This window comes from Schistocerca americana, chromosome 7 (assembly GCF_021461395.2).
Source record: "Schistocerca americana isolate TAMUIC-IGC-003095 chromosome 7, iqSchAmer2.1, whole genome shotgun sequence".
NCBI classification, from domain to species: Eukaryota; Metazoa; Arthropoda; class Insecta; order Orthoptera; family Acrididae; genus Schistocerca; species Schistocerca americana.
In genome coordinates this window covers 139,066,970-139,643,685 of record NC_060125.1, presented here as the reverse complement: position 1 = coordinate 139,643,685, position 576,716 = coordinate 139,066,970, and the positions used below count along the sequence as shown (strand labels likewise).

The following is a 576,716-nucleotide window of genomic DNA, read 5'->3' as shown; positions in this document are numbered from 1 at the left end:
AACTTCGGTGATCTGACCGGAACGGGTGTTACCACTACTGCAACGCCGTTACCTGCGTTGGGTCAGCATATTCTCGTTTTTCAGTTCGTCCTTAGATTCATGTCGGCCATAACACTGAATAGATTAACAAAGGGCGAACTGGTTATACCAGCTACTTTCATGTCACTACATAATTTTGATGTGCACGTTAACATCTAGTGTTCATTTCAATTTTTGTCAGGTTTATGCAAAATGTGTGAAGAAATAAAGATCGTTTGCCACCTACCCTTTCTGTTTGACTCGACTCTGGCTGCTTGCTTGCACGTCAGTTTCGCTGCTTTATATTCAAGTAGTGTCTCATTTCGCCTAAAGAGGCTGAATGGCCTGCGTTCCAGGCAGATAAGCGTGAAATGGGTACCAAGGACCCAAACTGAGACCTGGGCGGCATTAACCTAGTTTACGCTAATACTGCATATAATACGTTAGGAAAACAGGCCACACATCAGGCAGGTGGAAGGTATCAGTAACGTGTTTCATTTGTACAACTAGAAGTTGAGACCATGGCTTGTCGCCATACGTCCTATTTTTCATTGGTAACGCTTTTACCCCGACCTGTACGAATATTTTTTGTTGTTTGGGAACGTACACCTCGCACTCAAAGCTGAATTCACGGTGACACAGATTCCGCTAGGAAAACAGCGAAAAAAAAGAAAGATAGCGAATTCATCTTGTTAGGCTTAACGGCGGTATTAAGGCAGAGCGCGACAAAACGGAAACAGGGCATTAATGTGTCAGAGGCAGAGGGGCAGGGAGAGTCGCTCGTGTGTCCAGATTCGTGAGTGTAGCAGCCTTGTTGCCCGGATACTAACGCCGAAACAGTTACCTGCAGTGAGATTCGGGTGAACTCAGGAAATCCTGGGAGCCGACTGGATTTGAGAGTAGGCCAGGGTTTCGTTTGAGCAGTTGCCAGAGAACTACTTTCAGGAACAAGAAAACTAGCGTTTACTGCGCATGCGCCGCTACGATGACATAGCAGCCTCATGCTCGGTGCATTGCAATTTCATAAGCCATATTAAAATGCGTAATTCGGCTTTAAGTTTGCATTCGCACGTCCAGACTCACACTGAACTACCTGGTATTGAGCTTCTCACTGCGTTTTCCGCGATGCCAATTTTTTTGGAGTAGCAGAGCAGTATTATCTCTTATGGTTGTTTCTCTATTTATGGCATAATGACGTACGTGTGACGTAAGTGTGCACTTGAAATTGAGTAATCAGTTGACATTAGCCAATGATAATGAGGTACGAAACTGTTTCAAATAACCTGACCGCCTCTGACGAAAAGAACACCTTATTTTACACTACTGGCCATTAAAATTGCTGCATCAAGAAGTAATGCAGATGATAAACGGGTATTCATTGGACAATTATATTATACTAGAACTGACATATGATTACATTTTCACGCAATTTGGGTGCATAGATCCCGAGAAATAAGTACCCAGAACAACCACCTCTGGCCGTAATAACCGCCTTGATACGCGTGGGCATTGAGTCTAACAGAACTTGGATGGCGTGTACAGGTACAGCTGCCCGTGCAGCTTCAACACTGTACCACAGTTCATCAGGAGTAGTGACGGGTGTATTGTGACGAGCCAGTTGCTCGACCACCATTGACCAGACGTTTTCAGTTGGTGAGAGATCTGGAGAATGTGCTGGCCAGAGCAGCAGTCGAACATTTTCTGGATCCAGAAAGGCCTGTACAGGATCTGCAACATGCGGTCGTGCATTATCCAACTGAAATGTAGGGTTTCGCAGGGATCGAATGAAGGGTAGAGCCACGGGTCGTAACACATCTGAAATGTAACGTCCACTCTTCCAAGTGCCGTCAGTGTGAACAAGAGGTGACCGAGACGTGTAACCATACCATCAGGCCGGGTGATACGCCAGTATGGCGATGACGAATACACGCTTCCAATGTGCGTTCACCGCGATGTCGCCAAACACGGATGCGACCATCATGATGCTCTAAACAGAACCTGGATTCATTCGAAGAAAATGACGTTTTTCCATAAGTGCACCCAGGTTCGTCGTTGAGTACACCACCGCAGGCGCTCCTGTCTGTGATGCAGCGTCAAGGGTAACCGCAACCATGGTCTCCGAGCTGATAGTCCATGCTGCTGCAAACGTCGTCGAACTGTTCGTGCAGATGGTTGTTGTCTTGCAAACGTCCCCATCTGTTGACTCAGGGATCGAGACGTGGTTGCACGATCCGTTCAGCCATGCGGATAAGATGCCTGTCATCTCGACTGCTAGTAATACGAGGCCGTTGGAATCCTGCACGGTGTTCCGTATTACCCTCCTGAACCCCCCGATTCCATATTTTGCTCACAGTCATTTGATCTCGACCAACGCGAGCAGCAATGTCGCGATACGATAAACCGGAATCGCGATAGACTACAATCCGACCCTTATCAAAGTCGGAAACTTGATGGTACACATTTCTCCTCCCTACACGAGGCATCACAACAACGTTTCACCAGGGAACATCGGTCAACTTCTGTTTGTGTATGAGAAATCGGTTGGAAACTTTCCTCATATAAGCCCGTTGTAGGAGTCGCCACCGGCGCCAACCTTGTGTGAAATGTCTGAAAAGCCTATCATTTGCATATCGCAGCATCTTCTTCCTGTCAATTAAATTTCGCGTCTGTAGCACGTCATCTTCGTGGAGTAGCAATTTTAATGGCCAGTAGTGTAGTTGATTAATAAAAGCCAAATTTCTTTAGCAAAACGACAAAAATAATTTCATTATTCTGCAAGACGATTAACGCTTCATCTACTAAAAACTTGGAAATAAAATAAAATCAGAAAACTGAAACTAACAACATAACATTTTAGCCTTCCGTCATTTCTGTGAAGAATTGTAATTCACTTGATAGCTCCCAGTCACAGAAATGCTTTTCGCTTTCATTCGACGTGAGAGCTGTAGACGAAGAGAAAACAGCAAAAGCATGATACGTAAATAAGAGTCACATGGAAAATACCACCTACTACAACTCAGACTGCTCTGCTCATACGCGAGTCTGGCAGCTTGGGAGCTCTGGCTGCTTGATATTCAGTCCTCAAATATTTAAGAGCCCCACTCCAAGTAGCCGGAAGCGGGAGAAGACGCTGCTCAAACGTGACTTCAACTCTGCGCAAGTGCGTGGGCCCGCTGGAAATGTACAGACGAACCTCAGAACACCGTTTTCTCAGTGAAACTAACCTCAGAGTGATGGATTTTGTTTATTCTGTTACATATCCTGTTCCATTGTAATAATATTTAATGCTATCACTTAAACTGTTACTTTCTTTTGCAGACAGGTCTTTCACTGTTGTTTCAGTTATAAATGTTAGACGGATTTACGTAAATTCCTGGCATTTCAACTGTAAAACTGATTGTAGAAAAGCAGATGTGGACAAGAATAAGAAAACATCGGACATTATTTCGCAGAATGTAAATCTTTCTATGTCAAAAAAAGTCAATATGTGGATAATCGTTTTCTGTGCGATACCTTTAAACGGAGTAAAGTTACATACTGAGCTGATGCTGAATTCGTGAAGTTCTATAGCGCACGAGAAATCATCAGTAAATTCCGCACGATACGAAACAATGAAGAACGTGAACGTTTGCTTAGACTTAATGCAAAGACCCCAAATTTCGTATGAACTAAGTGGAAAAAAAGAGACTGTCAGGAGCTAACACTAATCCAGAATATGACACATATCTGTGGAAATATGCAACAACTTTGTTCCTCGCAACGACGAGGCTTTCGACAGTACGTTCAGTGGTACACGAAAAGAAAGACGAGAGAGAAGAAGCACAAAACAACGCACCTTTGTCTTTTCCAGGACTATCATTTAAGCTACTCTTTTTCTACCCTGTGGCCTGAATGCAACATCTATTCATGACCACACCTGCAGTATTGTATGACGTTCCACTCCGTGGCTACACCGTCTGTTTAGTCTCTCGACTGAAAATCCTTCCTCTCTCTCTTCTGTCTTGGGGTCGACATCAGAGTATTTCATGTGATGCTTCATTTTCTGATATTTCTAAGAAAATTTTAGAATCATGTGGAGTAGTTCGGTCGACCATCGTGTGCCCAACTTCCACATGTTACTGTTCACTGATATCCTCAGTTCTCACTGTCTCTCCTCAAAGCCACGTCACTAAGAAAAGGTAAAAATACAATCTAGGAATGATTTATCTCTTCCTCTGAATTTGAACGACCAATGTCTCTTCGTCAAAAGGGCAATTCTATTCAGCGATGACTATTGTCTGAGTCGCTTGCACGCTACAGTTTTTCAACTGTCGCTGCTTTTCTTTGGGCTCTTAACACACTTTTCTTTACTTTTGATATTTCAACCAAGAATGTTTCAGTGTTGAAAGAAGGCGGGCAGCTAAATTTGGGAAATATTGTATTAGGAGAGCAGGAAAGTAATGTACCTTCTGCAGATGACGACATTCGTTCTCATTTCTGATCTTATTATGTACTTCGTGCCATTTTAAGCTTAGAGTGACTTCTTTACTAGTAACTAATTAAATCTTAATTTTACGCAACAGTTGTTACCAAAAACACTTTTAATATCTATCCAAGTGCATTAGGCATTCTTAAGTGGCAAAGATGGTTTTCTATCTTCAGACGCGGTAACACTGATATTTCTACATTTACATCTACATAACCCGACCCGACCTGTATCGATAAGGAAGACCGACAATTATAGGCAATGAAATATCAAGAACGGAAGTGGAAGCGAATCCATGATGCACAATCGACGAATTGCCAGACACTCTCAACCAACCTTGATGGACTGAACAAGAACATTTACCGTTAATCTGTGCGAAGAAAACAAAGCTAACCTATCAACCACATTCAACTGATTGCTTCAGCGGCACAATATAGAAGCTTTCTCGATCGCCTGATCACTGAAGAGGAAAAATGGGATCTCTTTGATAACCCATAACGTAAAAGGCACTGGCTCTCTCCGAATGAATCGCCAAGAAGTACACTTATTCTAGGTTTACACCCAACGAGGCGTTTCTGTTGGTTTGGTGGAATATCCATGAGATCGTTCGTTCTGGAGTGCTGAAACCTGGGCGATTTATGTGTGCCGACCTTTACTGTGAAAAATTTGATCGAGAAGTTCAATCTTTAGGTGGAAAGTATCCAGCGATTATCAAGAGAAAACATGTTATCATGCAACACAACAATGCATGGCCGCACTGCGCAACACGAACGCTGGAAACCAATTAATGATTTGAGGCGGTAAGTGTTGCCTCATACATAATAAATTCGCCCGATATTGCGACATCGGATTTCCATTTATTCCGATCGCAACAATTTTTTCTAAGTGGAAGCAAAAATTAAACTTTGGATGATGTCCAAAATGCCATTTCCAGATTTTTGCCCAAAAATCAATTGATTATTATCGATACGTCACTGGAAATTTACACACAATATGTCAAAAGGTTGTTGATAGCGCACGCGATTTCATCATTGATGGAAAACAAAAACTTGTTAAAAATGTATCTGTTTGCATTATTTTCAGGTCCCCATACTATTTTGTAGCCCTTATGACGTCTTATAAGAGAAACTTAAAAGATCTGCTGAAAAAAATGGAGAACGTAGGTCTACCTATCATACCCTCTTGACAGGTACACTTGATAATGGCAATTCGTCGAAACGAGCTCGTAGTGTGTAAGTAGGCTGTTTATGTTTTCTCTATGTAAGTAGGCTGTTTAGGTTTTTTATTGGTAACGCCACCTCTGTATGACAATCACTGGCCGTGCTGTGGGCAGTCTGTGTCTGCTTTGCATTGTTGTAATACTCGCCATTGTAGTGTTAGGCAGCTGGCTGTGAACAGCGCGTAGCGTTGCGCAGTTGGAGGTGAGCCGCCAGCAGTGGTGGATGTGGGGAGAGAGATGGCGGAGTTTTGTAATTTGGCATGAACTGCTATATTTATATATGATGATATCAAGGTAAATACATTATTTGTTCTCTATTAATATCTTTCATTTGCTAACTATCCCTATCAGTAGTTAGTGCCTTCAGTAGTTTGAATCTTTTATTTAGCTGGCAGTAGTGGCGCTCGCTGTATTGCAGTATCTTGAGCAGCGAAGATTTTTGTGAGGTAAGTGATTTGTGAAAGGTATAGTTTAATGTTAGTCAGGGCCATTCTTTTGTAGGGAATTTTGAAAGTCAGATTGCGTTGCGCTAACAAAATATTGTGTGTCAGTTTAAGCACAGTCTTGTATAATTGTTCAAAGGGGAAGTTTCAAGTGTAACTTGTGTGACTTGTGTCACTACGAGTAAATAAATAAACATTGAAGCAAAAAACTTGAGGTTCAGTCATAGGAAATTTTCAACCCGAATAAATCAGCAAGCAGAAAAAATGCGAATGCTTAAGCTAGCAGAAAACACAACCGCTGTCGTTGGAAGTAAGAAATACATCTAAGACGTGTTGAACGGAATGAATAACATAGTGTTTGGGTTAAGGATAGTAACAGGTAATTGATAAAGGGTATCGGAAAGTGAATGGTAACTTACTTATCATCGAAATTAAGGGGGATGCATATTAGTACAAAAAGGGAAGTTATGTCTTCTCTTGTAAGCAAGTATACGCTGTTTGGCTGAAGCAAGTAAAATAACAGACATAATGCGATTACTGATGTGTAATTGGGGTGTCTGATCTACAGCATACATTCGAGTGCCCAACGGGGCTGGCTACTTCAATCTTTTGACACAGTGCAATACTTGCACGACTTATTCATCGTCAATTTGTGTGGAGAGTGGTTTTACCCGTGTGCAGTGCCGGATTAACAGTACATTACGAACTACCATGTGTCCAGTGTTGATTGGTGAAGTTTTTTTTCAGCGATAGAACTTTACGTGTATCATACAGTAACAGAAATTGAGGAGAAGTTTCTTAAAATGTACGCTTGGAACATAGAATTTCTTCGAAATAAAACTTGCGGCATGTGAAAACGGAAGCAGAAACTGAAATATGCAGCTCTGATGGTATGTCAGAACTGAGAGGACAGAGCCGGCCGCGGTGGTCTCGCGGTTCTAGGCGCGCAGTCCGGAACCGCGCGACTGCTACGGTCGCAGGTTCGAATCCTGCCTCGGGCATGGATGTGTGTGATGTCCTTAGGTTAGTTAGGTTTAAGTAGTTCTAAGTTCTAGGGGACTGATGACCACAGCTGTTAAGTCCCATAGTGCTCAGAGCCATTTGAACCATTTTTTGAGAGGACAGACAATTTACGGAATGAACAGATATTGGACACCAATGGTGAGGACAGGAGGAAAAGACCATTGTCATAGGAAAAACGGATAAAGGTCACAGTTTAAAAACAGATGTATTGAGGGAATTGGGAATATTATGTGTAAAGAGCTGAGAGTATCAGCCCGTATTGAAGAATATAAGACCAGTCGAAACACTGGTAAGCTGAAAAATAAAACAGATCCAACAATGGGTTTACACCCACCCTGTCTGACCACACAGTGAAGATGGCCAACCGATCCACAACAACATTTAGAAGTTGTTGGTCGTTCACATCTCTTGTTTTTCCACAAATTCTTACATTATACGGAGTTTTTTTAAACTAGATCTTTACTGTTATAGGTCATTAATCTATTCAGCATCTAGGAAAATTATATCTTTTCAAAAGCAACAATAGTTGCTTGTCAGAATAATTTTTTGAGAGATGTAAACTGAATTAATGAAGCAGATGACGACGTGGTTTACAAGTTAAAGATTTTTAATATTATTCAGGTGATAAAACATCAGCAAATTCGTGATACATTTAATTTTGTTAAGACTGTGAGGTACGTATACGTATGCTTCGTTTAGAGAACAAATATCTGCTTTAATCCCGACATTGTTAAAAACAAGAACTATCAATGCTTGATTGGTGACATGCTCCAGACCTTTGAGAGCGCTGATGTCAAGGACAACGTATGTAATACAGTTGCATGTTTTGTGCCTACTGGTCAAACAAACGCCAAAACAGAATTTGTGGGGTTGTAATCGTTGACAAAGAAGACTTTTCTGCATTACTAAGTAAACTATTCCTCCTCATCTGAAATATTGGCTAAAGCAAATCAGGCACAGGAAATGTAAGCGAGCCTCACTCAAATTAAATTACAATAGATAAAGAGTTTTTATTTATCTCTTTGCAGTTTACTTTACAATCCGACGAAAAGCCGAAAACACTTGACAGTCTCTTTTCTCACTATTCATTAATAGAATTTGTATTTTGTTATTTATGATTACTGGTGCAGTTTTCCTACCGTTCATAAAGAGAAGTAAATAAATAAACAGTGCAGCAAAAAACTTGTACTTAAAATATAGTCAGACATAAATCATATGACTCTTTCGAGATGTTTAAATAAATAATTAGATCGTTGTATTACGTGTTTGCGAATGCTTGCTATTTGTTTTTTTTTAAATAATCAAATAAAAATTACTTTTGAATACACTATGGGAGTGACAGTGATCAATATGTTACAAATATTTACTATTAAAAACAGTCTTGATCAAAATTTATTTAGTATTGTGACCGGTTTCGACCACTACTGTGGTCATCTTCAGACCAATAAGTAAGAACCTCCTTCTGCTAGAGAATCACTACTGAGAAGAATGAATCACTACTGAGTAGTGATTCTCTAGCAGAAAGTGGTTCTTACTAATTGGTCTGAAGATGACCACAGTAGTGGTCGAAACCGGTCACAATTCTAAATAAATTGTGATCAAGACTGTTTTTAATAGTAGATCAAATGAAAAATTAGTTTCGAAATTGGGAAAACAAATTTTTGCCTGTATCTTTATATTCAAAGACGAATCTTTCGATCGCTACAGGTATCTTTTCCGCATTACCAGCATAGGGACAATAATAATTATAAACATGTTGCATGATTATGTGTAAAACAATATGTGCCGAATATGCCAACCACTTTTCTCCATATATAACATCTCTTTTTCTCCATCTGAGAATTTACCAGAGTAATTAATAAGTCTTCTGGTGAATATCATCAGAAAAAGCGACTGAAATTACGATCGGAAATGGTTGACAGACAAAGTTTTTAATATTTTGGACAAAAAATTAGTTCTGGAAATGTACTTAAGAAATGAACTATCTTGGCGAGAATGAAGGATGGCTAATACCAGTTATTAATAGTACACCCAACTGCATTTCAGGCGTTCTGAGCGGAGTGGCGCAGTCATGAAGTAAGCGCATCAAATATTCCACAACTTTTTTATTTAGTCGACAAACAAGAACGTCCCGTTACGTAGAGGACTTTTAATTTCTGCATCAGCAAGAAGTCCTACAGGATTCTTATCAGAATTATAGAGCTACACATATATGTATTACTTACAGGGTGAATCAGTGTTCTCGTTTCCAGTGTTCTTGGTTCCAGAGATGGAATATGCAGCAGTCCAAGGTAATACCATTCGTGCAATGATCAGCAACTGCTTCATAATTTTGTATTTCGTCTATCGCCTGAGGCTGGGTGATATTTATGTGCTGAATATGGGCGTGGAAATGGTTATGGATTAATAATTGCTTGAATAATTGGAAAAATTGATTGGTAGGAATATTTGAGAGAAATTAGAAGGTAATTTATGAACCTGTGCACAATCTTTGGTGAACTTCAACAGACACCAATAGCAACAGACCTTGAATATCGTTGCATTTAGGGTCAATAAACATAATTTGCGTTACGTACTGCTGCTACCAGTAATGTGCGGTAGCAAGTCATCACCGTAGTCATTGAAATTGTGGATCTGTCTATAAGTTCATAAACACACAGAGCACAATATTTTTAGTATAACTAACCAACGTTCAATAGGTGCCTATCAAGTCTGAATCACTGCCTTCACATTAATTCCATTGTGTTTAGTCTTGAGAGTGACAATGTCGATGCGGGAATGCTCCTCCAGATACGGCTTTAATTATTCTTATCTGCACTGAAACTTGCTGCAGGATCTCGGCGGCGAGTGAAATGATGAATAGATAAGAGTTGAACTTATAACGGTGCGAATAAATACTCCGTGTCTAATAACTTTTCACAATACTTGTAATGAACGGTTAAAATACACCTTTTTAACAATGCTGGAACGACGGATCCAAGCATACGTCTGTACGCTACCACTATCAGAAAGAAAAAGTTGAAGGTACAGGAATTAATAAATTAAAGAGCGTACTTCTTATTTTGTTTCACACAGATATTTATCGATGTATCAAAACATTATCCTTGCCACAAAACTACTCGTTTATTGACTTTTGGCAGTGTCTTTGGTTTACAGCTTATTCAGTTTACATATAGCTTATATGTAAGAAAAAAGAAGAAAGAAATTCAGTACAGTCATTGATAGTAACGTACGGCCATTTCGAAATAGATATTCACTGTCAGTCTTCAGGTCCAGATTGTATACCGATTAGGTTCCTTTAAGATTACGCTGATACAATAGCTCCCTACTTAGCAATCATATACAACCGCTCGCTCACCGATAGATCTGTACCTACAGATTGGAAAATTGCGCAGGTCGCACCAGTGTTTAAGAAGGGTAGTAGGAGTAGTCCATCGAACTACAGACCTACATCATTGACGTCAGTTTGCAGTAGGGTTTTGGAGCATATACTGTATGCTTTCTCCTCGAAGGGAACGATCTATTGATACGTAATCAGCATGGTTTCACAAAACATCGTTCTTGCGCAACACAGCTAGCTCTTTATTCGCACGAAGTAATGTCCGCTATCGACAGGGGATCTCAAGTTGATTCCGCATTTCTAGATTTCCGGAAAGCTTTTGACACCGTTCCTCACAAGCGACTTCTAATCAAACTGCGGGCCTATGGGGTATCGTCTCAGTTGTGCGACTGGATTCGTGATTTCCTGTCAGGAAGGTCGCAGTTCGTAGTAATAGACGGCAAATCATCGAGTAAAACTGAAGTGATATCAGGTGTTTCCCAGGGAAGCGTCCTGGGACCTCTGCTGTTCCTGATCTATATAAATGACCTGGGTGACAATCTCAGCAGTTCTCTTAAGTTGTTCGCAGATGATGCTGCAATTTACCGTCTAGTAAGGTCATCCGAAGACCAGCATCAGTTGCAAAGCGATTTAGAAAAGATTGCTCTATGGTGTGGCAGGTGGCAGTTGGCGCTAAATAACGAAAAGTGTGAGGTGATCCACATGAGTTCCAAAAGAAATCCGTTGGAATTCGATTACTCGATAAATAGTACAATTCTCAAGGCTGTCAATTCAACTAAGTACCTGGGTGTTAAAATTACGTACAACCTCAGTTGGAAAGACCACATAGATAACATTGTGGGGAAGGCGAGCCAAAGGTTGCGTTTCATTGGCAGGACACTTAGAAGATGCAACAAATCCACTAAAGATACAGCTTACACTAAACTCGTTCGTCCTCTGTTAGAATATTGCTGCGCGGTGTGGGATCCTTACCAGGTGGGATTGACGGAGGACATCGAAAGGGTGCAAAAAAGGGCAGCTCGTTTTGTATTATCATGTAATAGGGGAGAGAGTGTGGCAGATATGATACGCGAGTTGGGATGGGAGTCATTAAAGCAAAGACGTTTTTCGTCGCTGCGAGATCTACACTCCTGGAAATGGAAAAAAGAACACATTGACACAGGTGTGTCAGACCCACCATACTTGCTCCGGACACTGCGAGAGGGCTGTACAAGCAATGATCACACGCACGGCACAGCGGACATACCAGGAACCGCGGTGTTGGCCGTCGAATGGCGCTAGCTGCGCAGCATTTGTGCACCGCCGCCGTCAGTGTCAGCCAGTTTGCCGTGGCATACGGAGCTCCATCGCAGTCTTTAACACTGGTAGCATGCCGCGACAGCGTGGACGTGAACCGTATGTGCAGTTGACGGACTTTGAGCGAGGGCGTATAGTGGGCATGCGGGAGGCCGGGTGGACGTACCGCCGAATTGCTCAACACGTGGGGCGTGAGGTCTCCACAGTACTTCGATGTTGTCGCCAGTGGTCGGCGGAAGGTGCACGTGCCCGTCGACCTGGGACCGGACCGCAGCGACGCACGGATGCACGCCAAGACCGTAGGATCCTACGCAGTGCCTTAGGGGACCGCACCGCCACTTCCCAGCAAATTAGGGACACTGTTGCTCCTGGGGTATCGGCGAGGACCATTCGCAACCGTCTCCATGAAGCTGGGCTACGGTCCCGCACACCGTTAGGCCGTCTTCCGCTCACGCCCCAACATCGTGCAGCCCGCCTCCAGTGGTGTCGCGACAGGTGTGAATGGAGGGACGAATGGAGATGTGTCGTCTTCAGCGATGAGAGTCGCTTCTGCCTTGGTGCCAATGATGGTCGTATGCGTGTTTGGCGCCGTGCAGGTGAGCGCCACAATCAGGACTGCATACGACCGAGGCACACAGGGCCAACACCCGGCATCATGGTGTGGGGAGCGATCTCCTACACTGGCCGTACACCACTGGTGATCGTCGAGGGGACACTGAATAGTGCACGGTACATCCAAAACCGTCATCGAACCCATCGTTCTACCATTCCTAGACCGGCAAGGGAACTTGCTGTTCCAACAGGACAATGCACATCCGCATGTATCCCGTGCCACCCAACGTGCTCTAGAAGGTGTAAGTCAACTACCCTGGCCAGCAAGATCTCCGGATCTGTCCCCCATTGAGCATGTTTGGGACTGGATGAAGCGTCGTCTCACGCGGTCTGCACGTCCAGCACGAACGCTGGTCCAACTGAGGCGCCAGGTGGTAATGGCATGGCAAGCCGTTCCACAGGACTACATCCAGCACCTCTACGATCGTCTCCATGGGAGAATAGCAGCCTGCATTGCTGCGAAAGGTGGATATACACTGTACTAGTGCCGACATTGTGCATGCTCTGTTGCCTGTGTCTATGTGCCTGTGGTTCTGTCAGTGTGATCATGTAATGTATCTGACCCCAGGAATGTGTCAATAAAGTTTCCCCTTCCTGGGACAATGAATTCACGGTGTTCTTATTTCAATTTCCAGGAGTGTATTTACGAAATTTCAGTCACAAACTTTCTCTTCCGAATGCGAAAATATTTTGTTGAGCCCAACCTACATAGGTAGGAATGATCATCAAAATAAAATAAGAGAAATCAGAGCTCGAACAGAAAGGTTTAGGTGTTCGTTTTTCCTGCGCGCTGTTCCGGAACGGAATGGTAGAGATATGGTATGATTGTGGTTCGATGAACCCTCTGCCAAGCACTTAAATGTGAATTGCAGAGTAGTAATGTAGATGTAGATGTAGATGTACGTTGTTTCTGTCATAGTAAGACCGAAAACCAATTCTATGCAGACAGCAGAAATTTGCATGCCTAATGCAGCTGAGTTACAATCTATCAACTTGCCTAGAAAATCAGTATTCTGACAATAAAAACTTATATTTAAGAAGAGTCCTCTTAGAAACAAACTCTTTTTTGAACAAGCACCAAAAATTTTGTTTTCAGCGACAGTTTCCAGCTCTGATAACTTCACATGGAAAGACGACAAGAGACTATAGTTTTACTTTGTGATCACAGAATTAGTGATTACTGAGAATTGCACCCACCCACCCGCCCACACACCCACCCACCCACCCAAACACACACACACACACACACACACACACACACACACACACACACACACTCACACACACACACACAATATAAGAGAACGTGTAAGTTCGTACATGTTGGTGGAAGTTGTAACTGCAACCGACATTACCTCATTACAAACAGAAATAAGTAAGGATTTTAACGGCTATATCATACGTAATCTCTCACTCGCTGTATGGAGACCTCATGGATACGCTTTATGGACGTTTTCTTGCAACAAATGGTCCGCGAATCTTACGTATAGTTTGTATGAACATGAACTGTAAGCTGTCTTGTCAGTTCTGGGGAAATAAATCTGTGATGTCTCACACAATAACAGAACAAGTTATCTACATTTTAATTCAATTTAAGCTGCGATACAGTCGAAAAGAGTTGTCTGCGTCAGACGGTAGAACGCTGGAAACGAGAATTAAGTACTGTATACAGTTAAGCGGCAGCCCAGATGTTTCAGCCACAGTGTTCCTCTTCCTTAAATTGAATGTAGGATACGTGTTTTGTACATTTTGCCCTTGTTGTTTATTCATTTTATAATTAAAATCGTGACATGTTTGCTGAATAAGGCTGTCTTTTAAAAACGCTGCGGCCTACATAACTGTTTTCTTACGTATACACGAAACTAAATTACTGTGGCTGTCTGGTGTGTTACACGAAACACAACAGCAGAATTCATTCCGTTCTGCTTCAGCAGTCTGGCTGTTTAGAATACTCTTCCGAGCAAAGTTATGATGTAGTGATCACTGAAGTTTAAAACTCACTGATTTACAAACTATGTTATAGGTTTCGTTCCTAGTAACGTATATTAAATACAAAACATTTCAGTAACCGCAGTTATAAAGTAGTCTCTCTAGGCAGAATATTTGAAAGTGGCAGTAAAACTTTTTCCTTCACCGTGAAATCTCTGCTGCTATGAATGTATGACACTCCGAATCTACAAGGAAGGATTTCCCAGCGTTATTGAAGATCTCAGAGCCATCTTTCGCATCGACAACATTGTGAACCTCTCTGCGACTGACTCACGCAAATCTTGAATGCTGATGGGTAGAATTTTTATGCATTCCTCCATAGATGATTGTACCGACCCGGTAACTGAACCTCTTACAGACCACGACGGTCCACAATGCTCAAATGTAACAATTGTGAAGACCAGAGGAAGTGCGTTATTTCGTAGATGGAAGAGAGAGTGGAATCAGAAGAATGTTGGCATATGCAGTCCACTGCAGGACGTAACGAACATGGTACCTCGGAATGCTTTCATAGACGTTAGAAGCTACTTTTCCTTGTAGAGTAGAGTAGCCTTGGGCCGCAGCACTGAATATAATGATGCGATCGCCGGATCTCTACAGAATTGTCTCCATACTATGGGCATCCATATTTGACCTGCAACAAGACATGGTGAAACCGATCACTCATTGTCTTTCTTAAGATTTTAAGTTCTTAGTAGAGCTTCTTGTGTGACTCAGGCATTTTCTTTGATTTCATCTATTGCTTGCAGTTGTTAATACTCCCTTGTATTGTTCGTGACAGAGTGAATAACAAAAAAAATTGTAATTCAGTTTCACTTCTGCATACCAATTATTTACACAACTTTCAACACCAGCTTAATTAAATGTGGAGTAAAGAATTGTGCATATTCTCATATTGTAACGCCCCTCTTTGGGGCGGCTGTCATATGTTCAACGTATCCATGCCTTTCACGTCATCTCGAACAACTTGACACAAGGCAGAGAAGCCGGCGCCAAACACACCTGTGCACTCAGATGGGTCGAAACTGGGACCACCTAAAGCTCCCTCTGAAGTCTCGTTGCCTGAGGATCAGCCATTATCGGACATGGCTCAAGATTATTTTAACTGTATGAAGGCACATCACAGTCAGAACTGACTCGAGACGGAAACAGAATCTGCACTGCGCAACAGAATTAAAGAACCACTCTTTCTAAACCCCTTAATTAATCCCCATAGCGTCGTATAAGTTAGAAATTAGGCTCAAAGGTGTCTCAATCTTTCTTTTTAACGATGCAAAAGCATGACGCCCTGTGACGTCATTGCCGGGCTCGGTAACGCTTAAACAGCAAGAAGTTGACCCACACGAAGAAAAGACAAGAGCTCTGAAATTCACGTCAGATGTAAGGTACGTTAATGACATTGGCACAATGTTTCACCATAAGTCTGCTCAACGGCATCGCAGACCCATCACACAATTGGAAGCTCGTCGCACCCATCTTATCCACATCTCAGCCCTTCTTTGGAACCGCAAATTCCAGTGTTGTAATCACGCGGTTTCCTTATGTGTGACCGAGGAAGCCAGTTCAGACACACGCTGCACAGAATCAACATTAAAAGACTTCAGGGAGTGGCATAAATGGCGTCAATGAAACTACTCCTTGGTCTGACGCGTTGATCACCACCGACGAAAACGACGTCGAAAACGACGGTTCGCAGTGCGACGAGCAACAGGACGATGCTCTTGACAATCTTTGACACTCTGCTGTCATCCCAAAGAGGTCAATCCTTCTCTAAGGTGACCGTAGGCCTGCAACCCCTTTTAACGTGATTGCACCCCTTTGTAGTACAGTACGACTGCAATTTTTGCTCTAGCGTACGATGTGAAACCACAAGGGACGGTTCAAGCTCATTCGACGAAATTTGAACGTGATCTTAAGCAGCAAAGAATGCATATGCTTTCTCAGTCTTCCTGCTTGGCACCTGCCTGTAGTGTGAGCACAGAGGGGTTGGCATTGGCACGTAGATGAATATAATTGCATTTTTTTTTTTTTTTTTTGGTCATCAGTCTACTGACTGGTTTGATGCGGCCCGCCACGAATTCCTTTCCTGTGCTAACCTCTTCATCTCAGAGTAGCACTTGCAACCTACGTCCTCAATTATTTGCTTGATGTATTCCATGTCATGTCATAGCAGATGTCCTATCATCCTGTACCTTCTCCTTATGAGTGCTTTCCATATATTCCTTTCCTCTCCGATTCTGCGTAGAACCTCCTCATTCCTTACCTTATCAGTCCACCTAATTTTCAACACTCGTCTATAGCACCACATCTCAAATGCATCGATTCTCTTCTGTTCCGGTTTTCCCACAGTCCATGTTTCACTACCATACAATGCTGTACTCCAAACGTACATCCTCAGAAATTTCTTCCTCAAATTAAGGCCGGTATTTGATATTAGTAGACTTCTCTTGGCCAGAAATGCTTTTTTTGCCATAGCGAGTCTACTTTTGATGTCCTCCTTGCTCCGTCCGTCATCCGTTATTTTACTGCCTAGGTAGCAGAATTCCTGAACTTCATTGACTTCGTGACCATCAATCCTGATGTTAAATTTCTCGCTGTTCTCATATCTACTACTTCTCGTTACCTTCGTCTTTCTCCGATTTACTCTCAAACCATACTGTGTACTCATTAGACTGTTCATTCCGTTCAGCAGATCATTTAATTCTTCTTCACTTTCACTCAGGATAGCAATGTCATCAGCCAATCGTATCATTGATATCCTTTCACCTTGTATTTTAATTCCACTCCTGAACCTTTCTTTTATTTCCATCATTGCTTCCTCGATGTACAGATTGAAGAGTAGGGGCGAAAGGCTACAGCTTTATCTTAAACCCTTCTTAATACGAGCACTTCGTTCTTGATCGTCCACTCTTATTATTCCCTCTTGGTTGTTGTACATATTGTATATGACCCGCGTCTCCCTATAGCTTACCCCTACTTTTTTCAGAATCTCGAACAGTTTCCACCATTTTATATTGCCGAACGCTTTTTCCAGGTCGACAAATCCTATGAAAGTGTCTTGATTTTTCTTTAGCCTTGCTTCCATTACTAGCCGTAACGTGAGAATTGCCTCTCTCGTCCCTTTACTTTTCCTAAAGCCAAATTGATCGTCACCTAGCGCATTCTCAATTTTCTTTTCCATTCTTCTGTATATTATCCTTGTAAGCAGCTTCGATGCATGAGCTGTTAAGCTGATTGTGCGATAATTCTCGCACTTGTCAGCTCTTGCCGTCTTCGGAATTGTGTGGATGATGCTTTTCCGAAAGTCAGATGTTATATCGCCAGATTCGTATATTCTACACACCAACGTGAATAGTCGTTTTGTTGCCACTTCCCCCAATGATTTTAAAAATTCTGACGGAATGTTATCTATCCCTTCTGCCTTATTTGACCGTAAGTCCTCCAAAGCTCTTTTAAATTCCGATTCTAATACTGGATCCCCTATCTCTTCTAAATCGACTCCTGTTTCTTCTTCTATCACATCAGACAAATCTTCACCCTCATAGAGGCTTTCAATGTATTCTTTCTACCTATCTGCTCTCTCCTTTGCATTTAACAGTGGAATTCCCATTGCACTCTTAATGGTTACCACCGTTGCTTTTAATGTCACCAAAGGTTGTTTTGACTTTCCTGTATGCTGAGTCTGTCCTTCCGACAATCATATCTTTTTCGATGTCTTCACATTTTTCCTGCAGCCATTTCGTCTTAGCTTCCTTGCACTTCCTATTTATTTCATTCCTCAGCGACTTGTATTTCTGTATTCCTGATTTTCCCGGAACATGTTTGTACTTCCTCCTTTCATTAATCAACTGAAGTATTTCTTCTGTTACCCATGGTTTCTTCGAAGCTACCTTCTTTGTACCTATGTATTCCTTCCCAACTTCTGTGATGGCCCTTTTTAGAGATGTCCATTCCTCTTCAACTGTACTGCCTACTGCGCTATTCCTTATTGCTGTATCTATAGCGTTAGAGAACTTCAAACGTATCTCGTCATTCCTTAGTACTTCCGTATCCCACTTCTTTGGGTATTGATTCTTCCTGACTAATGTCTTGAACTTCAGCCTACTCTTCATCACTACTATATTGTGACCTGAGTCTATATCTGCTCCTGGGTACGCCTTACAATCCAGTATCTGATTTCGGAATCTCCGTCTGACCATGATGTAATCTAATTGAAATCTTCCCGTGTCTCCCGGCCTTTTCCAAGTATACCTCCTCCTCTTGTGATTCTTGAACAGGGTATTCGCTATTACTAGCTGAAACTTGTTGCAGAACGCAATTAGTCTTTCTCCTCTTTCATTCCTCGTCCCTAGCCCATATTCTCCCGTAACCTTTTCTCCTACTCCTTCCCCTACAACTGCATTCCAGTCGCCCATGACTATTAGATTTTCGTCCCCCTTTACATACTGCATTTCCCTTTCAATATCCTCATACACTTTCTCTATCTGTTCATCTTCAGCTTGCGACGTCGGCATGTATACCTGAACTATCGTTGTCGGTGTTGGTCTGCTGTCGATTCTGATTAGAACAACCCGGTCACTGAACTGTTCACAGTAACACACCCTCTGCCCTACCTTCCTATTCATAACGAATCCTACACCTGTTATACCATTTTCTGCTGCTGTTGATATTACCCGATACTCATCTGACCAGAAATCCTTGTCTTCCTTCTACTTCAATTCACTGACCCCTACTATATCTAGATTGAGCCTTTGCATTTCCCTTCTCAGATTTTCTAGTTTCCCTACCACATTCAAGCTTCTGACATTCCACGCCCCGACTCGTAGAATGTTATCCTTTCGTTGATTATTCAATCTTTTTCTCATGGTAACCTCCCCCTTGGCAGTCCCCTCCCGGAGATCCAAATGGGGGACTATTCTGGAATCTTTTGCCAATGGAGAGATCATCATGACACTTCTTCAATTACAGGCCACGTGTCCTGTGGATACACGTTACGTGTCTTTAATGCAGTGGTTTCCATTGCCTTCTGCATCCTCATGTCGTTGATCATTGCTGATTCTTCCGCCTTTAGGGGCAATTTCCCAACCCTAGGACAAGAGAGTGTCCTGAACCTCTATCCGCTCCTCTGGCCTCTTTGACAAGGCCGTTGGCAGAATGAGGCTGACTTCTTATGCCGGAAATCTTCGGCCGCCAATGCTGATTATTTATCAAAATTTAGGCAGTGGCGGGGATCAAACCCGGGACCGAAGACGTCTTGATTATGAATCAAAGACGCTACCCGTAGACCACGGGTGCATAGGGTCCCTTTAAGGCTCTCCAGTTTTGCAACACAGTCAGTGTCACCCGCCCTCGCTTCCTGAGCTGTTCAGAAATGCAAATATAAGGGAAAACCCATGACGAGAGTCCTAGGCGCCTGCAGGTAGGCAACCACTTGGCACCTGTCTGTTTCGGCATGTACACTAGTGGAGGCGTCAACAGAAGGGGTAAAATGTGCATAAGAGGGGGTGCGACGGCCTCCCCATCGTGTGACACTTCCACAGTGGCGTTCAGCAGAATTGGGGTGAAATCTGGTGCCAGTGAAACATCATTAATCCATTTTACAATCGTAGCCCTTATGATGCCATACTTTACAGTCGAGATATTCGTCTGAGAGAGAGAATAAGATGGAAGGCCGAAGTGGTCCTGTGTGCCCTGTCCATCTGTGTTTATCAAAACGAGTTTTGGATCCACCTTATAATCTGATGTTAAACATTATGTAACTATAACATGGGAAAGTGAAGCAAGCAGTTGCAAAGAAAGCTGTAATTTCCCTACGTTGCTGATGATGTATGTCCAAGGGTACTTGCTTTTGTAAGAAGGCACCCGGAATAGCCATTTGGAGACTAATAAGTTTCTAAATTTATTTCAAGTTTAGTTTCCCTTTCATTTGGTTTTGTTAAACATTATATTAACATCTGCATATTGAAATGACGTTAAAGCATCTGTGAACAGTGATTGCGTAGGACAGTTTTGGCGCGAGAAGTATCTTGAAGGATAGTTATGATTGGCTGGTCATTTTGATCAACCAATCAGAGTTAAGCAGCTCCCTCACACTGCTAGGTAGTTATACTGGGAGAGAAGCAGACTCAAGGGAGTCGCTGGCTAGCTATCGCACGTGCAGGTCACGTTGGACTTGTCCGTCTACATTATGAGTAAGTTATTGGTTTCTCGCATCCGGATTTTTTGCGTGAAAACAGTTACATTTACGGACAGATTTTGAAAATTTGAGCTTGGTGAAGTGATTTGTTAGAGAGATAAACACGTGTGAACTTTCGACCTTTCGTAAAATTGCGCGTGGCATTTTCATATTCGTCTATGGAATATTTGGCGAGCAATTTATTTATTAGAAATCCACTGAAAAAGGACCGAATGTGAAACTCGTATATTGTAGCAGAGTAATGACTGTAAATCGAGTAATAATTAGTGTCGGACTTAAGTACATTCCTGTCTGCCTTGTGTGTCTACGGGGTTGTATGAACTGTGAGGTGAGGACTGTGATATTATTCGTTAATTAAATACGGGCTGATGGCAAGTGTTTACTTTTGAATATAAAGAAATAAAAGAAGTCGCTGCAGAATTGTCATTTTTCTAAAGAGATGAAGCAATCACCCTCCACCCGAAAATTGTGTTATAAGATATTACAGGATAGCTTGCCGCCAGAGTTTACGCCGGCTTTGCGAACGTAAGTATTGACAGTGTTTTTCTTCCACGCTGGTTTTAACATCGTCTGAACAGTATCTACGTATGCAGAGAACCTCCTGGACTGAACGATGTCGTCTGGTTCAATCTGTAAATATGACTCGAGGGTTTATTTAAGGCTTAGAGTGTGTGTGCATTGTGACTATATGACAAGAAGGGTTGTCAGTTGGGAAAGTGGCGTGCATCAAAGTGACGTCATTGGAACGTTCAGCAACAACAGTGAAACACATAATATTGAAGTTATATATCGTAGTGGTCGTCCATGTTTAACAGCACCAGCTGATGACCACACATACCGCGAGTAGAATCCAACAAAGCTTCTCGCTTCTTGTTTGGAAGGATCTGGGATGGTTGTATTGATCGAGACAATAGGCAACTGTCCTCTTGGCGTCCATTATGAACAACAGCACAAAAATCCAGAACCTCGGTGGGCGAAGAAATTGGGCCAGAAAACTTATGGAATGAATCCTTGATCATCTGCATCGAGTCCTCTTCATTGACGACTGCAAGATTTGTCTGACGCCTGATTGTCGTCGTACAGGAGAGTGGAGGCGGCCATGTCAGGCGTGCAGTCCTACAGGTTCAGCACGAAGGTCATATTTTTTGATCTAGTTCAGTTTGCGAACATAGGAAGCCTCCCATTTTCGCAGAGTGTCACTTGAGGACTGCAGAATCTTGACATGAATCACCTACTCATATTCGAGTCCTATAGTCAACATTTCGTCGATTGGCTAGTTTTCCAAGATGATAAATGTACTATCAAAGAGCACAAGAAATCTTACTGCAACTCACGTTGTAGGAGGAGCGTGACGGAATGGAATAAGTATTGAAATCGATAAATTTGACTGAAAGGATGGAAGCATACCGATCGGACTCATGGATAATTGTACATCGCTGATTCCGAAAGATTTACCGCAGGAGAATCGGATGAGAATCGCGAGAGCACCATTAAGGGGTGATGCAGATAATTGGGCAGTTCGCGCCATAGTATACTGTGGAACACACGAGTTTTTAAAGCGATCTGAGAGCGTATATTGGGCGGTAGACAAACGAGAGGAATTCATACCGGAATTTACTTATGCTCTTGCGTACACACCTGGTAGGGGCACTAGTATGAAGAGTTAGTGGGACGATATGTGCAGGGAGGTGGAGCACATTAAAGGATAAACACAAAATTGGACATAATGCTTGGAAAACTGCCTCGAAATGTCAGCGGTCATGTTACTGGTGCTGCGGCGTGGCGGGTTAGAAAATGTGTCGTCTATGTTTGTTCACTGTCTCTCGTCGTATTGTTCACTACAAATCATCCCCTACCTCAGTACGGCGTCAGATCACCAGCCCCGTTTCTCTGCATACGTAGATACTGTTCAGACGATGTTAAAACCAGCGTGGAAGAAAAACACTGTCAATACTTACGTTCGCAAAGCCGGCGTAAACTCTGGCGGCAAGCTATCCTGTAATATCTTATAACACAATTTTCGGGTGGAGGGTGATTGCTTCATCTCTTTAGAAAAATGACAATTCTGCAGCGACTTCTTTTATTTCTTTATATTCAAAAGTAAACACTTGCCATCAGCCCGTATTTAATTAACGAATAATATCACAGTCCTCACCTCACAGTTCATACAACCCCGTAGACACACAAGGCAGACAGGAATGTACTTAAGTCCGACACTAATTATTACTCGATTTACAGTCATTACTCTGCTACAATATACGAGTTTCACATTCGGTCCTTTTTCAGTGGATTTCTGATAAATAAATTGCTCGCCAAATATTCCATAGACGAATATGAAAATGCCACGCGCAATTTTACGAAAGGTCGAAAGTTCACACGTGTTTATCTCTCTAACAAATCACTTCACCAAGCTCAAATTTTCAAAATCTGTCCGTAAATGTAACTGTTTTCACGCAAAAAATCCGGATGCGAGAAACCAATAACTTACTCATAATGTAGACGGACAAGTCCAACGTGACCTGCACGTGCGATAGCTAGCCAGCGACTCCCTTGAGTCTGCTTCTCTCCCAGTATAACTACCTAGCAGTGTGAGGGAGCTGCTTAACTCTGATTGGTTGATCAAAATGACCAGCCAATCGTAACTATCCTTCAAGATACTTCTCGCGCCAAAACTGTCCTACGTAATCACTGTTCACAGATGCTTTTACGTCATTTCAATATGCAGATGTTAATATAATGTTTAACAAAACCAAATGAAAGGGAAACTAAACTTGAAATAAATTTAGAAACTTATTAGTCTCCAAATGGCTATTCCGGGTGCCTTCTTACAAAAGCAAGTACCCTTGGACATACATCATCAGCAACGTAGGGAAATTACAGCTTTCTTTGCAACTGCTTGCTTCACTTTCCCATGTTATAGTTACATAATGTTTAACATCAGATAATATTGAACCTTTATGTATGTCCCACATATACACTCTCACTCACTCTCATTTATTCACACAACAAATCAAATAGCTATTAAATAAATATTAATCTATTCTGAATGCTATGTTATGAAAATGAAAAATAGTGAACGTTTTTAAAAAATCTAAATAAGTTTTTGTGCCATTTAATTGATACTAAAATACAAACTGCTATGAATCCTGACTTTAACCTTATAAGTGTCAGTTTTTGGTGTTTTAGGTAATAATCTGAAAGAATCTCAGCAAGATAGCTGAGATTCTAAGACAACCTTCCTTTTAATAAGAATGAACTGTATATTGACTTTTAACAAAATCTAATACTGTATATTAAGATTCTTTGGGATTTGAATATTCTGTTGCTCGAACTAACAGAGGTTGTGCTTCCCACGGCGAGGCTAGCAACAGGTACAAGTGAGTCATGCTAAGATACCAGCAGCTGTATATTGCCACCGATAATGGCTCCACAGCTATGGGCCCAGGCTTCAAAGTAGCTTACTGCAATAAAATGTTATTGCATATTGACTCACAATGCTATACACCCCCTAAGAACCTAAAATTTCTCTTGAGTATGTTTTACGGTTCTTACTAAACACTTGCTACTTAGGAAAGATTTCAAAAGCTACACCGACACTGTCAAATCTAAATAGTTCTTACTTTCGAACTGAAGTCTTTCACAAATAAACAAAATAACTAAGCTTACGTTATAACATTATATACAGTTATATCAATAGGCAATGGCTAGGACTTGATGGCATACAGTAAATTCTTATATTAAAAAAATTTAAATTATTCTCTCTCAAAATCTAATTTTACCACGTTTTCCTTCAATTTAAGTTTACAAAACACTCATGAGGAAACTTTTACAAAAGTTCTTGCAACAACAAACTTTTTTAATCAAACTGTACCATTTTGCCCATAACATTTAATCAGAAACAATAATTCTATTTCGTCGCTTGAATTTTGCACAGAGCATAGCTTAATCGTAGCTAACACTTTGTTCAAGAATCATAAAAGAAGATTGTATACATGAAAGAAGCCTGGAGATACTGACTGGTTTCAGATAGATTATATACGGGTAAGACAGAGATTTAGGAACCAGGTTTTAAATTGTAAGACATTTCCAGGGGCAGACGTGGACTCTGACCACAATCTATTGGTTATGAACTGTAGATCAAAAATGAAGAAACTGCAAAAAGGTGGGAATTTAAGGAGATGGGACCTGGATAAACTGAAAGAAGTAGAGGTTGTACAGGGTTTCATGGAGAGCATAGGTGAACAACTGACAGGAATAGGGGAGAGAATTACAGTAGAAGAAGAATGGGTAGCTTTGAGGGATGAAATAGTGAAGACAGCGGAGGATCAAATAGGTAAAAAGACAAGGGCTAGTAGAAAACCTCGGGTAACAGAAGAAATATTGAATTTGATTGATGAAAGGAGAAAATATAAAAATGCAGTAAATAAAGCAGGCAAAGAGGAATACAAACGTCTCAAAAATGAGATCGACAGGAAGTGCAAAATGGCTAAGCAGACATGGCTAGATGACAAATGTAATGATGTAGAGGCTTATCTCACTAGGGGTAAGATAGATACTGCCTACAAGAAAATTAAATTGACCTTTGGAGAGAAGAGAACCACTTGTATGAATATCGAGAGTTCAGATGGAAACCCAGTTCTAAGCAAAGAAGGGAAAGCAGAAAGGTGGAAGGAGTATATAGAAGGTCTATACAAGCGCAATGTACTTGAGGACAATATTATGGAAATGGAAGAGGATGTAGATGAAGATGAAATGGGAGATATGATACTGCATGAAGAGTTTGACAGAGCACTGAAACACCTAAGTTGAAGCAAGGCCCCGGGAGTAGACAACATTCCATTAGAACTACTGACAGCCATTGGAGAGCCATTCCTGACAAAACTCTACTCTCTGATGAGCAAAATGTACGAGACAGGCGAAATACCTTCATACTTCGAGAAGAATATGATAATTCCAATCCCAAAGAAAGCAGCTGTTGACAGATGTGAAAATTACCGAAATATCAGTTTAATAAGTCACGGCTGCAAAATACTAACGCGAATTCTTTACAGACGAATGGAAAAACTAGTAAAAGCCGACCTTGGGGAAAATATTGGAACTCGTGAGGCAATACTAACCCTACCACTTATCTTAGAAGCTAGATTAAGAAAAGGCAAACCTACGTTTCTAGAATATGTAGACTTAGATAAAGCTTTTGACAATGTTGACTGGAATACCCCCTTTCAAATTCTGAAGGTGGCAGGGGTAAAATACAGGGAGCGAAAGGCTATTTACAATTTGTACAGAAACCAGATGGCAGTTATAAGATTCGAGGGACATGAAAGGGAAGCAGTGGTTGGGAAGGGAGTGAGACAGGGTTGTAGCCTCTTCCCGATGTTATTCAATCTGTATATTGAGCAAGGAATAAAGGAAACAAAAGCAAAATTCGGAGTAGGTATTAAAATCTATGAAGAAGAAATGAAAACTTTGAGGTTCGTCGATGACATTGTAATTCTGTCACAGATAGCTAAGCACTTGGAAGAGCAGTTGAACGGAATGGACAGTGTCTTGAAAGGAGGATATAAGATGAACATCAACAAAAGCAAAACGGGGATAATGGAATGTAGTCGACTTAACTCAGGTAATGCTGAGGGAATTAGATTAGGGAATTAGATACTTAAAAAAGTAACGGAGTTTTGCTATTCACCCTTAATAAGGTGTAACAGAAAGGGTAAATTTACAAATTTCACAAAAATACATAACTGTTTTTGGTAAAATTTTTCAGTCTTGTTTAAAAATGTAGATAAAATAACAGTACAAAAACGTTCGTTTTGCAAAAGTTCAAATGTTTGTTTCTTTATTGTTCACCAAAGACGGTAAACTGTGCTCACAAAGCGGTCGGCGAATATAAATGCAATGAGATGCGTGAATTATAGGCAGAGGACGCTTGGCGCATGCTGTTGTTAATTCACCTGTAGCTGTACGTAATGACGCATAACCAACACCTGACTTCAAATGGTTCAAATGGCTCTGAGCACTATGGAACTTAACATCTGAGGTCATTAGTCCCCTAGAACTCACAACTTCTTAAACCTAACCAACCTAAGGACATCACACACATCCATGCCCGAGGCAGGATTCGAACCTGCGACCGTAGCAGTAGCGCGGTTCCGTACTGAAGCGCCTAGAAACGCGGCCGGCACACCTAACTTCGCTTGGCGGTCCCTGTCCACAGGTCGGCGAATGCTGTGAGCAGCTGACAAGATGGCGACAGTTCGGTGGGGCACACTGGACGCAATGACGAGGGCCCGCTCCTCCCCGTACGCTTCGAACACGTGACAGTCGGCTGATACTGCAGGCTGCCATCATCCCCTTGGAAATATGCAAACTTCAAAAGAGCAATACCAGTGATACAAAAATATTTAGATAAATCAAAGCTGTCCTGAGGAAAGGCTTGATTAATATATCTCGTTTTCATATCTGTAATTGTATTACGTGTAAATGTCTTGGCGATCCATATAGCCGGGGACTTTGCTTTTTCACTAGAGTTGTGTTGGCATTACTGTTTGTAGACTAGTTCGATGTTTCACTCGAGAAAGTCGAGATTTCACTCGCTTTGTTTACCAAAATAAAATCACCCGTTAAGCACATTAGTGTCCACCACAGCTATTTGAATAATTTCATTGCAGAGTCGCTGCTTATTAAGATTGTATTAGAAAACACACTTGGCACACAAATATAAGGTTAGCATATGGTGACTATCGTCCGTGCAGTTGCATTATATTCCATTAATGGCAAGGAGGCTATTGAGATCGCGTGTCTTCGCCAGTATCACAGTTTTTCCGTAAGTGTTTATCAAGGTTTATACATGCGGCAGTTCCATGCCTAAGAGACAGGACACTGTAAAATTCTTCATTACGAAAAACGTACATAAGTCTGCTCCGCACCCAAACTCAATACAGATCCGCGTCTGTGTCGTCACTGGCCTCTGGTAACAATAACACTTGATAGCATATAATTTTGAGCCGATAACGCTGAAATTTTGACGGATTCAGTAATATTTTTGAAAAAGTTGGCCGCACTCACATTCACGGTCGCGCCTGCATCCAGTATTAAGAGTGCTGGGTATACCCTACACAGTTATCTGCCTCGTCAAACGGTTATTGTCGAATGTCAATGTCGTCGTTGTATCTGAGCATGCAGAGTTGCTCATTAAAAATATTTCTCCCATTCTGTCCCGCGAATGACATCAGGGAGCCGGATGCATGGCGTCTAGTTTGACGCCCCGGAAGACACCGTAGATTGTACTTCGCCGACCTCGACAAACCGTGCGTCATGACTATAGTGTCTTCTGTCCATTTCGTTGGAGGTACGTTATTGATTGTGAAACGGCGATTAGCAGGAGATGACTCGCCCCGTGCGTTCTGAGACCACTTGCTGCTGTGGCCTTGTTGCCACTGGTTCCTATTGCTCTGTTACCACTGCCCGTTCGAATTCCCATTCCGGTTACCTAGGTATACGGGATGATACTGGTTGTTATTGCGACACGGTCGATGGTAAAATTGTTCTCCCTTTTGTGGACTGCGTGTACTGTTCCGTCGTCCGGCGTGCGGCACGCTATTGTTACCTCGTGACCTGCCATTGTGGCTTGTATTGTTGCCGTGTCCGTTGTGGTTTATGGATGGCTGTGCAGCATAGGCGGAAATACTTTTCGCATCTTCCTGTGTCAGGCCGACCGTATCCAGTACCAGAGGCGCCGACTTGTAAAAACTTCTTTTTTTTTGGGGGGGGGGGGGAAGCATCATTTTATTAGCTACTACATTTGACAGATAACTTTGCGCTTCCATCTACATGTTCGACACTCCAAACCAGTCCTATTTGCGAAATGACACCAGTGAAAGTGGAAGTAGAAAGGCTCTTAGGCTGTATGCTGAAGTCACAAATGAAAAGATTTCAGAGTGGTTTGTGAGGAATAAGCTACTGATTAACCCTTAAAAAAACCGCCACTATACAATTCCACGCACAGCAAAATAAAAAATCCATTAAAACCAAATATTTATTTGGAAAACCAAAAAATTAAGTGTCACTGAAACAAAATTGCTTTGTTTACTTACAAAACAATCTGAAATGGAGTTCCCACATCACATTCTTAAATTCTAAGCTATCTAAAATGACCAATGCAATGAGAATTATATGGAACAACACAAGTTCTGAACGAGCGAGGTGTATTATGCACGCATACTTTCCCTTTTGAGTTATAACATCATATTCTTGGGAAATTCCCCTCATAGCATAACAACTTTCAAGAAACAAAAAAAAAAAGATAGTGAGGATAATGGAAAATGCAAACAGCTGAAAATCATGCTAACTACGATTGGCTGGCGACTAGTCCCTACCCCTCGACTCGCTGAAACGTCAATCACAATGTCATTTCAGTCGGAGTATAGGTCAGTAGTGGTACAAAACAAATACATAGATAACGTTGAAGAAACAAACCTTAATTTTGATGGCAAATGTGCTCCTCCTCAGATCACTCCTGCATATGAACTCGTAACATATGGCATCAAGGCCGAGTTTCATCGATTCTTCTCTATGGGCGTTGAGAAGGGCGATGGCATTAAGACGATCCTGCCTCATTATAGAACGAAGATACGTTTTCTTCCTCTGCAGGCAAGGAAACGATCGCTCAGCGGTGCCGGACGTTACTGGAATCGTCAGCACTACACGTGAATTTCACTAGTTCAGGCAGCAGGCCAAACAAGTTGTTTTCCTGTTTTAGGTATTTCACTATGTCATCCAACGAACTAATATTCGCAGAATCACTACTTTGGATAATCTCATGAAACATGCTTCGGTAGAGAAGCAAGCGTTCTTTGTATACAGGGTGAGTCACCTAACGTTACCGCTGGATATATTTCGTAAACCACATCAAATACTGACGAACCGATTCCACAGACCGAACGTGAGGAGAGGTGCTAGTGTAATTGTTTAATACAAACCATACAAAAATGAACGGAAGTATGTTTTTTAACACAAAACTACGTTTTTTTTCAATGGAACCACGTTAGTTTTGTTATCTCATCTGAACATACAAACAAATACGTAATCAGTGCCGTTTGATGCATTGTAAAATGTTAATTACATCCGGAGATATTGTAACCTAAAGTTGACGCATGAGTACCACCCTTCCGCTGTTCGATCGTGTGTATCGGAGAGCACTGCAACATACATCGCGTTTCTACAGAATGATCTGCCAACGTTGCTCGAAAATGTCCCACTGGAAACGCGTCCACGTATGTGGTATCAGCATGATGGTGCACCTGCACATTCCGCAATTAACACTAGGCTGACCCTTGACAGGGTGTTCGACGGGCGTTTCATAGGACGTGGAGGACGCATAAATTGGCCAGCCCGTTCTCCTGATCTTACACCTCTGGACTTCTTTCTGTGGGGTACGTTAAAGGAGAATGTGTACCGTGATGTGCCTACAACCCCAGAGGATATGAAACAACGTATTGTGGCAGCCTGCAGCGACATTACACCAGATGTACTGCGGCGTGTACCACATTCATTACGCCAGAGATTGCAATTGTGTGCAGCAAATGATGGCCACCACATTGAGCATCTATTGGCCTGACATGTCGGGACACACTCTATTCCACTCCGTAATTGAAAACGGAAACCACGCGTGTACGTGTACCTCACCCCTCATGGTAATGTACATGTGCGTCAGTGAAAAAGACCAATAAAAAGGTGTTAGCATGTGGACGTAATGTGCTGTTCCAGTCTCTTCTGTACCTAAGGTCCATCACCGTTCCCTTTGGATCCCTACGTAATTCGGTGCTCTCCGATACACACTATCGAACAGCGGAGGAGTGGTACTCAAGCGTAAACTTTAGGTTACAATATCTCCGGATGTAATTAACATTTTACAATGCAACAAACGGCACTGATTACGTATTTGTTCATATGTTCAGATGCGCTAACAAAACTAACGGGGTTCCATTTAAAAAAACGTAGGTTTGTGTTAAAAAACATACTTCCGTGCATTTTTGTATGGTTTGTACTAAATAATTGCACTAGCCCCTCTCCTCACGTTCGGTCTGTGGAATCGGTTCGTCAGTATTTGATGTGGTTTACGAAATATATCCAGCGGTAACGTTAGGTGACTCACCCTGTATATCTGATTCGTAGAATGATAAAATATCGAATGAATGTTTGTTATCACCAAGAAGAAATTGTTCAATTTCATTTACAAACATGAATGATTGAGTTTTGAACGGTGATTCCAAGAAGCTGATGAATGTATCAATTATTTCACAATACAATCTTCTATATTTGTCACATACTTCAGTGAATGTTTCTACAGTTGAATTGTTGGAGTTATCGTATTTCTTAGGGACTTTTCTTCTACGGGGTAATATGGGGGGAATCAAAATTCATATCATGACATTTTGAAGTTACTTCACTCCAGAATGATTCAAAATTGTTACTCATAAATTTAATAGAAGTTACAAGAGTGGAAAACATCATATTGGCCTCCTCCAAGTGTAGGGATTTCCTCTGTAATGCTATGTTTACGGTATCATTGTGACCAGTTTTACCAAAAGTGATAACATGGAAAAGGAATCATATCTGCAAATTAATCAAAAAGCCGTTTGCTTTGGCCCCAGTGTCTGAATTGTAATTTCTTGAAACATTCAGAAAAATTCCTGAAGTTATGTGTAGTTAGACAAAACTGAAGACATTGCCAAGTATCTTACGGCCCACCTTGTAGGACAGAGTGGTTTCCAATTTGTAGAGACATCTGTCTTCAGGTGAGCCAAAAGATCTAATCTCTTAGGTGAAACTCTCACAAAATGTATTAAGTCCTTCATAGCATTCGATGCATTTCGACATTCTGGAACTGCTTTCACAGTGTCTTGTAGTATTAAATTAAACAGTGTGCACGGTAGTGCACAAACATAGCTCTCTTCTACATTTCCATAAACTTTGCCTGGACACCATTGTATAATACGGCCATGTTAGCTGAACCGTCAAAGCATTGGCCCTTACAATTAGATGTTGGCAAATCAAATCGTCTTAAATTGTCGATAATAATATCAAACAGAGCCTTAGCTGTGGTACTTTGTATTGAGTATAGCCCTAAAAAATATTCTTCTATCTCTAGCGAAGCATCAATAAATCTTATACAAATTGCTCTTTGGTGGCTATCTCTGTTGTTTCGTTCGCTATTATTGCAAAATACTCTGCCCTCTTGGTATTCTCCAATAATTTTCTAAGAAGTGTATGACTTAAAATGGCCAAAATTGCACATCATGGGATGCTCAATTGTAAGTTTCGCGCTGTAGCCATATTAAAAGTAGCTGGTTATCTTCACATCGAAGGCGTAATAAATTGAAAAGTTACTTATTTCATCAGTATGCCCATGTATTTAAGCTCCTGCACAGCTAAATCACAGAAGGAAGATACTATTTTTAGTAAATAAGCTCGGTTTTCTTTCATTTGTGTGCAGTTTTCTTTCGAAATCTGGCTAAATACATTGACATTCGATTTTAAGGATTTGAATTTCAGTACAGCTTCTCTTTGGCAGCCCGATGCTTCATGCGCTTTCAACTTTTCTATCCTTTCGTCCAGTTCGAAAAACCTGTTTCCATGACACTTTTTCCATTTTGTGAAAAAACTGAAAACGATTTCCTTCAAACATTTGTCTACAAATTTTGCAAAAAATAACACATTTTACCTTTTTCTAATCGATCCATGAAAATTGCTGTTTCCAAGAGGGTTGATAACACCGTTATTTCTTTCTGGGAACAGTGTTTTTTGTCACCGCCACAGTACGGTGCGCCTAACAAGAAGTAGCCGTGTAACAATATTGTTGATTATTGTCAAGGCTGGTTGTAGGGAGGGTGGCAGCGGGGGGGGGGGAGGTGCGAACCGTGCCATCGCCCAGGGCGGCAGATTTTTGGAGGCGGCAAATCCATCTTGCGTAAATGAAGGAATGTGAGAATAAATTGGAAATACAAATTATTCATAAAATCAAGGGTCTTATTGAAAATTATCTATGGTACAGAAACAGTGTGCTCCGATTTACGAAGGAAACGTTTCCTCCAACAAAAATGGCTTAAAATGTATTGCACTGTAAATGTATCACTGGCTGCCGCTTTGATCTTAAAGACATATTCACAAGAAGGAGACGAATGAGTGTGATATGTGAAAATAAGGCGTCATGTATGAAATATATTGTGGGAAAAGTTGACTATGTCGAAAAGGGGTGATGGGGGAGGGGGGGAGGGCATGTTCGCACGGGGCGCCAAAATCCCTGGAGCTGGTGCTGAATTGTGTGGTGTTGTACATAGTGACTGTCAATAGAATTTACAAAAATGAATGAAGAGTCTTTAACGTTCCCTAGTCCTTCAAGCGATCGCCATCAAATTTGGTGTTACTATTGCTCATTAGTTTCTTTTACAAGCTGCCGGCAGGCTGGTGCGGGAGGAAGTGGAGCTCGTCCTAGCAGCCAAAGCGCTGCGAGCTCATGGTGAGCTTTCGTTCCCCGCATACCTTCGTACAGTAAAAATGTGCGAATAGTACAGATGCAGGGAATAAACCCTGTCACAACAGTTCGTCATATGCAAAGGTTGGAGGAGTAGCAGAAAGGAACACGCAATAGCTCGTAAATTCGGTATTTCTTTCCTACATAATCATTACATATTATTATGCAAAAATGTATGTGCAAGTTTTAACAAATTTCCCAGTAAAGGATGAGGATGGAGGAGAGAGCGGTGAGAAATGCATGTTTCAATATTGGGGGGGGGGGGGGGGGGGGAGGCTACTTTTAACAATAGGGGGGGGGCACAAAGTATCTCGCCCCCCCTAAGTCGGCGCCACTGTCCAGTACCGACAGGAAATACCCTAAATAATAGTTAGGTACGGAGATTAATTTTTCTCTTATGTCCACTGGAAACTTTTCCTTCAATATGTACAGTACATATTGAAACGTCCCCTTTGAACAATTAAACATGTCTGTGCTTAAACTGACACACAATATTTTTAGCGCAACGCAATCTGACTTTCAAAAATCCCTGCAAAAAAAATGGCCCTGACTACCATTAACCTATGCGTTTCACAAATCGCTTACCTCACAAAAATCTTGGTCACTCGAACTACTGCAATACAGCGAGCGCCACTACTGCCAGCTAAATAAAAGATTCAAACTATGGAAGGTACTAACTACTGATAGGCATAGTTAGCAAATGAAAGATTTTGATAGAGAACAAACAATGTATTTACCTTAATAGTCATAATATATATAGCAGTTCATGACATCCAGTCTTACAAATTTCAAAACTCCGCCATCTCTCTCCCCACATCCACCACTGCTGGCGGTTCACCTCCAACTGCCCAGCGCTATGCGCTGTTAACATCCAGCTGCCCAACACTACAACGGCAGACAACAATGCAAACTAGCCACAGACTGCACACAGCACAGCGAGTGATTTTCATACAGAGCGCTACGTAACGTTGCCAATAAGAAAACATAAACAGCCTACTTACATAGCCCCCATGCTCCCCACAAAAAATTTTACAAATTGTTTTGGGCAGTGGCCAATAATGATTTGATAAAATTTTTCATAATTACAATAACAAAGATATCAAATGCACCCACTTATTGATACAATGTTGGTCAAAGCAAAAATTTTCTCACAGTCCATAAAGACAGTCCTGATCGTTCATCACAGTAAAATAGCAGTGTTTTTCTCTAAGTCTGAGCATCAGAAGAAAATGCACACAGGAGTAGTGGATTTCTATGCAGTCTTGAAGAAGTAGTGTTGTCCTTCCAACGAAAAGACAGTGTTGACTCTTGACATGCAGACAGGTATTGGTCCACAACAGAGCAAACTTACAGCAGAGTCAGTCGAAATTTTGAAGAGTATTGGTAGGTAGGTCATCACAGAGCAGACCCACTGTAGTCCTGGTAGAGATTACGGTACTGGTGGGCCACCAGAGGTGCAGACCCACTGCAGTCCATGTAGAAATAATGGTATTGGTGGGTCGACAACGATGCAGACCCACTGTAGTCCTTGTAGAGACGGCCAGCAGCCATCTGTTGCGACTGTGCAGGTGCACAATCACCATCGAAGAGCCTTGCAGAGAATATAGCAAGTCCATAAACCACCACTTGTGCACTCACAAAGTTTTTGGAGTTGACGTTAGAACCAGCAATGCTGTTAACCAGTCCCTTGCTGAATTATCAATACGTGTCCAAACACTAACAGTCCTCTTTTTTTTCACATATTGTGCATATACTATTACCAACAGAAATATGTGCAGTGAAATGAATGCTTACAAGTTACTTAATTTGATGAACTGGTGTGAATTACAATTTTATAACATGAGAATACAATAACAAAGGTACAAAATATATCATTAAAGAACATAACAATACAGATAACATTTGTGGTAATACAGGCATTAGAAAAGAATTGAACTAACATATACATCAGTGTTACAGGAATTATGACATAAGTAAATACATAAAAGATCATAATAACTTTTGAAACATCAACTTTACACATGAGCATTAAAACAAAATGGAATAAATAATGTCTATGCATATTTACAAGGCAAATAACATATTATCAGAAAAATTCTACAATGTAACTCTCATCAGATAAACATACAAAGACAGGAAAAACACAAATATACAAAGAGTACACAAACACATAGCAGAATAACACAAGAGGAAAGGGCAGGGTTTGTTTTCAGTGTAACATTTGGTACTGCAGTCCAACCTAAAAACTTCATTCCATAGATCTTTCGTCTTATTTCAACATTTGTTTCCACCAAAAAAATCCTATCCAAGCATGCTTGCTGTATTTACATGTTCACATATTTCTTACCTCATTATTTATTTCCAAGAAAATCCTACCTAAACCTGTTGTCCCTAAACCCTACTTTTTTGGTTCATATCCTCTTTCAAAATACTTTTATGGCCAAACCATTTTCTTACAGCTTCTCAATGCATTTCTTCCAATTCATCACAACTCATTCTCTCATATAGCCTACCTCATCTTAAGCTAACTTGAATCTACTGAGCTCAGATGCTAAACTAAGGGACGATGCAATGCAGCAGCACATAACAAATTAACACAAACAGCAAGGACAAAAAAAATACAAACAGGCAAAGTAAGCAACAATATTACAACTAATATAAGGCAATGAGCAGCAAACAAGAAAAATAAATCAGTAGTAAACTGGCTTAGCAGAGTAACGCAAAATCAAATTCAGTAACACTATACCTGGCAAACAGCAGCAGCAAATGAAATAACTTATATCTAAACATGACATAGCTCAAGCAAAAAAAAATATTACACGAAAGACAACAATGCAGACAAGGGAAATGTATATTCACATCGTAATGTCTGTGTAATTAAAGTGGTGCACCACAAGAAGTTATTCTACCAAAAAAATTACCAAGTAGTTGAAAAGAAAATTCCGTATGCAATTCCGGTGAAGGGAAATGTCTTTTTATGCTCCTTCGTTTTTTTTAATAGATCATAAAATTATTTACTGGATCTGTAGGCATAAAATATTTATATTAGTACATCTATTAAATTTTATTTTAACCAATGCTGCAGTGCAGCTAGAAACTAGATATTAATCAAAATGAGTAAATAAATACATAAAGCAAGCCATATGGCATTTCTCTCAACTAGCAAGACAATAGCCGTGAAATGTTTCTCATCGTTTCATTAGGCATTATATTAAATATCATAAATTAAGAGCTCCACAGTATAATCATATGTTTTCAAGTTTGAGCGTGTCATTTTTGCGATGCTTTCTACAAAGGAATGTCAATAGCGAGGATAATGGCCTCCCTTTTTTTTCTACCTGTGCCTCTGAAAGGCACACACTAATGGCTTTTTTCCAGGTGACTGTCGCGCAGCTGCCCACGACGCATTATGTGCAGGTGGTCACTTAACTTTCTTATGGAAATATTTATGACAGCAGTTTCCGCTACAGTGACAGTCTCATACAAAAATTTCACAGGTCAAGAATTTGCGTTGCAAATGTGTAGAAACAAAATCCTATGAATATAACAGTGTCCAAAAATGTACAAAATGTACACACATTTCATAATTCTAAAGTACGATTCTTGGTTTCCAACATCCTTTTCCACAAATCAGAGTCCCTAACCACTACTCATTATTCCTTACCTCATTATACATATACATATTCATCGACACTTCTTCAATATTTCAACATGAGAAATACATAGCATAATAAACATTCCTCAACAACATAATACACATCGTTGTCGTAATAATAACATCATAACACCTCAGTCAAATCTCAAAAACGTCGTAGCTTTCTGCAATAATTTCAAAACCTAAAAAATATTCTCTGCTCATTTCAATAGTGTCATCTACCTCAAACGTACCTTAAAAATCATGATCTCATACCAAATACATCATTCAAAGCTCTTGTAATATCACAATGGTTCCAAAAAAATATGAACATTTCACAAAGTACAGACAAAATACAATTTCATAAGTGTGAATTTATCCAACTGTGTAATACCATAAACATGAGTCACTGACATAAAAAAATTTTTTGTTTCTCTGTTAAATAATCAGATAGCTGTGTAATTCTGTGTTGGAGAAATATGGTACCTATGTGTAAAGTTGTATAAGCAAATACCATATTAGCTAGGGCTTCTTGTGCTTGCCACACACATGGTACACAAAGTAAGCGTGTAGCCCCCTGAGGATTAATGTAATTATACCCTCAGGTGTTACAGATTACAGCAATGGAATGAAATGTATCACGGAAAACCCTTGTATCATTGTAGTTCAAATATCTTAAAAAATAAATGTTTTAAGTGCGAAATTGATCACTCAAATACGTGTACTGTAGCGCTAAACTGTGCGTCTTGTTGTAAAATAATCTCTGTGGAAGTCTCGTAGTTATCGTCCTCTGAAAGCTAAGTTCTGCAGAAGTCAATGTACTTACCTCATGATAAACAAAAGTGAAATGCTTTGCGTATAGATATCGTAGTTACTACGCTTATTGTTGTGATGAAGGAAGTACTGTCCTGTAACGTATTGTTGTGCTACGGAAAAGGCTGTCTCATTGTAGCTATACCACAAAAGTTACTACTAAAACATGTTTTACTTTCCAGAATAAAACAGAAAACTGTGCAGATATAAAACAGAAACACTGCGAAAGCAACATTGTAAATTGTCACTAATTAGTAGCGCCGTGATAAAATCGTGTAGCTGTCACATAAACTAACCACTATGTCATCTGGTATCTCACTGAAAGTACTTTAAATCCAGAATGTATTTTCAAGTAAACCGAAATGTTGCATTAAAATCTCATTAGCAGTACCAGTATATGTCCTAAGTATGTTAGCCTGATAGTCATTACATAATCGTGCAACTAACAAGCAAGAATGTACACACACAATAACACTGTGTCGTCTGTTCACAATAACAATGCATTCGTAATTTCTGTTTAAATAAGTTCTCTTGGTTCTTGACTGGATATTTAACTTCAAACATTGTTGCATATTAACAGATTCTAAGTCTGACAAAGCATACTAGTAATGTAAAGTCAAAAGTTATATGGCAAAGACAAAGTTAAAAAGCAGATTATCTTTCAATAAACGGTTTTACATGTGAAATGTGGTGTAAACTTTTACTATTCCTAGTACGCAGAGTTTCAGCTTCAGTGGAATTATCATGTGGTATATGGTACATCGCTAAAGAATGCTAAAATTTTTCTCAAGGTTAGCATCTATGTAATTTTTCCCTGAGCCAGCCGGCGCACGTGGCTGCCTGCGGTGCGAGTCATTTTCTGTTTCTTTGTTGGCGCGCGTCGTTACTGGGATTAGGAGACCTAACTTCTACAAATTCACCTTGTCGAGAGTGCCCTGCTCTGTTTGAATCTCGCCAGTTCTAATGCAATTCAAGTCTGTCGTTACGATTATACCGTCTGTCGTCATGTCGGTAGTTCCTGAAGTTTCCTTCTTGTCGGTTATGTGGTGGAGAATTTCTCCCGGAATCGTAACTGCGCGTTGAACTGTCGCGTCTGAAGTTATTCTGTATCCCCTGATAATAATTGTTTTTGTTCCCATATTGTCTGTTTCTATGGTAATCTCTGTCATATTCATTACTACAGAAATGCGATCTTTCTCTGTAACTATTATTACTCTGCCAACGGTTGTCATACGGGTGGTGTCTGTTTTGGTCACGATTTGTGTTGTGAGAATAGCCTGATGGTGTCCAGTTATTTCTTTCGTAGCGGAATTGCGAAGGATGTGACCTGTAATTGTTGTGTTCCTGTTTTCGCGTTCCGCGATTGTCAGTGTCAATTTCTAATTCTTGTAAGAGTCCCTGAAGAGCTTCAGTGTCGTCTTTGCAACGTCCTGCCAAAATAATATGTCGTAAATGTTCAGGTAATTTGATTAAGCAAATGCGGATGAGTTCTGAGGGGCTGTATGGGTTTGACAGGTACTGATTCTTGTGCAACATGTCTTCAAAATATTTCACAAGACTGGAAAACTCAGATTGTTCGAAATGTTTCATCATTATGATGCTATGTTTTACTCGGTAGTGTGTAGCTTGAGACCAATATGCTGAGAGGAAGGCATGATAAAATTCTCCTTTACTGTGGCAATCGTGAATGACCGATCGCATTCTTACAGCTGGTTCATTCTCTAAATAGCCACACATAAATTCTAATCTGTGCTCTAATGACCAGTTGGGAGGAAAACAATGAGAGAATTGATGCAGCTACGCTTGTGGATGAATGTCGTTGCCGGAATTCTTAAATGTTTTGAATTTACGTGTAGTAATAAACAGCTTATAGTCAAAATCATCATGTCGGCGAGTCACATGTCGGTCATTGTTACGTCATTTCGGCGGTTCGATCTCAAAATTCGGTGTGCCTTGCCAATTTCTTCCATAATCTCCGAAGTGTTCTGTGTTATTATTTTGTGGTTGTTCCGTTTTTCTAAGTCCCTCTTCCCGTGTTGGAGCGCGAGTGTCCTCTGAAATATGTAATTCTTGTATTACTTGTGTCAGCTGATCTTGTACTTCCCGGATTTCTCTTTGGTGTTGCGTATTAATTTGATTCTGATTTTGTTTGAATTTCCTAATTTGTTCGCACTCTTCTGTGTCATAAAAGACTACCGGTTTTGTGTCATTCAGATTATCATCTACCTTCGTACATAAATTATTTAGCTGATCCGAAAGTTCAACTACTTTCTCTGATAATGAACTAATTTCCTCCATGTGTCTTTCTACTGTGTCCTTTAAGTTTTCCTGCGTTTTTGCAAGTTGCGTAACCGAATCGGTAGATGCAACTGAATCAATTTTAGCTTGCAAGGTCTCATGATTTTCATGAACAATAATTTGCAGTTCTTTTATGGCTGCTTCGTGATTCTGTAATGCATTTTCATGCCGCGAAAAAATGGGTTGAAAATGCTCACAAATTTGTGTTTTTACGTCGTTACAGACTTTTTGACATTTCGATTCGATTTTATGTAACTCAGTAGTTAAATCTTCACGTGTTTGTTCAAGCGTGGTGTGAAGATTTTGTTCCATTGCGTCTAACTGTTGCTGTGTTTGTCTCTGGTGTTGTTCCATTGTGTCTAACTTTTGAAGATTTTGTTCCATTTGTTGCATTAATTGTAATAACAATGCACTGGTGTCTGAAACATGTTCCTCAGTGCTTTTCGGCAGTGAATTTGCACCGGCAACATTCACATTTTGACAAGCGGAAAATGTGTCTTGACTCATTTGAGAGAACGGTGAGAACCCAAAACCTGAGTCTACAGTATTTGCAATATTGTGTTCTGTCATTCCCGATTCCTGAGGCGAGCTGTTGCCGACCGATCTATCGATAATGCTTCCCTGTTCACTACCTGTTTCACTGCCTACACCATTATTTGACGCCCGCTCCATTTCCCTATGCACAGTTACCAAATTACTACTTTGAATGTCTGTTAATTCATTACACAGCGGTGCTGGTAAGCTACGCTCGTCGTCACTATTATTTCTCTGTTTACTTTTGGAGCCTAGTGTTACGTTTTTCACACGCCATTATTGTCAGAATATTTCACACGATAACACAGAAAATAAGAGAACACATTAACATAGCGCTGAAAATAATATCTAGTTAATTGCAAGCTGTGAAATACTTGGTGCAAATTTACATGCGTGCCACACCTGTTTTACTGTACAACAATGAAAGACTGCAACTACAAAGGAGATTCTCTCTACAATTACGCGCTAGCAATAAACAAAATCTACACTAATTACACAAACTACAACAAAAAATCAGAAGATTCCAATGAGGTATCCTCGGCTAAGGGTCGATATATGAAACGTCCCCGTTGAACAATTATACATGACTGTGCTTTAACTGACACACAATATTTTTAGCGCAACGCAATCTGACTTTCAAAAATCCCTGCAAAAAAAATGGCCCTGACTAACATTAACCTATGCGTTTCCAAATCGCTTACCTCACAAAAATCTTGGTTACTCGAACCACTGCAATACAGCGAGCGCCACTACTGCCAGCTAAATAAAAGATTCAGACTACGGAAGGCACTAACTACTGATAGGCATAGTTAGCAAATGAAAGATTTTGATAGAGAACAAACAATGTATTTACCTTAATAGTCATAATATATATAGCAGTTCATGACATCCAGTCTTACAAATTTCAAAACTCCGCCATCTCTCTCCCCACATCCACCATTGCTGGCGGTTCACCTCCAACTGCCCAGCGCTACGCGCTGTGAACATCCAGCTGCCCAACACTGCAATGGCAGACAACAATGCAAACTAGCCACAGACTGCACACAGCACAGCCAGTGATTTTCATATAGAGCGTTACGCAACGTTGCCAATAAGAAAACATAAACAGCCTACTTACAATATTTGTTTGCTACGGGCACGTCCCAGTAGCGAGTTGTGCTGATATACCTTTCAAAGTAATCCATCTTGTTTCGGACTGTATATCTCGGGGTCGAATAACTGTTTGCGCAACCGCTCTTCTATTTCTATAGACCAATATTTGGCCAGGAATGCTCTTTCGAATTGGTAATAGGTCGTGCAGTTTTTGGTTACGTCGGACGCCCATAAGCGCCTTCTCCTTGAATGTGTGATGCCACAAACTCTCTCGTTCCATGATCGTGGGAACACATTTCTAAATCATCTGACAAACACCACTGGGTGGACGTGCTTCTTGTCTGGGATGAATACCTGAAACTGGTGGTGGTCCTTCAGAAAACTCTCCTCTAACAAAATTTCGACCAAGGTCGGAGCTGCCCTCATCGATTCATTCGGATGTTGTACTTCGGGGCTTCCAGCACTAAACTCACTATAATATGGTCAATGACTGGATGGACATCTTTCATATACATCGTGCACGCGCATAACCAATGTTCGTGCATTGCACGGCAGCTACTGAATTGTTTCGCCACTGTGACGCGCTTCTTTGACCTGGGTCGTAACCTTACTCGGCCATTCTGGAAATTCGTTTTCTAACACACTTATGCCATCTAATTCTGCACGGAGTGTTTGCCCTGCTGTGCCGAGTGCCGCAACTGCTTCTCAACTGAAATTTGTGACCCATTGGGTTAACTGTGCACTGTGGCCTCAATGGTTTTTTGTGCAGTCTGTAGGGATAGAGCATCTGTGGATAATTGTGCAAGAGCTTCTGGACTGCTCTTGTACGCCTCTCTCAGACTCGAAATTTCGGATTCCATGGTAAGCAAACTACTATGTAGCCTAGTGGCTAATTCCTTGTCCCAATTTCCAACGTAGTGTTCACATGAACCATGGACCTTGCCGTTGGTGGGGAGGCTTCCGTGCCTCAGCCATGAAGATAGCCGTACCGTGGGTGCTACCACAACGGAGGGGTATCTGTTGAGAGGCCAGATAAACGTGTAGTTCCTGAAGAGGGGCAGCAGCCTTTTCAGTACTTGCAGGGGCAACAGTGTGGATGATTGACTGGCCTTGTAACACTAACCAAAACGGCCTTGCTCTGCTGGTACTGCGAACGGCTGAAAGCAAGGGGAAACTACAGCCGTAATTTTTCCCGCGGGCATGCAGCTTTACTGTATGGTTAAATGATGATGGCGTCCTCTTGGGTAAAATATTACGGAGGTAAAATAGTCCCCCATTCGGATCTCTGGGAGGGGACTAATCAGGAGGACGTTGTTATCAGCAGAAAGAAAACAGGCGTTCTACGGATCGGACAGTGGAATGTCAGATCCCGTAATCGGCAGGTAGTATAGAAAATTTAAAAAGGGAAATGGATAGGTTAAAGTTATATAGAGTGGGAATTAGTGAAGTTCGGTGGCAGGAGGAACAAGACTTCTGGTCAGGTGAATACAGAGTTATAAATACAAAATGAAATAGGGGTAGTGTAGGAGTAGCTTTAATAATCAATTAAAAAAATAGAAGAGCGGGTAAGCTAGTACGAACAGCATAGTGAACACATTATTGTTGCCAAGATGGAAATGAAGCCTACGTCTACTACAGTAGTACAAGCTTATATGCCAACTAGCTCCGCAGATGACGAAGAGATTGATGAAATGTATGATGATATAAAAGGAATTATTCAGGTAGTGGAGGGAGACGAAAATTTAATAGTCATGGGTGACTGGAACTCGATAATAGGAAATGGAAGAGAAGGAAACGTAGTAGGTGAATATGGAATGGGAGTAAGGAATGAAACAGGAGGCCGTCCGGTAGAATTTTGCACAGAGTATAACTTAATCATAGGTAACACCTGGTTCAAGAATTATGAAAGAAGGTTGTATGCATGGAAGAACCCTGGAGATACTAAAATGTATCAGATAGATTATGTAATGATAAGACAGAGATTCAAGAATCAGGTTTTAAATTGTAAGACATTTCCAGGGACAGATGTGGACTCTGACCAGAATCTAATGGTTATGAACTGTAGATTAAAACTGAAGAAACTGCAAAAAGGTGGGAATTAGAGTAGATGGGACCTGAATAAACTAAAAAAACCAGAAATTGTAAAGAGTTTCATGGAGAGCATTAGGGAACGATTGACAAGAATGGGGGAAAGAAATACAGTAGAAGAAGAATGGGTAGCTTTGAGAGATGAAATTGTGAAGGCAGCAGAGGATCAAGTTGGTAAAAAGACAAGGGCTAATAGAAATCCTTGGGTAACAAAAGAGGTATGGAATTTAATTGATGAAAATAGAAAATACAAAAATCGAGTAAATGAAGCTGGCTAAAAGGAATGCAAATGGCTCAAAAATGAGATCGACAGGTAGTGCAAAATGGCTTAGCAGGGATGGCTGGAGGACAAATGAAAAGATGTAGAGGCGCATATAACTAGGACTAAGAAAGATACAGCCTACAGGAAAATTAAAGAGACATTTGGAGAAAAGAGGACCACTTGCATGAATATCAAGGTCTCAGATGGAAACCAAATTCTATGCAAAGAAGGGAAAGCAGAAAGGTGGAAGGAGTATATAGAGGGTCCATGCAAGGGCGATGTACTTGAGGACAATATTATGGCAATGGAAGAGAATGTAGATGAAGATGAAATGGGAGTTTGACAGAGCACTGAAAGATCTAAGTCGAAACAAGGCCCCGGGAGTAGACAAAATTCCATTAGAACTACTGACAGCCTTGGGAGAACCAGGCCTAACAAAGCTCTACCATCTCGAGAGCAAGATGTATGAAACAGGCGAAATACCCTTGGACTTCAGGAAGAATATAATAATTCGAATCCCAAAGAATACAGGTGTTGACAGATGTGAGAATTACTGAATTATCAGTTTAATAAACCACTGCTGCAAAATACGAACACGAATACTCTGAAGACGAGTGAAAAAACTGGTATAAGCCGACCTCGGAGAAGATCAGTTTGGATTCCGTGGAAATGTTGGAACACGTGGGGCGATACTGACCCAACGACTTATCTTAGAAAATAGATTAAGGAAAGGCAAACCAACGTTTCTAGCATTTGTAGACTTAGAGAAAGCTTTTGACAATGTTGACTGGAACACACTCTTTCAAATTCTGAAAGTGTCAGGGGTAAAATACAGGAAGCGAAAGGCTATTTACAATTTGTACAGAAACCAGATGGCAGTTATAGGAGTCGAGGGGCATGAAAGGGAAGCAGTGGTTGGGAAGGGAGTTATTCAATCTGTATATTAAGCAATCAGTAAAGGAAACAAGAGAAAAATTCGGAGTAGGAACTAAAATCCATGGAGAAGAAATAAAAACTTTGAGTTTCGCCAATGACATTGAAAGTCTGTCAGAGACAGCAAAGGACATGAAAGAGCAGCTAAACGGAATGGACAGTGTCTTGAAAGGAGGATATAAGATGAACATCGACAAAAGCATAACGAGGATAATGGAATGTAGTCGAATAAAATCGGGCGATGCTGCGGGATTTAGATTAGGAAATGAGACGCTTAAAGTAGTAAATGAGTTTTGCTCTCAATAGAGAGGATGTATAATGTAGGCTGGCAATGGCAAGGAAAGCGTTTCTGAAGAAGAGAAATTTGCTAACATCGAGTATAGATTTAAGTGTCAGGAAGTCGTTTCTGAAAGTATTTGTAAGGAGTGTAGCCATGTATGGAAGTGAAACATGGACGATAAATAGCTTGGACAAGAAGAGAATAGAAGCTTTCGAAATGTGGTGCTACAGAAGAATGCCGAAGATTAGATGGATAGATTACATAACTAATGAGTAGGTATCGAACAGAATTGGGGAAAAGAGAAATTTGTGGCTCAACTTGACTAGAAGAAGGGATCGGTTGGTAGGGCATATTCTGAGGCATCGTGGGATGACCAATTTAGTATTGGAGGGCAGCGTGGAGGGTAAAAATCGTACAGGGAGACCAAGAGATGAATACACTTAACAGATTCAGAAGGATGTAGGTTGCAGTAGGTACTGGGAGATGAAGAAGGTTGCACAGGATAGAGTAGCAGGGAGAGCTGCATCAAACCAGTCTCAGGACTGAAGACCACAACAGCAACAACAGCTGTGTTCAATTCAATGGTGAAATGTGCCGCCATCTTTATGTCTTTCTGAAAGAAGGTATTATTTATTTGCGCGGCGAGCTCTTTATTGCGCTCATTAATAGCATGTCCCAGCCGTTAAACCACTCAGTTAATTGTTGATTCCGCGCGCTCATCATAACAGAAATTTTAGTTAACAGTTCAGCAGAAGGATCTACTACCGGTGGGATCTGATAGCGCTCTCATCAGATTGTGAGTGCACATACGAATCTGTTCCCGAAATAGATGTGTAAAATTCTGACACTGCGCCATCGACATTTGTCTTAACAACATCATTATTTTCCCTATCCATATTTTCCAGTTTTCCTATCTTGGACATAACACCCAAGGGAATTATACCTTGAAATGTAGAATTAATTCTGCAATAAACAATAAACAACCATATAATTAAAAACAGAGTAAAACTATTGCGACAGGAATTCGACACGATAGACTTAAAATTTCAAAACTGCACAGGGGCATTGCGTTCCATCTTGCGTAAGCATAGCGCAAATGCAGCCATATCGATACAGCTTCTCACAAGAATAACTATTACAACCACAAGTTTGCAATCTACGTAAGACAAAAAATGAAACTTGACCGTGAATCAGACAAACTATGCTTTGATAACTGTAAAAATCAGAAGCAATAGGTAACATAATGTTAACCATAACTTTTCCTTGTTTGTTTGTTTGATAACTCCTTTCCCGTGAATCTCGCGATTAAGCAATTATTGTGTGGCAACTGGCACTTAGTTTTGAGGCGGCAGGCATCAATTTTCCGTTTTACTCCAATAATGATACAGACCATACGAATTTTATTGGAGCCACTCGCTGGTTGCACCAGATATTGTGTTTCTTTTGACGGATTTAGTATAATTTATACCTTTTCCAAATATTAATATGAATTTGAACTGGTTGAACGTGAAACACCATAATTTATTGTAATGCTTCGCTAGAGGCTCTACTTCTGCAGAATAATACATGACACAGATAAATCTTCGTAATTGTATTACTCCCTTATATAGTTGTTTTGATTTCTGTACTGCAGCTGTATCACTGCATCAGACCAAACAGATCGTTGCGTGACAACTTGACCGATCTGAAACAATAAGCCTTTCACTTGTAAATATCGGCCCGATCGCGAATAAAAACATTTTTCGATGATCTCAGGGACTTATGGATTTCAAATGATGAAATAAACTACGATTGAAATCAATCAGTGTTCGTTAGTCGCCACCCAAGCATGTTTCTGGCACTTCTCTTCAATGAGCCCTGAAACTAAGACTGTTGAAATCGAAACTCCGATGTATCGATATTTTAAAAAATTCTTTTATCGGCCCTCGATACATGGAAAAAGCCTAACGATATATCGACGGATAAAATACCGACTTACCTGTGAAGAACAAAAAAATATTGGTTGCAGTTGTAAACATACTGCCAGTTTCAGAGCCGCATTTTTAAGTGCTGATTTGTTATTAGGTATTCTGTACATCAACAAGTTAGTCGCCTGCTTATCCTCCTCAGAGCAAGAATTGAAAGGAAAACGATGCACGTTCACGCTTGGCGACAACCACTTTGCTAACAATGGTAACTGCTGGTAAGCGGCACAATTACAGGTTCGGTTTCGTCACAAATCGGATTTGTCTGGAACACTTCATATCGATTTCCCTTTTTTTCTATTTCTACAGACTCTAGCGACCTAGTAGTGTCAAAATCGCGTGGGGAAAGTAAACGTTGCAGTGTCTGTTCGTAAGGTCGAGGGCCGATTCCGTCAGCATTTCCCGTCACACGTCTCACTCACCGCAAAGACCTACCTTTTAATTTAGATTTTTGTTCATCAGTTTCAGCAACTATTTTTGAAGAATGCCGATGTGAAGATACAGCACTCTAGTTGCGTTGAAAATTGTTTATAATGCAACTGATGTGCTACTTCTCCACATCGGATATCTTGTTATTACATCCAGGCCGCCACCTCAAAGTGCAATCAAACTTCTTCTCTGTAGCACCTGTACTTGCTTCACACACTCATAGAGAAAGTAGACATGAAAGCTCAATAAGCAGTAAGGGGCTTGGTAGATTAATCTGCCATGAGTAATGAGTATGATGGGCAAACATCTATTAGGCGCACTACGAATGTAGTGGCGTGGACATGCTGGAAATATGCGCCTCACGGGGAGCGTGCAATGGATAAGTCCTTGCAGGCTCACTATTCTCTGTGCTCTTGGTGGTTCAGATGGATAGAGCGTCTGCCATGTAAGCAGGAGATCCCGGGGTCGAGTCCCGGTCGGGGCACACATTTTCAACATGTCCGCAATGTAGTATATCAACGCCTGGTTGCAGCTAGGGTGTCCTTTAATTATCGTTTCATTCTACCAAAGCTGCATGGTCATCCAAGGTAACTGTTTATTCGGGAACAGATACTACCGTCATATATAGTTATAAAATTTTATTTCATCTATAAACCAAGCTCCAAACTACATTTCCAGTACACTTCCATTTCTCTTTAAGCTCATAAGTCCTTGTAAAAACGCTTTCGCTTTCTGTCGAAGCTTCTTTTATTGCTTTTCCGGCTGTGGACTCGTCGAGGATCATATCTTTTTATCATCCAGCTATAGTCCGCTATCATGTTGACGTTCCGTCTTTTCTGATATCTTCTTTCCATTTCTTTGATATCTAGGTGGAATCTTTCACCCTGTTCTGCACTTACATCAACAAGGTTTGCAGGGAAGTAGTCATGATGTGAGTGGAGAAAATGAACTTTAATGCTCATGTTACAGCCAGCTTCTTAAAGTTGTCGAGCATGTCTGCGACGATTGTCTTGTAGTTTGGATCTCTTTTGTTTCCTGGGAATCCGGTAACAACTAATTTAAAAGATGTCCAGGCTGCCTTTTCTTGTTTCCATTTTGTCCATAACGTTGGGATCTATTATTAGTTTCCTAATGTCTCGTCCGAGAAAGATTCCTTCCTTAAACGTTGCCTCGGATAAGCCAGAAAACTGTCCACAAAGATATCTGACACCCCCTTTCTTTTGGCAATGCCTTAACAAATTGTTTCATCGGCCCCAACTTAGTGTGAAGTGGTGGAAGTAACACCTTTTTGAGATCCACAAGTCTTTTCCTCTCAACATTTTTAACCTCTACCTGTAAAGTTTTGTAAGGGCAAAGCTTTTTTATGTGGTGTTGCTTTCTGTCTGTACTGTCCCATTCACAGAGAAAGCAAGGGAACTTTGTATAGCCACTTTGTTGACCAAGCAGTACCACAGAATGTCCATTTGTGGTCTGAATTGCAGGGTTTGCTTAAAACCAGTTCAAAGTTTTCGTAACATTCTTTTACGTGAACCGAGCTCCAACTGGTATAGAAGCATACTTGTTGCCATTGTGAAGAAGTACTGCTTTAAGGTTTCTTTTTGAAGAATATTTAAAAGGTCTCCACTCATCATGAGCATATTCTGTTTTGAAACGTGCCATAAGCCCAGGAACATCACTGCAAAACACCAGGTCACCTTCTTGAGAGAAGAAAGTTACAAACTCCTTTTCCCTCGATCGATATCAAGAAAAGGATTTACCCGGAGCCAACATATGTTTATCTTTCGATCTAGATCCTAAAACCTCTAACGATTGCTTAGAAAGGCCTTGGTCTCTAAATAAATCGTTCAGTTGAGATTGTGGGACTGGAATGGGATCGGTTGTGCCTGGTCCGTAGCAATCTCTGTCTTATTCACTATCATCTTGCTGAGCCAATGGCTCGTGATCATCTATACCATCCAAAGAATCTGGAGGAGAGGGTATTGATGCTTCAGGTCCATGAGGAACAGGGCAAAGGGCTGATTGAATGTTAGGGTAAGAAATATCCTTTTTGTTTTTCAAATTGAAACCTCGTTCGTTGCAAGAACAAAAATAGCAGTCATCATTATGATTTTTGGGCTCCCTCCAAACCATTGGTATTCCAAAACGTAAGGACTGCTTTTAACGTTGATACCATTGCCTCAGTTCTTCAACACACAGTGAACAAACTTCGTGTGGGGCGAAGGCTTATCTTGATTTCCTAACTTTATACCAAAATACGCGAAACATACTTTTTCTACAAAATCGGAAATGTTTCTTTGTTGCTTTTTAACGGTATAGTTACCACAAATGTAGCAGAAGCAATCTGGCGAGTTTATACATCCTCTGGTAGCCATTGTCCATTGTCCATAACACAACTTCACAACACCAGAAAACAGTCACTACTTTAAAGCACTAGTAACAATGACACGTGAACAGTACAGAGTGAAGAGGTACTGTGAACTGAAGGACAATAGCAGAAGCTCACTGCTTGGTGATGGCGGGGAAAATAGGCAGCGCGACAGACAGGCACTGACATGAAAATAATGCTGGTTTCTCCGAATTACTCTTTATTTTACGTATATCTAGTATAAAAACGGCTAAATAACAGTTTATGGAGATCCTAAAAACCAAAATTTAATCTCATTAGAATGCTGAAATATCGAAAGAAGCTAAAACTAGACAAACAGTTTGTGAAATAACTATACATGATGGAATTTTTTCACTGTTTTTCCTTAAATCAGTGTGGAAAACAGTATAAAAATCACTTAATAAATTTGAAACAATTTTTATGTCGCAGACGTGTGTTATAGGAGTAATTGTAATAAAGCGATCAAAGCTCAAGCGCAGCAATTTGGGAATGGGATATTTGAACTTGACTTCTTAGTGGTTCCTGAGTGGAGCACTGATATAACTGCGGGTATGGGTTAGATGATGAAGCAGAAAGTAATTATTGATTGTGATAGGGAGGTAATGGCTCTTTCAGTGGGAGAAAATAAAGTAACTGTAAACTTTAATGAGATTAGAGAGAACAATGAGGAGAGTGATGCTAATTTGAGAGCAATTACGTTTCCAGCGTGTTTAAGTTTGAGTGAAGGAGCTGAGCGTTATCATGTTAGAAATTTGAACAAGATGCATCCATCTGTGGATGAACTGAGAGAAATAGTTGAGAGAACTTTGGGACTATCAGTTGAACAGAAAGAGAAGCTTCAGAATAGTTTGGTCGATAACAAAGAAGTGTTTTCAGATAAACCTAGTGTGGTACGTGACTTTGAGCAGAAAACTGAAACAGAACCACATGAATATTTTTTTCGGACCAGTCTATCAAATACCATCAACTATGAAAGAAGCAATACAAAAGGAAATAAGCTGCATGGAGGAAAGTGCAATTACAGAACGAACTAGGTATCAGTATAATAATACTGGTAAATGAAAAAGGTGGAGGAGTGTGAATTGTGATAGATGCTCGTGATCTTAACAAAGTATTAGAGAGTGAAACTGGTCAACCAGTATGTTTAGACTATATGCTACAGAAATTCCATGGTGTGAGGCACATAACGAGTCTCGATTTGACATGAGAGTATTGGCAGATTGCACTCGAAACCGATGCAAGGAAACTGAAAGTATTTCTCTTCATAGGGAAGTGTTATCAGTATGAGGTTATTCCTTTTGGAATAAACATATCTTTGTGCGTGTTTATCCGAGCCTCGGGTGGTGTGTTAGGAAGACAGATAAGCAGCAACAACCTATGTTGACGATTTGTTATTGCCTTTGTATTAAACACATCTGTGTGCCTGTTTATCCGAGTCTTGGAGGGTGTGTTAGGAAGAGAGCTAAGCAGCAGAATAACCACCTACGCTGACCACCTATGTGCAGCAATCGATTCATAGGAACATCACTGTGTATTATAGAATAAGGTTTATCAAGCATTGAGATAAGACGGAATGACTTTCAAAATAAAAGTTGTGAATATGTTGAAAAGGAAATGGAATTCTTTGGCCACATTATAACAATAACAGGAATAATTAGAGATCCGCCAAAGCTAAAAGTAGTCAGAGAGTGCGAATGTGTGATAGGTGTCAAGAAGTAAAAGTGGTGAACGTAACTAGTCACGGTTGTAAAGATAACCTAAAAATCCTGGCTAAGGACATTTACGATCCGCTACCTAAGACAACTCAAAATTTTGCGTACATGTTGGTGGTGTTAGATACTTTTTCCATTTATGTGGAGCTCTATATCTTATGAAAAGCCATAGCTAAAGCAGTGTTCAGTAAACTGGTAATAGATTATTTTATGCATGTTGGAAAACTGAAAGCAATCTTATCCGACAACGGATCTCAATTTATCACTAAAACGTGGAATGTTGGAATGAACGAAAACGGTGTGGAAGTTATTCATACGCCAGCATATCATCAGAAAAGTAGCCGTTCAGAGCACTATATTTGTGAGTTGAATAGGTTTTCCAGAACATACTGCCACAGTAACCATAAGGCGTTGGAGAAATATATGCCTCTAATAGAAGAAATCATGAACTCCATTTCACATGAAAGTACAGGTTTTGCTCCAATTGAAATTATGTTAGGTAACAAATTTAAGAACACGGTAGAGGATTTAATTAACCTCCCGCCAAGGCAAGGTTTGGACATGTCACATAAAAAGGAATTGGTGAGAGAAAAGACGAGCAATGTACTGAGACACTGATCAAAAGACGCGATTACAGGGTGAAACCAGTAAAGTTTAAAGTTCGGGAGGTTGTCCTCCTGAAAATCATGCGAAATCCAGTGAAATAGACAATGAGACATCCAGACTCCTTTTTTTATAACAGACCTTTCAAACTTGGAAGTGTTCCTCATCCTAATGCTTTCTGTCTGGTCTACCCTCAGTCCAGCAGAAGATTAAGTGTACGAAACATCGTACATTTGAAACATTACTGGTGTAAGAGTAACTAATGCTTCTGCTAAATGCAAGAAGGGTGAATGTACATCAATTTTGAGCTACAATTTTATAAATCAGTGCTGGAATAATCATAATAGTAGCATGTACCATGTATTTATTTTGTAATTTTGGTTATGTCACAATGATTTTTAGAAATATAAGTATTAGGAGGAAGTTTGGTCACATAAAATTTTAAATGAATTGACAGACAGTATTAAATATTATTGGTTTTGTCAAATTTACTACAGATATGATTTGTGTAAATAATAATGAACTCAGACTCATAATTTAAATTGCAGGTGAGAATGATGTGAAAACAAATGTGTGGAAAAGAAACAAGTAGTATAATTACATAACCAAGGAGCTATACGTTAGTGGGAATAAATAAAAAGCAGTGTGCTTATGGACATCCTTGGCATACAGTCATCCAAGTCAACAGTGTGTGGAGATGGTGCACTGCACTGTGCAAAGTTTACTTTTCTTACAGGAAAATTATTGATGTTTGGAGACTGACATTTTCATTGTCATCGAAAAATAAGGGTTATGAATGCACTGCAACTGGACACAGAGTATTCCAGTTCTTTTTGATAGAACGTAATAGTTTTTCTGCGGTTAAAACAAAGAAAGTGACTGTCTATTGACAGAGAGTAATTATTAGAGTAATAAGCTGTAAAGACACTTACCATTTTGAGCAGTGAAATTTTACCAACCAATCGTAATATAAATGTATGTACTTATAGAAATTAGCTGAAGGTGGTACATAACTGGAAAACGAATTTCCATGTAACTAAGGTTTAGAAGAATTTTCTTAAATATAATGATAATTACGTTGTTTAATATTTTTGCCATACTGGACATGGTTTGTACGTTTGCTTGTTTCTTCATCTTGTGATACAGATCAATGAAATGGGCGGATTAACACAACTGTTGGCTAACAAAATTTTTCTTTGCAATTTTACTTTTCGATGTATTTTTCCATGAATCAAATTGAAACATCCCCTTAGAAAAATTTATGAACTACCGTGCTGGTAAACCTCTTACGTTATTTTATTTTCAAACAGCTAAGCAAAACTGAACAGTTCAGACTTTTTTTCTCTCTTTACTTATTCTGATCATCACGAAACTGACATACAATATTTTTAGCGCAACGCAATCTGACTTTCAACAATCCCTACAAAAGAATGGCCCTGACTAACATTAACCTATACCTTTCAAAAATCACTTACCTCACAAAAATCTTCGTTACTCGAACTACTGCAATATAGTCAGCGCCAATGCTGCCAGCTAAATAAAAGATTCAAACAACTGAAGGCACTAACTACTGATAGGCATAGTTAGCAAATGAAAGATTTTGATAGAGAACAAACAATGTATTTCCCTTAATAGTGTTCAAAAGTCATAATATATATATATATATATATATATCAGTTCATGACATCTAGTCTTACAAATTTCGTTTTTCTGACGGACACACGTCCAGATCGCCCGCTCTCAAAATTCTGCCATCTCTCTTCCCACATCCACCACTGCTGGCGGCTCACCTCCAACTGCAAAACGTTATGCGCTGTTCACATCCAACTGCCCAACACTACAATAGCAAATATTCCAACAATGCAAATCAGCCACAGACTGCACACAGCACAGTCAGTGATTTTCATATAGAGCGCTACGTGGTGTTACCAACATAAAAACCTAAACAGCCTACTTGCAAAATTTTGTAAATAAGTGTACTAATGTTTGCATGATGAGATGACATGTTTTCTCATTATAAAGTTAAATAAATGCTAGTCCTAAGCTAGTGTAAATAGACACGCTGGTTTAACCAGGACGATATGATATTATCAGAGAGTAAGTGGCAGCTGTATTACTTTTGGACGCGCAAGCGTGCCAGTACTTCAGTACAGTGCAAAGGAGAACTACGAAAGCGTTGAGAAGGACGGTCGAGTAGAGTCGCGCAGCTGTTCTTTTGTTGAGAAATGGCAGTAACATAATGGTGCTAAAGTATGTAATGGCTCGGCGAAGTATACGGCAATAAATGTGCACATTATACTGACTGTAACAGGATGCAAATCGGCAGAGTATTGTGGGCCGAATTTCATTTCTTTCGAAGCTACAAGAAAAAGAACCTGTGCCTGTGCCACACATTGTCATCGAACAATGCCATACAACAGACCGAAGACATCTCAATCCGAAGTAAGATCCGATCAATTACTTGGCCAGACTTGTATACGGCTAGCCAGTCTCGTAATCCATTTTGTGTTTGAATAATACCGACTTATATTAAAGTGCTGACCTTCAATTTTACCTAAGACAAAATACCTAAAAAGGATCCATCCTATCCGATAACGATGATAAGAGAGAGTTCTAAAGATTGACAAACTATTGCAGTGTTTACGAAAGGAATAGCAGTAATTACAATTTCAATAATTTGCATGACTACAACTAACAGAAGTGCTGAAGTCTAGTAAACAATAATTTGAATGAAAGTTGCATGAAACCAGTAACTAAGTAAAATCATAGCACGAACTTGCCGATTCTTTTGCAATAGAAATTCTGACTTTGCAAAATACGTAACAGTAACTCACAGGAAAGTGCTCTTTGAATGACACTGTTTCATTACGATAATTTTCAAACTAAATCACAGTATTCAGTAATGAAGAAACACAAGTAACTTTTTGAGTAAAATTAAAGACAGTAGGCCCTACAGTGAGTGACGTCACGAAACTTTTGCATTTATGTAACTCTTTACTACTGATGAGATTCTGTTGCATAATTATTCATAACTGATTTCCATGAGTTGCTGCTTAACTGAAAGGTATTTGTTCACTGTGACATATCCACCTGAAATTACGCTATGGTTGTATTTACAAGTTTGTGCTGTTTTCACGTTGTAAACAAAAGCAAGCATTCTTAATTAAGTTCCTCAGTATCAGCGGACAGTAATTACAGAGGCAGTAATTTTGCTCACGTAGCGAGTGTTAAGTTTTAATTGATTCATTAATTAAATTTGTAACATTTTCAGAATTTAACTAACTTCTATAATTCGATCAAGCAAAATTTTATATTCATTTAGTTTGACCTAGTTTTCTTTTCTTGTCATCATTGCTGCAAATACTGAGCACTGGCGATTTTGTTATAGCTGCACATACACTTCACGCATTACATTTATTGTTCGGAGTAGGTGTCTTTCCCACACAACAGGGATACACGGTTCATTTAAGGCTTAATTTATCGGAAGCGTAGGGGGTGGTTATAAAGTGAAGAATGTGCTGCTCATGACAAAAATCGCTCTTAGCTTTCGCTCTTACTTAGCTTTACGATATTCTACCTTCGGAATTAGTGGCTAACGACTGTGAATGAGCACCAAGCGAGGTGGCGCAGTGGTTCGACACTGGACTCGCATTCGGGAGGACGACGGTTCAATCCCGCGTCCGGCCATCCTGATTTAGGTTTTTCGTGATTTCCCTAAATCACTCCAGGCAAATGCCGGGATGGTTCCTCTGAAAGGGCACGGCCGACTTCCTTCCCCATCCTTCCCTAATCCGATGATACCGATGACCACGCTGTCTGGTCTCCTTCCCCAAAACCAACCAACCAACTGTGAATGAGCGATCGTATCTCTGTCTGTCTGATTCGTTGCAGTACTGAAGCCAGTTCTTTGTTCTTGTCCAAAAACCAAGGCAACAGGCACGCTGTCCTCAAAATCTTTAAAGGTCACAGAAGCGATAAATACAGCAGCACAACTGTGCAGTACGGTCAGTGTCAGGCAGGTGTGCAACAAAGTGTGCAACAAAGATGATAATTCATAGCGAAATGGAAATTTGACGTATAAGAAACGAGAGTATATTATACGCGAGTACTATAGTCTGTGAAACTGATTCTTGATTTCTTGTTAGAGAGCTTACATATCGTAGTAAATGATGGAATGACGTCTAAGGAAACCTGGTGTTCGCCAAGGAAGCGTCATAGGCACCCTGCTGCTCGTAATCTGTATAAACAATTCAAGAGACGATCTCAGCAACCCTGCTGGATTATTTGCCGATGATGCCGTCGTTTACAGTCTACTAATCTCATCAGAATACCAAAACGAACTGGTCAACCTTTCTGCATGTAGCACATGACGCTGAAAATTAAAAATTGCGAGGTGTTCTACATGGGTAGTAAATTAGTTCATTAAATATCGGTTACACGATGAATCAGGCAAATTTAAAGATGTCGATTGGATTAAATACACAGGGATTATAATTACGAACAACTGAAATTGCAGCCATCACATTAAAAATGTTGTGGGAAAGACAAACAAAGCTGCTGTCTATTGACAGAGCACCCAGAAAGAGCAAGAAATATACTAAAGAGACTGTAACGCCGGAAATGTATATCCTTCTATTTCCATCTATTTTACTATAGATTTTTCCTTATTTTGTTACCTGAAGATATGACATTTCTGTGTCTTTATATATTGTAACTGTTTAACTGTTTGTATATATATATTTATGCATTTATGTCGATTTATAATTGGTTTGTTTTGTGAATATTATTTGTATTTATACGCTGGGTCTGGCCTAGGGAAAACCATGCTATCGAACGAATACATCGATAGGTCGTGTGGAGAACGAAAGTGTTTAGGATCTTTGGTAGTGTTAACTCTGTCGCGTGGAGCGCGGGCAGAGGGGAGTCTGGCTGGGGTGGTGCAGTGGAGCAGGTGTGTTGTGTGAAGCTCCCGCGAGTTGCCGCGCTTTCGGGGTTGGGCAGCATGTAATTTCACTCGACTTGCGATGATAGTTTCTGACATGGTGTCGCGGACGGGAAGCATTAGCTGGCGCACATGAAGAGCCCGTTTCGTCTGGTGACCGTGTCGAGAAGAAGGCGCGCCAACATCCAGCTTCTGCAACAGCGACGGCCGACAATGAGTGACTGTCGCCACCTCCTCGATCGACGGCTTCAAACCTTCAATCAGCCAACAAGAAAGACTAGAAGCACGTAAAGTTTTAGAACTGTATGGCAGACCTCAGTTTTTCAAACTTTTAAAATTGTTGCATCACAAAATTACAGCAACTTAGCATGAACCTTTGTTGCTCATTGTCCCAATTGCATTGCCAAGCAGGGTTCCTTCCTTTTCCGAAATGAGCCCGAGTGTCGTTGAAATTCAAACGCCAGCATCATTCGATTTCACTGCTTTAATTTCAAAGTTCAGTTAAGGTATACATAGCTGGCTACAATATTTAGATTGCACAAGCACAAATTAAGATTGCGAGTTTTGTTACCGTATTTTAGTTACCTGTGACTGCAGCTCAGCTTGGTACGCACTAAATTTTACTATTCTTAATTGTTCAGAATCATTTAATTCAAGTTCAAAGTTAAATCTCTTATTTCTAAATTGCGTAGATTCAAGTAGCTTTTGAAATGATTGTTGAGGTAGTCCAAGACTAACCGTATTTTACTGAATTTCGATGTGCTTCAGAAAGAAAGCTCACTATTAACTTCAGTCACTAAATTAACTTTCGATTTTCCGGTTTTATTAATTCTTTTGCTAAATTAAGTCAGAGTGTAGCGAAATTTGTTACTTCTGACAAACTTTCAGTTTTCGCACTACACGTGTCAACCTTCAGTTGCCACGCTTCTAGTGCTAATTATATGTGTAATAACATTTCTTTTTTCAGTTACTATAGTAATTGTCCTTAGGACTGGCGACCGTAATTTCCCCCAAATCTCAAATATCTAATTACCGCTAGTTTATTGTTAACGTAACGGCCGCACATTTACTATTTTTATTAACTTTACCCCTTTTCAAAATTAATTTCCACCAGTTTCATTTGCATTTTTCCTTTCATTTAGATGTTACCCTTCCCTCCCTCTTTACCGACAAATTGACTTCGGTGACGATTGCTTTTCCCAAATTTCCATTAGGTGCATGCGGTTTAATTTTTCACTGTCATTAAGGTCGATAAGTGAGGGGGAGGTTACACTCCCTACAACATGCTTGTCAGTCCTCCCCTGGAGCATAGCCGTGCGTTATGGGACACGTACCCTACAAGACTGACGGAGGACATCGAAAAAACTCAAAGAAGGGCAGCTCATTTTTTCCTATGAACGAATAGGGGAGTGTCACGGACATGATAAGTGAGTTGTGGTGGCAACCTTTAAAACAAAGGCGTTTTATCTAGCGGTAAAATCTTTTCACGTAATGTCAGTCACCATCTATCTCCAGCGAATACCAAAGTAGTGACTCGCTCGTAATTAGAGAGACTCCCTCGTAAATAGAGAGAAATGATCGTCGGGATAAAACAAGAGAGCTGAAAGTTTACAAGGAAAGATTTAGTTGTTCATTTCTCCCATATGCTGTTCGATAGTGGAACGATAGAGATGTAGCCGGCCGGAGTGACCAAACAGTTCTAGGCGCTACAGTCTGGAACCGCGCGATCACTACAGTCGCAGGTTCGAATCCTGCCTCGGGCATGGATGTGTGTGTTGTCCTTAGGGTGGTTAGGCGTAAGTAGTTCTAAGTTCTAGGAGACTGATGACCTCAGAAGTTAAGTCCCATAGTGCTCAGAGCCATTTGAATTTGATAGAGATGTAGTCTACAAGTGCACATCTTCATGTTTTCGCGTCGCAACGACTACTCCATTAAATTCCTGGTGTGCAGACCCATAACTTTGACTTCTTTTTATAATATTTTGGCTGTATGTCATTCAGCCATCTTCAGAGTGATCCGAAAGAATGATGCTCCAGTACTCGCCACATCCTTTTCAGCTCAGATACAGCGCCAGGGCGCTAGCGGTCACAGATACACGGCCACCACCGACGTTGATCGGCGGCAAAGAAAGTACAACATACGAGAATCAGATCTGGTGTTGCCATGTCAGTCGACGTTGGGATGTCGATGTATCACTGTGCACTGTCCTTGAAGTTTATGACACAAACCATCGGATTCCATGACAAAGCCAAGCTGATCTCTACTAACTCAGTCCGTTGCTAAGCGAATGTCACCTGGCTCTATCACCACCGAGTCTCAGAAAGATGAAGCAGATGCTGAAATTTCGACGTCTTCAACACTGAGTCACCAGTATCAACACCTACCTGCTCGGCCACGCTCGTAGAGTCCATAGAATGTTTACGGAATACCGCAAGTACACACGGCTGTTACAGCCCAATAAATCTACTCTGGCAGAACGCAGTACTTATAGTGGCCACTCAATGTTGCGTGAAAGCGTCAAAATTATTGTGAATGTGAGAATTCTCGTTTCTGATAATGTTGCTTTTAGTAACATATAGATCTGTGTACTAATATACCTAGTTTATCTTCTGTGCGACAATCGCTTATTCTTGTCTTCTAATTTTGACCCTGAGTTGACAGATACTATTGTTTGCAGATTATTGCATAGGCGATCCAGCTTTTGCTGCTTGTCATATCGTGAAGCTGGTTCACTTGTGAGTTTGTGGCGACACCTCAAACCCTGGACGACATACAGAGCACTTTGGCAGGCTATAGTAATGTTTTTCAGAGGCTGCGGCCATAAATACATGGAACAGCTCATCTGCTTCAGTCTTTTGAACATGGAAGGCCATCAAAAATTATCGAAAGTCTGTGTCAACAGTGACTATAACGAATTTGTCGTTTGAGGTGTTGATAATATAAAGTGAGTAATTTGCCCCATCCTCAGTGGCTTTCCATTCCTGAAACAGTACTGCACGGGGTTCACGCCAAGCATCTGTCTATGATCCCGCAGACTGCGTAGAAGCTTTCCCTGTATTTCGGCTGTAGCATTTAGCAAAGAAATCGGCTTCGAAGATTTTGATTTTCTTGCCTTCCCCTTTCTGTATTATAATGATATTAGAGATCTTCCAAATTCTGGGCAACGCTTGGGTTTGCTAGGTGATGCAACACTTCTGGCATAATTCTACCCAACCAAAGTTCCTTCTTTTTCTTAACTTCAGTATCATCAACACCAACGCGCATACTGACCACAACGAAAAAATCTGGAAATTAGACCCAATACAGACGCTTACCACACACTATTGGTGAGACGAACAAGGTAGAGTTGATCAGTTAGTGGCACCACAAGTATACACCGGGACAAACAGTTAGGTGACTTAAGGAATATAATGTAGTTGTATAGGTAGACTGTGTGTATATAGTGTAAAGTAGTTTACCTTGTAGCGAAATTGAAGCAGATACTTCCTGTGAGTTAGTATCGGTAGATGTCATTCTTGGCAACCGGAATAAATTAATAACTGGATCCTCTTACTGACCTCCAAACTCGTATGATATAATTGCTGATAGGTTTAAGGAAAACTTGAGTCTAATTTCAAACACGTACCAGACTCATACTTCAATCTACCCTCGATAAGTTGAACGAAAATACATGTTATATCCAGAGGTAAACATAAAACATCGTCCGAAACTGTGCTAACGCATTCTCTGAAAATTATTTCTAGCATTAGTTCAAGAGCCCACTCGAATAGTAAACAGTTGCGAAAACACACTTGACCTCTTAACAACAAATAATAATGAGCTAATAACGAGCATGAAAACTGGTACAGGGATTAGTGAACACAGTAGCGACACTGAATACCGAGATTCCCAAATGTACCAAAAATAAACGAAAAATATATCCATTCAAAAAAGTAGGTAAAAAATCGATTGACACCTTTGTGAGCGACAATCTCCACTCCTTCCAAATTAACAATATAAGTGTAGGCCAAATGTGGTATGAATTCAAAGAAACAGTATCGACAGCAATTCAGAGATTTATACCAAATAAATTAAGAAACGACGAGCTGATCTGTCATGGTACACCCAACGGGTCACAAAACTGTTGCAGAAACAACGAAAAAAGCACGACAAATTTAAACGATTCCAAAATCTCCAAGATTGGTGACCTTTTAGAGAATCGCAAAATGTAGCGCGGACATCAATTCGAGATGCTTTCCAAAACGGAAGGTTATCTCAAAACCTGGCAGAAAATACAAAGAGATTCTGGTCGAATGCAAAGTATACTAGCAGCAAGACACAATCAATGCCTTCTCTGAGCCATAGCAATGGAAATACTTTCACCGACAGTGCTGCTGAAGCAGAGATACCTAACACAGCCTTCCGAAATTCCTTCACCAAAGAAGACGAAGTAAATATTCCAGAATTCGAATCAAGAACAGCTGCCAACGTGAGTAACTTAGAAGTGGATATACTCGGAGTATTGAAGTAACTTAAATCACTTAATAAAAGCAAGTCTTCAGGTTCAGAATGTATACCAATTAGACTCCTTGCAGAGCATGCCGATGCAGCAAATCCATAGCAACAATCACATACAGCTGCTCGCTCGACAAAAGATCTATACCCGAAAACTGGAAAGTTGCATAGGTCATCATTATTTACGAAAGGCAGTATGAGTTATCCACTACATTCCGCGCCCATATCATTAACGTCGGTATACAGCAGGATTTTAGAACATATATTGTATTCGAACATTACCTCGAAGAGAACGGTTTATTGACACATAGTTATCACAGATTTAGGAAACATAGTTTTTGTGAAACACAACTAGAATTTTACACACGCGAAGTGTTGAGTGTTATCAACAAAGCATTTCAAATTGATTCCGTGTTTCTACATTTCCAGAAAGCTTTTGACACCGTACCTCACAAATGGCTTGAAGCTAAACTACGTGCTTATGGAATATCGTCTCAGTTATGGAACTGGATTCGTGACTTCCTGTCAGAAATGTCACAGTTCGTAGTAATTGACGGAAAGTCATCGAGTAAAACAGAAGTGATTTCTGGAGTTCCCCAAGGTAATATTATACCCTTCTGTTGTCCCTTATCTATATAAACGATTTAGGAGACAATCTGAACAGCCGTCGTAGGTTGTTTGCATATGAAGCTGTTATTTATCTCCTATCAAAATTATCAGAAGATCAAACCCAATTACAAAACAAATTAGATAAGATACCTGTATGGTGCGAAAACTGGCAGTTGACCCTAAATAATGCAAAGTGTGAGGTCATCCACATGAATGCTAAAAGCAATCCTTGAAATTACAGTTATACGATAAATCAATCAAAGCTAAAGGCCGTGAATTCAACTAAATACCTAAGAATTACAGTACGAACAACTGAAATTGGAAAGTACGCGTAGAAACTGTTGTGGAGAAGAAAAACTGAAGACTGCATTTTATTGGCAGAACTCTTGGAAGATGCAGCATATGTACTAAAGAGACTGTCTAGACTATGCTTTTCCGTCCTCTTTAGGAGTACTGCTGCGCGGTGCAGGATCCTTACCAGATAGGATTAGCGGAGTACATCGAGAAAGCTCCCAGAAGGACAGCACGTTTTGTATTATCGTGCAATAGGAGACAGAGCGTCACAGAGATGATACAGGATTTGGGGTGGACATCATTAAAACAAAGGCGTTTCTCGTTGCGGCAGGATCTTCTCACGAAATTTCAATCACCAACTTTCTCCTCCGAATGAGAAAATATTTCGTTGACGCCGACCTACATAGGGAGAAACAATCATTATAATAGAATAGAGGAATTCGGAGCTCGCCCTAAAAGTTGTTCCTTGTTTCCCCGCTCCCTGTTCGAGAGCGGAATAACAGAAAATTAATAGTGAATGTTGTTAGATGAACCCTCTGCCAGGCGTTTAAGTATGATTTTCAAAATATCCATGTACATGACGATGTAAAAAAAAGGTGTGCTCTATATGCGTAATCTGAATTACTGTTAAATTAGATATGTATCTTTTTAAACAGGAAACTAAACTTCTATAGTGTGTCCACCTCGGTAGAAGCTATGAAATGATAATGAAATCAGGACCCCAAGCTGTCGACAGGCATTGATATACATCAACGGGGACAGTTGAAAATGTGTGCCCCGACCGGGACTCGAACCCGGGATCTCCTGCTTACATGGCAGACGCTCTATCCATTTTTTTTTTCGGTATTGTTCGTAGCGTTTGGTCTGGACGGACGTCACAAGACATCCCTTCAGGTTGATCGTTAATTCCTTTACTCAGTTTTTTTTTATTACAGAGGGCGAGCAGCCCCCTGACCGAACACGCTGAGCAACCGTGCCGGCAATCTGAGGCACCGAGGGCACAGAGGATAGTGCAACTGCAGGGATTTATCTCTTCGACGCTCCCCCTGAGACCCACATTCCCAACTTAATGTCCACACCCCGCCCATTACACTCATTACTCGCGGCAGACGATCTTACCGAGTCCCGTAAGAGTTCGGGCAATGCGTGTGCATCCAGCACATAAGAAGAAGGTCATTGGCTTAACTATATGAAGATGGTATCTGTTCCATCGGAAATGTCCGAAAGAACAGATGCATTCATATATTCACATCGGTAGAAGCTAGATGGTTCTCTTGAAGATCTTTGGTGCAGAGGAAACAGAACACTGTCGTACCATCATTCCAACTACGCTCGAGTAAGTAACTTTAGCTTAACAAGTGCTTCAGTAATTTCTCTCCAACATCGTGTACCGTACGGTATCTTACAGAGGCAGTTCTATGAGGCGTAAGTGAAAGAAGACGACACCACAGGTGAGGGAACAGTGCATTTTCAGTTCAGTGGTGAGTTTTATGTGTGGAAGTGGGACTAAGAGAGGCACTGAGCTTGGCGCAAACACCACGATACAAGCAGCCACACGGCTTTAGCGTAACCAAAAGAGGGTAACCGCAGCAGCCTGTGACGTCGGTGATGACGGAGCCAGTAGCGGCATCAGCGGCGACTTCTGCGCCGTCAGCAGATGGGCAGTCGGGCAGCCCCCTGCAGCTGAGCTCAGTCCTGCTACGGCGGCGGCTCTGGACGATACTCGGCTACCAAACACGCAACGCGATTCCACGACGGGGCTCGTGGCCCGCCTCACACTAATCACTTTGCACTGTACGTTTCCCAGGCGGAGCGCACGAAGGTCCCTCTCAGACAGTTTTACGCGAGCGACTTTCTGGCCAAAATCGATTACTCGTTGAGCGAGAGCCTAACGTTCCTGCGTGTAAATCAGCCGTTAGCCACGTCGCCAGTGGATCGGTGAGAGCAATGATCAACAGACCGTGCCGAGTGTGGACTTCTAAAGTTTCAAGTATCCTATAGATTCTGAACGCGCAGGAAGATGGGACTGTAACTTAGTCTGCTAACGTATTAAGTTAACCTGTGCTCGCAGAACTCGTCCGTGTCATAGTAGTCGATATGGTGCCTTCTTAATACTTATTTTGTGTTCACTTCATTTCTTTCACGAGAGAGATGAAATACCTGAAAGCAAAAAGGTACTTACGTTTTACATCTCTTATGCAAAGGAAAAAACATGGACATGCGTAAAAACGAAAAATTGGATGAACAATTTTACTCCTAGGCAGAGAATGAGATACAAGCGCTAAATGAAAAAGGGGCTAGCTTTTTTTAATGTGTATTGGCTTTAGAGTTGTACAAATACAACCATCTCAACGTTGGAAAGACGATACGATGGTGTGCTGCAACAATTCAGAACCGTGTTCTGGTATCAAGTGACAGAGGGCAAGACTTGTCGTGCGACGCCAAGCAAACTATTTTCGTGACAGTTATGACGACACGAAAGTAAGAGACACTCAACACCCAGTTCCCTAGCGAATAAAATCTCCCACCCGGTGAGGAATCGAACCCAAGCCCATTTAGTTACCAATCCTCTGCTGTCACCCCATAGCTACCGACGTGAACAACGCGCTATTTTCTGTTTTCTGAATACTATTTGTTGGGTTTATAAATATGTAGTTTCTCGAGAAAATAAGGTTAGATGTTTTGAAATGTTTGGATGACATTTTTCCTATCCTTTTTTCCCAGTAGCGTACTATGAACTTTACTTCTGTCACTAGCAATCTCTATTAACATTCTTGTCGCTATGTTCTGTTACTATATTTCCATTTGTTTCATAGTAATGATGGTCCTTCATAAATTTTCACCGTTCATGTGCCAAACTGCTCAAACTGTAACAGCGTCTGCAATTTTAGTGCTGATGTGTAAACAAAGAAAGAAACAAAAAATCTTGACAGATGATTTCATAAAAGGAATAAAAGACCAGCGGCGCTGCAGTAGACTTATTCGCCACGAGTTGTCCACTGGACCAAGAAAATCTGTCATGTAAGCGGGGTTCACGTACAACGTAAACGTCTAGTTTGCCTGCCGAAGATTCAGCCGTGTAAGGTTTGCTGTGAATTTGCTGGCAAAATATCCGTTTCAGTTGCAAGTGATAGGAGAAAAGCAGCGATATTTGTCATTCTGGTGCTGGCCGATGCAAAAATGGATGAATATGTGCTATGAGGGAGGAAAAATGCGTCGTCAGTAACTTTTATATATTACTGTTCTTTGAAAATTAGTCATACTTTTCAGTTTATAGACGCATATGCAGATCGATGAATCTATGTTTAAAGAGTTGTTTCATATGTTTGCACCTCTGATTCAGAAGAAAGATACAGCCATATGTCAGCCAATTACGTATCGAGAACTTAAATGCAAAATTCGTATTACTTTTGCTTAAAGGATAAACTTGTATTTTGTTTATTTACAGTTTCCTCTATTATTATGTACGTGTACAGCCTCTTGAATTATCCATGCTTAATGTGTATCTGTGGATTCTGGCGACGCGAAACAATCGGAAAGATATGGCTTCCTCCACAGGGGTGTCTCACAGGCTTCACGCATGACACGTCAGACTCTGCTATAGAAAGTACGTTAGGAGCAAATGTTGAGCGGGAAACAGTCCAGGCTGGATGGTACTTAATTTTTGCTGTAATTTGCTTCCTGTTACGGCACGAGTATAAAATTAAATCTTATTTACTGTGCCTACCGTCCTGCAGGATGGAAGATAAATGATGATAGTTTCCGGAGGCCCTGGCAAGACACGAACTTTATTGGTGCGCTCGAAGGGAAACATGTTAGGCTCAAGTCATTAACTGATTATATTTCATCATTCAGATACTATCAATATCGCGACAGCTCTGTTCTCTTAGTTTTAGTAGACGTTACTTGCATATTTCTATTTGTGGACATAACCAGCAATGACAGAATGAATGCGGTAAGTGCAACACTCACAGAGAACGTCTTGTACCACAAACTCATAGATGGCTCAGTAAGTTTGGCATCAAAGTACTCACTCCCAAGCCGCAACCTTTCTGTGCCACATATTTTTGTGGAAGACTATGCTTTTGCGTTAAACTAGAACATCGTGCATCTGACACGATTCTTGAGAAAAGATTGTTTAACTATAGAACTTGCAGAGCACGTAGAGTAGTGGAGAATGGCAAACAAATGTAGAATTCTTTCAAAGGCTGCACCACTCTCTGTCTCTAAACCTGGGCTAAGGACAAAGGTAACGCTACATAAATTTATGTTTATCAAAAACTCTCAAGGATTCATTGCCTAAAATATGAAAAATTCACACTGTCCTCCTCCCATGGCAAGTCAGCATACAGTCGTCAGTAATTTCAATGCAACAGTAGTGACAGCACACTTCACGTAGTATTTCAGTACATCCATCACCGAAAAGATGTGTTCAGGAAGATTGTAGATAGCTACTTTGTCGTCGTTTTCTACGTTTTGCGTCGTTCTTTAGTTGCTTCTATATTCTCAGGATGTGGTTCGTCTAATGCAAATAAATGAAAGGCTGTTTGTATTATACCAGACACGTTTCGTTTTCTTTTTATTCGTGAAGCTTCTTCAGCGTCCTGTAATACAGTTTGTTTTTTATATATTAATACTGCGGTGCATAATAATGTCGAACTTTTTATTATATTACAATTTTTTGTTACTTCTGTTGTTGGGTGGTAAACAACTTTTTGCTGCAAAAGCTTCGTAATTTCTATATATCTGTTTGTTATTTTTTTAGTGGCTAACATAGTCAGTCAGTTGTTAGTTATGTTAATTTGGTCAGTTATTACTTTATTATATATTGCAAAAGTCTTTTTATATGTTAAAGTTTTCCTCTAATGTTAGTGTTATGATTGTTCTTCCTAACAATGTGGATACCCTGTCCCATGCTGGATGGTTCATGCTCGAGCTTTATTAGGTTTTCAGCAAAAATAGAGCGGCTATTTTAATATTTCCAGGTACTTGTGTGTTCAGAATGAGATTTTCACTCTGCAGCGGAGTGTGCGCTGATATGAAATTTTCTGGCAGATTAAAACCGTGTGCCGGACCGAGACATTAACTCAGGACCATTGCCTTTCACGAGCAAGTGCTCTACCATCTGAGCTACCCAAGCACGACTCACGCCCTCTCCTCACAGCCTTACTTCTGGCAGTACCTTTCTTATGTGCTCTTTCTTATGTGTTCTTTCTTATGTGTTCTTTATATCTAATTTTGAAATTTCCGCCTATCATTTTCAGATACACTATTTTCAGCTTGACATTCCCCTAACTGGTATTTGTCTGTTTTTTTTAGGTAGTTGTAAATGTGACGATAGAAGAACGTAAAACACAGAACGATAATTGCCTACACTACAACCGGTAAACAAATCAAACCAAATCATAGTGATTAGTGGAAGTGACGCGTTGAGTCGAAACGTGTTCGTAAAGCACTGAAAATCGGACATCCTGGGCAAGCAAACCGTTTAAGCACAACTCCTGGGTGCCGATTTGAACTAATAATACCACACATCACAAGTAGAAACGTTTGGTAATTCACTTTTACGAAAGCTGTGCTGATAAACGACTTTCCTACCCAGCAACAAAAGAATAACAGAAAACTGCAATTACTGTATAACGCAGTCATTCTATACATAAACAAAATTTATTGCAGTTCTCTGAAGATCCTTCACAAATAAAAAAGAAGCGAATGAAACTAGCTTTTCATTAGTTGAATTGGTCGAACACTACCACAAGAGTCATTTTGTGTTTTTATGCAGTATTGTTTCATTTTTTTTCTTTTTCTGTCATTTGTAAGACAGTGATGTATTTTACAATCTAATTCTTCTTCTAATTTGACGATCATGTGTATATAAAACTCTTGCGTCTCTTACCTTACAGCCTCTTATTTACTACTATAAGCTAGTTTCCAAACATTGCTTGAAAATGTAAATCGTTCCTATCAACAGTTGATACTGCTACAACTAACAAACGTTGTTCTCATTCTCTCTCCCTCTCTCTGTCTCCTTCTGTATGTGCGCATATATGTATGACAGTGCGCGCCTGGACGTTTTTGTGTATGTGTGTGTGTGTGTGTGTGTGTGTGTGTGTGTGTTGTAACCTGCGGAGGTTTCTCTATTAATAACAAGGGTTATTTACAATTCATGAATAGCTTTTATGTCGGCATACAAATTTCTGATTCACTAGTCGTCGCTGTGTATCTTACGGCACTATGTACACACGATATTTTTCTGCACGTGTTTGCACCTAAGGCACATACGAAGAGAAGTAAAAATTTTCTGATATTTAGACAGTTTTATCCTTTAACCTTAACGAGAAAAACGTCTCGCAAATCAGAAGCAAGCAGTTATTGGAAGCACTGCAAGACCTATCAACAGTCAATATGTCCTCATCTACACGATAACTCCACATATAAGGGCCTGGATTAATTTGAGAGTGTTATCTCTTTCCTCTGTCTGACAACTCTCAGAAAGAAAGAAATACTGTACACTTGTTTATGTATCTTTCATTCACAATTTGAGAAGATTAGTTTACTTTGAAAATGTTGATAGTGACGCGGTACTGCGCTATTTCCAGAAGCTTCAGTAATCGGAATTTCACCTCAGAGTAATTACTGTTTTTTTTTTCTTTTTTCAGTCATCAGTCTTCTGACTGGTTTGATGCGGCACGACACAGATTCTTGTCCTGTGCCAACCTCTTTATCTCAGAGTAGCGTTTCCATCCTACGTTCTCAATTGTCTGCTGGATGTATTCCAATCTCTGTCTGCTTCTACAGTTTTTGCCTTCCACAGTCCGTCTAGTACCATGAAAGTAATTCCCCGATGTCTGAGCAGATGGTGCGGTCTGAGGGAGGTGCGGTCAAACGATTGGGGGGGGGGGGGGGAGGGGGGGGGTGCCCCACGGATCAGTGTTGAGGTCACACCTGTTCCTCATTTATGTAAATGATATGCCCTCCAATATTACGGGTAACTCTAAAATATTTCTGTTTGCTGATGACACTTGGCAATAAAAGATGTGTGCAACACTGGCTCGGTTTCAAATAGTGCATTTCATAACATAATTTTATGGCTTGTAGAAAATAAACTTAACACTAAATCACAGTAACGACTACAGTAAGAAATATATACATTGAGAGGCCATTGTCAAAATACCCAGACTAGTGAACAGGGGTCGAGAAGAGGTTCGAGAACTTGCACCACTTATTGCCCGAACAGCCCATTCCTGAACCAAGAAGGGAAGGGAAGATTTACCCAAAAATGTAATACCATACGACATAAGCGAATGAATATAAGCAAAGTAGACTATTTTTCGTGTCGAACGATCACTTACTTCAGGTACCGTTCGAGCAGAAAAAATTACAGCATTAAGTCTTTGAACAAGATCCCGTACGTGGGCTATCCACGACAGTTTACCGTCTATCTGAACATGTAGGAATTCGAATTGTTCAGTTAAATTAATCGTATGCAAATTATGTAAAACTAAAACGTCGGGTTCAGTTGAATTGTATGTTAGAAACTGCAAAAACTGGAGACGTCGTTCAGGTGGCCGTCAGCAGTTAAAGATTTATTTTTCGGACGCTGTTCCCATGGTGATGGTTGCAATAGCTGTTAGTCGCCGTAGGTCTTAGCGGTAAACGACGTGACATCTACGATGAAAGCGCCTTGTAGCGACCTGCTACTGCAGGCGTAAGTTGACCATACGCCGTGTGTGTGTGTGTGTGTGTGTGTGTGTGTGTGTGTGTGTTGGGGCTTATGGGCGCTCAACGCCGAGGTCATCAGCGCCCATACGCCGTACATTGCATGAAGTTATCTGCAGTGGAATGCTTGAAAGAACGTTGAAGTCGTAATTGGGTGGGAGAAAAACATAAATGAGTTATGTGCAAATGAGTATCAGTGTGAGACAAATTCTATGCAGTGTGAGACATTTTGATTAAAAGTTTACGCTTAACAAAGGAATAAAAAATATGATTTCTTCATGGTTGAAAATTAGGAGAAGTTATGTAAAGCTCCGACCAAATATCATGCTACAGTGTTTCTGATCTCTTGTATATGTACCTAAAGGCCGATTTCCCTAATTAACAAGCACTTTCATATCCTTAATATGCTAATAATCTGAAGATGTGCGATTAAACGTGCCAAAACCGGCCATTTTAATAGATGAGATGTTCTGCGAACTTGACTGTTTTTACTAAATAATCAGTACCACATTCCTTGTCCCACTTCGAGCCACCTGAGGTAAATTGAAAGTTCACACCAAGCGTACTTCTGGCGTGGCCACTCTTTTTCAAGGTACGACATCATGCTCGGACACGACGCATAGTTGGTCGACGCCGTTGACGTTCAAATAATCTGGAGCTATGACAGGGAAATACACAGACCAGCATCCGAGCAGCCTACGTGATCTACGAGACGGCCGTCATAGTGCGCGGGCAGCAGGGGAGCCTCCAGTGGATCCCACACCGTGTGGCGCGGGCGTTGCGCTTCTGTTCCACGCAGTATGATACTCGGTTGATGATGCAAACCGCGACACAGAGAGTGCAACAATGACATCCACAAAAGAAAATCACTTTCGAACTCTCACACTTTATTGTCATGTAGTCCGACAGACACAAGAAATAAAACACATTGACGAAGAGCTGCAGGTTACCAGGAAGGCTATTATCGCAAGAATACTAGAGTTAAAATACAAACTCTTCCACCGAGACATATCAAACACAAAACTCACAGGTCGTATGGAACTATCAGAAATAGAAGATCCCAGGCCTAAGGAGCGAGGCGCAGCGGTTAGACACTGGACTCGCATTCGGGAGGACGACGGTTCAATCCCGCGTCCGGCCATCCTGATTTAGGTTTTCCGTGATTTCACTAAATCTCTCCAGGCAAATGCCGAGATGGTTCCTCTGAAAGGGCCCGGCCGACTTCCTTCAGCATCCTTCCCTAATCCGATGAGTCCGATGACCACGCTGTCTGGTCTCCTTCCCCAAAACAACCAACCAAGCTAAGGAGCGAAAGAGAGGTCAGACCTCTACACTGTGGCAGGCACCGCTTCACTCGCCCGACAGTCCCCACGATACGTGAGGCTAAAACCACCCTGGCCAAGCAATGCAGCAAATATAAGACCAAAAAATGCTCAAAGGCTATATAAAGGCTGTTCGCAGTGCTAATTGCTACAACATCAGAACTAAGGAAACGAAGACGACGAAGAAAGTACTCATAAACGGAACAGAGCCAGAAGAGCACAGCTAAATGCTGGTGCAAAATCAGGAAAAATTGTAAATTTGTGGTAAGGTCTTATGGGACCCAACTGTTGAGGTCATCGGCCCCTAAGCTTACACACTACTTCATCTATAACTTACGCTAAGGACGACACACACACCCATGACCAAGGGAGGACTCGAACCTCCGACAGAGGGAGCCTCGCGGACCGTGACAAGGCGCCCCAGACCGCGCGGCTATCCCGCGCGGCCAAAATCAGGAAATAATGAGGAAATTAGTAGCGAACCACTTACAAAACAGAGGCCACTCGACAGTGTATATGACGTTCCTCAAATTGTGCCATTAAGTGAATTAATTGGATCAGTACATAAAGAGAACTGGAGACAACTACGGATAAGCACAGTTCTTAGAGAAGACAAAAGTTAGGTTTAAAGCAGGTCCTGGAGGAGAGCTTACATTACATCATATGAAACGTCCCCTTAGAAAAATTATAAATTACTCTGCTGGTAAACTCCCACGTTATTTGATACAGAGACAGCTGTATAAAACTGAACGTACTCAGACATTTCTGTCTTTACTTATTCTTATCATCAATAAACTGACACACAATATTTTTAGCATAACGCAATCTGACTTTCAATAATCCCTATAAAAGAATAACCCTGACTAACAATAACCTACACCTTTCATGAATCACTCACCTCACAAAAATCTTTGTTACTCTAACTACTGCAATAGAGCGAGCGCCAACACTGCCAGCTAAATAAAAGATTCTATCTACGGAAGGCACCAACTACTGATAGGCATTGTTAGCAAATGAAAGATTTTGATAGAGAACAAACAGTGTATTTACCTTAATAATGTTCAAAAGTCACTATATATACAGGCTGAGTCACCTAAAGTTACCGCTGGATATATTTCGTAAACCACATCAAATACTGACGAACCGATTCCACAGACCGAACGTGAGGAGAGGGGCTAGTGTAATTGTTTAATACAAACCATACAAAAATGCACGGAAGTATGTTTCTTAACACAAACCTACGTTTTTTTTTAAATGGAAACACGTTAGTTTTGTTAGCACATCTGAACATATAATCAAATACGTAATCAGTGCCATTTGTTGCATTGTAAAATGTTAATTACATCCGGAGATATTGTAACCTAAAGGTGACGCTTGACAGCATGTTCGACGGGCGTTTTATAGGACGTGGAGGACGCATAAATTGGCCATCCCGTTCTCCTGATCTTACACCTCTGGATTTCTTTCTGTGGGGTACGTTAAAGGAGAATGTGTACCGTGATGTGCCTACAACCCCAGAGGATATTGTGGCAGCCTGCGGCGACATTACACCAGATGTACTGCGGCGTGTACGACATTCATTACGCCAGAGATTGCAATTGTGTGCATCAAATGATGGCCACCACATTGAACATCTATTGGCCTGACATGTCGGGACACACTCTATTCCACTCCGTAATTGAAAAAGGAAACCACGTGTGTACGTGTACCTCACCCCTCATGGTAATGTACATGTGCATCAGTGAAAAAGACCAATAAAAAGGTGTTAGCATGTGGACGTAATGTGCTGTTCCAGTCCCTTCTGTACCTAAGGTCCATCACCGTTCCCTTTGCATCCCTACGTAATTCGGTGCTCTCCGATACACACGATCGAACAGCGGAGGAGTGGTACTCAAGCGTCAACTTTAGGTTACAATATCTCCGGATGTAATTAACATTTTACAATGCAACAAACGGCACTGATTACGTATTTGTTTATATGTTCAAATGTGCTAACGATACTAACAGGGTTCCATTTAAAAAACGTAGGTTTGTGTTAAAAAACATACTTCCGTGCATTTTTTTATGGTTTGTATTAACCAATTACACTAGCCCCTCTCCTCACGTTCGGTCTGTGGAATCGATTCGTCAGTATTTGATGTGGTTTACGAAATACATCCAGCGGTAATGTTAGGTGACTCACCCTGTATATCAGTTCATGATATCCAGTCTTACAAATTTCCTATTTCTGACGGACACACGTCCGTATCGTCCGCTCTCAAAACTTTGGCATCTCTGTCCCCACATCCACTACTGCTGCCGGCTCACCTCCAACTGCGCAACGCAACGCGCTATTCATATCCAACTGCCCAACACTACACTAGCGAATATTCCAACAATGAGTCCAACCAGCCACAGACTGCACACAGCACCGTCAGTGATTTTCATACAGAGCGCTACGGGGCGTTACCAACATAAGAACCTAAGCAGCCTCCTTGCACATACTCTTGCAAGTATATCCAAAAGACAGTACACAGTTAGAAAGCAGCACACTTCACGTTTCGGCCAACTATTATGAAGGACCATCTTGCAGTCACCAAACGTTATATCTACTAAGATTATGTGCATATTGCATAGTTTGGCGCGGAAAATAAACCTCTGCGCTGAATTGGCGCATCTAGAAAAGGACTGCAAAAATAGCAATCCATCGCCAGTATACATTCCACATGCAAAATGGTTCAAAAAGCTCTAAGCACTATGGGACTTAACATCTGAGGTCATCAGTCCCCTAGACTTAGAACTACTTAAACATAAGGACATCACACACATCCGTGCACGAGGCAGGATTCGAACCTGCGACCGTACCAGCAGCGCGGTTCCGGACTGAAGCGCGTAGAACCGATCGGCCACAGCGGCCGGCTTTCACAAGCGAACGGAAAGGAACCGTGCAGGCAACGTGGTGAAGACAATGCGACGAACTTAATGTTCTTATAGAGGGAAATTCAAGGCACAGTATTGATTCCCAACCATTAATTAATGTGCTAATGATCATTAAAGGAAATTGGCCGGAGTGGCCGAGTGGTTCTAGGCGCTACAGTCTGGAACCGCGCTACCGCTACGGTCGCAGGTTCGAATTCGGCCTCGGGCATGGATGTTTGTGATGTCCTTAGGTTAGTTAGGTTTCAGTAGTTCTAAGTTATAGAGGACTAATGACCTTAGAAGTTAAGTCCCATAGTGCTCAAAGCCATTTGAACCACAAAGGTAATCAGAGGAGGACTTAACATTTGACAACAGAAATTAGGAAAAGAATATAAGCAATTCTGGATACAACATGAAAAATGAAACAAGTGACCGGTCAGAAACTAGTGAAACTGGAGGATAAGCACGTGTTTACTATTGAAATACTATCTCCGACTAACCACATTCATCCAAAAGCTTGTGGCGAAAGTTCCCTGTCGTAGAGGAAGTTGATCGTCTTCGACTGAACGTCAACAACTTACCTACAAACTCAAATAAATAACAAATCCTGCTTAATGTCGTCTTTAGTAGGAGACAGAAGATATTCAATATCGAGCGTCTGTATAGGCAGTGATGACTTATGGTAAAAGTGTATGATCACAGACTAGAATGACCTCATGGCTTATGCTCACAAGGTTCCTGCAGCATTCGCATTACGATCAACTGCCTGCAAAGAACCATGGAAAAACTATTGACACTGGCCAGATAAATGCGATGCGCAGAATCATGTGGTGCAAGAAGTCTGGAAAATTTTAGAAAAGACCCCTATGTACAAATTGTGTATACAAGTGCCACAAGCCAGAAATGATACATTGCCATACATATCAATCACGGCATGGGTCATAAAATCGGGGGCACCATCAAATGGTCGCCATTGCGGTGCCAGCTAAAAACATAACAATATAGATACATCAACTACGTCTCTAACACCTGGGGACAGTAGAAATAATAAGAAACATGGGAATTCTAGAGAGACAACTAGTATTTTCAGTACAATCATGAGACAAAACTGCATTACGAAAGTAAAAACAGCAGCAGTACTGTGACGAGACGACAGAAACGTGTTCCTAATGAAAGCTAATGCCAAATCAGCACAGCAGAATAACTGACGAGAGAGGTCACTGCCTACACGACACTATTCAAGAACTCGGTCTGCATGTCTTGAATAGACCTATTAACCCGCTTACTTTCAAAAGTTGCACAGAAGAGGCCAGAAACAAAGGTATTATGCTCGCAAAATTTGAAATTCTGTGGCCGTGTTACACTACGGAAAGTCTGTGTACAATCGCATTTGTTTCACAATAACACACTCAGAAAATTACTTAGACGCTAATACCCTGTGCGAGCGAATATCCAACGAATGCCAATCGAATTGGTACCTTTTGTAGGCGGAATTTTGAGTGAAGCCCGTACAAGGAAGCGGATTCACGCCAGGGCCAAAGAGCAGCTGTGTGCACTGCAGACGGCACGACACAAGGTGACGCCAACATTCCTTAGAAAGTCAAAGCGGCTCCCTGGAGTCCTGCCGAACAGTCTTTAAGAAGCAGAGTAAGGCAGGCGACAAGATACTGCATGAGGTCATTACTGGAAACAGAACGAAAAAGTAGGCTGAAAGTCTATAGAACAGTCAATCATTAATAGAAATAACTATTACACCACACAGATGTTGCTCTAATCTGGAGCTGATGCGTTCTCATAGCTGCGACAATAGTGGGTGGGTCCGTCGTTGGTGATGGCGAACTTAAAGGCTTAATACGCGGTCTAGTCACATTGATGTGACCACCGCGTGTGTTTGAGGTCAACGTGCAATAACCAATCACAAGCGGCAGGTGGCAGCACAAGCAGCGGAGGGTACATAAAGTGTGTTGGGGAGGGGGAGGGGGAGGATCGGTAAGCAGTACAGTCGATCTTCCAATGCGGAAACGGAGCCATTGATCAGACGTCCAAAGGGGCAAGATCATTAGCTTTAGGGCCAAGCACCTCAGAAATTAGGGATGGCCAACAAATATCGATATATCAAGGTATCACAATCCTTTCATGACAATATCGACGTATGTCGTCGATATTTAATTATTAATATACAGATTAATCAGTATTAAACACTGAATATCTAAAGTGATATTTTTTAATGTCTGTCTTTTCTTGACTCATAGGCACTATAGTTCTCATCGGCAGATTTCTTCTCCATTCCAGCTACGACCAGTACTTTCAATGTAAAAGTAAATATCTTGTGTAACTCTTCAGGCTTTCCCGGCGAGACGTTGACATGTGCAATAATCAGGTCTACTGCCGGATGTTTGTGTCGCTCTGGCACAATATTTCGGCCACGTAACTCGTTGTCTTCTTCAGCCGCTACCTGACACTACCGTATTGGAGCATTTGTCCAGTATATATGCCCAGAGGGCGCTGGGTGCTCTCTTTGCCGTCCGCGCCCTCCTGGCGCTGCTTGTACTGGACAAGATCCTCCAATACGGCAGTCTCAGTCAGCACCTGAAGAAGGCAACGAGTTACGTGGCCGAAATATTGTGCCAGAGCGACACAAACATCCAGCAGTAGACCCGATTATTCCACATGTCAGTAAATATATTGCAATTGGTTTAAGTTAATTTCATATTCAAAAAATACTTCAAATGGCTCTGAGCACTATAGGACTTAACTTCTGAGGTCGTCAGTCCCCTACATTTTAGAACTACTTAAACCTAACTAACCTAAGGACATCACACACACCCATGCCTGAGGCAGGATTCGAACCTGCGACCGTAGCGTTCGCGCGGTTCCAGACTGCAGTGCCTAGAACCGCTCGGCCACCCCGGCCGGCAATTTCATATTACGTACTACAGATGAGCACCAGATGTGAACATGAATGTAAGTATACTGTGTATTCATGAAAGTTTATTACTTCCGTGTATCATTTCTACCATTGCAAACGATACGTAAGAGGTTCAAAATTAAAACATCTGTTGACAGTGTTGTATGAGAATGGTGGAAATTACCACTCCATGCTCCCATTTAGGAGGCAGAATGTGCTCTCTCCCCTGTGTGCCTGGACCAAGAAAAGGCAGACGCAATGTAGAAGTAACTTAGACTCGGCATGAAATTGAAACACATCACTGCACCGGTATTTAATGGGAAATGGACTGTTATTGTCGGAAATGTTTATCGTGAGTACAGTACTTTATGCGCAGAAAACATATCAGAAGTGTTTCATTCCGAATAGTGCTCTCACTTTGGAATGGGTAAAATATTGATATATCAAAATCGATGATTTTATTTCGATCGTATCTATATCTTTTGTAAATATTGATGTAATACATAGTAATATTTTTTAAAATTTGGCGATCCCTATCCAAAACGGTGAAGTCCGTAAACTGTTCGTGTGCCGCCGCAGTTAAAATATACCGTGTATGGCAATATCGGCGCAGAGGCAACTACGGTGCACCGCGAAGCCCAGATCACAGAGGTGAACGGCAGCCGCGGAGATGTGTATAAGCGAGTAGATGTGTAACTGTTGAACAACTGACTGCCAGATAAACCAAGGGGCTACCTACAGTGTCTCCTCAACAACCTCTCACGGAACGTTGCTGCGTACGGACCTCTGCAGCGGGCGCCTGGTTCATGCACCCATGCTGATTACTGTTCATCGACGACGATTGGTAGAATTTTGTACGACAGTGCTGCAATTGGTTATCCACCGAGGGGCGACAGATGGCCTTTTTCGATGAATCACGTTTAATGCATAGTTGGACAGATGACCTTTGATGTGTTGTGCGTGAAACGTCTGAAAGCAAACAGCCTGCAACAGTGAAGGGAACGTTATGGTTTGCGGAATAGCTTCGTGGCCTTCCCTGGTTTATGTCGTCATACTGAAAGGCTCAATTGATCAACCTAAGTACTCATCTATCCTTGGAACCATGTCCACCACTACATACAGTTCGTTTTTCTCGTCACTGCGTGGAGTGGCAGTGTGGTTAGAGGCGTCATGTCACAGATTGCTTGGCCCCACCCGCCGGAGGTCCGAGTTCTCCCTCGAGCATGGGTGTGTGTGTTGTCCTTAGCATAAGTTAGTTTAAGTGGTTCAAATGGCTCTGAGCACTATGGGACTTAACTGCTGAGGTCATCAGTCCCCTAGAACTTAGAACTACTTAAACCTAACTAACCTAAGGACATCACACACATCCATGCCCGAGGCGGAATGCGAACCTGCGACCGTAGCGGTCGCGCGGATCCAGACTGTAGCGCCTAGAACCGCTCGGCCACTCCGGCCGGCCAGTGTGTAAGTCTAGGAACCGATGACGTCAGCAGTTTGGTGCCTTAGGAATTCACATACATTTGAACATTCCTCGGCACGCCGGACGGAGTGGCCGAGCGGTTCTAGGCGCTACTTCTGGAACCGCGCGACCGCTACGGTCGCAGGTTCGAATCCTGCCTCGGGCATGGATGTGTGTGATGTCCTTAGGTTAATTAGGTTTAAGTAGTTCTAAGTTCTAGGGGACTGATGACCTCAGGAGATAAGTCCCATAGTGCTCAGAGTCATTTGAACCGTTCCTCGGTACGATGACATCTATCGACAGGACAATGCGAACTGTCACACAACTCGCAGTGTAAATACATGGCTCGACGAGCACCAAGATGAGTATTCCTCTGGCCATCAAACCCATCGGATTTAAACCCAATCGAAAGCCTGTGGGATCACATCAATATGGCAGTTCGCGAGATGGATCCGCAACCGAAAAACGCAGCGTAGCACTTGAGCAGGCATGGCCCCACATCCCAGGCAGTTCCTTCCAGAACCACACTAACTCTCTTCCTGCGAGTTTCGCAGCGGTCCACGCAGCAGCAGGTAGTTATTTGGACTCTGACAGGTGATCGCATTAATGTGACTGGGTAGTGTACGTCTTCGGGAGAGAAATGGAGTCAAGTTCTCAAAATGAACCGGCAGTTTAGATTGAAACCACCTATTGCTTTAGCCGTATCGGAAAGAAGTGTGACGATCTCCCAGTCTGGCACGGGCTGGAGACATATTTCAGAATAGCATAAAACGTTGCAGAGAGATGTTTGAGAGAGCAGCCCCCATAGTGTGGCTCATACAGTATGTCGACGCTGTTCCTGCTGGGCCTCTCATGACGGGGCGGGGAGCGACAGACAGCTGAAAACAACAAGGGCAGCAAAGGTGGAGGCGGTGAGAGCGGCCCTACCGCTGCGTCTGAGGTTTGTAGCTGGCAGGCCTCGGATGACGTGACTGAATAAGAATCACAGATAGATTCGCACATAGACGCTGCTGCTACTACAAGGAATACAGCACGATGCGTTGTACAACCTCACACTAGAATACTACAATAAAATATATTTAACGTTATGCTCGTTCTCCCTACCATCTTTGGCAAGTGGTTTAGTTTCCCTGTCAGTGATCCGATAACCATTCATATCACTACTGTGAAATCTTTGAAGACCAGGAACATTTTTAGATACAGCAGCAGTTATCCAATCATTACCATGTTGCTTATCGCAACTCTTAGTTACAGTTAAGTTCAAACCACAACCGATAAAAAACGACGGTCCCTGCAAAATAACTTGGGCTCCAACTTTAGACGATGTAGTCACTGACACAATGTCAATAGCTTTATAAAAAGGTTCAAATGGCTATAAGCACTATGGGACTTAATATATGAGGTCATCAGTACCCTAGACTTGTAGTTGTTGATGTTGTTGTTGTTGTTGTTGTTGTTGTTGTGGTCTTCAGTCCTGAGACTGATTTGATGCAACTCTCCCTGCTACTCTATCCTCTGCAAGCTTCTTCATCTCCCAGTATCTACTGCAGCCTACATCCTTCTACATCTGTTAAGTGTATTATCTCGTGGTCTCCCTCTACGATTTTTACCCTCCATGTTGCCCTCCAGTACTAAATTGATGATCCCTTGATGACTCAGAACATGTCCTACCAACCGATCCCTTCTTCTAGTCAAGTTGTGCCACGAACTCCTCTTCTCCCCAATCCTATTCAGTACCTCCTCATTAGTTATGTGATCTACCCATCTAATCGTCAGCATTCTACTGTAGCACCACATTTCGAAAGCTTCTATTCTCTTCTTGTCCAAACTATTTATCATCCGTTTCACTTCCATACATGGCTACACTCCACACAAATACCTTCAGAAACGACTTCCTGACACTTAAATCTATACTCGATGTTAACAAATTTCTCTTCTTCAGAAACGCTTTCCTTGCCACTGCTAGTCTACAATTTAAATCCTCTCTACTTCGACCATCATCAGTTATTTTGCTCCCCAAATAGCAAAACTCCTTTCCTACTTTAAGTGTCGCATTTTCTAATCTAATTCCCTCAGCATCACCCGACTTAATTCGACTACATTCCATTATCCTCGTTTTGCTTTTGTTGATGTTCATCTTATATCCTCCTTTCAAGACACTATCCATTCCGTTCAACTGCTCTTCCAAGTCCTTTGTTGTCTCTGAAAGAACTACAATGTCATCGGCGAACCTCAAAGTTTTGATTTCTTCTCCATGGATTTTAATACCTACTCCGAATTTTTCTTTTGTTTCCTTCACTGATTGACAATATACAAACTGAATAACATCGGGGAGAGGCTACAACCCTGTCTCACTCCCTTCCCAACCACTGTTTCTCTTTCATGTCCCTCGATTCTTAAAACTGCCATCTGGTTTCTGTACAAATTGTAAATAGCCTTTCGCTCCCTATATTTTACCCCTGCCACCTTCAGAATTTGAAAGAGAATATTCCAGCCAACATTGTCAAAAGCTTTCTCTAAGTCTACAAATGCTAGAAACGTAGGTTTGCCTTTCCTTAATCTTCCTTCTAAGATAAGTCGTAGGGTCAGTATTGCCTCACGTGTTCCATCATTTCTACGGAATCCAAACTGATCTTCCTCGAGGTCGGCTTCTACCAGTTTTTCCATTCGTCTGTAAAGAATTCGTGTTAGTATTTTGCAGCTGTGACTTATTAAACTGATAGTTCGGTAATTTTCACATCTGTCACCACCTGCTTTCTTCGGGATTGGAATTATTATATTCTTATTGAAATCTGAGGGTATTTCACCTGTCTCATATATCTTGCTCACCAGATGGTAGAGTTTTGTCAGGATTGGCTCTCCCAAGGCCGTCTGTAGTTCTAATGGAATGTTGTCTTCTCCCGGGGCCCTTTTCGACTTGGTCTTTCAGTGCTCTGTCGAACTCCTCACGCAGTATCGTATCTCCCATTTCATTTTCATCTACATCCTCTTCCATTTCCATAATATTGTCCTCAAGTACCTCGCCCATGTATAGACCCTCTATATACTCCTTCCACCTTTCTGCTTTCCATTCTTTGCTTAGAGCTGGGTTTCCATCTGAGCTCTTGATATTTATGCAAGTAGTTCTCTTTTCTCCAATGGTCTCTTTAATTTTCCTGTAGGCAGTATCTATGTTACACCTAGTGAGTTAAGCCTTTACATCCCCTAGACTTATAACTACTTAAACCTAACTAACCTAAGGACATCACACACATCCATGCCCGAGGGAAGATTCTAACCTGCAACCGTAGCAGCAGCGCGGTTCCGGACTGAAGCGCCTAGAACCGCTCGCCCACAACGGTCGGCTTTATAATAAGGTGTCCCACGACTATAACGTCTATAGTAACGGCGACGAACCATTACGACCACAACATCACTGTTCGAGGACACTTATGCAAATGATAGCTCAGTCAGTGGCAGTATGGTACTCATTACGGAGTTGTAAAATTTCAGTGTTCCGGCAGCGAGGCGTTATCCCTTTCACGCGAACAAGTAGTACTACTGTGCGCGCGGCGTATGGGACTAGATAAGCGTGCGCAAGGACGAGATAAGAGCGCTGAAGGTTGCGCGCTGTTTAAAAACATTACATAACATGCTGTAACATCCTTCGAAGCCAGTGATCACAGAATATACGTACACAGATTCCCCACCCCCACCATCCCGTAACCAAATCATGGACGTTGTTTATCGGTTATGTTTTGAACTTTACTGTGACTAAGAGTGGCGATGAGCAATATGTTAACGGTTGGATACCTGCTGCTGTAGAACATTGTTATGATGCTAAAAGGTTCCTGGTCTTCAGAGGTTTTAACAGTCGCGATGTGATTGCTTAGTGGACATTTCAGATTGGAGAGTGATTTCAGTAACAGTAGAGGCTCCTGAATACACGTAACCCTCTTCCGAGGTCCTCCGTCAGTGCTTCTGGCTCGGTTTTTTCTACCAACTGCCGACAGCGACAATTTACTATCGAGTGATGTTTTGTTGAAACTGTCATTGTAGTATGAGTCAATGGATCTCAAACCTTCTGTCGCCGTTAGCAGAGATCCTGGAACGATGTTTCATGTTATTAGAAGAGTGCCATGTGTTCCCATTGGAATATGTGCAGTGTAGTGTCGTGCTTCCTACACCACCTTCACGTGCGAAGAAACTACAGTTTCCTACAAGGACACACTACATACAGGTTACAACCTGGTTTACGTAAGTTTCAAGTTCAGCAGCTGTATTATACTTTTCATCCCTTATGCGGTCCTCATAACAATACTTACATTGCCACACTGTTCTTTAGATACCTACCGTGTTCACCGTTCACGTCAAAGAATGAGTTCGCGCATTACGAATATAAATACACCATGCTATTCTGTCTCAGTGCGCAGGTTTGCTTTTTATTGTAGTATTATGTGAAGTAGATGAGGCTCTTATTCGTGAAGTCAATCTGATTTCGCTGCTTTTGCCACAGATGCACCACGTGAAGGGCATGGAATTATGCAAACTCAACACCACAGCAATCATAGACCTGCTGGCAGCTCTGTAGTTTTTTGGGTTTGGTACGTCAAACGGTAAAAACGGAAGTCATACAGGATTACTCTGTTGTTCGTCTTTCGTGCTGTCAGTCTGTCTCTCCCACTGTTGAGACCCCTTTTTCTCAGGGAGTAGTGGAGGCATCAAGTTGAAAAATACGTCACATACTAAGGTCTACGGTCCCATGGCAATGCAATCGAAAGATGAGATCATTTATGTCACATGTTTCGATACTTACAAGTCACTCATCGAAACCTATAGGATACTTCTCGTTAATCTGAATTCATGAAATTTGACAAAACGCAAGATTTCACAGTGCAGGTAAAAGAAAAACGTCCTAAAATTGTTACTTTGTAATAGTATCACATAAAAACACTTTTTGTCGTTTGTTGCCGTCTGTCTGTCCGTCCGTCTGTTATGACCCTTTCTTCTCAGGAACGGGGAGAGGTATAAGATTGAATTTAATGTTCCCTTGCTCCCAAATACACCGACGCGCCAAAGAGACTGCTACAGGAATGCGTATTCAAATACAGAAATATGTAAACAGGCAGAATACGGATCTGCCGTCAGCAACGCCTGTGTAAGACAGCCAGTATCTGGTGCAGTTGTTACATCGTCTACTGCTGCTACAATGGCAGGCTATCAAGATTTAAGTGAGTCTGAACGTGGTGTTATTGCCGGCGCATGAGTGACAGGAGGCGGCATTTCCGTGGTAGCGATGAAGTAGGGATCTTCCCGTACAACCATTTCACGAGTGTACCGTGAATACCAAGAATATGGTAAAACATCAAATCTCCGACATCGCTGCAGCCGGAGAAAGATCCGGCAAGAACGGGGTAAACGACGACTGAACAGAATCGTTCAACGTGAGAGAAGTGCAACCCTTCCGCAAATGCTGCAGATTTCAATGCTGGGCCATCAACAAGTGTCAACTTGCGAACCGTTCAACGAAACATCATCGATGTGGGCTTTCGGAGCCGAAGGCCCACTTTTGTACCCGTGAAGACTGGGCGACACAAAGCTTTACGCCTCTTCAACACCGACACTAGACTGTTGATGACTGGAACCATGTTGCCTTGTCGGACGAGTCTCTTTTCAAATTTTATCGAGAGGAAGAACGTGTACAGGTATGGAGACAACCTCATGAATCCAAGGACCCTGCATGTCAGCAGGGGACTGTTCAACTGTGGAGGCTCCGTCATGGCCGACAGCGGTGACCGAACGGTTCTAGGCGCTTCAGTTTGGAACCGCGTGACTGCTATGGTCGCAGGTTCGAATCCTGCCGTGGCCATGGATGTGTGTGATTCCCTTAGGTTAGTTAGGTTTAAATAGATCTAAGATAAAGGGGACTGATGACCTCAGATGTTAAGTCCCACAGTGCTCAGAGCCATTTGAACCATTTTTTGCTCCGTAATGGTGTGGAACGTGTGCAGTTGGTGTGGTATGGGACTCCTGGTAAGTCCAGATAAGACTCTCGACAAGCGACTGTTAGGTAAGCATCCATTCATGTCCATTGAGCGTTCTGACGGAATTGGGCAATTTAAATAGGACAATGCGACATCTCACACGTCCAGAATTACTGCAGTGTGGCGCCAGGAACACTTTTCTTAGTTTAAACACTTCCGCTGGCCACCAAACTCCCCACACATGAACATTATTGAGCGTATCTGGGACCGCTTGCAACGTGCTGTTCAGATCTCCACCCCATCGTATTCTTGCGGATTAATGAACAGCAAGCAGAATTAATGGTGTTAGTTCCCTCTGGAACTACTTCAGACATTAGTCGAGTCCGTGCCATGTCGTGCTGCGGCTCTTCTGCATGCTCGAGGGGGCCCTACACGATTTTAGGCGTGTGTACCAGTTTCTTTGGCCCTTCAATGTAATTTGAGCTTACAGACCAATAAGAGATACGCCATATACATCACACGCTTTGATACTCGTAAACTCACTTATCAAAAACTATAGTGTGTCTACACACACGTCAGGCCTGGTAGTGTAGCGGTAAGGCACGTGGCTGGAAGCAGAGAGGTCGCGGTCTTGGGCCTCGCTCGAACAACGGAATCTTCAGTCTTCTGGAACTACCCTTCACCTCTCAACGGTGGGAGGAGTCGTTGTAAACAATGCGTTGTTCGGATTCCATTATAAACTATAGTTCTCCTCGCCGTTGGTAAACTGCGATTGGCTAGGGACACGAAAGGGACACGCGATTATTATTATCTACATAAACAATTAAGTTTGTACGAAACCCTCAGAGCTCGAGTCCTACTCGCAATTCTCATTCTTTCTGTATGTTGCGGTACTAAAAGAGGTAATAAAAGACTACATTGATACGGTAACGAAACTAACCTAGTTCTTAAAATGTGATAACTATAACTAGGTGTACATCTTGTTTTGTCAAACCCCTGTAGTTTCTCATACGTGCAGTACAATTCTAAGAAGATGCTGTTACTCGTAAAATCGACTCCTGCTAATCCGAACTTCGATATAAACGAATTTCTTGATAAAGCGAATGAGTGGTTCACTCCCTTGAAAAAGCTCGACAAATCGAAATACCCTGTGTACTGTGTTACGCTAAGTAAATCGAAGCGACTGATGCAACAAAACCGCCAGCAAGCACTCTTATACTTCCAAGTCAGCGTCTGTCCCACACGCTGCAGTTCGAATTGTGTTGTCAGTGGTTCCGATGGCTACTTAGTGATTCAGCTCTTTGCGACAGGTTGTTTACTTAACAATGCATTACAGTACATTAATCATCTGTAAAAGTATCCTCGAGGAACTGCAGATTTTTGATTCTTGAAAAAAAAGTCAGGTTATTGAGGCCGTTGATAAATTTCGAGATTCCACCATCCATTCTGGCGAAATCTTGAATTTTAGATACCGAACGGCTGAAAAATTCTTATTGGAGAGGCTTACTCAGTGTAGCGGGAAGCAAAGAAGTTGTGATGATGATGTTGGACAAAAATGAAGCAAGGAAAAGTGGTTATGAACTGTTTCAAGAAAAGTGAATTGATCGAGGAGCCAGAGAATCAAATGCAACAACAGAACAGTGGAGAAATGGATTCTCTTTTTCACGATACATGGACCCCATTTCCTGACTTCGTACATAATGTGACCGTTGGTGAATTCGTATATTTTGACAACTGCGATACCCTGACGTTGAGATTTTGGCTGTTCGGGGTGACAACAAAAACGGAGATGAAGACAAAGAAGAAGGAAAAGGAGAGCAGATTCCAATTTCAACTCCAAAAGAGTCAAAGTCGTCACCGCGTACATTCTCAGAACGGAAGTAGACGATGATATAAGTTCGACGTTGCTCACAATAGAAAACGAGCCTGGTCAAGGACGAAAAAGGTCATTGATCACTTAGTTCCTTCCAAAATAAAGCTGATGTTTTGTTATGAACTTTGAGAAATTTGTATGTGACGTCTGTTTGATACGCTAAAATAAAACAAAATTAATAACACAGGTAAAAAATCAACTTTCTTTTAATTTGAGATATGGATATTACTTTTTGCTTCCATTCGTAAAGAAGTAACAATTGAATCTCCGGCACTATATTTTAACTTTGTAGACGACACTTTTATTTACAAATTCCCTTGACCCCACCTAGCACAGTCAAACATTCGTTAAATCTAACTCATAATTATTCGAAGTTTTTCTAAGTTTCTTTGTGTCGTGTCCAGGCACAGGTCCTACTACCAACTTTGGACGAAGGTGTGGCACGTGCAGCAGCATCAGGACATTAATGAAAATGTGGGCTGTCTACTAAGCGATGAAGTTAGAGGAAAAAAGTCTTAGAGTTAGAGGGAGAAAGTCTCCTAGGATGCTTAGCGCAGACCACAGAAGAGAAGTTGTTGGCTTCGTACAAAGCCAATAAAGATATAGACGGAGACAAATTAAATTTAAGAACAATTCAATTGCACGTAGTTCAACCTTATGTGGAAAGGTGCGTTACACTGATACACACCTTTGCAAATAAATGTGTACTCTCTTCCACTCTGTATTTACGTCTTGTCTAGTTCGCTATCAGCTCTGCTTGCAACTCGCCCAACAATCAAATACTTTAACCACAAAGGGAAACAAGTGCGAGACAGGACTTGATCTTCTTTATATTCTGACGCATAGAATTTATCAGCTATTACTCACTGTGACTACATGTAATCATTCACAATAGGTGATAAGTGCGAAACAGCGCCCGTTTCCCTTTATATTCTGAATCACAGAAATGACCGACTATTACTCGTTGCTAATACAAAAGACAATGCTTGCAGAACTTCTTCGTAACTAACTAGCAGAAAAGATACTAACATGAGTAAGTGAATTTTATCCATAGTGGGTGCTGTTGAACTCCATGACTGTTCCTTCATAGCGTGTAGAAAAATTTCCGCTGCCAGTCAGAATAAAAAATTATTTATTCGTCACGACAGGTTTCGGGCTTGTGCCCATCCTCAGGTGTTTATACATTCATGTACATGTTTATATTGCTGGGGATCAGCGTTTGAATACAAAGAAAATTATTTGCTGGTGACTAGACAGATACAAGTGAAACAACTGTAAGTGGCAAGGCAGCAATATATCTGTACTTACATAAAAATGAATATCCTTGTTATAAATATGGTTCAAATGGCTCTGAGCATAATGGGACTTAACTTCTGAGGTCATCAGTCCCCTAGAACTTAGAACTACTGAAACCTAACTAACCTAAGAACATCACACACAACCATGCCCGACGCAGGATTCGAACCAGCGACCGTAGCGGTCGCGCGGTTCCAGACTGTAGCGCCTAGAACCGCTCGGCCTCCCCGGACGGCTATAAATATGGTGACATTTTTTCCACTCAGTTGTATATTTGTTACCATTTCCACGTCCATGTTTCAGTTTTTTAAAATTTGTATTCAAATAGTGACGTCCAGCAACATAAACATGTACATAAATGTATAAACATCTGAGGATGGGCATAAGTTCGAAACCGGTCGTGTGACGAATAAACAATCTTTTATTGGGACTGGTATCGGAAATTTTTCTGCACTTTTCTGGATACTTATCGAAAAATCTGTTCTTCTCCTTCGGCTATGGTTAGACGTTTCGTAGTTTTTAATGCATTAGCATCAAACTGGTACTCTATAACTACTGCTCCCAACGACTTGGGTTTTGTACTTCTTCCTGGTAATCGGTCTCTTGCTCCCTTATACTGACCGTTTTTAAACTGGTTTTTTAGGGAATTTTGTGCTAGTCTGTCCCATACAAATGTTTTCCCTATCTCTTCCGAACCTTCCAGAACCTTCCAGAAGGTTGTCAGATATCCTGTAATGTGTCAACGATTACTAGTCTCCTTGGTGCCCAAGGGTTTTGTCATCGCCTAGCTGGCACGTCATCAGCAGGTTGTCAACAAATCTGATTTCATACAGAGCGCTGCCCAATTACTGGTGCCTCCTGACACCACGCCTCTTCCGTTACCTTAAATACTACTGTTAATAAAGTTTCTCTCTCTTCCTCGCACCTGCGCCACTTCCTACATTAATAAAATTCGATAGCCATGACAATGAACTTGGAATTATGGAGAGTCTAGAATGATTTCAAATGTGGTTGCTAAAATACCTTGAGACAATGCCGGAAGTGTAACTCCATCCGCGACAGTGAGTGACGAGGTCTTGGCAGTGAGTTGTCAGGAGCGAGCCACTCTGGCGTCGGGTGTCGCGTGCGTAGGCACAGCACGAACGACAGCGCCGGCGCCTTTGTCGGGGCACTCAGGAGCTTCTGGTGCGGAGTGTAAGCGATACACGTGGCAGGTAGCGACGACACTGCGGTAGGTGGCACGGGAGGTGGCGGGGAGGTGTGCGCGCAGTGCCGGGATCAAGTCGCGCAGCGAGCCGAGGCGAGGAGGCTGTCTGGCAGCATGTGGGGGCGGCGGTGGCTGGCGGCGGAGGAGTAGCACAGCCTGCTCTTGCTCTGTACAAGGCGCATATGCGAATATAGCGTCAGTTATTCATACGCAGTATGTTTTTCGGCTCAGAAAACCACCAGTCATTTCGATAAATGCAGCATGAAAGGCGCCGAGGACAGCGCGAAAAATACATCATTTACAAAAATTGGGGGAAGAAAAACAATTTGGTAGAAAATGGGGCAGCCGCTGTCGCTTATTCAGCGCGGTTTTGGTACGTTACTCTAATTAAAGATACATTCTGACGTTATACCATATACAACTGGTAAAGCAAAAGAGGGAAGGATGTTTGAACACAAAACTCCTTTAGCACGCATGGCCTCATTGCAGATTGTTTGCCATTGCATTCATCCTACATTGTACATCTACATGTACATGTTTGTACACCATGCATACAGTATGTGATCAAATGTATCCGCATACCCCCAAAAACATACGGTTCTAAAATTAAGTGCAACAGCGACCTCAGCAAGATTTCCACACTCCTAAGCATCCCTAGGTCCACTGTCCCTGATGTGATGTTGAAGTGGAAACGTGAAGGGACACGTACAGCACAAACGCGTACAGGACGGCCTTGTCTGTCGACTAACAGAGCCCGCCGACAGTTGAAGAGGGTTATAATTTTTGCAACACAGCCTACGACCAGCTTAGAAACAGAAGTAACGGCACTTTCTACAGGACCCGACCATCATTTTCCAGGATAATGCTCAATCACATACACTGCAAGCTGCTACTGATTTGTTCGACTAATGGGGCTGCTAAGTGCTATACCACCTACTGCACTCCCCTGACTTAAGCCCTCGTGAGTTCAACTCGATTTCTAAACTGAAGGAAACACGTCACGGCATTCGCTTCAGAACTGCTACAAGTTCATCGGGCAACAGACCGCGCCGCTCGAACTGTCAACACAATTGGCACTGCAAAGAGTGTCCTACGACTTCCATATCGCTGGTAACGGGTTATAAACAACGCTGGTGACTACTCTGAACGTCAGTAAAACACTAAAACACGTATCTATTTTGTTCTTGTTGTTGTTGTGGTCTTCAGTACTGAGACTGGTTTGATGCAGCTCTCCATGCTACTCTATCCTGTGCAAGCTTCTTCATCCCCCAGAACCTACTGCAACATACATCCTTCTGAATCTGCTTAGTGTATTCTTCTCTTGGTCTCCCTCTACGATTTTTACCCTCCACGCTGCCCTCCAATACTAAATTGGTGATCTCATGATGCCTCAGAACATGTCCTACCAACCGATCCCTTCTTCTGGTCAAGTTGTGCCACAAACTCCTCTTCTCCCCAATCCTATTCAATACTTCGTCATTAGTTATGTGATCTTCCCATCTAATCTTCAGCATTCTTCTGTAGCACCACATTTCGAAAGCTTCTATTCTCTTCTTGTCTAAACTATTTATCGTCCATGTTTCCCTTCCATACATGGCTACACTCCATACACATACTTTCAGAAACGACTTCCTGACACTTAAATTTATACTCGATGTTAACAAATTTCTCTTCTTCAGAAACGCATTCCATTCCATTGCCAGTCTACATTTTATATCCTCTATACTTCGACCAGCATCAGTTATTTTGCTCCCCAAATAGCAAAACTCCTTTACTACGTTAAGTGTCTCATTTCCTAATTTAATTCCCTCACCATCACCTGACTTAATTCGACTACATTCCATTATCCTCGTTTTGCTTTTGTTGATGTTCATCTTATATCCTCCTTTCAAGACACTATCCATTCCGTTCAACTGTTCTTCCAAGTCCCTTGCTGTCTCTGACAGAATTACGATGTCATCGGCGAACCTGAAAGTGTTTATTTCTTCTCCATGGATTTTAATACCTACTCCGAATTTTTCTTTTGTTTCCTTCACTGCTTGCTCAATATACAGAAACGCATTCCATGCCATTGCCAGTCTACATTTTATATCCTCTCTACTTCGACCAGCATCAGTTATTTTGCTCCCCAAATAGCAAAACTCCTTTACTACGTTAAGTGTCTCATTTCCTAATTTAATTCCCTCACCATCACCTGACTTAATTCGACTACATTCCATTATCCTCGTTTTGCTTTTGTTGATGTTCATCTTATATCCTCCTTTCAAGACACTATCCATTCCGTTCAACTGTTCTTCCAAGTCCCTTACTGTCTCTGACAGAATTACGATGTCATCGGCGAACCTCAAAGTGTTTACTTCTTCTCCATGGATTTTAATACCTACTCCGAATTTTTCTTTTGTTTCCTTCACTGCTTGCTCAATATACAGATTGAATAACATCTGGGAGAGACTACAACCCTGTCTCACTCCCTTCCCAACAACTGCTTCCCTTTCATTTCCCTTGACTCTTATAACTGCCATCTGGTTTCGGTACAAATTGTAAATAGCCTTTCTCTCCCTGTATTTTACCCCTGACACCTTCAGAATTTGAAAGAGAATACTCCAGTGAACATTGTCAAAAGCTTTCTCTAAGTCTACAAATGCTAGAAACGTAGGTTTGCCCTTCCTTAATCTAGCTTCTAAGATAAGTCGTAGGGTCAGTATTGGCTCACGTGTACCAACATTTCTACGGAATCCAAACTGATCTTCCCCGAGGTCGGCTTCAACTAGTTTTTCCATTCGCCTGTAAAGAATTCGCGTTAGTAATTTGCAGCTGTGACCTATTAAACAGTTCGGTAATTTTCACGTCTGTCAACACCTGTTTTCTTTGGGATTGGAATTATTATATTCTTCTTGAAGTCTGAGGGTATTTCACCTGTTTCAGACATCTTGCTCACCAGATGGTAGAGTTTTGTCAGGACTGGCTCTCCCAAGGTCGTCAGTAGTTCTATTGGAATGTTGTCTACTACGGGGGCCTTGTTTCGACTCAGGTCTTTCAGTGCTGTGTCAAACTCTTCACGCAATATCATATCTCCCATTTCATCTTCATCTACATCCTCTTCCACTTCCATAATATTGTCCTCAAGTACATTGCGCTTGTATAGACCCTCTATATACTCCTTCCACCTTTCTGCTTTCCCTTCTTTGTTTAGAACTGGGTTTCCATCTGAGCTCTTGATGTTCATACAAGTGGTTCTCTTATCTCCAAAGGTCTCTTTAATTTTCCTGTAGGCAGTATCTATCTTACCCCTAGTGAGGTAAGCCTCTACATCCTTACATTTGTCCTCTAGCCATCCCTGCTTAGCCGTTTTGCACTTCCTGTCGATCTCATTTTTGAGACGTTTGTATTTCTTTATGCCTGCTTCATTTTCTGCATTTTTATATTTTCTCCTTTCATCTATTAAATTCAATATTTCTTCTGTTACCCAAGGATTTCTACTAGCCCTCGTCTTTTTACCTACTTGATCCTCTGCTGCCTTCACTACTTCATCCCTCAAAGCTACCCATTCTTCTTCTACTGTATTTCTTTCCCCCATTCCTGTCAGTTGTTCCCTTATGCTCTCCCTGAAACTCGGTACAACCTCTGGTTCTTTCAGTTTATCCAGGTCCCATCTCCTTAAATTCCCACCTTTTAGCAGTTTCTTCAGTTTTAATTTACAGGTCATAAATGATAGATTGTGGTCAGAATCCACATCTGCCCCTGGAAATGTCTTACAATTTATAACTTGGTTCCTAAATCTCTGTCTTTCCATTATATAATTTATCTGAAACCTGTCAGTATCTCCAGGCTTCTTCCATGTATACAGCCTTCTTTTATGATTCTTGAACGAAGTGTTAGCTATGATTAAGTTAAGCTCTGAGTAAAATTCTACCAGGCGGCTTCCTCTTTCATTTCTTCCCCCCAATCCATATTCACCTACTATGTTTCCTTCTCTCCCTTTTCCTACTACCGAATTCTAGTCACCCATGACTATTAAATTTTCGTCACCCTTCACTATCTGAATAATTTCTTTTATTTCATCATACATTTCTTCAATTTCTTCGTCATCTGCAGAGCTATTTGGCATATAAACTTGTACTACTGTAGTAGGTGTGGGCTTCGTATCTATCTTGGCCACAATAATGCGTTCACTATGTTGTTTGTAGTAGCTTACCCGCATTCCTATTTTCCTATTCATTATTAAACCGACTGCTGCATTACCCCTATTTGATTTTGTGTTTATAACCCTGTAGTCACCTGACCAGAAGTCTTGTTCCTCCTGCCACCGAACTTCACTAATTCCCACTATATCTAACTTCAACCTATCCATTTCATTTTTTAAATATTCTAACCTACCTGCCCGATTAAGGGATCTGACATTCCACGCTCCGATCCGTAGAACGCCAGTTTTCTTTCTCCTGATAACGACATCCTCTTGAGTAGTCCCCGCCCGGAGATCCGAATGGGGGACTATTTTACCTCCGGAATATTTTACCCAAGAGGACACCATCATTATTTAATCATACAGTAAAGCTGCATGCCCTCGGGAAAAATTACGGCCGTAGTTCCCCCTTGCTTTCTGCCGTTCGCAGTACCAGCACAGCAAGGCCGTTTTGGTTATTGTTACAAGGCCAGATCAGTAAATCATCCAGACTGTTGCCCTTGCAACTACTGAAAAGGCTGCTGCCCCTCTTCAGGAACCACACGTTTGTCTGGCTTCTCAACAGATACCCCTCCGTTGTGGTTGCACCTACGGTACGGCCATCTGTATCGCTGAGGCACGTAAGCCTCCCCACCAACGGCAAGGTCCATGGTTCATGGGGGGGAGGATCTATTTTGCATGAGCTGTAAATAAATAGTTGCCACTATTAATGTTCCAGCCCTCGTATATCAGTAAAGAACGAGATTAAATTATCTACTACGCTTTACCTTTCCTGAAACCAAACTGAGACTTCCTTTACTCCAACCATCATACTAGCCTCTCCTTTATTAATATTTCCGCCGCACGGGATAAGCCGAGCAGTCTTAGGCGCTGCACTCATGGACTGTGCGGCTGGTCCCGGCGGAGGTTCAAGTCCTCCCTCCGGCATGGGTGTGTGTGTTTGTCCTTAGGGTAATTTAGGTTAAGTAGTGTGTACGCTTAGGGACTGATGACCTAAGCAGTTAAGTCCCATAAGACTTCACACGCATTTGACCACTTTTTTATTAATATTTGCAAGGCTTTCTCTAAACAAGATGACAGTCATATTGGTCTGTAAGGTTTACCAATTGAAGGAGCGTGATTGAGCTTCTTTACTGGAATAACAATATTTGATGTCCAGCCTTGAAACTGCTCATCCTGGTCCACATTTGATTGAATATTTACAATATGAAAGGTTCTGCTGTCTGAGTAGATGACTGACCAACACCAAGACATGTATTGGAATTTAAATGAATTTGTCTCTGCATTTCCTGCTCAATGAAATGGGAAAGGAGAAAATGACTGCTCTCTGTATTACTGTCCGATGGTATATGTGGTTTACCTGTCACACTCGATGGCGTTATTTTGTCTATGAGCAAATGTTACAAACCATGCAATATCGTTTTTATAGCTGATATTACTTGTCTGCTGCAAAAAGCTTCGACTTTCTTCCATACGTCCGTCATATAGGATCTGATACTAAGTGGAGAGCAGTAAGCAATCTGCGGTATCGACATCACCTTTCTGGACCACACCTGACGTGCTGCGCACCGCACACAGTTATGTGGGAGTCGGCAGATTTGAACCTCCACCCAGGTGGCCGCCGGCGAGCTGATGCTTCCATCGCTCGCTGTTCCCCGGTGTCGGCGCCAAGCATACACGGCGCCAGAAGACGTTATATTCTTATGACCTCCACTGCTTGTGGCGCTGACTGGCCGTCACGCCTTCTTATTCAGTTGCACTCAGAGCTTCGCCCCTCAGATTCAGTAAGACTTCTCGACAATGGTACGGAAAACTGCAGTGAGGATAATACATCAACGTAATACGAAGATACTACGTGTCAGATCTTGTCTGAATGTATCAGTATTCAAGATATTTGTTTCCATCAAGAACGTTATTATCACTGTATACAATTAGAGCATTAGTAGACTACTGGCCATGAAAATTGCTACGCCAAGAAGAAATGCAGATGATAAACGGGTATTCGTCGGACAAATATATTATGCTAGAACTGACATGTGATTACATTTTCACGCAATTTGGGTGCATAGATCCTGAGAAGTCAGTACCCAGAACCACCACCTCTGTCCGTAATAACGGCCTTGATACGCCTGGGCATTGAGTCAAACAGAGCTTGGATGGCGTGTACAGGCACAGCTGCCCATGTAACTTCAACACGATACCACAGTTCATCAACAGTAGTGACTGGCGTATTGTGACGAGCCAGTTGCTCGGCCACCATTGACTAGACGTTTCCAATTGGTGAGAGATCTGGAGAATGTGCTGGCCAGGGCAGTCGAACATTTTCTGTATCCAGAAAGGCCCGTACAGGACCTGCAACATGCGGTCGTGCATTATCCTGCTGAAATGTAGGGTTTCGCAGGGATCGAATGAAGGGTAGAGCCACGGGTCGTAACACATCTGAAATGTAACGTCCACTGTTCAAAGTGTCGTCAATGCGAACAAGTGGTGACCGAGACGTGTAACCAATGGCACCCCATACCATCACGCCGGGTGGTGCGCCAGTATAGCGATGACAAATACACGCTTTCAATGTGCGTTCACCGCTCCTGTTTGTGATGCAGCGTCAAGGGTAACCGCAGCCACGATCTCCGAGCTGTTAGTCCATGCTGCTGCAAACGTCGTCGAACTGTTCGTGCAGATGGTTGTTGTCTTGCAACCGTCCACATCTGTTGACGCAGTGATCGAGTCGTGGCTGCACGATCCGTTAGAGCCATGCGGATAAGATGACTGTCATCTCGACTGCTGGTGATACGAGGCCGCTGGGATCCAGCACGGTGTTCCGTATTACCCTCCTGAACCCACCGATTCCATATTCTGCTAACAGTCATTGGATCTCGACCAAAGCGAGCAGCAATGTCACGATACGATAAACCGCAATCGCGATAGCCTACAATCAGACCTTTATCAAAGTCGGAAACGTGCAGGGACATATTCCTGACTGGGAATGGAGGAAAGAATGTCCTGTGGACATGTGTCCGGAAATGCATCGTTCCCACCATAGATGGCGCGGACGGATAGAAATTCCTCCGACCACGTGCAGTGTGTTTCTAGGCTGTTACAGGCTGTGTGACTGACACACCGCACTGTACGCAGCCGTTTCTGATAAAAGTTGCTTCGTCAGTAAAGATGACTGACTACAGAAATCCCATAATTGTGCCATCACAATCGACAATATCTTTCTCATAGAGGGAAATCCGCAGCTGATAATCCTTGCACTCGTAGCAGGTGATACGGGTGGTATGGCTTGTACCATATTGGCGGGCCACTTTCCTGGAACGTGTACTAGGGTTCGTGTCAGTGTCTTGTAGAATCTGGTCCTTGAAATCTGGTGTACGCAAAGTCCGCCGCCTCCCTGCATTTTCGTCTGTCTCAAAGGACCCATGATCACACAAACGTCCAAAAAGGACTTGCAAAGTTGTGTTATGTCGCTGGTGTCTGCGAGGGTAGTTGTTCTTGGCCGAGTACAAACACCATCTCGGCTTGCTCCCCACATCTATACCGGAACATTCTGCTGCTTACACTACGCTGCGTCAATCACACAGCCTGCGGTATTCAAGGAACACACGACACAGTGTCAGAGGAACTTCCATTCGTCAGAGGACCTGTCACAGTGTACAAAACAGTTACGTTCCCTTGAATTATAGCTTCTTGTTGCCAAAAGTAAAATAATTGTGTTTTTCCCCAGATGTGAGCTAATGGTATGAAAGATTGTATTCTCTAATGGACAGTTTCCATGTGTTGGGGGTGCACCTGGTCTTTGCATCCTGTAGAATCAGAGATCAGAGTTCAAGTCCCGGAAAGGGCACAGCCATTTTTAATTTCCCGTCAATTCCAAGCGCCTCTAGTGGTGTAATTGTGTTAGGGGGGTGCAATTGGGCTTTCCATCCAGGAGGACCCAGGTTCGAGTTCTAGAAAGTACTCTGCCAATTACCTGACAATTCCCAAGTGGAGGGAGGGGCGGGTGTCAGCACAGCCCTGGGACAAAGAAATTCCAGCCAAAATTCGAAGTTTTTCATGACAATTTCGAAGTGTAATTACAATTGTAACATATTTTTTCCATCAGTTGTGGTATCGTGTATTGGCATTAGTTACCTGGTCTGCAGGGACATTTTTGAGCAGGCACGTGACGCCAATCCTGAGCGATCCATTCGGCATATTGTTGGGCCCATCTGTACTGCACTGCATGGTGTTGTGATTGCAAAGATGGACCTCGCTATGGAAGTCGGGAGTGCATCATGCAGCCTATTGCGTGCAGTTTGAATCGTAACACGACCTCCTGTGTCTGCACGAAAAGCATTATTCAACATGGTGGCGTTGCTGTCAGGGTTCCTCTGAGCCATAATCCGTAGGTAGCGGTCATCCACTGCAGTAGTAGCTGGGCTGTAAGACACCATCTGTCTAATAGGCGCTGCTCATGCATTGATGTTTACATCTTTGGGCGTGTTTAGTGACATCTCCGAACAGTCAAAGGGACTGTGTCTGTGATACAGTATCCACAGTCAACGTCTATCTTCAGGAGTTCTGGGAAGCGGGGTGATGTAAAACATTTTTTTGTTGTGTGTAGATAACTTTGAAGAGCTGTAAGTCCTCCTATGGTGCTGAATTATGAAGGGTGAACATCAATAAATCCCACAAACTACAGCGGCAGAGTGCTGACTGGAAATGGATGATAAAGGCTGACGAATGAAAAATAATGGGGGCTATACACCTCTGGAAAGCTGTATTGTACGTGTATCACAAGGAATTGATGTTTCGAGGAAGTACATTCATTCACTGTTAATTCTCGAACATATACTCCAAAGTATACCACACAGCGACCTACATATCACTTCGATCATTGTGCGTAACTTACGATCTTACTCTATGTGGATGGGAGTCAGAGGGCATTCTTGCGTTCTTAGGATCAAGTCAGAGACCGAAAGATCTCCTCGCATTGTATTTGACCAACGGTCCCTGCATCTGACCAGAAGTAGACCACTACATTCCAGGTTTCGTGTAGGAACAGTGCAAACCGAAGCTGTAACTGCTGTCCCGCACCCATCCAAGACCACAAGATTTCTCCAGATGCGGGAATGTCGAGGAGGTTATCACCCCATATCGTTGTACAGTAGATATGAAACTGTTGTGATTATATAACAGATGGTTGAGAACAAGACACAGGTGGTTTTTATGCATGATGCAGCTCCAGACGGACGGAGTTTGGTGCGTTTTACGTAAATAAACTGTTCTAGCAATTCTAAAGTAATGTTCTGGTGTCTGGGGTCACTACCAAGAAGGTTTTGGTAAGAGAGAACATAAACACATGTCCTCGTAAGGCTACAACGTTCTCCACTTAAAACATGCTATAATGTTAGATCGTTGCGGTTTCCGGCGTATTAGTCGTATGGAATGTAACGCTGTTACTATCCGAATGTAAGAAATATATTTCAAGCACATGACATACATTCTCCTTGCAGGTTTCTCTACGATAAACTGTGCTGATAAACAGTAAAATAAAAAATTAATTCCTTGATACATCGATTCCTTATGATACACGTACAATACAGTGTAAGTAGGCTGTTTAGGTTTTTATGTTGGTAACGCCACGTAGCGCTCTGTATGAAAATCGCTGACTGTGCTGTGTGCAGTCTGTGGCTTATTTGCATTGTTGGAACATTGTTATTGTACTGTTGGGCAGTTAGATGTGAACAGCGCGTAGCGTTGCGCAGTTGGAGGTGAGCCGCCAGCAGTGGTGGATGTGGGGAGAGAGATGGCGGCGTTTTGAGAGCGGATGATCTGGACGTGTGTCCATCAGAGACAGTAAATTTGTAAGACTGGATGTCATGAACTGCTATATATATTATGACTTTTGAACACTGTTAAGGTAAATACATTGTTTGTTCTCTATCAAAATCTTTCATTTGCTAACTATGCCTATCAGTAGTTAGTGCCTTCAGTAGTTTGAATCTTTTATTTAGCTGGCAGTAATGGCGCTCGCTGTATTGCAATAGTTAGAGTAACGAAGATCTTTGTGAGGTAAGTGATTCATGAAAGGTATAGGTTATTGTTAGTCAGGGCCGTTCTTTTGTAGGGATTTTTGAAAGATTGCGTTGCGCTAAAAACATATTGTGTGTCAGTTTAAGCAGAGTCATTTATAATTTTTTTAAGGGGACGTTTCAACAGCTTTCCAGAGGTGTATAGCTCCCACTATTCACATTCTATCACTGTTCAGAAATTATTCTATGCTCGCATCAGTCCTATACAAAATGATCGTTAGTAACGGGGAATGCCTCTTACAAAGAAAGGGACAAACGCGTAACATCAGTGTTTGACATGTGAAATTACATGTGATTCTGCCACTAACTCCACAAACAGGACTTCTGTCAAGCAGATGTATACACGGGGATTGTAATACCTCACAAACACCTGATTCAAAGTTATCGATGGTCAACGCCCGAACAGTAATCATGTACATCACTGAAAAATAAAGGAACAGTGCTTTCCGAAACGGAGCACCGAGACATCCGCTACTCTGTCGATGGGAAGATGAGATTAACTGCACAGATAATAACCTTCTAATAGCTGTTGGAAGCGCTTTACAGTACTGCAAATTGCTCCACCTTCCGTATGTTGCGATGTCTTCCACATTTTTGTCAATGAGAAACATTGTGTCTGTGTTGTATTTCTGCTAGCCTGTATTGTGGTGGCTGTATAGTTTGTGCCATGCGATGTTCAGTTTTCTGCGAGAGCCAGAGGATCGAAACGTGTTAATGTCGGTTTAGCAGCAGTTGACACTGTTCTCTAAGTCATGGTAGAAAAAAAAAAGTGTATGGCAGTGTACGCTGTTGGGTGCGTTACAACCGAAAGAAAACAATGTATTAAACCGCTTATGAAGGAGCAATTCAGGTGCCCTCTCGAGTGAGTGACAGTCTGTTGGATATGGTCATCCCGAAGTACAGGTGATGAAACTTTACACTGGTCTGTGGAAGCGACTTCGATCATGAACCACCTGCTCCAATAAACCAATACCTGTATATTTAAAGGATTACATATGTTTGGGTGATAGACATGAATGCACCCTGAGAGACACATATCTCCTTCGGACTACCTGTATGTAGTTTGGCGATGTGTCGCAATGAAGCGGCAAAATCTTCGTCCTTACACCATGCCATTTATGAAGTGTAGTCTTCCTAATTTTTCCATCAAGGAACGCCACCGTAACTGCTCGTACTATCTCATCTACTGCCTCTTGTTGCAGGGGAAAGTTTCGTTTGTCGCTGGACTCACACACTGTACACGGTTGATGGAGCTATGACACCAAGTTCCCATTTCCACCGAGTGATAAAGACGTGCTCCTCTCGCATTAACTCAGCTGTTTCCCCGCAGGATGCAGAAGGTCTTAGATATAGCTCTCTCTGACTTAGATACAGGTCGGACTTAAATTGGGACAGTCACAAAGACTAAGCTGCAGGGAGGGGAGGGCAGAGACCTAGGAGCAGTTACAAGTCCTTCTGCAAGGACTCTCTAAGAAACAGCGCTGGAGTTCTTGGTGTAGAGGATCCTTAGCAGATAGATTCGAAGAAAAAGGGTGACTCGTTTCGAGATACGAGAGTGGCACGAATATGATTCACCAGTGGCTGAAGTAATTAAAAGAGGTCTCTATTGGATCCAACGCAAATTTGTAGCTGAATGGATAGACTCAATTTCAAATTGCGGACAGCATTTCTGCCTGAAAGTGAAACACTACCTGCGACTCATGTGTGCCTCTGTAGACTCAAGACCGCGTTTTATGCAGAGTGATGGTGAAATAGGCGTTACGATCGTATTTTTAATAGCGCGGTCCATAAATGAAATGTATGTTGTGTGTTGTAGAATCCCTCTGTGGTCAGCTTCAGATGTCATTTCTCAATAGTGTTCCTCGAAAAGAACATCGCGTTACCTCCATGGATTCCCAGTTGTTCTACTTGGCGAGTGTGATCCGACTGCTGAAAAAAAAATTACTCGCCATACAATGTGGCTCTCACGATTAATTTAATTAATTAGCCTTTCAAATTGATATAAATAACGTGCCGCCTGGCGGGTGGAACGGATGGCTAGGGAGCCACAGAATGATTCTTGACGAGCGTTTCTTTTTTTTTTTTTCGTTGCGGCGATATCTTTTAAAGAAATTTCAATCTCCCATCTACACAGGGCGAGACAGGCTCTCACGATTTGTTTCGTAAACGCTAGTATGATATAGCGGCGCATTTGTAAAAGCTACGTTCCCTCGAATTAAAGCTGCTTCTTGTCAAACGTAAAATAATTGGGTTTTCCCCAAATGTGAGCCAATGTTATTTCACGTACGTGACAGTTTATTTACAGACACTAAACACAAGAGACACTCTCAAGTCGAGTAGTTTGTTCAATAAGCTGGAAGAAATTTTTTAAATATAGATTTTTTTTTTCTTTGGAGTTTAAATTATCGCTTTTTCTTTACTGAAATGACTGTTTCGAGATAACGAGAACATCCTGCGGTGATCGGTAATTTACGCAGCAAAATTGTAGAAGATTTTTCGTGATTTTATACATGATGGTGGACATGTTTGCTGATCATTTGTGATCGGTGGTGGTAGACTTCGTTGGACGTTACAAAAAGTGACGTGAGATACGACTGCAGTCGAACGTAAAAACTATATCGATTTTTCTGATAAAACTAAAAGAAAATGGACTTTGCCTATTTTCGTGGAAAGAGGACATTTATTATAGGAATCGAGCTGATGTTAAACAGTCCAACGCAGAACGGCGGGCGAGTACCCTAGGAGGCCGTGGCTAACCCTTGGTCGGCATAACAGTCACTTATCACGGTTCTGTGGGATGCCAGCGTACAGCTGCACTCGCTTTAGGCTGCATGAGCTTCCAGTTTCGCAAACAGCCAACTTTTGAAATAGCCATGTGGTGCTTTCTCCAGATTGTTGGGGCTATGCTACTTAATTTCCCTTTTGTGTTGTCTAGGACCGCCGCCTCAAAGGCATGCTACGTATCATGAGTGGCGCAAAGGGGGCGGCAGCGGGGGTGCATCTGCTGTGAGCGGTCGCCGGACACAGCAGCTCTCTGCTTATGGGGTGGTGTGTGGGGGCTCTGTCCCTATGTTTTAGACAAACAAGATGCACTTTATTGCGCTGGCATAGGAGCGTCGCCACAAGCTGGCAGCCAGATGGTGGAGAGCTGAGTGCGGCCAGTGACCACAGAGGATGGCAGCAAAGAGCGAGCAGTGAGGGCGCAGAGAAACAATGAGACGCTTGGTGGAGCAGCTGGACATTTCAGTAAACCTGTTTCCCCCATACGTGGATGGAGGGAGAGAGAGGTGGATGGAGGGAGGAAGAGGTCATCGATTTTCTGCATCCTGTGGATGTCTTATGAGGAGAATGCATGTTCAACTACTGACCCCTCTGCAGTCTTTTAGGACGAAGATTTTCCTCAGTACATGTGCCTTATTATGACAGGCTCATTATAAGTGCTGGTTTTTTCATGATAATTTCGAAGTGTAATTACAACTGTAATACATTTTTTTCCATCACCTGTGGTATAGAGTATTGGCATCGGTTACCTGGGATGCATGTTGACTTTTGAGTAGGCGTCAGTAGCAAACTCTGATGTTGAACGACGATAGATATTCCAGAATGAGATTTTCACTCTGCAGCGAAGTGTGTGCTGATATGAAACTTCCTGGCACATTAAAACTGTGTGCCGGACCGAGACTCGAGGCCAAGGTCCCGAGTTCGAGTCTCGGTCTGGCACACAGTTTTAATCTGCCACGAAGTTTCAACGATAGATATTGTAGTATGCTTACACTTTTTAAACTCCTCTGTGTCCAACACCAGCATCTCCCCAGTTGAACATTGTTCCTGCCAAAGAGAATAAAGATACTACCTCGCACCCCTGTCTTTTTCCCGCTAGCTTATAGGCGTAGGCTAGAGTTTGAGTGTATCTGTCGCTAGTTTTGAGTGGTATTGCGAAATTTTATTCCCAGCAAGATAAGACCAGTTGTATTGTATCGTCAGTTTTTGAGCGGTATTGCGCTTTTATGCCGTCCCTGCTATGCATATAGTTGTGTAATTAATCTTGATCTTTATGATTAATTACGTAATTAGTAGGATCCATCCTTGCTTCAGTTTCCTGACCAAAATAAATTAAGTACACTAACCTAATCTTCCTCTCCCGCATCTGGACCGTTTCCATGTGTTGGGGTTGCACTTGCCTTTTCATCCAGTAGAACCAGGGTTCGAGTCCCAGAAAGGGCACAGCCATTTTTAATTCCAAGCGCCCCTGGTTGTTTAACTGTGTTAGGGGGATGCAGTTGGGCTCTCTGCCCCGGAGGACCGGCGTTCGAGTCCCGGAAAGGGTACTGCAAATTTTAATTTTCCATCAATTCCCGGGTTTGGGGTGGGATGTCAGCACAACCCTGGGACAAAGAAATTCCCTCCATAATTCGAAATTCCCACCAAAATTCGAGATTCCCACCAAAATTCGAAATTCTCAACTGAACTCGAAATTTCCTCCAATAGTGTAGGTTGGGTGGAGCGGGGGGTGGAGAGGGTGGAGAAGGAGGAGGGGGTTGCGGCACACGTGCAGCTGAAAAAAAACACGGGGAGTCATCCGGGGGCGGAGGTTGGAATGGTCGGGATTCGGGTTGGGTGGACGTGTAGTTGATTAATTAATAAATTTTATTTAATTTGCATATCAATTAGATATCAAAAGTGTCCTACAAATGGCTTTATCCTACTTCTCACATTACCAGCAACAGATACTTCAGTGATAGTGGAGATTGTAAATAACTGACTCACTACTGCATATGTACACAAGTTGCCATTTTCAAGGGGGTAATTACAGCGGCAGTTTACGATACGGATTGCGCTGCTGGCTTACAAGCCACCTACGGGGGATGATGATGCGCCGTCACCTACAGCTAATTGTTTCCTCTCTGGACGTAACGACTATCCCTTCTGTAGTAATTTTGTATTGAAAAGCCTCTTTTAAGAGTCAATAACTTTTGTGACGTTATAAATATAATTTCTCATTGTTGTTACCTGTTTCACGTATGTTAGTTCCTAGGAATCTTGAATCATTCATTTGGTGATTTCAGAAGCTTAAACTCACACTAATTTCTTTTATTAAATGCAGAATATTATGTATTTGCAGATGCTTTATTTACTGACGTTACATACATTCTAGTTTAAGTGTGCAGCACATTTATCTGCAGTCATACAAATTTTCTCATTTCCTGCGCTCTTCATCTCTTAATGAATATGAATGTGTATTTGCAGTGTTTGTGTCACTGCTTGCTTACCTGTTTTGGTGAATATTATTAATCTTTTCGGTCCGAATGAGTGTGAAATACAGTGAATTCCGAGATGGCTTTGAAATTTTTTTCTTAGTTACTTCAGGCTCCATACTCTTATGCTCCTTTCATTACAAATGTATCAAAATTCCTTCACTCAAATTCTGCTAAAATTCGAATGATCAACAATTGTTACTATAATTTCTTTACATTCTAAAAAATTGGGTGAAAAGAGTGATCGATTTTTACAACTGTACTTAGAAAAACGGTCTCGATCGCACAATCACATTTATTGGTGTCCAGTTTCAGTCCAAAGGCCCTAGTTGTCTCCACGTGTCATTTGTAACCAGTAGAATGAATACTTATTGAATAAATGATGAAAAACTTTAGTAACTAAACTTAAGAACGATATCTATTTACATTATTGGCTGTAAGATTAATCACAATTATATTTTTGATGCAAATAATTAGAACATAAGATAGCATACGGTAAAAAGCCTATGACATACACTGCCATCTATGGGATAGTACGTATCTATAAAAAGTAACTGGTTACTTAGCAACGGATTTATCGTGCCAGCAACTATATTTCTATTTCTTTTTTTTTTTTTACGAGCTTGCGTATGTCATCTAATTAGAATATCGCCTTAAGTTGTTTATTATAAGTTTACATTGTAAAATTTATCACTCTAAAACGAAAATTAACATGCACTGCCTTCTACAAGAGCATCTGCATGTACAGGACATTGTTGGTTACCTAGCAGCGTTCAGGATCGATAGCTGTCAAAGATGTTACGATGTAATGAATTATGTCTATCTGTTTCCTCTGCCGTATCGCTTGCAAGCTGAGAGGCAGGAATAACTGTAAAAGCCTATTTAGCTGGTAAGTGTGCCATTTAAGGTATGAGCCATACTCAGAGTTTTCTATATCCACTAGCAACCAGTTGGACATTCCTCATTCCATCGTAGCATCTTTGACGGTTATCGACATACTGCGCGTTGCTAAGTAATCAGCATCGTCTTGCGTATACTCATAGTCCTCTAAAGGGCAGTGTATTTAGTGATGTTACCGGCTTCTCATTTTATATTAATTCATTATTATTACATTTTACAGTGTAAATAATCAATTGCTATTTCACCGCACGACATCGTTGACCCTCCAGTAGTTGACAGCATCAGGAGGCTTCTGTAACTCCTGCTCCGTGGATCTGTCTCCAGACATCAACTTTTGGTATAACCTCATTTATTCTTATTACATTGTTTATATTTTATCTGTATGTCCCTCTATATTTATAGTACTCTATGTTCAGAGTATTGTCTTAAGACGTTCCGCCTTTGCACTGAAACCTGTCACCAATAAATATGATTCGCACGATCCAAACTGTTTTTATGAGTAAGCCTAAAATTGAATTATTTACACTGAAGAGCCAAAGAAGCTGGTACACCTGCTTAATATCGTATAGGGTCCCTGCAAACATGCAGAAGTGCCGCAGCGCAACGAGGCATGGACTCGACTAATGTCTGAAGAAGTGCTGGAGGCATTGACGCCACAAATCCTGCAGTGCTGTCCATATATCCGTAAGAGTACGAGGGTTGGAGATCTCTCCTGAACAGCATGTTGCAAGGCATCCCAGATATGCTCAATGACGTTCAGGTCTGTGGAGTTTGGTGGCCATCGGAAGTGTTAAAACTCATAAGAGTGTTGCAGGAGCCACTCTGTAGTAATCCTGGACGTGTGGTGGGGGCCATTGCTGTGCTAGAATTGCTGAAGTCCGTCGGAATACATAATGGATATGAATGGATGCAGGTGATCAAAGAGGACACTTGCGTACGTGTCATTGTCAGAGTCCTATCTAGACGTATCAGGGGTCCCGTATCACTTAAACTGAACACGCCCGACACCATTATACAACCTTCACTACCTTGAACTGCCCCCTACTGGCATGCAGGGTTCACGGATTCATGAGGTTGTATCCATACCCATCCAGGTCCATCCGCTCGATACAATTTGAAATGAGACTTGTCCGACCATGCAACATGTTTCCAGTCATCAACAGTCCGACGCGGTGTTGACGTGTCCAGGCGAGGCGTAAAGATTTGTGTCGTGCAGTCATCAAGAGTACACGAGTGGGTCTTTGGCTCCGAAATCCCATATCGACGATGTTTCGTTGAATGGTTCGCACCCTAACACTTGTTAATGGCCCAGCATTGAAATCTGCAGCAATTTGCGAAATGGTTGTACTTCTGTCATGATGAAAGATTCTCTACAGTCGTCGTTGGCGCCGTTCCTACGGGATCTTTTTCCCGACCGTAGCGATGTCAGAGATGTGATGTTTTACCGGATTCCTTATATTCATGCTACACTCGTGAAATAGTTGTACGGGAAAATCCCCATTCATCGCTACCTCTGAGGTGCTTTGTCACATCGTTCAAAAACACTAAAATCTTGATAACCTTCCTTTGTAGGAGCAGTAATTGAGCTAATAAAAGCATCAGACACTTGTTGTCTTATATAGGCGTTGCCGACCTCAGGGCCGCATTCTGCCTGTTTACATATCTTTGTATTTGAATAAGCATGCCTAAACCAGTTTCTTTGACGTTTCAGTGTATATGAACACCATCATTAATTCTAGCAGACATAATACTACGGAAGTTCCTATTCCATTACAGAGTCTTCTCTAACGCTTCTCAATGTGTAGCCGTTATACACCATCCGTCCACAAAGTTCAGCGGCTGACTTTATTCCTGGCGTGTAAGTGAAGGCAGTGCGGCAACTACGGTGACTGCATGAACTATTAGCTGTGAACAAAACATGTGTATTCGACCAGACAGTTGTGAGCAGGCATTGTTAAGAATTGGACGTTCGACCACACTGTGTGAACATTGTTGCGTTACAAATCGCAACAGAGCAATGAACTCAGCATCTGTAAGTCAAGTGTTCAATAAAATCTACAACACTGACTCGCACATGTTGTCTCCCGAGCAAAAAACAACGACTTGTGAATGTCTGTCGATAATTAATCGAAATGAAAAACGCGGACAATTATTTTTCAGAAAAAAAAATCGTCATAAACGTCGAGACTTGGTGTTATCAGCACGAACCTGCAACAAAATGACGAAGCGTAGAATGAGTCTCTAATGATTCGGCAAGACCGAATAACGTAGTAATGTGCCGCACGTGTTGAATAACATCACGAAAGAGAACTTTTCTTACAGTTCTCCATCGTTGTATGAACATCCTGTGCATTGTAATCAAATGGGAGGACATTATGTAGAACACATGAGACATTCAAACCACAGTCTTAAGTTCTCTCTATTTTGTATTAATCCAGCCTCTAAAACTTTTAGGACTGACAAGTTATGACCCAGATATAAATCAGAAATCGTGATTACTGTAACTGAATGTGTTAACTACGGTGCGACACTGAATGTGACCATATTTGGCAAAGAAGTGCGAATATTTTTACCATATAATTCCACTAAAATCTATCACAGATAAATTTAAAAATCAGAATACAGTTTCGCAATGGAGAAATTATTTTTGCCGTTTAAACTCCGTGAGTTAATATTTCGGACTTCACAGGTAGACAACGTGAAGTTATGCTGGTAACCGCAGAGCGAAATAACATGCTGTCGTATACGTTTACAGAAGATGGATTCAAAACAATTTCAATTAAAATTCCTGGTGGTGGCCTTCCGAGGTCCAATATCGTGCCGACCACACGTAGTCCACAACTGTCTTTGTGTCCTGCCCTCTCAATAAAAACGGAACAAATAAGCCGGAGGGCACGATCGATGCCTGCAGCCAGAAGCAGTTAAATATTCATAAGAGAATGCACTGACTGCAACGAATTGAGTTAAGCATGCTAAGGTATGTCGAACTGAGTCTCAATAGCCGTGGAATAATTTTCTCTGTGTGCCATGTAAATGGGAAATATTAAATTGTGGTATAACTATTGACAATAAAAACACAATAGGCAACAGATTAGGAACATAAATTTTATTAATGTCGAAAGTCTTGTTTTCTCCACACATTGCACTTTTTTCTCGAATAACTCATTATTGGCAAAACAATATTCTTAAACTACTTGTGATGCAAACTATAGCAGATACACTAGGCCTCAATATTACTTTAAATGAAAGACATTTGTAAATTGCCTGATAAATGAACGGTAAAATATTCACAGCAGTTATGGATTTGTACACTGCACACAACCAGACAACATTCATACAAAAATCACTCAGACTATGTTTCAGGAATAACAGGCTCACAATCCTGACAGTTTATAAATTTATACTAAATCGAGGGTACGAATTAAAGGATTTCCTGAAAGCACGAAGATTTTAGGATAAAAGTTACATTTTACAAAAATTACGTTTTCCCACCACCTTTTGAAAAAGTAAGTCATTTTTTAAAAAAGTCTTTCTTCCCCATAAATATGAAAAATCCTCTGCAGAGCAACAGGATACTGAATCAGCTTATAGCTAAAGTACATTTCTGTTACTTAATTTGAGAACTGGCTTATTCATAAATGTCATGAGTACACCAAAAATATACAAAACGTGGCTGTTTTGACTGATGTGATTCATTTGAAAGTATTTGGAGTATTACTGAGACAGTTGCGGTTTCTCAAAATTTGAGCGAACGCTAAGGCACTCAAGACAGACAGAAAATCATTCATTGCCATATTAGTTCTCTCTCACTCACGTCACTACAGTAAAACAGTCAGTAACAAGTCCACGACTAATTAAGTTTGCATAGGAAGCGCAGATATTGTCTATTTACTAATAATAATTACATTGCAAAAACTTATCACATTTTACAGGTATAGTTTAAAGCTCGTTTGCAAATTTACGTTGTCTCAAGGTGTGAATAACTGTGTTAATCTGACCGCAACGATATTTTATTCCTATTCAATATAGGGCCCTTTTATTTTGAAGACGTTGCATACTATTAATGTTAGACCATCATTTATATAGTCTTATTTTTACTTAAATTAGAATTCAATATTTTTATACGAAATCAGGAATCTCTGTATATTTCGATAAGCAGTAATTTATATTTTGTAAATTTTTTTCTCAATGGTACGTATCATATTAAATGTGTATGGTTTGTGGACACGAAAGGAAACAAAAGATGAAAATCAGTATAGGAAAAATAAAAAGGGGGTTTGAAGAGAAGAGCAGACACTTTTAAAAAGTTCTTTAAACTTTGGAGTGTTCAAAGCAGATTTTTAGATGACAATAGCAAATGCGAAAAATATCTATGGCATAGTAATGTGGCATGCGTGAATGTAGAAATTCGTATTCGCTTAAGACAACATAATTGGCGGTATTGTAACATGGGTGGAACCGGAGTTCTTATCACTGAAAATTCTCTATGAAGATAAGGAACAGTGTCTCTGAGAACGTGTCGGTTTGCTATTGCTGCAGAGTGGAAGGTCACCCTGCATCTTTATAGAGGCCGATGAAGGTGTATAATCCCTGCTTTAAAATGGAAAGTTGGTTTTTTTAGTCACAAATGAATTACTTCAGGAGACACCAGAAAGTACTAATATTAAAATTTACTGATATGTTCAATCCTGCTTTTGATGCCAACATTTTTTTTTTTTTCTGCTCAGAATTTATATCTACGGCAGCAGACTAAGTAGTAGTAGGAACAGCAGGAGAGAAGAATGTTTTGAATACAATGTAATTTCTTTCAATTAAACTCTTTCAAGAAAGAGTATTCCAAAGTTTCTGCAAGTTGTTTTGAACTTTCGAAACGTGCAAAATCATTGCTGTTATTTCCAAACCTCGTATCCCCGAGTTTTGTTGAACGCCCACCTAATACCGCTCCTCATAAACGGAATACATTTAAGATGTATTAAAATACGATATTCTATGTTAGTCATGCTGAATTTCAGCACGCCTGATTAATAATTCCAATTTAATCTGGAATCTCATATAAAAGTTTTGACTTCTACTCACTAATAAGGGCTACGCACAAAAAGTACTGTTATGCGGATCGCTGGAAAAACTACAGTCAGAGTATATCAAATTATGGGATTAGAGCATAAAATTTCGTGTAACTTAGGGGTGCTGTATTTTCTACCCCACTTAGGAAATACATTACATTGTTTCAGTCTTTAAAACCCTTCATTTCCACACATTTTTTACTTTGAAAAACTGGTAACAGGGTCACTGACCCAAGTGTTTCTTTAGAAAGAGCAAAGAAGGAAAGCTTATTCAGACCAGCAATCCCTCCAGTGAATTAGCATACTGGAGATACAATAGTGTCATTCTGCTGTGGGGTGTATTGAACTCAATGCTGAACGGTAATGTACGACCGAGGGATGTTAGGGGAACGACTATGACAATAGCAGTAACAGAATCTGTAAGTACGGAAGTGGCAGTGCGATGGCAGAAACCTGCATGGAAAGCCAGAAAGTTGGAAGCTACAATGCATAACAGCAAATCGTAGTTGATAAGAGTGGCACTCGTTGTCCTCTCTCGTAAGTTTTGGACTAGATTAACTGAATTTCAGGAAATCACAGGAAACGGCGAATGCAAGGGCCCTTCAGAGGAATTAACAGATACTGCGGCTTAGAGAGGTAAGTACAAGACATTTGAGAAGAGCGCTGGTCCCGGTACTCAGCGGCGCTCAGCGGTCGTTTCGCCTCGGCACCTCTAGACGGCCTCCGGACTGCGCAGAGTCAGCAGGTGCTCCTCATGGTGGCGCGCCGTTGGCGGTCATCTTTGGGGGTCGCGGCCCAGCCGCGTCGTACTGCGTGTCTTCCGACTCGGACTCCGAGGTGGAGAGGTTGACGGCGGCGTCCTTCCCGCGGACGTAGTCGTCGTCGTCGTCGTCGTCGTCGGCTCCGACGCGGCGGTAATTGACGTAGGTGGCCCGGCGGCCCCTGGAGACACCGCGCCGGCGACCGGCGTCGGCGGTGGCGTCCAGGCGGCGTCGCGACGCGCACCACCAGACGGCCAGCGCCAGCAGCAGCACCACCGACGCGGACATCGACACCGCGCCCGCCAGCAGCCACCTGCGGCGCAAATGTAACGGCGTCACACTTCGCCTCGTCTAGCACTCTCGGCGATCTCTAATTCCACACCCATTTTTTATTTACTGCATTCATGAGCCCTGCTACTTAGCCAATTAAATTGTTATTTAATGTACACCGTAAGAGATAAAACGACGCACCAGGAAGTAATTATCTGCATGGGACGTAAATCGGTAGATGTGATTCACATACGACGGGGGGACCCAAAAGTAACAAGAATCGTGCACTTGTAGTATCAGGTTGCACCACCAGAGGATTGCAGTAGGAGCTCTGCTGAGTCATTCTGCCACCTGGCGTCACCCAACAGTGAAAAGTGTGGTTCCTTTGGCAGTTCTTTGAGTGTGCGTACATTGCAGACGTGATACAAGGAAATGCCTAGTTCTTACGAACAATGTGTGACAGTGAAGTTTTGTTTCTTGCTCGGCAAGAACGCAGCAGAAACTGTTGCGATGATTCAGACAGCCTACAAAGACCATGCTCTTAGTAAAACTCAAGTGTACGAATGGTTTTCTCGGTTTAAAAAGGGAGAAATGGTGGTTGAAGATCAGCCCTGTTCCGGTCGACCTCCAACTGTTCGAAGCGAAGACAACATCGACAAAATCCGTGATCTCATCAGTGAAGATCGACGCAGGACAATCGACCAACTCGAGAATTTTTCCGGGTTGTCTTGGAGCTCAATTCAGTGCATCTCGACCATCGATTTGAGGATGCGAAGAGTAGCAGCAAAATTCATGCCGAAGCTTCTTACCGGAGATCAAAGAGATCGTAGCGTTCAAGCCTGTCTCGAAATGAAGGACGCGTTCAAAGATGAACCACATTTTTTCAACAAAATCATTACAGGTGATGAGTCATGGTGCTATGGGTACGATCCAGAAAGTAAACAACGGTCATCACAATAGAAGTCACCTGGCTCACCTCGACCAAAAAAAGCTCGACAAGTGAAATCGAATGTGAAAGCGATGTTGATCTGTTTTTTTGACATCAAGATCGTACACTCTGAATTTGTCCCCGAAAACTAGACAGTAAACCAAAAATTCTGTTTGGAGGTTATGAAACGGCTTCGCAGAAGTTTGTCGGGAAAACGTCCGGCTTTGTGGGATTCTGGTGTGTGGTTCCTGCATCACGACAACGCTCCCGCGCACACGGCTCTCAGCGTTCGCCAGTTTTTGGCCTCAACGACGACGACTACCTTGACCTACGCACCCTATTTGCCGGATTTAGCACCCTCGGACTCCTTCATATTCCCGAGGATGAAAAGAGACTTGAGGGGGAAGCGTTTTGCGGATGTGGAAGACGTAAAACGCAATGTCATGAAAGTGCTAGCAGGTATCAAAGAGGACGAATTTAAAAGGTGCTTCGAACACTGGAATGAACGTTTGGGCAAGTGCATTAATGCCAACGGAGACAACTTCGAAGGAGGTTAAGGTTGTATTTGAAAACAATAAAGTATATGCTTTCTAGAAAGAAATTCCGGTTATTTTTGGGTCCCCCCTCGTACACATACATCTAAATAATTACAATTTCAGAAAAATTGGATGACTTATTCAAGAGAACGAGCTTCACAAAGTGAGCCAGTCAGTAACACGTTTGTCCACCTTTGGCCATTATACAAGCAGCCATTCGGCTCGGCACTGATCGATCGATAGACTTGTTGGATGTCCTCCTAGAGGATGGCGTACCAAATTCTGTCGATTTGGCGCGTTATATAGTCAAAATCTCGGGGTAGATGGAGACCTTTATCATAATGCTCCAAACGTTCTCTGATGGGCAGAGATATGGCAACCTTGCTGGCCAAAGTAGGGTTGGTAAGCTCGAAAACAAGCAGCTGAAATTCTTGCTATGTGTGGGTGGGCATTATCTTGCTAAAATGTAAGCCCAGGGTGGATGTATCGTTGTGCTGTAAGGGTGCCGCCTATGACAACAAATGGGCTACGAAAAGAAATCGCACACCAGACCACCATTCTTGGTTGTCGGGCCATTCGGTGGGCCACAATCAGGTTGGTGTCCCACCACTGTCTGAAGCGTCTGCAGAGACGTCTTCAGCCAGAAATCTCATTGAATGTAGTAGAACTGTCTTCAGTGATGAGTCCCGTCTCCAATCGACCCCCGATGACCAGTGGAGGGACGCCCTGGACAATAGTGGGATAACAATCTGACAGTCGCTCGCCATACTGCCCAACAATGAGTTGGATTGGGATGGGCTGGGATGCAATTACATTTCATAGTAGGACCCTCTTTGGCTGTCAGCTGCGGCAGCTTTACAGCACAACGATACGTCGACCATATTGTTTTCAAGATAGTGAACGCCAGCACACACCGAAAGTCTCTGCCGCTTGTCTTTTTTGCTTGCCAAACCCTACCTCGGCAACCAAGATGGCCAGATCTCTCCCCATTGGAGAACGTTTGGATCATTATGGACAGGGTCCTCCATCCAGCTCAGAATTTTTACGATCTAACGTGACAGTTGGGCAGAATTTGGCACCTTATCACTGAGGAGGATATCCAACAACTCTATGAATCAGTGCCAAGCTGAATAACTGCTTACATAAGTGCAGAAAGTGGACGAACACGTTATTGACTTGCTCGGTTTATGGAGCTCTTGTTCTTGAATAAATAATCCAATTTTTCTGAAACTGAATAATTAGTCTAAATCTACCGATTTCCGTCCCATTCGGATAATTCCTTCGTGGCGCGTCTTTATTTATCCTGAATATTAATGTTTTTGTGTTAACAGTGAATTTTAGACTCATCTCTCTGTTTTTAATTACAAATCACTAGAAAAACATAAATTTCAGTCAAGTTAGCTTTATGAGGCTGTCATTCGAAATAAAACTAATCGTATAAGAGGGAAGCACTGACCATGGTTTCTTTTTCTGGTATCAATTGATGAAGAATTCCAGTTACTATGGCTCTGTGTTTTACCATGTTGTAATTCAGTAATGCATGATCGTTTCTTCAAACTATTTCGCGATATGAACACAGATATTTGTCTGTTGGGATAGGTTCGCGGCCTTTGTGGGTACAGAAATGCCCAGCTTGACGATTCCCTCATAGTTTGGCCTGCTCAGTGTCGTAACGGAACTGACGAGCAGTGAGTAATTTAGATCGGCAAGTTCTGAGGTAATATGATCTTCGCAGTACGGAGTCGTTTAAAACTTTGATACAAAAGATATGTACCGAATAATACCTGACTCCAATTCTCATTCTCATGACTGGTTATGTACGTCGTCATTTACTTTCTAATTTCTAATATCAATGAATGGATGAATCCTTGTATAGTGGTGTCCTTTCGTCTCCTGACAGGTTTCGCAGAACCCTTACCATTCTTCAAATGCCCCTTTCGTTTCAGTAGTTGTGCAGAAAGTAATTTCTTTCCTGACATTATTCTTTGCTAATAGTTTTGTTGTCTATGATTCCGCAGTGCCCTTTGATCCAGAGAAGTTGCACTTTTTGTATTGTTCGAAACACCTGTATATTAATTTCTGTATATCACAGAGAAAACAAGTAGTTTTCACTTTCTAGGAAAGATGTTCTGCACTCACATCTGCACAGACACTCCACAAGTAACTGTACAGCACTTGACGGCAAATACATACGAGCTGTAGTTATAATTCTGGAAAAAAGTTACTGTCATAACAATTTTTTTGTTTGTTGATAGGTCAGACTTCGTATATTTTGAAATCCGCTTCTCACAGCACCGTAGCTCGCAGCTAGATAAGAGGAAACTAATTAGCTGACTCGATTTTGACACTCTGGAGATTTCAACATTCACCGGGAGCAAATATATGCATCTGCAAACAAACAGGAAAATTATCTCGTACCTTATCTCCTTCTTTCAGGAAGGTACCAAAATCAGAAAACTTTCTTGACGTTTCAACTAAGTACTGTGCGAGTGAAAAATGACTTCCCAAGGAGCGTTCAAAAAATAAAGGAAAATTTTAGGCATCATTTCAGTCTTGCTTTTAGCCAAACGTCCACGGACAGACAAAGGAGTGTAAGGGGGTACATCATCATCCAGAAGTCATTAATTATTTCGGCACAAATCCATACATTTTTCCAGTCTACTACACGCAAACGGCGTCGAACTTACACGTACTCATTGATCGTTCGTCCTTGTTGCAGTATTCAAGGTCGTCTATGCCATTAAAATCGACGAACACATTCGGTCGTACTGGTCTAGACTTTTCCGGTATTGGCAATCGAAATGCTTCTACTGCGACGATTAAAGCTTACTTTCTACGTCACAACGATAAAACCTTGTTTCATCAATTGTTATGACACGTCTCCGTAGTTCTGCAGCCCTGCTGAGTTCATGTAGTAACTCTTGAGCAAACATGTATTCGTCGCTGTTTTTGTTCGAAATTTACCAATTATGGCACAAGTTTTGCTGCAACACGTTTCATACCTAAGACACCCGAAAAATTTTGTCAGTAAGAGTTAACTGATATTCCAATATCTTCAGCGAACTCTGTAATTCTTGTTCATCGATCACTCAGAATGACTTCTTTCACTTTTTCCTCGCTTTCATCGGTCGTCTCTGTGCTGGGATGTCCAGGGCGCTCGCCATCTTCAATGTCTTCACGGACTTCTTCGAAAGGCCTATGCCGTACGTAAACCCATTACTTACAGTGCACTCACCGGAAAAAATATTTAACGTTTCTAAAGCTTTTCTCCGCGTCATTCTGTACTTACAGCTAAATTTAATACAAATTCTCTGATTGACTTCTCTTCATAATATATAATCACGGGTACTACCACAGCATATTTACCTTTTCGACAGCTGACAAAAGACTAAATATCCGATACGGCTCGTACTTTACTTGCAGATAATCTTTATACCAGTTTATCGACATAGTAAAGAAAATTCTTGCGAATCGAATAACATGCAAAATTTAAAAAATTCGATCACTTTTAAAGACGTCTCGTACATTCCTCTGAAGAGATTATAATCTCTTTTTCGTACTCTCCCACCACCGCACGACATATGCAATGGTGACAGCATAATGATCTCACAGTCTTCCTTGAATACAAGTTCTCTAAATTTGCTCTAAAAGTTCTGCGACAACAGCGTCGACCTCCCAGTTATTGCCATTTAATTTCCTCGTACATCTCAATCACGGTCCCGTTACAATCGTTACAGCGTGTGTGTGAATTTGGTATCTATTGGCACGTCCTCCTGATAAAAGCTCCAGTTCGTCTACCTACCCTCTCTCATGCGATTTTGTCTACAGATATATAGCACTTCCCCTAACACCTTGCCACCAATTTTCTTCCATTCGCTCCCCTATTACTGATTTTTCGTTTTCGTTCCATTTATATTGCTTCTTAGGATTAATTGTACTATTTTATCGATACGTTTGGCTCAACATATTGACCACCAATATTATAATCGGATATTGTCGTACTCTTTCCTTTGCCATGGCTATTACCTTGGGTGGAACCAAATTTAGAAACAGCTGCCATTAATTACACCAACTTGTTTTGGTCATCCTCCATTTCGCAGCGAAATTCCAGGCACACTTACATCGTTTAAGAATGCTGAGAACGTTAATGATCCTGCTTCACCTTTCCGATATACACCAGATTATGCCTTTGTTTTTGTTCACATTCACCACTCAGGATAACATACTGCACTGTGAAAAAAGTTTCACTTTTTCCAACCCATCACCTCGTTATTGTCTCCTATTGCGACGCATCATTTCATCATTTTCTTGTGCCTTTGTTCCAGTTCAACGCGGGGTCGCCTCTGTTACTGTGTATTTGGCGATATTGGTGACGGAGGGTGGCCGTATGCCCTTCCTGTCGCCACCCTGTACCCCCAGGACGGAATTTGTGTACCCCAGCTGTCTGCGTGTAGTGTAAGCCATGAAATAGTGCGAACGTTTTCAAATGTCTGCGAGTCGTTTAACTAAGGCGGGACGTGGGGATCAGCCCGGTATTCACCTACTGCGATGTGGAAAACCGCCTAAAAACCACATCCAGGCTGGCCGTCACACTGGCCCATCGTCGTTAATCCGCCGGGCGGATTCGATCCGGGACCAGCACGCCTTCCCGAGTCCAGGAAGAAGCGCATTAGCGCTCTCGGCTACCGTGGCGAGTATCTATTGCGACGCATAAACAATAAATTTGTCTCAAAGATGCCTGCAACTTTCCCCTGTAATCGTGAAAAAGCGTGGCGCCCTGCGACGCCCCTCTCGAGCTGGGCGACGCTTCAAATACCGCGTCGACACATAGAAAGAAAGGTCACTGTTCGAAGTTCATGTGATGTGTAAGATGGGTTAATGATGTCACATTGGCACCAAATTCACAATTCTGTCCATCGCCATCATGGACATTCCACAAGATGAGAAGCCATCAAAACCCCTCCGATCTCCTTACCTAAGGTTGACTGCCCTGAGGCGTGAGGCACCACTCAGCTAAAAGATTGTCGAAGTCTCTGGCAGATCTACGTGCTCAACAATGTACGTGGGCGGCACGCAGGGTGCTGACGAACACGGAGGTGAGGTCTTAGTGTGACTCTTTGCCGTTTTATTCACGTACATGTCAACGATGCTCCCCCTCTATGATCAAGTCATATGAGGTTGCGAAACAAGATGACCACACCATCTGCTGCTGCAGATCACGATAAAAGTTCATCGAATGGTTTGAACAGTCCCTACCGATTCCACCCTGTATACCAAGCAAAACTGCGGTAGCATTACACTCCAAATGGGGCAGACCAGGTTCAGTGGTGTTCCAGCCCCGCTATGTTCTTGGAGTAGGGCTGAATCATTCGGCGGCTGCCAGCAATGGCCATAATTTTTAAGAACCTTGTTCTGTAGCTCATCACAATCACAACTGCCGTTTTTTACGCGGAACGTGTGGGAATCAACAAGCGAAGGGGAGGCGTTGATGCCAGTACTGAGGAGAGTGGCCGTTCGCAACCACTCATTGGCAGTTCAAATGGTTCAAATGGCTCTGAGCACTATGGGACTCAACTGCTGAGGTCATTAGTCCCCTAGAACTTAGAACTAGTTAAACCTAACTAACCTAAGGACATCACAAACATCCATGTCCGAGGCAGGATTCGAACCTGCGATCGTAGCGGTCTTGCGGTTCCAGACTGCAGCGCCTTTAACCGCACGGCCACTTCGGCCGGCCATTGGCAGTTATCTCGCGTATATCTACTCTTGAGTGTGGACCCATATCTAATGAATCGTGTTTGCTTCTACTGTCGTATACATTGCCTCATGTCAGATTTCACTTTTAATTATAATAAACTCTGCATATAAGCTCCCCGTTCTTACGAATGAGACGTACTAAATGCAGCCATGCAGAAAACTACTTATGCATTTAAGTGGTAATGTTATTGATTTCGAGGACACGACAGCAAACGAAAATAGCTGGCACCCGCTTTTCTTTCAACAAAACTAGCCGTGCTTTTGCTTCCCTTTTCCCATATAATTAACTGAAGACGATACACATGCTCTAACACTCCCCCCCCCCCCCTAACATACTTACAAGCGCGCGCGCACTCACACACGTGCACGTACGCACGGGGGGAAGGGGAGGGGGAGGGGGAGCATGTTAAGCGAGACCGCGAACTGGTTATTTCTCCAGAGCGCAGTGCCATCTAGAAACGGTTAGCTCCGGCACTGTAGAGCGTCGAAGTTAGGGAACGGTGTGGAATGTGCTTGTGAGTCATTGCTCTACACGTCGTCCAGAAACCCAGCAGAGTGTCACTCCGTTGAGTACACCACAAAAAGAGCTGTTTTTTTTTCGTAAAACTTGACAGGAGGTTGTACATAGGCCGTGTAGAGACTGACATGTGCGGTGAAGTAAGTGCGACTGCGCGTTAAGTATTTCAGTCACCGTGAGGATTAGTGCAAGAAGTATATTACAAGAGCAACATAGTGTTCATAGTACCGCAAAGAAAATGTCAAAACGTGTAAGCCCTGAACAGCATGGGAAAGGACTCACTTCGATTGCCCATCGGTTTTGCTACATATTGTCAACGTAATTCGGTTTTGGTCCACACCGTCAAGGTGATACCGCGTATTTGCATTAAAATAAGGTGGAGCTCTATCATTTTGCTGTCACTTTATGTGACGAACCCATTGCCGTTCCTCACCCAGTTTGGTGCGAAGAACATCTCCAAGAGAAATTATTTTCCGCACGTGGATTCCATCTTGAAAACTTAGATTATCCTCGTGCTCTGCAGAAGAGCTGCTACCCAAAACTTCATTGAATGCCAGTATTCTACGCAAACAATGGGCAAATCATAGTTCCATCGTTAGGTGCCTCTAGTTGTATCTTTCAACTGCCCGTCTGTCACAAAGCGTCATTGGAGTGATTCAGTGTAAACGTCGTAGCTGACTTCTTTACACCGTGCTCTACTCCGTTTTAGAATCTCTCTACAGCTGATTCTAAAGAACAATGGTTGTGAATTGAGTCATGTTCTGAAAGCCACACAACTGCATTTGAAACAGACCACTCGCTAAAGAAGGCTTTTGGTGGGCAAGCTTTGAGGTAAGCATGGACATTTGTCTGGTTTAATAGACTCGAAGACTGCCGGGGTCAGGGGAGTGACACACGGTCGAGCCAAACATCAACATGTACAACACTGGAAACGATGGGGGGAGGGCCTGAAGTGATCCCCAGGGACGAAAGGCAGACAACAAGTGCTGTTGTTGAAATCTTTGGACTTGCAGACGGGACAGATCAAAGCATTGTTGTCCGTAAGGAAGTCTTCCACGTGTCCAGACAGACAAGGGAAGTTCTACCACGACGTTTTGAGGAGACTGAGGCGAAGTATAAGACGCAAACAGCGTGAGAGATGCAAGGATTACGGACCAGCACACACCTTGGTCATTCTGAGGGACTTCCTGGCAAGCCAACAACATGACAAATGGGTCGCAGCTACCCTATTCGCCTGAACTGCTCGAAAATGAAACTGAAGCTAAAATGGCCGCGTTTGGATTCCAAGGTAGTGGTTCAAGCGGGGTTAAAAATGGTTTCGAACACAATTCAGCCAACAGACTTCGAGCGCTGCTTGCAATAACAATAAAATCGGCAGGAAGAGTCGTAGGCAAGCAAGAAGAGAGTGCTGTGAAAGTGTCATTGGAAATTAAGATTTAAGACGATTTTTCTGATTTTTTACGTTGATGTGTTGAAATACCGGGTAGCATCTCGTACTGAGTATTTGAGAAAAAGAATCTTTAGTTGATTTGACGAGGTTTGATCGTTATGCATCACACCTAGCAGCATGAATTATATATTTCTTTTACGCCGGCCTAGGGCACACGTTCGTAATATACGAAGACAGTAACGAGGAAGTGAGGCTTCGAAGAAATGGAAATTAAGTAGCCACTGCGTACGTTTAACTCCACTTTTATGAAAAATCGGCGTTCCGTAAGAAGTGGACAAAAAGATCTCTTCTTGTGGACTTACTTCAATGTTAGTTCTGAGTAAAATAACGATGTCCTAAAGAAGAAAAGTTGTCGAGCAACAGGTTACTCTGCAAGTTGTCGAGCGTTCTATATGTAATTATACGGATATACTGCCATAAAATTATTCTAAAGTACAGGCTGGTTATAATTAAATTTTCGCTACTGAAGCCATTGTAGACGGAATTCCATTTACCGTACAGGTGCCTAACTTCAGTAGGAATAATGTTCAGACTAGTAGGTGCAGGATTTGGAATGTTAGTAGTGTGTGTGCCATGTCTTGCCGTTAGGTGACGTTGTTGGTGTGATTACTTAGGGTTGAAACACAAGCATCCGTGCGCGTCACAGTTACAGAAATTCAACATTCATCGGGCGAGGTGAGCAACCTGTAGTATCAGAACAAGAAGAATAGTGACTGAGAATGTCGGACTCCATTTGCGGTCTTTAAGCCGTGCCACGACAGCTGAACGTCCCATGGCCCACCGTTGTGTTGGACAACAGTAGAGCAGTCTCCACCGCGGTTCCAGGTCGTTATGGACGCAGATGGTTATCTCATTGAGCAGCTTTTGCAGCCTGGAACGTAATCATGGTACGTCGTCAACAAATGTTACCCTCTCGTATCGAAATTAAAATGTGTTTCTGGCAATGGTTCATTCATTATTTCTTATCTGCATGTCCTTACAAATGGTTCCACGAAGTTCTATTGTCCTCCGGTAGCTCGTTTTTGATGGGGGCCATCTCAAGTAGCGAAAGTACTTTTCATATTTGATATTGACCCCCCCCCCCCCCGGTAGGTACAGTGTGGGTGTGCACTTTACACTGATAGCTAACGGGTTCGGTAGCTAACTCGGATACAAACGTCTGTTCGCCACCTCGCTCCAGACTGGACGCCACACAGCCTCGAAAGTATACAAGGGTTGCCTCTTGAGAAACGATCGGTTTGTCGAGCTGCACAGTACCCTGAGTATTGTCTGCGTTTTTCCGATAACAGTCTGTGCAGAGAAACAACTGTCGTGGTGCGTCGTTATTGGAAGGGAACAAATCTGGTACGGCGGAGGTTCTGCACGTCACGAGCAACTACTGGCTGGTTCGCTCACCACTCTGAGCGGCCGGGGGCGAGGCCATCGGCAGCGGCAGCCGCCCGAGGCCAGCAGAAGAGGCGGTCCGCCCCCTGCGCGGACGGCCGCGGCTCGGCGTCGCCGTGGCAGCGCGTGCAGTCGCCCGCCCCCGGGCCGGCGCACGCCAGGCACGAGTAGTGGCACGGCTCGCACGTGCCCACCCCCGTCGCCGCCCCCGCGCCACCCCCGCCGGGCGGCGGCGCGGCGAACGTCTGCTCAGGACAGGCGGCCACGCAGCGGGCCGCCGGCGATCGCGGCCACAGCAGCCAGAGGTCGGCGGAGCAGCCTGCAAACACGCACACCGGATCACGGCCAGCCTCGCCCCTGCCGAGCCAACAGCGAATGAGACATAACCGAGGGCCAAAACAAACGATTCTGTTATCGAGACTGTCGCAGCAGGAACGGTAGCAAATACAGAATAGTTAAATTTTGAAGTAGCTGATGAGTCTTCTCGGCTGTAAGGCCACTGCCGAACAAAAACTTCTCAGTTCCTGACGTTTCGTCCACAGCTGCGCTGTACTTCTTCCTAAGGTGCTCCTGGCGATGCTGAGCCCTGCTGACAAAGCTCAGGGTCGAAAAGGGACATAAATAATTAATTTTTGAGAACATTTCTCGTGGAGAAAAGTTATTTGGCAAAAAATGCTCTAAAACGTATAAAAACAGACTCGACCGCAAAAGCATTTGAATAAGAATATGGAGAAATTCCGTACATCCATTTTTTTCATAAAATTGTTACCTATCATGTTGTACTTTAAACATGAAGGCTGGTCACGATATACGGGAAACAAATTTTCTGGCATTTTCTGTGTTGTTCTGCAACTGGTGTATTACCTAAATTGAAGAGAAATATACGTATACAATTGTACAACATGTGTCAAACAATGTGTGGAGTATAACTCCAAAGAGAATGGCAAATAGGTATAATTTTTTTGATTTCTGTCCATATTAACAATAAAGTGTGAGTTAAGTAATGTCTCACGCTTATTTATTACAAAATATTGAGAAAGCCTACATGTCTACAAAATAAATTTTAACTTAACGTCAAAAAAACTTATCACGATTGTCGTCAGTGCATTGGCATTCTCCCATCAATATTCATTTTAAAAGTAAAGTGAGATGAAAACCGAAATTTCAGCAAAATTTTAATACTTGGAAAGTTTTTCTTGTGTCCCCTGAGAAGTTTAATATTTTGGACATATGGCGTTTCTTAGTATTCCTATTCACTTATTCTGATGGTGACTGGTTTCGGTCAGTTTTTGGTCATCCTCAGACCCTCACACCATGATGGAAGGTGGTGGCGGTGAAGGAAGTGGGTGCTCAGATTCGTGGAGCAACAACACCCATTCCATTCACTGCCTCCACCTGCCTTCATGGTATGAGGGTCTGAGGATGGCCAAAACTGACTGAAACCAGTCACCATCAGAAAAAATGTTTTTGCGGTCTTGACTCTGTGTGTTCGTTTCTAAAGTGACATAAATACGGTATAAACTGGGTGTGAGCAAATTTACACCAGATCAGCACGAACAATCTTTGTAAAAGAGATCTCTGACAAAGATTCTCTCAACTGATTACGAGTAAACTCGACTACGCATAGTTTACACAGTACTGATGTCACCCTTCGATATCCGGCTCGTTAGTCGGCAGCGCAGCTCTTGACGAAATTGCAGGAGTCAAAAAAAAAAGTTTCTTAGATAACGCCCATATAGTTCGGAAGACTTGTCAGCAACAGCAACTATGACATCCAGTCGTGATAACCTTCAATGCATAAATATGTAAGTGATCCTCTGCCTACAGTGGCTCCTCTAACGTAGCTGGTCATCGATTTGAAATGAACTTGGATGACAGATATAGGTATCCAGAGTGAGATCTTCACTCTGCAGCGGAGTGTGCGCTGATATGAAACTTCCTGGAAGATTAAAACTGTGTGCCCGACCGAGACTCGAAATCGGGACCTTTGCCTTTCGCGGGCAAGTGCTCTACCAACTGAGCTACCGAAGCACGACTCACGCCCGGTACTCACAGCTTTACTTCTGCCAGTATCTCGTCTCCTACCTTCCAAACTTTACAGAAGCTCTCCTGCGAACCTTGCAGAAAAAAAATGGTTCAAATGACTCTGAGCACTATGGGACTCAACTGCTGAGGTCATTAGTCCCCTAGAACTTAGAACTAGTTAAACCTAACTAACCTAAGGACATCACAAACATCCATGCCCGAGGCAGGATTCGAACCTGCGACCGTAGCGGTCTTGCGGTTCCAGACTGGATCGCCTTTAACCGCACGGCCACTTCGGCCGGCAACCTTGCAGAACTAGCACTCCTGAGAGAAAGGATACTGCGGAGACATGGCTTAGCCACAGCCTGGGGGATGTTTCCAGAATGAGATCTTGACTCTGCAGCGGAGTGTGCGCCGATATGAAACTTCCTGGAAGATTAAAACTGTGTGCCCGACCGAGACTCGAACTCGGGACCTTTGCCTTTCGCGGGCAAGTGCTCTACCAACTGAGCTACCGAAGCACGACTCACGCCCGGTACTCACAGCTTTACTTCTGCCAGTATCTCGTCTCCTACCTTCCAAACTTTACAGAAGCTCTCCTGCGAACGTTGCAGAACTAGCACTCCTGAAAGAAAGGATACTTGGGAGACATGGCTTAGCCACAGCCTGGGGGATGTTTCCAGAATGAGATCTTCACTCTGCAGCGGAGTGTGCGCTGATATGAAACTTCCTGGCAGATTAAAACTGTGTGCCCGCTGTGTGCCCGCTGCAGAGTGAAATGGTTACAGGAGAATATGGGCTTGAGACGAGGAATGAGAGAGAAGAAAGCCTGAGTTCTGTAATAAATATCTGCTAGTAATAGCGAATACTCTGTTCAAGAATTACAAGATGAGGAGGCACACGTGGAAAAGGATGAGACAAAAAGGTTTCAATTAGATTACATCATGGTCAGACAGAGATTTAGACAATGGATTGTAAGGTGTACCCAGTAGCAGATACAGACTCAGATCACAATGTAGTAGTGATGAAGAGATTAGTCTAGAAGAATCGATACCCAAAGGAGTGGTATACGCGCTACTAAAGAAAGATGAGATACGCTTGAATTTGTCTAAGGCTCTAGATGCAGCAATAAGGAATAGCTCAGTAAGTAGGCAGTACAGCTGAAGAGGAACCGACATCTCTAAAAAGGACACTCACAGAAGTTGCAAAGTAAAACATGGATACAAAGAAGGTACGTGCGAACAGACCAAGGATAACAGGAGTAATACTACAGCTGATCGATGAAAAAAGAAAGTACAAAAATGTTCACACGAATTAAGGAATACAGAAATACAAGCCGCTGAGAAATGAAACAAATTGGAAGTTCAGGGAAGCTAAGACTAAATGGCTGCATGAAAAATGTGAAGAAATACAAAAAGAAACGATTGTTGTAAGGACTGACTCAGCATATAGGAACATCTAAAAAACCTCCTGTACATTAAAAGCACAGGTGGTCACATTAAGAGTATAAATGCAGAGGAAAGAGAGCATAGCTGCAAAGAGTACATTCAATGTCTCTAGGGAATGGTTAAGGGGGGGGGGGGGAGGAGGGAAAGATGTGTGTGATGTGATAGGAGGAGGAGGTGGAGCAGGAGGAGGAGGAAGAGTCGATTTAGAAGACATATGGGATTCAGTATCAGAATCAGATTTTAAGAGAGCTTTGGAGGACATAAGATCAAATAAGGCAGAACGGATAGATAACGTTCCATCAGAGTTTCTAAAATCATTGGGGAAAATGTCAACAAAACGACTATTCGCGTTGGTATGCAGAACGTATGAGTCTGGCGGCATACCACACAATTCCGAAAACTGCAAGAACCGACAAGTGCGACAATTATCGCACAATCAGCTTAACAGCTCATGCGTCCAAGTTGCTGACAAGAATAATATGCAAGATAATCGAAAAGAAACTTGAAGATGTGTTAGATGACGATCAGTTTGGCTTTAGGAAAGGTAAAGGCACCCGAGAGCTAATTCTGGCGTTGCGTTTGATAATGGAAGCAAGACTCAAGAAAAATCAAGTCACGTTCATAGGATTTTGTCGACCTGGAAAAAGCGCTCGACGATGCAATATGGTGCAAGATGTTCTAAATTCTGAGAAAAATAGGGGTAAGCTACAGGGAGATATGGGTAATATACAATAGACACTAAAGCCAACTGGCAATTATAAGAGTGGACGACCAAGAACAAAGTGCTCGAATTAAAAAGGGTGTAAGACAGGGATGTAATCTTTCGCCCTTACTGTTCAATCTGTACACGGAAGAAGCAATGATAGAAATAAAAGAAAGGTTCAGGAGTGGGATTAAAATTCAAGGTGGAATGATATCAGTGATACGATTCGCTGACGACATTGCTATCCTAAGTGAAAGTGAAGAAGAATTCTGACCTGCTGAATGGAATGAACAGTCTAATGAGTTCAGAATGTGCACTGAGAGTAAATAGAAGAAATACGAAAGTGAAGAGGAGTAGCAGAAATGAGAACAGCGAGAAACTTAAGATCAGAATTGATGGTCACAAAGTAGACGGATGAATCAAGGAGGACATCAAAAGCTGACTAGTACTGGCAAAAAGGGCAGTCCTGGCCAAGAGGAGTCTACTAGTATCAAACATAGGTTACGTTTGAGACGTAATGCTATAGACGAATGTTGAAAATTAGGTGGACTGATAAGGTGAGGAGTGAGAAGGTTCTGCACAGAATCGGAGAGGAAAGGAATATATGGAAACCACTGGCAAGAAGAAGGGAGAGGATAACGGGACGTCTGTTAAGACATGAGGGAGTGACTTCCATGGTACTAGAGGGAACTGTAGACGGCAAAACTGTAGAGGAAGATAGATTTGGAATACATCAAGCGAATACTTGAGGAAGTAGGTTGCAGGTACTATGCTGAGATGAGGTTGGCACAGGACAAGAATTCGTGGCGGGCCTCATCACACCAGATCAAAGACTGATGAATTAAAAAAGAATAAAATTAAATTAAATAAATAAAAAGAAAAAAGAAAAAAATGGCCTGGGTGCCAACTCCCTCTAGCGACCTACCACGGCCTCATGACGATGGGTCACTGCTGTTAACGGTGCCAAAGGAGGACATACCAGCTATTAGGTAGATGGTCATATTGTTCTGCCTGATCAGTGGATGCATATACGTGTGTCTATCCAGGATACTTCCCGAAACTCCATGATCGATTCCAAACAACTTTGACACACGAACAGCAAACTTCACGAGTTTCAGAATCATAGGATATATAACATCATAGCACCAACAGGGGCGGAAAAACCGACAAATCGAGTCTTTTTTCACGCTATACCATACAGGATGCTCTGCACGATAGGCATAATGGCTAGTAGCCTGCTTTACTGATCTGTTTGCTGGGGTACACATGCGGATGGGCATTCCTGGCGAAGGCTGAGAAGGATAACGGAGTGGTTGGAAAGACAGGTGGGAGGTTGAGCAGTAGGACGCGGTCAGAGAGAGAGAGAGAGAGAGAGAGAGAGAGAGAGAGAGAGAGAGAGCGAGAGAGGAAAGGAGGAGATGGATAGAGGTTGGAGTAGGTTGGGATGGACGAGAGGGGGGCACAGGGGATGCACCACAGAGAGAGCGACAAGATGGTCGGAGGAGGTGGGGAGTGAGAGGGGGCGGGGGGATACATGGTCAGAGAGGGAAGAAGTGTATGGATAGAGATGGGGAAAGAGGACAAGATGGACAGAGAAAGGATGAGGAGTGGATGGATAGAAAGGGGAGGGTGCAGGAAATGGACAGAAAGATACGGGAAGAGGAATGGATGAACTGAGAAGGTATCGAACAAAATATGATCCCATGGAAGGTGGTGTAGGAAGATACAGCTGGAGAGCAGAGAGACGGCAATGGACAGATAGAGGAGTGGGGGAGGTAAGAGATGAGGGAATGAGGGAGGAAGAGCTGGACACAGACACGGGTAAGGACGAGATGTGTCGAACACAGATGAAGCTTGGAAGAAAACGCTAGTTGTTAATATAAATTTACTAGATAGGCTTAAAAATAACATTAAATAATACTCCTTCTTCCATGCTCTGGTGCTTTCCATTTACGAATGACGTAGCTACGTATCTTGACAGAATAGGATCGATGGCCATACAGCGGAGTACTCTATCCTCAGCGTTGTATGATTTGCGGAAACCCTCAACTCTGTGCCGCGAAACATTAGTTGTGTAGTTGTGTTAGGCAGCTACACATTTTTGGATGGCAACAACATAGTCGACATAATTCGGTAACACGGCACGATCGTATTTCTGTTTAAAATAACCGCATTTTGTACGCAACAGTTTACAGCAGCCTCCCAACGCGCCACACCCTTTCCCCAAACAGAAGTTGGTCCCCAAACAGAAGTTGGGAGGCCTACGAGCCGCGCTAGCCCTGTCGCTGCTTGTTGGGTTGCGGCCTGAATGCTGCTGTCCGGGCTGCTGCTCGCCGTCCGCTCGGTCGTTTGCTCGCCGGTTCGGTGCGGCACAGCAGGCGTGTTAACACGGCCGGGGTGCTCGGCGCGCCAGCTTTTGCACCGATAACTCACACGGCCGCAGCCTGCGGTCGCCGCGAGTAGACTTGGGACGAATAAAAAACACGCGCCGACTCCGCCGGGAGGCACACGGCCGCCGATAAAGCGTTTCATTAGAGTTGCGAGTGTGGGCGGGTCCCCAGCCCCGCTGCCGCCGCCTCTGTTGTCTAGTTGACGCTGGACAGGGATAACCGATGGTAAAACGTGCACAACAACAGTGACTCTACTCACACACACACACACACACACACACACACACACACACACACACACGTGCGCGAGCACACAGACGTACATACAGAAACTGAGTCTGTGTGTGTGTGTGTGTGTGTGTGTGTGTGTGTGTGAGGGAAGGAGGGACGAAGGGAGTGGGAGAGAGAGAGAGAGAGTGGGGGAGAGAGAGAGAGAGAGAGAGAGAGAGAGAGAGAGAGAGAGAGAGAGAGAGCGTCCTTTCTCTCGTGTGCTGTACACTCTGCGCCCCGCGCTGTTACCCACAGTTATACAATTACTTTTTAAAAAAATGTCGGGTACGTTTCTACTGCAACCCTCTGTTAGGCACCTCCTCCTTCTGCCTCTCTCTGCCGTTGGCCCCCCACCCCCTCTTCTTGTCTCCTACGCCCATTCTCTCTCTCCACTTCCTCCACCCCCAGTCTTTGTCGAACTCCTCCCCCCTCCTTCCTCTGACCATGTTCTCCACCCCCTCTTTCAGTTCATCTCCTCTTTCCTCTCTCTGTCCATCTACTCCTCTTTCCTCTCTCTGTCCATCTCCCCTTTCCATGCATTTCCCCCTCTCCTACCTCTATCCATTTCCTCCTATCTGTGCGTATATCGTCCTTCCCTCTCCCTGTCTGTCCATCTCCTCTTCCCCCCTTTTCTCTCCATGTTAGCATCCCTATGTCGATGAGAATCTGGTAGTTCTTATCCCCACGGCACTTCTTTCCGGATCTTAACTAAAATGTGTACCAAATTTGGTTAAAATCGTTACAAACTTTGTGATCTTTTTATTTGTTGCTCTGCCTGTAAGCACATCTCGAATATATTTAACAAAATGTTCAAATCTGTGTGAATTTCTAAGGGACCAAACTGCTTAGGTCATACCTTACAAAAGCTCTCCTCGTTCGCAGGAAAGCTTCTGTAAAGTTTGGAAGGTAGGAGACGAGGTAAAGGCAGAAGTAAAGCTGTGAGGAAGGGGCGTGAGTCGTCCTTGGGTAGCTCAGACGGTTGCCGGCACGGCAGCTCAGAGTGTTCGGTCAGAGAGCTGGTTGGCCTTTGTAATAAAAAACTGAGTGGAAGGATCAACAAACGAACTTGACCGGATGTCATGTGACGTCCGCAACGACCGAACACAACGATCAACAACAAAAAAAGCCGGCACGGTAGCTCAGCGTGTTCGGTCAGAGGGTTAGCTGCCCTCTGTAATAAAAAACTGAGTTAATCAATCAACAACGAACTTAAACGGATGTCTTACGACGTCCGCCCCGAGAAGATTCAACTTACGAAAAAATTGCACTTGCCCGCGAAAGTCAAAGGTCCCGAGTTCGAGTCTCGGTCCGGCACACAGTTTTAATCTGCCCGGAAGTTTCATATCAGCGCACAATCCGCTGCAGAGTGAAAATCTCTTTCTGGAAATATTCTCAAGTAGTTTAATTAAAGCCTCCCGGATTTATACTGCGTTATTTAGCAGACAGCCCCCCTACTATCCACTCTACAAATAATTCAGTCTTAAGCTGTACTTAAAACGAAATGTCATTTTCCTGTGTTTTCCCATAAAACTGAATTTCTCTCAAGGAGAATACAAAGTATATCGATTTTACCGATAGGAAAAGCTTGAAAAACGTTTTCTAAATACAGCGATAATTTCACTCTCTCACCTGTAAATTCTAATAAGTGTTAAAATCTGAAGAGCTCCATAAATGAAAAGCTATAATACATATTCTATCAGTACCAAACGATAACACGTTCCTTTATAAATTTATCCCATTACACCGAGTATAACGGGTATAAATGCACATATTTCTATACGTGGTACTTAAATACGAACACAGCTCAGTGTGTTGATTTTTTTTTCTGTATGTGTCACAGTCTTACCACAAGCAGTAACAAACTTAATGACCTCATATTTACTGAACGGTCGTGACTGAACCACTATGTAGACTACATCTGTCAGTATGCACTAACCGTTTTGCGTCCACTTGTCCACATTTCTCATCACATGATACGCTGCCGAGGGGAAAATAATAAATAACGGCTTGCTCTTGGTATCTTTACTTGGAGGTACTAACCTACCAAAAAAACGTACTACTCATAATAGCTATAAATATTAGTCTACAAAGAAAGTAAATACTGATGTATGTTATCACTACTCTATCCTCAGTCACCAATAAAAATACATCCATTTATGCCCGTGACATCCTGTATATTTTCATTTTAATACCTGTTATAACGTTGTTAGTCATGCATTACGTGAAATTTAGTTTTCATGTTGTAAATGAGGACTAACAGACATACGTGATCATACAACAATACAAGAGATATCCATAAACCACAACATTTACTAGAAGGCATGCAGAATATTACAAATACGTGATTTACCACGCTGGCTGGTTATAGCTCCAAACATTTGGCAGTCTGTGACGCAAAGTTTATGCAAAATAAGAATCGCATCTGCGAGAAAGCTGTGTAAGTTTTAATGGCCTCGTCCAAGTCGTCAGCCTCAATGCCATTGACAGAGTGGTGCGTTGTGCTGCAGGCTGCAAAGTTTTGAAGGCCAGCCCTGGTATCTGTCGGCCTGTGAGCTCCACAATAGAATCCTTAAAAAGTCCTTCTCGTTTTAATTTCGTTTTAAATATTATGTGAATTTCTGAAAACTGAAAGGAGAGCGACTATGTAATTATCTTCCAGCCGTATTGTTGCAGGCTTTACTACAAAGAGATTGTACGATAGCTTTTATCATTTTTTTTTAAATGAATGGTTCTCACACCAGCGTCAACTCAATGGCCACAGAGTTCCAGGACTTTTCGTTTACAGTATAGCAGACCTGTTTCTTCGCAAAAACATCTAGCTTCCTTTTAGGTGCACTTTATTTCTAACTTTATGGCACAGACACTTTCTGTGTGCATATACACAGTGTTTCCCGCCCATTTTCTTATATAGCACGTACACTCCAATGTAAAAGGCCAGATTTTCACCAAGTGACGGTAAAAACTGTGGTGAACCATTTTCTGTATCGCTACATCGATAAAAATGATATCAACTCAATTTATGTATCGAGTCCTTGTAGAAAAGGCACTGTGGATGACTCGAAACGAGTGATCTCGACTGCTCAATCACGCTGTACTCTATGGCAGTGTCATGAAATAGTTTGGGTTTGGCGAATGGCTGGAGAACATTACCTATCATCACGTACAGTGCCAACACTGAAATGCGGAGGACGCAGTATTACGGTACGGCGAGTTTTTCGTGAGTAGGTTGTGGTTCCCATAACACGCTTACGAAAACGCTAAATGTGGAAGGATGTAAACAGATCTTACAGCAATGTGTACCGCAAGAAATGTCAGAACAATTCGGAGGCGGATGATTTTATTAGGCTAGTAACATACCCTCAAATATAGCAGCATCTTTGAGCCAATGGTGTTTGATTAACAAAATTCTTGAAATGACAGACATTACATAATACCAATTTATTTTTCAACTTAATACCTGTGTACACTAATACAGTTACAGGCACGCTCAGATAATGTCTGCAAATCATTCAAATAAAAGGTCTTCGATTTCGAGTCCAACGGAGCGTTCACAGCATCATTGTCAACTCGTCGTCCTCCGAGGTTTTGTTTTAGGTTTGGGAAAAGAAAAAAGTCTGATGGAGCCAAATCTGGAGTATTTGGCGGATGCCGTAACAATTCGAACTCGCAGTCACGCAGAGTTTCCTGTGTTGCGAGGGCTTTGTGCGCCAGTGCGTTGTCCTGATGCAAAATAATTCCACGCGCCAATTTTCCGCGCGTTTCTTTCTTTGTCTCTTCTCTGACACGGCGCAGCAGGTAGCTATTTTACGGCGCAATGATAGTTACGCCCTTTTGGAAGTAATCTATCATAATTACCCCATCTGCATCCCAGAAGACCGATTCTCTCACCTTACCGGCTCATTTTTGCTCTCAGAATTTTTTTCGGGTAGGGGATGAAGAATGATTCCATTGTTGCGAGTGTCGTTTCTGTCTCAGGATCACAGTGGTGAACCCATGTTTCGTCTATCGTCAGATACCTTTCAAGAAAGCCGCCTTCATCCGCTTCAAATTGGCGGACGATTTCTTCGCAACACTGCATTCGAGTCCTTCGGGACCCACCGAGGTGAAACTTTCCGCATTCCCACATTATTCACAACAATGTCATCAGTACACCCATGAGAGATTCCAAATGTGGCTTCAATGTGCTGCAACGTTGTTCGACGATCCTGCAAAATCGCATCGTGAATTGCAGTCGCTGTTTCACCAGTGGCAACGGTCACAGGCCTTCCGCTCGTCGGTGCATCTTCCACACTAGTTCTTCCACGTTTGAAGTCGGACATTCAGTTTTTCACTGTTGCATAAGAAGCAGCACTGTCCTTAAGTGTATTCCGCATGTCCTCCGTAGTTTCATCGGGCGTCATTCTCTTCGAATGAAGATATTCAATCGCAGTACGGTTCTCTATTCTCTCGATATTCGCCATTTTACGCTACGGTATACAATGCATCCTAGTTCCAAAGCTAACGAAACTGGAGCCGCGACATTTGACTTTCATATCCACAAAGGGTCACCATAAGAGTAGCTGGTGGTGTTTGCGGGAAACGTTACGGTAACCATATAGGGCTAGAAACTTTTCGACTGCCAATCGTAATGTCCTGCCCAGAGTCTCGACCTGCAGCCAACTGAACACCTCTGAGATGATAGAATGAAGGCGTTCACGGCGGGTGTTGTCATCACTTAACACTTCCGGGCTGAGATGCCGTGGTCCATGTGTTTCAGGAAGGTGATCATGAAATAAAGTTTAGTGAGACGACCGTCATAGCAAAACGTCACATTATTATGCGCGAACGTACAGAGAGGCTATTGAGATTACCAAACACTGCAATAATTTTAATAGAAAAGATGAAGGCATTATGGATGTCAACATTGCAGCAACAGCGTGACGATCGATTAATTTCAATTCATTAAGTTGGCAAGAGATCATAGCACAGCCGACGTCACGTGATTGACAGCGGCGCCCTCTGGATGGCTTTTAAATTCGGCGCTCACTCGCGCTCTCGTTGCAGTTCGCCAATTGTCCTCGGAGGATGCCTTCCGCAGTCGAAGACGAAACGTCAGGGGAGAGTCTTATGTATAGACCATGGCATCTCAGCCCGGAAGTGTTTAGTGGTGACGTCTGGGATGAGTTAGAATACCGACTTCGCTCCACACCCAAGCGTCCATCAACACAATCTCCTCTGGTTTCGGCTCTTGAGGGACAACGAGCTACCAGTCCTGCACAAATCCAGACACCTCACCGAGAGTGTCCGCAGCAAATTTCAAAGTCGTTATAACGACGAATGGTGGAGAGACGACACATCAACATTCGTCAATAGGTGCCTGGCTACTTTTGATCGGACAGTGTATAAACTTTGTTCTATCGCGCTGTAACTATGCGAGTCGCGTGCGCAGCCAGCGCGGTTCGATTAGGGATGCGTGCGGCCGGGGCGGGTGTGCGGCGGGGTGGTTGGTTAGTGGTTGGTTAGCGGTGGTTAGCAGGTGGTTAGCGCGGCCACTCACCGTGTGGGGGCGAGCTGCGCCGCGACGCCGACGCGCCGCCTCCAGGCAGGGTGAGGCGGGGTGGAGAGAAGCCCGCCACCAGCACCACCCACACAGACACCACGACCACGACCACGACCACGACTCCCTGCAACTGCTCTCTCTCTCTCCTCTCCTCTGCTCTGCTCTGCTGCTAGCAGTCCTTGCAACAGCTGGGCTCCCATCTCACCAGCCTTCCACAACCCCGACCCTAACGTTCATCGTCAGCCCTCAACAGCAATCACTGATTTTTCCATGTTACAAGCGGATTTCAGAGAAATTTCAGTCTGCTTTGCATGATTGGATGTCACAAGCGGTTTACATCTTTAGGCTGTACTACACCTACACAGTGTATCTCGAAACTACAGTAAAACAGATGCCAACAAGAATGTTGGTTAGAATATCTGTGGTCCACTGGGAATTGTGCCACCAGAGGCAGCATATGAACACCCTCCTACAATCTGAGCTTCTAATCGACCCTGACTCTTGGGAGGACACTGCCAATAGTTGGGCATAGCGACCGAACCAGTCTACAAATGGTAATATTTCACGAAACACAACTATCTTCTACAATAAATGCAAACAAAGAACCGAGGGACCGTACTGGAGCGTTATTAATGTACGGAGTCTCGTCGACACAATCAATAGAGTCGTATTGCAAGACTGACTCATAGAAAACATCGGTGGCCGGAATGAGATTTTCACTCTGCAGCAGAGTATGCGCTGATATTAAACTTTGTGGCAGATTAAAACTGTGTGCCGGACCGAGACTAGAACTCGGGACCTTTGCCTTTCGCGGGCAAGTGCTCTACCAACTGAGCTACCGAAGCACAACTCACGCCCGGTACTCACAGCTTTTTTTCTGCCAGTACCTCGTCTCCTACCTTCCAAACTTTACGGAAGCTCTTCTGCGAACCTTGCAGAACTAGCACTCCTGGAAGAAAGGATATTGCGGAGACATGGCTTAGCCTCAGCCTGGGGGATGTTTCCAGGATGAGATTTTCACTCTGCAGGGGAGTGTGCGCTGATATGAAACTTCCTGGCAGATTAAAACTTTGTGCCGGACCGAGACACGAACTCCGGACCTCTGCCTTTCAGTTTCATATCAGCGCACACTCCGCTGCAGAGAGAAAATCTCATCCTGGAAACATCCCCCAGGCTGTGGCTAAGCAATGTCTCCGCAATATTCTTTCTTCCGGGAGTGCCAGTTCTGCAAGGTTCGCAGGAGAGCTTCTGTAAAGTTTGAAAGGTAGGAGACGAGGTACTGGCTGAGGTAAAGCCGTGAAGACGGGGCGTGAGTCGTGCTTGGGTAGCTCAGATGGTAGAGCACTTGCCCGCGAAGGCAAAGATCGCGAGTTCGAGTCTCGGTCCGACAAACCGTTTTAATCTGCCAGGAAGTTTCAACGTCCGTGGCGTTAATAAACTACTACGCATCTGAAACTTCCTGGCAGATTAAAACTGTGTGCCGGACCGAGACTCGAACTCGGGAGCATTGCCTTTCGCGGGCAAGTGCTCTACCAACTGAGCTACCCAAGCACGACTCACGCCCCGTCCTCACAGCTTTACTTCTGCCAGTACCTCGTCTCCTACCTTCCAAACTTTACAGAAGCTCTCCCGGTGGAGTACTTGCCCGCGAAAGGCAAAGGTCCCGAGTTCGAGTCTCGGTCCGGCACACAGTTTTAATCTGCCAGGAAGTTTCATATCAGCGTACACTCTGCTGCAGAGTGAAAATCTCATTCTACTACGCATCTGCTTCAAGTTTTGGAGAGGTCAAGAAAACCAAAATTTAAAATGGCCGCACAGGGGTCTCAGACGACAACGAAGCTTTGGATCGAAAGCAGTCTTGCAATATTCCATGATAATGGATGAAAGAGGGTCGTGAAAATGCACAGGGTGAGATTCCGAAGGGAGAAAGTGAGCGAAACTGTAAACCTCAATCAGAATGTTATCGTTTCTGGTTACCCCTTACCGCTTCCTAATCATTAGCAGTAACAATAGAATAATTATCGTGTACTGAAGGCACGAATGAAGCATCGTGGAGAAGTCGAGCCTTCGAAAGACGTAAACATAGGACGACCTTGCAAGAGGTTTTCTCATTATCCAAACATAATGGCTGAGATCTCTCTTCTTTGGATACTACATAATTAATTACAATTTAAAAATAATGCCTCCGGAGAATACTTCCATACTGGGAACTGAACAGTCGGCAGTTTATGGTTGAAGTGATCACTGTAGAAAATATCTACTAAAACCAATACTGCTGGCCTCTGTTTTGAGCACAAGCGAGGTAGATTCTTCCTACATGTCATTCAGGGGTCTCAAGATGGCGTAGTAAAACGCTAAAAGTGGTTGCCAAAGAAAATAAGGTTGAAAATTGACGGCTAAAAGATGTTTAATTTGACATCCTCTATCGAAGAGCCGAGTTCCTCAACCATCTCTAAAATGATGGTCATGGCGGAAATCAAACGCATTTATCCCGTGGTCATGGAAGGCGTGGTTTAGCGAAATATTTCAAACCCTACTCACTTCTATTGTAACGTCAGTGTTTCATTTCGTAAAATAATCAGCCCAATTAACAATATTTTCTCGTTTTTCCCAGCTGTTGCAAGCGTGAATGAAAACCAGAGAAGCACAGTAACACACCAGGCAACAAGAAAAAGAAAATAAAAGGAAAACAGTGAGCCAAGAAACATTCTTTTGTCTGTCATACTCTCAGACGTAACAGCTTGACGAAACAAACGGAAAGCTGACATTGGTACGAAAGGAATGATGGAAGTGAGTGTGGACACAAGACGTGGAACGGCATCAGGCACAGGCAGCAGACGATGTTGTGCCTTCAGTTTCAGGGACATATCACACACATGACAACGCGAGTTACGGCTTCAGCACTTCAGTCGAGAAAATTTCCTCTGTGAAACTAGTGATTGTTGACTGAATGTGCGAATCATAAGTGAAATTTTTGCGATGAATTCCCTAGAGATGGGGTAAAGTATTCTTCGTGCATACGATGTAATACTCAAACACTTTTCTTCAGTTATTAATCTTACTTTGTTTCTATAATTCCAAATAACAGCTGCAATGTGTGTAGATGTCCTACGCAAATTCACGTTAGTTGCGTCACGCAATGAGTAATTTCACTGTTTATATTTTGGCTAGTACTTTCTTAATCATTATTCCACTAAACACAACAAACTTTATTTTAAGTATGTAATTATTTTATATATTTTCTGTAAGTATGTGATTTGTCCCTAGTTACTACAGGCAATGTCTAGCTACTACATGTTGACTGTGCTCAGAACTATTTTACATGTGAATATGGAACAGAAAACCAATTTTTAACGTAAAACCTAGATAGAGAGAGCTATTCTGAGCTACGGAGGTACGTACAATCAAACAGTACTGTCTGAGTGTTACGACCTCCGTCTGGAAGTGAACAAAATCCACCAAACCATTTCTTCAAAATAAATTTTCATTAGTTGCTACCCAAATCTGCCTGCACGCAGTCTAGTCATCGCATCTTGTGTCCTTTGCATGATGCTGTTCCGTCCGCCACGTCCGAATATTGGAATGTTGTCAATAAGAGCTGCCTTCTGTTCATATCAGTTTTTATTTTTAAATAATATCATTTCTCTCTTTCTACTCTTTTTATGCGCTTTCTTGTTTTTTTTTTTTACATCACAATAACATCGGTATGAAAACACCTTCGTTTTATAATTTTCATCCTTAATCTTACTGTACAAATACTGTTCTATTCGTGAAAGATATGTCGTCTTACAAAGAAACATCAAGACAAATCATCCAACACAATCTTACCAGCTGCCTCTGCATTAACTTACTTGCACACAGGAACTAACGTAAGCTTTGGGTACTGAGCTCCTACTAGAGAGAAGCTACTAGACCTTCGACACTAACCCGAATGCAGACGTGAAACAAGCAAAACGGAGAATGTCAGCAAAGGAACAACTGACGAAATTAACCGGCCGCATGAAGGAAGGTATTTTAGTACCGTGTCTTGATAACAAAAATTAAAAAGTAATTACGTGACTGTTATACACATACATTTGAGTGATTCGTAGATTTTCTCTAGTAGAAACTATATACACACACACAATATGTAGTACGTGTTTTTGAATATGGTGTGAAGTAACAGTGGATTTCTTACAGAAAGATTTACAACAGAATAAAGTAGACGTGTACTCAAGAGGCATGCTGTACAGGCGAAAACATACATCATCAGCGTTATCATCATCATCACATAAAACCACCAAGAGCTCCCGCGGCAGCTTCAACCATCACAATTTACAAATACAGCCCATTACGTACACCTCAAGCAGTACATTCCAGGACTCAGTGGGTTAGGAAAGAGTAAAACGCCTCTACGTTTCTAGACAGAGCCCACTATAAAAACTTAGCAAAGCAAATAGCACATAAATTATCCTGCAAATCCAAATGTAGAATTTGTTGGGAATGTTACGAAACATGTGCCTTCATTTTCCCTGGACACATTTAGTTTGCTCCGAATCTCGTAAGGTCCTCAGTATAATTGACATATAACTTTTACTTCCTCTGACTGTGTTATTTAACTCTAATGGAACATATCGGTAACTGACATGCTGTGCGTAAAATCAATACGTTTAACAATAAACACATTTAGGTTTTGCAAGTGAACAAATTAATGCACTTACTACTCTTGCGTGCGAGTAAAGCCACTTGCATAATTTCCCGATACCACTTATAAAAATTTCCTTACTTCGTGGAAGCTGCGATGAACATTTTGTGCGTCAAACGTGCAAATGGAGTAGCTCCCGGTGGCTGACATTACATAAAATAACTCAACTAAAACAATGAAATAAATCGTTCAAACAATACTAAAGCTAATCCCATATTAAACCACTATCAATAATAACTCAACAGAACTTTAAACAAATAAGGAAACACAACCAACATTGCGCTTCCATGCGCAATATTTCGCTATCTCTACAACTAAACAGCACTCTAACACGTAATTAATACTGCTGGGGGATATATTGGGACATTGCCGGACTTTTCCTTCATGTCAAGGAGAACGTTTCTACACACAGGCGCTGTCCCCACTTCAGCACAGTTCCAACATTTGCAACGCTTTTCATAATTGCACTTGAAATACGAATACATGTGTACATATAAACCACTTAGTAATGATTCTTCGCGAACAGTCATACCCAAAAGCGACTTATATACATACTACATAATGTGCGTAATTTATATTGAGGCTGGAGAGCTAAAATTCGTAGACGGTAACATCTGTAGTGGAACGGGAAATGTGTCCTCAGTGCTCAGTACATCAACCGCCATACGAAAAGCGATCAGCAGTGTTCACGCGGTGTACAGTTTAGATAACGAGCCGATATGATCTCAACGTTCTCATGAAACCAAGTATTATAGTACAGGAGAACGTTTCTTCTCCAAACGCTGCTCCGTCGTACACAAGACATTTGTACAACTCAGTCTCGAACGAAGACTGTTCTATAAGCGGCCCATGCGCTTGGAAGTAAAGAACGCCGGAGCCCCAGTCCAAAATTAGCTGGGCTATGCGATCTACTGTATATTTTCGCTCAAAGAACGCTAGGCACATAATTTTTGTGTATGACTGTTCCGATTCGACATGGACGAACAATATACATTTGTCAATAAATTCGCGATTATGGAATATTGCGTCAGTATTCAGAGCTTGGGGAATGTTTATCACGTAAAACACACGCGCACACACACACACATGCACGCACGCACGCAGTCAATGTCAAACACACAGCCGCTACGAAATCGCGCAACAGGCGCGAATAATTGGCACTGTTTATGAACACACACGTACATGTTTCGGAAATAAAATGCACTTTAGGTCGGTACGAGAAAAGATCATGGTCTAAACAATACGTCCTTAGAAAAAAGTTCTGTTTTTCGTCTTTCTTTTTCTTTTTACCGTAGCAGTCAAGCTGCCAGCGGAATTACAAAACAGTTACAGTTACTGCAGTTATTAAATTCATATCCTCTAGTAAAAAAGCTCCACCAACTTCTTGAGCAATTAATGAAATGCAAAAACATGTTTAATATTAGTGTTCAGCACCGGACGAATAGGCCAAATATTTATTCTTTTTTACATTTTTCCTTGCACGTTCCACTAGTCGTAGTTACAAAACAATTTTTGTTTGAGACTGCAATCTAGTTGCTTCCGAAGGAAGCGCGTAAATAAAATTGATGTAAAAAGAATCGCGAAAGGAATGAAGTTCTTCGGCTAAAAAACTGTTTTTTGAAGATTTGAAGACATGCATGGTGAATGAATCGCAGCATATAGAAAAGGAATAGCACAAGCGATTCCACACAGTAATCTTTCGTCAAATGTTTGCCGTCAGAGCTGTTCAGTAAGCCATTGAAAATATTAAGATTCAGTTAACGTTCTGAGATTGTCGGTGAACAGATACGTGTAGTCCCATCTCTTTAGCTTGTCAGATGGTAAACAACGTCAATGGCTCACAATGTAAAAGATAAAACGACGTGGGTTGGAGTTAGGTCGCATGATAAAAACTGTTTAATGTTATAGGGAAGGTATGTAAAACGTTGTTCACTTTCATTATTTCCAATAGGCAAATCAGGACATAGAAATCTTTTAACATTCGCTAACAGTGTGTGATTCACAGACACGTATTATCTTACTTAAGTGTTTGGTAAATGGAAACTGTATTTTTTACAAGTACTGGAAAGACTTTTGAGCTAATGAATTGACTGATGATTACGTACTTCACCTTTGAGGTGTGGTAATTTTTCGAAGTATGGGAGTCGATGAAGATCTTATACTGCTCATGACAGTGCTTGCAAGCTGTGGCAGCAGGTTAGTGAATGACACAAAAGATCCCAAGACACGAAGTGCAAAATAAATCTGTTGCGATGAAGTGGAAGCCTTTGAAAGAGGTACGCCGGTACAACCGGTAAAGAATAGGCGTTTCTGTTCCTTGGCACGTAGATACAATTGTTCGACAAGAGGTGGAACTGTCGCAGACTGCTTTATGTTTGGTAAGAAGGAAACTTTGGTATTCCGGTGGGGGAATTCATGTGATGAATTCTGTGGAAACTGAGGAGCAATATAGCTAGTTAAGTGTATGAATACGCTAAAAGAAGACAAAATCCATTCAATGGTGAACTACCCATGGTAGAGCAATTAAAAATATGGTACATCAAAACTGAACAATAACTGTCAGAATATAAGTCACCATAATTTCATGACAGTCGTTATTCCAAATAAAAACATTCGAATTTTCTGTTGGGTCATTTTATTCTCAGCGTTCTGTATGAAATGGTTCGGAATATTCTCTAGAGTCAAAAATTCTTGGTGTAGGTCAACGCTTTCGATAAGCGAAGACAGTGTATCTCGGGATGGGTCAAAATAGTTTGAGTATAGGGTTAGGAGCTGAAGAGAGGAATATGATGTCTCGAGGAAGGTAGTAAGATGTCACTGGTACTTTTTTCGGCAGGTGTGTCCGGCACGCGCTGGTCTTACTGAACAGCTGTGCCAAACAAACAGTCCGCCCTCCAGCTGGGTACGTGCCCCCTCCACACTTTACAGCTCTAGCTACCGCACACGGGATCCCTCGCCCTCCGGCTAGCTCGGACACCAGTGTTCGGCTCAGCGCCTCATCAGACGAGCGTCCTTGTCTGCAGGAGCAGCGCCGACGCGCCGGCGGCCACTGCGAGGCACAAACCTAGGCAGCCGTGGCCGTTCTTGGCGAGCGACACGCAGCCCGAGGCGGAGGCGGAGCTGGAGGCGGCGTCGCCGACCGAAGGGGGCCGCGCGGCGGCGTCGGGGGCGGAGGCGGGCGCCGCGGCCGGGGGCGGCGCCACTTCGTTGTCGTGGTGCGCTGGCGGCCGGGGGTACGCGGGCCAGCGCTGCTGTTGCTGCTGCTGCTTGCCCGCATCCGCCCCCAGGGGCAGCGACGGCGGGGGCCGCGTGCGGGGGGCGGCCGTGCCGGGGGCGGCCGTCGGCGGCGGCGGCGCGGCGGTGGCGGCGTCGTCGGGCTGTGCCGGCTGTTCCGTGCCGTGTAGCACCAGCTCCCAGCCAGAGACGCTGCCTGCGCACAAGCACACATCGAGGCGTCACAGCCCGCAGTCTGCCGCTCTGCCCTAACAGCCCTGACTTACTGTCACACTAAAGCGTCGTATGGCACCCAACGCGTACAAAGTGTTTCGATTTCGTGTCTTTCTAACGGCAAGCGTGTCAGTGTCGAAGCTTATTCATTCAATTATGGCCTTAACAGGTGCAACATAACCTAATGCCGCCACAAAATATCTGAAGTAGGCAAGCGGGCATTCAACTCTATTCTTAGGGACTAGCAGCCTGTGGCTTTAGCCAACACGTAGTGGATAAAACGTCACTGAAAGGGGACCTGCAACTTAGGCTGCTCTCTCGTCTATTGCAGCTGAAATTTCTCATCGGGTAGTCCCTCACACGCTGCTGAACGAACCGCAGTGCAAGCCCTAACGTGGCCTCCGAAATTTTAATCCCTGTATGCCGTATCGTAGCGTCCTCTTGCCTCGAAAACGCCACTCTCATCGCACTTTAATACAAACACTAAATCGACGCCGGCCGCAGTGGCCGAGCGCTTCTAGGCGGTTCAGTCCGGAACCGAGTTGCTGCTACGGCCGCACGTTCGAATCCTGCCTCGGGCATGGATGTGTGTGATGTCCTTAGGTTAGTTAGGTTCAAGTAGTTCTAAGTCTAGGGGACTGATGAAATGGTTCAAATGGCTGTGAACACTATGGGACTCAACTTCTAAGGTCATCAGTCCCCCATAACTTAGAACTACTTAAACCTAACTAACCTAAGGACATCACACACATCCATGCACGAGGCAGGATTCGAACCTGCGACCGAAGCGGTCTCGCGGTTCCAGATTGTAGCGGGGACTGATGACCTCAGATGTTAAGTCCCATTGTGCTTAGAGCCATTTGAACTAATCAACTGGCATATTTCAGTCCTTTCCAGGATAATACTGCTACTCATTAGTGTATAGCGCAGTGCAGAAGCAACAGGTGTAGGAAGCATATGTTACTGGCAGATGGACATCTCAACCGATCCTGCTGCAACCAACACAAGTGCGATTTCTCAACAGATTTGGACTCTTACACATAAAATGGTAATACCAGCCAATGAGGCTTACTTTCATTCCGAATATCAATAGAGAGATACGAGTGTCACAGGAGCAACTAGTTGTCACGATGGCATAAGGAACCTGTACTGCCTCTATCTATTACATTGGCTCCCAGAGGTTTCTGCGCCGACACTGTGATGCGCGTCCTACCAACGGCTGCTAGCACGCATCTCCGACCGTTGGTAGGTGCTCCAAGTCAGTGACAGCTGTCTGCATCTGTACAATGAAGTCGTGTTACGGTCATTCTCTATGTCCCCCTTCCATGGATAGGCATTGGACGACTGCTTCATCCATGTACAATTAATTGCCTTTCAATTGAACGACCTCGATATATCCGTCACTTTTCGGTTGCTGTCACATACCTCGGATGTTTCGCTGTCAGCCACTGCTTCCTTTCACTAAGGTACAAGGACGAGTTCAAAATGCTTCCTCCACAGAACGACGATGTTGTCAATCTTCTGTGGCTGCCTTGTGAATATAATCACCAATAACTTGGTTAAGTAAAAGTGCACCTTAGAACGTATGTAGCCGGTATCTTGTTTCCGCGATAGAAACCAATGTTCGAGTATCATAATTCACTCACAAATTTCTAATTATAGTTCTGACAGTAAATTTCGAACGTGTCACACTGTATGAACCATTACGGATTGTTGAAGAAGAAATTGCACACAAACAGAAAGGCTGCATGCCACATGCAGACATGCTCTCGCATCATGTAACATATCGGTGCAGTAACATATAAAGCTATGAGCAAAAAATAATGAAATATCTTTTCATGATTTAATAGGTTAAATGAGTAAATAATATTGTACGAATAATTTTGACCAACTGTGCACATAAATATGAAGGAATAAAACAGCAACAAGTAAAAGTTTAAAAAATGCATTACACCTACAAGACTTTCATTCAAGACTAAAAAAGATATCAAAGGTTCTAGTAAAGCTTATTTATCGTGCAGTCAAACGTTTCTAAGACTAACGCAACTTACTACTGAACATCTTAAAATTCCAATAACAATAATAATAGACGTAAAACAGGATAACTGTGCAAGTAAGATGCTTCACGATGTGCAGAAGCACAAAAGACTAACAAGTACATATTTTCACTTATAGACAGAAAAGAGAAACAATGAACTAGAAGGAAAACTCAATGTCTCTGATACCGTGGGAACGAAAAACTATATTACGTCGGCCATCAGATGGCAGTAAACAAACGTCTTACTACTGGAATACAGCTTACACATGGCAAGGTTACATTTCCCAATTATTTATGAACATTCTCCTATTAAAAGTCATTCGACCAGTTTTCCACATCCATTATAAAACCTTATATGTTGTTTGATAGCGTCATCATTTGATTCCCAAAATCTTCACTCTCTCCCCAGAAGGTTTACGTGCCGTTGCTCATGTGACTAAGTAATAGAGAAAAAAGTAATAGAGAATAATAGTCGCTTAAAACATCGCTGCTTAAATTTGGAACAACTATAGTCAGCAATGCCGACCGAAGACTTCCGGTATAAGGAGTCACTCTCGTTCTCCCGAGGGCCTTAACAAACAGGGCGGCGAAGGGGCAGAGGTTTGGAACACTACGTCGCCCTTGAGTTAGGAAGCTACGCCTCAGAGACGAAATAACTAGCAATGATCAACGGCATGAAGATGCAGACGGAAACGGAGACCACCCAATTAAGGACATAATGTGATCCATTGTACATGTGGTTTCTAATTGAAGAAGTACCCTTCTGATCTCAATATTGGAAAAAGATTGCAAATTGGTCCCCCATTTGGATCTCTGCGAGAGTACTGCCATGGGGACGTAACCATGAACAAAACTGAACGGGTAATGTTCTACGAGTATGAACACGGTATGTCGGGAAACTGAAAGTTGTACGGAAACTTGAAAATTTGGAATTGCAAATCAAAAGGTTCAATCTAGACACAGCGGGGGTAAGCGAAGTGAAATGGAAAGAAGACAAGCGTTTTCTGGTCACAGGGATATGGAGTAACACTGAAGGCATCCACGAGTGATAGGAGCAAACTTCAAATTGCTCTGAGCACTATGGGACTTAACATCTATGGTCATCAGTCCCCTAGAACTTAGAACTACTTAAACCTAACTAACCTAAGGACATCACACAACACCAAGTCATCACGAGGCAGAGAAAATCCCTGACCCCGCCGGGAATCGAACCCGGGAACCCGGGCGCGGGAAGCGAGAAGCGAGAACGCTACCGCACGACCACGAGCAGCGGACTGACAGGAGCAGCCTGATGACCTGTTAGAAGAAGAAATAAGAGTCGACATAGGGGTCAAGTAATAGCACTAGAGCTTTGGGAGACTAGATATCAAATGCAGCGGTAGCCACACATAAGCACAGGGGGAAGATCAGGATTGAAATTCAGGGGGTAAGAATGTCAAAGATAAGATTCGGTGATCACATTACTAAGTCCAATGAAATGAGAAACAATGAAATTATGACATGCAGTGGATTGAGAATAAATCTAAGAAAGATTAAAGTAATGAGTAGTAACAGAAACAAGATTAGCAATACACCTAACAACGAAATTGGGGACGACGAGGTAGAGGAAGTGAAGGAATTCTGCCGAATATGAACCAAAACAACGCAGGATGACATAGAAAGCAGACTAACACAGCGAAAGAGGGCATTCCTTGCCGAAAAAAGTCTATTACTATCAAACTTGAGGAATAAATTGCTGAAGACCTACGTTTGGAGCGCAGCGTTGTAAAGAAGTGTACGACTGAGTGTGGAAAAACCGTAAAACGAGAGGATAGAAGCGTATGAGATGTGTTGCTATAGGTGGATGCTTAAAATTTGGTGGAGTGATAAAATAGGAAATGAGACGTGTTCTGCGGGATTGGTGAGGGGAGGAACATGTAGAAACGCTGATAAGAAGTAGCGACAGAAGGATACGAGATGTATTAAGACATCAAGCAAAACTTCCGTGGAAACGGAGCTGTAGAGGAAGACAGAATGGAATGCATCCAATACACAACAGATGGCATAGGATGCAAGGGCTACTCTGAGAGGAATTCTTTGTAGGCCGTATCGAAGCAGTCTGGAAACTAATCAGTCCCCTCACTACCACCACACTCCAGTTTTGGAGTGTCCGGCTACGGAACTAGCAAAGGACCTTCCGTTCAGCGATAAAGAAGCTTTGACGTAAATTCATATTGCTTATTGCATCTGAAGTTAAAAATCCGTGCAGTTCGAGGTTGGTACCATATTTCATACCAACCCTACCCACAGAGAGCAATAATGAGACGTATAAGTTAAAATATGTGTTTGTGTCACTCATTTCACTTAAATGTTAAAATTTGTTATTGAAGTCTAATAAGAATATAATTGAAGCATACGAATGTTTTAATTTGTTTTTGCCATAAAGAGTGTCACATAGGAGAGACTTCGCACATCGGCCAGTAATTAAGACCTCTTCTGAGTTTACCCGGGAAAAAGGAGAGCCTTGTCCACATGCAGCTGACTGAAGCATATTTTGTCAGAAAGCACGATAAGATCTTACTCAGTGTCTCTCCTAGGGATCTGTTATGTAGAGAGGGCACTGTGTTTTCGGTAATGTAATGTCACTTAACGTACGTGCTCTTGAACCGGGTCCAAACGGTTCAGTAAGACGGGGGTCTGCTGGGCGACACTCGATAGTAACAAGGCATGTATTGTGCTGCAGAAGGTAGCAAATTTCGCTAAGAAATCAAAATGGTGAAACGAAACATGTGGCACAAATAATACAGTGGTGTCAGTAAACCCATACAGCTGACGGTAATCTTGATAATAATAATTTAAGTGCAAGTTAAGGAACTAAGTCGTGCTCCTCGTAGCAAGACACCAAAAATCGAAAGTTTCTTTTCATGGGTGTCAGTCCTAAAAGCAATAGAGATTGCACTATCGACGATTTCACTAGTAGCACAGGGATAGTAACTCTGGAAACCACGTTGTTAAACCTAGGTTATTGAATAAACCTTTCGAGGTCTTGCAGAAGCAATATTAAATTAAATGTGAATTATTATAGTTTACTTACCATCAAGATAACACAATAATAATTAATAAAAGAAACAAATAATGAAAAACACAATGAGGTAAAAGCAAATAATTTATTGCTATTGGCATGTATCGACAGCTACAAAATCATACAAGCTCAGAATGTCAATATACAAAGCAAAAACGAAAGAAAAAAATATTCATGCTAAGCGATGTGCCAAGGTACACTACACGAGTTCGTGCTCACAAACAACAAGAAGCGAACGGCTGTGACATGACCGGTGCGCGGTCGGCATGCGAAGGCCGTCATCAATGATACGTGAGAGTGTGCTGTGGAAGGGGGTGGTGGGGGCGACGCTGCACCACGGCAACCACCGGCAACGAGACGGAACCAGAATGCGAGGCTGTGCTGCAAAGCAGAGCATGAGCATCTATTAAGTCAGGTTAGGGCGAGGCAGTACCCCAATTCCTCGTGTGTTTTATAACGGACAGCCGACGGTACGTGACGTCACTACGGTGTACTGCGTCCTTCCTCACTGGCGTAGGGACAGTGGACTCCTGTGTATGCGTTTTAACTTCTCTCGCCCGCAGTAGTACAATGGTATCTCGATTCGACGTCGAAATAAAAGTGAATTTGTGACCCCTTCACCTCAAACCGAAATCTTCCTTGTTATAATCGTCGCGCTTCACTGCAGTGCTAATCGAAGTTAAGACACGTAATGTACTTCGGTACTATTCAGATGTCCATGTACTCTTTTTAATTTGGGTGACTGATATTCATTTCTCACAAACAGTGTTCCGAGTGATAACCAGGGGAGGAAAGATATCCCGGAGAAACGTTTCGCTTTACTACCAGTACCGTACAGTCAGGTAATAAATAAATTAATACGGAATTCCAAAATCACTTTCCAAAATGTGGAAAATAGGGATAAAGTGATGGCGTGCTGCATTGCCTAAGTTGCCGACGTTCCTCTGCTAAAAGAAAACTGAAGAAACTTCATCGTCGAGGCTTGTATATAAAGAAAAGTAGCATTAAAAGTGTGACTGCACAGCAATAAGGTGAAACAGAGCAAACTGCGAGAGTGTTTCTGATAGCACATAAGTCTGACATTCCAAATAATAGAAGACATCTTTTATGAATCTAGTAATTAAACTGAAATGAAACGGAAAGAGACAGCCTATTTTAGTCTCATGAATATGCTGAAAGTCTAACATCCAACAGATTTGAAACTTCGTGGCAGATTAAAACTGTGCGCCGGACCGAGAGGAATTCGGGACCTTTTGCCCTTCGCGGACAAGTGCTCTACCATCTGAGCTACCCAAGCACGACTCACGATCCGTCCCCACAGCTTCAACTCTGCCAGTACCTAGTATCCTACGTTCCAAACTTCACAGAAGCTCTTCTGCGAACCTTGCAGAATTAACACTCCCGGAAGAAAGGATATTGCGGAGATATGGCTTAGCCAGGAAGTCTCATATCAGCGCACACTCCACTGCGGATTGAAAATCTCATTCTGGATCCAACAGATTTGTTTGTCTGATCCTATGAAGTTGCAAGGAATTGGTGGCTCGGTGTTAGAAATAAGACGTAATGAGCAATGACAAAAATCTACTGAGCTGTAATACAAAGCTTGTATCTCGATCTCCGAGCATTTTTAACGAAAATAATTCTTGAAAAATTGATACAATTAGACAGACAAAAAATCTACTCTCTAAGCGGGCGCAGGAGAAAACACATACAAAAGTTAAGGAAATGTGCAAGCTCTTGGACCCACTGATTTCTTCTTCTGGCAGAAGGGTTGAAGGAAAGGGAAGAGGGATGAAGGATAAAGGACTGGCTTTAAAATTTCCTTAATGTTTGTACGTGTTTTCTCCTTCTCCTGCTTGGTGAACAGCTTTTTAATCCATCCAGTTGTAATAAATTTTCAGAGTATTTGTTGTCACATATAATCTGCTTCAATGCCCCGTTCACCATCATCACTTATAATACGCATGGCTTTGAACAGTACGTCAGGGTGAATTGCAGTTCAGCAACAGACCACTGTTTATGAAACTGTAGTTCACATTAACGTGCTACTCGAAGCCAAACATTTTGTATCAGCTGATGGTGAACATGACATTAGAACCGGTCGTATGTGAAAAAAAAAAAAAAAAAATACTCTGACATCGAGACGTAATATTTTCATATTACTGAACAGTACTGCACCCGCTACATGACACTGACGATGACACGGACTGAAATGAGGGAGTAGGTCGTATAAAGAGGCTGCCAAAGTGCTTAATACCACCGCCTGACATATTCACAGGTGGAATGGGGATAGCAGCCACAGACGAATAACGTATGCGTGTATAACGAAAAACATTTACTGGAGAGATGGAACAAAAAGAAATCGACTTAATGAGGAAACCACAGAGCAGAAAGAAAGGAGGAGAGCGGTTATGCAGTCCACAAATACGAACTGGTCAACAATGTTTAAATGAAAAATGAATGGCTTGTGAAGTAGGTATCTACGTTAACGTGAATTTCTGGATAGGATACACACATTCTGGTGCAGGGAAAGAAGTGGACAAGAATTTCCTTCGTTTTTCATCTGAGCATGAATAAACAGAAAATGCAGCTGTTCGTGTAGCTGGTTTCCATTTCGGTTTCTTAACTACTACGCGGTTTGAGGCGCCATGTCACGGATTGCGCTGCCCCTCCCGCCGAAGGTTAGAGTCCTCCCTGGGGCAAGCCTGTGTGTGTTGTTTTAAGCATAAGTTAGTTTAAGCCAGTTTACGTAGTGTATAAGTCTAGGGGCTGATGACCTCAGCAGTTTGGTCCCTTAGGAAAACACACATACACATAACTGCTGCACCAGATAGCACAGAACTGAATATATTTTATGTAAGTACTACACGTTGCATCCTGTAGGATGACCATATCTAACATAATTTACTAGCACATTATAATATTAACTCTTTGCAGGTTCTGAAGAAGATGTTAATACTAACGTTGAAACCTAGGTAAACGATAAAGTTAACCTGCAGCTGTAGGCGTTATATTCTTATATAAACAATATCAGTTACTGTCGCTGCATAAAAATGTTTAAAAAAAAGAACTAAATAGCTTTTCGAAGATCGCATGAGCATACACATTGCTGTATCGTATCTTGAGTTCTATTTCTACGATTGACTCCATGACTGTTACAGAATGAGACTTTCAACTCGTAAAAAAGTGACGCAACAGATGGTGCGATGTCGATCAAAAGCTGGTTCAACACTTGCTTAGAGTTTCACTGTACGTAAGGGATGGAAAAATATGCGACGGATAAGAACATGACCCAAGCGGTAGTTCTGACTTTCAATTTCACAGCCGCTACTTTATTTCACTTGTGAGATCCCGACAGTTAAAAATTGCTACAGAGCACCCAACATGGAAGATGGATCTTCTTTGCATCAAGAGTACACACTGACCGTTCATCCGTGAGAAAGATCCCGTACGGTTATAATTAAACAAGTTGCTGAGATTAGCCAAGAAACGCCGAAGCCTTGATGGCAAAGCTAGGAGAGCAGCAATGTTCCAGCTCGACCGTGAACGGCAGCCTAGCATGGTTCCTCGATGTTACCGGTGGCTTTGGGTGCAGCTGGGCAGGGACAGCGCGGTGCGGGGATGGCGTGGAGTGGAGGCGGTGACTGGGGGCGGGGAGCGGGGCTTGCCTGTGGGCAGGCGCAGCGTGTGATCGCGCGACAGCTCCGCCACGGAGACACCCGCCGCCGGCTCCTTCATCACCAGCACGTTGACCTTGGTGTACTTGCGGAAGGCGTCCGGCATCTGCGGCCGGCCCAGCGGCTCCGACGGCGCCGGCTGCAGCATGATGGTCACGTCGCCGCGTAGCACCGACGGCTGCGCTGGGGGCGGTGGTGGTGGTGGCGGGGGCGGGAGGCGGCGGGGAGCGCCGGGGGCCGGCGTGGCCGCAGGACCGCGAGAGGCGGCGGCGGCTGCGCCGGGGGCGGCCGGCGGCGGCGGCGTGGTCGCGACGGCGGGCAATACCGTCGCGGCGCTAGCTGCGGTCGTGGTGGTCGTGGTGGTGGTGGTGCGGCTCTTGGCGGCGCCAGTGCGGTTGCCGCCGCGGAAGTTCTGCTTCTTGACCTTCGGCTTGGACCTCGGTGGCGGCGCCGGCGTCGCGGCGATGGGAGGCCGGGCGGCGGCGGGCCCCGCCCCCAGGAAGCCCCCGCGCGGCCCGACACCGGTGGCGGGCACGCCCGCGGCCCCCGGCGCTCCCACTACCCCCGCCGCCCCCGGAGGCGGCAGCGCTCCGTCCGGTGGCTCGGCCGTGCCGTAGAAGACCAGCGCCCATTCCTGCAGATTGGCGCGCCCTGCGCCGCCACGCGCCACCTCACCTCACCTCGCCTCGCCTCGCCTCGCCACGCCACGCCTGTCTTGCACGCCAGCAATCACACGCACAAACACCCAGGCATGCAGGCGCACCACTATCACACACGTAGCAGCAGCGGTTAGTAGCGCAGCAGGACATATTGTGTTCCCAGTGTCCAATGGTGATGTGTGTCTAGAGTCGCTCTCTCACCTCGAGAGCGGTTCCAGCTACATGGAGTCATCTTCATGTACTCCTTGTGGGCGGTAGTGTGATATACGCAGCCATGTCTCCACCAGTTCACATCAGCTACTACGAGGTGTGTTTCGCATGTGTGTCTCGTGGCAAATATGTGGCTGACACCATCTGGTACAGATGCTCTTTACTGGACCAACACAGAAAAAAAAAACCTAAAGCATGAAGACGACTCTAATTTAGCGCACAGTATGATCGATTTGGATTGTGTGTCTGTTTGCAATTTTTATCATATTTGACGTTGCTTTAGTAGCCATATATTATCTGTGGTTAGAAGTATATGCATTTATGGGTATTTAGTGTAAGAAAAACTCTTTACCTCATCTGTTTGCTACTTGTCGGGTCTGAATTCTCGGAACAGTCTGTCGTGTCAGAAGTATATTTTCCAGTCATTTGGCTACCATTACCCCTACTTTCCAACACCAAGAAAGGTTTCTTAAATTGCTTTAATAGTAAGTGTATATGTCCTTCTGTCCAGGTAAGTCAATAAAGGAAAAACAAAAAAAGCTTTGACTTATCCACGATATTGGAGTTTGAGCTCCGATTTGGCAGATTAGGTCATCTGATGTCATATTGAAACCAGCCACCACAGAATGGTTGGTGTTTATTTCGAGTTAAAGAATATGTTTCGCTCATAAATCGTTCAAATACTTGTGTCCTAAATAATGTTCTGACAGTCTTTTCGTGTCTAATGCGAAGCAAAATGAGCTTGATGCTAAGCTAACAGCACGCTGTTATCACCAATACCGGCTGATTTTCTTCTACATCTACATCTACATGGTTACTGTGCAATTCACACTTAAGTGCCTGGCAGAGGGATCATCGTACCATTTTCATACTACTTCACTTCCATTCCACTCGCGAATGGCGCGTGGGAAAAAGGAACACTTAAATCTTTCCATTCGAGCTCTGATTTCTCTTATTTTAAAGAGAAAGCTGGTGATTGAAATTTCGTAAATAGATCTCGCCGCAAAGAAAACCTTTGTTTCAGTGACTGCTACCCCAACTCGCGTTTCATATCAGTGACACTCTCACCACTATTGCGCGATAACACGAAACGAGCTATCCTCTTTTGCACTTTTCCGTTATCCTCCGTTAATCCCACACCGCGCAGCAATATTCCAGCAGAGGGCGGACAATTGTAATGTACGCTGTCTCTTGTAACTGTTCTGCCAACAAAGCGCAGTCTTTGTTTCGCCTTCCCCACAATATTACCTATCTGTTCTCTCCAATTTAAGTTGCTCGTAATTGTAATTCCTACATATTTAGTCGAATTGACAGCTCTTAGATTTGTGCGATTTGTCTTATACCCTAAATTTATCGTATTTCCTTTAGTACCCATGTGGATGACCTCGCACTTTTCTTTGTTTAGTGCCAATTGCCACTTTTCGCACCATGCAGAAATTCTCTGTAGATCATTTAGTAATTGGAATTGATCGTCTGATGATTTTACTAGACGGTAAATTACAGCATCATCTGCAAACAATCTAAGGGGGCTGCTCAGATTATCACCTACATCATTTATGTAAATTAAGAACAGGATGGGGCCTATGACACTCCCTTGCGGAACGCCAGATATCACTTCTGTTCTACTCGATGACTTACAGCCTATCACTACGAACTGTGACCTCTCTGAGAGGAAATCACGAATCGAGTCAGACAACTGAGACGATACTCCATACGCACGCAATTTGATTAATAGTCGCTTGTGAGGAACGGTATCAAAAGACTTCTGGAAATCCAGGAATATGGAATTGATCTGAGATCCCTTGCCGACAGCACTCATTACTTCATGGGAATAAAGTGTTGCACAAGAGCGATATTTTCTGAATCCGTGTTGGTTATGTACCAATAAGACATTCTCTTCAAGGTGATTCATAATGTTCGAGTACAGTATATGCTCCAAAATCCTGCAGCAAATTGAGGTCAGTGATAAGAGTCTGTAATTCAATGGGTTACACTTATTTCCTTTCTTGAATATTGGTGTGACCTGTGCTTCCTTTCAGTCTTTAGCAACAGATCTTTAGTCAAGTGAACGGTCTTTAGAAACGATGGATGCGTCATTACCTAGAAAGGTACTTCGCTGCAAGGAACAACCGTGCAATTGGCCACCTTTGTCCCTGCAGCCTGGCTATGAATATGTCGTCTACATTGAGCCGTCCCAGAGCGGAGCAAATGACAGGCTGAGACACATCTTTAAGGATATAATGTGGAACTGTCACATCAGCACCCATATTATAATTTTCGCTACCTGTTCTACGTGCGGAAAGGACTGTTTTACTACATGACTCAAGTAAGACTTATCTACATAGTAAGATGTGTACCTATTTTTGACGGCATCTGACAACCCTAGGAAACTGAAGTGTGCAAGTTAACTCCTGTCATTGTTTAAATTGAAACATTTCCCTGTAGTAGCAATTTTCTGTCTGTGCTTGGGATAACGTGATAATGATATTAGATGATCAGCAGAATTATAACCATTATCTCACGAACCGATTTCGGGTTTATACATCACCTTCATGTGACAACCGAATGTCGCAAACACAGCGAAAGGGACGTGTTACTTACACAGATAATATTTACAAAAAACATAACAAAATTGATAACGTGTGGAGTGTTTACATAGGAAAGTATCACATTTTCTCCTCATGTACAAATATTTACATTAACTAGGAAAAGAACCTAAGTTTTTTATGTGAAATTACATTTAACAGTTAATGAGAGAGTAAAGCCATATTAACAGTGTCAATATAGCACTTGTAAGTAAATTAAATTTAATGCAGGAGAAACAGAAAATTGAGTTTTATCATTGAATGCTAACGAGGAACAGTGAGTGTCAGACCGTGAAAAGACAATGACGCGTACGGCAGTCGTCACCAGCGTCTAGCATATAACCACAGTATTGGCTGCTAATGACAGCGGGGGGCGGGAGTTGAGAATGGACAGTGAACGTAGTTGAAGTGTTTACTCGACGGATAACTCACAACAGTACTGCAATGTTAGTGGTGTTGATACAAAGCAGAGAAATGGCAACGATAAACAAAGCAAACATTGCAGCATAGCTACAACAACAGTTGCCGAAGTTGACGTTTCACCAGACTGGGAAAGAAGTGGCAGATGAAATATTAACGTTTCTGTAAGATGAGTCAGTGGAATGTGTGGTGTCGTATACGCTCGGCTGTGCAGATGACATACATGAGGAGTACAATGACGACTATAAGTGCTTAACAAGTATAGCTGATATAGAAAAAGGTGTCGAGTCATGCAGTTCATCACCCTTGTCGGACAGGGAGGCACAAAATCCCGTCTCCAGCGAAACGTAACAAAAGAGAATCGTTTCCCAAGGAGCGGAAGCTAAAAATACGTGGAAGATCATTCACACCTTAGTAAAAAGCAATTCAAACAGATTTCGAGTAAGTCCGCAGCAATATGACATGCGCAGTGCATTAGAAAAACCACGGATGTTCAAGGCAGCACAAGACGCACTTGTTCCAATGTTTGCGCATTTCAAGGATGCGCGATATAACTCACAGAATGTGCAATTACGCATATCAAACTGCGCGCGCCAAAGGTTAGAGTGATATCAAGAGAAGCAGTGGATGGTTGCATAACTTCTAACAGTGCTACAGAATTGCAAGACGTAAGACAACGAAATTTCGAACAAAGTGTCAACGTGACGACAGCAAACTGCGGAACTGGCCCGAAAATGTGTAGATGAGATAAACAAACTTATCCCATAGTTCAGTAAGGAATTTGTTTTCACCTTCGACCAACCGGGATTTGAAGACGAACTGCATGCGAAAGGAACCCTGGAAGTTAGAGATACCAAGAGAGTTGTATGAAGATTCCTTCAATGCCTTAACGCATTCGTGTACAATTGTGCCAACTGTTAATCTGGGTGGTAAATTGGCTGGAAAACTATTTATTGTGCTGCGAGAAGTTGGAGTTGTTCTGCTCCATATGATCGTCTCTCGAGTGCGTGATTTTGCCAGGACAGTAGGGAATTTTTACATCAGAGCAAGCAAGAGTGGGAAAATGGGCGTAAGAGAACTACAATGTGGTAGGAGCTCTGATTTTGGCCAAGAGCTGGTCAAAATAACTTTGATTTGCTTGAACCTTGGTTTGTGCATAAAAAATCACACTCCTTTACAGCAAACTATTCCTCCTAAAAAGAGTCTGACATTGCAGTTCATACAAGCCTGAACCACTGGATAAAATGAGCTTCTGGATGTTCGTGTTTTCCGTCTTTATAAAACATAGTACCCCACTGTCCACAGCTACGCGTTACAGCATAGCCAGTTTCGCGATAAGCCCCACGAAATAGTTTCACACCTGGTTGCGTGCCACACATCCTATCAGTTTTCATCATCCCATTACACCAATTTGATTCTATTTGCATTCCTTAAGAGTGAACATCTAGCTCAACGTCCTGCATGGTTCGTAGCTTCCAACGAGTTCGCTTTCGAACTTGATTGTGTGAACCTTTATATCAGTGTAGTGCACCATTTTACATTCGACCTTCATGGCGCAAGTTAATGGTTTATTTTGAATATTTCTGAAATGTCCATTTTGTGAAGTGTAGTACACTACTGGCCATAAAAATTGCTACACCACGAAGATGACGTGCTACAGACTCAAAATTTAACCGACAGGAAGAAAATGCTGTGATATGCAAATGATTAGCTTTTCTGAGCATTCACACAAGGTTGGCACCGGTGGTGACACGTATAGCGTGCTGACATGAGGAAAGTTTCCAAGCGATTTCTCATACACAATCAGCAGTTGACCGGCATTGCCTGGTGAAACGTTGTTGTGCTGCCTCGTGTAAGGAGGAGAAATGCGTACCATCACGTTTCCCACTTTGATAAAGGTCGGATTGTAGCCTGCCGCGATTGCGGTTTGTCGTATCGTGACATTGCTGCTCGCTTTGGTGGAGATCCAATGACTGTTAGCAGAATATGGAATCGGTGGGTTCAGGAGTGTAATACTGAACGCCGTGCTGGATTCCAACGGCCTCGTATCACTAGCAGTCAGGATGACAGGCATCTTATCCGCATGACTGTAACGGATCGTGCAGCAACGTCTCGATCCCTGAGTCAACAGATGGGGACGTTTGCAGGACAAAGACAACAACCATCTCCACGAACAGTTCGACGACGTTTGCAGCTGCATGGACCATCAGCTCGGAGACCATGGCTGTGGTTATCCTTGCCGCTGCATCAAAGACAGGAGCGCTTGCGATGGTGTACTCAACGACGAATGTTGGTGCACGAATGCCAAAGGGTCATTTTTTAGGATGAATCCAGGTTCTGTTTACAGCATCATGATGGTCTCATCCGTGTTTGGCGACATCGCGGTGAACGCACATAGGAAGCGTGTATTCGTTATCGCCATACTGGCGTATCACCCGGCGTGATGGTATGCGGTGCAATTGGTTACACGTTTCGGTCACCTCTTGTTCGCACCGACGACACTTTGAACAGTGGACGTTACATTTCAGATGTGTTACGACCCTTGGCTCTATCCTTCATTCGATTACTGCGAAGCCCTACATTTCAGCAGGATAATGCACGACCTCATGTTGCAGGTCCTGTACGGTCCTTTGTGGATACAGAAAATGTTCGACTGCTGCCCTGGCCAGCACATTCTCCAGATCTCTCACCAACTGAAAACGTCTGGTCAATGGTGGCCGAGCAACTGGCTCGTCACAATACGCCCCACTACTCTTGATGAACTGTGATATCGCGTTGAAGCTGCGTGGGCAGCTGTACATGTACACACCATCCAAGCTCTGTCTGACTCAATGCCCAGGCGTATCAAGGCCGTTATTACGGCCACAGGTGGTTGTTCTGGGTACTGATTTCTCCGGATCTATGCACCCAAATTGCGTTAAAATGTAATCACATGTCAGTTCTAGTATAATATATTTGTCCAATGAATACCCGTTTATCATCTGCTTTTCTTCTTGGTGTAGCAATTTTAATGTCCAGTAGTGTACATAAATCCCATGGAAGGTTGATCTCTGCACCTCCCCGACACTCATTTCCTATCGCTCTCCTGATGCACATGTGAGTCATTAGCAACTGATATTTCTCCTGTCATAACTGTTAGCACTGTCAAATGAGCTTTATTGAAGAATGAACTTGCGACCCCCGCGATCAAGGGGTTCCTTGTAAGCTGACACTCTGTGTCAAATGCTTGTAGATTTCCAATAGGTACATATCTCTGCTTTTCTTAAGAGAATCTAAAAACTCCACATTCTTCATCATATCAGTGGGCTTCTGCTAAAAGATGATCGGCAAACTTTTGAATCTTTCTTTCTTGATCTCCAGCTCCGTACTTATTGAGATAACCTAATTGTTACAGCGCTGCCTGACCTGCCAATCCGTACTTACTCATCCATAGGGCTTGCAAGTGATTTTACACACACCACACTGTGTCACAGGTTGCAGTATACTTTACTACTGAATAAAAATTTTGATATACTGTTGGTATTATTAATGTAACATGTAGTTTAGCTTTATTTCAAGGTTAAATAAAATTCTGACCATATATGACATAATGCACCAGGTTTTATAAATACTGACTGGTTCTTGTTGGCCAAAGTACAGAAGCAGTGCAATTTTAGCCGTTTTCATTTTTCGTAACCATTATTGAAAGCGACATATTTGACAGTTTGTAGTTCTGTTTGCAAGGCAGATTCAAATAATGGAACTCTGTCCTGTCTTGATTGATAATACACTATGAACAAAGAAAACGCGTAAAATTACACTGTTTCTGTACGTTGGCCAACAGGAACCAGTTAGCAGTTACAAAAACTTGCAAAATTTCAGATAACCTTGTTGAAACGTTAAATTATTGCAACTAAAGACCGGCGTCTTACAATATCTAAAGCATATTAACATCTTTATTCAATAGTAAAGGCGATTGCAACCTTCACACAGACCGGTCAGCATAAAATCACTTGCAAGCGCTGTGCAGTGTACGTCTTTGCCAGAGAGGCAGAACTGTGGCAGTTAGGTTATCTGAATATGACAGGAGCTGTAGATTAAGAAAGAAAGAGTCGAAGTTTACCGATCATTTTTTAGCAGAAACCCACACATATGATGAATAATGTGAAGTTTTACATTGTGTTCAACAAAGTAGAGAGATGAAATACCGGAAATCTACAACTTATGACGCGGAATGGAAGCTTAGTATTAAATGGCCAACTTCAATTTCAATTTCCCTTGTAATGTTTTAGTTACAAATACTAGACTGAAACTGTAAATTCAGTTTTATTTTTTCATCGTTTGTTCAAGGTCAAAGCTCTTCGTCCGTGTTTTCTTCGTAAACAGTGACACGAAAAATTACTTACTACAGGCCTTCACTGTGAAGATAATGGGGAAACCAGAAAAAAATGACAAAGTGTAAAACAAAACAACTGCATTAATCTTCATAAAATCCAGGAAATCCACAGCATGTAGTAGAAAGAAGAAAACAAATAACTCATTAATGATTCTGAAACTTCAGCGAAACATGTCTGGGGCATAAAAAGAAAAACTGTGTTTTTCTCATAGCAGGCCCTCTACAAACACAAATTTGTAATACTTTACTATGTTAACACTCCACATGTCATCACTTTTGCCGTATAATATTTGTGTTAGTGTTACATCATTTTATCTGTTTTCGTGGTATCAAGTTGTCACCTGAAATGGGCAAGAAGCTAAAATAACGAAATAAATATAATTTTGAAGAACCTTTTCTGTTTCACATTAAAGATTTACCGTGTTAAATATTTGACGTTCAGCTTCTAATACATCTACGCCTAAAGACACGAAACGATGGTTACATTGGTTTTATTAGTCTCCCGTTATTTTCCATAGCCCTATGAAACGTTCGAAATGGAGAAAGTTATAACCATTTACACCTTCTCTTAAGAAATTTTTTAGCAAACAGTGCACAGTGTCATACAGTTTGTTTTAGGCTAAATCATTGTGAAAGTAAGTTACAAAAGCAAAGACATTCTTCTGAAAATCTAGTTCTTTTATGTCGATGTTTTATCGAATGAAGAACCAACATTTAACAGGCAGTACCCTTCTTTCGATTCATTGTTTTGTGGCACTGTAAGTGGTAAATATATACGGAAACGGTTTAAAATTACTATCGAAGTTTTTTGGAAGTCACTAAGGGCTCTCATTCTCAAATACTGGATGAATATAGTCTGGGTAATTTTCGCACCTTGAGGTACACTGCCGCAAGAGGTCTACATAGGTTCTAATACTTCTCTGATTGTGTCAAAACTTTAACGTAAATTTATACTTCTTAATGAGCACAGTATGACAGCATTTAAAATGTTCTTTGTTTTTTGCAGTGTGTGGCGGCAGCCACCACAAACAAGTACTGTCCATTACTTCTTTGACGCGACGCCCAGACTCGGCGGAAAGAGTCGGTTTGTTTCCAGTTACGAACAAAATGATTTTTAAATCTGAATTCGAAAAAGCGGCCCCAAGTTGGTCTAGTGAGATAAAACTTTTATCGATACGCATTACCAGGAACAGAGAGAATAGACAGTACACCAGGAGCGACTGCGTAGCGCTGTTGTATGCGGTACAAGGCAGTGCAGGCCAGGGCGGTGTTGTCGTTGCTGCATTACTTGTTGTTCTCCCTGTTTTACTGTCTCTGTTAATACACGCCAATAATCGAATATCTCAACAAACTAGTTTGGAACAACTCTGTCGAATGGGTGCGTAAAGTTCCGCTTCAAAAATAATTTGTTCGTAACGGGAAACAAACCGACGCTTCACGCCGACACTACACGTCGCATCATATACTGTCATATACTGCGTGAGCGGTAATCTTCTGCGGTGACTGACGCTACACATTATAAAAAAAAGAAACAAAATTTGAAATGTCTGTCGAAATACGAGAGAAAATGCTCCTGACGACTGTTATGAGACACATCATTCGCTGATCAGTCAGAACATTATGATTGCCTACCTAACAGCCGGTAGTCCACCTTTGGTACGGATAACAGGGGAGGCGAGTCGTGCAATAGAAATGGAAATGAGCGTTTGGCGTCATTGGCCGGGAGGCCCCTCGCGGGGCAGGTCCGGCCGCCATATCGCAGGTCTTATTACATTCGGCGCCACATTGGGCGACCTGCACGCCGGATGGGGATGAAATGATGATGAACACAACACAACACCCAGTCCCTGAGCGGAGAAAATCTCCGACCCAGCCGGGAATCGAACCCGGGCCCAGAGGACGGCAATCCGTCACGCTGACCACTCAGCTACTGGGGCGGACGTGCAATAGAAGCAATGAGGCCTTTGAGTTGGCACCGCATTTGCACATGCCCGTAAATTTAACGGAGGGAGCGATGAACTCCGTCGCCACTTTCAGTCACATACCAGATGTGTTCGACCGCGTCCAGACCTGGAGATCAAGTGGAAATCCTCGAACCACCCTATCACACCCCTGGCGTCGTGACATGGCGCACTACCTTGTTGAAATATATACCACTGCCGTCGGAAAACATGATCGTGATGAAGGGATGTACCTGGGTGTGAGGAACTCCTTGGCCGTCATGTTGTCTTGCACAAGCTTCACTGGACCCACGGATGCTCATGTCAGTGTTCCCCAGAACATAACGGAGCCGACGACAGCTTCTTCCCATCCCACAGTACAGATTTCAAGGAGCTGTTTGCCTGGAAGACGAAGGATTCGCGCCCTACCAGCGGCTGGATGAAGTAGGTATCGGGAACCATCAGACGTGCAACGTTCTGCCACTGCGTCAACGTCCAGTACCGATGGTCATGTGCCCATTTCAGTCGTAGTTGCCAATATCGTAGTGTTAACGTTGGCACATGCATGAATAGTCGGCCGTGGAGGCCCATCATTAGCACTCTTCTATGTACTGTGTGTTCAGACACAGTTCGCCGCCTGTCCTCTTTTACCAGTCTGCAGAGCCTACGAGGTCTGTCATCTGGCCGCCCAACCCCATAACGTCTGGACATTGTTTCAGTATGGTTTCGCCTCTTGTTAAAGACACTCACTACAGCACTCCCCGAACACAGTTTCGGAAACGCTTGTGCCGAGCCTCCTGTAAATTACAATCTGCTCTCCGTCAAACACCATAGATCACGCACCTTCCCCATTCTACACACGGACAGAACGCACATATACTGCCTGCACACCGAGCGAGGTGGCGCAGTGGTTAGCACACTGGACCCGTATGCGGGAGGACGACGGTTCAATCCCGCGTCCGGCCATCCTGATTCAGGTTGTCCGTGATTTCCCTAAATCTCTCCAGGCAAAAGCCGGGATTATTCCTTTGGAAGGGCACGGCCGACTTCCTTGCCCGTCCTTCCCGAATCCGATGACACTGATGACCTCGCTGTTTGGTCTCCTCCCCCAAACAACCCAACTACATGCACTGTGCGTGTGTCTGACTAGCAACCATTCATTGCCAGGTGACGCTGCTATTGCGTGGACGTGTTTATATCAATAGTAGGTCGACGGTCATGTGTGTTCTGACTGATCAGTGTATATATGCGACGAACTAGTGCTACTATTTGGTGAGAGATTCTGCCGTAAGTAAAATAAGCTGAGGCCGTTAGGTAGCGTAGGTGTAGACACACTACTGAACGAAGCATCTAATAGTTGTAGTATAAGGCAAGAACTGACCTTGTAGAAAATAAACTTCCAAAATTTTATAAAATTACATTGCGCAACAGAACTAAAGTATCATTTCTTCGAAACCGCTTAACTGTCTCCCATTCGGACAAATAAGTTTGAAATTTGGCTCAAAGGTTCCTACAATCTTCCTCTCTTATGGTTCAAAATCCTGGCACCCTGCGATGTTACCCTCAGACTCATCGACGCTTCAAACACCACACTGTCGACACATGCGAAAACAACGCAAGAGCTCGGAAGTTCATGTGAGGTATCAAGTGAATTAATGGTATCACAACGGCACCAAATTTCACTGCAATTCTGCTCAACTCCACCTTGAACGTGCCATTCGATGGGCAGATCGTCACATCCCCTCTTCCCCCCATTTCACCCATTCTTTTGAGGCCTCTATGATAGAGGGGAGAACCGCGATGTCCAGGACTGTTTTCTTATGGGTGAGGAAAACATTCCAGAAACATTGCCTCAAAACCGATACAAAGAAGCGTGTGAGGGTGACCGTAAAGAGCGTAAATGAAATCATGTCTTCCCTTGTGGCGTTGATACCAACACCCTTCGAGGCCGGAAACGACATTTTGCGGTATTCTGAGGACCAGGAAGACGTCCTTGTCAACCTTTTGCACTGACGACAAAACTTTTCGTTGGACATCACGGGTTGGGACATCATAAAACGTTATCTCACATCTCACCCCTTTGGAATACAGTGCGACCGCAATTATTGCTCTGATGTCCAGAATGAAGCCACTAGACTCAGTTAAAAACACATTCGTCGAAATCTGATTGTGATCGTAAGCAGCAAAGTGTCGTTATGCCTTTTCAGAGCTCCTGTTTCACACCCTTCAATGATGTGATCACTGAAGGGAGTGACATTGACACATGCTTGATAAAACCTCAGAGAATCCCTTTAAGTCCCCCAGTTTAGCAAAACCCTCTGTGGCACTTGCCCACATTTATTAAGAATTTAGAAATGTGTATTTACAGAGAAAATATTTGAAGTAACCCTAGGTGCCTGCAGGTAGGAAACCACTTAACACATCTCCTAGGTTAGTTGCCTGCCAGCAGATGCCTCGGAGAACTTTGCAGGGTCTCTCTGTAAAGGGGCATTTTTAAAATACTGAATAACTTTGGGCAGCTGATGTCGCAGAGTGCTACTCTTCACCAACATTACAGAGATTGGTGTAAGTGCCTTTGAACCAAGTTTCAAACTAATGCATCAGAATGATAGACAATTACTGTGTTTCGAAAAAGTCGTCCTTTAATTCTGTTGCACAGCATAATTGTTAAGGCTAATGAATTATATATTCAACAAACAGGCAGCAAGTTCGACATCTGAGTTAGGGAACATCTCTATGAAGAGAAGAAAACTGCCCTAGGTAATTAACTGAACTCATACCAACATACAGAGGGCAATATACAGGACAGTCAAGATATTTTACATAAAGCACTGGAAAGCTACATGCTGAACATACTGGAGGAGATGGACGTATTTGTATAAGGTAAGACATGCCCACAACGCCCGCTTAATGAACCAAACGACTTCAGACGAAACCCTACCGTGACGTCTTTGAAGGTCTGCTGATGTATCAACACGGCGAGCGCGACGGGATATCTTGCAGTGGACGCTGCCCTGCATTCGTTCCCTCGCTCCCTCCCTCCAGATGCCGCAGACAGCGAATTCATGCGTAACACTAAATCATTTAGATGGTAATTTCGAAAGCGTGTCTGCACTAACACAACCTAAAGTCGATATCATACTTTAATTAAGGTGGCCTAAAACAGTAGCAATTGTTCATGGTACTCTGGTATACTACAGTTTTTGTATGTAACGTTCGGCACTCTGTAAGATAACAACTTCTCATTGCCATCTTTGTACATGACAGATTCTGAAGATGGCCAAAAGCTACAACGTAAAACTGTAAATTTTGAACAATAAAAAAGCGATCAAGACGAAGTTTCACATTCTCTAGTGCAATGATGACAGCGTATTCATAACCATTTTATATCAATCGTTGTCTTTTATTAGTACTACACATCTTAAATCAGCAGCGTTACTTAATTAGTTCCGAAGTTTTCTAACAAAACTTTTTAGAAAAACTGAATTGAAATTTATGGTTAGCTGACATGATCATTGAGTGCAGGAAGTTATCTATAAATCTGTGCTTTAGTCTTCGTGTGAAAACCAATTTATTTACCAAGATAACCTAACATTATTACTGCCTTACTAGTTTCAGCAATATGTATTGGCATAGTCAGATCAATAAAACTGGGCAGTGGTAGTTTCATCATATAATGCGTGAACCACTCTGTTACATTAGAACTATAAAATATGCATAAGGACGTCAAGATTACGCCACGAAGGGGCAGGATGTGGCATGCATCTGTCTTGTTCGTGCCATTTGTATCCCAAGTTGTACATCGATTTTGATAGCACACCTGGCAAGGCATTGTAATTGCTTCACTTTCTTATGGATATTGTATAGTCCCAACGTGACAGACACGTTTAAGCACTGTACGATGTAACTACAACTGTCCCATTTTATGGATCTGACGATGGCAATACATATTGCCGAACTAGTCCAGTAACTGCGTTTACATATTCTAATTTTAATACCTTGACACCCTTGCTATAGTCATCACTTTTATGTACACTTAGCTTATATACACTCCTGGAAATGGAAAAAAGAACACATTGACACCGATGTGTCAGACCCACCATACTTGCTCCGGACACTGCGAGAGGGCTGTACAAGCAATGATCACACGCACGGCACAGCGGACACACCAGGAACCGCGGTGTTGGCCGTCGAATGGCGCTAGCTGCGCAGCATTTGTGCACCGCCGCCGTCAGTGTCAGCCAGTTTGCCGTGGCATACGGAGCTCAATCGCAGTCTTTAACACTGGTAGCATGCCGCGACAGCGTGGACGTGAACCGTATGTGCAGTTGACGGACTTTGAGCGAGGGCGTATAGTGGGCATGCGGGAGGCCGGGTGGACGTACCGCCGAATTGCTCAACACGTGGGGCGTGAGGTCTCCACAGTACATCGATGTTGTCGCCAGTGGTCGGCGGAAGGTGCACGTGCCCGTCGACCTGGGACCGGACCGCAGCGACGCACGGATGCACGCCAAGACCGTAGGATCCTACGCAGTGCCGTAGGGGACCGCACCGCCACTTCCCAGCAAATTAGGGACACTGTTGCTCCTGGGGTATCGGCGAGGACCATTCGCAACCGTCTCCATGAAGCTGGGCTACGGTCCCGCACTCCGTTAGGCCGTCTTCCGCTCACGCCCCAACATCGTGCAGCCCGCCTCCAGTGGTGTCGCGACAGGCGTGAATGGAGGGACGAATGGAGACGTGTCGTTTTCAGCGATGAGAGTCGCTTCTGCCTTGGTGCCAATGATGGTCGTATGCGTGTTTGGCGCCGTGCAGGTGAGCGCCACAATCAGGACTGCATACGACCGAGGCACACAGGGCCAACACCCGGCATCATGGTGTGGGGAGCGATCTCCTACACTGGCCGTACACCACTGGTGATCGTCGAGGGGACACTGAATAGTGCACGGTACATCCAAACCGTCATCGAACCCTTCGTTCTACCATTCCTAGACCGGCAAGGGAACTTGCTGTTCCAACAGGACAATGCACGTCCGCATGTATCCCGTGCCATCCAACGTGCTCTAGAAGGTGTAAGTCAACTACCCTGGCCAGCAAGATCTCCGGATCTGTCCCCCATTGAGCATGTTTGGGACTGGATGAAGCGTCGTCTCACGCGGTCTGCACGTCCAGCACGAACGCTGGTCCAACTGAGGCGCCAGGTGGAAATGGCATGGCAAGCCGTTCCACAGGACTACATCCAGCATCTCTACGATCGTCTCCATGGGAGAATAGCAGCCTGCATTGCTGCGAAAGGTGGATATACACTGTACTAGTGCCGACATTGTGCATGCTCTGTTGCCTGTGTCTATGTGCCTGTGGTTCTGTCAGTGTGATCATGTGATGTATCTGACCGCAGGAATGTGTCAATAAAGTTTCCCCTTCCTGGGACAATGAATTCACGGTGTTCTTATTTCAATTTCCAGGAGTGTATTTATTTAATATCAATATGTCTTATCATAAAGTGCTTCCACTGTCATACTAGTCCATACTACACTGTAAGCCGTTTATGTACAGTATTTATTTTACAGACAGCGAATTTATGCCTAACACTAAATCATTTAGATGGTAATTTCGAAAGCGTGTCTGCACTAACACTACCTAAAGTCCATATCACACTTTACTTAAGGTGGCCTAAAACAGTAGCAATTTTCCATGGTATTCAGTTTTTGTATGTAACATTTGGCGCTCTGTAAAATAACAACTTCTCATTTCTATCTTTGTACATGACAGATTCTGAAGATGGCCTGTAACTACAACTGTCCCTTTTTATGGATCTGACGATGGCAATACATATTGCCGAACTAGTCCAGTAACTGCGTTGATAAAGAGAACTTGACAAATAAATTCGCAAGAAGACTACAGTGTTGACTGAAATTTCCTGGAAGTTATGTTAAAACAACGAGTAAATAAACTATCAACATACGAAATCATTTTATACATTTTATTTTTATTATTATTAAATCCTAGACAGCTGCGCCACGTAAAAAGTGTAAGTGACAGGAAGTTCTGTTTGTAGTAAAAGGAGGGGAGGGGGGAGGGGGGTTTCGGGTGCAAGAAATTCCATGCCCCCCCCCCCCCCACACCCTGGACCAACCCTTGTTCCCCCATGGGAGTAGTGCAGTTGAATCACCCCATTTAGACAGCAGGGCTGAAGTCGAAGCGTGTGCGCTATCTGAGATGTTTGTAAACTTTGTTGGAGGTGCAACGCTTGGGTCGCGTCGTGTTAGTAGGCAGAGCCAGCCCGCGCCGCCGCCGCCGCCGCCGCCGCTGCAGCCACCTGCTGCTACCCACCCAGGAAGCGTCCCTCGTTGTGGATCTCGAGCGTCCACCGGCCGAAGGGCTGCTCGCCCCACGTGTGGACCGACATGAAGGGCCAGTCCTGGAAGCCGGCCCTCGACACGTCCTGCGGCCGGCGCGCCAGCAGCGTCGCCCTCGTGCCGGCCGGTGACGTCAGGTGGATCGTGAGGTCGCCCCGCCGCGAAGACACCAGGCTGATCTTGGCCTGCAACAGCGCCACGTCTGCACTCACATCCCAGCTCCTCTGGCGAACGAAATACGAGGCTCCCGCCTTTAGAGGATGCGTGCAGGGGCGGCCGAAATTACTCACCCCCGACAACGTGAACCCCAGCGATATTGTCCGGCAACACATCCGACCACACGAGCATTTTCTGTCATTTGTGTTATTGAAAGGTGATAATCGTGAGTTTAAGAACAAGAAATACGAAAGCTGAATTCAAATGTCTCGTGTAGGAACATATAAAAATCAGAAGAAGTATGGTGACGTTAGAGTCAGTCACAGAACACGTTGGTAATTTTCAGGCTACTGCTGGATAATACACAGAACAGTTTGGTAATATTAAGGGTGGTAGGACGTCAAACGGGCCGACTTGGAGCACGAGAGGCACCACAGGACATTTTAATTTCCATTGTCTATACTTCTACAAATAAATTCATAAAACTTTGTCAGGATGACCAGCAAGGATTCAGAATTCACACTCATAGCAGTGGTAGTTCGAAAACATAACGAAATAATTTTCTTTACATGTGAAATTTCATCATTTCTTTCACTTACTAATGGAAGCAATTGTTGCTATAGGTATACTTTTCTTCATAAGTAAGAGACATTCTTCGATGAATTTTTCACAGCATACAAACCATACTTAAGGTGTATGAAACTGTGGTGTCACTGCCAGACACCACACTTGCTAGGTGGTAGCCTTTAAATCGGCCGCGGTCCGTTAGTATACGTCGGACCCGCCTGTCGCCACTATCAGTGATTGAAGACCGAGCGCCGCCACAAGGCAGGTCTAGAGAGACTTCCTAGCGCTCGCCCCAGTTGTAAAGCCGACTTTGCTAGCGATGGTTCACTGACAAATTACGCTCTCATTTGCCGAGACGATAGTTAGCATAGCCTTCAGCTACGTCATTTGCTACGACCTAGCAATTGCTATTTATCTTGTGATGCATGTACCGTCAGACCGATATTCACCAATTATGGATTAAAGTTAAGTATTCCAGAAGCTACGTACCTTTTTTGGCTAGTCTCTATTCCTATAACTGTTCCAGACCTCACGCCAGCCTGCGTGAGCTTAAACGCGTGCCTTTCGGCTTCCTCAGAGTGGCTTGGTTCTCTTGCCAAGTCACAACAGAAACTCTAGAATTTTTCACATCTATTAAAAACTTTGGTAAAAATTGAGATAATTAACTATAAAATTTGTGCTTTTTCTAAACATGAAGTTTAAAATACAAAGCTCATTCATTTTTTCATAAATTAAATAATTTATAGAGTTTCATTCGCCTGTAAGTATGGTTTGTATGCTGTGCAAAATTCATGGAAGAATCTCTCTTTCTTATGAATAAACGTGTACGTATAGCAACAAGCGCAGCCAATAGAAGTGAAAAAATGATGAAATTTCACAAGTAAAAAAAATTATTTTGTTACGTTTTCGAACTTCCACTGAAATGAGTGTGAATCCTGAATCCTTCCTGGTGATGCTCACAAAGTTTTATGACTTTATTTGTAAAAGTATAGACACTGAAAATTAAAATGTCCTGTGATGCCTCTCCTGCTCCAAGTCGGCCCGTTTGACGTCCTACCCCTCTTAAGACTACTGCTGGATAATACAGAGCGTATCAAATAGAATCCTCCCATTTGGCAAGTTTATATTTCTGAAACTAATAAACATATACAACGAATTTCGTTTTTTGATCAACAGAAAACTGAAAACGCATGGCTGTTCAACATGCCCCCCTTGAGATGCACGACATATGAAAATGCGGTATTCAAATTGTTCCCACGCTGCAGGGACCATATATTGAGTTACAGGTTCCACAGCTGCTGTTATTCGCTGTCTCAGTTCATTCACTGTTCTTGGTAACGGAGACACGTATACAGAACCTTTTATAAACCCCTCAAGAAATAATCACAAAAATGGCTTTGAGCAAATAAAATGGTTCAAATGGCTCTGAGCACTATGGGCTTAAGTTCTAAGGTCATCAGTCCCGTAGAACTTAGAACTACTTAAACCTAACTAACCTAAGGACATCACATACATCCACGCCCGAGGCAGGATTCGAGCCTGCGATCGTAGCGGTCGCGCGGTTCCAGACTGAAGCGACTAGAACCGCTCTGCCACGCCGGCCGGCGAATAATCATCTAAAGGCAGGACTGGTGACCTTGGAGGCCAGTAATGTAATTAGAAGGAAGGTCAGCGTCGGCCGTAATATTGATGGTTTATTGACAGCAAAAACGATTTTCAATCACATAGTGATCATGCAAGATTTCGCAACTGTCTTCTTAATGCTCTTCCTCCCACGCAGTTTTATTCCGTCGCAAGGGATGCCAAATGCAAGATCGCCTCGCTTCTAAACTGATACTGTTATTACTCAGCTTAGCCGCGAGTCCGTAGAGGGTGGTATATGTGACGTACGGTATAACTCGTCAGCATTACCACCCGGAGTTTGCGAGTGTAAGTCGGACCTTCCTTGATGCGCCTTGGTGGGTCGTGTCGTCGGATTTCCTCCTACCTGTGCGCGGTGCAGCTCTCGTAAATGTCGTTCCGTGCAGATTCTTCATTGGCGCATTGGATGTCTCTGTCGGTGGAAGCTAATTATCTGAAAATGCTGTCGATCAACTTTGAGGTATCTATTTACTCGAAATTAACATTCAGAATGCCGTAATATCACTTTTATTCCTATTAGATCAATAATGAAACACTCATGTCACAAACTACTCGTAACCGAGAGCATGGCTACCATCGAAGAAGACAGGAAGAGCTCTTAACGTCGACTGCCGACTTTGGCGCGCAGTCCGTATCTCTTACTAGTTTCTTCACACTTCGTGGATTTCCGATCAAGTTCGTAATTACTAAGATATGCATTTGTTAATGAACGGGTGTGAATTTTAACGAGGAAAAATTATGATAAATAGTTTTAAACATCCAGAGGCTCCTCCTAGTATTCAGGTTGTCATAAATGACTTTAATTATTAAATATAAATAAAATCGGTGACTTTGGCGCCAAGATGGCGGTACTTCCTGTCGTGTTGCTACGGTCCAGCGCCGAGCCCCACCCCACTACCAGCGACATATGGTCGCCAAGTTACCTAGCCAGCCAGCGTGGGAAATGCTCTCCGACTTATGGCCGGCTACGGACTACAGCACTTCCTAACTATCGTGAATACATCAATAAGAGACAATAATTTATGAAAACTGGTAAAAATGTCTTCCTCACGTAAAAGGCACCTTACAATCATCTTCACTGCTGTAGAGTACAAAGTATACTCATAAGCACTGGTCTCAAGTTATTACAGAAACCAGAGCTATGAAACGACCACAATAACTCAGCAATGTAAATCTGAATCATTTGGTCCAGTGCAAACCCATCCATAGTTCAGTAATCCTTTGATTTAAAAATTCCCACACTTCCACATGCCAGTGTGGTCGTGCCCCGTCCTGTTGGTAAGTCAAGTCGTTCGAATCAGTCTCCAACAATGGTAAAAGAAAGTCCTCAAGCACTTCGAGATATGTGCCTCCTGTAACAGTGTTCTCGGCTAAGAAAAATGGACCATACACCTTTTCCTGTGACACTGCACATAACACATCAAATTTTGGAGAGTCCCTCTCAAGCTGTACAGCTTCATGTGGTTGTTCCCTACACCATATTCTCACATTATGACGGTTCGCCTTTCCGTTTAAATGGAATGTCGCGTCGTCACTACACACTAAGCGTCGACGAAAACTGTCATCCTCCATCTTGCCAGGAACGAAATTACAGAACTCCACACGTTTCTGTTTGTCACCTTCACGAAGAGCTTGCAGTAGCTGAATTTTGTATTGTTTCACGTGTAAATGTGGACGTAACGCACGCCAGACGGACAGTGGGGGCATGTTGAGCTGCCGAGCTGCACGGCGAACGGATTTCTGCAGACTCCTTGTGAAACTATGGCGGATGCGTTCCACGTCTGTGTGAGACACTTGGGAACGGCACGGCGATTTCCCTTTACACAAACAACCAGTTTCTCGGCAGTGCTCATACCATCGTCTAATGCTCTGTGCTGTAGGAGAATCCACATCACAACTACCTCAAAAGTCACATTGAACAGTTATTACTGACCCGCATTGCGCAAAACCTAGAACACAAAACACTTTCTGTTGCCCAGCACTATTTTTACTAGAAGTGACGTGGGCGCACACTGCTGCTACCTAGCGAGAACCATGTAAAACTCGACAATTTCCTCTTTCCAACAGTACGTTGTTCACGCACATATCTCAAATATCCTAACAGTTATGATGATTTTCAGTCGGTTGGTACTTTTTGATACACCGCGTATTTGTGGGAGTACCTTTCTGTGTCAGAAATGTTCAGACAGGCTGTGAAATTGACGAAAAAGCTAGCGCCAGTGAGTCGCCTTCTACTGCTTTTGCGTTCCACAAGAGAAAAAGTTACCAAGAAAAAGAGGAATGGAGTTTTGTGGATGATTTCCTTTTTTTAAATAAACTAACTGTTCCCTAAACCTTAACTCGTATACTGATGCTGGACACATATATTTTTACTAATTTCAATAGAATGTCGAAGCACGATTTTGAAGAAAAATTCTGATTCACACAGACGTTTGACGTAGTTATTTTGCACCTCTGGTCTATACGCCTCTTGGTTGCAGAAGTTCGTAACGCTTTGGCAGAAGGACTGAAGGAAGTCAGTAATTTTTGTCGAAAACTGAGAATAAAAATTTACGTTAGTAATTTTTATCGTGGTTCAGAGAACACTGAAATAACTATAAATTTCAAAAATCTGATACATTTATTGCCCGAGAACTGGGCGTTGCAAAATAGGCTGATGTGCTCAAAAACAGAAATTAAGAAACCGAACGAGTGTGAACAGGACTTGTGCTCTGAGGATTCCAACCAAACTTAATTTTGTATAAAGACAGTTCATCAACAGGCTTTGTAAGTGATTTTGCGAGTTTCGAAATATCGGACCTAAACTGTCATACCTTTCCATTACATTGGCTTAGAGGCATTGCCACTAACTACTTCTGTTGTAGTACAAGAAAATTGAATCTTGCAACCAACAAAAGTAATAGGTCCTTGTAATAATTCCTGTTGCCCAGTCTCATTTGGTGTAATTGAAAATGTATCCACTGTCTTGTACACTGGAAGTGTGCTCCTCCTCCTGTATCTTCTACGACGGTACGGCATGGCTGTGTGCTTCCTGCGGCTGCCTCGAGTCGAATGAACATGCTGCAGCCTCTCGACACAGTTATCAAGCACCATGACGTCAGAACTTCCGGCCCCCACTCGCGCGCACTGAGCAGCATAAGAGAAATTCACACAGCCAGGCGTGTGACCTTGAAGCGCACTTAGCCGCTGAGCGAGGCTGCCGGGCAACACGGGCCCTAGTATTACTAGGCCCGTGTTGCTGGAAAATCAAGATTGCGCAACACTGATAAGGCGCGCTGGCTCAGGCAGCCGCACGAAGCACACAGCCATGCCGTACCGTCGTAGAAGATACAGGAGGAGGAGCACACTTCCATTGTACAAGACAGTGGATACATTTTCAATTAATGCACTCTAACTCGGTTACGTTCGACTTGTCTTACCAGCAACTCAAGTGGCTACGGCAAAGACGGTTTATCGGGTCCTGCAACGTGGACGATCCGATAACGTCGTGGAGAGGAAGCACCCGAACGTCAACTGGCGAGTAGTGTGGAGGACAATTCACCACGTAACACTGCACACTGACGTCAACGGCAAGCAGGTGAGCAGATCAAGGCTACATGCGATCCATATGGTAGACTCACCCACGTGCACTAGCTGTGGCGTTCAGGACAACGATGAACACCGTCTTAGCTGTGGCGAGTCTACGGCAATGTGGCACCCAGTGAAGCAAATGTCAGCATACTTCCATCGAGTGACGCCGAATCATATTGACCCCAAGACTATCTTATTCCCGAGTGAGACGTATTACCAACGCGCGAAAACTAATGCCATGACGCGGCTTTGTGGACATGCAGTGCATTATTTGTTTCGAGACGGCACTAAGGACACTTTCGACTTTTGGAACTATTTGCAGCCGGCCGCGGTGGCCGAGCGGTTCTAGGCGCTTCAGTCCGGATCCGCGCGACTGCTACGGTCGCAGGTTCGAATCATGTCTTGGGCATGGATGTGTGTGATGTCCTTAGGTTAGTTAGGTTTAAGTAGTTCTAAGTTCTAGGGGACTGATGACCTCAGATGTTAAGTCCCATAGTGCTCAGAGCCATTTGAACCATTTTGAACTATTTGCAGGAACGACACTGCAAGATCCTCTGTAACCCCAAGTATCGACAATATTTTTCCAATTACTTGTAGAGTGCGTTCCACGACCCTCCACGTCGCTGGAACATCACGGGTAAGAGAAGCTAAAATTACAAGACGATGACAGAACACTGCATGGTACAACGTGGGATCTACCTTGGTCATTGCGAGAAGTCATACCTGGATGATACATCAGATGGAAAGTGTCGTCGTGTCCCCTCGCAATCTATAGCAGTATTTGTCCATTTCTTCTTTTTGTCCCCGATGCGGTCTTCGCAGTTTCCCATCCAGTGCAAGATCCAGCACAGGTTAATGGTGGTATGAATTCCACCCTTCGGTTTTGTTTCATGGCTTCCTTAGCCCCACACTTTGCTCTATTTCTTAATGCCCTTTGCTGCAACTATAAGCGTGTTTTTAGTTATTTGCGTCCCCAACTCGACGCAACGGGTGTACTTACTAGTTTCAGTTACTTACTACTAAAAATAATTAAAAAATTAAAAATAAATAAATAAAATAACAAAAAAATTCACACTAATACACCCATTGCATCCCTTGTACCACATCCCTAGGATGGGAGGTAGGAGACATCGTGGCCAGGCCTCGGGTTGCGACCCCTGCCCACCTTGCCTCCGCCACCCCATTACCTGATCCATCTCCCATAAAAGAAAGGTCAGCGCGAGGGATTGTCAATCTGGGCCAAGGTTCGATTCCCGGCTGGTTCAGGGAATTTTCTCCTCTCAGGGACTGGGTGTTGTGCTGTCCTCATCATCATCCTATCATTCTCATCGATTTCAGGTCGCCGGAGTGGCGTCACATTGAAAGACCGGCACCCGGCGAACGGCCTTCCCGATGTGGGACCCTTGCCATACGATTAAAATTAAAAAAATAAAATTGACTTACAATCTGTAATTTTCTTTCGCAACCAAGAGAGCATAGATCTTAATACTTCACATAAATTTTAAGTCGATATCTCTACCCGTTCCTGAGAAAAATAATTATTACCCGATAGATAGATGGACGGACGGACGGACAGACAGACAGACAGACGGATAACTAGGTGATCCCATAAGATTCCCGTTTTTACCGACTGTGATACGGAACCTTAAAAAGGACATGTAGTAAGCTGCTAATCATGGATGTGGAGATACACGCGATGAACGTAACAGAAACTTTAAACGTTTTCGGAACAAATCTACAATACAATTGTGGCTCACTGCTGCAGATCTTCTAATACGATGGCCGGCCGGAGTGGCCGTGCGGTTCTAGGCGCTACAGTCTGGAACCGAGCGACCGCTACGGTAGCAGTTCCGAATCCTGCCTCGGGCATGGATGTGTGAGATGTCCTTAAGTTAGTTAGGTTTAATTAGTTCTAAGTTCTAGGTGACTGATGACCTCAGAAGTTAAGTCGCATAGTGCTCAGAGCCATTTGAACCATTTTTCTAATACGATAACAGCAAGAATATTATTTTTCATCAGACTGTCTTTGTTCGTAGAAGGAACTCAGTTATCAAGTACATTGTTACTTCATTTGGATACTTCTACGTCCCAGTACACAACAATCATATACAGGCTGTTAACAAAAGGTACGGCAAAACTTTCAGGAAAGATTCCTCACACACAGAGAAAGAAAATATGTTAACTGGACATGTCTCCGGAAACGCTTACTTTTCACGTTAGAGCTCATTCTATTACTTCTCTTCAAATCACATTAAACATGGAATGGAAACACACAGCAACAGAACGTACCAGCTTGACGTCAAACACTTTGTAACAGGAAATGTTCAAAATGTCCTCCGTTAGCGAGGATACATGCATCCACCCTCCGTCGCATGGAATTCCTGATGCACTGATGCAGCCCTGGAGAATGGCGTATTGTATCACAGCCGTCCACAATACGAGCACGAAGAGTCTCTACATTTGGTACCGGGGTTGCGTAGACAAGAGCTTTCAAATGCCCCCATAAATGAAAGTCAAGAGGGTTGAGGTCAGGAGAGCGTGGAGGCCATGGAATTGGTCCGCCTCTACCAATCCATCGGTCACCGAATCTGTTGCAGAGAAGCGTACGAACACTTCCACTGAAATGTGCAGGAGCTCCATCGTACATGAACCACATGTTGTGTCGTACTTGTAAAGGCACATGTTCTAGCAGCACAGGTAGAGTATCCCGTATGAAATCATGATAATGTGCTCCATTGAGCGTAGGTGGAAGAACATGGGGCCCAATCAAGACATCACCAACAATGCCTGCCCAAACGCTCACAGAAAATCTGTGTTGATGTCGTGATTGCACAATTGCGTGCGGATTCTCGTCAGCCCACACATGTTGATTGTGAAAATTTACAATTTGATCACGTTGGAATGAAGCCTCATCCGCAAAGAGAACATTTGCACTGAAATGAGGATTGACACATTGTTGGATGAACCATTCGCAGAACTGTACCCGTGGAGGCCAATCAGCTGCTGATAGTGCCTGCACACGCTGTACATGGTTCGGAAACAACTGGTTCTCCCGTAACACTCTCCATACAGTGACGTGGTCAACGTTACCTTGTACAGCAGCAACTTCTCTGACGCTCATATTAGGGTTATCGAGGAATTGCCTCGTCCATTGCAGGTGTCCTCGTAGTTCTAGGTCTTCCCCAGTCGCGAGTCATAGGCAGGAATGTTCCGTGCTCCCTAAGACGCCGATCAATTGCTTCGAACGTCTTCCTGTCGGGACGCCTTCGTTCTGGAAATCTGTCTCGATACAAACGTACCGCGCCACGGCTATTGCCCCGTGCTAATCCATACATCAAAAGGGCATCTGCCAACTCCGCATTTGTAAACACAGCACTGACTGCAAAACCACGTTCGTGATGAACACTAAGCTGTTGATGCTACGTACTGATGTGCTTGATGCTAGTACTGTAGAGCAATGAGACGCATGTCAACACAAGCACCGAAGTCAACATTACCTTCCTTCAATTGGGCCAACTGGCGGCGAATCGAGGAAGTACAGTACATACTGACGAAACTAAAATGAGCTCTAACATGTCCACATAACATCTTTTCTTTATTTGTGTGTGAGGAATGTTTCCTGAAAGTTTGGCCGTACCTTTTTGTAACACCCTGTATAGGGTACAGGTGCCGCTGCCAAGTTACGAACTGAAGAGCAGTAGTACTGCCTCCCCCGTTCACATCACGTGATCCGGCGCTGTCGACGTGAGAAAGACGAAGCAAGGCTGAGAGCGGGATGCGGGCACATAACAACAAGGACAGATGTAGGCGTGGCGCGGTCAAACGAAGTATCCTCCACAACACCAGCGAAACGAAAGGCCATACTTCGACAACTACCAGCAACAGCTCGCTGAGTCGGCAATACCACCGGGCCATCCCGCAGCATTCTGTGTACTGCAGCCACACTGCAGGAATTTTGAAGGCCAAAACTACTGCGGCCACACATTGCTGTAAGATGCAGCTCATGGAATCGAACCTTGAGAAACGGCAGACTGCGAAGAAATCGCTCCACTCTTATAACTGCCGTCTGGTTTCTGTACAAATTGTAAATAGCCTTTTGCTCCCTGTATTTTACCTCTCCCACCTTTAGAATTTGAAAGAGAGTACTCCAGTCAACATTGTCGAAACCTTTCTCTAAGTCTACAAATGCTAGAAACGTAGGTTTGCCTTTCCTTAAACCGTAGGGTCAGTATTGCCTCACTTGTTCCAATATTTCTACGGAATCCAAACTGATCTCCCCCAAGGTCGGCTTCTACTAGTTTTTCCATTCGTCTGTAAAGAATTCGCGTTAGTATTTTACAGCCGTGACTTATTAAACTGATAGTTCGGTAATTTTCACATCTGTCAACACCTGCTTTCTTGACGTCTGAGGGTATTTCGCCTGTCTCATACATCTTGCTCACCAGATGGTAGAGTTTTGTCAGGACTGGCTCTCCCAAGGCTGTCAGTAGTTCTAATGGAATGTTGTCTACTCCCGGGGCCTTGTTTCGGCTCAGGTCTTTCAGTGCTCTGTCGAACTCTTCACGCAGGGAAGCAGTGGTTGGGAAGGGAGTGAGACAGGGTTGTAGCCTCTCCCCGATGCTATTCAATCTCTATATTGAGCAAGCAGTAAAGGAAACAAAAGAAAAGTTCGGAGTAGGTATTAAAATTCATGGAGAAGAAATCAAAACTTTGAGGTTCGCCGATGACATTGTAATTCTGTCAGAGACAGCAAAGGAATTGGAAGAGCAGTTGAACGGAATGGATGGTGTCTTGAGGGGAGGATATAAGATGAACATCAACAAAAGGAAAACGAGGATAATGGAATGCGGTCGAATTAAGTCGGGTGATGCTGAGGGAATTAGATTAGTAAATGAGACACTTAAAGTAGTAAAGGGGTTTTGCTGTTTGGGGAGCAAAATAACTGATGATATTCGAAGTAGAGAGGATATAAAATGTAGACTGGCAATGGCAAGGAAAGCGTTTCTGAAGAAGAGAAATTTGTTAACATCGAGTATTGATTCAAGTGTTAGGAAGTCGTTTCTGAAAGTATTTGTATGGAGTGTAGCCATGTATGGAAGTGAAACATGGACGATAAATAGTTTAGACAAGAAGAGAATAGAAGCTTTCGAAATGTGGCGCTACAGAAGAATGCTGAAGATTAGATGGGTAGATCACATAACTAATGAGGAGGTTGATTGGCGACTCCATGGAGTGTCCTGTGCATCACGACCAGATAATGGATATACTTAGAAGGAGAGAGAGCATTGGTCGTATTTTTTTGTTTTATTAACCGCAAAATCGATTTTCGGTCACTTAGTGACCATCCTCAGTGGTGTTATATACAATTTAAATTGGTAAGCACTGGTGTCAACAAGCTTAGAGCGATCACATAAACTCAGATCGCTCTAAGCTTATTGACGCCAGTGCTTACCAATTTAAATTGTATATTACAGCACTGAGGATGGTCACTAAGTGACCGAAAATCGATTTTGCGGCTAATAAAACAAAAAAAAATAGGACCAATGCTGTCTCTCCTTCTAAGTATAATGAGGAGATGTTGAACAGGATTGGGGAGAAGAGAAGTTTGTGACACAACGTGACTAGAAGAAGGGATCGGTTGGTAGGGCATGTTCTGAGGCATCAAGGGATCACCAATTTAGTATTAGAGTGCAACGTGGAGGATAAAGATCGTAGATGGAGACCAAGAGATGAATACACCAAGCTTCAGAAGGATGTAGGTTGTAATAGGTACCGGAAGATGAAGAAGCTTGCACAGGATAGAGTAGCATGGAGAGCAGCATCAAACCAGTATCAGGACTGAAGACCACAACAACAACAACGAAGAAATCAGAGACGTCAGCAGTAAGTATGGCCGCGTATTCTCACAGAGCTGCAGAAGAGTCTTTTCAGTATTTCGAAGTAAAAAATATGTAAAGGAGAAGCTGCTACAGAAGAAGTAAGGAAGGTGAGAGTTCATAGTCTCAACTGACACATTCAGGAACTGTGTGGGAGAAGTAGGAGAACGGCTGGATGATCCAATGGATATGCAAACTATGTGCCTACTGAATGGGAGTATCCTTGGTGTATGGTGACGCTTTGCGGAGAGGGACAGAGAGAGAGAAAGTTTATCTCTCCACAAATATCTGTGGGTTGGTTTAACAGCACACAAAAGATTTTACTCGGGAAATATCAGATGAGTAAAAATTGGGTGTGACATGCATTTGGTTAGACCTGCAGTCATTAATAGTGTGACGGAACTGAGCAGGTGTGATCGACCAACCATACAGAAATTTCGCATCACGCAGTAATATTGTAGAATTCAACAATTCTGTGTATCGTGCGGTTAGAAGTAATTTCATGAAAAGGGACAGCGTCGATAAAACGAGATGGTGCACGAATTTCTGAATGCGTTACAGCTTAGTTAGCTGCTGGAAAAGGTATTATCGATGAAATTCTACTCGAGCGACCGCATGAAAGCAAGATAGTACGCGATATTGGTCGGGGGCTGCCATAAGAATTGTTTTCCGTGCTGCACATTGCTTATCTTCATCTACTTACATACTCCGCAAACCATCGTGCGGTTTTTGGGGAACGGTATCCTGCACTACTAGTATTGGTTTCCTTTCCTGTTCCACTCGCAAATAGAGCGAGGGAATCAGCCCTAATTTATAGTATCTTATCTTCGTGATCCTTACGCGTCCTATACAAGGTCTACTTCACTTTCTAAAATTCTCCCAATAAAGCGAAGTTGACCATTGGCCTCCCCTACCGCAATCCTTACATGCTCGTTCCATTTCATATCGCTCTTCAACGTTACGTCCAGATATTAAACGTCGTAACTGTGTCAAGCAGGACATTACTAATACTGTATCCGAAGCCACCTGGGGTAGCCGCGCTGTCTTGGGCGCCTTGCCACGGTTCGCGCGGCTCCCCCCATCGGAGGTTCGAGTCCTCCGTCGGGCATGGGCGTGTGTGTTGTCCTCAGCGTAAGGTAGTTTAAGTAGATTAAGTAGTGTGATGACCTCAGCAGGTTGGTCCCACAAGAACTTGCCACTACCACTCTATCCGAACATTACGGGTTTGTTTTTCCTACCCATTCGCATGAACTTATATATCTCTACATTTACAGCTAGCTGCCACACATCACATCAATTAGAATTTTTGTCTAGCTCGTCTTTTATCTTCCTACAGTTGCTCAACTTCGACACCTTACCGTACACCATCGCTTCATCACCAAAACCGCAGATCGCTGCCCACCCTGTCCGCCAAATGATTTTGTGTGTATAGAGAATAATAGCGGACCTATCACACTTTCTTGGGAAACTCCTGACGATACCCTTTGTCTGTGATGAACACTCGCCGTCGAGGGCATCATACGGGGTTCTATTACTTCTTCGAGCCACTCACATATCTGGAAACTTATTCTGCATTCTCGTACCTTCGCTAACAGTCTGAAGTGCAGTACATTAACAATGCTTCTCGGAAATCTAATTTCCACAGTTTTGCAGTACATAATGTGTGAAAAGGGCAAGCTGAGTTTCAAACGAGCGACGCTTTCTAAAACCGTGCCGCTTCATGGACGTAAGCTCCTAGCTCTCTAAGAAATTTATTATATTTCTAGAATTCTGCAGATAACCGGTGTTAAGGATATTTGGTCTCTAATTTTGCGAGTACTTTCTTTTACCATTCTTAATACACGAATCATCCGCGCTTTTTTCCAGTCTATTGGAACTTTCAGCTGGGCTTGAGTTTCGTGGTAAATGCAAGCTAACTAACGGGCCAATGCCGCAGAGTACTACTTATAAAACTGAATTGGGGCTTTTTCGAAATTTGTGGTAGGTTCCTAAGGGACCAAACTGCTGAGGTCATCGGTCCCTAGGCTTACACACTACTTAATCTAAGTGATTAAAATCCTTCTGGGTATTATGCCGCGTCATTGCTAAAAAGTAACAACAATAATAAACTAAAACCGACGTTTCGGCCGGTTTGCAACGGCCTTCCTCAGGGCACGACTGGTTTTGCATGGGGATATGTGCTTCTATCTATTACATACTATTGGTGTCTGATGTCACTGTTGTAAACCTTTTAATTGACCCTCTAATATGATTGGCTAGTCATGACGTAAGGGAAAATGGAAGGTAAAAGGCTATTCGTGGGTGTCCATGTCGTCAACGATTGGTAGCTGTCCGCCAATCAGCGTTCGGCTTCTGGACGGCAAGTTTTCCTTCCTCCTGGTGTGCGCGGAAGTGGACTGAGAGTTGCTCTACAGCTGTTTGTGCAGATACGTCCGTGTCCCGTGTAGCTTCTGCCCCGCGACAACTCGCGGCCCGTTGGACTGGGATGGCCGGCAGCCAGGACGCCGGGAGTTTGTAGCCATCTTCTCTGTTGATGTTGTCAGGCTGCTTAATAATTTCAATGGCCTCCCGTACCCAGAAGAATTTTAAACACTATGACACCGGCCGTGGAAGCCTACGTTCTTATACTTAATCTAACTTAAACTAACTTACCACACACACACGCACACGCACACACACACACACACACACACACACACACACACACACATGCCCGAGGGAGGACTCGAACCTCCGATGGGGGGAGCCGCACGGACCGTGACAAGATGCCCTAGATCGCGCGGCTACCCGCGCGGCGAATTGGGATTCCATCCGGACCTGGCAACTTATTTGTTTTAACTCTTCCAGTTGTGTCACTACGCCAGGGATCCTTATTACTCTGTCGTTCATAAGGGACTCTATGTGATGGTCAAACGACTGTACATTTGCACGATTCTCCTAAGCGAACGTTTTATTAAAAGCGAAATGTGAAACAACGTGTTCGGTCTAAAGAGAGTAGGACGTTCAGCGTATGTTTTGGCGGTGCGCTGTTGTCAAGACTATAGAAAGTGACGCGTCGGTGGAGTGGGAACGGCCCCTGCCCTCGTATCCCGGCTCGCGGCGCATTGCGACAACTTCCACTGGCATCTCGGCTACCGCAGCAGCCGTGGCGCCGATAGCAGGCCACGCCGCTACTGCTGCCGCTGTTGGACGGCGTGGGGGAGCTGGCGGTCGGTCGTCGCAGTCTCAGGAGCGCTGCAGGGGCCGCCGGCAGGCCGCAAAGTCGATGCCAGCTCACCCGCTCGATTAACTCTGGAGCGTCGCTCCATTTAAATTCTTGGCCGAGGCGCGTCCGTTAACGGCGGAGAACGCCTCCGCGCGCCGGCGCCTGCGACCTCCAGGGGGACAGAACGGGACAGTAGCGCAGAGCGCAGTGAAGCAGAATAGAGCGGAATAGAACGGAGCAGAATTCAGGAATTCCTGCCGCAACGGCGCGGACCGTCCCAATACTCCGCCGCTCGCCACCTCCTGTTTGGTACCACTCCCAGAATACTCGCTCGGGAATCTAGCCCATTCTCGCATTGTTGGCGCAGTCCTGGCTGTATCGACCACCATTACCCCTGTTGCGACCTTTTCCAAGTGACTGGCCACGAACGAGGAGCTAATGCAAACACACTCAAATAACCTCCTCCATCTGCAATCTGGTAAGATCGTGCTCAGGTTAATCGTTAGAAGAACGTATCTGACAATAAACTACAACTTATACATATATCATGTATTAATACACTACTGGCCATTAAAATTGCTACACCAAGAAGAAATGCAGATGATAAACGGGTATTCACTGGACAAATATATTATACTACAACTGACAGGTGATTACATTTTCACGCAATTTCGGTGCATAGATCCTGAGAAATCAGTACCCACAACAACCACCTCTGGCCGTAATAATGACCTTGATACGCCTGGGCATTGAGTCAAACGGAGCTTGGATGGCGTGTACAGGTACAGCCGCCCATGCAGCTTCACCACGATACCACAGTTCATCAACAGTAGTGACTGGCGTATTGTGACGAGCCAGTTGCTCGGCCACCATTGACCAGACGTTTTCAATTGGTGAGAGATCTGTAGAATGTGCTGGCCAGGGCAGCAGTCGAACATTTTCTGTACCCAGAAAGGCCCGTACAGGACCTGCAACATGCGGTCTTGCATTATCCTGCTGAAATGTAGGGTTTCGCTGGGATCGAATGGAGGGTAGAGCCACGGGTCAGAAATGTAACGTCCACTGTTCAAAGTGCCGTCAATGCGAACAAGAGGTGACCGAGACGTATAACCAATGGCACCCCATACCATCATGCCGGGTGATACGACAGTATGGCGATGACGAATACACGCTTCCTATGTGCGTTCACCGCGATGGCGCCAAACACGAATGCGATCATCATGATGCTGTAAACAGAAGCTGGATTTATCCGAAAAAAGGACGTTTTGCCGTTCGAGCAACCAGGTTTGTCGTTGAGTACACCATCGCAGCGCTCCTGTCTGTGATGCAGCGTCAAGGGTAACCGCAGCCATATTCTCCGAGCTGATAGTCCATGCTGCTGCAAACGTCGTCTAACTGTTCGTGGAGATGGTTGTTGTCTTTGTCCTGCAAACGTCCCCATCTGTTGACTCAGGGATCGAGACGTTGCTGCACGATCCGTTACAGTCATGCGGATAAGATGCCTGTCATCCTGACTGCTAGTGATACGAGGCCGTTGGAATCCAGCACGGCGTTCAGTATTACACTCCTGAACCCACCGATTCCATATTCTGCTAACAGTCATTGGATCTCCACCAAAGCGAGCAGCAATGTCACGATACGATAAACCGCAATCGCGATAGGCTACAATCAGATCTTTATCAAAGTCGGAAACGTGATGGTACGCATTTCTCCTCCTTACACGAGGCAGCACAACAACGTTTCACCAGGCAACGCCGGTCAACTGCTGTTTGTGTATTACAAATCGGTTGTAAACTTTCCTCATATCAGCACGTAGTAAGTGTCGCCACCGGCGCCAACCTTGTGTGAATGCTCTGAAAAGCTAATCATTTGCATATCACAGCATCTTCTTCCTGTTAGTGAAATTTCGCGTCTGTAGCACGTCATCTTCGTGGTGTAGCAATTTTAATGACCAGAAGTGTATATCCACTGCTGTTTAATTACCCCCTAGAAAAATTAGTCAGAGAAAGGAGCACGAAGATATGTACTGGAGTCCGTCTAGGAACAAGAAACAAAGGCATCAAACACAGTTGTCTACCCTTTGCCGATAATATGGCTAGTTGGTTGGTTGATCTTGGGGAGGCCACCACGTAGCGAGGTCAGCCGTGCCCTCTCGTAGGAACCATTCCGGCATTTGCCTGAAGCGATTTAGGGAAATCACTGAAAACCTAAACCAGGAGGGCCGAACGCGGGTTTTAACCGTCATCCTCCTGAATGCGGGTCCACTGTGCTAGCCACTGCGCCACCTCACTCGGTAATGATTGGTCCTACTGGCCTATACCTAGAAAGACACCAAAGAACAGCTCCTCGAACTACAAAAAGAAGCTTTAGAAATAGGTCTCAAAATCTCTTATGAAAAGACCGATGTGTTGGCAAATTTAAGAAACCCATCAAAACATTCTAAATTTTGGAGAACAAAAAACTGACATCGTGAAAGAATACAATTGTCTTGGAGAATGGATCAGTTGGAATGCTCTCTTGAGAAAGGCAATGAAATATAGAAGAGATAAAGTTACACTGGCCTTACAACTCACTAAAAACACGTACGATGGAAATTACTTGTCATGCAACCAAAAAATGAGATTTGGAAACGCAGTAATCAAACCGGAAGCCCTGTATTCAGCCGAAACATCGTCTATCACCAACCATGGCCAAGTTGAAAGGCTGGAGATCAAAGACAGGAAAATGTCAAGAAAAATCCTTGGTCCAGATTCTTCAACAGCAAACTAATTAACATCAAAAATGAAACGCTTTACCAAACAACGGAGAAACATTCAAACGCCACGAGGAAAAGAAGAATGAACGCAAACAGGGTAGCTAAACAAATTTGACTACTTCCGAAAAAAAAATTGGTGTAAGTAAACGGAGAAAGACTAAAGAGAACTCCAGATCACGGGAAACATGTTCATGGATAAAACTGAAGAAAATAAAAAAGCCAGGTCAAAATGAAAGCCTAACGAAAGATCCAAATCTCTCAACAAGGAAGGAAAGCAAGATCAGAGAGACTGAAACAATACTAGGCTAACAGAAAGGCACAGAACATTAAAAACTGAGTGATTTAACGTACCCCAAAGTAGGGTGAAACGAAAGAGGAAGAGGAAGAAGAACAAAAGAAAAACTCAGTTACAATTAATAATGCTTCCAGTAATCACCCACAGCTTCGATAATTGCTTGGCATCTTCGTGGCATGCTTGACTCCATGTTTTCCGCGTATTCACGTGGAAGAGACCTTCAGATGCGTCGAATCTGCGTTGACAGCTATTTCAAAGTAAAGATCGTTTTTCCTTACAACTTCTTTTTGACGCAAGACCAAACGTTTGCAATACAATTAGCATCAGGCGTCTGTGAGGCCTAATCCAGTACTCCTTTTTGCCATTCGCTGCAAAGCCTGCTGCTCTGCTTCGGACCATTGTCCTCCTGCAGTATCCAGTCTTGATCTTTCTGGATGAACCAACGTTTGGCAGTCGGCATCAAACATCCTTCATATGGTTCAAATGGGTCTAAGCACTATGGGACCTAACATGTGAGCTCATCAGTCCCATAGACTTAGAACTACTTAATCCTAACTAACCTAAGGACATCTCACATATCCATGCCCCAGGCAGGATTCGAACCTGCGACCATAGCAGCAGCGCGTCTAGAACCGCTCGGCCACAGCGGCCGGCAACTGAATCACCCTGTATACAGGTGCTCAGAAGCAGTCTGGAAAAATGCTAAGTGTGGTGCACGGAAGGTTATGCTGAGATATAACTGTTTAAAAAAATCGATACCGTGCACCGTTTCCGAGTTAATTAGCACTGAGGTTAGACAACGAGGCCTTTGCGCCCGCAAATTCAAACTGCCCGCCAAAGACGTCGTCGCCAAATATATACTTCGTTTGGTTTACTAAAACACCACAAAGGAGCGACACAAAACTGGTAATGGGACGGTAGCCATGATCGCACCTGAGTCAAAGGTCGGGCAGTCCCGTGCATTATGAGAAAAACTGACACGAATTGTATCTGACGGGTCACTTAAATTTATCCACGCAACGGCCTAATTCACTAACTTCAATCCTAATTAACTCGGAAACGGCGCAATTTATACATTTTTTTTATTTTTTACTCACTTTTTGAACAATTATTTCTCAGCACCAACTACCGCGAAATAACTTTAGAAGCTTTTCAGCCTATCTCTGACCATCCTAAATACTGGCTGTCCGTCATAAGAACTGTCAAGCGCATTTTGACTGGTGTTTCGGCCAATATTTTCAATTTCGTTTTTTCTGTGTTTAGCTGAAATCAATCCAAACTAATACTGGTCGTCTTCTTTCATGCAACGCTCGGTAACGACGGAAAGCGTCGGTTTATTTTCCGTTACAAACAAAACAATTTTTAAAGCGGAAATTTACATGCCCATTCGATAGAGTGGCTCCATATTCGGTTTAGCGACATGTATTAACTGGAACAGTGAAACAAAAAAAAAACAAAAAAAAAAAAAATCCATCAGCATCCGCGTCTGAGCACCGCTACTGCATGGCAGAAGCCAATAGGATAAGCCAGGGCAGTGCTGTGGCACCTGCGGTAGTGGTTTTCTTCCTGTGCTGCTGTCCCATTTAATACGTCTAGATAAAACGAATATTGCTCCGGACTAATTTGGGTCCGCTCTATTGAATGGCCACATAAAATTCCACTTTAAAAATCATTTGTTCGGAATGGAAAACGAAACGACGCTTTTCGTCGACAGTGGTCGCTGAATGAATGGCGTGACGAGTAGCGTTTCTTTGGGCAGTTTCCAGCTAAACATCGCAAAAACCAAATTGGAAATATCTGGCTAAGCACCACAGAAAATGCGTTTGACGACTTTTGGTAGGGACAGCCTGTATATACTTGTGTCTGTTTTTTCTTTCTTTCTTTTCCTTGTATTGCACGGAGAATAGAGAAATTGGCCGCCGAGATCGTAGAAAGCAACGCGTACGGTATCAGTCCACGGACGGCCGCAGTGGCACGTAATACGCCCTTCAAATCGCGATGTACAAACACGTGTTGCTTGTTCGGTACGACGGAGTAAAGGGAGCAAAACAGCAACCGCACAGCGTCCATTGTGTACTGAAACAAACCTTCACTGTGAAATTAAATTGTCCATCGGTCTGTGAATCGAATAATGGAATCTCACAGAGTTACTGCAAATCTAATCGGAGGGCGAGGCAACTTTATGTGGATTACATCGACTCTGATTGCTTCCCGTGTCTGTGGAAGTACTGTGGCAGAAAAACTCGCCGTTGATTGCTGCCATGATTGAGCGGGGTTCCTGGTGAACTGAAAACTTCATCGTACCTGTTCCGACAGAAAAACATGGAAATCAATCCGCGACATCATCGGGGGATGCTGTTCAGGCATGCAAGAATCGCACCAAACATTTGATTTGATTCCACTCACCCTCACAATTCTCTTACATTCTTTTTATAATTTACTTCTTGCTTTAAAATTGAACTGAATGGAAATTTATGCCAATTTGGCCCGCGCAATGGAAGGGAAGAAGGAGCACAGCATGATCCGGTGGAGCGGAACTGATAGCCGGAAAACGTAAACGCTCCCGCAAAGTTGAGTGTACTCTGTGCGTTTGCCGCCTCAGCGAGTTTGCGAACTGCGCAGGTTTTTCCGTTAGCCAGCCACAGATCTGGAACGCTAGTAAACCAGCGAGTCTCATTTTAACCAGCAGTTTCTATCACTGATCGTAACAGCTAACAGATCAGCTACGACAATAGTAGTACTCTCAGTATATAATGAAACATATTATCAATGACAGATTCAGAGTAATGTAATAATTACTATTTACAAGATTCCACATCCCATTCGAAACGATTCTTCGGATCAATAACAGACGCCGGCCGTTGTGACCGAGCGGTTCTAGGCGCTTCAGTCCGGAACCGCGCTGCTGCTAAGGTCGCAGGTTCGAATCCTGCCTCGGGCATGGATGCGTGTCATGTTCTTAGGTTAGTTAGGTTTGATTAGTTCTAAGGGACTGATGACCTCAGATGTTAAGTCCCATAGTGCTCAGAGCCATTTGAACCAACTAACAGAAGGGCGCTATCCTCAGACCATTCGTTGTGTGTATCCTGCGGCCATTCGCTGTTCCTTTCCTTTTATGCGACAAAAAGCTCGTCCTCTCACAAGGGTTGACTTGCTATGAGATTAGAGCGACACACTAACTCTGGTAGCACTGCTTCGCACTACGTGCACAGGAATCCAGTTTAGTACGTCTGGTCTTCGCTCGTAACATGTGTAATAGACCTAGTCCGACGGTACCTCCAGACATTTCTACAGAGATGGCAGCTGTTTGTCTTGAGAAGTAGCACAAAGTCGTTCAGTAAACCGTCTGCACTACCTGATACAGGATACATCGACAGAATTTCTATTTGGTGAGATGAATGGCAGCTTACTCCAAACGTAGAAAAATGTAAGGTAATGCCGATGTTTCGGAAAAACAATCTTGTAACGTTAAAATACAGTATTAGTACCACGCTAGGTGCAAAGTTGCAAAGGGACTTGAAATGGCACGAATACGAATGGATGAATTCGGTTTATTGGGACAATTTTAGGATAGAATAGCTCACCTACAAAGTAAATCGCGTGCTCTACAATTTGTGCGACGCATTCTGGAGTACTGCTTGAATGTTTGGGATCCTCACCAGGTGGGATTAAGTAATTCAGACTCATGCTGCTGTATCTGTTATTGGTAGGTTCGTTGGACACGTGAGTGTTCCAAAGATGCTTCGTGAACTCAAATGATAATACCGGGAGTGGAAGACGACGTTCTTTTAGCGAAATACTATTGAGAAAATTATCAGAACAGGTATTTGTAACTACCTACAGAAATATTCTCCTGCAGCCAATGTACATTTCGCGTTACGGACCGCGAGGAGAAGAGAAGAAAAATAAGGTCTCGGGCGGAGGTATGTAGACCGACTTTTCTCCCGCGCTCCATTTGCTAGTGGAATAGGGAGGAAAACGACTGTTAGTGGAGTATGGTACCCTCCGCCATATACCATACGTTGGTTAGTGAGTATAGATGTAGATGTACACGTAACCGCATCGAAACTGTTCCACACCGCTCTGATCACATGGGTATTTTACTTGTTTACCACATATTTCATTAGTCCAAGGATTGTCTTCAGTAATACAGACAAGAATCTCTAAGCAATTGTATTGGTGTCTACTAGCCCATTACACTACCAGAATGAAAAACGCTCCTATCACAGGACACAAAAGGTGACGATGTCCTGGACAGAGTAAAGGATTTAAAAGAAGGGAACTAGCTTTTCGACTTGAGCGGCGACTTCAAAGACATTCAAATCAAAATATAATTACATATTGGCGTTTTCTTACTTGTTAATGTTGGTATCAGCGTCGAGTAAAGTAACATGATGCATGATGTCTTCTCCCCAGGAAGCAATCCAGCCCAATCCAGCTGCAAACCCGAGAGTCTTTCACAAATTCGGAGACGAATTTGTTGCCCCCTTAAGATTGCACTGGCATCATAAAACAATGTGTTGAAACCTAGCCTGTTGATTTTCGTGAGCCGGCCGGGGTGGCCGAGCGGTTCTAGGCACTACAGTCTGGAACCGCGCGACCGCTACGGTCGCTGGTTCGAATCCTGCCTCGGGCATGGATATGTGTGGTGTCGGTAAGCTAGTTAGGTTTAAGTAGTTCTAAGTTCTAGCCGGCCGTTGTGGGCGAGCGGTTCTAGGCGGGTCAGTCCGGAACCGCGCTGCTGCTACGGTCGCAGGTTCGAATCCTGCCTCGGGCATGGATGTGGGTGCTGTCCGTAGGTTAGTTAGGTTTAAGTAATTCTAAGTTCTAGGGGACTGATGACCTCAGATGTTAAGTCCCATAGTGCTCAGAGCCATTTAGTTCTAAGTTCTACGGGACTGATGACCTCAGAAGTCCCATAGTGCTCAGAGCCATTTGAACCATTTTGGTTTTCGTGATGGGTGGCGGAAATCATCACATTTAACGTTTTCGTTTGTTTATAACCTTCTGGCCCTGACCTGAGTGGTCAATGATTCTCTGAATGTTTGCTACCTACCCTCGCGCAACTAGTAACTGCGATATTGTGTCAGACGCGATACGGTAATCATTCACAAAAGTAGCACCAGCGACCTAAAATCACATTTCATTTCAACGGCTACTTTACATTGGACGTATTGTACTTCGTTTTAGTTTGAAATGTGTTCGTTCGCCTCGTTAATTTGTGATAAATTTTGCGGGTTCCCGGGTTCGATTCCCGGCGGGGTCAGGGATTTTCTCTGCCTCGTGATGGCTGGGTGTTGTGTGATGTCCTTAGGTTAGTTAGGTTTCAGTAGTTCTAAGTTCTAGGGGACTGATGACCTAAGATGTTAAGTCCCATAGTGCTCAGAGCCATTTGAGCCATTTGACAAATTTTGAATTTGTATTTCCGGCGTTTTGTCACTAGTACACCTTCATTGAAACCTCCACTGCTCATCCGTTATTAGCACTAGGCACTATTCGTCAATTAATACCTTTACTGGTGCCGTAGCCGACAATCAACGACGCATTTTGCGTTCGGCTAAAAGCCAATGGTCGAAGGTTTTCGACACCACCATAAGGCTAGCCGAAGTTCGTTGCCGCTCGATTGTATAATGAATCTGAATTCTTAACACTGCTTTACTTGTCACTTGTCACGTGCCGTCTTGAATTTGGAACCTGCTGTGGATGATCAATTTCATCCTCCTTAGTGCTAAATGATAGAATGCGTTACAGAGGCTTAGGCACTTACCTGCACGTGCTCGAGGTAGTTGACGCCGGCGCATTCCTTCACATACAGCTCCAGGGTGACTTGGCTCTTGGCGGGGATCAGTCTGAAACACACAAACGCGTTGCATAAGGTGCCTTGAGTCAGTTTGAAATTAGGAGATACGATGGATCCTGAAATACTGTTTTTCGATATCTTAGACACAGAAGAACATGTGCGAACGGTGCTAAGGTTTCAGTTCGGTCGTTGTGAGAGCTAATACGTTGACCCGTAAGTGAACAAATTCTTTCGTCCTGACCTTTCACTGCTGATGGGAGATAATGACAGCCCACAAACCTTTCTGAACACCATGAACTCGTACTCTAATTTTAAATATTAATACACTCCTGGAAATTGAAATAAGAACACCATGAATTCATTGTCCCAGGAAGGGGAAACTTTATTGACACATTCCTGGGGTCAGGTACATCACATGATCACACTGACAGAACCACAGGCGCATAGACACAGGCAACAGAGCATGCACAATGTCGGCACTAGTACAGTGTATATCCACCTTTCGCAGCAATGCAGGCTGCTATTCTCCCATGGAGACGATCGTAGAGATGCTGGATGTAGTCCTGTGGAACGGCTTGCCATGCCATTTCCACCTGGCGCCTCAGTTGGACCAGCGTTCGTGCTGGACGTGCAGACCGCGTGAGACGGCGCTTCATCCAGTCCCAAACATGCTCAATGGGGGACAGATCCGGAGACCTTGCTGGCCAGGTTAGTTGACTTACACCTTCTAGAGCACGTTGGGTGGCACGGGATACATGCGGACGTGCATTGTCCTGTTGGAACAGCAAGCTCCCTTGCCGGTCTAGGAATGGTAGAACGATGGGTTCGATGACGGTTTGGATGTACCGTGCACTATTCAGTGTCCCCTCGACGATCACCAGTGGTGTACGGCCAGTGTAGGAGATCGCTCCCCACACCATGATGCCGGGTGTTGGCCCTGTGTGCCTCGGTCGTATGCAGTCTTGATTGTGGCGCTCACCTGCACGGCGCCAAACACGCATACGACCATCATTGGCACCAAGGCAGAAGCGACTCTCATCGCTGAAGACGACACGTCTCCATTCGTCCCTCCATTCACGCCTGTCGCGACACCACTGGAGGCGGGCTGCATGATGTTGGGGCGTGAGCGGAAGACGGCCTAACGGTGTGCGGGACCGTAGCCCAGCTTCATGGAGACGGTTGCGAATGGTCCTCGCCGATACCCCAGGAGCAACAGTGTCCCTAATTTGCTGGGAAGTGGCGGTGCGGTCCCCTACGGCACTGCGTAGGATCCTACGGTCTTGGCGTGCATCCGTGCGTCGCTGCGGTCCGGTCCCAGGTCGACGGGCACGTGCACCTTCCGCCGACCACTGGCGACAACATCGATGTACTGTGGAGACCTCACGCCCCACGTGTTGAGCAATTCGGCGGTACGTCCACCCGGCCTCCCGCATGCCCACTATTTGCCCTTTCTCAAAGTCCGTCAACTGCACATACGGTTCACGTCCACGCTGTCGCGGCATGCTACCAGTGTTAAAGACTGCGATGGAGCTCCGTATGCCACGGCAAACTGGCTGACACTGACGGCGGCGGTGCACAAATGCTGCGCAGCTAGCGCCATTCGACGGCCAACACCGCGGTTCCTGGTGTGTCCGCTGTGCCGTGCGTGTGATCATTGCTTGAACAGCCCTTTCGCAGTGTCCGGAGCAAGTAGGGTGGGTCTGACACACCGGTGTCATTGTGTTCTTTTTTCCATTTCCAGGAGTGTATATTCATTCCTCGTAGCAGCCATCTAATCTCACAGAACGTAGGTCACGTAGATAACAGTTGTTCGTAGTTAGTCTAATTAAGCAAATACTGGTATCAAGACATAACTAACGGACAAATAGCACCCGTCCGGTACAAGAAGGATAACTGTCGACTTTACAGTATTCATTCACAGCACTTTCAAGCAGAACCAGACCACACCATGTTAATAACACTTATTTGTGCATACAGCCTGTTTTCTGACCCAATCTTTTCTCTGTGAATGCATACATCAGCTCATTTCGCATCCCTGGTGGTACTGCTGTGTCAATCAGTAGAACACAGTGATTGACTGAGTGAATGAAATGAATGACTGGCGCAGAGTTCTGCAAAGTTGTTGACGGAATGCTATCAAAGGAACTGGAATATTTCCGTTTTATGAATATCAAAAAAGTATATTTTCTCTGCAGTTATGCCAAACATCTTTTGCAGATTCAGATTCTCTATATAGCAACAGGTTGATACACGATGGATGTGCTGTGAGAAGGTATAGACAGAAATTTGGTCTGGTGAGAACTATAATGTTCAGACATAAGTGTCAGAGACAAACAAGATCGAATGTAAGAATTAAGCAGGCGGCAGAGTGAGCAGTGGACACGACAGTATGTCTGCCACCACTTAGCCCCCACTACTAGACGCAAGGTAACGTAATCTGACTGAAAAGACAAAGTATCAAATGTAGACTTTAGAAGCACTTCATCAATGTTATGTGCGAAATTCACATCTGCATGAAGTCTTGTTCCTAACCTATTCCCGTATTCCAAACCGCCGGCCGGAGTGGCCGAGCGGTTAAAGGCACTACAGTCTGGAACCGCACGACCGCTACGGCGCAGGTTCGAATCCTGCCTCGGGCATGGCTGTGTGTGATGTCCTTAGGTTAGTTAGGTTTAAGTAGTTCGAAGTTCTAGGGGACTTATGACCACAGCAGTTGAGTCCCATAGTGCTCAGAGCCATTTGAACCAGTATTCCAAACCAAAGATAACACCTCACACTACCCACTTTTCTATTTGTTGGTCAGTTACTGATTTCACAACTAATTTCTGACAGCCATGGACGAGGGTGTCTTTTGTGTATAATTTACAACAGGCTGCGATGAGTGGAACCGCAGAATCTTTAACGATTTCTGTTGGGAAAAATGATGGGAAAGAGTGCACAGTCTGATATCGGCAGTTCTATGTCAACCTTACCCTGCCCACTTCTTAAAGAAACTTCAGTGATAAAGACAGTTTTCACAAAATAAGATATTCAGACATATCGGGTAATCAAGGGGAAGAAGTGGTTTTTTTTTTTTTTTTTTTTTTTTATAGTAAATACGAAACACAGCAACACAGTAAATACGTGAGCGGGAAAGCACATGTATAAGCCATCCTTTTTGTCAACAGAATACAGCTGAAGAGGCTTTTTTTTTTTTTCAATGTGCAGTGTTGATGGGTGATCCTGTACATTGCCGTTCTTTAAGCAGTTACTGCCTGCCATGAGTCATTCTACTCAGATTTTATTAAGCAATGAAATTCTGAATGAGCGCTATCAAGTTTATACGGCATGGCCATTGCGGATTTATTGCGTAGTTAGGGTTGCTAGGCAACCCCACTCGTTGAAGTCCCTGGTATTAGATACAACGACGACGGCTATACACAGAGAGAGGACGGGGGGGACGGACAAGAGAGCAAGAGAGAGAGAGAGAGAGAGAGAGAGAGAGAGAGAGAGAGACGGCTGTAATGACATAGATAAAAAATTACTACATTATGGATAGTCATGTCTCTCTCGCGTGGAATTTAGGAGAGAGACACTAGTTTTTGATAGGATATCATGAACCCAAAGTGTTAGCTTTCCATCTGCGTTTTTAAAGCAGCACAAAAACAGTTACCATTAGAAAGGGAAGTACAAGCGCAATTAGAACGGCAGCTGTTAGGATGCAAGTAAATAATAAGTAAAGCAAACACACAGTGGGTGCCTAGTCTAGTGACTAAAGAGATATATTTGCAGAAATATGAAGAAAGCCCGAATCATCTAGAAGCAGATGGTGCGGGAGAGATCGAGAGCTACTAATGAAATATGAATTATTGTCCAACTAAGAAGCCCGACAATTCAACGAATATAAAAGAGTATGCAATGAATTTCTCTACCCAAGGAGTAGGTTTAGAGCTTTGGTGCTGGAAAGAGGAACCACTTCTTCTACCAGAACGGTTAAGTATAGCGCTCAAATTCTTTTACTGTCAGTTTTATCTGAGTAATAAAAGTACAATATTAGCGTGCAGCTTTAAATTTAGTAATACAGATGCCCTGTGATCATATTCCAAAACATTCGCAGTGCTTAATGATTCAAGTGTTCCAATCGATAAACTTTAGATATCTCTTCTCTAACTTCCTACACTCTTGAACATGTATCACTCCAGATCGAGTTATGAGAGACGCAGTTTGGATAAAAGGAAGCTATTCAAAATACTGCATTCCATTAGGCATTTGACGGAAACGTATGAAAGGTCTTTTACTATTGTTACTGACGTCCAAGCAGCTATGTAGGATATGAAGAGAGATAAAATGTGAAAAAGTGACCGAACAATGGAAAGAAGTTTTGTTAATCCTGAAAAACAGATCATAGTGCCTCGTCTTTTATATCCTTTCCCTTTCATGTTTCTGCCACATAGCTCACCCAAGTCATACGCATTAATCTACAGTATATGTCTAATCGACACCTCGCAGTGATATATCCCAACAGTTGTTATCGGTGGATGTGTGTATCGTGAAACCAGGAGCCCGACAGACTATGGAGTCAAACCATAAGAAAACAGAACCGCATTGTAAAGGAGTAAGCCGAACATCGTTCACAGAAGACAGCGACATTGCCTACGACGCAACAATGGCGGCAGAAATCGCCAATTCACTTGCACTTGCACAGTACCATACATAATCTAGAAACTTTTGTACCTGGCTTCCCAGTGGCGTGCTTAAAGGTCAGTATTCATCCTCATATATTTTAATCTATATATTGTTTAGAACCCCCTTGGAACTAGACAGGAGATGTGACAAACATCGAGTCGAACATTCGAGCGTTAACGATATACTTTCGCCTCGAATATCACGCCTGGCTAGTACGAACAAACAGCCATCACTATGATCCAAACATTACTGTTGTCGTTCATTTTTTTCCCGACCATCGGACACTACCCAGTTTGGAGAACGGCTGCAGAAGCCTGTCATGCTAACTGTACCTGTCCTACTGTCAACTACTGCGTGGTTTAGTGATGATGTGGACCGCGATGTCACTTAGCGCTTTCTGCACATAAAAGTTTTCTTGCGTATGGATGTTGAAAACGACGTTGTGTCAGTATACCGGGGGACCATCTTCAGCCAATGCTGCCATGTTCTATGGGCAGCGGCCTATATACGATAACCCTCCCGTTCACACGTTCATTGTGTGGAATGATGTAATAAACACACATGACGAAGTGTAACATCGTGTACTGACTCTGAATACAATGGAACCACCGTCACGTATTTCGGAGATCAAGCATCGTAATAGACGTCCCTCTCCAAGTACTTTCCCTCAATCAGAGAACTTTTGCAGGCCGAGAGAGTACGTAATCCATCTAGAGTTGAGTATGACTTGTCACTGTCTATACCTCAAGTTGTAAATAAAGCAAAAGTAATGCCCAAAGACTACTTATGAAAATTTTTTGTCACGTTTCACAAGTGTTAATATTATTTTGTCCAGCAACATTAGTGTAATGATGCAATGAATTTAGGAGGAAAGTATATGTCTTCAGTTCTCTCTTCTCTTCTCTTCTCTCTCTCTCTCTCTCTCTCTCTCTCTCTCTCTCTCTCTTTTTATATACTTGAATTGTGATCTGGTGGCTTGGTTTGGATTTCAAAGAGAGGTGGTTCGCCGTTTCATTTCTTATAACTTATAGATTTCCCAGGCAATGAAAGGGAAAAACTCCACACCTCTTTCAGAGCCTTTGTTGCAAACGCAGCATCACTGGGGAGAGTTGAGCTTCTGGAAGAAAGACGAGAAGCAATCGAAAGAAGTGTGTTACGGCAACGGTATCTTCGTTCGTCATCCATTTGCATCCATTATTCTGAAAGGCAAATCATACGGATTGCGAGTCTTTATAGTTACTGTTCCAGTTTCTGTTGGTCTAGTTCCCTCCAGGAGCACGAAACGGCACAATGTTGATGCCTCTACCAGGAATTATAAAAGACTTCATGGCCATTCATACGCCCAACGAAGCATCGTGAGCTACTCCTTTTACAGTTGACACTGCAATGTTCATAGAGAATAAGCCACAAATAATAATAATAGTAATAATAATAATAATAATGACAATATCACGTGACTGTATACTTGCGGAGTTCCCCAAAAGCGTTACAGCTATGTAGGTATAACATGCAAGGATATACATAAATATTGGACATCAACATTTACAGTCACAAATTATACAGATGAAAAAGAAAATACTTCACAGTAATTCTTTGCTTCCAGCTTTATCTGCATTCGTCAGATTTGTCTCCCCAGACAAATAAGCAAGCTCTCTTTGGGCTACCATCTCCTTTACAACCGGATGTTAAGTAGTTGTCATTTCTGCACTGGTAGCTTGAAACTTTTCGTAAGAAGTGGCAAGGCCCTAAATTAAATACTGAATATTGTAGACTAAGTATAGAGGAAAGTAATGAAATTTCGGAAGAAAAAATGATCTTTAAGAATGTTTCAGGGGGTAAAAACTGGTATTAAGAACCAAAGTGAATTCATAAAACACAATCGTGGCTGTAGAATGACTGGCAGGCAATTGATTTGCTTCCGCCATTTACATTGCTGGAAACTGAGATACAGGTGAGAGAACTAACTACTCGTCGTGTCGGAAATGTTGGCACTGTTGCTGCTAGTGATTGCAGGGTATTTCTAAATTTGTCAATGTGCTCTGCAGCTGAAGACAGACAAATTGTTTTTCGGTTTATTATGGTATATACGAGAAACACTGCACCAACTGGTTGACCCAGGCGCGCCTCACAACTTGAGCACCCAGAGGCTTATTCCCGACTTCGCAATTCCAGGCGGATTATTTAACAACACTGCGAGCCAGCGTTCTGAAAGAAAGATTCCCCTTCTAGTAGGTAGCTGTTTGACCTGTTGCGTGGATCGATGACGCTGAAAGCTTCGCTGAAACACTGAAGCAACCTAATTTACGACAATGTACAGGAGACAGCAGGAGGTAGTAAGCAGATAGTTGGGTACCACCTACTTGTCGGTGTGCGGCGCGGAGACCTCGCAGCGGTGCTGTTCAGGGACGGGCTTCCAGGAGCGCGCCAGCCGCACCATCGCCGTGGCGTCCATCAGGCCGTAGCCGAACGAGTGGCTCACTGCGAACCAGAGCACGGCCGGCGTCACGGCACAACATTTGGCAAGCACAGGCATGGAGGCGTTAGTTCATACAAAGTGGTCAAAAAGCAAGTATTTCTGAAAAAGTTGACTAAACTAGGAGGAGTTAAAGAGACATAGTTTTCACAAAACATTAATATTTCAACTTTGTCGTTAATGGACGTTATTCCTTATAACTAATCTTTTAAAAGAACCTGCTGTACACGGCGTCTTCGCATAGGTATGCAGTCCTTCAAACCACTGCTGTCATCCCTTGTTATTTCCTACAGTGTCCTCTCCATGCTTTGTACGTCCTTTGTACGAAATCGTGTTTTTTTTTCCTTTTTTTGGCAAAAAATTTCGGAAATTAGGCCGACACTACGACGACGCGTCCTAAAATCCAAAATTATTTAAGACTGACACTGGCCTTGACGAACATACGAACTTTTATTGAAAAATACGTTTCGTAACACACTCATGCTCATGAATGAAGGATAATGTTGATACATGGTGAAACGACGATCTGGTGGGTGGTTTGTGGGTTTAAATCACCTCGGGGTATGACCATACAGTGCATTTGACCTGCGGTCGTCGCACGGTGGCGCTGGCAGCAGTCCACAAATGCAGGGGTGTGTTGGTGCATGTCAGAGTATAGTGCAGCGAGTAAGTGTGCAGACGTTTCAAAATGGTTCAAATGGTTCTGAGCACTATGGGACTTAACCTCTATGGTCATCAGTCCCCTAGAACTTAAAACTACTTCAACCTAACTAACCTAAGGACAGCACACAACACCCAGTCATCACGAGCAGACGTTTCCAGACGTGCTAATTGTGACTGTGTGTTGAAAATGTCCCAAAGAACACATATTGATGAGTTATGAGGGGTAGAATACTATTGCGACTGGAGGCTGATCGAACACAGCAGGTCGTAGCACGGGCCCTCCGTGTGCCACAAAGTGTGATCTCAACACTATGGCAAAGATTCCAGCAGACAGGAAACGTGTCCAGGCGCTACAGTACAGGACGCCCACAGTGTGCAGCACCACAAGAAGACCGATATCTCATCATCAGTGCCCGCAGGCGGCCACGGAATACTGCAGGTAGCCTTGCTCGGAACATTACCGCAGCCACTGGAACTGTTGTCTCCAGACACACAGTCTACAGACGACTGAAAAGACATGGTTTATTCGCCCGCAGACATGCAAGGTGCATTCCACTGACCCCTGGTCACAGGAGAGCCCGTAAAGTCTGGTGTCAAGAACACAGTACATCGTCATTGGAACAGTGGTCCCAGGTTATGTTCACGGACGAGTCCAGGTATAGTCTGAACAGTGATTCTCGCCGGGTTTTCATCTGGTGTGAACCAGGAACCAGGTATCAACTACTTAATGTCCTTGAAAGGGACCTGTATGGAGGTCGTGGTTTGATGGTCTGAGGTGGGATTATATTTGGTGCACGTACACCCCTGCATGTCTTTGACAGAAGAACTGTAACAGGTCAGATGTATCGGGACCTCATTTTGCACCAGTATGTCCGCCTTTTCAGGGGTGCAGTGGGTCCCACCTTCCTCCTGATGGATGATAACGCACGGCCCCATCGAGCTGCCATCGTAGAAGAGTACCTTGAAACAGAAGATATCAGGCGAATGGTGTGGCCTGCCTGTTCTCCAGACCTAAACCCCATCGAGCACGTCTGGGATGTTCTCGGTCGACGTATTGCTACACGTCTTCAAACCCTCACGACACTTCAAGAACTCCAAGGCACTGGTGCAAGAATGGGAGGCTATACCCCAGCAACTGCTCGAACACCTGATCCAGAGTATGCCAACCCGTTGTGCGGCCAGTGTACTTGTGCATGGTGATCATATCCCATATTGATGTCGGGGTACATGCGCAGGAAACAGTGGCGTTCTGTAGCACTTGTGTTTCGGGACGGTTTACTCAACTTACCACCAATACCGTGGACTTACAGATCTGTGTCGTGTGAGTTCCCTATGCGCTTATGCTATTAGCTCCAGTTTTGTGTAGTGCCACGTTGTGTGGCACCACATTCTGCAATTACCGTTAATTTATGAGCATGAGGGTAGTTACCGGACTACTTTTTCGAAACCCATTGCGAAGCGGAAGTCCGAAAATTGTCTCGAAGGTGCCTACAACCTTCCTCTGTAACAGCGCAAAAGCTTAACACCGCGCGACGTCATATTCGAAGGAAAAGGCCACTACTCAGAAGTTAATGTGAGGTCTAAGGGGCGTTAATGGTATCACATTGGCACAAAACTTCACCAACACGCTGTCCAAAGCAACCGACGTATCGCATGGAGGAGAAGTTCTTCACAGCCCCAGCCTACCCGCATTTCACCCACTCTTTCGATGCCTCTGCGAGGGAGGTCAGAGCCACGACACTCAGCGTTTAAGTCGCGCCGTTTTCTTATGAGTCGCCGAGGAAAACGTTTCACACACAAAGCCGCTCAGAATCGACAAGAAAAGGCCTCAGAGGGTGGTATGTAAAGGGCTAGATGAAACATCTCCTTTCCCTGAGGCGTTGATTCCAACAAATTTCGCAGACGAATAGGACAGTTCGCAGCACAACGAACAACAGGACGGCGTTCTTGACACCATTTGACACTGCTTTTCTTCCGCCACAGAAGATTCAGCCCTCTCTAAGGGTATAGTGGGCCTCCATCCCCATTGAACGTGTCTGCACCCGTTTCGTGTGCAATTAGGCCGCAATGTTTGCTCTCGTGTACTGGTTATAACCACTAGGGACCCTTCAAGACCATTCGACGATACTTTAAGATGATCTGAAGCAGTACAGGGTACTTATGCTTTTCCAACCACCTTCTTTCACAGCTTTCTGTGGCGTGATCACTCGGGAGTGCAACATTAACATGTGGGGAAAGAAACCGGCAGCCACCCACGCAACTTTGTTGTACACGTTACAAATGTGCCTTCAGAATCTGCGATGTCAAATCAGCGTGGCGGCTGCTCTAGCACCTGTAGGCAGGCAAACCAAACGGGTTCATTTCGCGCCAGAGCAGTGATCACACTACATGAGGTCGTGCAACAGGAGGTTTGGAAAAGTGTAAGTAACCTCTGTTGCTTCGGATCACGTTCAGATGTCGTCGAATGGTTTTGAACGGTTCCTAATGGTAACAACCGGTACACGAGAGCAAAAGTTGCTGTTGAGCTGCACTCTAAACGGGTGCGATCATCTTCAGTGGTGATGCAGATCCACAATACCGTTAGAGTTGAATCGTCCGGGGAGCGTCAGCAATGTCAAGTATAATCGCCCTGCTGTTCATCAAACTGTAAACTGCCGTTTTCGACCGCGAAATGTATGGGAGTCAATGCCCCAGGGAAAGGGGTGATTTCATCAACCCTCATTATGCCACGGCCTGAGGCCTTTACCTGTCAGTTCTGAGCGGCGTCGTGTCTGAAATGTTTTCCTCCGCTACCCATAAGAAAACCGCGTAATTTAAACGTCGGGTGTTGCAGTTGTGACCTAAAACTATAACGTCATATAAATGGGTAATATGTGGGTAACAGACGAAGTGACGACTTTCCCGTAGGACGACACTCCCACGGTAGAGGGGGGAAGCAGAATTATGGAGAAATCTGGTGCCAACGTGACATCAGTAACACATCTTACATCTTACGTGAACTTACGAGCTGTGGCCCTTTTTCCCCATGTGTCGACAGCTTGCTGTTACAAGCGTCGCCGAGCCAGAAGCCTGCATCTCTCGTAACACTCGCAACACAGCACTGTGCGAAACATACATTTCACGTGTAACTGAACGAGTGTCGATTGCAGGCGCCTCATCCACTAGAGCAAGCACAGCATCTTCTAAGTGGGGAGTCCGTGTAGTCCGTCGGTCTCCTCGGCCGTCGTATCGTGGCAGCAATTACCCCGTTACACTTAATCGTTAGAACAGTCTTGGAAATATGGGGTGAGCCGCCTGTCTTTTACGCGGATATTCTATCCTGTACAACCCCTGCGCTTCTTTTGCTTGGCCCATACACGAAAATCTAGACTGCAAGTTTTCACCGGGTACAACTGTATTCGTTTAGGACTGATCGAAGTTAGTACTTTAGATTGTAAGCAGACACAGTAGGCTATGACAGTACAGACATCTTATACCAGGATTGCTGTCGGCAGCGCACAGTACGCCATCTGCATTTGATTAGGTGAGTTACAAATCCAAATCTCAAGTGCTCGTCCGGAGTTTCCTAAACTTAAATCTCAACAGCAACAGTCCCGGCACATGTATTCCATTGTTAGAGGTAGAACGTTTTTCTTTTTCCTTAAAGCTTTCGAGTCTATTGTTTCCAAAGCACGATCCATTACCCCAGACTGACATATTTACCCTTCCCCATCATCCCCGAAAATCTGTAACATTATCAAGGGACCACCCTGTACACGCAATATTTAAGAAAATTATTATGTCCTGGCTCGCAGTAATTTTCTATTTCTAAAATAAGGCACTTGATATAACCGAATGAGTTGTGTCATCTTCGTTACTGTAAACAGATAATACAAATAACTTTATATTTCGGGCAATCACAGCTAAGGGACTTATCCATAATGTGAAGGATCATCAAAGAATTTAAAATCAGAAATGGTAAATAGTCTGCATTAAACTGAGTGAAAGTTCGAATCCGCAATAGCTGTTTAGTTTGTTCATCCCTGTATGACAACCGGTTTCATATAGGTATATGTTGAGGACATATAAATCGAATATTTCATGTGCCACCACTTTCAAGGTGAAGTGCGCATAAAAAAAAAGTCATGCCTTGGTAATACCATGGATGAAACGGCAGATGGGAATCCCATCCAAATTCTGCATAATCATTAAAACATCTCAAAAGACGAGCCTGGACAGCACATGACAATCTGCAACTGACAGGATGAAACCATCGTCGAAACATGCGGGAGAAACAAAGAATTAAAAGACACACGAACACTGAGAGTCGTCAGCATACTTAAATACACTGGCGTCAAATAGAACAGCATGTTACAGCGCTAGTGGGTGTATTTTACTGATCATGCACAATTCGGGTCAGATGCCCATTTGCCGTTTCACCATTGGTTTTACGGAGAAATGGCATGTCTTTCTCGCACTCGCACCTTGGAAGTCGTGGCACATGAAGTATTGGTATTATACTACACACAGATAAACCTCCAGAGCATGAAACCGGTAGTCATACAGGGATAAACACAATAAATAGCTATTACGGATTTGGACTTTCACTCAGTTTAATATAAACTATTTGGCATCTCTGATTTTAAACTGTTTGGTTGCCCTTCACATTATGTAAATAGATAATACTTTAAGTTAACATACAAGCACATACCATTACAATGTGTTGCAGCATGCAAAATTAACAACAATAATAAGAAAAATAAAGATCCCCCCCCCCCCCCCCACACACACACACATACACACTGGTGCATAGCACAGAGTAAAGGCCAATTCGCAGTGCACATCAACGGAACGGAACGGAAAGCAATATCACCGTCAGTTGGTGGAGAGTTCACACTATAAGGAAGGTAAACATTTCGCTTAGCAGAGAATCTATGTGTGACAGTACAGTTATACCGCCCGTGACACAAAAAGTCTGAATATAGGAATAGACCTAAGAAACTAGCTATGATATACAGGGTGGTTATAATTAAACTTTCGCAACTTGAGAGGGTCCCCATAAAAAAAGATTAATCGTTGGACAGCGAGTTTGCGGAAAATTTGTAAGGACATGTGGAAGAGAAATAAAGAATAAACAAATGAAAAACACATGTTAATTTCCACATGAGAAGTAACATTTTTCAATTGCGTTCCTCGTTTACGTTCCAGGTTACAAACGTTGCTAAATGTGACGACCATCTGCATAGACATTAGCCTGGAAGTTTTTACGATAACAATTTCACAATTGTTCACAGCACTTTTAGAACGGTGGACCATGGAACGTTCACTTGTTGTGACACAGTTCGTGAACTGTTTGAAGACGGCACATTGCGTCCAGTTTTCACAGCCATGACAACAGTTAACTTGTTCAAAAATTTGTGGCGAAACTGGCCATCGGCCTCTCCCATGAGCAATTTCCAAATCGTCCGTTAATTCGAACTTCCAAATGAGCAACCCCTGTGCGTAAAAAGGATCGCACCATATTCCTTTAGTGCATTGACGCTGGCGAAGAGCATCAGAATTGTTAGTTATCTTGATATAAAAGCTTTAGAGTAAAGCTTGTCTCACGTCACCCATACCCATGTTGACTATCTGCAGCTGTACGCCGGCCGGTATGGCCGAGTGGTTCTAGGCGCTACAGTCTGGAAGCGCGCGATTGCTACGGTCGCAGGTTCGAATCCTGCCTCGGGCATGAATGTTTGTGATGTCCTTAGGTTAGTTAGGTTTAAGTAGTTCTACGTTCTAGGGGACTGATGACCTCAGCAGTTAAGCCCCATGGCGCTCAGAGCCATTTGAACCATTTTTTGCAGCTGTGCCGCACACTGATGCTTCTATTTCAGCCCTGGGTCGCCTAATGGCAAATCATAACGCTAACTCTGCTAACAATGCAAATCCTGCAGCGCACAATCTGAACATCATTCGCTTAAAGTTGGGTATGCATACGGTAAGTAGTTTTCCGTCTACAGTAGCGCAAGTTGCGGAAGTTTTCTTTTAATTATAACCAAGCTGTGTGTATTAATATCCAATGCCAACTTCATAACGTGTATTCTCAACAACGTTTGTAAGATAAATTACTCAGAAGTGAAATAATGGGGAAGGTGTCTCCGAAACATATTAAAATATCAACATTTATTCACTAATGAAAAAATATACGTTGGTACGCATGAAACAATATTTAGAAAGCAACACATACAGTCTCTGTCCTTCGGCATGGTGGTTTTTTATTCCTTTCTAGACACGATATAGCGTCAAACTAATTATATTTTCTCCTTCACTCCGTCTTCAGGCCACGAGTGAAAGTATCGTTAATGTCAATGCTGAAATTAAGTCTACAACCACAGAAAATACATGGTCCATCGACAAGTGCAGTGGCAGCAGTATTCTTCAGAGTATTCTTCTTCTTGTCTGCAGCAGATGTGGTGAATTCGATGTTCTCTATTGTTTTGTAAATTGTGTGTCTCGAACGACGACGATATCTTCTGTATGGCATCTTGGCAGCGTTCAATGCAGTTGCCTGTGCAGCAGCAGCAGCGCGAGTGATCCGCTTCGCGGTGCTCGCTCGCTTTTATAGAAGCGCGATAGCGCGTGACCTTGATTCGGACTTAGAATATTTCACAGTGCCAGCGGCGCGTTATCCCGGACGGGAGCACTAGAAGTACTAGGTGCTCCCGTCCGTTGTGCGCTAAGTCCGCCGCTGGCGCGCTGCCAAGATGGCGTCAGACGGCCTTATCGGCGCGGGGTCAAAGGTCAACTGCTCAGTGTGATGACGTAACATGCTGTTACATACTCTATGCCGACAGATTCTAGATGTAACCTTGTCCGGTTCTCAGCTACGCTACAGATCAATTTATTTATGAAAATACAAAGCACAGTCTCCAACAAATTTTACATATTCACATACACCTTTACCTTTAATCCAAATAAATACAGACTCATTTACAGATATTTTTCTCCTGTTACGTGTATACAATGACAATGGGGAAGGTGACATATAAACAGATTTTCCAAAGTCTTTATTAGCAAGTTCTCCAATATGGTAGGTGCGGTAGGCGATAATGTCTCTGTCTACAAAACTTTCAAGTCCGACCGCCGTGTCATCCGCAGAGGAGGATGCGGATAGGAGGGGTGTAGGGTCAGCACACCGCTCTCCCGGTCGTTATGGTGGTATTCTTGACCGAAGCCGCAACTATTCGGTCGAGTAGCTCCTCAATTGGCATCACTAGGCTGAGTGCACCCCGAAAAATAGCAACGCCGCATGACGGCTGGATGATCACCCATCCATGTGCCGGCCACGCCCGACAGCGCTTAACTTCGGTGATCTCACGGGAACCGGTGTATCCACTGCGGCAAGGCCGTTGCCACATTTTCTCCTTCACAAGAGCTAGTAAAACGTTTTCAATGTAAGTTGTTTCAACGGGTCAGTATGAGAAGTGTAGGCGTTTCCTTTGGCTTAAGGTTTTAGAACGCAAATCAGTTTTCTCTTTTAGATATCTAGCCCCGTTTGTAAAAAACGCTAATTGGAAAAACATCCAACATTCGCTGTGTGCCACGATAACAAAGAAAATTTTAAAGTTAAGACAAAGAAGACATAACAGTATAAAATCCACTACTGTAACCAGAGTGAGCCCTGTGACAACGGTTAAGTTCCGATGTCAGCACACGCTACTGCAGACCCAAGCCCAAATGTCAACTTCAGAAGTCTCATCCCTGGAAACTATGATGCGGGCATCGCCTGCCATTCCGTTGATGGGCTACTCGGAAGCAGCTACTTTAAATGGACTCTCTCTCGGTTGCACCACGTGTGTCCGGAGTAAGCGATGCACCAGCGGACAGCAGGCAACAGCCGAGCGCTCACCGTTGCGGCCGACGCCGTTGAGCCTCCAGTCCGGGGTGTGCAGGTTGCTGGGGCGCGCGGTGCGCACCACGATGTGCTGCATGTCGCGCCACGTCAGGTCGCGGTTCGCCTCGAGCGCCAGCGCGCAGATGCCGGCCGCCAGCGGCGCCGACGCCGACGTTCCCGTGTGCGAGCTCGTGCACTGGTGGTGCAGGTCCGTAGTCACCACCTGCCAGACACAGAGCGCAGCCGTCAACAGTCTCAGCGTCCCGACTAACGTGCAGTAGACCGGAGGGGATGGAGCCGAAGAGAGAGACACAGTATTAGTCAGTCTGTACGCTGAGCAAACAGTGAAGGAAACAGAGGAACATTTCAGGAAGAAGAAATAGAGACTATAAGGTTTATCAATGACACTGTCATTTTCTCAGAGGTGTGAAGGAGAGGGAAGGTGCGGAACGAATATTGTCCCGAAAGAAAGATGAGATGATCATCAACAAAAGTGAAACAAATGCAATGGAATGTAGTCGAATGAAATCGTGAATCGGATTAGAAATGAGGCACCGAAAGTAGCAGATGAGTTTTGCAATTTGGCCGGCAAAATAAGGGACGGTGCTCGAACTAGAGCCGTGAGCATAGAGGTTGCGCAATATACTCATGTAAAATTAAATGTCTAAATACTGTTTGAAGACTTGGTCTGCTTATCTGTTGTGGATCTCGATCGGAAGTTTTCCTGCTGTATTTCTGACTTGTAGAATTCTCGGCTATACGGCCAGGTCACATAATTACTCCACGATATTTCGGTACAGAGGCTTGGTGCTGTCTTCACGTGGTCCCTGAGGACTGCTCCTATCTGTGGAAGGGGTCATGGCCGGCGTATAAAGGACGCCTACAGGAGCGGAGAAGCAGTCAACAGCGACCACCTGAAGATGGCAACAAGTCACTGCCGAAATATCGTGGAGTAATTACGACGTGACCCGGACGGACACTCGAGAATTCTAAAAATTGCGAATCTGAACATGATTACTTAGTTACTTCAAATTTCTGACTTTGAGAAAGATGTAACATTAAAGATAGAAAGCTCCAAAACAGGAATTAGCTTCAGTTTAACATAAAAACATATGGTAGAAGTTTTCATGATGCTATCTCGTCTACTTTTGGAATTATTGAGAAAAAAAAGTTTTTGTACCTAAATTATGTGAGACAATTTACATTAATTAACCTTTATTGTTAAGCTACGAAGTCAAAATGACAGCACGATGTTTATTATAGGTAATAATGAAGCTGTATCAAGTTTCAAGATAATACCGTAATTTTACAGCGGTACAAATACAAAAGACAGTTCAGTGCCACCATCTACCCTAGGTTCCCTTTGAAAAATTCTAGAACCCAAACTTTAAGATTTTTCGGCTGAGAATTGTGTATGATATACACAGAATACAGATTTACGTAGAGAAAAATTGGAATCGGGACGACATAAATAATTTTGCAATCATAAAAGCTCCTGGTTGGGCGCTGCTGAATAATCTAGAAGCAGTTTTGTAGCAAGTGTTTCCTCCACCGCCCCACTAAGCATATATGAAGAACGAGATGTATGTACGTGTATTCAATCGTTGTCAGTCATACGGAAACGTGCTACGCTCCGCTACAGAATATGCCATGATTTCGTCGGTGAAAATGGTCACTTAAGCATTAGATGCCGTTGAAGATGACTGACAATATTCTGCTTTGGCGAATGGAGTATCGTCTATATCTGTCAGAAAGTGAACTTAATTGGCATAATAGTTTGTCTGGAAAGCCTATGTTTCGTTCTCGGTGTTATGTTTTGCGTGCTGCCATCTGTATGACACAAAGCCGCGTGTCAAGTGTCCCAGATTATTCTCATACTTTAAGGAGAAGCAATTAACTTCACATAATTATGAGCAAAGAGTAAAAATAGTGTCTCAGCTGTTTCGAGGACAAGCCTTAATTATTTTCATACTTATTGCTTGTACGTCTGAGCTCTTTCTCGAATATACTGATGCGTTCAACGACAGCTGACTTTCATTTACTGTCGTGGTTTCCAACTCCTCTGAATAATTTCTAGAGAGTTAGAACATTTATTGTGGACTTGTAGACTGAAGATTATTAAACACCACGTTCCCCATCACTTTGTGGTTGTTCGCACTAACAGGTTTCAAGCCCTTGTAAAAGACTGTGGCTTCCAAAAACAGCGCAGGTCTGCCAGACACTAACAATGTTCAAAAATTAAATAAGAAACATAATAAATTTTACCCGCCGCCACGCAAACTGTCTGCAGTGAAACGTTCAGTTCAGACAAGAAGACAATAGAAGATTTTGAAATGCGGTGTTACAAAGGTATCCTGAAGATTAGGCGGACAGAGGGAATAGCTAACGAGGATTGGAAAGGAATGAAATTTTGTGGCACAACTTCACAACAATAATGAATCGCAGTAGAGGATATATCATATGCCTTCTGCGAACAGTCAGTTTGCTAAGGGAGGTCAGCGTACCATCTAAAAACTTAGGATATGAGGGCTTTATTACACACATCAAAAAAGTTTTGCATCACCTTGGTTCCGAGAGCCCGGAACCTGTACAGAAAACCGGAACAGAGATCGACATAAACATCATTTCCGACCTTTTTATTGCTCATGAAAATCACATATTGCCTGTTGTACCACCATACAGTGAAATCTTCAGAGGTGGTGGTCCAGATTGCTGTACACACCCGTATCTCTAATACCCAGTAGCACATCCTCTTGCACTGATGCATTCCTGTATTCGTCGTGGCATACTACCCACAAGTTCATCAAAGCCCTGTTGGCCCAGATTGTCCCACTCCTCAACGGCGATTCGGAGTAGATCCCTCAGAGTGGTTGATGGGTCACATCGTCCACAAACAGCCCTTTTCAATCTATCACAGGCATGTTCGATAGGGTTCGTATCTAGAGAACATGCTGTCCACTCTAGTCGAGCGATGTCGTTATCCTGGAGGAAGTCATCACAAGATGTGCCCGAAAGGAGCGTGAATTGTCGTCCATGGAGATGAATGTCTCGCCAATATGCTGCCTATATCGTTGCACTATTGGTAGAGGATGGCATTCACGTGTCGTACAATGGTTACGGCGCCTTCCATGACCACCAGCGGCGTACGTCGTCCCCACATAATGCCACCCCAAAACAGCAGGGAACGTCCACCTTGCTGCACTCGCTGGACAGTGTGTCTAAGGCCTTCAGCCTGACTGGGTTATCTCCAAGCACGTCTCCGACGATTGTCTGGTTGAAAGCATGTGCGACACTCATCGGTGAAGAGAACGTGATGCCAATCCTGAGCTTTACATTCGGCATGTCGTTGGGCCCATCTGTACCGCACTGCATGGTGTCGTGGCTGCAAAGATGAACCTCGCCATGGACGTCAGGAGTGAAATTGCGCATCATGCAGCCTATTGCGCACAGTTTGAGTCGTAACACGACATCCTGTGGCTGCACGAAAAGCATTATTCAACATGGTGGCGTTGCTGTCAGGGTTCCTCCGAGCCATAATCCGTAGATAGTGGTCATCCACTGCACCCTTGGGCGACCTGAGCGAAGCATGTCATCCACAGTTCCTGTCTGTCTGTATCTCCTCCATCGAACAACATCACTTTGGTTCACTCCGAGAAGCCTGGACACTTCCCTTGTTGAGAGCCCTTCCCGGTACAAAGTAACAATGAGAACGCGATCAAACCGCGGCATTGACTGTCTAGGCATGATTGAACTAAAGACAACACGAGCCGTGTACCTCCTTCCTGGTGGAATGACTGGAACTGGTGGGCTGTTGGACTCCTCCATCTAACAGGTGCTGCTCCTGTGTGTTTGTTTACTTCTTTGGGCATGTTTAGTGACATCTCTTAAAAGTCAAAGAGACTGTATCTGTGATACAATATCCACAGTCAATGTCTATCTTCATAAGTTCTGGGAACTGGTTTGATGCAAAACTTTTTTTGATGTGTGTATATTAAGCAGATTAACTTAAATGTGGACTGCAACAGTCGATCGGGGATTAAGAGGCTTTCACAGGACGGACTAGCCTAGAGAGCTGCACCGGACCTGTCTTCAGCCTATAGGCCACCACAACACATATTAAGTCCTCATTACTTTCATATTTTTGGAAATGATGGTCACGTCAGCTGCTAACCATTTTATTGTACAGAAGGAAACCATTTGTTTCCATTATTATTATTTCTCATGTCCAAGTAGTTTTTCACCACTTTCACAAAAGACCAAAAAGTCTGTGGCACGGTAATCGGTACAACATCCGTGGATGAGTGGCATCAATTCCTTCGCTCTATGCCTCACTATGACGTCTGTGCCCTTTTAAATTAAATACAATTAATGAAACGTAAAAATTAAAGCACACTGGACTTAATAACTTATACTAATAAAGGAAAACAACAGTTTTTGTTCTTTCTAATAAGACACAGTAGATTGCTACAAAGAGTGTTCAGAAATGTTGCGACGAATTTAGAGGGATTGTAGAGGATTTCATGAGGTACAAATCGACGATAGGAACTCGTGTCTGGAAAAGCCATCGAACGTCGAATTTATGAGCGCCTGCCACTCTACCACCCCTTTGTACTGTGGCGGACCGTAGAAGTTCCTCCTATGGTCTGTCAGCGTACAAAGTCACGTTTGCTGCTAAAGGGGTGGTCGAGTGCCAGACGCGTATAAATTCGTCGTTGGATGGCTTTTCGGGACACGAGTTCCTATCGTCGATTTGTACCTGATGAAATCCTCTACAATCACTCGAAGTTCGTCGTAACATTTCTGGGACAAATTGTATAACTGCAGGGAATGCACCATCAGGTCTACATGTCGTACATTTAAACTTTTTAAATGTCACTGACGCTTGCTGCAAAAGCATTAGCACGTGTATACAGAGTATGTTGCGCTACTAACAGACATTCCGTCATGGTCTGCAACGTGTAGGTTCTGGCAATTTTTTCTATTAACACACTCTGTTCATTCACAATACTTTATTTTCCTGCTCAGTTTCATATGATTAAATTTAGCAATTTAATATCGAGGACTGTTGATGGTAGTAACATCTGCTTCACTTAACCACCTTCGTTTCGCCACTGTATGTTCGTCTCCCGCACTGATGGAAAGCTTGCGTTTTTGCACTTACACTTCAGTTCAGATTATTTAACATGGTACAGTATCTACAGCGAAAGTGTAAACGTGCAAGTTTCTCACATTTTCAGGAAATGAGCACTTCTTGGCCAGATGAGGGTCATAAACTAAAGCAGATATATCTTCAGAAATGTGAATGTAATCTTTGAAAAGGGGGTTATATTTCAGAGACGCGTTGCAAGCAGAATTATCGATAACCTACGAAATAGGTTATTTGTGATTGTCGAAAGTATTCAGTACTTCTCTGAAACACATCGATATACACTATTGGATATAAAAACGAATCTCTCTTTAAATAGTCCTTAGATTTGTTTCTATCTTGACGGGTACATTCAGCCTTGAAAGACATCGATACCACCACGAAACGTGTGCAGAAGTAGAGGTGCTTTTGAAGTCTTGCCAGTTGTGGAACTACGTCAGATGGAGAGACTCTACCGTGTCAGCAAGTATTCAGATTGGCTGTAGCCTGTTTCCAGTCTAGGCGGTGGTGTTTATTATTTTTGTTCCGATGTCAATGTTCAGTAAAGGTACAGTTGTTGCAATTGCTCATGAACTCGTGTAAGTTTGATCTGAAACTACATATCGTACATGTATTAGCAACACTGCTGCAAATGTAATTTACAACGCCCTTGATTCTTCCTTTTTTACCATACCAGTTCCAAGAGAATTCCCTGAGAGTGACAGATACACTAGGACGTTAGCTGCTTGTTCAGCTACGTTTCCCCACTATAAGGACAGGAATGGGGAGCCGGTGGTGGTGTCTCACCTGCTTCTCACTGGAGGCGCCGCTGCTGTAGGTGGTGGCGAGCGTCGAACTGCAGGCCTCCGAGTACCAGGGCACGACGCCGTTCTCGGTGGCGCTCGAGATGGACAGCGTCCAGATGGAGTTGGTGTAGCCGTCGCAGTTGCAGTTGTCGTGGTCGCGCCCGCCGTTACCCGACGCCCACACGAAGATGGAGCCCTTGCCGCCGCGGCCCTGCAAACACGTGGCGAGTCAAGCGCCCGCAGCTTCGTGCAGCGATGGCGAAACGCCTCTGTGATCTCTGATCGCTGAGAGGTGCATTGGGCACAACGAGCACAGCAGGATGGCTTCAAATGTGTGGGCCACCATCATTAAGTTACTTCGCATTGTTATACAGCCTGCATCATTGATCGGTGTGAATGCATTAGCACCTAAAATGATGAGGACAATCGTTAAGTCCACAGCTCGTGGTGGTGCGGTAGCGTTCTCGCTTCCCGCTTCCCGGGTTCGATTCCCGGCGGGGTCAGGGATTTTCTCTGTCTCGTGATGACTGGGTGTTGTGTGATGTCCTTAGGTTAGCTAGGTTTAAGTAGTTCTAATTTCTAGGGGACTGATGACCATAGATGTTAAGTCCCATAGTGCTCAGAGCCACAATCGTTAAATGGAAGCGTCTTTCCTTTACTGAATGTCCAGAGAGTTGGAGAACAAGATATTCTGATGAACCAAAACATTATGATCGCCTGCTTAATAGCATTCACTCTGCGTCTCCGATAGTGTGTGTGTGTGTGTGTGTGTGTGTGTGTGTGTGTGTGTGTGTGTGTTTTGCCGGTGCATTCGGACTGACAATCCCAATTTTTCTGCTTCCGCCTTAAGAGCAGAGTCAATATAGTGCCTCACAGCGCATATCGTGAAAGCATCGCAGCTAGGAGTTCTCAAAAATGGTTCAAAATGGCTCTGAGCATTATGGAACTTAACACCTGAAATCATCAGTCCCCCAGAACCTAGAACTACTTAAACGTAACTAACCTAAGGACATCACACACATCGATACCCGAGGCAGGATTCGAACCTGCGACCGTAGCAGTCGTGCGGTTCCGGACTGAAGCGCCTAGAACCGCTCGGCCACCGAGGCCGGCTAGTTAAGAGTTCTGTGCACTACAGTATTCGTAATTCTTGCATCCAAGATATCTTTGCTCACCGCAGTCAGAACACACATTAACCGCAAAAGAATACATATTACGATGGCGACGAGACGTAAGGAAAATCGATGAAACCGTCAAACGGAAATTTCGTGAAGACAATTATGTTTTTCCTTAATGTCCTTAGTTCCAAAGCATAAAGACGCTAAACAAATACAAATATCCCAAACTGAGACTCTCACAGAAGCAAGCGGTTGCAATAGAGCAGATAAATTCAGAGAACACTGAATTTAGGAAATACTACGTGTGCAACAACAGTAAGAAATTACAATGACAAAAACTGAAGAGTAGAACGTGTATTACAATCAGAACAAAGCTAAGATTTTTAAGCAATGATTAAATTATAACTTTTCGCAGAAAAAGTCAGTAGAGCAGGAAGTCAAATCTACACAGGGCGTTCAGACCTTGGCAGGCGAGTCATATAGAAGAAATAACAAGAGAGGAAGAACAAGAGAGGAAGAACAAGAGAGAATATTAGTCGCCTCAAAAATACCGAATCTGGATATAGATTGCGTTTAATTTAAATCCGGAGGACTATTCTGAAAGTAGAGAACGCTTCGCTGTACCAACAGATTCCTTAATAATAATACAGAAACTGAATATACACGTTTGGCACACACTTTGTTTTCTATTCCTTCTAGTCGCCTTTGACGTTAAGCCACTTACCGTACCTTGTCAGAAGTTTGTGCATACTCTCTTCACACCATGCCGTCGCCTGCTTATTCAAACAGGACACGACAGCACCCTTACCAGCAAGAAGCTGCTTCAGTTTTGGAAACAGGAAAAAGTCCGGAGCTGCCAGGTCCGGAATGTAGGGAGGATGCTCAAAGATGTCAAACCGGAATTTCTCACGCAACAAGGCATTCGCAGGAAGTACCAGGCAGTATGCGGACGTGCATTGTTAAGACAACATAACTCCACAGCCTCTTCGTTGGTTCTGAATAGCCCAACGAAGACGTTCAAGGGTAGGTCAGTACGTATCGTTGTTGATTGTTGTCGATCTCGTGCCCCGCAACACGGGTGGGACCCTTTACTGTACTATAATACATAAACCATTAGTTTTTGAATTGATGCATTTTTTTAATTTGAGTGGCTTCTGTGGCGACTGAGGATGGCACCACTCCATAGACAGTTGCTTCATTGTGGGGGTGTTATGAGAAACCCCCGTTTCATCTCTTGTAACAGTCTAGTCAGTGAACGTGTTCCTATCTCTTTCGTAACACTTCACGAATGCTAAAGCAACCCCAATTCTGGCAGATTTCTGGTCATCCGTGAGCATTCGTGGCACCAACCGCGCTCACACTTTGTGGTACCATCCGTGCTGAATGATAGTTTCGTGAACAACTGAACGAGACACTTCTTAACATTGTTCATGCACGTCTGTCCTCTCGAATGGCATAATCCATCTTTTCTTTCAGTGCATCTCAGATGAGGGAGCGTCACTTCGATCTCTCTTCGTCGTGAACATCTGTTCTCCCATTTTAAAACATTGCGCACCACATTCCGACAGTGGCTGCATTCATTACACCTTAGCCTATGTGTGTGGTGAATGTCACAGGGTCCAACATTTACCGCCTGCAGAAACTTCACAATCGTCAAGATTCGCAATTGACACGGCCCAGCTCACAGCTATCTCTGTACTTACCTCGTGACGATGTCTGACTCACAACCCCATACGGCAACAGTTCGCATCACACTGTTCACCAGAAACCTGTGAGCGGCTAGTAAAAGACAGGTGCACGGACTGTATGCGCCGACGTTATTTACTTTTTGGATTGCCCTCGTACTACATGGTTTGCTCTCTGAGACCTACTGAACTTCAGTAACCAGTATTATCGTAGACATAATGATGTATAATACGTAGACTTCTTATAATTGCAGCGATGCAGTGAGCGTGAGCACCACGGACACAGTACTGTAGTAAGCAGTGACTTGTGCTCTCAGCCAGTGTCGTATGGCTGTGTAGCACAACGCTGCAGTAACGCCGGGAGGAGGTGGCCGCCACTGACCTTGGTGATTCCCTCGATGAAGGCCCTGGTCGCGAGCTCGCCGGGCCCGTCGACGGTCTTGCCGTCGTCGTCGGGCCCCCAGGAGGCGCTGTAGATGTCGATGTGCTGCGGGTTGAGCGACAGCGAGCGCGCCTCCACCGCGTCCGTCACGTCACCGTCCAGCATACGCACGCCTGCAACAGAGTTGGCGACCGTGACAGGAGCACTGACAAGTGGCTAGCTGCCTAGTTGCAGGGCCCTTCTGTGGGTGAAGCGGCACTTGGAAACAGTTTCATTAGCTTTCATTCTACACTCAACAGTTCCTTGAACACAATCCACCAAGCTATGCAAAACTTTATTTAAATTAACTCTATGTGGCGAGAGATCATTCCTGAAGCGCATGAAAAGACCAAAATAAACTATTTCCTTTACACACTTGTGTCAGAATATTTTCACTTAAATATAGGAGAATTTTAGTAGAGCAAATATGTTACAACACTACACAAAGTATCCTGATTACGCAAAATAAGAAAAATAAAAAAAATTGCAAAAGAATTAAGCAATTGTCTCGTCGGTTTCTCCCCCATTAGCAGAGCCAGAGAAAGGCTGTTGAAAGCAAACACTTGCAAAATTACGAATTGTCACGAAACTTTAATACGCTTTTTGAGTTAGACGTCTTAAAACTATTACAGCTGCAACACAATGTGTTAACATCACCTGTATGTAGTACTTCAGATAGGACGACAGTAGTGGCTGTAACAGTGCCAGAAGACACGGTGGGAAACCGACTTTTCCTCTTAGAAGACGGCATAATTTTGTAGACGATGCATAGTTTTTAGCAGATTGGAGGTGGGTCAGGTTGGAATAGGGTTGCCTAGGACAGTGAAATCGGGGCGGACGAGTTTCTAGGTGACTGGCCTGTTTTCACAACCCAGAGGCAGGAAGATAGTGACAGTCAAAGAATTTCGGGAACAGAGTTCCGAATGCTTGTCAATTTCCTGTCACATATACATAGCAGAAATAGAAATCTGGCGAAATAATCTCTTCAGGTGTGTCAGAGGAGTAATAAAATATCTTCGGAAATTTGATCGTTAATAATTAGTGCGAGACGGTTCTTTTCGGATAAGAAGGGAATTGCAGTATCGAGGGCATACTCGGACAATAAGAAACATGTTAGTTCTGAGCTAATACTGTCCACATTTGGAGAGTTCGACCATTCTGCCTGGAATCAAAACAAGGCAGAGCAGGTAAAGAGAAGAGCAGTAAGAACGCTCTCGAGAAACCTGTGGAGAGGAGGGAGACTGCGGCTCCAGACAGCGCCAGCAGAGGGCAAGGGAAGAAGGCCTAAACAGACTGCGGTTTACGGGGCCAGGAGAATAAGTGTCCTGTCAAATTACGATGTTTCTGAGACAGTTACTCGAATTCTGGGGAGCATGAAAAAGTTTGCAGGTGTTAATCAGCACTCAATTTGATCCGCAGCCCATGAGACATGGGCTCTGTCTCTGAGGCTTCCGACCAGAGTGCAATGTTTTAGGCCTACTATTGTACCGAAAAGAGCAGCTATCGGATGTGATACCTATCGCACAGCCTCATGTAGCGTCTGCATCTCCTCTCCTCTCCACACAGCACTCCACTCCTCTTTCATTTCGTCCTCAGCCAACACCCCGGACTCTTTCATACCCCAGGATTGCAATGCGCGCGATCACCCCCACGCTAATTGCGGGAGCATTACGGATCGGTTCGCGCGGCACCTCACTAAGGCAGAGACTAGCTCGCCTCGCGCTGGCAGCGCCGTGCGCTCTCAGCTGGCGCCTCTAGGCCGGACTCACCGCCGACACGGGCGCCGAATGCGACGCCGACGGCGCACTCGGAGTTGTTGGCCACGGCAGCGACCTCGCCGGCGCAGCGCGTGCCGTGCCGGTTGGTATCGATGAGGTCGTAGCGCGGCGTCGGGTCCTCGTCGTGGTTGTTGACGTCGTAGCTCGCCTGCGGGTCCTGCAACACAGGGGCGAGCAGCCGGTGCCAGTCAGACGAACACAACAGAGCAGCTGCTGCCACATTGCTCGTCTACTGTAGAGTATCGCTCCCACGCAGTTGCAATAAATATCCCATCGACTGTGCTAGTGCTTCTACTTGGCGTGTCGGACTTCACTCTGGAAATATCAAAGCTAAAAAAAAAAAAAAAGAACCCTACAGATTACGATATTAGTGCTACATTATCGGAGACTCTTCGGTGATCTGAATATCCGTGGTCTCCTGTCTCCCTGGAATAGGACGCACAACAAGAACATTGCGAACGATTAGTGGGGAAGGCATACGGAACAGTTTCAGCATTCACGATGGTTCTATCATACTGTGGCGCATCTATAAAGGTAACTGCATACATGAAGCTAGGTGACATACTTTAGATAATCGGTGCACTATATTACTTTCTCTCCAACACTTTGACATGAAAACGTCTACTCGTTCGTCGAACTTGCAAGTCTGTCAAAATACCACCAGATCTGAATAGTTACTAACTACAAGACTAATACAGTAAAGTCTTGACAATTCTATGTGAACACGACCGGGATCACTTTGATCTATTGGCACCTCGGACTCTCGAAATTTGTGTGGAAGAAAGGAATAATATTATTTTGAAAAGAATACATGTGCCTAAATATGAACTTTATTATAAAAAAGGTTTACATAGGTATTTACATTGGCAGAACAAAGTTAATCTGCTTCTCAAATAGTGGTGGAGTGTTTTCGTTTGGTGCAACTTGGAATGGTTCTTTATTTACGTGACCATTACGGTACTCCAACCTCAGTTCTCGATATCACTAATATCGTACTGCTTTTCTGCGAAGTAACAGATATATTTTTGTGACAAAATTCACATTTGGTTTTATTAATGTATAGGTACTCCATTGTATCGATATATTACAGTGATATCGTTCTTGTGTGTATTCATTTCTGTGAGACTGTCATAATCTTTGTCTTCCTTGTAACCGTTTTGGCGCGAATGCGCCCAGAGCAGTCTTTGTTTCACTTTGCAGAAGTTAAGTTGTTATTTCGCTTTGTAAAAGAACAGTCAAGCCTTGCGTTTGGTTAAAGTGGAAATTAAATATATGAAGATTGATACAAAACTGTTTTCTTGATGATGTGACAATTAAGCAGAAGTATATGTGAATTTACAAGAAGTTTAATAAATATGTGGATCGTGAACACCAAGTCAAAAGTTACTTCTACCATACCATTGTTCTGATCTGGGATTGTTTGATCATTAAGAATTTCCTGAAAAACGCATTTGTAAGGTCTTCAAATATTGCTAAAATACAGATCTGGACCTTTTAGCAGTCAAAGTGGAATCACCCTAGAATCAACAAGATGAGCCATAACGACTTCGACGAAATCTACGTGGGAATCCATTCAAGATAAGTGCCAAATTACTGATTTTTTTACAGTGACCTCATTATTTCCATTCTGACAATACCATCCACAGTCAATAACTTTGTTGTTGCCATATAAAGCGAACATATGCTGCGTGAGCAACATTATTAATCCGATTTCTAACCTACTTTGCAAGTAGTGGTATTGTTAGAAGCTGCAACGTTTCCGCCAGGCAATATAACGCCACCGTCTGAAGAGCGGGATGTCTGAAGTTGGTGTCGCATCAAGCTGTTGTTCCACGCTGAGCATAGCGGCGGCCTCAGGTGCTGCGTAGTCACCGATGTGACTCATGAACGGCTCAGTCTCGGTCTGATCATCCTCATTATTCTCACACTGCGTTGGGAGGACAACCATGTGTTAGAGAAGAACGAAGAAATGGTCCAAGCAGGCTGAAATTTATTTGTTGTCTGTGCTGTCAGCAAATTCCGACCATCGGTCATTTTCAGGCATTTATCACAAGCCTCATGCTTCACATCATATTTGAGTAAGTAGCCAGTACATATGTAAAGGTACACATCGTTTTCCTGTGCATATGCACCGAAGTTTCACTTACGTGTATTACTAACGGACGTAATCATGTGCACTGTGTGCACATTTGGATAATATTTGTGCTACACGTGAACCTCAAAACGATGTGTGGCTGCCTGTACATATGTACTGGCTATTTAGTCAAATATGGTGTGAGGCTTAAGGATTGTTACAGGTGCTTGAAAACGACCGACGGTCGAAATTGGCTAATAGCGCAGAAAAAAATAGATTACAGCCTGTTTGGGTCATATTTTCATTCTTAAAACATTTCGAGGCTATGAACCACCACAAGAACAAAATTCTAACATTATTATAGAAGAGTCTGTAACTTCCAACTGTGGTCTGAATTTAAGAACTCAGTTATTTCCACATTTTCTGCTTCTCCACATTCTGACAAACTTCTGATTGAATTACACAAGGGGCGATTGTCCTCATCGCCAAAATCATCGGCTTATGTGTCAGGCCTACTTTCCTGTACAATTTTTGTCCATTAATCAAGAACTGCGTTTGAAGTAGTCTCGCTCAAGACTGAATGATCCAGTACACCGGGAGAAGCGCCTGGGTCGCGTCATTGATACACACATAACCAAGGGGAGTGAGTGATTCTAAGGTGTTATGCTACTGGTAGGGGGGAAACGAATCCAAGATTGATACACTGTATAGCAGATCTTTTTTTTATGAGGCTTGGATTTATGGAAATCTCGTAATACGGAGACTCGAAATATCGAGACTTTACTGCAGTGCGTAAACTACGGTGGAGCCCACAACGAATAGATCATTTCTGTATCTGTCTGTCGGACTTGTTTTGCCGGTTACTTCATCATACCAAAATAGGCACATGCGTATGATCCATGATTCTCACAAAATGGCTTTGAGTAAAGTTATAAATTGGAGTAGTGTGGAGCGCATTTGGCTGGGACATTGATTGGGATGTCAGTGTGAAGAGTTTGCGAAGCACTACTAGGACACAGAGTGAGACATTAAAAATAGCCACAAGAAAATAAATGAAAATCGATACTAGTTAGAAAATTACAAATTACTAAAAGATGTCGACTCATACGACTCGCAAATATACTCACAATCCTACGAGTAGAAAATGCAAGCCACAGGAAAGATAGCGTTGAAAGCAAACCAAAAAGCTTACAAAATGCGGTGCAGTGCAGTGTCGGAAAGGATATGAAAATACGACGCAAAGCGATTTCGTAGCTGGCCCATCGCCATACAGCGGCCAGAGACGCTCCAAATCTGTGATTTGTGTTTTCTGTAATCATTACGCCTCTCTGTGTAGCCATTGTATTAAAGAGACTGATGATTAATTTACATAATAATACGGAGCATTTGTTATGATTTTATCCTGACGTTTTCACGAAAAATACGCGGCATGGACCCGAACATTATTTTTTTTCCCCGAAGAGTAGAGTGCGCTCTTTCATATCCTAACCAGAGTACAGCACCGTTACTCTCAGCCAAATTCCAAGGGAGCTGGTAATGGCGTAGTGGTTGTGGGGAGGGAAAAGTCTCTAATTAGCAAATTTGGCAGGGAATTACCTGCTTCGGCATTTTCGTTGGTATCTGCCGGGAGATTAGAGTTATTTTCACTTTATTTCTGAGACGGTATGTAGGAAGTATGAAACCTAACTGCGTGTTTTGGTATCTGTCTGTAAAACAATGCTCCATCCCGGAAACTGCTGCTGTGCGATTTGGAATCTCTATCCAGTTCCGCGTGCAGCTCAAAAAAATACTTGCGTGGGGAGACGTAGGGGAGCCCTGCTGGAGTCAATCTCTCGCGTCCCGCAGGTGCCTACGGCCTGTTATTCACTGTCCTAAAAATATTGCCTTATTTGATATACTATATATTCTCAGCCTTATTGAGATCGGCTTCGTTGTTCGTCGTTAGTCTCGGACTTTCTTTTATTTCTTATTGGCGCAATACCCACATTAGTAAACTGTTTATATGGCAGCTACTGACACCGTGGCCACATAAGTGATGAATGTGACAGGGTGTATCCTGAGAATATCATTATGCCGAACACAACTGACTACTTCATATATTTACATCGCTCTAACCTCATTTACAGTGTAAGCCCAGAGCTTTTTCTGGCGGTACAATGCTCAAATAAGCTACGGGAATGCGACAACCACCGATATTTCGTCATGGGACCACGCTGTTATTTTCAATGCAAAACTGCAGCAGGAAAACGCTGTGCAAGCAAATATAAAACATCGGTTTGCAGAAAAATTCCGCAAACACACACGCACACACACACACACACACACACACACACACACACACACACACACACACACACACTGTAAACACTAGCGGCACCACACCAACCAAATATGACCGACGCCAGAACTTATCCATAGTGAAAATTACTCGACATCAAGTGAGGTAGCATTAACTCTGTCCCTCCGTTTCTGACAAGTGAGAGAGCGGCACTGCACGCATACAGAAACCTCCATCTGTATTTACAAGGTTATTTGCGAAATTAATTTCATCTGCTTCCTTAATAACACTATTCCAGTAGCTGGAAGTGCAGGCTACAACCTCCATGTTGTTATTCGAACATTCAATAGGATATCCGGTTCCACGGCAGTGGTCAGCAGTTGCCTATTTCTCGGCTGTTGTAAGCATATGACACCTTTAGGCAGAATATACCGGTCTTCCACGGTTCTGATAGTCTGACCAATATACGACATGCCACAACGAACAAACAAGATGGTTCCAACAGGTGACGTTTCGTCAGACTGGATATAGTGAAAAATAGATCAGGGCTGCGTTACACTATCGACCAACCGTTCACCGGGTGACTGATGATAATAGCCCGCTGGCACGGGGTTTCTATTTTACACAAGGAGCATTTCTGATAAAACTGGTCGTATTTTGCGTAAATACACTCCTGGAAATTGAAATAAGAACACCGTGAATTCATTGTCCCAGGAAGGGGACACTTTATTGACACAGTCCTGGGGTCAGATACATCACATGATCACACTGACAGAACCACAGGCACATAGACACAGGCAACAGAGCATGCACAATGTCGGCACTAGTACAGTGTATATCCACCTTTCGCAGCAATGCAGGCTGCTATTCTCCCATGGAGACGATCGTAGAGATGCTGGATGTAGTCCTGTGGAACGGCTTGCCATGCCATTTCCACCTGGCGCCTCAGTTGGACCAGCGTTCGTGCTGGACGTGCAGACCGCGTGAGACGACGCTTCATCCAGTCTCAAACATGCTCAATGGGGGACAGATCCGGAGATCTTGCTGGCCAGGGTAGTTGACTTACACCTTCTAGAGCACGTTGGGTGGCACGGGATACATGCGGACGTCCATTGTCCTGTTGGAACAGCAAGTTCCCTTGCCGGTCTAGGAATGGTAGAACGATGGGTTCGATGACGGTTTGGATGTACCGTGCACTATTCAGTGTCCCCTCGACGATCACCAGTGGTGTACGGCCAGTGTAGGAGATCGCTCCCCACACCATGATGCCGGGTGTTGGCCCTGTGTGCCTCGGTCGTATGCAGTCCTGATTGTGGCGCTCACCTGCACGGCGCCAAACACGCATACGACCATCATTGGCACCAAGGCAGAAGCGACTCTCATCGCTGAAGACGACACGTCTCCATTCGTCCCTCCATTCACGCCTGTCGCGACACCACTGGAGGCGAGCTGCACGATGTTGGGGCGTGAGCGGAAGACGGCCTAACGGTGTGCGGGACCGTAGCCCAGCTTCATGGAGACGGTTGCGAATGGTCCTCGCCGATACCCCAGGAGCAACAGTGTCCCTAATTTGCTGGGAAGTGGCGGTGTGGTCCCCTACGGCACTGCGTGGGATCCTACGGTCTTGGCGTGCATCCGTGCGTCGCTGCGGTCCGGTCCCAGGTCGACGGGCACGTGCACCTTCCGCCGACCACTGGCGACAACATCGATGTACTGTGGAGACCTCACGCCCCACGTGTTGAGCAATTCGGCGGTACGTCCACCCGGCCTCCCGCATGCCCACTATACGCCCTCGCTCAAAGTCCGTCAACTGCACGTACGGTTCACGTCCACGCTGTCGCAGCATGCTACCAGTGTTAAAGACTGCGATGGAGCTCCGTATGCCACGGCAAACTGGCTGACACTGACGGCGGCGGTGCACAAATGCTGCGCAGCTAGCGCCATTCGACGGCCAACACCGCGGTTCCTGGTGTGTCCGCTGTGCCGTCCGTGTGATCACTGCTTGTACAGCCCTCTCGCAGTGTCCGGAGCAAGTATGGTGTTTCTGACACACCGGTGTCAATGTGTTCTTTTTTCCATTTCCAGGAGTGTATGATGTGAAATTCGTTTTCCGACCTCCATCTACGATTACGGTCCTTTTAGGTTCCTACGAACGTTCTTGGTTAGTGTAAGGCGGGTGCCTTCGTTGGTGTGGCGAAGCTACTGTTTACGGTGTGTGTGTGTGTGTGTGTGTGTGTGTGTGTGTGTGTGTGTGTGTGTGTGTGTGTGTGTTGTGTGTGTTTCTTATCTTTCCGGGATTGTTCTGCAAACCTAGGTTTTTACATCCTCGCACAGCGCTTTCCTGCTGTGGTTTTGCCTTGAAAATGAGAGGGTGGTCGCCTGTCGATATGTAGGCAGTTGTATAAGAAGTCACCCGGCTGCGTTCTCGTAAGTTATTTGAACACATTTACAATGTCCACATAATATCAATTACGAAAAAGGGTTTTAGAACGGCGCCTACCGTTCAGTTCTTGAGCATAATTCATAAGGGACGGCCGAACAGCTAAAGCTTTCCTGCAGTCCGGATTCGTCACAGCAATGGGAGGTAGACGTAGCAGCAGACGAAGAAGGTGTTTAGAGGCGCGCTGCTATGTTAGTAGCAAGAGAGTATATTGTACGCTTAAGTACGACATAGATGGGCCTGAAACTTTCAGTGAAAATACTGGGAGAATGGTCATGCTTCTCTCTGGAAATTGTATTGGTTAAGTTTAGAGAAGCGATATTCGGGATAAATTGTCCGACACATATCTCGCGTATGAACGAGAATGGGATAAGGGAAATTGTGATCGGTAGCAAGAGATGTGGTCTTTCTTCCTTCACCCCACATGTATGGAATAATACAGCAGCTCAGCAGTATGGCGCCTCGCACCGTCTATTGACTTGTTGAGCACACATGACGTAACGCTTTCCTACTACACTGCCGTCTATGATCACACCGCTGAAGGTGGACAGTGCGAGGTTCAGTACAGAAATTACTCACCTTGCTTTTCTGATGGTTTAAAGCAGCCCATCATTTTTACTCAATCGTTAATCAGATCGCACCAAAAGATATTTCGTCGAAAGGAAGCAGTTGTGAGACCTGTCTTATGGAATAGTTATTTCTTGAAGAGTAATAATCATTCACAGCTTCGAGGTCATGTCTCCTGTGCTTAACAACATTGCTGAGATCGTGTGGACCACTTCAGCCTGTAGTATGTTAACCAGTCGTATTTGTCACTTTCCTACGGCAGATGTAGGAAATTCAGAGAGAGATGAAAGTACCGTCGCGCCTTTCTACGTGATTCTTCAACCCAACTTTAACATGAAGAATATCTGTACTATGTGGGTGCCACAACTCCTTGGCTTAGGACGAGGGGGAAAGGTTCTCAATAAGCTCTCTGATCTAAGGGGCCCAAGCTCAGTTTATCGCTGATATGTTACAAAAATGAATATACGGTACCCGTCTATCAACAAATGGCACCTGCGAAAATATAGGCGAAGAAATATGTAGTTCGAGTAGTAAACGGGTTCTGGGTGTCAGAGAGAAGGAAGGAAGACTGCTGTTTAACATTATGTCGATGAAGGTCATCAGTGTTCGGAAACAGGGGAGGACAGAAAAGGAAATCGCATTTGCTCTGAGTAGCTTTGGAGAAACCATTGTAAACTTCGACCAGGTCGGCCAGCCACATACGCGTCCGTTCTGTCACAGCAATTCGCCGAGCCTTGTTTGTTGGGTTCAGGCTGTCGTTCTACCCGCAATATTTTCTCAATGGTCTCGCCTTCTGCTGCGAGACATACCATCGGATTCAAGAAGCTGTATGCTTAAACTCTCCGTTAACTATTTAAGAAACAAATAAACCGAAAGAGTTCCTAGCAACAGAAAAACCAACAACTGAAACGCTGATTCACTGCGTTGCGCTGTTGTCTGTATACCACGAGAGAGCACAAAATGGGGACGAAGTGGATCCTAGTCCCATTATTTTCCCATAGCCATTCTTATCACCTATTGAAGTTCCTAATATAACGGATTACTATCACATCTGTATAGTGTCTCGCATAATAACGATAAGACTTGAATAAAAATTATTTCCAAAATCCGAATTTCGTGGACCTCTAACCCGAGCGCGCTTAATTATCTGCACTGACTAGTTCCAAGCACTTTTATTCTTCTTAGTGGAACAACCTGTATCAACTCATCTGTAGGTCCTTGAATTTTATAGAACCTGAGACGGAGCTATTACCGCCGACTACAGATTATTGTGATACTACGCGATTGCTCTGGCATTTTAGTGAATAGTCACCACTTGCTACTATTAATAATCACTGAGATATTTCATGGAGCTATGGTCCTCTATTTTGTTACACCAAACGTCACTGCCAGCACATCTGCTTGAACAGCATAGTCCCTTCCCGATTGTGCTATTGTGCTATTTTGCCATGGCCATGCGCTATATTACCTCACATTTTGCAATTTTGGGACAAGCTTAATTTCGATATTTGACACTGTCATATCACTGTATTCCTATTTTAATTCACAACCAAAGTCTCATGTCATGTAAGAACACAAGTAACTCTTCTCCTTCTCCTCCTCCTCCTCCTCCTCCTCCTCCTCCTCCTCCTCCTCGCCGCGCAGGATTAGCCGAGCAGTCTAAGGCGCTGCAGTCATGGACTGTGCGGCTGGTCCCGGCGGAGGTTCGAGTCCTCCCTCGGGCATGGGTGTGTGTGTTTGTCCTTAGGATAATTTAGGTTAAGTATTGTGTAAGCTTAGGGACTGATGACCTTAGCAGTTAAGTCCCATAAGATTTCACACACATTTGAACATTTTTCCACCTCCTCCTCCTCCTCAGCGTTAATCTTATCTATTACGGGCTCTGCTTACTCGACATTTGACAAAATTATTGTATTCTTCACTGCCGCATGATCTACCTGCAGCGATAACCGTCAGTTACCTCCGAGATGGACGCCGCGTCCGCTACCTATTTGTGAATTGTACCTACTTTGTTCTATGTGTGAACCTATTTTAACTGTTTGTGTATCGTATTTTATGAGGCGTAAATTGGGGGTCAGCCCTGAAATTACCTAAACGAGCGTAGGAAATCCCCTAAAAACCGCAACAAGGCACGCCGGTGCACCAACCACAGTCTTTAATCCATCGTGCGCATTCGATCCTTTCCTGCCTGACCTCATTCCACAAGTAATTGCGCTGCTATATGCATGTTTTAAGTATTATGGAAGACATAAAAGTTGCGAGTAATAGTGTACTTCTTACAACTTAATTCTGCACTCGACGTATATCCCTCTTTTTATGTCTATTTACACTCAACACCGGAAAGAATTTTAATCCTACAATGTTAATAATTTGCTGCTGTCTTCGCTCATTTTTCTAGTAACGGCTCCCAATAATATAATTCTTCGCTTATTATTTATGAGATACCGTTTCGTATTTCATCTGTGCAGTCAGCTTTTCTGCGTCGATGAGATAAACGTACTTTTTAGATTTCCAGGTGATTGCAGTTCCTTCAACCAGTTTTCCCATCACCTTGACTCCATCACTGCCCGTGACATTCAGATTCTCTATCGTGTTGCTCAATTGTAGCGCAATGTCTGATATCGACTGTTTTTTTTACGTAAGAGAAATTAGCGGTGCGTGCTCTATATGAAAGTCACGTGTTTCAACTACTATCGAGAACGGCACAGTTATCAATAAACATTCGACACACAGGGAGCTAATAGACCGTAATACGCACGCGTGAGGCGGCAGATAAATAATTACCATGAGATATTACCGGTACACGCGCTGTATTTCATCCACACAAAAATAAACCAATAAAAGGCCTTAATTAGTGATTATTGCAATTAGGCCATATGTACAAAGAGATAAAAGTTCGGCGTATAATTAGGTCGACAACGACGCGCGGAGGTTTTTCATTGTTAAACCTATTTATCAGCAAGTGCGGACATAATACGTATACCGTATCGCGGAGGAATCAGTAGAAATTAGATCACATTTTTAGAGGTAAAAGACACAATTAAAATTTCCTAATGAAATGAAACCAACGTCTGAATAAATAACCAGTTTACGTGGATTCTGACACAAAATGTCGCTAATCTGTAAGTAAGAAAGCACAGAAAGTAGCATAGGACGGTGTGAGGTGGCGGTATCTTGAATATGGAAACTGTGGTGTCACTGCCAGACACCACACTTGCTAGGTGGTAACCTTTAAATCGGCCGCGGTCCGCAGTATACGTCGGACCAGCGTGTCGCCATTGTCAGTGATTGCAGACCGAGCGCCGCAACACGGCAGGTCTAGTCTAGAGAGACTCCTTAGCACTCGCCCCAGTTGTACAGCCGACTTTGCTAGAGATGCTTCAGTGACTACATACGCTCCCATTTGCAGAGACGACAGTTTAGCATAGCCTTCAGCTACGTCATTTGCTACGACCTAGCAAGGCGCCATATTCAGTTACTATGTCTTCTGAACAGATAATATTGTGACTCATGTACCGTCAAGAGCGACGTTCATCATTAATGGATTAAAGTTAAGTATCAAACTAATTATGTCCGCTTTCTGATTTCTCATTTCTTGTTATGTTCCAGACCTCGCGACAGCCTGCGTGAGCTAAAACGCGTGCAATTCGGTCTCTATTCGTAACACGGTGTTGGCTCTTCAGCCAACACAGCAGAAACAGATGGCATCATCACCAGCAGGGTGTCCTGATCATCGACGAATTGGGTGCTTCACACCTACCCTACGTACGCTCTGATTCTACGATACCCATTTAGAGGCCATCTAATGACTGTAACTATGCACACGCCTTCTCTTTGCCCCACATGCATCCCTAATCTCCATGTTTCTGTGTCTTCCAAAAGCACACAGCTCAAAACATCTAACAAGTTTTTTTCTCAGTTGCTTGTTAAGATTATGAGATAGTAGCTTCTCCTTCTCCTTCTCCTTCTTCTTCGTCTTCTTCCTCTTCTACTCCTCCTCCTCCTCCACCTCCTCCTCCTCCTCTTTTTTCACCTTTCTGTTGGATGTTTGCTTAGTCACTAAAGTTCTGATTTTTTTCCTTGCACGTGTATCTTCCTTTAGTTATAGGTGCCTACGGATCTGAAATATTTTATTTATTCCATTGTGTCTTGTCCTATTCATATGATTCTCTTTCTTCTATCTGTACCAGTGACCAAAGTCTTGATTTCCTAGTTAAATAAGGGAGATAACATTTCTGGAGCAATGGCACAATTTAATAAAATGTGAGCAGAGGGCCAGACGCCCCCACAACACGGCCCCGTCATCCGCGGGCGGCTAGCTCGCAGCTCCGTATCGCTGAGTTGCCTATCGCGCAGGGGCGCGGGCGGTCTGCCCACGGCGCGGACACAATGGGAGCGGCCGGCTAATGATAATGAGCCCAGCTGGGAAGTCCGGCGGACCGTGGCGCATTGTGTGCCACCTGCGGCTGCAGCCGCGCGCAAACATTGCTCGGGCGGGCCTGCGAGTCCACTTGAAACCGCGCTGGTGCGGTTTTTTTTAATGGACGGATACTAGTCGCCTCGCTCTCGTTTGCGACGTCCACTTGGCGCCTAGCGTGAAAAACACTTGTTTTTGTATTCTGCTTGAGTGTGTACGGTCCACACCAGGGTAGACCAACAACGGTTATCTTGCGTGCACAAAGGAGTGCAGCGCAAATGTTCGCGAAATAACTGATTCCTGTAAGAATGTAATCGAAGTGCTGGAAAACCAGCTGTGTAGCCAAAAACCTACCCGTAAAATTTAGAGAAATAATAGTAAGTGACACAATAAAGACAAACGTAATAAAAATGGTTCAAATGGCTCTGAGCACTATGGGACTTAACTTCTGAGGTCATCAGTCCCCTAGAACTTAGAACTACTTAAACCAAACTAACCTAAGGAAGTCACACACATCCATGCCCGAGGCAGGATTCGAACCTGCGAACGTAGAGGTCGCAGCAGAAGAGGAATACCAGCTTCCAGATGTGGCGGATGTAGCCACCTGTCAGTTCATACGGCTTTCAGATGTTCAAGGATGGGGAGGACAGCGGTCCAGTTGAGAAAAAGAAATGATAAGGCTTCTACCAAACGAGACACCCGCTAACCCGTTAAAATGTAGCCTCGTTGATAAGCAGGGGGCTTGACTAGGATTTGGCAACAGTCTCCTAGTCCCCTGAAGGTTTTCCATATTTTCCGTACTCAAGGCCCTGACATTATAGTGATTAAACTTGCTACTCAGGTGGAACGCTAATTGGTGTCTTGAGATTCACCCTTCAACAAGTACATCTATTTGCAAAAGATTCTGCAAGTCAATGCGCAAGGTGGTGCGTTCTGAATAGACCGGTGCTCTCTATGCTCGCTACCTGGGGAAAATCTCTAGTTTTTATAAATATGCATAACTTACAGTTTTGTCATCTGTTACTACTGCTCTGCATTTCGCAACCAGTGTGACTCACAACATTTATGTTCATAATTATGCATAACTGAGTGCTCTGAAATAAAATGCTAATGATTCGAAATGAATTCTTAGTTTTTTCATTGACAAGTTGCAATGTACAATTTACACTACCAGATTCAACTCACAAAATGTTTTCAGTGCGACAATAGCGCTTTAATGAAAGTTCTTTGATCGCCTCCGCCTTCCCACACACACGCACGCACACACACACACACACACACACACACACACACACGCAATACGCACACACACAATTATTATCGCCTCACAAACAATGTGCAAACAGTTCTTTGTCAAAGATCTTGAGAAAATACATAGGTTTAAGCGACCCGGTTTTTCGTAAGTCACTATTCAAGGTGATGCTTTTGTTGCAGCTGAAATGATGCTTGTTCTGTAATTGTGCTCTGTAAGTTTTTACAGTTTTCTGGGCGGTACGTACTGCTACGTCACACATTAGTGTACGCGTTACTGCAAGGCCCTTCGAGAAGGAGTCATGAAGCGTAAGCAGCAGCAATCTCCAGTGCGTCCATAGCACAAACATCAGCATCTCTCTGACAAGCAGCTGTTTTCTGTGGTACGCAGGTAGTACTTCAAGGGCATCGTTCAGTCAGTAACTCGCGCTATTTACCACATTCACTTGGAGTTTTTGATCACTGATATCTCATCAGGAAACACTCCATTTAGTATGCCGTACCGAGACCATAACTTAACAGAAAGCATCCCCTGCTCTACAAAGGCGTGTGTGCTGCAGTCAGACAACCCGAGTGATTAAAAACGTATGACAGAGCAGAAACCAAACCCAGACTCCTAAATCCGTAATCGATACTTACGGACTGAGCTACGCGGCGGTTACTAGTGCCACATCTTCGGAGCGTTAGCCCCTCTACGATAGACATCCCACTTTCCAAGCTTCAAGGAAGTTTTCTTGCGTTTTCTTTTTCCTTTTAATTCGTCAGTCTTCTGACTTGATCGATGCTGCCCTCGACGACCTCCGCTACTGCACAAAATTCTTCATATCAGAGCAGTGTGCACACCCAACGCTCAGAATGAATTCTTGGATATCTTTTAATTGCAGTCTTCCTCTTCAGTTTTCATTAACTACAGCTCTCTCAAGTGCCATGAACGCGTCACACATCAGACTCTGATTCCCTTCTTTTCCGGTTATCCCACACTCCATGATTCATTTCCAGTTTCCTCAAATTGATGCCGGTGATCGATATTAGTTGCCTGTGCCAGTCTATTTTATATCCCCTTGCCTCGTCTGCCATGTGCTATTTTGCTTCCTGGGTATCAGATACCCATCGCTTCGTCTACAGCGTAGTCCTCAATATTGAATTTAAGTGACATTTCTTTTGCTTCCCATGAGTTTATTATTTCGTCTGTTTACTCTCAGTCCTTGGTATGTGGTCAAAGGACTGCACATCGCATTCAGTAGGTCCTGTAGTCCATTCTCACTTTCAATTAGCACAGCAACTAATCTTACTGTTGATATCCCTTCACAATGAATTTTAATTTCACAACTGAATCTTTCTTTTTGTCCCGTCATTGCTTCACGTCACGTATGGGAGGGAAGAGCGGAAACACTGCCTCGCCCCCATGACACCTTTTCTAATCCGAGCACTACATTGTTGGTCTTCCATTCATAATTTTCGTTCTTGGTTTCTGTTGGTAGTCTACTCCATATTAGCCGCGTTTCACTAGCTTACGCTTATTTTCCCGAGAACTTCAAACTACTTGGACCATTTTACATTGCCAAACGCTTTTTCCTGAACGACAAATCCTATTTATCATCGTGGTTGTCATGATTACGTTGTACATCGAAATTCATTAACTTCGTTTCACACCAATTCTTCAGTTCCTTAGGTTCATTCATTTGTTTTTGGGGCTGTATACAGCTCCAGAAATACAAAACAAAAATATTGTTAAGATAATATGAACGTGTATGTGCGCAAGGCTGCCGTACGCTGAGATGGAGATAACGGTACGCACATGTAATACGGAGATGTTATCGCGTACACAATGCACAAAAGGTTGGTGCATTGGTGCAGCTGTCGTTTGTTCTGAAGTGATTCAAGTGAAATGGTTATCGATGTGATTATGGCCGCACAACGGGAATTATCAGACTTTGAACACGGAATCGTAGTTGGAGTCACAGGCGTGGGACATTTCATGTCGGAAATCGTTATGGAATTCAGTATTCCGAGACCCACAGTGTCAAGAGAATGTCGAGAATGTCTCTCATCACGGACAATACAATGGCCAATGGTCTTCACTCAACGACCGAGAGCAGCAGTGTCTGCATCGAATTGTCTGTGCTAACCGACAAGTGACACTGCGTGGAATTTCTGTAGAAATCGATGTGGGACGTACGATGAACGTATCCGGTAAGCCAATTGGGCTATGGGCTACGGCAGCAACGACCGACGCGAGTGCCTTTACTAACAGCACGACACCGCCTGCAGCGCCTCTTCTGGGGTCGTGAGCATATCGCTTGGACACTAGACGGCTGGAAAACCGCGGCCTGCTCAGATGAGTGATGATTTCGGTTGGTAAGAGCTTATGGTATGATTCGAGTGTGGCACGGACCCCACGGAGCCATGGACCCAAATTATCCACGAGTCTCTGTGAAAGTTGTTGGTGGTTCCATAATGGTGTGGGCTGTGTTTACATGGAATGGATTGGGTCCTCTGGTCCAACTGAACCGATCTTAGACTGGAAATGGTTCTGTTCAGCCACCTGGGTACTATTTGCAGCTATTCATGGACTTCATATTCCCAAACAACGATGGAATTTCTTTGGATGGCAATGTCTCACGTCAGCGAGCCACAGTTGTGCGAGATTTGTTTACATTCTGGACATTTCTAGTGAATGATTTGGCCACCGAGGTCGCCCGACATGACTCTCATTAAACGTTTAGGGGATATAATCGAGAGGCCAGTTCATGCACAAAGTTCTGGACTGGCAACACTTCCGCAATTATGGACGGCTATAGAGGCAGAACGACTCAATATTCCTGCAGGGGACGTCCAACGACTTGTTGAGTCAATGCCACATCGAGCTGATGCACTACGCCGGGCCAAAAGAGGTTCGACACAATATTAGGAGGTATCCCGTGACTTTTGTCACAGCGTATTATGCATTCATATTACTAACTGCTCTGGAAAATCCTATTTGGACACAAGATTTCCAAACACGTTGTGCAGATGTGTCGACCTCCACACTCCTCTTCCCGCGCCTCTCCAACATTCAATGAATACGAGCACTCTGGCTGTCACCCGCTGAACAGCACCTCTCTCGAGCATTAGGCAGCTGCAGTGGGGTGGAGCGAGTAACAGACAACTGGTACGCGTAAAAGTTTAAAAGCTGGACTTTCATAACGTCATAATAGTTTATTATTACAATTAGAACCCAAATTATTGAACAGGATCGATTGCTCGGCATGACATCTTGCAAGGGTGCTTTTGTCTCCTTAAAAAATTGGGGCAAGTTGGTGAGGTTTCTTTGTCAGTGGGAGTCGCATGTCGTGCCCATTCACACGTTCCTTTAAGCGCACTACAAAAGCGCGTTGAAGCGAAACAGGGCAGTCGTGAATGTTTAGACACGCCACGGAGCGAATATCAGTACTGCATGCACAGACAGCAAGCTATCATGGCGTTGAACGCAAAGACGGAACAGCAGTAGTTATTGCTTTGTGTGCGGTCGCAGTATTCTATGCCAGTGAAAAACACAAACAGAAGAAAACGGTCAGTTCGAAGACAAAAGAAAATCGCAGTCTTGTTGATCTTATGCAACAGACATTAAGGATTCCAGTGCTTGCCGATCCACACTCTTTTAATGTAGAGAATACTTCGATTAATGATTTATCACGTTTGATCTTGTTGTGACTACTCAACTAAGTACTCAGCTGTTATTTGCAGCAAGTGACCACATTCCCCCTTTCTTTTTTCCCTCTACATCAGTTTGTGAGAACTGTGAAGTGCACAGCTGCAGACATCTCCAAACCACACCTGCGGTTAATTAGTTCGGCTTGTATCGTCAGAGGTCCTGCAACAACGGGTTCGCTGTCACGCACGGACATACAGGATGCGTCAACCGCAACTCGGACATACAGGATGCGTCAACCGCAACTCGCTATGGTACATTTTGCCTTCAAAAATCACTTGTGCGATTTTCATATTTTCTCTCCCGCTACCAACAAATTATTAGTCCTCCGGAAAAAAATTGCACAGGGCCTTTTTGAGGGAAATTTAACATGCTTAAGTTTTGTACTGCGACGCGTTTTCGATGGAGGGCACGGTTTCGGGTTACTCAAGACAAACGTACAAAAATGGCTTTCAAACACACCTCGACCCCCATACTTATACCTCAGCAGTCAAGATTTCTAGTATGCTGTTAGTGGCACTCCGACCCGCCACTGCACAAAAATTTCCGACTACAGGAACTATTCCCAATGTTCGACATTTTTTGGTCTCTATTAATTATGCTATTACGCCACCAGCATAGTCGGCTATTTCGTTAACACAATTAATTTAAGCGTGCACGTGAGCGTAAGGGGAATGAAAGAAAAAGGCATCTATAAAATTATATAATTAGTTTGTAAACTAATTACGTTCAAAATTCGGTCCAGACTTTGTCTTTACAAACGCAGCAGTTTTGTAGTCAGAAGGCCTGACAAATACAACGACGTAATTATTTATTTTATGCTCTCAAAATTCAGAAAGTTGTTAGGTAATATTCACCGAAATGCCAGTTTTGCAATTTGTGAGTGATCGACTAAGTCGGTGGCTTAGTAAGGCCAGTCAGTGAGGACCAGAAATTAGTGGGAAATAAATCACGCACTCGCAATTTTTTGCACAGTGGCAGGAGGGAGTGTCATGAACAACGTACTGGAAATACTGACCGGCGGAGGCTGAGTATGGGAGCGGGGGTGCGTCTGACGGTCACTTTTGTAGGTCCTACTCGTTTTTCCTGTAGGACTAATAGTTCGCATTTAGCGAGTGGGGGAATGTGAAATTCTCGGGCGTGGTTCTGAAGACGAGATATAGCATTGGGGGTTGCATAAAACTATATCGGTAGCGGCCGCTGAATCATCCTCTACACTTGCCTTCTTTTCCGTACGAAGGTCGGTTTGTTTTGGGGTTTGATGGGGGCTGAACATCGAGGTCATCAGTCCCCAGTTCCAAACATACACATTTGTAAAAGGCCTATACAGTAAAAGCTTAACCTCTGCACCCAGAGGGAGGAACACCAAGGGGTACAGAGCTAAAATGAACACCGCAGTAACACAAAATAGAGGACACTTAAAAGTAGCAGAGCAAATAGTTGACTAGAGTAAAACAGAATACAGTGGTTGATGGATCAGGTAAAAGGTCAACCTCTCAACTAAAAATGAAGAATCTACAGCTGGAAAGCGTTGATAGAGGTACCAACACAACTTGTTACCATAAAAGACACTATTTTGGTATCCACGTCACAATTAAAAGTCGCTGGGGTGGGTGTAGCCTGAGAAATCATGCGAGAGCACCCACACTAGAGCGAGTGATAAAACCCAGCTGCACGTATAAAACGTAAAACTGAGTCAGCTATAGGCGCATCGCCACTTAGAATTAAAGGAAGTGCAGCTGGTAAATTAAAGGACTACCTCAAGGGGGCTAAAAGGCGGCAGTCCATCAGAAGATGGACCACTGTCAACCGTGCATCACAGCGACACTTGGGCGGGTTCTCAGGGCGAAGGAGATAGCTGTGGGTCAACCGCGTATGTCCAATTCGGAGACGGCAGAGAACAACTGAGTCCCTAAGCGTGCCCCGTAGGAAGGAAGGAAGAAAGATTCAGGTTTAAAGTCCCATCGAGATCGATGTCACTAGAGACGGAGGACACGCTCAGAATGTTTCGGGGATGAAAAGGTAACAAACCGTGTCTTTCCACAGGAACCATGCTGGCACAGAGATTTACGGTAATCTCGGGAAACCAAGAAGAGGACATCCTCGCTCGGTTTCGGTTCCGAACAACGTGCAACGGCAAGGTGGGGGCAACGAGTTCAAACAACATGTGCAACACAATGGACTCGTTTTGCCGCTAAAAGGGACGTGTAAACGGCCACACGCAGCACCGCTGCCTGGGTATGGACGACGCAGCAGCCACCCCCAGATGTGAGAGCCGCAGAGCCAGAGCCAGCAGTGTGGGGCGGCACTCACGTAGTTGCGCACGAGGTCGGGGTGCTCCGTCTCCAGGCCGTCGTCCAGGATGGTGACGACGACGCCGCGGCCCGTGATGCCCTCCAGCCAGGCGCCCTGCACGTTCATGTCGAGCCCGTGGCCGCGGTTCTGCAACAACGCAAGACGCAGCACGGCACACCTCAGTCGGACTGAAAGCACACGGTTCACACATACACAAGTCCACTACTGGCCATTAAAATTGCTACACCAAGAAAAAATGCCGATGATAAACAGGTACTCATTGGACAAATATATTATACTAGAACTGACATGAGGTTACATTTTCACGCAATTTGGGTGCATAGATCTTGAGAAATCAGTACCCAGAACAACCACCTCTGGCCGTAATAACGGCCTTGATACGGCTAGGCATTGAGTCAAACAGAGGTTGGATGGCGTGTACAGGTACAGCTGCCCATGCAGCTTCAACACGATACCACAGTTCATCAAGAGTAGTGACTGGCGTATTGTGACGAGCCAGGTGCTCGGCCACCACTGACCAGACGTTTTCAATTGGTGAGAGATCTGAAGAATGTGCTGGCCAGGGCAGCAGTCGAAAATTTTCTGTGTCCAGAAAGGCCCGTACAGGACCTGCAACATGCGGTCGTGCATTATCCTACTGAAATGTAGGGTTTCGCAGGGATCGAATGAAGGTACAGCCACGGGTCGTAACACATCTGAAATGTAACGTCCACTGTTCAAAATTCCGTCAATGCGAACAAGTGGTGACTGAGACGTGTAACCAATGGCACCCCATACCATCACGCAGGGTCATATGCCAGTATGGCGATGACGAATAAACGCTTCCATTATGCGTTCACCGCGATGTCGCCAAACACGGATCGACCATCATGATGCTGTAAACAAAACCTGGATTTATCCTAAAAAATGACGTTTTGCCATTCGTGCACCCAGGATCGTCGTTGAGAACACCATCGCAGGTGCTCCTGTCTTTGATGCAGCGTCAAAGGTAACCGCAGCCATGGTCTCCAAGTTGATAGTCCCTGCTGCTGCAAACGTCGTCGAACTGTTCGTGCAGATGGTTGTTGTCATGCAAACGTCCCCATCTGTTGACTCAGGGATCAAGACGTAGCTGCAAGATCCGTTACAGCTATGCGGATATGATGCCAGTCATCTCGACTGCTAGTGATACGAGGCCGTTGGAATCCTGTACGGCGATCCGTATTACCCTCCTGAACCCACCGGTTCCATATTCTGCTAACAGTCATTGGATCTCGACCAACGCGAGCAGCAATGTCGCCATACAATAAACCGCAATCGCTATAGGCTACAATCCGACCTTTACCAAAGTCGAAAACGTGATGGTACGCATATCTCCTCCTTACACGAGGTATCACAGTATCGTTTCACCAGGCAACGCCGGTCAACTGCTGTTTGTGTACGGGAAATCGGTTGGAAACTTTCCTCATGTCAGCACGTTGTAGGTGTCGCCACTGACGCCAACCTAGTGTCAATGCTCTGAATAGCTAATCATTTGCATATTACAGCATCTTCTTCCTGTCGGTTAAATTTCGCATCTGTAGCACGTCATCTTCTGTGGTGTAGTAATTTCAATGACCACTAGTGTATTCATTTCGTCTAGTGAGTGATACTGTATCATATCTAATCCTACACATTTAGCCTGCCAGTTATACAAAATGGCTGTACAGGTTGTTTCAGGAGCAATGTTAAACATATACTGTGTGTAACACATATACGTGCAGATTGTTTATACGTGGTAGCTTAATATGTGAACTCATCAGTGTGTTAGTTGTTTTTTCTCCGCGTCGAATAGCCTATCCACAAACATGTCACAAACTTTACGACCTGATGTTTTCTGCATGGACGGAACTGCATCAGTAAGTGGGTTACGCCTGTCAGTTTAGACTATTCGTTTTGTGTCCACGTGTCCACACTTCAAACCTGAACTGTTGCTCAGGAAAAATAACCATTAACGGCTTGCTCTAGCCGCACATACTTGGAGGTACTAACCAATCTAAAAATATACGTCTTGCAATGGCTATAATTATTAGTCTGCAGATAACATAAGTACTGATGTAATGTTGTTCAGTACACAATTCTCTGCCACCGAAAGAAATATCTGCACTTATACAGGTTACACCCTGCATCTCAATCACTTATTAATAAGAACCTTCAGGGTTCCAGAAGATGACTAGGAAAACACTACATGGAACACAGAAAATAGATATACGTCAGGCAGTAGAGCGTCTCTTTAAGTTTTTTACTCATATTGCCTGGGTGCAATATGGATACCCTTTTCTTCACTGTAAAAGCCAATACGTGTGTGGGATTCGTAAAATCCACTGTCAAGGGTGCCAACTAACGAAATGCAAAAATACGCTGCGTGTGATTTGCCTGCACGTTCTGACGCGCCTTCACCTCGCTAAATTGGTTCAAATGGCTCTGAGCACTATGGGACTTAACATCTGTGGTCATCAGTCCACTAGAACTTAGAACTACTTAAACCTAACTAACCTAAGGACATCACACAAATCCATGTCCGAGGCAGGATTCGAACCTGCGACCGTAGCGGTCACGCGGTTCCAGACTGAAGCGCCTAGAAGCACACGGCCACAACGGCCAGCCGCACCTCCCTACAACTACACAATAGCGTGTATTATGAATCGCAACTTGGAGATATGTCCTATCCGCCGACATTTGTCATTTTGCTCTACGTTTTCAGGTTTTTATGCAGTCACCTTTCGAAACTCAAGAGATACTTAAAAATACCTTTATTATAGGAGTTCGTAGTAGAAAGTAATTCGGAGAAAATATTCCATATGATATGTGTTTAATTTTTATTAGTTGCGAAGATACAGTTGTTCGAATGTAACCCAAACAAATGCTCTCGGAACCTGTTAAAGCAAAGGCAAATGTGTAACTTCAAAGTTGATTTTGATAAAGTAAACTCCTGACCTCTATGTATTTCCCATCTTTCGTTCTAAGGTCGTCTTTGTGATGTTTTTTGCTTTATAAAGGCATCTCTATTCAAAACCCAACAATCAACTGAATCGCTTATTTTTAAAAGGGGACAACTCACAATTGAAAAATTATTCATGTTGAAGGAAAAATATTCCACAGTCTGTCTTAAATATTTAATGGCAAGCTTCATTCTGCCGTGTGAAACAACCGAATTTCTGGAATTTGTAAGGATAATAACACGTTGAAAAATATTTCTAGCTGCCATGGTGACTTTTTTCACATGGAGATATCCCCATATAGCACTGGAGGAGGAAGTAAATATATTTTAAGCAGTTATTTAAAAAAAATAGCAAAGCAAAAGCTTATTTTTTGTTAATGAAAATATTTTAAGTGCAATAAATGTAATATTTGGAGTACATTTACATTATCACCAAGTAAGTTATCGTTACTAAATGTTTTTAATCCAAACCACTGAACATATTTAATATCATATTTATAATTCTAAGTCCTCACAAAACTACCCTAATTTCATAAAAAGTCAATACAAAATATGTTACAAATGATGATAGCTGCTTGTTAACAAAGTATATGAAGTTCATACATAAATGAAGACGAAACACGTTACAGACATGACTATTTCTAATCAGTTTTCAGTCACCTTCATCCGATTCTACTGTAGGCTACGTCTTCAGATTATTACAGAAACTTTATAGTATCCATTTGTAATATACTTCAGTAGTTTCTCAACATCATGTTCCTTCTTCTTGTTTAAGGGAACTTCCCCACCATATGCCTCTGTTTCACGAAGCACAATATTCTTGATGGGAAAATATGTCCTGACTTTTACTAATGTAAAGGTAAAAACTTCGAGACCTTCGATATAGAGCGTAATATCTACTTGCCTTTTTCTTTTCTGAACTGTAGAAATAGCAAACAGACTAACGGGTAGGAAATGATACTTTGTCCTATTTTCTAGTGCCTCTTCCCATAGTTTCAGCTGAGATGTCGACCTTTTTGTATAAAAGGATCTATCGTGTTTTAAAATTCACTATTTCGATTGTTAAAGCGACCAAGGCGGCTGAAATCTGTGACAAACGACATATGCTGTCCTGGAATAAGTAGTCAGTCGCACTTTCGTAAAGTCTCTTTCATGACACGTACGTCGCGATCAGATGATATAAAAGAGTGCGCTCAAACGGGAAAATAGCAACAGATTTTATCGAAACTGTCAACGTCTGTTAAGAACAATAACACTATTACCATGTGATAGCAGACATTGGCTACTTTATGTATTGTTCAACAGGTGTTCTCTTATAGGGACCAAGTACTGAATGAAATGGCTTAGAAAGCCGCAAACTTCATTAGGTCCTTTCTTACAGTGGCCCTCACGGCAACAGTAAAGCGTAACTCCATCTGCTGTCATGCTATGTTATCTCAAAAGTAAAGACCCATAGCATACTAAAAAGGAATCAAGCACGATCTATCTTCAGTTTTATCGTTTTTCCACAATTATTTGGAACTTTAAACTCTGAGCTGCCCATCTTAATATTGTAAGTTGAATAGTTTATCAAAGATTTCAACAAAAATCCCGGATTGGTTCAGCATGATTCCAGGTCTACCAACGTGATGACTAGTGGAATTAGGCCCTATTAGAAAGAATTACAGATCTAAATCCACTCTCTACAAGCAGCAAGGCAATGGCTGTCTCTCACCTTAACTCCAAGCGATCTATCTATGGCTCAAGAAAACTCAAAACTAACAAAATCTGTAATTCCACGTTTTGAGGATTTATCTGCTTTTAGTAATAAGCGATTCAATTCGTCTGTCATATTTATGTTTTCGTTTCACACTTCGCCTTACACCAACCCCACCGGTTAAAATTTAAAAGTGTAAAGGTGCTGGTGACCGAGGAAAAAGAAGATTTGAGGCGATCTATCTTCCAGGGAATGTTAAGTTCAATGCAGGCGTCAGCTGAGGAATGTAAAGTACGGGGGCCCGTTATACTGGAAGGACACGTCCATCCCCATAACCAAAGGAACCTCTTCCCATAATGCTAGAAAAAAAATGTTCAAATGTGTGTGAAATCTTATGGGACTTAACTGCTAAGGTCATCAGTCCCTAAGCTTACACACTACTTAACCTAAATTACCCTAATGACAAACACACACACCCATGCCCGAGGGAGGACTCGAACCCCCGCCGGGACCAGCCGCACAGTCCATGACTGCAGCGCCCTAGACCGCTCGGCTAATCCCACGCGGCCATAATGCTAGAAGCCAATTTTCAACGAAGCCTAGATAATGGGTTATATAAGAAGATGAGGTAACACAACAGGCCCAATCAGCTGATTGTCTGTCACATTACACCACACATTTACAGAGATGTGTTCTGAGAATGTATCTCCACAAAGGTATCTCTGTTTTCATCGGGACGTCGACGTGAGTTACGAGTGTCACTGATAACGTTAAGGGTGAAAGTTACTTCATCAGTAGACAGTATGGGATTACTCGGCGATCTGCAACTAGCCAACAACAAAATTCTTATCTTTTCTGTTGTGACGGGACGTCACAAATGAATTGGGTTCTAAACAGGTAAGAAAGCACAGAAATACCGGACTTGTAAACTGTAAACAAGAGCCACTGAGGCCGGCGATGAGACAAAGGCCAGGATTTTACACCTGCAACAAAGGAGCCTCTATGGAACAGGGACAAACCTCCCCGCTTCCGCGAGAGAAATGCAAAGTTGTGTCATCAGCAGGGAAAGTCAAATCCGCCGTTTCCCTCGACTGCGAACGATTTGTGTACACACTGATTATAGGGAAGCCCACAACAATTAACGCTGATTCGTACCGTGTAACACTGCCACCGGAGTATGACACCGTGAAGAACGCGACGTGTGTCGAAAATTCAGCAGAGGCATTGTTCTCCTGCACGACAACGCAACACTCTCTCTACACGGCGCACCGCTTTATTTTAGCATTTACGATAGAAGGTTTGAATTGATATTTTTAAAAATATTGGGAATCTGATACATTGATATTTAAAAAATGTCATCATGGCTCTCGATATATCGATATACAGACGGAAAAATGTCGACGTTCCGGCCATCAAAATTATCGGCTGCTCACTGTATATATATCGCCTTTTTTAAAGCTATGTATTTAAGTATTTATTTATTTATTATTATGTATTCTGTACATCAACAAACTAACAGCCTGCCTATCCTCCTTACAGCAAGAATTGAAAGGTAACAATGCATGTTCACGCTTGGTGAAAGCCACTTTGCTACTATTGATTCATGCATGTAAGTGGCACAATATAATGTGTCCAACGGGTCCGTCATTTGATTAAGCCACACGTCGGATTTCACAGGAACACTTCGTGTCCACGTCCTTGTTTTTCCATTTCTGCCAACGCCAGCGACCTAATAGCTGTAGTGCCAAAATTGCGCGGTGAAGCTAAAAGTTGCACTTTCTGTTGGTAGCGCCGAGCGCCTACTACGTCAGCATTTTCCGTGACACGTCTCGGTCCATAGCAAAGACCAATCCTGTCTTTAGATTTGCGTTCATTATTTTCAGCAACCGTTTTTGAAAAAAGAATGCCCGATGTGAAGAAATAGCACATTAGTTGCGTTTAATCTGTTTTTTAACCCAGCTGTTGTGCTGTTTCTTCAAATCGGAAATTTCGTTATTCCGTTCACACTATCATGCCCCAATGCAGTCAAAGAGAAGGCAGTATGTGATTAAAGCTCAGAAAATAGTAAGACTTCTTCATACAGTGAAAGTAAAATTATTTTCTACTACCGTTCCAAAAGAACAGCTTCGAATATTTACCGAATATTGTGAAAAAAAAAAAAATTTAAAGTATCGGCATTCGATATTCCCATTTTGATATTATATATCGGGGGTAAAACTATAGCCTATACACACTGATATGTTTCGGAAGCTCGCCGCTGTGGCCGAGCGGTTCCAGGCCCTTCAGTCCGTAACCGCGCTGCTGCTACGATCGCAGGTTCCAATCCTGCCTCGGGCATGGATGTGTGTGATGTCTTGGGATAGTTAGGTTTGTTTTAAGTCTAGGGGACTAATGCCCTCAGATGTTAAGTCCCATAGTGCTTAAAGCCACTTGAACCATTTTTTGTGTTTCGGAAAAAGTATCTATATATCGATGTTTCATCAGTAGCCTTAGTTTTGCAATCCCGCGGCCGGCCAACCTGGTTTAGGTTTTCCGTGATTTCCCTAAATCCCTCCAGGCAAATTCCGGGATGGTTCCTTTGAAAGGGCACGGCCGACTTCCTTCCCCGTCCTTCCCTAATCCGATGAGACCGATTACCTTGCTGTCTGGTCTCCTTCCCCAAACAACCCAACCGCAACCCCTTAGTTTTGAAGCATCCGCCATACAGCCCAGATGTGTCTCCTTGCGATTACCCTATTTTTGGCAAGATGAAAGAACATGTAGATGGGGAAGAGATTTTCCAATTATAGCGACATTCACGAAACTGTGACCAAGGAGTGCATTTCTGTACTCGACAATCTGAAGTACTCGTATAACTTTCCGACCGTCTTTGCAGAGACTTGGTGACTACGCTAAAAAATAGTGTGTGACACTTTGACGTGTGGTGCAACATTCAATAAAAGCTACTTTTTCTGCGAGAGCAACATTTAACTTCGTTTTTGAAGTTCCATAGTAAAATGGGAATGTAATCAAGTCTTGTAGCATAACAGTGTGTCTATAACAGCTCCCACTGATGAAGGCACAACGATGCTTGAATACGTCTGCGTGGAAAAGGGAAAAAGAAAATTTGATGCCATGCGGCCGTCAGAGTCAGACACCATATTTATCTCGTAATCATGGGGAAAAAGCCTTACGACATGAACTTCCAAAATGGTTCAAATGGCTCTGAGCACTATGGTGGGACTTAACTTCTGAGGTCATCAGTCCCCTAGAACTTAGAACTACCTATACCTAACTAAACTAAGGATATCACACACATCCATGCCCGAGGTAGGATTCGAACCTGCGACCGTACCGGTCGCGCGGTTCCAGACCGTACTGCATAGAATCGCTCGGCCACACCAGCCGGCAGGAACTTACAAATTCAGCAAGATTATTACTGAAGAATTCTCCACGCACTACAGACAAACAATATAAAATGCGAGACACTGAAATTACAGGCTGTAGCGTCTAGAACCGCTCGGCCACCCCTGCAGGCGTTACACTGCTAATATACCAAAAAAAATATTCAATATGTTGTACTTTTCAAAATATTTTCATAGAAGACATGGAAAGGCAAAGGAAAGTATGAGATTGCAGATCAACTTCCGGGAAAATATTCTAATTACAACGCCTATAGGGAGTCCGTAAATAACTTTCCAAGAAGGAGTTGCACCTGCAGCGTTCGATCGAACAGGTAGGTCGAGAACTTCATCGAAATTATTTTTATTCTATCGTGAAATACAGTGAAATATTTACATCTCTGTGTTGTGTTTCCAGGTTGTCAGTACCAATCGGCTTCTAACGGAACTCTGGACCATCCAGTGCAAAACTGGTTCTCGCGAAACGACAGAATACGAACAAAGTAACCAACTCATGTACAGCCCAACCTGCTATAGCCCCCTTGGAAAATTGTTACCAACAGTCCACGTGTGCCTACAAGAAAATACTGACCCTCCTGGACAGAAGATCCAAAAGTACATGGCAACATATAGGTATGTCGCCATTACTTAACAAACTCTGAGACACAACAACCTTATATAAAAAAATTTTACTGATGTGATGAAACCCTATATGCAGGACAACAAATTTCTTCTGTTAACTAACTCGGAAGAAGAGAAAACAAATCCGTAATTGTACATTGAAGTTTTGCAAGATAAAAAAATGATTGCCATAGTGCAGTATTTATCTGATTCGCAACAAATCCACTCTGCTACTACGATGTCTATTTTTCAGATTACTTAAAGTGTTTCATCAAGTTGCTTCAAAACTCCTCTTATCTCATCGACAGATGACAAGAAATTAAACCCTGCAAAGATCGCATCATAACTGATTCCATTGTACATCACCAGACATCCTGTCCAATATTTGGCGAAATGATGCATTACGCGCAAATTGCTGCCAAACCGTGCAACGTGAGAGAAACTAATGTAAACCAATTTTGTCTCTCTTTAGAATCTTTAGAACAACTGTCTAATTGTAAAAAAGCACCGTTTATAACGTGTGCAAGATGTCGAGAAAATTACTACTTCCCCCGTTTTTACGATGGAATATCACCCCGACGCGTGCAAATCATAAATTGTAAAATAGTGCATGTAATTTCACATATGAATTTCGCATGCACGCCCTACAATGATTTCCTGGAAACATGTTTGTAAACCCAAATTTTCCCATGCCTTCCCTTTTCATGTCGTTCATGAAAATATTAATACGTACAATGTGTTAAGCATTATTTAGATTATTTACAGTGTAAGGAACGTAAAATTTGAAAATAAAACATTTCCACCTAGCTATTCCACTTACGACGCTACGAATACCGTTCTGTCATCCTTCCGTTGCGCCACCCGTGCCTGAAAGCCGTGCTAACGTAATTAATTGGCTCGTGCCGCGCCCGACCTGCGCGAAAGTGCATCTGGAACTTCCATTTGCACGACTTTTATTTCTGGACAAGCGCTGCATTTACTAAAAGTCTGGACGCAGTCGGTGATGACGAGGAAGCGCGGCCCCCTTGTAAGTGCAGGGTCGTACCATTCAAGTGAATTCGCGTGTGCTGGCTTACTTGCTCGCTTCTCTTTGCATAACAAGGGCGCCGCCACTCATCCCCGCGTTTTCGCAAAATGCGGGCGACATTTGACATTCGCCGCAGCGGCGGCCGCAGCAGCTTTCGGCTGGAGCAGTTGCGCTTCCAGTTAACCTGACAAAAAGCAGCCGACACGACGCGAAGCGACGCGATGGCAGCGCCAGCTGTTGCCAGTCATCCGAACAGCCGGCGCCGCGAGCGAATGGGCGGGAACAGCAGGAGAGCGCCGTCTTTTGAACAAACAGCGATATTCTGTAAAAATTCCCCTTCTGTAATACTCCAACCCGGACTGTGTAGTGTGCATTCTTTATATTTTTAACCTGAAATTTCTGGCTCTAGACTACCAACAAACTGTGTCAGTTCCAATATCTCTTATTTCCTTCCTTAGTCCTTTCATTTAGCTTCATTTTCTACTTTTGTAGACGATTTAATTACACGTAACGTTTCAATAATTTCATTTCATTAAGCCGAGAGATGTGTGTCATGCAGCACGACCCTTATTGACATTTTCCATTTACATAAACATTCCCGAAACCAGGAAATAGTATTTGGCGCTAATACTTTCCCTCGCATTATCATTTCTCCATTTACTGATCTGTTGTCGAATGGTGAATGGAAGAATGATTGTCAGTAAGCTCTAATTTATTAATTTAGTCGTCATAGTCAGAATGTCGCCCCACTCTTTTTAGAATGTGCGGTTTACGAACGTTACCGGTAAACTTTTCTTTTATCCATAACGCCTATCTTGTCACGTCTACGAATTTATTTTGCATAGCATCATCGTAACGCTCTCCGGTGTACTAAACGAACTCTTTACAAAAGGCGCAGCTATTCGTTGTATTTTCTTTATCTCTTCCGTTAATCCAATATGGGAAATACTTAAAGACCCACCAGCAATACTCTACAATCAGCAGAATGTTTTGGGGTACTTCCCACGTAGACGATAATATCTGCTTACCATTCGTGCAATGAATCTCAACCTGCTGTTTGTACAGCTACACTGAAGCGCCAAAGATACTGGTACAGGCACGCGTATTCAAATACAGAGGTATGTAAACAGGCAGGGTACGGCGCTGCAGCCGGCAACGGCGATATAAGACATCTGGCACAGTTATTACATCGGTTACTGCTGTTACAATGACAAGTTATCAAGATTTAAGTCGGTCCGAACGTCGTGTTATATTCGGGACACGAGCGATGGGACAAAGTATCACCGAGGTAGCGATGAAGTGGGGAATTCCCCGTACGACCATTCCACGAGTATTCCGTGATTATCAGGAATCCATTAAAACATTAAATCTCTGACATCGGTGCGGCCGGAAAAAGATCCTGCAAGAACGGGACCAACGACGACTGAAGAGAATCCTTCAAAGTGACAGGAGTGCAACACTTCGCCGGCCGTTGTGGCCGAGCGGTTCTAGGCGCTTCAGTCTGGAACCGCACAATTGCTACGGTCGCAGGTTCGAATCCTGTCTCGGGCATGGATGTGTGTGATGTTCTTAGGTTAGTTAGGTTTAAGTAGTTCTAAGTTCTAGGGGACTGATGATCTCAGATGTTAAGTCCCATAGTGCTCAGAGCCATTTGAATTTTTTTGCAACACTACCTCAAACTGCTGCTGATTTCAGTGCTGAGCCATCAACAAGTGTCAGCATGCGAGCCTTTCAACGAAACATCACCAATATGGTCTTTCGGAGCTATCAACACCGAAATTGGGCTATTGATGACTGGAACCATGTTACCTGGTCGGAAGGTCTCGCTTCAAATTGTACCGAGCGGATCGGTATGTACTGGTATGGAGTCAACTTCATGAATCCATGGACCTTGCACGTCAGCAAGGGACTGTTCAAGCTTGTGGAGGCTCTGTGATGGTGTGAGGCGTGTGCAGTTGGGAATTATACGGGATCCCCTGAAACGTCTTGATACGACTCTGACAGGTGACACGTACGTAAGCATCCTGCCTGATCACCTGTATCCATTCATGCCCATTGTACATTCCGACGGACATGGACAGCCCGGCAAGATTCATGGTTTCAGTTCCCTCCAGCACTACTGCACACATTAACTGAGTCCATGCTACGTCGTGTTGCGGCACTCCTGCGTGCTCGTGAGGTCCAAGCACGGTATTAGGCAACTGTACAAGTTTCTTTGGCTCTTCAGTGTAGGATCCACTCTGCCCATGCTGGATGGGGAAGGGGCTGCAAATGTCTGGAAATTATTTGACTGGGTCACGACCTCCAGACGATATAACACATGAGGTTGCAACACATGCAAAATTTTTAAACCTGGAACATTCGTACGCTGGTGATAACGGAGATCGACCAGCTCGTGAGTTGCGAAAATTTAACACAGACGCTGCTGCCTTGAGTGAACATGGATGGGCTACCCATCTGGTCGTAGCTACACTTGGAGATTCGTTTGCCATCACAAAGGATCATGTTCTCCTTGACGAACTACTTCTGAATAATTAGAAGGCTCATTTTATACTCGACTCACTGTTAACAAATAAACTCCGATAGGATAAAATATTATTTTGGGGGGATCTCAATGGTAGTGTTAGTAAGGAGACTACGTTGTGGTCCGATACCACTTTTGAAAGAGGGAATAAGTAAGATCAATGTCAACGAAATTCTATTTCAATGCCTGGAACATGACCTTAGCATTATAAACACTGACTTCTTCCAGAAAGACAAGTTCAAAACAGCCTGGAAACACCCAAGGTGAAGCATTGGCACATGAGATTCCTGGACCAGAGCGATTTACTGGTCGCGGGAGTTTTGACTCGTGCTTATAGTGTTTGGACTGGTCATCGGTTGGTTATCCGCAATGACCTTACTTTTCCCTCCGAAACTAGACAGGCAGGAGTCAAGCGAGGAAAAACGGTTGAAACAAAACTAAGTATTAACTCTCTTCGTCAAATCCCCAAACAAAACCTTTCCTAAAGCTACTGAAGAACAATGGCCGATTTCAGTAGATCTCTGAGCCTCTAAAGAGGCAGTTAGCTACACTTAGAGAAGATATCAATGCTGGTTTGATGGAACCTACTTTAAAATTAAAAGCCTTAGTGACAGGAAGAGGCAAGCTCGCATTCCCATACAGAAGGACACCAATTCAACCCCTTAAGAAACAATAATTCCTAACAGCCGAAGCTGACGTTCAAAGAATATCTCGGACCTGTGGATGAATGGTGCAAAACATAATCACTTGAAACGCAGAACATAGATGACACTAACAACACTCGGGCATTTTCCAGCGCCCCAACAACCAAGTATAGTGCAACCATCCAAGGCCTAAATTCCTTATGATTCACAGATGACACTAGACCTCTTGAGAGTTGTTCCTCTTGACAGTTGCTCCAACAACTACTATGTGAGGAGCATTTGCAGAAACTACTAAACAGGCAAACGTACTTTGAGGAAAATTATTCAACACAATTTCTCAAAAACACACTCAGTATGAACTCTACGATGCTCCTTCCTTTCAGCAACTCGAAGATACCATACGTTAGCTGAAGAACAACAAAACAGCTGGTATAGATGGGATTCCTGCAGGGCTCTACAAGAAAGGAGAGTCTAAGCTCACAACACATGCACCTGCTTATAATCAAGATATGGGATACGGAAACCATTCCAGCTAACTTACTATATTCAAAATGCGGAATAAAGCCGACTGTGACAACTGCACTGGAATGTCCCTACTTTCTGCTCCTGGGAAAATCCGTGCCATAATTTTATCCAACCGCCTAATGCCCCTTGCTGAAGATACCCTGCCAGTAGACCACGAGAATGTGCTTTCATAGATCCCATCAAAACTCTCGATTCTCTTAGCCGTCAACTCTTTCGAGGGTCCTAGACTTAACGAGATCCACTCCTAAACGTATGCAAATACTTCGCCTGCTGAATGACGCCATTAACGTCACCAACTTCAGCAATTTTAGTAGTCCCAGAGGAGCTTCGAAAACAAATTGGAATTAATCAAGGACGTCTGATGCATTTATTTAATTTCAGTAGTTACTGGAACTTGACTATAATTCGATGAAGGAAACTCCCATCGAAGATTAAACAGTATACAGGACAAATGCGAGCTTCTTCGAACTTAGTAGTCCGAGCTACAGCGAAGGTAATGAGAACCTCTGTCATCAAACTCCAGAACGCAAATGATAATGTTGTTATGGCTAACTCAAGGAAGCCCTTCACCCAATTCTGAATGGATTCCATGAGGCACATATGAGCATCGGCTCATAAGTGCGTCATGCCTCATGATACCATTGGGAAAATTCAAATGTTATATCTTCGCAAAATACCATTACACACACCGATTCATAACTTTCAGTGGTGAAATGCTCAGCTCTTTTCTTGTTGTTTTGTAGTCTTCTATGGACTAAATGAGGTACTGACACTGAAATACACTATTGCATAAGATATGACAGCAAAGCCTGTAGGCGTACCCCTGACAGGACCTTTGAAAACCATAACTCCAGCGCAGTGATCAATCTCCTTGCCTATCAGAACACCATTATACGAACTCTTACTTATGGGTCTAACACCTAGCTAACCTACAGAAAGCATATGAAGCTTCTCGAGAAATATCGTCAGCACTACGTCAGGTAAGTCCTGAAAGTGAAATTTCGAGGGTCTGGCCATATTAACCGAATTCCCAGCAGGCGTCTGCCAAAACAAATAATGTATTCCGGACTCAAATATGGGAATCGAAAACAACTATGGCAACTGAAACTGTACAAGGGCGTTCTGAAATCACACTTTAATAACTAGACGCTATCATTTGGGAAACGACTGATTCCGATCGTCCAACGTAGTTTCTGAATATTTATAAGAGCTCACAATATTTCGAACAACGTTGGCGAAGACTAAGATTGAACAAGTAGAATAGCAAAGTAGGGGAGGAAATGTCACGATAAAAAATCCGCAGCAGCCGGTGGCTCAAAAAATGGTTCTTAGCACTATGGGAATTAACTTCTGAGGGCATCAGTCCCCTTGAACTTAGAACTACTTAAACCTAACTAACCTAAGGACATCACAAACATCCATGCCCGAGGCATGTGCAGAGCAACTGTAGCGGTCGCGCGGTTCCAGACTGTAGCGCCTAGAACCGCTCGGCCACTCCTGCCGGCGGACGTTAACTCACTCCAGTAAAAGGTGCGGTTACAGGCTTGGTCTCTTCTATCTTATAAAGGAGCATGGCTCTCTGGGGAGATAAAAAAAATACTCGTTAGCGAGACAATGCCTATGATTATTATGAATATCTTGTTATGCACAGTGATAATCGCTGTTGTAAAAGTGAAACAATATTTGAGTTTCCAGAAGGAGATTTTCACTCTGCAACGGAGTGTGCGCTGATATGAAACATCCTGGCAGATTAAAACTGTGTGCCGGACCGAGACTCGAATTCGGGACCTTTGCCTTTCGCGGGCAAGTGCTCATCATCTGAGCTACCCCAGCACGACTCACGCCCCGTCCTCACAGCTTTAATTCTGCCAGTACCTCGTCTCCAAGTGATGAGCACTTGCCCACGAAATGCAAAGGTCGCGAGTTCGAGTCTTGTTCCGGCACACAGTTTTAATCTGCCAGGAAGTTTCAAGATTTGAGTTGTCAGCGGATGAAAAGTCGGCGAGACACTGGTACTATGCGTTTCCATTATACCTTAGCGCTGAGCAGGGGTGGCAAATGAAGTGGGCATAAGTGACAGCTTCCCGGCGTTCACAGCATGCTCAGACGTTTCAGACGCACAGCACGCAAACAATCCCAGAAGCAATGATAGACAATGTGACTGACTCACCAGGTACCACATCTGCTGCCAGCGTGGGTCGTTGAGCAGCACCGTCTGGCGGTAGTTGCGGCCGGGCCTCAGCTGCATCGACAGCGGCAGCAGGTCGCGCTTGGGCCGCGACAACACCACCTGCTGCTTGGCCCACTTCACCTGCAACAAGCGGAGGGCGAGCGATCAGCACCCGACGTAACGCTTAGCACGCATGTCTGTACCTTCAATTTTGATAGCGATATGACTTATGTTATCCACATCCCGTTAGGTCAATACTGGGATGGTCCCCAAGTTCTGCCTCAATTACACGACTCACTGACGTTTGAAAACGTTCGTACTATTTCGTGACTTACACTAGACGTATACTGCTGCGGTACACTACTTCCGTCCTGGGGGGTTCGGGATGGCGGCAGAACCGGCATCTGGCCACCCTCTGCAATTAACACTGCCAAATCCGTCATAACAAAGCCGACCCCGCGTTGGAGCGGGACAAAGGCCAGAGAACGAAACGAAACGAAATAGCGATATGACGTATCATCTAAACAATACAAAAAATAAATAAAAAAAAACTCATCTGGCTAGGTTTTGGGGGAAAGAAGGAGGAGGAATGACAAAATAATCCAAATCGATCCGTATTAGGCCGAATGCATCGTTTTCGGCGTTTCTACACTCACTAATGTTAGTCATACAACACTGCGTTCCTATGGGTTTGTTTGGGATGGGGCGACATAAGAATAAGATTCGATTCCATGTTTTTTTTTGTTTTGGTTTTCGGGCGCAAAACTGCTATGGTCATTAGCACCGGGTCTGTGACTTAGGAAACGGTAAAAAACGAAAATGGAAACCAGCAGCAATGGAAACGAAACTCAAAAAATTGGAGAAACTAAAAGCAGAAGGAAAGCTTAAAAATGCACTACAGAAAGGGATTGGTTGTCCCCAAAAAGAGCTTCAAATGACTGACGTCATCTCACTGGCACTAATAAACTCGAGAACGCGATCGGCCGAGCGCGTATCATCTGCTAAAATGGACGATATATCAGGCGACAGCTGTAGACGGGCGCGTAACGGAGTAAAATAGGGGCACTCAATGAGAAGGTGTCTTACTGTCCACAGCTGAGAGCAGTGGGGACAGAGTGGGGGAGGATCGCCGCTTAAAAGATGTCGATGGCTAAAGAGACAGTGCCCTATCCGGAGTCTAGTTAAAATAACCTCCTCCCGACGACGAGTTCGGGAGGAAGAAGTCCAAGCACAGGGAAGAGCTTTCACGTCCCGCAATTTATTATGGGGAAGTGTTGACCAATGTGCGTGCCATAAAAGAACAACACGACGACATAAAACACTCCGTAGATCGGCGAAGGGAATTGATCGAATAGCTGGCCGAAGAAGAGAAAAATGGTTCAAATGGCTCTGAGCACTATGGGACTCAACTGCTGTGGTCATAAGTCCCCTAGAACTTAGAACTACTTAAACCTAACTAACCTAAGGACATCACACACATCCATGCCCGAGGCAGGATTCGAACCGGCGACCGTAGCGGTCTTGCGGTTCCAGACTGTAGCGCCTTTAACCGCTCAGCCACTGCGGCCGGCCCCGAAGAAGAGAGACTGCAGCCTTGGCCGCTATATCGGCCGCCTCAATTCCACAAATATCTCCGTGTCCTGGGAGCTAGAGGAACGCCACCGAGACGCCCCCCAAGTGGAGCAAGATCAGGCAGTCCTGAATCCGGTGGACCAGAAGGTGGACAGGGTAGAGAGCTTGGAGACTGAGGAGAGAGCTGAGAGAATCTGAACAGATAACATACTGTATCCGCTGATGGCGGCGGATGTATTGGACAGCCTGGAGAACAGCGTAAAGCTCCGCAGTATAAACCGAACACTGGTCGGGAAGCCGAAATCGATTTGGGGTGTGGCAAATGGCTCTGAACACTATGGGACTTAACATCTATCTTCATCAGTCCCCTAGAACTTAGAACTACTTAAACCTAACTAACCTAAGGACATCACACAACACCCAGTCATCACGAGGCAGAGAAAATCGCTGACCCCGCCGGGAATCGAACTCGGGAACCCGGGCGCGGGAAGCGAGAACGCTACCGCACGACCACGAGCTGCGGACGATTTAGGGTGTCGCCAACAATATAGGCACTCCCTACACCTAACGATGTTTTCGAGCCATCAGTGTAAATAAATGTGGTTTCCTTCATTTGTGCACACAGAGCAGCAAATGCCCGACGATAAACAAGTGAAGGGGTACCATCCTTGGGAAATTGACAAATGTCACGGAGCAGGCAGATCCGGGGACGGAGCCAAGGCGGTGCTGTACCCCAAGTTGTCAAGAAGGTTTAAGGAATGCGGAAGGAAAGAGAATGGAGCAGTTGACGGAAGCGGACTCCCGGTGGTAGTAGGGAGGAAGGGCGGCCTGCATACCCTACATCCAAGGAGGCGTCGAAAAAAATGTCATGGGCCTGATTAGCAGGCGTGGAAGACAGATGGCTAGCATAACGACTCAGAAGGACTGCTCGCCGACTGGACAGCGGAGGTTCAGCAGTCTCAGCATAAAGGCTTTCCACAGGGCTGGTGTAAAAAGCTCCAGACACTAAACGTAATTCACGGTGGTGGATAGAGTCGAGACGACGAAGAATAGACGGCCGAGCAGAGGAGTAAACTATGCTTCCATAGTCCAATTTCGAGAGCACTAAGGAGCGATAGAGGCGGAGAAGGACCACTCGGTCCGCTCCCCAGGAGGTACCATTCAGGACACGGAGGGTGTTGAGGGATCGCAGACACCGAGCCGAAAGATACGAAATATGGGTGGACCAGCACAGTTTTCTGTCAAACGTAAGACCCAAGAATTTAGCGATGTCCGACAACGGAAAGTTGACAGGTCCTAGATGTAAGGAGGGTGGAAGAAACTCCTGACGACGCCAAAAATTAACACAAACGGTCTTACTGGGAGATAAGCGGAAGCCGGTTTCGATGCTCCAAGAGTGGAGGCAATCGAGACATCCTTGAAGACGTCATTCAAGAAGGCTGGTCCGTTGAGAGCTGTAGTAGATCGCAAAATCGTCCACAAAGAGGAGCCTGAGACATCGGGAAGGAGACAGTCCATAATTGGATTTATGGCAATGGCAAACAGTACAACACTTATCACGGAGCCCTGGGGTACCCCGTTTTCTTGGGAGAAAGTACGGGAGAGAGTGGTGTTCACCCGCACTCTAAATGTGCGCTCTGCCATAAATTCGCGAAGAAAAAGTGGCAGCCGACCTCGAAAGCCCCAAGAGAACAGTGTGCGGAGGATGCCTGTCCTCCACCAGGTATCGTATGCTCTCTCCAGATCAAAAAATATTGCTACTGTTTGGCGTTTCCAGAGAAAATTGTTCATGATATAAGTGGAAAGAGAAACAAGATGGTCAACTGCAGAACGATGATTTCGGAAACCGCATTGGGCAAGTGTTAAAAGACTGCGGGACTCCAGCCACCAAGCTAAATGGAAATTCACCATACGCTCCAAAACCTTACATACACTACCCGTGAGAGAAATGGGGCGATAGCTAGAGGGGAGATGTTTGTCCTTTCCAGGTTTCGGAACAGGAACGACGATAGCTTCCCGCCATCGTCTGGGAAAAGTACTGTCGGTCCAAATTCGATTATAAAGGCGAAGGAGGTAACGCAGACATGGTATGATAAATGCAGCAACATTTGGATGTGGATACCATCCGGTCCTGGGGCGGAGGAGCGAGAAGAAGAGAGTGCATGTTGGAGTTCCCGCATGGAGAAAACAGTATTATAGCTTTCGCGATTTTGAGAGGAGAAAGCAAGTGGTTGCACTTCCGCTGCACGTTTCTTCGGGAGATTCGCTGGGGGGGGGGGGGGGGGGGGGGGGTAATTTGAAGAGCTCGAAATCTCAGCAAAGTGTTGACCCAATGAGTTAGAAATTGCGACGGGGTCCACTAACGTATCATGCGCGACAGTGAGCCCAGAGACCGGGGAGAAACTAGGCGCGCCAGATAACCGTCGAATCCGACTCCAAACTTCCGAGGAGGGAGTGAAGGTGTTAAATGAGCTAGTAAAGGATTTCCAGCTTGCCTTCTTGCTATCGCGGATGACGCGACGGCATCGCGCACGGGACTGCTTATAGCGGATACAGTTGGCCAAAGTAGGATGGTGGCGGAAAACACGAAGAGCACGTCGCCGCTCACGTATTGCGTCACGGCATGCCTCGTTCCACCAAGGAACTGGAGGGGGGGGGGGGGGGGCGCTGGGGCAATTCGGAGGTGCGTGGTATTGAACGTTCCGCAGCTATAAGAATAACGTCTGTAATATGAGTGACCTCATCGTCGACGCTAGGAAAGTGACGCTCATCGAATGTCGCTAGAGACGAGAAAAGTGTCCAATCGGCTTGCGCAAACTTCCAGCGTCTCGGGCGCATATAAGGCAGTTGTGGCTGCAATCGAAGGGCACATGGAAAGTGGTCACTCGAGTGTGTATCAGCAAGAACGAACCATTCGAAGCGCCGAGCTAGCGGAACAGTACCGACCGCAAGGTCCAAATGAGAGAAATTTGCCGTGGAGGAGACAAAAATGTAGAGTCCCCAGTGTTGAGGCAAACTAGATCCGCTTGGTGTAAGACGTCTAGCAATAGTGAGCCACGCGGACATGGATGTGGAGATCCCCAAAGCGGATGACGGGCATTGAAGTCCCCAACCAGCAAATAGGGGGGTGGAAGCTGACCAAGAAGATGAAGGAGATCAGCTCGTGCCATTGATGTGGACGATGGAATGTATACAGTACAAAGAGAGAAGATGTATCCAGAAAGGGAATGACGGACAGCGACTGCTTGGAAGGAAGTGTTTAAGGGGATTGGGTGATAATGGAGAGTATTATGGAGAAGAATCATGAGTCCTCCATGTGCTGGAGTGCCTTCAACAGAGGGGAAATCAAATCGAACTGACTGAAAGTAGGGGAAGACAAAGCGGTCGTGGGGACGCAGCTTTGTTTCCTGAAGACAGAAGATGACCGGCGAGTAGGATGGTAGGAGGATCGTCAATTCATCCCGATTGCCTCGAATGCCGCGGATATTCCAATGGATAATGGACATAGGGCGGACAGAAAATGGAAGAATGTGACCAAGGTTGCCGTCAACTCAACGACTGCTCAGAGCTTGCGACCGACGGCGTGGAACGGCACTCAGCCGAAGGCAAAAGATCCTGATCTATAGGTTGTTCAGGAGCAGCTCCTGCCACCAGCGGTCGGCCGGTTGATCAGCCGCCAGCAGTGCGCCTCGGCGACACAGAAGACGGCCGAGGTCGGTTACCGCCAGGTGGTGCTGTAGATGAGACACGCCGTGGTGGAGAAGGAGAGGAACTGGGTTTCTTATTAGCTTTCTTGGAAACATGATGTTTAGATGAAGGAGGAACCGATGGTTGTGAAGTTGGGGTGCGTAAAAAATCTTCACGAGTATGCTCTTTTTTGGAAGTCCGGGTGTCTGACTTTTGGGATCGAGATTTAGCAGAACCCGATGAAGGGTGAGCCATAGATTGAGCAGGCAAAAGTGGGGAGGTTGAATGGGCGATCTCTGCGCTGACCGATCTGACGACCGTGTCACTAAAGGTGAGATCACAAATCTGCGTGGCCGCCTCCTTTGTTGGCCAAGGAGAGGCAAGGACAGTGCTGTATTTTCCTGTCTGAGGCACAGTGGGCTTTCGGCCTGCGAATAATTTTCGAGCAGCAAAGGTCGACACCTTTTCTTTCACTCTGATTTCCTGAATGAGCTTTTCGTCTTTAAAAATGGGGCAATCTCGAGAGGAAGCAGCGTGGTCACCCATACAGTTGATGCAACGAGGGGATGGAGGTGAACAAGCATCCTCATGGGCATCCTTGCCACACGTAACACATTTGGCCGGGTTGGAACAGGACTCGCTGGTGTGATTGAACCGCTGGCACTGATAGCAACGCGTAGGGTTTGGGACGTAGGGGCGAACGGAAATTATCTCATAGCCCGGTTTTATTTTCGATGGGAGTTTGTCAAATGTCAAGAAGACAGTACAGGTTGGAAAGATGTTCGTGTCAACCCTTTTCATAACTCTATGAACAGTCGTTATGCCCTGGTCAGACAGGTAGTGCTGAATTTCATCGTCAGGCAATCCGTCGAGGGAGCGTGTATAAACGACTCCACGTGAGGAATTTAAAGTGCGGTGCGCTTCAACCCGGACAGTGAAGGTGTGGAGCAGTGAAGTACACAGCAATTTTTGTGCCTGGAGAGCACTGACTGTTTCTAACAACAAGGTCCCATTCCGTAATCTGGAACAAGACTTTACAGGACCTGCAATTGCGTCGACACCTTTCTGAATAACGAAAGGGTTAACTGTGGAGAAGTCGTGACCTTCCTCAGACCGAGAAACAACAAGGAACTGTGGCAACGATGGAAGAACTGTCTGTGGCTGAGACTCAGTGAACTTACGCTTGTGAGCAGACATAGTGGAAGATGAGGAAACCATTGCGGAAGAATCCCCCACGATTAGCGGCGCGTCTGATGGCGCGCTCCTCCCTTGTTGGGGCCCTCTCTGAGGGCACTCCCGCCTTAGGTGATTGTTCACACCTCAGGTCACACCTCCCGACAAACGGACGGAGGGACCAATCGGCACTTTCGGAAGGTATCAGCTCGGGTAATCACCCCTCCTTGGGCCTGGCCGTTACAAGGGGGTACGCACGTGTCCTACCTGTCTACCCGGGGCGGGGAATTACGCGTTACCCCGTCACCGGCTACGCACGAAAATGCGTGGGTTGGCCTTCAGACACGCACAGGGAGGAAGAAAGAGAAAGGGAAAAACAAAGAAAGGGAAAGGAAAGAAGAGAGGTCTCAAACGCCGCAGCGGAGAAAAGGGTAAAGAGAAGAGGTAAGGAAAAGAGAAGGACAAAGGAAGGATGAAGACATACAAGCAGAGAAGGCGAAGAATGTGCCTATGTCCGGAGACGGACGCTCGTAAATGTAACGCAAACCATACTCCCAGAGGGGGAGAAAGGGAAGGAAAGAGCCAGAGGTGAGGGGAGGGGAGGGGGGGCGAAGATGGGGGATAGGGAAGGATGCGGAAAAGGAAGGTATGCAGCCCGGAAAGGAAAGAGGGCCACATTAGCTCGGGGTCCCATGCTCACTACGCACGTATCCACAAAAGAGTTGTGGACCCCCTGGGGGGCGATTCCTTGGTGTGTCATGGTTGGTGACATTTAATCTATTGTGGTGGTGGTGGTGGTGGTGGTGGTGGTGGTGGTCGTCGTCGTCGTCATTGTGGTTGTTGTTTGGAAGGGAAACAGTTGTTATGTGTGTTATAACTGTTGAATATATGTAACAAATACCACCTAACACGATACATACATCGCCGACCATCTACAAGACCAGTAAACCGTAAGCCATGTACAACATAGATAGCCCCATAAGGATGGTCGTCGGAAGATCGTGCCATTGTAAAAAATTTAAAATGCCTGAAGCAAGGACAGGGTTAAAGTCTCATAGACGATGAGGCCATTACAGACGAAGATGGAAATCATGGAGGAGAAAATCTACAGCTTCCTTTACAAAAGAAATATCCTGGCGTTTGCTGTAAGCAACTTTGGGGAACCACAGAAAGCCCATATGTTTGGCAATATGGAGAACTGAACCACTGTAAATGACTGGTATTAGTATAATGGTCAAAGGCTCTCGGTATTGCTAGCTGACTGGTGACTATTTCTGCCTAATGTCAGAATAAGGGTTCATAAAGGAAATGGGGTGACAAGATAGATAGCTGGCCCCGGCAACGGAAACACTGGTAATCACTGATGACTGTATGTCTAGAGTCAACTGGGTCTGCAGAATAGCTTTGTTCATTTGGATTCTTAAAACGGATGTGCTGTGTGTATTTCGTTCAAATTGGCCAACCCGAACACATCGGAAAATCTCTTGTTGCAAATGAGTTATCTTGCTTTACGACGGGTGTCGGCTGCGTTGCTCATGTGTGAGAACCAAGCGCCCGACTGGGACTCAATGATGACACCGGTCATCTTCGTGCAGTGCGAGTCCTATGGTCTCAGCAAGAGTAGCGAAACCAACCACACAGCCAACTTTTGACTCTCGACTTTCTTCTTTCCGTCCAAACTCTCTTCCTCTTGCAGCCCCCACCCCCCGTTTCACGTGCTATTGCAGGTGAGCCTCCGAATAATCTGGGGATAGTGGCCAAGCGGTTCTAGCGCTTCACTCGAGGCGAATCCTGCCTCGGGCATGGATGTGAGTGAGGTCCTTGGGTTATTCACGGTAAATGATGACAGCCACAGCAGTTGCAGGATAAAGATTTATTAAAATTCTTGACCATGGTTTCGGTATATATAAATATACCTTCATCAGAAGTAAAATACCTAAAATTACATCCTGCAATGGAGATTAATAAAACAATGGTGCCAAAGGCGTCGTCAGCAGTTGAAACATCATCTCCATTTATACAACATGATCATGGACAGAGGGTGGATGCGAACACAGCTTAGCATCAGTACTTCGCCTATGAACTGTCGCTACGAGAGTGTCTAAGTTCGAGGGGACTGATGACCTCAGATATTAAGTCCCACAGTGCTCAGAACCATTTGAATCCGGGGGTTTGGAGGTGGAGAAGGAGCGAGTGAAAAGAGGAGAAGGAGATGAGGGCGGAGGAGAGGAACCCTTGACGAGCTGAAATTCTTTCCCCGAATAACTAAATTCGTTACTTTTTGTTTTGAAAGGGTCCGCCTGCTGCTGTAATCTACTGAAGGGATTGGTTGAATGATGTAGTTGACGGATGGCAACCCAGGGTACAAACCTGGTCCAAGTGCGGGAATTTCCATGCTTTAACGTATGAAAAGTACTTTAAAGAGTGGTGTGATACAAGTGGGCATAGATTCAGTTCCACAAACAAGTGAACGCCATAATTTTAAATGTAACGCTGCAGCAACATCTCTGGCAGTGGTCTCGACCTGTACACAATGCACTTTTTCGCAGTCCATAGATAGACAGTGAGAGAGTTAAATGTTTTGTTTTGTCAGTTGAAGTTTCGCTATTTGCACTTGTTACAGCCAATTTAAACCGTGAAAAAATGTGCAATATTTATCAATAATGCTTTCTGAGGTCCGTTATGAAGCTATTTGGTTCGAACATGGCAAACTGGGTGCTTCAAGAGCATAATGATCCGAAACATCACAGTCGTCTCTGTACAGGGAGAAAACGAGACAATGGGGTGTCCACGATGGATTGGCCTGCAATGTCTCCGGATCCCAATTCGATCGAAAATGTAAGATAGTATATTAGGATGAAGCTTAAAGGAAAGCCAGTATATACTTTGAAGCAGCCGTCATATCATCAAGACGATATGGAGATCGTTACCGTGAGAATACGCAGAAAATCTCTTGAAAATCATGCCAAAAAGGTGCCAAGCTATAATCGATGATGGCGGTGATTGGATTAACTATTACGTAATTCAGCAATTAGTAATAACATTTATTTTCCTGTAAACATATATTTATAATAGTGTCTTTCATTTCATACAGATAACGGCGTACACTTTCTTGAGGAACTGACTTTAGCTCTCAGCCACGACTAGGGAGTTGAGTGGCTTGTCATTGAAGGCGCATAACAGGCTGTCTATCAAGTATGCTACGAACACCAAAGAAGATTATGAACTACCAACGCTGAAATGTGTATGAAACGTAAAAAATAAAAAAAATCAGAACTGTTACATCATTATTGCTGTAATGTTCCAACAGCGCATCGAAGGCTCAGTGTGAATAATTTCTGTTGGAGTGTTATTGGCCTCAGTACGTAAATCTCCATCACTTTACGTCACTTCTCATAAAGATAGGAGCCACTGTTGAGGTTTACACCCCAAAGAAAAGCAGTGAAATTTCAGGGACTAAACAGCGAGGAAAAGATTATTAATTAACGAAAGACTTCAAATATTTAAGGAATACATCTCCTGTGTTTTATAAAAAATTAGCGTACTGCAAAAAGCGTTACGTACTTACTAGCGTAACGAATTGACCTCTGGTAGCATTAAATGGTAAAGATTATAAAGCCGTTAGCAGCACAGTAATAGGCTCTCGTGTACAAAACAATTTTTCATTTAAGCTCCCAGGATACTAAATGTATGGCACATTCATAATAAATGCAAATAATCCCGTGTGTCTACAATGTAATTTACTATGTCAGTAAGCACGTGCAGCAAAGAAGTACGTAGAATAATAACGTTACAAACAATGGACGTGACTTTCATAACGCTATCAGAGACACAAGAAAGGCGAAATGAGACAACGAGAGAGTCATTGTTTGTACAGCATTGCAGAATAAGCACAAATATAAAGTATGAAATTCCTTATTCGTGGTACTGCGCATAAAAAAACACTTGAGACTGTTGACGAGCAGATAAATTCTCTGTCAGTGGATTGTAAAAGGCAGAACACAGCTGTTGGTCGCTGCTGTTCGTAGTTTCCTGAACTGCGACCTATCTGGAGACCGAAAATCTCCACCGTAGGAATCGACAAGTTTTTCGAAACCTGCGATCTTGTGAGTCGCTGCTCGGTCTGGTCCCTCACTGGACTAAGAAAACAGCGGATGGGTCATCCAGGTAGGTACAGTGTTCCTCGACTTCTGGGAGTTGTTCGATTCAGAACCGCTTAGTCGTCTAGTGGATAAAGTACAGCCTCACCGAACACCGATACAGTTGCTATGTAAGACTGAAGATTTTCACAGCTAACTGTACTCAGTACAGCTCCCTCAACGGGGATAAATCATCAAACCCATGGTGCTCTTCCTTTATAATACTATTCCATGTGTGAAGCCGCAACGAAACAAAATTGTAGCTACATACGGGAAGCCATGAACAGATTTGACATTTGGTGCAAAGACTGACAGCTCACCATGTAACGCACACTCAGCTGTGGCGTAGGGCCGTAGTGCTATGTAATCATGGTTCTGAGTATGGATTATTAATTTACCATCGCTGTGTGTGCCAAACTGGATTCAAGAATCAAATGAGACACAGGAAAACGCATATAAATCAGTGTGTAAGAATGAATAAAATCCTCTAAATAAATAATACACACTCTGTAAAGTACGTACTCCGATCCCACATGACGAAGATGACCGAATGGATGAAATGAAATAAATTCAAAAAAGGTTTCACTAAATTTAAAAAAGGTTTCATTCTGTGCGACGTGTTGCGCATAAATAAGCAAAAAGACCTATATGTGTGTGATTACACGATCTCTGGAAGCAGTCGCATCTCTGAAATATCTGTTGAATTACACTACTGGCCATTAAAATAGCTACACCAAGAATAAATGCAGATGATAGACGGGTATTCATTGGACAAATATATTATACGAGAACTGACATGTGATTACATTTTCACGCAATTTGGGTGCATAGATCCTGAGAAATCAGTACCCAGAACAACCACCTCTGGCCGTAATAACGGCCTTGATACGCCTGGGCATTCAGCCAAACAGAGCTTGGGTAGCATGTACAGCTACAGCTGCCAATGCAGCACCAACACGATACCACAGTTCATCAAGAGTAGTGACTGGCGTATTGTGACGAATCAGTTGCTTGGTCACCATTGACCAGACGTTTTCAATTGGTGAGATATCTGGAAAATGCGCTGGCCAGGGCAGCATACGAACATTTTCTTTATCCAGAAAGGCCCGTACAGGACCTGTAACATGCGATCGTGCATTATCCTGCTGAAATGTAGGGTTTCGCAGGGATAAAATGAAGGATAGAGCCACGGGTCGTAACACATCTGAAATGTACATCCACTGTTCAATGTACGGTCAACGCGAACAAGAGGTGACCGAGACGTGTAACCAATGGCACCCCTACGAATACAGGCATCCAATGTGCGTTCACCGCGATGTCTCCAAACGCGGATGCGACCATCATGATGCTGTAAACAGAACCTGGATTAATCCGAAAAAATGAGGTTTTGCCATTCGTGCACCCAGGTTCTTCGTTGAGTACACCATCGCAAGCGCTCCTGTCTGTGATGCAGCGTCTAGGGTAATCGCAGCCATGGTCTCCGAGCTGATAGTCCATGCTGCTGCAAACGTCGTCGAACTGTTCGTGCAGATGGTTGTTGTCTTGCAAATGTCCCCATCTGTTGACTCATGGATCGAGACGTGGCTGCACGATCCGTTACAGCCATGCGGATAAGATGCCTGTCATCTCGACTGCTAGTGATACGAGGCCGTTGGGATCCAACACGGCGTTCCGTATTACCCTCCTGAACCCACCGATTTCATATTCTGCTCACAGTCATTGGATCTCGACCAACGCGAGCAGCAATGTCGCTATACGATAAACCGCAATCGCGGTAGGCTACAATCCGACCTTTATCAATGTCGGAAACGTGATGGTACGCATTTCCCCTCCTACACGAGGTATCACAACAACGTTTCACCAGGCAACGCCGGTCAACTGTTGTTTGGGTATGAGAAATCGGTTGGAAACTTTCCTCATGCCAGCACGTTGTAGGTGTCGCCACCGGCGCCAACCTTGTGTGAACGCTCTGAAAAGCTAATCTTTTGCATATCGCAGCATCTTTTTCCTGTCGGTTAAATTTGGCGTCTGTGGCACGCCATCTTCGTGATGTAGCAATTTTAATGGCAAGTAGTGTATGGACCGAATAAATAATACTGACTGATATTCATTGGAAGAATCTTCAGAAATGTTATCCATCCGCAAACGAGGTATTTGACAAAACTCCTGTTCCCCCAATAATTACATATTGGCCGTCAATCAGGGGTCCGTACCAGAAAGAACGGATCGACGAAGCAGAGTAGAGCCAAACAAAATCAGAAGTTTACGTCACAGTTTCATTTATAAGCGCGAAAGCTTCACGGAGAGGCTCCAGTGGCAGACGCTGTAAGAGATGTTTCCTGCATCACATTGTGGGTTACAGTCGAAGTTCGAGAGCGTACTTTGCAAGGAGAGTTAACTGATGTACTGCTTCATCCCACATGTGTCTCGAGGAAACACTGTAAAGGTAAAATCAGAGAGATACGAGCTCGCACCTTGGCTTATCAGCAATCATAGTTCCTACAAGCCATTCAGGACTGTCAGAGAAAAAGACGGCGGGGGGGGATCGGGGGTTGACAGAGGCCCACAAACTACCCTCCGCGACCTACACTGTAAATTGGCTTGCAGAGTATAGATGTAAATGAGGGTATGTTAAAACAGCTCAGCAGTTAACAACACTCAAAAAGCGACTGGAGTGCTGTAAACGATACAGTGTGTCGTGAAGAACTTTCCATCGGGTATTTGGTGACGTTTTCTGGTCACCTGTTCCGTCATTTTTTGACATGCTTCGTACGTAGGTTTAGCTACTAGGTTACTCTTATACTGTCCATTTGGCACTTATGCAGTTTAGGGGTACATGCGCTGATCACGAGAACAGTACCTATTTTTGAAGGAAACGCGTATTTCTGAAGACCTAAGCATATATATGCACTGAATACCAAAAATTGTTTGTTTCATATCTGATGCGCTCATCACCAAAAAAGTACTTATTTTCTTTCTACAGTCCTTGCCAACGGAGCGGCGCCAAATTTCGCCATCTTTACCTGTAGTTTTCTCCAGCTTCATCTCGTTGTATCCAACACAATTCCCATTATCACACACCATACCGTTCTTCAAAAGAACTTGTTCCCTAGCCCATTGTATAGAGCTTTGGGTGTTCTCCATAACATGGTTTATATCTTCCATTACAAAGTCACTCAAATCTGGAAAATGTCTCGACATTTTGGCACACACAGTAATATGCGATACTTCAAAACAGACAGCCTCAACAGAAAAATATAGGTTGTTTGGTGCACTGATCAAGATACATAACTGTGAGCAACAGGGACATATACCACATGCAACAATATGCAAAGCCAGCAATAGCTATCATGGTTAGGATGTATGAAACAAAGCATTACCTATGGGTAAAGAACTGTGTGAAGAAACATATTAAAGTGTCTGCAGCACACTGGCAGAGCAATATGAATAATTTGGTGAAAGCAGACAGTTAACTGAACTTTTTTTGCATCCATATGAAAATAAGTATTTTTTTGGTATTCCGTGCATATATATATGCTTATATCTTCAGAAATACGCTTTTCCTTCAAAAATAGATACTTTTCTCGTGATCAGTGCATGTAACCCCTAAACTGCATAAGTGCCGTCCATTTATCATTGTAATAATTTATTTTGCATTGATCCATAGTGCTGTGTGTTTTGGTTGTGAAACAAATGACGTTGCAGATTTTCTTGCGTCAATTGCGCTTATGTCACAATGGACAGTCGAAAAATTCCATACAAAGTGAGTTTGTTTCTTTATAGTATTGTATCTTAAAATCAGAGACCGATGAAACAAGTGGTACTCTTGTAATCCGCTTCATTAACATTATCCAATAGGTCACTAATTCTTTAAAGACTTCAGTGGCCGCATTTCTGTTCACCCGTCTGTCAGTTTCTTGTCGATTCAAACGTTGTTTTCTGTCATGTTTGCTCGCCAACTAAGCAGCTTATACTGCTACTTAGGTTAAGTAGCTTAAACTTTTAACAAGACTGACAGTCTAGGACAACGGTAACTTCGTGCTGGGACGGCCAATTAATTAGCCAACTTCTGACACAACCAATATTTCCAATAGTGAGCAGAATTTCCGCTGATCCAAAGGCGTCCTTCACCCGTTCCTCCCTTCAAAAGGCATTCGCCAGCTTCTCGACTGGTTCGGTGTTGGCAACGTCTCCCGTCGTGCGCTTGATGTGGCTTTTCTCAATCTTTATTAGCAGAGTCGTTGTTTCACTTCCCTACAACGCTTTGCTTCAGATGCATGGTTTCAATAAGGTGCGCGCGCGAGCTTGCCTGTGTGTGTGTGTGTGTGTGTGTGTGTGTGTGTGTGTGTGTGTGCGTGCGTGTGCGTGAGGGCGCGCGCGTGTGTGTGTCTTAAAGGCGCTCAACACCGAGTTTATCAGCTCCCACACACATTAAAAGAAACGACTGTGGAGAAAACGACTAAAATTGTTGTCACGCAATAAGGAGAAAGCATTTAAAATGGTACTCACTCCCTCCCACATCACACACGTCAACTTACACAATCACTCTATCTCACATGCCTTACGACAACTGAGAAAGGGCGAAAGGTGTTAGACATGGGATGAAAACAGAAGTAAAGCGATGGAAGAGCTAAAAGAAAGGCGCAGGGAAATGTGAATGGCTGAACACTTACAAAACAAAAAGAAAAAAAAAAAACAACCGCGTGAGCCAGTAACCCTGTTAGCATACTAGGAACATCTCACTAAAATTTTACGAAACAAGTTGGTCAAATCACAGAACTTTAAAACTCTCACCACATTCGCTTGACCGTTAATTAAAACAGAGGGCATATCTATCGTTTCAACAATTGCTTTTCTACTACAACACGCCGGCCGCGGTGGTCTCGCGGTTCCAGGCGCGCAGTCCGGAACCGTGCGACTGCTACGGTCGCAGGTTCGAATCCTGCCTCGGGCATGGATGTGTGTGATGTCCTTAGGTTAGTTAGGTTTAAGTAGTTCTAAGTTCTAGGGGACTGATGACCACAGCAGTTGAGTCCCATAGTGCTCAGAGCCATTTGAACCATTTTTTGAACTACAACACATAGTGTTACGGCCTCTGTTGGTGCAGAAGACGTCTTCTCGTCATGTGGTGGGATTTTTAACTTCCAGAAATAGGAAGAAGCAGTTCTCCTTTCTGCACCTGTTTTCCACTTACGCCTTGGAACACAATATATAATACAAAGTTGAAAGTAGGCTGTATAAAATCAAATTGCCCTTTACTTTTGATAAAAAGAAGAAACTTCTGTGCATAATCTTCTGATTGGTATACGTTATCTTTTAGTACCATTACAAAGCTCTTTTACGCCGTTCATCACTGCTTGCAGGTACCACAAACAGCATCCCAGCCCATAAACAATCAAAACACAGGCTTTTCTTTCATTATGTTCCATTTGTACTGCACCATATCTCGGGTTACTTGCGTGCCCCTGCGTTTTGTTCACATTCTCTTCAAGGCTTTGAACATCTTACTTCGCAGCTCACTGTTGCAGTCTTCCTAGGAATCGACAAATATTACAGAGATCTTTTCACTGTTTTTTGTATCTTTATTTTGTTACGGAACACACACATACTACATGTTCCCTCGTCGTCCTGCTAAGGGCAGATCCGTATTATTTCTGCGCTACTTTGCGCTGCCCTAAATTTTCCGCTTTTCGTGGAGTACTTCCACACTCCCTCCATACACAAAGTATATTAGCATATTTAGATACGAAGCTAAACAACGCAAGAAAGTAAAATACTTGTGTGATCTCTCGCAGTTGCCAGTACTATCATATCGTACTGGCTAGGGCAACGTGTACCAAACACCGAAATTAAACATTATGCAACGGTGGTTTAGGCTGGTGTACTGCAGAGTTTCTGTTCGGAAAGTATCAAAACAAGGATGCTCAAATTAAGGAAACGTTGTGCGAATGTCAAATTTGTTGCACCCATGAAAGCGAAAACAGTGTTTTGTTTCTTATTCTCAGCCGGAAAGAAAACGACGTTCACATGGTTCAAATGGCTCTGAGCACTATGGGACTCAACTGCTGAGGTCATCAGTCCCCTAGAACTTAGAACTACTTAAACCTAACTAACCTAAGGACATCACACAACACCCAGTTGCCATGGCAACTGCGATAGTAATCTACGGACCTTGACAGCTGTGGGTCACGTAAACACTACTGTAGGCCACTGACGTTTGATGTCTTCCCCGACGGCGATGCTATCTTCCAGCAGTATAACTGTCCGTGTCACAAGGTTAGATTCGTGCTATAGTGGTTTGAGGAGCAAGACATTGGACTCACGTTCACGTCTTGGCCATAAAATTCGGCTGTTCTGAACCCGATGGACCACATCTACGACTCTATCGGGTGCCAGCTCCGCGCTCACAAAGCACTTGCCTTTAATTTATGTGGATTGCGTGACCTATGCTTAGCTACATTGTGCTGCATAAACCCAGAAACCTACCAAAGGCTTGTCGAATTTATGCCACGCACCATCCCTCCTGCACTGCGTTCCAAATGTGCACCACCGTGTTATTAAACGGATGGGCATAATGTTTTATTTTTATTTGTTTAACCTCATAAGTAGGGCTATCAGGATCTCTCCTACATCGGACCTGGGTTTTTATACATAAGTACCTTTTCTACACCATAGTTACATAAGAAATAACAATTTTAATGTGACAAACAGTATTAAAATGTTTTGAGTGTCTGTAGTGGTAATGTGAACCTAATGCTATGAACTAATCAGTTTAATACTGGCAACACTTGTACTAATGCAGGTCCTGCCACTAATAATAATAACAATAATAATAATAATAGTGAAACATAAAAAGAATTTATAAGTGTACGAAACAGACATTTTCCTTAAATAGCGAGCTCTCTGTAAAGGAAATTTAGAGCGACTGCCCCAGACGGCTATCCAGCGATCAGTGTAGAGCCTGCTGGGCTCGGCAACAAAAGAAGGAACTTGAGGAACAGATGCAGAATAATCTGTGCGCAGCAGTGGTGAAAGCAAGATAAACGGAACAAAAACAGAGAGTACTACTCACATTAATGGCTCTAAAGATTAACAACAACAGTAATACAATAAGAAATTGCTGAATAAAACTGGAAGTCGGGCAGTAAATTAATCGTCTGAATCAGAGTCCTGTTTGAAGAGTAAAGTAATAGTGAATTAAAGAACTATATTGGCATTGGAAGTATGAAAACTGAGCAGAAAATTCGTCATTAGTACTAAAAGTAAAACTAAACAAACAAATGATGATAACAGGAACCTGTTGTAAGGAATGTATTACAAATATTAACTGTTTCTTCAGAAAATAAAGACACGAAACTATGTACACAGACTAGAGACAGTCTTAGTTGATATGTTTTTAGGTCCTAAAGCAACAGGGATTCGAGTTCATCTGCGTTGCTGACTAATCTTTTCCGTTTCCGATCTTCACCCTCATCCTGCCATTGTCTGCCCACGCGTTTTGAAGCCCAGATCCCGAGGTCGCACTATGCTAAACCTTTAGTCTTTCAGGGATGAGATCCTTGCGTATTGTCAGACCTGACTTCACGAGTTTCCTCTTCCCTCTGAAAATTTCAGATTGATTCATCAATGTATGTTGCTCTGCTTTAATTGACAAAACCTACTCACTATTTTTTCTCGGTTTCTTCTTCTTTCTTAATACTCTCCCTCAGTCAACAAAAGGAGCTGTACTAATTACGTGTGCCTAATCGCTTTCCAGTTTTGTAGAGCTAGCGAACGGAGAATTCGTTGCAGCGCTTTGCACGGCAATGTGCATACACCCGGTTTGAGGCGCCCGCCTTGTGGCCACTACTCTTCCGCATCTCGGCGAACATATGGCCCATTCGACATTCGACGAGCAGTTGCTCGGTATTCGCCGAATACCCGTTGCAGACATAATGTCACTGTCGGCAAACGGGGACCAACAAAACACAGGGGCATGCAACGTATTTGCGACGTCACACCAGTAGGCTTGTCCGACACACTTCGGGGCTCCGTGTAGGGTCCACGGGAAATCAATGCGTAATTGAAAATGAACCCATTAAAAGTCTTAAATTTCTCGCGTGCTATCGGAAGCTTACATTCATTTCAACGAGCAGACAAGAATTATTAAACTGGTCTGAAATACACTATTAGCCATTAAAATTACTACACCACAAAGATGCCGTCCTACAGACGCGAAATTTAACCGACAGGAAGAAGATGCTGTGATATGCAAATGATTAGCTTATCAGAGCATTCACACAAGGCTGGCGCCGGTGCCGACACCTACAACGTGCTGACATGAGGAAAATTTCCAACCGATTTCTCATACACAAACTGCAGTTGACCGGTGTTGCCTGGTGAAACGTTGTTGTGATGCCTCGTGTAAGGAGGGGAAATGCGTACCATCACGTTTCCGACTTTCTTGAAGGTCGGATTGTAGCCTATCGCGATTGCAGTTTATCGTATTGCGACACTGCTGCTCGCGTTGGTCGATATCCACTGACTGTTAGCAGAATAAGGAATCGGTGGGTTCAGGAGGGTAATACGGAACGGCATGCTGGATCTCAACGGCCTCGTATCACTAGCAGTCGAGATGACTGGCATCTTATCCGCATGGCTTTACCGGATCGTGCAGCCACGACTCGATCCCTGAGTCAACAGTTGGGGACGTTTGCAAGACAACAACTTTCTGCACGAACAGTTCGACGACGTTTGCAGCAGCATAGACTATAAGCTCGGAGAACATAACTGCGGTTACCCTTGACGCTGCATCACAGACAGGAGCGCCTGCGATGGTGTATTCAACGACAAACCTGGGTGCACGAATGGCAAAACGTCATTTTTTCGGATAAATCCAGGTTCTGTTTACAGCATCACGATTGTCGCATCCCTGTTTGGCGACATTACGGTGAACGCACATTGGAAGCGTGCATTCGTCATCCCCATACTGGCGTATCACCCGGCGTGATGGATTGGGTTCCCATGGGTTACACGTCTCGGGTCACCTCTTGTTCGCAATGACGGCACTTTGAACAGTGGACGTTACATTTCAGATGTGATACGACCCGTGGCTCTGCCCTTCATTCGATCCCTGCGAAGCCCTTCATTTCAGCAGGATATTGCACGACTGCATGTTGCAGGTCCTGTACGGGCCTTTCTGGATACAGAAAATGTTCGACTGCTGCCCTGGCCAGCACATTCTCCAGATCTCTCACCAACTGAAGACACGTGGTCAACGGTGGCCGAGCAACTGGCTTGTCACAATACGCCAGTCGCTACTCATGATGAACTGTGGTATCGTGTTGAAGCTGCGTGGGCAGCTGTATCTGTACACGCCATCCAAGCTCTGTTTGACTCAATGCCCATGAGTATGAAGGCCGTTATTACTGCCAGCGGTGGTTGTTCTGGGTACTGATTTCTCAGGATCTATGCACCCAAACTGCGTGAAAATGTAATCACATGTCATTTCTAGAATAATATATTTGTCCAATGATTGCCCGTTTATCATCTGCATTTCTTTTTGGTGTATCAATTTCAATGGCTAGTAGTGTAGTTACTCGCTCCCCGCCGTAGACGTCTGCTGGCACTCGTAAAACCAGCAGAGTCACGTGCTGTGACGTACGTGCCATAGCTTGTCTTCCTGGTGGCAGACACGGCGAGCAGGGCTCGCGACGTCGCGTGTTTGCCACGTGCCAGGGAAAGGGGTAAGGGCAGGGAGCGGGGCCACACCACTCAGTATGGAAGCGAGGCGCCGTCGGCCGGTATCAGCGGCTCAGAGCCGGACGTCAGCACAGCGCCGCAGTTACGCGTCACAGGCGACGCCGCGGCCGCTTTGCCGACGCCGTGGCCGAAACACCCCCGCTTCGCGTACGATGTAGAGCTGTTCGTAAAATATCGACACATCGACATACCGACATGCATTTCAAGGTTTATCTAGTGCCGATATTTTTATTTTACATCATATTTTTTTGCAATTTTCGGTATACATCGTTCTTTTGAAATTGTCATACTAGAGTGAGTCAAATGAAGACCTTCAATTTGTAATAAGAAATTGAAATTTCGCGCCGTATTCCTGTAAGTTGGTAAGCGTGCTACAAACTGCGTGCAGAATGACCTGTAGGTTGCAGCAGAGTGCAGATGCACACATACCGTCGCAGTATCAGTATAAAGATGGCCGTGCCACTTGCGACTTGCACCAGGGAAGAACAGCGTTCTGTTATTCGGTTTTTTGCGTAGTGAAGGTGTGAAACCTACTGAAATCCATCGATGAATGAAGGTTCAGTATGGTTATGCGTATTTGTCACAGCTGCAAGTCTACGAATGGAGTAGGAAGTTCGCAAATGGTGTGGCTTCAATGGAAGATGCTCCTCGTCCAGGTCAGGCACAACGAGTTGTGACTCCACAGAACATTGCAGCAGTTGAAGCCGTAGTGAAGCAAAACCGCCTAGTGACACTGAATGACACTGCAGCATGTTTACAGATTAGTCATGGGCCAGCACACCACATTGTGCGTGACGTGCTCCAGTTTCACAAAGTGTCTGCAAGATGGGTGCCACAGCAGCTGACTCCTGAGTTGATGCTTGTGAAGAACTTCTTCGGCGCTTTCAGCGAGAAGGTGATGGCTTCCTTGAAAGAGTCCTTACAGGGGACGAAACATGGGTTCACATCCACCAACCGGAAACGAAGAGAGCGAGCAAGGAATGGCGCCATTCCTCATCACCAAAACCAAAGAAGTTTCGAACAAAACCATCAGCACTCTTTTGGGACGAGAAAGGTGTCATTTTGGAGCATTACGTACCTAGAGGGACCACTGTCAACAGTGCATCATACACAGATCTCCTAAAGAAATCATCTGCGGCCTGCAATCAAATCAAAGCGACGTCGATTGCTGTTAGCAGGTGTCCTTTTGCAACATGACAATGCAAGGCCTCACACTGCCTGTACAACAGTTGCAACAATCACAGACCTGCATTTTGAGTGTCTTCCTCATCCACCATACTCACCAAACCTTGCCCCAAGTGATTTTCATATGTTTGGACCACTCAAAGACGCTATAGGAGGAAAGAAGTTCCGTTCTGATGAAGAGGTACGCCACGCGGTGCATGAGTGGTTGCGCGGACTACCAAAATAATTTCTTTCTAAAGGAATTTATGCACTTTGTAAGTGCTAGAGGACTTGTATTGAGCGTGGGGGATATTATGTTGACAAGTGATACAGCTTTGTACCACTCCTGCACAGTAAATAACATTTAAACAAATATATAAGGTTTTCATTTGACACATCCTCGTAGAACATTTCACTGTTCGAAGAAGTGTTACTAGTTTTTGAGCTTTAATGACGTCCAATCTTTCTCTTTGACCGTGTGAAGCAAGTGCGGGTGACACGAAGTAGCTGCCCGATTGCACGCCGGCCGAAGTGGCCGTGCGGTTAAAGGCGCTGCAGTCTGGAACCGCGAGCCCGCTACGGTCGCAGGTTCGAATCCTGCCTCGGGCATGGATGTTTGTGATGTCCTTAGGTTAGTTAGGTTTAACTAGTTCTAAGTTCTAGGGGACTAATGACCTCAGCAGTTGAGTCCCATAGTGCTCAGAGCCATTTGAACCATTTTTGAACCCGATTGCACTAGGGGTGGCAGTGTGAATGGAATAACAAGATTATTGATATGAAAAAAACACCACGCCAGTTGTGTAAACAAAAATTTAATGCACTCAGAGTGCTATTTCTTCGCATCGGCGTTCTTCAAACACAGCTGCCGAAAATGATGAGTGAAAATTGAAATGACAAGATTGGTCTTTGCTGTGGGAAGAGACCTGTGAGGGGAAATGCTAACGTAATGGGGCCTCGGCGCTAGCAACAGAAACTGCAGCGTTTAACTTCACCACGCAATTTTGACCCTAAGACTTCTAGGTCGTTAGCATTTGCAGAAATTAAAAAAAAAGAATAATAAAAAAACACGGAAGTCGACATGGAGCGTCCCGGACAAAATAAACTGGGTCGTATCGATCTACTGCGCTCCTTCATCACTCGTAGTGGTACCAGAACAATCTATTATAACTCGGAGTACTGTCTTTTTAGAGAAAACTGTAATGTATTGTATTGTATGTTAACCGGGGACCTAGAAACGACGGAGAGGCTCCGTCCCCGGCGCAGTCGCTGTGGTCCACAACCCCACGACGACTACCGCAGTCCACTTCACCCCTCCGGACGCCCCACATCGAACCCAGGATTACTGTGCGGTTCGGCTCCCGATGGACCCCCCAGGGAACGTCTCACACCAGACGGGTGTAACCCCTATGTTTGCGTGGTAGAGTAATGGTGGTGTACGCGTACGTGGAGAACCTGTTTGCGCAGCAATTGCCGACATAGTGTAACTGAGGCCGAATAAGGGGAACCAGCCCGCAATCACGGAGGCACATGGAAAACCGCCTAAAAACGTTCACAGACTGGCCGGTGCACCGGACCCCGGCACAAATCCGCCGGGCGGATTTGTGTCGGGACCAGCCGCTCCTTCCCGCCCGGAAAGCCGTGCGTAAGACCGCACGGCCAACCGGACGGGCGAGAACACTATAAGTGGATTTGATTTATTGGCACGTTAGTAGATCCTGCAAACCACTAATTCTTACTGCACAAGAGCTTGTAGTATGTGTAATTTCTAAAGGTTAGTCAAGCTTGAGTATATTTGTTCGACGATGCCTTTTTTTTTTTGTCAACTAAGACACAAAAAATTGAAACTGCTTTTCAAAAAATATTGATTGGAACTCCCCCCCCCCCCCATGGAGATGACGCTCATCATCGAGCTATTCAGGGGACTGCTGGTAGCAGAAACGGCATCAGGACGCAGGCTTAAGCACTGCGACATCTCACGGTGATTACAGTCTGGTGGTGACGTATCCACAAAGCTTGAGAAGCATTCGGAGGAAAAACAGGATACGCATACAGTAAGTGGTGACTTGAGAGAAGACCATTGCTAAAGCAAAGACCATTGTTAGAGCACATCCGTGATAAACCACAATATTTCAATGCTGCGTTTTAGTCCACTACAAAATAAAATATTTATTCAAATTTCGATGTTTTTGCATGGAAAAAAACTTGGAAATTTGTGGTAAGATCCTATAGGACGAAACTGCTGAGGTCATCTGTCCCTACACACTACTTAATGTAACTTGGAATAACTTACGCTAAGGACAGTACACACACCCGTGCCCGTGGGAGGACTCGAAACTCCGATGGGGAAGAGCCGCGCGAACCGTGACAAGGCGCCCTAGACCACGCGGCCAACGCGGGACAACACAGCGGTACTTTTCAGAAATATGTGAGGATTCAATTAAGATAATTTTTAGTGCTATATCTTTTAAGGCGGCCGGAGAGGCCGAGCGATTCTAGGCGCTTCAGTCTGGACCTGCGCGACCGCTACGGTCGCAGGTTCGAATCCTGTCTCGGGCATGGATGTGTGTGATGTCCTTAGGTTAGGTAGGTTTAAGTAGTTCTAAGTTCTAGGGGACTGATGACCTCAGCTGTTACGTACCATAGTGCTCAGAGTCATTTGTACCATTTTTATAACTTTTATCCATCGGCTGACAGATATTGAATCGCAAAATTCCTTTCTGTAGAGGCACTGTTCTCACATGAAGGCCCGTAGGGCAACTGCCCTGGGTTACAGAGCCCCTCATCCTTTTGCTTGTGGTCAACACGGATAGAGCGAGAACAATCGCTGGTGTTAACGTAGGTTCGCCGCTGGTCTACAGCCCTGGCAGTTCAGTGGCACCCGCAGGCCGGAAACGCTGTAAAGGCACACTAATATCCCTTTCAGCCACGGGCTTCCGGCAAAAATTATAATTGTTTTCCTGCAGCGACGTAATAAAGTGTCCTTTGAAACCGCAGCGCCACTGCAATTAGGCGATGTTAATTCCGGCACTGGCGCCGCAGTGTTGTCGGCCAGTGCACGCGCCTAATAACGTATTCTGTTTACCCTGACCAGCGCCCGCTCATTTGGCGGATTATTGGTTCATATAGGCGGGCGACCGAACGCCCCGCACACAGCCACGAGAGGAGCACACGTGTAGCGGCGGCCGCCTTGCCGCTAGCTACGAAGGGGCCACTCAATGTGGCTGATCACACTTTGTCAGCCTGACTCCGGGCCAGCCATCTGAAGCGGTAATCAGGAAAAAAAGGCTCCATACGAAAGAAGACTCATTCAATTACTACACGCCAGCGACTCTCCCCGGCTTGGCAAGGGAAGCATTTCAGTATCGGCGGCCAGACGACTAGACGGGCGAAGCATGTTTTGCTCGGGGACAACGAATAAAATTCAGAGAACAACTTTAAGTGTGTCATCACATTCAAATAACTTACGTCAAGCGAGCAACGCTCGACAGGAAACTTGCCTGGAAGCGTGAACTGGCGTTTGCAATAGATCTCGTGACAATGACGGGATGTAAATAATAAGTTTACAACCTAAAGTAAATACTATATCCGAATCGTGAAGGTATACCAGGGTGAGTCAAATGAAAACCTTAAATATTATTTATTGTGCAGAAGTGGTACAAAGCTGTATCACTTGTCAACATAATATCCCCCACACTCAATGCAAGTCAAAAAAATGGTTCAAATGGCTCTGAGCACTATGGGACTTAACTTCTCAAGTCATCAGTCCCCTAGAACTTAGAACTACTTAAACCTAACTAACCTAAGGACATCACACTCATCCATGCCCGAGGCAGGATTCGAACCTGCGACCGTAGCGGTCACGCGGTTCCAAACTGAAGCGCTTAGAACCGCACGGCCACACCGGCCGGCCAATGCAAGTCCTCCAGCACTTAAAAAGTGCTTAAATTCCTTTAGAAAAAAATTATTTTGTTAGTCCGCGCAAGCACTCATGCACCGCGTGGCGTACCTCTTCATCAGAACGGAACTTCTTTCGTCCCATAGCGTCTTTGAGTGGTCGAAACATATGGAAATCACTTGGGGCAAGGTTCCGTGAGTATGGTGGATGAGGAAAACACTCAAAAGGCAGGTCTGTGATTGTTGCAACTGTTGTACGGGAAGTGTGGGGCCTTGCATTGTCATGTTGCAAGAGGACACCTGCTGACAGCAATCAACGTCGCTTTGATTTGACTCGTTTCAGTAGCTCTGCATCGTTGTTGACTTCAGATAGCGATTCCTGACCAACTTGCATCAGCCACTATTTTTTGACTTGCATTGAGCGTGGGGGATATTATGTTGACAAGTGATACAGCTTTATACCACTTTTGCACAATAAATAATATTTAAGGTTTTCATTTGACTCACCCTCGTATACCTTCACGATTCGGTTATAGTATTTACTTTAGGTTGTAAACTTATTATTTACACCCCGTCATTGTCACGAGATCTATTGCAAACGCCAGTTCACGCTTCCAGACAAGTTTCCTGTCGAGCGTTGCTCGCTTGCTGTCGCACGTTTCATACGCAACATCTGCAAAAATTTCATGGCATGATCCACCTGGTATATTCCACCATCAGTGACTTACTTCATTGTAATTCGACAATCGTTCGTTATCATTTCTTTCGCCTTTCCCAAGATTTCATCAGTGGACAAAGTGTTGCTGCGCTTGTCATATTCATCAAATATACGGCCTTCGTCGAAACGCTTAGACCACTCCCGAACGTTTGTTTTAACCACAGCAGACTCACCAAAAGCAATATTTAACATTTATAAAACTTCGCTGCACGTTATTCTCTTCTAATGCTAAATTTAATACAAATTTCTCTGATCCATTTCTCTTCGAAACAAATAATTTCCGATTGGCCATCACCGGTATACTGCAGGCTAACCTTCATTCTGTCTCACGTTTTACGAGCGGAGACAGAACTGATCGATGTTCTGCCCGTATCTCGCAGAAGCTTGCACTTACTGAAAGCTGTGACCGACCTCAGCGTAACGCACAGAGAGCGATTCATTATAGAAACTTAGCACTCACCTGGTCGACAGTGCGCGCACAAATGGTCACCAGCGGACCTAAGAAAGAAAATTTTCCCCTTATTAAACGAAGCTCTGTACCATTAACCTTTTCAGCTGCCTACATCACTTTATCACCGCAGAATTCCCTTACGCTAGGGAGATATGAAGGGAGTAACGCGAGTGGCATCCTCGCTCATCACCCAGCGTCTGACAATCGGCCTCTGAAGGATGCAGCCACTCCCCCAGGTGTCACACTCTTATTGACCTGTGTTTCGATTATCAGTGACTCTGTGGGCTATCACAGTCGGCAAGTAGGCCGACGAGCGAGTTCACCAACTGTGGGCCATCGACACTAACAGCGATAAAAGTCTGACATTTAACCAGTGGACGCTTCATCACATCGATCTCTTCATGTAATCCCGTCTCTAGGTCAGTACAGCGTAAATGCAAATGACTGGTAAATAAACCGTGTGGTTAAAAAGCCTCCACATACTCAAAGCCCCGTGTGATTCCTCTTGATAACACTAGGGCGCTGAACCCGTGGAGTGGCTGATCCACTAACGTCTGGTACAAAGAAGACGAAATTTTTTCTATTCTTCATGAGTAACACTCGTTGCTGGTTTTGAGAACAATTGGTCTGATATGCATACAACGCACTAGATCACACCAAAATGTGCGAAGAAGTTAAAACAATATGCCGTACAGCGATATGGGTAAGCCTTTCAAGTCATTCACCACCTTTTTTTCCATTTGCAATACAATACAGCATTATCAAGTTTACAAGTGAGGGACCCCAATACAAACTGTTCACACAGCACGAGAAGCGTATTATTGTCAAAAATGTTTTCGTGACCACGGTAGGGCACTATTTTTTTTTTTTTTTTTTAGAACCACGTTTTGGCTCCCCAACACCCGACGTCTCCGCGTGTGAGCCTCCTCGAGTCATTACGACAAGTCACTTGTGAAACGAGTGAAGTTAATCAATTAGCAAAGTCCACCAGTAAGATGCAAGTAGATGAGCAGGTGGTGGAAAAATCTTCAAATCAGCTGCTAAGCAAAAGTAAGACAGTCTTTTGTAGCCTTTTTCAGTTGTTTGACGTTTCATCTTCTGTACTTTGAGACACCAGCATTCACCAGTTGTCCACCATCATGAGGAGTAATCTGTCTCTCCGTCAATGTTCGTTCGTTAGATTGTACCTGCGAGTTTAAAAATCACCCTGGGCAATCCATATCAGATACTAAGCGTCAGCAGCCTTTTCGGAGAGAGACATGTCCAGTACCTTCTCAGACAAGAAAAATGTGCGAAGAAGTTAAAATCTCTCGGCAGCATCTGATGTAGTATCTTCTAACATGAAGACCAATTGCTGTGGGTGAGGTATGTGGTGTTGTGATGCGAGTAGATCCCGCAGCGAATGTAGAATACATGGCTCCAGTGCAAGCAGAAAGTGGTCATCGAGCTGTATTAATTCATTTCGCAAAATAAATTGCACAAAAGAATTAGGGGAACATGACTTTGAGCGCATGTCATACTCAACTGAGCAATAATTGAAGACTGGGTACGTTATCAAATTATACCTTTACCTTTTACAAATTAAGTACACAAGAAAACATCATTTATCTACTCGATCGTTTGGATTAAAGGAACTGAAATGTCCGACAGATGTCGAAAACAAAGGGGAAACAATCATTCATCCCGTGATCGAGGGTAGTTTTCATTGGACTTTAAGAGCTGCAATAACGTGTATGCCAATCAAATGGCTCAAATGGCTCTGAGCACTATGGGACTTAACATCTGAGGTCATCAGTCCCCTAGAACTTAGAACTACTTAAACCTAATGTGGTGTCACCGCCAGACACCACACTTGCTAGGTGGTAGCTTTAAATCGGCCGCGGCCCATTAGTACATGTCGGACCCGCGTGTCGCCACTTCAGTGATCGCAGACCGAGCGCCACCACACGGCAGGTCTCGAGAGACTTACTAGCACTCGCCCCAGTTGTACGGACGACTTTGCTAGCGATGCACACTGACGAAGCCTCGTTCATTTGCAGAGCAGATAGTTAGAATAGCCTTCAGCTAAGTCAATGGCTACGACCTAGCAAGGCGCCATTAGCCGTATATTGTCTGAAACTATAGAGTCTCACATGTATCGCCACAATCTCCAGATGTAACACAAGGATGGATTAAAGTTAAGTATTCCAGCAGCTACGTACTTTTCTTTATAGCATTCATTACGTATCCTGTTTCAGACCTCCCTCCATCCTTCGTGAGCTTATAGCGTGCATTGCGGTCCCCTCAAACCACACTGTGTCGGCACTTCTATCGACGCATCACCTAACTAACCTAAGGACATCACACACATCCATGCCCTAGGCAGGATTCGAACCTGCGACCGTAGCAGTCGCGCTGTATGCCAATCGCGTGCGTTTATCACAGCTTAACATCTACGAGACATGCTAGGTGTAAGGCTATGGGACTCAACGCCGGCCATTCCACTACTTCATTAGAACGAATTCAGGTCTGCCACCGAATGCAGCAGCCACCACATTGTCCAAAAGGATCGGTTCGATGTACTACCTGCTGGTAAGGTGACCATGGACAACGACAAGATCCGTACGACTGTCTACACTGAAGCACCCCCAAATCGTCACAGAAATTTGGAAATCCGTCCACTTCCTGGACGACATCTGGCACGCGCAGCTTCCACAGGTCTTCACATCAGCTTGCGTCAGAGGATATCTGGACTGGTCTGTGAATAACACGTTTTGCCGGCGACGAAGTTGCCAGTTGAGGCAAGAATGGCAGAACGAAAGACGAGCTGTGAGTTACTGTCGTGTCAACCGGGGTACTCTGACAAGACATCTGTCTCGCAAGGTCCTTTTCCGTTACCTGTCCATTACCGTCCGACTAGACGCAGTAGCTCCAGTGGCTCTTCTGAGGTCACCCAGCAGTGCTCAACGCAGGAATGGCCAGATATCGGTCTTCACGTGGTGTTGTGATGCGTCGACGACCTTGTCCAACTCCCCTTGTGTACTGACCTGTCTCCTTGTAGCGTGTCCCACTATGGGTAACACATGGAGGAGCATTGACATCTGCATCAACACGACCAAAAGTTCAGCCTTATTTGTTCAAACAGATTGCCCTTGCAACTTGCACCTGCGTTAATATGTCGCCCTGCATGTGCTTGGTTGAATACAGAGTCTAAAAAGGACAACTGTTACACGTGTACTCCACTACAAAGTACTGAGTCACCGGTACCTACTTTCTGTGACGCATCACCAGACACTTTGTAATACATAACTCAGCGAATAGATCCTGAGTTACTTTATTTGTCGCCTACATTGAAAGCTATGATTTCAAACAACACAGAAAGACCAGAGGTACCGCCTGTATCGAAACTGGTTCAACGTACCGGATGTTGATACACCTGTTTTGAACAGTGTATTAAAAGAATTTGGTTTGAAATCCAACAGCCTCGTTCCGTCGTACATCCTACACCAAATTTTACTGTTGCCACAACGCATTCTCTTAAATAATTTTCACCAGGGAATTTAGAACATGCGCATCTCAGTGCGACATCATCGTGTACCAGGGCGCAATACTAAGTAGGAGCTTGCCCTACGTAGTTGCTGCGACTGTGGTGGCCGGCCGGTGTGACCGAGCGGTTCTAGGCGCTTCAGTCTGGAACAGCGCGACAGCTACGATCGCAGGTTCGAATCCTGCCTCAGGCATGGATGTGTGTGATGTCCTTAGGTTAGTTAGGTTTAAGTAGTTCTAAGTTCTAGGCTGACCTCAGATGTTAAGTCCCATAGTGCTCAGAGCCATCTGAACCATTTTGCGACTGCGCTGGTGGGCGCACACGTTCTCGTGTTCGGCAGTACCTGGCCGACAGCGAAGCCACCACTAACGACTATCGCCTCCAGACCAGTCGTACCGCCACTGATCTCTGTGCCTGTGTCCTCCACATGTGAAACTACTGATTTACACAACACCATTCAGATATTCCAGTCAGTTACTGTCTCAGACCCACCAGAGCGGTTATTGCGTTTGAAGCCGACCTATTCGATGCCACAGTGAAATCGCTCGGCTCCTCTAGCTGCTGTCAAAATAATGTCAAATATCCTGAGGTCCTTACAGTCGCATCTTCACAGGAAACACGCCTCTAACGATCGCCTACTGCGAGCCCAAGTCTCTGTCGCATAACCCGACATTACGTGGAGCGCCTCAATACCATTTTTTTGGATAAGAATACAACTGGCAGACGTTCATGTTAGCCCACTTCTTGTTCTGTAGCAATAAGAAGTATCACGTTCACACGTAAATCAGCCCCAATTATAAAGTGAATTGATCATGAATCGAATGATCCATGTTATAGTGGGAGTGAATGTTACACACAGGAAAACGAGACACAATCTTAATTTGATTCAGAAAACACTGATATATTACTCAAGTATGTTGAAAATTAATACAGAGTGTTTCCGTGATGATGGCCGCGCTGTTTAGCCGCGTGGTCTAAGGGGCCTTACCACGGTTCGCGCGGCTCCACCCGTCGGAGGTTCAAGGCCTCCCTCGACATGGGTGTACGTGTTATCCTTAGCGCAAGTTAAATTAAGCAATGTGTAAGCCTGGGGACCGACGACCTCAGCAGTTTGGTCCCATAAGAACTTACCATAAATTTCCAGTTTCCGTGATGATGTTACGGGCTTCCAGGTATGAAAAAGAAGGGTAAGTGGCATCAGTTTAACGTAACGGGCCCTCGTCTGGAAACAAATGGGTCAAAAGTTACATTAAGAGAAATACATTTTCCGGTACTATTGTTGCTGACATTGTAGGGTAGGCAACTTTTAGAGGTGGTAGTATGGACCACCACTAGAAAAAAGGTCGAGTAAACAAGGGCCCCAAAGGGCATACGTTAAGAGCTATGAGTACTTGTCGATGTTCGATACTGTGATACACAGCTCTTCTACTGAACAAGTGCCCATGGCTCTTCACGTGTGCACTTTAAAGCCCCTGTTTACTGGACATTTTTTCTTGGTTCAAAAAAAATGGCTCTGAGCACTATGCGACTCAACTTCTGAGGTCATCAGTCGCCTAGAACTTAGAACTAATTAAACCTAACTAACCTAAGGACATCACACACATCCATACCCGAGGCAGGATTCGAACCTGCGACCGTAGCGGTCACGCGGCTCCAGACTGAAGCGCCTTTAACCGCACGGCCACACCGGCCGGCATTTTTTCTTGTTTTCGTTGGTACTACCACCTCTGAAAGTTCCCTAACCCACAATCGTTATTGTTGTTGCTAACAATAACGATGTATGCATCCACTGTCAGAAGTATCAAAACGATTTTCGCCTATTACTTTCGACCCGGTCATTTTCGGACCTGGGTCCCTTACCTTAAACTGATACAGTAACCCTTCTCCACCACCCCTGAAACTGTGTAACACCATCGAGGAACTACGTTGTACAGCCATACCGCAAACTTATTTGGAACGAAAAGGATGGTAAAGGTGTTCACAAACAAATCAGTAGCACAGTAAGAGACAAATCTACTTGAAATCACAAGTAAATCATGTAGGAAAGTGGTCGTTTTCTCAGTACTCGGTCGCTTTGTCAGAGGCGAGGGGTAAGAGGATACGAAATTAGGAAGAAGCAAGAGAAAGCGAGAAACTGGTAAACTGGTAAAAAACTTGAAGTGGCAGCGCTGGGACACGCGTTGGAGTGGTAAGCCGGCTGGCCAATTGCTACATCTCGCATGAAGATGGTTACGCAGATTTATCGAAAAGGAAATGAAGAAATTCGGTAACTGACAGAGCCAAATTGAATCGTTCCACACAGAAATGGCTGCAGTCACAAATTTGGAGAGGCATCAGTTTATTGCCTACATATCCATCAGAAACACTAGGCTAACGTCTGAATACCATTTAATCTCAGGAAATTATACTAATATGCACAATGGTGTCTAATACAGCGAATAGTCTTTTGAGACTTAAGTACATAATAAGAGAATTCAACTTTTCGTTCAGTTTATTCGGAAGCCACACAGTTGGACTGGGGCCCCTTTTACTACGGACTGATTCAGCTGGTAGCCTGCGTTATTACAATCACGTCAATAATCCACCTTCAATAACATGGAATCCATCAAAAGAATCGTTTGAAGCGAGTACGATCTCTGTCCGGTCCCGAAAGTTATCCCGTAAATGAGTTCGGGAAGCTCCGTAGCAGAGACCTGAAGGGACAAGCAATGACTCAGCAATAATAATAAAGCGTGCCAAGGCAGCCAGCCCTGGATACTTTTAAGCGACAAAACTTTTGACAGCTCTGTGTTTGCCCAGGGTTATCCTTTACCTCCTTACTCACACGAACTGTCCAACGCTATTGATAAGTTATTTCTAGATTTTCAGAGCGCTTTCGAAATCATACCTCATTAGCGACTTCTTATGAAATTGCGTGCTTACGGAATAGCGCCTCAGTTATGCGACTGGATTTGCGATTTCCTGTCCGTGAGATCAGAGTTCGTAGTAACTAACGGAAACTCGTCAGTAAAACAGAAATCATTTCTGGTGCTCCCCAAGATGGTGTTATGGGCCCTCTGCAGTTCCTTATCTATGTAAACGGTTTAGGATGTTTGCAAATTATGCTGTAGTTTATCGTCTAGAACGTCATCAGAAGATCAAAACAAATTGCAAAACGATTTACAAAAGATATCTCTATGATGTGAAAATGGTTAATTCACCCTAAATAGTAAAAAGATGTGGGGTCATCAACATGAGTGCTAAAAGAAATCCGTTAAACTTCGGTTACACTATAAATCAGTCAAATCTGAAGACCAGGAGACATTATGGAATAAGCAGAGAATTAGAGGAACGTCTGCTATGGCATCGAGGAATGGGTGGGCTGCCACTGGAACGAGTCGCAGCCGAGGAAACTAGTAAGAGGCCACACAAGAGCTGCAGTATGTAAAACATGTTGCAAAGAAACCTCACGTAGGGATGAAACTACACTCCTGGAAATGGAAAAAAGAACACATTGACACCGGTGTGTCAGACCCACCATACTTGCTCCGGACACTGCGAGAGGGCTGTACAAGCAATGATCACACGCACGGCACAGCGGACACACCAGGAACCGCGGTGTTGGCCGTCGAATGGCGCTAGCTGCGCAGCATTTGTGCACCGCCGCCGTCAGTGTCAGCCAGTTTGCCGTGGCATACGGAGCTCCATCGCAGTCTTTAACACTGGTAGCATGCCGCGACAGCGTGGACGTGAACCGTATGTGCAGTTGACGGACTTTGAGCGAGGGCGTATAGTGGGCATGCGGGAGGCCGGGTGGACGTACCGCCGAATTGCTCAACACGTGGGGCGTGAGGTCTCCACAGTACATCGATGTTGTCGCCAGTGGTCGGCGGAAGGTGCACGTGCCCGTCGACCTGGGACCGGACCGCAGCGACGCACGGATGCACGCCAAAACCGTAGGATCCTACGCAGTGCCGTAGGGGACCGCACCGCCACTTCCCAGCAAATTAGGGACACTGTTGCTCCTGGGGTATCGGCGAGGACCATTCACAACCGTCTCCATGGAGCTGGGCTACGGTCCCGCACACCGTTGGGCCGTGTTCCGCTCACGCCCCAACATCGTGCAGCCCGCCTCCAGTGGTGTCGCGACAGGCGTGAATGGAGGGACGAATGGAGACGTGTCGTCTTCAGCGATGAGAGTCGCTTTTGCCTTGGTGCCAATGATGGTCGTATGCGTGTTTGGCGCCGTGCAGGTGAGCGCCACAATCAGGACTGCATACAACCGAGGCACACAAGGCCAACACCCGGCATCATGGTGTGGGGAGCGATCTCCTACACTGGCCGTACACCACTGGTGATCGTCGAGGGGACACTGAATAGTGCACGGTACATCCAAACCGTCATCGAACCCATCGTTCTACCATTCCTAGACCGGCAAGGGAACTTGCTGTTCCAACAGGACAATGCACGTCCGCATGTATCCCGTGCCACCCAACGTGCTCTAGAAGGTGTAAGTCAACTACCCTGGCCAGCAAGATCTCCGGATCTGTCCCCCATTGAGCATGTTTGGGACTGGATGAAGCGTCGTCTCACGCGGTCTGCACGTCCAGCACGAACGCTGGTCCAACTGAGGCGCCAGGTGGAAATGGCATGGCAAGCCGTTCCACAGGGCTACATCCAGCATCTCTACGATCGTCTCCATGGGAGAATAGCAGCCTGCATTGCTGCGAAAGGTGGATATACACTGTACTAGTGCCGACATTGTGCATGCTCTGTTGCCTGTGTCTATGTGCCTGTGGTTCTGTCAGTGTGATCATGTGATGTATCTGACCCCAGGAATGTGTCAATAAAGTTTCCACTTCCTGGGACAATGAATTCACGGTGTTCTTATTTCAATTTCCAGGAGTGTATCACCAAAAGAGAGGAATGGGGAAGGAGGAATGGGGAAGGGGGAGGGGGGCCAGCATCAAACCAGACCGAAGAGTGAAGAGTTATCAGGGTCAATTCGTCAAACTTTATTGTGGTCTGAATCCCCCTATTTTTGAGTCTGAAAATATTTCTTACAGCACACAGAACCAGCCCGAGGTCGAAAAGTTGTCCTGTATCAGTATTCCATGAAGAGACTTCTTCTTAAGAATGGAATGAAGTAATCCAACATTCAGAAGCTGCGGCATGATCAAGAATTAAAACAGTGATCCAGGAAATGTAGAATAAATTTCTTTTATTCCGGTCAATGATCACGAACCTTTTTGTACTTAGATCCTTGGACTACCGTTTCGATCAGCAAGTAGCACCTTAAGATCTGTAGCAAAACACGAGAAATCTTAAAACGACTAGTAGATAGTTTACATCTTAAAAAGTGTCTTAATGGAAATATTGCTTTCATAGATTTGGAAACTCGTGCTTAAAATATGACGATGCATACATGTTTTACAACATACACTTATCCCATAGTGGCATCGTCACAAAGTACACACCAAATCAGCTTAGCATCGTCGCACATATCTGAAACATGATTTACGCTAGGCCACAGCACCAGCAGACTATTGTACTCTTTATTTTATTGCATTCTGTACAACTTTGTAACTGATGAATATGTGTAAACTTACAGTGGCGATATCTAGCGAGCTAGCGGTACAGTCGTGTGTTGTCGTTGCTGTACTGCAGTTTGACGAAAAAGGTAGCACTGTTAACAGTGTGACTACGCCTGTGTTAGAGCCCGGCTTACTCCAAATTTCAGATTTATGCAGTGAAGCTAAGGTGATTTTGTGTGTATTTTGTGATGATCCACTACAGTTTCATTAAATTAGTACAAGTTGTAAAATATGTATGGCAACGGCCTTGTCGCAGAGGATACACCGGTTCCCGTGACATCACCGAAGTTAAGCGCTGTCGGAGGTGGTCGGCACTTGGATGGGTGACCATCCAGGCCGCCATGTACTGTTGCCACTTTTCGGGGTGCACTCAGCCTCGTGATGCCAATTGAGGAGCTACTCGACCGAATAGTAGCGGCTTCGGTCAAGAATACCATCATAAAGACCGGGAGAGCTGTGTGCTGACCCCACGCCCCTCCTATCCGCATCCTCAACTGAGGATGACGCGGCGGTCGGATGGTCCCGGTAGGCCACTCGTGGCCTGACGACGCAGTGTAAAATAAGTATACATCGTAGTATTTTAAGAACAAGTTTCCACATCTATGAAAGTAACAATTACTACATATTTAATATTTCAGGATGTAAACAGTCTACTTGTTGTACTTAAATATCCCGTGTTTTGCTGGAGATCTGAAGACAGCCATTGCTCAACGAAACAGGTTGTCTAACAACCAAAATCTGACTATTAGAAACAATATTCGGTTCCTCCTCTTTTGCTGAAAGCCTCTTTAATAACTAATTTTAATACTCGTCAGATGTGCTTTTTCAGTGAGCTAGAAAGTGAATCGTCAGACTACACACACAGTCACACACGTACACATACACACGCGCGCGCGGCAGAGAGAGAGAGAGAGAGAGAGAGAGAGAGAGAGAGAGTGGAGAGTGAGGTAGGAGGGGGGGGGGGGGGGGGAGAAACAGCGCGCAGAGCTTGACCTACATGGCACAGCTCTCGGGCCTCTCGGCCGTGACTCGACGGGACGGCCTGTCTGTCTCTTGTGGAATGCGGTAGCCGGCTGTGGCGAGTGCAGCACCAGCGTCCAGTAATCTAATAACGTGCGGCGCAAGCAATGGCCGTGACGGACGCCCCGCAATTTCATTCGGCCGCGCCGAGGAAACAGCACTGGAAGCAGCACGACGAATGTGGGCGCGTGCGCGCATTACGGGAGAGAGGGAGAGGGAGAGGGAGAGAGAGAGAGAACAGTTGCAGGATGACGAGACAAGGCGCGAGGGACACGGGCGGAGGATACATCTGCGCCGGAAACAGCGGACGTTGGCGCCAGCGCAGTATCTTCGCTGTCCTGCCTTGTTCGTTCTCTCTCTCTCTCGCTCTCTCTCTCTCTCTCTCTCTCTCTCTCTCTCACACACACACACACACACAACTACATTCACTACTACTGGCGCCAGGATTCGTAGGCACACGGTAAGCCACGCCCAGACTTTCACTTCAAGTAAGTCGTTAACGATATTTGTAATTTCTTTTTTCTCCTAGACGACTGTTCGTGAAACTCATTACTCAATAGAGCCAAATATCAACAGTACAAAGACTGTATCTTCTTTAGCGAGGTAAACTATTCAATCTTAAAACATTAAGTAGGTACCTGCTATTCACTTAACTAGCTAATACCTGTGGTTGCGCTCACATATATATCATATATTGGCCGGCAGTGGTGGACGAGTGGTTCTAGGCGCTACAGTCTGGAACCGCAGAACCGCTACGGTCGCAGGTTCAAATTCTGCCTCTGGCATGGATGTGTGTGATGTCCTTAGGTCAGTTAGGTTTAAGTAGTTCTAAGTTCGAACCATATACCATATATATATGTATTGTTACGATTAGTGATGGTGAGAAAGCGGTCTGTTGTACGTCCAACAATGTCGGCTGCCTAGTAGATAGTGTCGGAAGTTCCCAGCAGCTTTTCGCGGATGATGCTGTAGTATACAGACAAGTTGCAGCATTAGAAAATTGCAGCGAAATGCAGGAAGATCTGCAGGTGCAGGGACTGGCAACTGACCCTTCACATAGACAAATGTAATGTATTGCGAATACATAGAAAGAAGGATCCTTTGTTGTATGATTATATGATAGCAGAACAAACACTGGTAGCAGTTACTTCTGTAAAATATCTGGGAGTGTGCGTACGGAACGATTTGAAGTGGAATGATCATATAAAATTAATTGTTGGTAAGGCGGGTAGCAAGTTGAGATTCACTGGGAGAGTCCTTAGACAATGTAGTCCATCAACAAAGGAGGTGGCATAAAAAAACACTCGTTCGACCTATATTTAAGTATTGCTCAACAGTGTAGGATCCGTACCATGTCGGGTTGACAGTGGAGATAGAGTAGATCCAAAGAAGAGCGGCACGTTTCGTCACAGGGTTATTTGCTAAGCGTGATAGCGTTACGGAGATGTTTAGCAAACTCAAGTGGCAGACTCTGCAAGAGAGGCGCTCTGCATCGCGGTGCAGCTTGCTCGCCAGGTTTCGAGAGGGTGCGATTCTGGATCGGGGTATCGAATATATTGCTTCCCCCTACTTATACCTCCCGAGGAAATGACGAATGTAAAATTAGTGAGATTCGAGCGCGCATGGAGGCTTTCCGGTGTAATTTTTCCCGCGAACCATACGCGACTGGAACAGGAAAGGGAAGTAATGACAGTGGCACGTAAAGTGCGGAGTATAAATATAGATGTAGAAGTGCGTGCAGGTCCTGCTCCGGTAGGCATACTAGCTATAGCTAACAATGAACCCCCTCCCGCCTTTCTCGTCCACCCACCCTCCCCCACGCGGTTGCGAGTGGTGCTTATGGAGGATCGTGGACAGTTGTGCGCATCTACGTATCTTGGTGCTTTAGTTATTATACATCCTACAACGTGGACATGACGCAAAAACTTTAATAATCATTCAACACAGTTTATCTCCACTAACGTAAAAGAAAGACGTTAAAAATGTGTTCTGTCCCCCACTTCACACTCTCAGGTGTCGATTTCTTTTACTTTCTAAAGCAGTGTATGTTCATCTTCAGGATACAAGCTATCGTCATACTAAATTTCACTGAAAGAAGCTTAACAGTTTAGTCCTGAAAACGTAACAGACTGTCACTTTTCCATTTAAAAATAATGATATGTAGGAGGATTGTGTAAGCATTGTATTCACTATATTGGATCATGTTACGTACAAGTCAACAAGAGCATTTTCAGAATCAATAAGACACTTCAGCTTTTTCAAATAAAACGTGTTTGACTATGTCACGCTAATCTTTAAATTACTATTTTTTGTTTTCGTTACACGGTTTTTATGAAACAAAACACACACGTTGCTCCGAGCTAGTTTAAAGTTCCCAGTGAAAACCTCATGGCAATTTATCTAGTAGATCTGGAGATGAGCATGTTCAAACAGTCAGACAGAAACGAAAGTTTTACAGTTTTATTATCATCATAGATTACGGTACTCATAAGCTGCCCTCCGGTAAAAAAGTATTCTTCCATCCACACTCATCCTGTATTCTTGTTTTGTCTATCGCCAAACACACATCCTTCCTACGCGTCCAAACCACCTAAGCCTACCTTTCGCAATACACGACAATACAAATTATTCCATTCCCATTGCTCCCTAAAATTAACTTTATTTAAAATTTTAAGTCTCAGTTAAACTATAGATTAGTTGCAGTACATTTTACATCATACTTAATAACGATATCACTTATTAAAAAAAGTAAATTCTGAGATTCCCATAAAAATAAATCATGAGTGTCATTAACAAACTCTAATTGTCATGCATCTGCATGAAAAGTTTGGGTAGTTTGTATGTTCTTGTTTTTAATTTAGACAAGAGTCCAGGATGTCGTCCATAAGACGACTTCTCAATATATTATTGATAAGTCTCAGGTTTGAAAGTCGTTGTTCGCATGAATATGTAGACCCTAATTAGGTAAAAATAGCAAACGATAGTTTCCTTAGCTGATGAGTCAGGAATTCTAATCCAAGTGTTGAAAATAAACACATCTTCATTCTCCAGGTACTTTAAAGCAGGTTACTTGCGAATGTGACGTAAGTTCTAGTATGCTTTTGTTCAGTAATTCTATATCAGCACAAAGACGTTCAAATTTTGAAATCCATGTTTCTTTGCTTTTAAACTGAATATTTGCGTTTCAAGCTTGCCAATGTCAGCACTAAAGGGAGAAAATTTTTAATTGTGTTACAGTAGCACTACGAGGCTTTTTAACAAAGGGTATTGTCGCTTTCCTGTTCCTGAATTCCTGAAAGCAACCGAGAAAAGTTGCCCGCACATCTGAAACTTCTGATTCGAAATAGCAAATGCGAATATCTGCACTATTTTCTTGGTGATGTTTCAAAAGATTTTGAAAATGAATAATTCCTCTCTCAGTATCTTCACCACAGTGAGAGGTAACGTCTAACACGAGACAAAACATTTTTGATCCACTTATCGTTCGTTGTTTCTGGAAGGAGAAATGCTTTAATTCCTATTAAAAGGAAAGAGAAACGTTTCAAAACATTTCGTCTTGATAACCTACATATCTTGTTATCCAGCGGAAGATATGCCTACTCAAAGCACAAAAAATAAAGTTGTTATATTAACTTAAGTATGTTGTTAAATTAACCTAATTATGTCATGTATTAGAAAATTCGACTCGTTCCACATCATTACGAAATATCGTATTCATGATCCATGGAACTAGTATTAATCTAATCTAATCTAATCATTCACCATTTCAACTAAAAATTCTTTAAACTAACGAAGATTAACAAATTTAGCTACAATGATGTTGATAATCTTAATCACTAGTTCCACAACTTCCCAAATTTCTTCCACAAATGTCTGTAGACGAAGCGCTTATTGATAAATGATGCAATGATAAGCATCTCGTGATTAATTTTTTCTTTTAAAATAGCAACAAATCAGTTTCTTATGACGTTCAAATTTGTCTGTTAAAATTGAGACCCTACACAGGGTGGTTCATTGATAGCCACTGGGCCAAATATATCACGAAATAAGCATCAAACGAAAAAACTACAAAGAACGAAACTTGTCAAGCTTGAAGGGGGAAACCAGATGGCGCTCTGGTTGGCCCGCTGGATGGCGCTGCCACAGGCCAAACGGATATCAACTGCATTGTTTTAAATAGGAAACCCCATTTTTATTTCATATTCGTGTAGTACGTAAAGAAATATGAATGTTTTAGTTGGACTACTTTTTTAGCTTTGTGATAGTAGTCACAAACAAATTCCTCACAATTGTAGACGAACAGACGACAAGTTTCGTTATTTGTAGTTTTTTCGTTTGACACTTATTTCGTGAGATATTTGGCCCAGTCACGATCAATGGACCACCCTGTATAAAGTGAAATACGATGTTTTTAAATTACGGCACGTGTTTGACCTTTGAATGGCAGTAATCCGGAAAGTTCTTCGTTAGGAACTGTAGATGAAATAAATCACAGGATATATAAAACTGCAATGTATCATTTATGTCAGAAGATTGCTACCGACAACGCTGAAACCAATTTAATATTTTCCAATTTCTGGTTGGTTATGTTCTAAGAGATTTTGACTGTTCCATCTTTCACTGTTTTAACAGACGGCGGTAACTCTACAATCTTTTTAAGCATATCTGCTTGTGCTTAAAACCCCGAAACACCTCTTCGGATGCATTTATAAAACAACTTTTTACTGTCTCTCTCTGTGTAAGGTTTTCCTCTCTTAGCGATCACTTGACTAATCACAAGACTTGCAATATTCAATATTAGCACTGATGCAAAACTTCATTGGTAACTTAATAGAGAACTTGAATTTTTTGATCTTTTATTAAGTGCCTCGACTACTTTCTTTCTTCCATCATCGACATGACAGTTAATACTAAATGTTGCGTGTTTAGCTGTAATATGTGTCTCCAAATTTGAGTCAGTTCTTCCTGACAAGTAAGGCAAGTCGGAATACCACAGACGCTGAAATTTCGATCCATTTAACTTGAAAGTCACTGGTTTCGTCTTCCATTTTCCTTGCTACATCGTTGTAACCATGTCAAACATGCCTGCTAATTTTTTTTTCATTTTGTAATAATAAAGCCAAGAACACAACAAAATTACAATACTTAAATTGATGACAAGAATACCTGTGGCATCTGCAGCTCGTTAGAAACATGTGGGTGCCTGTATGCTCCGAATAGGTACTTTTCTCACCTACATGCGGTTTTCGGATGCAACTAGCACTGACCATTGGACACGGAGACTGCTGATGGTCTGGTTCACTTTAATCGTGCATGAATAGCGCATGCCTCCGCCGCGCGTAGGCGCCCATTTCCTTTTTTTCCCTTTTTGTTTACATTAATTATTTTTTGGTGTTAGGATTCTTTTTCCGTCACTGTATTTTGAGGAAGAGAGACACTCAAGGGGCCAAAGAACCGCATATGACTCGCCAGCCGTGGTTTGCCGACCAAGGACACGAAGAAAAGAGGAAAGCGTTTTCGCAACTTCATTAATCCCCAGCAAACAGATGTTTACTGTGTCCCTTGAAACTTAACCATGGTATTATTTGCCTGACGATAGCATAGCTCCGTAAGACAAATTCAGTGATACAGACATCTGGTACCATGTAATGATCATGGTCGTGGCCACTTCAACGGCGTCCTGCCACGAGCCTTCCCCCCCCCCCCCTTTGCCCCCCCCCTCCCACCACCACCCACATCTAGCCCACCGTCAGCGACAGCGGGGACTGCGTGAAGCAGCGGCAGCGTGGAGCCCGGCGGCATGAGATGTCCACGGCACTCTAGACGGAACGTTGTACTTTTCAGAACATTCTAGAGCTAAGTGCCTAAAGACGACAAACGGCAGACTGGGACGACACAGCGCGCCTCTTGACACTGCCAGATGCAGCGAGAGGGCAGCTGGCAGCTTTTACAAGCGAATCTGAACAGTTCCAACGAGAACAACAGTAAGTTCAAGTTTCTATAACAGTACCATGCTTAAATACATGAACTGGAGTGCAGACTACCGTGGTTGCTGTGAGAATGATCGTACACCAACCAATTTCAAGAAACGTACCGTACTCGTTGTACAAAATAACACAGACGTATCTACCGCACAATGCTCTGCCAGTGCTATGGAGCGTAAAGGACCCACTGAGTAACACATCGCCAAGTTATGAGTCAATTTCACACGAATCTACAAGAGCGAAACCTGCTGTACGTGAAACGACAACCGCATACTTTTTTTCAGATCGACCGCGTGCATGCGTCTGTGTGTGTGTGTGTGTGTGTGTGTGTGTGTGTGTGTGTGTGTGTAGGGGGGGGGAGGGAGGGGGGAGGAGATTAGTGTTAAGAATAGACACAATCTGATTAAAAGTATCTGATCAGCTATTGGTGGACATTACCATAAGGCATGTCCACTATTCGCCTTTATGACGTCTGAAACTCTGCTGTGGACTTTTCCTGTGGGATGTCTGAATGTAAGAGGCTCATTCTGTAAGTAATGCCCCACATTTTTTTCTCGGAAGATATTTATTGTTAAGAGTCAGAATTTGGTGACAATATACGTCAACATGTCCCGTCCATGTCTTGTTTTTCTACGTAGTCTCCGCCACGTTCTATGGCTGTACGCCAACGTTGTGCAAGAGCATGTATACCCTGCTGGCAAAAGCTCTTGTCCTGTAGGCGTAGCTAATCTTTAAGCGGCCCAAAGAGATGGAAATCCGAGAGTACCAGATCTGGACTGAGGCAATGATGTCCAACCCAATTTGACGATGTGTTCCCGGATTCTCAAATGGTTCAAATGCCTCTGAGCACTGTGCGACTTAACTTCTGAGGTCATCAGTCCCCTAGAACTTAGAACTATTTAAACCTAAGGACATCACACACACCCATGTCCGAGGTAGGATTCGAACCTACGACCTTAGCGGTCGCGCGGTTCCAGACTGTAGCGCCTAGAACCGCTCGGCCACTCAGGCCGGCCCGGGTTCTGAGACTTGTGTCTCAGCGTGCATTATTGTGTTGGATCAAGATTTCTGCTGGATCCATGTCCGATCGAACACGTCGGAAACAGTCCCTCAGTTTATTCAGTCTTCTCCCTGAATAGATGGTTGACCCTCTTGGCATCACATCCACGTGAATGGCGCCATCACAGTACCAGAAGACTGCCACCATGACTTGGCCGGCAGATGGGGTTTTCCTGAATTACTTCTTTTCCGGTGAATGAGGTCGATGCCATTCCATAGACTACCTTTTTGTTCCCGACGCAAAGTGGTGCACCCAGCTTTCGTCTCCCGTAACGATCCGTGAGAGAAAGGCCTCTCCGTCGGTCTCAAAACTCTCCAACAATTCAGGTAAAATGGCCTTTCTTTGAATCTTGTGGTCGATTGTGAGCATTCGTGGAACCAATCGTGAGCACCTCTTTGAACATACGAAAGTCTCGATGACTGCAGACGCACTTCCAATGCTGAGGGACAACTGTAGAGCCAACTGTCGAGTTGTGATGCGCCGGTCGGCACGAATAATGACAACCGCACGATTCAGAGTGCCTGGAGCAGTGGCTGTGACAGGTTGCCCCGAGCGTGGCTGATCATAGAGCTCTATTTCTGCATTTCCTGAGGCTGTACCGTTCTTTACACATCGCCCAACCGTACTCCTATCAACTACAGCATCGCCATTCGTGGCACACAAACGTTTATGGATGTTCATTACGGTTTCTTTTCCTGCACACAAAAATTCAGTAACAGCACCCTGCTTCTAACTTGAGTCGTCCATTTCGACGCTGTATTACGGCTCTACCATCTGCTGGGACTGTTAGAAACTTCACCAGCGCACAGAAAAAACATGAAACGTGAATCAACAGCAAGGATGTTTGTCTATGTATGTTAATGGATTTTTCAAAAAAATGTGGGACATTACTTATTGGGCGACCCTTGTATCCCGAGAAATGGCAGTCCATTTTGCCTCACGAGCAGGAATCAGAAGAATGTACGAGATGGAGTACTAAATGCAGTAAAATACGTTCATATCCTTCCGTATTTAGCGTTTTCTTCGGCGCAATAAGGGTACTACGCACTAACCACGGAAACCACCCCCATTCCCTAACACCACCACCTGTTGGAACAACACCTGATGGCAGGTAGCATTCTCCAGGCATCGGCCACAGTCAAACTCTTTCATCGGATTGCCATAACATACAGCGTAATTCACCAGATAACTCGTTCCTAGTCATTCACTGTCCAGTGGCATCGCCGTGTACACCGTCACAAGAACACTTAGCATTCACTGTAGAAATGCGCGACCGTTGTACCCCATTTTCTTTAACTCCCTATGCATAGTCACCGTGTTAGCTGGACCGCTGGTAGCAGTTTGGTTGTCACTAGTGATTTCTTCCACTGATTTAATGCGATTTCCTGCAAACACTGTCACGATCGGCGGTACGTGGCCGTCAGTACATGACATCCGCTTGGTCTTATTTTAGCTGTGGTTGTTCCTTCGGGTTTCCACGTCACAGTCACGTCGCCGATAGTCGACGCGGGCAGCTTTAGAAGTGTTGAAATGTTCCTGATGGCTCTGTTACTCTGGTGACATGCAGTGACCAGTCCCCATTCGTAGTCACTCAGCTCTCCTGAACGACCCTTTCTGCTGGCACCGCTTCTCTACTGACAACGGTACTCCCCCGTCCTTTTATAGTGGTGGGTCTGCCTCTCGTGACATGTAGTGCTCAGTACCGAATTACAAACAGGTGCCTGCACACTTTTCATCAGATGGTGTTCGTAAACAGAACCCAGAGAAGACTCGCCAATCCGAACATACACAGTACTACTGCGTAGGAGAGTGTCTATGTATGGAAAAAAGAGTAAAACTGCTTTCCTGGGTCCACCACAAAAATAATTGCTGGCTGTTATGGGGAACGAAAATGATTCGGAAAGTGATGTCCGATCGGTCACGAAATGAAAACTATAGAGAAAATCAAACATTTTTTTATTCGCAACAGCTAGCCACACCTTCCACCTACCTCTATAAATCGTCACCGCTCCGAGTTAGACATCTGTCGTGGCGTTGTACAAACTTACCATTACCCCCGTCACAGAAAGCAGCCGCCTGTGCTTTCCGCCAATTCTCTACGCTGGTCTGCCTTTTGTTGTTTGAGCCAAAATGTTCGTAGGCAATGGTCCAGGGGAGCAGAGATGAACAATGTACGGAACCAATTAAGGCTGTATTGTGGGTGATCAAACACTTCCCGTTGAAAACGCTGCAGGAGCGTCTTCATTACCCCTGCACAATGTGGTTGAAAACTGTCTTGAACAAAAAAGACGCATGACATTCATGTTATGTGGGCTGCATAGCTTCAGACAAAATCTCTCACCAGATCCACATACTTTCCGGGAGACGTTGTTGTTTTATATGAAGATGGTATCTGTTCTTTCGGACAAATTCGAAAGAACAGATACTATTTTCATATAGTTAAGGATAACTGGCCATTGACCTCCTCCTTCTGTTCCAACGCACACACATTGCCCGAACTCTTTCGGGACTTGGTAAGATTATCTGCCGCGAGTAATGAGTATAATGGACAGGGGCACTATGAATGTAGTGTGTGGACATTAAGACAGGAATGTAGGTCTCACGGGGAGCGCGCAATGGATAAAACCGTGCAGTCGCACTATCCTCTGTACCCTCGGTGCTTCAGATGGATAGAGAGTCTGCTATGTAAGCAGGAGATCCCGGGTTCGAGTCCCGGTCGGGGAACACATTTTCAGATGTATATCAACGCCTGTCGGCAGCTTAGGGTCTTGATTTAATTATCATCACTGTTGTTTTAGGCATTTCTACGTGATCACTTTTCGTTCTGAACTGAAAAGAGCGACGTGAAGAGACTGACAGGCACAGTAAAGACACAGGCCAACACATCTGTGCAAAGTTCCATCGGATTTTCACAGTGGTTTCCATTTCGTGCCTAATCGGTCCTTACTTTCCGAATACGCCTCGTAAATTTGCATCTAAGAGGGACCTCCTAAAGTATCTTCTCATGTATTCATAGTAAGTTACGACGGTCTGCTAAAAAATATGGTATTACTATCACGTGTGTGGAACAGGGGAAAACATAACATGTGCAACCTTGGGCCGGCCGGAGTGGCCGAGGGGTTCTAGACGTTACAGTCTGGAACCGCACTGCTGTTCCGGTCACAGGTTCGAATCCTGCCTCGGGCATGGATGTGTGTGATGTCCTTAGGTTGGTTAGGTTTAATTAGTTCTAAGTTCTAGGGCACTGATGACCTCAGATGTTAAATCCCATAGTGCTCAGAGCCATTTGACTATTTGAACCAAATTTGAAATGCTCCTATTCTCATCAGAACACAGTTGATTTTAGAAGGGATAGAAGGCAAGATGAAACAGGAGCTTAGAATGAATGTCCCATAGTGCTCAGAGCCATTTGAACCATTTTGGAACCCTGGACTGAGCAAATAATTTGTTATACTAGACATGTAACAAAACCGAAGATAATTTCAGCTATTCTTTAGTGATTGTACATATTATTGATCTTTCCATACCGTTGGTGATAGTACATATTCACTTTACATTCTACTAAGGTGAATTAAAGATAGTCGAATGCTAAACGACGATATTCAGAGTCGTGCACCCCCGTATCAGTTTAATAAAGTGTGACATGTCCTAAAAATTCCTGTCGATGAAAATGGACTAGTTAGTACAGTTGGTGTATGGAGTGTAGCCATGTATGGAAGTGAAACATGGACGATAAATAGTTTGGACAAGAAGAGAATAGAAGCTTTCGAAATATGGTGCTACAGAAGAATGCTGAAGATTAGATGGGTTGATCACGTAAACAATGAGGAGGTATTGAATAGAATTGGAGAGAAGAGGAGTCTGTGGCACAACTTGACAAGAAGAAGGGACCGGTTGGTAGGGCATGTTCTGAGGCATCAAGGGATCACAAATTTAGCATTGGAGGGCAGCGTGGAGGGTAAAAATCGTAGAGGGAGACCAGGAGATGAATACACTAAGCAGATTCAGAAGGATGTAGGTTGAAGTAAGTACTGGGAGATGAAGAAGTTTGCACAGGATAGAGTAGCATGGAGAGCTGCATCAAACCAGTCTCAGGACTGAAGACCACAACAACAACAACAACACTACAGGTGGTCCAGCTGTCTCCTGGCAATGCGCTCATTATCTAGGAGGGTACGAACTAACTGCCGAACAGACCGATGACACACCCAGCTGAATTAATAGCATTGTTACCTTTGTAGCTGGAGATATGTTGTGCTGAGTAAAAAGAGATGGTAGAAATGTTGACCCTTCCACAAGACGCAAAAACCGTTTTTGAGGAATAGCAACATATCAAGCAGCCATCTCATCACGCCTAATATAGAGTTTCTAAGCCAGATCACAAACTGTTGGATCTCCTTGCATTCCCACCCCCCCTCCCCCGACTGCAGCTGGAGCGGCCGGCACGCCGACCAACTTCGGACGGAAGCCGGTGCTCTCGGCAGACGGGGGAGTGTTTATGTTTACACCGCCCACACTGGCGGCGGGCGGTGGGCACACGCGCCCAGCGGCCGCCCGCCCTAATCCAGGTCTGCCAACGTTAAACACCTTATTGACTCGCAGCAACTTGTGGGCATATCGGATTAGCCGGCGTCCACAGGGTTGCCAACATTGCGGGCCAGTGTCCTGCACGGCGCGTCCAGCGCGGCCGCCGAGCAGGCAGCTGAATAGCCGCCATAGATAAGGGAGGACAATGGCCGGCCAGAGCCAACAGCCGCGGCGAGGAGGGAAGACGAGTAGTGGGAAGAGGGGGGGGGGGGGGGGGTGCTCAGCGCCGAGGCGCCGCGACGCCGGCAGCCGTTCCGCTGGCACCCGCCATCCACCGCAGCGACCGAGGCGCGTCGCCCCAACTTGACGGTGGATCGCTGCTGTCGACGTATTTTGCCGCTCACAGTACAAGTCCTGCAGGAACAGAATCGCTCTTCCCCCTCAAAAAGTACAAACAATTCCCTACTTCCTCCACTTATGACATTTCCTGTGATATAACTACCCACACACACAGTGGCTACATTTCAAAGAATACAATTTCTTTCTCCTTTTCAAATACACCTTTCCTCTCTTCCGTCTGTGAGAAGGATCTTTCACTCACCTCCAAATATTTCTATTTGATACCTCACGATTCTACATTACTGGCCATTAAAATTGCTACAGCAAGAAGAAATGCAGATGAAAAATGGGTATTCATTGGACAAATATACTATACTAGAACTGACATGTGATTACATTTTCCCGCAATTTGGGTGCACAGATCCTGAGAAATCAGTACTCAGACACAGCCACCTCTGGCCGTAATAACGGGCGTGATACGCCTGGGCATACAGTCAAACAGAGCTTGGATGGCGTGAACAGGTGCAGCTACCCATGCAGCTTCAACACGATACCACAGTTCATCAAGAGTAGTGACTGGCGTATTGCCACAAGCTAGTTGCTCGGCTACCATTGACCAGACGTTTTCAATTGGTGAGAGATCTCGAGAATGTGCTGGCCAGGGGAGCAGTCGAACATTTCCTGTATCCAGAAAGGCCCGTACAGGACGTGCAAGAAGCGGTCGTGCATTATCCTGCTGAAATGTAGGGTTTCGCAGGCATCGAATGAAGGGTAGAGCCAGGGGTCGTAACACATCTGAAATGTAACGTCCACTGTTCAAAGTGCCGTCAATGCGAACAAGAGGTGACCGAGACGTGTAACCAATGGCACCCCATACCATCACGCCGGGTGATACGCCAGTATGGCGATGACGAATACACGCTTCCAATGTGCAGATGGTTGTTGTCTTACAAACGTCCCCATATGTTGACTCAGGGATCGAGACGTGGCTGCACGATCCGTTGCAGCCATGCGGATGAGATGCTTGTCATCTCGACTGCTAATGATACGAGGCTGTTGGGATCCTTCACGGCGTTCCGTATTACCCTCCTCAACCCACTAGTCCAACGCGAGCAGCAATGTCGTGATACGAAAACCGCAATCGCGATAAGCTACAATCCGACCTTTATAATGTCGGAAACGTGATGGTACGCATTTCTCCTCCTTACACGAGGCATCACAACAACATTTCACCAGGCAACGCCGGTCAACTGCTGTTTGTGTATGAGAGATCGGTTGGAAACTTTCCTCATGTCAGCATGTTGTAGGTGTCGCCACCGGCGCCAACCTTATGTGAATTCTCTGAGAAGCTAAGCATTTGCATATCACAGGATCTTATTTCTGTCGGTTAAATTCTGCGTCTGTAGCACGTCATCTTCGTGGTGTAGCAATGTTAATGGCCCCAGTAGTGTATTTTCGATTTTGAGATGCAGCAGTTCGTATTCTCTTCTCCTCACATTTATTATGCACACATTAAAGGGCAAAAAATTAATTTCATACGTCTGCAAGTGTACTGATGGAAACCATTTTAAAAAGGTACAGATGAGAATGCCCTTACAGGGAGGAATATTAACAGTCATTATTTTTTCGTGTGAAGCGGTGAGAACATTTCAATGTGGTAAACATTGTATTTCGACCACTCTCGGATCTGAGCAAGTGGCTATGCTCACCTGGACGTGAGTTGAGGGCGAGCTAGGAGAAACGGGACTGATCATCTAAAATTAGAGCGCTTTTGAGTTCTGTTAAGGATGATCTTTGTCTGCGTAAGGCGAGTGTATATCGTATTCCTTGTAGCTGCGGCATGGCATATATTGGTCAAACTATCAGGACCGTGGAAGACCGATGTACTGAGCATAAACGGCAGACACGATTACAGCAACCAAGTAAATTCGCTATTGCCAAACATTGCTTGGATACTGGTCATCCCATGTTATATAAAAACACAGAGATATTGGCATGCACGTCCAGCTATTGGGACAGTGTTATTAAGGATGCAGTTGAGATTAAATTAGCGAGCAACCTCGTTAACAGGGATGGAGGTTTTTGTTTAAACTCTGTTTGGAATTCGGCTCTCTCTCTTGTTAAAAGCAGAGGGACAGAGTCAATGCTACCTCACCTGCGAATTCGTAGTCTCGCTATCGATAGCTCTGACTTTGGTCATCTTTGGTGGCACTAGTGTTCAGTGTGTGTGTGTGTGTGTGTGTGTGTGTGTGTGTGTGTTATCTTTCCTGCTTCAGTCCGAGAAGCCAGGTTTTACATTTGCATGTACGTCGCCTGTCCTTTGTAGTTTGCCTTGAAAATGGCGGGGTGTTCTCCCGCCAAAATGTCGGCGGTCGCTGAAAGTGTTACCTGGCTGAATTCCCGGAAGTTATTTGAATAATCAGAATAGGCTGCCGTCCAAACTGACTCGGCTGCAGTAGAGTCTAAAAGGAAACATCCCGGCATTTGCCGCAAGTAAACTAGGGAAACCAAAGAAACTGTACTGGTATATATGTTGGACAAATTAGAAAGCTGCTTTGTGAGATGCCTAAGAGTTAAGGCAGCTTTGTGTAATGATGGATTTATCACGTTATCCAAATTACGGACTCAACTTACATCAACTGCACTTGTTTACTGTAACTAATGCACGCAGGTGAGACACATTCCAATCAGAAAGGATAATTAAAGCAATACACTTGAGCGCAGAGCTTGCAATCAATTAAAGGATTAGACGATCTATTTTGTTTGTAGTTAGTTTTTAAAGCGTTACTTACTAGGTCACTGTTAGGTGGTCTCATTATAGGTCTAACTTTTGTCATTACAAACTACCATTTTTCTAGCAATAACATGTTAATTCTACTACTTATTATCTCGATATCACTCCCAATAGTTTAAGATAACCAAGAAATGGGCTGACAGTCTTTTACTGAGTAGTTTAGCGCCTGTCATTTCGAGATGATGCTTGCTTTGTGGTGTCATCGACCAACACGTATATTCCATGGTGTGTGTTACAGAAAGGGTTGCAGATGACCCAGCGGTAGCAGGTGCACGTATTATATATATATATATATATATATATATATATATATATATATATATATATGTGTGTGTGTGTGTGTGTGTGTGTGTGTCCTTTCCCATATCGCCAGCCGCGGCGTAGCCGCGCTGTTTGCGGCATCTTGTCACTGTCCGAGGTTCGAGTCCTCCCTCGGGCATGGGTGTGTGTATGTGGTGTAATTTAGTTTAAGTTAGATTAAGTAGCGTGTAACATTAGGGACTGATGACCTCAGCAGTTTGGTCCCACAGTACTTACCACAAATTTCCATATGTACCTCTGTAGAACAGGAAAGGGAGGCAATGATAGTGGCACGTAAAGTGCCCTCCGCCGCACACCGTTGGGTCGCCTGCGGAGTATAAATTTAAATGTAAATAAAGATCTTTTCGTCGAAGACAGTAGGTTCCAGAAGCACAGAGACCGCTACTGGTTGCTAGGCGACGAAGCTGTGGCCCGTTTGCCGGCGGGGCGTCCAGCGTGACGTATGCCCGGAAGTCGTGCCTCACCCGGATGGCGTTCCATTTCCTCTGCCGCTGGCCCCGCCTCCTGTACAACCTACGTCCTCAATAGCGCATCGATTCATATGTATATGCGGGTGTTCCTGAACCTGAAAGGCGACCACTGCAGCCCAGCCGACTGCGTTGAGAGACCGTAAAGGTAAAGGAAACACCGAGGAACAGATGCTGCGCTGAGACTCGAGCAACTGCCATCTGTCCATATTCTCGAACATTGTTACAGTATAAAAGGACCACAATGCCTTTTTCAATTTTTTTAAAATTGTGTAATTTCAAGCAGAAATGGTCAGTATAAAAATAAACTGTGCACTTCGAAAATTTAATTATTCCCATTCCGTAAGATGAGATGGGGCTCAGCTGTTGAATCTCAGCTTAACCTCCCGTAGTTCGTTACATTACAAAGTGAAGCAATTGCTACAGACGTACAACTATATGATCTTTCGCAGTTGACATAGCGAGAAGAACATTTTCTCTGTTCGATGGTCGGTACTCTTTGACCCACTCCCTGTTGGGATCTGAGGAGCACAGCAGAAATAATAAGCTAAGAAAATTATTCGGAAAACAAAAAACGCAAAACTATGTTAATGGTTTATTTAGAAGTCGCATATGTAGTACTTGTCTGCTATGGGAGAAATAATTTCTGTTTTATGAAGTACGGCTTACACTGAGATAGCATGATATTTCTGTCTATCGCAAGCAATATGGGAAAGAAGACTGCAAGAATACAACCTCATAGATCGGCGGTGTATGAATTACTGGACTCGGCACAAATTGTTCAGCTACACATTCTAGAAAATAAAAGAAGCCTAGAAATATAAATGAAAGTGAAGAAAGGGAACATGAAAAAGAAAATAAACAGCAGTTAGAAGTATAACAAAATTAGGAAACACTTGGATACGATGAGTCTGGCGCCACTGAGCTCTATTGCTGAGTACACAACTATGCACAGCAGTACTGTTTCGAACAGATGTCTCAGCTACAGGTAGTGTAATGAGAATGTATGCGCATCATTAAGTGTTCTTTAGTATAGTAGTATGGCGCGCTGAGGCCCTTAATTTACCTAAAAACTTGAATGATGCATCAGAGTTGTTACGCCAATTTCAGAAGCGTCGGTTACTGTCTTAAAATTTCTATTTCTGTTTCGTGGTTTGATAACACTAGTGCGAAAGATTACTAAAAATATTCGTAATTTAGATTATCTCCGTACACAAGAACATAAGCCTGGCATTTGTCCCCAGACATGTATTGTCATCTCAATATTTACTGGTGAGTAAGGAAGGCTGACTACCTGATCTTGTGGAAACTGTTCGTGGTTCATCTTAGCCGCATACAGAGGTGGTAAGACGATTTACGCTATGATAGCTTACATGACCTCCGTAGAGACTCTCTCCCGTCTGAACTTGTCACAAGACGCTCTCTTTCGTAGTTTAGGTAATTACACAGTTCGTTTTCTCAAGTCGTCTCATCAGAAGTAGCTGCTCTTCAGAAGCACTATCGTTTTCTTCGTTATAGAAAAAACGCACATACAAAGCCAGACATGTTGATTTGCATTCTGTCTGCAATAGGTAGAATTTTTGGGAAGTGAGTAATTGCGGAATCGCTATAGATGATGATGATGATGATTATTATTATTATGATTTGAGGTGAGTGGCGCTCAACAGCATGGTCATCAGCGCCCTGATGGAAAGTCAGCATGCCAATTTCATGAGTGGGAAGCACACATGCGGAGCTGTTTATAATGTTTTAAAGTCTGCCTTCCTTCCTCACCAATTTACGGATGAGGCCTGACGGCACACAAAATGTCAAACCTCTTGTAACACTCTGATCAGTCTTTGCGAGGATAGTGGGCAGATCTCCGTCGAGACTGAGGGCTCGTTGCCAAAATATGCTGGACTCAAAGTGGCACACCACAAGCATCACAGAATGATGGATCCTCCCGCCGGAGGAAGAGACCATGTCTTAAAGGGCTATGTGAGATGCGCAGCGTGGTAAGCTGAACCTACCTCCAGTGGTGAGGCTGACGTGAATTCCGCCATGCCTGTGTGGTCGATTTGAGCGACCACAATTTGTTTTCTGTCACCTACAACAATTCAGTCTCCCATTGACTCATGATGTGTCTGTCAGAAAATGAGATGCTGGCGTGCAACGGGACGGGACAGCACCATCCCGACGTGCTTTCTTGGCAGCTTTGTTCAGAGGTCCTTCAGGTATGGGAGCCAAATTAATTTCGAGTCAAATAATTAACCCAAAAAGCGAACAGTTTCCTGAAAACGTAAAAATTGTCCCCCATTGTCAGAACCGGTTGGTTAAAACGTCAACGAGCACGGTTAAAATTGAGAACAGGAGACCAGTTGTCCAGGCCAGGTTTCCAGCATCCTCGTCGTCGTTGTAAGATCAGAGGAAGAGCAGCAGATTGTAAAGTCATCCACAAACAAAGAGCATTTGACAGGGCTCCTGACTACTGAGGAAATGCCATTGACAGAGATGGCAAACAATGTGACACTGAGGAGGAACCGGTATAGTCAAATTCCCCGTAATCATGAATACGCTAACACACACTCGCAGTCCTAGGAAGGAGGGAAAAGTAGGGCTTAACATCCAGTCGATATTGAAGCCATCAGAGAAAGAGCACAAGTTCTGATTGTAACAAGGGTGGAGAAGGAAATCGGCTCTGCTCTTTCAAAGGACATCCAGACATTTGCCTGGAGCGATGTGAGAAAATCATGGAATATCCAAAGCAGGGTAGTGTAACCACTCTTTTATTTCAGCGGAAAATTAGAAATTATACCTCAGAATAATTAGCACATGTCATGACACAAGTTTTTATTAATCTTCACAAAATTAATATTGAAATAAGAAGTGTCAAAAAGGCTAAGAGTAACGAAGTCTACAGAACATGAAGCTGTCGCTAGTGTATTGAAATTTTTTTGGAAATTTGTGGTAAGGTCCTAAGGGACCAAACTGCTAAGGTCATCGGTCCCTAAGCTTATACACTACTTAATCTAACTTACGCTAAGGACGACACCCACACCCATGCCCGAGGAAGGACTCGAACCTCCGACGGGGTGAGCAGCGCAGCCGGCCGGGGTGGACGAGCGGTTCTAGGCGCTACAGTCTGGAACCGCGCGACCGCTACGGTCGCAGGTTCGAATCCTGTCTCGGGCATGGATGTGTGTGATGTCCTTAGGTTAGTTAGGTTTAAGTAGTTCTAAGTTCTAGGGGACTGATGACCTCAGAAGTTAAGTCCCATAGTGCTCAGAACCATTTGAACCATTTTTTTGAGCAGCGCAGACCGTGACGTTGCCTTCGACCACGCGAATACTCTGCGCGGCTGCTAGTGTATTGATTTTTAGGATATATAGTAATATAAGGCATTGTCTTAGTTTTTATTGCTTCTTGTCTCTAGCGTCTTGCGTACTGAGTTATGCATCTTGTCTCGTGTGGGTTTGGAAAAAAAGAAAGTACAACAGTTTTGAAAGTAAGTGACTTTCCTCCAAGTACTTTGGGGAAACTTTATTGTACGGTGTGGCCGGCAAAGATACAAGCAATGAACGGCTATTCCAGTATCGTAACAGAGTATCCAAGAAAGGGGAAAGAATTCTTTAATCCAATGATGGTTGAGATATTCCATCCTAGGTATACGGAGCATAGTCTTTTAAATGAGAATCGCTGTGAATTATGTTAATGTTGCAGGACGAAAGGTATCTGAATTTCCTTACAACGGAGGTTCTTCAGTTGTCAGAGCTAACTGCGAGCAATAACTGATACCTCTGGATTTTATTTATGAGCTAGTCGGCAATTATCAATACAAAAATTTAGATTACGTAATTTTTATTTAAATGTGGAAAGACAAGAAATGTTCACGTATAAGAATATCACCATTCTAGTCAAAATATACAAATTACTAGAGAAAACATTCAAAGATAGAATCAGATGGTGGTATAGCTTCTGTCGGTAGCACTGTTTTGCGTGTATTACCTCGTAAAGTCACACATACTAGGGCGCTTTGTTTTCAATCTGTAACTTTATCTGAAGAGAACATTTATAGAAAACCGTACCTTCTTGCGCTGTTCTCCATTTTTACCTAACGACTGCGCGACTACTGAAAAGCAAAAAGTAATCAGTAAAAAAGAATCAGCGTAGCAGCTTCGCGCATACACAAATGGGAGGAGACAGTACAATGGAGAGACTTTGATTTAAACCGCCGACCTGCCAAATGCGAGTGCAGTGTTCAAATGGCTCTGAGCACTATGGGAGTTAACTTCTGAGGTCATCAGTCCCCTAGAACTTAGAACTACTTAAACCTAACTAACCTAAGGACATCACACACATCCATGCCCGAGACAGGATTCGAACCTGCGACCGTAGCGGTCGCGCTGTTCCAGACTGTAGTGCAATGTGCTAACCATAACGCCACCTTATTCGATGTCGCACTTGCACAGGTGTACCCAGCAACGTGTATGCCCACTCAGCACGCATTCGTTAACAGCAGATTGGCCAACAGTTCTCGTGGCCGACGAAGATACACGTCTAAATCGAAGCGTAACGCATAATTAATCTGACATTGTTGACAGGAAAAAAGGTCCCACTTCTTACTCAGATGTGAGTCTCATGTAATGTGAACATCAACGATCAACAGGGGCAGAAGAAATCCGAAGGGGCAGAACCTCAGCACGCCGATCAATCCTGCGATACAGTCGAAACTTCCCGATAGAGTAAGGATAGCGATATTGATCATACAATACTATTTTAGATCACCAATACTCTGCAAGAATTATTTCGAAATCCTTCAATTAATGTAGACTACTACTTCTGAAACTAATTCCACCTCTGCGCCCCTTAAGATCCACTAAAGGAAGACATATGTTGAAAAAAAGCGGAAAGAACAAAAAGGGGATCTACGAGTTATTAAAATGAGCCTGCCTTAAAATTCAAACTAACCACTGAACGAAACTCGTATTTTTCTACATTCGGATCTTACGCCGTCCATTGACTGTTCCAGTATTTGCCCTGGACTGTCGAGAACTCTCCTCCGCTTGAAATTCCTTCACTTTCTACGTAGTCTCTCCAGACCTGGTATTTGCAGTTGTGATTTCACCTTCCGTTTTCTTCTAGCCTATTTGAACTGATTGAAACTGTCTGACAGACTGTTTGAATATGTCTTACAGACTTCTTATTTAAGACTCACGATTCATTCCACACAAAAACGTCAGGAGACCAACCTTATCATAAAGCTGTACTCACGTTCCTTCTCTCTCTCTCTCTCTCTCTCTCTCTCTCTCTCTCTCTTTGTTGACTGTTCTTCGTATCAGTTTCAACCTGTTCACTTTCTTTGTACATCGTTATAAAAAAGCCACATCCATTTCTCAGAAAAGGAGATTAAAAGGGTTTATCCTGCTTGGTTTCTTATTCTATGGCTAACAGTAATTTCAGATCTGATACACATTTTCTAAAAATAATTTGTTTCTAACGCATGAGGAGACGTTTTGATATAATATTTAATATATACTTCGTTAAGATTGTTGTTTTCTGTTCGCATCTCATGGTCTATGAACTATGTTTCACAACTGGTACTATTAATAACGAAGAAAAGAAATATCAGAATACCTGATGTAACTCTCTGACAATCAGCACTACTTCGTCAAAAATGAAAAAAAAAAAAAGCCTCAACTACCATGTGAAGAAGTTGCCGAAACGACAGCTGTATTCGGAAAGTACACAAGAACATTCATTCTCTCTCTCTCTCTCTCTCTCTCTCTCTCTCTCTCTCTCTCTCTCCCTCTGTCTCTCTCTCCTACTGTTAAAACTACCAAACAAACTTTGTCGGTGGTCGTGTATAGCTGGGGTAGAATATTTAGCGGTAACTTCGTCAGCGATCTTTGAAGTTAAGCTGTTTGCAGAGCGCCATTTCTTTTTACAGCCATCGTTCTGCGGCGGAATCTGCATATTTTTCAGACGCGCGAGACAATTCCTCGTCCGTCAGCTGTACCGCCGTCGCCTGTGGGCGAACTGCTGGCCGCGTCGTCGCCCCCAGCGCCACTGTACACTCAACCAGTCCACTCAAGCCGAGGTCGCTGGCTGCGCGAGCGTAATACCGTGGCGCCGAAAGGTGTCGCCCAGTGCGACGTAATAACAAGAGACTTTCTGAGGAACAGAGATAACGCGAGATCCTCTGAAAGCTTTGTAACTGGGCCAGCCGTCCATCAGGCCTCAGCCGTTTCGTCAATCGCCACACTGTGACGAATATTTATCTGCACTCTAAGATCGATTCTAATGCTATGTCCTCTGTCTATTGGCCATGCTTGAAATGCTGGTTTGATGTATATTTTAGAGAGTTTCTCTTCTATATGTACTCTAGAAAGTATACAGGGTGTTACAAAAAGGTACGGCCCAACTTCCAGGAAACATTCCTCACACGCAAATAAAGGAAAGATGTTATGTGGACATGTGTCCGGAAACGCTTAATTTCCATGATAGAGCTCATTTTAGTTTCGTCAGTATGTACTGTACTTCCTCGATTCACCGCCAGTTAGCCCAATTGAAGGAAGGTAATGTTGACTTCGGTGCTAGTGTTGACATGCAACTCATTGCTCTACAGTACTAGCATCAAGCACATCAGTACGTAGCATCAACAGCTTAGTGTTAATCACGAACGTGGTTTTGCAGTCAGTGCAATGTTTACAAATGCGGAGTTGGCAGATGCCCATTTGATGTATGGATTAGCACGGGGCAATAGCCGTGGCGCGGTAAGTTTGTATCGAGACAGAACTTCCAGAACGAAGGTGTCCCGACAGGAAAACGTTCGAAGCAATTGATCGGCGTCTTAGGGAGCATGGAACATCCCAGCCTATGACTCGCGACTGGGGTAGACCTAGAACGATGGACGAGGCAATTCTTCGTGCAGTTGACGATAACCCTAATGTTAGCGTCAGATCAGTTGCTGCTGTACAAGGTAACGTTGACCACGTCACTGTATGGAGAGTGCTACGGGAGAACCAGTTGTTTCCGTACCATGTACTGCGTGTGCAGACACTACCAGCAGCTGACTGGCCTCCACGGGTACACTTCTGCGAATGGTTCATCCAACAATGTGTCAATCCTCATTACAGTGCAAATGTTCTCTTGAAGGATGAAGCTTCATTCCAATGTTATCAAATTGTAAATTTTCACAATCAACATGTGTGGGCTGACGAGAATCCGCATGCAATTGTGCAATCACGTCATCAACACAGATTTTCTGTGAACGTTTGGGCAGGCAGTGTTGGTGATGTCTTGATTGGGCCCCATGTTCTTCCACCTACGCTCAATGGAGCACGTTATCATGATTTCATACGGGATACTCTACCTGTGCTGCTAGAACATTTGCCTTTACAAGTACGACACAACATGTGGTTCATGTACGATGGAGCTCCTGCACATTTCAGTCGAAGTGTTCGTACGCTTCTCAACAACGGATCCGGTGACCGATAGATTGGTAGAGGCGGACCAATTCCATGGCCTCCACGCTCTCCTGACCTCAACCCTCTTGACTTTCATTTATGGGGGCATTTGAAAGCTCTTGTCTACGCAACCCCGGTGCCAAATGTAGAGACTATTCGTGCTCGTATTGTGGACGGCTGTGATACAATACGGCATTCTCCAGGGCTGCATCAGCGCATCAGGGATTCCATGCGACGGAGGGTGGATGCATGTATCCTCGCTAACAGAGGACATTTTGAACATTTCCTGTAACAAAGTTTTTGTAGTCACGCTGGTACGTTCTGTTGCTGTGTGTTTCCATTCCATGATTAATGTGATTTGAAGAGAAGTAATAAAATGAGCTCTAACATGGAAAGTAAGCGTTTCCGGACACATGTCCACATAACATATTTTCTTTCGTTGTGTGGAGGAGTGTTTCCTGAAAGTTTGGCCGTACCTTTTTGTAACACCCTGTATTTAAACTGTCTGAATATCCGCGCTTGCCTAGGTAGCCCATCTCCTCCTTCCCTCTCTCACACCTCCTCGTAGCAGCCCTCTCTGTCCATCTCCTCGTCTTCCATTTCTCCGTTTGTTTTCCCTCTCTGCCTATACCCTCAGCCCCACATCTGTGTCCGTCTTGTCCTTCCGTCTCTCCGTCTGTCCATCTATTCCGCCCTCTTTTCCCGCAAAGTTTTCACCTGCACCCCAATAGGACAATTATTTGGGACAAACGGCCAAATATTTCAGACAAGATAAAATATAAATGTCATTGCAGGTTGTTTTACTCGTAGTCATTTGATATCTCGTTTTTCAATCAGACTGAAGTCACAAAATCGAAGAAACTCATTCCTGTGAGAGCAAGCTCTTACATGTAAATAGCATCGAATATCACAGAACAGATTTCTATTACATCAATAAGCAATTCTCGGGTTGCGTTACATGTATCATTACGCGAACCTGCCTCCTTCGACTCGATAATTGCACATCTCTGACAGCAAGTTACGTAAATTGTAGGTGGAGGGGGGGGGGGGGAGAAGGAGAAAGTAAAGGAACTATTGCTGTCAGCTGCACTGGGACTTTGTGTAAAATCAACAGGAACGAGTCAAAATGTGTGCGCCTGACTAGGATTCGAACTCGGGATCTCCTGCTTACTAGGCAGCTGCGATAACTTTTTTTTTTTTTTTTTTATCGTTGTGTTTGATCGTTGCGGACGTCGCAAGACATCCTGTTCAAGTTCGGTGGTTGATCCTTTCACTCAGTTTTTTATTACAGAAGCCAACCGGCTCTCTGACCGAACACTGTAAGCTACCGTGCCGGCTATGTAAATAGCATCGATCCTCTGAGCCACCCAGACACAGTGTTTATTGCCACTGCGAGGACTGTTTTCAGGCAACCCACATTCCTCCCCAGACACCATCTACCCGCAGTTCCCGAAAGTAATTGTGCATCCGCACTGAAGGTGGTGGATGCAGTGCCCATTGAGGCCATACACCGAAAGGACAGACACCAAGCGTTCATATAAAATCTAAGCACAAGTCCACAGCAATCACTTACAACTCTGAGCTCTCTTCAGTCTTGCCGTGAATGTCCCATTAACTGACATTTAATTATAATATATATTTGGCATTCTATCATAACAGGAACGTTAAAATATGGAAATAACAATGTACGATGGACTGCATATGGTGACTAAATTAGCGAGCGAGGGATGTCACCTGATCGACTGTCGTTTGCAGCCGAAAACGCCGTTGTGCATACTCAATTTACTCGTTCGCTACAATGCTCAGTGCGGGTTGGTAGCCCTGCTGCATGTGGAGCCCCGCCACCGCAAGCCTTTACATTGTACAGCGCGCGTTGGTAGCCCTGCTGCATGTGGAGCCCCGCAGCCGCAAGCCTTCACAGCGCTCAGCATGTCACGCAGCGCGGGCGATTGCGATCTTGCGGCCGTGCGTAATTTACTGGCGCCAGCTAGATAGGTATCGCGACGCGCTGCGTCCTGCAATTTCGCACGTGCCAGTCTGACAAATGTCCTCCAGCTGGCTGGCTCGCGTGTGCAGATAACGCCGGCCGCACTGCTGCGTACGAGAGGCGCGCCCGAACAAGTCCATTAACCGAGACGTGGGCTAATTACTGCACTGCGCCGGCGGCTGCAACGGGGCGGTACGGAGAGGTAGGAGCGGGGCAGCTGAGTGATGCCTGCTCACAGGTCCCGTCTGCTACAGCCGCTGCCACATAATTGTGATATAAAAGCACTTTCACCACGTAAACGCTTCAGCTCGGTCGCTTGCAATCGTAGCATAGGTGGCGCAGGCAGAATAAATGTCTCTTTCGATTCCATGACATAAAATATGTAAAATGAAGGCAGAGTCGAACACTTTAGTTCCCACAGGTCGCGCTCCTGTGTAGATAAAGTTTGCGTGGGTTGCATGTTTGCTACTTTTGTGTACATTACCTCTTTCTTTCAAGGATTTATGAGCTCCTGGGCGTGAGAGAATTCGCACAGTGGATATTTTTAATTGTTGTTAAGACGATGGTTTCAGGTTTCACATCTGTTCTTCTCCGCATTTGTTCTAATGTTTAATCTCGTAACACACAAGTTGGAAAACAAATGCATGAAAGATTTGAAAAGATGGGAAGAATATATGAGAATACGTGGAACGAAGAATGAACAACTTAAAGAACTGATTCGTGGTCCTGTGATCGTTTCATAGAAGCTCGAGAATGTTGTGGTTGTTATGTTAGTGATTTTAGGTGAATTTGTTTCTAATAAATTATTTTTTATGCATCTGCTAATGAGTTTTAGCAATAAAACATAATCCTTTTTCTCTTAGTTTGGATTTTGCTCATGACAATTTTATGGGCGTCTTCACACTAAACAACAACTCTGAAAGGAGAAAATCTGACGGAAAATCGTATCTTCCACTAAGGGAGGTACTTTGTATTCTTTAATAATATTAAAAAATAATTAAATCGTTAATAATGTTTCTTGAAATTTGAGAATTCTGTGTGTTTCAGGAAGTCAGTGAACGAAATCAAATCTAAGGAACAGAACAATTGCAGCATCTACTTATTGTTTTCCTATACATATTTGCAATAGCACGAGGTACTCATCTAGTCTGTGAGATCGTAATTACATGAAAATATTTTAATTACAACGGAAACAGTACCGAGTTACATCCCCCCTCCCCCTTATGTCCGTTAATGAAGTAGGAATTGGAAATCCCAATAATTATTCCATGTTTCCATTGGTATTTTTTTAGCCTTGTTACAAATGAGGAGGAAACAGAGATGTTATATCAGTATGCATGTGGCAGCATGCAGTAAACTATATGGTCTAAATCGCCGCTTATAGAAATGAGGTTTTTCCGCGCCTCTTAAATCTGATTCCGTTGATGATAGAAAGGTAGGTTCAAGTGTTTTAAATAGCCATTGTGCAAAGGGCCACTTGTATACCTCACAGAAGTATCATCTTATCGCAACTGCCCTACAGTACAGGGTCAATTTTCGAATATTGCTGCTTCCCTCCAGCTTAGACAAATGGAGAAAATCAGCTGGCTATTTTTGCATTACATGTAGTCTATGGTGGCCCTTAAGGGGCTTACGAAAGTACCTTTTACTTTCTGTGCAGTTTCTGAGAAAATCGTAAAAACATTCTTTTCCGGTACCAAAACCTAGCCGCGGATTCCAACACAGGTGTCCACATCCAATAGCTGTAATTTTTACAAAATATTCCTAAGATGCTAATCTCGAACAACCCTGAAAAATTTAATATCTTTATCCGTTTCCGAGATACAGACGCTCGAAGTTACCCTACTTGCGTACGTAAAATACGTACGTGATGTCGGATGTGAGGTGAAAACATAGCTAATGAAATAACGTATAACGGAGAAATACGATGTAAGATATCTCCATTATCATTACAAAGGTCGTGAGAACCTTATGTTGTAGTACTGAAGCACACGCTACATTTTTGTGTCCATAAATTTGGATCTGACGTAAACAATTATATAGTTTTCTATAGATTATAGACTTATATACTTGCCTTATGGATTATAGACTTATAGACTTAAAAAGTTCTTTTCTTATGAGTGACAAGCCCTGCTGTGTCAAGGGAAAGAAGGGAATCAGCAGGAAAATGTTCCCATTGTGCCGTGCGGTTCTAGGCGCCTACAGTCTGGAGCCGAGCGACCGCTACGGTCGCAGGTTCGAATCCTACTTCGGGCATGTATGTGTGTGATGTCCTTAGGTTAGTTAGGTTTAATTAGTTCTAGGTGACTGATGATCTCAGAAGTTAAGTCGCATAGTGCTCAGAGCCATTTGTCACATTGAAGAACAAGAAAAGTCTAATACGCTACTGTTTTAAAAGACTGACTAAAGAGTGGAGAACCAGCTGCTTCATTCTACTTTTCTCATAAACGTTAAAAATTTTTTCAAAAGTTTTGGCATGCGAAGGTACTCGTGCTTTTTTTGTACTGAGAGAGGAAGTGACAGTGACAGTGGCAAAGAGATGAACAGTAATAAATACTCGGTGTGGTAAATAGTGGTCGTGATATAGAAAGAACGAAGGAGACAATGGCAGTGTTAGAGGAAGAGAGGGACGCAGTGGCAGTGGAACATAATCGACAATGACAGAACAGTGCTAGCGAAAGAGTGAAGGAGACACTGCGAGTGGGAGAGGAATGAAGAGAAGGAGAAAATGGAATTGGGTGAGAACCAGTGATAATTAAAGACAGAGTCTATGAGAGTGACAAGAAAGAAGAGAGAGATAGTGACAATGAGAAGAGATTCTCAGCAGCAGCAGCAGGACAGAACGGAGGAGAGTTTAGCTGTGACGCAGGAGATGGTGACAAACACACGCAAAAAAGAGACAATGACAAAGAGTTGTTCTGAATGAGTGAATGAGAATAGGTGCCGTACTTATCAGTTAGAGTCTTTTTAAAGCAGTAGCATACGAGTATTTGCCTTTTTTGTGCCGCGATAAGAGCACTTTTCCGCTAGTAGTGTACATGCCGAACAAATCTTTGTTTTGAAATACTGCTATACTGTACAATGCAAAAATTATTTATAGTAAGTAGAAACAGTTACCATCGAGAAAAATAATCAGTTTAAATACTCCATTACCACTAAATAGCCTGTGACTATTCTGTACACCACGGAAGACTTCTCCAGACTGTAGGTACTGGGCAACTCTTCGCAAATCCTCCTACACTGGTTGTGTCCGGAAACATCAAGGCTGATTTCAGAGACGAATAATTTCCCCGTGATGGCCGGTGTTTTCCAAAATTCGTTGCAGTGAGTAGTTGCAAAGGTCCCTCCAGGGAGCTGCACATTACATAAGCGTTGTTTGCCCAAATTCTGCTCTAGATTCTGATTGTCTGTATGGTTAAGAGCTAAGTCAAGTCGTGGAGCTGTTTGGATCCCTCGAAATCGAAGAGCCTACCGGCAGCCCCCGCAGAGTGTGGAAATCATGTGCCCTCTGGGTCTTAGTTGCTGTTTTCCTACTGTCCTTCAGAAGTAGGAGTAAAGTGGTCCTTTCATGATCAGCCGAGAGGATTTAGGATTGAGCTTTTCGGTGTTCTAAGCGAGTCTTAAAGTGAAGTGTGTCCGCTAGTGTTTCAGTCAAAGAGACGGACCTAACGAGGTTTTCTGGAGAGATCTGAGAGGTGTATTTTTGTGAGTTTTTCATTTTTCGTGCTGATTATAGGCGGAAGCTGTTAGTACCAGTTGGAGGCGGTGTACCGAACTATTGGCGGTGAAGATATTACTGTCCTGTAGTAACATCTCGGAAACTTTCTGAAAGTGGTTGGATTGTTACAGGGCGTTAATTATTGACTTCGGAGTTGTGAGAACTTTTAACCCCGTCTGGAGGGCCAACGAAATGATGGTGAACCATATAAGCTGGTATTACATGTACAGTAGAGCAGAAAATTGGCCCAGGTCCGCTAATAAACCTTTCCGATTAAATCCGCGAAGGAGCACGTCGCGTTGTTTGTCTAGCGCGCCTCACTTCGCCAAGAATGCGTCAATACAATCACCAAGGCCCCGTCCGCGGGAGGGACTCGATGCGGCGTAATGGACAGCTAGGCGCGGGCGGAAGGAGCGTCTTACGAACAGTAAACAGTGCAGTGTAAACGTTCACAAGCAACAAGAAGAGTTGGTATTGTTTGGAGTACATGCAAAAAAACTGATAAACATTTGTGACACAGTTTTTTTTTTTTGTTAGTTTTCTTGCCATTTCCTAGGGGCGTCCGAAAATAAATTAAATACGTGTGTGTGTGTGTGAGAGAGAGAGAGAGAGAGAGACAGAGAGAGAGAGAGAGAGAGAGGCTTTTCGCGCAGGTGCAATCCCGTGATGAGGCAATTCTGAGTATTCTGAGTAGGGGTGCAAACTTCCTTTCGGTCTCATGCAAACTTTGCAGAACAGTGCTGCGGAACACAGAAATAATCTACAAAGTTCTCCAGGGCAGCTTTCGTAGTTTCGATGTCAACTACACACAGCTACAAGTAAACTTAAACTTGCAGATCTCATCCGCTGGTTTCAGATGTTCCTCAAGACCAGAAAAGATGAGTAAGCTGATTGACGCCTGTTTGCCTTATGATGAGACAAAAGAAGGAAGAATATAAAGTCCTCTCTTTCTTTTTTGGCGCAGTGTTTGAATGGATTTGTGCATAAATTACACTGTAGCAGGGCTTCATTACTTACAGGGAATAAGAAGTCTCGCTGCAATTTCTTGAAATTGAAGAGCTAAATTTTAATAAAACCACATGTACGGTCGGGGGCTCCCACCGATTCTAGTGGGACAAACTCTTAATTGTTGATGTTGCAGCAGATGCTGGTCTTTTGTTTGTACTCGATGACCGAAGCGGTATGATGTTCTTCTGCCAATCGCCTTTCCATCTCTTACAGGGAGTTACACTCGTTTGCTGATCTGCGTTCCCTGGACCGTAAAGGTTGTCGGACTCATTCTCTCGGCAGATGTTTTGTCGCCTAATTGATAACTTCGTTTAATGACAGGGGAACAGTGGGAAAGATCCATAACAAAATAGGCAGTAATTATGATAAATATTGCAGAAATACACAAGAATGTAGTATAGCCCTGCCACTAGTTTTCTAGCATTCACTCACAAATTCGAGTGACTTGGCACGAAGCCACCTCGTTGTAGGATAAGGAATTAACACAAGAAGACGCATCAAAACACAATGACCTTAAACGTGGTTACGTACAGTCCCTGGAGAGCGAGGAATGGTTGAACGAGGGAATGAGAAGATATTACCCATGAAACGGTTGTAACGAAAACATGAGCAGGTGCCGAACAGCTTAATTCGTTACTATTTGTAAGGTTGCAAGGCTGGGTGATCGCTGTGCAAGCGGTGTAACTACTCGGTAGCAATCAATGTGACTGCTGCAAGCTTCCGAATACAAAACATACTGATCTACACGGGCAGCCCTAACCACAGCCATTCCTGAGGTAACGAGAGACAACACTTCAATAACAAAATGGCGGTAACTACCGGAACTCCGCTATCCGCAAAGTGAAAGGGTCTGACATCAGCAAACTCGAGCACTGCATCGCAGTTTGCGCCTGCAGATCACAATTAGGTCCCAGCAGGCAACACGACAGCGCCAGGGAACCAATCGCTGGTGCTGCCTCGTCCCGGATGGCGCAACTGTCTCTCTGCCTCTCTGGTGGGGACACCTGTTTGAGCCCGAATTCTCCGCATGAGGGACAACTGGTATGTCTACGCCACAGCGCGGTAAACGTAACGGCGAGGAACCGTTAAGAAAATCCGTAATTTTGAGCATGATCTAAATTAACCAAATGGAGAATGTCAGAATTACTCTGCGCCCTCCTTTTGGTGGTCCTCCATGTGAGCAATTATTCGGTGATTCTCAATGGCTGGGGAAAATTACTCTAACTGCATAAAAGACTGATTTAGTTTTATGACTGCTTAATTAAAGATCAGTGTGGTCTCAGATTGTCATCAATGAGTTTGAAATTTTCCTCTAATCTGTGATTGAAATTATCAAGTTATTTGTATTTGGCTTTCTTTCTTTCTGATGGGTATTGGCTATTACAGCCTGGGAGTTGTATTCCCTCAAAAGGTTTCTGCGCTACATTCCAGTAGCTAAGAAGTGCTGGCATTTTAGTCAGCTCTCAGCAGGTAGTTACCTGAGCCATTCCCACAGGTTCAGTAGGAGCGCGACATGTTAATTCCATTTTCTATAAGTGGCGTCGAGTGTCTGGAAGAGGGCGTCAGATGACAGTGCATGGCATTCTCTCAGGTAGTTCAGAAACGGCTGTGACGTATTGGTACAGGTGCGGAGGGCACTGTGCCTCGCGAGACTTCACTAAGAAGGTGTTACAAGCAGTTCTGTACTATCACTTTGTGGACAAAATACGACCTTACTGAGTATCGGACCGCATTAGTGAGTGGATCCAGGACTTTGTAAAATCTCAGTATGTTAGTATTAAGAGCACCTGGACGTGAAAATGACTGAAAAATAGGAAAAAATGTTTATCTCCATTTGAAAGAATAATCTATCCCGTTTCCAAAAATGTGTACATTATCAACTTTCAAATTGTTTATTTGTTCTTAAACGCTCTTTGAACAAATGTCTGTACATCAACCACGTCTCCTTTCAGTTCACTGTCGCACTGCCACAGTCATGCAAACAATAAAGTCAATATACATGGACTTTGCAGATTCAAAATTATTAAGTAGATGTCTACATGGCCACACACAGAACCATAACAAGAGTTTCAACAGTTGTTTGTGGCAAAAAGTACCAAAAACAGTGTTTGTTGGATGGACGGTACTCAAAATAGGTGCGATGGGTGCTGTCATATGTTTCAATGATGGTGCAATTATCAGGACAAAAATAACGGACAAACTGGTCATCTAACCAGGAAATAATATGATAGTTGCTCCGACTGCCATAGATCTTCAGCGAATAGTTGAAGCTGAAAGGTTGAAGAGGCCATCATTGAAGAGTTCAGAGTAAGGAAAGGACTAATGAAAAAGTGTAGAGGATAAAGAAACAGCTGGCCAGCAAGAATATGCTGCTGGAATGTTCTGACATAGGCATTCGATGAGTCAAAAGCACTGTGAACAGTCTTTTCTCACTTTCTCGAAACTACATTTTCTGAACTTTAGGTATATATATCTTCACTATGGTTTGAGCTATGTTCACCAAATTTCTACCAAGTGAAGAATGGTATAGTCTCATTTTATCATGCCTAATACATTGCATAATATTTTTATGTTTGTCATTCTGCATATAATTTTAGCGGTAATTTCTGAGCAAAATAGTTACGTGGTATAATAAAGATTTTTCTGTTTCCTCATGTGCAATACAGACTACAAAACGACAGGCATAATGTGTTAATATGAATGTTGACAGCAGCCTGCCACAATACGAATGCTGTTACACTGATAATGCACCATAAAATAGTACAAGAAATGAAACGAGTGTTATAAAACCATCTATTAGGAAAAATGCTGTAACTCTTAAACTGTAACTGACAGTTTAATAAATTTCCTTGTACAGCTTCAGTTAATGTCATTCAGTGTCGGTACAAAACCGAAACTTCCTCCGCACTGCATGTCACTGGTAACGCGCACCGAAAGCGAAGAATAAAAAAACAGGCCGTTCACGTCGACGTCCCCTTAACGAAATCCAATCGAAGGAATACAAAAATGGAGTATTTCTGGAGTATAACAAAGTAGTATTATACGGGTAAAGCTGCCTACAATATGTGAATGATCTAGTGGAAGGTCTGTGAGGCTTCTTTAACTGACGATGCTGTTTTCTAAAACAAGGTGACAACGCCAAAAACTGTAGCGAAATGAGAAATGAGTTGCAGAGAATCTACCGTTGGTGGAGGCACTGGCAGTTGACCCTCAACGTAACTAATGTAACATATTGTTCGTAAACAGGTGAAGAGATACATCACTAACCGGCTAGGCTATTGGCAAAATATCAATGAAAACAGTAACATCCGTAAAATACCTACAAGTGACAGTCCAGAGAGACCTAATATGGAATGACCTCATAAAACAAGTTGTAGTGAAAGCATATACCATGCTCGCAGCCACTAGAAGTATCTTAAGGAAATCTAGTCGGTCTGAGAAATAAGTGGCCCATGAATGACTTTTTTGTCGATTCTTGAGTATTGTTCATCGGTCTGCGACCATTACCAAATTAGATTAACAGGTGAGATGAAAAATAACCACAGAAGAGCGACGAATTCAATCACGGGATCGTTCAGTAAACGTGAGAGCTATATAGTGATGCTCAACAACTTCAGTGGCAGACGCTACAACACAGGGCGTTGTACATCTAGATATTTCGAGAGCGTGCGTTCAAAGTCGGGCTACGTATTGCTACCTCCCACATACGTCTCGGACTACGACGAAAGAAAGTCAGAGAAATTAGAGCGTTCTCCCCGTGCGTGACTCGCGAATGGAACAGAAAAAGAATGACACATTGGTAAGCGGCTTGCTGAGTATACATACAGATGTAGATGGGAGGTCCTAAAGTAACGAGAATGCCTTTTTGCCTGCAAAAGGGCGGCGATGAGAGGTTCTGCGCTTCACTACACGTTATTTTGAGTCGACGTACAGGGACGATCAAATAGCTAAAAAGATGGCTCCATCCGCTGTGGCGATGCATCGCAAGCGTGCGCCCGGTCACACGGCGTCGGCAGAAGCGTTGTCTCTGGCCAAAAACCACACGGTAGCAGTTTGGCAATCAGCTTTCCCGTCTCGTTTCCTGAACACTGTCCGCCGTTAAAAATGGTTCAAATGGCTCTGAGCACTATGGAACTTAACTTCTGAGGTCATCAGTCCCCTAGAACTTAGAACTACTTAAACCTAACAACAACACACACATCCATGAACGAGGCAGGATTCGAAGCTGTGACCGTAGCGGTCGCGCAGTTCCAGACAGTAGCGCCTAGAACCGCTCGGCCACTCCGGCCGGCTGTCCGCCGTTAGGGAACCAGCAAGTGGTAAGCAGCAGTACTGCTATTGACTATATTTCTGTAGATACATAGAGATTGCGAAGCAACTTGAATTAATACATGTAGCTATAATATATGACTAATGAATGAAAAGGGAATTGAGGATTAATAAACGGAAACTTTCCTTTATTGGGGCACTGCAATTATGAGTACAACCCACTTGGCATCAGTAAAAAAATGTAACTGAGCTGTGCTGCGGCTCGCGTTGGTGCCGTGTGTAGGTTTCTGCCAGACTGTATCGTTTAGTTGGTATGGTTGCGTTGTTTGTCTTCTTCTCGTGTTCACTGGCGCCACTCGGTTTCATAGGCGTTGCCTGTCCGCTAGTGGCAGCAGCGGCGCTTATCAATATGTAGTTCTGCTGCTATATCTTTGGGGCGACCTCATTCTTTTTCCGTGTGGTTTGAGTGTGGAGTTCGGTTGGGGACGCAGGAGCAGCGACACCACGGCGGGACCGCTGTCGGGGAGTATGGCTCGAAGGGCAATGATCACGACCTCGTCGAAACCGGATCATGCATGTTTAAGTTGAATGCTTTGCAATTCACGTAGAGAAACCTCCACCATTGTGTAATCTCGCGATTCTCCAGTGACTTGGGTTAGTGTTGCTGCTCGTAGTGTCGCCGAGGAGAAAAGCAGCGAGTGGAGTACCTGGGGAAGGCGGATCTGATTAGCTTTCCTGAGCTTCTAATTACTATTTACTATTTTCAGCTTCTTACATCGTTAAGTTCAACCAGCGGTATTTTTCTGTCTTGTGGCGGCTAACGCCCCAGTTAGCTGCCCTGGGGGTTAGTGTAAGTAACGGCAGCGTACGAGGCCTGTTTTTTAAGTAAGTACCGTTTTGAAATTAAAAAAAGACGTGCTAAGGTATCTCAATAATTTTATTTTTACATGAAAACTTGTACCTTAATCTACTTTTCTACATAATTTCCTCCAATATTGAGGCACTTGACATAACGTTGTACCAATTTTTGAATACCCTCCTCATAGAAGTCTGCTGCCTGACTTGTTAACCACTGCATCACCACTGTTTTGACTTCGTTGTCGTGTTCGTCGTCGCCTCGTGATGAGAAAATCAATGCAGCAGATTACTGTAAGACACTGCACAATCTGCGCCGTTCAATTCAAATCAAAACAAAAGACGTGGCAAGTTGAGCAAGGGCATCGTTTTGCTGGAAGAGAATGCCCGTCCGCATGTGGCGAATCAGACCAAAGATCTCAACACATCTTTTCGATGGGAAACTCTAGATCATCCTCCGTACATCCCCGATATTGCGCCCAGTGACTTCCATATGTTCCTGCACTTGAAGAAACACCTGGGCGGTCAGCATCTTCAAGACGATGACGAAGTCAAAACAGTGGTGATGTAGTGGTTAACAAGTCAGGCGGCAGACTTCTATGAGGAGGGTATTCAAAAACTGGTACAACGTTATGACAAGTGCCTAAATATTGGCGGAAATTATGTAGAAAAGTAGATTAAGGTACAGGCTTCCATGTAAAAATAAAATTATTGAGATATCTTAGCACGTCTTTTTTTAATTTCAAAACGGTTCTTACTTAAAACGCCTCGTACATTTTCATTCGCCTTGCCGCCGCTGTCCGGTGAGGCGTGTAAGTTTGACAGCTTCTTGACTGTAGATTGGGTGGCGTTCTTCTACCTTAGTGGTAGTCATTCCTTCTTGTTCCCGGCGCTCTAAGCACAGTATTCCACAGGCGGGAGCCAGACCGCCGGTTCCGTCTCTGACGTAATTTTACATCTTGCATTTGTTTTGTTTGATGTCAGGTAGCCTCACCAAGATTATCATTAGTCGCTCGTTAGACTGCCACTAGTCCGAGTTACTATCTTGTGGTCTGAATGCAACTCTTGACTGCCTTTCTCTTCACTCGCGAAAGTGGTTTTGGTGTGACCTACTGAGAGGTCGATTCCTGGAGCACCGTCTGTCACTGGCCTTGTGTTTTATTTTATTGTTGTATTATTAAGTTACTATCATTTGTCTCACCTGGTTGGTGGACTGTTGCTTCTTTTTTTACATTAACTTTTGCTATACCATTCACCGTTTGACAGTATGTCTGTTAAATTTTTTAATAATTGCCATTTTGGGCATTAAAGGGCTTCAGCCGTGATTGTGGTTACTTGCTTTAAAATTCTGGTTGCGACCACATTGCCTTGTTTTCCAAAATTATTTGCTCAAATGGTTCAAATGGCTCTGAGCACTATGGGACCTAACATCTGAGGTCATCAGTCCCCTAGAACTTAGAACTACTTAAACTTAACTAACCTAAGGACATCACACACATCCATGCCCGAGGCAGGATTCGAACCTGCGACCGTAGTGGTCGCGCGGTTCCAGACTGAATCGCCTAGAACCGCTCGACCACACCGGCCGGCAAAATTATTTGCTGTCTGTATTTCATGTATGTTTGTTTAATTTTTCTATAATTGCCATTCTGGCGTTAAAGGCCTTCAGCCGTGATTGTGGTTAACTTGCTTTAAAATTCTGATTGTGACTTCATTGGCTTGTTTTCAAAAATTATTTATTAAAATAAATGAGTGAAATTGCAAAGCATACCAATAGTAATTGACTCGGGCGCCGTCCACAATTGTAACCCAATCCTGCCTTCCTTAATCACCAGGTTTCAGTAATACTGCCTGTGTTGTAAAGTAACCTACAGTCCCAAAGAAAGGATTTCAAAACAAGTTCAGTAAATTACAATTCCTGTTTACTTCTCATTTATTTTTCGCCTGTTCTCGTGGAGATACAGAGATCAGTTGCCACTGCTGCCAAACACAGCGTACGGTTTTCCTCAGCAGTACAATATACTGTCGGCGATCCGTCGCTGATGTGCAGGGCCCTCTACCCGGCCCCTTCCCTGGGTAGTGCGATGCGGGCAAGAATCGGATGGCCTGCTGAACTCACGTCATTCAGTAACTGTTCACATATGTACTTGATTGACCAACTACAGTCATTAACTGCGTCGTGATGATGGTTCGAACGACATATGGCGGTGAACCACTAGTACTGATTAGAAAGCATGTGAGAAATGCTACTGACTCAAATGTTTGTCGTGTCAGCACACACATACTTTTAGTTAGACGTGCAACTCTTACTGAGGATGGAGGACACATCGGCTGAGGTCTGGAGCATACCACCCGCTTTCGCGAGTCATGGCAACAGCAGTAGCATACATCACCTTTTCCACATCCTCTTTTTTCCGCTCTCAAAAAAGCAGCGCTTTGCTCTTTGATGTATAATCCACTACGTAGCTTCTCTCTGCGACGCATTAAATCTAATGGGAATAAAAATAAATAAACAGTTCGTAGCTACGAAAGCATCTACCACAGTAAACTCATATTCGCCTGCATAATAAACTTAGACTAGGTACTCATGGTGAGTAAACGTATTTAAATATTTAAAACTTTAATTACAGTGTTATTTCAAAGCCGCTGAATTTATTTCTAAGGTAATTAACAAGCCTCGTTACACTATAGTCTCTCGTCGATTATGTCATTATCTGACCAAGTCTGCCTTGTGTGTCGACTGGTGTTTCATTCCAACGGAATTATGTACGCACGAGTATTTTTCAGCCAGCCAAAATGAGTTCATGTGGGCAACGTTATTGAAATTCACATACAACTCAAAATATTTCGGCTTCTTGATTTAGCATCTTCACCAAATACATTTCTTACCCAGTTTTTACATTGTAGATGTCCGAGAGAAACATCATCGTTCACAGTTTTGCCACATTCCATCAATGCAAGAAATTGCCATTTTATCGTTTTATGATTGCTTCCGAAGTTCGTTTAATCGCCGATAATCAGGCTGGACTTGGTAACGTTCCCTTTGCTAGAACGGTCCTGTGATTACTGGAATGCTCGCGAATCGATTCACAGAACTGTGAAAACTATACACGGCTGATGTTTGCAAAAATTGAATTACTGTAAGTGACCCAAGTGCTCTTGTGAAAGATACAGAGGTAATGTGATTGGTATAGGACTTAGCTGAAGGCCGGCCGCTGTGACCGAGCGGTTCTAGGCACTTCAGTCCAGAACCTCGTTGCTGCTACGGTCGCAGGTTCGAATCCTGCCTCCGGTATGGATGTGTGTGATGTCCTTAGGTTAGTTAGGTTTAAGTAGCTCTAAGTTCTAGGGGACTGATGACCTCAGATGTTAAGTCCCATAGTGCTTAGAGTCATTTGAACCATTTGACCTTAGTTGAAGACATTAACTCCGCTTTCTGGCATCGGATTTTTTCTGACAGGGAACCAAATAAGTCCTTACAATTCTTGGTACAGATTTCACACGAAAACTGCGCTCTATCGTTTTCTTCTGCGCTTCAATGCTAACACGAGACCTCACTACAGTACGCTTCACGCGCGTTTACCACGGCCGCCTACAGGAGTGCGTAGCGGCTGAGTAAGCCACGTGACACACCAGCCAGTCCACAGGCGCCAACTACAAAGAGAGACACATGCACAAATATTAAAAAACTCTCAAGATGGTCACGTAATTCATGAATCGCATCATCTTTAATGAATGATATGAGTGGGGCTTGAAGTATTTCTTGAAAACCCCTAATTCTGCTAATCTCTGATCACAAATCTCCCAAACTCCTCAGAATCTCTTACGTGTGGAATCTCTTACGTGTGGACGAACAAACGGTCCTCATATTACGTAGTGCGTCGAGTCTTTAGGTAGGATGGAACCCAAGTTCACGATACTGTAATTATTGATCTGCTAATGTGTCGCACTTATTCCACGTCAGTAACTGCAAATTTTAACGCTGGGTTTGTTGACAGCCAGTCTGGTGGCTCTCGGCTACAGAACTGCAGAGCGTGTTTGGACCGACTTGGGACCGCCTCGCCTCGCACTCTCTTCCGCTTGCCCTCGCCCCCCTCCTCCCCCAAATCCTCCCAACACCCGCCTGCCTGCCGGTCTTTTATTCGCGTCACGCACGCCTTCGCCCATCCTAATGATGCCGCCCCCCCCACCTCCACACCCCTCCAACATCCCACACACACACACACACACACACACACACACACTGACTGCCGGCGCCTACACGGCTGTGCGCCTGCGGCTTGACCAGGCATGCAACCGCATCGCTGTGGGCGCTGATGGGCTGCCTACCTTACAGGAACCAACACCGCAGAGCGGCAGAGCTCTCGCTCAAGCGGCAGAGCGACATATTATGTAATGCGTTTGATCTCTCGTCTCGACAGTCTACTCTTCTTATCTCACGCATACAGTAATGCAGAGCGTTTCTTCGTAAAATTATTTGTGATGTACATTTGATCTCCAACTTCGATATTATTGTTCTTGACAATTAGTCACTGTCGAAATCACATGGGTTAAAACAAAGGAATATTAACGTAACATATTCGAAGAGGTCACTAGAGACGGAGCAGAAGCTCCAGCTGGATGAGGATAAGGAAAGATCTCAGCTATCCACTTTCAAAGGAACGGTGCTGGCATTTCCCTCAATCGATTCCGGGTAACCAGGGACAGCTAGAAACTGGATTTCCGGACGGTGATTTGAGCCGTCGTCCTCACGAATGCCAGTCCGGAGTGTCGTCACCGCCACATCCCTGTTGGTGAGCAACTGGCAAGGTTTGCAGTTACGAGGAAAATATGAATCCCCTCGAAGATATTTTGTCACGGAAGCGTCTCCCTCTGACTTAACGATAGTATTAACTCCTGATGAATTAATTGTTACTGGTGACATGTTTTTGTTACCTTTCTTAGATTTTCAATGATTCCCAATTAGCGGCACAGCTATTTCCCTACCTTACCGTTTCGTCCAGGAGGTCTAGTCCCACAAGTTATAGGGGAGAGCTATTGTGCAGTAGTGGCAGCGGCCTATTCTTATACGATAGCCACTCTCACTAAACGTAATTGTGTCGTCGTTTATTATGAAAATATGGACAGCAACGAGGTTATCCATAACGTATACATAGCTGGAAACACATTTCTTTTCTGGGCGAATCCAGAGATCAGAACGTCGCTGGAACAAAGGATGAAGATTAATCTGCGAAATAATTATTTTCCAGGTAAAGTAGTGATTGCCTCCGCCGCCGTCACACCAACCCAGCCCGCTTCCAGTCCGCAATAACTGCCCAAATGGCGCTCGTGGAAAACCTGTGCTCTCTGCATCTCCGTACCGACATATCACTATCACATAGGATCGATACAGTGTAATGAGAACTTCACCCACAAAACGTGGGACGGTATTCAAGGATGTTTACAGAGTAATTTCGTGCAAGGTACGCGTGGTATCCGGTGGCTCGTTACAGAGTAATAATGCAATTGCGATTTATTCAGATTTTTACCCGAATTCCCTCCGTCTCTGTGAAAATATATTCAGAACTCAGAAACATCCTCTAATATGAAATCACCAAAATTTACAAAATAACTGAATTTTATCCACAGTGGATGCTGCTGAACTCCGTGACTGTTCCTTCATAGGGTGTAGAAAAATTTCCGCTACCGGTCACAATAAAACATTATTTGTTCATCACACGACCGGTTTCGGGCTTGTGCCCATCCTCAGGTGTTAATACAAACATGTACATGAATGTATAAACACCTGAGCATGGACAATATAAACATGTACATGTATGTATAAACACCTGACGATGGACACAAGTACGAAACCGGTCGTGTGACGAATAAATAATCTTTTATTCTGACCGGTAGAGGAAATTTTTCTACACCTTACAATATAATATACAAATCGATACAACCTACCTCAGATGCAGAGGTTCTGTGCTGGGGTTGCCGTCGCAGTTCAGCACAGCTATGCCGTGCCGCCCTACAACTGCAAGCAGTGGACCCGTACAGGGGCTGCATATCGCCCAGCTCTTCGCGAGTGAACTTCTCCGTTAACACTGATACACGCCAGTACTGATAACTAACACAGCGGAGAATTAAATACATCACAGAATGGAGCAGTACTGAATGCAAGCCTGAGGGCAGAGTGAAGTGAGTACTACTGTTGTGAAGCGCAAGTAGCGTGACTGAGGTTAGCTTCCAAGCAAGACACACGGTCCATACCGTCGAAACTCCCCCTGCGTCTCGCTATGAGGACCGTGACTTAAAGAAATCAGTCGGAAACAGACTTGCCGTTAATATTATAGAGACAATGGCTACCCCTTAAGTGAAATGTGGAATCCTCTTTTATGTAAAAAGAGTTATTTGACTCGGTCGCCAGAATGTGTTGACCCTGATCCTTGACGATGGTTAATCGTTCCTGCAGCTTTTACCAACGGGACGCTGTACTCCCAATCGGCAGAAGAGCCGCATCAGCGACGACTTATGGCGCACGATTTGTTTGCTTTTGCAGCGTATGAAAAGGCCGTCGTTGAGGATGTGAGTCAGTTCCGGCGAGATTAGCAAACGGTGTTCTCGCCTGAATATTGCGGCCTGAAGGACTGCTGACATTTTGCGTCAACGTGTTTACATCATCTGCAAATCCGACAAGAATGCTACTGAATTCAACAAGAGTGTGACACAAATACTGCGAACAGGCATCACGGCAACATAAATCATAATTACGTGATTTACAGTGCAAACTGTTCAAAAATGTTGACTGCAAGTCTTGTAAAAAATGGTGTTAAGTGACATCTATACTGCTATATAAAGATAAGTTGTTGTTTAAAGTTGTTAAAAAAACCTCGAAAAATTCTTTTTTACTTCAGATGTTTACACGATACTCTAACAAACGTACGGACTTGGGTTACTTTTTTTAGTATGTATTACAAAAATGTACGTAAGTATGTATGTATGTTCCACATCTCCTCCTAAACCACTGGACCGATTTCAAACGAAGCTTGTACACATACCATTTACTGTCCGGAAATAATCGCTGTTTGGGTAACAACCAATTACCTATCGAAGGGGAGAGGGTGCTGGTGGGGATGAAAAAATGGTGTAGCGCACTACGCGCGAATACCCAAGCATTATTAACCCACAACTGGAGAATGAGAGCAGTTAGTGACAACCTTACACATAACTTCAAACCTTTACGAAACGTTTCCTCGCTAATAGCCCCCACAAAATGATGAAAGGAGAAACGTCTATCGCTTGCAACTTTTATGCTGCTCATGCACTAAAACTGCCTTATCAGGCAAGACGTTTAAATATATCACTTCGTTACAACTAATTGTATTGATGACACATTTTGCATACTGTTTCCGAACATATCGCTAAATATACCACCAAATTTATATCGGTCTACTTCACATACTTCAGGTGAAATAACGTCTTAAATACTGAGCTGCGTGAAAACTAAACTGCATGGCGAAATTCCCTGGATATACATGTTAAATACGCCTACAGACATACATGAAATATCGTAAATAAATATTTGCGTGAATAGCCGAGGGTAGAAAAACAACACCTAAACCAATCGTCAGATTTCAACCAATCTTGGTACATACATTACTTGCTGTCTCGAAAGATATACTGTGGGGGTAAGAATCAGCAAGTGACTCTTGAGGCGAAGGTAACTTGGAGAGTAGGGGGGCAAGACATGGACAGAGAACGAAGGGGAAAGACGAACACAGATATGGGGGTGGAGGTGGTGGTGGGGGGGGGGGGGGGGGGAGGATAAGATGGACTAATAGAAGAGTCGAATAAATACATACACGAGCAACGCTTGATACTCAGCTACTAATATATAGAGAGAAAATTTTCTGAAACTTCGTGATCGATTTACTTTAAATTCTCACACGATATTCTAATAAATATTTGGACGGACAAAGGCTACACACCAAGGTAGAAAAGTCGTGAGACAGCAACATCCACACGTACAAATGACGGTAGTGTCGTGCACATATCTTATAAAAGGGCAGTGAAGCGCCGGAGCTGTCATCTGTACTCAGGTGATTCGTGTGAAAACGTTTACGGCGTGATTACGGCCGCGCGGTGGGAATTAACATACCTTGAGCGTGGAATGGTAGTTGGAGCTACACGCTTGGGACATTCCATTTCGGAAACTGTAGGGAATTCAGTATTCCGATATTCACACTTTCACCGCAGTGACAGACGGCTTTAACTTAACGAACAAGACTAGTGGCGTTATCGTAGAGTTGTCAGTGATAACAAACCAGCAACACTGCGTGAAATAACCGCAGAAATCAATGTGGTACGTACGACAAACGTCTTCGTCAGGACAGTACGGCGAAATTTGGCGTTAATGGGCTGTGCCAGCAGACGATGGACACGAGTAAATTTGCTCAATCGGAGCAGCGTCTATCCTGGACTCAACGACCATATCAGTTGGGCCCAAGGCGACTGGAATACCGTGGCCTGATAGGATGAGTCCCGATTTTACTTGGTAAGATCTGATGGCAGCGTTCACTTGCGGACGCAGACCTCACGGAGTCATTGAGAGACGGCACTGTGCAAGGTGGCTGTGGCCCCATAATAGTGTGGGCTGTGCTTACATGGAGTGGACTGGGTTCTCTGGTCCAGCTGAACCTATAATTGACGGGAAATGGTTATATCCCGCTACCTAGAGACCATTTCAAGCCATTGATGGTCCTCATGTTTCCAAACAACGATGAAATGTTTATAGATGATAATGCGCCACGTCACCGGGCCACAATTGTTCGCGCTTGGTTTGAAGAACATTTTGGACAGTTTGAGCGAATGATTTGGCCACTAAGAGTACCCGACGTGAATCCAAACCGCCAAGGTAGCCGAGAGGGCTAACGCGCTGTTTCCTGGACTCGGGCAGGCGCGCAGGCCCCGGATCGAATCCGCCCGGCGGATTAACGACGGGGGCCGGTGTGCCGGCCAGCGTGGATGTGGTTTTTAGGCGGTTTTCCACATCCCGCTAGGTGAATACCGGGCTGGTCGCCACGTTCCACCTCAGTTACACGCGTCGCAGACATTTGAAACACGTCTGCTCTATCTCACTATTTACACTCGACGCACACAGTTGGGGTACACTGATTCCGTCCTGGGGCGGGGGGGTGGAGGCATGAAGGGTATCCAGCCATCCCTAACACTAACATTGCCACATCTGCTGTAACCACGCCGACCCAGCGATTGCTGTGGGACTATGGCGTAAGCGAAAGAAAGTGCCCGACGTGAATCCTATCGAACATTTGTGAGACATAATGGAACGGTCGGTTCGTGCACAAAATCCTGCACCGGCAACACTTCCGCAGATACGCACGACTATAGAGGCAGCATGGCTTAATATTTCTGCAGCGGACGATTTGTTGATTCCACGCCAAGTCGATTTGCTGCACCATACAGGGTAAAAGGTGGTCCGATACGACATTAGAAGGTATCCCGGGACTTTTGTCACCTCACCACATATTTTTTAAAACAACTATGAAGAGATTTTTTGTTAAAACCGACTGTGAGGGTAAAAAATGTTGTTATAATTGTCGCTTTGTTTCTTGCAGTCAGATTTACCTATGATAGTAGGGCATTTAAACCATTACACAGATTATTTCTCCTACAGATCCTCGTCCTCCTCATATATAATTTTAAACAATAATTATGTACACAACTATGTGCTTTTTTTTTTTTTTCAGCACAGTCGGTTTTAACAGAAAACACTTAAGCTGAGTGTATGGCTTATCGTCCTATGATTAACATAGTGCTTCGGAATACGTATCATACGAAACTTTGTATCTTATCCGTTTGCAGATTATAACTTTGCGAAATACTGTCACTAAAGCTATCCTCATAGATCCCACAGCAAGAGAGTACTCCTTTATATCCTGAAACCGTGTCACCTGCAATGTTAGTTCCGAAATATCCGCTTTCATCTGCACACCACCGTGTTTTGTGAAGTGAAAAAGTGTAGTTTGCGAGTGGAGTGCCTCAAAAACAGGTGAACACGCAGATGATAATGAATATTTTGAAACTAACTTCACAGATGACGTGCTATAAGTATACATTAACATAAAGAAGCTCCTACGAAAGCCAACAACGTAGAAAAATAGAACTGATTAAGAGCTCCCACCGATGATAGCACGAAGGTCCTGAAAGTTGTTTAGGCATTTGTAAACAGAAGTTGTTTGCCTCGTAAGCGGACCTGAAATACATTCGCTGATGGAATTTTTACGATTGATGCATGAGACGACGTCACCATTAATTACAGGACGGATTTAATGTTAGTTGCTGTGAGTGAGTGTGTATGCTCTCCAGTGTGATATGCAGCGGGGCCTACTTAGAAGACGGTCTGTTTGGTCTATTAGGTGCTATGCAATTTTTTATCAGTGTAGATTTCGATCTGTTTCCCTTCGTTCCATGTAAATGCGCAAGATTCCGTTAAACACTGCGAAGCATCTCTGTAGTTATCCTCCACAGCGAGGCAGCATTGTTAGCAGTCTATGTCACGTTATCGAAAATCGCCAGTAAATTGTGCGCGCGTTGTCTACCTGCCAAACAGGTGAGGCACTTTAGTCGTTATACGCAAACCGCGGACGTGTCACAAGCATGAATCCGTCACTTGGCTGCCGAGTGAAATATGATGCAGATTGGTTTTCGAGCGCAAAGTGGCTGGCAGTCGGTGGTACAAAGTAGCGACGCCTGGCGCAGGAAATGTGATTGCAGAGCACAAAGCAGCGCGGCGAGCTGCACGCCCGCCCCAGCGCCCCGCCAGCGCTCACTGCGACCGCAGCGCCACGCGGCACCCGCTGGAAACTGCCGCACGCGTCCGTTTTGCACGGCGCGTTTGTCGTTATTTGCGCAGCTGGCTCCGCACAACAGGCGGTAATTAATGGCGGATGCGGCCGGCCAGACCCGCATACAAACGCTAACTGCCGCTGGACGTATTAATTACCGCTGCCGCTGTCCGCCGACTGCGATGGACGCAGGCAGCCCCAGCCAGCAGCGCCACGTTCCAGAGGGGGTCGCAGGTAGACTGCCTGGCGCTCTCACCCTTGTCGCTCCAGCATGGCAGCAGTTGCTGGAGGCGGGGCGGGACGCACTGGTTACGTATAATGCGCTACAGCGCAGGAGAAACGCTACACTGCCCATTTGCAACACGAAGAGCTAGATGTTTGTGCCAGTCTGACAGAAACGATTACTATCCATGAGCGTGACCAAACTTAAATTTCGCAGGCTTACCATCACGTATGGCTCCCTGTATTTATCTTCAGATACGACCGCACAGGTGTACGAGGCTAGAATTGCGACTGAAAGACAGTGCCGATGTGCCACGATCTCTGGCATGTGTAACACCGAGTGTAAAAAAAAGGAAAAAATCTCTCTACAGGGTATGAATTACTCCATGGCACACAGACCAAATACGCCTGGTCCGTTTCCAGACTAGTAAAACAGTGTCACATTTCGGACACACTCACAAGCAACAGACAAGACTAGCAGCAGTGCTACAACGTACGAGGTCAAACAAACAATGATCACAGGCTACGACACAGTAAAGGATTAAGACAGAGATACAGGAAGTGTAGGATGACTTTCTTTTATTTCTGTCAATGATCACTGTTCTAATCGCATCTGTATCCCAGCTTGTGAAACTAGTGTCATGTCTGCCTTACGGCAGAGTGAAATGGCTCTCTAAACGAAGTAGCAATCAACACCAACATCTGAAGATGTTCATCATTAACCGAAATCGATAGCCTAAGAACGAAAAAGCTTTGTGATTTTTTTTACGAAAGTAAAATAAAAGTATTCAACAATTGATGATGGAAGACTAGGGATATGTTCCCTGGTAGGAAAGACTAATCTAACCCCTATCTAATCCCTATATGTATACAGTATATGTGACTTCCAACGCTGATCTTGGTAAGTCCTCTGCGAGGAATGCGTCTGTTAGTTGATAAACACCCTGCCCTGCTATATCTCAGATAGTAAGATGCGTAGGACACGACCCGTTCCAGATCAAAAGTTAATACCACACTCTCTCAGTCTTCCTTCAGGTGTTCGCCTGGAAAACAACGAAGTTAATTAAGACGACAGGATGTAGAGACTAATCCAATGAAGTTTAACACAGGAAGCAAAAAGATTGTACCCGGCGGCAATTGGCCGGAGATACTTCTCGCAGGCGACTTTGGAGAGGTCCCCAAGGCGTTGGCTCCAAGCGGGCTTTGATTGAAGGAGTAGGATTAGCCGGCACACGACTAAGTCAAGAGCGTCCGCGGGAAACTGTCAGTGAGTGGAACTGCACCGCTAAGAATATCCAGTGTGCGAACGTATACTTGTGGTTCTGTTTGCGCGTACGTGACTCGGCGGAGGGAAGTAGATCTCCCTCGAGGATGGTGGCGCTTGCCCCGTCGTTTCTCGGTTGCAAGTGAAACTCGCCGCGGGCCCTGACCTGGGAGGCGACGCCTAGGAGATATGCATGTGTGCGATGTTTCTCTGTCTGCAGGGTTGCCGACACGTCAGGCTTACTGCTGGTATATGACACAATCTGAAACTGACTCCGTGACTGCGCTGGCGGATGTCTCTAATCGAAACTGCTACATCGTGCAGCTGGACAGACACTTTCGCTGTTTGCCCGTTACCTCAGAAGGGACTCTTGGCAGCTTTATCTTCCAACATAACATTCTCTCTCGACGGCGAACACTGTAATTTCCTCGAAAAGTCCCAAAACTGTACCCCGCTGAAAATGTTCGGGACCAGCGCTGCAAAAGCCACGGTCGGTATCATCGGCCTCTGCCCAACGTGCTGGGATTCCTACAGCGGCAGTGGGTTTGTTGTCTGTATCCGAATCCTACGGAGCTCTGTGCAGACAATGTCATAGTGCAGATCATTCGTAATCGAGGATCGTGGAGGTACTAAGACGACATTAGGAGCGAAGTGAAGCGGGTAACTATTTCTCCGCAACGCTAAACTTAGCAATCACCAGAAAGTCAACCATAAGTTAGCAAGAGAATACAATATGCGTAAGAAAAATGATGATCTCAAGTTGATTCCGTATTTCTAGATTTCCGGAAAGCTTTTGACACCGTTCCTCACAAGCGACTTCTAATCAAGCTGCGGGCCTATGGGTTATCGTCTCAGTTGTGCGACTGGATTCGTGATTTCCTGTCAGGAAGGTCGCAGTTCGTAGTAATAGATGGCAAATCATCGAGTAATATTAAAGTGATATCAGGTGTTCCCCAGGGGAGCGTCCTGGGACCTCTGCTGTTCCTGATCTATATGAATGACCTGGGTGACAATCTGAGCAGTTCTCTTAGGTTGTTCGCAGATGATGCTGTAATTTACCGTCTAATAAGGTCATACGAAGACCAGTATCAGTTGCAAAGCGATTTAGAAAAGATTGCTGTATGGTGTGGCAGGTGGCAGTTGACGCTAAATAACGAAAAGTGTGAGGTGATCCACATGAGTTCCAAAAGAAATCCCTTGGAACTCGATTACTCGATAAATAGTACAATTCTCAAGGCTGTCCATTCAACTAAGTACCTGTGTGTTAAAATTACGAGCAACTTCAGTTGGAAAGACCATATAGATAATATTGTGGGGAAGGCGAGCCAAAGGTTGCGTTTCATTGGCAGGACACTTAGAAGATGCAACAAGTCCACTAAAGAGACAGTTGACACTACACTCGTTCGTCCTCTGTTAGAATATTGCTGCGCGGTGTGGGATCCTTAACAGGTGGGATTGACGGAGGACATCGAAAGGGTGCAAAAAAGGGCAGCTCGTTTTGTATTATCACGTAATAGGGGAGAGAGTGTGGCAGATATGATACGCGAGTTGGGATGGAAGTCATTAAAGCAAAGACGTTTTCCGTCGCGGCGAGATCTATTTACGAAATTTCAGTCACCAACTTTCTCTTCCGATTGCGAAAATATTTTGTTGAGCCCAACCTACATAGGTAGGAATGATCATCAAAATAAAATAAGATAAATCAGAGCTCGAACAGAAAGGTTTAGGTGTTCGTTTTTCCCGCGCGCTGGTCGGGAGTGGAATGGTAGAGAGATAGTATGATTGTGGTTCGATGAACCCTCTGCCAGGCACTTAAATGTGAATTGAAGAGTAATCATGTAGATGTAGATGTAAATTCAGTAACAAAGTAGGTTGGAAATGAAACCATTGCATTTGAGAGCTGCAAAACCCCGATGAGTGGTGAATAATTAGATGTAAATAAAGCGTGTGATTAGATTTTTATTCCTCTTTGACGACATGGTCACTAGTCAGAAAGCAGTGTTTGAGATGGATATAATTGCTAAGAAAATGGTTTACCGTCTCGTTGGAAGAACCATACGGGTTTCCACTTCTGTGACTGAGGAAAACTACGCAATTCCTGTACGATGACCGTTGGGCACGGATTTCGTTTCCATCTCTTTGAAGGCTTCGTACTAGTGTTCCCCTGGATTACCACGAAATGTTGGAAGTTTCTAATCTGTATCGTACTGCTAAAGGGAATTTTGAAGTTGGAAAGAACTATAGTAGGCAATCTAACGTACAAAGTGTGTGAGATAGAACTTATTTTAAGTAACCTTAGGTGTATGTAAAATTTTCAGGCTGATAAGCTGTTTAGTCTCATGACAACTAAGGCTCCTGACCATTTCATGAGAAGTTCTCGGCTCGTAAGCACTGATTGTGAAGGAGATATCTGCTACCGTATTTCAGACTCAACACATAATTACTATTTTGCTATATAATATCGTGGTCTTGTTCAGAATTTAACTTACAGTAATCAATCAAGGTAGGACAAACGTGTAAAATTTCATTTCTGTAGCTTACAGATGTCAAGTTGCAAACAAGTGCCATATGTGACCTTGAACCAGGATCACCGCCTTGTCCAGCACGTGTCACTGTCTCTGCCCCTGCTCTAATTTCCTCCCTTACTTTGCACTGTTTTTAAATTCTCAAACGATGCTGCGGATCGTAGCCAAAGCCCGGAAATAACAGGGACCCAAATTCCATTACTGCTGTAGTGCAATACTGAATCTACGCAGAGTACTGTGTCGTTTCTATTATGCGCATATATCATGTAAATTGTTTTCTCAGTTTTCCATTTGAAAATGCTGATTGATAAGAATCAAGCACATAGTCTGCTATGTTTCACAGTTTTCAAAACGTGAATATACAGTCGACGTTCAACGCTCTCCCGGATCAATTTCCACTGTGAACTCCCGACTGAAAATACTATCTGGCAGGCCTCCATGGCGACCGAAAGCCTGTGAACCGATTATTTAGAAACGTGGAAGTGATTTTTCCTATGATATCCAAACAAATATATTATGAGGACCAAATGAGAATTATCAACACTAGTCAAGCCAAGTACGAAAATTTCAGAGAAACGCCTGCAAGTGTGTATCAGCCACATATATTTTAACCTATTAAGGGTTACTGACTATGGTTCACATGGATAACTCGTAAGCAAAATTTGGTGTATGAGGAAGACTTTCTTGAGGGTGTTTTAATAGAGTAACTTAAATTTCATTCCGTTGGGAGGATAAAAACACAAAATGTTTGGTTTCGCAATTCACCGCCGCCTCGACGGAATTTCCGACGTACCGTGTCTCATCCAGGGGACGTGTCTATTCACTGAAGTGGCAGTCCCTCACACTGACGTCCTCGTAACCAAGAAAAACTGATAAAGGGCAGAAGCCGTTCTCGTGCTCGTCTCGTAACAGAGACAACTTCGTTATAATTACGGCGTAATTACAACTATAGCTCTAACGCATCACTTCGCTCTTCTTTTTGGCTCATTGAAATCTACTGAGACAGTGAGCCTCCGTAACAACTTCCGTGAAGTTGGCGGCATACCACAATTTGTACCTCGCTTGCCATGCAGTACCAGCTGAGCCCGATTTCCTATACGCGATTCCAATTTCCATCATTCCACGTCCTCGTAGATAAATCCTTTATGAGGACAGTACAATTATTTCTTTATGCGGAGTGTCAGAAAATCCAAGAGTTATGAGAAAGCGAATTAGTCCGCCACTAACGATTTCAATCCATATATCCACGGAAAACTAAGGATTAATTCTTCTTAGTTCAAGTATAACCGACTAGCACTAGAAACCCTTATACGCTGCAGAATGAAACCAGTGAAATTTAATTCAAACATACCAGTACGTAGGCCGCCCGCGGTGGCCGTGCGGTTTTAGGCCGTGCAGTCCGGAACCGCGGGACTGCTACGGTCGCAGGCTCGAACCTGTCTCGGGCATGGATGTTTCTGATGTCCTTACGTTAGTTAGGTTTAAGTAGTTCTAAGTTCTAGGGGACTGATGACCTAAGATGTTAAGTCCCATAGTGCTCAAAGCCATTTGAACCATACCAGTACGTAACGCTTTACCAGTGATATAATTCTGTAGTGGGCGCTAGCAGACTTTGTACGCAAACGATGCGTTACCCGCAATGGACTAACGAACTGACACGCTTTCGAACAGCTTATATGCAGGGGTCTCCATCGCTAACACCAATACCCCAGTTGTGAAACTGGACTCCAACAGTTGTTACATCAGCAGCTCGTCACAAAGTACTAAAATAACTCCCCTACCAAATGCAGGGGGGCGACTGGTAAACGGTGCTCCCACTGGACACTTGTATTCGGTTTGTTTGAGATGTCATCTTCATTTCAAATAACTCTTTCAAAATAAATGGAAGCAGGTAACTACTGAGATACATTCTTGTTGTCGTTGTCCATTTGAGAGATAGTAAGCTTGAGAGTGTCTTAATTGCTGAAGGAAAAAGATGTCTAATGGTACTTCTGCCTGAAAACGGAGCACCGATAGCATCACGGAATGTGGTCTCTCGACAGATTCGCTTTTAGTAGTAAGAACATGGGATAAAACATTATTCACCCCAGGACTCATCAGTTTAATAGCCTGTAGCGTTGTTCAAATTTTAACAACCTGAAATCGGCAAGGAAATGAGTCCACGAGTTTCTTCAGATACGCGATATGCAGCTGAAGATATTCATTGATCACTGGACGCTAAAGAATACCAAGTATCGGGGATATTTATTGCTATGTTTTACCTGCTGTTCCAAATGGTCCAGAACCATTTCTGTTGGGTTAAGATGGGGTGCATAGTAGACCAGCGGAGATGGATAGGGCACATGAATGTTCGCCAAACCACGAACGCGTATGTGCATTACTGTGAACCCTGTTTTGAACTAAACTGATATCATTTAGATTCCTGTGTGCGCAGCGACCGTTCAGAATTTCAGGATTAAGAAAAGGACAAGAGTCAGTCGCAAAATCCACCGTTTATTAGAGGAGATCTAGATTTCGACTACTACATAGTCATCATCGGTGGAGGTGCCAACAGGTGGCATACCGGAGCACTAAGACTAATACATTATAAGGGCATGCAAGTGACAGAGAGAACTGAGACCTGATGAATATACTCGAAATCTGTATCTGCTCCAATAAACGACAGACTTTGCTACTGACTGATGTAATTTTATTTTTAATACTAGAACACGCTCGTTATCATCTTGTGGTACAGAAGAGTCCATGGTTACTTGTCATGAAATTGTAGAATAGGGGATACCTCTTGGCCACCCGGAATGTTCATGGTAACCTGAATGAGAGGGGTTGAGTTATGGTACGAAAACACCCCTAGAACTTCCCGCAACAACCTCCTGAGAAGACTACACACAGGGTTAACCACCTCACTGAGTTTTCGGTGCACTCACCGCCTTGAGTCATTTGAAAGAATGCCAAATCGCGACTTGTCGGACCAAAATTTCTGTGTTGTTTGGCCCACTGAAGCGGCGAAGTATAATGTGCCGGTGTGAGCAATGGCATGCAACTGCAAACGTCCCCTGGATACAGTTCCCTTCTCCATGTTCGCTCTGAAACCGACTGAGATGGTCCCGTTTTCACTAACAGCAATAATTCCTTTCACTGTCATTGACATTTTCGGTCCCTCTTGGTTAGTATCTTTTCGTGGCCTTTGTTCTTCCACTGAGGTACAATGCTGTTGATACAGAGCGGCGCACGAAGAATCGGCCACGAGTACAGACTGAATGCCAATTACACACGAACTGTTGCTCGTCACGAGCAGATACAACAACAAATACATAAACATGTGATAATCAGATAATAAGCGAAATAAAAGAATAAGCTAATGCGAGCAACAGCCTCGAAAGAATAGATGAGAATTCGCTGGCGACTGACATCAGTCTTGGATATATGCACTGCCGGGCCCCAGCCACTCCGCTACTGGCACGACGTTTACGCTCGGCGGGTTGCCGCTACTTACTCCTGCAAGCGCTCCTCCTCACGAGACACGTTTATGCGACTCGCGAGGAGTTTCTGTTTGTATTCGGTGCTCATTGTAAACATATTGTTTACAGCCACAACGCTAACGATCTTCCACAGGCAGCGTGTGAAGCAAAAACTGCGGCGCTGCTACCACAGACTACATTAGGTCCACGGATCACGTGCGGATATTCCTCCGCCGCAGCACAACTTAGCCGTGGTGCACTCTCCAGCGTCCAGTGACACCTGTAGCTTCACTCCAGGCTACTCGTGTAGGTCGCCCACGGCGTCTAGTGGAAGAGCTGTAAGTTGATCCAAATTTTCGGATTAAGTCGCATATCTTTATGAAAACTTACCAACGGATAAAATCTGTGCGGGTGAAAGGGGATCTGAAATGCCGCACTCCACCGAAATACTGATTGCCCTCTATGGCACGTAGCTTGGTCACCACCGACTTTGTTCATCCCAAATAACTGTACGCTAGACCTCTGCTCAGCACATTCAGACTTTGCTCTTCCGTCGTAGCGCTCCTACATCAGACGTTGTGACACCAGTGGAAATAGGCCCCATTTACTTATCGGTTATTTTGTCGTTATTCTAGCCTGAATGATGCAAAATGGTTCAAATGGCTCTAAGCACTATGGGACTTAACATCTGAGGTCATCAGTACCCTAGACTTAGAACTACTTAAACCTAACTAACCTAAGGACATCATACACATCCATGCCCGAGGCAGGATTCGAACCTGCGACCGTAGCAGCAGCGCGGTTCCGGACTGAAGCGCCTAGAACCGCTCGGTCACCGCGGGCGGCCCTGAATGATGCAATGAATTACAGTCAAGCACTGATTTTACAGTCACTGCGTTACATATTTAACTCGTGTAGTTCTTCTTTCAAACATCGCTGGGCAGTCGCTTTCTCTTCCCGCCAGTCCGCGCTGATCTGGTCTTGCCGTTCGTGTGAAATGCGAAACTTTGTGAAGTTGTTCTGTGTTCTGTAGCAGAATACCGATAAGAAGCCGCGAAATGAGATTGATCTTTTTGAACTCGGGGAGTTTTATAAGAAATATCCGCCGCTACAGATACGGCAGATTGCAGAAATAACGTCTGAGATGGACGCAACTTCGTCAAAGACAAGACCGGGGACCATGGCTGTTATTTGTTATAAACTGTTCATGGGGTACAGCGGGATCGTACCACTAACTGGTTTTATGTGCCTTATTAGGAAAGTACCGTTACCGATTTAGAACTGATACAGTTCAGCAGCAAATGGCTTTCATGCTTTCATCCAAACACACGTTACGTTGCTTTACAGAAGACTTGCCCTAGGACAGACAATAACTCACAGTTACAAAAGCAACCATCATTATTGTACTTACGTAACTGAGTCTTATCCGAGGGCAACTGACATTTAAAGCAACGTAACATGGGTTTAGATGAAGGTATAAACGTCGTATAATGATTAATTGCCTCATTTAGAGAACTGTAACGGTTCTTCTTGAATAAGGTACCCCAAAAGGTAATTGTAGCTGTTTGGTGATGTACACCATCAACAGTTTCGATGACATCTGAGTTTATCTCAATATCTGCGTCGAACGTATTACGAGCGAGGACAGAAAAAAATACACAACACGTGTAACGTGCCTACTCCAGGCAATACGAGAAGACGGAAAACGTGCGTTTTAGGGAAAATATTACGATTTTGCACAGAAAGTGCTGTGCGATCGATGGTGCACGCGTTTTTCTTTAGATAAGAAGCTTGTGTAAAGTATGAACACCGTGTATTACTTAATTGCTCTTACAAATGGTACTAAACGGAATTTGGAGTTACAGTGTCAGCCTGTTGTTCGTCGTTTTTACGAACCACTTATGCGACGACTCTGACTTTCCGTTGTTCGGCTGTTATGCCACGTAAATGCTGCAACTGTTGCCTACTCTTCCGATGGTGCGGACCACAGCGTCAAGTAGCAGCTGCAGATTACGTCCAGTAACTCTGGTCGGGACTGCACTCGACAGGACGTAATCTAGTCAGCGGGAAGAAGACTCCAGTGAGGTGACAACAAACGCGGAGAAATACACGGCGCAATGTTTACTTCCGTGTTGAGTACAGTCAGTGTACCTGAGAGTGCGCCGAGGCAAAGTGGGTGCCACGAGTGGACGCTTGTCAAGGCGGTGCGGTGTCGAATTTTCACCACTCATTACTCCAATGTTCATGTTAAACACAGCTTGACATTGAGAGTTGTCCATGTTAAGTTGCGTAACATACGCTGTGTTCGACGTATTGAATGAAAAACATCCTTTGTACCTGAAGGCGAGTGTCAGTAGCTATTTCTTTCTTTTTTTCTTTTTTCTTTCTTAATTAGCTGCTTGTCTCATTCTATATACAGATAGATATCAAGTAATTTAACAGTAACTCTGAGATTTTGAGGTATGAGAAACCTAGCACATATCATAATTTGTTTTTATGCTGACTACGTGTCTATAAGTCGCTGCTGAACTCGTACCATGTGATGATGACTGAAAAGCGGAAAACGTCATGTATTTTAGAAACAAATGACCAAGATACTGTTTTGTTTAATTTAATCCCCTACAAAGATCACTGGCGTCTTCTGCCGGTCCAAGCGGCCTCATTACGCGAAAGATAAAACAGTTTGTGTGTTGGCAAAAATTGTGATGCATTGGGACTGTGAATTTGGTAAGTGCTGTATTCGTTCGAACTGTTCTCATCTGAGAAAACCTGCCACTTGTCAAGCAAAAATGTAAACTATTGTTATCAATACTACTCACGTCTTGGTCTACCCCTACGCTGTCATTTGCTATCGAATGCGACGTGATCTCCATTCAATTGAATTCACCTGTCCAGATAATTCGACACCTACGTTGCGAACTGATCATCAGAAAATTAGATGTTAGTCTAGAAGAGGATTTTCGGACTGTTAATGCTACAGGCGCATCAGACCCGTTTGACAACAGGACAGTCAGAAACTTAAGCGCCCGGCTCTGCGGTTGTGTTCAAGATGCTGCCCCTGAAAACGACTAAGTTGACTTGGTCGCCTGACACGGGAAATATGTCACAATCCCGGGGGAGAGTGCTTAGTTCCAAGGACGAGACACATAATTGGGGAAAAAAACTCAAAATGGAGATCTTTCAGACTGGTAAATCGTTGTAGCAGAGCAGGCGGAATAAAATATGAGTAAGTTGGAAGAAAAGAACGCATGAATCGATGCACGACAAAATTAAATCGTACGGACACGTTTCGCAAATGCAGAACTAGAGGGTTCAGAAGAAAATCCTTCATTACAGCTCTTCACAAGAAGATTCGTGGGAAAACCATGTATAAAGTGAAAAGAAATATGTTTTCAAGGGTGAGAAGAAATAGTGGAACGACTCATATCTTTAAACAACATTCATAGATGAAGGCGGGTAATACTAGTTTTCTTTCTGTACACATACACGTAAAATGCCCTTGTAAATGGTGTAAAGCATTACCTTTCCTGTCTTCCTACAGTTTGAATTTCTCTGGGCACGACGAATTTCTTACATTAAGATGTTAAGGAGCTCCGAAATTCTCTATAACTGAAAATGTAACATATATTAACCAGTACTTTAAACATAGCTGCGCTACAGCAACGGTTCCACGTAAATCAGACTAAGAGCAGCCGACCAGTTGCAAAGGATAAAGTAATCTTTACCTAGGTTTCAATAGATATAAATCTATCTTCTTCAGAAGACGGCAGTATTATAACAACATGAAGAGATATGTCCTTATCGTTTAGGCAAACATCTGCATAGTTACATTAATTATATAAAATATAGCCCTGAAAATAGGGTTTGTCAGACAAATAAAATAGGTACATAGAAGTTGCAGAGCGCCACCATACTTGCTCCGGACACTGCGAGAGGGCTGTACAAGCAATGATCACACGCACGGCACAGCAGACACACCAGGAACCGCGGTGTTGGCCGTCGAATGGCGATAGCTGCGCAGCATTTGTGCACCGCCGCCGTCAGTGTCAGCCAGTTTGCCGTGGCATACGGAGCTCCATCGCAGTCTTTAACACAGGTAGCATGCCGCGACAGCGTGGACGTGAACCGTATGTGCAGTTGACGGACTTTGAGCGAGGGCGTATAGTGGGCATGCGGGAGGCCGGGTGGACGTACCGCCGAATTGCTCAACACGTGGGGCGTGAGGTCTCCACAGTACATCGATGTTGTCGCCAGTGGTCGGCGGAAGGTGCACGTGCCCGTCGACCTGGAACCGGACCGCAGCGACGCACGGATGCACGCCAAGACCGTAGGATCCTTCGCAGAGCCGTAGGGGACCGCACCACCACTTCCCAGCAAATTAGGGACACTGTTGCTCCTGGGGTATCGGCGAGGACCATTCGCAACCGTCTCCATGAAGCTGGGCTACGGTCCCGCACACCGTTAGGCCGTCTTCCGCTCACGCCCCAACATCGTGCAGCCCGCCTCCAGTGGTGTCGCGACAGGCGTGAATGGAGGGACGAATGGAGACGTGTCTTCTTCAGTGATGAGAGTCGCTTCTGCCTTGGTGCCAATGATGGTCGTATGCATGTTTGGCGCCGTGCAGGTGAGCGCCACAATCAGGACTGCATACGACCGAGGCACACAGGGCCAACACCCGGCATCATGGTGTGGGGAGCGATCTCCTACACTGGCCGTACACCACTGGTGATCGTCGAGGGGACACTGAATAGTGCACGGTACATCCAAACCGTCATCGAACCCATCGTTCTACCATTCCTAGACCGGCAAGGGAACTTGATGTTCCAACAGGACAATGCACGTCCGCATGTATCCCGTGCCACCCAACGTGCTCTAGAATGTGTAAGGGTACTACCCTGGCCAGCAAGATCTCCGGATCTGTCCCCCATTGAGCATGTTTGGGACTGGATGAAGCGTCGTCTCACGCGGTCTGCACGTCCAGCACGAACGCTGGTCCAACTGAGGCGCCAGGTGGAAATGGCATGGCAAGCCGTTCCACAGGACTACATCCAGCATCTCTACGATCGTCTCCATGGGAGAATAGCAGCCTGCATTGCTGCGAAAGGTGGATATACACTGTACTAGTGCCGACATTGTGCATGCTCTGTTGCCTGTGTCTATTCCTGTGGTTCTGTCAGTGTGATCATGTGATGTATCTGACCCCAGGATTGTGTCAATAAAGTTTCCCCTTCCTGGGACAATGAATTCACGGTGTTCTTATTTCAATTTCCAGGAGTGTAAAAGTGTCTGCCTCTGTGGCCATTTCTTATTTTGTTTTGGTTTTTTAGGGCGCAAAACAGCTATGGTCATTAGCGCCCGGTCTGTGACTTAGGAAACGGAAAAAAACGAAAATAGAAAGCACCAGCAATGGAAACGAAACTCAAAAAATTGGAGAAACTAAAAGCAGAAGGAAAGCTTAAAAATCCACTACAGAAATTAGTTGGTTGGCCCCAAAAAGAGCTTCAAATGACTGACGTCATCTCACTGGCACTAATAAACTCGAGAACGCGATCGGCCGAGCGCATGCCATCTGCTAAAATGGACGATATATCAGGCGACAGCTGTAGACGGGCGCGTAACGGAGTAAAATAGGGGCACTCTAATAATAGGTGTCTCACCGTCCACAGCTGAGAGCAGTGGGGACAGAGTGGGGGAGGATCGCCGTTTAAAAGATGTCGATGGCTAAAAAGACAGTGCCCTATCCGGAGTCTAGTTAAAATTACCTCCTCCCGACGACGCGTTCGGGAGGAAGAGGTCCTAGCACAGGAAGAGCTTTCACTTCCGGCAATTTATTATGGGGAAGTGTCGACCAATGTGCGTGCCATAAAACAACAACACGACGACATAAAACGCTCCGTAGATCGGCGAAGGGAATCGATGGAATAGCTGGCCGAAGAAGAGAGACTGCAGCCTTGGCCGCTATATCGGCCGCCTCATTGCCACAGATACCAACGTGTCCTGGGAGCCAGAGGAACGCCACAGAGACGCCCCCCAAATGGAGCAAGCGCAGGCAGAGGGTGGACAGAGGGTGGACAGAGTAGAGAGCTTGGAGACTGAGGAGAGAGCTGAGAGAATCGGAACAGACAACATACTGTATCCGCTGATGGCGGCGGATGTATTGGACAGCCTGGAGAACAGCGTAAAGCTCCGCAGTATAAAATATAGGCACTCCCTACACCTAACGATGTTTTTGAGCCATCAGTGTAAATAAATGTGGCTTCCTTCATTTGTGCACAAAGAGCAGCAAATGCCCGACGATAAACAAGTGAAGGGGTACCATCCTTGGGAAATTGACAAATGTCACGGAGCAGGCAGATCCGGGGACGGAGCCAAGGCGGTGCTGTACCCCAAGTTGTCAAGAAGGTTTAAGGAAAGCGGAAGGAAAGAGAATGGAGCAGTTGACGGAAGCGGACTCCCGGTGGTAGTAGGGAGGAAGGGCGGCCTGCATACCCTACATCCAAGGAGGCGCCGAAAAAAATGTCATGGGCCGGATTAGCAGGCGTGGAAGACAGATGGCTAGCATAACGTCTCAGAAGGACTGCTCGCCGATTGGACAGCAGAGGTTCAGCAGTCTCGGCATAAAGGCTTTCCACAGGGCTGGTGTAAAAAGCTCCAGACACTAAACGTAATCCACGGTGGTGGATAGAGTCGAGACGCCGAAGAATAGACGGCCGAGCATAGGAGTAAACTATGCTTCCATAGTCCAATTTCGAGCGCACTAAGGCGCGATAGAGGCGGAGAAGGACCACTCGGTCCGCTCCCCAGGAGGTACCATTCACGACACGGAGGGTGTTGAGGGATCGCAGACAGCGAGCCGAAAAATAGGAAACGTGGGAGGACCAGCACAGTTTTCTGTCAAACATAAGACCCAAGAATTTAGCGACGTCCGAAAACGAAAGGTTGACAGGTCCTAGATGTAAGGAGGGTGTAAGAAACTCCTTACGTCGCCAAAACTTAACACTAACGGTCTTACTGGGAGAAATACGGAAGCCGGTTTCGATGCTCCAAGAGTGGAGGCGATCGAGACATCCTTGAAGACGTCGTTCATGAAGGCTGGTCCGTTGAGAGCTGTAGTAGATCGCAAAATCGTCCACAAAGAGGGAGCCGGAGACATCAGGAAGGAGACAATCCATAATCGGATTTATGGCAATGGCAAACAGTACAACACTCAGCACGGAGCCCTGGAGTACCCCGTTTTCTTGGGAGAAAGTACGGGAGAGAGTGGTGTTCACCCGCACTCTAAATGTGCGCTCTGCCATAAATTCGTGAAGAAAAAGGGGCAGCCGACCTCGAAAGCCCCAAGAGAACAGTGTGCGGAGGATGCCTGTCCTCCAACAGGTATCGTATGCTCTCTCCAGATCAAAAAATATTGCTACTGTTTGGCGTTTCCGGAGAAAATTGTTCATGATAGAAGTGGAGAGAGCAACAAGAAGGTCAACTGCAGAACGATGCTTTCGGAAACCGCATTGGCCAGGTGTTAAAAGACTGCGGGACTCCAGCCACCAAGCTAAATGGCAATTCACCATACGCTCCAAAACCTTACATACACTACTCGTGAGAGAAATGGGGCGATAGCTTGAGGGGAGATGTTTGTCCTTTCCAGGTTTCGGAACAGGAACGACGATAGCTTCCCGCCATCGTCTGGGAAAAGTACTGTCGGTCCAAATTCGATTATAAAGGGGAAGGAGGTAACGCAGACTATGGTATGATAAATGCAGCAACATTTGGCTGTGGATACCATCGGGTCCTGGGGCGGAGGAGCGAGAAGAAGAAAGTGCATGTTGGAGTTCCCGCATGGAGCTTTCGCGATTTTGAGAGGTGAAAGCAAGAGGTCGCACTTCCGCTGCACGTTTCTTTGGGAGAAACTCTGGCGGGTAATTTGATGAGCTCGAAATCTCAGCAAAGTGTTGACCCGATGAGTTAGAAATTGCGACGGGGTCCACTAATGTATCATGCGCGACAGTGAGCCCAGAGACCGGGGAGAAACTAGGCGCGCCTGAGAACCGTCGAATCCGTCTCCAAACTTCCGAGGAGGGAGTGAAGGTGTTAAATGAGCTAGTAAAGAATTTCCAGCTTTCCTTCTTGCTATCGCGGATGACGCGACGGCATCGCGCTCGGAACTGCTTATAGCGGATACAGTTGTCCAAAGTAGGATGGTGGCGGAAAACGCGAAGAGCACGTCTCCGCTCACGTATTGCGTCACGGCATGCCGCGTTCCACCAAGGAACTGGGGGGCGCCGGGGCAATTCGGAGGTGCGTGAACGTTCCGCAGCTGTAAGAATAACGTCTGTAATATGTGCGACCTCATCGTCGACGCTAGGAAAGTGACGGTCACCGAATCTCGCTAGAGACGAAAAAAGTGTCCAATCGGCTTGGACAAACTTACAGCGTCGTGGGCACATATATGGCTGTTGAGGCTGCAGTCTAAGGACACATGGAAAGTGGTCACTCGAGTGTGTATCAGCAAGGACGAACCATTCGAAGTGCCGAGCTAGCGGAACAGTACTGACCGAAAGGTCCAAATGAGAGAAATTTGTCGTGGAGGCAGACAAAAATGTAGGGTCCCCAGTGTTGAGGCAAACTAGATCCGCTTGGTGGAAGACGGCTAGCAATAGTGAGCCACGCGGACATGCATGTGGAGATCCCCAAAGCGGGTGGTGGGTATTGAAGTCCCCAACCAGCAAATAGGGGGGTGGAAGCTGACCAAGAAGATGAAGGAGATCAGCTCGTGCCATTGGTGTGGACGATGGAATGTATACAGTACAAAGAGAAAAGATATATCCAGAAAGGGAAAGACGGACAGCGACAGCTTGGAAGGAAGTGTTTAAGGGGATTGGGTGATAATGGAGAGTATCATGGAGAAGAATCATGAGTCCTCCACGTGCTGGAGTGCCTTCAACAGAGGGGGAGATCAAATCGGACGGACTGAAAATGGGGGAGAACAAAACCGTCATGGGGACGCAGCTTTGTTTCCTGAAGACAGAAGATGACCGGCGAGTAGGATCGTAAGAGGATCGACAATTCACCCCGATTGCCTCGAAGGCCGCGGATATTCCAGTGGATAATGGACATAGGGTGAACAGAAGATGGAGGAATGTGACCAAGGTTGCCGTCAACTCAGCGACTGCTCAGAGCTTGCGACCGACAGCATGGAATGGCATTCAGCCGAAGGCAGAAGATCCTGATCCATAGATTGTTCAGGAGCAGCTCCTGCCACCAGCGATCGGCTGGTTGATCGGCCGCCAGCAGTACGCCTCGGCGACACAGAAGACGGCCGAGGGCGATTACCGCCTGGTGGTGCTGTAGATGAGACACGCCGTGGCGGAGGAGATGAACTGGGTTTCTTACTAGCCTTCTTGGAAACATGATGTTTAGATGAAGGAGGAACCGCTGGTTGTGAAGTTGGGGTAAGTAAAAAATCTTCACGGGTATGCTCTTTTTTCGAAGTCTTGGTGTCTGACTTTTGGGCTCGAGATTCAGCAGAACCCGATGAAGGGTGAGCCATAGAGTGGGCAGGCGAAAGTGGGGAGGTTGAACGGGCGATCTTTGTGTTGGCCGATCGGACGACCGTGGCACTAAAGGTGGGGTCACAAGTCTGCATGGCTGCCTCCTTTGTTGGTCGAGGAGAGGCAAGGACAGTGCTGTATTTTCCTGTCTGAGGCACGGTGGGCTGTCGACTGGCGAATAATTTTCGAGCAGCAGAGGTCGACACCTTTTCCTTCACTCTGATTTCCTGAATGAGCTTTTCGTCTTTAAAAATGGGGCAATCTCGAGAGGAAGCAGCGTGGTCACCCATACAGTTGATGCAACGAGGGGATGGAGGTGGACAAGCACCCTCATGGGCATCCTTGCCACACGTAACACATTTGGCCGGGTTGGAACAGGACTCGGTGGGTGATTGAACCGCTGGCACCGATAGCAACGTGTAGGGTTTGGGACGTAGGGGCGAACGGAAATTATCTCATAGCCCGGTTTTATTTTCGATGGGAGTTGAACTCTGTCAAATGTCAAGAAGACAGTACGGGTTGGAACAATGTTTGTGTCAACCCTTTTCATAACTCTATGAACAGCCGTTACGCCCTGGTCAGACAGGTAGTGTTGAATATCCTCGCCGGACAATCCGTCGAGAGAGCGTGTAGAAACGACCCCACGTGATGAATTTAAAGTATGGTGCGGTTCCACCCAGACAGGGAAGGTGTGTAGCAGTGAAGTACGCAGCAATTTTTGTGCCAGGAGGGCACTGACTGTTTCTACCAACAAGGTGCCATTTCGTAATCTGGAACAAGACTTTACAGGACCTGCAATTGCGTCGACACCTTTCTGAATAATGAAAGGGTTGACCGTGGAGAAGTCGTGACCTCCGTCAGACCGAGAAACAGCAAGGAACTGTGGCAACGATGGAATGACTGTCTGTGGCTGAGACTCATTGAACTTACGCTTGTGAGCTGACATAGTAGAAGATGAGGAAACTATTGCGAAAGTATCCCCCATGATTACCGGCGCCTCCAACGGCGCGCTCCTTCCTTGTGGGGGCCCTCTCTGAGGGCACTCCCGCCTTAGGTGATTGTTCACACCTCAGGTCTTACCTCCCGACAAACGGACGGAGGGACAAATCGGCACTTTCGGAAGGTATCAGCTCGGGTAATCACCCCTCCCTGGGCCTGGCTGTTACCAGGGGGTACGTACGTGTCCTACCTGTCTACCCGGGGCGAAGAATTACGCGTTACCCCGTCAATGGCTACGCATGGAATTGCATGGGTCGGCCTTCTTCAGACATGCACAGGGAGGAAAAAAGACAAAGGGAAAGGAAAGAAGGGAGGTCTCAAACGCCGCAGCGGAAAAAAGGGCAAAGAGAAGAGGTAAGGAAAAGAGAAGAACAAAGGAAGGACGAAAACTTGCAAGCGGAGAAAGCAACGAATTTGTTACAGTTTCGAGCGTCCGTCTCTGGACGTAGGCACAAAACATACTCCCAGATGGGGAGAAAGGGAAGGAAAGAGGCGGAGGTGAGGTGGGGGGGGGGCGAAGATGGGGGATGGGGAAGGATGCAGAAAGGGAAGGTATGCAGCCTGGAAAGGAAGGAAGGCCACATTAGCTTGGGGTCCCGTGCTCGCTGCGCACGTATCCACAAAAGAATTGTGGACCCCCCTGGGGAGGCTCTGTGGCCTTCCTCGCTCTGTGACAGACCAGGCAACTGCGTCCCCCTCAGCTGTCAGCAAGAGAACTGAATGGCTTTTAATCTCACCAGGGTTGTCCCTCAGTTGGCCTTTCTAATCTTTAACAGGTCTATCTAGGGAAATGTGCAGAGGATGTTCCGAAACTATTCGTTCAAATTAATATGAGAGGGAGAGAGCATCAAAACAAATTTATATCGATAAGAAAGATGTGGTCTCTGAAGTCACCTTGTAACGTTAGGGAACATTTTGTTAGTGATGCTGACGTAATCTGTTGTTTTGGTGCCGTTCAGTGGGAATCTGTACTGACATTAGTTGGTTGGTTGATTTGGCGTAGGGGAGCAAACAGCGAGGTCATTGGTCCCATAAGATTAGGGCAGGATGGGGAAGGAAGTCGGCCGTGCACTTTCAAAGGAACCATCCCGGCATTTGCCTGAAGCGATTTAGGGAAATCACGGAAAATCAAAATCAGGATGGCAGGACCTGGGTTTGAAACGTCATCCTCCCGAATGCCAGTCCAGTGTGCTAACCACTACGCCACCTCTTTCGGTGTGTGCTGACATTCAAAGCTGCTCTGTCTACCGATGGTTGACTCTGATGTCTACTTGGAAACACACCGATTCAGTCGCAAGCATCACCGCATTGTGACAACAACTGTTACTTCTTTGTAAACACACCAGTTCAGTGGAATTACTGCCGCCCTATGACAAAAACGCTTAACATGGAGGGGTTTGCGTATGCTGCTATAAGGGACTGTGAATGGAAACTGCCGAGCTGCAGTGAGATTAGTACCGACAGAACTTTCCCAGCCAGCCGGGCCGGCCGAAATGGCCGCGCAGTTCTGGCGCTGCAGTCTGGAACCGCGAAACCGCTACGGTCGCAGGTTCGAATCCTGCCTCGGGCATGGATGAGTGTGATGTCCTTAGGTTAGTTAGGTTTAACTAGTTTTAAGTTCTAGGGGACTAATGACCTCAGCAGTTCGATCCCATAGTGCTCAGAGCCATTTGAACCAGCCAGCCGGCCGGAGTGGCCGAGCGGTTATGGGCGCTACAGTCTGGAACTGCGCGACCGCTACTGTCGCAGGTTCGAATCCTGCCTCGGGCATGGCTGTGTGTGATGTCGTTAGGTTAGTTAGGTTTAAGTAGTTCTAAGTTCTAGAGGATTGATGACCTCAGATATTAAGTCCCATAGTGCTCAGAGCCATTTGAACCATTTTTGAACTTTCCCAGCCGACTGGTTTTACGACACGGAACATTCGGACGTCTGCAACGCCAGCCACGTAAACAGGCGCTTTCCATGGACGTATGCTTGATACAGGTCGGAAGCGAACAGTGCTAACTCCCGAGACTCTGCGACACGTTGAAGACTCTGCATGTACAAGTACACGACGTACAGCAGACATCCTTAGCGTCAGGTGTAGCCTCCTGTGGAATGTGCTACATGACCAACGGCTTCATCCTTTCTATCTTCAGCGCGTTGCAGCAGAAGCAACTAAACAATTTCTCCCAGACGTGCACAATAGTTTTTTACACCTGACCCCTACCGCTTATTTTCTGCCGAGGTTCTGTACATCGACGAGATTTTGTTTACCCGCAATGGCTGTGTCAATAAGAACAATTCGCATGTTTACGCATATGTGAAGAAACTATGGGGTACTCGTGATCATCAACAGCGATTCGGAGACAATGTGTGGGTATTCTCGGTGACTGGTAGATTGCACCATACATTCTTCCATTCCGCCTTAACGGACGGAGATATCGCATATTCACGAAACATGTGTTACCAGAACAGCTGGAGAATGTGAACGTTAGACAAAGGTTGTACTTCTAGCAAGATGGGTCACCAGGCCATTTAAGCACTGCTGTGAGGAATCATCTGAGAGGCAGCCTCGGAAATCGATGAAGTGGCCGAGGTGGTGGCCACGTCATCCAGGTCATCTGACGTCGCGTACTTCGATTGCTTGCTTTGGGAGCATAGGAGGCAGCTGGTGAACGAAACCATTGTGGAAACAGAAAAAGACCGCATCGCTGCTGCTATTATTGCGGGCTCTGGAATCTTCGAATGGACGTGACAGTCAACGGTCCGACGACGCACTGCGTGCATTAACGCCAATGGTTGTTCATCAAAGCAGTTCCTGTGAATCCCACTTCCGTAATTTTCATGTTAAACTACCTTCTGTGTAAATCATCCCCATCAACAGAAACTGCCGTTGGGGACCATAGGATGTACCATAGCTAAATACATTTGTTTTCGATGTTCTGTAGCTCCTACATTACACTACTGGCCATTAAAATTGCTACACCAAGAAGAAATGCAGATGATAAACGGGTATTCATTGGACAAGTATATCATACTAGAACTGACATGTGATTACATTTTCACGCAATTTGGGTGCATAGATCCTGAGAAATCAGTACCCGGAACAACCACCTCTGGCCGTAATAACGGCCTTGGTACGCCTGGGCATTGAGTCAAACAGAACTTGGAAGCCGTGCACAGGTACAGCTGCCCATGCAGCTTCAACACGACACCACAGTTCATCTAGAGTACTGACTGGCGTTCTGTGACGAGCCAGTTGTTCGGCCACCATTGACCAGACGTTTTCAATTGGTGAGAGATCTGGAGAATGTGCTAGCCAGGACAGCAGTCGAACATTTTCTGTATCCAAAAGCCCCGTACGGGACCTGCAACATGCGGTCGTGCATTATCCTGCTGAAATGTAGGGTTTCGCAGGGATCGAATGAAGGGTAGAGCCACGGGTCGTAACACATATGAAATATAACGCCCACTGTTCAAAGAGCCGTCAATGCGAACAGGAGGTGACCGAGCCGTGTAACTTATGGCACCCCATACCATAACGCCGGGTGATACGCCAGTATGGCGACGACGAATACACGCTTCCAATGTGCGTTCACCGCGATGTCGTCAAACACGGACGCGACCATCATGATGCTGTAAACAGAACCTGGATTCATCCGAAAAAATGACGTTTTGCCATTCGTGCACCCAGATTCGTCGTTGAGTACTCCATCGCAGGCGCTCCTGTCTGTGATGCAGCGTCAAAGGTAACCGCAGCCATGGTCTCCGAGCTGATAGTCCATGCTGCTGCAAACATCTTTGAACTGTTCGTGCAGATGGTTGTTTCACCAGGCAACGCCGGTCAGCTGATGTTTGTGTATGAGAAATCGGATGTAAACATTTCTCATATCAGCTCGTAGTAAGTGTCGCCACCGGCGCCAACCTTGTGTGAATGCTCTGAAAAGCTAATCATTTGCATATCACAGCATCTTCTTCCCGTCGGTTAAATTTCACGTCTGTAGCACGTCATCTTCGTGGTGTAGCAATTTTAATGGCCAGTAGTGTAATTGGAGCCAACAGTTTCTGAACACCTTCTATATGAATTACACAAAGCTTTTCCGGGCAGCAGCCAGATGTACTGCATGACATCGCGTCGCCAGCCTCCGTGGTCCGCAGGTACCGATCGACGCTATCGGCCAGGCAATCCGCCGCTGACTTGCCAATAGGAGGTGCGGCGCGGCGGGACGAGACGAGGTGCAGATGGCCGCTTAGAGGCGGTCGCAGCGGCGCGCGCGGCCACTCCCCTGAATAATGCATCGCGGCCGACGCTGCTGCCCCCGGCGGCGTCTGTCGCAGGCGCCTCTGCCGGCCTCCGGGACAGCAAATCCCTGTCGTAAAGTCTGCGGCGCTTTGTTCTGCCACACTGGCTGCAGTATCCGCGTGTTTCGCGGGATGTAGCTCTTCAGATCGACCACGAATTTCGTCTCACTTCCAACGACGCTCTAACTGGCCAATCTTATCGTCTACTCTCGATGGCATCTATCAAGTCATGCTGCAGCTTTGCATCTTTATTTTACGATGCAAAAATCTTGTCTGGTAGTTTACTGATGGTATAATTATTTGCGTATTTGCAACCAACGGGAGAACATATACTCACCGCAGTATACATGAAAGATTTCGGTTGTGTATTTAAAGGACTGTGTCACTTCATGTAAACGTGCAGTTCTTAAATAAGCGTAAAGCATCGTGGAAAAAGATTTGTCTGGAATATTGTCCTGCACATAGAATGTGAGACGTTAATACGGCTCGGATATCATGCGCTATTCATATATCCCATTTCAACACTACTCCGACGTATCATTACAGCGTCCCATGACCCTTCCCCATCATAGCATCCTTCTAGACAGTCCAAATATAATTCGGTATCTATATTTCCAAGCTGTGATAATAAATACGTAAGGAACTTACGTGCGAGTCAGAGTGTGTCCCAGGTGTTTTACCACACACTAACTTCGTTTTTGGACTGACTACTTAAGAAAACGAATGTACAATCCTAACATCTACGTACGACACGTTCCGCTGGAAGAGTTCTCTGCCACAGAATGTTCCCAGTTACAAAGAAAGGCGGGTTTCTTTTACAAGCTGGATACGAATGACATAAAAACATGCTGGTTAACCTTTTCAATAGTTCCAGGTTTAATCGTCGCTAAGTACCAGCTGCTGTGCTATGCTGTGAGCAGGCGTATGAGTGTTGTTGTCAGGCGAGAACACTGAGTTCTCGCACGTGCTGTGCCTCGTTGGACTAGCACACTCGTTCCATCTTAGCATGCAGGAGAACCATAGGGTAAGAGAAATGCCCGTCAAAAGCAAAGTTTACGATTCGAATCTCGGTCCGACATAGACTTTTAATCGCTGTAGCGCACTCTCTGCTAGAAAGTCGGAGACTTAGTTTCGAAACAGAGCTTTCTTCCTGTACTCTTCAAGCATCAACATTTCAGCATTCTAATGTTGTGATCCAGCATTTCCTTCTGTTCTACATAATATCACATCTGAACGAATACATTTCGTTAATCACAGTTAATTAATGTGGAAAACTTGATCTATAGTCTCCGAATTTTTATCTTTTGATACAACAGTGAAGTATAAGATGTAAATGACACAAATATTTGATGGGCTCGATGAATATTTCTCCAATACAAACCAATACGTCATAACGGACGGCGCATGTTCCACAGAAACGAAATTAATTTATTATTTTGTACATTACAGACATAAACATATCTGAAAGAGCCTGTATATAGGAGGAAGTAATATAACAACGGAAAAATGCTCTGGGCGGAGCACAAAAAAAGACACATATGTTCCTGTTAATTAAAAGAATGTGACTGCTAATTAGGTTACCAGCTGCCTCAGCACCTTTAAAAATTTTCTCACAATTTTTAACATGCAACTCACATCTCACTCCCAATATATCGCCTTAGTGTAGCTCCCTCACACCCATTAGTCCATCGCCAAAGTCGCGAATACCCATCCACTCCCACTTGCCCATTCTCACGCATCCACACTTCCAGGCCAACTCAACGTACTTATCTGTTTGTGTCTCTCGGATACTGTCTCCTGTCTCACAGCCGCAGTCTCCTTTGTTCTGTCCAACTACTGCTGTATCCTCTCATTGTCACTGCCTCCCTCTTGCTCTCTGTAACTATCTCACTCATTGCTTCCCACAACTGCTCTCTCTTCTCACTGCCACTATCTGTATCTTCCTCGTTGGCATTGTCATAGACTCTGTCTCTCACTATCAATGGCTCTCATCCACTTTCACTTTCTCCTTCTTTTTATCCTCTTTAATAGACATTGTTTCCTTCACTATTTTGCTAGCACCCTTCTGTGATTGGCAACTATGTTCCATTGCCATTGTCTCCCTCTCTTTTTCTACACTGCCATCGTCCCCTTCGGTGTTTGTGTACCACAACCCCTGTCCACTATATCCCAGTACTTATTAATTTTCCGTCTCATTCCCAGTACCAGTGTCTCCTCTTGTCTCACCATAAAAAAGAGTTAACATTTTTCCGTGCCAATATTTTTGGGAAACTTTTACACGTTCTGAGGAAAGTAGTCTTTTAATAAACAAGAGCGTATTCTCTACTTTACGTCTCCGATAGGAGGGTTTTTCAGCTCCTTCTTTCCCTTTCACTGCCACAGCAGGGAATGTCATTCATATGAAAAGGACTTTACTAGTCAGTAAAATTTTGATAGCTTACTTATGTTAAATTGAAGTAACTCAAAACCGTATAATTCTACTCCTCAGATCGGATTTTATGTGCACAAAACTTTTCCACGTGCTTCAGTGCTACAAAAGCATTGTGTATCCAAAGCCCTTCTGCTGCGACACTTTAAAACTCAGTTTTTGCATCAAATCCGATTTTACGAGAGTATTTTACGAATACGTGTAGGGTAACTTTGAACCTCCGTATTTCGGAAACAGATAGAGAGATCAAGAAAATTTTCAAGGCTATTCAACATCGGGATCTTAGGAAGGTATTGTAACAATTTCAGCCATTTGGGGCTCTGTTTTGTTACCCAAAAACTACGATTTTCCAGTTTTCTCAGGAACCACCTATAAACTAAATGATGGCTCCACAAGACTCTTAATGCGCACCTTAGTCACCATCTAATTAAAAAAGAACCAACCGATTTACTCCAATTGCCTAAGCTGGAGGAAGTGTGCAATATTCAAATCATGAACCCGTAATGTTGGACAGTTACAGTAAGACGATCCTTCTGTTTGTTATACCAATGATACCTAGCCCAAGGTTTATCCAAACACTTGACCCTGCCTTAATACCACTATAAAACCCGTGGTACGAACGCCGAAAAATCCCGGTTTTATGCGCGACGTTTTGAAACATATTAGGCAGTCCATGCTGTCACATGCGTACCGATCGGTGTATTCTTCTAATAATGTTCGCTCTTGGAATCTTAACAGTGAAGTAAGTACATCTCATACGCGACGCCTCTCTTGTAGCATCTGCCAGTGCACTTTGATGGGGAGGTTAGGAACGCTTTTGCGCTCAGTCGCCTCACACGAACGCGGGACGAGTCACGCTGCACCTCTTTGGATGCAGTCTGTTCCATCTATCTACCCAATTTGGTAAGGGTACGAGACTCGCAGACACGCTCAGTTATCGGTCCAACTAGGACTTCGTAAGCCATCTGGTTAGAGTACATTTCCTGAAGGTTCCTTCAACAAAGGTTCCTTTAACAAACATTTTATAACTGTTACTGAAAAGATGGGGTTGTCAGGTTCGGTAGATGCTGCTATGGATTACCTTAGACCAGACATTTCAAGTAACTTCCATAATATGAATTTGACCCTCACTACCCCAACAGAAATAATGTCCATCATAAAATCTTTAAAATCAAAAACATCTAGTGGGTATGATGAAATATCAACAAAGTTAATTAAAGAATGTGATTCTGAGCTAAGTAACATATTAAGCTATCTGTGTAACCAGTCGTTTATCAGTGGAATATTTCCCGAATGGCTGAAATATGCTGAAGTTAAGCCACTGTTTAAGAAGGGAGATAAAGAAATAGCATCAAATTTCCGTCCAATTTCACTGTTGCCAGCATTCTCAAAAATTTTCGAAAAAGTAATGTACAGTCGTCTTTATAACCATCTTATCTCAAATAACATACTGTCAAAGTCACAGTTTGGATTTCTAAAAGGTTCTGATATTGAGAAGGCTATCTACACTTACAGTGAAAATGTACTTAATTCATTAGACAAAAAATTGCAGGCAACTGGTATATTTTGTGATCTGTCAAAGGCATTTGACTGTGTAAATCACAATATCCTTTTAAGTAAACTAGAATATTATAGTGTAACAGGAAATGCTGCAAAATGGTTCAAATCTTATATCTCTGGCAGGAAACAAAGGGTGTTATTAGGAAAGAGACATGTATCAAGCTATCAGGCATCATCCAACTGGGAACTAATTGCATGTGGGGTCCCACAAGGTTCCATTTTGGGGCCCTTACTTTTTCTTGTGTATATCAATGACCTTTCATCAGTAACATTACCAGATGCCAAGTTTGTTTTGTTTGCTGATGATACAAACATTGCAATAAATAGCAAATCAAGTGTAGTCTTAGAAAGATCAGCCAATAAAATATTTGTAGACATTAATCACTGGTTCCTAGCCAATTCTTTGTCACTAAACTTTGAAAAAACACACTACATGCAGTTCAGAACTTGTAAGGGGTGTCCCAAGAGTATATGTCTAACATATGATGACAAGAAGATAGAAGAAGTGGACGGTGTTAAATTCTTGGGATTACAGCTTGATAATAAATTCAACTGGGAGGAGCACACCACAGAACTGCTGAAGCGTCTTAACAAATCTCTGTTTGCAATGCGAATTTTGTCAGACATAGGGGATATAAAAATGAAAAAGCTGGCATACTATGCTTACTTTCATTCCATAATGTCATATGGGATTATTTTCTGGGGTAATTCATCAAGCCAAGCTAAAGTTTTCCGGGCACAAAAACGTGCAGTAAGAATTATATGTGGTGTGAACTCAAGAACATCCTGCAGAAGCCTGTTTAGGGAACTAGGGATACTAACTACAGCTTCCCAATATATTTATTCCTTAATGAAATTTGTCATTAAAAATATATCACTTTTTCAAACCAACAGCTCAATTCATGGAATCAATACTAGAAATAAGAATAATCTTCACAAGGATTTAAAGTCACTTAGTCTTGTACAAAAAGGTGTGCATTATTCAGGAACACACATTTTCAATAACTTGCCAGCAGCCATAAAAAGCTTAACAACCAATGAAATTCAGTTTAAGAGAAGCCTAAAGGATTTATTGGTGGCCAACTCCTTCTACTCCATTGATGAATTTCTGAGGAAAACCAACTGATTTGTATATAAGTACAACATAACTTCTGCACAATTTCAGTGCAGTAATGTGTTCACTGAAAATTTGTGTGTGTGTGTGTGTGTGTGTGTGTGTGTGTGTGTGTGTAAGTATAATCTAACTTCTGCACCATTTCAGTGCAGTAATGTGTTCATTGTAAATAAGTATTACAGTAGTTGTATTACATGTTTCTTACCTTATAAATAAATATAAAACTTTTTTATTTTAAATTCAGTGCAATAGTATTTGTAAAATGACTCTTAGTGTTCATTAAAAAATGACGATCATTCCACTTGGGACCTGTGGAATGGTACATTAGCTTATTTGTTTTAGTTTAAATATTTGTCATGTATTGTTGTTTTTCTGACATGTTCCACATCCTGGAGGACCTCCTCACTACGGATCAATTGGAATGAAAGTAAATCTAATCTAATCTAATCTAATGTCTCTCAGTTTGGTAACTGCGTCTTCTACGATTAGTTTCACATGGTCGTTCAACCGTAAATGTACGTTAGCTTGGATATCCACACGTATGTGTGTGTGTGTGTGTGTGTGTGTGTGTGTGGCGCGCGCGCTCCTCCTAAATTAATGGACCGATTTAAACCAAACTTCATACACATATATCTTATTGTCAGGCAAGAATCATTATGGGGGTGAAAAGCACCTAGCTATCATAGGTTCATTCAGAAGACATGTCGTCATAAACAATGAGATGTATGAGACACTGCCGCATCATACATGACGTTTAAGTATATTACTTCTGTACTACTAAATGTGTTCGCATAAATTTCATAGTCAATATCCAAGTATGCCTTTAAACGCACCTACGGAACTGCACTTCGGTGCCACACACATTTCAGAAGCTATGACGTCATAAACACTACGTGGCGCGTCATGTGTGAAGTTTTAATGCATTTATTCTTTACTACTAAGACACTCCCACAGTCTAGTGAACTTAAGGAAATCCTTGACAGCTGGCGATGCATAAATGGTTGTAGGAGTAAACGGCAGCCGTCTATAGAGCTATGAAATGGAGTTGTCACAGAGACTTTTACAAAATCGCGTTGTAGACACGCGAACCAGTTTGGTTGAGCTTACAGAAACTGTTCGGTATTATATTTCTTGGATACTATGCTTACTCAATTGTACATTATGCTTATTCCTCAGTAGGAATGTTTCACACTTTCAGAGCTGTGTTCACAAATATATGGAAATGAAATGTTTTCAGTGCTTTATTACACAGTTCGTTTTTTTTTTCGCTTCTAATAGAAAATTGGCAAAATGAAATCCCTGGCAACTCCTCGTTTGTCAAGTAATTTATAATGACTTAGTCGATCATGGAACTTTGAAGTGAGGAATATATCTAAGCCCTGACTGTGAGCGCTTTTTACTCTGATAGATCAATAATGGTTTAGGAAGGTTGAACGTCGGTTAATTTTATTAATTTGTACGCTGCAAGTACTCATAAATTGTCGCCCGTGGCGGTAATGTGGAATTGTATGAATTACGAAAAAGCTACGGCGCGAGAAGGAAAGAGCGAATAAAAATAGCTTTCCTTTTCCGCAGACCTCTACTTCTGATGACCATCTATTTATCTCTGTCACCAGTAGCCATCTCGGAAAGAACGACGACGGCACAGCACGAGGAGAAAAATAATCTGAAACGCGAATAAAAGGCAAGGAAGATAGAAGAAACGGCAGAGAAAAATTTAATTAAAACGTGCAGATCTCGGAAATATTAACGCTGAAAAATATTCGGCTTGCGGTTCCTCCGAGAGCGACGATATTAATCACTGTGTGTTTTCGCGGAGCAGTAACGAGTTCCACGCGAACCCGCTCACAGCACTGGAGGTATCCGGGACGCAGGCGGAGTACTTGCCACGTGCAAGTGCGGGGGAGGAGGGGGGGGGGAGGGTCATGGGGTGGCGGGTTGTTGAGCTCTGGTGGCGCCTTTTCTCTCTCTCTCTCTCTCTCTCTCTCTCTCTCTCTCTCTCTCTCTCTCTCTCTGCACGTGACAGGTTCACTGAGAGCTACCTCTCTCAGTAACTACATTGGAGCGCTTGCGAAACACGATAATATTACGTTTTGCGACTGCTGCAGAACATCTCCGCTAAAACAGAATGTATTCATCAGATATTCTTTCAATACATACATTAATATTGCACAAGCCACCATCACTTGTACGTCCAAGGAGCAACGAAACAACATTTCAGGAGCGCAATAAAACCGAAGAGGGTACAGTACTAAGATTCCTAAAAGGACACTCCCCTGGAAGCATGTAATGCAGATCTACAAGACTTGCTGAGTAGAATTTCCAGCGTATTTAGTGCAGAATATTGGTTAAGATAAACAAAGACGAACCTCAGGAGTAGAAGAAAGAAGGATAACATCAAAATTATTGACTATGTACTAGTGGAAGAAATGAAGGTGTTCCCCTACATTTACATCAACACGGGATGGTCGAAGAAGGGGAGACATCAGAACTAAATGGATTGAGAGAGAGAAAACTTGATACCAAACAACAACACTACCATATGACATAATGATATGGAAACGTGAAAAGCAGACCATCGGGAAACCTAGAGAACAAGAAACTGTAAGCATTTGAAATTAGGTGCCCACGTTTAATGTTAAAAATTAACTGGTTTGATGAAATACGAAAGCAAGAACTACTGATAAGAGCAGGTGAGGAAAGAACTTGAGCGGAGAAGAGAAGGGCCAGGTAAGTGGATCGCCTGTTCATCATCCAGGAATACTTGACCTGCAACTTAAAGCGGCAGTGGAGAGAGACAGTAGCAAGGCGGACTAGGAATTTAAAAGCAGACTACATGAGAACATATTTGGTGAAGTAGCTTCATAGAAATGAAAAAGAGTAGCACAGTATAGGACAAAGTGGAGGACAGCATCAACCTAAACCGATGACTTGACGCGACGTTTGGAGTAAAAACTGGGACCACCTCTGTTGTTCCCAATGTGACAGGGCAGTTTAGTCTGTCTATAATGGTGGTTATTTCAGTTTATCCGGTACACTAAACCATTAAATCAGCCAGTTGCCACTCTAGTGGCCTGCAGCCCAGTTCCGTCCACATCTTTCTTAGAACCAACCTGCAGAGCGGTCCAAACACTTTACATTCCCTAGTAACAGACGGCATGTGAACGTGGCTAGCGTCGTCTTTATACCAATTCTACAGCTTCCCAGAATGTTCTCCGTACTCTCGAGTCTTTCCTTTTTGCTCACTACCGCGACGAAGAAGCAGTTCTTAGATGCAAACGATCGCACTGTCCGTCCGACAACTAGGCACTAGCGGGCACCAAAACCCATGTTGGCTGGCGCACCGCCGCAGTTTACGTAACTCCAGTCACGAAGCTGATACAGACTCGTCGCTCGTTACAAAATAGAACGTCCATCACTCGAGCAAATTATTATGGAGGTTGTAGAGAACATAACGCGTGAACTTGACTCTATCAGGACACAATACAAAAATTCGGTAATCCATAGTGTGACCTGGACTGTTGTATCCAGAATGAGATTTTCACTCTGCAGCGGAGTGTGCCCTGTATGAAACTTCTTGGCAGATTAAAACGGTGTGCCGGACCGAGACTCGAACACGGGATCTTTGCCTTTCGCGGACAAGTGCTCTACCAACTGAGCTACCCAAGCACGACTCACGCCCCGTCCTCACAGCTTTACTTCTGCCAGTACCTCGTCTCCTACCTTCCAAACTTTACAGAAGCTCTCTTGCGAACCTAGCAGAACTAGCACTCCTGAAAGAAAGGATATGATATTTTGGACTCTTGTAGGTTCTGAATCTTTATCACACACAGCACTTTGCTTCGTGAGCACTTTCGGCGGAGTGTACCGTCTGAAGCGTGATTTTATGTTAAAAACTGACGCGATATTTAGTGATTACGCTTCTCGGATACGAATTCCTACAGTTTCTTCAGAATTTTCTGTGTGTAAATTATTTATTTAGCAGCCAGACCATCTCTATGTGACTACAGTGACCCGGTCTCTTGTGGATTTCCGTCCATGGCCATATTTTCCAATTCGAACACCACATGTTGTAAATATTATCTCTGCAGGTCCTTCCACATTTTGGGCAGAACAGCCTGTTACACCACACAGCAAACATACTGCTGTAAGTCCTAGTGACAATCTACATTTTCCTGTGGTGATTTATAAGTCCCTGTGACAGTTTCAAGTTGCTTTGACGATTTACAAGTTCCTGTGACGATTTCCAACTCCTTTGACAAACTACGTGTTCCTATAAGGAACTACAAGTTCCTGTGACAATCTGTAAGGTCCTGAGACTAGCATGCTCCTCTGTTCCTACCGCATTAACATTAATGGCTCTATGTTAGAGTTATGTGTTATAACTACAGCACATTCCTCACAAGTGTTCACAGCACACTGGCGAGACGTGGGACGGTATTTCATATCCTTGTACAAAAAACAAGTTTAGATTTTCGGTTGTTTACCCAAATCGCTCGGGGCGGATGCAAGGAATATTCCTTTAAAAAACGTACGGCTGTTTTCTTCTCTGTACTTCATCTGTCTGTCTCTGATTATCTCATCGTCGTCAGGACGTCAAATCCTGATCTTATTTCCTAATCGTCCTGCATACAGATTATCCAACAGAGACCGCGTGGCAGCAGATATATACGTTTTTATCCATTCGCTCCCCGTCTTTAAACACCATGTTTAGTTCCATCTGAAATGTGCGTTATCTTGTAACTAAAGATACGAGAAACTGTGCAGAGTCGTCTTTGCTTCGCATTATTTGGTAGATTTTTGCATATATTTTCTTACAGAGCAACAGGTTATATACAATCCGATACATTTTTACCCCGACTTAGTACAGTGATTTCTTGGTGATATGAAAGGACTCAAGCCATTACAACAGCAAAAATGAGAAACTAGTAGTTATTCCTGTTCGCAGCATACCTCGCCTTCTGAAGACTGGCAGACGATTTTGTCTCATCTCGTCCACACTGCAAATGCTTTTTTTTACGTACATGCGTACACTTGCATCCATATGAAGGAGGAGGGCGATATATTTAATCAGGTTGGTGGGCGTGAAAACTGAATGTTCTTGTAATTAAGGCATTTTCCGAAAGAAGGGTCCATATGTCTAAGTGACCTTTTTCGGCGAAATTTGCAAATATTAGTCTGCGGATTATGTAGAATTTTCTACCGCAGTTTTGTTTGATTAGCTCAATGCTAGAGTCCAGGGCAGTGTTCCCTTGATGTGCGACACCATTTCTGATTCAGCTGAATCATCTGGAGCTGTACTTGAAATTCGTAAGTATTTTGTTCTGAAATACAAAGCACATTGTTCAGTACAAGGCTGGCTGACATACATACGTCGATATACGTCATTCCGATTTTGACAACAGAGATACAGTGATGGTGTATTGAAAAACCTCAGACTGTTAACAATGGCGTTTAGTACAGTGAAGCCAGAAAAAGAAATGCATGTTAGAGATTTATTCAAGTACGTGGATGATGTAGTTCGTGATAACAAAATGCTTGAAGAAGAAGAGAAGCAGAAGGTCCTACAGTAATCAGAAACTATACCAGAGAAACTGCCCATCATAATGTATGGACCACAGGACAAAACAGTGCTGTTTTATTTGGTTAGTTGTATTTTGGTATCGGGTTACTTTCTGTTAATTTATTTTTGTACCTCTCTGATGGTTCCCTGATGGTAGGTACACTAACAATAATATTACTGTTATGTATTAATGTTTTCTGTGAGTTACAGTAACATTTGGTGAAAGGCATGTTTGCTTATTATAGACTACTGACACCGATTTATAGGAAAAGGGCCTACAAATGTTATCATAAATATTATTTTTCACATTAATTCGCGCGGCTCCCCCCGTCGGAGGTTTGAGTCATCCATCGGGCATGGGTGCGTGTGTTGTCCTTAGCGTAAGTAAGTTAGATTGAGTAATGTGTAAGCTTAGGGACCGACTACCTGAGCAGTTTGGTCCCATAAGCCCCTATCACAAATTTCCAAATTTTCACATTAAAAGCATACGCTGAAACATCTAGCATTTAGGGAAGATTTACTTAACAGTAGCGCATATCTTGTTAAAATATACTTGTGTATTAGAATCAGGTTGTTATTCAGATATATTGAAAGTAAGTATTTAAACTGTCCTACCTCAAATAACCATTATGTCCTACGTGCCTTTCTTTCGGAAAATGCTTCAATTACGAATGCTCTTCATACGAGTCAAGCTTACCGCATAATACATCTGAGAGGCAAGCTGGTGTGAAACTCATTACGGGCGTGTTCATATGAATGACGTGGAACACTTATGGCAGGGAGAGGACTAGACTGTCCTGGTACTGTACTCACCTCCCTCTCGCCCAGCAGGTTGTTGTGATGCTCCAAACTGGGCTCGGCCGAACGCTTCACCACGGAGTTGTGCTGGAAGTGGTACAGGTCGGGGAAGATCTGCAACAGGCCAAAGCGAAAACACGAGTCAGCCTCTGTAAACACCCGCTGCACAGCTTTGCGTGGCATTAGTCCACTCATACATGAGAGGAGTTTCTCTGTGGTCACCTTACACTGTCAACATTTGGCATAGGTTTGACTGTGTTCTGGATCAGAACTGAGTCGCAGGTGAATTTTTATATTTTGGTGCTATAACCACCATAGGAATAACTTAAACGCATTACACAATTAAAAAAGCCACAGAAAATTCTCCGCTACTCCCTCAGGTATGAAAGTGACTGGCACCTAAGACCCTACAAAAAAGTAGTAAAGATCTCTACTAAACATCATTGAAGCAAATTTTTTTTTCCTTGAATTCAAGCTGGGCCACGTTTTTTTAAATGTTGAGCGTGTGTGCTGCCATAAACAATATAAATGTGTATGTTAAGGCATTTCCGAGAGGATTAAAGTACACTTAGAAGCACTGATGAGCCAAAACTAATGACCACCTGCTTACTTAATGGCTTGTTTCTCCGTCTTTGGAACGAAATACATCATTGACTGTGCGTATCAGAGATCCTACAGTTTGTTGGTAGGTTTGTGGAAGTATGTGGCATTAGATATATACGCACAGGTTATGTAATTCGCGGTAAATAACGGCCGCTGAGTTGCGTACGCGGTGATGGTGCCCGAAGGCGGCCCAGATGGGTTCCATATGATTTACATCAGACGAATTTGGGCGCCGAGAAATCAACTTGAGTTCACTATAATGCTCCTCAAACTATTCGAGACACGGACAGTTATACTGCTGAAAGATGACAGCGCCGTCAGGGAACACATCAAGCGTGAAGGGATGCAGGTGGTTTGCAGCTGTCAGTGTGTCTTCGATTACTATCACAGGTCCCATGCAGCTGCAGAAGAATGTCTCCCAAAGCATAATACTGCTCCCATCAGCCTGCGGTCGTGGCGTGCTGCACGTTAAGAACCGCCGTTCACCTCAATGACGGCGTTTGTGGAGGCGACCATCGACATTGTGTAGCAAAAATGTCATTCACCCTAGGAGCCGACACATTTCGGTAAAATCTCGATGGTCGCGTGCCCAATGCAATCGCAAATCACGATGTCGTTAGGTCAACATGTGAACACGTGGGGGTGGTCTACTGCGGAGCTCCATGTTTACCAATGTGCGACGAACGGTGTGCTCCGAAACACTTGTGCGTGAACCAGCATTGTGCTCTTTCGGCTGAGACGCCGCTATCTATCCTAATTTACAGAGCAGACAAGCCTCCGAAACCCACGTTGTGTGAAGGGTTGTGGACATGCAACCATTTAGCGCCTAGTGGTGGCTTCACTGTCCTCCTACCTCTTTCAGTTGATACGACAGTAGCACGTGAACATCCGACCTGTTTCTCCATTTTCGGGATAGCCGTTTACAGTTTCTGCGTAACAATAAACCGCCTTTTGTCAAGGTCGTTTATTCAATTCATTTCCCCGTCTGCAGTCCACATCTTCGATACTTTTGTTACCGCTTTACGTGCCCTCAACACCACGAGGCGGCGTCCATCGTCGCGGTGGATAATGTTTGGGCCCATCAGTGTAGTGCACGCAAAAATGTGTTAAAATCGATAACAGAAATGCAGGACGGATTTGTCCAACAGAAATACAAGCCACCTAAGTTTTCGCTACATTTCATGTTTTATTATCATTAAAATCACTTCATGAATGTTTCTGTGGACGTGGAAAAACTCCGTTGTAAGTTCATCGAACTGTGAACGAAAAGCTCTTTGTTTATTTTAGTGAACGGAACCAGGAACGAGTACAAAACGAGGCCCAACAGGAAAGCAAAGAAATTTTTGTAAGCTGTCCTCAGAAGGATTTGTAATAAATCAGAAACCAGTAATGGTTTTACTTACATAAGCTTTTTCAAACCATGCTTGTGGCTGGTCCCTGCTTAAATTATAATCCACTTACCTCTCTACCGTCCAATTCCAATAGTTCATAGGAAAAACGAACACTTAAATCTTTCTGTGCGATCTCTGATTTCTCTTATTTTACACTGAGACAAGAAAACGGTCGCTGAAATTTTGTGAAAACGAGAAACACCTTTGTTTTAATGACTGACATCTTAAGTTGTATATCATATCCATTACTCTCTCCCCCCCCCCCCCCCCCACCCCTTCTTCGTGATAATAGAAAACGAGCTGCCCATCTTTGACGTCTTTAGGTGTCCTCTGTCAGTTCTCTCTGGTAATGCTCTCACAGCGCACAGCAATATTTCAGAAGAGGACGGACGAGCATAATGTAGGCAGCCACATTAGTAGATTTGTTGCGTTTTCTACGTGTTCTGCCGACAAAACACATCCTTTGGTTTGCCTTCAGATTTTCAGTTTGATGCTTCCAGTTTAAGTTGTTCATAATTGTAATTCCTACGTACTTAGCTGACTTTACGTTCTTTAAATTTCTGTGATTTATCATGAAATTTGAAAGAATACCTTTTCATGCTCATGCGAATGACTCTCACTCGTTATCATGTAGAGACAATTGCCACTTTTCACACCATAAATCATTCTGCAAATTGGTTATGAGCTTATGATGACTTTACTTGATGCTAAATGGTAGCATCGTCTCCAAAAAACCGAGAGGTCTGCTCAGATTGTCTGCTAAGTCGTTTATATGGGCTAAGTACCGAAGAAGGCATGTAACACTTCCTTATCAAACGCCAGATACAGCTTCCGTTTTATTCGATGACCTTCCCTCAGTCGCTACCGACTGTCATCTTTCTGACGGGAAACCACGAATCCAAATGCACAGCTGAGACAGTACTCCATAGGCACGCAATTTGATTACAAGCCAGTTGTGAGGAACAGGGTCAAAAGCTATCTGGAAATCTATAAATAAGGAATTAATCTGAGATCATCTATTGATAGAACGCATTACTTCGTATGAAAAAAGAGCTAATCGTGTTTCACAAGAATGACGTTTCTTAAGTGCATACTGACTTTGTGTCTGTAGATTGTTTTCTTCGAGGTAACTCATAATGTTCGAGCAGTGTACATGTTACAAAATCTTACTGCAAATCGACATCAGTGGTGTGTGTCTGTAATTCACTGGATTGCCTATGTATTGGCGTGACCTGTGCAACTTTCCAGTCGTTATGTACGGACCTTAGGTGGAGCGAACGGTTGTGTACGATTTTTAATTATGGAACTATTACATCAGCTTTCCAGGAAAATAAGCTACTTGGTATGCAGCCTGTAGTGCGTTTATTGGTTTAAGCTGACTCACTATACCGAGGGTACCTAGTTCTAAGTGCCTCATACTGGCAGTTGTTCTTGATACGAAATTGGGAATACATACTGCGTCACTTTACTGCGGATGGGAGTTGCGTGAAGAACTTTGGATTTGTTAATTTTTCGTTATCTTCTCGTATTAGTAGGCAAGGGTCCCTAGTGTAGTGATGATACAGTATAAAGGTATTCTGTTCGCAACCACTGGGCATGATGTGTTGTTCCACCGGAGACCGGGCAGGCGCAGTGGTACTGGGTAAGAGGGGTGGAAGAGGAGTGGCAGGGGGAGGGAGAAGGATTTATCGGCTTCGGCTTCTATGGAGGCTTTACCGCCCCAGGCTTGCAGCGAGGCGCCCAGCACAGCACCGCTATGGAGGAGTGAGGGCAGGACGGAATTGCGAGAAACTCTTAGAGCTGCACTCCGGTCGCAAATAAAATGCTAGCGGGGCGGCGGAGATGCACGTCGCATTCTCTTTTGCGGAAACTTCTCCTTCAGAGGCGCTCTTTATAGGCAAAGCGCCGCGCTCGCCGCGGTTCGAGTGTGCGACACAAACAAGAAAACTCATTTCGGCTGACATATTGAAGGGGACAACGGGGCGCAAAACGGCCAGGGATCCACAAGCCAGCAGCGGCAGCAGCAGCCGGCAAACCCATTCCGTTCTCATGTCTTATACTTCTAAATAGATACCGTGGCGTTAATATGTAATTTGTTTACCTGTGTTAATGTTATTATAGATAAGCCAACGAGATATGTATATATATGGTAATTACGGGCCATCCAACGAGACTAGGAAATAGTTCGTACGTGTTCGAGAGGATGACCGGAAGGTATTACGTCTGTGTACTTCGCGCAATACCAGTCACTAAAGACAGGCTGGATGTTCCACTGTTCCTTAGATGTCTGCTTAGAGGTATGATCTGTGGACATGTTGTTTGTTGCAGCTTTGCCTGATACAGTATTATATTTGTCTGGTTGTACGATATTGTTGTTCCTGCTTTTACGTACGTCGGCATGTTTAATGTTGTTCGCCGTCGATTTTCTCTCTATTGTTTTCTTGTATTCCCGTTGTAATTTGGGAATGGCATGTTTATGATTGACGTGTGATCTCAGATTTGCTGTTGTACATTTTTAGTGCTTTTAAAAAGGCAAGTGCTTAGTGTTTCGTTTTATAAACGACTTTTATGCTTGTCCATGCTGATTATGTCACGGGCGTCTCCATATTTATTTAGATGACCTCGTGCAGTACTGAAGGAAGAAAGGACGTGTATTTGCTGTTGTCGACGTCCACGTCTCTCAACAGCAGCTCTTACGTTTCTTTTGTAAAGTCCTTCATCAAGAAATATACCTACTTGGTCGTGATTCAGTACCCTAAGGCTCACCTTAATATTAGAGGGCGTTTGATTTAAAGTTGTGGCTAGTAATTTGTTTAGTTATGAAGGGGTTAGTTCCTTGCCTTAAACTGAAACCCTGGTTAAAGTTACCTATATGGGCAGTCATAGTTTGTAATAAGGGCCTATTGACGAAATCCTAAATGGCGTCACACTAATTCAGGAACTAATTATGATTTCACTAGTTTCAGTAATCATGCGTGTGGCATACACCGGCCGCAGTTTGCTTGTAATTTGTATTACTAACTGGCCACATAGAAAAACAATAGCTACGTTGCCATTTGATGGTGAATGCTCGTTTGTACCCGTTCAGCGTGAGTGTGTTTTTCTTTCCTTCAAAATTTACTGCTACCAGATTTTCAATAATGCACTTCCGATTTACTTTTACGACAATGCGCAACGGAATGCTCAATAATAAATATATGAAGATGTCTGAGCTGGTTAAGGTTTTCCGATTTTGTGCTCACTGAAGGAACATCGAGCGTCTAAATGGGCGCTTCATCCAACAAACTGTTGCACTTTTTGAAAAGACAAAAGAAATAAAGAATGAAAAAAATCTTTAAAATATATGTCGGCCCTGCACATCCTCAGTCGCAAACACCCAGCTCTCCTCTCCACCATCTCACACTCTCAGCACATATCACAGTGATTAACTATGATTTCTTCCCTTTCATTTTATTTAGAATGAAAAAACATGTTATTGTTAGCATCATCATCATCATCGTCATCATTTAAGACTGATTATGCCTTTCAGCGTTCAGTCTGGAGCATAGCCCCCTTATAAGATTCCTCCATGATTCCCTATTCAGTGCTAACATTGGTGCCTCTTCTGATGTTAAACCTATTACTTCAAAATCATTCTTAACCGAATCCAGGTACCTTCTCCTTGGTATGCCCCGACTCCTCCTACCCTCTACTGCTCAACCCATGAGTCTCTTGGGTAACCTTGCTTTCCCATGCGTGTAACATGACCCCACCATCTAAGCCTGTTCACCCTGACTGCTACATCTATAGAGTTCATTCCCAGTTTTTCTTTGATTTCCTCATTGTGGACACCCTCCTGCCATTGTTCCCATCTACTAGTACCTGCAATCATCCTAGCTACTTTCATATCTGTAACCTCAACCTTGATGATAAGGCAACCTGAATCCACCCAGCTTTCGCTCCCATACAACAAAGTTGGTCGAAAGATTGAACGGTGCACAGGTAACTTAGTCTTGGTACTGACTTCCTTCTTGCAGAAGAGAGTAGATCGTAGCTGAGCGCTCACTGCATTAGCTTTGCTACACCTCGCTTCCAGTTCTTTCACTTTGTTGCCATCCTGTGAGAATATGCATCCAAAGCACTTGAAACCGTCCACCTGTTCTAACTTTGTTCCTGTTATTTGGCACTCCATCCGTTTATATTTCTTTCCCACTGACATTACTTTCGTTTTGGAGATGCTAATCTTCATGCCATAGTCCTTACATTTCTGATCTAGCTCTGAAATATTACTTTGCAAACTTTCAATCGAATCTGCCATCTCAACTAAGTCATCCGCATATGCAAGACTGCTTATTTTGTTTTCACATATCTTAATCTCACCCCGCCAGTCTATTGTTTCCAACATATGATCCATAAATAATATGAACAACAGTGGAGACAGGTTGCAGCCTTGTCTTACCCCTGAAACTACTCTGAACCATGAACTCAATTTACCGTCAACTCTAACTGCTGCCTGACTATCCATGTAAAGACCTTTAATTGCTTGCAAAAGTTCGCCTCCTATTCCATTATCTCGTAGAACAGACAATAACTTCCTCCCAGGAACCTTTTCTAGATCTATAAAGCATAGATGCAATTCCCTGTTCCACTTATAACACTTCTCCATTATTTGCTGTAAGCTAAAGATCTGGTCCTGACAACCTCTAAGAGGCCTAAACCCACACTGATTTTCATCCAATTGGTCCTCAACTAATACTCGCACTTTTCTTTCAACAATACCTGAGAAGATTTTACTCACAACGCTGATTAAAGAGATACCTCTGTAGTTGTTACAATCTTTTCTGTTTCCATGTTTAAAGATTGGTGTGATTACTGCTTTTGTCCAGTCTGATGGAACCTGTCCCAACTCCCAGGCCATTTCAATTATCCTGTGTAGCCATTTAAGACCTGACATTCCACTTTATTTGATGAGTTCCGACTTAATTTCATCCACCCAGCTGCTTTATTGCACTGCAATCTATTGACCATTTTCTCCACTTCCTCAAATGTGATGCTATTTCCATCGTCATTCCTATCGCATTCTACCTCGAAATCTGAAACATTACTGATCGAATTTTCACCTACATTGAGCAACTCTTCAAAATATTCCCTCCATCTGCCCAAAGCATCCACAGGATTCACCAGCAGTTTTCCTGACCTGTCCAAAATACTTGTCATTTCCTTCTTACCTCCCTTTCGAACACTGCTAATTACACTCCAGAATGGTTTTCCAGCAGCTTGACCCATAGTCTCCAACCTGTTTCCAAAGTCTTCCCAAGATTTCTTCTTGGATGCTGCAATTATCTGTTTGGCTTTGTTTCTTTCTTCAACATAACTTTCTCTGTCTACCTCAGGTCTAGTATGTAGCCATTTTTGATACCCCTTCTCTTTCCTTTTGCAGGCTGCCTTGACTGTGTCATTCCACCAAGCTGTTTGCTTCATCCTACTTTTACACACTACTGTTCCAAGACATTCTTCAGCCACTTCTAGTACTGTGTCCCTGTACCTTGTCCATTCCTTTTCCAATGACTGTAATTGACTACATTCAACTAACTGGTACCTTTCTGAGATCGCTGTTATGTACTTGTGCCTGATTTCCTTATCCTGAAGTTTCTCCACTCTTATCCTCCTACATATGCTCCTGACCTCCTGCACTTTCGGCCTCACAATCCCAATTTCACTGCAGATTAAATAATGATCAGTGTCATCAAAGAATCCCCTGAATACACGTGTGTCCCTCACAGCCTTCCTGAATTCCTGATCTGTTATTATATAGTCGATGACAGATCTGGTTCCCCTGCCTTCCCAAGGATACCGGCGAATGTTCTTATGTTTTAAAAAGGAGTTTGTGATTACTAAGCCCATACTGGCACAGAAATCCAAGAGTTGTTTCCCGTTCCTGTTGGCCTCCATACCCTCTCCAAATTTACCCATAACCTTTTCGTACCCTTCTGTTCGATTTCCAATTCTGGCGTTAAAATCACCGATGAGCAGAACACTGTCCTTGTCCTTTACTCTAACAACTACATCACTGAGTGCCTCATAAAAACTATCCATCTTATCTTGATCAGTCCCTTCACAATGCAAATATACTGACACAATCCTAATTTTCTTGCTAGACACTGTCAAATCTATCCACATCAGTCGTTCGTTTACATACCTTATCGCAACTACGCTGGGTTCCATTTCTTTCCTGATGTAAAGCCCTACACCCCATTGTGCTATTCCTGCTTTGACTCCTGACAGGTAGGCCTTGTATTCTCCCACTTCCTCTTCTTTCTCACCCCTTACCCGAATGTCACTAACAGCTAAAACGTCCAGCCACATCTTACTTGCAGCGTCTGCCAGCTCTACGTTCTTCCCAGAGTAGCTCCCATTGATATTAATAGCTCCCCATCTCATTACCATTTGTTTGCCAAGTCGTATCTTAAGAGTCCCTGGTTTGTCAGTTAGAGGTGGGACTCCGTCACCTCCAAAGGTCCGAGTCATTTTGCTCTGATTGTTGCCAGCATCATATTTAAAGTACCGGGGAAGCAGGTTGCTAGCCTTACTTGCCCCGAGTCCCATTGGGTATTACCCCTAACGGTTGAGGGACTAACCGGTGCATTTAGTAGTCTTTGCCATATGAGCACAAAAGTGACCACGCCTCAGAATATGTCCGAGATGCCCAGCCTTATTCCAAAGTAACTGGTATCCCGACTGTCGGGACCACTTACTTGGCCACTCATACGTTGCCCGTGGTTCATGAACTAGGACATGACTACAGGAACCCACACCATGAACCATTAGCAGTCACAGTTTTTTTTTTAAATTTCCACAACCCGTTTAACATGTTTAAACCTCCACCATCAGCTGTTTTGTATATATTAATTTGAGATATATGTGTTGTTGTTTCGATTTGGAGTAACCTGTGGCACTGTGTCCAGTGGTCACAGGTTCCTTTCTCTGTCACGATACATCGCACACACATTGGCCACTTTGTAAACAAAGAAGGTGTCCAGAAAGAGATTTCCGAAGTAAGTGTTTGTAACGGGCATGTAATGCACAGAAATATGAAGTAGTTTCATCAGCAGCAGGTAAATTTTATAACATCAGACAAGTGAAGAGCTATAGAAGATCCAACGAAGAGCGGTGCGTTTCGTCACGGGATCGCTTAGTCGGTGCGAGAGCGTTACAGAGTGAATAAATTTCAGTAGCAGAATCTACAAGAGCAGACACGGAGGCGTTGCGATTCATGGAGAGGTTTATGTACAATCACCCCTTCTGCGCGTCGTTCACGATCAGAATAACGAAGAGGAAATAAGATCAGTAGTACAGCAAGTATTATCCACCACATCGCAAAGGTGTGTCAAAATACGATCCAGTCTTAAAATTAAATTTGTTGTTTTGGCTTGTTCGAGTATGTCGAAAGGTTCCAAGCCGAATTTGAGAGTTTGGATCAAAACAAGACGAGAATTGACGTCAGAGACTGTGTTCAGGTTCAAAGTGGTGAAAATTTAGAAACATTGACAAATGTGACACAGAAGTAACTTGGGAAAGAATTTTATTTATGGATAGATAGAACAAAGACGAAAGCTTAAAACAGATTGACTTTACGACCCAACCAACTATATGAATTGTCGACGCTGATAAAGCTAAACAACTTAGTCGTCTAGCGAGTTGTGAATATTTGCTTTATAAAACTGATAAATCGGACGCTTGAAACCCTATAGAGCACGCATTTTGTTTTTCATTTGGTTGGCGTTTGTATGACGTAATTTAGCAGTATGAGGTACATTTAGTCATTACTGTCCTGCTTGCTACAGTTTAATGTGCATTTTACTATAATTAAGAAATTCAAATTCCTCATATAGAAGGTATAAAGTTCACTTGAAAATACAAAAATTTGTCAGGTAACTGCCAAATTTGAATTAAGTGACAAAGATGTCAGGAGACAGACCATTAATTCGATGGTCTTATTGGCGTGCATACAACAGCTTTAGAATTGAATAATCGTTTTCTTCATAATTTTAGGCAGGATGTAGTCCCCAGGCTATAGTTCCAGAAGCATTGTCGCAGCACTGTGGGTAGAGGTATTCGTGCTTTGGTTAAGACCGAGTTTGTCCCGTTAACTATAGAAACTTTCACATGCCACCATTACATCGCTGAATCCGCACATTCATCTAGATGATGTTCACTGAATCTATACGTACATTATATCGATATTCCGCGAGCCACCGTAAGGTGCGTGGGGGAGGGTACCCTGTAGCACTACTTGTCATTTGCCCTCGTGTTCCACTCGCAAATACAGAGAGGGAAAAACAACTGTCTGTACGCTTCCGTATGAACCCTAATTTCTCGTAACGGAGAAGTCAATCCTTTAATCCCGCTCAAATGTACGGGATCACATTCTTATCCCAAACCTACGCAAGATTTTTCGATGCATTTCATTTAGATAATTGGGGTTCCGTCCCCCAAACGATAAAGGAGGAACGTTTGTAGAACAGCTTTGTTGCCTGTCTGTCCGTCAGACTACTAAAAATCATTTCTCTCAGGAACGGTTACATGTAGCACAAGGTCTACGATCTCTTGGCACTGTAAAAAATTTCAGCTTCTAGGTCAATCACTTAAAAGATACGGCCTTGTATGCCGCATACATACACCAAAAAAAGTTTTGCGTCACCCCGGTTTCCAGAACTCCTGAAGATAGACGTTGACTATGGATATTGTATCACACAGTCACTTTGACTGTTCAGAGATGTCACTAACCCCGCCCAAAGATGTAAACAACCATGCATGAGCAACGTCTGTTAGACGGAGGGGGTTCGACAGGCTATCAGTTCCAATCATTCCACCAGGAAGGAGGTACAAGGCTCGTGTTGTCTGTAGTTCAACCATGCCTAGACAGTCACGTCGATGACATGCCTCGCTCAGGCCGTCCAAGGGCTACTAATGCAATGGATGACCACTACCTACGGATTACGGCTCGGAGGAACCCTGACAGCAACGCCACCATGTTGAATAATCCTTTTCGTGCGGCCACAGGCTGCATGATGCGTAACTTCACTCCCGACGTCAATGGTGCGGTCCATCTTTGCAACCATGACACCACGCAGAGCGGTACAGATAGGCCCAACAACATGCCGAATGGACCGCTCAGGATTGGCATCACGTTCTCTTCACCGAAGGGTGTCGCAAATGTCTTCAACCAGACAGTCGTCGGAGACGTGTTTGGAGGAAATCTGGCCAGGCTGACCGCCTTAGACACACTGTCCAGCGACTGCAGCAACGTGGAGGTGCCCTGCTATTTTGAGGTGGCATTATGTGGGGACGACGGACCCCGCTGGTGGTCATGGAAGGCCCCGTAACGGGTGTACGATACGTGAAAGCCATCCTCCGACCGATAGTGCAACTATATCGGCCGCATATTGGCGAGGCATTCGTCTTCATGGACGACAATTCGCGCCCCCATTGTGCACATCTTGTGAATGACTTCCTTCAGGACCAAGCGAGGTGGCGCAGTAGCTAGCACATTGGACTCGCATTCAGGAAGACGACGGTTCAATCCCGCGTCCGGCCATCCTGATTTAGATTTTACGTGATTTCCCTAAATGGGTTCAGGCAGATGCGGGGATGTTTGATTTCAAAGGGCACAACCTACTTCCTTCCCCATCCTTCCCTAAGCCGATGAGACAGATGACCTCGCTGTCTGGTCTTCTTCCCTAAACAACCCAACTCAACTTCCTTCAGGATAACGACATCGCTCGACTAGAGTGGCTAGCATGTTCTCCATTCATTAACCCTGGGTTAGATTGGAAAGGGCTGTTTATGGATGACGTGACACACCAATCACTGTGAGGAATCTACGCCGAATCATCGTTGAGAAGTTGGACAATCTGGACCTTCAGTGCCTTGATGAACTTGTGGATAATATGCCACGACGAATTCGGGCATGCATCAATGTAAATGGACGTGCTACTGCGTATTAGAGGTAGCGGTATGTACAGCAATCTGGACCACCACCTCTGAAGGTCTCGCTGTATGGTGGTACAACATGCAATGTGTGGTTTTCATGAGCAAATAAAAGGGTGGAAATGATGTTTATGTTCATCTCTATTCCAATTTTCTGTACAACTTCCGGAACTCTCGGAAACGAGGTGATACATAACTTTTTTTGATGTGTGTATTTCGATTCTCGCACTCATTCATCAAAACCTATAGGGTACTTTTCTGTTGGCTAGAATCATGAAATTTGTCAAGAAGCAACGTTCCACAGTACAAGTAAAGGAAAAAATCCTAGACTTTTTAATTTGCAATTACATTACACGATTTTCTTCCATTTGTTATTCGCCTATGGCTGTTAAAGCCCTTTTTCTCATGAAGGGTAGACGTACTACGTTGAAATTTCTGTCACATACTAAGGTCCACGACTCCTTGGCGTTGTTAAACACCTAAGTTTCTACGGCAAAGCAGCCAGAAGATACGGTCATTAATGTCATATATTTTGTTATCTTTCCAGTATGGATATCAACAACAGGTGGATATCTTCGGGATTCGCGATTTCCGGGAGAGAGAAACTATGAATACATATAATTAAGTTTGTACAGAACCCTTCGTGCCCAAAACCTACTTGCTCTTATACGGAATTTTTTCATAAAAGGCTCGAATTCTGCGTAGTGCAATCCTTTTTTCGACTGGAATGAGTACCGCATGTATTTCCATTTCTGTAAGTCCCGACTCTTCAATGTAGAAATGAAGTCACTATGAGGTAACCTCGCGTAATAGTTGAGACTCTGTGTCACACTTGGCCTTGGTAGTCGGTCTACAATCTCATCTTGGGCGATGACAGAGTGTCCTTTGACTTAAGGTATTTGTACAAGTTTATGCTTTCGCTCGAACTCGTGTAGAAATTTATGCAAGTCGAATCCATGAAGGCTAGTTTTTGACTTCCACTGCTGAAATTCTAGGAAATGTACGGCACTTCGAGAATAAGTGACGAGAAAGATGTCGCCAAATCAGTTAAATGAATACCAAAGGCCTGCTCCGGCTTCAAGGACTTCAAAGTCAGAATACCGGCTACCGCTGGCAGCTTCAATATACAATACTTCTAACTAGAGTACCTCCGCACAATCTGAAGTTAGCACTATCTCAGTTGCTTGCAAATTTATTTTGAAAGAAGATTCTTTGGATTTATTTGCACATTCCATCGATGAACATTTTAAGTTCTGGGTAAGTAGATAGTATACGATTGAAGCTCTGTCAGTAAGTTCCTTCTGAGAAGGAGGAGAATGTCTCCATGAAGAGAGCCGGTAAATATCATGGCCCCTAAGCAGTAAGATTAGGTGACACTCTAACAGATAATAGAAACACTGTCCTCGAGAAAAAGACTTCATTGTTGTAACCACTGTGTCGCCTAACATGTAGGAAAATTGGAAGCAGCGTGAACAGAATTAAGGCACTAGAAAAGTTACGTCTTACATAGGGTGATTCAACTACGCTTAACCGAGCGAGGTGGCGCAGTGGTTAGGCACTGGACTCGCATTCGGGAGGACGACGGTTCAATCCCGCGTCCGGCCATCCTTTTAGGTTTTCCGTGATTTTCCTAAATCGCTCCAGGAAAATGCCGGGATGATTCCTTTGAAAGGGCACGGCCGACTTCCTTACCCATCCTCCCCTACTCCGATGAGACCGATGACCTCGCTGTCTGGTCTCCTTCCCCAAAACCAACCAACTACGCTTACCGAGAGGTTTTATGCAACCCACAACACACTGAAATAACAGGTGCAAGGATTTCACATTCTCTCGCTCGTTTCGTGCAAACTATCAGTCCTGCAAAAAAAATTAACAGCACCTTTTGAAGGAAATTTAATTTTGTTAAATTTTTTACTGGGATACATTTTCGCTACAGGCCGTAGTTTTCGAATTATTCAAGAAAAACGTGCAACAGTGACCTTCAAACACGTTGTTCTAAATAATTCGAAAACCCTGGCCGCCAGCGAAAACGTATTGCAATACAAACGTTATCTACATTGAAGTTCCTACAAAATGTCCCTATTCTTTTTTCTGTAGTTTGCTCACAGCTAGCGAGATACTATGAAAATCTTCCGCGTGACATTTGAAGGCGTTGTGCGTTGCGCAAAGCTCATGGATAGGGACAGCTGAGACACCCTATATATACAGGGCGTATCAAAGTCTTTGCATCAAACGTCTAGGGGAAACAACTCTGATAGAGACAAGATGTTCACTGATGCTTTGTACAGATGCTTGGGGTTCTATATTCTTGATTATGTCCGCAAGATTCAGCCGGGCGCAAGCACACGCTTCAAAGATATCTTTCTCCGTATAGAGATACTTATTCGTAACGTTTTCTTGTTGAAAATCACTATATTTTTACTAGAGATAGGTAGTATATAGATGCAGTACAACTGGTTATAAATTATTTGTTCGCCGAAATGTCGTCCTCCAAGCCCTCGAGAGCTCGGTAAAAACACGCCTATGGTGCCGAGAAGCATCGCGGAACATTTTGCCCGTAACAATAATTGTTCCCCGTGACGTCATCTATCGCCTCTAGACGCTTTATGGAAAGACTTTGAAAAGGCATTTACATCTAACCTCTTCGCAAACATTATGTTGACACACTGAGCACAACTATGCTGATCAAATTAGACAACCCTAAATAGCTTACGGTTATACTAGAAAAAATTCACGTTAAAATCCTTGCAATACAAGAGACGCGTTTCGCAAACGGAAACTTCGTCGACACAAAAAATTACAGCATAAACGAGGAAATGTCTGCTGGCAGAAGTGGAACGCTTAGCACAGAATTTAGAGCACCCAAATCAGTCACAGACAACGTACTAGATTTCAATTCAATATCAGAAAGAATATCCACAGAAACCTTTAGATACACAAAAGATACACGGTGATCAGTGCACAAGTACCGACAAACGATCGCAACAGAAATAAACCGCAAGAACAAGCCGCTGTGGCCGAGGGGTTGGTTCTAGGCGCTTCAGTCCGGAACCGCGCTCCTGCTACGGTCGCAGGTTCGAATCCTGCCTGGGGCATGGATGTGTATGATGTCCTTAGGTTAGTTAGGTTTAATTAGTTCTAAGTCTAGGGGACTGATGACCTCAAATGTTAAGTCCCATAGTGCTTAGGCTATTTGAACCGTTTTTGAAGAAACCGCAAGAAGTCGAGGCCTTTTTGGACGACTCGTAAGAAATAACGAATTAAATACCAGAAAGACGTACTAAGATTTTATTAGGAGAATTCAATACACAAGTAGGCAAGGAGCAGAAGTACATGCAAATAATAGTCCCGTACATAGCAAACGCACAGACAAGAATCGGGAATATTTCCTACGTTACTGAAAATGTTTGTTATGTTGTGGGAATATTCCCATCAACAAGTTGCTGCGTCTGAGAAAAAATTACTGTAGAAATTTTACTTAACGTACCTTAAACTCAAGCTGTTCACCCGGTGCCAATATTTGGAATCGCTTTGGTTTTATTTACCCGCTCTTCTGCGAACAGCTGTTCCGTTGTAAATATATGGATAACAGTACTTGCGTACTGATTTTTACCACTGCTACAAGGATGGCGAAAGAAAATGGTATAAAAGTTCGTTTTTATCCAGTATTTCTCACTTAATTAAACAGCGAAATACTCTCCGTTAACTCTAAGGTGAGATGTATGTTCCCTATTTGATACAGAGAAGCCTAATTTTAACCGACCGTTGCTCAGAGTCTGTGAATAGTGAATCACCCGTGAAAGCCTCTCGAAAGTGGAAGAATTTACGTAAAGCATAGGGTCCCGCGGAGGGTTGGTTTCAGGATAGCGCAGCTGGTGCCCAGTGGGGGATATTTAATCAGCGGTCGCGACAGGCGAGGGAGTCCCTGGAGAAATGGCCGGCGGCTATTCTGCCGCAGAGGGAAGGAAAGGAACAGGGGGCGAGAATTATCCCTCCCCTGCCCTCACCGCCCCTCTGGCCAGATGAGGGGTTGCTGGCCGGAGTCCTGCAGGGAGGACGGAGGCGACGCAGGAGAGGCAGCCACAACACAGATACGATGCAGAGCCGCGTCCGCAGACTGTGTCCACCAGCGAGCTCTCAGTAGTCACCTGTTTCCCTTGACCTTCTTTTCTTTGCAATTTTCTTCACGACTTGAAAAGCGTCTTGGTTCGACCGCCTTAATAACCTACAGCAAAATCCTTTTCATGTCTTATCATTGCCTAGCAGCTGTCTATGGCGACTTTCAGCATACACTTCCGCTGTGCAACATGCGAGTGTGTGGGTTTTCTTTTGTCAAATTGCGTAATGGATTGGTCCAACAAGTACCCTTTGGCTCCTGCAAGAAACAGTTTCCACCTCACACTACTACCGAAGTCAGACAGACGCTCCTAATGTACCAACAAGAACTGCTTGAAAAACATTCAGCAACAAATATCTGCCGGTATCGTCCGCACTAAGAAAAAGGCACAAAAATATTCTATAGATTCTTTCGTAACTAGTGGAATTCTTGGCTATGGGAGTATTGCTAGTGAGTGTAAGAAAAACATTAAACGAACGAAAAATATTATTTATTGCAAAAAATTCTGATAAATCAAGTGAAACTTTTTCTTATGTAAAAAAAAAAACAATTATCCGGGTTCCTTTCGGAACAGTTGATTGCCTCTGGATAGGAATGCTATTATTTTACCACGTATTAAAAGGTTCTTTTCTCCCTTTCCTTTAAGAATGTTATTTACTCGGCAGAATGGCTGAGAGCCGCGCATACACAACTTGAATAACTTTTCTAGATACGGTCAAGACTATCGCATGAGAAATGTAATGGAGTGTACTGTTATGGAGGACAGATGGGGCTTGCATACACTGTAGCACACAATACCGTGAGCTGCAACTACTGCTGCCTGTGTCGCTCGCTGCTGACAAGTAACACAACTATCTCAATGTGGATTGACCTTCGCCAATCAGACTCTCCCTACGCCTTGATGAAGTCAAGGACTCCTATCCACCCCTAGTCTAATTATTGACGTGGTACACCGGTCAGATGACCAGTCCCCCACGATGCCACTCAATACTCGCTTGCAGGCGTTTAACTAATATTCTGTTTTGTGTTCACACCGCACAATAAGTGTGGCGGCCAACACAGTGAACAATGCTTAATCGCGAGCGACTATATATAGAGTGTCACTCCAATTCGCTATCGACAGAGGTGCTCTCCCAGTGAAGTACTGAGGAGAGACTTTGTTCCTCGCTCTTTGCGTACACGTACGAGCGCACTCGCTCTCGTTACGTGTTCCCGCTCCAAGAGCGACAAAGGGACGGTCCCTTTTTCTGGGAAAGTTGCAAGGGTATATCATTCGCTGTCTTCCCTCACTCCTCTGACTCTTTGGTTCAGAAATATTCCACCAATCAGCGTTGCTCTTCTAAATAGGAGAATGACGTTTTGTTTAAGTCGACCAATGCGGAAATCTGTAGCATCTCCATTAGGCATATACTGTCCTCCTGTGAGAACTCCGTAACTACACAGTCTGTGAAAAAATGCGTCTTCTGCGCGCTCCCACACAATGTAGCGGAATTTGCTTTTAAGTCCAACACGGGGACCCTTATCCCTTCGCTCTGGCAAAAGCTGTCTTCTCTCTGGGCGGTCGCTTCCGCCGAAGTAGGTATGTTGTTGATCCAGCCCTCTGAACAGACGGTCTTCCCAGTGGGCTGGTTTCCTCTTTAGAACGAAAATTCCTGTGGCCATCATTTTGTGTACACCAGCCTCCACTTTTTCAACCTCGGTGCGCACTTTGCAATTTACTTATTAGATCTGCATATCGCTTACATGAATTCATACAAAACTGACTCTACCTTATCCAGTTTGGGTTCTAATGAAGCGTCTTGATGTGCAGAATACGATTTTGAGGAAGGAGTATGTAAGAAATGAAGGTCTGGAGACCACGCCACCTTACACACATGCAGTGGCTTATGGAGTACGTGCACATTCCGAAAGCCTCGGCAAAGAGCAAAGGCAGGGAGTTATTTGAGAGAATATTAGTCACTCTATGTTGGAAGTGACTGACCTATTCAGAGAATGCGGGTTCGATTCCAGACGCAGCCAACGTTTCCTTCGTGTTTGGAATACTGGAGCGAGATACATTCTCCCCAGGCAGTACAACTAAAGCGCAACTTGACAGATAAGTCGCAGTGATGGTTGCAAAGCTGAATTTAATCACCGGGATATCCTAGTGCTAACTACATGCTCCTCTGTACTCACGCCATAGGAAGACGAAGAGACAACACTTGGTCGCCAAAGGATGGTTCCGTGAACGCTAGGCACAGTGGCAGACTGATGCAAATAAAAAACACATGAGTGACGCTTGTACTCTAAAAAATTGGGTCGCCTACACAAGTGGCCAGTCTTGGGTTGGAAGAAAAATGAAGAGACTTTGAACTCTGAGCAAACTGCTCGAGTACCGTTCGAGATAACGTATCGGAGGGTACCAACCAGCTTTGTGCATGGAGAGCAATCTTGCGCAAGACGATGACGGCGCACGGGCCACGAGAGGATTAAATACTCTGGATAGACGAAAAGTGTGTGCCAGTGGATTCTCTCAGAGGGAATGTAGTGACTTGACAAGCGTGAAGATGCTTGTGATACGACTACCACAAGGTAACTCCGAGATACGAGGAAATGAGGTAAAGTAAATGATTCGTTTCCTCGCATACCTACGATTATGGTTTTCCTGAACTGTGAAAGTACGATAACAGCTAAACAACAGAATCACGTCCAACGAAGGCGCAGAGTCCAGCTGACATTCCACTTACGAGTCATTCCTCAAATAATAATCCAGCTACTCAGTGAAAAAAATCTTGGTCTGCGTGAATATCAGTGACCTAGAGACGAGAGAAAAGAAAGGAAAATCAAAAATGTAGTTTCAGTTTTACCGGTACGAAATGATCTTCCTACCTCAGTTCCGTTTCTGTTTATACGAGACAGTGGACAAAAATACGGTAACACTAAAGAACACAACACATTGTCATGTCTAATACGGTGTGGCAAAAGTCTTGGCGTTCAAAACTTCTTCCAGTCGTCTCGTAACGTAGAAGTACAGGAGCTGCTCTGTTTTAAAGGGAACTTTGTCTCATTCTTCCTGCAAAATAGTGGCAAGTTCATGTACCCGTGCGGGGTAGCCGTGCGGTCAAGGGCGCCTTGTCACGGTTCGCGCGGCTACCCCCGTCGGAGGCTCGAGTCCTCCCTTCGGCATGGGTGTGTGTGTGTTTTCCCTAGCGTAAGTCAGTTTAAGTTAGTTTAATTAGTGTGTAAGCCTAGGGACTGATGACCTCAGCAGTTTGGTCCCATAGAACCTTACCACAAATTTAAATTTAAATTAAAAGTTCTTGTAATGATGGTGGAGGTGGGTAACGGTCAAGCATCCTTATCTGCGAAGTAGACCGTAATCCTGGACGATACGAGATGACCGAACGAAGGCGCTATCATCTTGTAACAGAGCATCATCACTGGGAAACAAGAATTGTAGCGTGGGATGTTCCTGATCAGCCAAACTGCTCGGATAATTCTTGGTAGAAATCAGACCTTGCAGAATGAGCTTGGCGCCCATGGAATACCACGATATGGTTGCCAATACCATTTGCGAGTCCCCTCTATATTTCACTCATTGCGACAAACAGTGTGCATCGAAGGCTTGTGACGGAGTACGCCAGGCGTAAACTCAGCCAGAAGTTGCGAACCGTGTGAAACAAGACTCACCCGTCCAAATTACTTTCTTCCATTGCTCCGCAGACCAAATTATGGCTTCAGCAGCATATTTTTCTATTATGGACATTTGCATCACTGATGAGTGGTTTGGAATTCCAGATTGCCCTGAAATACCGCACTTCTGAAGCAACGTTCGGATTGTTTTGGCGCTGACAGGGTTCAAGCAGCTGTCGTCTCCCTATTTTTCATCGCAGTCCTCTTCAGTGACCGTCTATCACAAGCCACACTTCAATGACTATCTGTCACAAACAACACTTCGCCCGCGTTGTGACTTGGTAGCTGATGTTTTTCCGCTTTCCTTGTCTGCGGTATAAACCTTCGACACGGTACCTCTTGAAACACCAAAAGCTTACACTATACCAGCACCAGTAACTTGCCAACGTTAGAATTCACTTACCTCCGACATAATGCACTCACAACTACACATAACACTGTTATGTTCACGCTGGCCGGGGTGGCCGAGCGGTTCTAGGCGCTACAGTTTGGAACCGCGCGACCGCTCCGGTCGTAGGTTCGAATCCTGCCTCGGACATGGATGTGTGTGATGTCCTTAGGTTAGTTAGGTTTAAGTAGTTCTCAGTTCTAGGGGACTGACGACCTCAGAAGTTAAGTCCCATAGTGCTCAGAGCCATTTTTTTTTTTTTTTTTTTTTTTTTTTGTTCTGGTCACGGCTGACACTTGCAACGTATTGTGGACATTGTAAATATGCCTTTCGTGGTCAGCTACAGAAGAATCAACTGCAAGCTTAACTAGCATCTGCATTTATGTTGGAATAAGCATTTCTCGTGGCGTTTCCGTTTTTTTGTCCAACCCCTGCACATTTAAATATCAAATAAGTGTTGCGTAATACAGATGCAGTGACAAAAACGTTATTTGGGATGTGTATTCATAGGAAATGCCAAACGTAATGATCGGATAGTGGTAATTATCGTACAGAGAGAGATAAAAATCCAAAAGATATTTGATCAAAACGAAGTAGTACAAAAATCTGAATGTTTTCACAGCAGCGACTACGCGTGCGGTGTTTATTTCGCATCGCTGACGTTATCGCGCCATTGAAATGAATTTAGCACCACGTAAGAGACAGCCAGCCGCCACACGGGATTAGTGCAAGCGGACCCGCAGCCGTAAAGTAGCGTAAACGAATGCGCACGCATGTTTTGCCACTTTCGCCCTTCATAACTTCAGTATTTTGTCTCTAATTTGTCGCAATTACTGCGGTCCGCAGCAAGAAAACAAGAGTTAAACGGTTCATGAATAACGTAATAGCTGCACGCTGATGAATTTTCCAATTACGAAGTTTTCTTTCGGTGGTTTGCGGCGGAACAGCTAATGCTATTTAGCCCTCTGGACGTGTAACGTGTTGCGCAAATAAATTTACGCATGAAAAACACTCGATATTTCACAGCTGTAGAAGAGAGACAACGGACACAAAGAGAACGAGTGGAGTGACTATGGTCATATTCTCGATTCTGTGCTGTGTGCATCGTATTTATCCTCCCTTCCATACATTTCTTTCTACCAATTATACAGAAATACCATAAGTATTACAAGGAGAAAAAAAAAGAGGGAAAGGGAAAGAGATAGATAAATAGAGAGAGAGAGAGAGAGAGAGAGAGAGACAGAGGTGCTTCCATACGTTAAGTTGCTAAGTTTTCAACCAATGGCCCAAACGGAAGCAATATGAGAAAACAAAGTATGGATGTAAGGAGTAAAAACTTCAATGTTCTCCTCACAATGCTTTCAATTGAATAGTATGATCCTCTGAATTAATCAAGCTCAAGCAATGACGTTTTAGTTATCATACTGATTTTTTCGATTAACTTCATTATTTAATTCACTACTTGCTGATATTACTAGGTGCGTTCTGTGCTTTCTCGATCATGTGTAACCGACAACAAAACGCTCAGCTTCCGTGCTATATGTTTTTACAAAAATGCCGTCCGGTGTGGCCGAGGGGTTCTAGGCACTTCAGTCTGGAACAGCGCGACCGCTACGGTCGAAGGTTCGAATCCTGCCTCGGACATGGATTTGTGTAATGTCCTTAGGTTAGTTAGGTTTCAGTAGTTACAAGGACTAGGGGACTGATGACCTCAGATGTTAAGACCCATAGTGCTCAGAGCCATTTGAATCGTAGTGCTCAGAGCCATTTTATAAAATGTTTTATCATTTTTGTAACCACGTTAAAAAAACCATACCTTCGACAGTCGGAGGAAAAGTACTCGACCTAGCACAGAGACTATTTTACTTTTGACATCTTGGGTTGTCGGGTGTTCTGCCGGATGTCAGCGTCGTACTTGCACGATATTTCGGTCACGTAGCTCGTAACCTTCATCAGGTGCGACCTGAGACTGCTCCTCGAGTGGACCTGGTCCAGTATTTATGCTTATGGCCTTCCCCCTCCACCAACGGCTGCAATCGCTTCCTCTGTGGTCCGCGCCCATTCCCTGCGACCTGCTGGAGCGTTGCTGCTCCGTTTTCCTTCCGCTGCGGTTCTAGGTGTTCCCTCTGCGGTCCGCGCCCACCAAACCCGCTCCTGGGGGTTTCCTCTACGGTCTGGGGTACCAAGCGTTCCCCCTGCGGTCCGCGCCCGCTCCCCACGACCTGTTGGGGCGTTGCCGCTGGACCAGGTCCACTCGAGGAGCAGTCTCAGGTCGCACCTGATGAAGGTTACGAGCTACGTGACCGAAATATCGTGCAAGTACGACGCTGATATCCGGCAGAACACCCGACAACCCAAGATGTCATTAGATCGCCGGGAAAGCCTGAAGAGTTACATATTTTACTTTTGTTATATTGGTACTTACCGTGTAATAACTTAGGTCAATTTTCTCTGCACAGTGGTTTTTAAACAAAAAAGTATTTGTACTTGTATACAGAGTGGTCCATTGCTCGTGACCGAGCCAAATTCTCACAAAATATGCGTCAAACGAAAAAACTACAAAGACGAAACTTGTCTACCTTGAAGGGGTAAACCAGATGGCGCTATGGTTGGCCCGCTAGATGGCGCTGCCATAGGTCAAACGGATATCAACTAGGTTTTTTTTTAAACAGGAACCCCCATTTTTATTACATATTCGTGTAGTACGTAAGGAAATATGAACGTTTTAGTTGAGCCACTTTTTTCGCTTTCTGATAGATGGCGCTGTAATAGTCACAAACATATGGCCCACAATTTTAGACGAACAGTTGGTACAGGTATTTTTTAAAATTAAAATACAGAACGTAGGTACGTTTGAACATTTTATTTCGGTTGTTCCAATGTGATACATGTACCTTTGTGAACTTATCATTTCTGAGAACGCATGCTGTTACAGCGTGATTACCTGTAAATACCACATTAATGCAATAAATGCTCAAAATGATGTCCGTCAACCTCAATTCATTTGGCAATACGCGTAACGACATTCCTCCCAACAGCGAGTAGTTCGCCTTCCGTAATGTTCGCACATGTATTGATAATGCGCTGCCGCATGTTGTCAGGCGCTGTCGGTGGATCACGATAGCAAATATCCTTCGACTTTCCCCACAGAAAGAAATCCGGGGACGTCAGATCCGGTGAATGTGCGGGCCATGGTATGGTGCTTCGACGACCAATCCACCTGTCATGAAATATGCCATTCAATACCGCTTCAACCGCACGCGAGCTATGTGCCGGACATCCATCATGTTGGAAGTACATCGCCATTCTGTCATGAAATGAAACAACTTGTAGCAACATCGATAGAACGTTACGTAGGAAATCAGCATTACACCATTTAGATTGCCATTGATAACATGGGGGCCAATTATCCTTCCTCCCATAATGCTGCACCATACATTAACCCGCCAAGGTAGCTGATGTTCCACTTGACGCAGCCATCGTGGATTTTCCGATACCGAATAGTGCATATTTTGCCGGTTTACGTTACCGGGTTGGTGAATGACGCTTCGTCACTAAATAGAAAGCGTGCAAAAAATCTGTCATCGTCCCCTAATTTCTCTTGTGCCCAGTGGTAGAACTGCACACGATGTTCAAAGTCGTCGCCATGCAGTTCCTCGTGCATAGAAATATGGTACGGGTGCAATCGATGTCGATGTAGCATTCTCAACACCGACGTTTCTGAGATTCCGATTCTAACGCAATGTGTCTGCTACTGATGTGCGGATTAGCCGCGACATCAGCTAAAACACCTAATTGGGCATCATCATTTGCAGCAGGTCGTGGTTGACGTTTCACATGTGGCTGAACACTTCCTATTTCCTTCAATTACGTAACTATCCGGCGAACAGTCCGAACACTTGGATGATGTCGTCCTGGATACCGAGCAGCATACATAGCACACGCCCGTTGGGAATTTTGATCACAATAGCCATACATCAACACGATATCGACCTTTTCCGCGATTGGTAAACGGTCCATTTTTACACGGGTAATGCATCACGAAGCAAGTACTGTCAAATGGTTCAAATGGCTCTGAGCACTATGGGACTCAACAGCTGTGGTCATCAGTCCCCTAGAACTTAGAACTACTTAAACCTAACTAACCTAAGGACATCACACACATCCATGCCCGAGGCAGGATTCGAACCTGCGGCCGCAGCAGTCGCACGGCTCCGGACTGCGCGTCGAGAACCGCGAGACCACCGCGGCCGGCAAGTACTGTCCGCACTGGCGGAATGTTACGTGATACCACGTACTTATACGATTGTGACTATTACAGCACCATCTATAACAATGCGAAAAAAGTGGTCCAACTAATACATTCATATTTCTTTACGTACTACACGAATCCGCAATAAAAATGGGGGTTACAATTTAAAAAAACGCAGTTGATATAGTCTGACCTATGGCAGCGCCATCCAGCTGGCCAACCATAGCGCCATGTGGTTACCTCCTTCAAGCTAGACGACTTTCGTTCTTTGTAGTTATTTCGTTTGACGCTTATTTCGTGAGATATTTGGCCCGGTCACTATCAATGGACCACCCTGCATAATTCGTCCATGTGGATCAACTCTGTCGTCAGAAAATTACGAATTTATATCGTTCTACCCTAATAATAAAAAAAAGGTAGATAGGAGAGATGCAAAGACTAGGAGTTTCCGTTCTGTCGTTTGTCGATAATTTTCTATCTCTTGGAACATTTATTACACATTAGGGGTGTTCTCCTAGCGTCAGAAAGTTTGTGCATTTCATTTGCTTCAATCCATTCCAGAATATTTACTGTGGCAGTTATCGCCAGTAAATTTTCCATTTCGAAATAAACGAGGGCTTGCTGAAAAGTAATGCCCCCGAGAGGTGTTTTCTTTTCTTCTCTGTTTTCAGTATCGGCTGAGTATTACTTGTCATGCATATTAGTCGGCAGACTTTCTAGCTTCATTGCGCTAGTTGCAACGCTCTGCCACTAGTGGACTCCGAATATCAGCACGTAGCATGGCGGTGTATGAAGAAACCATGTCGGTGCGGGAGGAACAGCTTGATGTAATCGAGTTTCTGATCGCAGAAAAGTGCATCCACACATGGAGCAACCTCTCCCTCAGCATGGAAATTCCAGAAGACACGCAAGCGCTGCGACGTCTGCAACAATCTGACGCCTTGGTTCACTGTCATCCATCATCCTACACACGAGGGTCACTCCAAAAGAAATGCACACTATTTTTTTAAATCCATCTTTTATTCTACAGGTTTGAAAGTCTTACAGTGTGTAGATACATCCTTTAGGAACAATATTTTCATTTCTCCACATAATTTCCACCCCTCTCAACTGCCTTGCGCCATCTTGGAACCAGCGTCTGTATACCCGCACGGTAAAATTCTGGACCAACCAGTTGGAGCCACTGTTTGGCAACGTGCACAAGGGAGTCATCATCTTCAAACCTTGTTCCACGAAGAGAGTCTTTCAGTTTCCCAAAGAGATGATAGTCACATGGAGCCAGGTCTGGACTGTAAGGCGGGTGTTTAAGTGTTGTCCATCCGAGTTTTTTGATCGCTTCCGTGGTGTTTTGACTGACATGTGGCCGTGCATTGTCGTGCAACAGCAAAACATCCTTCTTTTGCCAATGTGGTCGAACACGACTCATTCGAGCTTGAAGTTTCTTCAGTGTCGTCACATATGCATCAGAATTTATGGTGGTTCCACTTGGCAAGATGTCCACAAGCTGTCTGGAGTGTGTGCAGTACGAGGCCTGCCACAGCGAGGACAACCTCAATATTGTCGTGCCCGCTTTCATCATGTAACCTGCTTGCCCACCGACTAACTGTACTGCGATCGACAGCAACATCTCCACACACCTTTTTCAACCTCTTGTGGATGTTTCCCACTGTTTCGTTTTCACCGCACAGGAATTCTATGACAGCACGTTGCTTCTGACGAACGTCAAGTATAGCAGCCATCTTGAAGACTTCCTGTGACAGCGCCACTCACGAGAACAGGTTGAACTAAGTTTGAAAACAAGCGGGAAGGATGTATCTACACACTGTAAAAGTTTCACACATGCAGAATGAAAACTGTATTTATACAAAAATAGTGTGCATTTCTTTTGGAGCGACCCTCGTAGAATTGCGACTTGGTCCCATCCGATTTTCAGAACTTTAAAAAAAAAATCTTCGGGAACTTCACTTCGATAGTGATGAAACTGTGCAAGAACTGGTGAGGTTGTGCCTCCGTTAGTCCAACATTCTGCAGTAACGGTATCACAAACCGGTCTCTCGTTGGGAGGAATGTGTTCGTCGCCAATATGACTGTGTTGAGGAATAAAACTGTAGACATGAAGAAAAAGACCTGGAATGTTAATAAACTTTGTTTTATTTTAGGACCGTCAAGAATTTTTGCATTGAAAATTTTAAGCCGTTACATTTCAGCGCACCCCCCGAAGCCGAATACTGCTGCATTTCTTTTTAGTCGTACCACATACAGTCTGCTTCCGTGGTTGAAAATCTGGTGCACACTGTCTCTAGGTAACCGGAAAATTTCGCGTGCTCGGTCCTACGTAACTTTGACGCGAAAGATTCCTAGAGCAAACCTGCCGCGGACAGAAATATCAAAGACGCCGGCACGGCGCTGTTCAATTTCTGCCACGCTCTGATACACTTCGTTCTCTCCGAGGTAACACCGATGGATTTGCGCGAAACGGAACAAAAGTGGAAAGTGGCAGGTATATAAAAGACTGGTGCAATATAAGCTGAGGGCGGCGTAAGCGTGGGAAAGCACTCGCTCGTCCACAGAGGCATTCCGAGGCTGTGCACGTCTTATGTTCCAGACGCGGCGGCGGCGGCGGCGGTGGCGGTGGCGGGGGCGGGTGCAGTAAAAATGATTGGATTCTTTCCGGCGCAGTAATACAACGGTTCGCTCCTGAGAAACTGAGGTAATGGAACCTTGATCGTAAAAAAATGTAGCACACACACACACACACACACACACACACACACACAGAGAGAGAGAGAGAGAACTGTAAGAGAGCGACCGGGTTTTATTTTCCAACCACATAGTCTTTTGCACATCGAAGAACAGCCGCACACCCTCAGAGAAACAACACGCGAACACCGTTCCCAGGCCGGCCCGGTGCGCGCGCCCGCCGAGACAAATTGGTCCCGGAACGGTAATGGCGCAGCCTGGGGGTGACAAGCGATAGCTTAGCTCCCTTTCTCCAAGCCCCTCCCCCACCCCCACGCCAACAAATACGGTAAATCCCACGTGACTTGCGGCCGGGTCGTGCCGACTGACCGTATTTCTCGGAACGAGTTCGATTCGCGTTAGCGGAGGAAACGGCAGCCGATGGCCTCGGAGACACTCACTCTCAGCGGAGATAGCGTGGGCTGGGGGTGAGGGTGGGGGCGGGGAAGGGGGGAGAAGATAAGACGTCTCGCGACGACAGTGCAGCAGGCTCGGTCACCCCAGTACTACAGAAGATGCCGCAGCTCTCCCACCAGGGCCGTCTGTCGGTTGGTTTGGCCTCACCTACAAAACACTCGTACTACTATATGTATTAGAAAGTGATTTCAGGTGTGCCGCAGGGGATTGTCGTAAGACCGTTGCTATTCACAATATACATAAATGACATTGTGGATAACATCGGAAGTTCACTGATGCTTTTTGCAGATGATGCTTTAGTATATCGAGAGGTTGTAACAATGGAAAATTGTACTGAAATACAGGAGGATCTGCAACGAATTGACGAATGGTGCAAGGAATGGCAACTGAATCTCAATGTAGACAAGTGTAATGTGCTGTGAATACATAGAAAAAAAGATCCTTTGTCATTTAGCTACAATATAGCAGCAACTGGAAGCAGTTAATTCCATAAATTATCTGGGAGTAGGCATTAGGAGTGATTTAAAATAGAATGATCATATAAAGTTGATCGTCGGTAAAGCAGATGCCAGACTGAGATTCATTGGAAGAATCCTAAGGAAATACAATCCGAAAACTAAGGAAGTAGGTTACAGTACACTTGTTCGCCTACTGCTTAAATATTGCTCAGCAGTGTGGGGTCCGTACCAGATAGGGTTGATAGAAGAGATAGAGAAAATCCAACGGAGGGCAGAGCGCTTCGTTACAGGATCATTTAGTAATCGCGAAAGCGTTACGGAGATGATATGTACACTCCAGTGGTAGACTTTGCAGGAGAAACGCTCAGTAGCTCGGTACGGGTTTTGTTGAAGTTTCGAGAACATACCTTCACCGAGGAGTCCAGCAGTATATTGCTCCCTCCTACGTATATCTCGCGAAGAGACCATGAGGATAAAATCAGAGAGATTAGAGCCCACACAGAGGCATACCGACAATCTTTCTTTTCATGAACAATACGAGACTGGAATAGAAGGGAGAACCGATAGAGGTACTCAAAGTACCCTCCACCACACACCGTCAGGTGGCTTGCGGAGTATTGATGTAGATGTAGATGTAGAATAAGTTTGTGAAAAAGAACAGGAGCATTAATAGCTGTAATAAATAGTCTGATTGCCTAAACTAACCATTAGTAACACATTCGTGGTCAAAATTTACTAAAACGACAGCACATTACCTGTATAGACTCATCTAAATAATTTCATCTTTGCTGTCTTCATACTGTTTTCATGCTTTTCGGACAGTGGTGATTATCCGTATTATCCGTACATCCGTCAAGAAGTAGTGTTGGAGACACAACTTGTTGAAATTCGAGTTGTCTTTCTATTCTTGGTTTTCCTTTTCCAGCGTCAGTCATTATTCTTCACATAGTTTTATCTGTCTGTAGTTCTCATAGCTACAAACGAAGTCGCTTATTATCACTAGTTACTTTTAAATACAAATACACTGATCAGCCAGAACATTATGACCACCTACGTAATAGCCGGTATATACCACTTTGGCACGGATAACAGCAGAGACGCGTCGTGACATGGAAGCGATGAGGCCTTGGTTGATGGCTGTACGGAGTTGTCACCACATCTGCACACACAAGTCACTTAATTCTCGTAAATTCCGCAGAGGGAGGCGATGAGCTCTGACGCCATGTTCAATCACATACCGGATGTGTTCAGTCGGGTCCAGATCTGCCAAGTTCGGGTGCAAGCACATCGACTGGAACTCGCCACTGTGTTTCTCGAGCCACTCCGTCGCACTCCTTGCCTTGTGAATGGCGCATTATCTTGTTGAAAAATACCATTGCAGTCGGGAAACATGATCGTCATCGCGGCCTGAAAACAGTATGCGATACTCGTTGTTCGTCATGGTGCCTTGCACGAGCTCCGCTAGACCGACGGATGCCCACGAGAATGTCCCTCAGAGGATAATGGAACCACCTCCAGCTTATCTCCGTTCCGCAGTACAGTTGTCAACTGGAAGACGAAGGATTCGCGGCTTCCCATCGACATGATGAAGACAGCACTGGGATTCATCAGACCACGCAACGCCCTGCCACTGCGCCAACGTCCAGTACCGATGGTCACGTGCCCATTTCAGTCGTAGTTGCTGGTGCCGTCGTGTTAACATTAGTAAATACGTGGGTCGTCGGCTACGAAAGCCCGTCGTTAGGGGTGATCGGAGCACTGTGTGTTCACACACACTCTTACTTTTCCAAGCATTAAACTCTGATGTTAGTTCCGCCACAGTTGGGCGCCTGTCCTGTTTTACAGTCTGTCCAGCCTACGACGAGTACGCGAAAGAAATTGCCCCCCTTCTAACAGCCGTGTACTGCAAGTCTCTAGAGGAACGGAAGGTTCCAAATGATTGGAAAGGAGCACAGGTAGTCCCAGTTTTAAAGAAGGGTCGTCGAGCAGATGCGCAAAAGTATAGGCCTATATCTCTGACATCGATCTGTTGCAGAATTTTAGAACATGTTTTTTCCTCGCGTAATATGTCATTTCGGTTCAAAATGTTCAAACGTGTGTCAAATCTTATGGGACTCAACTGCTAAGGTCATCAGTCCCTAAGGTTACACATTATTTAGCCTAAATTATCCTAAGGACAAACACACACACCCACATGCCCAAGGAAGGACTCGAAACTCCGCCGGGACCAGCCGCACAGACCATGACTGCAGCGCCCATAGATCGCTCGGCTAATTCCGCACGGCATGTCATTTCTGGAAACCCAGAATCTACTCTGCAGGAATCAACATGGATTCCGGAAACAGCGATCGTATGAGACCCAACTCGCTTTATTTGTTCATGAGACCCAGAAAATATTAGATACACGCTCCCAGGTAAATTCCATTTTCCTTGACTTCCGGAAGGCGTTCGATACAGTTCCGCACTGTCGCCTGATAAACAAAATAAGAGACTACGGAATATCAGACCAGCTGTGTGACTGGATTGAAGAGTTTTTAGCAAACAGAACACAGCATGTTGTTCTCAATGGAGAGACGTCTACAGACGTTAAGGTAACCTCTGGCGTGCCACAGGAGAGTGTTATGGGACCATTGCTTTTCACAACACATATAAATGACCTAGTAGATAGTGTCGGAAGTTCCATGCGGCTTTTCGCGGATGATGCTGTAGTATACACAGAAGTTGCAGCATTAGAAAATTGCAGCGAAATGAAGGGAGATCCGTAGCGGATAAGCACTTGGTTCAGGGAGTGGCAATTGACCCTTAACATGGACAAATGTAGTGTACTGTGAATACATAGAAAGAAGGATCCTTTATTGTTTGATTATATGATAGCGGTACAAACACTGGTAGCAGTTACTTCTGTAAAGTATCTGGGAGTATGCGTACGGAACGATTTGAAGTGGAATGATCATATAAAATTAATTGTTGGTAAGGCGGGTGCCAGGTTGAGATTCATTGGGAGAGTGCTTAGAAAATGTAGCCCATCAACAAAGGAGGTGGCTTACAAAACACTCGTTCGACTTATACTTGAGTATTGCTCAACAGTGTGGGATCCGTACCAGGTCGGGTTGACAGCGGAGATAAGATCCAAAGAAGAGCGGCGCGTTTCGTCACAGGGTTATTTGGTAAGTGCGACAGCGTTACGGAGATGTTTAGCAAACTGAAGTGACAGACTGTGCAAGAGAGGCGCTCTGCATTGAGGTGTAGCTTGCTGTTCAGGTTTCGAGAGGGTGCGTATCTGGATAAGGTATCGCATATACTGCTTCCCTCTACTTATACCTCCCGAGGAGATCACGAATATAAGATTAGAGAGATTCAAGCGCGCACGGAGGCTTTCCGGCAGCCGTTCTTCCCGCTAACCATACGCGACTGGAACAGGAAAGGGAGGTAATGACAGTGGCACGTAAAATGCCCTCCGCGACACACCGTTGGGTGGCTTGCGGAGTATAAATGTAGATGTAGATGTAGATTTCTAATGAGGGGTGGTCGCAGAACCCCAAGATGTCTGAAGGTTGTTTCACCTTGGTTTCGCGACGTGTTGAAGACACTCACAAGAGCACTTCTCAAACACTCGACAGTTTCGGAAATGCTCGTGCAGAGTCTCCGAGCCATCGCAATCTGCCCTCGGTCAAACTCATATAGATCGTGCACCTTCCCCATTCTTCACATGGACAGCAAGCTCACTGATACTACTTGTACCGTCCATGAGTCTGACGAGCAGTCATTCCTCGCCGAGTGACGCTGCTATCGCCTGGACGGGTCTATATCGATAGCAGATTGGTAATCATAATGGGAAACATTTGTGTCTGTTAGTGGCACATCTGCGTCTGAGTGTCTCTTTTACAGTCGTCGGTGGCGGCATCGCTGGCCGAAATCGGAGGAGCGGGGTTGGTTGGCGGGTCTCGGGTGGCACGCCGTTTGGTGTCCACTGTGTCTACGCAGTGCTGGCGGTTTTGAAGTTTCTTGTCTGGTGAACGACGCTGAGGCTGTTTTGATACGTCATTCCTTATCCCGATTTGATTGCCTAATCTGCAAGTGAGAATGTCATAAAACTGTGACTTGAGGCGGAGATATCAAATGGCTACAAGCACTATGGGACTTAACATCTATCAGTCCCCTATACTTGGAACTAATTAAACCTAACTAACCTGAGGACATCGCACACAACCATGCCCGAGGCAGGACTCGAACCTGCGACCGTAGCGCCTAGAACCGCTCGGCCACAGCGGTCGGCTGTGGCGAAGATTTCTGGACTTCCTTGCAAGAATAATTTGGTAACAGACCTACGTCTCGAAAAGGATTGAGGCAATAGGTCAACCTGGTTGTTCCTACGCCCTGTACTTCTGCTGTGTTCTACGGTGGTCTGCATTTTCGGTTGTTCAGTTCACGGTGTATACCAGTGGTGACCAATTACTCCACTTTTAAGATTCTTACCTTCGAAAGGTTGTGACTGCACAGCTGAACTGACTGTATGAGTAGCAGGTGTTATTGGTGTGCGAGCTCAGGTCGTTTCCCATTTCTCCGTAGCCTTTCTGAGAGTTATGAACGCCACAGGCCACGCATTGGTGGGCTGGTACGCTGTGTAGTATTTTTTGTTTGGCACAAGCACCACGAGTCTGTAAGTTCGGCTTGCAACGGCAAGCATACCACGCCGCTGTGCGTAGAAATTTGTTTTTGAGTAGGCCAAAGGTGGGTCTTCACTATTGAAAATCGATTGAAGTGATTGGTATTAGCACCTAATTTCTTTTGATTTAACTCTGTATGATTATGCTGGTAGGACCTTACGTAAGAGCCGTGATGCTATACGACTGCTTAATTTATGACGTGAGACAGAGTTATTCTCGTCAACGCCGTCTTCGTAGTCACCGGCGACTTTGGTAACTTCCTATAGGTGTTAACTGTTAGTGATGTTTGTTTCCAGGAACTAATTATGTATTTTTTCAGATTTTCAAAAAAATGAGTCTGACATACGATGGTCTCGGATGGGGGGCGGATGTCCAGTAAATGATGTTATTATAACGTATCCGATGCCGTTTGCCAGTGTATGGTGAGTTACGGCTGTTAACGTTAGGGACTCAGGTGCTCATTAAGGTGTTTCGATTCTGTTGACTGATCTTCGGTGATAAGAAACTACATTACTGATCGTTAAGCCTTTGGCATTTTCAGTGAAATTGTTACTTGACTGATAACTTGAATTACTTGCCTTCCCTAGTATGTAAGGTGTGTATATAGTGTTACTAAATTCTTGATTTTAATGAATATTTCATTGGTTGCAGATCTTGATGACTGTTGTAATGACAGAGTTTGTTCAAATGATTTTTGTTCTTCTGTTTAATTGGTCCGCTTGGACATAAAACAGAGTTGAGTCTTGAACCGTGGTGGCTTTACATTTGGCGTGTATGGCACTCTACTCGGGCTACCGATATCGATCCTGATCTTATGTTGGGAGGCAGGGTCTCTGGTCGAGGCGTGTGTCGTTGGTTTTTTGCTGGTTCTGGAGGGCACGTGGCTGTCAAGTTGTTGGTTTTGGGAGACTCCTGCTGTCCGCACTTTGCCGGCTCGATTAAGAATTCATAGTGGCGATATGCGTGGAAGAAAAGCGGACGCCGCGTGCAAGCTGGTCAGCAAATTCCCGGCCAACACTGCAAACTTAAATTTTACGACACCTGGAAAATCACCTGTACGGATTGGAGGCAGTAATGTCCTTGCTCGGAATTGTCGAAGTCACGGCTCCTTCACACCTGAGCTGAGTAAAGTGTTGTTTTTTTATTGGTACCTGCTATCGTAAGGCCACGTCTGTGTTAATTCGGAATTAGAACTGGCATATTAACGTGACTTCTACTGATTGTGCTGCTACACCTGTTTAATGGCCGGCCGGAGTGGCCGAGCGGTTCTAGGCGCTACAATCCGGAACCGCGGGACCGCTACGGTCGCAGGTTCGAATCCTGCCTAGAGCATGGATGTGTGTGATGTCCTTAGGTTAGTTAGGTTTCCCATAGTGCTCAGAGCCATTTGAACCATTTGAACCTGTTAAATGTCGTGTAGGCACCACGAGTATGCAGAAGAGCCGGAACACGACGTGGCGTTGACTCGACTAATGTCTGAAGTAATTCTGGAGGGAACTGGCACCATGAATCCTACAGGGCTGTCCATAAATCCCTAAGAGTACGAAGGGGTGGAGATCTCTTCTGAACAGCACGCTGCAAGGCATCCCAGATATGCTCATCAACGTTTATGTCTGGGGAGTTTGGTGGCCAGCGGAAGTGTTTAAACTCAGAAGAGTGTTCTGGAGCCACCCTGTAGCAATCCTGAACGTGTGGGGTGTCGCATTGTCCTGCTGGAACTGCCCAAGTCCGTTCGAAAGCACTATGGAGGTGAGTGGATGCAGGTGATCAGATAGGATGCTTACGTACGTGTCCCCTATCAGAGTCGTATCTAGACGTATCCAGGGTCACATATCACTCCAAATGAACGAGCCCAATACTGTTACAGAGCCTACACCGGCTTGAACATTCCCCTGCTGACATGCAGGTTCCACGGATTCATGGGGTTGTCTCTTTATCCGTACACTTCCCTCCGCTCGATACAATTTGAAACGAGACTCGTCCGATCAGAAAAACTGTTTCCAGTCATGAACAGTCTAATGTCGGTGTTGATGGGCCCAGACGAGGAGTAAAACCTTGTGTCGTACAGTCATCAAGGATACACTGCTCCGAAAGCCCATATCGATGATTTTTCGTTGAATGGTTCACACTCTGGGACTTGTTGATGGCCCAGCATAGAAATCTCCAGCAATTTGCCGGAAGGGTTGAACTTCTGTCACATTGAACGATTCTCTTCAGTCGTTGTTGTTCCCGTTCTTCCAGGATCTTTTTCCGGCATCAGCGGAGTCGGTGACTTTATGTTTTACGGGATTCCTGACATTCACGGTGCAGTCGTGAAATGCTCGTATGGGAAAATGCCCACTTCATTGCTACATCGGAGATGCTGCGTCCTTTGCAGATGCACCGACTATAGAACCACGTACAAACCCACTTAAATCATGATAATCTGCCATTGTAGCAGCGTCATATTCTGCCTGTTTACATCTCTCTGTATTTGGATACGCGTGCCTATAACAGTTTCTTTGGCGCTTCAGTGTGTATTTGCGTAATAAATAATTCGCAATATTATCAGTAATAGTTACGGTGGCCGCAAATCTGCTGATGTGTCAAGCAGTACCGATATATATATATATATATATATATATATATATATATATATATATATATATAGAGAGAGAGAGAGAGAGAGAGAGAGAGAGAGAGAGAGAGAGAGAGAGAGAGAGAGGGGGGGGGGGGGGGGGGGGGGGAGAAGACCTCGAGAGAGTACTTTTCGAGAAGGGCAACATATTAATTCCTCCCACACAAGAGTCGTGAAATGGCCACAACGAGAAAATCCGAGAAGAGGCTTACCGACAATCATACTCCCCGCCGGACGCTATTCGGGAATGTGAAAGAGATTTTTTTGGTACGGGAAGGGGGGGATGGAGGTGGGGAATAGTTAGTGGTACCTGTAACACTCTCCGCCACACGACGTCGGGCGGCATGCGGAGTACTGATGTAGAACAACGAAACTTCGGCAGATCTTGATGGCTAGGTGGCCTACCTCCTCCAAACGATACAGCTGTCAGAGACGGATCACTGGCTGGGGCACGGTAGGAAGGCGAGCTCGGTGCTTTCCGAGAACTGCTCGCGGGCGAGATCGGGAAATCTCGAAAAAGGTAAACGTGAGGACCTGGGCCCCGCTCCTGCAACCAGCGTCTCAGCTCGGTCCGCCCTCGAGACGCGGGGCGAGTAATTAACCGCGGGTTTTCTTCCGGCGGCAGCGGATCTGAGATGTTAACACGGGCTCTGGGCCGCGGGACTCCAGTCCGGAGCGAACCCAATTAGCCGCGCCGCTTGAGGGTCTGCCCCGGCCCGCTCATTAAAAGAAAAGCGTCCGCTCTCGGCCGAGAAACGGCTCGAGCAGCCTCTGAGCAGCGGGATTAGTTTACATTCCGCCAGAAGCGAGTCCGTGCTTTCACGCTGACGGAAATTGGCTGCAAGTCTAAGAAAGACTAGCACCACTCTCTCTGAGAAACTCATTTGTTAATGGCTTCAAATTTTTACGTCTTATCTTCCTTTTAACGTTTCTTATTCACTTTGGCTTACTTTCTAATGTGGGCAAGGTGTATTTTTTTTCGTAAGGCAGTTCTTATGTATCAGTGTATAATTCCCCATCTACTGCTGCTTTTTACCCCTCCCCGCCGGCAACATACGCACGCACACACATCAACAAACACGCCCGAAACAGAAACGAAATAACAACGGTGATATGACCATTACTAAACGTAAAAAAAATTGTATACCACTAGGATCTGATGAATCGTACTTCTACGAACCGCAGCAATAGGAGCTTTGCTTTGCCAGTGAGAGGCAGTCGGATGAAAGTGAGACAAATGAAAAATTGGTCCAGATGCGATTGGGACCCGCGCAGTGACAGTTCCGTACAAAATAGTGTATTCAGACAGTTCTATGGAATGACTCCCATGGTATTAGACGGAGCTGTAGAGGACAAAAGCTGTAGAGGAAGACAGAGATTGGATTACATCCAGCAAATAATAAGGGACGTAAGTTGCAGGTGCTACTACCCGAGATGAAGAGGTTGGTATAGGAGTGGAATTCGTGGCGGGTCACATCAAACCACTCAGAAGACTGATCACTTAGAGACATTTCAACCATTCCGGGAATCGAGGATCTTAAAGATTTTTGCCTGTTATCGATATTGATACTGTCAAGATATCTGTCCCAGAGATTACAAGATTTTCGATAATGTCAAGTCTGAAGTCAGTTAATAAATGACGAAAGAAATACTTTTTTTTCGTGTGATATACTTACAGATTGGCCTTTTTATCATTTTTTTTCGTTTACGTGTAAGTTAAAACCTTTCTTCTTGCCATATTTCGTGATTCTACGCCAAGCGAACTACCCGCCAAATTTCATGACTATGTCAAGGGAAGTACCCCACAGTTTTCGATGAGCGAGTATGCAGCTTTAGAAATGTGTGACTTAAATGGCCGTCTCTTTTTATTGCACTGACTTCTAATCTACACATTTTTACATCGCGAACGGACCGTAGATATCGACATGTGACATAAATTTCAATTTGATACGTCAACCTGTTACTCAGAAAAAGGGTTCTGAACTGTCAAACACTTTCAAAACTAATCGCCATAACAGTAAACACAGACATCCCACTGTAACGCGAGACAGTCAGGGCCTACATTGAAAGATATCTGCGGTTTCCTACGGGATCACGATTATACCCAGTCGTGCAGCTGTTTGTCCGAAGCAAACCAACTGCTACGAATGTCTCTCTTCAGCTCTCCAAAAATATGGAAATCGCATGGGCAGAGATAGGAACTGTATGGAGGACGTGTAAGGGCTTCACACTGAATGTTATAGAGTGGACCCGAAACAACCTAAGCAACTTTTCGCCGTCCATTTTCTTCGGACGAATAGACATAGCACCCCAGGCCATAACCCCCGATTGTTGGGAAGTATGACGGGCGTCGGATTGGTACCCCACTGATGCCGGGGCGTCTCCAGACACGTCTCACTGACTGGAATGCAGTTGTCTTCAGTGGTCAGTCCCGCCTCGAAATGAGCCTCCATAACAACCGGAGACGTAGCTCGAGATGTCCAAGAGAGCGGTGGGATACCAACCTGACAGCCGGCCGGTGTGGCCGAACGGTTCTACGCGCTTCAGTCTGGAACCACGGTCGCAGATTCGATTCCAGCCTCGGGCATGGATGTATGTGATGTCCTTAGGTTAGTTAGATTTAAGTAGTTCTAAGTTCTAGAGGACTGATGACCTCAGATGTTAAGTCCCATAGTGCTCAGAGCCATTTGAACCAACCTGACTGTCGCCCAGCGTACGGCCCACCAAACATGAGTGGTGACCTGGAGTGCCACTTCTTTTTATAAGAGGACTGCTTCGGTTGCCATCCACGGCACCTAACAGCACACCAGTACCTCGGCTTTATTCCATGCCCCGCTTTGTTGCCCTTCGTGGAAAGCCATCCTGGGCTTACATTTCAACAACATAACACCGTCCTGCAGACGGCGCGAGTACTACTGCTCGTCTTCACGCTTGCCAGACCTTCTCTTGACCAGCAAGGTCGCGGGGTCTCCCCTGTTGAAAACTTTTGCAGCATAATGGGCATTGCTCTCCAACCACCTCGGGGTTTTGACTATCTAACGCGCTAATTGGACAGAATTTGGCACGATATCCGTTACGATGACATCCTACAGTTATATCAATCAATGACAATCCAAATAACTGCTTGGTTAAGACCAGAGCTGAACCAATGCCTTATTACCGAGCGGGGTGGCGCAGTGGTTAGACACTGGACTCGCATTCGGGAGGACGACGGTTCAATCCCGCGTCCGGCCATCCTGATTTAGGTTTTCCGTGATTTCCCTAAATCACTCCAGGCAAATGCCAGGATGGTTCCTCTGAAAGGGCACGGCCGACTTCCTTCCCAATCCTTCCCTAATCCGATGAGACCGATGACCACGCTGTCTGGTCTCCCTCCCCAAACCAACCAACCAACCAACCAATGCCTTATTGACTTTCACAGTCTGTGAAGTTGACTCGAAAAAATCGTTCATTTTTTCTGAAATTATCGTCATTTGTTCGTGTGTACATGTACATCACATTTACCGGTTTCCGTGCGATTCAGGTAATTCCTTCGTGGTGCGTTTCTGTTTTTGTTTTCTTCTTTTCTTAGAGCATATTTTTTTAAGTGTCTGAGCACAAGAGACTTGCTTCTACCTTGAAGTTACATGTCTTATTCCCATATCGTAAGAGCAAGAACAACCTTGTGAGTTCGCATCTGCATGTCCACTCACGACTGACGCTGCAAATGAACTGTCGAGCGCGATAACACTCAAGCACTGCGTGCACAATATCCATCGACGAATCTAGTGGGGTAGTTTTGTTTGTGATTACAGCTATCTGATACAGTTACCTACAGACGCTCAACACATCGAACACAGAGAGAACTGCGGCAGTGGTGACCCCGACGAGTTTGTAATGAAACACGGTGGGTAATCACGATAAATAACAATTGTCCCTTTTAGGTATATAGTTAAATCACTACTGTACTTGTACATCTAAGAACCAAGAACCGAAACGTACCAAAACCTAGGGACAGGAGGGGGAGCAGACGAAATAGCACTTAATGGCCGAATGAGAAGGTCTCGCAAGACCTGTTGTAAGGATTGGACAGCACCCAAAGCACAGAATTTGCCTCAAGGGTAAACAGCAAACATGAACGTATTGATTTAATGTAATTTATTTTTCCTGGACACATATTATACCTCAACTTTATCTTCGTTGCTGATAGAAGCTGAAGAAATGAATTAAAATTTGTGACAATGCTGGTCTTGAAAATGGTTCTCATGCTTATTAGGCAGATGTGTATTCACTACACCACCCTGCCGTTGTGGCTAACGCAGTGGCACGGAATACCCTAGGCCAATGCCCTTCCTAACACAAACTTCAATTCACAGCTCAGCCCATCTTGATTTTCTCCTTTTTAAATCTTCAGTATTGGCTACTCCAGGCGGCTGCGAGTAAGCAACAGACCTTGATTCAAGTCCCGGTCTTGGCACAAATTTTAATTCATTACTTCAGCTTATATTCTTATCGAAGATAAAGACTAATATGATGAACAGTGGTACAAGGGAGAACAGAAACTCGGTTAATATGAAAATTGGGCACAATAATAGAAGAATGGCCGAAGTGAGGAAGATAGAAGTATATTGGCATGGGCGAATGAAACTTCCTTGAGTGCAGGAGGTCTACAAATACCACATACTGATATGTAACTGGGTCACTGAGGGCGTCCGTCTGGCTCACAGAATTGCATGCAGTGAAACGCCGACATTCGGGAGATACTGGGACTTGTACTACAGTAACCAGAAATACGAGTAGTTAACCTTGTGCTGGCCAGAACAGTAGAGGCCAGAAATTGTAACGGCACACAAAGAGTAGAATATGCGAAACAGGTAGTAGAAGGTGTTTTGTGTATTAGGTGCATAGGGACGAAGAAACTAGCATAAGACAGGTGAAGATGGGAGGACAGTAACAGAACCATACGGTAAACAGAGGTGCTTAAGCAGTGCAGTAAGCGACTTCGTCCCCCTAGTAATCGAGTAGAGTGCGAAGAATTACCCGACACGCATCCGATTGCAGCGGCGCCCCTTGTCATCGGCCGCGGTGTGACGAGTGTACTTGTGCCCCAGCAGTGCCACGCACCCAGTCCCTGCCTCAAGAGTGGCCATCTGTCAGGGACGGCTCTGATCACCCACGACCGCGGCAGCGGCAGCAGAGCGCGTTTAATACAGCGGGGACCGCGCACCGCCTGCCGCCTCGCGTAATTACCCCATCAAAGGAGTGTCGCTGCTACCCGTCTCTCCGCTCTCATTGTCCTCACTCCCTTTTTGCTCAGACGCGTAGCTTCTGTGTACGTGTCAGTGACAGAGAGAGAGAGAGAGATAGAGAGAGAGAGAGAGCGGGGAATTGCACACTCATCAGCATTGTCCTAAATGAGATGTTCCAACGACACTGAGCTTCGTCAGCACATGATGATTCCAGAATTCGAATGCGATTGAGTGCGCTGTTTATCCACGGTATTGTCAACACCATGACACCAACACACACATTACCCCTTTTTTGTCGAATACTCGTAAAAAAAGCTTGCAATCTGTGCGATGTTACCAGCTACTCAATTCGTAGCGGCCAGTCCATATTTTCCTAATGATATGATGCTGAGATCCCTCAATGTTATCCATGAGCGTCTTTTAATGCAATGTTTGTGCCTCTTTAGTTATGTTTCGTATTTTCCCTGCCCTATCTGAGTATGAAACGAGTTAGTTTGAAATCCCTGTTCTCCGTGTTACCTAGAACAAATCTGGTTTATCGAATCAGGTATTGAAGAAAGAATCAGCTATACATTTGCTGTGTAGTTACGTTTAGATCGTGTCTGATGTGCGGCGAGAGTAATGCTGTGTTGCTGCGACTGCTGCTAAGTGCTGCACGCTGCAGATAATTTGTAACGTTACGGTTGAACAGCCACCGCTGCCTCTGCGACCTCTCACGCTAATTAACACGCAGCAGTAGCGGACACAAAACGTTATGTTGTCCTGCGAATATAGTAATTTATTTCATCACACTAAACATTCTACATCACGCTAAGTGTAATTTTTACTTTATTGTGCAAATACGACACAGATATTACGTTAGCTGCAAACTAATCTTCCAACTTCAAGACTGTTGAATCTTGTCGCCTATTATTTTTCTAAAAAAACATTCCTTTTGCTGATCATGACTCCTCCTCAGAAGTGAAGCAATTATCGAAAGATTATGAGCAGTCAGCGCACAGTATCCCAGTCTGCCATTCCACTGTCCACTCGCTAGACCTCGTATCACTTCAACACTTCGATTAATCCCCCTTACTTTATATTTTAACTTGATCACACTTATGTCTCAATAACATAGGTGACCGGTTTCGGTTATATTTATATAACCATCTTCAGACCTGTGAATTAATTTTAGAAAATACTAAAGACCAACGATAAAATAAAATGAAAAGTGTCTAATGACGACAAAATTTTAACAAGATAAAATAAAACTTATTATACCCATAGCTTCCTTGGAGGATGGTAGGCGGAGCTCTCCTCAGCTGCTACGAAGTCAACTGATGGTTATGAGTGCTGAGCATAAGATTTAATATGCAGAGGCTCCGCCTACTTCTTCTCACACTACTTCACAACTGCCAATCAGCGTTCATAATATGACGCTATCGTCAAAGTACGAAATACACTAATAACATAAAATTGATTCATTTAAAATGTCTGATTAACAGATAGTTAGTACGTGTAAAACTTATTTATATTTTAGATAAAAAAGGTAAACTACGATGTGTAATAGCTGTGCCCTCTATGGGCAACCTTAATACTATTATAGTGTCACCAGAATGAGATTTTCACCCTGCAGCGGAGTGTGCGCTGATATGAAACTTCCTGGCAGATTAAAACTGTGTGCCGGACCGAGACTCGAACTCGGGACCTTTGCTTTTCGCGGTCAAGTGCTCTACCAACTGAGCTACCCAAGCATGACTCACGCCCCGCCCTCACAGCTTTACATCTGCCAGTACCTCGCCTCCTACCTTCCAAACTTTACAGAAGCTCTCCTGCGAACCTTGCAGAACTAGCACTCCTGAAAGAAGGGATATTGCGGAGACATGTCTTAGCCACAGCCTAGGGGATGTTTCCAGAATGAGATTTTCACCCTGCAGCGAAGTGTGCGCTGATATGAAACTTCCTGGCAGATTAAAACTGTGTGCCGGACCGAGACTCGAACTCGGGACCCTTGCCTTTCGCGGGCAAGTGCTCTACCACTACCAGTTAAATCAAAGATGTACAAGTCCTTGGAGTTGTGGTATATATCGATTATACCGAGTCGCCTAAATCACAATTGCATCTTTGATGGATGTTGCAGAATCGTCTTACTTTGACTGTAGTTTTCATAGTGATATTCTTTATCACAGTAAGGTAGCAGCCAGGAGTACGTTCCGCATTTTGTATGTCTGAATAACTGATGAAACCGCTGATTAAATTTTTAAAACTCATCGATCTAATAGTTTTTATAAAAATCAATCTCAATTTAATAAAAAAATGTTATATGTTGTATAGCATATTTTTCCTACAAAGCTTTTGCCATGGGTATAACTAATCTTATATTTTAAAACAAAAGAGTAGGTGCATGTTCATTATTAAATTTCGTCAAAAAGGTCGTAAAAATATATTTCGTGAAAATCTAATTGTTCATTGAGCAGCATTGATGATTTGGTTTCCAAGTGAGCGTATATATCGATTTCTTCTAAGATATTCATAAGTAAGCCTTTATTTTTACATCTTTGATTTAACTGGCACTATAACAGTATTATGGTTGCCCATAGAGGGCACAGCTATTACACATCGTAGTTTACCGTTTTTATCTAAAATATAAATAAGTTTTACACATACTAACTATCTGTTAACCAGACATTTTAAATGAATCAATTTTATGTTATTAGTGTATTTCGCACTTTTATGCTTTGACGATAGCGTCATATTATGAACGCTGATTGGCAGTTGTGAAGTAGTGTGAGAGGAAGTAGGAGGAGCCTCTGCATATTAAAGCTTATGCTCAGCACTCATAACCATCAGTTGACTTCATAGTGGCTGAGGAGAGCTCCGCCTACCATCCTCCAAGGAAGCCATGGGTATAATAAGTTTTATTTTATCTTGTTAAAATTTTGTCGTCATTAGACACTTTTCATTTTATTTTAAGATTGGTCTCTAGTATTTTCAAAAATTAATTCACAGGTCTGAAAATGGTTATGTAAACATAACCGAAACCGGTCACCTATGTTATTGAGACATAAGAGTTGTGATCAATACTGAACTTTAGTTAAAATATAATACTCTATTGATCACTGTTTCCAAAAATGTTTCCCCTTACTTTAGTCACAAGACACCAATGAGCGAGATGTAAAGGTATCCTCCGATACAGCCTAACGGTGCAACTGCTTTGAATATTAGAAAGGCGTGATGTAGCGTTACTATGTGTACACGTATTGGCTATTTTTTGACGTAATCACCCCGGTGAACAGACATCTGTTGGAACGCTGTTCCCGCTCTCATACCCCATCTAGAAAAATGCGGCCGTTATAAGTGGAGCCACGTCGCCAGAACAATCAGCAGTTCATTATTTGAGAAAGTTCAAGATCTTTCAGCCGCAGTGAATGATCCTGCTACGTAGAGACGACACAGAGGTTCTCCAGTCACGCTAAAGACAAGTGAAAAGACTTAACTGCGCCGGAATTCTATCCTCTGCACGGGAGAAGTTGGCTGTGCGTTTATGCGACAACTAGACAGCGGCTTAAACGAGGGATGTCAGACCGCCGTTTGCAAATCAGAGACTCGGCACTGATTGACCTTGTAACCTCCCCCCTCACTTATCGACCTTAATGACAGTGAAAAATTAAACCGCGTGTACCTAATGGAAATTTGGGAAGAGCAATCGTCACCGAAGTTAATCTATCGGTAAAGAGGGAGGAAAGGGTTACATCTAAATGAAAGGAAAAATGCAAATGAAACTGGTGGAAATTAATTTTGAAAAGGGGTAAAGTTAATAAAGAAAGTAAATGTGCGGCCGTTACGTTAACAATTAACTAGCGGTAATTAGATATTTGAGATTTGGGGGAAATCACGGTCGCCAGTCCTAAGGACAATTACTATAGTAACTGAAAAAGAAAGGTTATTACACATATAATTAACACTAGAAGCGTGGTAACTGAAGGTTGGCACGTGTAGTGTGAAAACTGAAAGTTTGTCAGAAGTAATAAATTTCGCTACACTCTGACTTAATTTAGCAAAAGAATTAATAAAACCGGAAAATCGAAAGTTAATTTAGTGACTGAAGTTAATAGTGAGCTTTCTTTCTGAAGCACATCGACATTCAGTAAAATAAGGTTAGTCTTGGACTACCTCAACAATCATTTCAAAAGCTACTTGAATCTACGCAATTTAGAAATAAGAGAATTAACTTTGAACTTGAATTAAATGATTCTGAACAATTAACAATAGTAAAATTTAGTACGTACCAAGCTGAGCTGCAGTCACAGGTAACTAAAATACGGTAACAAAACTCGCACTCTTAATTTGTGCTTGTGCAATCTAAATATTGTAGCCAGCTGAACTTTGAAATTAAAGCAGTGAAATGGAATTATGCTGGCGTTTGAATTTCAACGACACTCGGGTTCATTTCGGAAAAGGAAGGGACCCTGCTTGGCAATGCAATTGGGACAATGAGTAACAAAGGTTCATGCTAAGTTGCTGTAATTTTGCGAGGCAAATGGAACAATTTGAAAAGCTGAGGTCTGCCATACAGTTCTGAAACTTTACGTGCTTTTAGTCTTCCTTGTTGGTTGATTGAAGGTTTGAAGCCGTCGATCGAGGAGGTGGCGACAGTCACTCATTGTCGGCCGTCGCTGTTGCAGAAGCTGGATGTTGGCGCGCCTTCTTCTCGACACGGTCACCAGGCGAAACGGGCTCTTGATGTGCGCCAGCTAATGCTTCCCGTCCGCGACACCATGTCAGAAACTATCATCGCGAGTCGAGCGCAATTACATGCTGCCAAACCCCGAAAGCGCGACAACTTGCGGGAGCGTCACACAACACCTGCTCCACTCGCTACTCCCGCCAGACTCTCACTGCCCGCGCTCCACGCGGCAGAGTTCACACTACCAAAGATCCTACACACTTTGATTCTTCACACGACCTATCGATGTAATCGTTCGATAGCTGATTTCCCTAGGCAAGACCCAGCGTAAAAATACAAATAATATTTACGAAACAAACCAATTATACATCGACATAAGTGCATAAATATATATATATATCCAAACAGTAAAGCAATTACAATATATAAAGAGACAGAAATGTCATATCTTGCGGTAACAAAACAAGGAAAAAAATAATAGTACAATAGATGGAAATAGGAGGATATGCATTTCCGGCGTTACACGTGCCCCACATTGTCTGAGGATGTTGGTGTAACGTAAACAGACTCAGAAAATGTCCCAAAAAAGAAACAGCGGAAATGCATATGCTCAAAACATCAACAAAATTTAGCATTCGTCTAATTAAGCATAAATCAATTTTTAGACCATAATAATTGAGTGGAGACACTCCTAATCTTATTCCACTCTGTCATCTTGCACAAAATAAAACAGGTTGACAACATATCAAAATTCATAGAAAACATAGAAAACGGTTTAGCTATTCCAAAATCATTAAAATTCGTAACACTATAAGAAATGGAATACTATTTGCAAAATTGATCAGAGTACATGGTCATAAAAACAGGTAGATCAAAATACGCAAATTAATAATTAATTACATAGAATACACATTTTTACATAACCTTTTCATAATTAATATCTCGTCATGAGATTCCACTTAACGCTAAACAAGAAAATAATATTCAGTAGATCGAAAAAAACATAAATATTGACAGCAGAATTCTTTCACATCAGCTGTCCGGGAAGAAAAACTATTCCGCCTTTCGTACTCGCAAGTACAAAGAATGCCGACAGCGGCACAAGAGCCAACAGCGGCACAAGAGCCGACAGCGGCTCGCCTCGCCAGTATTGTTGCGCCCGCGTGTGCGGCACGCTTGATCTCACTCGCCCTTGTGACGGCGTTTCCAGAACGTCCGTTTCACTGAATTCTTTCGGAAAAACTCACTCCCGAGTAATCTCAAGGAGTCCATAAACACTATCACAGTGGATAACTCAACACTGTCCATCATCACACATGTACAAGCCTGAAACTTAAAACAGCGTCTAAGTACATCGGCAATGACTAGTAAAACACATATTCATGAAATCTTACAGATAGTTACAAAATCATATTTACGTTGCTTAATGTACTGTGACTCAGCTGAAAACTTAAATTAGCAGCTTGGATTTTTCAATTGATAAATAATCACTCTCTCTTAAATCATTTAGTCAAAATCAATTACTTATTAATTACAACTTCTTTAATGTCCTCTTGGTCAGTCAAAAGCATGGCAATCTAGCAAATCGTTAAATCTTACACTCTATTTTACATACTGTATAAATTACCCATTGTGTGGTATTAATCGATCCTAGGTTGGTACAATTTCAAGTCTACAATATTCCGTAAGCATTTGTGTGAGGCATACCAATGACTTTATATGGTCCATTATAAACAAACTTAAATTTAGAGTTTTCATGGTCTATCTCGCTCGATTTCTCATGAGCTTTTACAAGTACTAAGTCTCCGATTGCAAACTTAGCAAAACGCGCTTTAGCGTCATGACGACGTATGCGAGCATCGGCTTTTAGCTTCATTACTTCTCGCAAACGATCCTTTTTCACACCAATACTAATGTCAATCCGTGGAGGGAATTTGATTATCTCTTCCACTAAACTTGTACTTCTGTCACCCAACAGGATTTCCTCTGGAGAAAATCCCGCAGATTCATGTCTCAAGGTGTTCATAATTCTCTCAAATACTGCTACATATTTGCCCCATGCCCTATGGTTGTGATGGCAATAGGTACGGGAAAGTCGGCCTCGTCTTTGTTCGTGTGTTACGTTTGACACACCGTCTACAATACTTTCCAATTCACTTTCTACACTTTTGTCAATGCCGAACTTCCTCACTTTACGGCAGTTCAAATTCATACCTACATCAATACCATCCGGCCAGTTAACAATGTGTATAGGCTGGTATTGCCTATGCACACCGTCTCCTGCCTCGTCAAAACTAACTACTATTGTTTTATCTTGGGACGTACATGTCAAAGTTTTGCTTTCGCAATTAATCACTGCACGGTACTTTAATAGCCAATCTAACCCGATAATTACTTCCGCAGTTAAGTCTGGCACGACGACAAACTCTTGTTCAAATCGTGCCCCACATATCTCGAAGTTGACAAAAATCTGTTTTGTGACCGGTTTACTGGCCTTCCCAGTAGCACCGATAATTTTCACTCCTGTTACTGGCATAACTACGATGCCAGGTCTGTCTTTCAGTAACTCAAATATTTTCCCAGATACAGCACTCAATTCTGCACCGGTGTCAATCAACACGTTTAGTTGTAGGTCGTGCATATTAACAGACACTACTATCTGTCTACACTTGTCCTCGACTGTTTCTTTATTTTCCCACAGTAAATCCTCGTCTATATCCAGGTCATTCCAGAACAAACCATCCGGCTTTGATCCTAAATCCGGTTTATCTGGCGGCTTTTTCAGCCTCTGTTCACTTACAGTTTTAATTTCAACACGTCTGTCCTGAGGCTTAGTTTGTAGCTTCGCCTCCAATACCGAAACCTTTTCCTGTAACTCGTCAACTAGTGAGTGTTGCATTGCTATCAATTCACTAATTGTCACCTTCGTTGATTCCTCTTTGGTCAGATTGATCTCATCTGCCAATCTACCTGGAAGAATGTGCCCAGTAGCATCTGAAATCACTTTCTCTGGATCTGCGCAACCCACACTGCTACCGTCTGACCGTATAACGTCAGCTCTAACCTCATACACGCTGTAATCTACGTGCTTTTCTACCAATCGTGTTCGGCTATCACTAAAATTTTCGTAATCTTTCTCCTTAATACTCTCGCAATGTTTAAACTGGATGTTCGCGTCGGATGGGTCGGCTACTTCTACCATTACAACTTTCGGTAAAGTCTGCCGGTTAGGGCCAGAACTTTCCGTTACTACTTCAACATTCAACTCCTGCGGGACGAAGCACGACGCATCTTGCTCGTGCTCCCCCTTAACATCAACTATTTCTAGTAAAGTCTGCCGATTAGGGCCAGAACTTTCTATCATTTCACAAACACTATCTTCTTGCGGGACGAGACGTGGCAAATCCTGCACGCGCTCCCCATAAACACTTCTCCCATACAGACCCCTATAATCTCTTAGTTCGTCGTATAAGCGACCGAACTGCCTTAACCAGACCTCATCCCTCTCTGCATCCCCTCGCTCGATGACGGACGTTTTATCCGACATCTGATCTTCTTTCAACACTTGCGAATCATTCTTAAACTCAATCTCCAGTTCCGCTGTGGGTATTACAGCTGCCACTTTATAATCGATTTCCGGAACACTACTTAAATTGTTCTCACTGACAGTGAATGTACTTCCTACTGCCGTGTCTACAGCTGATCTACTACTTGTGGGCGCACTCCTTTCTCCTAACACTGGCACACTCTCCCGCCGTTGATTATTCCATACGGAATTTTCATAACGACGACACCTGGGTTTTCTCCTGTTATTGGGCCGCCAAAATTTCTCCACGCCCGGTCGGCCCCTCACCGGCGCGGCTAATGGTTTCCCTGTCTCGTCCCAGCAGATACGCTCCCCGGATACTGCTGAGGCGGCTGGTCACACCCTCTGGCGTTATTACTATTCTGCGCAGCCCGTATCACGCTAGTATGATACTGGTTTCCGTCATTCCGGTTATTATTTGCATTGTACCGACTGTTATTACGGTCCGAACCATTACTGTTATTGCTGCCATGGTTGCGATATGCATTATTCCCATGGTTGTCGTTGTTGTGGTTGCTGTGGTACCCGTTGTTGTTACCACGGCCTCTACCACTGTCGCGATTATTGCGCCAATTGTCCTCGTCCTCCACTCTTTCCAGGAAATCATTTATTGTCCTGTAATTGCTTCCTACGTATCGTTTTGTATCATCTGGAAGCTTCTTGTAGAGTTCCCAGACTATTTCGGATTCCGAGCGGCGGTCACGCAAATATTCCAACTTGCGGATCCAGCCCTCACAAAACTCCTTCATCGAACCGCGCGAATTCGCATCGAAAGGCCTCGATACGACAAATTCGCGCCAGACACTTTGCTGTTTTTGCTCTGACCAGTATTCAGCCAGAAACAAATTTTTAAATTCGTCAAAAGTCAGGTCCGTAATGTTGAGGTTTAGGCCCCAACGCTTGGCATCACCAGCCAACACATCAATAACCGCATTAATTTTTCTCTCATCAGTCCATGATCTGGGTAAAACTCTTTCACAATTTTTAATGAAATCCGTCGGGTGTATACCGCCTTTTTTCAAGGGGTCGAACCGCTCCTCTTTCGTCAACAACTCCGAACTATGTGCACAGATTGGCACATAGCTCTGTTTTTCGTCAAGTTTCCTTTCTAATTCCGACACCCTCGTAATCACTTGGCAAGTGGTTGTCGCAAGCGTTTCCACTTCCCTCTTTTTCTCTTCGCAGGTGTTAGCCTGCTTCGTCACTTTGGTATCTACTTCGGATACTAAAGCCTTTAAAGTTTCCACCTTCTGTTGATCCTCTTTTCTCACTAATTGAATTTGTTCCGTCACCTTATTCTCGATGATCGGAGCAACTGCGTCTCCTACGCTTTTCTCGATTCTGCTAATTTCGGAATCAAAACGAGTATTTATGCTCGCAATTTCCGCCTGAACGCCTATCATTTCCTGTTTAAGGTTACCGATTTCGGTATTAATCACGACAATATCGTCTTTGATTTTATCAACTTTTGTGTTAACAACTTCAACATTGTTGTTAACAACATTAATAGCTTTGTTCTGATTGTCTAGCATTCGTTCAATTTTTTCAGACAGAGCTACTTGCTTGGCAGCCTGAGCTGCTTGCTCAGCAGCCTGAGCTTCTTGCTTGGCAGCCTGATCTTTAATTTCTGCCGATTGACTCTTGATTTCGTTAATCAAAACATTCAATAAATCAGTTAAATTCCCGGAAACCATCGGTTTTACTTCCGTAGCGGTATCCTCTTTCATTGTCCCCCCGTATTCGTCATCAAGGGATTCAGATTTGATTTTCACTTCCGATTCCGAAACATTTTCTAAAGTCTGGAATTCCATTTCTGCTCTTTGTTGCGTTTCGGCGGTCGCATCTTTCATGCTAGCCGCCTGCCCCGGAACAATGGGTACCGCTGTGCGCGTTTCCCACTGTTCGACCGATTGTTCCGTATCTAAGTCTACCAAATTTTGGTAATTGTTGCCTTCACTCATTTTAATAATTTTCAATATAAATGCAAAATCTCAACTCTAATTAGGATTCCTCACACGAATATTCTCGCTGACGTATCGACCATTTCGTAACCAGTACTTTGTTACGAGATTTGCACAATGCAAAATTCGTGTCCAGAACAACCTCAAATTTGAAGATTGTCCTGTCACGGTCGCCACGTGTAACCTCCCCCCTCACTTATCGACCTTAATGACAGTGAAAAATTAAACCGCGTGTACCTAATGGAAATTTGGGAAAAGCAATCGTCACCGAAGTTAACCTGTCGGTAAAGAGGGAGGAAAGGGTTACATCTAAATGAAAGGAAAAATGCAAATGAAACTGGTGGAAATTAATTTCGAAAAGGGGTAAAGTTAATGAAGAAAGTAAATGAGCGGCCGTTACGTTAACAATTAACTAGCGGTAATTAGATGTTTGAGATTTTGGGTAAATCACGGTCGCCAGTCCTATGGACAATTACTATAGTAACTGAAAAAGAAAGGTTATTACACATATAATTAGCACTAGAAGCGTGGCAACTGAAGGTTGACACGTGTAGTGTGAAAACTGAAAGTTTGTCAGAAGTAATAAATTTCGCTACACTCTGACTTAATTTAGCAAAAGAATTAATTAAACCGGAAAATCGAAAATTAATTTAGTGACTGAAGTTAATAGTGAGCTTTCTTTCTGAAGCACATCGAAATCCAGTAAAATACGGTTAGTCTTGGACTACCTCAACAATCATTTCAAAAGCAACTTGACTCTACGCAATTTAGAAACAAGAGATTTTACTTTGAACTTGAATTAAATGATTCTGAACTATTAACAATAGTAAAATTTAGTACGTACCAAGCTGAGCTGCAGTCACAGGTAAGCTAAAATACGGTAACAAAGCTCGCACTCTTAATTCGTGCTTGTGTAATCTGAATATTGTAGCCAGCTCTGAGACTTTAACTGAACTTTGAAATTAAAGCAGCGAAATAGAATATTACTTTAATGCTGGCGTTTGAATTTCAATGACACTCGGGTTCATTTCGGAAAAGGAAGGGACCCTGCTTGGCAATGCAATTGGGACAATGAGCAACAAAGGTTCATGCCAAGTTGCTGTAGTTTTGCGAGGCAAATGGAACAATTTGAAAAGCTGAGGTCTGCCATACAGTTCTGAAACTTTACGTGCTTTTAGTCTTCCTTGTTGGTTGATTGAAGGTTTGAAGCCGTCGATCGAGGAGGTGGCGACAGTCACTCATTGTCGGCCGTCGCTGTTGCAGAAGCTGGATGTTGGCGCGCCTTCTTCTCGACACGGTCACCAGGCGAAATGGGCTCTTGATGTGCGCCAGCTAATGCTTCCCGTCCGCGACACCATGTCAGAAACTATCATCGCGAGTCGAGCGCAATTACATGCTGCCAAACCCCGAAAGCGCGGCAACTCGCGGGAGCGTCACACAACACCTGCTCCACTCGCTACTCCCGCCAGACTCTCCCTGTTCTGCCCGCGCTCCACGCGGCAGAGTTAACACTACCAAAGATCCTACACACTTTGATTCTTCACACGACCTATCGATGTAATCGTTCGATAGCAGTTTTCCCTAGGCAAGACCCAGCGTAAAAATACAGATAATATTTACGAAACAAACCAATTAGACATCGACATAAATGCATAAATATATATATATATATATATATATATATATATATATATATATATATATAAACAGTAAAACAATTACAATATATAAAGAGACAGAAATGTCATATCTTGAGGTAACAAAACAAGGAAAAAAATAATAGTACAATAGATGGAAATAGGAGGATATGCATTTCCGGCGTTACAACCTCTGTCTGTCAACCGAGATATAGAACTGGACCCGTGTTACTTCGTCTCATCTACATCTATCTACATTCATATTCCGCCATCCACAGTACGGTGAGTGGTAGAGGGTACCTTCTATCACTACCAGTCATTTCCTTTCCTGATCCACTTGCAAACAGTGCGAGACAAAAACGACTGTCTAAAACCTTCCGCAGGAGCCCTAATCTCTCGCATCTTATCTTTATGGTCCTTAACGTACGTTGGTGGCAGTAGAATCATTCTGCAATCTCAAATGTCGGTTCTCTGAATTTTCTCAAAAGCGCCCGTCGAAAAGAACGCCGCCTTTCCTCCAGTGATTCTCATTCGAGTTCGCGAAGCATCTCCGTAAGTCTTGCGTTTTGTTCGAACCTCCCAGAAACACGTCTAGCAGCCCGCCTCTGAATTGCTTCGATGACTTCCTTTAATCAGAACTGGTGCGGATCCAAAACATTCTAACAGCACTCAACAATGTGTCGCACTAGACTCGTACATGTGGTTTCATTTGCACATGAACCACACTTTCCTAATATTCTTCCAATAAATCGAAGTCGATCATTCGCCTTCCCTACTATAATCCTTACATGCCCATTCTATTTCACACTGGTCTGCAACATTACTCCTAGGTATTTAACCGACGTGGCTATGTCTAGCAGAACACTACTAATGCTGTACTCTAAGATCATGGGTGTGTTTCTCCGTACACGTCTGCATTAACTTTCATTTTTCTACATTTTGAGATAGCTGCCATTCATCTCAGCAACTAGAGATTTTGTGTAACTTATCTTGTAGCCTGCTACAATCACTCAATGACGACACCTTCCCGTACACCACATCATCAGCGAACGGCTGCTGATTGCTGCCTACCCTGACCGCCAGATCGTTTATGTACATAGAAAACAACAAGAGTTCCTTTCACATTTCCTTGGGACACTGCTGACGATACCTTTATCTCTGATGAACACTCAATGCCGTGCGCAACATAGTTGTTCCCAAATACCAGAATTTACAATACGTTAAAAGTTGGAGCAAAATGTTAAACAGAAAACAAAAGAATTTTAGATTTCCAGAGACTGAAAAATCCTGTTGATGTATATATATTATTTGCTTAGCAATGAGGTATTTCGTATGTCCGTAACAAATCTTAAATTGTTTTTACACGACCAGTAATTACATAGAAACAAGAGCTGTTTCCATTAGAAATTTCGATTCAAAGTTTCTTAACTCTCGTTGCTATTTTCAATGAATCTGAAATTTAAATAACAATAAAAGTAATTTCATTAGTAGCGAGATTAGAACTAATGACCTACTAATCACAAGAGTGTTACGCCAACCACTATTTTCGTTAACAAACATTTTACTGAGACTTTATTTGGTTTACAAATTAGCTTTCATATAACAATTTCAACTGAACATGTAACTCCATTCATAGTAGAATTAAGCGTAAAGTAATGAACTTGACTTCCACAACACGTAAAACATCAGCACTCCCTGTATTTTTGCACACTAAGGGAATGGAATACATGAGTGTCATCGACACACCGCTCGCCTCGAGGCAACGGCGAAATCCGTCCGCCCAACACCGCGCAGCCCACACAGCGCGCCTGTGCGCCGGGTCGCCGCCCTGCCAGGGGCTGGGCCGCCCGAGAATCTCAGGCAGTAGCTCCTTTTGTGACGGCAACAAACACGCGGACCGCTCTAATCCGACCGCCCCTCCTCCCTCAATCGCCCCTCTACCAACCCCACTCGCGCCCACACAGGCCTGCTCTGTGCGTGGAAGCCCCAGACCTAAGTGATGCTGCTTTCTTCTCCCTGAGGATACGGCGCGGCGTGAATGGCGCTGTCCGTACAGTGAGCAGACACTCTGTGAAAGGAAGGCAACACAAAGAGGCATGCAAGTGGATTCCCTATATACGCGTCTTGTCCACAAACCGCACTGGAAAGCCTGTTCGTGGGAATGTAGGCGGCGAACTGCTTCGTTCGCTTCACAGTGGGAAAATTTGCATTGCTTCTGACAATACGTAATAAGAAGTTACTTATTGACAGTGATTTAAGAAACTAGTGACAAACATGGAAGAGATCATTTATTTCTGGGTGATTTAATATTGACGAATGGCATGCAGAAGATAATGAGTCTAACGACACGGGACGTAGAAAATATCTGCGTGACAAAGTAGAGATAATAATTAAATACCAATATACGAGTAAACATAGCTGAGCTAGAAGTGATAAAATTTTTAGCAAAGGATATGTAAGAAATGACATGATACAGAGCACAAGATCGGTACTAAAAGATGAAGAAGAATATCTGCCTTGTCCATTTCAAAGGAACCAGATCTGCATTTGACGAGAAACCCTGAATCGCCATGACTAGAGGAGGATTTGTTCCGTGTAGCTCCTGAAATCCCAGGGCGGTGCCTCAGATGTTGCTCCCAACCGCTAGCCATGTCATTAGCGAACGGAAGGTGTTTCTACTAGCTGTCGTCCCATTGCTCTCAGTCTCATTATTACGCTTTTAATGAAGTCGACAGCCACCACGAATTGCCTCAATATACTAAAGTGCTTATCATTCGACGAAATAATGTTTCCCTTTATTTTGTTCCACTACTGTGCAGTTTACGATGTGAGGCCTTCTTTCGCTCTCTGCACCTTAATGGTAGAGCTGGCTGTTCGAGATACCATGCGTCGTAGGATCCAGTTCTTACCAGCAGAACTGACAGAGGGTAAGGGGGCTCCACACCTAGCATACTACGGCGTCGGCCTCACGGCCATGACGGACTTGCTGAACTGCAACCGACGTTACTAACAAGTGTTACTTCCGAACACAACAACCAGAGGTTCTCCAATGGGGTACATGTCAACAGAACAGTAACGAGGGGCGGGGGGGGGGGGATGCATACTGGTGTGGGTTACCCTACCATACGGCGTGTCCCAGGAGTTCCAATATCCTGGCATATGGCAGCAACGATCATTTGAAGCAAAAATCTTCATATGGATATATAAACTATTCAGAATTGTTTCCGAGACAGAACACGTTTAATGTACATTGTTATTATTTTTCTGACTATTGAATACATTGTCAGCTTTCCACATGAACACATATAGGACTGTTAGTAAACATTAAAACCGTTCACCACTAAGTATCAGCGAATGAGTCACATTACAGCTGTTGTGCAGCTCATAATTTCGAACTGCAGCGTCGCATCGTGTAGCCGCTTGTTACATTTTAATGTACCTGCTATGCCCTCTAGATCCTTTTGAAATGTAGAGATGGGAAACTTTCTAAAAACTTCCCTCCTTTCGTGTAGCTATAAAACTACACATTCTGACCCACAGCACGCGTTGTGCTACGGAAGACTGTAGTACCCGGAATAAATGTAGAACCTGAAGGACTTGTCACACGAGGCCGTTTCAGCTGGGTATTGACACCTACCAGTGGTGCACACTTTCGTCTGGGAGGTGGAGAAGAAAATTTCGAGCGTTCCATCTCGATCCCACGAGGAGCTAGGAAAATAAGAGTTCGCCCAGACAGAGCCTCGCATGCCTGGGTATGCCTTATACAAAAGAGGTGCGGCAGTTTCCCCAGAGTTTGCCCGCTAACGACAGTTTCATTTCAACAGCTATGGATCTCATCGGCGCGCAGAAACCCTGTTTTTTTTTTCTTTAATTCTTCCAAATGGCCAGCCAAAATAACACATTCTATATTAACATCAATTCAATTTTCCGTTGGTTTGTGACAGAGCATGATAATAATAATAATAATAATGGTAATAATAATAAAAAGGAAGAACACTTCCTGACGTTCTGCAAAATTTTATTTATTTGGTCATGAGCCGCCTTCCAGCTTGTCAGGCCATTTTCAGGTGACAACTGAATGTCGCAAACAGAGATAAAAATGACGTGCGATTTACACAGGTCGTATTTGCACAGAAGGTACAAAAATGATCCAGTGTTCACATTCTAAAATATTACAATAATTAAATTAACTAAAAAGGGCGTAAACAAATTTTTTATTTGTATGTACATAGAACAAATTTTGAGAAATAAAATTAGTTTACAGTCTGAATCGACTATTTGTAACAAGGTGGAAAATGAAAATTGAGTCTGATCATTTAATTCTAGGTTGGCCACCATTTTAATTTATTAATATTTATTTATTTTATGATCCATATACAACCTTTTAGAAATGACAAACTAACTAATGAATGCAATCATTTTTAAAGGTATGTTTCCCCCCCCCTCCCCCCCCTTTTCAGCCCTTCCCGCCCAGCCACCGTTTCCACAAAGTGGCTCCCATGTCAAAACAATCGCCGACTTCTATCTCGGTTGTGGCTCAATTGTTTCTGCGCGGTATGTCTTACTAGAGCTGTGTTAATCCTGTAAGTCGTTCAGGACAAACACTGTGAAGTCTGGAAAGTGGAACAGACCTTCTGACACGAGTGGAGCTGCGACGGCGCGTCGTGAGTCGTCGTGCCTGGACAGCTCAATCGCTGTGGAACTACCCACGACAGCTGAGTTTCTGAGCTCGTACTTCGATCCGGCACACAGTTCTAATCTGCCTGTAAGTCTCAACTCCCGTCATACTACTGTTCTTCTGTAACACCAAGCAACATCTCCAAACAAATGAAAGATACGCAGTTTTCAGTGAAAAATTGAAAGCTTCCTGTTCGCATTCGCCAGCAGAGTCTTTGCCGTAAGCCGGCATCCTCCTCAGTCCCACCTGGCGCCTCCCATGCCGACAGCGAAACAAGCGAGGGAAGCCATCGGAAATTTAAATGGCGTGCATAAAACCAATACTCGTTGCCGGCGAGTTTCGGCAAAGATCAGTGGAGAGGAAAAAGTTTGGAGTGAAACCAGAGTGCCATCCACAAGGGGCGAGGGAGGAACAGGACAACACACCACATCTCCCGGCCTCTCCTACCTGCTGCAGTCACTGGATACGCCGAACATTTGAATTAAAAATGTTTGGAACGTAACGGCCTTCTGGTGTCAAAACCTCATAAACAAAATATACACTACTGGCCATTAAAATTGCTATACCACGAAGATGACGTGCTATAGACGCGAAATTTAACCCTCAGGAAGAAGATGCTGTGATATGCAAATGATTAGCTTTTCACACAAGGTTGGCGCCGGTGGCGAAACCTACAACGTGCTGACATCATGAAAGTTTCCAACCGTTTTCTCATACACAAACTGCAGTTGACTGGCGTTGACTGATGAAACGTTGTTGTGATGCCTCGTGTTAGGAGTAAAAATGCGTACCATCACGTTTCCGACTTTGATAAAGCTCGGATTGTAGCCTATCGCGATTGCGATTTATCGTTTAGCGGCATTGTTGATTGCGTTGGTCGAGATCCAATGACTGTTAGCAGAATATGGAGTCGGTGAGTTCGGGAGGGTAATACGGAACGCCGTGCTGGATCCCAACGGCCTCGAATCACTAGCAGTCGAGATGACAGGCATCTTATCCGCATGGCTGTAACGGACCGTGCGGCCACCTCTCAATCCCTGAGTCAACAGATGGGGACGTTTGCAAGATAACAACCATTTGCACGAACAGTTCGACGACGTTTGCAGCAGCATCGACTATCAGCTCGGAGACCATGGATGCTTTTACCCTTGACGCTGCATCACAGACAGGAGCGCCTGCGATGGTGTAGTCAACGACGAACCTGGGGGCACGAATGGCAAAACGTCATTTTTTGGGATGAATCAAGGTTCTTTTTACAGCATCATGATGGTCGCATCCATGTTTGGCAACATCGCGGTGAACGCACGTTGGAAGCGTTTCTTCGTCAGCGCCGTACTGGCGTATCACCCGGCGTAATGGTGTAGGGGCCCATTGGTTACACGTTTCGCCCACCTCTTGTTGGCATTGACGGCGCTTTAAACAGTGGACGTTACATTTCAGATGTGTTACGAACCGTGGCTCTACCATTCATTCGATCCCTGTGAAACCCTACATTTCAGCAGGATAATGCACGACTGCATGTTGCAGGTCCTGTACGGGCCTTTCTGGATACAGAAAATGTTCGACTGCTGCCCTGTCCAGCACATTCACCAGATCTCTCACCAATTGAAAACGTCTGGTCAATGGTGGCCGAGCAACTGGCTCGTCACAATACTCTTGATGAACTGTGGTACCGTGTTGAAGATGCATGGGCAGCTGTACCTGTACACGCCATCCGAGCTCTGTTTGACTCAATGCCCAGGCGTATCAAGGCCGTTATTACGGCCAGAGGTGGTTGTTCTGGGTACTGATCTCTCAGGATCTATGCACCCAAATTGCGTGAAAATGTAATCACATGTCAGTTCTAGTATAATATGTTTGTCCAACGTATTTCTTCTTGGTGTAGCCATTTTAATGGCCAGTAGTGTAGTTGAACGAACTGACGAGACGAATCTCAGGCCGGCCGGTGTGGCCGTGCGGTTCTAAGCGCTTCAGTTTGGAACCGCGTGACCGCTACGGTCGCAGGTTCGAATCCTGCCTCGGGCATGGATGTGTGTGATGTTCTTAGGTTAGTTAGATTTAAGTAGTTCTAAGTTCTAGGGGACTGATGACCTCAGTAGTTAAGTCCCATAGTGCTCAGAGCCATTTGAACTATTTGAACGAATCTCATGTACAATTTATTTATTCAGAAAAACCTAAGAGTATGTGTGTCGCAACTTTGATTTCTGCAGAGAACATTTCGGAAGCGTTGTTGGCAGTCACACTCAAGCACCCGGAAGCCTTTTATGGTCGTTGAAAGGCCGCGGGAGCCTAAGCAAACGTACACAGCGCCTATCTCGGAGCTACATTTTTCCATGAGGACCAGTGACTTCTAAACGAGAATCTTACTTTCCATTTACTTACATAGTCTATATATCCAGGGTGAACATTAATAAAACCAAGAAACTGCAGGGACGGATTTCTGACTGGAAATGGAGGAAAGCGGGTCCCATTTACATGGGAGAGGAATCAAACCGACGCCTTCCGTCGTCGGTGGCCATCGCATGAAAGACATGATGAGCGGTTTTTGTTGGGGCTGACTACAGCTACACATAACAAAAACTAAACTGGAAATATCTGCCGAAAGACCAACGAATATGCTCCTGATGATTCTTAGTAGATGTACAACCATGAGCCAAATCATTATAACCATCTTTTAAACAGCAATCTCTGTTGGTCCACCACGGACAGTGGACATTGGCTGATTAAGTAATTGTCAACGACAATAAAATTCACCAACAGCCGTATAGCGGAAGACGTTATTTTATTTTTTTTGAACCTATCGGTTTCAGCAATTCACCATTTGGAGAGATTCACATGGGACCTGGAGGTGGCACGGTGAACTGCCGAAACTGGTAGCCTTCAAAATAAAGTAAAGTAACATCTTAAGTTACATGGCTGTTGGTGAATTTAATTGACGTTGGCAATTTTTAACACCATGTTGGTCCACTTTTTAAACACAGTACAATACAAATTCTGACTGGCACTGACTCTACAAGTCGTTGACAGGATTCCAGAAGTACGTGGCACCAGATGTCTACGCACAGATCAAGCAGGTCCCGCAAATGAGTGGATGAAGGTTTGCGGACACGCAGCTGGTGCCCGATTTGTGTTCCAATGGGTACGGATCAAGCACATTTTCTGGCCAACACATCATTGTGCCGGCCGCGGTGACCGAGCGGTTCTAGGCGCTTCAGTCCGGAACCGCGCGACTGCTACGGTCGCAGGTTCGAATCCTGCCTCGGGCATGGATGTGTGGGATGTCCTTATGATGTCTTTAGGTTAGTTAGGTTTAAGTAGTTCTAGGTTCTAGGGGACTGATGACCTCAGATGTTAAGTCCTATAGTGCTCAGAGCCATTTGAACCATTTTAACACATCATTGTGAGTTCACTACAGTGCCCCTCAAACCACTGCAGCACAATTCTGAGCTTGCAAAATGGACAGTTCTCATGCTGGTGGAAGTCATCGCCATAGGGGGAGACTTCAAGCATGAAGCGATGCTGGTGGTTCACAATAATGTTCACTTAGCTCACTGAGACGTGGTACTTAGGGAAAGCAAGGAAGGCGTGGATGGGTCCTAATCAGTTACCGTTGGTTGCACAGAAAACACAAACACTTTATTTTCAAAAAACTAAAACTCTCAACGATCTTTTTTAAAAGATTTTACTACACTGGCGGCTGAACGCCTTATTAGAAGAATCGCAATTTATTGTCGGCTGGAAGTCACAAGCAATGTTACACACAATCAACTGCTGAAGACCTGATTGAGAAGGTTCAAAATTATTCGTCAGCTGAAGGCCAGAAGGAATTTCAAAAATATACAAAGGTTGAAGGCCTGAATTATAAGTGACGAAGGCAGTTACACGTTAACACATATTAAGATGTTTTCTTCTTAACAGTCGAAACGGTAACAAAAAAATGATTCAAATGGCTCTGAGCGCTATGGGACTGAACATCAACAGTCCCCTATAACTTGGAACAACTTAAACCTAACTAACCTAAGGACATCACACACATCCATGCCCGAGGCAGGATTCGAACCTGCGACCGTAGCGATCGCGCGGTTCCAGACTGTAGCGCCTAGAACCGCTCTGCCACTCCGCCTGGCAAAACGGTAACAAGCTATAGTAATGGCTGAAGGCCTTATTAAGAAAAAAACTGCAAATTATTGGCCGGCTGAAGGCCACAAACCATGTTACACACTATCAACGACTGAAGGCCTCATTAAGAAGTTTCAAAATTATTCGTCGGCTGAAGGCCACAAGCAATTTTCAGAACACTTAACGGCTGAAGGCCTGAATTACAAGTAAGGAAGGCAGTTGCATATTAAAATACTAAACCCTTTTTAAAACAATCTTAAGTAACTGTAACAGGCTATAGTGACGGCTGTGGGCATTATTAAGGGAACATTGAAAATAATGTGTCCGCTGAAGGCCACAAGCAGTATAGTAACAATTAACGGCTGAAGGCCGGAATTACAAGTGGGGAAGGCAATAACATGTTAAAACATTAAGGTAAATTTTAAACAATTATGACAACTTGTGCAAATAAGACTGAGTGATACACAGGCAGTGCTCCCTGGATCGACCTGAGGAAGGTGACTACAGCTGTGTAAGCGATGAGACAGGCAGCCAAGAGTAATGTTCTCCTAAGGAGGGCAACTCAAACTAGAGACGGTTTAAACGCCGATCAACCTTCTTAGAAAATCCACCTAACGCCAAATAACCAGTACAACGATGGAATAAATCAGGCGAGAGCGAAGTGACAGACAGCACTGCGTCTCCAGAATCCAGTGTTTAAAACACCAAAGGCAGAAGGAACGACTATAACACAGATAGACAAGGAAAACAATTATCCATACCCCAATCAAGGGAGCTGTCAAATTACACGCCATGCCGGACAGCACCGGCAAGACGAGGAAAAGTACACTGCCGCAAAATACGCTAACCTCCAGGGCAGGTAACTAGGGCGTTAGCAGCCACTAGGCAGTCCACTAGGTAGTAAGATACCGCTGGTTGCACTGCTGCAATAATAACACTGAATCCAAACTAACATCAAGCAGTAGAAGGCGGCTAATAGCTTCCGCCAGCCTGACAGACTCCACTTGTTGCGATTGATCTCACCGACCCTGGGAGCAGCAACACGCAAATAACAGCGAGATCTCCAACAGTAGATGTTTCACTACTGGATACGGTTCACTTCAAACGTCCTGAGTTCGGTCGTCGGCAACAACCCCTCGGTCCGACAGTGCCTGCACGCCGCCAACCGTCCCGGCCTGCCCCCGCGCTGCGGACCTCCTCGCTGCTTTGTCCGAAGCCGAACTTGTCCGTTCGCCACCCCACCACCAAATCCAGTATGGAGACAGCATTAAAATAACAGCTCATTCAAAACCACAAGGAGCCGTCCGGAGTTGCCGTGCGGTTCTAGGCGCTACGGTTTGGAGCCGAGCGACCGCTACGTTCGCAGGTTCGAATCCTGCCTCGGGCATGGATGTGTGTGATGTCCTTAGGTTCGTTAGGTTTAATTAGTTCTAAGCCTAGGTGATTGATGACCTCAGAAGTTAAGTCGCATAGTGCTCAGAGCCATTTGAACCATTTGAACCAAAACCACAAGGTACACACGGATCCGGGAAAACAATTCCAGCAACAACCCACAATACTAAAACCAGTCACTGTGAAGCAACATGGACGAATTATAAGTCGGCACAAACACAGAGAAGCCAGAAGCGATCGGAAGACCAAATGCACGTTGTGCGGTGCGACGACCGCCGCAACGACCAACCAACGGTCGTCCCCACTCAAGTCAGGCAGGGGAAAAATCGTCAACTGACAACTTATTGCCATGAGGTCACCTCGACTGGCGGACACACACACACACACACACACACACACACACACACACACACACACAGGTGAAAGCTGCACTACTCGAAAGCACGGTCCATTCAACTAAAACTCGCTCAATCCGGCCCTTGACGTGGTTTGCACTCTCACGACCACATTCTTACGTCGGACAGTGCATGTGTGTCACCAGCGGTCGGGCGAGTACTGGCTGTCCAGACCTCACTGCCGCTCTGTCCCAACTCCACTAGCTCGACACACGACGACCCGGAAATACTAGAGGCCACTCCAAAGATGTTATCCCAGTACGCGCTATCGACAAACGCTGCTGCTGCCAATCACAGACAGACAAGGCGAGCAAACGTACTGGCGCCAGTGAACTCACTAAGAAAATAAGACGCCACTATCGCTATTACAAGATGCCAAGCTATGAACGGCACCAACACGAGCCGCACACGGCTCAGTCACTACTGACATGATGCCTTCGATTACCTCCACAGATCCCTTGGAAGGTTAACACAATGTAGCCCTCACGGCCTGCACATGTGGCGTGGTGCGTGTTTCGTGCAGCCATTCGTCTATATGACGGCGTGTAGGGACCCAACCATCCACCCGGTGAGTTTCATTCGACAGGCGGTGAAAATTTTGTGATGCTGTGCCCACTGCAATCACAACTGACGACATCGTTGGGTCAACACAGGGACACGTGGGAGTCGCGTGATGGGAGCTCCTTGTTCAGCAACGACCTTTGAACCGTGTGCTCCGAAATGCTGGTGCCTGCGCCAGTATTGTACTCTGACGTCAGATCTGCCACAGATCGCTGCCTATCGTGCATTACACAGTGGGGGGATCTTCCGACCTCTGCGTTTTGTGGTGTAGTTATTTAATTATCGATCTCATATTTTTTAGATGCGTTTAAGGAAAAGACATATCTACAGTGAATATAATGGAGTCATCAGTTCTTTCATGGAACTTACGTTTAATCCCATTCATTCTAAGCTCCTGTTTCATCTTGCCTTCTACCCCTTCTAAAATCAACTACTGTTCTGATGAGAATAGGAGCCTTTCAAATTTGGTGCTACCGAAAGATTCTGATGGCTTGATGTGTAGATTGAGTAACTAATAATGAAGTTCCGAATCGAATGGTAGAAAAAACATCCATGGCATAACTTCAGTAAAAGTAGGTATCTCTTAATGGGACTCGTCCTGAAGCATCAAGGTTCCGTTAGTCTAGTAATAGAAAGGGGGGGAGGCATAAAAATTATATTAGTAGACCAGGAGATGAGTACAGTAAGCAGGATGAAATGGATGTAGATTGCAGCAGCTGTCCGGAGATGAAGAGGCTCGCACATGGTAGAGCAGCGTGGAGAGCTGCACCAAACCAGTCTTTGGACTGAAGACCACAATAGCACACAACACACTATAGAGAATAATGTACTTATTTCACGTTTTTGGCCATTATTTATGAAGAAAACATTCGTCTTGATTATGCAGTGCGTGAAACTGGGAACTTAATAGGAGGTGCTGTTAGAGGTAAGGGGTGCCTGTTAGTGAATCTGGACGCACTCTTTGTGGCCACCAACGAATGAGATTAATAATACGTAAGCTGTAATGTGCAATGGTCCCAACCCGGCCATTACGAATTCTCTTTGTGCACCACGGGTTCCGCAGCACGCGTGTGTGTGCTATTAGAGAGAGAGAGAGAGAGAGAGAGAGAGAGAGAGAAAGCAAATAAGTCAGGTTGAGGAGGGGATGCGAGAGGGGCGGAGGGGAGGGAGGGGGAGGTGCAGGTCGCCGCAGCACGGCTTTAAATTTAATTAGCCGCGTCGCGTGGCTGGGTCCCAGCCCACTGTGCCGTGTTGTGCCGTAGTGTGTGTGTGTGTGTGTGTGTGTGTGTGTGTCGGAACGCCAGGAATGCGATTGGTTGGCGCTCGCGCCACGTTTCGCCGGCGGTCTCTTCGCCCATCGGGTCGCAGTCACTCGATAATTACTCGTCGTCCTCATTCCTCAGTGCAGCCACCCTCATGCAGCGAAATTTATCCGCGTTTTCTTACTTCCCACCGCTCAACTCAAATGTTTATCAGCCGCTCCTGTGCTAGAAATATATTCCGTTACTACAGTATAGTTCACATCGCCTTATTTCGTGTTTCCAGCCAAACCGACATGTAATTAATTACATGTACGAACATTTGGGCTAACGCAGATCTTCTCAATAGCGGCAACGTCTCGTAACAATGTTTAACGAACGTTGATCGAAAGCCCGCTGTTGTTAGTTAGCAAAATAGTAATTATCTATCAATTTGCATCAGAGTATTTTTCGCAAGTAATACAAAGGGTAGTAATTATCTACCAATTTGTATCACAATATTTCTAGCAAGTAATACAAAATTTCCTGTGGCAACTTAACGTTTTATTTCAACGACGAAACTAACGGTTTCTATCTGAGGAATATTTTCTCGGCCTATTCCAATAGGTTCATTGCCAGCCTACTTTTGATTTCTGCTGCAAAGTGCCTCTCACTCTCCAATGCATTGTGGTTACATATTTTGGACGTGGGGCTATTCATAACACACAATGCTAACCTGTACGGACATCAGATTGGTCTAGTACTGCCATCAAACTGTCAGTTAAAGGCGACATCCGAAACATCCGTCCAGGTAAATGTCTGTACCTGCATTAGTAGCAGGCCGGTGTGGCCAAGTGGTTCTAGGCGCTACAGTCAGGAGCCACGCGACCGCTACGGTCGAAGGTTCGAATCCTGCCTCGGGCATGGATGTGTGTGATGCCCTTAGGTTAGTTAGGTTTAAGTAGCTTTAAGTTCTAGGGGACTGATGACCTCAGCAGTTAAGTCCCATAGTGCTCAGAGCCATTTGAACCATTTTACATTAGTAACACGATAAACAAACACTTGCAGCACGACACCCTCTATGAAAGAAGTTACAAGAAAAACAGAAAAGATGGCGTACAATGTCTGTCTTTCACCTTATTCTTGTCTGCAGTATAGTTTTACAAGTTACATGTTTTCACTGACTTCAATTAGTGACTGCCAGCTATTTAGTCTAGCGATATCAGGTCCTTTCGTCAGTTCACATGCGGAACATTTATTTATATGTTGCATACTACAATAGTAAGTAAGTGCTGAAATTTGTTAGAAGCTGATTGAGGCTTCGCTAAGTGGGACGAGTCTGCCACCTATTCGACTGTGTCATAACCGAATGTCAACATAGGAGACCCGAAGTACTAAGAGACTAGGAGCTTCTTCCATTAGAGTATGTGAGAGGGAAGCAGAGAGCACCTTATTCGCCACTTTGACAACAGTGTGGAGCAGAGAGAATTCTCTACTGTAACGAGGCTTAGTGTATTAACTTCACCTACAGTTGTTTCAGTACGTAAACTTCGGGAAAAGAACGATGTGAAACCCTGAAGTTCAACAGTAGAGCAGCCAAGTGCTGACAGGCTCAGAAAACAAGAGCACATTCGGTCACCAGTAACTTAAGGACATCACACACATCCATGCCCGAGGCAGGATTCGAACCTGCGACCGTAGCGATCGCGCGGTTCCATAATGAAGCGTCTAGAACCGCTCGGTCACTGAGGCCGGCTTCAAAACTAGCGAACTTTAATAATCAAAAACGATAGACTCGTAGGGTAACCATGAGAGGTTGTCATACTAAAATCTGGGTTAAATACAATAAATAGTATATAAATAATTAACAAGAGAAGTTAGGCGTTTTGGCCGAACAATCAGAAGCTAATTCAATACAATTGGCGGACTCTCCCAAGGAACTGCTCCACACAGTACTATCTGTCTCTTCTACATCACGCCACTGTTGTACCAAATGCTACTTCACGTGTATAACGCTGCATCAAGGCTTCTAGCTCAATACAATACTGGCGGCCACAGCCAGGAATATCACAGTGGGTAATATGAAATAACGAAACTTTATTACACAACATTGAATGTAATACAGGAAGTCCCAGACGCAAAGTAATTTGATGAGACTGCAGTAGCTGCAGGAGCAACTCAGCAAAACTTCAATGCGCCGCTCTTCTAATTGCGTTCAGCAGCCTCTGCGTATTCGACGTACATTACGGCGAACTCTTTATCAGTAAAGCTATTGATACTGCTGTTAACGTACAAGGCACACTGCCGGAAACGCAAGTCCGATACAGAACAGAGCAGTGCGGAATCCAAGCTTGAGGGCGGAGAGGAAAGCAGACATCACTGTTATCGATAAGCAAGCACAGTCTGTGAATCGAACAAGTTAACTTCCATATAAGTCACACAGCGTATAACGTCAACATTTGTACCACTGTGAACTTTTTTTTTTTTTTTACAAATATATGAGGCATTTTGCTCTGATTGTTGCCAGCATCATTGCAGTGCAATAAAGCAGCTGGGGTGGATGAAATTAAGTCGGAACTCATCAAATACAGTGGAATGTCAGGTCTTAAATGGCTACGCAGGATAATTGCAATGGCCTGGGAGTCGGGGCAGGTTCCATCAGACTGGACAAAAGCAGTAACCACACCAATCTTTAAACATGGAAACAGAAAAGATTGTAACAACTACAGAGGTATCTCTTTAATCAGCGTTGTGGGTAAAATCTTCTCAGGTATTGTTGAAAGGAAAGTGCGAGTATTAGTTGAGGGTTTAGGCCTCTTAGAGGTTGTCAGGACCAGATCTTTAGCTTACAGCAAATAATAAGTGTTATGAGTGGAACAGGGAATTGCATCTATGCTTTATAGATGTAGAAAAAGCATATGACCGGGTCCAAGGAGGAAGTTATTGTCTGTTCTACGAGATTATGGAATGGGAGGCAAACTTTTGCAAGCAATTAAAGGTCTTTACATGGATAGTCAGGCAGCAGTTAGAGTTGACGGTAAATTGAGTTCATGGTTCAGAGTAGTTTCAGGGGTAAGACAAGGCTGCAACCTGTCTCCATTGTTGTTCATATTATTTATGGATCATATGTTGAAAACAATAGGCTGGCTGGGTGAGATTAAGATATGTGAACACAAAATAAGCAGTCTTGCATATGCGTATGACTTAGTTGTAATGGCAGATTCGATTGAAAATTTGCAGAGTAATGTTTCAGAGCTAGATCAGAAATGTAAGGACTATGGTATGAAGATTAGCATCTCCAAAACGAAAGTAATGTCAGTGGGAAAGAGATATAAAATGATTGAGTGCCAAATAGGAGGAACAAAGTTAGAACAGGTGGACGGTTTCAAGTACTTAGGATGCATATTCTCACAGGATGGCAACATAGTGAAAGAACTGGAAGCGAGGTGTAGCAAAGCTAATGCAGTGAGCGCTCAGCTACGATCTACTCTCTTCTCCAAGAAGGAAGTCAGTACCAAGACTAAGTTATCTGTGCACCGTTCAATCTTTCGACCAACTTTGTTGTATGGGAGCGAAAGCTGGGTGGATTCAGGTTACCTTATCAACAAGATTGAGGTTACGGATATGAAAGTAGCTAGGATGATTGCAGGTACTAGTAGATGGGAACAATGGCAGGAGGGTGTCCACAATGAGGAAATCAAAGAAAAACTGGGAATGAACTCTATAGATGTAGCAGTCAGGGCGAACAGGCTTAGATGGTGGGGTCATGGTACACGCATGGGAGAAGCAAGGTTACCCAAGAGACTCATGGGTGCAGCAGTAGAGGATAGGAGGAGTCGGGGTAGACCAAGGAGAAGGTACCTGGATTCGGTTAAGAATGGTTTTGAAGTAATAGGCTTAACATCAGAAGAGGTACCAGTGTTAGCACTGAACAGGGGATCATGGAGGAATTTTATAAGGTGGCCATGCTCCAGACTCAACGCTGAAAGGCACAATCAGTCTTAAATGATGATGATGATGATGACAAATATATGACACACGTGGGTAAGAAATCAAACAAAACGCGACTAACTCTATATCGAGACACTGAAGACCACGTGTGTCCCTAGTACCGAATTTCTCAGAAAAAAACTCTGAAAATCCTAGCAAACTTTGACGGCGGAGTTTGAAGCTGACGCTGTCTAGACTTGCTCGGAGCACAGTGGATGCTGCCGAATGCGGACCGCCCCGCTGGCTTGCAGGTACAGCGCCTGCGTCTGGCCGCGAGTAACGGAGGGTGGGCGCATGCAGGCATCACTCGGCAGATTGCGAGCGCCGCGCGGCGCCTCCTGGGAAATAGTGGCGAGTGCCACCGACGCCCCCCTCCCTCCCCCCCCCCCCACCACCACCACCAACACCCTCACCCGCGTACAACCGCGCACTCTACAACTGCCTCAGCAGCCGCCGTGGTGAGTCAGAGCACTAAGGAGCCACAGGTGAGCGCGTCTCAGCCACGCTAGCCGCACCACGTGACGCACGGCACAGTCGGGAGTGGCTCCATCACTCTACTGCTGTAGCAGGCGTTCAGGGCACGTCGAGATGTCAAACTGGAGGATGCGATCTATCTTGGAAAATCCGCTCTAAGATAAAAAAATGCAGCACTACGAAGGAATTATTCAAATGGGAAGGAAATCGGTGGATGTTGTGTACATGTACTTGGCGCATTAGATCGTCAGAGTGCCGTGCTGGTTGCTTGGTTGGTTCTGCCCATAATGTTCCAAACGTTCTCAGTTGGGGAGAGATCCGCCGACCTTCCTGGCCAGGATAGGGTTTGGCAAGCACGAAGACAAGCAGTAGAAACTGTCGCCGTTTGCGGGCGGGCATTATCTTGCTGAAATGTCTGACCAAATTGGCTAGTGAATAAATCGTCGACGCACTGCTACACTACAATGGTTTCGCTTATGACAACCAAACGAATCTTACTATGAAACTAGATGGCATCCCAGACAATCAGACAATTCCTCTGGTTCACGGGGTCCCGCATTCATTTCATCATCATCATCATCATCATAATCATCATCATTCGTGACAGTGGCTAGGTTGAACTGTGTAAAAAAAATTGGACTTTGTACGGGCTCTGAAGACAGCGCATTTGAGCTCCCTACAAACCAAACATCATAATCATCATCCCAGACCATCACTCCCGGTTATCAAACAATATGGTGGATGATAGGTCTGTATCCGACCACTGGCCCGTGCGCCGCCAGACTCGTCTTCCGCCTGGAATCTTACTGGCTGGAGTTAAATTGTCTTCAGGGATGAGTCCCGCTCTGACAACCATGATTGAGGTCTGGCGAGAGATTTCTTCCAATCCGCGGCATCGTCACAGCACAGCGGTACATCAACGATATGCTACGTCTCGTTTTGTTGCCCTTCATGGGAAGCGATCGTGGGTTCACATTTCAGCAAGATGATGGCCACCCGCGCATGGCGAGTGTTTCCGCTGCTTGTCATCGTGCTTGCGAAACCGTATCTTGGCCACAAATGACGCCCGATCTCTTCCCAAATGAGAACGTTTAGAGCATTGAGATTTTGACGATCAGACGCGGCTATTGTACACAATCTGGCACGATGTCCCTCAGTAGGACGTCCAACAACTCCGTCAGTCAATGTCAAAACGAATAACTGCTTGCATGAGGCAAGAGGTTGACCAACGCGTTATTGACTGGCTCATATTGTCAAGCTCTTTCTCTTGCATAAATCATTCAGTTTTTCTGGAATGTCTGTACACATGCATAACATCCACCGACCCCGACGAACTCCGATAACCCCTTTGTCGTCTTTGAATTTTCTTCTTTTTGTCTTAGACTGTAGTTTCTTATTCAGAATAGCCTTCATCGAATATCGTTGACAACTTAACCTGTTTCCAGTCTTTATGAGTATTGCTTTTAAGGATGAGGTTAAGCGTCCACTTGTCACCCTCATAACGTTCCCCCAAAAGTAAACGCATACGACCGGTTCTTCTCTGTATCAAAGCAAACGCTCCCATTAGTAACGCTTCATTCTCTTTCCATTTCTCAGTCACGTCATTTTTTTTGCCTCCTAGCTCCATTGATTAGGATCTATCACGTTCATCTTCCTCTTCCTATGTTACAATGATCTCATAGCTTTAATGTACCTTCACGTAATTTTCATTTTCTGTTGCAGTTTTCATCAACGAATATAATAAATTTTTCTCTGGGCTATAGTAAATGTTGTATCCTACATTACACTGTCCAGCCTCATTAATGTAACAACTTGTCAGAAGTCTGAATAACCACCTTTTGAGCGCAGACCGCTGTGAGACTTGTAGGAAGACAATCAGTGGCAAGCCGCGCTGCGTTTGTCGATTGAGGATACATAGCGCGATCATCCCAATGTCGCACAGTTTCTGAGTGTGATTAAATCCGGTGATAGGGCGGCCATGCTACGGTAAACTCATCCTGCGAACCATGCACGTGCACTGTGAGCTATGTGCCACGTTGCATTGTCCTGCTGGTAGATGTCGTCGTGACAAGGAGAAACGAACTACATGACAGGGAAGGCATGATTCCCAAAGATAGATACGTACTTATGTTTATCCGCTGTGCCTTTCAGAATGGCGAGATCGCCTACGGAATGCCACTAAAACATTCCCTAGACCATAAGCTCCCTTGTCCGGCCTGGATCCCCCTGTGGTCCAACGACCAACTGTCCGATGGAGCATAAAGCGTGATTCATCTGAAAGGGTCATCTGCGGCCACTCAGGGGATGTCCAGTTCCGGTACTAACGTCCAAATTCCAGGCTTCGTCGCCTTGAACAGCAGTCAGGCGCCTGCTGCGGAGGCCCATACGCAGCAGAGTTAAAGAGACACTGTAGCCCCTTGGTTGCTCAACAGTCGCACAATTATTCTTCCGTACACGTCTCCACAGCCGTCATTCACCCCTGTCGTCTATGCCCCGTGATACCCCAGAGTTGGTTCAGCGCCGGTTTTGGATAGCACCATTTTGCCGTGCACGTATACTTTTACCACTGCGGCACGTAAATAGTTCATAAACTTAGCCGTTTCGTAAATGGTTCCACCTTCGTCCCTAAAGCCAACGGTCAACCCATTTGGACGTCAGATAAATCGCTACCTTCTCGCATCGCGATCCGCCTCCCCCCGACTCGCTACATACAGGGTGGTCGGAAAGTCCCGTTACAGACTTCTGGGGCTTGTAGAGGGGAGTGAGTACATAGTATTTTGAATAGGAACACATGTCCGGAAACGTCACCCAACGACACTACAGAGCGTCAAAGTTATAGGCGCGGGGGGGCTCTAAATGTACGCATACACGTGGTGATTTCGTGATGATGTTACAGACCTTCTAGGATGATGGAGACCGATAAATGTATTAATCTGAAATAAGGATCCCAGTACCGGAAACGAACTAGTCGAACGTCACAAACGAAAACCGTTCTCATACCTCTGACAGTTGAATACATGTACCGGTTCTTGTGTTGCGAAGAGTGTAGGATTGGTAACTTTCAGAGGTGGTAGTATGGAAGAAAACAAGAAAAAATGTCCAATAAACGTAGGCTCTAAAATGCATACCTGAGGAGCTATGACCATTCGTTCATTTTGACTAACGTGAAACACATCTCCTGTATTGAGCAAGTGTTCATAGCTGTTAACGTACGCACTTTAGAGCCCATGTTTATTGGACATTTTTTTCTTGTTTTTGTCCATACTACCACCTCTGAAAGTTACCAACCCTACACTCTTCGTAACACAAGAACCGGTATATGTATTCAACTGTCAGAGGTATCAGAACGGTTTTCGTTTATGACGTTCGACTCGTTCGTTTCCAGTACAAGGGTCCTTACTTCAGAATAATACATTTATCCTTCTCCGTCATCCTAGAAGGTCTGTAACATCATCACGGTATCACCCCGTGTATACGTACATTTAGAGCCCCCCGCGCCTATAGGTTTGACGACCTGTAGTCTCGTTGGGTGACGTTTCCGGACATGGGTTCCTGTTCAAAATATAATGTACTCACACCCCTCTGCAAGCCCTAGAAGTCTGTAACGGCAATTTCCGATCACCCTGTATACACTCCAGTGCCACCTGCCGTCTGTGAACGGTTACTGCACGTTGACGACGAATGCAGACAGTGGTCGCGTTAACGTGACTGGACCGTGCAGATGTGACTTATCGTAATATATGTAATGTAGAAGGTGTAGAATGCTTGGTTAGCTGCAACATGAGACAGTATGGTTCTAATCTTGCCAGGTTTACTAAATTTAATCAGTACACAAATAAAATAAGTAAGAAACAGTAGCTTGTTACGTAGTTACTCACCAAGATGTCAGTGCGCCCTGGATGACTGACTATTACTTTCGTAACAAGATACTGGTTCTGACGGCAGCTCATAAAGAGTCGAAGCGAGTGACCCATCGTAAGTGGACGAAATGCGACCAAGACAATTGTGAACAAACAAAGAAGAAGAAGATGCAGCCTCGTGATTTGTATGCATCTGTGCCGTTTTCAGCTTCTCTGTATTCGCTTTGGTGAATGGAAGGACAGTCCCTCGTGCTTTATCACTCACGGAAACTGCTCCGAGGTGTCTGTGTAGCAGAGGTATGTAACCTTCAGCACTTACGAGAATCCAGTTCGATTCCTGGGTATGAAAGACTTTTATTAGTAGACATTCACCGGCAACAAACAAGAAGGCGCATGACAGCAAATTAGTTCACGTTATCGTCTTAACAAAACTGAGTCCTCCCTTTCGGATGAGGTACTTCAGATTCACTGGGCCTGTTCGTGATACGAGCCATCAGCTATTCCCTCCCACTTTTTCGTGTTTCGCACCGGCGTAATTGTTTGCTTCAGTGTCACAACTACCTTCCCACATGACCATATCTACTACTTGAAAGAATGATTTCCAAATTAAACAGCGTTTGCATCGAAAATGTAGGATACGAATTTATATTACTTTTCCGCAAACACCCAAAACAGTACAACTCGCGATCACTCATCATAGGGACTCACACAGTAGACACAGGGCCGGCCGGAGTGGCCGAGCGGTTCTAGGCGCTACAGTCTGGAACTGCGCGACCGCTACTACGGTCGCAGGTTCGAATCCTACCTCGGGCATGGATGTGTATGATGTCCTTAGGTTAGTTAGGTTTAAGTAGTTCTAAGTTCTAGGGGACTGATGACCACAGCAGCTAAGTCCCATAGTGCTCAGAGCCATTTGAACCAATTGTTGTAGACACAGGAAAAGTGGATTCTCTGTTAGAAGGGAAAAAAATTCAGACATTCAGACAGTTGCCGGCCGCGGTGGTCTAGTGGTTCTAGGCGAGCAGTCCGGAACCGCGCGACTGCTACGGTCGCAGGTTCGAATCCTGCCTCGGGCATGGATGTGTGTGATGTCCTTAGGTTAGTTAGGTTTAATTAGTTCTAAGTTCTAGGGGACTAATGACCACAGCAGTTGAGTCCCATAGTGCTCAGAGCCATTTGAACCATTCAGACAGTTTTAGTGAGATTCCTGAAGAACCTGTAAGACAAAAAAGACGACAAACGATAAAACGGAGCAATACAGGTAAAAATGGAAGAAGTATGAGGGGGCAAATGGATGGTGATAACTTTAACAATCGGTGTGAAACTGTCCACTACGGAAGAAAACTGTACAAATATTATGTCGATTGTGGAGGAATATAAGATTCCGAGGCAGCCTGATAACTAATCCAAGAAATACTGAAGAAGACGCTCATACTCATAATGTACACCTGTACAAACATATTCTAAGGTAACAGACGAACAAAACCATAAGAATAACCATCGATTTGGTGCCTATGCAGAACAAACGGAGATAACTAAGTCTATTGTTTCAACACTTTGAGGAAATGTTAAATTTTCGACGCGGGTGAATAACCTGATTAATATTTTACGTCTCCAGTTACTTGCAATAAAAATACTGTGTAACCGTGTCTTGCATACAGCATCAACGACAAGCGTTTGTCTGTGCAATGTCGAGCGACTGCGAGTGAATATCGTCCTCCGCGTACAGCATATTGAGTCAACACTGTGAGAACTCCTTGGTCTTCACGAAAGCTTCGTAAAAATGCAGCTGAATTGATCATTAAGTATTACCTGCAGAACAAATACTAGCTTAAAGTCACGGCAGAACAGTGTTCAGTTGTCACCGAACTACAGATGCAGTCATTCCGTGTCATAAATTCACGCCACAGTGCCAGATTCCTTCTTCATCCTTATTGGCAGAATAAAATGTGTGATACACACTACTTGCTAAAATATCTCCAAAATAGCAGCACCACCCGGCGCTATGGACGGGGCACTGGTCACCTACTCAAAGAAGTCATGTATCTCACCGAATAATGAAACTCTCATGATTGAGAACTTAGCCATATAACGCTGAGTTCTAAGTAGCCCACCGGCCCTCTAACGTCAGTATTGAAGCTAACAACACTTCACGGGTGATACAGTGAATCTCAACGGTCCCGGGTCAGTAGCTTAGAGTGGAAGGAGGCGATCCTGGGACGTAGGCATGGGCAGATTATAGGGAGGGAGGGAGGGATTGACGCAGAAGCGGCAGCCTGACTGGCTTAGGGCGGTTAATGCGTGACAAGCCATTATCGGAAGTCGATTAATCGGACCGGTGGCCCATTATTTGATTGGCTCGCCTTTCGGCGCAGATTCCCTTTGAGATCCACACTGTCAGGCATTACTAGGATGGTCCAAAGAGTAATGACTCGATGCTGAAAGCGACACACGCATCAAGACCTCCTCCTAAGAACGAATGAAATCGCAGTTGGCTAACAGGATACACTTCTGCATCTTTCTATGGAAACTTCTTGGCGGCATATGAAAACCATTTATTTAGACTACTTCGCTCTACAGAGGCAAAGAGTTCACTGGAGTCTTTTTTTTATTTTTGGAGCTCTGTTGTTAGTCTTCCCACATTTCAGTTCACTTCAAATTGTACAACTTTGTTGCAGAAACTCGGTCGATGTGTATAAGGAAAACAAAAGTAAGGAGTACTTGGAAGGTAACGACTGAAATCTTTGGTAAAAAGTAAATGACAAATAGGTACCGCTTGAAGCTCTAAGCCCGGGACAGTGACGCACCTGGATAGATAGCTCAATAGATAATTGAGCCACTCAAGACAGCGCACTGTTTATACCTTCGCTGTAGAAATTTGGAAATTTGTGGTAAGGTCTTATGGGACCAAACTGCTGAGGTCATCGGACCCTAAGCTTACACACTAGTTAAGCTAACTTAACTTACGCTAAAGACAACACACACACACCCATGCCGAAGGGAGGACTCGAACCTCCGACGGGGGAAGCCGCGCGGACCTTGACAAGGCGCCTTATACCGCGCGGCTACAACGCCCGGCCTTCGCTGTAGACTGAGATATCCGACTACTGGGCTCAGGCTGAGTTGTTCAACACAAACTATCCCCCAAGACATGCTACCCCGACAGAGAACGGAGGATAATTCCTGTTTTGTTTGTAAATACCTGAAAAGCGTTACTGGCGGACTGAACCTCGCAGCTGCCCAGAGTCGTGCCTGAATAGCTGACCCGATAATACCATTATTCGCCAATAACGGGGCTCCAGGTCCGAGTCTTGGTTCGGGAAAGAGTTTTAGTTTCGGAGGGAGTTACGTCGCAGTGTAAAATTTACAAGCAGTGAGAGATTCGTTCTGGAAACGATGGGAATTCTGTGACAATGGTGACAGCTTTCGAGAAAAAAATTCCTAATATAGCGCTAGATATACTACCTCACCTGCGAAAAATCTGTCACTAGACTCACGTACTTTAGGATGTAATCTGCTTTTAATTTTCCAGCTCTTGTTGCTATAAAAGGAAGTGCCTCCTATTCCCGTGAAGGGCGTTCTTGTCTATACACACACTCCATGTGAATCAATTACGAGAAGCTTGTTAGTTCAGGAGGATTTAGCGGTATATGGGATTCTAATTAAGCAAAAGTAACAAGTTAAAGGTACATAAATGGAACCAAAATATACTCACAAATTGAGTAGATCTTTGCAAACACGTTCACATTCAGGTTGGATTATCTGAATCTTGACTTATATATTATTTTTATGATGTGTACAGTATTTTTACTTGTACGATAATATTCAGCTTCACAATACTTACCATTCGAAGCATTTCTAACAGTTTTGGAAAATGTTTTTCCTAATCTGATAGAGCATGATGCGTAGAAAGTAGCAACTATTTCCACTTTCAAATCCACTCCTTGCATAGTTCCCTACTATGACTCATTTGGATACAGTGTTAGGTAAAAACGTGCACAACAGTAAGCACTTCAGAAAAAAGTGTTGTATAAATACTGAAAAACTGGAAAGAAAATAAATAAAAATAAGAACTCACAACAGTTTAACAGCCAAACTTATTCGTCACCTGTCATCTACATGTAAGATTTCATTGCGTAGCAATTTCGTTGCAGTATTTTCTGTCTAATGACAACAAGAGAACGTATAATATTGGCCCGGTAGATTAAATGTGATGACAACATTCATTGTCCTTTGAGTCCTGCAACTACAACAATTTCAGCTGCAAGAGAACGCCGAAACATAATGACAAAATGGAATCAAATATACAGTTCGTATGGTACTTCCTTATCTCTCTCAGATTACCAAATATAGCAGCAGTGGAGAATTGAGAAAAGTTCTGTCAGAGACAACAAAGCACGTGGAAAAGCAGTTGAACTAAATGGACAGTACCTTGAAAGGAGGATGATATAAGATGAACATCAACAAATGCAAAACAAGCATAGTGGAATGCAATCGAATTAAATCAGGTGATGCTGAGGGAATTAGATTAGGAAATGAGAGACTAATTATCCTAATTGAGCAGCAAAATAACTGATGATGACCGAAGTAGATAGGATATAAAATGTAGATTAGCAAAGGCAAGAAAATCGTTTCTGATGAAGAGAAATTTGTTAACATCGAATACACACTTAAGTGTTAGGAAGTCTCTTCTAAGGCTACTGGTCTGAAGTGTAGCCATTTATGGAGGTGAAACAAGGACGATAAATAGATTAGACTGGAAGAGAATAGAAGCTTTTGAAATGTGGTGCTACACATTAGATGGCTATATCAGGTAACTAATGAGGAGGTGCTGAGTAGAACTGGAGAGAACAGAAATTTGTGGCATAACCTGACTAGAGGAAGGGATTGATTGGTAGGACACATTCTGAGACATCAAGGGTTCGGCAATATATATTGGTGGAAACGGGGGAGGGGGGTAGAAAATCGTAGAGGAAGAGCAAAGGATGAATACAGTAAGCAGATTCAGAAGGATGTAGGTTACAGTAGTTACCCAGAGATGAAGAGTCTTGCACAGGATAGAGTGGCGTGGAGAGCTGTATTAAACCAGTCGTCGGACTGAAGACCACAACACGAACAACAAAAACAACAAGATACGATTATTTAAGAAGATGACCCAAGTAAGAGATACGTCTGAATTAGTGATACGCAAGTGATTTTTATCGATGTCAGTTTGAAAATAAAATGGGAATTTTCCGATATTGTAAGCCTGGATGACAACATTCTAACGAAACAAGATTTTGTTCAACCGCGAACTTGCGGATGGTGGTGTGTAGTGTTTACAATTTACACGATCATATCAATTACAAATTGCAGATGCACTAGGGGGGGGGGGCATCCGCTCGCACTTTTTGGAGTAATTGATTGTGCATCAGAAGGACAAGCTGAAACATCCCCTTAGAAAAATTTATGAATTACTGTGCTATAAACCTCTTACATTATTTGCTTTTCAAACAGCTGAGCAAAACTGAACGTACTCAGACATTATTCTCTTTACTTATTCTGATCAACACTAAGCTGACACACAATTTTTTAGCGTAACGCAATCTGACTTTCAAAAATCCCTACAAAAGAATGGCCCTGACTAACAATAACCTATACCTTTCATGAGTCACTTACCTCACAAAAATCTTCGTTACTCAAATTACTGCAATACAGCGGGCGCCAATACTGCCAGCTAAATAAAAGATTCTATGAAGGCACTAACTACTGACAGCCATAGTTAGCAAATGAAAGATTTTGATAAAGAACAAACAATGTATTTACCTTAATAGTGTTCAAAAGCCATTTTATATATATATATATATATATATATATATATATATATATATATATATATATCAATTCATGATATCCAGTATTACAAATTTACTGTCTCTCATGGACACACGTCCAGATCATCCGCTCTCAAAACTCCGCCATCTCTCTCCCCCACCCCACATCTACCACTGCTGGCGGCTCACCTCCAACTGCGCAACGCTACACGCTGTTAACAGCCAACTGCCCAACACTACAATAGCGACTATTCCAACAATGCCACCCAGCCACAGACTGCACACAGCACAGCCAGTGATTTTCATATAGAGCGCTACCTGGCGTTACCAATATAAAACCTAAAGAGCCTACTTACAAAGCAGTGAGGGAACATTTTAGAACATATAAAATACATTTTCCAGCAAGTAGAGGTGAGCCGATAACGTAACGTTAAGAGCAGCAGAAGAGACAAAGTGATGGAACTCGGCATTAATCTGTGGTACTGAATTAACGTGTTTCTTTCCCCGTGTTGATACATCCGTGCTAAGTTTTGTCTATTTATGTTACTATATATGATGTGTCGACAAGTAGATATGATGACAGTAGACGGGCAGTTGCTCTATATCTGAAATGAGCCTCACTCTTTTGTCGTACTGTATGTTCTCTTTGAAGCCGCCTGCATTTCTGCATCACGAATGACCAAACAAATAAAGTGACAGCGGAATTAGGTGCCAGCGAAGGCAGAGACAGGTGGTGCAGTGCCCAAAAATTAACTGGATGTACCTTAAAATTGGGTGAAGGGGAGCATAAAAATCTGCGTCGATGAGATATCGGAATAAAAAAAAAAACTGCTACAAAACAGACAAAGTGGCGTTCATTAATGGCGGAGTGCATTTGCGTGAAATCCGGAGCTCTCCATCCGTGCTAATTGCTAGCATTGGCGCGGCGCTTCGGCATATGGCAGCAGGCATGCAGAAAATTCGGAGTGGTCAAATCGAAAGGGGATATCGTTAGCCGGCGGGCGGCTGCCGTAATGACGCTGCAGCGGCAGCGCCGCGCCTCACCGGCACTAATCTGCCAGCGGGGCACTGTTATGTGCCGCCACTGTCAGAGGGAGCGTACACCGTACTGTTGCTGCTGGGTCCTTACTGCGGCGTGAGCGTCCACCGCGCTGTTTTGCAAAACCGCGTTATTCATTGCCGCCGTGTTCCCAACGGAGTATCGAGCAGACCGGTCACGCCGTTGGCCTCCCGTTTAGCAAAATATCGCATTAAAACAGTGTAACATCGCATATACCGGCATGTTTCCACAGACATGACACAGGTCACAAACGTTATAGTGGCGTACAACGCACTGTGCTTGTGAACTATACGTACGAAAAAAAAATCGTAACACCAAAAAATAACTAATGGAGAGTACAGGAATTTTGGGAATACATTTATCTGTGTAACATATTTACGGGCTTAACATTGTAAGATCAGAGGTAAATGTAAGCGCATAATGTTTTTGTCGTAGTCTTCAGCCCAGAGACTGGTTTGATGCAGCTCTCCATGATACTCTATCCTGTGCAAGCTTCTTCATCTCCCAGTACCTACTACAACCTACATCCGTCTGAATCTGCTTTGTGTATTCGTCTCTTGGTCTCCCTCTACGATTTTTACCCTCCGCCCTGCCCTCCAATACTAAATTGGTGATCCCTTGATGCCTCAGAACATGTCCTACCAACCGGTCGATCCCTTCTTCTAGTCAAGTAGTGCCACAAACTCCTCTTCCCCCCCAATTCTATACGATACCTCCTCATTAGTTATGTGATCTACCCATCTAATCTTCAGCACTCTTCTGTAGCACCACATTTCGAAAGCTTCTATTCTATTTATCGTCCATGTTTCACTTCCATACATGGCTACACTCCATACAAATACTTTCAGAAACGACTTGCTGACAGTTAAATCTATACTCCATATTAACAAATTTCTTTTCTTCAGAAACGTTCTCCTTGCCATTGCCAGTCTACATTTTATATCCTCTCCGACCATCATCAGTTATTTTGCTCCCCAAATAGCAAAACTCCTTTACTACTTTAAGTGTCTCATTTCCTAATCTAATTCCCTCAGCATCACCCGACTTAATTCGACTACATTCCATTATCCTTGTTTTGCTTTTGTTCATCTTATATCCTCCCTTCAAGACACTATCAATTCCGTTCAACTGCTCTTCCAAGTCCTTTGCTGTCTCTGACAGAATTACAATGTCATCGGCGAACCTCAAAGATTTATTTCTTCTCCATGGATTTTAACACCTACTCCGAACTTTCCTTTTGTTTCCTTTACTGCTTGCTCAATATACAGATTGAATAGCATCGGGGAGAGGCTACAACCCTGTCTCACTCCCTTCCAAAACACTGCTTCCCTTTCATGCCCCTCGACTCTTATAATTGCCATCTGGTTTCTGTACAAACTGTAAATATCCTTTCGCTCCCTGTATTTTACCCCTACCACCTTCAGAATTTGAAAGAGAGTATGCCAGTCAACATTGTCAAAAGCTTTCTCCATGTCTACAAATGCTAGAAACGTAGGTTTGCCTTTCCTTAATCTTTCTTCTAAGATAAGTCGTAGGGTCACTATTGCCTCACGTGTTCCAACATTTCTACGGAATCCAAACTGATCTTCCCCGAGGTCGGCTTCTACCAGTTTTTCCATTCGTCTGTAAAGAATGCACGTTAGTATTCTGCAGCCGCGACTTATCAAACTGATACTTCGGTAATTTTTACATCTGTCAACACCTGCTTTCTTTGGGATTAGAATTATTATATTCTTCTTGAAGTCTGAGGTTATTTCGCCTGTCTCATACATCTTGCTCACCAGATGGTAGAGTTTTGTCAGGATTGACTCTCCCAAGGCTATCAGCGGTTCTAATGGAATGTTGTCTACTCCTGGGGCCTTGTTTTGACTCAGGTGTTTCAGTGCTCTGTCAAACTCTTCTCGCAGTATCATATCTCCCATTTCATCATAATCTACATCCTCTTCCGCATAATAATGCACTGAAAATGTGATATTCTGGTACATTAATAACCGAAGTAACCGCCAGAATGTTAAATGCAAGCATGGAAACGTGCAAGCATTGTACTGGTGCTGGATTCAGTTTTTGGGGTGGAGTTCCACGCCTGTTGCACTTGCTTAGTCAATACAGGGACGATTAGTGTTGTTCGTGGATGAGGCTGGAATTGTCGTCCGATGATGCTCGATTGGCGACGGATCTGATGATGGAAGAGGTCAAGGCAACATGTCGACACTCTGGAGATCGTGTTGGGTTATAACAGCGATCTGCGGGTGAGCTTCATCCTGTTGAAAAACAACCCCTGAAATGTTGTTCATGAATGGCAGCACAACAGGTCGTATCACCAGATTGAGGTACAGTTGTACAGTTAGCTGCTCCACCTGTCATCGCACCCCAGACAGTAACTCCAGGTGTAGGTCCAGTGTGTCCAGCACACACAAAGGTTGGCTGCGGGCCCATAATTGGCCCGCTCTTAAACAACGCACGGCCATCACTGGCGCCGAGACAGAATCAGCTTTCATCAGAAAACACGACAGACCTCCACCCTGACCACCACTGCCAGGAATCATGTACAGCGGCTCCATTCTTGCGAAGTCTTTCTGCAATATATCAGAAGGAACATCGAATGCTTCGTAGCCCTATTACGCGACCTCGTTCAGCGTTAGTTGATAAAGGCGTCTTTCTCGCCTCAAAGGCATTCTTGACTAACATCAACTCACCACGTCCAATCTCAAAGACAAAAAGCGCTTACGACCGTTACACCGTGATTTGAAGCAAACCTGATTCGCATCCTCATGGTGGCTCTACTAGCACTGCTCCTACACGACTGGTGCGAAATTTTAATAACCATCATTTTCAGATGTAGAAACACGTCTACCAACTTCCGTTCATATCGCAAAACCTCTTCTTGGCGCTGAGACTTTTATTCCGTCAGTGTATTTCCTAGGAATTTAATTTAGTTACCTAACCCATCTGCTAATAGTTACCGCTAACATCGATTTCTTAATTTTATTTTAGTGATCCAATGGGTCAGGAGAAGACCTTTCACAGATAATTATGTATCTCACGTACATAGAAAACGCCTTGAAATTTATTACTACGCTAAACACACTTACACCACTAATTACATCGCTTATGAAAGAACTTGCACTTAAACTTCGCCGTTTGCTAAAACTCATTGGAAGACTCGACAGGAAGTGCAGTTCCCCAACGACGGAGGTAATTTACATAAACCTCGTTTTGATACTTAAGTATCGCTTTTCAAGCTGGAACTGTTACCGAGTCACTTTGGCACAGAAAGCAAATACAGTCCAACGAAGAGTAGCGTGTTACGTCAGGAGTTCCACCTGTAAAGGCGAAAGAGTTACGCTAATAATTATTCAGCTTCAGCGGCAGACAGTGCAACAGAAGTGTTGCGCATCACGATCTAGTTTTCTGTCGAAATTCCGAGAGCGCGCCGTCCCCCTACACGTACCTCGCGATGATATCGTGGACGTAACATCAAAGAGACTGGAACTTGTCCTAAGGCTTAACCAACAGTCACTTTCAGATGTAACCATACCCGTAGAAGGTATAAAGGAAAGAACTGACGTATCATATCTACGTCAAATTCCAATCTCTTATTTCTTCCATTAAATACAATTTAAATTTTAATTTAAAATATATTCGCAATTATTATGTTTCTTATTTATTATCAGTACCTAAGTAAAAAACAAGTTAAACAAAATTTTAGATATACATTTGTGCTTATTATAAACCTTATATTTGTTTTTTTTTTTTATTTTACCGTTTTGTAAAATCTTCAACAACAACAAAATTTATAAAAAGTGAATTGGTATGAAATAAGATGTAAAACCACACACTGTACGACCTGCTATATAGCAACAGGAAGCAGGTATTTACTTGAGAAATAACTAAATAAATAAATAGTCACTTTCACTGCACACGATTCGTAATAGGAATGGCAAAAAGATGATAAGTGACCATGTTAAATGTAGTACCTTCCGCCACACACCGTAAGGTGGCTAGCGAAATATACTTTTACATCACGGTTTTCCGAAGCGTGTTCCGTGGAACACCAGTGTCCCGCGGAGAAGTCAAAAGTGCTTACTGAGAACTATTAATAACAAAGCGTATTTCTTCCTTTTCGACATTTTGAAGTTACTAATTATGTTTTAAAAACTTTCTTATGATTTCTGCCTTATTATTTATGACTTAAAGTTGAAGCAATCACTGAATAAAAAATGTTTTTCACATTTTTAAAGTTTTATTGACCTTCAAAATAAACAGCGAGAAGTTACCAGGATTCTGAGTGTTCCGTCAGAGATAAAGTTGGGGAACACCTTATCTACTGACTGGTTTTAAAGTTAGTACCCATTTCAGTATTGATTCTCGTAGAAAGCGGCATCAGCTCTTGCTGGCATGTAATAACGCTGACAAATATGTGGTCTACCATTTATGATTTCAGAGGTTGATCGAGTGAAAACCAGGAAAATGGCTGGTGTACTCACAGTAGTAGACAGATTTACGATTGCCGACAGGTATGAAGTTTGGCGGACGGTGTTGCAAATTCAGAGATGGCGGAGGCAAGAACGAAGTAGAAATGCTATGCTTAACGCTGAGATTATAAAAAACTGTCATAAGAAATTAATGACAACTGGTAGTGTGAAAGATGCAACTCGATCAGGAAAAACCTCAACATCCAAATCGGAAGACAATGTGAATGTCGTTCAGCACATTTTTGAACAGCGCCCTTCAAAGTGAAAAAGTCAAAGTACATGGGAAATCGGGTTGCCCCGTCACACGGTAATGACCACTCTAAAAAACTGAGCTATTTTTCTAACATGGAAGCCACATTAAACGCAACAACTGTTCGATGAGGACTGCGAAAGGAGAACGGAATTTTGCGAGGTTATGCTTGTTTGGGAAGCTGATTATCCCGCTCTGTAGGACAATATCCTGTGCTCTGATGAAGCGGTATTTTATGTTGGCGCTTTTGTAAACCGTCACAATTGTCACTATTGGTCTAATTTATAACGAAACGTAGCGGTTGAAAAAATGCAATAGAAACAAAAGGTAACATTCTGGTGTGGGATGAAATCAAACCGATTTATTTTGCCATATGTGCTACGCGATACCGTGAATGGTGCACGACAGTTGGCGACGCTTCGAACGTCTGTGATTCAAGAACAAGAAAATGTACATACATCAGTTTCGCATTGAGAGTTGGCTACGTCCATCTCGCATTTTTTTGCCTTCCTCCAACCGCTGCCTGGACGAGCCGCGATCTGAGAATGCCGTGGTGGGAGGAAGATGGTGAGAGGGGGCCGAAGCACCACTAGCCCCTACCACGGGCGCCGCTATAAATGCAACTCATCCCTGGCGCGTCCGCCCCGATAGCTGAGTGGTCAGCGTGACGGATTGCCGTCCTACGGGCCCGGGTTCGATTCCCGGCGGGTCGAAGATTTTCTCCGCTCAGGGACTGGGTGTTGTGATATATACATCATTATTTCATCCCCATCCGGCGCGCAGGCCGCCCAACGTGGCGTCGAATGTAACAAGACCTGCACCAAGGCGGCCGGACCTGCCCCGCAAGGGGCCTCCCGGCCAATGACGCCAAACGCTCATCCCTGGGGCCATAGGGCCCTGGTTTCTGTGACGCGTGGTTGCATAACTCACAGGGTATAGCCTAACGTGCAGGTTAGCGCCCCCGTCCACAGCAAGTACCCGGATACTGATAGTACCAGTCGTCGCTACTATCCTGTCAGTGCTATTACCGGCCGTTGCCAGTACCTGGCCATCTCATTTCTCGGGTCAGTCGCAAATCACCGTTCATCAAAAATTTATAACAATTACAAGGTGATCTCTGATGACATCAAACAAGTTACTCTTGATTTAGCGAATAACTGCACATGTAAAAACCAATATGAAACCGTCATATTATTGATAAACGTGATTTTCAGAATTAGACTGTTGCCAGAGTGGATTATTGTGGATCAGACCGTCTACATTTCTTAATATATTTATTATAACGATGTTTCGACTATAATCATCATCAAATCAAAACTCAGAATTTGTAAAACAAAGTTCAGTGTCAATGAAATCCATGCCTAGCTTTGACACTGTGCTTATTTTAGAATCGATTCTGAAGAACGGTTTACATTTTTGATCTCGTGGTAACAAGAACCAAAACGTCGTTGTAAATGAAGAAATACCTTAAGCGATGTACACGGTTTTGTTACAAAAGGCTATAAAATAAAACCATCACGCGTTCTTTATACCGGATGATGAGTTACACGTTCAATTTGAAAATAAAAACTAAAACAAAATATAGTTACCAAATGTTCAAATGGCTCTGAGCACTGTGCAACGTAACTTCTGAGGTCATCAGTCGCCTAGAACTTAGAACTAATTAAACCTAAGTAACCTAAGGACATCACACACATCCATGCCCGAGGCAAGGTTCGAACCTGCGACCGTAGCGATCGCTCGGTACCAGACTGTAGCGCCTAGAACCGCACGGCCACTTTGGCCGGCGCAACAGTCGATATGGTGCAAATATTTTTACATTCTTAACATTCATTAGAATTACTAGGGGTTTTATGTCAAATGAGGATGAGAAGAATGCTCTACTGCGGTTAACTTCGTTTGCTTGGTCATTATTAAATTGTCACGCATTGAAATACGACCAAGAGTTGTGGCGAAATACTGGATACTAAACTACTTATGTTTATTATTCCGACTGTATCCAATCAAACGGAACTAAAACATTTGGAATTGCTGTCTCGCTACGTTCCTAATTTATTCTATGAAAAAATAAACTACAAAAAACAGCAGTCTCACTGCTTTAGCTTGAGACAATCCGATCCGGGATAAGTCACATAAGTTTTGTAAGTAGGCTGTTGAGATTCTTATATTGGTAACGCCACCGCCACCTAGCGTTCTGTATGAAAATCACTGGCTGTGCTGTGTGCAGTCTGTGGCTGGATGGCATTGTTGGAATTTGCTATTGTAGTGTTGGACAGTTGGCTGTTAACAGCGCGTAGCGTTGCGCAGTTGGAGGTGAGCCGCCAGCAGAGATGGATGTGGGGAGTGAGATGGCCGAGTTTTGAGAGCGGATGACCTGGACAGAGACAGTACATTTGTAGTACTGGATATCATGGACTGATATAGATATTATGACTTTTGAACACTATCAAGGTAAATACATTGTTTGTTCTCTATCAAAATCTTTCATTTGCTAACTATGCCTATCAGTAGTTAGTGCCTTCAGTAGTTTGAATCTTTTATTTAGCTGGCAGTAGTGGCACTCGCTGTATTGCAGTAGTTCGAATAACGGATAATTTTTGTGAGGTAAGTGATTGATGAAAGGTATAGATTATTGTTAGTCAGGGCCATTCTTTGGTAGGGATTTTTGAAAGTCAGATTGCGTTGCGCTAAAAATATTGTGTGTCAGTTTAGTGTTGATCAGAATAGGCAAAGAGCGAAATGCCTGAGTACGTTTAGTTCTGCTCAGCTGTTTGAAAATCAAATAATGTAAGAGGTTTATCAGCACAGTAATTAATAAATCTTTTATAAGGGGACGTTTCAGTTTTTCAACTCTGATGGAACGGTAAACTCTACTCCTGCTCCTTTCACCTGTTTCCTTTTCAGCACACTTCCCTTATTGCAATTTTAAAAAAACATAGTTAATAAAATATTTCTTTTCATAGAAACTTTTCATCGAAATAGTTGCACGGTTTTTTGTACATGGTAGCCAAAACTGACGTCTAAGGGCGGTTTCGTTACAGTAGACACCCAACCATCTCTAACAAATAGTTTGACCTTGACTTTTAGAGGGTATTTTTGCCCAAATTGCGCCGCAAATTTTAACAAACTATGTATCATCTTACCCCACATTTCATTATTTGTATAATCCCTTAACAAATGTATATCATCCCAGTTGAACCGAACAACAATAAGTTTTTCTCCACATCATATCGAAATTTGTAAGTATACTGAAGAGGCCCTTATACCATTTTGCGGTCCAATACTTTTAACAAAGACTGTTTTATAATTTTGAAATTTTCTAAAAATATTATATGTCAATAAGAGTTCCACACGTGAGGGTGGAGAGTTGTTTGGTAGCTAGAAGAGATTCGCTAGGCTTCGCGGTGCTGTCAGTGAGGATTTTTCATTCGAGCGTGGCTGACTTGCTATGGCGAAAGGAGACAGTCACGTCTCAGGGTTACGGCCACGGAATTACTTGGAACATTAACCAAGATGAAATTAGAGAATAGTCTACACGACTGAGAAAATCTAGTAGTATGCAATGAGTGGACAGGGTATTAATTAATAATATGAGTGAAGAGATTTTAAGAAGAAATTATTACATAAATATTATTGTGATAAAGAGTGCCTCAAATAATCCCTTAACAAATGTGTATCATCCCAGTTGAACTGAACAACAATAAGTTTTTCTCCATATCATCGAAATTTATAAGTATACCGAAGAGGCCCTTATACTCTTTTGTGGTCCAATACTTTTAACCATAGCGTGCGAACGATAAGAAATCTGCTATATGAGATGTTTCATCCAAACTTCTTGGATTTAATTGTACGTATTTAAATCAAAACTAACAGTAAATCAGTATAATTAAAAAAAAAACTTGAGAAACATCCAGAATAGTTCAAACGGTAGTGAAAGTAATATTGTATATAGCCGGCCGGAGTGGCCGTGCGGTTCTAGGCGCTACAGTTTGTAGCCGAGCGGCCGCTACCGCCGCAGGTTCGAATCCTGCCTCGGGCATGGATGTGTGTGATGTCCTTAGGTTAGTTAGGTTTAATTAGTTCTACGTTCTAGGCGACTGATGACCTCAGAAGTTAAGTCGCATAGCGCTCAGAGCCATTTGAACCAGCCATAATATTGTATAACGGGGGAGACTGCTAGTGTGAACTTGAACTGTAGTACTGAAGTGTTTCTCAAGTAAACAGTTACCGCTGTCTGTTCGTTCTGAATGTTCTGTCCTCCTACAATGGATGACCTGAGTTAAATGAAATGACCTGACCGGATAGAAACTGAAACAAGGACATGACGTGGGGCCACAAATCTCAAATTTCCCGCTTTTGCCTGCGTCTTCTCGCCACCTAAGTAGACTAACAATGCATTAAAGTAAAAATGTAACCGATAACATCCTTGAAACATAAAACGAGAATTAGTGTGGAGGCTTACAAGTTAAATGAGAAATGTCCCACAAACTTCTCGTTCCCCCTTATTTTTTCTAAGCTCAAGGGTCATACGCATTTTTAAAGTCTTATTTGCCAATCGGCTCGTATTTACTGCATTCAGTTTCACAAGAAACAACTCATTGAATCGGTTAATTTTTTTGTGAATAAACGTCAAAATCAGTTACACAGTTTCGTAGGTAGGCTTCTTGCATATATTTCCTGCATAAATAACTGATACGAATGACGACCTTATTACGCAGAATATTAACACTTTTGTTAAATGGCAAAAGAATTATTTCGCGTTATCCTTCTAAGCACATTTCTATCCTGTGTCAGTGTTAATAACAGACAAGGCATCTTACAGAGGGGGCGCCATAAATTTCCAACGACTGACGTCTATTTCCTCAGGCAGACAGCGACTATCGTTCTACGTTGAGATGCGTCAGTAGCCAGCGCGGAAGAGAGTGTGAGTTCCCGCACATGTTTGCGTTTCATATGTATGCATAGTGAAATTGCTACTGGACGCATTTTTCATACTCTGACGCGGCAACGTGAGGTAATTTCTGAGCGCAGTTTCATGTTACCCAGCGATGCGATCCTTCCTCATTTGCAAACATGACGAGTGGGCTGGTCGGTACCGTAGTTGTCATAACGAATATTCGACACAGCGGTGCTTGTAGTATTCAGAAGTTATAAAACCAAATGTATGTATCACTTGTATTCACTGGAACACACGTCATATATCTCACGCTCGGGCTTCTTGTCATCTTTAACACGCTTTGTAGATTTTACATTAGCGACTGACGTAATAATTGTACACTATGATGTCGCTCATTTCAAGGATAGAGAAGCTGCGTACCAGACCCATAGAGTTTTGTGCGGTCTGTGAAGGAGATGTCTGAACAAAAAAAATGAAGCACATCTTACGAAGGTCTAAATTGGAAAGGAAGGTCCGTACGGAGCCTGTAGTGTCAGACGGCCATACACTTTATTCTTAGGCGTAACGGTGAATGAGATCGGAGTTTTAATCGAATTTGTTACAGTTCTATGGGTCTTCCTTCGCGTCCTCTTCATCAGACATCTCTACATTTATTCCATTCCTATCATCGTTCATTCTTGTCTCCCTGTTCCTCTCCTCTTTCGCTGATACTATTCCCATACTCCTCACGGCTAAAGATGATGTCCCAATTCGCCAACGTGTACACGCCATTCCCAGCCTATCTCCATGCATTTCTTCAAGCACTTTACTTTCAACTCCCGTTAACCTACTTATTTCTGCAACAGTGTTTCTTTGGAGTCTTGATATTCGAGAACTTTCCTTATCTTCGTCGATGTCTCTGCGCCACCGCCAATTTTTCTGCTACATGCAGGAATATACAGCTACTTGGAGGAAATGTCCCATTAAATATTTCTTTGTCCCCTTCACAGTTTTATTTGCTGAACATAACGAACAAAGTTAATTTTATTTTTCGCTAGCTGGGCCTGAGATATTATAGCTGAGCTGGCATTTCGCACTTAATACATCGTTCACCAGAAGTTGACATACTTCAATAGCAGTTAGGAAAGTTTGACGTGGTTGTCGCTCCTATTCCTAAAACAAAGACCAAGAGGACATAAAATGTAGTAGTTGGAATATTTCCCGGATATTACTGGAATTAAATTTTTGATTCATATATCCTCTTGAGTAAGTACCTACATAAGCATTTTAAATCGCATTACGACAGCTGTGTGGAAAACCATAGAACTATATTACTGCCTCCCTATGTATTTACTGTAGGCATACTGCTTTCAAGTATGAGAGGTTTCTAGCTACGGAGGATTGCATTGCCGCAATGATAACACGGGTTTCCGTAAAATCACCGAAGTTAGGCGCTGTCACGTTTGGCCATTACTTAGGTGAGTGACAGCCAGAGTCTGCCGAGCACTGATAGCGGGCTGGGAGCACTAAGCCCTTGTGAGGCTAACTGAGAATCTACTTGATTGAGAAGCGGCGGCTCCGGGCATTAAAGCTGACAGTGGCCAGGAGATCGGTGTGCTGACGACATGCCTCTCCGTATACAAAACCAGTGACACCAGTCGGCTGAGGAAGACATGGCGGTCGAACGGTATCATTGGGTCCTCGAGGTCTTGCCCGGACGCAGTTTAGTAAAGTAATGTGCAATTGAACAGTACTGTTTGATTTTTCTGTTGCTTGATAGGAAACTGTATCGTCTCCGATTGACAAAATACACTACTGGACATTAAAATTGCTACACCAAGAAGAAATGCAGATGATAAACGGGTATTCATTGGACAAATATATTATACTAGAACTGACATGTGAATACATTTTCACGCAATTTGGGTGCATAGATCCTGAGAAATCAATACCCAGAACAAACAACTCTGACCGTAATAACGGCCTTCATACGCCTGGGCAATGAGTCAAACAGAGATTGGATGGCGTGTACAGGTACAGCTACCCATGCAGCTTCAACACGGTACCCCAGTTCTTCAAGAGTAGGGAATGGCGTATTGTGACGAGCCAGCCGCTCTAACACCATTGACCAGACGTTTTCATTTGGTGAGAGATCTGGAGAATGTGCTTCCCAGGGCATCAGTCGAACAGTTTCAGTATCCAGAAAGGCACGTGCAGGACCTGCAACATGTGGTCATGCATTATCCTGCTGAAATGTAGGGTTTCACAGGGATCGAATGAAGGGTAGGGCCACGGATCGTAACACATCTGAAATGTAACGTCCACTGTTCAAAGTGCCGTCAATGCGAACAAGAGTGACCGAGACGTGTAACCAATGGCACCCCATACCATCATGCCGGGTGATACGCCAGTGTGGCGATGACGAATAGACGCTTCCAATGTGCGTTCACCGCAATGTCGTCAAACACGGATGCTACCATCATGATGCTGTAAACAGAACCTGGATTCATCCGAAAAAATGACGTTCTGCCATTCGTGCACCCAGGTTCGTCGTTGAGTACACCATCGCAGGCGTGCCTGTCTGTGATGCAGCGTCAAGGGTAACCGCAGCCACGGTCTCCGAGCCGATAGTCCATGCTGCTGCAAACGTCGTCGAACTGTCCGTCCAGATGGTTGTTGTCTTGCAAACGTCCGCATCTGTTGACTCACGGATCGAGACGTGGCTTCACGATCCGTTACTTCCATGCGGATAAGATGCCTGTCATCTCGACCGTTAGTGATACGAGGCCGTTGGGATGCAGCACGGCGTGCCGTATTACCCTGCTGAACGCACCGATTCCATATTCTGCTAACAGTCATTGGATCTCGACTAACGCGATCAGCAGTGTCGCGATACGATAAACCGCAATCACGATAGGCTAAAATCCGACCTTTATCAACGTCGGAACCGTGATGGTACGCATTTCTCCTCCTTACACGAGGCATCACAACAACGTTTCACCAGGCAACGCCGGTCAAGTGCTGTTTGTGTATGAGGAATCGGTTGGAAACTTTCCTCGTGTCAGCAAGTTGTAGATGTCGCCACCGGCGCCACCCTTGTGTGAATGCTCTGAAAAGCTAATCATTTGCAAATCACAGCATCTTCTTCCTGTCGGTCAAATTTCACGTCTGTACCACGTCATCTTCGTGTTGTAGCAATTTTAATGGCCAGTAGTGTACTTGCTTCAAGTCGCCTAACTGTTCCTGCAGTCTGTGCTTACATGTTTGTGTTTTTTCTTCTACATAATCATCCCCCACAATATTGTAACAGTCCTGAAACAATGTGCATCTCCCGATTATGAGTGGTTAGGCGACTTGAAACCGGTAACGGTAAATTAAAAAAAATTCTATCGCATACGGAGAACGTATTCCAGTTTTTTCCGAGAAGCTTTATCCATCACAGTCGTTGTGTTCCGTACTCATAATGAAGAAAAGTTTCAAAATCACCAATTACGCGTGTGCAGCTTGTTTGGCACCGCACCGTATGTTTCAGTATTCACACGTTGTAAGCCCTCGGGGAGAGTGCGACAAATGCCGCCGCCGTTACTGGAACCGGGCAGCCGCTCTCGTAACACGAGGCGCGCTGCAATCTGTCGACGTGGACGTGGGCGTGGGCGTGAGGACGCGCCCCTGGCGGCCGGCCGTCGTGATGCCGACACGCCCACCCCCACCCCCACCAGGACCCACCAGGGAGCGGCGTGGCTTCAGCTTACGGGTGGCGCGACGCTGCGCACGAACCCTGCCAGCCGTCAGGGCCGCAGCTCGCCTCGCCTCGCCTCGCCTCGCCCCACCTCACGTCGCATAGCCATTAATCCACTCAGCCGCCGAGTTCTGTCCTGCATTCTGCGAACGCTGCCGCCGTGACACAACCACACACCGCTCTACCAGTCTGCTGCCTGCGGAACACAGGGTGCACCCCTGGAAATCTATTGGCGAAGTGAACATCACTAATATTTTATCGTTCATTATTGTAAAGCTGTCATGAACCCCTAGGTGGCATCCACAGTGCTTTACTCAGCACGGACGTACAGATTAAGATGGACTCCGAAACACCGCGATACTCGATATTTTTTGCATCGACAAACATTTCCTGAAGTGGAAGAAGTGAAACTGAAGCCCAGACGTTTGGATCCTTTCATTGTACCTCTGAGCCGCCGAAATAATAAGAGAGAAGGAACGAAGACAAAGGATTTAACACTATGTCGAGAAGAATTACAAACAGAATGCAAACTCGGTCTGGAGAAGGATGAGGAAGAAAATCGACCGTTTCTTGCTCCTAAGGAAGGGTTCAAGCCATCATAAAGGAGAAGGGTGGACACACCTTGCTGTGGGTAGGAGTTGCGCCTACGTTTCCAGCAACCAACAAGGCACCTCAGTGAAGCGGTCACTTAACACGTAGGAGCCAGCATTTCCGAAATCGGACACAGCTGGACCATATTCCAGTCGGTCACCAGGGGGCATCCCATTTGCCGACAGACGTCGCTGGCCCCAAGGTCGTGTATCCCCATCCACAGTGCAAGTGACCAAATGTAGCGCCAGCGATATCCTGACCCTTTGACTATATTTAGGTTGAGCATAGTCCAGCAGCTAAAGTGCTTTTAAACACTCGTGTATTGTGATTTGTTTTTATTTAAGTATCGCAAATACCGTCGACCAATGTATTTTTACAAAATCGTCTGGTATTGTTACCTTTTTATAGATTTTAGCCATCCTTAAAATGCAGGATGGGTAACCTTTGGCTGAAAAGCTATTTTTATCTGCACCCACCCCACCTCTTTCGTGAGAAATTGAAATGACAATAGGGCAGGGAAAAGAACCAGATAGCCCTGTTAACTCCGAGAGAGCTTCTGGAGCCTGGCGCAGATTGTGAAAGCATTCCATGAATCAGGAACTCACTCAGGAGGAGATTTTCGTACCAATGAGCAGCTAGTGGCCTTCAAGGATTTCTTACCTTTGTTTCATTAGTGTTAGTCGGACTTTTGTCCATGATGCGGGAACTGTAATAATGAACTGTGCTTCCGGGACTTGGTTGGTTTTGGGGGGGGGGGGGGAGGGAGGGGAGGGGGAGAGAGGGGACAAAACAGAGAGGTCATCGTTCCTATCGAATTAGGAAAGGGATCATCCCGGCATTTGCCTCAAACGATTTAGAGAAATCACGGAAAACTTAAATCAGGATGGCCGGACGCGGGTTTGAACCGTCGTCCTACCGAATGCGAGTCCAGTGTGCTAACCACTGCGCCACCTCGCTCGGTCTGGGACTTCAACTCTCACGGTCTCGGAATTCACAAAACTTTAACTTTCGACTGTCCCGTCTGAGCTTAATTTTAGCTAGGTTAGTGTAGTTTGGACTTTTCAAACAGTGATTGTTTTTCCCAAAGGTTTTCAGCGTTCATACAACAGTCACGCTTATTCTTTTATACAAGAAGTAACTGTTTCAGTAAGGCTCATTAATGTTCATGCCTGGAGAGTTCGGTGGCCTGCGGAAATGTTTAAACTCAGGAGAGTGTTCCTTAAGTCACTCTATAGCAATTCTGGGCTTGTGGGGGGTCGTATTGTCAAACTGGAATTGCCCAAGCCCGTCGGAATGCACAATGGACATGAATGGATGTAGGTGATCAGACAGGATGCTTACGGACGTGTCACCAGTCAGAATCGTATGTAGACCTATCAGGGGTTATTATCACTCCAACTGTACACAACCCACACCATTACAGAGTCTCTACCAGCTTGCACAGTCCTCTTCTGACATGCAGGGTCCATGGATTAATGAGATTGTCTCCATACCCGTACACGTCCATCCGCTAGATACAATTTGAAACGAGTCTTGTCCAACCAGGCAACATGTTTCCAGTAATCAACAGTCCAATGTCGGTGTTTACGGGTCCAGGCGAGTCGTAAAGTTTTTGTCGTACAGTCATCAAGGGTACACGAGTGGGTTCCGAAAGCTGATATCGACGATGTTTCGTTGAAATGTTTGCATGCTGATCCTTGTTGATGGCCCAGCACTGAAATCTGCCGCAATTTGCGGAAAGATTGCACTTCTGTCACGTTGACTGTTTCTCTTCAGTCGTCGTTGGTTCCGTTCTTGCAGGATATTTTACCGGCAGCAGCGACGTCAGAGATGTGATGTTTTACTGGATTCCTGATATTCGCGGTACACTTGTGAAATGTTCGTACGGGAAAGTCCCCACTTCTTCGTTATCTCGGAGATGCTGTGTCCCATCGCAAGCGCGCATACTATAACACCATGTTCAAACTCACTTAAATCTTGATATTCAATCATTGTAGGAGCAGTAACCGATCTGACAACTGCGCTAGACACTTGTCTTATAGCCAGCCGGAGTGGCCGAGCGGATCTAGGCGCTACAGTCTGGAACCGCGCTACTGCTACGGTCGCAGGTTCGAATCCTGCCTCGGGCACGGATGTGTGTGATGTCGTTAGGTTAGTTAGGTTAAAGTAGTTCTAAGTTCTAGGGGACTGATGACCTCAGAAGTTAAGTCCCATAGTGCTCAGAGCCATTTGAACCATTTTTGAAATCCACTACCTCTGTGTGCATTTTCTTTTGCTTGAACCATTTTTGAACTTGTCTTATATAGGCGTTGCCGACCGCAGCACCGTATTCTGCCTGTTTACATCTCTCTGTATTTTAATGCGCATGCCTATACCAGTTTCTTTGGCGCGTCGGTACATAAATATCGAATACTTTTTGTTAAAGATGGCAAACTAAAATAATTCGCGTGTGTGAAATTTAGCCATGTTTCTCTCACCTCTAAGGTGTATGCTGATATCATATCATATTGCCTAAAATTAAAATCGAATTCAAAATCAGAGAAAAACAATAGACAATAAATTGAAAATACTTTACCAAAGAGAACTGAAAATAGCATAAGATCTGTCATCAGGCTACTCAGGAGAGAGGAACGAAGAATTTAAAATTTAATTCATCCATCCAATAGTTCTTTCGATATGTGTATGCACTAGAAGAATGTTTACGATGAATGACCCAGTTTTCTTCATTGACTCACACTGCACGCTGTACTGAAGCTCTGGTTTTTTTTTTCTTCTCATTACAAGGAACCAACTAAATTTACGTTTGTGGTACTCTAAATGTTCTACATAGAAAGTAACCTCTCCGTTATGCAAGCTATATTCATATGTTTCTAGTGACTGCGCTGATAGTTGTACAATTTTCCTTTATTTGCAGCACGATACCGTGAACATGATTGTCCTTGTTTGTTCAGCTACGGGTGGCTCAGTAGATGGTTCTACATTTAGCAAAGAGCCGCTTCGTGTTTGATTCCCGACTGTGGTAGCAAAATAATTAGTCTAGGGAAGCGAATGATAAATCGCAAACAACGAACATTGTTCTGAAAAGTGCGCCCGAATCAATTATAACATATGGGCTTGTTTATTCTTGCAGCTAACTTACCTTGTATTTACTTCATAAACGACTACAGTTTCCTTTACGGTGTCATAAACGCACAAATTTCGTAAATTATAATGCGTTTATCAATAACTATCATATGTCAGACTCGATGTCGGGTCAAATCAAAATATTCGTCTCAGTGTAGGAAATTTATAGTAATCGGTAGTTTTTTGCTGTTTATTTGTATCTGAGTAGAGACTCACGTCGAGTTTTGGATTGACGTTCTTATCTCTGGGACAATGTCACTATTTTAGCAAATAATGAGAGTTCTAATTCCGGATATGATTCATTTTGTAATAGATGCACGTGTCAGTTTACATGAATTGATCTGAACATGTGAGCCGATTATGTAAAGCCAAAACGAAGATGGCAATTAAGAGACGAATTACGTTAGAGTTAATTTGCAACTGACAAACTACACACATGAAATTGAGTTAGCTGAAGTAATATTTTGCTGTGTAAGTCATGCGTGTTACGTAATTACTCTAGTCAATCCAATTACTGGTCGAAGTTTGTAACTGCTGGGGCCTCTTTATTACTCTAGTTAACACTAAACGTAACGAAGACAGGAAAATAAGTGTTACATTCGTAAGAGACCAGTAAAACCTACAACGCGTGCGCAGAAGCACCAGTCACTTTCGTAAGTGATCAGCCTGGTTATGTTCCAAACGCAATCAGCTTAGTACTTATTAATGCATGCCGTATATCACGCTGACTGAAGGAAGCTTAATGTCAAGGACGAGTTCAAGGGACCAAAAAACAAGATCAGAATGCTGAAGTTCTGGCTGTCAAACAAATCTTTTCTATTACAAGCTCTTTGCCACTACGACTGACCTACATAATGTGGTAAACAAATCAGGACACACTCCTCTCTTGTTGCCCATGGATACAGCATGCAGTAAACATGAGTTAGTGTTGTTTTGTGTAAGCAATATTGACAATTCTGGATAAGTGTAGCGCGTTCTAATGGAACAAGGTTGTGATAAATTTGTGAAAAGCTTTTGCACTGTAGTTCTATTTTTGCACTTACCAGCATAATGAAATCCTATTATTCTGTACGGGGTATGGCAGACATGCCTTTATTTTATGGTCTGGCAAATGACGCCCAAATATTACAGAAACGCGTCTGCAATGCTGCCAGTGCATCCGTGACCATCATGCAGTTTTCCAGAGTGCTGAGTTCCATAAAATGTCCAACAGAAGAATGCAGTACTGTAAATGGAGAGCATATTGAGCGCCACTTACGGCGATGACTCGCAGGTGATGGTCGCATGTAGTAGTGAGCAGATTACACTGGCAGTTCTCCTGTTTCACAGAGAGAGTAATGTGTCCTCATTGGCTTACACATTAGTGTATTGTATTCTGCAGACCGTTCGTAATAGCAAAGAGATGTGTTCCACAGTAGATATGATGAAGAATTGTTCAAAGCTTTTAAAGTATACCTTTGGAACCCATTTTTACTGGACTTCTCTCCACCTTTTAAAATATGCAATACATTTTGCCGCCCTGTATGTATACATATATGCAAAGTTTTAATTTTTTTGTATGGACAACTTTAAACCAGAACTAAATTAAAAATAATTCCAATCCCCAAATCGTCCGAGGTTTTCGTGGTGTTCCCTTCGGTTATCAGACGAATACCGGAACTGGAAAAACCCTCCGACAAATTCCTAATTGAGATTCCCTCTACCGCATCTCAAAAACCCATTCACGTGAAGCAAGGCTGAATCTCGCAACTGAAGGTCTATTCGACGTAGATAGCACTATAAACGGAGGACAAGCTCATATTAGAAAATAACGAAGAACGAAATCGGTTATCGTCATGGTTGAAATTTTCGACTAAAGTTACTTCTACATCTACATCTACATACATACTCCGCAATCCACCATACGGTGCGTGGCGGAGGGTACCTCGTACCACAACTAGCATCTTCTCTCCCTGTCCCACTCCCAAACAGAACGAGGGAAAAATGACTGCCTACATGCCTCTGTACGAGACCTAATCTCTCTTATCTTATCTTTGTGGTCTTTCCGCGAAATGTAGGTTGGCGGCAGTAAAACTGTACTGCAGTCAGCCTCAAATGCTGGTTTTCTAAATTTCCTCAGTAGCGATTCACGAAAAGAACGCCTCCTTTCCTCTAGAGACTCCCACCCGAGTTCCTGAAGCATTTCCGTAACACTCGCAAGATGATCAAACCTACCAGTAACAAATCTAGCAGCCCGCCTCTGAATTGCTTCTATGTCATCCCTCAATCCGACCTGACAGGGATCCCAAACGCTCGAGCAGTACTCAAGAATAGATCGTATTAGTGTTTTATAAGCGGTCTCCTTTACAGATGAACCACATCTTCCCCAAATTCTACCAACGAACCGAAGACGACTGTCCGCCTTCCCCACAACTGCCGTTACATGCTTGTCCCACTTCACTTCATATCGCTCTGCAATGTTACGCCCAAATATTTGATCGATGTGACTGTGTCTAGCGCTACACTACTAATGGAGTATTCAAACATTACAGGATTCTTTTTCCTATTCATCTGTATTAATTTACATTTATCTATATTTAGAGTTAGCTGGCATTCTGTACACCAATCACAAACTTGTATCCTCCTACAGTCACTCAACGACGACACCATCCCGTACACCACAGCATCATCAGCAAACAGCCGCACATTGCTATCCACCTTATCCAAAAGATCATTTATGTAGATAGAAGACATCAGCGCACCTACCACACTTCCCTGGAGCACTCCAGATGATACCCTCACCTCCGATGAACACTCACCATCCAGGACAACGTACTGGGTTCTATTACTTAAGAAGTCTTCGAGCCACTCACATACTTGGGAACCAATCCCATATGCTCGTACCTTAGGAGCCTGCAGTGGGGCACCGAGTCAAACGCTTTCCGAAGTCAAGGAATATGGCATCCCTCTGATACCCTTCATCCATGGTTCGCAATACGTCAATTCGCCGCTCAAGGGCAACTGGATTAGAGGCATCTGCCAAATAGCGAGTGCAGCGCTCTCTCTCGCCCTGACAAAAGTGTCGAAACGTCGCAGTAGGGACTCCACGCTTTGGACACAAACACACCAACATCTACTAGTTTCTTTCGAGTTTAAGACTTTGGAGTCGCGTTCGGAAGGACGGAGCTTCACACCTCCGTCCGACCACCCAGATTCAGATTTTCCGTGTCTCCCCAATTCGCAATCGCTTAGGGTAAATGATGGGATGGTTCCAATAAAACGCACACAGACGAATGCCTTCCCATTCCTTCCACAGTCAGAACTCGTGCTCCGTTTCTAAGGGCGACGACGGCGACGGGACGTTAAACACTAACTTTGCTTCTTTCATAATCCTCGGCCAGTCACTAACCGCGGTTGGTCGGTGCTGCATGCAAAGCACATGCAGCTCTCTCGATGGAGTCCCAGGGGTGTCCACTGTGTTGTAATCAAACTTAATGCATACTAGAAACCTTTCGATAGCTGTATCACCACATAATTTATATAAAAAAAAAGAAAAGCTGAGTACCTCTCGTTGCCCAGGTATGTATTTATTCGAATCTTCTTTAGGCCATCTCCTACTCCCCCCCCCCTCTCTCTCTCGCTGTCCGCCTCATCCTTCACCCCACTCTTTCTCCACATTCTTCAACCCCTCTCACTGCTTCTCGCACCTCTCCCAGTTCATCTCATCTGCTTCCCTTCCTCTGTTCATCTCCTCCTCTCCCATCCCTCTCCACGTTGCTACGCTTACCCTAATAAGACGTTGGTGTTTTTTTTATCCCCACATTATTACTTTCCAGGTCGTAACTAACGTGTGTTCCAGGAGATGCCGAACAGCATTTTGTCTGTGTCAAATATATTAAAGAAATTTTACATGTATTTGTAAATATATTTCAACTGTACCTCTAGCGAATTTCGCTCTTCAGTTTCGTTTGTAACGCCTTATCTCTTAAACTATGTGCATCATTATTCAGGCACATCCAGTAGTATGCGTAGCTACTGTCTTTTGAAATACGTTTTGAACAGAAATAGTAGCGAAACATTAATAAATTGAAACGTTATACATGATGCGGCAGTTTATCATGCATCTCAATACCTGACGTCATATTTCGTGGCTATGTGTCGTACAGTGATATATTGTGGCAGGTACATTCAACCGCATATGCGTGTATTTTCAGACCAGTCTATTTCCTAGCCGTTGACTGTTAGTTTTCTTTTGAGCACAGGACGTTTTCTTGTGAAGAAGGTTCAAAAATGGCTCTGAGCACTACGGGACTTAACTTCTAAGGTCATCAGTCCCCTAGAACTTAGAACTAATTAAACCTAACCAACCTAAGGACATCACACACATCCATGGCCGAGGCGGGATTCGAACCTGTGACCGTAGCGGTCGCGCGGTTCCAGACTGTAGCGCCTAGAACCGCTCGGCCGCCCCGGCCGGCTGTGAAAAAGGTTGATTCAGTCTTCTAGACGTTTATCTTAACTCTGCTGTCAGTAGCCCACAATCATAGAATACCAATCTGGTCCTGCAACCGACTGATTGTGGTGTTGAGTTGTCTGTTGGTCGACATCAAGACGGTATCGTCTGCAAATTGCGACAGTAAACTGTGTTGGAGCTTAGGTAATCACTAACGTAAATTGTAAATACCACTGGTGAAAGGACCTATCCTTGGGGAATGCCTTCAACTTCGGTCTTTATTCCGATCTCTTCCCGATTTCAATAAAGAATCTCTTTCCCTGTAAAAAGCTGTCAATCTTATTTGTGTGACAATTCGACTTTTAGGTATCGTCATTTAACTTCTTAATTAATTTGTCACGCTATTCTTTATCATAGACTTTCTCCGCATCGAGAAATATTCCTGTAATGCAACTGGTTAAGTTCGTGCTGTATGCTACATATTCTGATATCCTGAGTACTACAATCTCCACCGACAGTATCCGCTGGGACGTAAACTGTTCTGGACGAATAATGTACGTACGTCCACCTCGTCCGTACGTCCACCTCTGACGACATTAGAGTCACGTGTGCTGTAGCCGTCGCAACACGCCGACTCTCCCACAGACGACTTATCTCTAACTAATCGTTCACTATGGCGGAAAGGACTCACTAGAGCGCTTGATCAACGACGACCATTTCGCTATATAGCCACATGACTTCGCTGTAGTGAATTCTGCTAAGCTTTGTGCTGTGGCCTTCTCCACCAGACATCACGGCGCCTACAGTATCAGCAACCAAACTGACAGCCTGCAGCCGCGGGTTGCCCGCGTCGAGGACACACCGAAGCGCTACAAAACCGACAGGCAATATTGATTAATGGCCACAGCAACAACCACAACAACAACACCACAGCAAAGACACCAGCGGCCACCAGGGGCCATTACCGGCCCACATAAACATAAGGAAGAGGTCGCTGCAGATCCCGGAACTATTTTCACACGTCAAACTACGTGATGAAAAATACTTCTGAGGTACTCATCCGCCGAAGCGCTATAAAGGCCGGCGCTCGTCCGCACATCGACACCCCCACCTTGAAATACCTTGGCCTCACCCTCGACCGACACCTCACCTAGACCCCTCATCTCCAGACCATCCAGCAGAAAGCCCATTCCCGCCTCCGCCTTCTGAAACTCCTGTCTCGCCGGACATGGGGATTGCATCCTTCTAGCATCCTCCACACCTACAAATCCCTAATCCATCCTATCCTCTGTTATGCCAGCGTTGCCTGGATCTCTGCACCCACCCGCTTTTACAAGGCGCTCCAAATCCTTGAACGCCATGCGCTCCGCCTTGCCTTCCGTATCCGCCTTCCTTCCCCCACACAGCTCCTGTATGACCTGATCCCCTTCCCCCACCTCCTCCTGCTCCTCCAACATCTCCACATCCTTTACATTGTCCGCAGGCTTGAACCCCCCGACCCTCTGATTTCCTCCTTCCTCTCCACCTCCCGCCCGTTGCCGCGCCTCTATCGCTGTATCCCTCCCTCTCTCCACCTTCACACCCTCCATATTCTTCATCAGGGCAATTTACAGTGCCTCCCTCTCCCGAATGATGAACTTCGCCATGACATCTACCCTTCCTTCCAACTATAACCTGGCCTTGTTCCCCCCTCTCCCCAGGGCCCCCTTTTTCCTCTCCCCTCCTTCTCCCAGAGCAAATTTTCCTCCCACCCCCCCACCCCTGAGACCCTGCACCCCATCCTTGACTCTTTCCTTCCCACATCCCTCCCTACCTGGCCCTCTTCAGTGCGCCCCTCGCCCATCTCCCCCCTCTCTTCCCCTCCCTCCATTCTTCCGGTCTCCCTCATCTCCTTGCACCTGGCAGATCCTCGTTTTGATCATCGTCAGTGTGCCACGTCAGTGTTTTGTTTAGTGGTGTTTCTCCTGTGCATCAACAGGTGTGATTTTAATTGTGTGCTGCCTTGAGGTTCGCTGTCAGTGTTTGTCATGTGCTACGCCATCTGTCGATACTTTTATGCTCCAATCATACAGTGCCTTGTGTTCTTTTAATTGTCACAGTGTGTGGTTTTTTTTGTGTGTGTTACCTTTTTACTGTTTTTATCTCCATTTTACAGCCGCCCCGTTTTTTGTCTATTGCCTTCCATGATGTTCCCCTTTTTTTATATCTATGTTCACCATATTCTCTCCTTTGTATGTTTTTAACTGTCTTCCATTGTTTGTTGTATGTCTTTCGGCTGAAGAGCAGCGCATATGCTGCTGCCAGCCCGCTCCGATGGGGAATTGAAATACAATAAAGAAGAAAAAAAAAGCCACACATCGGCAGTTCATCGACCGCCAGCAGACTTGGACAGCTGCCGCCCTGGCGGCCCGGTTTGGTATATTGGAGAAGTCTCTGGCGGAGACTAGCAGGAAATTATTTCAGTTGTTTTCTATCTTAATCTTGTATGTCGTTGTGATTCGAAGACGGATCACTGTTTTGTGTTGGTTAATTGAACAGTCCAATAAATTGTTTTCTGACTTTGGTCGTTAGTTTCTTCTGCTTACGCAGTCATATCACTTTGGAGTTAGAACAAGGAAGTCAATAAAAGGGTCGCAAATCCGAAAATTTTTATACAGAGATCCAAATTGCTCCGTAACTGAAATGAACCGTTACCGAAAAAAGAGTGGAGGATTTCCCTTTTTTTCTTTTTTAGCCGCTGCTGCACGCTTGGACCTGAATCTTCGTTATCTTACGTACTTTCTAAACCGTTTCCAGCAATTGTTGCGCGGTCAGATTTGATGAGTGGGCGGCCGTCCAGTGAGCACTAAAACGTAACGATCGGCGGCCGCGGCTTATCTAAATAACAAATTTTCGCGTTCCGGGGGCTTTATCTCCGGCGCCGCAATCGCTGCTGGCGACAATTCGGCGATGCAAATCGACCACAGTAGCGCTGCGTCTGTCGCAGCGGCCGCGGGCGATCGAAGCCGGGGCGAATGGGCGACGCGAGGGACCTGCACAGTGCCGGTGGTGGTGGCGGCGTGGCTCTGGGCGCTGCCAATACCTGCCGCAAACGTCATACGTCACACGCCCCCTCCTCACCCCCACCACCACCTGTCGGCCACGTTCCCTACAGAGAGCTCGGCCACAACGACTAGTCGGTGTTTATAGTAACCTCATATTTCGACTGACTTCCGGCAGGATTTAATCGGCATTAGTGACTTCGGGTATGTCATAGGCGAGAATCTTTCAAGCTCAGATTTTTGAATGTCACTGTTGCAACGCAAATCTCGTCATCATAATAGCTGGACGTAAGAGGGGGGCGGGAGCGGAGTGCAGTGTAGAGTGAAATGTCGCGCCGGTGTCAGCGAGAGATACACGTGTGCAGAGATGGCTGGGGTACGTCACACCCGACGTCGTAATCGGTGTTGCAGTTCTCATTTGTCAACAACTGCATGAAATATATTTATTTATGCACTACTGGCCATTAAAATTGCTACACCACGAAGATGACGTGGTACAGATTCGAAATTTAAACGACAGGAAGAGGATGCTGTGATATGCAAATGATTAGCTTTTCAGCGCATTCACACAAGGTTGGCGCCGGTGGCGACACCTACAACGTGCTGACATAAGGAAAGTTTCCAACCGATTTCTCATACGCAAACAGCAGTTGACCGGCGTTGCCTGGTGAAACGTTGTTGTGATGCCTCGTGTAAGGAGGAGAAATGCGTACCATCATGTTTCCGACTTTGATAAAGGTAGGATTGTAGCCAATCCCGATAGCGGTTTATCGTATCGCGACATTGCTGCTCGCGTTGGTCGAGATCCAATGACTGTTAGCAGAATATGGAATCAGTGGGTTCAGGAGGGTAATACGGAACGCCGTGCTGGATGCTAACGGCCTCCTATCACTAGCAGTCGAGATGATAGGCATCTTCTCCGCATGGCTGTAATGGATCGTACAGCTACGTCTCGATCCCTGAGTCAACAGATGGGGACGTCTGCAAGACAACAACCATTTGCACGAACAGTTCGACGACGTTTGCAGCAGCATGGACTATCAGCTCGGAGACCATGGCTGCGGTTGCCCTTGACGCTGTATCACAGACAGGAGCGCCTGCGAAGGTGTAAACGACGAACCTGGGTGCAAGAATGGGAAAACATCATTTTTTTTGGATAAATCCAGATTGTGTTTACAGCATCATGATGGTCGCATCCGTGTTTTGCGACAACGCGGTGAACGCACATTGGAAGCGTGTATTCGTCACCGCCATACGGGCGTATGACCCGGCGTGATGGTATGGGGTGCTATTGGTAACACATCACGCCCGGGTTCCCGGGTTCGATTCCCGGCGGGGTCAGTGATTTTCTCTGCCTCGTGATGATTGGGTGTTGTGTGATGTCCTTAGGTTAGTTAGGTTTAAGTAGTTCTAAGTTCTAGGGGACTGATGACCATAGATGTTAAGTCCCATAGTGCTCAGAGCCATTAACACGTCTCTGTCACCTTTTGTTCGCATTGACGGCACTTTGAACAATGGACGTTACATTTCAGATGTGTTACGACCCGTAGCTGTACCCTTCATTCGATCCCTGCGAACCCCTACATTTGGCTCTGAGCACTATGGGACTTAACATTTATGGTCGTCAGTCCCCTAGAACTTAGAACTACTTAAACCCAACTAACCTAAGGACATCACACAACACCCAGTCATTACGAGGCAGAGAAAATCCCTGACCCCGCTGGGAATCGAACCCGGGAACTCGGGCGTGGGAAGCGAGAACGCTACCGCACGACCACGAGCTGCGGACGAACCCCTACATTTCCGCTGGATAATGCACCACCACATGTTGCAGGTCCTGTACGGGCCTTTCTGGATGCAGAAAATGTTCGACTGCTGCCCTGGCCAGCACATCTCCGGATCTCTCACCAATTTAAAACATCTGGTCAATGGTGTCCGAGCAACTGGCTCATCACAATACGCCAGTCACTACTCTTGATGAACCGTGGTATCGTGTTGAAGCTGCATGGGCAGCTGTACCTGTACACGCCATCCAAGCTCTGTTTGAGTTAATATCCAGGCGTATCAAGGCCGTTATTACGGCCAGATGTGGTTGTTCTGGGTACTGATTTCTCAGGATCTATGCACCCAAATTGCGTGGAAATGTAATTACATGTCAGTTCTAGTATAATATATTTGTCCAATGAATACCCGTTTATCATCTGCATTTGTTCTTGGTGTAGCAGTTATAATGGTAATAGTGTAGTATTCTTTGATTTATTTCTAGGTTTTAATTTCGCAAGACGTAAAGAAAATGAAAGTCGGCTACAAGAATTATTAGAAGAGGTTTTAAAAAATTGTTCAAATGCTAGTTCCTGTGGCTCGGACAGCAAAGAAGAACTTGACAACGTTTCTAAGAGAAGTGAAGAAAGTGATTGAGAGCGGGAGGGTATTTCTGATGATTCGGAAGTGCCAAAATACGAGTCGGCGGCTCCTAGTCAGTCAACTGAGGTACTTGGTTTTTTTTATGCATCCAAATATGGTGCAATATGGATGAGAGGCTGTCCTAAACAAAGGGTTCATATTCGTACTGAGAATATTAATTACTATTTCTCCAGGTGTCAAAGGTGCTGCTAAATTGATGAAACAGACTCTGAACGTTGGAGTCTCTTTATAGCAAACAATGTATCTAATATCATACTTACATATACAAATAATCAAATAAGGAATAAAAGGATCCAGAAATAAAGAGCAGTACCACATGAAAGATGCAACTCTCGATGATTTGAAGCCATTTATGGGACTTTTATATATAGCGGGCCTAAACCGCTCAAACAGACAAAAAGTTAACAATTTGTGGCGTACAGATGGTACAGTAGTTGCAAACTTTCGGCCTGTATTGTCACTGCAGAGGTTTTACTTTCTCCAAGATCTTGTAAGGTTCAGTGACAAGAACACCCGGGACCAACGAAAAAAACTGACAATCTGGCGCCTACAAGATATATTTTTGATAATTCAACACCTTACTATACATGAAAAGTTTCTATCTCTCCGAGACCGATCTCCTTTCCGCCTATACACTGCAAACAAAGAAGCCAAATATGGCATCAAAATACATGATTTTATAGATGCGAACAGATGCTATATGTCGGTCGGGGAATATACACGGGAAAACAACCACCAGGGCTTTACCAAATGTGTAATAAGCGTTCGATACCGTAAATTGTTTAGTGGAACCAGTCACAAAACAAGTAGGAATCTGACGTTCGATAATTGGCTTACTGGATTACAGCTCTTGAAAGAACTTTCATTGACTTCTGTCGCTACAGTCTGTAAAAATAGCTGTAAAAATAGGTAAATAGCTCTCGATTTGGGTCCCACAATAACATTACATTGGTGTCCTACATACCTAAAAAATGTAAAGCGGTGCTGGTTATGCCAACCGGAAACTACTACTTAATATAATGCAACCCAAGCCGGTGTTGATGTTGGAGATGAAATGTCAACCGAAAAAAATTACCTATTATAATCCAATTAAAGCCACTGTTGATGTTAGTTATGAACTGAGTGCCACTTACGATGTTTCCCGCAAGAGCGAATGTCGGCCTATGACCTTTTTGTGGTATACTCAATATGGCTGCAATAAATGGCATCAAAATCTACAAAGAAAATAACATAGGTGACAAAACACGCAAGAAGGGCGCAGTCCCCCCCCCCCCTCGCAAAAAATGGCTGGCAGATATGTTAGGTGTGATGACTGTACTGAAAAAAGAAGTCAGGAAAACAAAACACAGCTGTCCTGAATGTTTGAAGCCAATATGTTTGGAGCACGCAATTTTTATGTGTAGAGAATGTGGTGATATGTAGGTGTAATGTCGGTGCTGTGCTATTAGACCTCGTAAGACCTTTTCGTTATTTTTCCTGTTTTTATACCTAAAAGATGATACAGTTATGTCAATTAACCAAAGAAGCTGAATTTTGTTCGAATTTTATATGAAAAACTGCTAAGCTACTAAGACTTCTAATTTTTCAAAGAAAAAAGGCTTTTCTATCTTAAACACAGAATTTTAATTATTCATGTTGTTTAATAGATGCTATTATTAATATCCCAAGTAAAAAAATACTTAAAACACAATTATAGTATCAAACATTCGTCTTCAGAGTTTCGGGTATCACCTGCACACGTCATAGCTGATGTAACAACTTCTCACCTCATTCACGCCGGGTTACGCTACGTATGTTCTTGGTGCTACGCACGGGAAGCGGCGTGGCCTGCATAACACACTTGGAATCATCTAAGAGAACCATTGCAATACTTGCTGCTGGTGGCCAGATGTGTTTCCAGGGGATAAATCAGGAACGTGGTCTTCTTGAAAAAATTGACTCCAAACTGCAGCATTTTGAGAGCAAATTTCTGTTCATGAGTATATATTTGCATAACTTAACATTAAAACGGTCATCTAAAATCAGTTGATAGTAGCGTACACAGCGGTTTCCGCATGCAATAAAAATTAAATTTTCAATCTAGATAAATAAAAATGTAAAAATTCATTTGTTCAGAATCCTACATCTGCGAAAGTTCTTCACCGATTGCTTTCAAATTAAGCCACAACGTTGCATTCGAATACGTGTGTGTTATTCAATACGTATTTTTAATATAAAGAATGAATAAGTAGATATGTAATATATAAATGGAAACCGATTTACTTTAAGTTTGTACACAATACTCTAATCAATATTCGGTCGGACATGGGCTACATATTCTTAATCCATACATATTATAAAAATGAATGAACATATATATGTATGTATAAAGCTATGCATTAATGTTCTACATCTGCTCCTAAACCACTGGACCGATTGTAACCAAATGTGGTACGCATATCGCCTACTATTTTTCGGGAGGACGACGGTTCAAAACTCGCGTCCTGCCATCCTGATTTAGTTTTTCGGCGATTTTTGAAAAATCGCTTCAGGTAAATGCTGGGATGGTTCCTTTGAAAGGGAACGGCTGACTTCCTTCCCCATCCTTCCCTGACTAAATGAGACCGATGACCTCCCTGTTTGGTCCCCCCCCCCCCCCCGAGCCGGCCCAAGTGGCCGTGCGGTTAAAGGCGCTGCAGTCTGGAACCGCAAGACCGCTCCGGTCGCAGGTTCGAATCCTGCCTCGGGCATGGATGTTTGTGATGTCCTTAGGTTAGTTAGGTTTAACTAGTTCTAAGTTCTAGGGAACTAATGACCTCAGCAGTTGAGTCCCATAGTGCTCAGAGCCATTTGAACCATTGAAACCCCCCCCCCCCCCCCCCCCCGAAATCAAACAGCAATCGCCGTGGGGGTAACAGCACGTGCCTGTCAAAGGGATGAGAGGTCGGTGTGGGAATGCAGTGTAGATCACGACGCGTAAATTCGCAGAATTTATTCATCCATTAATCGAGAATGTGAGGACTTAGTGACTGCCATAAACTTTGTAGATGATTTCAAATCTTTACGAAACTCGCTGATAACCCTTACGAAATAATGAAAGGAAAAAGTTTATCGCTTACTACATTTTTACTCCAGCTAGAGTAGAACTGTCGCATGAAGCATGAGCTTTCAATTAATTACTTCTTTACTAATAAATTAATTCGTGACACATTTTTCATACAATATTCGCATACACCAATGGCTCTACCTGCAGAATTATATCGTTGTACGACGCATGCTTGAGGAAATATGACGTCATTAACACTGAGTTGCTGCAAGACGTTTTATCACTTCTTTTCCACAAGTTCTACTCTCAGGACATTTCGGAGAGAGAGTGTCCACACATGCCGCTGAATGTACCTGCAGAATTATAACATTGGAGGACACACATTTTAGGAGATATAACCTCATGAACATTAAGCTGTGTGAAAACCAAACTGCAGGGCGAAATTCAACCAAATTCGGTACACATGTTACTTACTCTCTGGAAAGAAATACAGTTGGGGTAAGAACCTGCAACTCCTATTGGGATGCGTGTGCTCAGCTACTTTCACATAAAATTCACTATACAGTGAGAGGTATAATCTTATATATTCAAGGTCAATACAGCAAGTCACGTATTAAAGCAAACACCAGGTATATGTTTTGAAGTAGTTCAACTCGTGACACGCCAGTATGCCAGACTTTATTCATCCAGTATTTGAGAGTGAGAGCACTTAACGACTACCAACGAATTATTCACTTAATTTCAGACCTTTTCGGAACTTTTTGTCATTGCTGTCACCAACAAAATAATGAAAGAAACAAATTTATCGATTACTACATTTTCGCTTCCCATACAGTAAAACTTCAGCATCAGGAACAACATTCTAATTTATTTGGTAGTTCGTTTATTTAAGAATTGAGGGTGAGCGGGTGTTACTTAGTCCTTTATGTTGCTGTCTCCCATATCGGCTACTCTTTATGCAGCGTTGTGAATAATATTGTCATCAGAACAACGTTAAAGATTCAGCGCAATATTAACAAGGTAAGCAGAGAAATGGAGCCTTATTGTTCCGCTCCGGAAATGGCTGACATGTTATTCTGTTGTAAATTACCCAACGGCTATTTTCCACAGCCACGTGTTCTGTCTGTCGAAACGACATCTTCAGCGCCGCATTCCATCTGGCATGGATTAGACTGGCCGGCATAACCTACTCATTAAACTGCAGCTCGACCCAATCGCTTAGATTTCAGTTGTAAGGGCATTTGAAGGAACTCCTGCATACCACGCCCGCAGACAATGTGCACGGCATACAGGAGCTTGTGTGACTCTTCTACGTGGACAAATCCAGGGCAGCCAAGGTCATCGGCAGGAATACGTAATTCTGTGAGAGGGACGTATAAGGATCATCGATAACCACAGTGGGTAGCTGCTCTGGGGTCAACAGAAAGGCGACCACCATGGGAAAATGAGGCCCGTATCTCAGCAACTAATTGTTTCTGGATATGTGTTGACAGTAATTTTTTTTTAGTTTAGATCACCACTTTCTCCTGTAACGATATGCGGCACTTTTATAAACATCCTGTGTAATTTTCTATTGTTGTGAGTGCTTGGCTACACGAGAAGTGGTTGGGAAATCCTTATGAGCTTAGAGACTGCTATTTTTTATAGAGTAATTATTTTTTAAAGTGTGTTTTAAAACACATACGAGTAAATCCGCGTTGAACAACGACGGAAGCAATGTTTGACGAGGCTCGGTGAGGCGAGAAGTATCGGGTCGGTGCACCGCTGGTGGGGCTGAGTTACTGGTTTGTACAGCGCGCGTCTAAACCGGGCTCAGCTGGCCTTGTTGCCCTTGAAACCTCCTTAAGTCGATGTCATTCTGAGTCTGAAATGGTTTACTAGTGAGGAATAGCTTCTGCCGCAGTAGTTATGAACAGCAACAACAGCCTGGCTAAAGCAGCACCGTCTTTTTCGGCTAGTTTCAAACAGTAACAAAGGAAAACTTGGGATTAACATCGATGTCATTCGATCCGGAACAGAAGCTCGGATTGAAGAAGTACGGGAAAGGAATCGCACGGATAGACCCGCTAAGCGATTTCGGGCAACCCCAGTGTACCAAATCTGGACGGCAGGCTGTTATTTGAAGTGACCTCCCCTAAAATGTAAGTTCATTGTCGCGCCACCACATGAACAGCGAGTTACACAAGTCCAGAGAGACCATTCACAGTTTGCGATATTACGGATCCAACATGCGTCATCATCAGCATCATCATCATCATCACTATTATACCACTCAATAAAAAATTAATATTTATTTGCATTGTGTTTGGGATGTAAGTGCAGATATCTTTATTAGTGACTTACGGCAGTGTACTGAACAGCGTTATATAACTATTTAGTTCATTAGCAGACTGATAATTGTAGCTATCAGGAGCAGAATGTTTTTACGTTTGTTAGTACCTCTAAGTAGACGTCGCAAGAGCAAGACATTAATACTTATTGCCACTGGGCAGCAAGTCAAGTGTTGAAATTTGAGTGCATGTACGCATTCGGTTAGTCTGTACTGAGAAACGTAGTCAACTTAATGGCAGCCGCCGAAGTGGCCGTGCGGTTAAAGGCGCTGCAGTCTGGAACCGCAAGACCACTACGGTCGCAGGTTCGAATCCTGCCTCGGGCATGGATGTTTGTGATGTCCTTAGGTTAGTTAGGTTTAACTAGTTCTAAGTTCTAGGGGACTAATGACCTCAGCAGTTGAGTCCCATAGTGCTCCGAGCCATTTGAACAACTTAATGGTGCATTTAAGACCAGTCAGCAAACAGCAGGTAATGAATTATGTGACGTATTTGCGGAAAGACTGTATAGCGTCCCCAGTGAAATTATACTGTTTTTTAAGTCTTTTCTTATTCAGAAGAGACATTTAAAAATTGGATAATATACATTTTTCTCATGTATCCGTATTATAATAATTTCTTTGTATAAGTTTCGAGGGCAAAGAAATACAACAAAATGATCTAAAGAGACGACAAGATACGCTCTTTTGTTAATTTTTTAGTCGTCTTCACTTCTTCTCTTGTCTTGGTTGCGTGTAGACAGACATCTTGCGAGTGCTGGCAAATGTAAGGATATTTGTACTAATTAAGCAGATAATATATTGATTTAATATCATTGTTCACTTTTGATTTGTAAGAGGTGATCCCGATTTCATGTCAGCCTTCCTTGAATTATCCTGCATTCGAGTAACTTACAGCGCAACAATCGCACCGGCCGATGCAGCCAATGACGCCATTACGTGGCGATATTAACTTATAAAAATTTGCGGAAGCGATAAATCGCCCGCTATTAATATAATGTACATAATCTCCACAGCCGCCCGACGTTGCAGAAAATACGTAGCTTTAAGATTCTTATTTTCAGTACCACAGCCGAGAGCCAGAGCCAGGACTCCGACTACAATGCAATGGTTAACGGAGGTAAGAAGAAATACACTCGCCCGTGTGTGGGCCACAATTGTAATTAATAACTAAAGATTTTTTGCTTTAAAGTGAACTAACTAGCAGAGGAAATTAATATGAAATGTTTATTCCATTGTTCAACTTATATACTCATGTTTTAAGATTCAGTGAGTCTAATTCCACTGAAGATCAATATTGTTAAAAAAAGAGAACTTCACAAAAGCATTTAATCCTAAATCAAAATTGAATGAAATATCATTTTGATTAAGGCCCACCACGTAAGTCGGCAACAATCAACATTACCAATAAATAATATATTAAATTACGACGGCCGACGGACGCGAGATTGGCGCCCAACGTGGGACAATTCTCGCGTCCGTCGGCCGTCGTAATTTAATATATTATTTATTGGTAATGACAAAAAATGTTCGTGTTTTTTGACAACTGATAGATGCAGAGTAAAAATAACTAAAAACTGAAAAGGACACACATTAAAGTATTCTACCAACAGTCACAATATCTGAGCTTACACTTCAAATACTCTACATATAAATTCAGCCATCGTATGTTTGTGCTCGCAAAACACTAAAAATAATAGGTCGGTTCACTTGAAATTTTGAGACAACGTTGCATTCGAATACTCATGTGTTTCTACAGCTGAGGAGTGATTTTATTTTCTGTTCTCGAAAATCAATATGTGAGTTACTCTGATTCGCATTCTTGCATCGAATTCAATCAATTTCTTATGTTTGCGATATGGTTTCATTACGTGTCGTCGAAAATCGATTTCACTGCGTTGGCGCGTGGGTAGTATGCGGACAGGTCACGTGGACGGCGCGCTCTCGGCCTTAGGCGCACCCTGGCCAGGACAGGGGTAGACTCGGCTGGGTGGAGCGTGGAGTGCAGCAGCCCAGACCAGACGAGGTTGGGTCAGCGCTGCCTGTCGCTTCGGAACGCGGCAGTCAGTCGTGGCAAGTCGTGCTGGCACGTGCCGCATTCCAGCGTGCAATGACGCAGTTCTGGCAGGAGTGGGTCGAGGGACATCTGCGCTGACGCCAATCAGCGCCGAGTTTGGTTAATCAGGAAACAGCGAGCATTTTAGGAACGCGACCGCTTGCCATGTTTTCTCTCAGATTGTTTCTTGGCATTACATCACTATAATTGCTACTACGTTACGAAGACCACTCCTAATGTCCAGCCAGTGGAGGCACATGCTAGAGATACATGTCTACGACGATATAAACAAGCTGCTAACTCACTGTGCGAGGCTCCCAGTCAAACTCACGCTGTTGAGTTGTTACGAGGGTAATCCCAAAAGTAAGGTACCCTAATTTTTTTATAAGTACATAAACCTGCTTACTTCTACAGTGGTTTACATCAGTTCACAGCTTGAACGTTTAGCTATTTTTCGACATAATCACCATTTCTGTCGATGCATTTTTGTATGCCCATGTCATACCAGCTCGCCGCCATGCTGTTCAGAAAGTTATGAACCTCTTCTTTCACCTCGTCGTCGGAGCTGAATCGGTTTCCGGCCAAATGTTCTTCTAACCTAGGGAACAGGTGATATTCAGTGGGCGCCAAGTCAGGACTACAGGGAGGGCGGGTGGGTGGGTGATTATGTTCCACTGAAACTGTTGCAGGAGAGCAACGTTTTGCCGAGCGATGTGTGGGCGATCGTTGTCATGTAGAATGTGTATGCCCTTAGTCAACATTCCCCTTCTCCGGTTCTGAAACGCCCGTTTGAGTTTTTTCAGAGTCTCACAGTATCTGTCAGCGTTAATTGTGGTCCCAGCGATCCAGCTCCGACGACGAGGTGAAACAAGAGGTTCATAACTTTCTGAACAGCACGGCGAAGAGCTGGTATGACGTGGGCATACAAAAACTGCCACAGCGTCTACAAAAATGCATCGACAGAAATGGTGATTATTTCGAAAAATAGACAAATATTCAGGCTGTAAACTTATGTAAACCATTGTAGAAATAAACATATCTATTTACTTATAAAAAAATAGGAGACCTTACTTTTGGGATTACCCTCGTATTTGTGGAGATCGCGTTTACGTCACAAACAGACTGCGGGGTTTCGTCGTGTGAGTGATGCCTTTCCAACTTTGTCACGAGAAACGTTCGACCAGCTCCTATCACATTTAATGTGTTCAACTACATTTCAGCATTAAGCAATGGAATGACAAAGAAAATTATGTGTCGTCACTTACAGTTACTCTGCACTGCTGGTACATAAGCCGACGAAGTCTCTTCCCAGTGTGTCACGACTTACCTGAAAGATAAAATAAACGTTAGTTACAAAAAAATTTGTAGAGGAGCCATGTTGTAAATTTTAGTCAAACTCAAACTGAACAAAGGAATCTGCAGTCCCACAGTCTCGCGAGCAGACGTGTTTAATCTCGCATACTCGTATTTGTTGCTCGACTCCCGTAACCGAATTCGAGGCTTCTGGCTGTTGGATTTCCTTCAGTCTCACTCATATATGACAAAGAATTCTTTCAGATTTTGCTTTCTCCAACACCAATCTTCCGTACTATATTCGAAGACTTAGAACTCTTTGCCATTGGCTTCAGTACGTCAGAAAGGTGGAATGTGATGTTCAACAGCCGGAGATGCCACCTTATCATAAGCATGAGCGATGAAAAATAACAGCAGAAAAAAGAAGAGCAGTTTATGTGATATGATAAGATGGTGCACACTAGAAGCAGGAAAAACTCACTATATACTACTGTCCGAGTGTGCAGACCAACTACCAGAACACTATGAGTAAATATGCTGTTCATGAATTGCTTCATATTTCATTGCTGCCATGCCACTCTCATAAACAATGACTTTCAAACGGCAACGTCGGTACTGCCAACGATCCCATCTGGGAAAAGTAACACGGATACTACGCCTTGACTCAAAAAGGAACGAGTCGCTATTGTCACTAGAGCACCGCTCATCGACTGGCCTCTAACCCCCACACTATGACAAGTAGAATTTGGCCCTTGCATTGTGACACGTGTAAAAAAAAAGCTCAAACAGCAGAATACGGACACCGCCTCGCAGTAACGGACTTGCAGTACTACCGTGGCTAGCAAAGGGACGAATGCAACCATGAGTACGTTCAAATAGGTTCTGCTCTGAAGGAGACAGGCAAACACTGTCTGCACGTATCCGATAAGTTCACAGACTGGCAACAAGTGTTGCGTCACGAACCGGCAGAGCGCAGAAACAAAACCGTGTAGTTTCAGTCAGCAGTCAACACACAATCAGGCGTCGGCAAAGAGCGGCGCGTAGATCCGCCATGACGTACACGCGGTTGCTGAGCAACGACAGTTGGTCCTGTCTGGTGGTTCAATTGGTGCATTTCTCGTTACTCGGACATCGAGTTCTTCGCAGGCTTCATCTGTGAACAAGACGAATGAGGAATAACTGCTTCCTAGAGATCAACGTCCTACATACACTACGAGCAGAGAATATTCCTCAAAGCTGCACATTTTTATATAGAGGTAAGAATCTACGTTTCTTTCTTCATAGAGCTTCTGGTGACAAATATATTAATATATGCGAGACATAATCCACCGTATATCTAAGGTACGGTGCAAGTGCAAATAAAATCAAACTAACTAGAATGAAAACACAGACGCTTCCTACTCTGAAGAATGACAATAATTAACATTCAACGCGAACGTCGTTGAACCTAGGGTAGTAATGTTTCATTACTTCTAAACCATCGTAAATTCTACTGCTCCGAATTTTATTCAAAGTAAGTCATAATTTATAGGTGACACGCTGCATACGAAATTTCCTGTTTTATACCCTATAATGCCAATTTTGCTGCTCAAAATGTTATAGGAAAGGAAGACATAGTTTATGCTATGCACTAGTTACAAATTAATCTAATCATTATGACTCCAAGAGTATTTTACACACAAAATGACTACAGTGTCTTCTGCTTTCTTCGACGGTCACCCAGTGATTCTTCATTCACTTCATTTGCTGCTTCAAATCATCTTCTTGAAGAAAATCTATCTCTTCTTTAAAGTCTTCACTGCTTGTGTCTGTCAACTTTCTGAAGCGAATCACTCAGTATGTTAGTGCCAAAATCAAACTCAGCACCATCCACAGTGCGCTAATTTCAGTGGCAAAAGACGAGATTAGCACTGGAGAGCGCCAGTGATGTATAAGCCAAAACCCTTCTGGCTGGGACTGCTTTCACCTACAATGCCACACTGAGACAAATTATGAGCGATACAAGAAGTATGCTGACTACTAGAAAACAGGCACACCATTACTAAACTTTCGTAATATTTACGATAATAGTGCCACCAGCCACATGGAGTCAGGAAATAAATAATTCAACCATTTTTAACAACTATACTTTCCATGAAGGTATTGAAGAGCACGTGTCACTAATCACAAAGAGATAGCGATTACAATAGTAAATTTTACGAGGGTTTAGTAACTTAGGGTTAAATAATTCAGCCGAATTGCGAAGTTACCCACTATTTGGAAGATCCCGTCCGAACGTACAGGCTCTAACGCCCGTTGTCCCGTGGAATCCGTTTAGTAGCTGAAAACCTGTGTGTTGGTTGATGGAGCCCTAATTAAAGTAAATCCATTAGCATGGTTTGCGGAAGTGCCTACCTTCTGAGAATGTTATTCGCAAAACCAGAGTAGGGCATAGAAAAACTTGTGTGTGTGGAGCGAAATCAGTTGCTCGCAGTGAACTTTGTTGGTCCATAGCAAAGTTGACGCTTGTTTAAAAAATTGTACAGATCAATTTTGATTTTATTCGTCATATTTTTCGTGGTTTGTGTTACTTATATCTCATTCCGTATGAAGTTCACTAATACATACCGTTTTAGATTAATTCAGAGCCAATAAATTCACTCTCAAGTTGTTATCGCAGGGAGCCGGCCGTTGTAACCAAGCGGTTCTAGGCGCTTCAGTCTGGAACCACGCTGCTGCTGCGGTCGAAGGTTCGAATCCTGCCTCGGGCATGGATGTGTGCGACGTCCTTAGGTTAGTTAGGTTTAAGTAGTTCTAAGTCTAGGGGACTGATGATCTCAGATGTTAAGTCCCATAGTGCTTAGAGCCATTTGAACCATTTTGCTATCGCAGGGAAACTAAAATGCAAGGGCAGACGATGTTCTCGTTTCCACGCTATGTTATTGCAACATATTCAAAATGTTAGTAGACCGAAAACCACATACGGTGCTAAAACAGTCTTTTACCACCTATTTATGAGAGAATACAGAACATAATTTTAATTATATCGCAAGTACACAACTAACACGGCGCACTGTGTAGGCCGGCCACTGTGGCCGAGCGGTTCTAGGCGCTTCAGTCCGGAACCACGCTGCTGCTACGGTCGCAGGATCCTTCCTCGGTCATGGATGTGTGTGATGTTCTTAGGTTAGTTTTAAGTCTAGGAGACTGATGATCTCAGATGTTAAGTCCCATAGTGTTCAGAGCCATTTGAACATTGTGTACACTCAACGAAACGTGTAGGAGACGTGGTTCTTATTTCGTACTAGTCGTTTTTAAAATCATGTTAGCTCATTAAGATTCAGTTTTCTGTCATGTTTTTTTTTTCTATTTCTTTAATCCTTTCGTGTGAAGGAAGGGACCGTCCGTTGAGCAAAGGAGCATCCAAACTCCAGTCCATCTTGTCCATTCCGAGAACGTGCTACGCCTTTGATCACTCCGACTTTAACCTTCTTATACGTCATTTAAAAACTGTGCTCTAATATGGACAGCATCATTTAAAAGACGTTTGGCATCTGTTTCCGATGCCAGTTAAGAAAGAGCCATCTTTTCATGAACTTAAGGACAGTGTTCTTCGCAAAGCATCATTTTGGTTGTTATACGGCTCAGCATTTAGTTCTTAACAAGAATAATTGGTACGGAGTAGCTCCTACTGTAACTGATGAAACACACATTTTTTCCGATAGCAGTTCTAGGACTACAGGTGGATACCCTTTATAGATTTCCGAAAGACCTCCCACACTAGACGACGTTACCGGCAGCTTATAAAGACATTATCTTATGGAGTACCTCCGTAAATATGTGATTGTCTCGAAAGGTGTTTTACTTAAAGAACACTATGGGTTATGCTGGACGACGAATTCTATGGCGTCGTCTACATCAAATTATAGGCGGTGGATGATCATAAAGAAATGGAGGACTTTTCTGTACGTTCAGAGACTTACTACAAACGTGAGAAGTGCAAGATTACGTCAACAACAAGGAGAAAAACTGAGCCACGACACACGGAACGCTGGCCCCTGAGGTGGGCGTGGTCCCCAGGCTTGCCAAACACAGGCTTTTGGACCGCCAGCCCACGCAGCTCTGCCAAACCGGTCAACCACCACAGGCCGGGTGTTGTTTTCTTGGGAAGTTATTGCCAATGAATGCGGTCGCGGAGCTATTGGAGTTTTAATCATAAGAACACTGTGTGGGCATCAGCGAAGCTACAGGGATGCACGGCATTTCATATTAAAGAGTCCGATGTGCTGATCACATCAGTATCACGTTCATATAGGTTACTTCCACATTCCTGAAAACGCATTACACTGAATGAAGACATAATGGACAAATCGTCATCAAGTGGTAATATTTTAATGACGACTGACGTGGGAGTAATCAAGGCGTTAGTTTAAGGATCTCGTCACGATGTACATGGCGATATATATATATATATATATATATATATATATATATATATATATATACCTTTCTTAACAATTATATAATTCATCAAGGAATGACGACTATATGTAGATCCAGTACAAACCAAAGTTAATTAAAAATATAACACAACTGCACAAGATAGAAGTTAAGTATGTCTAACTATCGTTTTGGTCACACCAGTCATAAAACTTATACTGTATATTTTTCTCATTCATTTTGTTAATTCCAACCGGGTAGTAAGTTCAGTATCAAATGGTTCAAATGGCTCTGAGCACTATGCGACTTAACTTCTGAGGTCATCAGTCGCCTAGAACTTAGAACTAATTAAACCTAACTAACCTAAGGACATCACACACATCCATGCCCGAGGCAGGATTCGAACCTGCGACCGTAGCGGTCACGCGGTTCCAGACTGAAGCGCCTTTAACCGCACGGCCACACCGGCCGGGCAAGTTCAGTATCAAAATCGGCTGTGGTCACAAATGGTATTGACACTGAGATAAAACTGGGTGCAACAGCGGCAAGAGGAGTTAATTTAAGAAGCATGATATGGCACTTTGTTGTAAATTATTGATCTTAGCAATGTTAATTATTAAATGGAAGTGCTCCTATTGGTTTATTGTGCATTATGAGATATTCAACGTACAGCCTGCTGCATCAGCTAATTTTAATCTGCTACAAAGCCAGAATCTGCACAAACAATTTATTTCGATCTTGACAAGCAACAGAAATTCGAAATTTATGCTGGTGTATTTTTCAGGCCAAACGACTCTTTAATGGATGATTGCATGAAAAATTAGATTACTGGGTCATAAATATGCATGAAAAGAGCCATAGCTTCAATAAATTTGCGATTAGCCTTTATGCTCATATTAGTGGAGCAGTTCTTAACATAGCAGACCACTTATAAATTCTTTTTTCCCTCAGTTTGATTCAGTAATTGTTCATTACTGAAGTGATCAAACATCTAATTTTCTACTGTCGTCAGCAGTCTTGGTGACCAAAAAGCAGATCTCATATGCTACGTCAAGCACCTCACATCACAATCTATTTCCTCCAGCGCCACCCGAATTAATTCTGATACACATCATTACCCTTGTTTTATTGTTTGTAGAAACCTTTCCGAGACACTTATCAGTCTGTCCAGATGGGCATTTGTTATGTCTTACTACTTTGGCGTGGATTTAATTCTCTTCCCAGATTTCTCAAACTGGTCCCAGCAAGACTCAGCACAACCAGGAGCACCTCCGAAGATGTCCAGCGTAGCTTTGGACGAAACGTCAGGGATAGAAGAGTTCCATGGACCACGGCCATACAACCCGGAAGAATTCTCGGCAGCTGGTCTCACTCCCTTCCCAATTGCTGTCTCCCTTTAATGCCCTTCGACTCAAAGAAATTCAGTCTGATTCCTGTACAAGTTTCTGGGAAACATAAATGAAAAGCGCAATATTTTGTACGTTCTACCGGATTAATTTATCTAGTTAACTGATTTTCGGCTTGCAATAGCATAATCACACCTTAACTAATTGTCGATGTAGGCAATTGGTGGCTGTTTTCCTTATCCATGATAACTTCTGGACTTCCAGATAGTGTACCTGCATTCCAGTCAATATTATCGAAAGCTTTTTTTCTAAATTTACAGTTATTTTAAATGAGGATTGTCTTTCTTCAAACTATTTCTAAGACAAGTATAGACAACCAATTTTCGAGAGGGACTGTGCTGCAGTCCTATTGTCTACAGAGAGTATCACGTGCAAGAAGTACGAGAATAAAATAAGAGATATCTGGGTTCATTTTCTTGTGCATGTAGGTAGGCAGTCTTGATTACCTCGTTCCACATGCCACTGGAATAGAAAAGAAAGTCTCTAAAACGTCTATTAAGTTACCTACCAACACGCACCGTTCTGTAGCTTATGAACTGTAGATGATGCTGTAGTACGGTACAAAGCGTATGTTGTGTGGAAGTAACTGGATCTGGGTGATGGAAAGTACAATGAATTTTTCACAACTTCCGAACTATAGCCTGCAAATAAGTCGCTTAATGCTCTCAAAGTTGACGGGATGTTGAAGTTTGGAGGGCTTGGATCCTGTCACGTGCGCGAACACGTGGGCCAGAGGGTGGTGTTTACTCGGCGGGCGATCGCACCAGAGCAGGACGCCGGCCGATCAATATGGCCAGACGCCGGAGGCGGCGGCGGCGGCTGCGGCGGCGGTGGGGGCGGCGGCGTACTCCGGCTGGACCAGCGCTGAAGGCAGCTGCCACCATGTGTTATGGTCTCTGGGGAACGGAGAGTCTCGCTGTAGCACGTGACAACAGCACACGCAAAGCAACCCAATTTTGAGATACGACGAAAATAACCTCCATTGTGCTGTTAACTAAGAACAGGAATAATTAAAATATATTTATTAGAAAAGTAATTACAAACAGACACATGCGTCGGCATCCCGAACAATGCGGTTTCCACACTTAAACAAACGACGACATCGACGGGCACCTTAATTAGTCACATTCGTTGCACTTGCAGCGCATATTCTACAAGATTTTTTTTACGACTGAAAGCCGTATTACAGAACGGATTTCATATTCGAGGTATTTTCAACTGCAGTGCTGTCCCCACTGATGACCTAAGCGCACCACTCCCCATTACATGAAAATGACAATTACTTTACGCATTCTCATTCTATAATGTGTAATAAGTACGACAGGCAACGTAACATTAAACATCATAAACGTGCATGTGGTGTAATTATTCATTTATTTATTTGTTCAGCAGTATAGTCTATTACAAATTACTCTACAATCAACCGGATTTTCTGTTTACATATATTCCTTTAAATGGTTCAAAATGGCTCTGAGCACTATGGGACTTAACATCTGAGGTCATCAGTCCCCTAGAACTTAGAACTACTTAAAGCTATTTAACCTAAGGACATCACACACATCCATGCCCGAGGCAGGATTCGAACCTGCGACCGTAGCGGTCGCGCGGTTCCAGACTGAACCGCCCAGAACCGCTCGGCCAAAATATTCGTCCGTATAGGTCAGAAATGCTGACACAATAGCTCCATATTTAGGAATTACATAGAATCGCTCGCTCACAGAAATATCCGTACCTAAAGACATGAAAATTGCTCAAGATACACCAATACCCAAAAAGCGATGTAGGAGTAATCAGTTTAATTGCAGGCCCATATCACTAACGTCCATTTGCAGAAGGGGTTTTGGAACACATACTGTATTCGAACATTATGAAGTACCTCGAAGTACCTCGAAGAAAAACGATCCATTGACGCATAGTCAGCACGGGTTCAGAAAATATCGTTCGTGCGAAATACAACAAGCTCTTTATACCCATGAAGTAAAGAGTGTTATCGACAGGGAATGTCAAATTGATTCCATATTTTCAGATTTCCAGAAGGGTTTCGACACCGTTCCTCACAAGCGTCTTCTAAACAAGCTGTGTGCCTGTGGAATATCGCCTCAGTTGTGCGACTGGATTCGTGATTTCCTGTCAGAAAGGTCACAGTTCGCAGTAATAGACGGAAAGTCATCGAGTAAAACATAAGTAATATCCGGCATTCCACAACGAAGTGTTATAGGCCCTCAATTGTTCCTGATCTATATTAATGATATAGGACACAAACTTAGTAGCCGTCTTAGATTGTAGAGTCATCAAATGAACCGCGCGGGGTAGCCGCGAGGTCTAGGGGCGCCTTGTCTTGGTCCGCGCGGCTCTCCCCGTCGGAGGTTCGAATCTTCCCTCGGTCATGGGTGTGTGTGTTGTCCTTAGTGTAAGTTAGTTTCAGTTACATTAAGTAGTGCGTAAGCTTAGGGATCGATGACCTCAGCAGTTTGGTCCCATAAGACCTTACCACAAATTTCCAAAATTTCATCAGATGTCCAATGCGAATTGCAAAATGATTTAGATAAGATATCTGTATGGTGCGAAAAGTGGCAATTGATCCTAAATAAAGAAAAGTGTGAAGTTATACACATGAGTACTAAAAGAAAGCCACTATATTTCGATTACGCGATAAGTCACACAAATCTGAAGGATCTAAATTCAACTAAATGCTTAGGGATTACAATTACAGATAACTTAAATTGGAACTATCACATAGGTAATATTGAGGGTAGAGCAAACCAAAGACTACCATTTATTGGCAGAACACTTAGAATGTGCAACAGGTCTACCAAAGAGACTGCTTCACCACGCTTGTCCGCCCTATCCTGGAGTACTGCTGTGCGGTGTGGGATCCGCATCAGATGGGACAGACGGATGACATAGAAAAAGTACGAAGAAGGGCAGCTCGTTTTGTATTATCGCGAAATAGGGGAGATAGTGCCACAGACATGATACGTGAATTGGAGTGGCAATCATTTAAAAAAAGGATTTTTTCGTTCGGATGGGATCTTATGAAATTTCAATCACCAGTTTTCTCCTCCGATTGATAAAACATTCTGTTGGCATCCACCTACATAGGGAGAAATGATCATCATGATAAAATAAGAGAAATCAGGGCTCGCACAGAAAAATTTATCAGCTCGTTTTTCCCGCGCGCTTTAAAGAGTAGAACGGTAGAGAGACAGCTTGAAGGTGGTTCGTTGAACCCTCTGCCAGGCACTTTATTGTGAATAGCGGAGTAATCACGTAGACGTAGATGTATCAAAATATGGAAATCAAAGAGCTTGCAGTAGAGGAGATGGGTTTCACAGTATCGAAGATCAAGCATTGCTCAAAGCTCTTAAGGTATGCGTTTTAGAACGTATGTTTACTTGACTTTTTTGTTTCGAATTATCATTCCTGTCATATCACTGAATATTGACCATCACTTCTGAAACACACTGTATAATACAGATCACTGTTAGTTTTTGCATTAGACTCCTCACAGTCACTTATCCAATTTCTAACAAATGGTACACTATCGACCACGTGGAAGGTGCAGGGACATTTTGAAACAATCTGAATTTTACGTCAAATTCTGCGTAGTAGCAGTATCTGTCGGCACATTTATTTTCCTCCGCTCCTTGTTCCCGCAGCAAGTCATACCTGTCGCAGACCATAGAACGTAACCATTTGAGCCATAATATAGTTCACAAGCCTCTTTGCACACATCGTTAACTATGCTCCCTCGGTGATCCCAGGTTTACTCTTATTAAACGATTTCATGTCCCATACTGAATCAGTTGTTCTCACCTATAATTCTCAAATACATACACCAAAGAAAGTTTTTCATCACCTCGGTTCCGAGAGTTCCGGAACCTGTACAGAAAATCCGAACAGAGATCAACATAAACATCATTTCCGCTCTTTTTATTGCTCAGGAAAACCACACATTGCATGTTGTACCACCATACAGCGAGACCTTCAGAGGTAGTGGTCCAGATTGCTGTACACACCGGTACCTCTAATACCCAGTAGCACGTTCTCTTGCACTGATGCATGCCTACATACTATCCACAGGTTCATCAAGGAGCTGTTGGCTAGATTGTCCCACTCCTCAACAACGATTCGACGTAGATCCCTCAGAGTGGTGGGTGGGTCACGTCGTCCATAAACAGCACTTTTCAATCCATCCCAGGCATGTTCGATAGGGTTGATGTCTGGAGAACATGCTGGACTGTCTAATTGTTCGATGTCGTTATCCTGAAAGAAGTCAATCACAAGATGTGCAAGATGGGGGGGCATGAATTGTCGTGCATGAAAACGAATGCCTCACCAGTATGTTGCCTGTATGGTTGCACTATCGGTCGGAGGATGGCATTCACGTATCGTGCAGCCATTACGGTGCCTTCCATGACCACCAGCGGCGTACGTTGGCCCCACATAATGCCACCCCAAAACATCAGTGAACCTTCATCTTGCTGCACTCGCTGAACAGTGTGACTAAGGCGTTCAGCATGACCAGGTTGCTTCCAAAAACATCTCCGACGATTGTCTGGTTGAAGGCATATGCGACACTCACCAGTGAAGAGAAGGTGATGCCAGTCCTGAGCGGTCCATTTGGCATGTTGTTGGGCCCATCTGTAACACGCTGCATGGTGTCGTGGTTTCAAAGATGGACCTCGCCATGGAGTTCGAGAGTGAAGTTGCGCATCGTGTAGCCTATTGCGCACAGTTTTAGTCGTAACACCACGTTCCCTGGCTGCACAGAAAGCATTCCGTCAGGATTCCTGCGAGCGATAATCCGTAAGTAGCGGTCATCCACTGCAGTAGTAGCCCTTGAGCGGCCTGAGCGAGGCATGTCATCGCCAGTTGCTGTCTCTCTGTATCTCGTACATGTCCAAACAACATCGCTTTGGTTCACTTCGTGAAGCCTGGACACTTCGCTTGTTCAGAGCCCTTTCTGGCACAAAGTAACAATGCGGACGTAATCGAACCGCGGTACTGACCGTCTAGGCATGATTGAACTGTAGACAACACGAGCCGTGTACCTCCTTCCTGGTGGAATGACTGGAACTGATCGGCTGTCGGACTCCCTCCGTCTAATAGGCGCTGCTCATGCATGATTGTTTACATCTTTGGGCATGTTTAGTGACATCTCTGAACAGTCAAAGGGAAGGTGTCTGTGATACAATATACACAGTCAACGTCCATCTTCAGGAGTTCTGGGAATCGGGGTGATGCAAAACTTTCTTTGATGGGTGTAATATGCTCTAGAGTATTCTCTTCTCTGTAGGCGTACCTGTTTGTTTATTTCTATTCGTTGCTATACAAGAGAGCGCCACGTGGATATCTGCGCATCAGAGAACTGGTACGCGATCTTGAGGGGCTGAGATGGCATAAACGACGTCTTCGTTAGATATTTCGGAAGAACTTGTGGGTTCATCATCCTTCACCGGTGTCATCACTATGTATGTGCCACAGAGAGGGGATACGATTTCTTGTTGCTTTTCGGTCTATGGCCTGCACTCCTATGAGGTTCTGGACATTAGTAGTCGTTTCTTTCAGTCACAACCTTCCTACTTTGTTTCGTGATTTTAGTTCATGTAGACGTATTGCAAAGTGCCCCCTTAAGTTTCTCCACAGATACGGTACTTTGAAGGTCCTGACACAATGAGGAGTACTGCTCGCTGGCCCCGTGCACGCGCCACCAGCAGCAGCCCGTGTGCTGCTGGTAAGTTTAGTCCTTGGCACCAGTCGTGCACCTCTTGTGGAAGTGAGTAACAGCATGTTTTCAGACTGCCTCTCAAATTAGCTTTCACAAGGATCATGATATCACAGTCACAATGCCAGAACAGCTGTAACTGCTTCATTATCTTGCATATATCCTAGAAGTGGATCCAGTGACAAATCACAGAATATAGGATCAGTGATGGGCCTCCATGGACAGCCTTTAGAATTCTTGTTATGGAAGTGTTCATCCGGACATGTGAGTCTTGGCTCTCTGCCCTGACTATATCATACGGTTGTGGACTCCCTCAGGTAGTCAAAAAGCGCTGGCCACCACAGATTGTCAAACACCCCAACAGAATGTTTATTATTATGCCCACTATCTATTTCAAAGGGCGTTTCTTGCTAAAGCTATTGCCACGTTTACGACATGCTACATTGCCTTCCATTTTCTAAAACCTAGCTCATGAAGTTGATCCTATACGTTAGACTTCGCTCCTCCAATCTGGCATACAAGAACAGCACTTTTTCTTAAGCGTATATCAACCCAGTGCGCCGGCAGGACGTTGCAGTAAGAGGTTCTTTGTTCTCGCCGTTCTTTTCTGTATTGTTGGTATTCGGCCCTGCGGCGGAAATGCATTGCTCGCCTGGCAGAAGAATGGTCGTGCCGTGGCGCCCTAGTCGCCAGGCGCCTACAGCAGCCCGCACAACATCTAAGTCGTGTGGGTAGCCGCGGCGAGCTCCTCCCGTACGGAACAGACGTCGCGGGAGCAATGAAGTCCGGAACTCCGTGCCCCTACCACCAGGTGGCGGCAACACCAAAATGTTCAAATATGTCTGAAATCTGATGGGACTTAACTGCTAAGGTCATCAGTCCTTAAGCTTGCACACTACTTAACCTAAATTATCCTAAGGACAAACATACACGCCAATGCCCGAGGGAGGACTCGAACCTCCGCCGGGACCAGCCGCACAGTCCATGACTGTAGCGCCTTAGGCGGCAACACCATTCCGGTCAGTCCTCCAGGAGGTGCGCATGGCGACGGAGAGGTCGTTGACGTGCCGCACCTTTTTCTACAGTTTTACAGTCGATGCTTCTCCTGTGAAGTACTGCTGTAATGTACTTTGAAACTGTTTTGTTTCCACGACTTAAGCTAGAGCGCAGACTTTGTTTCGAAAACCAAGAACTGAGAAACTTACTTAATTCGAAACTTAAATTTATTTATATTTCAAGATCTGTCTCATATTTAAAGAGTGTTTGGATTAATTCCACGTGCTGAAGAACTTAAATACTTGATTTTGGAATTCAGGAACTTTAACGTTGTTTGTCATCGAAGAACTGTTGTTTAGTTATTCACTTGTAGAAGACTTTTGTTTAGTTTCAGATTTACAGAAATTGTATCTCTCTAATACGTCGAAGATTTTGTTAATGTTGTGTCAGAGAAATAAACTTTTGTTACTGTGACTACCGGCCTCTAGTGGGTGCCTACGTGGAACCGGATATATCACGAAGAACCTGCAACTGAAGAGCCTGCAGAACGTCTTAGAGCAGGCACTACTCTCTTCGACATGTGAGGATAGTGAGCATACGCTGGAAAAAGAAATATCCAGTTGAGGTGACGCATAGCCTTCTTCAACAGTCGGATGTTCAACAAGGGTGGTGAAGTAATCCACAGTACCTATCTGTAAGCTGAAAGTGACATGCCGCATTAAAATGATGGTAGGTCCGGCCAACTCTGGACTTGGTTCTGCACTCACTGCACTGTACAGTGCTTTCCCGTCTGCACTGATCTGTGGTTGTCACTGCTCAGCAGTGACTAAGAAGAGCACCCTTAGAGAAACTAGCGCTCGAGGCAGTGTCTGTCGAGCTATTTGCGGGTAGCCCTAGAGAAGATTAGATATCAAATGAAGAAGCCTCGTTTTAATTAATGATAGTTCTGCTCTTTGGTACAACCTGGGAACTACGGCCCAGTATAAAAGCGTGACTATGTGTAATATCGCGAGCTTGTAACACTGTAAGATTTTGCTATAAGTTATCATACAGTCCGCATGCTCTTAAGTAGGAAGAAGGAACCAATAGTATTCCAGGTGAACATTCACACTGGAACGTGAGCCAAGCCCTGGCACGAGTACCGTAGCATTCAGCCTCACTCCACGATTCCCCACCGGCACGACATGCAGTTTGAGCGTGAGGAGGGGTAAAAGAAGGGGAATCTCCGAACGCCCCACATTTAAATGGCAATGCAGTCGCACTGCGTACAACTTGGTTTTATGTTTCAAATATCTCAACAACAGAGATGACAAATAAAATCAATTTTCAATACTGATTAATTTTTTTGGCCCGCTGAAGCCCTAATATAATTTTTATCTGGCACAAACTGTCGGTATAAGGACAGATGCAGACAATTTCACAGGTTTTCGCACACAGGCTGCCATATAGCCGTGACTTATTTAGATTCATAATCGAAAAAAGGTCTTGCAGACAAATATGTCGATCGAAATACTGTAGCACTTTCACAACCTCATCATGGAGATGCGTAAATACTCCCTGAGGAAAGCAATGTTGACGTCCTGGACAGCTTGAACGTTAAAGGATTTGTCATTAAAACGGCAATTACCTTACAGGCCAGTCAGTTATACATGCACATGCACAGGAGCACTTTCAACTGAAACAGCAAAGTGTCTCGAAAACAGCTCGGAAAGAGATGTAAGATAGGCAGTGTGCTGAAAAAGTATAGGAAACTATTCTCGTAATTCTTTCAAGGCAAAACTGTTCAAACCTCGCATTTTCTTTCGCACCAGTGAGCTTACAGAACTGGATTGTGTTTATCGGAACGTTTCCCTTCCACAACGCGATATTCTTTCTGAACATATTCTCATCAGTTCAGAAGGAAGTCGCTTATCGCCTTGAAATGTCTTAATGTAGGCTGTGTGTAGTCAAGTACACTTAAAATGCAAAGCATGCAACCATAGCAGGTGTTCCAAGTTTCGTTTCTGCACTCCTTTTCTCTTCATAAATTCAACAGTAGCGAGTTTAAAATCAAAAAATCTTCCACTGTATGTTGGAAAGTAGCATCCATCAATATAGTTTCTTGCTGCCGTAGCTATTTTAGATTGGGGTCCACAATTAGTCTGGAGGTAGTTACATACCATTTCTGTTTAGAGTTGTAAGAGATAAGAAGGACGACACATATTTGAAATTTATACAATGTGTTCAAGATTAATGTCTTTTAATCCAAAACCAGTGGCAACTGACTTCGAACAGTCCATCCATGAGATTATCATGCTTGTCTTCCCAGCAGTGAAGATTACAGGTTGTCGGTTTCACTTGGCTAAAGCTTGGTAAGTATAGTCGTAACTGTTATTTTAAGAAAACTGTATTACAGTTGAAAGATTTTTTTTAAAAACAGTTATTCTTGTAACTAGCTATATATTATTCAGACTAACAAGGGTTGTGCGTATTACTTATTCGCCGATCAAAAAAAGCTTGCTTTTTAAATTTCCACAAATATTATTTCTTTCTACAAACTTCAAATTGCGAAATATACAAACGCTTGGTTTGGATTCGATGTGCAAAGGCCATAAAAATGAAAAAGACTAGTGACTGCATTACATCTTTGGGCTTAGTTACTTAAACTTTCAACACGTTCCTGATGTTTTTGCTGACCTGCTCAGCATACAGCCAAATGACGAAAAACTCACAAAATTTGCGGGTTATTCAATTGAAAATTACATGGATGATGAAGAGGACGCGTTATTTGCTCCTCAAGATTCGGTAGCAGTTTGTGCTTCCTTATGGAGAATGAATAACGCTTGTGAAAGCTTTCATTCCCGTTTCAGTGCTTCATGTGAATATCCTCACCCAGAAATCTTCAAGTCTGTAAGAAGTCTAATAAACTGATACCTACAAAGGAATTAACTGTCCAAAACTAAGCCACATCACCAAAATGGAATCAATATCCAAGAAGAGGCAAGCCTTCCTACAACACAAATTATATTTACTCATAAATGGTGAAACTGACAAATTAGAAACTGTAAAATGCGTTTCATACAAAGCAGAAGTGAAAAAAAAATGTAAGATAAAAGAAATGCACTTGTTATCACCAATTTTGTAAATACGTGAAATTTGAAATAAGAATCATTATGTCTAAATACAATTTGTTTCCTTTTATATCTTGTTCATTGGTATAGTGTTTACAATAGTCTTTAACGACGTGGCGGAAGTCCGTGCGCTTGGTCTCAGTTCACTTTTGGAAGAGTCTGTCGGCTTCGTGCAGTTAGTCTGCCATGAGAAGGCAGAAGTTACAGAGTTCGTGTGTAACGTTTATGAGGCGCTTTGGGAAGAGCCACCGAATTCGAGTGTTTCATTTTCCACTAGCAGGTAGAAGTTGCTAAGTTCGGATGAGCCGCAGAACAATGAATCCCGTCTGTTTAACGTTGTAATTTTTTGCTCTTTCACTGTCAACCAAAGCTTTAAATTCCTTCTGCGCAGCACCGTAATGTCGTTTCAAAGCAAATTTGTAGCACCCGTTGCTTATGCGAATGCATAATATACAGTATTTTTCCGTAAGAGCGTGCAAAAATTTAACGGAACGTAGGGGATGTTCTAACGAACAATTTGAGGCAGGGCACCTGGGGTCGGAGAAGCTAGCTTAAGTAAATAATAGGAACAAAATCACATTACTGTGTACTTTTTTATTTACATGAGTTACAGTTAACTGCAGATACCATCAATACTTTATCTTACAAAATGTGCTGAAACTGACGGTCGTCAACCTCAATGCAAGCATGACATCGGCGAACAAGATTCTGACGCACCCTGATAAATACGCCTGGTGTGTTTCGAATCACATCACAGGCAGCTACAATTCTGGCATTCGTCCACCGAGAGACATAAATACTCATCGTGACAGATTATGTTGGTTAGGAAATCTTTTCCTGTACAGCCTTTCAGCACCAAGAGCATTGCTACATACTTTCCCATACATACCGGGCATGTCACTGAGTTCTGTGGAACTGTACCAGTACTGGTTCAAATGGCTCTGAGCACTATGGGACTCAACTGCTGTGGTCATAAGTCCCCTAGAACTTAGAACTACTTAAACCTAACTAACCTAAGGACAGCACACAACACCCAGCCATCACGAGGCAGAGAAAATCCCTGACCCCGCCGGGAATCGAACCCGGGAACCCGGGCGTGGGAAGCGAGAACGCTACCGCACGACCACGAGATGCGGGCTGTGTACCGGTACTGTTCCATCGTTTTGTACTGTACGTCTCTGAATAACACTGAATAATGAATATCTTCGTATGTTCATAATTGAAATGGACGATTTGGGGCGTCAGCTAGTATAATATATGTTAAAAAACGACGAAATTCCTTCAGCTGCATTAAGGTGTTGGTTTTATTGGCGGCTAGTTTCGATGTTGTTACAACATAATCTTCAGGCCCTGAATTAAACATACCATACATAAACAACCAATGCAACAACAGTAATTTGTAAGTTACTATGCAAAACAATTCTATTATAACCATATTACATAATAGGTAATTTTAATGAACTAATTATATTTTTGGTCATTTCCGTTAAAATATCATCTCTCTGGACATTAACCATTTACGTGGTATCACTAAAATACAAATGAAGCTGTATATGCACAATCATTTTATGATAGGTTAATATCAGGTATTAAAAAAGGGAGTATATTAAAGCTTAAGGGACAAGCCGTTATTCTAATGGATAATAATACAGGCGTGGAACATGGTAAATTTTTTTGCAATGCGTATGTTCTTCTTTCCATAGTTTCATATTTTAAAAAAATTACCATGTTCCACGCCTATATTATTATCCATTAGAATAACGGCTTGTCACTTAAGCTCTTACAGTAAATACTCCCTTTTTTTAATACCAGATATTAACCTATCATAAAATGATTGTGCTTATACAGCTTCATTTGTATTTTAGTGATACCACGTAAATGGTTAATGCCCAAAGTGATGGTATTTTATAATTAGTTCATTAAAATTACCCATTATGTAATTTTGTTATAATAGAATTGTTTTGAATAATAACTTATAAATTACTGTTGTTGCATTGGTTGTTTATGTATGGTATATTGTATTCAGGGCCTGAAGATGATGTTGTAACAACATCGAAACTAGCCGCCAATAAAAGCAACACCTTAATGCAGCTGAAGGAATTTCGTCATTTTTTAACATATAGAGTAATGAATAGGTCTTTCGTTGACTCATAGCACGTACTGTCACGGGACATTGTAAATACGATACATCTGAGCCACCTGATGGACAAGTACAACAAACGAAACCTGCATCATGACGTCCTAGTATCAGTGTCGTTCTCCTTGTTAATAAACAGCACAGTACGAGACAACTTGCACGCATGTTAGTTGTAAGTAAACTGGAAAACAGTAATGCTTGACAAAGCAGTAGACAAGTTTACTTCCATATCTGCTTAAGCTGGCTTCTCCGGCCCTAGGTGTTCTACCTCAAATTTTTCAGTGGAGCATCCTCTACGTCTTGTCAAATTTTTGCACGCTCTTACCGTAACGCCTTGTATATAGACAATTCTCATGCATCACTTGTCATTCATAATCATTTCTCATGGCATGAGACGATAGATCGCAACACTGTCTCTCTTTGTGCAAACAGTCCCTAGACTTGTGAACGTCTTCATATCACGAACAAAAAAGGAATGGAAAAAAGAGCGCCGACACCATTATTCTGCCGAATTGAAGAGAGTTGTGACGACTGAAAAATGACACACCACAATATTAAATACACTACTGGCCATTAAAATTGCTACACCAAGAAGAAATGCAGATGATAAACGGGTATTCATTGGACAAATATATTATACTATAACTGACAAGTGATTACATTTTCACGCAATTGGGGTGCATAGATCCTGAGAAATGAGTACGCAGAACGACCACCTCTGGCCGTAACAACGGCCTTGATACGCCTGCGCATTGAGTCAAACAGAGCTTGGATGGCGTGTGCAAGTACAGTTGCCCATGCAGCTTCAACACGATACCACAGTTCATCAAGAGTAGTGACTGGCTTATTGTGACGAGCCAGTTGCTCGGCCACCATTGAGCAGACGTTTTCAGTCGGTGAGCGATCTGGAGAATGTGCTGGCCAGGGCAGCAGTCGAACATTTTCTGTATCCAGAAAGGCCCGTACAGGACATGCAACAAGGGGTCGTGCATTATCGTGCTGAAATGTAGGGTTTCGCAGGGATCGAATGAAGGGTAGAGCCACGGGTCGTAACACATCTGAAATGTAACGTCCACTGTTCAAAGTGCCGTCAATGCGAACAAGAGGTGACCGAGACGTGTAACCAATGGCACCCCATGCCATCACGCCGGGTGATACGTCAGTATGGCGATAACGAATACAAACTTCCAATGTGCGTTCACCGCGTTGTCGCCAAACACGGATGCGACCATCATGACGCTGTAAACAGAATCTGGATTCATCCGAAAAAATGACGTTTTGCCATTCGTGCACCCAGGTTCGTCGTGAGTACACCATCGCAGGCACTCCTGTCTGTGATGCAGCGTCAAGGGTAACCGCAGCCATGGTCTCCGAGCTGACAGTCCATGCTGCTGCAAACGTCGTCGAACTGTTCGTGAGGATGGTTGTTGTCTTGCAAACGTCCCCATCTGTTGACTCAGGGATCGAGACGTGGCTGCACGATCCGTTACAGCCCCGCCAACCTTGTGTGAATGCTCTGAAAAGCTAATCCTTTGCATATGATAGCATCTTCTTCCTGTCGGTTAAATTTCACGTGTGTAGCACGTCATCTTCGTGGTGTAGCAATTTTAATGGCCAGTAGTGTAATAGAGCGCTCTGTATAGCGTAATGTGAATGCTCTGAAAAGCTGATCATTTGCATATGACAGCATCTTCTTCCTGTCGGTTAAATTTCGCATGTGTAGCGCGTCATCTTCGTGGTGTAGCAATTTTAATGGCCAGTAGTGTAATAGAGCGCTCTGTATAGCGTAATCTTTGGATGGAACGAGCGAAGCCCACACAGGCCGCACGCGGATCACGCACGCAGCCCGTGAGGATGTTTGGCAAGCCCTGGCCGGCGGCTTGCTACAGGAACGAGACGCAACCGTGCAGTGCTGGGCCGGCTTTAGCTGCAGACAGGCACGCGGGAGCCCACGTGTGCCTCTGCTGTTTCCCCGCCTCCCTGTCGCACAGCTACCCTTCCGTCCGCCCCCGCCGCCGACCCCAGCCGCTCGGCAGCGACAGCCAGGCGGGTCGATGGCCGCTTCTGGGTTCTTGCTGAGCCGCGGCGCGCCTCCTGCGTCCAGAAAGCGCGCCGCCTCCACCAGGGCAGTCCGGCCACCAGCGGACACGGGCTGCGTCTGCCGCACCACGGCTACGTCCACATGTTGGCCAGCTATTCGCGCGGAGAATATAAATCATTTCAGAGAGCCCTAACCACTGCAACAGAAGTCGTGGGACAGCGATACGCACATATAAAGATGCGGTAATATCGTGTACAAAATTTGTATAAGGGTAAGGCATTGGCGGAGCCGTCACTTGTACTCACGTTTCCGACGTGATTATGGCCACACGACGGGAGTTAACAAACTCTGATCACGAAATGGTAGTTGGAGGTAGACGCGTGGGACATTTCATTTCCAACATCCACAATGTGAAGAGTGTGCCGAGAATACCAAATTTTAGGTAACACGTCCTATTATGGACAACGCAAGTGCCTTCGGCCTTCACTTAACGACCGAGAGCAGCGGCATTTGTGTAGCGTTGTCAGTGCAAATAGACACGCAGCACCGCATGAAATATAGCAGAAATCAAAGTAGGACATACGACGGGTTCCCCATATACTTATTTATCATCTCCTACTTCCCCTCTCTCTGCCTCCCACGTCCTGCAACTATACAGGGCTATTACAAATGATTGAAGCGATTTCATAAATTCACTGTAGCTCCATTCATTGACATATGGTCACGACACACTACAGATACGTAGAAAAACTCAAAGTTTTGTTCGGCTGAAGCCGCACTTCAGGTTTCTGTCGCCAGAGCGCTCGAGAGCGCAGTGAGACAAAATGGCGATAGGAGCCGAGAAAGCGTATGTCGTGCTTGAAATGCACTCACATCAGTCAGTCATAACAGTGCAACGACACTTCAGGACGAAGTTCAACAAAGATCCACCAACTGCTAACTCCATTCGGCGATGGTATGCGCAGTTTAAAGCTTCTGGATGCCTCTGTAAGGGGAAATCAACGGGTCGGCCTGCAGTGAGAGAAGAAACGGTTGAACGCGTGCGGGAAGTTTCACGCGTAGCCCGCGGAAGTCGACGAATAAAGCAAGCAGGGAGCTAAACGTAACACAGCCGACGGTTTGGAAAATCTTACGGAAAAGGCTAAAGCAGAAGCCTTACCGTTTACAATTGCTACAAGCCCTGACACCCGATGACAAAGTCAAACGCTTTGAATTTTCGGCGCGGTTGCAACAGCTCATGGAAGAGGATGCGTTCAGTGCGAAACTTGTTTTCAGTGATGAAGCAACGTTTTTTCTTAATGGTGAAGTGAACAGACACAATGTGCGAATCTGGGCGGTAGAGAATCCTCACGCATTCGTGCAGCAAATTCGCAATTCACCAAAAGTTAACGTGTTTTGTGCAATCTCACGGTTTAAAGTTTACGGCCCCTTTTTCTTCTGCGAAGAAAACGTTACAGGACACGTGTATCTGGACATGCTGGAAAACTGGCTCATGCCACAACTGGAGACCGACAGCGCCGACTTCATCTTTCAACAGGATGGTGCTCCACCGCACTTCCATCATGATGTTCGGCATTTCTTAAACAGGAGATTGGAAAACCGGTGGATCGGTCGTGGTGGAGATCATGATCAGCAATTCATGTCATGGCCTCCACGCTCTCCCGTCTTAACCCCATCCGATTTCTTTCTGTGGTGTTATGTGAAATATTCAGTGTTTAAACCTCCTCTACCAAGAAACGTGCCAGAACTGCGAGCTCGCATCAACGATGCTTTCGAACTCATTGATGGGGACATGCTGCGCCGAGTGTGGGAGGAACTTGATTATCGGCTTGATGTCTGCCGAATCACTAAAGGGGCACATATCGAACATTTGTGAATGCCTAAAAAAACTTTTTGAGTTTTTGTATGTGTGTGCAAAGCATTGTGAAAATATCTCAAATAATAAAGTTATTGTAGAGCTGTGCAATCGCTTCAACCATTTGTAATAATCCTGTATTTGGTCATCTCCTCCTCTCTCTGTTCATTTCCCTTTCTCCCTATACTTACCATCTCCTCCTCAGCCAATTTGTGCCCACCTGCTACTTTTCCCTGGCTGTCTCCCCATCTCGTCCTTCTCCCTTCAGTCTCCACGTTACCAAGCTCACCCCAACAGGCTGCTCGTGGCTCTTACGCCAACGGTATTTCTTTCCAGATAGTCACTAATACGTGTTCCAAATTTAGTTAAAATTGTTCCAGGAACTTAGGATGAGCATCTAACCCGTAGATTTTCCTGAAGGCATTCATTCACATATATTTCACATACATTTAAGATATTTCATACGTATTTGTACAAATTTCACCTGCATCTCTGGTGAAGTCCATGCTGCAGTTTTGTTTACACGAAACTTAATGTTTATGGCGTCGTATCCCGAAAAATATGCGTCGTACGATGATACACTTTTTGGTATATGTAGCGACGTATGTCGATACTGTCTGTGAAAACTGTTACGAACATAATTATTAGCAACGAAGTAATAATGTTATGCGTTTGGCATACTGCGGGCGTTTATCAACCATCTCAGTATTTATGACGTCTTATCTCCAGAACTGTTAGTCGTACAATGATATAATTTTGCTAGTATATTCAGTGGTATAGGTGGATACTGTCTGAAAGATGCGTCACAAAAGCAGCTAGTAATAAAGAAGTAATAAATTACGACGCCATGCTTAATGCGACAGTTTTAGTCCATGAACAGCGAAAATGTGGTAAGCGATGAACTTTTTGCATTTGATTATTTTGTGTGTGTGTGTGTGTGTGTGTGTGTGTGTGTGTGTGTGGGAGGGGGGGGGGCGTAAGTTGTCAGCTAGAAAAAAATTCGTAAAAGTTTGAAATTATGTGTAAAATTTCTAAGTGCTCTCATTCTCAATTGTTAGATGAATGAATTCCGGGTATTCGCGTGTCATGGGCTACAGTACTTTTTCAGCCGCACCTCCACCACATTGATACGAGTAGGTAGGTAGGTCTTATCTTCACAGCGTTGATTTGCAGACAGTAAGTAATAAGTGTAGGAAGTTTGGCTGAAATATATATATATATATATATATATATATATATATATATATATACAGCTATTGTTGTTAGACAACTAGCGGAGGTGTTGATACGAATTTTCAAATATATAGCTGCTGTAATTTTCATAATTCTCCCAGGAAATTAGAATGTTATCCGTAAGTATCTATGATGTTTCACAGGACGTCTGGGTGAAAACCACGAGACACGCAAAAGTAAGCATACATCACTGGATAGAGTTTTAATACAAATCTACTGACTCACTTTATAAGCTGTCAGTATGGCAACCATTTGTGACACGGAAGACGTCAATACGGGTGGAAGCCCATGTGAGTGCCGTTTACTGCTGCAGAGTGAGGCAGCAAGCTTTAGAAATCTGTACATATGGTTGCCTATTCCCAGGTGCGAACTAAGTCGATGCAACAGTATGGAACGGATGACGCCCCTGGATGTTCACACACGCCTGGCCTCTAACAGTGCGATCTGGAACTATACGGCGCGTATTACGTATTGACGCTTTTAGAGACGTTCCGTCCGCTGATGTGCGTCTCGGAGTCTTGGAGGGGTCGTGTTCTGTAACCCTGGAAGAACTTAGGAATAACCCTGTACTTTCATTGACATTGTTGTTAAGGGTCCATTAGCTACAGTCAGCCTATAAAATAAGAGATTTTTACCAGTTTTTTGGGAAAAAATAATGGAGCAATCAAGGTAAATATTTTCGCACATTATTTATTAATTCTTGGATAACATTTTCTGATTGTTTAAAGAAATAGGGTCATCATTAAGTCCAAAATCCGACGAGGTAAAGCTGCTCTTTGCGAAATGCGACGTCTGTGTGATGGAAGTCCTGCACTCTGCAAATCTTACCTGAAATCAAAAAACAAACTTTTTCTATCTATAAAATATTTTGGACAGAGTAACAACACAGTTTTTTCGAAATTTGAGGAGATAATAAAACTGCAGACTTTTGAAACAAAGATGTAGTTTGTCGGGTATTTTTGGTCACTTTTTTTGCAATAGTAGGCAGTAAATTGCAATGAAAAAATTAGCCTCTTACTTCACTATACCTCACGGAATAGACTGCGGCCACACTAGTAAAAATATCTTTCCGGTATTTGGCAGAATTACACCTCGGGCACGTCCGAAAGGAGCAACAGCCTATTTTTTTAATTTTCGTTTATTCATTACTTATTTGAAAATAAGTGACCAAAAACACACGACGAAACTACTTCATTGTTTCAAACGTCCGCATTTTTATTATTTTGTCAAATTTCACTCAGTGCGCAATATCCTATACATTAACAAATTATTTGTTTTTTTATTTCAAGTAAGGTTTGCAGGCTGCAGGATTTCCGTTGTGGAGAGACTTCATTTTTGGCAGAGCAACTTTAACTCCTCGGATTGGGGGCTTTATAATTACTGGGTTTCTTTTTAAAAAGTCAGGAAATGTTGTCCACGAATTAATGAGTAACGTGCAAAGAGATTTATGTTGATTATTTCGTTAGTTTTTCTCAAAAAAAATTGATAATAATCGCTTCCTTTGAAGGCTGACTCAGGAGAAAGGAGCCATCACAGAGACTCAGGCTGACTGCTGACTGAGCTGTCACTTTCGTGATTCAACCCGTGTATCTGGTCAAGGCATCAGCTGAGCCTTTCACCGGTTCGCAAGCTGTATCGCTGCACATCGCAGGCTTGGATGCAGCTGCTTCTTGGCGGGTACCGTAGCAGCCAACTCGGCGGTGAGGCGCCGGGCCGAGGCGGCGTCTGATGCGATGCGATAGCAGGCAGCTGGCGCGGCCGCTACCCCACCATAGGTCAGAGTGCAGGCGATCAGCGCCAGTTACCCCGCTACACTCATGGCCGTAAGCGCCGCTTGATGGCGCCCGTTATGTGTACGATCCGTCAGCGCCCCCACCCCCGCACCGTTTAGAATTCATTTAATTGCCAATTAGGTCTATCAGTTGGATCCACAGCAATCGCTATGTCAAACACTGTCGGCAGATAACCATCCAACAGGGCGTAACTCAGGGCCTAATAATCGGCTGTACGTCAGACTATCTATCTCAGATTTTTGGATCAGCTACAGCATACATCTTTTTACACACGCCGTTTCGGAACTACTTTGGTGACTTTTGGGGGCCATTGTAAAAATGTTCAAATGTGTGTGAAATCTTATGGGATTTAACTGCTAAGTCATCAGTCCCTAAGCTTACACACTATTTAACCTAAATTATCCTAAGGACGAACACACACACCCATGCCCGAGGGAGGACTTGAAAGTCCGCCGGGACCAGCCGCTCAGTCCATGACTGCAGCGCCTCAAATGGTTCAAATGGCTCTGAGCACTATGGGACTCAACTTCTGAGGTCATTAGTCCCCTAGAACTTAGAACTAGTTAAACCTAACTAACCTAAGGACATCACACACATCCATGCCTGAGGCAGGATTCGAACCTGCGACCGTAGCGGTCTCGCGGTTCAAGACTGCAGCGCCAGAACCGCACGGCCACTTCGGACGGCTGCAGCGCCTCAAACCGCTCGGCTAATCCCACCCGGCGGGCCATTGCAACAAGAGAAAAGTATCATATAAACACACGTCCAAAAATACACCTGTTTTTATTTTTTGTTAGTTTGACGAGACGTTACCGATGAAATACAGTTTTTTAAGAACTGTCGCAGTCCTTGAACAGCATTAAAAGGAACCGTGTGCAGTGTCCATCGGCTCTGGCATATATTAGCTAAATTCGCGACCGGTGTCTACCGTGACAAATGAGACTCGCATCAGAGAGAATAAATTACATGGCGTGCACTCGCAGTTGGCGGCAACCGTTTGGATTTCTACCTGTGGGAATGCTTACGATAACTAATTCATGCAACCTACATACTGTATTCAAACGAACTTGGTCAACGTGTAATAAAAATCACCGATAGCTTTCAACAGTGTTTGGGGGTCTTCCAAAGAGTACTTCTGTCCACGATTCCACGAGGTGTGTGTGTGAAGAATTAGGTCAACATGTGCACCGCTGTCTTTGACACCCCAAGAGTTCATAAGGTTGTGAACAGTGTATATGAACTGCCAACGACATAGAATATGTGCTGCGTTACACAACGCTATGACCCCATATTCTCCAGGGATGTAAACTATTCTTGCCACATCAAAACTATTTTAATTAGAGATTAACAAGACTCTTAGGTTTGACAGCAATGATGTTAGTCTAACCATATTATAAAAATCAATGCAAGTTTATGAGATTAAAAAAAATGGTTCAAATGGCTCTGAGCACTATGGGACTCAACTGCTGAGGGCATTAGTCCCCTAGAACTTAGAACTAGTTAAACCTAACTAACCTAAGGACATCACAAACATCCATGCCCGAGGCAGGATTCGAACCTGCGACCGTAGCGGTCTTGCGGTTCCAGACTGCAGCGCCTTTAACCGCACGTTATGAGATTATATACAGGGTGTCTCTCCTTAGAGTCGTGAAGCACATTTTCTCGGGTATTTCAGCAGATACTTGCAATTTACTTTTCCATTGTGTTGATCGAGTCAGCTCAAACGAATAGTGCTCATTTTACCTTTTATGCGATGTCCATTCCAGACGGTAAGCGTAGGTTTATTTCCTGTTACAAACAAAATTATTTTTAAAGCGAGATTTCACATTCCCACTCGAGAGAGCAGTCCCAGCCTTGGTTTGGCATAAGAAAATGGCTCTGAGCACTATGGGACTTAACATCTGAGGACATCAGTCCCCTACAACTTAGAACTGCTTAAACCTAACTAGCCTAAAGACATCACACACATCCATGCCCGAGGCAGGATTCGAACCTGCGACCGTAGCGGTCGCGCGGTTCTAAACTGACGCGCCTAGAACCTGACGCGCCTAGAACCGCTCGGCTACACCGGCCCGCTTGGCATAAGAAATTCAACTGGAAATAAGTCTTTGTTTTTAGTGAGAATCGAAACGAATTTTCCACTCATGTTGGTCATGCCACGAAATATCATTCGAGCAACGTCCGCATAGTCTGCGTTCTCTAACACTTCGCGGGAAAAAACTTCCTCATACGCTGTGCGGTTCTTTAGTGAATACAGCAGCGAGAAACAGAGGAGATCCATGAGCTGAGAATCCAGATATTAATTTTATCTGCATCTGATACAAAATACTAAAAATAGAACATAACTTTGTGGCTGTATTTACTGTGTCAGTAACTTACAACAGTAGAATTGAGTGTATATATATACTGAAGCGCCAAAGAATCTGGTATAGGCGTGCGTATTCAAACACAGAGATAGTAAACAGGCAGGATACGGCGCAGAGGTCGACAACACCTATATATGACAACAAGCGTCTCGCGCAGTTGTTAGATCGGTTACTGCTGCTACGATGGCACGTTATCAAGATTTAAGTGAGTTTGAACGTGGCGATTGGACATAGCATCTCCGAGGTAGCGATGAAGTAGGGATTTTCCCGTACGACCATTTCACGAGTGTACCGTGAATATAAGAAATCGGGTAAGACATCAAATCTCCAACATCGTCGCGGCCGGAAAAAGAGCCTGCAAGAACGGGACTAACGACAACTGAAGAGAATCGTCCAACGTGGCAAAAGTGCAACCGCAGATGCTGCAAATTTCAATACTGGGCCATCAACAAGTGTCAGCGTGTGAACCATTCAACGAAACGTCATCGAAATGGGCTTTCGGAATCGAAAGAGCCCTTGTGTACCCATAATGACTGCACGACAAAAAGGTTTACGCCTGGGCCCATCAACACCGACATGTTGCCTGGTCGGACGAGTATGTTTTCAAATTAGTGGATGGACGTGTACGGGTATGGAGACGACATCATGAATCCATGGACCCTGCATGTCAGCGGGGGACTATTCAAGTTGGTGGAGGCTTTGTAACGGTGTGGACCGTGTGCAGTTAGAGTGATGGGATCTCTGATACAGCTACATACGACTCTGACAGGTGACACGTAAGCATCCTGTCTCATTACCTGCATCCATTGATGTCCATTGTGCATTCCGACGGACTTGGGCAATTCCGACAGGACACGTCCAGAACTGCTACAGAGTGGCTCAAGGAATACTCTTCTGAGTTTAAACACTTCCGCTGGCCACCGAAATCCATAGACATGAACATTATTGAGCGTATATGTGATGCCTTGCAACGTGCTATTCAAAAGAGATCTCCACCCCCTTGTGCCCCTAAGGATTTATTAACAGCCCTGCAGGGTTCATGGTGTCTGTTCCCTCCAGCACTACTCCAGACATTAGTCGAGTGCATACCACCTCGTGTTGCGGCACTTCGGTGTGCTCACGGTGACCCTGCACGATATTAGGCAGCTGTACCAGTGTCTTTGGCTCTTAAAAATTAGTCACGCTTCAACACTACGTCCATTCAGAAAACGTCGAGTACTGACCACTATGGATGTCTATAAATGTTATTCAACTGGCAAACATACAAAATGGGGACAGTGCATGACAGTTCGAACTTAAGTACACCCGCCGCAGGAGTTCCTGAAAGCAGATGCTTGCATCCCATTAGCAGCGGCGTAATCGTTGGTGGCAGCGACCTCGTGCTGTGATGGCGGGTGTAGTAAACGCAGCGGCGAAACTGGTGGTGAGCGTGTTTGAAAGTGCGGCCGATACCGCAAAAATATAATCAGAAATATCAGACAAAATAAACCTTATATTTCTAAAGACAGCTTTCCAGTACTGGCAAACAACGGCAAGGAGTTGAGAGATCTAGGGGAGTGGCCTAAAGCCGTCGGCACACGGACCGTGCTGCTGAACGCTCAGGAACGATGCGACTTGTGCATGCGATACGTGGGCCCCAACGTGGTATACGCGATCGCAACGCACTCTAGCGGCAGTTGTGGGATCTTTCTAGTTCGTAAATCACACTGTTTACTCAACAGGCTGCGTAAAATTCTCACGTTAGCTCTATTAAAACGCACATTTCCTCCACCATATCCTAGTCACGTTGTTCTATATGTAATATACACAAATAAAAACTTCAATATCAATGTACATGTTTTAAGACAAAAAGGAAAGTACCACGTCCAGTCAATAAGGACAAAGGCTTATAAAGTTCCATTACAAGCAGTGCCACACAAATTTGCAATAGTTCTCCACATAAGATAAACAGTATTTTATCTTTCCCACATTTTAGTAAAACCCTAAAGTCATTCTCACTTGATCACTGTTCCTACCCAGTAGCAGAAACTTTACAACATGTAAATCACAAAACTCAAAGAAAAAGATACAAGATATCTTCATACAAGTACGGCAAGCTGTCTTGTAGATTAAGCCAATCGAACAAACACTCCTCAAAAAAAGGTGAAGTTATATTTACATAACCTCAAATATTGTAGTATATACTTACATTAAACTAATAATAAAGCATCAGAACCTATTATAAACGCGAATATTATGAGAAAAAATTTAGACTTGGCGAGATGCGAACCATCATCACATCACGCAACTTGTCTTGAATCATCAACGCTACTCATTACGCAAAAGTGATAACGATTCATTTCTGGACCTCTTATAAAATCTTGCCACTTGCTAAAAGTTTTAACCGCAGCTATGTTACTAACTGAAATTTAATTACAATAAATTGTACCAAGAGCAATGTGTTTTTCGTGGATCCTCAGTGTGTCGTTACCTTCAAATGATATACTCTCATAACAGCCAAGTTACAATAATTCTTTTGTCACGAATATGATGCTTCTCATTATTTTATTGGAACAAATCGCACAGCTAACAACAGGTTTTCCAGTGATTCTCAGTTTGCTGGTGCTCAGAAACGGCATATATACGTATGGGCTTGAAATGAATGGCAATATGGCGTCTCACAACTCTGTGCTCAAGGGCGATGACGTGCATGCGACGTAGGTGGCGTTGTGCCATCTCATTGGTCAACGTTCAGACCCATGCTCAGGATATCTGACATACTAGATATTGTTCTGCCCGTTTGGAATGACTCTCGAACGTGCTATTCCACGCTATGACGTCAGAAACTCGGCACGCTCAACGTTCGGATGCACGGTCCGTGTGCCGACGGCTTAAGCGACAAGGAGGGCGGCCCGAAGATAACGCGGCGGCCTGCCTGTGGTGTGGTGTGGTGTGGCCGCCCACAGTTTGAGGTCGGCTAAGCTGGGTCTGGGCGCCTCCTCCGGGGACAGCACGGGCGGCTGCTGCGCGCCGGCAGACAGGTTATGCGGCGCGACGTTTAACGCAAAACCGTTTAGCGGGCGCCCGGCGGAGCCGGCCGCTGCCAGCCGCCATGAATAATGAACGCCACAGCGCAGAATGGGCACAGCCGCCGATTTATCGACGGCCGGCTTTGAGAGCAGCGGCGGCAGCAGGCGGCCGCCAGGGACCAGGGCGCGCAACCCGGCACAAAAGTGCGACCGAACAGCCAGCCGCGCCGTGAATTTATCATGTGCACTACGGACACACGCGCGCAGACACACACACACACACACACACACACACACACACACACACACACACACAAGAATTCCCCCTATCAACTGGCAATTCAGGTTTTCACACTGGCCTTATTACAAAGACATTCATTCCACGTCATCAGCTGATTTCCGCGACGTGCTATTTTCAAGTGCTTTCTCGTGATATGTACGTTTGTACATTCCGGACTACATATCGCAAACATCCAAGTCCCTTCTTGATTTCCTTAGCTTTTAGTGGCAGTTTAAGGAACATATCTATCGCTAATAGCACGGAATAACACACTACTGGCTATTAAAATTGCTACACCACGAAGATCACGTACTACAGATTCGAAATTTAACCGACGTAAAGAAGATGCTGTGATATACAAATGATTAGCTTTTCAGAGCATTCACACAAGGTTGGCGCCGGTGGTGACACCTACGACGTGCTGACATGAGGAAAGTTTCCAACCGATTTCTCATACACAAACAGCAGTTGACCGGCGTTGCCTGGTGAAACGCTGTTGTGATGCAAGGAGGAGAAATGCGTACCATCACGTTTCCGATTTTGATAAGGTCGCATTGTAGCCTACCGCGATTGCGGTTTATCGTATCGTGACATTGCTGCTCGCGTTGGTCGAGATCAAATGACTGTTAGCAGAATATGGAATTGGTGGGTTCAGGAGGGTAACACGGAACGCCGTGATGGATGACACGCATCTTATCCGCATGGCTGTAACGTATCGTGCAGCCACGTCTTGATCCCTGATGGGGACGTTTGCAAGACGACAATCATCTGCACGAACAGTTCGACGACGTTTGCAGCAGCATGGAGCATCAACTCTGAGACCATGGCTACGGTTACCATTGACGCTGCCTCACGGACAGGACCGCCAGCGATGGTGTACTTAACGACGAACCTGGGTGCACGAATGGCAAAAAGTCATTTTTTCGGATGAATCCAGGTTCTGTTTACAGCATATTGGCGTATCACCCGGCGTGATGGTATGGGGTGCCATTAGTTACACGTCTCGATCACCTCTTGTTCGCATTGACGGCACTTAGAACAGTGGACGTTACATTTCAGATGTGTTACGACCCGTGGCTCTACCCTTCATTCGATCCTTGCGAAACCCTACATTTCAGCAGGATAATGCACGACCGCATGTTACAGGTCCTCCACGGGTCCTTCTGGATACGGAAAATGTTCGACTGCTGCCCTGGCCAGCACATTCTCCAGATCTCTCATCAAATGAAAAGGTCCGGTCAATGGCGGCCGAGCAACTGGCTCGTCACAATACGCCAGCCACTACTCTTGATGAACTGTGGTATCGTGTTGAAGCTGCATTGGCAACTGTACCTGTATGCGCCATCCAAGCTCTGTGTGACTCAATGCCCAGGCGTATCAAGGCCGTTATTACGGCCAGAGGTGGTTGTTCTGGGTACCGATTTCTCAGGATCTATGCACCCAAATTGCGTGAAAATGTAATCACATGTCATTTTTAATACATTTCTTCCTGGTGTAGCAATTTTAATGGCCAGTAGTGTACCACAGAATGGTCGTTGCTGTAATTTACAATTCGGCGCAGTCTAGAAAGAATCAATTGACACAGGACGAGGTCCTGAGTAAAAAACGATTTGTTTCGTTGCTTTTCAACGCCCAGGTCTCAGGACGACTAAGTAACCTTTCTAAATACTATAACGTAGAAGTTATAATACTTTAAAAACGCCTTTTATCGGCTTTATTTGTTGTTTAATTTTGTAACTAGATTACTGTGGTACCCATTGTTGTTTGCTGTTTGTGTGATGATGCGTAGTTCTTTCGCGTAGTTTTCTGTGCTGAGTGTTACCGTGTTGAATCTGCGACCATGTATCCGAGTGCTAACTGTTTCTATGAATATGAGTAACTATTCACTGTTCACACTAACAGACCTTACAATAGACAGTAACCTCAATGGATGATCACAAATCCCACTGTATTAAAAAGCAGTGACCACAAAGAAAACTGCAATCTTTCAACCAGCTTGCCACATGAGAGACAGCTGTCTGACATACAACTAAGGAAATAGATGCTGATCTGTAAATACTTTTCCATTTTCATACAAAAACCTCTGTTTTAAAACTAATCTATACGTGCAAACGGAAAAATCATGTAACATTTGAAGACACTAAGGCGAAATGTGTCTGGTTGCACAAATTAAATAATCAAACTTACTGCGCAGCGTGCAAAAGGCTTTCTCTTTGGAACTACTGTAATTTATGCAGGGTGATATTTTCCGCCGACTACAAAGTCTAGGCACTGATCGATGAGGGGATACGGAACAAAAAATGTATAATGAACCTATGTCCGGAAATGCATGCTTTCCATGCTAGAGACCATTTATTCGATCCTACTTTATTACAGAAATTGCCGTCTAACGCCCTGTGACATGCAACCACAGTTAAAGTACGTATGGTTTCCTCCTAGCGGATGGTACCGTTCCTCATACGTCATGCCCTAGCGCGCTCTCCTGCCGTAGTAATTGGTAATGCTGTGTCCGGTTCACTCAACTTGCTGAATAACCTTGCAGGGGATGTGATGCAGCGTTGTACGCACTCGAATCGAGAGCTTGTCGCCAATATGGTTTTTACTTAGGGAAAGGCCAATGCCAGCGGTCGGCGGACAGCGAGGTTGTATCAGCATTCAATGTTTGCAACAGTGTTTGCCGGAAACAGGGTTGTTTCAGGAAGCAGGAAGTCATGAAGGAATTACCTGAAATGTTAGGACACCAGACCTAGAATAAAATGCGATTAACAGTGTCGAAGGTGACTGCCGTGTCAGTACCAGGCAGTTGGCCCACCAGTACCGGGTAAGCCAGATAACCACGTTGAACTTTCTTCATGATAATTGTTAATACTGTAAGTATACAGTGTGTGCAGGGCTCGGTACCGACAGACTTTCCACATCGGGAGCGGTTTTGTCACAGGTTTCTTCATCAGGCAGCCACGATTCCGTGATTTGTATCACACACCCCATTCATAAGTGAGGCCATCTTTACGCAGAGTGGTATCTTCAGCTTTCATGACGGTCATCTGTGGGATAGCATGCAGAACCCAATAGTATGGTGACAGCGATTCATCAGCATTGGTGCAGCCAGAATGTGTGGGCCAGGACAACAGGCGACCGTATTTTGGCACTAGTCTTCCTTCGACGTCGCCTAACAGGTTGGAATTATCGGCGTTTCTTGCGGGTGATTTTGGCTCCCCAGCTGGAAGAAGTGCCATTGAGGATTCGAAGGGTTATGTGGCTGCTACATGATGGTGATGCAGACCACTTCGCCAATAACGTCCGGACGCATCTTAATTGCGTCTTCCCTGATCGATGGATCGGACGAGGGGTCCAGTTGAATTGCCTGCTCGTTCACCGAATCTAAACCCCTGCAGTTTCTGGTTATCGGGCCGTATCAAAAGTATCGTGTATGCAGTGCCCACTCCAGATGTGGAGACACTAGAGCAGCGTATTCATGGTGCCTTTGATGTTGTTCAGATGCAGCCTGACCGATGTGAACGTGTGAGACAGAAAATGCTACGGTGTGTACACGTTCATGCAACAGATACTGTAATTGTGGCTGCATGGTACAGCGAATATTAGACTGCTGTCTGTCTAACAATTTATGATTGAATAAACGGTCTCTAGCATGGAAACCATACATTTACGGATATACGTTCATTGAGCTTTTTCGCCCCATTCCTCTCATCGATCAATCCTTAGAGTTTGTACACTGTGGAAAATGTCACCCTGTATACAGCTGCTACGAAAATGGCCAACACAGTAAATGTGTTATAATGAACAAATCGTATGTAAATCTCAACCACCACATTTACGCTTTTAAATTCACGACATTAACACTACTTATGACGTAAGTCGAAACAATGACATACACAAAATGTATGTGTCTCACTGTAACGCAAGGTACAGAAGGCAAACCGGAAGAAATTTCAAAACGGGATATAAGGAACACATGGAACTGCAAAGGAAAAGAACATGAGTAACATATCCAGACCGGCAGCTCACCTGCCGTTAAGTGCCACAAGGTGCTTTAGGTGACCGCCTCAGAAGACGCAAATTAGTCAAGCATTTTTCTCACCGGAGAGGTAAGTGAATTAGCAGGTCCTGTTCGCGACACGCCAACGTTCCAGCTTGCGTCGTCACATATCGACCTCGTGCTGCTTCACACTGAGAAGCCAGTTTATTCACCTCAGACTGCAAACAGTACTCTCTCTCTCTCTCTCTCTCTCTCTCTCTCTCTCTCTCTGTCTCTGAGTTACATGTGTGCGTGCGTGTTTCTGTGTGTCTGTCTTTCCAGTACAAAGCACAGCGACAGCTTCATACATCCTTCATAATACGCTGAAGAGTGTACTACAGCCGATGCTTTGTCCTTCCGTTTCCAAGTACACTCGAAGAACACAACTATCCATCCACTTGGCTACCAACCTTCATAATTGTTACTGTACTATATGGTTCTTCTCCCATGTTGTTGTTGTTGTTGTTGTGGCCTTCAGTCCTCAGACTGGTTTGATGCAGCCCTCCATGCTACTCTATCCTGTGCAAGCTTCTTCATCTCCCAGTATCTACTGCAACCTACATCCTTCTGAATCTGCTTAGTGTATTCATCTCTTGGTCTCCCTCTACGATTTTTACCCTCCACGCTGCCCTCCAATGCTAAATTTGTGATCCCTTGATGCCTCAAAACATGTCCTACCAACCGATCCCTTCTTCTAGTCAAGTTGTGCCACAAACTTCTCTTCTCCCCAATCCTATTCAATACCTCCTCATTAGTTACGTGATCTACCCACCTTACCTTCAGCATTCTTCTGTAGCACCACATTTCGAAAGCTTCTATTCTCTTCTTGTCCAAACTAGTTATCGTCCATGTTTCACTTCCATACATGGCTACACTCCATACAAATACTTTCAGAAACGACTTCCTGACACTTAAATCTATACTCGATGTTAACAAATTTCTCTTCTTCAGAAACGATTTCCTTGCCATTGCCAGTCTACATTTTATATCCTCTCTACTTCGACCATCATCAGTTATTTTACTCCCTAAATAGCAAAACTCCTTTACTACTTTAAGTGTCTCATTTCCTAATCTAATTCCCTCAGGATCACCCGATTTAATTTGACTACATTCCATTATCCTTGTTTTGCTTTTGTTGACGTTCATCTTATATCCTTCTTTAAAGACACTGTCCATTCCGTTCAACTGCTCTTCCAAGTCCTTTGCTGTCTCTGACAGAATTACAATGTCATCAGCGAACCTCGAAGTTTTTACTTCTTCTCCATGAATTTTAATACCTACTCCGAATTTTTCTTTTGTTTCCTTTACTACTTGCTCAATATACAGATTGAATAACATCGGGGACAGGCTACAACCCTGTCTCACTCCTTTCCCAACCACTGCTTCCCTTTCATGCCCCTCCACTCTTATAACTGCCATCTGGTTTCTGTACAATTTGTAAATAGCCTTTCGCTCCCTATATTTTACCCCTGCCACCTTCAGAATTTGAAAGAGAGTATTCCAGTTAACATTGTCAAAAGCTTTCTCTAAGTCTACAAATGCTAGAAACGTAGGTTTGCCTTTTCTTAATCTTTCTTCTAAGATAAGTCGTAAGGTTAGTATTGCCTCACGTGTTCCAACATTTCTACGGAATCCAAACTGATCTTCCCCGAGGTCCGCTTCTACCAGTTTTTCCATTCGTCTGTAAAGAATTCGTGTTAGTATTTTGCAGCTGCGACTTATTAAACTGATAGTTCGGTAATTTTCACATCTGTCAACACCTGCTTTCTTTGGGATTGGAATTATTATATTCTTCTTGAAGTCTGACGGTATTTCGCCTGTCTCATACATCTTGCTCACCAGATGGTAGAGTTTTGTCATGACTGGCTCTCCGAAGGCCATCAGTAGTTCTAGTGGAATGTTGTCTACTCCCGGGGCCTTGTTTCGACTCAGGTCTTTCAGTGCTCTGTCAAACTCTTCTCCCATGATCAGTTAAAAACAGAACGATCGTTCTATTTTGTGTTGAGTAAACAACGTTCCCCGTTTAATTCGATCCAGTGAGAATCACAAACACTCTACCAGTATTCAAGAGTGGTTCACACAAGTATTTCGTATGTGGTTTCCGGTTTAGTTGCACTTAACACTCTTTGTATTCTGTAAGTAAATGTTAGAAATCCTTCTGTTGTCCCCACATTTCATTTTGTTTCTTCATTTCAGTTGATATCGCTTCTCAACGTTATTGCCTAGATATTTAATCAGAATATTCAAGTCCAAAACTGTACCGAAAATATTGTATTCGAAAGTTGGTAACGTAAGATATCGCTACTGGAAATATCGTCGGAAAGATGCCTCGCATACCCTGTTGTCCTGTATCAGCCTCTACTTGCACTCAGTTAGTTGGATTTGGACTGCGCCCTGATTAACAAGCGTCTTTGTCTATAGGAAGGAAAGAAAGAAGGAAGGAAGGAAGACCAGTGACTAAAGACCAGCCAACAAGAAGGTCATTAGAAGCCGGCACGTAAGCTGTGATTAGACAAGGATGAGGAACAAAATTAAACGCGTCTTTTAAAAAAGAAAAGAAAAAGCACCTCGCTTTCTCCCCAGGCCATTTATGAGAGCCACGGATAACTAAACCTAGATGGTTATAGTCGGATCGGAAGTTCACTCCTTCCGAAAAAGAGCCCTGTACACATCAAACACTGCGCCAGCTCCGTTCGCTCGCTAAATATGAGGGCGAGCGGTTACTCTTTGCAAAGCTCGCGGGAGCCAATGGGACGTAACAACACAGTCTCCCGAAACATCGTGTCACTTTCTGTGCCTGGACCATCCCATTACTCACCGTGGTGTGTGAAACGTTTATCAGCGTACAGTATTACTAACTGGTGATTAACGTTATCTACTAAGAATAGCCGCGCGGAGTGGCCGCGCGGTTAGAGGCACCATGTCACGGATTGCGAGGCCCCTCCAGCCAGAGGTTCGAGTCCTCCCTCGGGCATGGGTGTGTGTGTTGTTCTTAGCATAAGTTAGTTTAAGTAGTGTGTAACGCTAGGGACCGATGACCTCAGCAGTTTGGTCCCTTCGGAATTCACACACATTTGAACATTTACTATGAATAGATGAGTAGTGCTACTGCATTAAAATTTATATCTACGTTATGGAATTTACTCAGTTGCTAGAGATATATTCGGTATACATCTAGGGTTGCCACTAAATAAAGTAACTGATGATATCAAATATTTAATTTAAAATTAGCCGGCCGAAGTGGCCGTGCGGTTAAAGGCGCTGCAGTCTGGACCCGCAGACCGCTACGGTCGCAGGTTCGAATCCTGCCTCGGGCATGGATGTTTGTGATGTCCTTAGGTTAGTTAGGTTTAACTAGTTCTAAGTTCTAGGGGACTAATGACCTCAGCAGTTGAGTCCCATAGTGCTCAGAGCCATTTGAACCATTTAAAATTAACAGCTTAAAAGGCGAGTGGTACAACTAATGGAAGTCACAGGTTTAGTTCAGTTGAAAGTATCCCTAGTGCTACATAATTTTCTTACTCAACAGTAAATACATTTGCTTTCGGTGAACAGAAGATAATCCTCTCATGAATAAATAGTGTACATTCAGAACACTAGATATTTGGCAATATGGCGGGCTGAAAGTGTGACTCACAGCTTAAATCAACCATTAATCAAATAACCAATATGATCCTATGTTGATTATTTTATAAAATAAATCTGTACCTAATAAGCAAATAAATAAATGAACCAGTATATATCTGCATAAGGGAGAACACTGTAGAAAGTATACTATGAAACAAAAATTTAGATGTGTGGGACGGATTTCCAACAGCAGCAGTGAAACTCAGTTCATGAAATTTCAATGAATTGCAAACATCAGGTGTATAAGGGACATTGATAACAACGGGGAGAGTTGAAAATGTGTGCCCGACCGGGATACGAACGCGGTATCTCTTGCTTACTAGACAGGCGCTCTAACCCCAAGCCAACGAAGAGAAGTGAATTAGCGCGGCTGAGTGGACTTATCCCGAGCGCCGCCCCCCCCATCCCCCTCCCCCCCAGAAGACTCACATTCTCAACTTATTCCACACACTACGAACGTAGTGCTCCCCGCTCATTAATCTCAATGCTCGTGGCAAGCTCTATTCCCGCATAAGTTCGAGCATATGTGTCCATTCGCATAGAAATGGTCCTTGGCATGTGATCGTAATTATATATTTATGGTATCTGTTCTTTCGGACATGTCCGAAAGAACAGACACGATATATGTATAAATCCAATTCAGCTTGGACTGGACATTTATTTTACTATAATTAGTAAAGCAATTCCCATTTTATATGAAAACATGATGGTTGCTGGTTCTTGTCTTATAAATTAATGCGAGTGCTACAGGTAACCCGATACTTGAATGATGAGCTTATAAAGAGAACCTTATAAAACACCAATCAATCAAAGGTAAGGAATCTCACATGCGCTTGGCAATTACACTAAGACCACGTGTAAGATAATAACGAAACTAGAAGAATTACAACAATGCACCACAGACATAAGCAGTCGGCAAAAGATTTGCTCCACTGGCCTAACGCAGAACACGGAAATCTCAAGCCGTGGAACTGAGCTAGAATTACGATCCGAAATGCAAATCAGATGAGAAAAACATGTAAGACACAAAGTGTGCCGGCAAAGTAATTTAAGTCCTATTAGTATAGAGCGGTAGACCAAACCACACAAAAACAGATCAAGAAAAAAATATAAAAATTTCGAATAGTGGACAAATCCGTTAGAGGAATTATCCAAATAAGTAAACTGCCGCGAAATAATTGCAAGGTGACACAGATTCCGAGAACTGAAGGCTCTAAGAACCAATGACAACCACGAAGGATTGAACAAACAAAAACAAGTCCTAACGAATAGAAATTACGGAATTCACATTGAACTAGTGAAACAGAAGAATAAATAACTTAAGAAACATAAGCACATGCACATTCATACTAAGAAACACTGAATCTAACTTATATCAAACATAGTTCGCACACCACGCTCGCACATTTGCAAGTTCTGTCTGAACAAAATAACTACGAGTAAAATCGAACAATTACAAAAAATTTACCGCTTCCTATTCTGAATGAAATAATCCGCATGACTGCTAAAGTCAGGCGGTGAAAGGAACGGGTTTAGACCTCAACCTGGCTGAAACTTACCAAAACCCGTTACCATATGCACTATTGCAAACAAACTCCCTCGAGCAACCTCCCTTTTCCAAATTCCAGGAACCAGTGAACAGTCCCTAGCCAAATCGGAGTTCCCATAGGTAGCGGAAATCATCAGAGAAAACCCTTACCTCATGCTGTCAACTTATGCGCAATAGCGCTTCGACCAGGAGGTACGAAAACCTTTTTGCTTCTCTCCAAGCGTACACAAAATTTGGCTAAACTGACACAGGACAGACAATAAGTTTGCCCGCCACCAGACACTTCGAGAATCCAATATTCAAACGCCTTCACTACCTCTGAGATTCTTTAGTGGATACGAATGGGAAAGAAGGATAGCATTACAACGTCAAAGCATCATAAACAAATGTGTGGTAGGTGCAGGAAACATACATACTTGGTAAATTGACATATATGCACGTAAAACAGATGTAGAAGGAACATGATTTCAGAGAATGTATAAATTCGTGGCTGATACGAGACATTCAGTTGCTCACTCTTCCTCCCATCCTCATTTATTAAGCGCACAGAATGTACGAGGTTTTAAGGTCATGGAAAATGTACATTTTAGCAAAACGTTATGAAATGGCTCATATAGTCCTTTGAATGAAAGCAGTTGTAGTGCAGGCGTCAAGAAATGCAGCATTTCCTCTCACAGCTGTTTGCTCTTAGACTCGCAGACGGCTCAGAGGAAAGACGAAATTGAAGGACCGGTTGTCAATGCGCCCTCTTGTGCAGCAAGACGTTCGAGAGCCACCCGCAAGAGCTGAGACCCTCGACGAGAACAGCAAGAGGGCGGCAGAGAAAAGGCGGTGAAGCGGCCAGCCACTGGTCCGGCTGCCTCGGGTCAGTTTCATAAGCCACACGCATAGGCCCTCAGTATTTCACATGCCTGAGCAGTGCACTCCGACTGCTTAGAGCTGATGTGTTGCGCTCCACGACTAGGAAAAAAATATCCAGGATATATAACTACTGATAGCCTTGGGAGAGCCAGCCCTGACAAAACTCTACCATCTGGTGAGTAAGATGTATGAGACAGGCGAAATTCCCTCAGACTTCAAGAAGAATATAATAATTCCAATCCCAAGGAAAGCAGGTGTTGATGGATGTACAAATTACCGAACTATAAGTTTAATAAGCCACGGCTACAAAATACTAACACGAATTCTTTACAGACGTATGGAAAAACTGGTAGAAGCCGACCACGGGGAAGATCAGTTTGGATTCCGTAGAAATGTTGGAACACGTGAGGCAATAGTGACCCTACGACTTATCTTAGAAGAAAGATTAAGGAAAGGCAAACCTACGTTTCTAGCATTTGTAGACTTAGAGAAAGCTTTTGACAATGTTGATTGGAATACTCTCTTTCAAATTCTGAAGGTGGTATGGGTAAAATACAGGGAGCGAAAGGCTATCTACAATTTGTACAGAAACCAGATGGCAGTTGTAAGAGTCGAGAGGCACGAAAGTGAAGCAGTAGTTGGGAAGGGAGTGAGATAGGGGTGTAGCCTCTCCCCGATGTTATTCAATCTGTATAGTGAGCAAGCAGTAAAGGAAACAAAAAAAATTCGGAGTAGGATTTAAAATCCACCAAGAAGAAATAAAAACTTTGAGGTTTGCCGATGGCACTGTAATTCTGTCAGAGACAGCAAAGGACCTGGAAGAGCAGCTGAACGGAATGGAGAGTGTCTTGAAAGGAGGATATAAGATGAACATCAACAAAAGCAAAACGAGGATAATGGAATGTAGTCGAATTAAGTCGGGTGATGCTGAGGGAATTAGATTAGGAAATGAGACGCTTAAAGTAGTAAAGGAGTTTTGCTATTTGGGGAACAAAATAACTCATGATGGTCGTAGTAGAGAGGATATAAAATGTAGGTTGGCAATGGCAAGGAAAGCGTTTCTGAAGAAGAGAAATTTGTTAACATCGAGTATTGATTTAAGTGTCAGGAAGTCGTTTCTGAAAGTATTTGTATGGAGTGTAGCCATGTATGGAAGTGAAACATGGATGATAAATAGTTTGGACAAGAAGAGAATAGAAGCTTCCGAATGTGGTGCAACAGAAGATTGCTGAAGATTAGATGGGTAGATCACATAACTAATGAGGAGGTACTGAAGAGAATTGGGCGGAGGAGGAGATTTTGGCACAACTTGAATAGAAGAAGGGATCGGTTGGTAGGACACGTTCTGAGGCATCAATTCAGTATTGGAGGGCAGCCTGGACGGTAAAAATCGTAGAGGGAGACCAAGAGATGAATACACTAAACAGATTCAGAAGGACGTAGATTGCAATAGGTACTGGGAGATGAAGAAGCTTGCACAGGATAGAGTAGCATGGTGAGCTGCATCAAACCAGTATTCGGACTAAAGACCACAAGAACAACAACAACATATAACAAGTTTACTGAACAAAAAATGAGTGCTTCGACGGTACGGGAATAAAGGAAAAAAACACAGTACAAAGAGTTACACAACAGCCACAAAATAACTGTGGATCAGAATAAAGTCAGACTGGCAATAAGAACCGAGGGCATTGATCAGAGAGTAAATTCGCAGGAAAAGCACTGGCGGAATGTTCCGTTCGGAGCTAAACACCGTACGGAGACGAGTCGGGAATGGGCACATGCTGGACGCTCAGTTCGTCAATGATCACTGGCTGGATGCAAAGTTCGTTGCCTTCACTAAGTCTGAGACCGACGATGCCGACTGTTCTGCTTTAGGTTCAATGAGGTAGCACTCCCCATCGCAACCTCAGCAGATTTAGTGGTAAGAGGGCCCAGTGGATATCGAAAAAAATGAACACAGGTCAAACATGAAAACAGGAAGAAGTTGAAATCTAACTCTGAAAAAAGAGGCAGACTAGTGACACTAAACAGTCCAAGCTCAAAATGTACAACATCGAGCGAATTGCAACAATTGTGGCGTCGTGTTCGTGTGGTCACAGTGTTGGACTGCAAAGCGGGAGATCTGGATTCAGAGCTCCCTCATGCTCCTTTTTTTTCCACAAAATTATGAACTCTCCGTCTGGTCATTGCCCTGTCTCGTCTCCTTCCGTAGTCAAGGCAATTGTGACGCTATACATTGGTTATAGAATACAAGTCATGTGGTAAGAACATATTACCGTCACAAGTGATGAATAGTGAGAGCAGACGAGACGCCGCATACACCACTCACAGGAATGAAAACAACAAATAAACGGGTGTGAACTACGTTACAACAAAAGAGATCAAGAGTCAAAATTCCAAAATGGAATGCAGGAGTCGTAACATAAGGTACTTGCGTAAAACAAATAGAACGTACGTACATCTTGAGGTTCCTTCCTTACACTTCGCTGTTGCAACCGGACGTTACGCCTCGACACAGACACAAATCTGAATACAGCGAACAAACACGTCAATGACCGAACGGAAAGTTCACGATTTTGTGGGAAAAAAATTGAAACACGAGTGAGAATTGAACCTAGGTCTCCCCCTTCGTAGTCCAACTCCGTGACCACTTGACAACAGCGCCTTGGCTGTTCACATTCGCTCGATGTTGCAGATGTTGAGCTTGGACCGTTAAATGTTTCCATTTTGTTTCTTATTTGACAGTTCACTACAACTTCTTCCTGTTTTCATGCTTGATCTGCGCTCAGTTTTTGACAGGCTATCCATTGGTCCATCTTACTACTAAATCGGAGGGAGATCCGATGTGGTGGTGGGGGGGGGGGGGGGGTTCACTTGCTAGAGTTTGTGGCCAAAGGTCAGAACTTCCAATTTATAATAGTGTCACTAATGATGAACACACTACTGCTGCAAGGTCTAACATCCCTAGATATCAGAGACCGTGAGACTCCGGAAGAAGAACCGACGGTAACGTCTGACAGCGGTGTTTGTCCCTAACAATGGACTTCGAAAGTAAGCTTGTTTGACGGTATGAGTTGCAACCGCCGCTTGGAGCAGGAGAGGCTATATTAGCCCGACTGACATGCAGTTCTGTCGCCGGCTTATACAGCTGCCTGCGGCAGAACACTGTTGGCGGCGCCCTCTACGGGCGCAGCATCGTCTCTTGGTAGCTCCATTGTGTCGTATCGTTACTGCGACACTAAGGCGTGCAGGGGCAGTGAGGCTGCACGCGTAATAGAACTGCCCGAAGGGTTGCCGATCTATTAGGCGAGAGCATCCGACATGGTATGGGAGACTCATACAGGGGGAAGTCTTCAACCGTTATGCGCCGCTGTGAGCAATGGCCTTCAGCGAAGTGCCCCACTAGAAATGACTCTTGGCAGTGTTCGATGGATGACACGGACCTGCATTCACTGTGAGCAGCGATTTCAGTGGGGTCTGTCTCCGGTCTCTGACAGTAAGGATGTTTTTGCGACCATTGTCAAATGGTTCAAATGGCTCTGAGCACTATGGGACTTAACGTCTGAGGTCATCAGTCCCTTAGAACTTAGAAGCGACCACTGTCCTTATACAGTGTCACATGGATGCGAATAGTACACAATTCCTTGTAGACGTGCTGGACATTCCACGCTGATACAAAAACAAAATGGGCAATTTCACTCATGGTTCGATCACTCGCATGTACAAACAAGACAGCTGCTTTGTGCCTTTCCGTCGCGTCTCCCAGCGGCTGTTGTATACACTCGACTGGCGCATCAACACCACTCCACTGCCACGACTTACGTGAGCGGTGATGGGTCACGTGACCACCTAAGACCACGTCTACACCTATTGCAGACCTCCAGATCTGTCACTGTACTCTTTTAAGTAGAAGCTAGCTACCACGCTTTTACTAGGCCGCTTTCTTGTCTGTCTCTGTGTGTGTCTGTGTGTGTGTCTGTCTGTCTGTCTGTCTGGAACTGGTTTCGCAACCGATTGCAAACTAACTCACGATGAGCGAGAGACTTAACTCTGAACTGGATGGTAGTCCAATATTAACTCGCTTTCTTGGCTTGTGTATGGCGGAGGCTACTTTGTGTAATACTGCCATTTCCATCTGTTACGAAAGGTTCGCTGGAACAACGATGGCTGTAGTCGTGTGAGCTAGAAATGTGTTCATTTTCAACCATACCGATCGCCTCACATCACATCATGTGTACCTTGCAACATACTGGTAGACTCAGATGAACCGAAACTGAAATAAAGCTTAAATTTACCAAACGTGCCTGTTCTAATTTCATCAAAATATCTGAAATCGACTGAGAAGTCTCAGACATATGAGACTCGATAGCAGAAAATAACTATTTAAATGTTTTTAAATCAAACTAAAACTAATTATCCTACTCCCAGATCGATTACTAACACTTACAGTGCGCTGAAAATGTGCATGCGAATTTGTAATAGCTGTGAAAACACTTGCAAATTTTAAAACGAAAAGCCTGCGACACATTCAATACATATTTGATGCGTGAACAGTTGACCCGTATCTACTGCACGCATGCCACGATTTTTGTTTTAACTCTCACAAGGACTTTCATACCTATTAAACACCCACAATCGCCAATTTTCAGTACTATCTGTATACAGTTAGGAATCTGTATGGGGCTACGATAAATTATTTTACACTTTACAATCAGATTTAAAGACGAGATATATTAAATATGATAACGCCGCTACTCCCCGAGAGCGTCCTAGTATCACTGGTGTGGCGTTATCCCGGCGTTGTCCGCCCCCGGTAGCTGAGTGGTCAGCGCGACAGAATGTCAATCCTAAGGGCCCGGGTTCGATTCCACGCTGGGTCAGAGACTTTCTCGGCTCAGCGACTGGATGTTGTGTTGTCCTAATCATCATCATTTCATCCCCATCGACGCGCAAGTCACCGAAGTGGCGTCAAATCGAAAGACTCGCACCCGGCGACTGGTCTACCCGACTGGAGGCTCTAGTCACACAACATCCCAGCGTTGCGAATCGAAGACGGCAGCCCGTATGTATGGTAGAGTGCACCAACGTAGATTAAAAGTTTAACGCCGTTAAGTAGGAGTTTAACCCTCTTCAACGCATTCACGTCAAACGTAAAATACAAAAAGGTTAAAGCTACGATTTCTTTTTTTAGAATTATACAATCTTCATCAACAATCTTTTATAAAATATAGGGAGTTTAGAATTTCTGCTTTTAATGAAGACGAATTTTTTATGCAGTATATAATTAAAACAAAATGACGCGCATTTTCCGTAAAAATGACAAGTAGATGTGTTAATTAGCAAATATTTGATGACTTTTATGACGCAGGTATTCGAACTGAACGAAAAAAAATGACCTAAACGACACACTGTATATTTCTTCTTTTATAATGTACCTTTCAGTTCAAAATGGTTCAAATGGCTCTGAGCACTATGGGACTTAACTTCTGACGTCAACAGTCCCCTAGAACTTAGAACTACTTAAACCTAACTAACCTAAGCACATCACATACATCCATGCCCGAGGCAGGATTCGAACCTGAGACCGTAGCGGTCGCGCGGCTCCAGACTGTAGTGCCTAGAAACGCTCGGCCACTCCAGCCGTCAGTTCTTTTATTTTCAAAAACTGATGCACTGGCACCGACCAATTCGAGAAGCAGATCCGTCTCGCACTTTAAAATATTTGTAATCCTCCTTTTGTATTCCATTTCGGCAGACGAACGGATTAGTAGCGAGGTATGAACACACTTCTGCTTGTTAACAAAAGGGAGAGCATGTGACAATGATACCACTCACCAGCGGCTGTCTAGAAAACGTACGTATATAGGCGGCCGTGTGCAGTTTCTATTAACATCTTTGGATCACCAGGGGCCGGCCGCGGTCGCCGAGCGGTTCTAGGCGCCTCAGTGCGGAACCGCGCGACTGGTACGGTCGCAGGTTCGAATCCTGCCTCGGGCATGGATGTGTGTGACGTCCTTAGGTTAGTTAGGTTTAAGTAGTTCTAAGTTCTAGGGGACTGATGACCTCAAATGTTGAGTCCCACAGTGCTCAGAGTCATTTGAAGCATTTTTGATCACCAGGGCGCCTTCCTCTGGAATACATGGAGTTAACCGCTATCAAATGCACAGTTACGTGACGACGGTTTGCTGACCCGCGCTAACATTGGTGCACCGCAGGAACATTTTGCTCTTAATCGTGCTCACGGGACGTTGGTTATCTTGCTTCTTGACCGAGGTTTGTGCACTCGACGAGTAGTGTGGCAGCGCGTAAGCCGAGAGCGCAAAGGCGAAAACGTCGCCGAAGCTGAGAGGGCGGTGTTTCGATCCCGCGATGAAGAACAGAACACCTTGCGACACGGGACAGGCAGTGAGAGTTCAGATTGTGGACAGACTACGCAACCAGAGGCGGGGTGAGCGGCTTTCCACGCAACGCTATTGGAAGCTGGCCGGGCTGCCGCTGCCGTTGCCACTGCCGGATGTCGCAGCGAGCGCGCGCGGCGCTCCCCTGGCCGCAGCCGGAGCTGCAGCCACAATGGCTCTCCATTAACTTTCCAGGCCGGCCGCTGGCCGCCCGGGCTTAGCACGCCACACGACAAACAATGGCCGCGCCGCCTTTGTTCCGCGCTGTTCATTTGGCCACCGCCGCCGCCCGACTGCAAGCGTGGATGGCCAAAATCCCGATACCGCCGCAGCGACACTCTGGCCCGCGCGCCCCGTCGACACCGCTGCATTTTCGTACTCCGGCTCGCTCACTCATTTAGGAGGCGGCAGCAACATCGGCGACCGGCCTCATTCTAACACCTGTCCGCAGCTCGCGGTCTAGCGGTTACGTTCTCGCTTCCCGGGCACGGGGTCCCGGGTTCGATTCCTGGCGGGGTCAGGGATTTTCACCTGCCTCATTATTTCATCATTCATGAAAGTGGCGAGTTTGGACTGAGCAAAGGTTGGGAATTTGTACGGGCGCTGATAACCTCTCATCTGAGAGCCCCACAAACCAAACATCATCATCATTCGAACCTTCCCTGGGAAGCAAGCTGCCGCCTATTCATGGGCCGAGCAAACACCAACACCGCAGTCTAGGAAAGATCCATTAATACCCTTAACCCGCAAATTATCCTTCAGCTAGAAGAGCGCGTCAGAGTCACCTCAGAGCCAGGTACACAAGGTATCCCAAAAATACTGCGACAGACTTGTACTGGGTGTCTTGAGGAACAAATCGAGGATCGGAAACCATTGTCTGGAAACGTCATACAACGACGCCATAGAGCGTCGAAATTATAGGGGCCGGCGCCTGCCACCAGGCCTCCGTTTCGGCCTGTCAAAAACTGAGCGCAGATCAAGCATGAAAACAGGAAGAAGTTGTAGTGAGCTGTGAAATAAGAAACAAAATGGAAACATTTAACGGTCCAAGCTCGCATCTGCCAGCTGCTCCCTATCAGGCCTTATCTCCTGTGAATGTGATGCTCTACTGCCTCGGTGGATGACGTTTCGGACATGCGTTATCAATCCCATTTATTTTTCTCCGAAAACCCTCTAAAATCTCCACTATTTTTCAGTATACAGAAGAAAAATAAATTGCAGACACGACCCCGTGCATGAAACCCTCATCGACAAAAACAACTTTGTACGCAACAGCTAGTTACATCTTCTCCGATGGCGACCGTGGCAATCATCTCGACCACTGAATAACAAACAACATTGCTAGACGTCCCACCTACGATCCGTCAGCGTACGAAGTCACGTCTGTTCATGAAGAGGCGGTCTAGCGACAGGAGCCGGCGCCTCTAACTTCGACGCTCTGTAGCGACGTTTGATGACGCTCCCGAAATGGGTCCTAGCCTCAATTTGTTCATCAAGACGCCCTCTACAATTGCTCGTGTTTTCTCGCAGCATTTCTCCATACCCTAGTTATCTCGTAACTGACGGCAGAGGCTAGCATAGTACTGTCGAATATAACGCCGGGAAACTACACTACCGCCCATTAAAATTGCTACACCAAGAAGAAACGCTGATGATAAACGGGTATTCATTGGACAAATATATTGTACTAGAACTGGCATGTGGTTACATTTTCACGCAATTTGGGTGCATAGACCATAGAGAAATCAGTAACTAGAACAACCACCCCTGGCCGTAATAACGGCCTTGATGCGCCTGGGCATTGAGTCAAACAGAGCTTGGATGGCGTGTACAGGTACAGCTGCCCATGCAGCTTCATCGCGATACCACAGTTCATCAACAGTTGTGACTGGCGTATTGTGACGAGCCAGTTGCTCGGCCACCATTGACCGGACGTTTTCAATTGGTGAGAGATCTGGAGAATGTGTAGGCCAGGGCACCAGTCGAACATCATCTGTATCCAGAAAGGCCCCCACAGAATCTACAACATGCGGTCGTGCATTATCCTGCTCAAATGTAGGTTTCGCAGGGATCGAATGAAGGGTAGAGCCACGGGTCGTAAGACATCTGAAATGTAACGTCCACTGTTCAAAAAGCCGTCAATGCGAACAAGAGGTGACCGAGAGGTATAACCAATGGCACCCCATACCATCACGCCAGGTGATACGCCAGTATGGCGATGACGAATACACACTTCCAATGTGCGTTCACCTCGATGTCGCCAAACACGGATGCGACCATCATGATGCTGTGAACAGAACCTGGATTCATCCGAAAAAATGACGTTTTGCCATTCGTGCACCCAAGTTCGTCGTTGAGTACATCATCGCAGCGCAGGCGCTCCTGTCTGTGATGCAGCGTCAAGGGTAACCGCAGCCATGGTCTCCGAGTTGATAGTCCATGCTGCTGCAAACGTCGTCGAACTGTTTGTGCAGATGGCTGTTGTCTTGCAAACGTCCCCATCTGTTGACTCAGGGATAGAGACGTGGCTGCACGGTCCATTACAGCCACGCGGATAAGATGCCTGTCATCTCGACTGATAGTGATACGAGGCCATTGGGATCCATCACGTCGTTCCGTATTACCCTCCTGAACAAACCGATTCCATATTCTGCTAACAGTCATTGCATCTCGACCAACGCGAGCAGCAATGTCGCGAAAAGATAAACCGCAATCAACTTTTATCAAAGTAGGAAACGTGATGGTACGCATTTCTCCTCCTTACTCAAGGCATCACAACAACGTTTCACCAGGCACCGCCGGTCAACTGCTGTTTGTGTATAAGAAATCGGTTGGAAACTTTCCTCAAGTCAGCACGTTGTAGGTGTCGCCACCGGTTCCAGCCTTGTGTGAATGCTCTGAAAAGCTAATCGTTTGCATATCACAGCATCTTCTTCCTGTCGGTTAAATTTCGTGTCTGTAGCACGTCATCTTCGTGGTGTAGCAATTTTAATGGCCAGTAGTGTATGTTACTGAAAAGTGCAGTTAAACATGTAGCATACTCCAACTTAAGACGGAGAACAGCGTAAAGTGACGTATAGTAAAACTGGTCAAACACTTTACGTATTTAATCTTTAAATTCAATCATTTCAAAAACGTCTGTTCTAGGTTTGGAAATGCTGCGACTATAAGAACCATAACGCCAGAATTTATACAGTGGGAAGCGATTACGTTTTGTCTAGGTACGAGGGAAATCTTACTGATGGCACATCTTCGGCACAAGGGATGGACGGGAAATCGGAACAAAATGAAACAAAACGAAAGTTAACCGATTGTGAAAAAGACAAAATTCTTCATTACTGCCTCTCTCCAACTTACATGATACACAAATAAGCAGGAGATGCGTTCTGTTATTTAATAAGCATCATGCCAGAAGATCCATTACGGTCAGTTCGCTGAGCACCTGATACAAAGTTATGATGAGGAAAATGCATATGTCTCATTTTCTATTTGAGCAGACAAGACTTCTAAGCTTTGGAGAACGACAAATGTGTGAGACAGTCTCGACTCTAGTTTTAGTTCGTTGAGTTGGCTCACCATAAGAATATCATTTTTGTGAGCAACTTCAGAACAGTGCAAACGGATTCTTACGGCTCACTAAATAGTATCAGCTATGGTTTAGTATCAAAAACTGAAACGAAAGTCAAACACAAATAACAAGTATTCCCCCCGGAACAAAATTGTACAATAATAAATAGTGAAATAGGGATTGCAGTTTTTTAAGTGAGTTTCGTCGGAAACTTAAGCGTTGTCGCCAACTTAAAAGTATCATCTTAATAAAAATACTTTCAAACGAACCTCGTTTTTTACGGTAACCAAAATAATAATTTACCTGCTCGCAAGTTATTGTTATACATATGTAACAGTACCCCGTAGCTCAGCGTTCGTGCAGTTCTACAGTGCGTTTTACTGACGTTCTGCGGATAGTGACGACGGGAAAGTCGCAGTTCTCGTGCCAGGTGTGGAGTTGGCGCGCTGGCGGTGAGGGCAGTTTTGGGCAAGTTGCACATTTCGCGTGTTGATCAGCTAAAAGTTGCCGAGATGATGTGAGCAGCGCCCGACAGCCACGTGTAGACTGCGAGCAGCCTCCTGTGTCGCTGCCAGCACCCTTGTTGATACGGAGTTGATATTCATTCCCAACATTATTCGACTAACTTTAGTCACTATTTGGTCAGTGGAGCGCACAGACGCTGTTACTTCTCTCTTCTATCTGAACTCTTGATTCCATCCACACCACATAACGCTCACTTTTACGATGGAACCTACACAACGTGGTGAGTGAGTTGCGGAACAAGTACTGCCTTGAGTTTCCGCACATGGAGGTACGAGTAAACAGCTCCAGCCTTCTGTGTCCAAGGTACCGTCGGGCAAGAGGACTGGCAAAATGGTTCAAATGGCTCTGAGCACTACGGGACTTAACATCTGAGGTCATCAGTCCCCTAGAACTTAGAACTACTTTAACCTAACTAACCGAAGGACATCACACACATCCATGACCGAGGGAGGATTCGAACCTGCGACTGTAGCAGCAGCGCGGTTCCTGACTGTAGCACCTAGAACCGCTCAGCCACTCTGGCCGGCGAGGACTGACAGCTCGCGATGACCTATACACATCTCTCGGGCCTCATTCTCGAGACAAAAGCCCACGGGCATTTTAACTGCGGGCACATGTCGGAACAAGTGCAGCAAAATATAGTTGGAGGTCTCGAGACACGTATAATCTCTGATTCTCGAGCGAGTAGAAATCGATGGCAGACGTTTAGTTTAAACTACAAAGTTTCCGCAAGTAGTACCCTACGCTCTAGAAATAATAACGAGATAGGGACTTGAACAGTCTACGAAGCAGTACGCTGTCTGCATTAATGTTCGCTTCTTTATATTGCTGTGTATCACTTTCGTAATTTTTCTTCTCTTTTGTCTTAACCATAATTGCGAATATTACCCAACTTAACCTACTTCAGGGAAACACATACATCCTTTCCGTTTCAGTGCGTGTGCTTAGAAGTGGTTGTCATTAATCAAGCCTTTTTCTTTCTCTTTTTACCTGTGTTTTCTTACTGAATTCGCCCTGCAGCGACAAGAATTAACAGTTCATCGATTATAATCATCATCATCATCATGTGTTTTGCCCCAAGGCAGTTCTTCACATGTAGCTCTCCATGCCGTCTTGTCATTTGTTACCCTCTTCTTTTTCTCATCCTTATACTACCCACTATCTGGTATCTTCTGCCTCCTCCTTTTCTTCTTCTTCTTCTTCTTCTTCTTTTACTTTTTCCGTTCACAGTTACTTCCATAGCTTCTATCAGTAAACAATTTCTTCTCAACCAATGTCCAAGCCAATTTTGTTTGCTTTTCTGTGGTGTCACCGCCAGACATCACGCTTGCTAGGTGGTAGCTTAAATCGGCCGCGGTCCATTTAGTACATGTCGGACCCGCGTGTCGCCACTGTGTGATCGCAGACCGAGCGCCACCACAAGGCAGGTCTCGAGATACGATACAGCACTCGCACCAGTTGTACGACGACATTGCTAGCGACTACACTGACGAAGCCTTTCTCTCATTTGCCGAGAGACAGTTAGAATAGCCTTCAGCTAAGTCCATGGCTACGACCTAGCAAGGCGCCATTAACCGTATCTGAAGGTAGTCTTATTTGTATTATCAAGAGCGATGTACCACAAGGATCGAATAAAGTTAAGTATTAGAGGAGCTGCATACTTTTCTTATTAGCATTCACTAATTATCCTGTTCCAGAATTCACGCCCGTCTGCGTTAGATAGCGTGCATTTTAGGCTTCCTCTATCTACAAGGTGTTGGCACATTTACCAACACATCATTTTCCTGATTATCTTTAAAATTTCTCTCTTCCCCCCCTCTTAACACGTCATTTCTCGGTTTGTTTACCCATTTTATTCCTTCGATCCTCCTCCAAACGCACATCTCAATTGCTTCTATTCTTCTTTCCCCTTTTCCCTCGCTGTCCATAACTCAGGTCTGCATAATGCCGCTCTCTACATTAGGACCTTCGCCAGTCTCTTCCTCAGTTCCCTGTTCATGGCCGGCCGCGGTGGTCTCGCGGTTCTAGGCACGCAGTCCGGAACCGCGCGACTGCTACGGTCGCAGGTTCGAATCCTGCCTCGGGCATGGATGTGTGTGATGTCCTTAGGTTAGTTAGGTTTAAGTAGTTCTAAGTTCTAGGGGACTGATGACCACAGCTGTTAAGTCCCATAGTGCTCAGAGCCATTGAGCCCTGTTCATGCAAGCACATAGATGCCTTCTTATCAAATGCCTCCTTGGCAATTGCTGCGCTTGTTTTCTCCTCCTTATTGGATCTCATGTCTTCTTAATTATGCTACCTAGTTACCTCAGAACACTATTTGTTCTAAATGGCTCTGAGGTCATCAGTGCCCTAGGCTTAGAACTACTTAAACCTAACTAACCGAAGGACATCACACACATCCATGACCGAGGGAGGATTCGAACCTGCGACTGTAGCAGCAGCGCGGTTCCTAACTGAAGCGCCTACAAGCTATTTGTTCTAAATCTTCCTGTCCTGACTTTATAGTAGTTGTTCTTTTCTCGCACTTGTCACCATACGTTTAGTCTTTTTCTTACTAATCCTCATTCCGAATTCCTCACACGAGTTATCTAATTCTTTTAACATTCGAATCATAGCTCTTTCTCTCTCTACCAATAACACCATATTACCCGCAAGTCGAATACATTCCATCGTTCTATCAGGAATCCGCAATCATCGTTTTAGTTTCCAACGTTTCCGAATGATACGCTCCAAATATAGGTTAAAAGGTGATGGGGAGAGACAGCAATCTTGCCCCACTCCACTACCAATATACAACTTATTTTGATAAAAGCTGTCAACCGCTCTCCATGAAGTCAGGCTGACAGTTCAGTTTCCCATCGGCAACATTCAGTATTCGACACGTGCTCATTTCAGGAGAAGCTAAGAGATAATCCATTTCTAGATCGGAGCTCTGCTAACGGCGGTGCTTGAAACTTCAGTGAGCACACACTGTTTCGATATGTGAGCAATGAATGCTGAGCGCTCCGTTCCCGGACACCTTCAGCCCATCACGTAGGCTGATGTTATAGCAACCTAGGCTGACCTAACCTGGCAACAGCCTGAGATGAGATGAGGAGACCCCGGGGCCGGCCACTGGCTGGGCCGTAACGACGTGGCCTGCCCGGACTAACAGCCAATTACTGCGCGGGGCCGTCCGAATGTCAGCGGGTGAGGCGGCCATCTCGCCTCGCCCCGTGCAGCTCCCAGGTGGAGTAGCCAGCCAGCGGCCAGTGGCTGCTTGCTGTTAACGCGGCAGAGGCTCCAGCCTCTGTAAGCGCACTCCCGTAGCGTCGGACCACGACGCATTCCCAGCTGCGGCCAGAAACCAGGCTCCCATAAAGAGGCAAACGGAAGGCGACTTCACTTTCAGATGGCGGTGTGTTCACACTAGACGAAACGTGAGCTCAATGTCACTTCGGATAGCCGAGTAGCGATAACAGTCTTAGGTTATGAGATAATAATGTCGTGTGACTAGGGTCTCCCGTCGGGTAGACCGTTTGCCCTGTGCAAGTCTTTCGATTTGACGCCACTTCGGCGACTTGCGCGTCGATGGGGATGAAATGATGATGATTAGGACAACACAACACCCAGACCCTGAGCGGAGAAAATCACCGACCCAGCCGGGAATCGAAGCAGGGCCGTTAGAATTGACATTCTGTCACGCTGACCACTCAGCTACCGGGGGCGGACGGTTATGAGATACCCTCCGTAATAAAAGTCTGGACACAACAACATAATTAAGCACCCTGCAACGATAAAGTGTATTAATAGCCAAACCAAACTGCATAAAGGGCGTTCCAGACAAATTAACATAGACATTTATTAGCTCTATACAAACACATTAAACAGTTTTACAAGACGACTGATGACTGCAGAATTTCCCGGGTATGTGTTTATTCTAATCTTCTATTATGGTATCTAAAAAAATGGTTCAAATGGCTCTGTGCACTACTGGACTTAACATCTGTGGTCATCAGTCCCCTAGAACTTAGAACTGCTTAAACCTAACTAACCTAAGGACATCACATACATCCATGCCCGAGGGAGGATTCGAACCTGCGACCGTGGCGGTCACGTGGTTCCAGACTGATGCGCCTAGAACCGCACGGCCACACCGGCCGGCATTATGTTATCTCTTCATTCCCTTTCTCTCTGTCCCCTACATCCATCTCCTCACACCCTTTCTCCATCCCCATATCCACCTGCACCTTACACTACCTCCCCATGTCCTCTTTTTCAATCTCTCTGTCCATCTTCTCCCCCCTTCGTCTCTCTCAACGTCATCAAATGGTTCAAATGCCTCTAAGCACTATGGGACTTACCATCTGAGGTCATCAGTCCCCTAGACTTAGAACTACTTAAACGTAACTAACCCAAGGACATCACACACACCCATGCCCGAGGCAGGATTCGAACCTGCGACAGTAGCAGCAGCGCGGCTCCGGAATGAAGCGTCTAGAATCGCTCGGCCACAGCGGCCAGTCTCCACGTTATCAACTCACCGCAAGAGGAGGCTAGTGGTTGTTACTCTCACATTATTCCTTCCCAGATCGTAACTAATATTAGAACCAAATATGGATGAAATCACTTCAGGGATTAAAATCAGCTTTTTACCCATGGTTTTGCCCATGTACGCACATATCAGATGTATTTCACACATATTCGCATATTTCACCTGTATTTGTACGCACTTTTCACATGTATCTCTAGCGGTTTAATGTTCATGACATCGTATCTCATGAGCTATGTGCTGTACATGTATTTTTAGGCACTTCAGCAGCCTATGTGGATTCTGTTTGCCAATGAGTTGCGAGTAGAATTATCAGCAATAAAAAATTAAAACGTTATGCTTCATGCAGCAGTTTTACTGCGTGAACATCGAACATGTAGTAAGTGCTAAAACTTTCGTCCTTTCATCATTTTGTGGGTGTCGTCAGAGAGAGAAAGTTTCATAAAGGTTTTAAACTGTGTGTAAAGTTTGTTGCAAACCACTCTCATTCTCAAATACTTAATGACTTAAGTATGGGTATTCGATCCCCGCGGACTACACTGCTTCCTCGGCCTCACCCTCACCCTTTGATAGGAGGGTGGTTCTTAACTCCAAAGTGATTCTTCCCACACACTAAGTGATGTGTATGCCAATTTTTTTTCAAATTGGCTCATCATTTCAGGACGAGGTGTGGAACATATATGCATAACATACATTTTATAATATTATGGATACACGCAGCATGTTTAACTTATTCTTCGTGTTTTTATTCCTTCTTCTTTCTAAGTACCAAATAACGTCGAAAACGATTGTATGTTTCTCCTTCGATTGCCTGATTGTTTCGCTGTTGGGTTGGGTTGGGTTGTTTGGGGAAGGAGACCAGACAGCGAGGTCATCGGTCTCATCGGATTAGGGAAGGATGGGGAAGGAAGTCGGCCGTACCCTTTCAAAGGAACCATCCCGGCATTTGCCTGGAGCGATTTAGGGAAATCACGGAAAACCTAAATCAGGATGGCCGGACGTGGGATTGAACCGTCGTCCTCCCGAATGCGAGTCCAGTGTCTAACCACTGCGCCACCTCGCTCGGTTGTTTCGCTGTTAAACGACGTTATTTAATGAAAATTATTTTATCTATTGTGTTATTTATGTACAGTGAAAGCCTTTTCTTCATCCTGTCACTGTAAAATGTAAATCATTTCTTGCTGGCAAGTATCTGAAGTCTTTTTTGAAAGAACACTCAGTGGAAGAAATAACGAAGACGCCGTGAAGCATTTGCATTGTGTCACGAAAGCAAAGAAAAATAATAGAGCAACGACTAAGAAGATCCAAAAGCACAGAGCCCACTACTGTAGTAAAAGGCGTGAGGACGGCTAGAGCCGTAGAAGTAGTTCTGTTCCGTTGACGACCTGGGTGAATGTATGTCGCCGTCTCAAATCCGATGTGAAATGTTTTGACGTTAAATTACGTCCAGTCAAGTGTGAATAGAACTTTACTAGGAAACAATTATTGGCGAACTCAGATGAATTTTCTATATGGCTACATAATTAAAAGCAGTTGATACAAATGTAGCCAATTACGCTTTGAGTGCGAGGCACTATTATCCCAACGCCAAAGTCAGTAATTACAGGCTCTGGAACAATCCAACCACTTTGAGGAGGATTTCCAGACCCGACCATTGGACTGGAGTATGCGAGTATGTTCTCCAGTAGCAGTTCACACAGCGTCTCCAGCTGGCTCCTACGTAGCAATGTCCGCTGCTAACGTCCACAACAAAACGGGAAAGAAGTCACGCAAAAAACATCACACACTAGTTTGCAAGGGAACAAATGGAATTTACCGGTATCGGCTGATGGTAACGAACTCCAATACTTTTACACAGCATTACTTTACACTAGCTACTGGCTTCACGTTCAGTCTTACAAACGATTCTGCGTTCACTAACCCGCGGCACTCGGCAACACAAAACAGCCAAGTGTCCGAACAAAATTGCACGCCTGCGCACAGGAATGCTTTGTAGGCTCTCAGAACTGGAAAAGTAACCTCATTTGCCAGGAAGGATCGCTAACTGCCGACCACTCTGAAATATAAGCTCAGCTCCACGAGGAAGGCTGGCCTAGTTCCGATTTTTCGAGCTCGGAGCCACTCCACGGAATTATTCAACATTTAGGCCTTTCGGCCAGCGATCCTTTGGAACAGAGAACAGACACTCTCACTGGTCTCCTAACAGGTGCCGGGAACCATCTGTCCTCCTGCCCAAGTCACTTGCTCTTGGCTGGCACTTCTGCCGTTCACCACTGGCTGCTGCGTGCTGCACAGTGACGACTCCGCACTTGCTAAGCATGTACCAACGAGGACCAAGCTACCAGCTCACGTAGCAATCAGAAGTCAAACTCTCAGGCTGTCAGGCTGTTGGAAACGTTCGAAACCAACAAATATCTGTTTTACAGTCCTGATTTAATATTAAATGACCAAACACAACTTCATACTTCCCCTCGCCGGCCGCGGTGGTCTCGCGGTTCTAGGCGCGCAGTCCGGAACCATGCGACTGCTACGGTCGCAGGTTCGAATCCTGCCTCGGGCATGGATGTGTGTGATGTCCTTAGGTTAGTTAGGTTTAAGTAGTTCTAAGTTCTAGGGGACTGATGGCCACAGCAGTTGAGTCCCATAGTGCTCAGAGCCATTTGAACCATACTTTCCCTCATCACCTAATCCTTAGAATTTTCCAGTGCTTCTCACACTATATCCTTTGTGTACCTCCATTTTCTTGTATTTATTTATTTTATTGTGATTCCTATGCAGTCCATATACTCTGTTGTTACAATTGTCAGTTCTATCTTTTACTTCTTTAGTACTCGTGTCATCTTATCAAGCACTAATTTTATTTTTTATGGGATTGATTATTAAGCTGGCCGCTGAGGCCGAGCGGTTCTAGGAGCTTCAGTCCGGAAACGCTCTACAGCTACGGTCGCAGGTTCGAATCCTGCCTCGGGTATGGATGTGTGTGATGTCCTTAGGTTAGTTAGGTTTAAGTAGTTCTAAGTCTAGGGGACTGATGACCTCAGATGTTAAGTCCCATAATGCTTAGAGCCATTTGAACCATTTTTTTAAATTATTAAATTTGAACTGTTGTACAGGCATTCTTTTTTGAGTTTCATGCTAATTTTTCCTGTTTTGCTCCATTTACATTTACTTATTGTTCGACCGACTCACTGTCAAAGATGACATTTACTCTGTGTTCGTGCCTCAGTCCACATTAGTAATATGTTTCACCTAAAGTGTCTTGATGGCCTTGTCAGCCGAAAATCAGATGACTAAAAAAATTACTCAACTACAACACACACAGTTTTCTGCTTTTCATTTATTGTTTAGTAGATTTTGTACACTATTCAGGTAGACAGATTTTACCACCATTCCGCTATGTTTTACCAACATAGTATTCCATTTTACATTGTCGAGGGACATCGTTAGATCCAGAAACGGTAGGAGACAGCTTGCATTTTTTTCCCCCCACCAGCCTTTCCTTACTGAAGGTAATGCAAGAATCACTTACCAGACCGATATTTGTTTAATACTTCTGTTTTTCTGTCCTTTCTTCTTCCAGTCAACAGCACACAGGCGTTACTTGCGAGTTAAATCATTCTCTAGCTTTCAAATTCATGTGAAAACCACATGTCACACAATTTGTTTCGATCCAAGAGTCAAGGTTATCTGCCATATTAACAGGGAAGATGTTACAAAAAGGGCAATAAATAAAATCTACCTATCAAACTGGCAGTTCAGGACGTGCCGTTATACCATTTAAGTAAGTAGGCCAAATAACTAAGTACACTAGAGGACAGATAATCAACCTTGGCTGGCTATAGCCGCTTTTCGAAATGTGATCAACAGCTGCTGGGAATGGTGTCCTGAGTTCGATCGCGTCCGTCTTCCGGCGTCTCGCTGGGGCACATATTGCGCAATCCGCAAGAAAGACTCGCCATGAAAAATTCCGTCACGTGGCATTATTTAGCGAGTGAAAACGTTTGGGCTTAGAAACAGAAGCATGTTTCTCGCTGTGAATCCCGCTTGACACTGTTAATGTAATAGCTTGAAACAACGTCGTGACTTAAAATGGGCTGTTCAGTGCAACAGTAGCAGTTTAGAGAAAATGTTGAATAATTTGCAACATTTGCGGCAAACTCATACAGTGCATATGCATCAGAGTCGTTACAGCACGGAAGCAGTGTAATAAATATGCATGGAAAGGCCGTTCGCAGAATCCAGTTTCGAGGGGGAAATCCTGGTGCTCGGTTCCTATTTGAGCTAGAAAAGTTTTCTTAGACCGAAGCAATAGCCATTTTTATAGCCAGCCATTCGAAAATCTCTCTTACTGTAGTTATGTTCCAGTATATATTTATTAATTCATTTTGCAAAACATGTATTGAGCTGAAATTAACGTCCTGCTAATGGCTCCATTTGTATGTGCACTTTTCGAATTTTACGTGCAAAAACAGTGACCCTTAAATAAATGATCAACGAAGTCTCCGAGTCTCAGTCGTACAGACCATGGGCGAGATGCTTGTTTGGTGTCGACATACAACACGTGATCTGTTTCCGGTGGCTGTTTCTTAAGAAAGACTCCGGACAAAATGCCCCAACTATTTGTCAGCAACTTGCCACGTCGCTGTGGAACTTGTGTAGAGGTTAGTGGGAATCACATTCTCTATGGATTTTTTTTTTTTTTTTTTTGTGCGGAAGATATTTGTCAGTATATGCTTTTTCAAAAAAACTCCATATTTAGTTCATAGCTGTAGGCCGTATATTTTGCGGTAAAGTATTACATTATTCTGTATAACATCAGACAGTGAATTCGTAAAATATCTTTCTATTGCCTTATATGTTTAGTTTGTGGAATTACTGTACACAAATTTTATCTAGAGGATATATTTTGCGCCGTGCAAGCAAATAACTTCGTCCGTTTACCTCCTGTGTGTTGCCAAGTACGTAGAACAGATACTGAACATTTCATTGCATTCCCAAGGTAACGTCCGGTCACGTTCGAGGTTGACCACAATGTTGCTTCTTTACCACGCCAGACCTGTTACCTTACGCCAACTGACTGACTACCGTGTAATTATTCAGGAAGCACGAAAATCTGCAATCACGCATAAGTGATTCAGTCGTTCGCTTCCGAAATACGGACGATAATACTTGAAACCTCATCCATCGTTTCCGGGAATGAAGGTACTGCACGCAGAAAGGGAATGAGAGTACGATATCTGAGAAGAATGCGGTATTGGTTCCGGTTTCAAAGAGCCGGAATGAATAGAAACCTCGATCCACGCCACGAACCTCCATCTCCTCTTTCTTCGCAGGACCGCTTCTATTAGTGCTCGGCAGATATGGAAAGCCGATCCTCGTATTTGCAGCGGATGAAAACCCCCGCAGAGGACGAAATCGGTACAGAAGGACGCAAGGGGGCGGGCGTCCCCCTCCCCCTTCCCATCTTCCCCCACCCTCCGTTCCACGACTCACTGGCATAGCAGTACTGTTAGCGCACCCACTGAAATCGTGCGCTTTGCTCTTAACCGGACGCCAGCAGGGTTTGTCGCTAGAACAATCCCGCCTGGAGAAGGATTTCGTGCGTACAGCAGTCTCAGTGTAAGCGGGTGCCCTCGATTGGCCGATAAAAAACGATTTACAACCCTGCACCGCCGCCACCCGCACCTCCGAAGTGCGAACAATAAAACTGCGAAACGTGGAACCACAGCGACGCGATTTCCGCATCAGACCACCTTGTTTTACTGCACGCGATAACAATCGTCTGAAAAACAACAATTGATTTTTATGTGTACACACTTCAGCGTGCACCGTCACCCTTACGATGGTCTAAACCAGTATAACGCGCACGGTTTGAGATACTGTAACTGCTAATAAACAGAATGATCGTAACTGGATGAGTGCAACGCATTCCAGAGCTACAATTTCGTTTCGAAGAACTACAGCAACGTTTTGTGGGCGTTACATCAGATAGAGTTTATGACACAGTAGCAAATCAGCGGCACAGTTGCCAGTTTTACGTGGAAAGCTTATCAGGCGAGTTAAATGAACAAATGCGGTATTATTAGTGTTTACTTCCATGATCCCTATGAAATGTTCGTATTCTGCACCAGTGAAAAATTTCCACATTTGCACTAACAGTTCAAATAATACACGTTTATTATTCAAACGACGCTCTGTCGTTTGTGGTAGTACTACTGTGTGTTAAAGTAATAAATACCATATTACTTTCGTTTTACATAAACTGATGAGATGATATACTTATGTAGAAGACTGACAGCTAAAACGTATGTTAAAGCTTCAGAGAAGCGTCAATGCGGTCTCTATATCGAGAGGCACACGAGTGCGGATTGAGGCAATTTTGTAAACAGATCCTTTGGTTTTAACGTGACACCGCCATCGTTGGTTGCCGAGGGCACACAACGACAGATCGACTCTTGAGAATGAGATTTTCACTCTGCAGCGGAGTGTGCGCTGGTATGAAACTTCCTGGCAGATTAAAACTGTGTGCTGGACCGAGACTCAAACTCGGGACCTTTGCCTTTGACGGACAAGTTCTCTACCATCTGAGCTACCCAAGCACGACTCACTAACCGTCCTCACAGATTCAATTCGGCCAGTACCTCGTCTGCTACCTTCCAAACTTTACAGAAGCTCTCCTGCGAACCTTGAACAACTAGCTCTCGTAAACCATGTCTCCGCAATATCCTTTCTTCCAGGATGTCTACAGAATAAGATCAGCACCCTTTCCAAATTTCAGGTTTTGGGCTGAGCATGACGACTCAGTGCGGGCATTACCTTTTACGTACATGGTGTGTGTTTTAACTCGAGGTAACTAACTATCTCGAAAATAACGTATCGTACGAAATAAATGTTCTAGGTGAAAAGTTAATATTAGTAAAGAAGACATCTGTCTGTGCTACAACTAGCCACCTCCTAACAAACCCTCCTGCGCGAGCAGAGCTAAGATTGTATTTTCAAGTGGGAACCACCCATTTTATTGCATTATCGGATTATGTGTACGGTTTACTCAAACGATTGGTTTCCATTCGTGGTACAAGGCGCTGTAATCGACAAATAACAAGTGTGCCAGTTCTTGCAATGGAGTGCTTGATTTCGGTGAGTCCTCTTGCCTCTTACCATTGAGATGCTTCATTTCGGCGAATACCCGTGGCCGGAACGCCTGTCACTGTCACTTCACGGACATTTTACCTTATTACAATGGTTGTGGTTTTTATTCCGCCTGTAGCCGCATAGCGGCCAGCGCGACACTTACGGATGTTGGGTGCAAACACCTACATGAGTCAGTCATCCTGATGGCGAGTTTGGAGGGCGGCCACCGAAATCAAGCATTCTAATGATCTGGGGACTTAACTACTATCAACAATGTAGGGAACAGTAAACAACGTTACCATACAAGTAGCTTATTTGCCAGAAATGTTAATTTCCAGCCTTATTATTTGCACTGTACAGATACATTTGCAGCGCTCAAGTAAAGTTTGAACATCAATATCAACCATTAGAACTCAGAGGTTAACATTTACATCGTATGTGAAATGTAGAACCAAATTCGTCGGTACTTAGTTGCGAAAAAAAGGCACACTTCATATTTGCCATTACAGTGGCATATACCACAAATGGAAAACAATGGTTTGAGTAAACTGTACGTATTTTCTGGCGTAGAATCCGAATATGCAATAAAAGTTGAGTGTTCCCATTTGAAAACACAAAGATGAGCCCGCCCAAGAACGAGGGGCGGTTAGCAGATGGACAGCTGTAGCACTCACAGCAGTCCCCTCTATTAATATTAAACTCCTCACGTAGAACTTTTTTTTTTTTTTTTTACGATGCGTCGCATTCGATATACTTAATAGTCTCAAGTTAAAAGAAACGCTCTGTATAAAGATTATTGTACAGTAATACGACCGGAGGCCGTATACGCGGCAGAATTTCTTGGTATGAACAGAAAACGTCTGATGGAGAAATTAGAAATAAGAGAAAGACAAATGTTTAAGAAAATCGTAGGCGCGATCAGAGAAGACGACGCAATCATGAAATACGTACACATGCAGAAAACATCACTCAAACCCCTCGCAGCAGGATAATTTTTTATGATCACGTTGCCCATACGAATGGTAAAAGATTGAGCAATCTGATCTTCCAAGAACAGCAAGAAAGAGCCGTTCATAGAGGTATAATAATACTTGTAAGAACTTGGAATAAAAGTGGTTGACATTCATAAAGGCATTACACTCACGAATGAACTCCAAGAGTAGTGGGTTTCCAAAAAAAATGGTTCAAATGGCTCTGAGCACTATGGGACTCAACTGCTGAGGTCATTAGTCCCCTAGAACTTAGAACTAGTTAAACCTAACTAACCTAAGGACATCACAAACATCCATGCCCGAGGCAGGATTTGAACCTGCGACCGTAGCGGTCTTGCGGTTCCAGACTGCAGCGCTTTTAACCGCACGGCCGCTTCGGCCGGCAGTGGGTTTCCATCAAAAGCCAAAACTAAAAAGTAAACAAGCAAAGAAGTCAGTCTCAACGGTCTCTTGCAGCTGGTGTGGCCATTTCCTGAACGCGCCACGGAGCGACACCTCTGGGGGGGGGGGGGGGGGGGGGGGACTGTGTTGTCGCTCAACGTGCGAGACAAAGCAGGTGTGGCCGTTGGTTTCCAGCTTCCAGCTGCGAACAGAGCAGCTTGCGCCGTTGGCCAACTACACACACCTACATATATGTATATACGAACACTTTATAGCCTAGGTGGGTCATTTCGCTGTGGCGCTGGCTCCTCGCATTTGAGCTCAACAAACAGCGAACAAAAGCGCCAGAATATAAAGCCGGCGGTGGTGGTCGTGATCGTATCGCCCAAATAGCTACCGATAACTAGCGGCCGCCAACTGCACAGCATCAGAGAATGGCTCTGACCGTGTTACAGAACTTGAGACGTGGAATGGGAAGTGCCAGAATTAATTGTGCCTTGTCTCTCTTCACCAAACTCGTCGCACCACCATTCCAATTACGGAAAGCATAACTTTCTCCACGTAATTTCTCTTTACATATCGCGCAGTAGTAATATTATGCATGGGAGATTCCTTTCCAAGCTAACGTAGCCCCACACTATTATACTATTTTACTCCTCCTCCTCCTCCTGTTCATCAATTCATCGTCTCTTACCAGTCATCTATGTCATCGTCATTCCTTATCATCGTCTCTTACCACCACCACAACCACCACCACCATCATCCCTCAGTGCCGCCATCATCATCGTCGTCGTCACCGTCAAAGTTGCCGTTCAATATGGGCGAAAAAATTATAGGATTTGCTGCGGAAAATTGTTGTCCAAAGCAAGAACGAATAAACGTCATGTAATAATTCCGATAAGCGTTGTTCCATAACTGCAAAATATTTAAAGAAAGTTATTTAAAGGAAGTTATGCTGAAAACACCGATAGCTCCTAAAGCGAATCGCTTTATTTTGCTAAACAGTTTCAATAATAGCGTTTATTTCCAAGCACTTGAGAAATACAGAAACGAGACAAGTTTAATCATACACCAACAACACTAACATACATGAACAGCAGAAACGTAAAACCTTTTAAATACAAAATATCACATTTGTCAGGGGAATCCAAAACAACAATGTATCCAAAAATTGAGAACGTATCTTCTAACACAGAATTACGCTCCTCCCATCATCATTCCAAAAAATAATTAAACAGATAGAAAATAAATAATTTAATTAGAAAGTACTTGGTGCCATACCAGGGATATGACTGGTTCCAAGTACCAATCAGACTGTTTGGTTTCAAATTCTATTAATACTGAAGCATTACGCTTCATTTGTGATAATACAAGCCCGAAATACAGCAGTACTGTTTTAACTGGTGGAACTGTAGCCAACAAAAACCATTTCTTATATGTTTTAAATTTATTAGAAGAGTAGAATTAAATTAAAAAGAAGAAAAGCCCCTAGTATTGACTGCTGCTTCTTACAGAACGCACTTGCCACGGTCCTTCCTCTTTCGAATACACGTTTTTCTGTTCTTCGGTTTCAGAGAAGCATAAAGAATGTAAAGTGACAACTATAAAGAAAATTGAATTATCATCAAACCATGATTACTGGTAGAAGTTTTCCGCTAGCGTATTTTGAATCTAAACGTTACAAGGTGTCACACTGAAGATCTGCAACTGAAAAATAAATAATGGATAACATCTACAAGCATTTTTGAGAAGCATTATATAGCCTAACGTGGTAAAGTGGACAGTACGGATATGCACACTCAGAAAGTGTACAGCAAAACACTTCGAATGAAGTAATGGCACCGGCTTGGAGTGCTAACACTTTCTTAGGCTGAATTGTTAATGATTTCATCCACATTATCTAAATGATGAGGAGGATGATGATGCTTTTCTTGCACTGTTGTAGGGATGTCAATAAACTTGTCTACAGCGACCTTGCTGGAAGTCTGTCCTTTAGCCGCTAAGATAAGCTTCCTAGGAATAATATTAGGGCGTTGTATTTACCTGTCGTCTCCATCTGTTTGTTAAGACGATGCAGTATTTTGTTCCACTCTGCTAAGTGGAATACTAATCTCAACAGACAGTTAACTGTAAATCGATAAAATCGCTTTCCCTCTTCCAAAACATAATCAATGATTTCTAGGTCTTGTTCCTTATTGAATACTCTCCGTAAGCTTCCCATAATCTTTTTACCAGCTTCTGCATGTCTCTTTCTTTCCGCGTAGAACTCTTGTTCTCAGCCTGTTACGTGCACCGTGCAATTGCTTTGGTGCTATTGAAGAACGCATCTGCTCATTCTTTACCGCCTTAATCGAAATTCCGCTACGGTCGCAGGTTCGAATCCTGCTTCGGGCATGGATGTGTGTGATGTCCTTAGGTTAGTTAGGTTTAAGTAGTTCTAGGGGACTGATGACCTCAGAAGTTGAGTCCCATAGTGCTCAGAGCCACTGGAACCATTTTGATTCCGATAGTCGCCTTCCAAGAGTTTAGACTACTACAGCTTCCCGCCTTTTGAGATCTGTTGAGTCTCTGCCCATAAAAATTATGCAGGAAGACGAAGAAGAAAATGAGGCGAGATTGAGCTCCCAGCTGTTATATACCCATCAATACAAACTCAGGTACGTCTTTAAATTATTCCTAATTAGTGCTCTCAACAAAACATCATCCACTTGGCTTCATGTTTTATGTTTGAAAAGGGAAAATGTCGGCTCCCATAAACGACCTAGCTTGAGAATGTGACCCACATAGTGAAAGTATGCAGTTAAGACCTGATTATACTTGTGCGCACTGGTTGCTCGTCACTAGCTCTGCCACACTGCAGCCATTTTAAGACTAAGCGCGAAGTACATACCCAACCTCGACTTAGCGTTGCCCACGAACTACTGTGCGGCAGTTTGGATTTCAATGGAAAGACGGTCAAATTGAAACGGTTGAATGTAAAATAGCGCGAGCTAGTAAAGACATAACTGACTAAAACACTATTTTCCGGCTATTTCACATGCAAATAGAAGTGTATGGGCCACTCTTTGCGCTCTTATTTACACATTTCAGTTTCGTTTCAGATATCATGCACAACTTCCCAGATGAAGATGTAAAAATGGACTGACGTTCAATGCTTCTCTACAGTGGTGGTAAGGACGCTAAAATGAGGTATTTGACATTTGTGGTAAGATCTTATGGGACCAAACTGGTTAGGTCATCGGTCCCTAAGCTTACTTAAACTAATTTATTCGATAGACAACACACACACCCATGCCCGAGGGAGGACTCGAACCTCCGTCAGGGAGAGCAGCGCGGACCGTGAGAATATGCCTAAGACCGCGCGTCTCTAAAATGAGAAAGTAGGTGATAGTGAAGACTGTTCTGAAGATTTAAAATCATCAGTAGTAGCTCGAGATGACCGCGAGGAGTATACGAAACGGTCTGTCACTTCCTGGAAGACTAAAAGGAAGAGAATCTTTTAGGCCGTTAAGAAGATTTTTTAAATTATCATAATAAAAACGACGTCTAAATTAACAGCAAATAGGGTAGAAAGCGATGTACGCGTGTGGAAATGTTTTCAAAGGTCAACATAATCGATCTACATACATTTAATATCGTATGCTACAATAACGTGACGGTACGCGACGTTAACATATTGAGCAATGGGACGTTATAGCCAGAATACAGGTGGGGCCAATTTTTTAAAGTAATCTGTTACGTTAGTGTAGGAATACAATGAGAGTTCTATTGTGGTGTGAAAGGTAACCCATCTTATTGCAACATAACAACTACGTATCGTTACGAAACAGTCATATTTACTGTGTGTGAAGAATTTTTCAACGATACCCTAGCTACTGTGCCTATGTCAGTTTTCGATAGACAGAATATGTATGAGCGTAGCTTATTTTAGAAATCACGTATGGTCGTCGTTCTGTCAAAAAGTGACGGAAGACGACACACACGTTCAGTCTGTGCGCCAGTAATACTATATAGAGCTACACAACATGTCAACGGTATCTGCAGATCGACACTTGGCAGTCGCCTCTGTTTATACTTTTAAAAGAAGCGACGTGCATAGTAGGAGCACGAGGTGAGCAAAGTTTGTTTCATGGGGATCATATTTTAGCAGTCAGGTCATTTTATAGACAAGAGATACTGAGGGATGTCGCGAGAAGATGTGTTTTCTAAAATCGTGCAAGATTACAGTAGATTAGTTTTCACTCCGTAGTAGTTTTCAGGTCACAAAACCCTGTCAGAGAATGAAGAACATTGAACTAAAGAGTCAGCCGTTTCCAGAATGACGATAAAACCACATGGAAGAAAATTGCCTACTGGTTTAGAATTGTCACAAGTCTAACTTTCTCCGGATTTGTCTTCCCATTGACCGCATTCAAGGCCGTTCAACAAGGGAAGGGACTGTCTGAGATAAGCCGGGACTTGTTTCTGTTGTCGGAGCAATTAGAATGATTGATAACAACACACTAATAATCAGTCTTTGCTAAAAATTTACTAAATGGTAGCAGAGTTGTGTGCGTAGTTTCGTTCAACGGACATCAAGAAACGCCAGTGCCATGCACACTTACCCGCTCTCCTGTACACGTATTTTTTTCGCCACTTCCCGCAAAATATAGTTTTGACACTGTTCTCGTACTTTATTAGTCTGTAACTGGTGCCAGACTTCTTTGCTTTGTCCATTTTTATACTGCGACCAGCTTTCACCCGTGACCCCGTCCGCTCATAAAAGACGCCGGCGCGGGCGGAGTCTCACAAAGCTTCGCCGTCCTGCCTGCGCATTTGATTGTTTACAGCAAGCGACAATGTCCTACGGTGTGTAACAGTACGTGCTTTTATGGCAAAACTGCGATCATTTTGATTCTACCCGGTGTGTCAAAATGAAAGCGGCATCACATTTTAAGTTAGACCTGCAAAAACAGAACTGAAAATCGCATCCAGTTCAGTGCATAAATTTTTGCGTGGTACGCGTACAGACATAAACGTAAAAATTCTAAAAATAACTTTTTCGCTTCGATAGCTCTTATAAAAAACACCCTCATATCCAGTTTTCTTAAATATCTTCCATTTACAGACATCTTCTTGTTACAATTTTACTATATTTGTAAATTCACAATGCAGTGGAAACCACTGAGCGTATCACTCAAAGAGTACTGGGTTATGTGCAGTAAATCTATGTCCAATGCTGAATGGTTTTCGCTGCCGGTGTCTTGAGTAGCTGGGTGGGCGTCCCTCCAGATCACCATCCTTTGAAAAACTGTTAGAGATACCGACAAGGGAACACTTGCTTTGAATTCTAAAGCTGACAATATTAATGTGAAGAACAGATTCAAGAGATAACACCACTCTTCAACGCTATGGGTTTGTAAATTGAATATTATTAACCTGTTACTAAAGTCATTGTGTAACCAGTTAACTGAGTTCGTGCTTCACGCTTTACCAATAAGAGGACACAGTAGGGTGCGGTACTGCAACGTGCTAATGCTTAAAATGTAAATCACAGATGGTAAAAGCTGCGCACTATCAAAATTATTGCTCAAATTTTTACGCAAAATCGATTGCCAGGTTGTTATTACACCAGTGTTCTGTTTTCCTCTTTAAAATACGATTTTAAATCGATGACGTCCCATTGTGGTATTAAAAACTCTCAAGCATACACCAGTACTAAGGGTGAACAAATTCTGAGCGCTAAATAAATGTCTACTGTATTGGAAATCATCCAAATAAAAACTACAGTGTTTTATGATGATATCAAACACAAATAGCTGATTCCTACATAGTTACATACCGAGTTTAGACTTCGGAGTACATATGAACATACAAGGACTTTATCTTATTGTTTCAGTGGTTCCCTCTTTACGGTCATCAACTTAGGAATCACTATATAAAATCGATGACACCCCCTTAATAATCTACTTTGTAAAAGGAGTTGACAATTGCCCTCCAAGCACCGATTGTTAGATGTCTGTACCTCTAGGGACTTGCGTCGACTGCCCTTTTCGAATCGCTATTACCAACGTCAACACTACCGCGCTTTTACATTTCTAATTGATGTGCTGTGTGGCATTGGTTGCATGCAAGGGGTTTGTTGCATGAACTAAATGTCACTAACAAGCTATTTCTGACTACCGAGATTAGCTCCGACACACCGATTACCCTGTTCTTCATCGTGACGCCTGAAACATTATTAATCAGTTGGCAGAATGTAGCGAATTTATACAAATGGTGAGATAATTCACCTTTTCCACTAGTCTACTAGCAACAGATAAATGCTATACTTAAAATGACTATTAAAAGCAAGGAAAAAAAAGAAAGAAGGATAAAAATAAAGACCGCTCCGAGTGGCCGCGAGGTTTTATGCGCCTTGTCACGGATTGCGCGGCCACTCCCGCCGGAGGCTCGAGTCCTCCCTCGGGCATGGGTGTGTGTATGTATGTTGTTCTTAGCATAATAGCGACATTAGCAGTCGCGCGGCTCCGGACTGTAGCGCCTAGAACCGCTCGGTCACCAAGGCCGGCCACGATACCATCATTATTTACCCATGGTAATACCAAGGTGACGGTTTCTGTAATGGTAACAACTCTTAGTGCAATGTATTTTAACTTTCGCACTTATTCATGTGTAGAACCTGTATGATTCACGTTGCTGAGAATGATCGTTTACTATCTAAAGTGGTAGCAACACAGAGTGGTTCGTCTGAGGATGTGTCAGTGTTTTCAATACGATTTTCTCCAAATAGAAACGTTAACCGTTCCTAATAATTTCTAAGTGTATTACAACTTCTAATTACCTTTCGTGGGACGATGCCTTTTAAGGAATGCCAAAATTCAGGCGGAGAAAAAAAGAGTAAGGTAGCAAAGATTAAAAGCACAAGTGTGCGAACTCACCGATCTTGTCAAAGTCTAAAAGGTTGCCGTATTGGTTCATCTAGACCTTTGGACGACCTACTACCAAAATATTCTTGGTAATTAAGAAATGTGTGAAGTTCAGTACACCATAAATACTGTATCTGTTTCGAATGTGTGTGTTCCAAATGTGCCTCGTTTTCTTTCTGTGAGTTCTAAGTTTCAGCATAAACAAAATTAATTTGTTAAGGTTTGTTTTGTACAATCCTTATTTACGAAAATACTGTCTCCAGATACTCGAAAGTGCTCGTTTAAGGTATGGGATTTGCTTTTTCATCATAGCAGAAACAAGTAGGCGGCATTCCGAATCAGTATCACTTAATATGAAACTATATTGGTGAATGCGTGCGGTTATTCGTTAGAATTAATTTTCGCCCCACCCATTATGCTACAAAACTTCCCCGTGTTCTGGTAGTTTCATCGGTTAGTTAAAATATTCATTCACACAGAATTTCTTGTTCAATTCTGCGGCATTTTCTTTACACCGACAACAAAAGTTCTCTCAATCTCCATAACAAAAATACAGAACAAAACAACAGTGCATCAGCGTAAGGTGAGGCGTAAAGACTCCGTCCTTCCATATTATCGGATCAGTCGGGGCGAGCGTGTGGCGGCCGGATGTGCCGGCTGATCTCGCCAGTGGATTCTGCCTCACGCAGGCGCACGCATAAGCACACGCACTCACACATGCGCAGGGTAATGCCCCTTTCCGGTTCCGACGCTGTTACGCTCCCGTGAACGGATCGCACGCAGTCGCGTTCGCCCATATCCGTCGCTCTTCCGGGCTATGAATTGTTATTTGCTCTGGCCTGCGGTCGCACGGCGAGCGGCAATATTGAGTGGAGTGTGTGTCTAATCAACCGTGGCGACGGCTGAAATTGTCAAAGCTGCCGTAGTGAGAGGCGAACAGCCGCTGCCGCACGCTCGTAAACGCGTGCCTGCTCTTCGGAACACCGAAAATGGCGCATGCGTCGAATCTGTGAATGGCACCACGAGATTAACATTCAGTGTCTGAATGAGCCCAGCCCTACGCCCTTTCGCAGTTCAGTTAGCATTCTGGGATGTACTGTGACGTCCTCCCGTTGATGTATAGGCTTTTAATTTTCTGCTGCCTCTAAAGGAATCTATCTATACTCGAGTTATTTATTTTCGAAACGCAGAAAATACGCCTGCACCGACGTAGTTGTGTGACGTACAATTTATACCTTTTAAATTAACAACCAGATGATGGTGGTACTGTTCAGTATAAGACAGCAAAAAAGTAGTTCCACTACGCGACATGTGTGAATAAGAAATCAGAAAATAAACGATAGCGGAACAAACAGTTCGAGTAACAAAGGCGCCAGGAGATGTTTACAGCTTTTAGGAGTAAGACGCGAATATTCCCTATGTAGACTACTGTTTCATTCTCAACCATATTTTGAAAGCTAAGACTCGTCGCTGCAGAAACTCCTCTGTTTTGTACCGTCCTCTTCATTTCTTGATAATTGTGGCACTTTGTTACGTCGTAGAGATTTACTGTCTTCTCTCTAAGCCTCCCTTTGGTTTTTCCGTGTACAAATAGTTTTTCAAAACAGCAACAAGTCCCAGTTAGTACTTTCTGTTTACCGGTTTCGCTCTTCAAATGAACAAGAGCATCATCACAATAGACACTGTAAGAGAGACAAATTGAGATAATACGGAAAACTTATACTGACGTTACGTAACGTACATGTTCTGTTACAGTTGGCCGACAGCAGTAAAGATTAAGATGGCTGCGCTGCAGTGCTTAAACTTACGTTTAAAGTGCAGAAGTTAATGAAGACAACTCCAAAGATTAAGTTGACTGTACCACAGTACAGGGTGATTCAGAAGTAACTGTACACGCTCCGTAGGTATAATGTATGCATCAAAATAAGACTAAAACATTAAATAAAGTTTTGTCCAAAATTGTTTCATTTCAGAGTTATGCAATAGAGTAGAGATCACAAGCGCAACACAAACAACACAGAATTAATTCTTCTCAAAAAGCAACTACACGAAGGGACCCGAAATTCAACTCGCCTACATACTGTACATTTACTCCAGGATATGTTCAAAATGATGTCCACTTAGACGAAGATAGTGACATGCTCCACGTCTTAGCGCTCTAGGAATGTCGCAGGCTCCGTTCATCTCATTCTGCACAACGGACTACGCCGAAGTAAAATAACCAAAGGGTTTCTTGCCAGAATTAACGGGTCAGTGTAGAGGGATGTACAAAGCAACATCAGTCGATATGCACGCGAACACGACACGCCGAAAGTCTCACTGGCCCATCATGTAATGCCTACCACAAATGACATTATGAATCATATCTTGGAAATAAAGCAGTTTTAAACAAAACTTCATTTAACATAGGCCTATTACTCTTATTTTGATCCATACATTAGACTCATGAAGCGTGTGCAGTTACTTTTGAATCACCCTGTACTCTAACGTCCATGGTATAGTGTACCTAAAGATAGTTTACAACTACAGAAAACTAAATTTATACCATTTTAATCGTCTCTTTTATGGGCTTGTGTACAGATATCTCACATGCGCTTATCTTTGAAAATACAATTATAAAAGTTACAATGTCTTTAAAAATACATTATGAAATACATATTTAAGAATATATATTTAAAATGTAAATTCGTTTCCTGTAGTTGTAAATTATCTTTGTATACACCTTACCACTGACTTTACAAGTACTGTCGTACAGTCAGTTTAATCTTTGACGCTGTCAGTGTACTTTAAACGTAAGTTCATTTACTACAGTAAAGCCAGCTTAATCTTTAGTGCTGTCAGCCAACTCAAAACGTAAGTCACCGTAATGGAAACGTAACGTAAAGTCAATGTAAGTTTTCCGTGTTATCTCAATTTGTGGCTTCTGCTGTGTGTATTCTGATGATGCGCTTGTTCACTTGAAGAGCGAAACCGGTAAAAAAATTACTAAGTGCGACTTGTGGCTGTTTTCAAAAATTTAGTTTTAACAGTTGCTTCCCCTGCAGACAATTTCTGCTCTTGCAAAATATCCAAGGAGTTTTCTTTTCATTTTCTGGTGATTTATATGAGGTTTGATGTGAAAATTAGAATTTTCCGTCGAGTTAAATGTTCGAAAGGATTTCGGGATTGCAGATGGTCGACGTAAACTTCGCTCCACGGTATTTCAACTGGACACTTAGCAGTCATCTTGAGGCAAGCCACCGAAGACTGACGAAGACGTTCTCCTCTCTGCCTTCTATAGCGCGCTGATAGTTTCGTCGAGCGTGCTTCAGAGTCACGGTGACCCAAGGACCACACCGCCCAGCGGCACAGCCCGGGCTGGTTGAACTGCAAGGATCGTCTCTCTTCGGCGTTGCTGCTCGCCGCACCCATCGGAGTATTCTGGCGTCTTCACCTGGAGCAAATATCGGAGATGACGGGATTCCGCACGTTATCCAGCTGGTATCCTCAGAAAATCTAATGAAACGCGACAGCGGCTACCAGCTGGATAATGCGTGGAATCTCGTCATCTCCAAGATTTGCTCCAGACGATGACACCAGAATACCCCGATGACTGTGGCGAGCAGCAACCCCGAAGACAACTGTAGATGACTGGCATGTGTCCAGTTGGAATATCGTGGAGTGAAGTTTCTGACTACCGGCAGCAATCCCGAAATCTCTTCGAACAGTGTGAGGTTTCATTACTCATCAGCATATTTAAAAACATCAGCACTGGACTTTTTTCCATCCAGCAGGTCCTCGTCAGCCTTCTCCAGAGCCACATTTTCAGAACTTCTGAGGGCTTGCTGTCTGCCATACATGGACACAAAAATAATATTCAAAGTTCTCCGCAAATAGAAAATTCTTCATATATTTTTCACTATCCTCTGTAAATCTTATGCAGTGTATGGGAATTTCGTTTTTCGTTTTCACTAACTGATAAAAATAGAGAACAGGGGGCCGACGATCTTTCACAACTCAGCGAAGCTAAAGTTAACGCAAAGCTTCAATTTAACGGCAGATACAGAAGATAAAAAAACCAAACTGATGGCTAAGAAAAATTGATGATTTACTTCCGCCGCCACTATGCCAGCTAATTAAGGCTGTGATTCAACGCATCATTTGGATTACATACCTAGTTCGTCGCTCAAGCTTCCGGAAGTGTAAAAGCAAGTTCCTAACAGCTGCACCACTCACCTGGAACAGAAGAAAATCAGAATAAATATTCAAACACGAAAGTATCTACAAAATCATTCGTCTTACCATTTCGGTAATGTTTCATTTGTACGTCTCTCTTATAGGCATTAGCTACATACCTGGAAAACCTTTCGCTGTAACTAATCTAAAAAAACGGTCACGGGAGACTGTCCTTGCAAGCCGGTTAAGCTTTATTTCACCTCGAAATTTCAGGACCTTGCTACATCGAGTTGCGTTGCAGTGTTGTATTCTTAACTTTGTAATTCAGAATTCTCTTATTAAAACAAAGTTTTTGGTAGGGAAAATTTCGGGCGCCTAAATTGACCCGAAGCGTTGCTAGAACAAACCCCCATCCCCCCCCCCTCCCCGTTATGGAATGAATCTGCTGCGGGGTTCTCTTGAAACGTATTAGGTGAGCGTGTGTCAAAGGTACCAAAATGGGCACAAGGACGATAGTTTGCAGATGTGGACGGGGGGCGCAAGACCTAAGGGGTATGGAGTATTTTTAATATTTTGCAAGACAAATGGCGACTTTTAAGTAGCCATAAAAAAGGTACAGTTCTGGTCCTCTTAAAAAGCTGTGTAATACAGACTTTTACATCATTTCTTGAAAGAAAAACATCTGACTACACAATGTTTTTTACTTTCGCTGAGACTACGGTGGGGGGGGGGGGGGGGAGTGGTATCTCCCCGTGCCCCTAGGTGTGGTCACCCTTCGGGACCAATATGCTTGAGCTGGCCATTCTGAGAAAAACGAGGTCATTAGAAATGGAGCACAAGCAGGATTAGGAAATGATGGAGAGGGAAAGCGGCCGTGCCTTTCGAAGGGACCAACCCGGCACTTACCTGAAACGATTTGGGGAAATCACGGAAAACCTGAATCAGGATGGCCGGACGTGGGTTTGAACCGTCGTCCTCCCACATTCGAGTCCAGTGTGCTAACCACTGCGCCAGCTCGCTCGATGAAGAGTGTTTAGCAGACAGAATACAGCGGGTCATTCTGTCTTCAAACGTAAAAGTAATTTCGGGCTTACCCCAAAGTGTGTTATACGACCATTACTTTTCACAAAACACACTCCCTAACAGAAAAAGCGAAGCACCCGGAAGCCATCGTCGTATGTCAATGTAACTTCGAACATGTACACATCATTGGCGGGTATGTGAATTGTCTGTGAAAGGTAGAACGATCACCAGCTTGTATTAGTGCTGTTCGTGTTTACTATTGTTGCCACGTCTGATAGGCTAAATAATGGATGTGAGCAGCGTAAGATGTTCACTGATCGCATGGGGATGACGCGTATTCCCGTGAGACAGCGTTATCGGCTTCGGCTACAGTCTAAAAGGGGCCTCATTGTGTCTTCTTTTTCGTAAGATTAAAGCGCGCAGTATCCAGATTTGTGTGGCATTCGGGCGTGACAGTGGCCCAATCTCTGACTGCACGGACACGTGAGAGCTGGCGCCTAGTTTCTGGTCGACCACATCTAAACATCGCAAGGGGGGATCGCTGTATTGTGCACCACGCACATCGCAACCCTGTCTCATCTGTTTCTGCCATCCGAGAACAACAATGGACTTCGTTCATCATTCCGTGTCATCCAGCACCATTGCGCGATCACTAACAGCATCCGGACTAGGGAATCACCGTCTCATGCGTAGGCCGCCGTTAAAGCCACACCAGACGGAATAGGTGCAGTGACTGGGAAGCGTGGAACGCTGATGAACGGTATCGCATTGAGTTCAGTGATGAATCGCGGTTCCACACTCCCCTGATGATGATCATTATCGGCGAATATCGTGGCGGCCTGGTGAGAGATCTCATTCTTCCAATGGTCTGGCGAGTCACAGCTGCTTTAATACTGGCGTGATGTGGGGAGCCATGGTATATGACTTCAGGTCACGGCTGGTAGTAATTAAGGCAACTTTGATGGGACAACAGTACATCACGGTACGTACTCATGTGTTTCCGCCGGCCGGGGTGGCCGAGCGATTCTAGGGGCTACAGTCTGGAACCGCACGACCGCTACGGTCGCAGGTTCGAATCCTGCCTCGTGATGACTGGGTAATGTCCTTAGGTTAGTTAGGTTTAAGTAGTTCTACGTTCTAGGGGACTGATGACCTCAGCAGTTAAGTCCCATAGTGATCAGAGTCATTTGAACCATGTGTTTCCTCTTCTGCGACAGGGTCGTACTTACATGGGATGTGCCTCCATGAAATATCTGCGTCATATTGAGGTACTCCCAAGGTTAGCAAGAACCCTATATCTGTTCCTCACAGAATATATGTGTGACCAGCTCGACCCAGTATCGAAGCTGTCAAGGACGAGTTAGCGAAGTTGTAACCCAGCTTCCCCCAGGACAGGAAACAACAGTTTTATGAAGTGTTTCTCAATCGATACAGTGCATGCATTGGGCCAGATGAGGTCCAACGTCATACTGCCAATTCTTGTCAATTTGACTGTTTTGTGATCACTCGAATTGCTTCACATACGGACTCAACAAATGAAGTTTCCTTTAATTTACGTCTATGGTCACAATCTTTTTTGTTTAACAGAGTAACAAATTTATATTTGTGCGCTTTAAATATGAAGAGCCATACCTGTTTCATATTTAAACCTCTTCATATTTAAAGCGCACAAATGTAAATTTTGTCAGTACTACTTTTCAATATGCTCTATGTATTGTTATTAAGCTGTATACAGTTTGCGAGTGTATTTATATTTTTCCCATTTTTGCTGCAGATCTGATGATGGTCATTAAAGACGGAAACCGGTGATCTGTTAAACAAAAAAGATTGTGACCATAGACGTAAATTAAAGGAAACTTACTACATATACGGGTCACTGTGTTTTTTCGCGACGATGTGGCAGCTTGCCAACACATAAAGTTTCACTACTTTTCTTCCCCCCGCTTCTGGCTGGTTCACTTTTTTTTTGGTCACGAAGTAATTACATAGAGCGCGCGCGCGCGTTTGTGTGTGTGTGTGTGTGTGTGTGTGTGTGTGTGTGCGCGCGCGCGCGCGCGCGCGCTTGTGTGTGAGGACTTCCCAACGAAAGTTCTGCAGCGTAGTCGAAAAAATCTCGGCATCCTGCAACAGAATGATGCCATCCGTCGACATTTCTATACGCTTCGGTTTTTACAAAGTGCCCACGTGGAAAGTCAACCGACATATCAACGGAAAAAAAACAAAGAAAAACGGTGTCCTAAAGCCACAAATGTATAAGAAGGGAGATAACGGACAAGCCGATGAGACCACAACAAATTCACCTCATCAGGATATCAATTAGACGAGTTTATTTTGAATATCCTTCTCAGGAATAATAAACATATTACTGATTTTTTTAAGAATATGTGTCCGTCCCAGAGACTGAGGAGGAATCTGGTACTATTGTGCTGGACAGGATTTTGTAAGAAATGTTACTGTCGCCGTCAACTGACCAGGATTCGTCCCACTGATTCAAATGTCAGGATTTGAGGCCAGTAATGGTAAAACAAAAATTGCACCATCACAAAACGCAACTGGATGCTGTTGTTCCTGAAAACTTACGAAACCATACCACCCGCAGAAGCCTAGTATTTAATTCAGCAATCAAAACATTACGCCATCATTTATCCTCAACAATACGACCAAATACCAATAGCTAAACTTTATCTCTTTCCACCACAATTTGAACGGCTTAACTCCCAGTTAGGTACCATCGCATTAACATGAGTTAGCATTCTTATCAGTACTGACGCAGTTACAATTATGATTACTTGTCATTATCCTCGGCAAAGCTGTAAAGTCATGATTACATTAACGCAGTCCCTTGCAGAATGTTGAGTATACAGTGTGGCTGAAAAAGTCAGAAGAGGCAGCGAGTTACAACGTGTGTGTGTGTGTGTGTGTGTGTGTGTGTGTGTGTGTGTTCTCGAAACATATCTCAAAACACCTCCGTCGCAGGATGGAATTGTTAAATCAACAAGCTGATATGGCGTTTCACAAGTCATGGCCGCACTTAATCCTGGAACGACTCGGAGTCACCAGAGCAGTACGGCAGTCAAAAGAGCAAACGAAGAGAAATTTGTCGTCGGATGTGGTGAAGTAGCCCATCACTGAGCCAGCGTCGTCTCTCCACAGTTCAAATAGTCATGCAGAGCAGCTCTCCTGGTCATCGGGCAGCATCGGTAGCGTTCGTTTACGTGCACTGACTGCACTATGCTGCGTTGCTACTCAGCACAAATACAGCCGTCAGCGAACTGCAGCTCAGCTACACCCATAAAGGAACCGCAACTCCAGTACACCGGAAAGTGAACTGCATCTCAGCTATATTCTGAACTGCAGCTCAGTTTTACCAGGAAGCAAGCAACAGCTCAGCTACGCCAGTAAGAGAAACATCGCTGAACCACGCCCGTAACTGAACTATAGGTCAACTGTACCTGTAAGTCCATCATAGCTCAATAATATCTGTAAGCGAACTGCAGTAGTGCTAACTTCAATTTCAGTCGATTTTCTCACAACCCTGACCACATCTTGCCATTTACAATCCAGGTCCAGAGCTGCTGTCATTCTACAGGACTCTAAGCTATTGACAGACCGCTGCATCCAATGTTTAGTGTACAATAGTGCAGAAGATATGTAATATCGATGCACATGTCTTTCACTAATGTCAGCATTCAGTGCTGCCATCTCTCACTGAAATGGTTCCCCGGTGGGTCTCTTGAGATTCTGTTCCCCCTATCAAGAAAATGTTGAAACGTGCTGTGCGTTGCACGTCGTGGTACAGTGGATACAGTCCCTGCTGGTGGCGTGTGGAGTGGAGTACTGGACTCCCGCCTCTCGTGATTGTTTATCCTACAATATTCGTGATGTCTGGAAGGTACTGGTACTTGATTATTTATGGAATACTTTTAACTAGTTCAAAACATGAGTCTGGATTGTAATACTATTCTCTAATGGCCGGTTTCTACTTCCGCACCGCCTGGCAGATCCCCGGATGCTCTGGCAACAACGCGATCGTGAACTGAGCAGTTACTCTGGACCAATTTGTCCAATTTTATGAACTTCTACATTCCTTTTATGCTTATGAGCGTGTTCAGTAAACGTGCTTTCAATGCGAAGTGTTACTTTGTGTTGACACCACTGCTATCGAATCTGGCCCTTCACCCCGGATTCGGCGGTGCCAGGGATGAAGGGTCGAAGCCGTGAGAGTCTCATAGAGACAGACTCTCATCCACAGTATTGCTGTAGATGTGCTCACTGCAGTTAACTGTTCTGAATATTTTGTATCTGCGACGAAAAATTATTTGTGCGAAGGCCAGGATTCGCACCCAGGTCTCCTGCTGACTCGGCAGATGCGCAAACCACTACGCCACACTGGCACAGTGGCTAAGCACAACTACACCGACTGTCCTAGCACACCTTCCTCCTCAACACAAGTTACCATTCACGCCTCATCTTACGTGGTATGCCACCTAAACTCGAATAGCAAGACGCGTGCTTGCATAGTTCGGGAAACTGTGCAAAACCACTGTGCCAGGATTGCATAGATTTCAGCGCATCTGTCTAGTGAGGTGGAGGCCTTGGTTAGAATCCCGGCCTCCGTACAAATTTTCATTTGTCTTCAGTCTGCGTATCAACGAGGGTCACTCCAAAAGAAACGTACACTATTTTTTTAAAAAAATCCATCTTTTATTCTACATGTTTGAAAGTTTTACAGTGTGTAGATACACCCTTTAAGAATAATATTTTCATTTCTCCACATAATTTCCATCCCTCCAAACTGCCTTACGCCATCTTGGAACCAGCACCTGTAAAATTCTGACCAACCTGTTGGAGCCACTCTTTGGCAGCATTCAAATCTTGTTCCACAAAGACAGTCTTCCAGTTTCCCAAAGAAATGACAGTCACGTGGAGCCAGGTCAAGACTGTAAGGTGGGTGTTTCAGTGTTGTCCATCCGAATTTTGTGATCGCTTCCATGGTTTTGTGACTGACATGTGGCCGTGCATTGTCGTGCAACAGCAAAACATCCTGCTTTTGCCGATGTGGTCGAACACGACTCAGTGGAGCTTGAAGGTTCTTCAGTGTCGTCACATATGCATCAGAATTTATAGTGGTTCCACTTGGCATGATGTCCACAAGCAAGAGTCCTCTGAAATCAAAAAACACCGTAGCTATAACTTTTCCAGCAGAAGGTGTGGTTTTGAATTATTTTTTTCTTTGGGTGAATTTCCATGGTGGCACTCCATTGATTGCCTCTTCCTCCCTGGTGAAAAACGATGGAGCCATGTTTCATCACCTGTCACGGTTCTTCCAAGAAATTCATCTCCACCATTCTCGTATTGTTCCAAAAGTTCGCTGCATACAGTTTTTCTTGTTTCTTTGTGAGCCACTGTCAACATCCTGGGAACCCACCAGGCACAAACCTGTATTAACGCCAACACTTTCAGTATTCTGCAAACACTTCCTTCCCCTATCCCAACGTAGCGTGACAATTCGTTCACTGTGCTGCGTCTGTCAGCAGACACCAATTCGTTAACTCTCTGCACATTGTCCGCAGTCTGTGTAGTACGAGGCCTGCCGCTGCGAGGACAATCCTCAATATTGCCGTGTCCGCTTTCATCACGTAACCTGCTTGCCCACCGACTAACTGTACTGCGATCGACAACAGCAGCATCTCCATGCACCTTTTTCAACCTCTTGTGGATGTTTCCCACTGTCTCGTTTTCACAACACAGGAATCCTATGACAGCACGTTGCATCTGACGAACGTCAAGAGTAGCAGCCATCATGAAGACATGCTGTGACGGCGCCACTCATCTACATCTACATATACATCCATACTCCGCAAGCCACCTGACGGTGTGTGGCGGAGGGTACCTGGAGTACCTCTGTCGGTTCTCCCTTCTATTCCAGTCTCGTATTGTTCGTGAGAAGAAGGATTGTCGGTATGCCTCTGTGTGGGCTCTAATCTCTCTGATTTTATCCTCATGGTCTCTTCGCGAGATATACGTAGGAGGCAGCAATATACCGCTTGACCTCTCGGTGAAGTTATGTTCTCGGAACTTCAACAAAATCCCGTACCGAGCTACTGAGCATCTCTCCTGCGGAGTCTTCCACTGGAGTATATGTATCATCTCCGTAAAGTTTTCGCGATTACTAAATGATCCTGTAACGAAACGCGCTGCTCTCTGTTGGATCTTCTCTATCTCTTCTATCAACCCTACCTGGTACAGATCCCACACTGCTGAGCAGTATTCAAGCAGTAGGCGAACAAGCGTACTGTAACCTACTTCCTTTGTTTTCCGATTGCATTTCCTTAGGATTCTTCCAATGAATCTCAGTCTGGCATCTGCTTTACCGACGATCAACTTTATATGATCATTCCATTTTAAATCACTCCTAATGTGTACTCGCAGATAATTTATGGAATTAACTGCTACCAGTTGCTGACCTGATATATTGTAGTTAAATAAGGGATCTTTCTTTCTATGTATCCGCAGCACATTATACTTGTCTACATTTGAGATTCAATTGCCATTCCCTGCACCATGCGTCAATTCGCTGCAGATCCTCCTGCATTTCAGTACAATTTTCCATTGTTACAACCTCTCGATATACCACAGCATCATCCGCAAAAAGCCTCAGCGAACTTCCGATATCATCCACTCACGGGAACAGGTTGAACTAAGTTTGAAAACAAGTGGGAAGGATGTGTTTACACACTGTAAAACTTTCACACATGCAGAATTAAAACTGAATTTTTACAAAAATAGTGTTCATTTCTTTTGGAGTGACCCTCTTATCGTACATCACAGATGTTTGAGACTTGAAAAAGATGTCTGGAACCATACAGTTTCATCTGTTTGACTCCATCAAACACACATTAATGTGAAAGACTCCAAGAGAGGTGCCAGATAAACAAAGGAGCGCTCACTGATACAATAGACATTGCATCAGAAATGGGGACACCAATTTGTTCCCTGAACAGTCCTCTGAGTATGGCACATAAGCAGATGCAAGCGCCATGTTCAGGTAGAACTGACACGGACTCGAGCAGTTCCATATAGCTGCAAAACACACACACACACACACACACACACACACACACACACACACGCAATGACAGTGCCAGCAGCCAATCAGCACTGTTTGCGCGCCAGCGGTGCGACGCGGGCGCGCTAATTGCGAGAGACTCTAGGTGCGTCGCCACAAGGTGGGAGCGGGGGGTGGGGAGGGGGGGTGGTAAGCGGGGAAGCCCCTGGCCCTCGGGCTGCACCGCGGCCGTGTGTGCGCTGCAATTAGCGCCGCCATCTTGGCTGCCAGCTCTTGAACAGGTGGCGGCCACCGCTAACTATAGTTCTCACGGAGAGAGCCAATCGTGCTCAACAGCCGCTCTCAAACCGAAATGGCGCACACAGCTATTAATATGTCCTCTAGCACGGTCCATCTACTACACTGTACAGTGCTCGCTGTGGTCGCAGCCATTAACTCCTGACAATATGCTTTCCACCGCCAATCGTAGGGTATTATGGTCCAGCAACACAACCGGAACATCTGACAAACTGCTGTCTGTATTTGAATCAGTCTTCTACAGTATTATTACCTTATTCCAGAGGCAGGGCGTTGGTATTTATCTTTGGTTTCAGCCAGCCTGATCAACTAACGTTCAAATTCTTATATTGTCAGTCGAGACGTTTCGACACACCTGAAAGCATTTCGTGCTGGGACAATTTGGAGTAAAGTAGTTCGATACCACGAGCACACAATAAGTACGTCATCACGCTCGCCTAAAGATGCCAGCTGGTCACGTGCATGGTAAGTGAGGGTTTGCTATTTCAACAAGCTATGCCGGATAACTTCTGTGATATTTGGAATTCGCAACTCAGTTACTGGCGCCAGTGAAGCGGTGACGGTGCGTCATGAGCTGTTTCTTGGTGGCCGAGTCGGTAACAGCATTGCTTGCAAGACGCAAGGTTCCGAGTTTGTGTCAGAAAAGATTTTTGTGAAAATTTCTGTGGCGTGGTTGGTCTAGAAATAGTGTTCGTTCAAAATGGTTCAAATGGCTCTGAGCACTATGGGATTTAACTTCTGAGGTCATCAGTCCCCTAGAACTTAGAACTACTTAAACCTTAAAAACCTAAGGACATCACACATATCCATGCTCGAGGCAGAATTCGAACCTGCGACCGTAGCGGTCGCGCGGTTCCAGACTGAAGCGCCTAGAACCGCTCGGCCACACTGGCCGGTTGGTGTTCGTGCCTGTGTTCACATACCCAGGTATATACATGGTTCAGTGATTAACTCCTTTACCTCAACCCGTGCCATGGCGAACAACTCTTAGGTTAGACGACTTTTTTCCCACACACGAACAGGTATCACTCAAAGCAAATTAATGGGAGGTCATCGGCAAATTTCTATAGTTCACAGCCCGTCCAGCTAGGAAGCACACACCAGCTGTAGGGAGCACAATAACCAGCAATAGGATGCAGAGCATCACCCAGAAATAGCCCACAGCTGTCTCGAGTAAGGTGGCAGAAACGTACTGAGACTGGTATCACTACGTACGAAATGGCAACATTGGACAGTTACCTTTCGAGAGAAAATTATTCATCGTGTAGAGTGTTATAACACCTGTTTTGTTTCTGTAATGCAGCATTAAAAATGGAACAGTGATATTTGGAATGATGAATGCCGCTACAAACTTTTTGCGAAGTTTGGGAAATTCTTTCGCTTGTTTCCATAGTTTCATTAGGTACATTCCTTATCAGGAGCACAAATTTTTATCTGATATAAAACTATTTTCAACGGCCAATAAGGAGTGAATAATGTAGCTCTGTCAGGAATGTATTTGTGGTGTCACCGCCAGACACCACACTTGCCAGGTGGTAGCCTTTAAATCGGCCGCAGTCCGTTAGTATACGTCGGACCCGCGTGTCGCCACTATCAGTGATAGCAGACCGAGCGCTGCCACACGGCAGGTCTAGTCTAGAGAGACTCCCTAGCACTCGCCCCAGTTGTACAGCCGACTTTGCTAGCGATGCTTTACTGTCTACATACGCTCTCATTTGCAGAGACGACAGTTTAGCATAGCCTTCAGCTACGTCATTTGCTACGACGTAGAAAGGCGCCATATTCAGTTACTATAAGAACTATCTTCAAGAAGGTATTCTGAACAGATACCGTCAAGAGCGACGTTCATCATTAATGGATTAAAGTTAAGTATCAAACTAATTATATCCGATTTCTGAATTCTCATTCCTTGTCATGTTCCAGACCTCACGTAAGCATAGTTCTTCCCTGTTCACGCCAGCCTGCGTGAGCTAAAACGCGTGCATTTCGGCCTCCATTAGTAACACGGTGTTGGCTCTTATGCTAAAACAAAAGTATTCATCAATCGCCCGCCGCGGTGGCCGAGCGGTTCTAGGCGCTTCAGTCCGGAACCGCGCTGCTGCTACGTTCGCAGGTTCGAATCCTGCATGGATGTGTGTGATCTCCTTAGGTTAGTGAAGTTTAAGTAGTTTTAAGTCTGGGGCACTGGTGACCTCAGATGTTAAGTCCCATAGTGCTAAGAGCCATTATCAAACAGCGATAAAACTGTGACTGAGGACTCTTGTAAAGCAGCTATCGACCCACAATTAGGCTGTTGAAGCTCGGGCGACGAAGTCAAAATTACGATTCTGAATCATTCACAAAATACATTGTCTCCATGAAAACCCCACAACCAAGGTTTTATTCATGAAGTAGTTCTACAAAATATGAAAATAGCAGCGACTGATGTCAGACTAGACGTTGCACATATTAGTGTGCTCCATCATGACAATGCCGTCTGTCAGATGGCTATTTTGGTGGTTCTGGTGTCTCTCTATTCTCCAGATCCTTGCCCACATGATGTAATTTTACTCTCAGGTAGAAAATCTACATCTAGGTCCGCTCTATAACATTCAGTGTAACGTATATGAAGTTCTGTAAACGATTCCACTTGAGGCCTTTTTGTAGAGCTGAAAACGCTGTAAATGTGTTTTTGGCCAAGGGAACTACTTTTTAGGTGGTGCCTGCCCTCGCTACTACGGGCGCCCGCCTAGCAGCTCCCTGTCCTGACCGTGACCCAGACATTAGTTTCCTTCCATACTGGCAGGCCTAGTTAATCGATGTAATTATGTAATTCTCAGATACAGATAAAAAGGGCTCAAATAGTTAACCGACGTAGGAATACTTAAATAACATACTGTCAAAACGCACCTAATTGTTCAACTTGCACAGGTTATTGGACTATCAGTCAGACACAGTTCTTCCACAAGCAGAAAATCACCAACAATACATGGCGAAGTGTATGACAAATGCAGGCAAGTGGGAAAGACATTCTACCAAATAAAGCTATGGCCGCAGTAGAACTTTCAGCGTTACAGAGCGGCAGCTTGGATGATTCCGAGCTTCGGATGAGGTCGTATTTTCGAGCTATGACTGTAATATCTATCACTGAAATTGTCACAATGAACGAGCAACAAGTTGCATGAACAGTTTGCTGCCTCTTCTAGACTTGTGAAGCCTCAACTCTCACGGAAACTACCACAGCCTGGCGCGTGTACTGGTGGCCAATGTCGCCCAGAGACTTGAGTGTAGATCTATCTGTCACAGAAGCGCATGTTGACGTTGTCACGATGGTTTAAAAAAAGGAAAAGAAAGAGTATCTACTTGTTTTCAGTTCTATTCGAAACCTGGGCACCCAAAGAAAACAATGAACAACCAGAAGTGGCGCTACATTTCACGGACAAGCCAGCTGTGTCTTTTGTAGCAGCTCCGGCACGACCACTCTGCGACGTTTGTTAGGGAGTCTCTGGGGCCTACTAATAGCCAGTTGTATTCTTCTAAGTGTATTTCTCTGCATGAAAGTATTCATGTTTCTACAGGGAGTTTTAACCGAAACCGCCATTTTGGCAATAGATAAAAACTTTTAATACGTCGATTGACGACTCGCGAAAATCAGTGAAAAATGCCTCTGTACCTCTGTATTCGCATTATGTACTTTTCATCTCTCGGTCGCCCTCGCATCACGCACAGAATTCATGTGCAAACATTCCTGTTCCTAATTTCGTAAAGTTTCCATGTTAGTTTCTAGGCTCAAGTGCTTCATTTCTGTGGTGTCACCGCCAGACACCACACTTGCTAGATGGTAGCCTTTAAATCGGCCGCGGTCCGTTAGTAAACGTCGGACCCGCGTGTCGCCACTATCAGTGATTGCAGACCGAGCGCCGCCACACGGCAGGTCTAGTCTAGAGAGACTCCCTAGCACTCGCCCCAGTTGGACAGCCGACTTTGTTAGCAATGGTTCACTGACAAATTACGCTCTCATTTGCCGAGACGATAGTTAGCATAGCCTTCAGCTACGTCATTTGCTACGACCTAGCAAGGCGCCATTATCATTTGCTATTTATCTTGTGATGCATGTACCGTCAGACCGATGTTCACCAATTATGGATTAAAGTTAAGTATTCAACAGATACGTACTATTTTTGCTAGTCTTATATCCTCTACCTGTTCCAGACCTCACGCCTGCCTGCGTGAGCTTAAACGCGTGCCTTTCGGCTACCCGTCACTGTGGATTGGCTGTCTTGCCAGTCCACAACAATTTCCTTCAATGAAAGTACTTGAGAAATTTTATCGGAACCGTCGAGGGTATGGCGAGAATAACAATAACTATGTACAAACATACAATAGTTTTCTGACACTCCTAGGTCATGTATGTATCGCTGCTTCACCTTTCCTTTCTTGAACGGTATCCAAAACTCTCCCAAATGGTTCAAATGGCTCTGAGCACTATGGGACTGAAAACTAGTTAAACCTAACTAACCTAAGGACATCACACACATCCATGCCCGAGGCAGGATTCGAACCTGCTATGTAGCGGTCGCGCGGTTCCAGACTGTAGCGCCTAGAACCGCTCGGCCAACCCGGCCGGCCAACTCTCCCAAAACTAAGCCCTTATTTAGTTATTTATTTAGCGTATAGCTCATACCATCATAGTATAAATTACAGAAACAACACATATGTATAAGCAGAACAATAAATAACAGTTTGTATATAAGGACACCACCAATTGTAAATTTACACTCACAGAAGAGCAATCGCAAACAAACGTCCAGCTTAGATAATATATAGTCGATTGCCTCTTGGGTCGCCATTAGGAAATCCTGTGGGTCACCCTCATATGCTCTTAGTGGGCATTCCTGCACGATGTGTTTGACCGTCTGTCTCTCTGCGCCACAGTCGCAAGTGGCCCAAGGAAGTTTACCCCATCTGTGCAAGGAGTCGGCGCATCTCCCACAGTTGGCTGTGATGCGATTAAGAGTTGACTAAACTTTGCGAGGGCAATCAACCCTTTTGGTTTACTAAAGATGCATGGCATACTGTGGCAGTTTACTGCTGTTCTGCTCTCTCATTCCTCTTTCCATCGGTCATTTATTTTAAAGTTGGTTTGGTGCAGCGCCTGTGCGGTCTTCAGTGGAGGATGTCTAGACCGGAGTCGGTTTCCTTGGATGTCCTGAGTATCTTCATGGATTTGCAATTGAGGGTTGGTCATGAGTTTTTGAAATTCTCTAACCAGAGCGTGTTCTCGGCGCAGGTTAGGAGGGGCTATGTTACTGAGAACAGGTAGCCACACTGTTGGAGTTGGCCTGATTGTGCCTGATATAATACGCATTATTGCATTAAGTTGGCTATCTACCATGTGTGTGTGTTTGCTGTTGAGCCACACTGGGGCACAGTATTCTGCGACTGGATACACCAAGCCAAGTGCGGATGTTCTTAAGGTAGATGCTGTGGAGCCCCAAGCCCTATTTGTTAGTCACGGGGTCAAGCAGTTTTGTTGTTTATCTTAATCACTTCTAGATGTCTGCAAAGGATATTCTGTCGCCTTGGAAGTTTGAAGAAATGAAATAAAATGACTGCACTTCCAAGGACGAATCGAACTTGCGACCACAAATAGGATGTGTGTATATAGGGCCCATCTCGCTGACTGCCGCGTATGACGTAGCTGGAGACTGAATGGCAGCGGCTGTGTGTGCGCACTACACGAGGGCGCCACGTGGTCAACCCAGTGTGCGGCAGACGCGGCTCAGGTCGACGCTCCGCGGCCCCCGGCGCCAGACTTTTAAAGCAGCCCAGCCCGTATGAATGATTCCAGATGCACGCGCGGCAGTCATCGCTGCGGGCTGGGGCCAGCTGTACCATCTGCAAACACAACGGCCCGCGCGCCGCTTCCGCGTCTCTTGCTCTGACAAGGAACCCCTTGAGTGCGAGGTCGCAAAGGGCCTCACATATTGTCTACCATGCAACCACAATATTGGCTGCTAATGGCAACAGGAAGCGGAACTGGAGGTAGCCAATGGAGAGCACAGAGTTAGGCCCGTGAGCGTAGTTGAACTGCTTAGTCGACGAATAACTCACAAGTGTGCTACAGAGCTAGTAGGCTTGATACAAAGCATAACAATAGAATGATAAAGCAAACACTGCCTTATATCTACAACAACAGTTGCCAAAGATGGCATTTCGTCCGAAAGCAACCCAAGGAATTTCGCAGAGCGAGAAAAAAGTTGCAGATGAAAAATTTGCGTTTCTGAAAGATGAGTCATTGGAATGCTTGGCGTCGTATACGATCGACTTACAATGTACCTGGGCGGTACAGTCATGACGACAGGTGCTCGACAAGTTAAAGTTATGTTGAAACAAATGTCAAGCCATGTACAGGGTGACAGTTATTGAACTGTATAAAATAAAATCGTCATTACTTCTGAACGGTCTACGTTAGGACGTTCAACTGTACGGTTGGCCGTGGGACATGATAGGAATCAGTATGCGCATGCATTTCTTGGTTTAGCGATGAAGCACATTCTTTTTTGGATGGCTTCGTCAATAAGCGAAACTGGCGCATATGGGGGAATGAGAATCCGCATTTCGCGATGGAGAAGTCTCACCCTCAACAGGTGACTTGATGGAAAATTCCTTGAGGGCACGGTGACTACCGAATGGTACGTGGAGGTTTTCGAAGATGACTTCATTCCCATTATCCAAAGTGACCCCGATTTGGACAGGATGTGGTTCATGCAGGATGGAGCTCGACTCCATCGAAGCAGGTGAGTGATGTCCTGGAGGAACACTTTGGGGACCGCATTCTGGCTGTGGGGTACCCAGAGGCCTCTGGCATGGGCCTTGATTGGCTACCATATTCTCTGGATCTGAACACATGCGACTCCTTTTTGTGGGGGTATATTAAACGCGAGGTGTACAGCAATAACCACGAAACCATTTCTGAGCTGAAAACAGCCAGTCATCGACAGCATCGATGTTCCGAGACTTCAGCGGGTCATGCAGAATTTGGCTATTCGTTTGCGCCACGTCATTCCCAATGACGGCAGACGTATCGAGCATAACAATCTAAATCCGAATATCTGTAGTGACGTTTACATGTTGAATAAAAAGTGTGGACCGCGATGTACAAGCGACGGCCACCGTCAGTTATACACCAGGGCTATTCGGAAAGTAAGGAACGATAGGTCGCAAAATGGAAACCACAGTGAAAATTAAAACTGTTTTATTTGCAACGGTTAGCTACACCTTCCAGCTACTTTTCTACACAGTTGCCGTTCAGACTTAGACATCTGTCGTAGCGTTGTACCAACTTTTCAGTTCCCTCCTTACAGAAGACAGCCACAAGCGCTTTTCGACAGTTGTCTACTCTGGACTCCAGCTCGTTGTCTGTGTCAAAATATTGTCTTCATAGCCAGCGGTTCATCTGAGCAGACATGAACCTCAGGGGTAGCCAGTTACAGGTTCTATTGTGGGTGATCAAACACTTCCCATCGAAAACGCTGCAGGAGGATCTTCATTGCCCCTGCAGCGTGCAGCAGAGAATTGTCGTGTAGAAGGAACCGCCGGCCGAAGTGGCCGAGCGGTTCTAGGCGCTACAGTCTGGAGCCGCGCGACCGCTACGGTCGCAGGTTCGAATCCTGCCTCGGGCATGGATGTGTGTGATGTCCTTAGGTTAGTCAGGTTTAAGTAGTTCTACGTTCTAGGGGACTGATGACCTCAGACGTTAAGTCCCATAGTCCTCAGAGCCATTTGAACCTTTTTTTACTTTCCGAATAACTCTCGTATGTTTTTCAAGCACGAAGATCGTCCTCGTCGTCTATTACTTTTCGTGTCCGACTTAGGGATCGGTAGTTTTCAGTGAGAAAGAGCCCATTTCGTCCGTGTCGGTAGCTGGGCAGTCAGCCCGACAGATTGCTTGGCCCTGGTTCGATTCCCGGCCTGGCCAGAGATTTTTCTCCACTCGGGGATTGGGTGTTGCGCTGGCTTTACGTTCGTATCGTCGTAACTGGCATTCCACTGTTGAGATGGTCAAATTATCACCTCCCGAAAGCCTATAAATTGAAAAAGAAGAACCTATCTGTGGTGGGCATTTCGACCATTGAATCCATCGAGGGAAACAGAAATTGTTGCAGTACGAGACAGCAGGTGGGTGGCGCACGGAATTCTCGGTCGCAACCAGTTCTTTCGCAACGCAAGCAGTCTCTTATCTTTTGTATCGATATAGTATGGCCGGCCGCGGTGGTCTAGCGGTTCTAGGCGCTCAGTCCGGAACCGCGCGACTGCTACGGTCGCAGGTTCGAATCCTGCATCGGGCATGGATGTGTGTGATGTCCTTAGGTTAGTGAGGTTTAAGTAGTTCTAAGTTCTAGGGGACTGACGACCACAGATGTTAAGTCCCATAGTGCTCAGAGCCATTTGAACCATTTTGATATAGTATGTTGACGTAATTTGCAGGCCGTCTCATATCATCGCAATCCAAGCTTTGTAACGTCTTTTTCAATGGCCCGACTATTCCTCGATTCATCTGTGGACACATACT

At 44.1% G+C, this 576,716-nt stretch overlaps 1 protein-coding gene across 1 annotated transcript; it reads right to left on the bottom strand.

Annotated features, from left to right (window-relative positions):
* Positions 1 to 142,283: 142,283 nt before the first annotated feature.
* Positions 142,284 to 484,767, bottom strand: LOC124622799 (furin-like protease 1). The gene is made up of 12 exons (XM_047148591.1): positions 484,706 to 484,767; positions 369,147 to 369,245; positions 253,093 to 253,233; positions 237,544 to 237,672; positions 218,504 to 218,669; positions 216,696 to 216,868; positions 213,512 to 213,721; positions 207,595 to 207,802; positions 198,946 to 199,063; positions 191,888 to 191,969; positions 168,030 to 168,240; positions 142,284 to 142,714 (listed from the first exon to the last, which is right to left on the bottom strand). Exons 1-12 carry the CDS (start codon positions 484,727 to 484,729, stop codon positions 142,284 to 142,286), a joined length of 1,992 nt encoding a protein of 663 aa, XP_047004547.1. The 5' UTR covers positions 484,730 to 484,767.
* Between the last annotated feature and the right edge of the window lie 91,949 nt (positions 484,768 to 576,716).

Bases quoted from the DNA above. Each gene is read 5' to 3' on its own strand.
- LOC124622799 (XM_047148591.1), bottom strand. From the start codon at position 484,729: ATGTACCAGCAGTGCAGAGTAACT. The intron at 369,246-484,705 runs GTAAGTGACGAC...GGCCTGTTGCAG, and splicing joins ACCAGCAGTGCAGAGTAACT to ATCTTCCCCGACCTGTACCA. The intron at 142,715-168,029 runs GTGGGTAGCAGC...GCTTGTGCGCAG, and splicing joins CAACGAGGGACGCTTCCTGG to GCAGCGTCTCTGGCTGGGAG.